The sequence below is a fragment of the Chionomys nivalis genome, chromosome 17, assembly GCF_950005125.1.
Source record: "Chionomys nivalis chromosome 17, mChiNiv1.1, whole genome shotgun sequence".
Lineage (NCBI taxonomy): Eukaryota > Metazoa > Chordata > Mammalia > Rodentia > Cricetidae > Chionomys > Chionomys nivalis.
The window spans coordinates 694,864-1,271,579 of record NC_080102.1 but is presented as its reverse complement, the minus strand read 5'-3'; the positions used below and the strand labels follow the sequence as shown (position 1 = coordinate 1,271,579).

The 576,716-nt window shown below is 40.3% G+C and overlaps 2 protein-coding genes across 2 annotated transcripts; one reads left to right on the top strand and one right to left on the bottom strand.

Moving 5' to 3' along the window:
• The first annotated feature begins 140,496 nt into the window (after positions 1 to 140,496).
• Tspyl5 (TSPY like 5) lies at positions 140,497 to 144,562 on the top strand. The gene has a single exon (XM_057792712.1). The coding sequence runs from the start codon at positions 140,562 to 140,564 to the stop codon at positions 141,771 to 141,773; it is 1,212 nt and encodes a 403-aa protein (XP_057648695.1). The 5' UTR covers positions 140,497 to 140,561; the 3' UTR covers positions 141,774 to 144,562.
• An 83,434-nt stretch (positions 144,563 to 227,996) lies between these two features.
• Cpq (carboxypeptidase Q) lies at positions 227,997 to 564,473 on the bottom strand. Its single transcript, XM_057791890.1, has 8 exons — positions 564,124 to 564,473; positions 497,585 to 498,038; positions 468,571 to 468,778; positions 430,915 to 431,122; positions 371,384 to 371,495; positions 323,712 to 323,803; positions 293,332 to 293,533; positions 227,997 to 228,454 (listed from the first exon to the last, which is right to left on the bottom strand). The coding sequence occupies exons 2-8, from the start codon at positions 498,012 to 498,014 to the stop codon at positions 228,291 to 228,293; spliced, it is 1,416 nt and encodes a 471-aa protein (XP_057647873.1). The 5' UTR covers positions 498,015 to 498,038; positions 564,124 to 564,473; the 3' UTR covers positions 227,997 to 228,290.
• Between the last annotated feature and the right edge of the window lie 12,243 nt (positions 564,474 to 576,716).

The following is a 576,716-nucleotide window of genomic DNA, read 5'->3' as shown; positions in this document are numbered from 1 at the left end:
TAGTATTCTATTGGTGGAAGAGACATCATGGCCACAGCAATTGTTATAAAAGAAAGAATTTACTGTTTCAGAGATGTAGTCCATTGTCATCAGGACAGGAAGCATGGCAACACTCAGGCAGACATGATGTTGGAGAAGTAGCTGAGAATTCTGCATTCAGATCAGGAGAAAGCAGGAGAGAGTGATCCTGAGCCTGGTTTGGGCTTCTGAAACCTCAAAGTTGACCCTCAGTCAACTTCCTCCAACAAGGCCATATCACCTAAACTTTCTCAAGTAATACTAGTTCTGGACGACTTAGCATTCAAATCTTTGAGCCTATGGGGGCCATTCTCATTCAAACCACCATGCTGTCTTTACTTTTGCCCTCACACACTGGGTTCTTAGCTTCTGAAAAAGAAGTCTTCACACCACATGCTACTATCGGAGCCTCGAAATGGAAATGTCAGTGTGGCTCCTTCTATTTGGAATATACTTCTGCTGCTGCTCTTAAACCAGTGGATCGTGGTGCTGAGTAAGTTGGAGATTTCTGAAGAGTCACAGAACTTCCTGGCCGATGGGCAGGATAGTGTGTCATTCCTCCTAAACCACTTTGGGCTGATGTGCTAAACATTGCTGAACTTTGGGTTCTGAGTCCTTCCTCAGGGAGCGTTATCTTGTGTTTATCTTAGTTGCCACTCTGGATGTGATGTAATGTAATAGAGTAGATTGCCAACGTTTTGGCTGTGGGTGAAGAAATTCAAGAGAAATATTAATTGAAGTGAGATGAGGGTTAAAGTGAAATGTCTTCAGAGCAAGGAGTAGTTGGATGATTGCCATCTCCGGCCTAGCGGATGAAGTGTCTGGATGCTCTACTCTGCCTACAAATGTATTTTTCATTTCTGTTTATTATACGCGCGTGTGCACACACATACACACATACACACACACATCTCTTAAGTCAAGAGACCAGTTCACTCCCCTGTGGTCAGTTCATTAGTTTCTTCATCATCTTGTTTTGGGGCACACGGTTCCTTTTGATTATGATAGTAGCTATTACATGCTGTTATTGTTTAATAACCAAAATCTATAAACTTGGCCCAAAGTGATAAAGCTGTATGAAATTTCCCCCTACTGTCATTCACATCAACCCTCCTATCCCACAACAACATCAATCAATCAAATTGCTCTTGGAGTTAGTTATGTTACCATGGCAACGCCTTTCTGCACAGTTAAAAATAGAGCTTTATGTTCTCCTGCTGAAATTTGTAGAGAGAGCAAGAACCTAATTGCCTGGCGCTGTTCACCATGGGAAAACTGATACCTTAGCAAAGGTAACCCAGCCACTGTGTACTAGAGAGACAAGATGAAAGACTGCCACAGAGATCCATCGCTATCTCCCAGGACAGTGCAGTTCCCATGATAAGCAAAGCTGCCTCTTGCAGAGACCATTGGTGTTTTCATTGTGGATGCACTGGAGCTTTTAAGGTCTTAGGCTCAGAGGATACGTCTTGACAGACAGTTTGGCAAATCAGCACAGAGGGCTGCTTGAGAGCTTTAACCATTCTCTTGAACAATTTAGATTGCTCCATGGGAAAAGGTTTCTCTCCATTTGGGAGAGAGCATGAGACAAGGGCTTAAGACAGCTAGTTTATTTGGGAGTTCCTGGGAATATTAGGGAGTGGGTAGTATTGAGAAAACAAGGCAGCCAATAAGGGTATATTATTAACTCAGTAACCATTAAGGGTGTGTTCACAGAAAAAATTTGAGAAGATGAACAAAATATTTGCCTTTGTCTTGTAGCTGGAGAGGGAGGGACCTAAGACTTCCGGTCGTTCTGAAAGCTACTTCCATGAGTACTTTCTCCTAGCTGTTCTGTTCTGACACACAAGGTGGACCAGTCTTTGGCTTCTTTAAAAGTCTGGAAGTCATAGAGCTGTAGGTAACTGTGGTGGTGAGCTAGTGGATGAGCAATAGGTGGGATGCTGATATTCTGCTATGGTGACTTTATTTTGGGAAATTAGAGAAAATCTAATCAAGGAAGCTTGTATATTGCCAGCAGTAGTAATAATGAATGAAAAAATGATAAAAACCAAAAATTAAAAATTGCTTTGTCATTTCTATTAGTCTGTACCCTTCTTTCTCTTTCTCTCTTCCTCCTTCCTTCTCTCCCTCCCTTCCTTTCGCTCCTTTTTTTTCTTTCTGTTTTTATCTCTCTCTATTTCTTCTTTTTGAGTCAGGGTCTCTTGTAATCTCCCTAGCCTTGAACTTGCTATGTATCCAATGTTGTCCTTGAACTCCTTATTCTCCTGCTTCTACCACGTGAGTACTGAGATTAGAGGTGTGTTACAGTTCACCTGGGCTGGAGAGATGGCTCAGCTGTTAAGAGCACTCACTGCTTGCTCTTCCAAAGGTTCTGAGTTCAAGGTTCACAACCATCTTTAATGAGATCTGGTTCCCTCTTGAGGAAGAGACCTGGTCAGTCACCCTCATCATCAGCTTAGACCATGAAACCCAATATGGACAAGTTCAGCAGAACCAGCATATACAGGCTGTCCATGAATGCGTCAGCATCCAGCCCCACCCCCGTACACCTGACTGTATTTTAAAAATAAGATTTAGAAGTATTTTTCTACAGAATGCTAGACCTTAGAGTGGATATTAGACTCTTCACTATGATAATATGACTGCTTCATTCCTAGTCAAACCCTTGGGACTTTAGTTCTCCAGAGTCACAGATTTAATCCTAAATTTCCTCCTGTCACATTGGCAGTGTGGGTTGATTCTCTTTTGAAATTTTCACATGTTACTCTTGGGCAAAGTGTCTGCAAAATGTGGCTGGAGAGATGGAAATGGGACTCTCAGAAGGAGGTAATGACTCCTACCCCCTTAGTACTTTGTGTAGTAAGGGTTCTTCACAGCTCATTTTGTTCAAAACTCGCCTGTAACGACATCATGTTACAGATGAGGAAACAAAATCACAGAAGCTTGTTCAGGGTTCCTCAGCTAGCAATCCAAGCCCAGTCTGTCTTTCCCCCCTAAATATGTTGTTAATTTTATCATCTATTTAATTCTACAAAATAAAAAAATGTTTTTTTATGGGGGGAGGCTAGTTTTCAACTTCAATATTTAGATGAACTCCACTACAAAATATCTTGGTTGATAACCCATGGGTTGGTTGATAACCCATGAACATCTCCTCATCCCCAGCGAGCCTGTCCCGGAAGCACTCAGCTTAAATGTAGGGGTTCAAGAAATGTACAGTTATTGTTCTCTATTCCTTTTCCCCCACAGAGGCAGATGATTGGCAACACACATTTGCTCTTAACATTTCTCTCAGGTCAGAAATGCCTCGTCTGTACTTCAGGGTAAAAATAGGTAGAATTCAATTGATTTTAGTTTGTCCAGTACCTAAAAAGATGTTATTTGACTAAATGTATCCCTGAAAACAATCTATTGCAGAGATAAAAAAACATTTTCCATGGGTAAAAAAATCACACACACAAAATTTATATCTATATAATATCTATATAATAAATGTCTATATAGTAGATAGTAATATATGTCTACATTATATTAGATATATATTTATATATTATATATTATGCATAGATATAATACAATCATATATTTATATAACTAATAAATTATATTAATTTGTATAAGTAATATAAGTGTATATTATAGATATCTATATAATATTATATGTAATATGATAACTACATGTATTATATAAATATCTATATCTAACAGATATATAGATACAAGATAGATATCTATATATTTATATATAGCTATGTAAGGGTATTTATATAATATTACTATATTATATTTAGTATATTACTATAATAGATATTTATATAATATCTATATAATTGCTATATAATAGATAGTGTGTGTCAGTATACATATGTGTGAAGGCCAGAGAGTAACCTTGGGTGTTGTTTCCAAGGTGCTGTCTATCTTTTTTTTTTTTGAGACAAGGTCTCTCATTGGTCTGAAACATGCCGAGTAGTTTAGCCTGGACTTCCAGTGAGCCACAAGGATCCACATGACTCCATTTCTCCATCACTGTGATTACAAGTATATGCCACTACCCTGGGCTTGCTTTCTTTCTTTATAAAAGATTTATTCATTTTATTTTATATGTATGAAATACATGCGTGTATATGTGCCATGTGTATGCCAGAGCTCAGGGATGGAGATAGATCCCCTTAAACTACAGTTATAGATGACTATAAGCCCCTATGCGGGTGCTGAGAATTGAACCCAGGTCTTCCGCAAAAGCCACAAGTGCTCTTAACCACTGAGTCATCAACATGGGGATCAAACTCAGTTTCTTTTTTTTTTTTTTTAGGTATTTATTTATTTATTAAAGATTTCTGTCTCCTCCCCGCCACCGCCTCCCATTTCCCCCCCTCCCCCAAACAAGTCCCCCTCCCTCGTCAGCCCTAAGAGCAATCAGGGTTCCCTGCCTTGTGGGAAGTTCAAGGACCACCCACCTCCATCCAGGTCTAGTAAGGTGAGCATCCAAACTGCCTAGGCTCCCACAAAGCCAGTACGTGCAGTAGGATCAAAAACCCATTGCCATTGTTCTTGAGTTCTCAGTAGTCCTCATTGTCTGCTATGTTCAGCGAGTCTGGTTTTATCCCATGCTTTTTCAGACCCAGGCCAGCTGGCCTTGGTGAGTTCCCGATAGAACATCCCCATTGTCTCAGTGTGTGGGTGCACCCCTCGTGGTCCTGAGTTCCTTGCTCATGCTCACTCTCCTTCTGCTCCTGATTTGGACCTTGAGATTTCAGTCCGGTGCTCCAATGTGGGTCTCTGTCTCTGTCTCCTTTCATCGCCTGATGAAGGTTAATATTCAGGAGGATGCCTATATGTCAAATTCAGGTTTTTATGCTTGCAATGGCAAGCACCTTTCTGGCTGAGCTTTTTCCCTAGGCCCAAATGACATATTTTGAGTTTTCTGTTTTGGGTGTAAAAAGAATGACTTAGAAAATATATTGGGCAATGCACCATTTGTTTTAAGGGAAAACACACAGGGAAACAGGCAAGAACAAAGAACCAGACAGAAAAGGGCAGGACCCATACTGCAGAAGGTGGCAGCAGGCTCTCATTTCAGAGCCTGGAAATTGATGTGGTCCAGTCCCCACGGAGGGCCTCCCCGACCTCAGCTTTCTCTCCACGCAGTTTGCCTTGGGCCTGCATCTCATAGCTTTGACTCGATGCTTTGTTTTACACAGAGAGCAACAAGTATCCTGGCTTCTACCTTTATGTGATCTTTTTACTACCTCAACAATAGACTGCCTCAGCCTCGGTGTTTTTTGGTTGTAATAATGAAGGGAGAGAACTGGAAAGGTCAGATTTACATTTTCAAGTCAAGCTCTACGATGGGATTCAGAACACACCGTCCCCAAATGTGGCATCTTGACACTGGAGAACAGCAGAAGTGTCTTGTCAGCACCTTCTTCTCTGAAGAATGCCATAAACCTAGTGAATCTTCCTGAGAGCAGGCCATCTCAGAGGACCCAGCAGGGAAGAATCTGTTTATTTGCAAAAGTCCTGGGATGATAGCGTCCCATGTGTCCTCCCACCATTAGATGGCGCCCATGTGTCTTCCCACCATTAGATGGCGCCCATGTGCCCTCCCACCATTAGATGGCGCCCATGTGTCCTCCCACCACTAGATGGCGCCCATCTGTTCTCCCACCAACTTCTGCCCTCTCTTGTCTTTTTCTTTATGTTTGCTTTGCATATGTGCTTAAATTTTGTAACTGTACTTTATTTGGAAGGAGAAGCAAGATTGAGAAGTTGTTTCAGTGATAACTTTTGTGAATTCGTTCTTTGTGTGTATTTGGACTAGGATTTTATGCAAGAGTGTGGTAGAAAACAAAAGCCCAGTCCTACAGTGGAGGGAGCATTGGGTAGCTTGGTGGAGAGCTGACTCACAAGCCCACAGATCTCCCTTTTTACATTATATTTTTATTGATTATTTGGGAATTTCACATCATGAACCCCAATCATACTCACTTCCTAATTCTTCCAGGTCTACCTCCCACAACCCTTGTGATCTCCTCCTAGAAAGAAAAAGAAAAAAAGTTAAATTTGTGTTGCCTATATACTCACAGGAGTATGGTCCCCCCCATCAGCCCCTTAAAGGAAATTGGATCCTTCCCGACCTGCACTGCTGCCAGAAGCCATCAACTGTGAGAGCTAACTTCAGCATCCTTATCACAATTTTTAATAGTTCCTTTTAATGATTTTCTGTCTAGGCTATTACTTTTTTGGGGGGTGGTAGGGTAGGGAATTGTCACAGAAGCTTTCTACGTCCCTCTTTCTCAGCTGTGGGTCTACAGTCATGATCACCACCACAAAAGTAGCTTCCTTGCTCTATACAGTCAGAGGGAGCATGGATCATGGATATTCACATTGTCTCTGGCATCAGTACAGACCATGGATATTAACATGGCCTCAGGTGCCAGGACGGGCCACTCACATCAACATGGCCTCCAGTGGCAATCAGCACAGTTCATGGACATCAACATGGCTTCAGGTACAGATCATGGACATCCATGTAGCCTTTGGTGGTGACATGGGCCATGGACATCAACACAGCCTCCAGCTGCAGTAGGACCACAGACTCAGACATGGCCCTGGGAAGCAGCATGGACCATGTCATTTGGTGTTTTTTGAGATACGGTCTCAAGACATATTCCAGGCAGAATTCAAACTTGTGACCCCTGGGACTTCAGCCTTTTGAGTGTTGGAATTAACAAACATGCCATACCATTCCTGGCATTCCAATTATATTTCTCCCAAACTCTCTATTCTTCACCAAACTCAAGTAAAAAAAAATGCCCTTACTTTGTTGGATACTTGTGTTTGAAGGCACTTGTTTCACATCAAACTTGTTAGATATATTGGTACACTTTTATTCATATATCTTTTTTTTTCTAATGATGTACTTTGCCAAGAACCTAGCATTAGGTAAAGAAAAAAGAATGGGGATGTTCTATCAGGAACTCACCAAGGCCAGCTGGCCTGGGTCTGTCTGAAAAAGCATGGGATAAAACCGGACTTGCTGAACATAATGGACAATGAGGACTACTGAGAACTCAAGAACAATGGCAATGGGTTTTTGATCCTACTGTTTGTACTGGCTTTGTGGGAGCCTAGGCAGTTTGGATGCTCACCTTACTAGACCTGGATGGAGGTGGGTGGTCCTTGGATTTCCCACAGGGCAGGGAACCCGGATTACTCTTAGGGATGATGAGGGAGGGGGACTTGATGGGGGAGGGGGAGGGAAATGGGAGGTGGTGGCGGGGAGAAGGCAGAAATCTTTAATAAATAAATAAACAATAAAAAGAAATAGGTTATTAATATCACTGCAATATTTTACTAAAATATTTATTTTACTTAAAAAAAAGAATCCTATTTTTCCTCTTCTAACTATACTGTAAGTTCTTAATTGTGGTCAAGCTACTGCACCCAGTTCAATTAGCTTTGACCAATCAATATTGTGTGTCTTCTCCTGGGTAGACTGAGCAAATGTTTATCCACTTTAGATATGGCATGGACAAGAGACGAAGTCTAGCTTGAGAGGTTTGTGGGGTTTATGTACAGGAGTAGTGTAGGTGAGTCCAAGGTAGTCACGTCATCAAAAGGACCCTCCAGCCTGAGTGACACCTCAGGACAGTTGCATCCATGGAGCTGTCCACAGAACTTTCAGGCAGCTTGGTTGATTTTGGAGTCCCCTTTTCCAGCAAAAGTTACTGCTTATACAGTTTTTGGGAGGGGCTTATGAATCTTGTAACTTTCAGGTGCCCTCTAAGCCTTGTAAGTTTTCTTTACTTCCTAATTCTTAGGAGCCTCCCTCTTCCCTCTAGCAGAGAATGTTTCTGTTAGGAACAACTGGCTCCACAACAATGCCATTGGCAAAGGCATTTTTTAGATGTGGGTCAAGCATGCACCAAGACTGAAATCTATCTCAGCATCAAATTACAGCCACAAAACCCCCACATATCTGGAGGACATCATTTACATTTCCCTGAAGAAATGACTTCACATTTAACGTGGAAACCTTGACATTTAATATGGAAATGCTCACACAAAGAAACTGCTTGCATCTTTAGAAATGTTTTGAAAGTTAATTATTATTATCACTTAATATTCTTCATATCAGTTTCTCCAATAATTTTCTTTGAGTTTTTTTTTGTGGCAAACAGGGAAAAAACTTTATTTCTATTTTAATGAGAGAGACTTACAAAAGTTACCAACTTTTCTTTTTTCTCGGTAGAAAAGTCTAAGGCTATATTTAGGTCTTAATTATAATGCTCTTTACTCTAGATTTTTGTCATAAGAATCTTCTCCCAATAACATACATACTTTTGATTTTTATTCTTAAAAATTTTAATGATTGGAAAGTCTATTCTCTGTTGTCTAAACAACTTCAAGAATGTTTTGAAATAGCTGTGCTACAAACAATAAATATGATTTAATACACACTGCTAATACTATTGCTTACTAGAAAAAATGGTAATGATTTTAAGAAAATTCCAGATGTTGCAAAGGTCTCCAGACTAGTGACTGTATAGGTTAGAGTGTGTGGAAAATCAGATAATTAGTTACCACTGAGTTTCTTCACTAAGAATGTGTCTTCAGGCCCCTGCAGCAATCAGATGATGGATTTATGCTGTAGACGATTCGAATTTAAGAGAGTTTATACAAAGATTTTTATTGAAAAGAGAGGGGATGGGTGGGTAGCCACTGGTAAAGAATTGCTCATTTCAATAAAGGAACCAAAGAATGCTTGATATTAGCTAGACTTTCATAATTGATATTTTGGGATGGTAAATGCTCCAATAGTTATTTTTAAAGTCTTTCCTTGTGTCTCATTTTTTTAGTCTATGTTCTGCAGTGTTGCCTATTTCTTTACTTCTTTCATCTTTATGGATATATAATTGACAAACAAAAATTGTATGCATTTTAAGTTTAGGACAGTGTTTTGACATATGTACTTGAAAAGAATTGCTGCCATCAAAATAATTAAGCTATAAATCACGTATTAAAATAAAGACTTTTGACAAATTAAATTCAGCAGAATTGAACTGAACAGAGAAATGTTTGTGATTTGAGCAACTCCCAGGACAAGAACGGGTTGAGCCAATGTCTGCCTGTACCGCTGACTGACAGGCAGCAGGTTGAGGGAATGTCTGTCTGTACCTCTGACTGACAGGCAGCGAGTTGAGGGAATGTCAGCCTGTACCACTGACAGGCAGCTTTGGGAAATGTGGAAAGCCCAAGTGGGCTGTAGGAAAGCCTTGCCTGGCATGGTGCGCTCTCTGCCTTATTTGAATCCTGTCTGATTCCTTGGCCCCCAGGGCTGCTAAAACTCAGTACTCCCAACTTAGGCTTTTGGTTAGTTTATCTTTTAAGTTAAATTGCAGGTGGTTATGAGCGCAATGGAATCACCTTCAGGCCAAGCTTAGTTTAGTATCTCACATAGCTGCCATATTCTTTTTTATTTCCTTACTTATTGTTTTTTTTAGGCTGGTTTGCAGAGTAGCGAGTCTCACTGTGATGTCTTCTTGTACACGTGTCATCTTGCTTTGTCCCCCTTCCTGTTGCCCTCCCCATACATCTCTTCCTCAGTCATTTCCCCTTCTTCCTCCAGTTAGCGCTCCTTTTTGGCTTTGTGTGATATATACTCCATAACTGTATCTTCCACCTCCTCGAAGATCTTCTCTTTTCTCCTCATCCCCTTTATACTTTTGTGACTTACAAACACGCACATATGAATGCACACATGCATTTTAAGTTTAGACTACACATATAAGAGAAACTGTGGTATTAATCCTTTTAGCCTGGTTTATTTTGTTTAACATAATGGTTTCCAGGGGCATCCATTTTCCTATAGAAGTCATGATTTCATTTCTCTCATGTCTATATAAAAACCTGTTATGTATATGTGTTACCATTCTGTATTCATCTGTTGGTGGGCTTGTTCCATGTCTTGGTTCTTGTGAATGAAACAGCAGTGAGCATGGATGTTCATGGAGTGTCTCTGTGGTGTGTGGCTCCAGCTGTACTAGAACTCACTCTGTAGACAAACTGGCCTTGAATTCAGAGATCTGCCTGCTTTGGCCTCCCAAGTGCTGGGATTAAAGGTGTGCACCCCCATGCCTGGCTTTACTTGCAGATTTTTGAGAACCCTCCTTACTGATTTCCATAATTTATTTAAAAATTTATCTACTGTTTTCTTTCCTTCCTTCCTTCCCCTCTCCTCCCTTTTTTCTCCCTTCTTCCATCTACTCCCTTCCTTCCTCCTCCTCTGCAACTCTTAGAAGTTTCATCCCAGGTACTTTAGGCAGCCAGGTGAAATTTGACTCGTCTGTTTGGCTACACACTATTAATTGTGAATTGATAGATTTTTCATAACTAAAATAAGCAAACAAGCTGGTTGTCTTTTGAGCCCTGGTAGACATGTCTTCAGTTTTTAATTTTAAATAAGTACAGCACCTGCTCTTACAGGGAAGGAAGTGTCTTTTCTGGAAGGCAATGTGCTATGTGGCCTATCTGGTTATGATCTTGTTTTCTACTGAGAGCCTTTAGGAATTTGCATTAAAAAATGAGGTTTAGCGTTTGAACAAACATAAGTGGTTGTCAGGGCGACTTACATCTTTGTGCAGTGATGGTTTTTGTGCCACTGGCATTTCAGTGTTGTGGCAGGTCTAATGCTGGAAGTTGCCTAGTCTTAAAGCCTGCAGACACGTTGGTGCTTCCCAGACCTTCTGGAAGCTCACACAAACCTTACACTTCTGCTGTGGATTGGGTATGGATGGTGGGCTACCTTGGAATGTTCCTCTGTAGCTGCTTTTCTGTAGTCTCACTTCGAAGGAGCCAACAGATTTGCTTTTGGCACCTGAATTTGTAACCTTTCCTTAATTTCTCCTTCACGATCTTTTTATGCCACAGTCCCAAATCCCATAGGCTCTTGCTAAGTCAGCCCAGATGCCAGGAAGATTCATCCCAGCTGGAGTGCCTGACCCTAATGAGCAAGCAGCCGTATGTGCAGTTAATTAAAACAGAAGTCAAAATGATGAAATGAATCTTAGGGCTGTGCTTAGCAACGGCAAGGTTTCCTCTTGTAAAATCTGAGAACCACTCATGCCGCCACCAGTAATAAGGGACAAGTCGCTCATCTTAGGGCCCCATCTTTCAGAGTCTCCATGCAGGAGCTGTAACGGCATCCGTGTTACGGACCAAAAAGGCCACTGAAAGCTGCATGGTGAGGAAAACAAAGCAATGCCTGTCCTCAGATGGCCTTCTGTCCAGGGACATTGTGAAAGTGAAACCCTCTGCTTCCGCGGCTGAACATTTTGGTTTCTCTCTGGCGCTGTGAAGGCTGACTCTGCCTCCCACGGCTGTGGTTCTGTAGCACTCTTTGCTTGTTTCTGGAGTCTGGAGGTTAACCGGCCTCCCTCGCTGCGCTGTGAGGTCTGTTTATACAAGAGCCGTAGCATTTTAGCTGATGAGAGCCGATGGTGTGTGTTTAGGATTGTTGCCAGCTGTGTGTCATGTGTGGGTAGCCTGATGTTGGCCACAGTAAGAATTTTGGAATCTGACAGATGCTCCCACATCAGGGCTGCTGCTCTTCCTCATCCTTTCCCTCCTCTTCTTTCTCTCTCGTTGTCTCTTTGTCTTTCTTTTTGTGTCTTTTTCTTTTTTTGAGTTAGCTTACCAGTCCACAGCTCTTCAAAGTCAGGACTACGACTTTCTTCTTGGGTCTCTGGAGTCTCACAGTGCCTGGCATATGGTAGGTACTCGGCACTTCTTTGCATAAACGAAGGGGCTATGCTTCGTATCCCGAAGGGCACAAACAGAATAAAACCAACCAGCCCATTCTGTTTATAATGAAACAAACTGTCACAAAAGCAGGACCATTAAAAGTGGCCCTACCTTCCCATTAAAACGTGCCTCTCAGAATCTTGCTGGGGTGTCCAATCCCCGCGTCACTGTTCTTTGGAAAGTGTCCATATTGGTTATTTAAGACAGAAGTTTACAGGCTAGGGGGAAGAAGGGGAAGCTGATGTGGGAGGAAGTTAATTAGTCAGAAGGGATTATCCACTAATTGTTCTGTTCAGGACCCACCACTGTGCAGGAGCTGGGCGGAGCTGAGAAATGGGAGAGGCTTCTTTCCCATCCTTTGTAACGTGACCCTTATGCGGTCCTGTACAGTCAGGGACACTCTCTGCCTTTAAAGAGCAGAGAAGCAATCCTTCCTATTCTGGCCCTGTCTCCCCCTGTTCTATCACAGGCGCGTGCCTTCTGGCTCATTCTTGACATGCTCTTGTCCTTTGATTCTGCTTATGATTTTCTGTTCTAACTGTGGTGCTGGACCTTCACAGAAGACACCAGCTTCCAACTGGAAAGGAAGCTCAAAGAATTCTCGTCTTTAGTCTGTTAGATGATTTTGAAAAAGAATGTGTGTGTGTGTGTGTGTATAATAATTGCAATACTAAAAGTAAAGAAATTAAAAGTTTGGTTGGTGGTGCACATCTTTAAACCCAGGAGGCAGAGGCAGGTGGATCTCTGTGAGTTTGAGGCCAGCGTGGTCTACAAAGCGAGTTCCAGGATAGCCAGGGCTACACAGAGAAACCCTGTCTCAAGAAACAAAACAAAATTATTGGATATGTCTTTAGCTTAGTAAGGAAGAGGGAGAGGAGTGGTTTCTCTTATTTACTGTTTATTGGACTTGAATTTACACAATGCTCCTCAGATTTTATGCCACAGTCACTGAGTAGATGGCTCTGTCCTCCTCTTTTCCTGTTTTCTCTATAGAATACCTAATTTCCATGCCCAGGGCTTGACCACTTCACTTGTTTATGAACAAGAGAGGTGTGGGACTGAAAGGTGACTCACTTTGAACGCTGTTTGTATTTGCACTGTTTTCCTGGCCATAGAGATGGGCTCTCAATGACTCATCCCTATTTCACTGTCTGGCACCCCATGAGTAATCCAGATTTTTTTTAACCTTCCTGAGTTTATACAAATTGGGAGCCCGAGTTCCTCTGCTCATGCCTCCAGGTATGTAATGAACAATCTCCATCCCTGTTCACGTCCCCATAAGTTGTTGCTGGGGCCCCTGGGCCTGCCTGTCCCAGTTTGTGCTATTTTGCCAGTGTCTGTGGTTTAAAAGCAGCAGCTCATTACTACCTGGTGCAGTCTCCCAATACTTTCTAAATTGCTAACTGTAGCAGCGGCCGTGGTGCCTGCCCCTCTGCAGGCTTTCCTGCCTGTAAGACATATTTCTATCTGTATATAGTTCCTTTAGCTTCATTCTGGAGACATTTCCAAATGCAGTCTTACATGAGCCTTGGGAGTTGGCTGAGGTCAGAATCAGTCGGAGAGTCTGTCTCCTTTAGCCCTTCAGACATGCCCTGCCCACAGTGAGTACAAGGGGTGGGTATGGTTGGTGTGCTATCTCCAGACTGGTGTTCAGGGATAGAGTGCGGCTGATGTTTCCAAAGCCAGGAACTTGCCTTTTGGTCTATTTAGCTATTCCCCTTTGCTACTCAATGTGTTGGCTTTGTCTTGAGCATACCCACAGACAGTGATCTAGCTAGAAATGTAGTCTCAGGCCCTACCTAGACCTGGCAAAGGGCATCTCCTTCTTATCCAAATCCCAGGCGGTGCCCATGGAAGTACCACACCATACCAGACAGGTCGGATGTTTATAAGGAGCAATGCTGACATTAATTTGATATTGGAGAGTCAAGCATGGTTCTGTGTTCCAAGTAAATTCAGTAACGGCTATTAAAGATCCACAGTGTTCTTTTTTTTTTTTTAAGACATTATTTACATTTAAAGTCAGATTTTATTTTGGAATTTTCAATTTTTATGTTACTCCATACTATAGCTTGATATTGTGTATCAGCTTGAATTCTCTCTCCCCTCCATTCTTCTCGGGTTAAGAACTTTGATAATAGAAGCAAACTATAGAGCTGACATTCAAGGAAAACCCAGAAAATGGATTCCTTTTTATCTTCAAGCAGAGCAGCGCCAATGAATAGAGCCCTGTAATAAAACCCTTTTATATGGCTGTCATAGAAAGACAAACCTTCTCCAAAGCAAATGGATTTGAGTATTTGCAAGATATGATAAACAGCCTGACAAAAAAGGGGCTGAATCTCCTTTTTAAATGTTCAGCAGGGGGAGGTTTTAACTTGCCTTGTCAGGTAAAAAAAGAATTCATTATGAAAGCCATTCTAGCTGAAATTCGGAAATGAAAACTAGACGGAATCAGAGTGGAAAGCAATGATTTAGAAACGTGGTAAAGGGAGTAGTTTAATGAATAAAGTGTCAGCTTCTCATAGGAGCAAAAATAAATCACACAAGGGCTTAACCAGCTTCGTCGTCCTGCATTAGCTGGGTGTAGCCAGCACCCTGCCCTTACTGTGAGGAAACATTAAAGTCTAATTCTCACTGAGATCTGTGTAAGTGAGTTGTTGATAATGATGTTAATAATGGCACTGTATCTACTTTATGACTTCTCTCTTCCAGCAACTGCTGAGAAGAGTGAGAATGAGGAGAATTTGATGGAAAATGGCCCTCATTTTCACTTTTTTCCATTCAGCAGTTGGCCTTGCACCTCAGAGTCCATCCATCAAAAGAGGCACTGCTGAAGAGCTGTCTAAATTCTTGGTGTTGCTCCCCCCACCCCAGCTCTTGCTTCTCATGTGTATTGGATTGCCAAGGCTGCCCTAGCCAAGTACCACATGTTAGGCGCCTGAATAGTAGACACTTGACTGTTCTCTCTTAGCTTCTGAGGCTTGAGATCAAGGTCTAGGTAGGATTGACTGTTCCTTTTTGCAAATCCTAGAAGGAATCTACTCTAATCCTCCTGCTCTCTCTGCTTTATGGCAGGCTTTGGAATTCTTCAATCTATAGGTGAGTCTCTCTCTCTCTCTCTCTCTCTCTCTCTCTCTCTCTCTCTCTCTCTCTCTCTCTCTCTCTCTCTCCTCTGTGTGTATATCTGGTATCACCCATCTTTTTGTGGGGTGTGGGGAGGACAGGGTCTCTCACTGACTTAGAACTTGCCAAGTAGGCCAAGTGAACCGGCCAGGAAATCCCAGGGTTCCTTCTGTTTATCTTCCCAATGTGTTGGGATTACAGATATGCATGCCACCAAACTCAGGTTTTTTTTTTTTATTTAGAGTGGATTGTAGGAATTGAAATCAGAACCACCTGCTTGCAAAGCAAGCACCAATTAAACCATCTCCCCAGCCCCTTAGATGCTACCTTCATCTTTATGTGTCCTTCTTCCCTTGTGCATGTTTGCATTCAAATTTTCCTTTTTCCCAGTGAATACCACTTTAGGAACTAGATAGAGTTAGGGTTGGTTCTATTAACTACCTTGGATAATCCTGCCAAGACTCTGCCTCCATAAAATCACCCTTTAAGGTTCTTGGAATCAGCGCTTCAGCTCATCTGTTCTGGAAGACATGATTTAATTTGTGGCACCAGGTGAGGCTGCTTCATAACAAGGTTGCTTGATTTGTTAAAAATGAAACTCCATGGCCTTAGTAGGCTCATAGGCATAAGGCCGGGGTTCAGCAAGTTGATGTGGAACAAACAAACACACACCATTTCCTCTAGGTCTAGAACAAAGCAAGCTCACGTTTTTTTTTAAGGTGTGCACTGTACAGCAGCCTTTTGTGGTAAAGTAGACGCACTGAGAGCTTAAGGTGATGTTTCTCATATTTTGTCATCATCTGTTTTCCTGCTTGTTGTCTGTCTCTCCAGGTCACAGTGGAGTTATGAGCTTTGATTGCTTCATGCTCTGTGTCCAGTCTCTCATGCGGTGCCTAGCACAGACTAGACAGTACATGTTTGTGGGCTGAATGCATGAGAGAAATGACCTAGCCCCTGGATGGGAGGGATCATTTGCTGACTCCAAACCCAGTTTTATTTTACTATGAATTTATAGACCTTTTCCCACAACTCTGTAGTGTCCAAACAGACGTTCACTCTGTGGTGGGTAATGATTCGTGTTGGTGTGATGATACAATAAGATCTTTGTGCACTCAGATGTAAGCCGTGCTTACGTTATCGGCTCAAGGGGAGAGTGGGTGGAAGTAATATATACACTGTCATATCTCATAAAACCCTCCCTGGTAGGTTGTTTTGAGTTCTTTCCTTTCCCAGTGAGCTGTTCACACTTCCCAGAGAGTCCTTGGCACCTGCCTTCTGAAGGTGGCAGAGCCATTGTCAGCATGGGCACTTCTATTGTTGAAGGAGAAAGAAATGATTTTTTTTATTCTGTAGGTTGCCAAAACTTTAAAATTTTTTTCTTTTCTTTTTAAAATTAGTTCTTTGAGAGTTTGTATGTGTTTTGAGCCTATTTACCCCTAGCTCCACCCAACTTTGTGTCCTTTCCTTTTTAAAAACTGTTCAAGACCAAATTGTGCTGCTCAAAACACTTTTGAATGTGTGGTCTTCTACTGGAGTGTTGCCAGCTTACAGGGAAACACTCTTAAAGAAAGCTGACCCTGCCTTTTCTAGCAGTAAACTATTGTCAACTTCTACAACTCCAGAAGTGAGACTGTATACCCAACTCCTCTCCATGCTGGAATTTGGTCTTGCTTGAGTTTGCACAGATGTTGTGCATGCTGTCACAACTGTTGTGAGTTCACACGTGCAGCTTCCCTGCTCTGTCCAGAAGGTGTTTCCTTGTGCATCCACTGCCTCTGGCTCTTACACTAATTTCACCTTCTCTTCCACAGCGGTAACTGAGGTGCGTGTGTGCGTGTGCGCGCACGCATGCATGTGCACGAGCGTGCAGTGTTCCTCTTTAGGGCTGAGTATTCTCCAGTCACTTAGTCTCTGCATCTTGGCCAGTTGTGGTTCTCTCTGTGTTAATTACTATCTACTGCAAATAGAAGTTCTCAGATATGGGTTGAGAGATCCAGTGACTGTCAGATGTACAGCAGAAGAAGGAGGAGGAGGAGAAGGATAAGAGGAAGAGGAAGAGAAAGGAGGAGGAGGAGGAGGAGGAGGAGGAGGAGAAGAAGAAGAAGAAGAAGAAGAAGAAGAAGAAGAAGAAGAAGAAGAAGAAGAAGAAGAAGAAGAAGAAGAAAGAAGAAGGTGGCTACCACACCCTACAGTTACATGTGAGGGTGACTAAGCTGATCCTTACTCTCCTGACGATCAGGTAGAAACTTGAGTAGTGAGGTGCAGGCCTCTGTTTAATGTTCTATGTTGGTCTGGGCCACTTTTCAGTATACATCAAGGAGTGGAAATATTCCTAAGAAAAGAGGGGTTATACCCCAAATCTTACAATCTCAAACGTCCTGATGACTTCTCCACCAGAGCATATTGAATGACTGAACTTGGTATTTGAAAATGCCAAGTTCAAAGAGTCACTGCTGTTGTCTTCTGTGCACGGTAAAGAAACATAAATAGGATGAAGCTACAAATTAAGAAGAAAAAGACCAGAGATTTAATGGAAAAGTACACACTAAATCTGAGTGATTGGGAAATCATCAGAATAATTCTTCCACATGGTTGCTCCCTACATGTTTCCATGGGGAGGAAGGGCAGATGGCCGCTCTGGGCCTGTTCTTTGCATGTAAAGAACAGAGAAGCAAATTACGGGAGTCAGGATCCTGGTAGTTTACACTGAGATGTTGTTGCTCATGATTTGCTCTTTATTAAGCAAGGAGAACCAAGGGATGGGATTTTGGCCTGTTTTCTTTGCTTTGACAAGCAGAATCAGCTAAGGTTGGCAAAACCAAGTGGGCAGAAGCAGAAAGGAGCCGGCAGGATCAAAAAGGAGCGGGAGGAATCAGAAAGCTGCAGGACTTCTAATCAGACTTCTTTTTGTGTAAACCACTTAGAAACGACCAAAAAGTTCCAGAAGCCCTCTCTTAGAAGAGGCCAAGCTGATTGCAGTAGACTATTTTTTTCGTGATCACCTCCAACTTTGAACAGACCATCGCAGAGCTGGATTCTTGTGATGCTCTAGTCCAATGTCCTTTCTTATTTTACAAAAGGCACCAGAGCCCACAGATGAGGCACTCGTCCAAGGTCACAACCGGTCCTGTTTTCAGAGCCTGCCCTAAGCTGCCTGTTTTCTTCATGAGCCTGTTATGTTTACCAAAGGCCTCAAACTTTAAATCATCTTTTCCTCCCTTTCCACCCCTTTTGTCATCTGCTTTTCCTCCTCTCTTTCTTCTCCTGTCTCTTCTGCTCTTTCCCCACAATACTACCAATGGTATGCTTACTCTGAAAGAAACATCGTTCTGATAACACACATTAGACACAGGGCTTATGTCTGGTCTAGTCAGGGCTCTTCTAGTTTGAGTATCTGTATAAGTTAGGGCAAGTACAATGATCATCATGGCATGTCATGCCATACATAGCATGGTAATTTCAGAGTATATCAAACCATGCCACATTATACCATAGCACACCATTCCACTCCACACCACACTGTACTATATCATACCATAGCAAAGCATACCACAAAATGCCATGTCATACTGTACCATACCACACTGTACCGTACCATACCATTCCATATTGTACCATACTATACCATACCATACCATACCATACCATACCATACCATACCATACCATACCATGTACAGGTAACAAATGGTATGCTGACCATGACTACACACTCCATGAGGAATCCAATACTTCAAATGATTGATTTTGGGCAGTCATCATTAGTAGCTTTCGGCAGCATTTTGAGATTAATTTCTATTTGATGGCCTTTTGGTGAAACCTTCAGCAAAGTGTGGCCAAAGGATGGTCTCAGTTCTGTCGGAAGCAGGCACCTTTCTCCACACTCTCCTCATGTGGCTGACTTTGCTCTTCACACACTGTTTGGTTGTCTGATTGTTGTTAGCGTGTATAGAGCATTTCAGTCCAGCTTGGCTATTGCTACAAGTTCACTGTCAGTCTAGAATGATACTGATAACTTTTTTTTTTTTTTTTTTTTTTTGGTTTTTCAAGACAGGGTTTCTCTGTAGCTTTGGTTCCTGTCCTGGAACTAGCTCTTGTAGACCAGGCTGGCTTCGAACTCCCAGAGATCCGCCTGCCTCTGCCTCCCGAGTGCTGGGATTAAAGGCGTGCGCCACCACTGCCCGGCTTATGCTGATAACTTTTAAAGGAGGCTGTTGTCCCTCTCCATGCTCAGCAAAATGACCTAGTTCCTGTCGACCGCAGTTGTCAGAGGGTTTCCTTTCCCACTCTGTTTTGAACAGTTGCACTTAGCTACACTGTGTCTGGGTCTGTTTCTCGGTTTTCTCCTTCACTATGACATTGGGAAGAGTCAAGCAGACTCTTGGTTGGTTTGGCTTGACTTGGTAAAGAGAGTAATTTCTAGATTGAAGACAAAGGAAATATTGGCTTCTCCTTCACTTTAAACAGTGGCAGCACATATTTCTTAGCCAGTGGGGCCCCACTAGTTTGTGTGTGTGTGTGTGTTCCCAAAGTTCTCAGTTCCCTGCTTGCCGATCATATATGTATCCTCAGTACAGAGTAGCAAAGACCTCCCCCCCCCCCAGTGCAGTGTTTCCCTCTTGCTGGGGAGAGGAAATGGCCATGCCTGGTTCTGTAACATGATCTTCAAGTGAGCTGGCAAGATCAGAATGCCTGCCAGTGTTTGGCGTTCTGTTTGATGCTCATTTCAGAAACAATGGTTTGTTCAGTGAGATCTTGCTTTTGACCTTTGGGCCCAAGGAGATAGCTCAGATATGGTGCTTGTCATATATAAGAGTGACAAGCACTCTTAGGCTCCATGTGAAAATGCTGGGCGTGGTGGCGTGCACTTGTATCCTCAGTGTTGGAGAGCTGGAGACAGATGGGTCCTGTTCCTTACTGTCAGCTAGCTTGGTCTGCTTAGTGAGCTCCTCACCAAGGGAGAGGTCCTGCCTCAAAAAGACAAAACCATGTGCACATGTATATGTTTGTATATGTATCCCCATAATGTGCACCTTTACACACAAACAGGTGTGCGCATGTGCACACACACATACAAGGAGAGAAAGGGAGGGAAAGAGAAAGAACAAGCCAGCAAGCAAGAATTCAATATACAAACCAACCCCCAAATAAAACTGGCGTATGTCCAGGAAAGAAAAAACTGATAGGGCTGGACAGGGGTTGGAGGTCATATTCCCAGGTGAGTGATGGAGCCAGGTGAGGGACCGTGACACCTGGCTTTCCAGCTGTTGTGGATTCTCCATTGCTGTCACTCTATTCCTAACCCTCGTCTCTTTTCTCCTCTTCCGTTTCCTTGGTCCTCTCCATGCACTTGTTAACACAGCTGGTCGCTCACCAGTTCTTCCGTGTGGTGGGAAATGACTGGGAAGGCAATGCTGCCAGCGGTTATGTGACCCCGTTGCATCCGGGCTCTTGTCTGTGGAACGTGAGCAGTGAAGCCCAGCTCTGGCCAGGGCTTTGAAGAACTGGTACACTTTTGTCTCTTCTTTGTTCCATGAGCTTCACGTGGGCCACTCCTCACTTGGAGTTCCTCCCCAGGGGATGATTTGATGGTTCTGGGTAGATCAGGGCAGAATGATTCTAGATAATGAAGTCGGAGGTCTGCCTCAGTGGACAGGGTGGTGGCGTCATAGATGGAGGAAAGCTACCCACTCGTCACAATGCCTTCACTGTTATTTAAGTGAGAAACCTTCATTTTAGTAATCCCCTGGAAATTTGGGGCTTGGTATAGCAGCTCAGGTACCCTAATTAATGCATCTTTTTAACGAGCACAGAGGCAACGCTCCGTTTGCACGCTGGCATTTCATCCCGACACCTGCCAGCTGCTTTGTTCTCTCAGATTAAATTGTGGAGTGCAGGGATTGGGGGCACCAAAGCCGCTGCTCTGCCCCAGCCTCTGCAGGCACTTACCTGTGAGAACTTTGAAATGGTTATTGACTCCCCTGATAGGGATAAGATGACATGCGGAGATAGCCATCATTTTATGTTCAAGATGGTGATTCTCTAAGGTTTACATTATGATTCTATTAAGCTTTGTTATTCTGTTTACTGACATCCAATGCTCACAATACAGCCCTCTGTTTTGTGATATGAAGCCACAACTTAATTTTTCTAAGTTTTCTGATACCCCTCAGTGGGAGGAATACTCGCCCGGTGTTCAGTTGTAGAATTTGTCTCACCTAATTGCCTCAAAACTGCAGGGTGTGTATTTGATTCCTTTGATTGATCCGTTTTGTGTAAGTATTTTTTTCCCAGCATCTTGAATAATTTAAGAGCAATCTTCAATTTTGGTTTTGTGACTAATTTGTTGTCTGGCAACTATGCATCCCTTGGAAGTAGTGTGTTGTACACAACTCTCTGGAATCAGGAAAGAACTAGTATCTGAGAAGACTCCTAACCTGGCTGTGGGCATACCATACAGTCAGTCTCCAGAACTGGCTTTTCTGAAGGGAAACTTATTTTGAAAGGCAGGCCTTGGCTCTCTCACCCGATATCAGCAGATGGATTAGTACATTCTTGTTGGTTCCAAGCTTTCCCCTTCATGGTAGTTAAAGACAATCTTGACAGGGAAAAGAATGCCTGTCGCTACTCTAGACCCAAGGCTGACCAGACTTAAAAAATGTGCAGCAGAAGGGAAATAGGATCGTGTTTGTTCCCTTGCTCACCCACCCCGGAATCTATAATCTACCTCTGCCAATCAGTTTGCCAGCCAGGTTGGATCTGGGTTGGGAGTGGGCTGAGGCAGGGAAGCAAGCAGCAATGGCAGAAGCTTGAAAGCCATCCCAGGACTCCCAGAGAGCTGTCTCATGAGGCCATGCCCACTTCCTCCTGCTTAAGGAAGGCTCTGGGTAAGGTTAGGGTCTCTCCTGCTAGATTCAGAAGTCACGAAATTACTCTTTTGTTACTAGAGGGTACTTTCTTTGTTATGTTTACATGTTGTAAGTTTTTCGGGATTAAAACCCTGAAAAGGGGATAACACGGAGAACAGGAACTCCTCTACTCATGAGGGAACTTGACTGACTCTCCTCACTGAACGGCGAGTCCTCTTTGCCCATCCTGAAGTAACAGCAAAGCACTGGGCAGGACACAAATTCACAGCTTATTATTGATCTCCAGCCAAAGACCAGAGCACACCTGGGGTCGAACACATTGCTTATTGCTAGTAGAACTGGAGAAGATTATGACCAGTGGAGATTGAAAGGAGTTAGGAAGGACCTCGCTATGGTAGAATTCACAGGTTCAAAACAATCCTTAAAGTCACGCTTGGAGGTGGGTCCTTTGGGAGATAATTAGGATTGATTGAAATCATCATAGTGGTTCCTCATGATGCCTTAGTGGGTTTATGAGAAAAGGGCTGTGTGTGGTGGACACCTGTAATCCCAGCACTCGGGAGGCTGAGGCAGATCAATAATTCCAGGTGTCTCTGGGCTGCAAGTGATTATTGTCTCCAAATAAGGAGACACGATTTAAATAAGCATCTTTTCTCTGTCTCCCTAGGATGTGCTCTCTGCCACGACATGGCACTTAAGAAGACCCTTACCAGATGCTTTGCTAGCCCTGTGCTCAGAACCACAAACTAAATATATTTTTATGCTCTACTAGTTACCCAACCCTGGGCTTTCAGATATAGCAGCAGAGAGGTCTATGGCAGGATTTTGGTTTATTTGGTAATTTGGGGGAGGGTCTGAGGAACTGGGGTTTCAGAAAGCAGGGGATTCCTGCGGTTGGACGCCATGATTCTCTGTACAAAGGAAGACTTGAATAAGGTGGTGGTCCAGCAGGGGACATTGGGACATTTTTGTGCTTTGGGCAGTGTTGGTATTTTCATCCATGATTGGGCATAAGTAAGTATGGGGTTTCACTCAGTCCTAGAGTGGCTGATTTGCTATTAGTATTCTGTGGATAGTTGGTTCAGTAAGTAGTTCAGAGTGCTGCACCAGCTCCTGAAACACCGCTCTTCTGTAGATCCAGGATAATTCTGTCATGCTAGGACCTGTTTTGTCTCCCCCACCCACCCCCGGTCAATGTGCTCAGTCTTATGTAGCTGTATTAATGACCAAAAGATGAGTCTTCTGTACTGATTTATTAACCATAGTCATGACTCTGCTCAGGGCTTTGCCATTTACCTGCTCTTGGGCCCTTCTCTCTCCTCTTCACATCCCTTAGTACTCAGAAAAGCAGAGAACCTTCTATCCCTAACTCCAGTTCAGCCAGTAGTTCCATTATCGAGAAGCTGTGTGGTCTGTGTTGCTAACATTCTTGAATGTCACTCCAGCTTTGACATTTTGAATAAGGGAAAGTGAGGCAGGAACAGATGTTCAGAAAGCAAAGCAGAACCAAGGCATGGAAGGTGAACTTCACAGGGCTGGAAACTGGAAAAAGCCAAGAAAGAAAGGAAGAAGAGACACAGCAGGGGACTGAGACCAGCGGAAGTCACAGCAGTGCAGGCTGAGAATGCCTCCCTAAAGCTCTCATACTTCCCGTGGTCAATCTCAAAACAGGATTACCACTGGCTGGAGCCAAGGAGAGATGGTGTTGCCCCACAGAAGTCTGGGCTGGAGTTGGGTCAAGAGTGACAGACTACCAGAAAACTCTACATTCTAATGAATGCTTCTGTTGCAGTGCTGGGGACGCTGGTATCATCCCGCAGGATCCCGCAGGATGTCTTTCCACTTACATCCCAGGGGACTTCTTTTCAGTGCATGCATAGGAATCTCTCTTTGAGTTAGGATTAAAAGCAGCATGGGTTTTCCTGCCAGTCTGGGAGAAGGCAGTGTGAGCAGATGGTGCTGGAAACTGCCGAGGCACCCGACTAACCCCACAGCGATGTGAGCAGGAGTCACACACGAAGGCCAGAGGCACCCGACTAACCCCACAGTGATGTGAACCCCACAGCGATGTGAACCCCACAGCGATGTGAACCCCACAGCGATGTGAGCAGGAGTCACAGACGAAGGTCTTTTTTTCTGCTTGTGGAGGTGATAAGCAGCCAGTGGGAACGTGGGAGAGGGGTGGAGATGAGTACAAGATTTCTTCCTTTGAAGTCTCTGTCTTTGAATTGGCCCTTTTGAAGACTCAAGGAGCTTAGAAAGCATCAATTAAAAAAGAAAGAGAAGGTAAGTATGAAGCAGAGGAAGCTTTGGAGGCCAAGTTCTGGATTCCCTGTGCAATTTGGTATGTTCTGAAACCCTGGAGCTCTCAGGTTGTAAATCTTTCTGGACAGTTCTCAGTGCCCATCTTTGGGGAGTGGAAGCAGAGATTTGTGAAACTTGTGCCAGGCAAAGTAGGGGTCATTCTACAAGACAGTCTCTGTAGAGATAGCTTTTTCTTTTTTGATGTCAGATTTCCCTCTGTATGCTGTGAATACCATTGGTTGGTAAAGGACTGCTTTGAGCCTATAGCAGAGCAGGGCAGAAAGAGCTAGGTGGGGAAAACTAAAGTGAATGCTGGAAGGAAGAAGGGTGGAGTCAGAGAGAAGCCACGTAGCCTCGCCAGAGATGGACGCTGGAACTTTAGCCATGTGGCGATACACAGACTAATAGAAATTGGTTAAATTAATATGTAAGAGTTAGCCAACAAGAAGCTAGAGCTAAAGGGCCAAGCAGTGATTTAATTAATACAGTTTCTGTGTGGTTATTTCAGTTCTGGCAGCTGGGAAACAAATAAGCGGCTCTCTCCTCCTACACTTTTTTTTCCCTGAGAGAGAGAGAGAGACAGACAGACAGACAGACAGAGAGATACACACACAGACACACACAGAGGCAGGCAGACAGACAGACAGACAGACACACACACACAGAGGCTTAATGGGTCCCATCATAGCATACATATACTTTCTGAAAGTCACCCTGACTTTGTCTTCCGGTGTGTGCATGTGGTCAGTCTTAAGGAAATAATGGTCGGAGAAGTTGCTCTGGGTGATGGGATCCTCCATCTAGGCACTAGCAGGTGTGTCCAGCCTGAGGCCCATGGGTTACACGGATCTTGGGACATCTGTACAGTACATGTAGTTCAACACATTTGTAGATGTCAGTATCATGCTACGATGTCAGAAGGTTGGACACCTTTGCAGAGCATGCTATTTGTGTGAATTTCTTTATGGTTTTGGTTGGGTGAGTGTTCCTGGAGAAATGGATTTCCTTCTTGGTCTCACTACTCTCACAGTGTCTCACTAATCTCTCTCTCTCTCTCTCTCTCTCTCTCTCTCTCTCTCTCTCTCTCTCTCTCGCCACCTGTGTCCTCTCTGATAAAATCTGGGAAATCTCTTAGAACAAGCCATGCTCATTCTTGCTATTCAGTCAGTGCTCGACTGTCCATGAGAAAGCACTGGTGGGACCTTACCCTGAAGGAGAGCAAAGAAACAAGTGCCTGTTACATTGCCAGACTGATTCCGATTGCAAGGACAGTGAACTTGTTCTGAGTACCTGGGCTTCATTTTGAAGATATTCAAAGAAATAAGGAGCAGGGGGAGAGAAAATTGCTTCAGCAGTCACCGCACTGCTCAAGGTTAGAAACAAGAAGACAGAGAGCAAGGCCCTGGCTGGGAATATATCGCGCCTCTTCTCATCAGCTCCCTCTGCCGGCTGCGTTCCCTGTCTAAGCTTTTCTGGCACCCCTGATGCACTGGGACTTCCTTGCAAGTTTGGTTAATACTTTGTTTGCTGCCTCCTTCAAGGTGAGCTTTTCTGCTTTCTTTGCCTCTGTCTGTTTTCCTCCGTGTGTCTCACGTTCAGATTTCATGACACAAGGAGTTTGGTTGTACAGACAGTCGGCTTCCAGGAGGGAGGGCCGCCACAGAGCCTGGTTTTGCTCGGGGGGGGGGGGGGGGGTGGCGCCTCCTGAGGCCCTTGCCAAGGATGAAGTACAGCAGGTGTTAATCCCCTGCTTAATTAGTTGTAGCTGAAGTAGCCGAGTTACGGGGGTGGGGGGGGGGTGTCAGTCTACACTAAGAAGCCCCAGAGAAAGACTGCTGGAGAGTTTTCTGTGAAGTGTTTCCGAACCCCTTTATGGGCTACTTGGAACTCAGAAAATTACAGACTAGCAGCTAGTAAGCGCTGCACTGGTAAAATGTGCAAGGAGTCGCAAAGAGACTGAGATCATTACGGTCTGGGATGGGAATCCTTCTGCCCTCCAACTAATGGTACTTGGTCCCGGCTTCTCTACATCTGTGTGAGTTCTAGCCACTCGCCTTCCTAGCGACCTTTGTGTGACAGCGTCAGGTGCCACTAGAACGAAGCCTGTGTCTCCTTAATTTGCGTATAATATATTTTTGCAGTACCCTTACTTGACTCTCGACACTTGGTACCATCTCCCGCTGCTGTTCTGCGTCCTTGCTTCCATTCTAGCATTCACGTACTAGGAATATAGATTGACATGCCTGTGTTCTTCACTAGGCTGGGAGGAAAGGGACTGATTGTGGCTTACTCATCTCTGACCCACTGCCAGTGATCTAGGTGCTAGATGCCCACATTGAATGCTAGGACTAATTCATGTTTTTATTTTTTCGGTATTAACTGCCATAATCTTCCCAACACTCTTTCACATGAGAGTTATAATTAGCCTCATGTGAATGGTTTTAGAAACTGAAGCCCAGGAAGGTTGAGAAACTTACCCAGGACTCCACAGTCAGGAGTCACAATTCAGATGAGAAAATTGAAAGTGCAGAGAAGTTAATAGACAGTTGAAGAGGATACGAAAGAACCAGGGCTGAGTATTTCAGAGAGAAGAAAAGGAAAAGGGAGGAAGACACGCTCATAGTGGAAGTGAGGCTGCAAAATTCATCAATCATGCAGCAAATACGATTCTGGAGATGAGGCTGGACCTGTCAGAGGGGCCAGATTGTGGACATTTTTAATGACAAGATGAGAGTTGGGTTTTTGAAGAAGGTGACATGGTAAAAAGCAAGTAAAGAAGATGAAGTTGGCTTCAGAGAATGGGATGGTTGCAACAGGAAGGAAATAAACCCGATGGTGACTACAACAGCTCATGGCTACGATATTAGAGGAAAAAGAAGTCTATCCAGGACTTGGCACAAATAAACCTTTTCTTTATTTTGGGTTGGATCAAGGTGATGAGGGATAGAGCTCGTATAGAACACTGGCATGGGAAAGTCTGGGAGCGAAGACTTTGACCTTAGGGTCGATGGGTGCAGGGTAGATGGATGAGGATTATGGGAAGGAGTTGCAGAGGGGGTTAGTCCTGGGTAGCTGCGTCTGGGACTCCTTTTGCCATCAGGACACGTCACTTGTACGCTGTTGGATATAATTTCCTCTTCTGGCATGTGAAGTTGTCAGACGGTGATTGTTCATCTCCCCTGCAGTCCTGAAGGCTGCACTAAACATCTAGGGCCTTCTCTGCAGAGAGGGGAGAGCCCTCCCTCCTCCTTGTTGGTATTCTTGTTCTTTGTTTTCCATCTGAGTTGGAAATACCATCACTCTGTTTTGTGCTGGACAATGACTGAGTTATCCCAGCATCAAAGCAGGGTTTGGTGGTTAGGACAAAGGTAAGCTGGGTTGTAACCTTTTTTTTTCCCCTAGAGTTTTCAAACCAACTTTTCCTGATAAGATTCTCCATTTTCTTTCTTTCTTTCTTCCTTCCTTCCTTCCTTCCTTTCTTTCTTTCTTTCTTTCTTCCTTCCTTCCTTCCTTCCTTCCTTCCTTCCTTCCTTCCTTCCTTCATTCCTTCCTTCCTTTTTTGCAAGGTGCTGATTCACCATCTTTTCCTTCCTTGAAGATATGCCTCATAGTCTTCCTTGCCAGTTTTGAAACTGTTTATTATGAGGCTCCTTAGATTCCCTATCCTAAACATTCTGTACAGAAAAATCTTCCAAGAGAAAGAAAATGAGGCCTGCCCATAGCCGAATACACATGGAGTTCCCTGCTAATATGTATTTTATATCATGAGCACTTAGAGAGAGCATTTTGCTCTGGGTGAAACTGAATGTCTGAGCAGTCGCTGAAGCCTCTAGTGAACTTGTTTCCATGACAGCCCTCAGAAGGCCAAGGCTCTCTCCAAAGAAGAGCAGTTTATTTTCAATTAGCAAAAGACAAAGAAGTCTTTACTGTAATTTTTTTTCTTATGGAAACTTCAGATAAATTTCATGCAGCCCTACAGGTGCCCCGTAATCTTCCAGACACACATCTTCATGGAAATGGAGGAGGGTTGTTGACTTCTATAAACAAATAAGATCCCAGACATAGGGTGTTGGTGATACAGACCAAAAAAAAGAATTCCATTTTTAATGAGAGAGAGCTAGAAGAACATCAACTATGCCTATTAGGTATCAACCAAACGCCTATTGATAATTTCACTTGTTCGACATGGCAAATTTCCATTCCTTGACTGCTGGGTTTGGGATTGTGACTACTTGACAAGAAAGTGAACTGGGGAATTGTTTGAGCTGCTGAGTGAAGACATGACTGCTGTCAACCACCCCTTCAAACTTGTAAAGAGCAGCAGCCATTGTGAGGACACAGAGGAAATTAATTATCCAGGAAGTTCAGATCCATAAAACAAAGACTTACCATGTGGAAATTTACCGAAATATAACAGAAAGAATAGTCAACTTTGCTCTTAAAGATCTAGAAAATGAGATTTTTTTTTGTTCAGAAGATGATCAAGTTTCTTGTAGTTCATTAATTTCCTCTTATGATGTGTCTAGTCTAGAACCAAATATATTCCTTGAGTTATTGAATGCTTCTATTGTTCTGTAACTTCATCTGATTATTAAGTTTTCCTAGCCCATGCATACACCTACCATTCATTTTGTTAACATGGTAATTAAAATAACATTAAAAAACCCGCTGTGCCCAGAATACTTGACACAAGCAGCATGAGGGGAGAGCTTTTATTATTATGTTTTTAATCTACCATGGCAGGATGCGGGAGCACAACAGTTCACATCATGGGAGCTGGAAAGTAGAGAAAGAGAAATTCCTGCACTCCAAGGACTTCATCCTTCTCCCTTTATTCTGTTTGGGGTTCACAGCTTGTGAATAACACTCCCATACCCATGGTGGGCCCTTCCTACTCTAGCGAATCCTCCCTAGGAAACACCCTTACACATAACCTGAAAGGTAGACCTCCCCAGTCTCCCAGGCACACTCAGTGAAGTTAACATCAGCTGTCCCAACGTTGACATCTAGTATGTGCGATAACCTCTGACTATTTATCAAATCTTTGGAAAATCTTATGAGGGTTCTGTGAATATGTATGGTCTTGCTTTTGAGACCCAATATTAGTGGAGATATTTCAGAATCAGTTGAAAGTTTTAGAGTTCTGGTTAATAGTCTAGACTCCAGGAAAGGAGACCGAATGAGTAAGAAGACCTTCGCTCAGCCAAGCACTTGAACACATCTAGTTTTCTTTTTCTTGGCCTCTTCTCAGTTGATTGATGATCACCAGTACAACTCTGAGAAGTTCCCAGGGGGTTCTGCAATGAGAGATGAGGTATTTTTGTTCTGGACCTCAGAGTTTAGCCAAATTGGGGCCTTAGGTCTCCTGAGATTCTTTTCCCTAAATTGGCGTAAGTGTGGTTTCTGTCTCTCTGTCTGTAACTGTCCAGCTGAGCTCAAACACACTTGTTTTCTTGAAAACAAAAAGGCACTCAGATCATAGGCAGATTTGTAAATTCCATTTTTCTGTTTGTTTTTTTATAGATAGGATTTCTCTGTGTAACAGTTGTAACAGCCTGGAACAGACCAGGCTGGCATTGAACTTACTGAGATCTGCCTGCCTTTGCCTACCAAGTACTGGGATTAAAGGGTGAGCCACCATTCCCCAGCTGTGAATTCCAGTTTTAAACTTATTTGGTTGCAGGGTTTCCTTAAAAAATTAGCATTAGAAGTTTATTATGTTATTTCAGCTCTGTCTTTTTTGTTGTTTTTTGGTTATGGAGTCTTGTATATGCTATGAAATCACTTACCTGCTGACCTATATAACCAATACGAGAGTTTTAAAGTTGTTTTTATTTTATTTTATTTTCTTAAACATTCCTCATCATTTTTCTCTGATTTTAGCTAGAATATTAATCTAATATTATTAACTTTGCCCATTTTCTGTAGATCCTGGAAGTCCTCAGTGGTCTTTCAAAATGTAGGTATATGCGAATTTGTCTTTATCACCTTTTGCAGTCTTCCCCAAATGACTTGCTCATTAAAAATTACTTCTGGTTGGACTCTAGGTTGTATTTACTCTTCAGACGGTAGTGCTATTTGATAGGTTGTGGAACCTTTTGTGAGGTGGCCCCACACCTGAGGAAGTTGGTCACTGGGAGTGGTTCCTACTGGCTGTCTGATTTGTGACTGTCACTGTAGTGTGACTTGCCACCTTCATGGCTCCTGACAGTAGCCTTCCCCACTACAAACCCTTGCATTCTTCCGTTGTTTCTTGTGAGGTAGTTGGTGACAGCAACAAGAAGCATAATATACTCCCTGTGATAGCATGCTTTGCTCAGCATTCTGGTTTATCTTTTGTTTCTTATCATGATGATATAATTTTTTTATATTTGATTTCAAGCTCCTTGAGGGTAAGGGTGGTAATAACTTTATCTGTGTTTAACCATCCTGAAATTCATCCCTGGCATGTAGTAGATCACACACACACACACACACACACACACACACACACACACGCAGACACACAGTTTAATATAAATTTTTAATCAATTCTTTGGGAATTTCAAATCATGCATCCCGATCTCACTTATTTCCCAGTTCTTCTGTATCTGTCCTCCACCATTGTAACCTCCCTCCAAAAGATAATAAAAAATAAAAATTAAAACAAAACAAAACAAAAAAACAAATCAAATCAAACAAAACATGAAAACCCAACTCACTGATCCCTCGGACCACAACCTTCTCCTCTATCGACCGCAGCCTTCTCTCATGCCAGCCACAGCTGTGGTGTCTCCAGTTCCACTGTACTTGTATCTCTCCTCTCTCTGTCTTTCCTACCCCTCCATCACGTTCGTTCGAGACAGTAGCATTGCAAGGTGTGGTGTGTCATGCAGTAGACCCTTTTCCCAAACAGCTTTACTTGCAAATGTTCATTGCAATGAGTCGTTGTTCTGGTTCAAGGTCTCTGGCTTCTGGTACATCATCAGTACTGGACCCTCACTGAAACTCCTCTTGAATATCCTGTTGTTGCCCAGAATCATAGAGATCCTGTAGCTATGATTCTGCATGCAGGACCAGTTTCTTCATGTGCTCCAGCAGCTTAAAGATAGGGCATTTGTAGGAGGGAGGCCGCTTGTTTGTCCCGGCCACCCAGAACCAAACTAATTACACAGAAACCATATTAATTAAATCACTGCTTGGCCCATTAGCTCTGGCTTCTTATCGGCTAACTCTTACATATTAATTTAACCCATTTCTATTAATCTGTGTATCGCCATGAGGCTGTGGCTTATCTGCTAAAATTCCGTCTGGCTCTGGAGGAGCTACATGGCTTCTGTCTCTGACTCCGCCTCCTCTCTCCCAGCATTCAGTTCTGTCTTCCCCACCTACCTAAGTTCTGCCCTGTTATAGGTCCAAAGCAGTCTTTATTCACTAATGGTAAACCCCACATCAGGTATTTGTTGAGGTGGGACAACTCAAGACCCTGGATCTAGGCCCTGGTGGTAGCTGAGTTGGTCAGCCTGGTACTCATCTTTCACATGGCTAGCCCCAATCCCAAACCACCTTGTTATCAAAGCTACCTAGGAGCTCATACAGGTTACTCCATTGTTATAAACTACCATCTAGGAGCTCACGCAGAATAACAAAGTCACTGCTGGTGTTGGGAAATTTTAACAGTCTTTGGTTACTTTCCAGAACTGGGACAAAGTCCTTTCAAACTCTTTATAATACAGGAAATTCCTTTGGCTTTGATTAGAATATCCTGGTACCCAGGAATAGAATCTAGTGGGGACGAATTCAAATGGAGATCTTATGCCTGAGAGAAAGCTGGGGGTTGTATTTAACAACTGACAATAGTTTGTTCTTAGGACAAGGTTGAAAGTCAGTCAATATTCCACACAATAGGTACCTAATCAGCATTTACTAGATGAATGAAGTGAGGTGAGTGTGAATCGGATGTGATGGACGGGTAAAGTTGGATGAAAAAAGAGATGAAGGGAACAGGAAGATAGCTCTGGTACAAACTCACTAGACAGCACCATACAGTAAGGGCTGTGTGAGGTGCAGAAGGCTGTAAATGATGCGTGGAAAGAGCCTAAGTTTTGTTACTGATATTGACATTGTGATTGGTCTTTAGCAGAAGCTGAGCTGTAGGATTTAATCCTAATCATCTAAATATCTATTAAGTGATAATTAGCTTGACCTGAAGACAGTAGAAAGTTAAACCATGCCTGCATCTTGAATGGTCATCATCCCCAGGCATGTGAGCGTTTCCCAGAGTAACAAGCCAGCCCTCTGGGACGCTCACCCTGCTTCACATTCCTGCCTCTGGCCTCTCATCCCTCCTTCAAAGCATCAGAACTGGATGATTAACCAGAAAGTCTCCCACAGAGTGTCAGCTGATTCTTGTTTTGGAATCCTGAGGGAAATGCAGAAACTGAGCCTGACCCAGGAGTGAATCATAGCTGAGCATCAAAGATGGAGGGCTCCCTGCAGCTTGATACCGTCCTTCAGGGGACCAGAAACCCTGGAAATAGGCATAGAAATTCATATCATCAACCTTTTAAAGGATGTTTATGCAACAGACCGGTATGTTATGGAAAAGCCTGAGCTCCCCAGAGAAAGGAAACGTAAAACCAGAAGCTGAATGCAAGGAAAAATCATTAAAGAAAAATATAAAACCTGTGCCATGCCCATAGCTGTTCATGAAACTCACCTATTTATCTTCCTGCTCGAATTTAGTCCTTGAGGGGTAAAACATCATGGACCTCTCCTAATGATTAGACTCATTCCTTTTATTGAAAAGAGTTTTTTCCCATACATTTTACTCTGATTATGGTTTCCCCTCCCATTAATACTTTAATACTCCTTGCCTTCCTTCCTATACAGTTCCACCCCCTTTATGTTTCTAATTAGAAAAAATCTGAGGGATAGTAAAATATAATAAGATAAAACAAATAAACAAACAAATCCCAAGTGGGAATAGGAAAAAACAAACAAAAGGAAAAGAGCCCAAGAAAAGACACAAGAGGCAGATAAACACAGAGAAACCCTCATCCACACATTCAGGAATCCCATGAAAACGCAAAACTGGAAGCCATAATATATACGAAGAAACCAATGGAGTAATGAAATAAAGTAAAAACCTTGATACAAAATTATGAGACAAGGAACCACCAAAGATGCCCCTGAGTTAGTTTCCTGTAGGTCATCTATTGCTGACCATGCAGCCTATTCTTAAGAGCAGTTTGTTTCCTGAGACTCCCTGGAAAAAACTAATTTTTCATTTTCAAATGGTCATTTATTAGAGATAGCATCTAGGTTAGGGTGGGAGCATGTCTCTATTTCTGTTTTCATCTCTAGGACCCCATCTGGTGCAGACCTGTGTGGGTCCTGTGCATGCAGCCTCAGTCTGTGAGTTTGTATGTGTGTTGGTCTTGCTGGGTTTAGAAGGTCTTGTTTCTTTCAGGTCCTTGATCCCTTCTGGCTTTTACACTCTTTCTGCCCCTCTTCAACAGGGCTCCAGGGAACCTGAGGGGAGGGATTTGATGGAGACTCCCATTTAGGGCTGAGTGCTCTGAGGTCTCCTACTCTCTCATATTGTCTGGATGTGGGTCTCTGTATTTGCTCCCATCTACTACAGGAGGATCCAATAGATTCTCTGATGGTGACTGAGCAAGGCTCTGATTTATTTATACAGCAGAATGTCATTAAGAGTCTTCTTTTGTTGTTGTTGTTGCTACATTTCTTTTGCAGAACAGCATTTGGTTTTCTCCTATGTTACTGGGCTATTTTCTCTCAGATTCTTGGTTACACAAGCTGTTTCAGGTATGGGTTCTACCTCATGGAGTGGACCTTAAATCAAATCAGATACTGGTTGGTTACTCCCACAAGTTTTGCAGCACCATGCGCTAACATGCCTTGCATACATTGTAGATCGAAGGGTTCATTGTTTACATTTCTCCTTTTGTGGTGTGCAGAGTACCTTCTGGGACTAAGAACAGTAGCCAGTAGGGGTGAAGGCACTAAGTAGATACCAGATCAACTTCTCCATGTTCAAGGAGTTGCATGGGTGTCATTTTCAGCAATAGGGTCTTGCTGCCACTGTGTGGAGAGCGAGCTATAATCTTTGCAACAGAATGGGTAGTTTAGGCGTTCCCATGGGACCCTTTTGACCAACAACTTGATTAGATATAATGCATTCCTGGTATTGAAGCTTAATTTGGCAATGAGAGATGACCTGTTGGGCTGTGTGTGTGTGTGTGTGTTTGGAGGACAACTTGTGCCTGTTGGTTCTCTACTTTTGTCTTAGTTACTGTTCTATTGATATGAAGACACAACAACTTATAGAAGAAAGCATTTATTTGGGGGTTATTTACGTTTTCAGAGACTTAGTTCATGACCATTGCGGCAGGGAGTATGAGGGAGTATGGTGGCCAGCAGACAGGCATGGTGGAAAGCAGTTCCTGAAAGCTTAGATCCTGATATGTAGGTTGTGGGAGAGAGAGAGAGAGAGAGAGAGAGAGAGAGAGAGAGAGAGAGAGAGAGAGAGAGAGACTGGCTGGTGTGGACTTTTAAAGCTTCCAAGCCCACCCTCCAGGAACATACCTCCTCCAACAATGCCATACCTCTTAATTCTTTTAAAATAGTTTTGTTAACTGGGAACCAAATTTTCAAATATATAAGCCCACATGGGACATTTCATTCAACCCTCACACCCTCTATCATATGTGGATTGAACTCTGTCTGTCAGTCTTGGTAGCAAGTGCTCTTCCCTGGGCTCAGTGTAAGCAGCTTTATCTGCTGTGAGATTACAATTGTGATGCCTGAGCTGTTTTTAAAAGGTAGCATTTGGTAGCCTGTCTCCCTGTTTTCTGGTTTTTATATTTTTTTCCTGCCACCTCTCTGAAGCTTTCTCATGATCCTAAGAAGATGTGATATAAGTATCCCGCTTAGAGCTGACTACTCAACTCTTACTTATTCTTTACACCTTGAGAAACCACGAGTCTACATTCACGTTGTTCATTGTGAAGGTAAGTTCCTCTGGTCAAGACTGGGTATAGCGTTTTTGTTTGGGCATAAACACAAATATTTAGAGAGCAGTTTGGTGTGTGTCTCTTTAGCTAAACAAGGTCCTAAGACCTCCTCAGCCATGTTTTTGACTAGGTCTATAGTATTTGGCAAGTGTTCTGTCCTGTAGAGTAGACAGACCTCCAACCCAATGTGAGAGTGGTTAATTGTGAACATAATAGTCACTCCATTGTTGACCCAATGTGTCCTGTCAGGAAGACTGGAATTGTAAGGTTCACAGCTGGGTAAGACTGCTAATGACTTATCTCCCCCAGCAGCCTCATCTTGAGCTGCACAATGGGACCTCATTTTAAAGACAGAAATAAAAACAATCAAGCAAGCAAGTAAACAAAAGGATCCTTCCCATTTCTCCACTCCACAGAGCTGTGCCCCCTCCACCAGAGCTAGCTGAGATGAAACTTTCTCTGTAAATACTGGCTAAGCAAGCAAGGCAGGCACACACAACTAACTATATTATCTGTTGAATGGTGGAACCAGTAGGTCCATTCAGAGGCCCAAGCTGATGCATCTCGGATGCCATGGTACTTCTACCTCTGTTGTGAGCTTTGCTTTGGAAGTCCTAGGCTTGTGAGTTAGAAAAGACGTTAGCGGTCATTTCAGCTGACACCCTGTCAAAAGGAGCGACTTATAATATACCTTCCAGGAGCAACAATGTGCCCTCAGTACTTTCAGGCTTGGATTTTGATTTCTGTGGAATGCAGAAGTCTGGCTGCATACGCCCATCCACTCAGTCATTTTTTGATCATTCAGAAACTCAGGGAACAAGGTACCCAGAAAGGCGCAGCCAAAGCTCTAACTAGTAAAAAGTCTTTCTTGTGCCGAGTAAACCTCTAGTCCCGACAACTTCTTTTTCTCTTTGTTTGGCCCCTCAGAAGCAACAGAGACTAGCCTACTTTTCCCACATGATGACTCTCTATAGGCAACAGTGTTTCTTCTTTTGACACTGTCTTCAAACATTTCCCTGCGCTGTTTATCCTCTGGGCAAATGTCATGTTGTCAAAGAACTCTGTTTTAAAAGGCATGAGGCGTAAGGTCTGAGGACACTGGGTTGTTTATTGTCTGTTATATGCAAAGTGGCTTCTCACAGTGGCAGCCTCCGCTCTTGCTTTCTTTAGATGCCTCTGCTTATACCAAGCACTGTGGAGATACACGAAGCAGCATTTAAATGGGAGCTCCAGCAACAGAGTGAGCCAACCGCAGCTGGGCTGGCACATGGCCGCAATGCCAACTCCTCAGGGGCTTTTGGGACTCGGCCAACTGGAACCCTTCAAGTTACTACAGGGAGTGACTGAAGGCTTGTACACTTTTCCCCCAGATCCATTAGGAATCGGGACCTCCTGTGAGATCGTATTAGCAAGGAGAGCTTTGGGAAATGTGGTGCTTAGTCTTAGCTGTCCCTTTGCTGAGAGCCAGAGTCCCCAGGAGACGGCCGCTGGACGTGCCTGAGAGGGATGATCCAGGTTGGGTGAATTGAGATGGGAAGACCTCAGGGTGGGCAGCACCATTCTATCACACGGGGAAGTGGATTGAATCAAAAGGAGAAATCAGGGTGAAGAAAGCATTCTCAGGGCTCTGCTTTCTGATTGTGGACACAGTATGATGAGTCGCCTCAAGTTCCTGTCCCCTTTATTCCGCTTCTACGGATTCTGTCTCTGAACCATGATAAACCCTTCCTCTTTGTTTGCTTCTTACTGGATGTTTGGTCATAGCAACAAAGCAAGTAACTAGTATTAGTAATTAGGTCACGGGAGTAAACCTGTTCCTGAGTGATTCCTAGCACCTTTATTAAAGCATTCCAAAAGGATGCTCTTTCCCCAATAAGAAGGCAGCGTGGATTACCAGGATCCAAAGTTGTTGGCATGTTGGTCGCAGATGGCCAACCTTCTGAACTGTGAGGAATAATTTGTTTCTGTAAAGCCACCCAAACCATGTATGGAACATTGTTAAAGTGTCCCAAGTAGACCAAGACACACACAATTGCCTCCCGACACTTCCATTTTCAGCACTGACTCTGGTTTGCTTGCAGGTACAGCTTTATCTTCTCACTTAGTGATGTGTCAGCAATTGTATTTAAAAAAATTATTTATTTTATTTTATGTGTATGGATGTCCTGCTTGTGTGCATGTCTGTGTACCACATGCGTGCTTGGTGCCCATGGAGGTCAGAAGAGGGAGTCAGATCTGGAACTGGAGTCATGGATGGTCATGAGCCGTCATGTAGGTGCTGGGAATCAAAACTAGGTACTTGCTGGGTGGTGGTGGTGCACGCCTTTAATCCCAGCACAGGGGAGGCAGAGGCAGGTGTATTTCTGTGAGTTTGAGGCCAGCCTGGTCTACAAGAGCTAGTTCCAGGACAGGCTCCAAAGCTATAGAGAAACCCTGTCTCAAAAAACCAAAACCAAAAAAAAAAAAAAAAAAAAAAAAAAGAAAAAGAAAAAAGAAAGAAGGAAAACTAGGTACTGTGTGAGTACTCTTAATAGCTGAGCCATTTAGGATACCTCCTATGGCTTGGCTTTTTAAATTGGTTGTCATAACCCTATGTGGGATTGGTAACTGGATATAGGGTTGCAAAACCATCGACCATAGTAAAATGTTTCTGAATGTGCCAAGATCAAAACTTAACTAAAAATTCAAGGTGTTTCTAACAGGTGCTGGCATAGGTCGCACCATGCAACATCACTGTGGCCTTGGTTTTGAATATAGGACTCAGGCACTTTTTAGGATGTGCTGACACCCACATATGCCAGTGAAAACTGCCCCAAACACTCAGGCTCAGATTCAAACTGGCTTTTTTAATTTTAATTTTTTTAAAATGAATTGCAGTGTTTTTCTGTATGTACTTTTTTTGCTCTTAAAGAATTTTAATGGTTTAATTATGGAAATTAAAAATGTTCTGTTTTTGAGACAGGGTCTCAGTACATAGTCCTAGCTGGCCTGGAACTCACAGAGATCTACCTGCCTCTGCCTTGAATGCTGGGATTAAAGTTGTGAACCACCTTGCCCAGGAAAAACCAGGAACTTTAAAGTCACTTTGACTTGGGATTTGATAGTTTCTGAAATGGCCCAAAACATACCATTTTGTATTATATACTTGTGCAAAGCAGCATTCTCAGAATTGATGATTATAAAATGAAAATGATCAAGTCTAAAAACCACCAGAGATGCTCTGTATCCTGCAGTATCAAATATTCAGCCAGAATCTAATTCTTTATATAAAAATTAAGAAGCACATCATCTCATTAGTATAAAAATTTTCTATAACTTTTAATAAATTAAAATTATATATGACAAAAGAGTTGTTTTAAATAAATTTGTGATTTATTATTAGTTAGTAAATGTTTTTTATATTAATTTTACATATTTGTATATCTAGGATGTGTCAAAATTTCTCAGGAGAAGCTGAGTTGTAGTGGGGAATATTTAAGAAGCCCATTTTATGTTAATATGGAGGGGGGAGCTCACAGGGTCCCACCCCTAGACACAGAACACCAGGCAATTAACCTGCCGAGAGAGGGAGACTTAGTCTTCCTCAGGGATGAGTGCTCTAAAACAAGTGGTCAGCCCTGAAATCACGGGCACATGAGTAACACTAAACAGACTCAAAAGGCTTTACTTGTACATGCATATACATGCTAGTAATACAAAGAGGTCATCAAATTGAGAGGGAGTAAGGGGGGAGGGAGAGGACATGGGAGATATTGAAAGGAGGGAAGGGAAGACATAACGTAGTCATAATTTTAATTAAAATAAGGAAAGAAGCCTGTCTCTGAGCAAGGGCTACCTTTCTCTTCCTGCTGCTCCCTCTCTTGGCCAGACTTTGATGTACTGGAATTCCACTTTGTGGCTCTCCTTACTTCATCTATCCTGTATCGTCTTGCCAGGGGAGCTCTCCTACAATCCAGTAACTCCTTTGTCATCTGCCACGCCATTCCTCTGCCTGTCCCCGTGACCATGACAGGTATTATGTATCTATATAACACATACCCTTCCACTAAGCTCCAGTTTCGGTCATTGTGTGTCTCTCAGCTTACACCCAAGAACCTGGCACAAGATCCTTACCCAAAATAACACTTTCTGATTAATTGACAGAAGTGGGTGTCCTGGAAAGAATAAACATCCATCTGGTTGCTGAGGAAAGGACATATCTGTGATGTTCTTCAAGTAGTCAGAGAAGCCAAACCTGGCTGGACCACTCTGATTTTGAATACAATTGCCTTGCTCATTAAAAATTCTGAGATGTTTGAGTGTGTAATTAAAAGTTCCGGTCCCAAAGGAATTTATCCAATTTTACCAACGGAGAGGAGGAGGATATTACAGTCTCTAACATCTCTCAGATGCCAGTTCCAGATGGCGAGAAGGAAAGATTATTAAAAGCAAAAACGCCTGATAATTAAATGGACGAGTAGATGCCATGGCGGCTTTGGTTTTTGTATGTCCCATATGGAGGCGAGGCTAAGCATCAACCCCAGATGTGCAGCAGGGGCGGGCCATCCTCAGGAATGACATTTAAACTCCCACCATCTGCAAGTCAGTTCTTTGAGGAAGATGCTAGATTCACGTCTCTTTCCAACAACAGATGTAGTTTTTAAATGACTGATTGGGGACAGTTCCTTATTCCCTTACTGAGTTTATTTCCTCTGTGATATCCCCACAGCTCCCAGAAATGTCACAGGCCTGGACTTCCTCTAAGCATCCTGATTTAATCCCTTCCTGTTGTTGGAGTCATTGCCAAGACTGGCCTTAGCCCTTTGCTCTGGTGTCCGATGAGAGGGGCGTGAAGGCTCACAGCTGTGGACCATGGATAGTCAGTGCACGGAGTCATGGATGTGAAGGAACTCCTTAGTGCATTGGCCAGCACAGCTTCTCTGGACACTCCCTTCTCTTGTTAAAACCCGACAAGACTCTCATATGGCATGCAGAAGTTGCTACAGGAAGCACATGGTATCGACTCTGGATGGTCTGGAGCTGATCAAAGCATGCTTGTTGTGACATTTAATCACCAAAACAAAGATTTCCCTTTGATAGCGGGATTTGAACGCAGGGCTTCTTGGATGCCAGGTGAGCACTATGCTACCAATCTGCAGCCCCAGCTGTGTTGAGTTTCTGTTTGAGACAAAGTCTCACTAAGTTGCCTAAGCTGCATTTGAACTCGTGAAGTAGCCCAGGCAGACCTCGAACTTGTTATCTTTCTGTCTCAGCTTTCTGGGAGCATGGGCCCGTGGCCAGTCCAATTACTCTCTAAACATAGTGAGGGAGCAGGATCACAGTACCATGCGAGAGGCGTTGCAGTATGTGATTTCAGTAATTTATAGATTCGTTTGTTAAGCCACTGCTAAGAGTTATATAGGCTCTGCCTGCAGCTGGTGCTGGAAGTATTTCTAGCAAGTGGGGAAATGCAATAGCTATCGAGATGCATACACACAGAGTTCCCCTTCATGTAACCTCCCTTTGACATTTTGAAACCGTTGGCTTGAAGCTCCAGCGGTAGTTGCTTGTTTTTGCGTTGGCTACCTGATTGCGTTGTTTTCTCCTTCCTGTTTTATTTGATGTTGCTGCTATGTAAGACAGGCTCAGACATTGGGAGAGAAGTGGAAAGAGAAATGTTTGGTGTAAGACATTTGTGTGCGTATCTGAGCTGCTGCTTTATCAAGATGGACTCCCGGTCTGCAAAGAGAATGAGAAGGGAGACAGATGGGATTTACAAACTGCCTGGATAATTACAGAATTAACTGTCACTGGGATTCCATTTCATGTTTTTTTTTATAATTAAAATTATCTCATCGCCAGGTTAAAACTTTATATCTTAGGTGCCACCCAGAAGCACATTTTTGTGATTGAGCTGAAACACGAGGTTTACAAAGGAAGTAGTAAAGTACAGGTGCAATAAATACAGAGGGACAAACGCAAGGTGGTTGATTAACGTGTAAAGATTATTGAAATGTGCAGTAAAATACGGGATAATCTAGTTTATTGGTAGATTTAAAACACAAGGTATTTTAAGATAAATAAAACACAACTTTGATTAGTGTGTGCCCTTAAGCAATAGAATATATAATCTAGAAAACATATTGGAGCCCCTTCGAGGTACAATGGCTTTAGTAGAGATTTTTCATTTGAAATTAGAGTTTACTCACAGCCAGAGAGAACGTCAGATGTTTATTCTGTTAGGCTGTGTCTTAGTTAGGGTTCTATTGCTGTGAAGAGACACCATGACCACAGGACCCCTTATAAAGGAAAACGTTTAATTGCATCTGGCTTACAGGTCAGTGTTTTAGTTCATATCATCACGGTGGGAAGCATGGTGGCATGCAGGCAGACAGTGCTGGAGAGGTAGCTGAGAGTTCTGCATTTGGATCTGCAGGCAGCAGGAAGAGAAAAATGAGTCACTAGGCTTGGCTTACGTTTCTGAAACCTCAAAGCCCAGTCTCCAGTGACACACTTCCTCCAACAAGGCCACACCTCCTCATAGTGCCACTCCCTACGAACCTGTGGGGGCCGATTTTATTTAAACCACCACAGGCTGTGTATCTAACTAGAAGCACAATTATAGAACACATTGCCATGTGCTATGTGTTATTCCTCATACATAAACTCTATCCTATTATTAATAACTATTATTTGTTAAGGGTCTCTCTCAAGTCTGATCTTCCCAAGCTCATTTAATTCCCAGGAAAACCACTTGGGTATTATTATATGTATTTTACAAATTAAATTCTATGGTCACAGTCATCGTTCCTATTTTCTTTTTCTTTCTTTATTAATTATTAATCATTTATTAATCACATATACAGTATTCTGTCTGCATGCATGCTGCAGGCCATAAAGGGCACCAGATCTCATTACAGGTAGATGGTTGTGAGTCACAGTGTGGTTGCTGGGAATTGAACTCAGGACCTCTGGAAGAGCAGTCAGTGTTCTTAACCTCTGAGCCATCTTGCCATTGTTACTATTTTCTAAGGAGGAAGAGCATTTGGCTGGGTTTGTAAAGTGGGGTATGCTTAGGAGTTAAAAAATGCTAGGCTCACATTCTGTCCCCCTTCCTGCAGATCAAATGGGAAAGCCCCCTGTTCCTGGAGATCTCTGAAAAGTGAAAAGCAATCTGGCACCCGAAGAGTGTTCTTTGCTTGTTATAAATATATTAAGTTCTGGTTGCTGGAAGAACTTTGAGTGGCCACCATCACATACGCACACACATCTTTTCCCTTTTTGTCGTTGCAATAGTCATAAATTTTGTATTTAAACTTTTGAATTATTTTTTTCCTAGGGGAATATTTATTTATTTGGAAACATCAGGGAGTTACTTATTGCAAAAATTCAGTAGCCAAGATATACTTACCTAACACTTCCTCTTTTAATACATTACCCTAAATTCAGGGTGGAAATCAAAGTATGTTTTCTTGGTCTGAGTTCCTAGCCATGAGTCAAGCAGAATGGCAGCCAGTGAGCTCACGTAAGGAATGGCAGGGGTAGCATGTTTGCCAGCACAGGGTCACGCTGCCTCTTATCCACATGTATTACTCAGCGGACAATGGCTTTGAAATTCACACTGTGATCAGTGTCTCTGTCTACCAACACGTAATTCTGATCAGGCCGTCAGGGTGTTGTGCTCAGGTATTTGGAACAAATTTTTCTGCCTAGACTTTTCTGTAGTACTTCTCAGCATAGTGCAGAGACTCCTTACATGGGGTCCCTCTAGTTAAATACGTCTGTTTCCCAGGAACTTGATATTTTGCCTAGAACCTTCTGCATGGTTCTTTTAAATGTTCCTGACTTTTATATGGATGGAGAAGTCCAGATTTGAAGTCTAGAACATCCTTATCTGCCTGCTGCTTCCTGAAGGGGAAAAACTAAAGGGGATGCTCTCTGAAAACACGAGCTCACGGGAAGAATCTGGTCCAATGTCACAGATATTTTGTCTCTGTCACTGTCATTTGGAGACTGACCTTGATTTCATGGTAGCCTGAAAACACATTCTCATGTAAGCTACACAAAGATAAGGACCACACTTTCCAGACCCACCTGCATTCAGGTATAGCCTTGTCACTAAGTGTGCTGGTGGACAGGATGCAAACAGAGGGGACATGTCTCCAAGGCAGTCACAAAAGGGCACACTATCCCTTTGTTTTGCTCTTTTTGGCCAACTGACATGCAGACTTCCTTGGCCATGTGGTTGAGAGCTACTTCACATGACAGAGATTTCTATCCTGCTTAATATTTTATTAAAAATAAATTTCTAACAATTTATTTCTGTATTGTTTAAACTGCACTATAACAGTTCCAACAATTATAAAGAGATACCAAAGAGACTCTTGTGGCCTTCTCTTTGACTATCAGACTACCTAGTCAATAGACCCCAAGAATTCAAATTTCCACAGGAATCTCATGGTAGAAGAAGAAAAAGGCTAAGGTTGGGATCCAGTGTGGGGAGAGAGGAGCTTTTCTCTTGGAAAGAAATTTCGTATAGAGCTGAGAACTTGTCAAACAAACTTGCAGGAGAGCCCGGCAAACTGTGGTAAGAGTGACAACATTGACTTTAGTTATGCTTATCCCCCAGCTCCTATTTAAACCTGAACTTCATGTCGGAACTCCAAAAGATACACTTGGGATATTGGGCCTCTTTGTTCCTCTTTGTGATGTGAATGTACTGAATAAACCTCCTTTTTCCTGCTTTTCACTATTACTTAGTTTCTTTAACAGGCCTATTGGGGATGGGTGACCAAATCTAAGGGCTTCCAGGGCCCAGGCTCTGACCCTAGCAATGTAAATGACAAACCAGTGTCATTTTGAGCCTCTGCCACACACAACTGAATTCATACTCTAACTGCTACACAGTCCTTCAGAGTCATTTTGATTTTTGTTATTTGAGACAAGGTCTTGGGTACTGAAGGGTGGCCTCAAATTTACTGTAAACTTGAGGTCATTCCTCCTACCACTACCTCTAAAGTGCTGGAATTACAGGTGTATGTATGTACCATACATAGCCCCATGCTGAGATCTCAAAGTCATAAATACTACTATAAAAACATTTAGTAGATACTTGACTCCAGGAAGGGGACCTGGGTAGCAAACTTGATTTGCAGTTTGGTGATTTCATCACCAATATTTGTGTTGAAGTTTAGCGCGTCAGCTCTGCTTCTTCCCAGGGATCCATTGGCTGCGTTGGTCCACGAGGGTGAGGGAGCAGAAGTGGGAAACAGGGTTAGGATGGGTACGAGGATTACAGCCCTCTGGGAGACAGACTCTGGGGAATCATCACAACTTTATTCCAGAGTATAAGGAATATATAGAATTGGGGAGTCCGGGGACAAACCCTAATTTGTGTTAAGTGGCACGCTCCTATCACAAGCTCAGTATGTGGCAGTAGGGTCCTATGGCAGAGCTCCTAGCACAGTTTTGTCGCAGGAATCTGTTCCAAGGATCAATCTAAAGATAAAGCAGGCTTCTGACTTAGAGATGATTTTCAGCTAAGGTCCTCCAGGCCCAAGGACACCCTCCAGATGACAGCAGGTAGAGGGAGGGAGCTTTGCTGGAGGAAGATTTTATGTTGCCAAGCTTTTGACAAAAGCTGCCAGTCATGAGGGTCTGCAACCTTGGCCAGCCAACAAGGCTGGAATGTAGCTCAATGGCAGAGAATGCACTCAGCATACACTAGGTCCTGGGTTCAAACCTCAGTGCTGGAAAAACCTGTAGTTTGATTTGAATGTATCATGTAGTTATGTAGAAATAGTCACAAGAAAACAAAACAGTTCATAGGGGTGCTGAGTGTACCACATCTGTCTTACATGTACTGGAAATCTCAGTTAAGCAGGGGAGAGAAATGTCCGAGAAGCAAGCTTTATTCCTCAAAGGACAGCCACAGTCAGGATTGGAAGAAGATACCCTTGTGCTCCAGGCACAGTTCACGTGGGAATCATTTATTTGAAATGAGACAGTTATGTCTATATGTTCAAAGTCTTACTAGAAAAAAGGTTGAATTTTAAATTACACCCATCAGTTGCTTTGCTAAAGCCATAAATTAAAAGGAAAGAAAAACGTGAACAGCTCTAAAATCCAGGGAGCACTTCTGGCTGAAACAGCTTGTTCCGCGTCATTCCTTATCGAGTTTGGTCATCATTTGTCTTTGCCTGAGCTTTCTAAACAATGATCTTTCTGGATATCTGTTGAGAAGAATGGTTCAACTGTATATGTCATAAGGCTCCCTTCATTTTTCCTCAGCTCCAGAGAAGTCAGTCTGCAATTATAGCATAGTTAGGAGAGAAAGAAATGAGCTGTCGGGGAGAGCAGGTTAGAGGCAACTTACCAGCTGTCTTCAGCCATGTTCTTGTCCAGTAGGCAAGCCCCCTGCGTCAGTTCTTGGGGATTCATGTGCTACCCTCATGGACTGCATCTTGTGAGAGCTCTTGGGGCATCTAACCCCTTCCAGACTCCATCTTTCATGACGCAACTGAGGACAGACTTGGGGGATGGCTGGATTTACTCTTTCATTCTAGTGCAAACTCAGATATTTCAAGAGCACAAAGCTTAACAGAACATATGATACAGAGTTACTTGAAATATGGTTTTTAATTCCACCCAGAACTGTATTTGGCAACATAACACAGAGTTTTAAAATAATATTTTAACACAGAGATGTAAATGTTCTTGTTAATGTCATCTTTCCTTAGTCCTTCAGTTGACTCATTGTTAAATGAAGAACCTTAATTATATTCTGTTTCTCATTAGCAGCAGCTGTGTAGAAAGGGGTTTTCATTCTCAGAGTTCTGAGTGCTGCTTTGATGAGAGGCCTTGCAGACCTGGGTGTGGGTGAGGGGCAGGAACTGGTCCCACAAGGCAGTGGGATAAGCATTTGCTGATCTATTTTTTAAAATTGTTTTTGCTGTTATTTTGAGACAAGGTTCCTTGGTGTCCTGGAACTACCTCAGGGAAACACACGCAGCTTCTCAAGAAAACAAGCGCTGAGGTCAAAACATCTGTCCCTTCAAGTCACCAACTTGCTCCCAAATGGGATACCCAAAGCGTCCTTGAGGCTTCTGGTGCCAGCCTCTCTCTCCAAAGCTGAACCCCTCAATCCAGCATGCATTGTTTTGGTCCTTTCCTTTATACTGTCTAAAGAAAGAATTTGGAGAGAGAAAATGTAGACCAATTTGCTGGGAAGAAAAGGAGGGCAAGGTGTGAGAGTTAAAGGGGGGGAAAGCCAAGGAAAAAAGGCAACGGCAAGTAAGTGCACCGCTAGCGGCGGGGGAAGGAGTTGCAGCTCAATAACCAGTTAAAGGATCTTGGCTACTTGCGCATTTCAGGGTCTATTAGTGACGTTCTCAAGCGGGCAGAAGAAAAGGCTTCCCTTTGTTTAGATAATCTAACATCCTCGAGGGATGATCTGCTTAGAGTGAGTGGGAAGAAGTTGTTTATAAAGTGAACACCGGTGGTGTTTATCATAACTGCGGCAATGGCTCTTTAGTCTTCACAAGTTAGTTTTCAAGGTAGGTATTATATGAAGGTGTGTTACTTTTGTTTATGTTGAATTTGTTTAATTTATTTATCTTTAATTATGTAACAATGTGCTGCATTTGTTTCAGCTTGCCTGCCTGAGGTACCTAGTTGGCCTAATAAAAAGCTGAGGCAGGAGAGGGATAGGCAGGGCTGGTGGGAAGATAGAATAAGTAGGAGGAGAAATCTAGGCTCAAGAGAAGAACAAAGAGAACAAGAGAGAAAGACAGGAGCATATGTGGTCCAGAAGCCAGGCAGCCTCCTCTAGCATGAACTTAGTTGGTTTTAATAATAAAAACCAAGAGTGAGATATAAGGGGGTGAAAACGGAAAGATCGGAGAAATAAAGCAGTCAGCCACTAAAGTTCTTACCTCTACAAAATCCTCAGATCAAAAGGGTCTGAGGTCCTGTCTTCTGCCTAATCTGATATTTCTTTCTCAGCCCAGCCATATCCCTTCCCGTCTCCACCTCCCTAGTGCTGGGATTAAAGGTGTGAGCTCTATTTCTCTTTTGGTTAAATCTCACATAGCCCAGTGAGGCCTTGAACTCCTAATCTTCCTGCTTCTACCTCCCAAGTGCTGGGATTAAAAGTGTGCGCCACCACTGCCTGGCCTCTATGGTTAACTAGTGGCTAGCTCCACCCTCTAATCTCCAGGTAAGCTTTATTTTCAGAACACAAACAAAATATCATATAACAGCCATCAGGCAGCCAAACACTGAAGGAAGCAGGAAAGTAAGATATACAGAGGGAAGGAAAGGTAAAAGGTCTCAAAATGTAGATGAAGAGAAACAGAACAATTTAAGTTATAAGAGCTAGCAAGAGAGCAGCATAAAATAAGGCCGAGCATTCATAACTAATAATAAATCTCCACGTCATACTCTGAGAGCTGGTTGGTGGCCCAAAAGAAAGCCTGCTACAGTCCACACATAGCTTAGAATATATATATATATATATATATATATATATATATATATATATACCTCTTTTTTAGATGGTAAAACTACTTTCCAAAAAGAAATGAGTTGTCCTAGGGCAACTGAATTCATAGGATGTGAAAATGTTTTTTTTGTGTGCACCTGTGTGTGTGCATGCACACATGTGTGTGTACACTTGTGTGTGCACCTGTGTGTGTGTGCGTGTGTGAACACCTATGTGTGTATGCATGCACACATGTGCATGTACACCTCTCTGTTGACTGAGGTTTTCTGTCCTACCAGGTCACACAGCTGTTTAGCCCCAAAGAAATCACACAGAGGTCTACATTAGTTATAAACTGATTGGCCAGTAGCTAGGCAAGAAGTATAGGTGGGGTGACCAGGCAGGAAGTAGAGGTGGGGCATCGAGAATTCTGGGAAGAAGGAAGCACATTCTACAGTCGTGACCCAACCACAGAAGAAGATGTGACTGCCTCGCTGAATAAGGTGCCGAGCCACGCGGCTAACTTAGACAAGAATAATGGGCTAATATATGTTATAAGAGTTAATAAGAAGTCTGAGCTACTAGGTCAATCAGTTTATAACTAATGTAGACCTCTGTGTGATTTCTTTGAGGCTAATGGCTATGTGACCTGATGGTACAGAAAACTTCAGTAAACAGAATGGCACCCATGTTGGGCACCAATTTATAGGAGGGACAGCCCACTTGTTTGTTCCTGGCTGCCCGGCTAGCTTAGACCTAAAATAAACACACAGAAACTGTATTAATTAAATCACTGCTTGGCCCATTAGCTCTAGCTTCTTATTGGCTAACTCTTACATCTTAATTTAACCCATTTTTATTTATCTGTATACCACCACGAGGTAATGGCCTACCAGCAAAGTTCTGGCATGTCTGATTCTGTCAGTGGCTCCATAGCATCTCCCTGACTCCACCCTTCTTCCTCCCAGCATTCAGTCCAGTCCTCCCTGCCTATCTAAGTTCTGCCCTATCAACAGGCCAAGCCAGTTTCTTTATTCATTAGTGGTAATCACAGCACACAGAGGGGACTCCCACATCAACTCTCTCTCTCTTTCTCTCTCTCTCTTTCTCTCTCTCTCTCTCTCTCTCTCTCTGTATGTGTGTGTGTATACAGGCATGCACATAGAGACAGGTTGTTGTTGGGTGTTTTTCTTACTCTTTCACACACTAGTTCATCCAGGTTTACTTATTCTGCACTCACCCCCGTTCTGACTGGAGAAACATGATCAATTTGCCAGTTTTTTAGTGGAGAAAACTGAGTTGCAGGGGTACATTATTAAAGTAACAAAACTGGAAGAGGGCTGAGCCAGGCAGTTGGAGGCCAAAGCCTGATCTCATAATGGCTTCATAAATCGCTTTTCCTTAAAAAGTGCATGATGGCTTAATTGCTGACTGGGTGCAAATGACAGGGGGAGTGTAACAGGGACAAGGAAGGGTCAGGTGGATGGACACACACACACACACACACACACACACACACCAGTGCAGTGATGTTTCTTGAGTTTTGTAGGCCTTTACCTTTCTATTTGACTTACTTAAAAAGGCCCAAAGACAGCTGTAGAGTCCTAAGGACCAGCTCTTGCTCTAGGTTCTGAGCATAGGACCTAGGCAGGGCCTAGGAGAAGGGGTGGGCACAATGGTTGTCTGTTTCTCTGTGGTACATAATATGTATGGCCCTTTGTTTAATCTCTCAGGCCCTCATCTTGATATCCAGAATTTCTGATAAACAAGAGTAGAACAAGATTAAACAAACTCTTGTACGTCTGTGTGTGTGTGCGCGCGCGCGCGTGCACGTGCGTGCATGTGTGTGTGTCCCACAGCAGTAAGGCTACAGAGTTCATTTTAGGTGTGGGCAAGCTTTGCCTGAGGAAGCCGTATTATCCAATTGTGTCCTTTTCTTAACTATAGGGAGGCAGGCAAGATAGAGGGAAGGAAGTTTCAGGGTAAGGGTGTCTCAGGAGTGGGAGTGGACTGGGCTCAAGGTCAGTGCCTGAGGAAAGTAGGAAGAGACTGAAAGTCAGGTCTTCCCTGATCTTCATTTAGCCAGTTTCAGAACTTCTAGAAGGAGTAAAGAGAGTGAATTGCCCAGAGATTTTTAAACCAACAAACAAGAAAGTTAGTGTTCCTGCTTTCTTTTAGAAAAAATATTGTAGACATGTGTGCACATGCTCTTCTTAGTGAAGCCATCAACTCTGGCATTTGTAATAGAAGTGCACCGTTCACACCACAGGAGAATTCCCCCACTTTACCTGTCCTGTCCCAACTCAAACGCGTTGTGTTATGGAAGACAGATCTGGCTTATGAAACATTTATTATTTTTCTCCTTCCTTCCTTCCTTCCTTCCTTCCTTCCTTCCTTCCTTCCTTCCTTCCTCCCTCCCTCCCTCCCTCCCTCCCTCCTTCCTTCCTTCCTTCCTTCCTTTCCTCCCCTTCCTTCCTTCCTCCCTTCCTCCCTCCCTTCCTCTCACCTTCCCTCTCCTCCTTCCAATGTCTCACAGCACATACCAGGCACTTTAACTGAGATTTTATTTCTCATGTTACAAATAAGGCAGTGGCCTCCAGGAGACTAAGTGGCTGCCTGGGGTGATCAGTCAGCTGTCACAAATTAGGTCTCAATTCTCTGCTGTTGCTCTGGCCAGTGTGTGCTCCTGGGCATTCAAGCAGCACACCCTTCCCATGCTTTCATGGTGAGTGACCTATTTCTGCCTAGGCTCACCACAAAGAGGCCCTTAACTGACTTACCTCAGTCTTAAGAGGAGTTAATGCCTTCTCCTCCCAAGAGATGAATATAATGGGTGAAATAATTATCTATTGTACCTACTTCTAAAAATAATCATCTTCATGGTGAGCACCTCCAACTATACCCAGGAGGGTGTACAATGGACCCAATAATCTTCCGGGGTTTGGCAGTTTCTCTCTGTAGCTCTGGAAGCCCAGACAATACACCCGATGATAGACACCACATAGATATGGAATTCCAGACAATACACCACATAAGCACCACATAGATACGGAATTCCAGACAATACACCAGATAGACACCACATAGATATGGAATTCCAGACAATACAACACATAAACACCACATAGATATGGAATTCCAGACAATACACCCGATAGACACCACATAGATATGGAAGCTGTGTTAGTTCAGGCAGCCTGTGTTTTCTCCATTACATTTTCTACAAAGTGTATGAGGCACAGGGAAACATCTTAGTGACTGAGGACATAAGCCAGATTAATTTATTATTAATTTATTAGTAATTTATTTGAAGGGAGAAAAAATGGAGGGAGGAATTCTATGCCATTAATAGTAGTGAGTGAGGAAAAGAATCATTAACAGTCCTTATGTTAGATGAGCAGACCTTGGATGAAGGACCAAACTTAATGTAGGGAATTACTGTCCAGGAAGCTACCCAGAGGCTAATATATAAACGGGAAAATTCTGGAAAAACAGTGCGAGTTAACTCAGGTCTCTAGATGATGCCCTCTAGGACCGGCTAAATGTAAATTGATTTCCCTCTTGCTTTAGGCAGTGTGCTAGGCTTGAAATGAAAGACCTTTGTTCTGTACCTTTGCCATGGCCTTTGCAGTGTGTCCTTGCAAGCTGTTGTTGTAGCTGTTTTTGCCTTTAACTGTGAGAGTCGTGGGGTGTTGGCATTTACAGTGATTGGATACTCTGCAATGGAAGTCATTGAGAGTTAGCAGTTAGTTTCATTGTCTACATCTTTACACGATTCAGTTTATGTCTGAGGCATTTTCTTGTTGTAAAAACCATAGTAATTAGTTATTCATTACTAAACATAGAAAAATATTTTGAATAATACTGAACAAATATTTTGGGCATAGTGGTGCATGCCTTTAATCCCAGCACTTGAGAGGCGGAGATAGGCAGATCTGTGAGTTCAAAACCAGCCTGGTCTACATAGAAAGTTCTAGGTCAGCCAGGGCCAATTTTGAGAACCTGTGGGGAGGTAGGGAGGATCTGGGAAGAGTTGGGGGAGGAGAAATTATAATCATAATACATTATAAGTTTTCAATAAAGCATAATAGATAAATCCTATTGGTTTGTAGGGTCCCATCTTATTTATTGCTCATTCGTCAGTTCACCCAGCTTCTCAATAGAGAAGTAGAATCCGATGGAGAAGCGTTGATTTCACCGATCTCATAGGAAGAAACGATAGGCGTTAGTGGCGAAGCAAATGAGGGATGGAGAATGAAAAGTATCACTGCCAGGATTTGCGTTTGGCCAAAGCAGGGACGAGAGATGTGCTCACTGGAAAACAGAGAACCTGGCATTTTGGGGAGCTGAAGGCTCTCAGCAGCCTTCCTAAAAAGGTCAAATCAAGCCAAATAATAGATTCTTTGATTTTCTTCCAGTTTTAAAATGTGTATAGAAATTCTAGGATCAGTTTGCTGCAGTGGCAGTGGACGGGTGCACCTTTGTCACTTGCAATAAAGAATCAGGACAGGGAAAGAGAGTGATGAATCTCATCTTTGCTATATTTGGTTGAGACTGTGATCTCACAGGCGGTGTCAGAAGGAAGGAAGAGCATCTGGAGGAGGGCTGTGCAAACTCACACATGGGGTGCCCCCTGCTCTCCCCCCATTTGTTTAGCTAACTTAGGGAGCTTATGAGAGGTGGTTCTCTATGTAGCTGATGACATGGTTTCCATGCAGGGAACACAGAGCCTGATCATTATAGATCCATGGTTTCCCCGTGTTGAACACAAGAATTATTGTTTGAGGTGGATTTCCACATTTCCCTTTTGCCCTTTTATAGATCGTTAAATGTATTTTCAAATTAAAATTCTTAGAGGCCTTTCCAAGCTGGAGTTGTTTACAGAGCGAAGCCTCAGCCCGTGGATCTGTAACTTACTGACGGTTTTGTGTAAAACCCAGAATTTCTGCATAAGACAGGTGTCAGCTCGGTGAATGTTTCACCATGCATGGCACAGAGACACGGAAGTCGTCATCTATTTTGGATTAAGTTAGTGCTGAGCTAGGAAGCACAGCTCCCAGATGACGGTGAAACTGTTGACTTTGGGACTGTTAGCTATAACGTGGTCTTTACACTAACCCTCTGTGACTACACGGAAAGTGCAGGGCTGGTACCAGGCCAACGGGGTGTTTGGCTTCATGGTCCATACTTCTCAAAAGTTCACTTTGGTTTTTCTTTTGTCTTTTATTTGGTGTTGGGACATGTGGAAAGCTGTATTCATAGGAGACATCCAAAAGCTTTTCTGTTCCAGAGCAAAGCACAAACACACACCCTGGTCATTTCTGTCTTTTCATAAAATTGCTTTCCTTGCTGCTCTTGGATTTCACTGCAGGAATGGGTTCTCTCTTCCATGTGAGGCCTCACTTAGTAGGGGAATGAACAGTCGGGAAGATCTCTTGCCCTGGTGACTAAGCATCCAAATATAAGCACTTATGGGGGCCATTCTAATTCAAGCCACTATACACACCTTCCTTTAATTTTAGATAATCTCAGGTTAGCAATATAATTTAACATGATATAAATGCCATATACATCACTGCTATGTTGTTTCAGGAATGATGAGAAGAAAAAAAATGCCATGTTCAGTATGGACACTGCATATACCATATTTTTTATGTAAATGAGGGTGGTTAAACCTGTGAATGCAGAGCCTGCAGATTTGAAGGGCTTACTGTACTTTATTGACTTTTATGACAATGGTCCCTAACCTATGAGCAGTGAACTCTGATTTTTCAGATTAACTAAATTATAATTGTTCATAGGTTACTATTAAAAACTGAAGCTGTATGCAGAACTCTGTTGTTTTTTTGAGATCAGATGTTATTGGGTTACCAAGGCTGGCCTTATAGACCCAAGCAATCCTACTTAGTCTCGCAAGCTTCTGATAATGCAGCCTTGTGCCCCTACATCCAGTGAAGTGTTTGTTTTGACGAGCAAAAGACAAAAGTATTTGAAAACACTGCTGGATTCAGGAGTATTCTGATCTCTTGGTTTTTGTATCCCACACCCCTGGGGAATGATACCCTCTTGATTACTGTCATGATGGAGTTTAACACCTCTGATTCCATCCTAAGGGGTACAAGCAACATCACAACTGTGAAAAGTCCAGACATTCTTCAAGACTAATTAGAAGTCTCAGTAAGATTGCCTGCAGACAAGCTTTGACAATAGCCTTGCTGGCCTGTCTGTTGTTGATGTCCACTGGAATGAGAAAGATTCATTCTGGACACATGGAGGGCAATATAATCTGACACCATGGGCGCTGACCTTGACTTGATTTAGTTTAAGACTGCATCAAGACCTGGAGGTATTTTAAACTGCTTTCGGGTCAGTAAAGAGCCATCCAGCTGTTGTGACAGGGTTTGTGTTGATGTTCTTTGCCATTGTTTTTCCTGTGTTTGTGTAAGTACATTTAATTTTAGCTGGAAAATTTTTATCAGTCCTCGCTTCCTCTGTCGTTCAATTTCTCTCCTTAGGTCTTCCTCCCTACTTCCCTCCCTTACTCCCACCCTCTTTTTTTCTCCCTCTCTCCTCCCTCCTCTCTCTCTCTCTCTCTCTCTCTCTCCTCTCTCCTCTCTCTCTCTCTCTCTCTCTCTCTCTCTCTCTCTCTCTCTCTCTCTCTCTCTCCTTCTGTGTGTGGATAAGCTGATGTGTTGCAAGTGTGCACACAGGTGCTTGTGCATGTGTGTGTAAGTGGAGGCCAGAGAGGACGTCTAGTGTCCTTTTCAGCTGCTCTTTCACGCTCCACTTTATTTTTAAAGTCAGAGTCTCTCTGCCTGAACTTGGAGCTCACCAGTTTGGCCAGATTGACTGGCAGTGAGCTCCGGAGACCCACCCGCCTGTGGAGCTCACCAGTTTGGCCAGACTGGCTGGCAGTGAGATCCGGAGATCCACCTGTCTCTGCGTTCTGGCACTGAGGTTGGAGACGCCTGCCAGCATGCTTGGATTTCACATGGGTGCTGAGGGTTCAAACTCAAGGCCTTGTAGTAGGGTGCAGCAGATGCCCCAGCTTCTTCCTACTTCTTAATCTATGTAAAGGGAAGATTTACATTTCTTCTAATTCTTAGAAACTGTCTATACAGTTAGATAGCTACTACTTTACAGGAGCCAAGAGGTGTGCAGCAACTTTCTGAAACCATCCCTGGTGACAGAGTAGAATTCATTCTTTACTCAGAAGACTGTTCTATCAGCAAGGTTAAATAAATACCATGAGGGCACATAAGAAAATGTCAGACTCCTCTAAGATTCCTTCCACTCTTCCTCAGACCCCTGCTTTAGAATTTCTGAAGGATGCTATGAAGACAGAACACATTTGGGAAATGCCAGATTCACATCCATCCTGTGACTGGTGGGGTTATGACCTATGTACCACCTAGAAAGCATTAGTCTCTTCTCCAGGGGTCAGTAATGGAAGGAGCCAGGGAAAGGGTACTTTAATCACATAAAACATATATTTCCTGAATACTTACTTACATGTTAGCACTCTGAAGAAGAAAAGATGGAGAAGCAAAGATGGAAGAGAAGGAGTGTCCTGGCCTTTTCTGTTTTTGGAGGGCGGCAGTCAATTGCAAAGACAATGATGGCAAAGCAGACTTAACAACTGGGAGACTGCAGCAGACACGACCAGGTGATCTGGCGAGTGTCCCTTTTTAGACTCCAGTGTTCCATCCCATAGAGATGGAAAAGCTGAATACATGACTGCATGGTTTCCTGTTAAGGAAGTTGTCCATAAGAGTAGTCTTGTTGATGGGATAGAGGAGGAAAAGGCAGTGTGGGAGAGTTTTACCTTTCTTCATGATGGTGAGGGAAGGAAGGAGCTGGGAATGTAGTTCAGAGGTGAATTCCAGTTGCATTGGATTCCTAGCACCCTAAGAAAATGGAAGGAAAGTCATCACTGATGCTGGTTATTTCCTTTCTTTTTGTTTCCAATAGGAAATTGTTATCTCAGGAGGATAGCCTTGTTTTGCAATCATGAGACAGCAAGCATGTAAAGAAAGGTTAAGCTCTTTACAGAGATGCTGTATTTATACCTACCGAACCAATGCCAATGATGAGCTACTACTGTTATATTTGAAAGTTAAATCTTAATTTGCAGCCAGTGTAACTTTGGACTTGCCCTTACTGAACAGTTGTATGCATTCTCAGAAGACATAAAGCTTAGAGAGGTATCGTGGCAGGCGAGAAGGACTATGTCCTATTTAAGGGCATAGACTTGAGAGTCAGAGTTCTGATGCTTATGAACTGTGAGACGTTGGACAAACAATACAACTTTTTGGAACTGCAGTGTTTGCATTTGAGAAAGATACATGTGGGGGAAAGGGTGCACCAGTTTTAGTGATGCAAGGATTAAATGAGTCTAAAAAGTATTTACCACAGTGCTTATCGCGTGAGAAATGCTTGACTGGCTCCTATGATAAGCATCCCATTTGAGATCTTAGAAAACACGTATGGAGAACACACATCTGTATCTGTATCATATGTATATGTGCATGTACATGTGTCTGTGTATACATATGTATATGACTTACCTATGCCAAACCTTAGTACCTGCTACCTAACAGATGCCAGGAGGAATTGTTCCAATGAAATGATACAGCATCTAATCAACAAGACTCTCTAAGCAGAGGCCAAGGCTTAGTATGGTTCAGAACGCAGGTCAAGAGTACCTCTTTGTAGTGGATTCCCCCCACATCTTGTTTTCAGGGCTGCTTTTATTCCCCAGGTGATAGGGTTGTTGGTAGCTGAAAGCCCTCAGGTGGATTTTTATTTGAGAACTGTTTTCAGCCAAAGAAAAACATCTTACTCAAGGTTACATGCCCTTTCCTGAGGACAGCCTACATCCAGTGCTAGTCAGCACAGGTTATAAAGACAGACTCCTACTGTATCTTGGGAGATCTATAAAGGACCATGGCAGCTCCAGAAATCTGGAAGTTTCCACTTAGGATTTTGATAGGACTGTTATCAATTGCTCTGAGCCTAGTCCTGTTCTTTTCTCTTTCTCAGAGATGTTGATTCCGAAAGCACTCCCCAGTGGTATTTTGGTAGGCAGATATATCACAAAGAAAGCCGGAAACTGTTTGGTCCTATCTGTGCATACAGACGTGACCGGCAATAACAGATCTTTGCATTCTTGAAGATAAACACAACCTCGACCATTCTGGGTGAATCCCTGGCTTATGTGTATATGTGTGATTTATGGGGCATTACTTCCATCACATATGAATCTGTTTATTAATAATTCACTCCACCAAATATTTATAAACTGCCCACATGGATCTAGCTCTGTGCCAGGCTGTGCCCTCCTGAACCTATGGACTACTTGAGAAGATAAACGTTAATTAAATGAGTACATATGACTTTTAAGACACAGGTCTATAAAGGAAAGATTCATGAGGAATTGAGTCTCAATGGAAGGGACAGGATAATATTCTTTCTAAGAGTTGAGGGATGACTAGGTTTAACTTGTTCAAAAGTGAGGGAAGACCATTCCTGCCAAGAGACACTTTCTTTACTGGTTCTGTGGAAGGAAGTAGTTGGTGAGAACTGATAGGAAATTGTGACCACAGTTAAAAACTGGGGAGAGCTGTGTGAGGAAGGCCCGAGGCCTCCTTCTGATACTTTGTCCTGCGTAGAAGTAACTTGGTTTGCTGAGGGACTCACTGTGTCCCCCCCTTTAGCCAGTCTTTCATCTACTTTGGAGGGGACCATGAGTGACATCTATAGTTGATAGGTAAAACCCAGCATCTTCTATTTCTCTTGGGGAAGGCACTGTCTGCAGTGACCTTGAATCTTTTGGTCTTTCAGGGGAAGAGGTCCTGACCACAGGGAGGTCATCTTTGTCTAGGTCAGCACTCCATTTCCTGGGGAAAAGCAGCCTGCCTAATACTGGGCTCAGAAGTACAGAGTGAAAAGAAAAGGTTGAATTTGGAGAGAAAATGCTGTTTGGATGACAGAAGACTGAAGCTGGATTTCTCCAACTTGCTTTGAGCACAAATGAGATTATGGTCTCCATTGTCTGACTCCTTCCTCATACTTCTCTATTGGCCAAAACCTGGGTGAGAGAAAGGATGTTGTTTATGGAGTCCTCAGAGAACCCATGGGTATGCATTGAGTCCTTATTGATTATCAGGGCCTGAAACACGACTAACAAAAACGAGAGAGAGAGAGAGAGAGAGAGAGAGAGAGAGAGAGAGAGAGAGAGAGAGAGAGAGAGAGAGAGAGAGAGAGGAGAGAGAGAGAGAGATTGGGGTTCAATCTGAAGATCTGAAAAGCAAAACAGCCAGTCCCTTGCTCTTACCTCAACCTCAGTCTGAAATGGTGATCCTGCCTCTCATCTCAGAATGAGACTGTGTGTTGAGAGCTGTCTCCTCCTGCCTTATATTCCTCTCTAGGGCTGGGATTAAAGACATGCACCACTGGAATTAAAGGCATGCACTGCCTGATTTCTAAGGCAACGTTTTGTGGCTACTGGGATTAAAGGTGTGTGCTACCATAACCTGGTCTGCAAGGCTGACCAGTGGGACTGCTTGACTCTCAGATCTTCAGGCGGTCTTTATTTATTAAAATACAATTGACATGCCACTATAAGGGCCAAGCCATTTAGATCCTTTTGGTCTTCATCAGGAAGTTTAGATTTCATCCTGTAAGCAACCAAGTGTTTGAATGGTTTACAAGAGGGGACATTTGATCTGATGAGCATTTTGAAACATCTTTTTTGCCCTGTGAAGAATAAGAAGGGAGATATTTACCCCAGGAGGATCTTTCCCTCTGTCTTTGCACTACAAACAGATCTCAGGTCTTGACTTTAGGAGGTTGGAAGCTGCCACAGGATCTGGTTCCACAGGGGGAAATATCAGAAGCATCTTTGCCTCCAGCCTTAGCTGATGGCAGCAGCTTGGCTTCTCGCCCTAGCCCTCTGGTCTCCCTCTGTGGGATGCTGATATTACATTCAGGGATTACTTTTAACAGTGAGCAGTGACCTGCTATTTTAGGTTAGTGATGCTGAAAAAAAGAGAAAAGGTTATACTCAACAAGAAAAATACAGTTTGGTTGTCAGAGGATAGACTGGCCACAGTTATTCTCATTTCTGTGTGGTATCTTTCTCTGAGTTGTTTGGGCCCGGAGAAAAGAGGAGAAAAGAGGAGAAAAAGCAGCAGTTTGGCTGTGTTCTATGAAGAGGAAGCAGGAAAGAGTGGCCGGTTTTGACAAGGGCCTCTTGGGAAGGACCCACCCCAAATAAAGAGACAGGGAGGGCTCCCTGGAACAGTGCAAGCAGAAAAGGGAGCTAGCAAATTTAGCATAGTGAGGAATGGGTGGAGGATCCTGGACTCACAAGAGAACATGGAGGGAGGCAAGACAAAGTCAGTCTGCCAGGGGGAGATGATAAAGAGCTGCAATGCAACAGGAACCTGAGGGGAGAGAAGCCAGTCTGGGAGGCCTTCAAGCCTAAGTAGGGATTCTTCAGGCTGGCAGGAAAATGAAGCCACCCCAGACCTCAAAGGAGGATCGCTTAAGGACATAGAAATAGGGATGAGTGTGATCTGGGTTAGACACATTCTTTAGAAAAATAAAAAGCTAACTAAACCGTACTCTCCAGCTCTTGTTAGACCCCCTCATTTCATGTTTTCTTTCCCACGTGTCTGTTTTTTTATCCCCCACTGAAAATAAAGACCAGATAACTTTATTTACTGCTCATGCTATGAAAAACCTTCAGTGTTGGGTCAGGTTTGGCAGAATACAAACAGAACGGTCTCCCTGATATTTATTTCTGTAGCCTGTTTATTTTGTGGGTATTTAAAGAAGCACAGGGCACTAGCAGAGAGATGAACTCATGCTCAGAAGTTGGACCGAGCAGCAGGATGCTTGGGGAGCTGCACTGACTCAACCTGGACAGAAAGTGGGGACATGGATCACAGAGGGAAATCTAGAAGGGCAACTTCTAAATATGTCAGATCAGAAACCAAGCATTTTTGTTTCAACGTGTGCCACGAAAGGTCCTTGTTTTCTCTCCCTTACACTCTTAGCAGTTGCTAAAGTGGTAATGATTACAGATAAATATCCATTAAGACTGATTTCCCATCATACCCTCTCCACTGCATAGCCTGCTTGTCCCAGTTGCTCCGAGCAACCCAGCATCCCTGCCCACTCCATGTCACTCCCAGTTTATTTTATAACTTGCCTCAGCCTTTCAAACCTCTCTACTCTGCCTTTTGACTCCCTTGAAAACCCCTCAGAATACCTACTTCTTTTCTGAACATTTTCTTCAGCCTTTTGCATCCCACTCAAATGGTGTGGGCCTTTTGTCTCTCCTACCTTTTTTCTGTCTTGGGCATGGAGGCAGGTGAACTCTTCCTCTTGCTTCTCCATGGTGCCTTCCAGGCCTCTGTTCTTCCCATTTCTCTAGTGTTCTTGTATCAACAGGGCTCTCCCATACCCTACTCCTTTTGCCTCATCTACCTTCCTTCTCCATATGTACTTCTTTATTGATGATTTTAGCACCTACACCTAAGTATTTTTTTTTTACCACCTCTCATGATTTTCTGTATTTTGAATAGCCACACAGATGATCGAGCTAACACTTGGCATCACCCAGAGCATCCTTTTACTCCATGGATGCACAACAGACTTTGTACCACCTGTTCCTTCTCTAGCTTAGAGTTGCCAGTTCAATTGCATGCTTTCTCAGCACCATCTCCTAGAACCGTCCCATCCCCTCTGGGAACCCAATTCCAATGACTCTTTGACTCCTCTCTGAGCTCCAGCCTGCATTATTCCTCTCACTTTATTCTTTCTCCATATGCAGCTAAGACTCCACGGACTGCTCTGTGCGTTTTGCTTCATTCCAGGGGACCCCCTTGCTCACTCTCTTCTTTGAGGTTGGCAAAGCCCCAATCAGCTAAATCCAACCTGAAGTGACTCTCAGTCACGCCTGGGAACTTCTTCACTCACCGTGGCCATTCATTCTCCAGCTTCCTAGAGAACTAGCTCAGTCCTGTTTTCTCCGCTCTCAGGCCACCAGAGCTCCGTTCCTGCCACTTAGAGCCTCGCTCCTCACTTCATGGAGAAAATGAAAGCAGCTTAAAGAACTCTAATGGGCTTCTCTAACATGTCTGGCACCCACTCCTTGTGGCAGACCTCTCTGCGGCTTAAGTAGAAGCTCTTGCTCCTACCTACGGCCGACTTTCCATCTGTGCACGGGGTCACTCACTCACGGAGTTTCTTCCTGTAATCTACTTTGTTTTCTCCCACATTACTTATATTGTCTTTCGTTTAGTGACATTTAAGTGCCCTTCTATGCTTTCTGATATTTAACCTTACATCTTGCTCAGGCCGATTTTGCTCTTACCTTTACGGGCAAGCTTCTAATAGCTATCTCTGCTGTTTCTCTGCTCCTTACTTTGTGTCTTCTGTTTAACACACTCCCATCAGCCTTTGCTCCTCATTACTCTACCTAAACTCTGTGGCTATGTCATCTAGTAGGAAACCTGGGTTCTTATTTCAGCTTTTTGGTGGCATTCATTCCCTTAGTTCTTTCTTGAGGAACCTTCTCCTTAGCACACTGAATGCAGCTCTGTCCTGTCTTCCTTCTGACCTCTCTGTTCATTGGCTCCTAGTTTCACTAACTAGACTCTTTCTCTTGGATCTATAGCAATTGGACCAGACTTGGGCTCTTCCTGAACCCCATCTCTTCTTTAGTTGTACACTCATTTCCTATGTTTCTTGTTATTCAATTCATTGCTTTTAAGACTGTCTAGACCTCTAGATGCTGGAACCTGATGACTTTACACTTCACTAGGGCACTATGACTCCAGGAACCAACTAACTTTCTCCCCCCTTTCTTCCTTTTCTTCCTTCCTTCCTTCCTTCCTTCCTTCCTTCCTTCCTTCCTTTTTCTTTCTTTCTTTCTTTCTTTCTTTCTTTCTTTCTTCCTTTTCTTTCTTTTTTCTTTCTTCCCTTTCTTTCTTTCTGGATCCTTACTGAATAAATATTGCCTATCTCATGTTAATAATTTTTTATATTTAGCACTTTTGATGGATGGCTCTATTTCTTCTATTGTATCTTCAACACCTGAGATTCTCTCCTCCATGTTTTGTATTCTGTTGGTGATATTTGCTTCTGTAGTTCCCATTTACTTACCCAGATTTTCTGTTTTCAGAATTCTCTCAGTTTGTGTTTTCTTCATTGCTTCTATTTTAATTTTCAGGTATTGAATAGTTTCCTTCACATGTTTGCTTTTTCGTTGGCTTTCTTGGCATTCTTTAATGGATATATTGATTTTCTTCAGTTTTTTTTTGCTTGTCTTTTCCTCAATTTTGTTAAGGGATTTCCCCCCCCCCATTTCCTCTGTAAGGACCTCTGTCATCTTCATAAAGTTAATTTTAAGGTTTTTTTTTTTTTTTTTTTTTGTGCTTCAGCTGGCTTGGAATATTCAGGTCTTGCTGCCATAGGGTAGCTGGGCTCTGGTGTTTTCATATCGCCTTTCTGTTATTGATTGTCTTCTTATACTGATGCTTATACAATTGTGTTTGGGATGATAGGTCTAGGTGTTGATTTCTGAGTTTGTGTTTGTTGAATGGGTGTTTTGTTCCTTGGTTTCTGTTTCCTCTTTGGTCTTCTGGTCTTTGTGGCTTGGATTTCTGGCAGCTGGTTTGACCTCTGATCCAGTAAGAAGTCTCTGTCCAAGTTGGGGCCTGAAGTTCTGCTGGCTAGCTTGATCTTAGATGCAATAGGGTTTTTTTTGTTCTTCTGACTGAATGGTGGAAGTCTGCTGGCGTTAAAAAAAGATCTATTTTCAATAAAAGGAAAAAAGTAAAATGAAAATGGGCTGCAAGAAGTTATGACAGTAGTCCTAATTTGATTCCAGTTGAGTTGTGTCTGTGAGTTATTTCATTTCTGATATATTATAACAACATTGGTAGCCTGGAGAATCTGGGGCAGATTACTTAAACTGACTAGACAATCTTCTGAAATTCCTGAGTTGAGTACCTTGCTGATTTTTTTATCTGTGCAGTTTCAGATTTATTTAAGAATACTGAAAATGCAAGCATAATCACAATTTTTATAAACAAGCATCAATTTTGAAATAGTTGTCAAATGTTATACTTTGCAACTAGAAAGATGTGATTCTTGTCCTTGAATTTATATACCCTAATAGTGAAAAGGGCCTTTGGGAAGAACACATCTAGATGTCAATTTTTCAGCACAAAAAAATTATTTTTTTGGAAAGGACAAGTGGGAGGAGACAGGAGCTCATGGCAGTCAGTCTGAGGATTCATAGAGACAGGACTTTGCCCCTTGGTTCTGAGGATTTCGTAGAGATAAGAACTAGTGACTGGCTGCTCTGCTTCTCTGGTCTTTCAGTTTTCATCCCTGAAATCTGACTCTGTTTTTTTTTTTTATATTAAGACCAGTTAAAAATTGTGCTACAGCTTATTAATAAGAAAAAATTCTGGAATTTAAATCCATGCCTATAGCTTCAGAGTTTCATTTTCAAACAATACATTGGACTACCTCTCAAATTAGACATTTTGTCAGTAATCTATATAATTTTCAGAGAACTCAGGGACCTTTTTTCCCTCCCTCCCTCCCTCCCTCCCTCCCTCCCTCCCTCCCTTTCTCCCTTTCTTTCTTTCTTCTTCTCGCTACATAGCCCCATCTGTTCTGGAACTTTTTATACAGACCAGGCTAGACTGGAACTCACAGAGATCAGCCTGTCTCTGCTTCCCAAGTGCTGCGCTCAAAGGTGTGGGCCACAATACCCAGATGTATTTAATTATTTTTCAAAGGTGTTTGAACTGTAGATAAAGTCTATGGTTCTGTATTTAATTATTTTTCAAAGGTGTTTGAACTGTAGATAAAGTCTACGGTTATAAAGCTCTATTTTTATTTTACGTGTATGAATGTTTTGCCTCCATGATATACAGTGTCTACAGAAGCCAGAAGAAGGCATCAGGGCCTTTGGAGTTGGAGGTGCAAACATCTGTGAGATGTTGCTATGTGGGTGCTGGAAACCTAAACAGGTCCTCTGGAAGTGCAGCCAGTGCTCGCCACGGCTGAGCCATTGCTCCAGCCTCAACGTTCGTGTCTTAAGTGGACATCATCATAGAAGCTCACATTGACTTTACTTGTTAGAAGGAAACTTAAGTCGAAGTTTATTGATTAGCTTCAGCATTTTATACAATATCGTTAGTTTTTATCTCCCGCTGAACTTGTACATATTCCTCGAGTTGTTTATGCCCCACTTCATCCTTATTTGTCTTCTGTTAGTAGTAAAGCAATCTGTTTGAAGGACATTTTTATTGCTTCGGTGAAAAGGTATCAATTGTTGAGAAAATTTTCAAAAGTCCTATTCAATAACATCCTCTCAAAAAAATAAACCTTATGAATTTGTAACTAGAACTCTAAGTCTTTATAAGTTTGCTGACAGGGGAAATGAACATTATGGAATAAAAAATCAAGTTCACCAAATTAACTCTCCTATTAAGATGATGAATAAAGAGTCCATCATATGCTGAGAAGTAAGGTGAGATTTAATTGAGCGAAAGAGCAAATAACCCATCCTTAGCCACTGCCCCACATGGGGTGGGTATTGGTTATCGTATTACATGGACACGGTGTCTCACACAGTGATTTTATGATCCCCCTGTGGACGGAGGATGCAGTTTGACAAGCAAGAAAAGGGATTGAAAGTCCGCATTGGATCTATGTCAAGGTAGAAACAAATTCATATTCATGAACTGTAGAATCAAAGATGGAAATCAGGGAGAGTGTAGTGGGGAGACAAACCTCCATACTTGTCCCAGGAAACTGCCAATTTCCTGCCTAAAGTAATTGGGACTTCTCAAGGAACTGTTATCTCTCAAGTCTTCTTAGGGGTTTGTAGACACCTTAGGCACCAAGTTTTGAGTTAATCCTAAGGGAGACAAATGCCTTGATGTCACTTCCTTGACTGCCTAGAGTCAAGTGATCCAGGTGAGGGCAGGTCTGTGACTGCCGGATTTGACTCTTTGTTCTGTCACTCACATCTGCATGAAGGGTGCCTTCTGTGGCTCTCTGTTCTCACTTGCAGATGTGATCTGGGGGTGATGGAGGTTTTGAGGTCAGAAGACTATTGAGGAGTCAGTGAGTTTCACGTACCATTCACGTTAAACATTTTTAATGATGTTTGGATGTGTTATTTAGCTTTTGAAAATGAAGGAAGGTATGTCTTGATGTACCGGAGGACTTGTAGCTTTTCGGGGTTGCTGGAAAGGTCTATCCAATGGTGGCCTCTTTGGGAGAATGGCATTGCTCGGAAACACTGTAATACCCTGAAAGATATATCCCAGGGTTCCAGCCACCATTGTAGCGATCTGTGCTCAGGACTGTACAGGAGCGAGAGCCCAGGAATTGGAGTAGTTTAAATTCACCAAGGAGCTTGCCTCAAATTAGAGAATTACACTTCTGTATTTCCATGAGTACTATATGAGATCATGGAGGGGGGCATTAGGAATGTTGTCTGTGAGGGAGAAAGAGCATTTTTCTCCGTGTTGAGCAGCACTTCTTTGTGGCAGTGGTTGTGGGTGGCATTCCTGTATTCATCACCTCTCTGATACCACCTGACTATCTTGTGGTTTAATTAAATTTTGTTACTGCTTACCCTGGGGTAGTATCAGAACCACAGGTTAAGATCTCAGTGCCCGGGGTGGCTGATACAGGTTGCCCCTGGTTCTGACTGACCCACTCCTGAGGCTTGACTGCTCTCTATGGTCTCACAGAGTGCAGGGGATCATGTGCATCTTCCAGTACACGATACAGGGTTTAGTAAAGGATGTAGATAGGAAGAAGTTCAGGAAGGTCCTGAGCTTGGAAGGTTCTGTTCTCATGGAGCTGAGGTGTGCACTCTCCCCAGAAGCTTTCTAAACTCTGTCCTATTTTATGGAGGCCTTACTGGTCATTAATAATTAGTAGAAATGTCAGTATCTCTGTAACTGGAGGTTGCTCTTCTCTCTGCCATTCCCGAGCAACCACTCAAACTATTTGGCCTATTAGCTCAGGTTTATTATTAACTAGCTCTTACAACTAAATTAACCCATTTATATCAGTCTATATTTTACCACGAGGCTTGTGGCTTGCTACCTCACATCTTGCTATTCCGATAGCTGCTGGTGTCTCCCTGATTCCTTTTTCTTTCTCTCTGTCTCTCTGCTTGGATTTCTGACCTGACTCTATTCTGCCTGGCTCTTGGCCAAATCAGCTTCTTTATTAACCAATGGTAATAAGACATATTCAAAGCAGAGAGAAGAGCATCCCACATCACATCTCTTCTCTCCTTATAGGAGGGGAACAGTGAGTGGGTATTTAGGGTGGTAAGTGCCAGCCCTCTAATCACCTGGTTCCCCTGGCAACCAACCGTCACTCAGAGGCCATGGAGAACCTCTAGTCACAGTCACCTCATTGGCTTTCACAACACATCATCAGAGATTCTGAGTGAAGGAGGGTGATGTGCAGAGACCACACATGCAGGTTTCACTGTGCAGGTCTGGTGTTTACCTGCAAACCTGAAAGAGAACTTGAGATTCTGTTTTCTATTTGTAACACAGGATGAAGGCAGGGCTGGGAAAGCAGCGGTGGCTTTTCCTCTAGGCAGCAGTCTTAGGGACTCTTTATATGGTGGCATCAATAGGAAGCCATAGAGTAGGTGCAGAATCAGAGACCATACTGGGGGGAAGGAGGGAGGGCGTGGGAAGCAGCAGAGGTGCAGCTGGAAAGTGAAGTGGGTGAGCGTATTTACTGAGAAATACGGGCAGTGGGAGCAGTTAGAGGGTCATGGGTGAAGCGCGGAGGAAGAAACGGAAATATGGGGAGGGGAGCAGTTAGAGGGCACGGGTGAAGTGTGGGGAATGGGGGCAGTTAGAGGGCACGGGTGAAGTGTGGGGAATGGGGGCAGTTATAGGGTCACGGGTGAAGTGTGGGGAATGGGGGCAGTTAGAGGGCATGGGTGAAGCGCGGAGGAAGAAACGGAAATATGGGGAGGGGAGCAGTTAGAGGGCACGGGTGAAGTGTGGGGAATGGGGGCAGTTAGAGGGCATGGGTGAAGTGTGGGGAATGGGGGCAGTTATAGGGTCTCTGGTGAACCGTGGAGGAAGACACAGGGAGTGGGAACAGTTAGAGGATCACGGGTGAAGTGCAGAGGAAGACTCTTGGCGAATTCCATTTCCCACATAGAGTTTTTCCCACTGTCACAACCCACTCCTCAAACTTTTCTGTGCCATGTCTGTCAAATTTTCACCCTGACCAAAGTTTAGGGAATGTTAGGGACATTGGGAGGGAGAGAGACTTTGTTTTGTTCTCGAGTTCCTGTCTGCAAACTGATGAAGGGATAGAGGAGCACAGCTCTGTGACCTTGAGTGTAGTAGCAGCTCAACATCCCAGGAATGGAGTTGCAACTTTAAGGAGCCATGATTTACTAGCTGAGCAAAGCTAATGGGGTTCTGTGTACCTTCGTTTCCTCTTCTAGAGAGCCTGTCTGGCTCTGAATGGAATTTACCTTAGGGTTGTGGTGAACATTGTATGACAAAAATGTATGTCTGGCTCACACACACAAGCTGAGCACAAACTGGGTATGAACAGCTGTGCTGTTAATGACTGTCCTTGTTCTTGGAGGTCTTGGATATGGTAGAGCAGCCCTGACACCAAGAATAGCACAAATTTGGAAGGGGCACTATGTCTAGGGAAACACTAAAGCAGTCTTGGGAGAAAGGAGAAGGGATTGGAAGGAGAGCAGGGGTCTGATGCCAGGATCGGCCAGGTAGCAGGAACAGCAGCAAACACAGCCCAGTTCATACAAGCAGTTCTTTGTTCAGCCCTTTACTGGCCTCTTCTCCTCAGACACTGAGGCCATTATAACATAACATAGGCCTCCTGAGACGCACACACCAGCTGCCAACGCCAGGTCTGTGCAGCCAGCCTCTTCAGCTGTGGGCTGGCTGGCTACCAACTCATCTGAGAGTAAGGTGCTCAAAACTAGAAAGGCCATAACACTAGGGTGTTGGATAGATTTTGGCGCACTGGACATAGGAAAATCTATGTGAGGTGTGTGTTTGAGTGTTTGTGTGTGTGTGTGTGTGCATTTGGGTGTATGCATACATTCATGTGTGTATGTGTTGTGTGTATGTGTATGTGTGTTTGTGTTTGTTTGTGTGTATATGCATGCATTCATTTGTGTATGTGTGTGTGTGTGCGTGTATGTATGAAAGTGTAGAGGCTAGGGGATCAGCATCATTCTCCACCTTACTTTTATCAAGACAGTTTCTCATGGAGCAGAAAACTCAGTTTGATTGTTGACTTCCCAGTGAGCTTCGGGGATCCACCTGTCTGTCTCCCTGTCTGTCTCCATCCACAAATGCTCTCTCCACACATGGGCTTTGGGATCCAAACTCAGGTCTCTCTCTCTCTCTCTCTCTCTCTCTCTCTCTCTCTCTCTCTCTCTCTCTCTCTCTCTCTCTCCCTCCCTCCCTCCCTCCCTCCCTCAAAGACAGGCCTGCTCTGTGTAGCCCTGGTTGTCCTAGAACTTGCTCTGTAGACCAGGCTGGCCTGGAACTCACAGACATTCAACTGCCTCTGCCTCCTGAGTGCTGGAATTAAAGGCTGGTGCCACCACTCCCAGCCAAACTCAGGTTCTCATGATTGCATAACAAGCACTTTACTGACTGAGCCATTGCTCCAGCCCCAAAGTCAGTCCCATTTAGAAGCTCCTACCTTAAAGCTTGGGTAAAAAAACGGGGAGCAGGGAGGGAGATCCTTGAAGATGAGATGGTGGTGAGCTGAAAGACAGCAGCTATTCAAGCTTATGAAAAGTACTTTTGGTTGATGGAACGGAATGGTTTGCTGTGGGTTTCTATACACATGGAAAATTAATCAAGTGATTGGGATCTCTCTGTAATTAAAATCCTTTATAGGGATCAGAGAAGCCTAAGCGAGGGAGGCTCAGAGATGGGGGCTTTGAGCACGAGCATTCTGGAGATCTTGGAGATAGCTAACTGAGGTTGCCTTTGTCCAGATTTAAAAAGAAACCGAAGAAAAGTCAGGAGGAACAAGCCAGGCTGTTCACATCTGTCTGGCTGCAGACAGATCCCACACTGGATGGTATGTGGCTGTACCTCTCAAGGCTGCCAAGCTCTCCCAGTGTGCTCTGATGTGGCTGGTGAGGGAGGAGTGTTATACCCCCAAACCCAGCTGCATACGGGGCACATTCCTGCGTCACAGGACCTGTTCATGTGCTCTGTGTAGTGAACAGGAAACTTCCAGACCGATGGAGGCTTTGGAGACAGATGGGAAATCTCATTGCAGAGTTTCAGTACTAGAGACCCTCAAGCTAAAAACTAACCAACCAACTCACTAACCAGCCAACCAACCAACCAACCATTAGTTAACTGACTGACTAGGTTGCTCAGGCTTTTTGGTGGTGACTTCTCTGAGGGCTCCGTTTGTTTTGCTGCGACATCCTTTCAGTCCATTTTAGAAACCGCACTTCAGATGGTTGAGGTTTCTGACCTGCCTTCCCCTTCTGGGTGGGCAAGCCTGCACCTGGAGAGGTCCGGCTTCTTTCCTCCCCTCAGCACCTCCTGCTTGAGCCTGCAACTTTGTTTCCTCAATCTGACTTGGAGTACTATTCCTTCCTCTTAGCCTTAGCTGGGAAATTTTGTAGTGCAGGCCTTTTGTAGCTTGCCTGGCTCCTTAATGAAATGCACCCCCACTGGGCGCTCTCTCTCTCTCTCTCTCTCTTCTCTCTCTCTCTCTCTCTCTCTCTCTCTCTCTCTCTCTCTCTCTCTCTCTCTCTCTCTCTCTCTCTCTTTTTCAATCCATCCTTCACACCCCAGTTATCTTTCCACAACAAACAAGTCTGATCAAGTCAATCCAGGCTCAAACATTCACAGCGGTTTCCTCCCAGCTACAAGGTTGGTAACCGATGTACTGCGATATCCCTCCCTCTTCCTCTGTTCACTTTCTCTCCTTCTGGCAAATTTATTTATGCTAACATGGCCATGCAAAACATTACTTCACAAACCCAACTGAATGTCCCCGTTTCATGCTTTTGTTTTAATTACTTTCTGCCTTTCATTTTCCTTCCTAATTGTACTCACGTTTCAATGATCCTCAAGGCCTTCTCTTTTGGGAAAGCTGTTCAGATTCTCTGCAAACAGAATGGATTGGTCTCTTTGCTCCCACAGAACTTTGATTTCGCATCAAACTTTGATTACTTTACCTGTTGCTCTCACAAAATCACTAACAAAAGTCACTCAATGAAAGAACAGTTTATTCTGGTTTATAATTTGAGAGTGTGGTCCATCATGGCAGGAAGGAGTGGGCACAGGAACATGAGACAGCAGGCCTGCCCCCCACCGCGCCCCCGTGTCTGCGCTCTGTGCGCTGGCACCCAGTTACCGAGCTTCGGGCAAGGGGGTTGGAGGTTAAAATACACAGACACACACAGACAGAGAGACAGCGACACGGGTCATCCTTGAATTCTCCAAGAATGCCCCCTTTATTGTGTTCAGGGGCAGATTATATAGAGATAGCCACGCCCCAGCCAAACCCACCAGAAACCACTCTCCTGCCATCAGGAACTCCTGAAGGTCTCATGCTCAGAGCAGCTGTAGGCACTCAGATCAGGAGATTATAAGAAATTCAGGATCTGGGGTCTCACTGCCCCCAACAAGGCCACACTGCATTCACAGTCAGGAAGCACCGATGACCGCTAGTGCCCAGTGTGCCTACTCCTTTTATTCCAGCCACGAGCTTGGCCTGTGCTATTGTGCCATGCACATTTCAGGGTGCATCTTCCTAGCCCATTTAAATTTTCCTAGAAATGCCCTAAGAGACTTCATTCAGAGGTGTGTATTCACGGTGATCTAAGTCTCACCATGTTGATGATGAACATTAACGGCTTCTGTCGTGAGTTTGCTTTTCCGCTTTGCATTAATTTTTTGTCTGCTGGGGTTTGTGAGCTGAAATAAACCCTTTCCTTCCGAAATTGCCTTTTGTCATGGCATCTATCACAGCAACAGAAATCAAACTAGAAGAATCCCATTCAAATCTTCTTCGTCTTTTTAGTTTTTTTTAATTTTTTATATGAAAGTTTTAAATGTCTTTTCTTTGTTTGATCATGAGAAGCATGAGTATTTTGTATTTTGGCTATTATTCTTGTATCAATATTATTTTGGGGTCTGGGTTTTCAGGATCATTTTAAGTAGCTCAGGTTGCCCTTGAACTTGTGATACTCTTGCCTATGTAGCCCAGGCTGCTCTTGAACATGTGAAATTCTTGCTTTGGTTCTGGAGTGCTGTAATTACAAGCATGCATTACCATGCCTGCCTGTTGAGGTCTTTGATGTTTTGGATCTAGAATATACTCAATGTGCTCATATTCTGAATAGTGCTACCCTCAGTTTGTGGTACTATTTTGAAGGCTGTGGAACCTTTAGGAAGTTGGGCCTAACTGGCAGAAGAAGGTCACTAGGGGCAGACCTTTAAAAATGATAGCCCGGCTGTGGTTCTACCCAAGTCTGCTGTCATGTGGATGCACCTTCCGCCCTGAGGTTCTCCATGTCTTCCCCACATGACAAATGAGAACTCGTGAAGCTGTGAACCTACCTTAAACCCTCTTTAAAATCTTTTAAATCATTTCTCTTAGGTATTTCGGTCACAGCAACTCAAAATTCACAAGCACAGGGTGCATTTCTGATGCTTATGGTTGAGGCTGCTTCACACTTTTGGTGACGTTTCGTTTTTTCTTTAGCGGTTTAATGGACTTTTCACTGTGAAAAGCTTGATGCACCGGGCATGGGCGTGTAACAGGTCTTGACCCACAATGGAGGTGAATTCTTTCAGTAATCTGTCCAAAGACATTATCAGTTCAGAGTGATTTAAAACCAAATACATACATTGAAGAAAATAAAACTATTTTACTTACTCATTCTAATTGACAACAATTGCATTAATCATCTATAATGTTTTCCCTGGAGTATGTACACATTATGGAATGGTTAAGAATTGTTTTTAGGTCACTCTTGGAGACTGAATTTGAGCAATAAATTGATATGAGGAATGGCTGCTGTGTATAAATAATAGGAAGTATTATTTCTCTTTTATTCTTCTATGATTACAATGCTTTGGGGCCTTAGCTTTTTGGAGTGATTATTTTCTATTTGTTTCCTCAGTTTTGTTGGGCTTGACATTTCTCAGACGGTAAAAGTGAAACAAGCAGACCCCCTCTAGCGCTGGTGCACACCCTCAGGGCCAGAGCGAGCTATTGTGCTTGTCATTCAGAATGTCTCTTTGACAGTTCTTCATTATTTTGCAGCTCTTTTTAGCCTTTAAGATATTTCAAATATTTCCTCCAAGCACTTTAATTGTTTTTAGCGCGACAATTGATATAGAAGTCATCTACCTCACCCTTCACAATCTGTTGAAACATTTCTTCTCCTGGAAATTTAATTTTTCTTCCAATCTTTTTTATTATAAATCGTACTGTGGTAGACAAGTATCTTTGCACCCAAGTGTGAATGTGCCTCTTAGGAAGAGAAATACAGTTGGTAGTGCTGTGTGGAAGAGGGGGTGGATTTTAATTTTGAAACAAAATGCATGATTAATTTGTCATTTCCCAAATAGCATTGGAAAGCGCTCTTGTTTATAAATCTTTCACCTGTACTAGATTTTCATATTTGTGTTTGCAACAATGGGATGGATTAAAACACACCCCTTGCTTGTCTATTTGAAGAGACACGTTGTCTCTGTATTTATTGTAATCTGTATTTATTGTAAATTGAAAAAGAATATTTTAAATTTTAGCTATTTTACATTTTTACTCCATGGCAATTATTGAATTTTGTCTACTCAATGTTTCATTTTCTTTATGTATGGTTTTTAAATTTTATTTTCTAATATTATTAGCTCTAGTTCTTCCTTCCTCTCTCCCTCCCTTCCCTCTTTTCTTTTTTCCCCCAAGAAGACAAGCGTGGTTTATTAGGAAACTCATGACTAAATACATCCATCACACAGAGGCCGGAAGAAGGACTCGGCTCCCTGGAAGTGGACCTACAGGTGGCAGTGGTCTGACATAGGTGTTGGGCACCGAACTGGCTCTTTTCAGGGTCTCCTGACCACTGAGGCCTCCAGTTCCTTCTGATCTGTTTTAGAGTTGTGGCTTCATTGTATGCTCACTCTCAGCAATTTACTCAACCTCTCTGGCCTTCTGACACTTATTCATCTGATATCTATATCTATATCTATATCTATATCTATATATATTTGGGGTTTGTAAATTAATAATACAAGGAATATTTTTATGAACACAGGGCTGTGCATGTAGTTGGCAGGCTCTTCATTCCTGGGTTCTGTTGTCACTTATTTATTTATTTATTTATTTATTTATTTATTTATTTTTTCGAGACAGGGTTTCTCTGTGGTTTTGGAGCCTGTCCTGGAACTAGTTCTTGTAGACCAGGCTGGCCTAGAACTCACAGAGATCCACTCACCTCTGCCTCCCAAGTGCTGGGATTAAAGGCGTGCGCCACCACTGCCTGGCATCACTCTTTATTTTGAGACAGAGTCTCACTACGTAGATCAGTCTGGTCTTGAGCCACTCTCCAGTCCTGTCAGTTTTTCCACTTGTGTGTGTCCTGCCTTAGCCTCTTGAGTAGCTGGAATTTCAGGCCTGCACCACCAGGTCTTAATTTTCTTTTTGATCAGGTAATTATTTACCATTTTTATTTAATCAAGACTTGGAAAAACAATGGGCTTTATTATATATTAAATATCCATGTATACATTGGCTTTGTCTTGGGATCTCTCTTTTTGCTCCAATACCCCATTCTAAATCATTTTTGTCTTTATAGCCTATCTTCCTTCACCTGTTTAAAAAATTGCTTGACCATTCTAATATATGATTTTTAAAGCCCTGCATGAAATATAACCAGCCTGTTAAATAGAGTACAAATCCTTTTGATTTTTTTACTATGACTGATTTATAGTATGGAAGGCACTGGGTTCTTTCTTAATAAATAGGTCTCTTAATCAAAAACATGAAGCTTTCTTAATTTAGTTTGGACAGTAAAAGTATCCTTTAATAACTTTCAAAAACTTCTTCTATACTGTTTTCCGTATCATTACTGTTATTTTTATTTAGATATTTTTGTATGCTTCTACAAGAGTTGGTGGTGGTTTGCAAGAGGTGTGGCTTTGTTGGAGTGGGTGTGGTTCTGTTGGAGAAAGCGTGTCACTGTGGCAGTGAGCTTTGAGGTCTCCCATCTGCTCGAGCCACACTCAGTGTCTCCGTTCACTCTCAGCCCCTTCTCCAGCACCATGTCTACTGCATGTTGCCATGTTCTGAAACTGTAAGCCACCCAATTAAATGTTTTCCTTTATAAGAGTTGTGGTGTCTCTTCATAGCAGTAGAAGTCCTAAGACACTATTTAATGACAAATTTCTACTTGATTAATTATAGAAAATAATGATTTTGTTTATCACATATCCAGACTAGGCTGGCCTCAGATTCAGAGATCCACCTACCTCTGCTTCCCAGTATTGGGATTAAAGGCGTGCACCACCACCACCCATTGTTAATGATATTTTTTTGTAAAGAAAAAAAGAGGATATTTGCAATTGTTACCCATTGGCAAGGGAAAATAAATCAGTTTTCTTCAATGAAGTATCATTGGGTATATCAACTACACTTCAAGGCGGAATCTAGCAACAAATATTCTTTGCCCTGCTAGTCCCTCTGGACTGAGTTTTCTCTGCCTGCATGTTCCCAAAAGCACTTATAAAATAACCACTCCAAGGCTTAATATTTGGTCTATTAGCTCAGGCTTCTCTTTTAACTAACTCTTACATTTTAAATTAACCTATTTCTATTATTTTATATTTTACTACGAGACTTGTGGTTTGTTGCCTATCATCTTGCATGTTGGGTGGCTGCAGGCATCTGCCCGACTCCGCCTTCTTTCTCCCTGTATTCAGTTTAGTTTTCCCGCCTAGCTATATTCTGCCCTTCCATAGGCCAAAGCAGCTTCTTTATTAACCAATGGTAATAAAACATATTCATAGCATACAGAGGAGAATCCCACATCAGCAGGACCCATACCCAGGAGTAGTTGGTCAATACAAAACAAACTCCATATATATGTATGTATGTGAAATTTTTGTATTGTTTTGGCAATTATTTTGACTTATTGGTCTTTAGCTTGTTTATTTTGATTTTTACTTTTCTTTTGAGAGAGAATAAAAGCATGAAGTTGGGTGAGTAGGGAGGTGAGAAGATCTGGGAGATACTGGGAAAGGGGGAACTTGATCAAAATATACTGCATGAAATTTTTTAAATAAAAATTTGCTGATATATTCTGCTACAATGTATTTATTACTTTCACACTTATTTTCCTCCAATTGGTCAATAGTTTTTCCCATGCTTTTCCTAGTGTCAGGGTGACGTCAGCTGCACAAACGCTATGCAGTGCTTGTCCGCTCATTGCTGTATCTCTCTAAATACCACAAGACTCATGTGTATAGCACTGCTATTAAGTCATCTGAGCCTACTCTCACTTTTAGGATAAATCTCTGATCATGTGACAATAATGTTAAATGATTATGAGTCCACTAAAAATTTCTGACTTCTTGAGTCATATGAGTATGTGCGATATGCACATATACACAGGGAAGGAGGGAAGAGAGAAATAAAAGGAGAAAAGAAAGAGAGGAGACAGACAGAAATTTAGCTACAATCATAGTACAAAAAAAATAGAATGGGGGATTTCTGAGAAGTTGGAGGAATAAGAACCACCTAGACAACAGGAAGTTGTTGTAATCTGATTTATCTACAAATACACACAACGTAATGACAGTGGTGTATCTTCATGTGAGTTCATCACTCTGTGTATATCAGAAAATACACCAACTAGGATGCATGTGATACCACAAGGTAACAAGAGTGTGTGCAACCACCATTGCATATACAGTCTGCCCTGAACTAAACCTAGTCCCATGATGCATGACTGTATTAGGAAACTTTGGTTCATGAAAGGCTTGAAATTTACACAGGAAGCTTTGAATGTATTGTATCTATTTTAATTAATTTCATCTTTGTTCTGGTTGGTTTTATGTCAGCTTGACACAAGTTAAAGTCATCTGACAAAAGGGAACTTCAACTGAAAAATTAAAGCCTCTATAGGATCAGACTATAATCAGGCAAGCCTGTAAGGCATTTTCTTAATTACTAGCTGATGGGGGAGGACACAGCCCACTGTGTGTGGAGACAGCCCTGGATCCTAAGTTCTGTAAGAAACCAGGACTATCGGCACCTGCCTCCAGGTTCCCACATGGTTTGAGTTCCTGCCTTGACTTCCCTCAAGGGACTGTGATTATCTGTGTAAGACAGAAATCTCCCTCTCCAAGTTGTTTTTGGTCAGGAGTTTTTTGTTGTATCTATCAAAAAATACAAGCTCTTGTCATAGAAATCTGACTCTGTAACCCTGTGCAAGTCTCTGTGGACCCTCTCGTTCTTAAAAACCAGCACTAACTATGCAGACAATGCCAAGTTGTATTGCCAGCTCAAGACAGACTGGCTCTCTTTGACCACAGTTGTAGTAGCATCTATGTGCCTACTCAGCTAAATGTGGGAAAAATTGCCATTTTCTCATTTTCTGGCAACATATCTAGAAGGCACTGTCTACTGTGTGTGTGTGTGTGTTTGTGTGTGTGTGGAAAAATCTAAATACATTTTATTGGGAAGAGATTTTACCAACACAAACAGGAGCAAATGAAGAATGAATAAAGAAACATCCTGTTGTCATAGGCAGACATAACTCCCCAAATATGTGGAACAGGAGGCATGCCAATTGTGGCTCCCCCATCCCAGCTCTAAAACATCAAGTAATTTCCTATTTAATCTAATACTTCTGGATTCCTCCTTAAAAGGAATACAGCAAAAACACAGAAAAGTTGGTTCTCTGGAAAGAAACCCTAAAAGGAGAACAAGAGAGGAAATTTTGAAATTAAAAAGTTATGTAGAACACTCTTTTAATTATAATTAACTACATTTTCATATCTTACAAAACACAGTAACTTGTGGGTTGGTTATAATTAGCTAAATATCAAACAGATTTCTAGTTTTCTGCAAAAATATCTAGAAGTTACTTGCGTTTAAATGAAATGAAGCTGTTAATACTTTTCTACAGCAGCAACTGCATACAAAATAGGCCACAGCAAGCACAAATCTCAGAATGGCATTCTCCCGAAACTTCAGTATGAAAAGCCTGTAATCAGTTGGTTTTATAAGCATGAGTGGGGAGGTTTCTGCTGGAGGAAATCCACACAGAATAAGGGACGGAGATACTAAAAGGCTCACTTAAAGTTCTTTTTACATTTATTTAGTGTCTTGTTTTTCTATATCTGTGAAGAACACCATAACCAGGGGAACTTATAAAAGGAAGTATTTAGCTGGAGGCTTGTTTACAGTTTCAGGGGGTTAGTCCAATACCATCATGGCCAGGAGGCACGGTCCTGGAGCAATAGCTAAGAGCACACATACATCTTATCCACAGGTAGGAGCAGGGGGAGATCAATTAACTGAGTTTGGAGTTGGATTTTGAAACATCAAAGCCCTTCTCCAGTGAGGCTAACAAGGCCACACCTCCTAATCTTTCCCCAAGCAATTCCACCAGCCCAAAAGAAGGCATTTAAATATATTAGACTATAGGGGTTCTTGTCATTTAAACCACCACACTTAATGAGTGGGGTGTGTGTGTGTGTATGTATGTGTGTGTGTGTGTATACGTACAATGGTGTGTCTCTGGAAGTTAGAGAGCAACTTGGAGGAGTCAATTCATTCCTTCCACTTTGTGGGTTCTGGGGGATGGTGTGTGTGTGTGTACACGTGTGCGTGTCTGTGTGTGTTTTACAGTGGTGTGTCTCTGGAAGTCAGAGAACAACTTGGAGGAGTCAATTCATTCCTTCCACGTTGTGGGTTCTGGGGATCGAACTTAGATAATCAGCTTGGTGGCAAACACCCTTAGCTCCCAAGTCATCTCTCTGATCTGTAAAACGGTTTTCTGGAGGGATGAAGGATGCATGACACACTCTAAGCGTTCAAATTTTAGCACCCTTCGCTGGATCACATTCTTCTCCTGTACTGTGTGATGTCTGTAATGCTTTCTCTAAGCAACTGCATGATGAATGTGCAGGCATTGTGTGAGTTTCATTCAGTGTATCGAGCTTTGCAATGGTCGCATCAAAAGCTGTTTCAGCCAGAATTCAGGAAGGCAAACATGGATCATAAAATAAATAACATATATAAGATATATATATATATATATATATATATGGTTTAGAACCAATCCCAAGTATTAATATGTGTGAATTGTATCTCTTAATAGATTATATCAAATGCCTCATGATAAGCTCTGTAGAAATTATCTGTTGTTTATTTGGTCATTGTCACAGGTAACTTCAGTAAGGTACTGGAAACAACCTTCCTTCATTTTTATGTAGTTGCTCTGCTATTGGGTTCTTATCCAGCAGTTGCAGGATTGTAGTGTAGATGGATTTCAGCTCCAATTCTGCTTTCTCCCAGAAGTCCTTAATCAGTTGTGATTTCTCATTGGAGGTGGTAGTTTTCTGCTGTGCTGAGTCGAACCCTCCAGGTGGAACTGTGGTCACCAACCACAGCTGGGGTCCCTGAGAGCAGGTTGCACACCTTCTCAGGCAGCCTAACTTTCTGCTAGGTCATGGCTGACTGAAGCCATGTTCATTGAAGCCCTTGCCCTACTTGGCCAGTTTGACCTTTTGTTTTATTTATTTTTGAGACAGAGTTTCACTATATAGTTTTGGCTGCCTGAATCTACCCATGTAGACCAGGCTGGTCTCTACCTCGGAAGTGCTGAGATCAAAGGCGTGTGCCACACCATGCCTAGCTTGGTTTTGTCTTCTGGATCAGCTATCTTTCTCATGATTTGAGGGCTGGAGGTGAGGCATGCATGAGAGTTTCTAGTCCATGGCTGCAACATTATTAGCACTGCTTTCTTCTGTTCTTAGCTCTGTCTGATGTCTCTTCTTTCCCAGACAAGCTAGAAACCCATTTTTAAAGGCATTCTCTTTTCAAATGAATTTTCTTCATAGCATTTCTGAACTCTCAACAGGGGAGGTCTTGCCTTTCTGTGGTCTTACGTTTGCTGTTGTCCCACTGCAAAGTCCATGGGTGACTGTGTGTTTGTGTGTGTGCGCACACGTGCATGCGTGCCTGCGTGCAGTATATGCATTTTATGTGTTCATGCGTGTGCACATGTGTGTGTGGGCATATAGGCATGTTTGTGAGTACACATAAGGAGGTCAGAGATCAATGTCATATATCTTTCTGTTTTGCTTTCCATCTTGTTTTGAGACAGGGTCTTTAATTGAACCTGACTTGATGATTAGCTAGACTAGCCAGAAAGTTTCAGAGACCCTACTGTTTCTGTCTCCCAGTGCTGGGGTGACAGGTGACTTTATAGCTCTTTAGGTGGGTGCTGGGGGTCCAAACTCAGGTCTTCACACTGGTGTAGTGAGAACAGTACTAAATGGACTTTCTCAGTGCCCGTAGTTTCTTTTTAATGCTGCTTTTTTCTGCCCCAGCATGGTCAAGCCTTTTTTTTTTTTTTTTTTAAAAAAAAAAACGAACTACACACTTTTGTTATCTTTCTGTTTGTCTGACTAAAAATAGTAAGTTTGGATGTTATGGTGCCTTGAAACAACTGAGTCTATTATTTTTTAATTCAGGCTCACTCAAAATTTCAGAATGTGGGCCGAGTACAGGTTGGATTCCATGCCAGGGTATGGCATAATTTGACTCTATCCCAGGTCTCGGAGTCCTCATTGCCTTCTGGAATCCCACGGGCAGTCTTTATGTTTGAATTTCCATTAGCACGGCTCATTCATCTCCACTTAGAGCATTCTACAGCTCAACCCCACACTCTTCAGCGTTCCTTCACCAGTCCGTTCCCGAGGCCTGAGAGCCACACGTCGGGTTTATCACAGTGCTGACCTGCTTCTTGGTGCCGGGTTTTCTGTACCGGTTACTTTTCTCAGCCCTGCGGCTAAAGACAAGAAGCAGTTTAAGAGAGAAGGTCTGATTGGGCTTATGGTTTGAGGAGATATAGTGCATCAAGGCTGAGAAGGCCGGTCCCTAGGAGCTGTTCGTGGCCATGGCAGAGGAAGTGTGAGGTGGCTCTTTACATCACGTCCGCAGCCGGGATGCCACGAAAGTGACCGAACCAGAGCTAAAACAGGGCTAGAACCTTCAAACCTACCCTCTCTCTCCTAGAAGTGACCCACTTCCTCCTCTTAGGTCCCATCCCCAACCTTTCTGCGTCCTAATAGAACAGCTGTATCACGTGGGTCTGAGTGAGGATTTCACATTCTAACCATAACAGATACCAGTATGTAGGTGCTCTTTCTTCTTCACAAATACTTCATAAATACATCACTTTCTTAATCAGGTCTTTTTAATCAAGAGAACTTTTAAACTTTCAAACAAATCAGCTTTCTTTGTTTTTAAAGAGTGTGATTCTATTAGTTTCCTGTTGATGTTGTACCAAATCATCGCAAATTTAACAATTCAACTCAACATATTGTATTTTGTTGTACATTTTCACAAATCAGAAGTGTGGAGCTGGTGTCTCTGGGTTGAAGTTTGAGGGGGAAACCTTTATGGTTTTGTGGCTAAGTTGTATTCCTTGGCTTCTGTATTTCAGGCGTTAAAATTGATGGGATATGGTATATAACAAAGATGAAAAAGGCCTGCAACTCAGAAAAAAATGAATTAGTTTGATGTTTGTATAGAATCAGATGAAGAGTCTTGGTGACAGGGAGGTCAGCAGCCCCTCCCTCCAGTCTGCGATGCCAACGTTTCCTGCTGGTGCTGTGGTTTCACACACATTTCCCCTATGAGAACATTTGCGAATACAAATTGACCCTACTTGGGTAGTGTGGGTATTCTCTCCACCCCCAGATTGTTACCTTAATCTCACCTACAAAGCCCCTCCCCCTCTTAGCCACACAGTAACATATTCAAGGTCATAAGGGGTTAAGATATAGACATCATTCAGCCGACCTCAGGGAGGCTTTACTCTAACTGTAAATTTTAACTGTGTTTTAATTTTTGCCTTGCTGAATTTCTAGGTGTTTTGGGGGGTGTGGAAAAGCTAAGATTTTAGAATGTTTGAAAACTGTTGTAGTTTAAACTTTGATGACAATACATACATAGTAAGGGTGTATTTAGATCTGCAAGAACATGTTGCTTATGGAAGGCAGGAGGAAAGCTGGTATTTTTAGACAAAAAATGAACTAGCAACTGTTTATATAAAGCCAGACAAGAAGAACATTAATGACATTAGAACTAAATTGAAACAGCATGACTTCACAATGCTAAAAGGGCTTCCACTGTGTCTCTGAGGTAGCCTAAGTAGTACTTGGTGTAACTGTGCTGTCTGATAACCAAACACAGGCCTGGAATAGACAGTGGATGCAAATTGTGACATTTTTTTAGCAGTATGGGCCAAGGGCTCTTGGCTCTGTTTTAACACATCAGCAAAACAGAAGGAAAATATTAAGGCATATGTGAAGCTTTTGTCTGGGTTTCTTGATTGTTTGCTTTTTTGTTATCTATCTTTGTAGCAGAAAAGAGTTGTAATTTCTGCCCCTATGATCAGTGTTCATAATGGATTTCCTCATGGGTGGTGGTTTCAAGTAAATTTCACCATGGATCTATAATTGGCTTGCTAGAATTATGACCTGCAAACTCCCTGCAGGGCTCCGTCTTTGCCTCCTGGTATTCCTTGTATTTACCGCCTCAAGCTTGGCCTTTGCCTCCTGGCATTCCTTGTATTTACCGCCTCAAGCTTCATGCAAGTAGTATGAGCTCAACTGTGAGTGCTGGGGTTGTTCACATAATCGTCATTTTCAGTGTTCGAGGAGAAAGCTGAAATCAATGTGCATAGTATCTGAACACCATTTCAACATGACGCAGCATGAGTAAAGGGCTATAAAACCCCTTGGCCATCTTCACAATCAAAGTATAATCCACTCCAGGGACAGCAAATGGTTTTAATATGCTCAGCTCTAAGATAAGCAGTGTATGAAAAACGTACTAATGTAATTTTGCTTTTTGCTTACCATTTTTGATATTATAATCTTTTTATTTAGGAACAGATCTGTCAAAAACATTGCCACTCATTCCCACCTTTAAATAAATTATAGACCTTCTAGAACTGCAGTAGACAAAGTACTGGCCCAATATATATACACTACAAAATTCATTTGGAGAGGTGCTCTTGTCTAAGTATAACTGAAAAGAACCTTCATTTTGCTTTCCTATAAGTTAACAGGATGATTATTTTCCAGCGTTAACTAGATTTAAAACCATCTAGGAAGCCCACCACTGGGCATGTGTACAATGGTGCGTCCAGAGACATTTAACGAGTTTGGAAGACCCTACCTTGAGACTACCATCCTATAATATCTAGGCTACTCGTCTGCAAGCCAGAGAAGTGAGGTTAAAACCAACACACGTCCCTTTCTGCTCCTGTCGGCATGTGATGTAACCAGCTGCCTCACCCTGCTGCTGCCATAGTCATTCCCACAGCCATGCCTGTGCCACCATGATGGCCTGATTTTGCCCTTAAACTGCGAGCCAGAACAAACCATTCCCTACTTTAAACTTTTCTAGGGGGTAAGGAGAGTTCAGGTATTTTTCCAGAACAATGAGAAGAGTTATTAATACTGGATTAATTAATTTAACTGAAAATAGTATTCTAGGGGCCGGAGAGATGACTGAGAGGTTAAGCATACCGCCTGCTCTTCCAGAGGTCCTGAGTTCAATTCCCAGAAATCACATGGTGGCTGACAACTATCTATAAAGAGATTTGGTGCTGTCTTCTAGTGTGCAGAAATTCATGACAGAATACTGTATACATAATCAATCAATAAATAAAGCTGGATAGCAACATTTACAGAAAGGTTACAAACTCATGGAAACTGACAACTCACTATTGAATGAAAAATGGGTTTCGAAAGATATTTCTAGAAAACTTTCTAGAATTGAATGAAGATAGACAACATGCGAAGACTTATGTGGCACAGTGGCAGCAGGTTCAAGAGTCAAGTTCATACCACTGAGTGCCTGCATGGCAGTCATGGAGCGACGCCATTCTAGCAACTTAACAGCACATCTAAAAGCTCTAGAACAAACAGAAGGACTCACACCTCAAAGAAGTCAAGGCAAGAAACAATTGAACGTAGGGCTTACATCAATAATATACAAACAAACAAAAACCATACAAATAAGCTAATGAGAGTGGGTTGTTTGAGAAAATCAATAACAAACTCTCCAAGTAATTAATTAACAAACTGTGCAAAATAACTAAAAGGCAGAGAAAGACTATCCAAATTAATGAAATTAGAAATGATGTTACAATAGTAACTGAGGAAATTCAGAGTGTCATAAGAACATATTTTAAAAATCTGTACTCCACCAAATTGGGAAATAAAAAAACTGGATAATTTTCTTAATATGTACCACTTACCAAAGTTAATAAACATGAGATAAGCATTTTAAAAAGACATACCTTTAGCAAAGTAGGAGTAATTAAAAGTTAACCAACAAACCAATAAAAAAAACCAAACTAAAATAACAAAAACATAAAACCCCAAAATAACAACAACAAACAACAACAGCAACAAAATGCAGGGCCAGATGGTTTTAGCGCAGTATTCCAGAATTCTACCAGACTTCTAAAGAAGAGTTAACACCAACACTCTTCAAGTTGTTCCACAAGATAGAAACAGAAGGACCATTGTGCAATTCATTTTATGAGGCTACAGCTATCCATACCACATAAAAATCCAGCAAAGAAAGAGAATTACAGTCTAATTTCCCTTATGAACATATAAGCAAAACCTCTCAATAAAATGTTTACAAACTAAATCCAAGAACATGTCAAAAAGATCATCCACCATGATCAAGTAGGCTTCGTCCCAGAAATGCAGGGATAATTAAACATATATAAATTGACAAAAGTAACCCAGCATACAAACAAACAAAGACAAAACCTGCATGATCATCTCATTAGATGCAAAAAAGACCTTTGACAGAATCCAATACCCTTTCATGATAAAAGTCCTGGAGAGATTAGGGATTCAAGGAACACACATCAATATAATAAAGGTAGTTTAAAGTAAGCCCCTAGCCAACATCAACTTAAATGGAGAGAAACTCAAAGCAATTCCACTAAAATCAGGAACAAGACAAGTTGCCCGTTCTCTCCATATTATTCAGTATAGTACTTGAAATCTAAGCTAGAGAAATAAGACAACTGAAGGAGATTGGGGGATACAAATTAGAAGAGAATAAATAAAAAATATTTCTATTTGCAGATGATATGATAGTATATATATAAATGATCCTTAAAAGTCCACTGGGAGACTCCTCCAGCTAATAAACAATTTCAGCAAGATAGCTGGTTACAAGATTCACTCAAAAAATTAGTTTCCTTTCCTTAGACAAATGATGACCAGACTGAGAAAGGAATCAGGAAAACAGTACCTTTGACAATGGCCTCAAATAATATAAAATATCTTGGGGGTAACTCTAGCCAAGAGAGTGAAGACTTGTATAAAAAGAATTTTAAGATATTGAAGAAAGAAACTGAAGAAGCTATCAGAAGATGGAAAGATCCCCCATGGTCATGGATCGGTAGGATTAATTTAGTAAAAATAGCTATTCTACCAACAGCAATCTGCAGATACAAAGCAATCCTCATCAAAATTCCAACACAGTTCTTCACAGATCTTGAAAGAACAATTTTCAGCTTTATATGGAAAGACAAAAAACCCAGGATAGTAAACACAATCCTGAATAATAAAAGAACTGCAGGAGCTATTACCATTCCCAATTTCAAGTTGTAATATAGAGCTACAGTAATAAAAGAAAAACATTGTCAAAAACAAACAAACAAATGGTGGTCAATGTAATCTAATTTAAAACCCAGACAAACTCACATACCTATGAACACGTAAATTTTGATAAAGAAGCCAAAAATACTTGCTGGTAAAAAGAAAGCATCTTCAACAAATGGTGGTGGTCAAACCAGATGTCTACATGTAGAAGAATACAAATACAGCCATACTTATCACCCTGCATAAAACTCAACTCCAAATGGATCAAAGATTTCAACATAAGATCTGATACATTGATCCTGATAAAAGAGAAGGTGGGGGAATAGTCTTGAACTTATTAGCACAGGAGAAGACTTTCTGAACAGAACACCGTTAACATAGGCACTAAGATAAACAGTTAATAAATGGGACCTCATGAAACTGGAAAGTTTATACACAGCAAAAGAAACCATCATTCAGACAAAACCACAGCATACAGAACAGGAAAAGATTTTTTTTTTACTACATTTTTACTACACATCTGATGGCTAATATCTAAAATATATGCAGAACTCAAAAAAAAAAAAACTGGATATCAAGAAAACAACCCGATTTAAAAATGTGGGTTCTCAACAGATCTAAACAGAGTTCTCATAAGAGGAAACTCAGATGGCTCAAAAGAAACACTTTAAGAAATTTTTAACACCCATAGTCATCAGGAAAATACAAATGAAATTTTTTACCTTACACTAGTCGGAATGGTCAAGTTCAATAAAATAAATGACAGCTCATGTTAGTGAGGATGTGGAGTAAAGAAAACACTCATCCTTTGCTGGTGGGACAGTGAACCTGCATAGTCACTATATAAATCAGTGTAGTAGTTCCTTAGGAAGATGGGAATCTATACCTCAAGAACCATCTGTATCACTCCTGAGCCTGTACCCAAAGGTCACTTCATCCTGTCACAGAGACAGTTGCTCAGCCATATTCGTGGCTGTTCTCTTCATTGTGGCCATTAATTTGAAACAACCTAGATGTTTAGAGGAATGGATAAAGAAGATGTTCAGGTAAATGGATTGAACTAGAAAAAAAATGATCCCAAGTGAAGTATCCTAGACCCAGAAAGGAAAATGTGTTATATATTTGCTTATATGTGGATATTAGTTGTGAAATCAATGATAAACAAGCTAAAATCTATAGAACCTCAGAGGTTAGGTATAGATTAAGGTATGGGGATGGGACAGATAGATCTCCCTAAGAAAGGGAAATAGGACAGATAATTATGGATGGAAGGGAAGGTGACTGGAACAGAATAAAGTGGGGGAGGAAAGGGAGGCATAGGATGCAGGAGGAAATATGGAGGGAGACAGCTAAACTTAAGGTTATTATGCTATTATTAACAGTCATTTTAGGGTTATTATGGAAACCTAACAGAGTAGAACTTCCTAAAATGTTTACATATATGAAGGTGATCTAAATGAGATAACCGAGTAATGGGAGACACAGAGCCAAAGCTGGACATTGGGGCTGGCTGACATTTTCAGAGGGTTAGTCCATTAATGTCATGGCAGGAAGCATGACCACACATAGGCAGACTTGGTGCTGGGGAAGGAGCTAAGAGTTCTACATCTGGATCTGCAGGCATCAGGAAGAGAGAGACAGAGAGGTTCTGAGCCTGGTTTTGGCTTCTAAACCGTCAAAGTCGATCCCCAATGACATAGTTTCTCCAAGAAGGCCACACCTACTCCAACAGGACCAGGCATTTTAATCCTTTCAAATAGTTCCTCCCACTCCATATGAGGGACCATTTTCATTCAAGCTACCACCACCACTGTGTCTCCAATGCCTAGCAACATTCAATGAGTGTTAATTAAGTGAATGAATAATCAAATTAATGAGAAGATCTTAACTCATTGGAATGTCTGGTTCTTAAAGTAGGTGGGCCCTTTTCCCAGGAGGCGTGAGGAAGGCAGCTGCCCCTGGAGTTAGAGACCATCCTGGATGTTCGTGAGCAAATCCTTCTCAGCTGTACCCAGGTCAGAGGCTAGTACTTCTCTGACCTCGGTATTCTCATTTCCCAAGTGGGAGTGATTGCCTTGATTATCTAGGAGGATTGCTATGAAGACCAAGTGAGGTCCTGAATACAAGTGCTTTGTAACGGAAAATGCAGCAAACAGACTTCAGGAATGTTGGTAGACATTGATCCATAATGGCCATTTTTTAAGTGGCCTATTATTCAGGCGGGCAAGTTTTGACATAACTCAGGTTGATGAAATATGTTTATATCACAAAATTTATGGATCAATTTCATCCAAGAGCTATATTCTAACAAATTTTACTTTTAAAATTATCTGTAAACAGAGTATTCTTTTTCTTCCCAAGAGCAGAATGCCGTATTTTTCTTGTGTTTATTCACCTTGGTGGCATTTTTGGGATTTACAAACGGGAAACATGTCCTTTTTCCGTTGGACTTTTTTTCAGCAAGTAAGGACATTGTGGTTTTGTTTTATAGTATGTTGTTGCTTAATTTTGTTCCATGTGTTTGTTTTGTACCTATTGAGATGGGAGTAAACATGTTTACTGGCTAAGGAAACAAAGGCTTTTCAGAGGGATTCTCACTGTGTATTCAGCTGTGTTAATTCCCAAGGAACCAGGTCTGCGTCTTGTGAAACACACTAGCAGGCTCTGGCCAGCAGCCACATCTGCCTCACAGCAAGCAGAATGCAGCAAAGGACGCGGCCAGTATCCCTGGAGCTGGGAATGCTAAGACTCTATTCCTACCTCAGCCTCCTTTTCCAAACACGGTCTCTGCGTGATAGATGTCTTCTTCCCAGCATCTTTCAAACTGAGTGCAGTGAGAGGGTCATCAGTTTTCCATGACTGGATGTACCATGTGCCATGGCAGGAGTTTAGAAAACATAGCTTATTATAACCCTAACCCTCTCCTGGGACATCAGAATGTCCCTCTTAGACAGCTAACTTCAGCAGTACTTAGGTCAAAATGAGTGTCATCTACAGAGATATGCTCCCATCTTTCATAACAACGACAGGCCCTTTCTCTTGTTGTTTGGTGTTGTGTGTTGATCTAGTGTACCTCTCTGGTTTCTCTGATGTCATGGCTAACAGAGTGGGTTAGTCATGTGGGCCCAGCGCAGAGGTAAGAATGAAATACATGCTCAGTAAATGTCTTTTGTAGCAGGCGGGTCAGGTGGAACTTAGCCTGGAGGAAGCGATGTGAGTCAGCATTTCAATGGGCCAGCTGCAGAAGTCATGGGCTACTAATTCTGCTCCGCAGGTGGGGCATGACATCAGGGGACTCCATTTTTTCTCAACTACTGCTTAGTGTTATGTGAATGTGGTTCATTTAAGTGTTCCTGCCTAGGGATCTCTCTTCATCCACAAACAAAACATCCTCATCTATATCTATCTCTCTCTCTCTTTTTTTTTCTAGTGGCACTGAAATGTTTACCAGAGAAAAGCAATTTAGAAACTGCTCATCTTAATTTGCAGCTAATGAGACCAAATACACTGCCAAATTTAAATTGCCAATCAGATGATAATCTTATAATAACACTGATGGTCTCTGGCTCTATACCAACTTTGGCTGTGCCTTAAATATTTGTGCCTACCCCCACTCTCAAGTTGAGGGTGGGAGGTGCTCACTGGCGGTTTTATTACTCCCCTGGCTTCCGTGGATGTCAAGAACCAGCACAGACACTTAGAAAGGAGGACTTGAACTCAAAATGGCCCAAGAGTCAGCACAATACATACTGTTATCTGTGTTAATTCTTATGTTACTGTCAGAATCATCATCATTTACTGTGCTCAGCTAAATGCACCGAGAGCCTTAAGGTGACAAAGAAACAACTCTAGGCTCCCACAACACAGCAACTGATGACCAGAAAGACATGATCTTGGAGGAAGCCTAGGCTTGAGATTTTCACTCTCCAGTGCTAGCCCTAGTCACGCGTGAAAACAGCCTGTGTATACCTGTGCATGGGGAAGGGGGGAGGGGAATTCAGGTGAGCTTCACAGTTCAGCTAGGACATGGAAGCTTCAGACACATGGGGTCTGTTTTCTGAGAAAACAATCTTAGACTATACAACAATAGGAGCCATACAAATTGTATGGGGTTCCACCTAGGGGATGATGAGCTTTACAAGAGACACCTGTAAAATTGCTAGTTCTTGACAGAACTTTGTAAGGAATCCCAGAGACAGAGAATGGCCTTTCTTTTCATATTAACAATATTTTCTGACTCCAGGATGGAGGGTAGTTCTGAGGCCAAAGATGAAGTACCAAGAACACTAAATGTCAGAGAAGAAGAGAGGGGCACTAGAGCTAAGGACAAAGGGAGGCTTCAGATAAACCAGACCGTGAATTCCTTAGGCAAACAACTGAAGTACTGAATCCATTACTGCTGAAGTTGTGACTGGAGTGTAGAAGGCAAGGCAGAAAATCATTAGCACACATTAATCATTTCTCTTTCAACACTAAGAAATATATTGACCCACAAATCCGAAAGGCCATGGAAGAAGCCAGAAGAATTTCTGTGGGGCCCAAGACTTTCTGAAGGGAGCTGCTGTGCTGGAAGATAGAGGAGAAGAGAGACCTAATGGGGTTGGCTTAGAGCCACGGTTCTCAACCTTCCTAATGCTATGGCCCTTAATACAGTCCCTCATATTGTGCTGACTCCCAATCATAATATTATCTTTATTGCTACTTCATAACTGTAATGTTGCTACTGTTATGAATTGTAATGTAAACATCTATGCTTCCCAATGGTCTTAGGTGAGCCCTGTAAAAGGGTCATTCAACACCCAAAGGGGTCAATACCCACTGATTGAGAACCTCTTAGGTGACATTCAAAGAGGTCATGGCCCAGAGGCTGAAGGCCTTTGGTCTAGAGGAAGGGGTACTGTTTCAGATCTTGTGTGGCTCAGAGAAGGGGGATTCTTTTAGACAAGCGGGAAGAGATCAAAAGTGATGGGGGCCTTGCACCTGCTCCTGAAGAAGGAAACTGGGGGTGAGCTTCTAGCAAGGACAGCTGTTTGGTTTATTTCCCCAAACTTTGTGGGTAGGAAAAGGGCACACAACGTGCGGTCTAGGCCCAGGCTGGTCACACCACAGCCATGGAAGCTGAGTAAGAAAGGATCACACTGTCTCCTGGGTGGGAGCCCAGGAAAGCTGTATGATTTCTGCAGAGGACAGACCTGCAGGGTTCTGAAAGAGAGCTTTACTCCGAGTGTCTAGGCATTACTCTTGTCACAAAGAACTCTGTGATAAGCACTTTCTGTCCTGGACGGCTGGGACTGGGCCATGGGAGGATATTTAAGGGCCTAGCTGAATTCATGGATATGGTTGTGGTTTGGATCCCGGTTAGCATTAAGGTGAAGTGAGTGAGGTGGTCAGCACATGCGAAGTGTAAGTAGGCATCCACACTCAGGGTGTGTAAGTACTCAGTTGGTAGCTTCTTAATTTTATGGTTTAGCTGCTTAACTCACCTACCCAGTGCTGGCATTTGTTGAAGTCTCCTGTGCTGGCTTTGCATTTGGTAGTTACCATGGCAGTGGAAAGCTTTGTTTCCATCTGATATCTGGAGAATCTGGGGTCAGCTCTAGAAAGCAACAGGGTGGGAGTGATTGTGCTGTTTGTATGTATGTATGTATTTGTAAAACAATCTAATTTTACATACCAATCCCAGTTCCCTCTCCCTCCTGTCTTCCCATTCTTCCCACCCTCTTCCTACCTTAACTCCATCCACTCCTCAGAGAGGATGAGGCTTTCCATAGGAAGTCAACAAAGCCTAGCACATCACTTGAGACAGGACCAAGGTCCTCCCCCCCCCCCCCCGTATCTAGGCTGAGCAAGTTTTTTCTCCATAGGAAATTGGTTCCAAAGAGCCAGATCATGCAGTAGAGATAAATACTGGTTTCACTACTAGTAGCACCACAAACTTCCCAAGCCACACAACTGTTCGTTACATTCAGAGGGCCTAGTTTGGTCTTATGCTAGTTCTTTAGCTGTCAGTGCGGGGTCAGTGAGCTCCCATTTGCTCGAGTCAGCTGTTTCTGTGGGTATCCCCATCATGGTCTTGGCCCCTTTTCTCATAGTGTTGTATTTTTTTTAATGCAACTCCACTACATAGAATGCTATTAAAGAATGGGCTATTAGGAGCCCGTTGCTCAGACTGTACAGCTGTTCTTTCTTTGGGAAGATAGAGGTAAGAAATAGAAAGATCTTTAATCACTAAAAGCTAAAAAGATCCCCAAAGGATCAACCTTTGAAAGTAATCCACCAATTCTTTTCTAGCTTAGAAAAATAAAGGAATGTTTATTTTAGATAGAATTGGAAGATAAACAATAACATATAATTGTACCTCCTCAAATTACTCACAATGACCACGCTGGCTGGATATTTAGATTTTTGCCTTTAATCATGTGGTCTGTGTAATGACAATAACAAAGATTATGATGATGGGGTCATCATAATGAACAAGTATTAAACATTGATTTCTCCACATTAGATGCTATGCTAATTGCTTTACATATGATGCCCAGCTTGACCTAAGTTATTTATCATGATGGTCAAGAGTCTTATAATGACAGAAATATTAACTATAGTTTATGGGTATTGACTTGAGCCTTCACAATGAGAAGTAATTTGATAAGTAGTCATAGGGGTAGGGGTCAGGTTTACTTGACCCCACAGCTCAAGAGCAAGAAGATGGATAGTGAAGGGTTTTCCTCTTTCTTTTTCTGCTTCTCCTCTATTCCTTCTTTCTCATTCCCAGTTCACAAAGTAGCCCACAGTAAAAACAAAGCAACCCATCCTATTCTAAGGGTTGTTATTTTTCTACAGGGGTCATGCAAACAGGAAGTGGAACATTGGTTCCTCCCCTCTACCTCACTTCAACTTCTACACAGGAGCATTTATTGAACTTGAGCCACATAATTTACAGTTTTGAGAGACAAACTTTATTTTGATTTTATAGATGGTTTTGAGTCCTTCTGATATTGTGTAAAGATCAGAACCATGGAAATGCTAAGGGCATACCAAAGAGACTGGTACTCCTGCAGATCTAAAATTAGATCATGTCAACAGAAGCCAGATATGAGTCTAAACAACATATATTGAGTAAGAATAATGGTTGTTTAGATAATGCAGAAGAAAATATTAGTGAACTTGAAGCTACAACCATAGAAAAATGGGGGGGATTGTCTGGGTTAAGGTTCTCTTTCCTATTTCATCTTTTCAAAAATTAAGTTTGTTTCCAAGATTCAAGGGTCTGATTTGGTTCAATGCTCATATGGACTGAAGCATAATGAGATCTGTTTAGCACAGGAGATGGGTCCTTTGTTCACCTGAGTTCTGCACTCTGTTTTAAACTCAATTTTTTAGTCAAGAATAAAGAGCTATTTAGCCTTACTTTGGTATGTTCATTTGGGAACTTAGCACTCTCTTAGAAAACTTGAATATAGATTTAAGAAAAATTATTCAAAACTGAAATTATAGTCAATGGATTATTACCTGATCTTTCAATGTCATCTAAGGTTGTATTACTGACTTGATAACTTTGGTGACAGGGACTTAGTAAATATAAACTCCCAAGCTCTGCCCAAGACCAGTTGAATCAGGATTTTACGGGGAAGGGTTCAGGAATCAGTAGTTTCCAATAGTTTGAAAAGCACTGATCTAGAGATTATTTACCAAGGGCCCTAATCACTCTCTGGAGAAATGCAGTATAGTTTGTGCCATTAATTTGGGCTCAGATCTTTTATAATACTAATAAAATGGTAATGATTTTAATTTTTGTTCAGGCAAGGACACATCTCCAAATACTGCAGTTTTATACTCTCTTGGATATAAACTAGTTTTGTATCTGCATTTGTGATCTTACTTCATCACTCTTTCTTCCTGCACCGCCCACGTAAGTCCTATCTGCTCATATTCTTCTTGAACTGGCTTTGTCATTCTGGTGGCTGCCTCATTAATACATTGAATAAAACTTTGACATGCCCTTACTTATCCATCTATATGAAAATTAGGTTTTTAATATTTCAAGAATTATACTGTAGCAGAAGGATAACCAAGAAAAGACAAGATTCATCTCCTTTTCTGACTCCTGGTTAAACATTGTCATCATATTCCCTGCCTCAGTCAGGGTCTATTTGGTTACAAACAATAGGAGCCAACTCAGATTAGCTCAAGTGAGAATCATACAGGAAGTCTCATAGGACTCAGTTTTAGCAATTGTAACTGGCTCTGGAAGAGAGTAGAAGATTGTTAACTGTTAATTCCAAACGTTTTAGCTCCCATTTTTCTCCAGAATGAGTGTTGTCTACTTTCTGGAGTAGTTTCCTTGTTTTCTTATTGGTATGAATGAGGCTTATAAAGGATTGGCTTGGGTTACATAACCAAGTGGAAAGGAGATCACATGATCAGTTAAGTGCCCACTTACCAGAAGCTACGGATTAGAGCAAACATTCTCAAAGTACCACTGGGCAGGGGAGGCAAGATAAATGTTGCCCTTTGCAAAGACTGTGTTAGAGAGAAAAGTAACAAGATGACAGAGTCTTTCAGGGTTTCCTTCCCAGGACACGAGCATGGTCTTGGGCAAACTCATTCCTGAAATCTAATGAATGGAAAAGCCTCTAGGCTTACTTTAAAAAACAAAGTAAAAGCAAAAGAGACTGCTCTAAAAAAAATTAGAGACACTGATTTTTTTAAAAAACACTTTAAAAGTGAAATCTATTAAAATCCCCATCTTATGAGGTAGACAATATATAATAATGCTATAGTGGCTTATATTTTCAGCCTAAATACTTTTCATTCTATTATTTAAATAGTCTGAATAATATTTATAGAAAATATGTTTTAAATTTTATTAGCTTGGCATAATGGAAGGTTGTTTGATTCTTGTTCTATGCATAGCAGTGTAAAGTGACACCCTTGACTGGTGAATATGATTGTGTATTTTAAACATTTACTCACTAATTCTTTATGTATGTATGTATATATATATACATATATATTACTAAATTTATGTATGTTTTTTTTTAAAAGCATTCTTGTTGGCATACAAAAGAGTTCCACAATAGCCCAGAATAGAGTATAATAAAGATTTATTTATCTGGAGATAAACTCACAGAAAGAGGAGTGATCTTCAGTCTTCTGTGTGTGCTGAAAACTGGAACTGAATCCAGCAGCCAAGAGACCCATGCATGCTTTTCATTTGCATTTATAGTACATGAGTCCATGCCCAAAGTGGGCTGTTATCTTTAAGGCTATTGGCTAAAGGTGTTCCCATAGCACCTCCCCCTTTTGTCTAAATAAGGGAATTATAAGCCTAATACAAAACTATATACAATAAAAACAAATATCAAGTATTGTCCAGGGAAAAGAAGAGGCAAAAACATATATAAATTATAATTAGAACCAACATGAACAACATCAAGCAAAAAATATGCTAAATGTTTCAAAAGTTATCCCATCCTAGGAGTCTAATTTGTATATTAAAAATGACTTGGCCAAGTCATGAGAGGAAAGTAACTATGACTACCTAGTCTTGTACCACAAAGACCTAAGAAGGGAAATAAATATTACTTGAGTAAACAGGAAGTACAATCAAGCAACTTCCAAAAGGTGCAAGAAATGACAGAGACAAGCGGCTACCTGGGCAATCACCTAAAGTCTCATTTGCAACGTTGGGGCAACCAATTTTGCCTAATGCTTGGAGTAACTGACAGACCATTTTTGGAGGCAGGAAAAATTTAAACCATCTTACCCTATCTTGGTAAGGTTTGGCAGTCTTTCGCTTGTATCCTGCTTGTTCTGTTTGGACATTGTGCATTTTGTCAGTGGTCAAGGCAGGGGCAGCTCTTTGCCCAAAGGCCAGTTTTACCAAGAAGAAAATAAGCTCCTAGTTGAGTGTCTTTGGTGCCCAACATTCTCTTAGGAATAGATCAGTGCTGCCAGGAACAATCATATCTCATGTCAACAGAATCCTAAGTTATTTAAATGCCATAGTCTACAATTCTTTGAAGTGTTTGAAGATTACCTATCTATGCAGAATACAATCTCTATGAATCTAAAGAACCTGATTAGCCTAACTATAAGTATGACAAACATGGATGACTATTGACCTGTAATTCTTAATACCTATATAGCTTAAAGACTAGGACTTCATATTAAAAAAAGAACAATCTTTAAACAAATGTCCAGCAAATGAGGACAATGATTTCAAAATGTAAACAATATGTAAGTATCTTGATCAGAGGTGGAAATGTATAGTGCAATATGACACTAAAATTGCATCAATATATAAAATATATTAAGCAGAGATAAAAACATGCATGCATACAATATGACAAAATAACCCTGCACAGGTGCACACATATTATAAATAGAAAAGGAGCATATTCAATATAGCAAATATAATTTGAATTTGTATCAATATACAAGAATCCATACCAATGTAAATTGTCTATAAATAATAGCTCATAAGTAATAATCTTATCTACCTATTGTCCTATCCCATCCAATCTCCCCATTTTTTAATCAAAAGAGATCCCTGAGCTTACTTCATTTCCACCCCCAACCCCATACTACTTCTAACCAACTGCTAATAGATATCCCTAACCTTGAGGACAAACTTTATTGGGAGAGGGGATGTTGTCTTCTAGAATTACTTTCAGCTGTCATGGGGGAGATGTTATTTCAATGGGATCCTATAAAAACTAAAATGATATTTAAGTTTCAAGACTGCTGTCTGGTGTAATTGCAAATAGTCCCAGAGCAGTTGGTAGGGCTTTTCTGAAGTTCTTATTTGAAGTTCTGGCCAGAACGTTGTAAGAAGGTGCACCATCTCATCTAGCCAAGTTGGAATCATCTCGCACATTTTGTAACCCAAAACCGATCTTAAAGCAGTTAGCAGCATAATGACATCATATCAACCAGGTGGAATCATTGTTGTGGGGCTCCATCTTCTTCCTGGAAACTTCAAAGATTTTTGCAGGAAAATTTATTTTTTACTGTGGAAAAATTAAACATTATTCATATAGACATATATTCAATGTTAGTTACCATAAAGATAAAAATAAGTATGGGGAGAAGTAAAATTTTGTGAAAGCAGAGTTTTGATAATAATATAGTAGTCCCTAAATTTTATCTTCTTTCTGTCCCATACCAGGTGGTGCCTGATAAGACAGAAACTCTGAATTTTTCCTTTTTGACCTGTTAATATTTCTAATGACTTCATCAAATCAATTAGTTTCTGGTTCTCATTCTGCATATGTGAATCCAAGGTTTTAAATTTTTCCATTAATGTTATCTTCTCATCCTTAGATATTATTTGGATGGCATGCAGACTGCCTTCCTGGAGGGATGTTCTAGCTGCTAGCTTATCATAACTCTTTAATAGATTTTGATTGTCAGTTTCAACAGTATGAATACTTTCTGATAATCCCTCAGTACCCTTCTGAAAGGTTTCATAACCCATTGACATGGATTGAATTTTGCCTGTCAAATTAAGGTTATTATTTTCAATAGTACGAATACTTTCAGCTAAAGACTGTATCCTTCCTAAAAGTTTCTCATTCTTGACTCTGTTATCAAACCATTTCTTTAAGGATATAATATGAAGAACAAAACTAATGGCTGCCATGATCACAAAAATATATGTACAAGGTAGCTCATATAGCTTTTGCAGAATTCCATTCAAGATATAAACAAAAGGTTGTTGAATTTCTGGATGGTGATATTGTCTACAATTATCTTGCGGTTGGTTTACAATTTTCAAATTTATTTATTAATTAATCAAATTCACTTACCTCCGTTATAATTTTTAGAAAATTGCTGTAGGTGTAATAACCTTGGTTGGCCAGCAGGTGTCACAGTTGTGGCTGTAAGGCAGGTCCTAGATCCGTACCTCAATTACCTGAAACTTAGAATTACTAAAAAATTTAGTTAATTACTTAAGTATTTAATTAAATACTTAAACCGCATATGGAGGTTTGATTGGTTAGAATATCATGGAACCCAGAGCTTGCAGGCAGTTGCAAGCCACGAGGTTGCTGGCCGAAGCTTGGGCCAGTCATTCATGAATCAGAACTGGCAACAGAAGCTGGAACAGCCCCTGCTCCTCGAGTCAGGGCTAGGCCTCATCTGAGCAGGCCTGGCCAAAGGCAGAGAAGAGCCCAGGAGGCAGCAAGTCAGCCGCTTAGTAAGCAGGACAAAGACAAGGGGGCGCGGGTGGTAGGAAAATGCCAAGTCGTGGTGGACCAGAGGGTTCAGCTGCGTGGGGTAGGAGAAGGCTGCAGACAGGGTCTGGGCAGGGCCTGGCAATGGTGTGGACTCTGGCCATGTGGGCGCTAATTTGTCGGTGTACACAAGCGTTCCACAATAGCCCAGAATGGAGTATAGCAAAGGTTAATTTATCTGCGGATAATCTCACAGAAAGAGTAGCAATCCACAGGCCTCTGCTTTCCTGGGAACTGGAACTGAATCCAGCAGCCAAGAGACCAGATGCTTTATATCTGCATTTATAGTACATGAGACCACGCCCAAAGTAGTCTGGTATCTTAAAGGCTATTGGCTGAAGGAGTTATGTGTTTCTGGTATTTGGGGATAGAGTTTATTTTTCCACGTAGATCTGGTTATGTTTAGCTAGCAATCTTTTATAATTTCTAGGTACATTTAAAGATTTAATTGTGTTAATGTTTTAAAGATTTGTTTATTTTTATTTTATGTGTATGAGTGTTTTGCCTGTGTGCTTGACCGTGTACCTCATGCATGCCTGGCGCCCTGAGAAGCCAGAAGAGGCTGTCAGATCCTCTGGAACTGGAGATATGGTAGTAAGTTCCTATGTGGGTGGTGGGCGCTGGGAATCAAATCCCTCTGGGAGAGCAACACACGCTCTTAGTCACCTAGCCATCTCTCCAACCCCCGTTACAAGTGTTCCTTTATGTATGTGTTCATGCTGGTTTTTTGAGACAGCTTTCTCACAATGTAGACTTCCCTGGTTGGCCTAGAACTTGCTATGTAGAGCAGGCTTGCCTGAACTCACATTGATCTGCCTGCCTTTGCCTTCCAAGTGTTGGGGTTAAAGGTGTGTGCCAACAGGCTTGGTTTCTTTTGCAGTTTTTATGGAGACAATTCGATTATCCAAATCACCTTTTCTTTTCCTGTACTTGTTCCTTCCCTGGTCTTGCTGGACTGTTAGGCCTCCAGAAAGCTGTTTTGTTGTTGTTGTTGTTGTTGTGTTGTGTTTTTGTTGTTGAGTCGGGGTTTCTCTGTGTAACAGGCTGTCCCAGAACTTGCTTTATAGACTAGGCTGATCTTGAACACATATAAATAAATCCACCCTTCTCTGTCTTCTGTGTGGTGGGACTAAAGGTGTGTACCACCACTGCCTGGCCAGAAAGCTGTTTTGTAGTGGGGATATCGCCAATATATTCCTCTTCCCGGGGCAGAGGCTTTTGGCATCTTACTATTACCCATCTCATTAGTGTTACCTTACAAAAGCCAACAGGATAAGAGAGAGAACGTCATTGCCACCGCATCTCAGAGAAGAAGCGTCAAAGAGGAGACATAAGGTAACCCAGAGGTTCTGACCAAGAAACCAGCAACTCCCTCAGCCTCTAAGAAAATGCTTAATGGCACAGAGGAGTGTCTCCTTGGACCCAGGTCGTCAATTCCAGGGACAGCTCACTGTTTGGTAAGTGCTTTTGTCTGGGAAATCTGAAGAGGGCCCCTGGTTGCTGAGACTTAGACCTCTAAGGAGGTAGGGGAGCGGCCAGCAGTTTCTGTTGGGAACAGATGTTATCACTGGATCAAGAGTTTCTGATGCATAAATACAAACAAATAGGAAACAAAAGAGAGGGCTGAGGTTCCTTCCTTCTCCATCTGCCTACTCACTCTCTTCTGCTCACCATAGCCTGGTATGTAGCCTGCTGCTAAAGACTAATTCAGTCTCTGCCTCCAGCCACAGCATGGGGGAAGACGCTTTGAAACTTCATAATATAGTGCTTAATAACATACGACACTTAATGGCTCTTGCTGTAAGGCATTTTGTACGTGTGCTTGTCAGATAAATTCACTTGATCACAAAATTCATTTTTATTAAGAAAAGTCACTTTTATGCTTAGTTTTTTATATATATGAATGAATGGAGGTTGTCTTTCATCAAATATTTTACCAGTTTCTATTGAGATTGACATCCTGCTTTCTGCTTTATTGTGTTCATGGGGTTGGTGAGTTATGAGGATTGCTTTAGAATGTAAACCAGCCTTCTGTTCTTGAAATAAATCTAACAGGACTGTGTTATATGATATGTTTGTCTATGCTGGACTGGATTTGCCAATGCTCTCTTTCTGTCATGAGAACAACTGCGGTTCTAATTGTCCTCTGCCAGGTTTGGTATTAATGTTATTTGGGATTCAGCATAGACAGGGACATGTACACTATTTTATTACCTAACTAGTTAGCCAACTATGAGTGTTGCTCTTTATGACAGGGGGAGAACAAAGAACAAGCTAGTATAGAGACAGGTACCAAGTTTGTAGGGGACGTGATAGGTGGGACTATGGTGTATTGGAGGATTGTGGAAGGAGTTTGTAACTTTAGGCTGGAAAAGCCATGAGTGCCCAGTGCTTAGTGAGCTATTGTGGGAAATGGGAAGAGTGTTAAGAGCCATGCAGTTGTTAGGGGCCTGGCTTGTGACGTTTCAGAAGAAAGTTTTGGGAGTCCCTAACAACTCTATCAGGGCCACTAGATACTTTAAATTAAGAATCTGGTTTTTGTCAGCTGGGGCTGAAGAATTGATGTGGTTAACAAAAGACAGAATCACAAAAATGAAACCTTCACATTGCAGGGACATTGTAATTAAGAGACCAGCATCACTGAGGCAAAATCTTCTGGGAATGTTTTCTCAGGGTCAGTACATGTAAGCTGCGGTTCTTACATGCGTGTCGTCCTGGCAGCTGAACATGGCAGTGTGTGAGAGTCTCCCAGGTGGTACTGGTTTTGACTGCATGAAAGCAGCAGGATATAGAAGGGTCATGGAGGGCAGCTGAGATTGGCACTGTGAGAGGCCACTGGTGAAAATGTAGCACCGACTACAGTGAAACCCAGGATTGAAGGGATCATAGAAATGGCCAAAGCACCATGTGGCAGGATCAGAGTCCATGAAGACAACCCAGGAGAGGCTGTTTATTCTGGTATAGTGGAGATACGAGGACTGTGGGACAACCACTGAGCAGCACTATAGAATGGAGCCAGCCTGAGTCTATGAGACAAATCACATGGGTTATGAATGATAGAGCCCAAGAGATGCAGTTGCTGAAGCTGGTCGGAGTCCGGAAGATTGTGAGTGAATCCCTGACACAGGACATCGAGCTGAAGGATTCAATTTATAATGTTGGAGTTTTGTTTTGGTTTCATTGTGACTATGCCCTGGTTTTTCCCTCATGAAATAAGAAAGTGCGTAAGTTATTTTTTATTTTAATGGAGCTCACAGTTATAAGACTTTTGATACTTTAGAGAGACTTTGAAGTTTTAAAGAGACATTGATTATTTTAAAGAAACTTTGGACTTTTAAAGTATTAATAATTTAAAGACTGTGGGGCTTTTAAAGTCATAATGTGCTTCATATTGTGATATTAATATTAACATGAGATCTTGAAAACAAAAATGGAAAGCTTATGGCTTAACAGTGATGTGTTTGTGTGTTAAGTTGACAAGAGGTCAAATGTGTGTGTGTGTGTGTGTTTTGTCAACTTAACACAAGCTAGAATCATCTGAAAATCAGAGAGCTCAATTGAAGAAAATGCCAACATCTGGTTGGCCTACAGAAAAACCTGTAGGTCATTTTCATGATTTGGTAATGATGTTGCAGGGCCCAGAGCTCTGTGGGAAGTGCCATTCTGTGGCAGGAGGTCCTGGGATGTCTACAAAGGCAAACTGAGACAGCCAGGAGGAGCAACCCAATAAGTAGCCTTTTTCTGTGGCCTCTAATTCAGTCTTCAGCTTCTGACTCCAGGTCCCTGGCTTGACTTCCTTTGATGATGGACTGTGATGTGACCTTCCTTTCCAAGTTGCTTTTGGTTATGATGCTTGATCCCAGCAGTAGAAACCCCAAATAAGACAGAATTTATAAAGTTAGTAGCTTTTTTTATTTAACTTGGAAACTTAATAAAGCCATCTAGGCTTGTATGTTTTTAGGCATTTTTTTTTTAAAATTACTGTTACTCCCTCCCTGTCTCCCTTTTGCCTTCCTTCCTTCCTTCCTTCCTTCCTTCCTTCCTTCCTTCCTTCCTTCCTTCCTTCCTTCCTTCCTTCCTTCCTTCCTCTCTCCCTTCCTCTCTGCCTACCTGCCTCTTTCCTACTTCTTTCCCTTCCTCCTTCTCTCCATTCCTCCCTCCCTGCCTCCCTTCATCCCTCCCTTTCTCCTTCCTTCCTTTTTAGACAAGAGCTCACTATATCATTCGAGGTGGCCTTGAGATCTTGATCTCAGTGACCTCTTGCCTCAGCCTCTTGAGGAGCTGGGGCCAATGTGGCTGAATGTGTGCCGCCGGCCTTAGCTTTTATAATTATATTTCTTTAACAGGCATTTTGCTAAGTTAAACTTTTCAAGGATTATGTCCATTTTATCTAAATTTTCAGTTGCACAGACATAAAAGTTACAGTATGCTTCCATTACCTCCAAACTCAAAGAACCAAATTTTGTCTCTTAAGTTTTCTATGCTATAGGTTTGTTTTCTATGTCACAAATAATTACTGTTTATGACTTTTTTGAAAGTTCTGAGCCACTGGCATCTAGTTAAACAAATTAATTCATATGCTTTGTGAGGAAACAAGGTGAGGACCACCTACCACCTCAGGTCCTGTCTGCAGAGTGGAATGGGAGGGGAAATCTCAAGCCTGTCACCTCAGTGTGAGCCACTGAAGTTCTGAGCACAGTCTATAAACAGCACTGTCACTCAACTCTGGGTTGTTGGGAGGGTGAAATGAGAAATTCACATACTGCTCGGGGAGCAATATAAGGGCTGTCTCAGGTTTCCTCAGCACACAGCTTAGAGTTTAGCTTCTGAACTATGTAGTACACCTCCTCAACAACTACCCCCACTTAAATGTTACAAATATTTTAACTGAAAGAATATAGCAGCTAAACACATAATCAATGAGATAGCTCAATATGTGATCGTCTCATAAAAAGGTCAAGAAGTTTGGCCCCCTTCTCAACAGAAACCTAAAAGTTGGGCCAGCATGGAATTATTTATTTCAGCCATTCTGAGACCATAGTTGACAGCCCTGATTACTGTATCCAGCAAAACACTCTGTCATGACTTGGAGGAGAAAGAACTTTCTATGATAAAAACTGAAAGAATTCTTGATTACTAAACCAATACTACATAAGACATTTGAGGGAATCATTCAGACTAAAGAGAAAGATAATCATACCCAGGAGACTATAGAGGAGAATAAATAATGACAAAACAGTGGTTCAGGAGTAGGAATAGGAAGACACCGAACACTAGAAGACTCACAAAACGACAAAAATCAATTTCAACACATTTTCACTTACAACTTTGACTATAATCAACTATATTCCCTAATCAAAAGATTCAGGTGAACAGATTGGACCAAAAGTGAGGATCTATATATTTGTTGCCTCTAAGAAATTTACCTTACTATCAAAGGCAACTGTGGACTTAAGATGAAAAGTTGTCAAAGGTTTGAAACAAATGGAACAAGGGATCAAGTAGGAGTTACAATATCAGACAAAGCAGACTTCTTTAATCATAACAGGTAAAGAGGGCCACTTCATACTTATTAAATGAACAATTCACCAAGAAGAACTTATAATTCTAAACATATATATGTACCGGACATAACATAAACATTGCAAGATGAAAGAGAAACAGATTACCCCACAGTAATGGCTCATGACTTTAATACTCAATTATCACAGACTGTCATTCTGGCAAAAATTAAACATTTGACTTCAACAAAGATCAGATAGACGTAACAAGCAACCACAGGACATTCTATCTAAACACTATAAGATAAACAGATGTTTCAGAAGTCCAAGGAACTTTCTCTACAACCCGATCAATAAAACAACCCACAATATGTCTCATGAGCATATAGTAGAGCATAAAGCACGTTTTACCAAATGTAAGAAGATGAAAACAATTTCTTATATTTTATTTGACAGAGTAAAGCTAGAAATCAGCTGCAAGATAAATATCAGAAATTATACCAACTCAAGAAGATTGAGTAACGTATTATGGAATGATGAGTGAGTTATCAAATAAATCAAGAAAGAAATAGAAAAACTCCTAGAATTGAGAGAAAATGAAAACACGACGTGACAAAATCTATAGGGCACAGTAAAAGCAGCTCTAAGAGGGAAGTGCATAGCTGCAAATATCTGCATTAAAAATAGTTCTCAAATAAATAATGGTGCACTTTAGGGCCTTGGAAAAACACAAACAAGTAATAAAAAAACAGTAGATGAAAAGAAATACTAAAGATCAGTGTAGAAATAAATGAAATTGAAACTACCGCCACCATCACCAAATAGTACAAAGAATCAATGAAGCACACTGTTGATTCTAGAATTTGAGAAAAAGACTTAAGGGAGGGGTATTGATTAGGGTAGGAGAGAGATGGGGGGTGGGCAAAACAGTAACCAGAATGTACTACACACATGTATGAAATTGCCAAAGGATAAGTTTAATTAATGAAGCAAAATATTGGTTCTTTTTAAAAATAAAGAAGACTGAAAAACTTTTAGCCAAACTAACCAAAAGAGACATAAGATGAAAATTTATAAAACCAGAGACTAAAAAGGAAACTACAAGATACCATGTAATTCTGTATTCCAAAAATTTGTAAAGTATAAAAGAAGTAAATGAATTTCTAGACACTTATGAGCTACTGAAGCTAATACTGCATAGATAAACAGCTTTTAAAAATTATAAAATAAGCTATAGAATTGAAGAAGTAATAAAAATTTCCCAAATAAGAACCTGACAGGCCAGGTGGAATCACTGCTGAGTTCTACCAGACCCTTTAAGAATAACTAATGCAGACTGTTCATCAATCTCTTTTATAAACTAGAAATACACACCTGCTGCCAAGCCTCTATGAAGCCAATGTACCCTGCTACCCAAACCAGATAAAGACACAACGAAGGAAAAAATTGTAGGACACTCTCCTTAATGCACATAGATGTAAAAATTCTCAATAAATCTCTTGAAAACTGAATTCAAGAATATATTAAAACGTTGTTCACCATGATCAAGTTGCCATATTACTGAGATGTAAAAAGTCAACATATGAAACTCAATAAATGTTATACATTATAAATGAATTTAAAGACAAAAACCACATGGCCATCTAAATAAATACAGAATAGGGTGTTGATAAAATTTAACATCCCTCCTTGATAAAAGTCATGAATAAACTAGGAATACAAAGAACATATCTCAGTATAATAAAAGTATTTTTAATAAACTTCAAACAAAATTATACTAATGGAAGCTCAGAGGATTTCCACTAAAGTCAGAAACAAGGCAAAGGTGTTCACTCTTCCAACTCTCATTCAGTATAGCACCTGCATTCTTAGCTAGAGCAGTAAGACAAAAGAAGGAAGGAAATAAGAAGGATACAAGCAGGAAAGGAAAAAGTCAAAGAATTTTTATTTGAAGAGTATATGATCCTAGATAGAAGAAACTATAAAAACTATCCAAAATCTCTTAGAACTGATAAACACTTTTATCAAAGTAGCAGTATACAAAATCAACATACAAAAATCAGCAGCCTTCCATTATAATAATAGCAAATGTGTTGAGAAAGTAAACAACGGAAACAATCCCAATCACAACAGGTTCAAAAATACCTTTGAATAATTGTGACAAAGAAATACAAAAGATGTCCAAAAAATTTTAAACCATTGAAAAAAAGAGATGGAAGAAGATACTAATAGGTGAAATATCTCTCCGTGGGTGTTGGATGGGCAGAATTAATATTGTGTAAATGGCTATATGACTCAAAGCAATCACCAGATTCAATATAACCTCTATGAAATTCCAATGCCAAGTTTTCATATAAATAGAAAAATCATGAGGACTGGAGACATGGCTCAGTCAAGAACCAATGGCTGGGTTCAATGCTCGGAACCCCTAATGAAAGGAGAAATCGACTCTCAAGAGTTGTTCCTCCACATGTGCACTGAGGAATCCATGTGCCAACACTCACATACATGTCACACAGACATACAGCCACAGCAGCAATTATAAATAACATTAAAATAAGAATAGAAAAATAAATCAAAATTTATATGCAAACCCAAGTGTCTTGATGGAACAGTAATCCTTAGGAAAAAGAAAAATTCTAGAGGTTTCAAGTTATACTCAGGACATTAATGATAAAGAAAGTATGTTACTGGTATGAAAGGGAGACATGCATATCAACAGACTAGACTAGAGGGTGCAGAGGTAGATCTACATAGATATGTTCACATGATTGGCAAAGATAACCACAGGTAGTGCTGGGGAAACTGGAGATCCATACGTAGAAGAATGGAACTGGGCCCTTATCTCTCACCTTGCACAGAATCTGTTCAAAATGGACCAAAGGCCTTAATCTAAATCCAAAACTTTGAAATTATCAGAGTAAAAAGTAAAGAAAAATCTTCAAGATAAAGGCACGGGAAAAGATTTCCCTCAAAGAAGTCCAGTACTTTAGGAAATGATCTACAAAATATACAAAAGTGATTACAAAAATTCAACAAACGTGCACAGCAACAACTTTCCTACTTGAACCCCACCCTATCCCCCAACTCAGTCCATGACGTGGAATTACTTGCATGGCTTCCTCACTTGACATATTTTCTTTGTTTCTGATTTTCATAACTTTCCATGAGGTAGTTAAATATGTTTTTGAAATTGTAGGACATTGCTATTATTGTTGTTGTTGAAGTTATGAATGTGTGCACACCACAGCACGGGTGTGACTGTCTGCTATTATTGTTGTCGTTGTTACAGATGTGTGCATGCCACAGCACAGGTGTGACTGTCTGCTATCGTTGTTGTGTGGATGTGTGTATGCCACAGCATGGGTGTGACTATCTGCTATTATTGTTGTTATGGATGTGTGCATGCCACGGCACGGGTGTGACTGTCAGAGAACAACTTTGTGGATTGATTCTCTCCTTCGACCTATATAGGTTTCTAGATTCCCACTTAGGTCTCTTGCCTTACTTTTACCTAGAGCCATCTTGGAAGCCTGAAATTGTAGAGATTAAAAAAAAAAAGTCTGTTTTCTCTTTTTGGAAGACTATTTACAATGTTAGACCTTTTATCACATCCCGTGTTCCTCCTACTCTGTTTGGTACCATCAGTTTACCTTGTACTTCAGGTGTGTATTTTCTACCGACACCAGCAATTTCTAATAATTTGTTATTGTCACTAATTTGTCACAATCTACTATTACATTCTTTTAGTTACAGTGTTTTAAATTCTAAAATCATTATTTTATACAATTTATATGGGGTACAGTCCTCTAGTTAAATTTTTCACTCTGTAATCTATTTGAAAAAAACATTAAAGGTGATTATTTTAAATTCTTTTATAGTATTTATGGGTCTATTTTTAGTGACTAATATTCCTCTTGATTTTATTCACACAGTTTTTTTTCCTTGCTTTCTGCTAGTTTTCATCTTATGAAAGGCCAGAATGTGTGTGAAATCTTAAACTATGGTCAGCACTTTTCTCCCTGTTACCTTAGGAGGATTTCTTCTAGCAGTTGGGAAACAGAAGCTGCCTGATCTGACAGGAAATCACAATCGCTCACAGTGGGGTTTATCTTTTTGATGGACAATGCATTTGCCTTCTACCTTTCCCCCCAAATCAGCCTTTAGGGCTCTTATCCATACCTTCGGGGCATCGTCCCAGCAGGTCCCAGTGTTTGCTTTAGGTCCCCAGTACTGTTAGCATCCAGCATGTTCTAAAGGAGACTTCCCTTCTGGTTTGTATATGATACAACCTGAACACCAGCAAATTCCCTACTAGAAGGGAATGTTAGGCAGAATCTGGGGCCAACTTGGCTGTTGTTTCTTTTGCACCATGACTTCAGATCCTTATCTAAAACTTCAGTTTTTTTATAACCACGTGAAACTACTAAAACCTCTGAGAATTTGCTTTCTTCTCAGTCTTTTGTCCATCTTTGTTGCTTACAGCCTGGCAAAGGGAAGGTCAGGTTCACAGAAATGTCCATCTCCTCTCAATGAAGTCTTGACCTGGCAACTTTGGGTTGGCCTAGCGTGATTATTGCCATCTTTATCAGTGGAGTCTGCCCTAAGCAGCTGTTATTCAGCGTTGATAGCCAGCTTAGCAGGAGAGGTGGTCTGATGAACGACAGCCCCTCAGAGCTGGAGGTGGAAGTTCTCTCTAATTAATTTGTAAGAGATTAAAATTTCCATTTATTATTGAAGGTTCAGTTCGACATTGAGTGACATATATTTGATGTGTGCCTCTAGGCATGCCAGCTTCAAATGTAGCGAAACAATGTGTATCACAGGGTTCCCTTTGTTTCCTTGGGAATGCAATGACGACCCACAGTTTGAACTGCTCAGAAAACATCAGAGATAACTTTTCATCAGGACAGCATTTCGTGAATTGCTCTGGGGAACACAAATGCGCTGTGCAGTTTTAACAGGTGTTCTGTAGAAAAAGATTCTTTTCCTGGTTAAATTACTTTGGGAAATAATACTTAAGCAGAAATGTTCACAATGTCTCTCAGCACGGTGTATGTTATATGCTTTGTAAGCCTGCAAGTGGAGTTATGTAGAGTTTCTAGAACTATCTGATCATGGAATCCTTTGAGAGGTGACTCATGGGGCAGTGATCAATTTACTTTCTGTGGTTTAAAAAACACTAGTTCGAAAGGAGAGGAGGGAGGCTGCAACTTAAATGGTTTCATCTAATTTATTAGTTATGTGATGTCCTATGGGGCAGCACATCTCTGACAGTTTCCTCATTTACAAAACAAAGAAGCTGCATTTGGGACTTTATGAGGTCAAGCTTTCCTGCAACATGTTCAACCATATTTTAGGTATGATTGAACAGAACTAGAGACCTTGGAGATAAGAGAGAGGGAATCATCTAAAGTGCAGAAACAGAAAAAAGAGATAGGAAGGAGAAAGGAATTATGAGCTGTAGTACATAGAACTTGATGTAGGAATTCCTACCGCCAGTAGCCTTTAAGTTACGCACCCACTTGGGCGTGGCCTCTTATACTATTTATGCCGATGTAAATCGCGCGTCCAGCCTCTTTTCGGGCTGTGGGATTTGGTTGCTGTTCCCCGTTCCAGTAGAAATAGAAAAAGGGTACATGATATAGGACAAAGAGAAAATGTGTTTTGAAGATGCATTGTGGGTAAAGGAGACATCTTGGCTTTGAGGTTGATTATAATCTAAAGGCGTAATAAGTGGCAGAGAGCTTCAGAACATGAAGGTTTAGTATTTTCCTTATTTGTGCTCAGACGAAGCTTCATCAAGGTCCAGGTGCTCCATATCAAGTCCTCCTTTGATAAGAAACCATGCTGCAGGGTTGAAAAGGGAACTCACACGAGACCAATTCACTGATCTATGGCTATCGTCAAGGTGAAAACAAGCCTGGTTTGAGTGGGCATGTGAGTTTCTTGTGCCCTTGTGTTCTCTTCCTGAAGGAGTTATCGGTGCGTTATTACCACTGAAAACCATTGGGAAAGAAGCCAGGAGCCCAAAGCCTGTTCAGGCTAATCATCTCAGCGTATTTAATCACACAACTGTCAGCCGTTGTGTAATCACAGCCAGAACAGGTAGTAAATAGAGTTTCAAAAATGCTTCTATCAGGTCCTGCATTTCCCAGTCCCTGTGGCTTGTTTCTTCCTCTAGTAGGGATGATTTCACTCCCATGACCAAGGTCGTCCTCACAATAATTTCAGGAAAAGGACTTTGAATATATCTGTCAAACTTTCTTTTTCCTTAACCAAGAGAAACATTGCTAATGCTCCCTTTCTACAGCTGCAGCCTTAGAATCCTATTGAGTTAGGGGCTCTTTGTAGCTAACTAAGTTCAGTAGCCTAGGACTGATGTTCAGGAGAGAGCCTACTTGACTTCCTTGTGAATCCATGTAGGAAGATCATAAAGAGGCATGGTTGAATTATAACTCCGACTTGAGCTAACCTGTGTTACTCATTGTGTCCCTGACTTTGGGCTACTACTTAGTTTAATATGGTAGATAGTTATTTTTAATATAATATCATGCTTTAAGGATTTTATACATGCATATGATGTATTTTGTTTATCTTCTTTTTCATTCCTTCCCCTATTTCCTTCCAGATCTACTTCCACCCAACTAATTTCCAATTTTGTGTCCTCTTACAATGTTTTTATAGCCCACTGATACCAATTTATTCTGCCTTAGTACTCACAGACATTAGGCCATTCTCCAGAGCAGGGTTGACTGGAAGACATCTTGCTGGCAGCTCTGTTCTTGTTTCATATGATAGTTTACATTTTGGACCAAAGAAGCATGGATTTGTATGACAAGATATTGAAGTCATGCCCCCTGTGCCTGCCCTAATGGATAAGTCTCTCCCACGCCTGCAGGATGTGTGTCCAATCACTAGGTTGTTATCTCAATTTCACTGATACTCCAGATAATAATGCTATCAACTGCTCCTGCCTGTCTGAGGATGCTTGCATGACTTTGCTTCAGTGGGCCTCAGTTTCTATTACAGCCTCCTATCTCATATTTTTCCTGTGCTGACCCTGGATAGGATATCTGTCATGAGGACAATACTATGATCACAAGGGATGGTACTATGTCATTACTCTCTATTGCTTTGGTTGGCTACAAAACTGAGCATCTGTATACATTTCAAAATTCAACTTGTGTGTGTGTGTGTATGCCCATGTGTGCACACGTTTGTGTGTGCTTGTGTGAGTATAGATGCTTGCACAGCAACTATCGGGAGGTGAGAGGATAACCTTAAGTGCCAATCTTCAGGCACATTTTATCTTTGAGTTGGGACTAGATCTGTCATTATTCTGGACTTTTACTGCATTTGCCAGATGAAAACGGTGCTGGAAGCTTCTATGGATCCCTCTGTCCTTATCTTGCTATCATTACACTGTGTACTGCCATGCCCACTTTTTTATTTAAATCAAGGATCCAGGGATCTGTATTTAGGTCCTCACACTTGGGAAGCAAGTCCTTTGCTGACTGAGTCTTTTTCTCAACTTTCAGAATATTTTTATTACATGGTTTATATTCTTCCCATGTTAGAAAATTAACAGTGTTCTGCTTATGTTTCTATTTTTATTATCATGTCCAAGTTAACCACTTGTTGTCTCATTTATTATTCATTTATTGAGTTGATTCATCTCCTTTTCATTCAACAAAAATTTGAGTTGGATTTTTTAATTCATTGGGGAAATTTCAGTCACATTAAAATAGCCATTTTGGACCCTGGCAAGATTATAAGCTGTATTTGGGTTTGATTTTAGTTTCCAAAGATGACTTAAGAAAGTAACAGCACCCCTTAATAAGGCCAGTTGCATAATCAGATAATTAGTCTGAGAACAGAATGTCAGCATTGCTGCAAACCTCTACCATGGTCACTTGAGAGGTGTTTTAGTGTGGCACACACCATTTAAAGAGAACACTCATCTGTTAAAACTTTGCTGTTTATACACAAGTCCGAATGATTCATTCCATGATTCCCTCATAAATATTTGTTAGGGCACTGGATGAAACACCTCTGACCACTTCACACACCTGCAGCAATTCTCCAGACTGAGAATTAGTATGAAGATGGAAGTCACTACAGAAAAAGAGGTTCTGCCTGAAAGCTGGGAAGCTGGTAGAAGATGTTTGACGGGAAGCTGGTGGGTCAAGAAGAAGATAAAGGCTCTACAACCCCAAGGTGGTCCTTCTGAGGACTGGGAAGTACTGATGTTATTTAATGAAGCAAGTGTTGTTTGGTTGCTGCTGCAGTGGATAAAGAATCATAGGCGGAGTCCTCAGAACAGTGTAGAATGACAGCATGGAGCAGACAGACAACACAGACAGGCCGTAGATAGTTCATTTTCACTCTCACTATATGGATGTCCCGAGTGCCTAGCATTAACATAGCCACCGTTCTAGACTATGTGAAAAGTGTTCTGGATCTTGTGGTAATCATTTCAATCATGAAATTGTTCTGTTTTTATTGATTTTATTAAGTCTAGACTTCATCTATGAGTTCCTCTGGGGAATCAAAGATGAAGAGTTCGATACTTTGGGCAGGTTGGTGGATCAACTAAAATACAGCTCTGAAAACGTGGTGACGGAGTGCCCGAAGAGGTCTGTCTTCCTCTGTGAGGGAGTGGGTGAGGGACACTAGAGCATCCCAATCACTGTCTTCCCAACCCTCTCGCTGAGTCTGTCCTAATTTAGGACTGCATGAAGTGCAGCATACTCAAAGATCACTTCATTACAGATGAATCAAAACAACCTTGCCTTCTGCTAGTGGTCTGTGGTGAGCCCAGGAACCATATCCACCAAGGGAACTGCTTCTCCATGATGACACTGACCTGTAATCTCTGTAAGCTATTAGGAAAGCTGAGGCAGGAAAACACAGGTTCAAGACCAGCCTGGGAAACTTAGTGAGGTCCTGTCTTAATAAAAATGTAAGTGCTAGAGGCATAGAGCAGTAGCAAAGTGCTTGCATAGATGTACATGACCTTGGCTTCGATCTTCAGCAGATCAAAAAGATTAATAATAACGATAATAATAATAATATAAGGGGAGTTTTTTTTATAGTTGGATGAGGTGTTTTGTGGCCCTGAATTTGGAGTCTAGGTTTGCATTTGGAGACTATGAAGATAGACAAGACAAAGAAAATTCAAGCTGGAGCTCAGACATAATTTCTGGAACTATTTAGTTCGGACATCTTGCTAGGGAGATAATAAAGATCTATAGCTTATGTTATTACCTATCTACTTTGCTCTTTTGTTTATTGAGCTGGAACTGCTTAAATGAGGAAGACAAGCTTCTGAAGGAAGTTCCCAGCTGAGTCGTAAGTGTTCTTGAGATTCAATAGGTAGGAAGTAGGGGAAAGATGCTCCTGACAGCTAGAGATACAAAGGACTGAGTGTGAGAGTGACAGTTTATTCTCATCAATACTTCAGCATGACTTACAGCAAGAGATGAAGATAAAGAAATGCCATTCATAGTGCACCAGGGAAAGAAACTTTGGTTTTATACTCAAACAGCACAGTGATCAGCTTTACTATCCATTGCTAGAAACTGGTCATCACACATAGAAGAGATCGGGGGTTGGTGGTGGAAACAGAGAACACAAAGAATAAGTTCAATAAGAAATGAAAAAAAAAGCTGACCAATATCAAATAAAGATAAGGCAGCCTCTGGAGATGTTAAAAGTAGGATATATTCAGGTCTGACTAAGTTTTTGTGGAAACATTGTGTTGTCAAAAAACAAACTGTTTTCTTTCTTTCCTCTGTCCTTCCTTCCTTCCTTCCTTCCTTCCTTCCTTCCTTCCTTCCTTCCTTCCATTCTTATCTATCATCTATCTATCTATCTATCTATCTATCTATCTATCTATCATCTAGCTATCTGTTTGTCTGTTTATCTATGTATCTATCTATGCATCTATCATCTATCTATCATCTGTCTATCTATCATCTATCTATCTATCTATCTATCTATCTATCTATCTATCTATCCATCTATCTATCATCTATCTATATATCTATGTGGACACAAGCCACAACACACATGTGGAAGTCAGAGGACATCTTTAGGAGTCAGTTTTCTCTTATTACTATGTGGATCCCAGGAATTGAACACGAGTCATCAGTCTTGTCAGAAAACACTTCTACCCTTTGAGTCATCACACCAGCCCCCGAAAGACCAACTCTTGGGTGTATCGAGTGGGGTTAAACTCCTATCATGAGAAGGAAACTAATAAGGAGAGAGGGACTGATACAATTCTGCATAAGAAAAATTATTTGCTAAGCATGTGATAGGTTGGGATATGGGGGTGGCGCTCAGTCTGAATGTACTGTTTAGGACTCTGGGGAAACAAAAATTTTGGGGGATTTCCAAGAACAGCTGGAAATGTGGGACAAAAGTCAGCTGCTCTGAGGAGGGTGATCAAATGGGGAGATTGCAGTCCTCACAGAGAGGTATTGATGAAGCCTTGTGGGAGAAAGGTCAATATGAAGATGGAGATGAAGGTGTCCATGGAAGCACTTAACTATAGAGGTAAAGGTGAGGTGAAAACAACAAAGAGTGGGGCCAGAAACACCGTGGCCTTAGCCAGATAAGGGAGAAATGAGGAGAAAGTAGCACACAGAAGTCAAGGGAAGATGTCTTCAAGAAAAGGACAGAATGATGGTGTTCAACGTGGGGAGAAATATTAATATGAATAGATATTAAGAAAAGCCTGTCTTCAAAGAGGAGGAAAAGATTGAGATTCAGATGAAAGTCTCAGGTTTGGGTGGGGGAAAGGCAGTAATGCCTCCTGCAATGGATCAGCTAGGATTCTCTAGAGTAAAATTGATCAGTAAGATACACATCTCTGTGAAGAAGGAATTTATCATTCAAGAACTAGGCCTCATGATTATGGAATCTGAGAGACCTCATGAGGTCATGTCTGTGAGCCAAAGGCCCAGGAGAGCGGTGGTGAGGTTCCAACCCGAGCTCCAGGCCTGAGAACACAGAGGCTGTTGCTGTGAGTCTCAGTTTGAGTCCGAAAATCGGAGACCTAGGAACGCTGCTGTTCAAGGAACCTCCCCCGCCCCGCCCCACAATGTGGCTTCTCTGGCCCAGGCACAAAGAGCACAGTCTCTCATTCTTTTCCTGTTTTAATCTGCTCAGACCTATCATATTAGAAGATGGGTGTCCATATTTGTGAGAGTACATCTTTTTTTCCTCTCTACTGGTTCTGATTCTCAACTGTCTGTGAACATTTCGCAGACACACACAGAAATAATGTTTAACTAGCTGTATCAACATTCCTTAGCCAAGCCAAATAAATAGACTAAAATTAACCATCACAAGAAGCTATAAGAATTTATAGTTACACAGTAAAGTTTGCTTCACTCTGTGTGTGCGCATGTGCGCATGCATGCACTTGCACATGGGTCAAGGATTGATGTTGAGATTCTCTCATTGAATCTAGAGTTCATTACTAATAGGCTAGACAGGCTGGTGTTGAAACTTCAGGGATCCATCTATCTTTTCCTTCCAGTTCTAGTGTTTCAAATTCTTGGCACCATGTCTGGCTTTCACATGGGCACTGGGGATTTGAGCTCAGTTCTTCAGACTTGCACAACTATCACTTTATGGGTTGAGTCATCTCCCCAGCCCAGTATAAGATTTTAAGGAAAGGAGTAAATTGGAAAATGCTCCTGTTTTGGATCTATTCTAGTTTTTCTTGCTTGTCTTCTTAAGGCACAGGAAGCTGTCATTTGTAACAAATTGTCTGGTGTTAGTTTTAACATTTATATCATCACTCTTGATAACTGAAAACTCCAGGAGGCCAGCAACCCAGCAACTCATCTGTTGTACATGCCATTGAGTCTCCACTGGCCAGTTCATTGCTTGAGTGTAGTGGACACTCGCTAGGCACACAATGAATGAACGAGTGCACATTCATCTTGGCAGGTGCAGCAGTGGTCACCAGTGTGATAGAATATGGTGGCTGAGATGAGGAGGCTGAGGCTTCCACAGTTTCTTACTTGCATCTTTTCATTCTGGAAAATGACACATTCGCAGTCCTTTCACTTCTGGAGAGTTGTTACAGCTCCCTGTAGAACAGAAGGAGAAATGGAATGCATGTTAATTGGTTTTCATGTGTAGTAAATTTCAGACAGAAACAACTCAAGAGGGGGAAAATATTTAATTTGGACAATGGTTTCAGAAGTTTCACTCCATGGTTGGCTGGATCCACTGCTTTGGGCCTTACAAAAGTCAGAATATCATGGTTGTGGGTGTGTGTGGTAGAGACTGTCTCATAGCAGCCAGGGAGCAGAGAAGATGACCTACCTGTGGGGGCAAAGTCCAAGATATGCTCTTTGAAGACACCACTAGAGAGCTAGGCAGAGCCCACTTTCTAGCGATGACCTGCCTTCCTTTGTTCTAATTCTTCCCAACTGTCTATTCAAAATCAGACTCCATCAATGGATTAAACTATTGGCCTGACTTTGTCTATTAATTTCTTAATAGAATTATCCATCAGAGTCCTTCACTAATCAAGGTTGTAATTAATTTCAATTATGATAACATTTAAACTTAACCATCACAGAATGGGGACATGAAGGAAGCAAGGAGAAGCCAGAGTTTTGTAGTAGAAAGGCATCTGCAAGCAGCTCTTCCACCTTTTGTTCAAAAAACCCAAACTATTACACAAATGGCAGAAAAAAGAAGATTAAAATATTTTGGATCTCTGATTCATTGATTGAGCTAGCATGAATTTTTAAGGGGTTGTTTGAACTTGTTGGCCTTTTTATAAAAAATGAAATATAAAATCCATGAGATCAAGAAATTTATTCTCTTTCATGTATCTATCAATATTTGGCTTTCTTTAAAAAAATTTTTTTTGAGACAAGGTTTACCTGTAGCTTTGGAGTCTGTCCTGGAACTCTCTGTAAACCAGGCTGGGCTCAAACTCACAGAAATTTGCCTGCCTTTGCCTCCTGAGTGCTGGAATTAAAGGTATGTGCCCCCACTGCCTGGCAATATTTGGCTTTCAATATGTACTTTTTGAGTGAATAAGTGAATAAATAAATGAATGATTGTGAAAATAACATGTTTGGCCATTTTCTCAGCCAGCTGTGGTTCTTCAAGTCCTACAGTAATGCCCTTACCATTCTAGAACTTTCTCCTTAGGTATTATGTCATGATATCACATATGTGCACTCTCTAGCTTCTAGACTTCATGAGGGAAGACACATTTAAACTTACTTTTGAATTGTTTCCAGTACCTACTAATAGTCTTTAGTACCTAGAAAATATTGATTAAAAGTAGAATTCATTCACTCAAAAAATGTTGCTTAAGTATTGGCAGTTTCAGGCATCTTGCTAGGCTCTGTTCATGCCTTGTTAGCCGATACCTAGAGCCTCAGCTGAAGAGTTCCAAGGAAGTGGCCAACCTACCAAACTAGCAACATCACTGAACCCTGCAGTGATTTGTATAAAGAGCAAGAGAGAGAATAAACCAGAGTGGTTTATTTTGTTTTGGGGTGGGTGGGCATGAGAGATGATTCAGAGGCATCTCAGAAAGGTGATGTCTGCTCACAATATATTGTGGACTAATATGGAATATTATTTTATATACTTTTTTTTTGGTTTTTCGAGACAGGGTTTCTCTGTGGTTTTGGAGCCTGTCCTGGAACTAGCTCTTGTAGACCAGGCTGGTCTCGAACTCACAGAGATCCGCCTGCCTCTGCCTCCCGAGTGCTGGGATTAAAGGCGTGCGCCACCACCGCCCGGCCTGGAATATTATTTTAAAGAGAAACAGATTAAAATAAGAACTAAGATAAGGCCAGGCATTCATAACTAATAATATGTCTCTGTGTCATGATTTGGGAGCTGGTTGGTGCTCCAAAAGAAAGCATACTACAGTATGGAGGTTGCTTTCCCACGATGGGTAGGGAAAAAAACAAAGTGGAGAGCGTGTTAGGAGAGAATATTAAACAGAGATGAGAACACAATCTGCAGAAGCAAAGGAAGCATGAGAAAGTACCAGTGTGTTTAGAACCGTGAATGTCAAAACAGGGTAAGTAAACCCATGAATGATGATGATCAGATCCCAGTACTCGAACTCCCATCTCCTCCTGCCTTCAGGGATCCCAGTTGCCAGGCACAGATACCAGTAAATGACGTGTTGACTAGCCTGGGCTCTGCTTCCTCAGTTCTTTGCAATTAATGACTATGGTCCACAGAGTCTCATTTTTCTCTTCTCTAAATCACAAATTTTGTGCCTGATACCGATCTATGTGATTGCACTCTTCTGCTGATACTGACCTGGTTTTTTGACACTAGGTATGCTTCCAAGTGATAAAGCTTGTTTTCTTTGAAATAAAAAAAATGCTGGACAAGAAACTGACTATTGTGTCTGCTGAAAGAGAAAGGAACCAAACAACTTGGGATAAACATGGGCATTTTAAGCTCCAAACAGTGATCTCTTAAGGGCCTTTGTATCTAAAAGGCAGTGCTGTAGACAGTGGTGAACAGGAAGCCCATAAACTGCAAATACCAAATGCTTCAAGAAAAACATTCCTCTTTAAAAAAAAATAACCAAATTCAAAGAAAGGAGAAGTGAAGTTAAATTCCATCCTTAATTTGTGCTAAAAATCCATGTGGCCAGAGTGTAAAATTTATGAGCAAAATTATCCTTGACTTCTTGAACTAGGATTATTACCTTCCTTGATGAAAAGAGAAGAGCTATTTTCTCAGAATGTATTTCTTCTGAGTGGGCCTTCTGTTTAATTGGTTTTGCTCCGATTTTTCTGTGAGCAGAGAATGAAAAAGAAAAGCTTCAGGATAAGCGGGTCAAGGCACAGCTGTCTTCAAACAGATGAAATGTAGAAGAATGAAGAACATATTTTGGTGTGTGTGTGTGTCTGTGTGTGTGTGTGTGTGTGTGAATATGAGCTAGTTTGGCTCAAGTCATTTATCTTCACAACTATGTCTGCATTAGAAAATATCCTATAATTCTCAGGGACCAAAACCTACCATCCAACCAAACTAAAACAAATAGAACTCCTCTATCCGCCTGACAACAGATAGGTAGATGTGTGTGCACATGTAGTTTGAATTGCAGTGCACTGGGAGATGTCCTCAGCAATGTGTAATAAAAGTAGCTTCTGTACTTCTCCACTGGTGCTTTGAGTTCCTGGTGAACTCCTCTGCTAAGAAGAGGGTCCTTTATCAAATGTTGACACCTGACTTGGTTGGTGACTTCTGCATGACCAAGGCTGCCTTATTCTGTATCTTCAGCACCAAGAACAACCTGCAAACTTGGCAAGTATTCAAGAAGTATATGTGGAGAGCCAAATACAGTCAACCTGAATAGCATGGTGTGATGGTTTATTGAAAAGATAGTTCTCTACCTGAGAAGATGGGAAATTTAGGTTTCTATTAAGAAGTAGACTACATGCTTTAGAATATCAGGTTCAGGGGAGGAGTAGAGGCAAATGGATGATGCTTGAGGTCTGCGGTAGGAGACTTGTATTAGCAGTATAAGGTAGATTTAGGATTTCACAGTAGCCTCATCTAAAATAGGCAAAAGTAAGAGGTGACACCAATGTCAGTGTATTATACTTCACCAAATATTTAAAAATTATAATTCAAACTTAGAATAAATATAAAAATTGTTCATTTTACGTTACTAAGCCTCCAAAACCTGGTGTGTATTTTCATCTTCCTTAGTAACTCAGTTCCAAGGGGCTGCAAATGCTTGAGAGCCATGTGTGGCTGTCAAAATTGTACCATACAGGCTTAGGTTAATAGGTAATGAGAACTGGGAAGGAAAAAGGAAAACAAGGCTGTCGTGGGAGACACTCAGAGAGGTGGGCAGTTGAGAGAAGCTGGGAATAAAAGAGTGGGAAGCTGGCCCGGAAGATGAAATGCCGTGGAGGTAGTCAATAAGGTTGCTGAGGAAGTCTTAGTTCAATGACTGGACATGAACTAAGGCATGTGTGCCTGAAGCAAGCTGATTCTCAAGGTCTGAGTATCGTTGAGGTCACTTCACACAAAAGACTGGGGGTTTTATTGGTATATTTGAAATAAATAACACAAAAAACGACTTAGTTGAATTAGCACAAAGGATTAACAGGACCATCAATATATCTACTTCTTTTTATAAGAAATTAGCATCTTAGAAAAGAATGTAGACACATGTTCTAGTACAGTCATCTGTGGGCAAACTATATCCCTATAGGTATTTAACATCATGAAGATCACAGTAGATACTACGGAGAGAGAAAGAATAGGGAAGTGCCCAGGTTCCCCTTTATGGGAATGCCGTCCAGTCTTCTGCCAGGACTGTGTGTCCATATCTATAACCCACGAACCTGAAACCAATGAGGAGAGATCTCCTGTGAGAAGATACTCATAACTTAGTTTATAAAAATGGATGTGGGCCCAGAAGCCAGATGACAGCCTTCATTAGAGACGAAATATAAGTGTGCCCCCACTTTCTTGCCAACTTTGGAAACTGACAAAAGCAGCTCCAGGCACCAAATTTTTTTCCAAAGTCTGTTTCTCACTCCTAAAGTGACTTGAAAATTTGAAATTTTAGGATTACGGGTTCATCTTTCTATTATTTTCCTCTAGATTTTGCTTTGTAGGTTCCTCGGCCGAGACCTTGGAAGTCAGAGATTTCTAGACTTAATCACTGTTCAAACAGAAGCTCACTGTTTTTGCTCAAGTGAATCAGATCCCCAGTCTAGAAAGTAGGGAGTTACCCGCTCATTCAGCCATCGGCAGCTCAGGGCCTGCACCTGACAGATTTCTTCATTATTTAAAAAAATGAATATTTATTTTAAAATATAAAATGAATATATATTTAAAATCAACTTTATATTACAACCTTCTTTCTTTAATTTTTAAAATTTTCCCTGTTGTGCGATTCTTTTAAATGAATTAATTTAGTTTTCTTCTTTTCTTTTTAAAATTTATTTCTTTTACTTTTGAGATTATAATCGCCTCATTTCTTCTTCCCTTTCCTCTTTCCAAATCTTCCCATATAACCCTCCTTGCTCTCTTTCAAATTTATTGCCTCTTTCCCACTAATTGTTCCGTGTGTGTGTGTGTGTGTGTGTGTGTGTATACACACACATATTTACTCCTACATATAGCCAGTTAAGTTTATACTATGTACTTATAGTTATGTCATTCCTCCCATGGAATCATGAGATAAAAACATGTATTTCTTTGAATTTCTAAGTTGCCATTCATTTGTTATGCAGTAGTAGAAATCTAGCATATTGATGTGGAGCAATCCCTCTGTTAACTGCGGTCTCTGTTAGGGCTAGGTGTTTCCAGGTTCTTGAACAAAGAATCAAAGACACACACACACAAATAACAAAATAGGAAGGAGTTTTATTCAAAAACAAAGTCAAAGTACAGAGTAGAAACCAGGAAAAGAGCAACAGGTGCCATAGCCTGGGAGTCCAGCTCCCAGGGCTGCAAATGACTTCAAAGTAGTCAAGACTTAGAAAAATTTCCTATCTAAGGGAAAAAATCATACACAAACTGAGGGCCATTGTTCATGTCCAGCTCTTGTTCTCCAGTTCCAATTCTCTAATTCTTTGCTCTAATTTTTCCTGCTCTAATCATCTCGTTCCAATTCTCTCTAGCTTCTTTGGTCACCCAGATTGTATACACATTCAACAACAAACTTTTTTTTTTTTAAATAAAAAAGATTACGAAAGCTACATCTGAGGGGAGTGAGTAACCATGGCAACTCCTGCTTCAAGGTTCCTGGTGTACAGGTTGTGACCTGAGGCCAGGGACATAGTATTTGGCATTTTCTGGGCAGTGGCAGTGAAGTTGTCCCAAACGTAGACACACATTTTCTTATCCTGCATGCAGCCCCAGAGCACAAGGAGGGAAGCTTGTAACTTTTTTATCCAAAGCTGAGATGGTCAGACCGTCTTTTGGGGCCCTGACTATCTGTGAAACTTATTTCCATGTAAAGCTGTTTCTCTTGGGAATTGGTTAATTGGTTAATTGTTGTTCTTGTCCTTCATATAAATTTTAGGACTTAAAACAGCTGAGTCTTGAATTTTATATCAAAAACTGAGGTTAGAAGTTTGTGCAGAGTGTTAATTCCTAAGGAATTTAGTAGGCTGCTGCTCTCTTTTCAGTCAGGCCTGGCTAGAGAAACTCACATCACACTTTTGTGATTAAAAACCTTTGATTCAACAAACCAGACACCTGTACATTTGAGTATAACCTATGAAAGTCTAACTTGCAGTCCATTCACAGAGACATTCAGTCTAGTTTGAATTTGCTCTTGAAGTTTGAATCAATTAGTTGTATGTGGTTTGTCTTAGAACTGAGAAGAAACGATTGTGTTCTTATGTTAGTTTGAGTAAAGAAACAAAGCATGCTTCTAAGTGTCTTACGGTCTTCATGAAACAATAGATCTAGTTATAAAACATATCTTAGTATATTTCTATTCATCAGAATTATACATTTAATGAGAAATTCTCTTCTGACTGTTCAGATATATGTGCCCATAAAGTTGAGATGTAATTATGAGATTACGTGTCCACATTACATGAAAATGCCTGGCAGAGGGGAAATCCTACAGCTGGTTCTGCACATGTGAATTTACAGACAGAGCAGCCAGTTTTCCAGAGGCAGTACTCACACAAGCCTTGCTTGAACGGGGTTCTCTCTATCAGTGAATGACTCATCTGGTGGGTTGACATTGGAATTATCAATCTATAAATCTGCTATATTTGTGTCATGGCCTGTAATAGCTTATGACAAACAGGTTCTCATAAGATTTGTCCAAGAGTCCCTGATTACTGCCTGGTGGCTTTGTCCATATATTCCTGTTCATCTGCTCTTCCACATGAGGAAACAGCCACAAGGAGCCAGTGACTGAGCCCTGATCAGACTCTATACTCATTGGCACCTGGATTCTGGACTTCTCACCCTCTAGATCATCAGGAAGTAAATCTGTTATTCATAACTCACTCAATCTATGCATTGTCACAACAATCAGAACAGAATAAGTCAAAAGCCCAAAGTTGCCAGTTTGGAGTTGAGACTTCTTGCCTTCGATCATTAATATGAGCAATTCTTGTAAATCCAAAGAATAAATCCTCACCAATTAAAAAACGGGGGCACTGATGCTGGGCTGTTTGAGCTGCAGCTCTCAAGTATCAGGCTATGCAACTCTGGAGAATTTACTTAGCTATTTCCTGCTATGGTTTCCTCATCCACAAGAACATGATTATAACATTATAACTGTGTCCCTTAAGAACTATGAGAACTCAGTGAGTCAATCCCCACACAAAAAATAGCGTAGAGTTGCTTGACTCACAGGAAATCATTCTGACAGTTTCTTACAGTTTTATTATTATTATTTTTGTAACATCCCATTTCCTTTCCCAACACACAGCACACAGGAAAAAGAGATGGCAATCAAGAGGTGTGTTAGTCAGTTCTAGCCTAGAGAAGCAAACTGTATGATTGGAATGGTTTAGAGGTGTGGGAGTCATGGAAAGATAGGAGACTCTGCCCCCTGTATCTACCTCCACATCAGTCCACAGAAGAGAACACATATGACCAAGGAAATCTGGCGTTCTTTACAAGGGGCATGACAGTGGCCTGTCAGCACCATCAGAGAGTTCTGGAGTCACATAATTGTTCTCACACAACTGACCTATCATTTCTTGAATTAAAATAGTTCAGTAGAGGAAAGCTGACTAGATGGAAAGTAACACCTAACCTAGGGTAGTTAAACTGAGGGTTGACTATCTCTATGCTCAGATAAAAATCAAACATTTGAAAATCTGACCACTTTTCAGTAATGAAATGAGTCTTTATTGTTTCATTGTCAGCATCAACATAAACATCCTCATAAAACAATTGTTAAGTGTGTGTTAACCTTCTGTTGTAGTTTGAATATAATTGACTCCCATAAGCTCATAGGCAGTGGCACTATTAGGATGTGTGCTTTGTTGGAGTAGGTACAGACTTGTTGGAGGAAGCATGTCACTGTGAGCATGGGCTTTGAGATCTCATGTATGCTCAAGCCACACCTAGTGTCTTAGACCACTTCCTGTTGCCCGTGGCTCAAGATGTAGGGCTCTCAGCTCTTTTTCCTGCACATTGTCTGCTTGCACACCACCAGGTCCCACCATGATGATAATGAACTAAACATCTGAAACTGTAAGTCACCCCATGAAATGTTTTCCTTTATAAGAGCTGCCATGGTCATAGTGTCTCTTCACATCAATAGAAAGCTTATCTAAGACACTAGACTTCCTAGACACTATGCTAGGAGGGCAAAGCACAAAACAGCATATCCATGGCTACTTCTCCTCAGAACTTAGGATAAAGATTTTGTCTTCTCCGCACTAAAGTGTGGTCCTCAACTAGCAGCGCTCATGAGAGCTATAGGGATGTACTCACTCATATTTGGTTTCTAGCCATAAATAAAGGACATTGAGACTATAATTCGTGATTCTAGAGAAGCTAAATAAGAAGGTGAACCCAAAGAAAAACATATAAGCATCCCCCTGAATATTAACCTTCATCAGGCGATGAAAGAAGACAGAGACAGAGACCAACATTGGAGCACTGGACTGAAGTCTCACGATCCAAAGGAGGAGCAGAAGGAGAGAGAGCACGAGCAATGAACTCAGGACTGCGAGGGGTGCACCCACACTCTGAGGCAATGGGGATGTTCTATCGGGAACTCACCAAGGCCAGCTGGCCGGGGTCTGAAAAAGCATGGGACAAAACCGGTCTCGCTGAACATAATGGACAATGAGGACTACTGAGAACTGAAGAACAATGGCAATGGGTTCTTGATCCTATTGCACGTAATGGCTTTGTGGGAGCCCAGGTAGTTTGGGTGCTCACCTTAATAGACCTGGATGGAGGTGGGTGGTCCTTGGACCTCCCACAGGGCAGAGAAACCTGCTTGCTCTTTGGGCTGAGGAGGAAGGAAGACTTGATTGGGGGAGGGGGAGGGAATGGGAGGTGGTGGCGGGGAAGAGGCAGAAATCTTTAATAATTAAATAAATTAATTAATAAAAAAAATAAATAGCAAAAAAAAAAAGAAAAAAAAAAAAAGAAACCCAGATACTCCCCTAGGCCAACTGCCAATCAACATTTGCATTAGATACACAGTAACGCTCAGTGACATGGATAAATCCTTCCTCCCTATCCATACACTCCTGAGGTATTCTCACATCTAAAGCTATATACTCTGCTTGAGTTTCTTTAGTGATATTCATTCACTCAGAGAATTAACACACACTAGAGTCATCAAAGAGGAGGGAGTCTCAATTGAGAAAATACCTACATAAGATTCAATGTAAAGCATTTTCTTAGAGATTGATGGGGAGGGCCCAGCCATTGTAGGTAGTGCTATCCCCAGACTGATAGTTCTAGGTTCTATAAGAAAGCAGGCTGAGCAAGCCATGAGAAGCAAGCCAGTAAGCAGCATCCCTCCATGTCCTCTGTGTCAGTTCCTACCTCTAGGATCCTGCCCTGTTTGATTGAGTTCCTGTCCTGACTTCCTTTGATGATAAACAGCTATATGGAAGTGTAAGCCAAATAAATCCTTTCCTCCCCAAGTTGCTTTGGTTATGGCGTTTCATCATAACAATAGTAACCCTAAGACAAATTACATTTGAATCTCACAAATCTGAATATACAAGGAATAGAGAACAAAAATAATTCCAGTAGAGAAGTTATCATCAGACAGGGAAGCCTAGGATTATCTGCTAGGTACTTTTAGCAGTGAGTGGTATTTTCTTGGTCCTATTTGATTCAGAGAGACATCAGAAAAGTCCAGCTGGGTCTAACCTATCCTCTTTAAAACACAATGTTTTTTTTTTATTTTAAACATAATTCTTTATTGATTCTATGGGAATTTTACATCATGTATCCAATCCCATTCACCTTCCAGTCCCTCCGTATCTGCCCCTTATCCCTGAAATATGCCCTCCCCCAAATTAGTTAAAAGCAAAACAAAACAATAAAAAACCCCACCTTGCTGCTCAATTTTTCCAGTATTTCTTCATTCAGTCTAGTGGTATTGGAGCTTTGGTGTGTCGTGCAGTATACCCTACCTGCAGAACATTCATTGCAGTGAGTTGTTGGTCTGGTTCAAGGTCTCTGGTTTCTGGCACACCATCATCACTGTACTGGTCCCTCATCGAAACTCCTCTTATATATCCTGTTGTTGCCCCAAGTCATGGAGATTCTGTGGTTATTGTTTTGCAGGATCAGTCCCTTTGTGCACTCCTTAAACGTGATTTTTAAAAGGGAAAAGTCTGTGTTCCTAGGTTCATCTCCTTTTTTTCTTCTATTCTTCATGTTTATTTGTGTATGCATGTTCACATGCATGGGGGAGCATACATGCATGTAGGTGCTCATGTGTAGGGTAGATAGAGATCTGAAGGTGCTGTCCAGAATCTTTGATTGCTCCCCCCCCCCCCCCGTTTTGAAGCAGGGTCGCTCAAACTCAGAGCTTTCCAGTTCAAGCTTGCCTTACTTGCTGTGGTCTGGGATGAGATCTGCAGCAGAATTGGAGTAGAAAGTAGAAGTCATGTCATTTACTACTCAATCAGTGACACTCCCCCCCCCCCCCCAAGAGAGGCTAAAAGATAAAATCAACAGACAAAATACAATCGTGCCCATTTCTGGATTTTTCAGAAGTTAGTGGAATGCATTCCCACTAACTAGCTCTAATTCCCAATAACTAGCTTTCTGAGGCTAGAATTACAAGTTAGCCAACACATCCATCCTTTATTTAAATGAATCCTGGGGATTTGAATTCAGGTGTTTCTGCTAGCAAGGCAGGCATTTTAACTGTGTGTCATTTCTCCAGCCCTGTTCTTTTCCCTAATGATGGATTTACCTTGCTGAGAGCTGCGTGCATCAGGACAGTGTAACCAAGGTAACTAGCAAATCTAGATCTATGAAAAGGATAAAAATTCTGTCCATTCTGGCCAGGCTATGGGAGCTGAAGGGGGCGTTGAAAGACACCAAGAGACTTACTGTTTGTTAACGTCTGCATCCACTGAGTGCTCACTGGACTGCACACTGTTCATGCTGAGAACTTCCCAGCTACACTGACACTCTGCTTCTCAACAGCTGCTGTTGTAGATATTTAAAAATACCACACTCTACAAAAGACAGCAGTGAAGCTTGGACCCCTCAGGCAGCTGAACTCTGCGATAAAGCTAATAGGATACGGAATGAGGGTTGAAATCCCCATCTGACTGAAGTAACGTCAGGGCTTAGCCAGAACATCACAGCATCTGCACACCAAGAGCCTGGCCACACTCTGTTAAGGCTTTTCATCAGACCCACAACCTTTGGACGTGAATCTCAGGAAATTGTTGGCGGTTCTCTCTCACTATCCTTCCAGGATGAATTTCCTTGCAAATGAGAAAGTGGAAATGACACCAATGAGCAAGAATGAATGGATGGGTAGGGGTTTCCAGATGGAGGAGGGAAATGCTGGAAAGATGCCTTCTACCCATAAATCAGCAGATGTGCCACTGCTCCTGGTGACAGACACCCATTTGTCCCATAGCCAAATAGTGTGCTTTGGCTTTGCAGAGCTGGAGTAGAAGCCAAGACATCTACTGCCCAATCAGTGACCCCCATAAGAGGGGCTAAACGGTAAAATCAGCAAAACAAAGCAATATCTTGTGCTGTAGTGAACAAGGAGAGATGTCACGTGCCTGTTTCTGGATTTTTCAGAGGTTATTGGAATGACTAGAAGGCCCGGGGAGCAACTTCCTTAACTGGTGGACCACAGAGTCTTCTTGTCCTGTGGCTGAGGAGTAAACATAGCCAGGGCAGAAAGACTCCTGGGACAGTCATTCAACTACTGTTAAAGATGAAAATGAAGCACAAGGGAGAGCCCCCCCAATACCAAAATATTTAAGCTAGAAAGTAAAATCTAAGTCCTTTATTGTAAGCCATTTTTATCCTGTTACTAATTCAGATGGGCCAGTGGATCTTTTGGAATATTGATTTTTATTGCAAACTCAAACCATGAGAACTTGGAACAGTGTAATAATAAAATAATAAAGCCTCTCTGAAGGTGCAAACCTGAGATAATATGAAATCCCTGTGTTGCCATGGCAGGAAACAGAGGGAATACTTACACTACGAGAAAGGACTGTTCTAAAAGAATGGACAAAATGTAGACAAGGGTACTTCCAGCAAGGTACTTATTACCCTCCAGAGGTAGAGGGATGAAGGGAGGCGTTGAGTCCCTGAAATTGTGCCTGGGTGGCCGGGTTGGTTTGAGTGGGCTGGGTGTCATGGGAGGCCTGATAAGAGTAAGGTCTTTGCTGCTGATTTAGAGAGGGAGGCTTGGAATTAGCTGACCCCATTTCCCATCATCATGAATTCTTATCAATCCTGGAATCCAGAGGGCAAGGAAACCTGGCGAGGTCAGTGTCCATAGACTTCCCCATGTTACAAAGCAGAGAAGTATCCAGGACAGCCATGCATATAACACAAAAATCCACTCCCAACACTAAACTGAAGAGCCATGCGATTTCAGTCTTCAGTGGCAGGATACACTGTAAATGATGTTTGTGTTGTCATGCTGCGATTCCATTTGGGCCAGCAAACAGCACACAAACCTATTCCAGGACTGCTCTTCAACTGTCAATTTTGAGTTAGAAAATGCTTCCAGGAAATATACCTTCTAGTATATTCAATCTTTCCAATTCCTCTTCACCCAAATAGTAATTTGGATTGAAGTCTCTTGCATTTAAGTCACAGATTAACTACTAGACTACAGAAAGAATTCCAATTTACTTTCCTTCATATAGTTTCTGTGCTTGAAATGGCACAAAATTAGGATTTTAAAAACACAATTCTTGTTTCATTTTGAGAAATGAGACATTCATTGAGCTGTACAGGTTTCTTTTGTCCTAGAATTGACCAGTATTTCAAGCTATTAATTGAAACAGAGTGAATAATTTCAGTGGAGGTAATCTACAATACCCCTATCTTCCAGCATGATGTCTGGTTCTTAGATTATTTGATAAACATTTTTCTTTTCATTGTCTCAATCATTCTAGGCATGTACTCTACCCTGAACAATATCCCCAACCTTAACTATTTCCTGAACAAACAAAAATTTATTTAAGGTGGTATACCCATGCTGCACATTTTAGTTTTAATAAAAGATGACAGAATTGCAATACATGGAATTATGAAGACTGGCTTCCTCTCTACACTACAACAGTGGGCATGCACCTTGAAATAGTCAAGACCAGTACTTAAGCTATGGGCCAGTCATTTTGGTGGTTCCTGTAAGAACAGTCATTGCCAATTGGAAACATTTTCCAATAAGACCCAAAGAAAAATAATTAACTCTTTCAAATTTCTGACTACACAGAAAGCTTGAATTTCTGACGAGACTAGGCGTAAGAATACTCATGGAGGTAGGCTCCCTCTGTGTAGCTATCCTATTTACACAGCGTTCATCTTGGCAGTCAGTCTCAAAGTTCAGCTTCACGTTGGTTGGAGATTTTCTAGGACCCAGCCTGCATTGTCTGTCAGAAACAAGGAACATACACAGCTAAAAGAGGATAGAAGAAATCTTTGCCCCATGATAGTGTGCTTTGGTTGGAAAGTCTGGAGTCTGGCATCTGAGATATTTTAAATCCAGAATCTATGTGGTTGGTTTTCATTAGGTTGGAGTCTCTGCTCTCTCTCTCTCTCTCTCTCTCTCTCTCTCTCTCTCTCTCTATCTATCTATCTCTCTCTCTCTCTCTGTTTCTCTCTGTGTGCCCTCATTTTCTCTGCGTATGAACCTCATCTCCTTCATCCTCTGTGCAGTGATGTCATCACAGCTTTCGGAGGCTGGAGGCATGAGTACCCGCAGCTACCTCTACAGTCATTGCTGATTCATCTCTGTGACTCATCTGCTTGGGTCTTGTGCTGAAAAGGAGCGGTGTTACTGGATATCCTTTCCCTGGATATCTCTTTAATTCTGTGTGTTCATTTTAGACTTGTCCAGCTGAGCTGCTGACAAGTCTAGGAGCTCACATAAAGGTTGGGTGATCCTGGAAGGGAGTCCAGGGATGCTCGTTCATGAAGAGCTGAACTCTTAACCTTGCTCACCAGGAAGCCACTTACAGATTTAGAAAGCCAGAGAGGGACCCACAAAATCCATCTGTCTCAGTTAGGGTTTCTATGGCTGTGAAGAGACACTATGACCATGGAAGATATTATTTACAAAGGAAACCATTTGATGGGGTGGCTTAGTTCATTATTATTGTAGGAGGACATGGTGGTGTGCAGGCAGACAATGGTACGAGAGAAGGATCTGAGAATCCTATATCTTGTCCCATAGGCAACAGGAAATAGTCTAAGGTCATGGCTTGAGCATATATGAGATCTCAAAGTCCACCCCCACAGGGACACACTTCTTCCAACAAGGTCATACCTACTCCAACAAGGCCATACTTCCTAATAGTGTTGCTCCCTATGAACTTATGGGGGCCAATTTCATTCAAACTACCACACAAGAAATGATACAACCTTTCAGCTGTGCCAAGCCTCTATGTCTTAGGGTGAATTAATTTTGTAAAACTGCTCTTATTTCATGGAAATAGATCATATAAACCATGGTCTGTTTCTCTGTGATTTTAATTCAGAATCTTCCAGATAATAGTAATCACTGGTTCAATTCTTTTTTTCCCTTTCTTCTCTCCCAGTACAACCTCTGTGCCCTGTTTCTAACTTAACGGCTTCCAGCTGTGTATCATTTGGTTTTGATTCCATCCCAGCCTTTTCTGTAATATTCAGCTGGACTCTGTCCAGGCCCCAGATGAACTATTTATTTGTGCCGAAGCATCTGGGCTTTGAAATAGCCCCGTCACTGCAACAATGCAAACTTGTGGAAGAGCTGACTGACAGCTGGCTGGCGGACTGCATCACTCTGGAAGCCAGAGAGGCATTTCAAAGGGGCATGAGGCAGGCAAAGGAATGGAAGTGGGGATCAGTGGGGACCCAGCTGAAGCCAGAAGCTAATATTCTGCCAAGCTGTGGTTTTTAGGGCTGCATATGAGTGCAATAACATGGGAGGATGAGAGCCGAGTTGCTTTTTAAGCAGGGGGCTGGTGCTGCAGAATTCAAATAACTCATCACTCCCCATTTGTGCACCAGAAGTGGAGATATCAGTGAAAGCAAGGGGTATCCAGTCTTCAGTGATGGAGTTCTGAGCACCAGGTTCAGATACCATGGAGGACTCCTGGTTCTGATTTCAGCTTTTTGCTTGCTCTTTTTGTGGTAGTAGTTAAGCTGTGTTTGTGGGCTTCTGTATCCTTTTCATGAGACAGAGAGATTGTAATGATTGGTGGTTTTTCAATCTGCTCTTTTAACGATTCTTATAAAAGCCAAAGCAGAATCCTTAAGTAGAAACACTGAGTAGGAGTGTATGTGCACTCAACACTATTGTGAGGACTGGTGCTAACTTACTAAACAGCTTTACTGTTGGCCATTCCAGCTCACACTCCACCGCTGAAGAGTCTAAGGGAGATACGGGTGTGAGAAATGTGTGTTTCTTCCATCCAGTCATCCTGACCTCAAGAGTCGGAGAACAAACCTCACTTTCTGACCTTTGCTCTTGTCCCTTCCACCCTTCCGTATCTCTTCCTTTGGGCTCCCTGAATGCTTTGCCGGTCATTCTGCTCCATTCTGTCTAAGTCATCTAGGATAAGGACTTTCTGAGTCTCAGGCAAGCCCAATGATGAGCAAAAGCATTCAGCCATGGATGTCACCTTTGACTATTTGGAGAACTTTTATAGAACACAGAGGGATTCATTCACCACACCAAATATCTCTGCATATCTCCTCAGAAACTCTGCATCTTTGTCATGTAGACTGGAATTCTGAATGAGGGAGGAGAATCTCGCTAGACAATGATTACCCTCTGCTGTATGGATGAGCCCCGCACCGATGTAGTCTCTCTAGTTGGAATAAAACTTTCTTGAAGAACAGTTCATAACTCCTAGAATGTACCTGTCTTCAGATGACACACTTTTGTCTCTGTTGGTGAAGTGTTAAATCACTTTAGGCATATGGATAAAGGAAATTTTATGAATCTGAAATATCTCTGTTTATAAAAGTGGCTTCTTATAAATAATCCCAGCTGGACTGGAGGTGAGAGTCGTACCATGAGGGAACACTCCAGTCACCTTGACTCTCTGTGATAATAATGACTCTCTGTGATAAGAGACCACTACTTTCCTGTAATGCCAATAGGCACAAGGTTTAGAGCCATGGTAGAGTATGGGGTGACTGTCAAATACCTGCTGTCCTTCAAATACTGCTCCATGGATGTCAGGTTTTATTGAGGCAGTCGCTTGTTGGTTCCCAGCCACCTGTCTAGCTTAGACACGAAGTAATCACACAGATACTGTATTAATTAAATCACCGATTGGCTCATTAGCTCTAGCTTCTTATTGGCTAACTCTTACATATTAATTTAATCCATTTTTATTAATCTGTGTGTTGCCATGTGGCAGTGGCTTACTGGCAAAGTTTCGACATGTCTGACTCTGGTGGTGGCTCCATGGCTTCTCTCTGACTCTGCCCTTCTTTTCCCTAGCATACAGCCTAGCTTTCCCTGCCTACTTCTGTTCTTCCCTGCCATAGGCTCAAAGCAGTTTTTTATTCATTAACCAATAAAAGCAACACACAGACAGAAGAACCCCCATACCATCTTAGCATTAAACTGATTGGCCAGTGGGGGCATGTGATACACATCCCATCTAAATTAATGCTCTAAAAGCCCATGCGAAGTCCCGTCATCTCGTTCTTTCTCTCACACTGCCAAGCAGAAAGACCTGTGATGCAGGTGAGCTAACACCCACTCAGGGGCTGCTTCTTCAGCCAGGCTCTCAGAACAATGACGCAGAAGAGATGAGGGACTTTTAAGAGCTGAAGCTCAAGGAGGAAATACACCTTTGTTGTTATAGCCTCAACATACTTCAGTTGTTTCTTATTGGTTAGGAGACTTATGGACCTATGCTTAAATTTCAGACAATGGTTTTTCTGAGCCTTGGTCTTCTCATTCATGATATAAGGACAATAATGCCACTTACCTTTTTGGATAATTGAGAAATCGCATCCAAGTAGACTGCTTGGCATAGTACTTACAAAACACTTAGTAAAGTCTAGCTATTGCTATAAGTAGATTTAGGGCTCAGGAATAAAAAGTCATGGGCACGTATAAGAAGGAGGCACACAATTATGAAGCGTGATAATTGATCAAACATCTTTGAACTCTTCTCTTTTAAAAATAATACTTTCAATTGTAGTTATATGTTTGTGCATACACACATATATGCATATATATAAAAGTGGCTATGAACTTGAGAGAAGGGGGCATGGAAGATGCTGGAAGGAGAGTACCTGGGAGGGCAAAGAGGAAAGGAAGGTTGAAGGGAGGGGGAAGGTGATATAACTGTATTTCTTCCCTTTTTGTGGGTTCTTTTCAGACAGGGTTTCTCTGTGTAGCCCTGCTGTCCGGGAATTCACTCTGTAGATCAGGCTGCCCTCAAACTCAGAGACCCAACTGCCTCTACTTCCTGGGTGTTGGGATTAAAGGTATGTGCCACCATGCCTGACAGCATGATAAAACTATATTTCAATTAAAAGCATATTTTTAAAAATCAGTAATAATAATAATAATATGTCCTTATGTTAGGCAGAATGTCACCTCAAAGATGTCCGAACTCTAAACCCTAGAACCTGCCAACATGTTACCTTATATAATGCAAGAGACTTTACAAATGAGATTAAGGATTTCAGAATGCAAGAATATTTTCGCTTTTCTACGTGGGCTCCATGCAAACCTAAGAAGTCTTACAAGTAGAAGCAGAGTCCCAGTCAGAGACGACGTGATGAATGAAAAGGTGTCAGGGCTAGAAGAGGCACCTGCGGTCAGCCTGTGGAAGGAGAAGCTGCCCAGGAATGCATTCTTCTCTTGTGCCTCCACCAGAAATGCCCTGCTACTTAGGACTGGGATCCAGTGCAACCAATTTGGATTTCCAACCTCTAGAATTGTCAAACTGTGAGTTTATCTTGTTTAAAATGGAAACTTTGTAGCAGTTTGTTTCAGCAACAGTAGGAAGCTAGTTCCTGTCTCAATTTCCTTTTCTTATTTTAGCACTGTATGTAGCCTCCTGTTTCTGAAAATTATAGAGGCCTGGGCTGTATTGCTTAGGTGCTGGTGAACACAACCTTGAGTTAGCCTCCTAGCTATGGCCATTTTTTTCTGACACCCCATCTACATGATCCTAAATACAGAGTCTCGTGAGCACAAAAGGAATTTTCTATTTTGAAATAATATTTTGCGATGTAAACAATATGTATAATTTATTGGTTACTGTTCATGATATTTTCCTGCCCCCGCTGAATGATAAAATAAGGCTTGGAGGCCAGACCCTCCGATGAACCTGAATTATACCAGCATGATTCTTCACATAATTTTGTCTCCCCAGGAAACTCTTATGGTAAATGAGTTCTTCCATCATACAAAGAATGTCAAATAAACTCTATTGATGGTAAGAATAAATTCATCTACTACAATAATACATTGGACAGATGGAGTCATTCGCTATAAACATTGCTGGTTTCTCAAATATGGTTTGATTATAAATGGGGAGAATTGGTTTTTTGTTTGTTTGTTTTTTTGAGACAGGGTTTCTCGGTAGCTTTGGAGCCTGTCCTGGAACTAGCTCTTGTAGACCAGGCTGGTCTTGAACTCACAGAGATCCGCCTACCTCTGCCTCCCAAGTGCTGGGATTAAAGGCGTGTGCCACCACCGCCCGGCAGAGAACTGGTTGTTGCTGCTTGTTTTTAAAGACACTTTTCTTTTAGTTTTTAGTTGGTTTTAAGTGGTAGAAGGCAAAACACGGGAGGGATGCTGTCGTGTCTTCCCAGAGGCACTTTGTTACACGTCTGCTCTGCTCACTCTGTGTTCTGGGAAGGATGCCGAGGGGCTCCACGAGTCTCTAATGTTCGTGAATCTGCAGAAGGCAGCTGGTGTCCACCATCATTTCCAGGACTTTCCCTGCTGCAGTGGTTTCCACCAGTAGGATGCATGGGCTTCGAGTTAAGACAATATATCACTGAAAGAAACACTAAGTATCCTGTCTTCTTAAGTAAGTATAAATCATGCACTTAATCATACAATCACAAAATGGCGACAAAACAGAAATTCTGCTGCTTAATTTGCTAATTTTCCCTGAAAAGGTAGGATTAATGCATGGGAGGAGTGTTCTCAACATGTTAGTTCCAGAAACATCTTTATTGATCTTGTATTTCTAGGCCTTTCCCCACCTTTCCCCCTCAGATACGGTAGAGCTCAGACCTAGGGGTTCCCTGTATTTTGAGGTGTTTCCTATCTCCAAGGGGTGGTCCTAGGGGTTCCCTGTATTTTGAGGTGTTTCCTATCTCCAAGGGGTGGTCCTAGAGAAAACTGTCTACTTACTAAGTTTCCAGTACTTGCTTTTTCCGTCTGTCTGTGAACCCTGGTCTCAATATTGGTCTCAGTTTCCTCGAGTTATATTCCCGCCATTACATTTCCATCCAGATCCTGAGGCAGAAGCTCTCACAAATTTACTGCGATACAATTCATTTGCATTCAATATTTTGTCTAAATATGGTTAGACTCATTTTTAGCTAAACATTGTATGAATTAGCTCCAAATCATGCCTAAGACCAGGTGGAGCTTGCTTGCTTTTTCCAAGGAAGACAAAGCAGGAGGCTGTCTAGTCTTCATTATGAATAATGCCAGCTGGCTGGTGTCCTAATTGTTTTAATCTGTGAATCAGAGGGGCCATATGGCCCACCTGATCAATTATACAGGTATTGATTAAGTTTAGGAAGAAAGAAGCGAACCCAAAGAGGCATCGTTACTCATTCCGGCTGCCACTTCTGCCTGCTCGGCTCTGTAACGTGTGCAGATGTGGCTGCTGAGAACAGTTAGGCAGATGGGTGTTGTGTAACTATCTTGAAAAGCCTAAATATTGTAAGTCAGAGAAAATGTTTGTGGAGTCTACATTATCCATGGTAAGAAAGCAGGGGTAGTATGATGTCTTGTGTGTGAAAAGCAAACAAACAAACATTAAAAATAATGGTTAACTTTGAAGTTAAAAATGAAAAACGATAGAAGCTTTGTTTGAAAATTAATAATAATAACAATAACAATAATAATCCTTCCTCTCACAAACTGTCCTCCAGATCCCACTAAGCCCTCATCAAAGGCAGATCCCAGTTGTGACTCCAAATACTCTGTATTTGTTTTCAAAGGCAGCACTAGGGTGATAGAACCAAGAACCTCTTTCATTTCAAGTAATGCAAATGACATCCAGACATTTGTTCATGATTTCATGTGAAAATTCAGAAGAGCGTGGAACGGGGTTGTGAAGCAGCATCTGTAAGCTGAATTGCTTTGTTTGATTCTCACTGGATTTTATGTATGGAGAAAGTTCTCAGGAAAATGGGGATTTCTCCATGGCATCCATCACATGGGATTGAGGGGCACCTGCCAGCCTGAGACAGGGCATCCCTATTCCCACGATTTCCTAAGGTCATGTGATAGGTGTGTTCCACCTCTCCAGCCCTGACGCTAACAACGTCCTCTGGAGCTGTAGAGAAACAGAGGCACAGAGGAGCTCTGATAGAAAGATGATATTTTAACTCCCCTGTGACTCAGTCTTAACGTGAGTGGGGAGGCCTTAGTGGAAAAACAGTTTTTAAAGCAACAGAAATAACTTTTCTAGACATAATTTTGTAGAGAGAGCAAAGAAAGGAAGGTGAGGGGTGACCCAGTAGGAGGAAAAGCGTCTCAAGAGTCAGCTTGCTCGCCTATAAAACTCAGCACCACCAGCTCAGGATTGGCATGACCCACACTGGTCTTGTCTTTCCCTGTATTGATCACTAATTAAGAAAATACACTGCACTGAATCTTATGGAAGCATTTTCTCAGCCGAGAATCCCTCCTTTCAATTAACTTTAGCTTGTGTCAAGTTGACATAAAAGTAGCCACTAACCCCTCCGCACACATAGAAACACACACACACACACACAAACACACATACACACATATATAATTTCTGGCATAATAGCATGGAAAAATATAACTATGCAATATACATAATATGTGTATATACATATAAATATACATATATTTATGTCTATATATGTGTGTATGTATGCATGTGTGCATTTATATATTTCAGTGCTATTTTGCCTTTCCTTCTCTGGATACATTTTGGAATTCAAAGTGATAAATTTAATATAAAAATCTTTTATTTTTTTTATTAATTTTTTTTAATTAAAAATTTCCACCTCCTCCCCGCCTCCCTTTTCCCTCCCCCTCCCCTACTGCCCAAGCCCCACTCCTCTCCCCCCTCCCACTCCAGTCCAAAGAGCAGTCAGGGTTCCCTGCCCTGTGGGCAGTCCAAGGTCCTCCCCCCTCCATCCAGGTCTAGGAAGGTGAGCATCCAAACTGGCTAGGCTCCCACAAAGCCAGTACATGCAGTAGGGTCAAAACTCAGTGCCATTGTCCTTGGCTTCTCAGCAGCCCTCATTGTCCACCATATTCAGTGAGTCCGGTTTTATCTTTTTCTGTGTTCTTATGTAGTTTCCTTTTTTAGCTTAAAGATATTTTTAAAGTAGTTTTGGAATTTCAGAATAAAAAGGAATGCCAAGAAGGAAAAACACATGTGGAAATACTTTAAAATATTCTATGACTGCTTGTATGAATGAATGGAGAAGACTTAGGTGGTCTACTCTGGGATTGTAGCTTTGGGGGCTCTGAAGAAGCTAAGCACATTTTTCAGGGTTAAGTTCAGACAGTCTGGACATTTACTATAAGAGGTTAAGTTTCTCTCTCCTTCCTTCCTTGGCTTTGAAAACATTCCCTTGATACTGCTTTTTTTTCCATGCCCTTCCAGAAGATGAAGGTGGGGGTTGGTTGGCAAAATTCCTCACAGCATGCAGTACTCCCTGCCATCTAATGGGGCTTGAAGCATCTCCTTGGGGAAGAAGAGGAAAGTTCCAGCGCTAAAAATGTCAAATCTGGGATCCTGAGACCCTGCTTGAGAGGCTGTGGGAAATGTTCCCTTGGCTGGGGAATAGACTGGGTGGCTGGGATGTCCTTTTCCAAGTTCATTGATTTCTATGATCTGAGAAAAACTGACCTTAAAAGAAACAGAAGGAACCAGACTTTCAAACAAAAGCAAACTCTAACATCTTGACTTATTTTTAAGTTTTCCAAGAATAAAATGCCACAACAAAAAGAATTGCATGCTCACATTATTATGGACTAAGCCTTTACATTTTAGGAAGAAGTTACATTTTAGGAAGAAGTTAAGATCCTTAGTTCCCTTGAGTGCAAGATAAACTTATATTTATCTAATAATAGTCACAGACTGCTTGGGACAAATAGAGTAGAAGCTGAAGGGCGGTATTCCCACCATTGGCTTTGAAACTAAATTGATTCACATTGAGTACTGCAATGTCAAGCATGCTAACACACCCTTTGATAAATCCTACTTGCTGTGTATATGGTGTGAATGTTAACAAATGCATAATAAATATGTATGTATGCATAGATATAATTTTGAAAATACTAGAGAGGAAAAAAGGCAATTAGGGTACTAGAGTGATTAGTCTTTCAAGCTGTAATTTGACATCATGGGCCACTAGGGAAGAGCATGATGCTGGGGTTGAAACGCCTTTGTGAAAATCACTTGCTGGCTGTGTAACCTTAGGGAAGCTACTGGACCATTTTGTGTAGCAGTAACCTCATCTTCAAATGAGAGCAATAATTGCTTCTGCCCCTTAGGGTGGCTATGGGGATTAAATGAGTTAAGATGTGGCATCGTATAAAGTACAAGTAAATGGGAGCTTTCATCATAATTACTAGTGTGTGCAAGGCTCCATGCTAGGTGCTCTGAGGGATAAAAGTAAAACAACACACAGTCCCCTTTATGCAGTTAAGCTTCCATCATATACAATTGTGATATTAATACCCAGGAATAAAACCAGTTCATCACCACAGACCAGCCTCCTAAATGCTAAAGCTACAGGAGCTGGGCGATCTGGATCGTTAGAGTATTTCTGTGAAGGGTGTTAGTCTCGACTTACCTGATGCCTATCTATTCGACAGGCCGAGACAAGGCTCAAGGCAGATTGCACACTAAACTGTGTTTGCAGTCGCCTGGCTGCTGTTAATCCTGCAGTGATTTAGCCTCTGGTGAGTTATACAATGTGGGTACTGAAGCTGGATTAAGACTTTTGACAACAGAGACGCTGTAAGCCGCGAGTGGTCAGAGAAATGCCCCGATTTGTAGAGGGATAAAGGCTGTTTTAGCTCACTTTTTATCTATCTGAGAGTTACAGAGTTCCAGACCATGATTATCCAGTTTAAGAAGTAATTCTGTGATAGAACTGGGAAAGAGAGTGTGTGTCTAACTGCTGAACAAATAGTACAGTGAGCCAGTGCTCCATGAGACCCAGGTCAGGATGGCTTACTGGAGTCTGAGCTGACTAGAAGATGGGGAAGCAGTGCTCAGGAGAGGCCTTCAACAAGGATTTAAGGTGACCTCTGGACTAATTAATCCCTGTTAGTTAAATAGCAATCATCTCAATTTACGTTTTTCATCTGTCACTGCAGATTTTTCATTTACTCGTTGTCCATAACAAACGACAGATTTCTGGCTAAACGCTGAGTTTAATAGTTTCCTGCAGGCTGACTTGGGAACATAGCTTTTTCCAATAGCTTTGCTTCTGTGAAGAAAAGGGAGTATTTTAAATTTAAGACACCATTTATAAACTCTTCTAAAAACTCTGCTTTATTTGATTCTTTCGATTCTTCCAATCTATAATGATTAAATGCTATTTGTGTTCAGAAACTGAAGATACAGTGAACCAAACAAAGACCCTTTTGTTTACAGAGGTGACATTCTGGAAAGCAGACAAAGTAAACGAGGGAGGCTCTGAACAGATGAACTATGCAAGCCTGACCACCTGAGTTCAATCCCTGGAACTCACATAAACACAAACAGCAGCAACAGCATCAAACATGAGGTACAGTGGCTTGCACTGCATCTGTGACTTCATACTCTTATGGTGAGATGGGAGGTGGACACAGGGAGAGATGCCCAGAGGCTCTGGTCTCTGTGTACATAGGGTATACAGAGCAGCAAAAACAATAAGGAAGGCCCAGACTCAATGATGTGGAAGGAAAGAACCTACTTCCCCAGATTATCCTCTGACTTCCACACCTGCATTGTGTTACACTTAAACTAACACACACTCAAAATAAATAAATGTATATACTTTAAAGATTATATATACCCAATCTACAGACAGTGTATAGAATGTGGATAGGTGCTATGGAAAAGAAAACAAACAGAAATAGGAGTATTTCACAGTTTCAAATATGATGGCAGTAAGAGTGAGAAATTTAAGTGAAAAGGGGCCCAGCGCACATGGGGGGGGTAGATATGGAGCATTTAAAGTAGCAGGAAGGGCCAGCACAGAGGTTCTGAGTCCAGAGATGGGAGTGATTGGACAGACGATTAGAGGTGAGACTGTGTTGGAGCTGGAGCCTTACAGGTAACTGCCTGCCCTTTGAGAAAGTTAGGACCCACCTGAATTGGGTTGTTTCAAGCTAGGGCCTGTTTCAGAGCAATGTCCCCCACCACATCATCTACACTTTAATGGACATAAAAGCCACCTGAGAGCTTGTTAACATTCAGTTTCTGATCTGGGAGGTCTGTGTGCACCTTGAACAAGCTTCTGGATGCTGCCCAACTGCTGGCCCTACAAAGACACTGACTGAAAGGAACCAAGAGGGGTTGCGGCCCTATGGGCTAATGGAGTCGGTTCTCTGTCCCTGCTGCAAGGGCTTTGTTGTGCCTGAACCTGGAAGATGCACTCAGAAGATTTGTTCACACATTCATACTGGCCATGGATTCCCTCACTCCTCATGGTCCTGTACTGGCCACAGGATCTGGGACTCCTCTGGGAATTCCAGTCAGGTTGTCCAACTGCTTCAGTTTCTAGGGCCTCCTCCCTGATCCTATAGATGCTCTGACTCGGAATCACACCTGGAAACCCTCCTATACCCCCAGAGTGATATTTTCATTCTATTTGTGTCCTATTCCAGCGACAGCATTTTAGTCTCAGGACCTTTACATCTGGCTCTGGACTGAGTGCAACTCTGTGTAGGTTGAGGCAGCTGGAGAACCTGCACCCAGGGAGAAGAGTCTAGGGTCTGTTAACAGCTTCCTTAGGAGGCAGGACAGTCATTTGCAAAGGGCCAACAGACTGTTAGCATAACATATATAGCCAGATAAGCCATGGCCGCCTTTCTTTACCTGTGTAATCTCCAGAATGTTCCTTAGTACCCTTCCCCTCCTCACCTCCTCTTCCTCCTCTTCCACCTCCTCACTAAGGACTGAACCCAGGACTTCCCACATTTGCTAAGCGTGTGTCTTACCATTGAATTGCAAAGCCAGCCTCTCAGCCGCAGTTTTATCAAGAAACTGGGAAAAATAACAATACCTCCTTCATGAACAGAGATAATGCAGAAAAATATCAGTAAAGAGCCTTGTGTGTATGATTATACAATATTAGCTGCTGTGACTTTTTGTTTTTTCGAAATCATTCTAGACCAGTATTATGGCATCTGCCTACACTTTAGAGTTAAGTTGCTGGGGCAAATCTCACAGTAGAATAATTATGCGATGAGACAGAAATGTCGATGAACATTTAATTATGAGAGCTGTCACACGGGATAACTGAAGAGGGAGAGTAGAAAAATTGACGATGCTGACTGGTGGTGGCTGTCTTCAAGATGCCATTGTAAGAGCAATGGCTGTGTCTTATGAGTCCCTGGGGACAACGCTCGCGATCAGTGCTAGGAGATGAATCAGCACCACAACCAAGGTCAGCTGCAGGTGGAAACTAACTTTCAACAGCAAAATGACATCAAGGGGGTGCGGCGTGTGACGGGTGGGCTGGTGCGCAGCCGCCGCAGCGGAGCCAATCACTGGGAACAGCGGGCCCTGCCGTGATGACGTCACGGTTGCCATGGAGAGGCCGCTCGGTAGCGACCCCGGGCTGATCCAGCTCTGAAGCCCTGTCCGCTGGCATCATGAGCGGCCGTAGTAGGGGTCGAAGGTCTTCCCGCGCCAAAGGCCGGGGCAAAGGCCGAGCCAGACCCCGGGTCCGCACAGCCGAGGACGACTCCTGGCGTGATGCGAAGTCGCCAGAGGACCCGCAGCTCGAGGAGGACGACGCGGCCGAGCAGGTGCAGGCCGGAGCTGCTCAGGGAGGCTCGGGAGCAGCCGAGCTCGGGGACGACGCGGCCCGCCGCCTCCCGCTGGACTGCGGCCTGGCGCTGCGGGCACGGGCTGCGGGCGAGCGCGGGCTGGCGGCCCCTGACCCGGACCTGGAGAGGGCCGCATCCATCGCCGAGCGCCTGACCTCTGACACCGAATTCGTGGGAACCGTGGGGGCCTTGGCGAGGCTGCGGCACGGCTCCCGCCTTGGAAATCGGCGAGTCCCCGGGAGGAAGGCCGCGGGGAGGGGACCTCAGGCCACAGTCAGTGGGAAACCAAAGATGGGCTCCGCGGGGCCATGTGTCGCTGTCCCAGTGGGGGAGGAGAGGAAGGTGGCAGAGAAGCATGCTGGGTCAGGGTCCTCCGTGACAGTAGGCAGCATGGATACCCTGGAGACGGTCCAGCTAAAGCTGGAGACCATGAATGCACAGGCCGACAGGGCCTATCTCAGGCTCTCTCGCAAGTTTGGCCAGTTGCGACTTCACCATTTAGAGCGCCGGAACCTCCTTATCCAGAGCATCCCCGGCTTCTGGGGGCAAGCTTTTCAGAATCACCCCCAGCTGTCATCTTTTCTGAATACCAAAGATAAGGAGGTATTGAGCTACTTGAACCGACTGGAGGTGGAAGAGCTTGGCCTTGCTAGACTGGGCTACAAAATCAAGTTCTATTTTGGCCGAAACCCCTATTTTCAAAATAAGGTGCTCGTCAAGGAATATGGGTGTGGTCCCTCCGGTCAAGTGGTGTCTCGCTCAGCTCCAATCCAGTGGCTCCCAGGTCATGATCTACAGTCCCTAAGCAATGAAAACCCAGAAAATAATGGTAGCTTCTTTGGGTGGTTTTCAAATCACGGCTCTATTGAGTCTGACAAGATTGTTGAGATAATCAACGAGGACCTGTGGCCCAATCCTCTACAGTACTACCTGATCAGCGAAGAAGCCCGTGGAGAGAAAGGAAAGGAAGAAAGGTCTGGCCCAGCAAAGCAGCCCGCGGAGATGGCTGAGCCTAGGGTGAAGCAGCCCAAGTGATGCTGCGGAGATCTCCTTCCTACCTCCTGCTGTCAGGCTGGCCATGCGGGCTTGGTTGTCAGCCTTGTGTTCATGCCATCTCATAAGATGTACACGGTAGCCATCTTGAACTTTTCAAGAATGTGGCGTTTGTGATCACGCTCTTTGCTTCCCCATGGCCTCACCTTGACACGAGTGTCACATGATGTGTGATCTCATGCTCACTGCTTGTATATTAAGCACTTAAGATGTATGCAGCTTTACACCACCCAGTCCCCGTTCCTAGCACTGGTCCTCCCCACCCGTCTTTCACGTGGACGTTCTGAGTCATCCATCCTCCAGACGGATACTCAAGCTGCGCTACTTCGTGACCAGTCAGCGGGGCTTTGTCTTCATTTTAGCCATGCATGTTATCAATGGCAAGATTTTCTGTTGCCATCACAAGATGAAGCCAGTGCACGTGGCATTGGCCATCAGCCACATTTTATTATGTGGCTCTGGGACAGTGACCAAGGTTCTTCCTATTTTATTTCCAGCATCAGCCTAGGGTCCAGCAGACTCCTGGGTGTGGATGAGGTCAAGGGCAAGCAGGAGTAAATTCACGTCCTGCATCTCTTCTTGCCTCTGGGCCACTCTACTAGTGACCCTTCGTTAAAGTCTGGCATGCCTGTTCGCAGTCAGCCCTTTGACTGTTGGCTCCTGGCTCCAACTGACTTGTTCATGAAAGACCTCGAGAACTGCCTATGCCCCAGGCACCCTCCTCCCAGTGCATGAGCTACAAACCTACTCTCTCCAGACTTTAGGAACCCTCCTGGTGGGCAACCTGGTATTTGTGAGCATATGCTTGTTGCTGTTGTGTTGTGAGCCCTGAGGAGGGTAGGGCTTTGGACCACAGCATTGTCAACTAGGAATCTGTGTCAACTTTCCTTATTCCTTGCTAAGATGGGACAAGAATACTTCAGTGGAATGCTAGGAAGAGGGATTTTTCATTTGTATGCCTGTGTTTGCTTCATGCCTCCATGCAACTTAGTCTTCTTCCCTATCTACTACCTCCTGACCTTCCTGCTCTTCCTCATCCCCCCACAACCCCTGCCACCCGCATCTAAAATAGCATCACGAAGCTCAGACAAAGAACATCATCAACCAGGCTTTTCTTTATACAGCCAGGGAGGTAGGTAGGGACTGTCTCTGCACACTTATCGAAGTAGGCTGAGATAGAATAAAGAAAAACCAGAAGACCTCAAGAGGGTCTCTGGTCAGATCTGGGTCCTGAATCCTGGACTCACTCTGTTGTTCTAAAGTTGTATACAGCTGCTAGAATTAGAAACCCTAAGGCAGCAGTGTTGTGGTCTCCAGTTTTGTCTTCTGTGTGTTCCTTCTATGACCCAGGGGCTTCCTAATGTCTCCATTGGTGGCCTGTGCAACTGGGATCCTCAGCCCCCCAGCTTTCCCACTCAACAGTCCTTGGCTGCCTTTGCTTATTAGCGCAAATATACTGACTATGGGGGAATCCCTAGGTGTTCCCAGGGACAGGCGCAGGTGGAACCTGTTCTAGACATTGCTGGTAAGTGTACAGACTGGGCCCCCTATGTCCAGGCTTGCCTGTGTCCCGACTTGCCTTGTGTGTAAAGTAGAGTTCTCTAAGCCAGTCCTTCCTCAAAGCCACATTATGCTTTGAAGGACTTCATCCTAACCTCTGCAAGGGGTCCTTGACTCAGTGGTCAGGGGATAGTAGGCAGGGAAATCAGGCCAACATGGAGTAGGTATGAGCCTCGTATGGAGTGGACCAGTAGAAAGTTGGCAGATATGGCTCGTGAGGCTGCAGAGTAGTCTTGGCAATGGAGGTGACAGGAGAGACCTCACTCAGGGTCGGGAAGGGAGAACTAAAGGGGTTGTTAGCAAGTATGATGCTTGGGCAAGGATGGATCCAGAGTTCTGGACAATCTTTATCATCATTAGTGAGTTTTTCTTCTTTTTGTAGTCACAGAAAGAAACCAAAAACAATGTTACTGTGTTGGATGTTTTCTGTCCAGGTGCAGCCTTGTATGTGTGGAAGATGACGCTATAAGCTATGTATTTAGCCTTTAAGTAAAATCTTACCACTTTCTGTAGTTTTGCCTAATGTGGAAAATAGAGCTGTACAAATTGGCTTTAAAATACTGTTTGCTCTTTGTTATGTAAATTCTATAAACAGGTGTAGAGGAAGTGGTCCTTGGACCCCTTGTGCCTTCTGTCTCGCAGCATCCAACAGAGGCTCTGAGCAACCGAGCTTCACCTGTAGCTCCTCTTCCTCCTGCATTGTTTATTGAAGTCCAAGGTACTAAGCCTATGCAGTCAGGTGCACTTTGGGAGATTGGGACTCTGTGTTGATAGTTGCGGGGTGCACTCTGATGATCACAGCAAGTTGGCTTCTGTCCATTTTGTGTAAATTAATGATTTTCCAGAAGTGGGCCTCATAAATGTGTCTTCAAAATTAGTGAAACTCAAAGGTGATGAGGATATTCTACTCTTCCCCCACATCAACGAAGGAAGAGGCCATTCTTGTAAATCCGTCTAAGACTGTGATGTAAGGTACCCTTCACTATGTCAGTCTGTCCTCCTGTGTAACATAGACACTTGTATGAACTGTTATGATTGCTGTGTTCTGTGAAAATAATCTCTCCAGCATAATCCTTTACTGGCTGTTGTAGTTGATATTTGATACCCTGGTAATAATGCGATTATTTCCCTGTTCCTAAGCAGCATAAAGATTTGCAAGTGTGCATGTATGGTGGAAAAATAGTAATAAAAATTGTTGTGTTACTGCTTTATTTCATATTGCAGAATCTCAATTGGAGGGGTTATTAGAAGTGAGGAGTGGTATTACTCTGACCTAGATAAGTGGCTTCCCAGCCTCAGGCCTTTGCCTGGCTGCTTACACAGGACACACAAAGTCCTGCTTCTCAGGCCCTGCCCTTCCCAGAGACTGATATTTTGTGTGGCTCTGGAGGAAGCCAACTAGTCTTGTTTATGATGAGTTTTCCAGGTTCTCCTCATGGGAATTTAGTGTTTCTAACATCTTGTTGTGAATTTGAATTATGTGGGGGAATCCTGTTAAGTGGGATTTGATTTAGTAGTCAGTCAGAGCCAGGAGCTTGCAGGTCATGAATTGCTGGTGACGTGTGTACTACTCTTTGAGCTGCAGCTGGAGTGACCTTAGAGGCCCTTCAAAGAACTAATAAAAAAATGAGAATTTTTTTTTTAAAGAGGACCTTCAAACTAGAGTAATGGTGTTCAGCCCTGGTTGCATGTTATAATTAACTGGGAAGTTTAAAGAAATACTTGCCCTAGCTTCACACAATGACCAACTGAGTCAGAATGAGGAAAGAGATTAGCCCAGCCACAAGTAACTCCAAAAGCTTACCACCATAGCATCTTGAGGGTAGGTTCTGTTCATTTCACACTCAGAAAAAAAGATTGTTTCTATCGGGAGAAGCCATCTTCCAAGATGACCAAACACCACAGAAAGTGATTAGGAAAAGGGGGTGGGTTCTAACTGACAAGGAAATAGCACTGGGCACTGGCCTGATGGCTCTCTGGGAAAAGGTTCTTGCTATGCCTAAGACCTGAGTTTGATCCATCATATAGGTGAAGAAGAGAACCAGCTCCGTCAAAGTGACTATCCCATGCATGCCATGGCATGCCCATTCCCCATACAGTAAATAAAATTGTGATAAAAGATAGGCTTATATGATGAAGATAAAGATGATGAGTAAATAAATATACAGGGTTTGGGGCATAGGAGGTGATCCAGTGTCAGATGAACAAAGACATTTGTTCTCAGTTTATATTCAGATGCTCCAGAGTTAGTTGGGTAAATATATTAAATGTATTGATTGTTTCATATGTACGTCTACATTAGTTTTGTTCCTGAACAAAGTACCACAGACTAGGGACTATAAAACTACAAAAATTAATTCCTCAGTTCTGAAGGCCGGAAGTCCAAGATTGAGGGGTTGCCATGGTGATTGGTTTCTTCTGAGGGTATCTCTCTTGGCTACAGAGAGATCTGTGTATTCACATGGTCTTTTCTTGGTGCATATCTTGGAACCTCCTTCTAGGAAGCAAGCCATTCATAACTGGGATCCCCTGAGGGGCTTCCACTTCCCTTTTAAAAGCCTGGTCTCTAAATATAGTCTGAGGTGTGGAAAGTTAGGTCTTCTGTTGGACCATGTACATGCTTTGCAGAGTCTCCAAGGCTTATCATGTTCTGGGGACTTTTGCAGTAACCTTATGGGTATTAACTTCATTCTTTCCAGAGTCCTATAAAGTACTTGACAAGTAATTGGGATAAAAAGATGCTAAAAAAACTCATCTGGGTCAGATCCCAACATTAAGTTTGGGTAGTGTGGTTGAAGAATCCACACCAATTCTTACAGTCCCTAACACTAAGTCAGTTACCAAAATAGTTGTCACCTACTTTCAACTATTTATAGGGACAAACTTGGACACACAAATATTTTCTACTGTAAGGACAGCAACCTGACCTGATGCTCGGAGACCCTGTGAAACAAGGAGCTGATGCCTGGGTAGGAAGTTGTTCAGGCTGTATGTAGGTTATGGGAAACAACTCTGGGGCTCCAGAGTTTATTTAGGACCATGAAGGCCTCATGTAGACATGCCTCCAAAGAGTGGGGAATAGGACCTTTATGCATATTTCCTGAACTTGAATATTTTTTAGTAAATAAAAAACTCATTTGTTTGTGTGAACGTATGGATGTGAGTATACCACAGCACACAGCAGGTGAGAGGGCAGAGACAGCTGGTCAACATCAGTTCCCTCCTTCCACCTGGCGTCCTGGGGTTGTTGGGTTTGGTGGCAGGTGTCCTTGCCCTCTGAAACATCTCACTAGCCCTAATGTTTTAAAGCCAAATATTTTCATTAAATTTTTAGAAATCAGCACATAAAATATTAGATGTCATTATGGCATTTTGAAAAAAGTGTGTTTTAATAGATTCTTCTCCATTATCACCTTCCCACCTGGCTCTCCAATCCTTCTGGTAAGTCCCTCAGTCCCGTTTCCTGTTAACACCACATCTATCCTCTTGCTCCCCTTCAGCACCTGTTTTTATTCTCTCATGGTCTCCTATCTAGATTTTTAGGATTAACCCATATCTGCAGTCATCACTACTCACACATGTATACAAGCCAGGATTCACACGTAAGAAAGAACTTGTTAGGTTTTGTTTTTATGAGTTTGGGTTATCTTGCACAATATACTTTCCAGAACCATCTATTTTCCTGAAAATTTCAATTTTCCTTATGGTTGAATAAATTTCCACTGTGTATTTGCACCAAATCTTCATTAGCCACTCATCTGTCGGTGCACATCCAGACTGCTTCTCTCTGCTATTGTGAGCAGAGCAGCACTCAGCACAGATCTGTAAGTATCCCCAAGTTTTTATCCTGACTGATGTGTAGAAGTGTAGAGTGTAGAGGCTCAGGCAGGAGCCTCTGGGTAGGATTTATGCAGAGTCTTCTGGCAATATGGTTGAGTTCCATCTAACTAAGCTTACGGTCTCCTACAGGTACAGAGCCTATATTTTCCAGCTGGCCCACTTGAAACACTCTATCAGTCAGTTTTCTGTTACTATAGTGGATTATTTGAGGCTGGATACTTTTCTTAAGAGAAAAGGTTTACCCCTAATAGGTTTAGAGGCTGACAACCCAAACAACATGATACTGGCTTTGGTGCAGCCTCTGCTGTCTGCTTCTTACTATGGCAGCTGATATCATGGTGAAAGACAGGATAGGGAGAAATCTCATGATAAAACAAGTAGCTAGGGCTTGTCAGGAACCATGCGTGTCACAACTCTTGTAAGAACTAAGCAGGGAACTATCTTAATTCCTTCCCAAGTAGACCCCACATTTTAAAGGTCCTATCACCTCAACATTGTCACTATGAACACAAAGTTTCCACTGCAGGGAAAAAGAAACTGTGTTCAGACCATAGCACATCTCTCTCTGCTTCCTTGAACAACAAATTTGGCCCCAAATTCACCACTTCCTCAGGGGCTCATTCATCCATTGCTGCCTGTATGGAGACCTCAGAGACACAGTTGTCAACAAATATAACCCCAGTTCTTCTGGCTCCAGACCTCAGCTTTTCCCTGCTTTTCCCCAGGACTGTGAGGTCTGCTTCCTCACCCCCTCTTTTTCCACATGAGGCTGGCAAGTGTTTTAGATCAATGTGCTAAGGAAAGAGCTAAATAGCTTTCTTCACTCTTGTTCTTTACGTAAAACTTTACAAAGTTCTCGGTCATTTCATAATCTGGGATGTGAAGGCCTTGTGGTCATTCTCATCATTCTAAGTCCCTGAACCCCTTTCACCTTCAAGTTTTATTACAAAATCCCTCTTTTGAGTGATCTCTCTCTCTCCTCATCTCCTTTTTTTTTTGAGGCAGAGTCTTACTCTTTAGCCTATTCTAGGCTAGCCTTTAACTCAAGGTGATCCTCCTGCCTTAACCTACTGAGTGTTGGGATTATATACGTGAGCCACCATTCCTGGCTTCTCTTCTGATTTCTTAACTCATTATTTTTGATGTGTGGTAGGTTTGTGCTATGCTGTGATGGAAAAATTAAATGACCGTGCTACAAAAATCCCTACCAAATTCTAACTCTACTTTTAGCCTCTAGGGTCCCTTTCTAGTCTACCGTGGTGACTTTTCCATGGAAAGAGGCACATTGACCTAAGGTGATATTTTTAAATCAGTCTTGGGGATGCTTTGATAAACTGATCTGGTCTCTGAACATTTAGAAAAACTCTTCTGTACTCTTTACCCTCATGGTATCAGCCTTGGAGAGCTGCTGTTACAGTTGCATGAAGTCATTTCCCTCAAGTGTCCAGGCAGTGGGAAGACAGCACCAGCCATCAGCTCATGACTTTGCTTTATTCACCTTTAGCATGTTCAGTTCTGCTTTTGAAATCTTCTCCAACTACACCTCACTCTTCAGGCTCGTGACTCGTTTCTACAGACTCCCATTTACCTTGAGTCCAGCCTTGCATTAGTTCTGCCTCTCCACGCCATCTCTTCCCATCTGTCTGGGTGACAGCTTGTAACTTACAAAGAATATCCTTTTACATTGTCTCCAATGTAATATTATCTCATTAAAAGTCTCTTCAACCCTTGTGACCAAAATTACAAAGTCAGTAATTATGAGAGGCCAGATTTCAGTCTTCTGATCTAGGCTCCATCTATATATCCATGGATGGCATATCCTATAGTGCAGGTATCTGGATCTCTGAATCTAGATGCTCCTTGGCACAGAGCCTACATATCATGTTGTTCACAGCATATTGGCTAATCAGTGTGAACTATTCTATCATCCAAACATTAGCAAGCATATCATTGGAGCTCAGAAGGACCAGTGATTCAGCAAAGTGGTTAAGACTTTTTTAAAGGTGTTATCGTAGCAGGATCCTTCCATGTAGAGGTGAGTGAAGGTTTTGTGTTTAAGTGGTAAAACCTGCATGTGAGTAACTCGAAATAAAAAGAACTATTTGTTTGCATAACAAGAAGTCTAGTAGTCTGGGGTTACAGGTTCATGTCAGTGACCCCATGATATTAGGAATCTGGTCTACATTTCTGCCTTTCTTTTCTTGGCCTTCTTGATCTACAGTTGTAGTAGCCCTTACCAGCTGTACTTATGAACAAGAAAGAGGGAGAGGTAGGTGAGGCTTCTTTATATCTGCTTTTTATCAGGGAACAAAGCTCTTGCACGTAGCCTGTCTTCATTCTGGTTCTGTTGCTGTGAAGAGACCCTATCACCACAACGTCTCTTTTAAAGGAAAACATTTAATTGGGGCTGGCTTACAGTTCAGAGGTTCAGTCCATTATCACCATGGCGAGAAGCATGGAGGCATGCAGGCAGACATGGTGCTGGAGAAGCAGCTGAGAGTTCTACATCTTGATCTTTAGGCAATAGAAGGAGACTGTGTGCCATATTGGGTGTAGCTTGAGCTCATGAAACCTCAAAGCCTGCCCCACTGTAACCCACTTCCTCTCACAAGGTCACACCTCCTAAAGTGCTACTCCCTGTGGGTCAGGCATTCAAACAAATGAATCTATGGGGGCCATAACTATTCAAACTATCATAAAGCCCTTAGCAAAATTCAGAAGACCTAAATAGGGTCCTTTTTACTAGAATCTTATTAGGCTGGCTATATATACCTAAACCACTTCAAGGAAGTCTAAACTCTCCAGCATCTTTCATGGGAATGGAGTTTTTGGCATAAGGAATAAGGAGATTAAATTAAATTAAATTAAAAATCTAAATATATTAAAGTACAAAATTCCCATATATTTTTCACTTATATTCAGTGATTTCAAACTTTTTTCATTTTTGAAATGAATGCATATTTTGCAAACCATTTGGAAATTAATTGCTTGATACTTTACTTCCTAACTACTTGGCATGCATATCAGAAAAAAATAAGAATACTTTGCTATGTAGTCTCAGATAATTATCAGACTGCAATAAATTAGAGTCCTCAGTTATTGCTAGTATCCAGTGTATATTCAAATTTCTTCATTTTCAAGATTATTTTACAATAAGGGCATATCATCTTGTAGCATTGTATTTTGTTGTTATAATTCTCTGGTCTTTTTTGAACACCAAGAAATTCTCCCCTGTTTTATGTGTTCCCTTCCTGACAGCGGTTTTCTGAAGAAGGTTGGGCATATGGTTGTGGGAGGTTCTATACTGTAGACTTACCTTGTTGCTTGTTTGTGTGGGAGTTACTTAACTTTTTCCTTGATGTCTTTTATTTCTTATGGACTGAAAATTCCAGGAAACGTCTTTGGTAAAAATGCTACCTGAGGCTGTAGGCTATAGTGTCCTGATGCACCACACTAGATGCAGTGAAGGCGATAAAATGGTGTCTCCACCTCTCTCCTTTACAAAGACATATTTGCCCTTTGTCTCAGCAGGTAGTCCCTGGAATGGCACCCAGGGTGTCAGCAGCCATTCACAGCCATTCAAACTCAGGAGAGTTATTCCTCTGGTTTACAGAACAGTGGTTTCCTGATCTTTTCACTTCTTATAGGTACTTGAGTTTTCAGTCTAGCATTAAGAAACCCATTCCCTGAACTTCATGGGTAGATGTTTCTCCTGAACAGGTAGTGCCAAATGCTGGATTCTTTCCCTCTGGCCAGTTTTCAGAAAGTTGAAGTGATGATCATATGCAGTGTGCCCAAGAGAGGGCACGCTTTTCTTCTCGCCTGTAAGATTTATTACCTCACAGATTTGTGCATATTTATTTCATGTTTTAAAATGGTTTATATTCTCTTTCTTTCAGTTACTTAACATTTTGGCTGTAGCTTTTGCTGGACTTCACCAATCACTGTCCTGTCTTCACTTCTGGCCCTCTGGACACTCTCATTTGTATAAGTTGTTTGCTGAACAAGAAAACTATTTCAGATGTATCTCAGGTATACTTGCTCTGTACTGTTAATTTTAATCTTTCAGGTTTGAATAATTTTTCCTTTGTAAAATTCCTTCAGTGTTTCTGCCACACTTCTGTTTATTGTGCTCATCTATTGACCTGTCTGCCCTACTAGACATTTTGGGGCCCCAGGCCAAAGAACATAATTAGCAAAAGCATCTTTTCTATTCCTATAGCTCAGACACTTAGGTAGAAATGACTCAACACGTAGTGGTTTAAATAAAAATACATTTGAATGATTAGACACAGGGAGTGGCACTATTTGTAAGAATTAGAAGGAGGTGTGCGCTTGTTGAAAGAAGTGTGTTACTGGAGTTGAACTTTGAGGTTTCAAAAGCACATGCTAGGTCCAGTCTCTCTCCCTCCCTCTCTCTCTTTCTCCCTGCCTCCCCCTCTCTCTCCACCTGTCTCTATCTCTTTGTCTTTTCTCTCTCTGACTTTGGATCAGGATGTAACTCTCAAGTACTTGTCCAGCACCAGGCCTGCCTGAATGCTCCCTGCCACGGTAATGGCCTAAACCTCTCAAACTGTAAACAAGTCCCAATTAAATGCCTTCTCTTATAAGAGTTGCCTTGGCAATGGTGTCATTTCACAAGAATAGAGCTGTGATTAAGAGAACACGAATGCTGAAAAGGTCCAGGAATAGAGAATGGGAATAATTTTGAATGAAGGAGACATATGAACCTAATACAAATGAATTAAAGACTGGAGTGGGGGATGGCTAGAGAAGCTAGAGCCTCAGGCAAAAAACCCTAAGAACGCCAAATCACTCTCACAGCATATTAGACATCAAGCAGGAAAATGAAATGGGGCAGGAAAGCAAATGAAAATGTTGAAAACGCACCGTGTGCGATGATCTTTTGTGAGGTCTGTGGCACATATGTCTGTAATTGGAAACAAGAGTAGTAGAGCGGCTTCTGCACAATCACCTCCCAAGGATCCTTCTCCTTTTCTATATGGATGTGTGCGCATCCTCTGAGGTTTCCTGGTGGGACTTGAATATATAGACAGCTCTAAATAAAGGTGGGTTAGAACTAAGAGTCACGGAAAGCAAGCCAGATTGGAGCAGAGTGAGCAGATGGGGCTGAGGGTAACCTCAAGCTTCAGGACTAAATGGCCCTTATTCCAGGATTCTGGGGAAATAGGATCATTAAAGCCCAGTGCTTCTCTGCTAGTAACGGAGCAGCAGATACTCGGGAAAGTTCAGCACCCCATGATGAGAACTGGGTGCAGGAGGATGCCTTTAAAACCCAGGAACTTTCTGGTTAAGATTTTGTGATCATAGGGCAGATTGTCCCTCTGGAGGTGATGGTGTAGGATTGTTGGGGTATCGATAGGACACATTGTGAGAATCTAGAATCTGTCTTGTTGTTGGTGACATCTCTAGCTGGGGATGCATATATCATCTAGCTAATGTACAGAGGAACACCATGCTCCTGTTAGCTTTCCTGATGTTCTCCCTGCAAGAGGCTTTGTCTGATGCCCCAAACAAATGATGTTTGCCCTCCTACTGTGTACTCTGTATTCCTTCACACAGTTCTTACTTTTTGTAGACTTGACCTCAGTTTATATCATGATTTTTGTCTCTGAGTTTGCTCCTGCCCCTAGACTAAGCTGTCAAGACTCTTTATTCACTGTTGGGTCTCAAGTGCTTACATATAGGACACATTTAGCAAATATTTTAGACCAATAGAAGTAATCATTTGCCTTACAGATCAATGTAAATTAAGATGTCAGTTTGGGTGGACCATGTGTTGGAGTTTTCACAGGCAAGAAGAGATGTCACTTCCTAGTTTACAATAGGACCGGTAACATCCATTCCATAAAATGAATGCTATATGCCAAGCATGGTGCTCCATGTACTCCATCCATTTTCCAGATGATGTAACCATGCCCAAGAGAGTAGGGGTTATTCAATTTGGGTAAAGCTAGAATTCCCAGAGCTAAGGCTGAAGTTCCTGGATTGTTTTTCTACACTGCTGTCAGGTTAGGGTTTGCCACACTAATGAGTAAGATGGACATTGTGCTCATGCCTTCAGAAGGGACAGATAATCTGATTGTAAAGGAGTTTAGAGCTCTCCCAAGGTGGCTTGCACAGTGCCTCACTACTAGGGAGGGAAAGCACATATGAAGGAGGTATTGCTGGGTGTGTCCTGGAAGGCCATGAAGATGTTGACTTTGGATAACAGAGTATGGGCTATCTCGTGCTTGTGACTAGGTCCACACACCCTGAGAATGCCAGGCCATGATGATCGCTCTTCCAGGGGCTGCTGTTGTTTAGTAAGGCAGATGAGCTTGCATTTTAAAGGTTTCCAGCTTGCCGTTGATAGACATTTTGTGGCCTGAAGCAGCCCAGAAGATCAGGCGTCTCTAAATAGAGAGGCATTGATCAGATGGTTTAACCAGGAAGCTGAGTCACAGATGGTAGCAAGCTCAACAAAAGACAGTAGCGGCTACTAAATGAGGAAAACACAAATAGGCCTGTGATCAAAGCAATTCTTTGAGCTCCAGCCTCCCATGTGTAACTCTGTTAGTTCTCTTGTTTCCAAATAAAGATGATGAAGAAAAAAAAAGAAAATAAACGAAAATCCAAAAAACTAAAACCAATGATTTTTTGACATCACCACTGGGCACACTTTCCATTTTATTGGTATTAATATCCTACATATGGATTAGTAGAGGGTAAGGGAACAAAGAGTGAACATTCATTGAGCACTTATTGTATGCCTAAGTAACATATGTACAGGTATACTTATTTAGTTTTAAGGATCTGAAGCTTATGAGATCATTGTTCTTTACATTTTAACAAAGTGTGTGTGTGTGTGTGTGTCTGTGGTATGTTTGTGTGTGTGCACATGTATATGTGTGAATACCCATGGAAGCCAGGAAAAAACATCTGATCCCTGTGTGCTGGAGTCCCAGGCTTTGTAGTGTGGATGCTAGCATTTGAGGTCTGGTCCTCTGATAGAGGGGTAAGAGCTCTTAGCCACTGAGCCATCTCTCCTTCACTGCCCCCTTTCTTACACACACACACACACACACACACACACACACACACACACACACACACACACACGCCATTTTACAGCTGATACAGAAGCTCTAAAATTGCAACACTCGTCATCTGTCCCTGGTTTTTACAGTAATCCTGTGAGAGATTAAACACAAACACATTCTTTGCTGGTGATTCTGTGTGGCTTTTATGGTAAACTGTCTGAGCAATCATGCTTTGTAATCATGGGTCCCCAGATGATGATATAGAATATGAATCCTCATTCCACCAGCTATGTTGCCAAAGACCTTTCTAAATACCCCGGTAACTGCTAATATGACCCTTTGGAGACATGTCTTTCTGATGGTGGATTTTTTTTTTCCTTTTTATGCAGCTTCTTCTTGGGTGGGGTTGGAGGCAGCAGGGAAGATATTTAAGATATTTCTCTACAGGATACAGGCCCAGGCAGTCACAGGCTTTCTTCTCAGGACTTATTCTAATTGGACAGTCTGTGTTTTCCTGTTTCAGTCTTTTCTGCTGGCTATTTTCAGTGTTCCTCAGGTCTAACTGAGAGCTAGGACTATGTTGTCTGAAATCAGCATATAGAGAGAAGATTCTGTCAGTCATTCCTCTGTATTTCTCTTTCCCTGAGTGTTTCAGTAGTTGAGTAAAATGTTGTAGATCTCTTGGTTAAAGAACAAGGGGAAATGAAGATTACAGAACACGCTCACGTTATAGCAGGTTGAGGTCTATTTAGACAGTCCTGCCCTGTGTGACCCAAACTCCAGTTGGAACCAGGAAAGAACAGTGAATAGGAACTGTACATTGAGTACCCGCTGGAGCCACCAACCTTGAGAATGGTTGACTGCTAAATGTTTGTCAAAGTGAAGTTTGGTACCTACAGGGTGAAAAGGCAGAAATATAAGAGGAGCTGCGGGGTAGATAGCTAAGAGTTGCAATCCGGTTCATGGCCTAGTTCTGGTAACTACAGTCTAGTGTATGGTGCTTTGGCAAGATCTGGTTTCTTTATCTGTGATGAGAGAAGTAAAAGTCAGAAGTTGTTAAAAATAAGACTAAAATTAGTGTAATAAAATTTATTGGTGTGGGAACTGTTCATATTGGCCCGATCCCAGGGCTAATGCTTTTCTCATGGCAGGGTGGTGCACTTGGTACTACAAGCCCACAAGTCATACCCTCTCAGTACCCTCAATAAGGAAAAAACCAGCAGTTCATTTTTGCCAGTGTGTGTGCGTGCATGCGTGTGTGTGGACACATGCGCACGCGCACACACACACACATACCCCACAGTGACCTGAGCTTGACTCTCTTTTCTCATTAGGTCATTATAAACACTCGAGCTAAGCAAAGGCCTGAATCACAATCCATCTGCAAAGCCAGGAATAGGGCCAACCCCACCCAAGCTCCAAGGACTGACAATAGGAAGGGATGGTTTTTTTTTTTTCTCCCAATGAAAATAAACCACAGTTCTAGTCCTGGAGGGAGGTGGATAGATGCTGGACAGGCAGCGATAGCAGCTGCCCATGGAACAGAAGCTGGTTCCGAAGTCATCCTTGTTAGTAAGGAAGTGGGTGTGGGTAGTAGCAAAACCCCTGTTCTTTATAAGGGTCTGGTTAGGTCTCAGGAATCCAGCACTACCAACTCTTTACCCAGGCTCTTCCCACAGTGTGGCAGTCTTTGTGTTGTAGAAATTTGGTTGCCACTTAAGTAACCCACAGTCTAATCCTTATTTAATTACTGTTCTTCTCTAAGGTTTTTGTACTTTTCCTTGTTATTTTATTCTGGCGGTCCTTTTGGGAACAGATAATCCATAAAGAGACCGCTGTCTGTGGTGACGTGAGACTGAAAAACAGAAAATGAGGCAGTGGATCCCGCTTGCATCTGACAAAGGCATCTTCCGGAGGCAGAGAGATGGGGAGAGATGACACGGGCTAGTACCTGAGAATTTTAAAACAGATTTCCCACTTTTCACATACTATCTCTTGCTATTCATGAGAAATTGGTTCCTGAACTCCAAAAACACTAAAATTAGAGGATGCCGACGTACCTCATGTAAAATGGGGCAGAGTTTTAATAGCATCTGCACGAACCCTCCTGTGTACTTTCAGTCGTTCCTAGATTATCACAATGAGAATGCTACACACCCATTGCCACATAGTGCTGCTGAGGGAATACAGACTAGAAAATTTCTGTAGTGTTCAATACACTGTCACTGTTGACCTAACTGCAGGCTTCAGTCTGTGTTTCTGGAGCCCCGCTGTGCACGGCTTTTTACATATGAGTTGTGCATAGCTCCTGCTCTGGAGACTTCCGCTTCTGCGGTTCCTCTTTCTCATTTCTGCACTACATTCATGGTTTGCTTATGCATCTCATGACTGTGGATGCAGAGGGTTTGTAGGTCACCTCCCAACACTGGACAGTGTTAATTAAGAGAGGGATGCAAAATAGTCAAATTATCTTTGGAAGATGGCAGTGGCCACCAGCACTCCAGGGACTGTGGAGCAGCTCCAAGGAACCTGAGAAATCCATGGAGGCTTCGAGGGGAGACACTATGGCAGAGGAAGAGATTTAGAGCCCATGGTAATACCAGAACAACTAAAAAAAGAACCTGACAGGACTTATGGGGAGATGCTTTTAAAAAGTGGCCTCATAAGATTGGAAGGGACGTTGGTGAACCAGAGCTGCATGAACAGCTAGAGACATGATGAGGAAGGGTATGGGAGCAAGGCTGCAGCAGAAAAGAACATGCCAATACTGAACAGGGCTAGTCCTCATCCTGTGGGCCAGCCTGAAGCATGGAGTTGCGGCTGTTGCAGCCTGTGCTGCTTGCTCACCCTTCTGGGAGGAAACTGCAATTACCCAGTGAGCCTTGGTGCAACTGGCACCAAGGGCAGGGAAGTATGCAGTAGCCTGGATCCTGTGCCGGGAATCCCTGCTCAGCTGCAAGATCACCCTGGGTCTGAGCAACAACAGCCCCATTTATACAGCTAGGGAGCTTGCTTTGACACTTTCGGAAGAGTATAAAGTAGGGAGTGGCTAGTCAGTGGAGATGCTCATTTCTGGACAGCCAATTGTCAATGAAAAGTGAATTAAAAAGTGGATCACACGGAAGAATCTCGACCAGAAATATCTCCCAATGCTTCACTCCATTTTCAGCACAAGAACAAGGACTTTCTTATAGAAACGTTGGCAGCTCCCTACCCTGTGGCTGCCTAGGGCAGTGCTATTTGAAGCTTATTCGAAGCTTAGGATGTAGCTGGGAGAGGCTTCTATTGCAGAGTGTGGTCTTGGCAGAGCTATGTTTTTCCCCCGTCTTGTGTTTGTGGGCCTCTCCCTTCCGTAGTCCTTGTTCTTGGCTCCACCACTGCAAGGCTCTTGTAGATTGGAGCTGGGCTTCTTTCTCGTTGCCTTTGGAAGAAAGGGCCACCACTGTCTGCATGCCCCTCCTCTGGAAGTCCTTCTGTCTGCCTGCATGGGAAGAGTGAGAGGCCCACTAGCAATCACAGTGACCTATGAATATGCAGGAGCTACAATGGGGGAGTTGTCTGTCATCCCAGAAAAGGGCTTTTGTCAACTGGCCATTCCATGCCTCCAGTCATAGGTGGCATTGGAATATGTGTGGGACCAGGACAGGATGGAGATTGGAAGGAACAAAGGAACAGGACAGTGTGACATCAATGGTTAAAGTACTGGCTTTGCAACATGACACAAAAGGGTTTGAATCTTGACTGCAGGATATTGGGCAAGTTGTTTGACCTCTCTGAGGACCATTTTCCTGGTGTGTCTATGAGGGAGAGTGAACTTGCCCACGTGAGTACATGAGGAGGTCAGAGGTTGGCATGTAGTTTATTGTTCAATAGCTTTCTCACCTTATTTTATGGGACAGGGTTTCCTATTGAACCTGGGGCTCACTGATTAGTCTAAGTAGGCAGGCTCAAGGGATCTACCCTCCCTGACTCCTCAGCACTGGATTGCAGACCCATGCGCCTGATACATACCCTGGCATTTTACATGGGTGCCAGGGATCTGAAGTCAAGTTTCCATGCTTGCACAGCAAGCATTTTACTGACTGACCTGACTCCTGAGTTTTCTGATCCTTAATTTAATAATAAAACCTTCAGTCCATTTAAAGACTTTGGGGCTTTGGAAATTTTATGCCCCACAAACTACCATGTGGTTTGAAAGAAGTCTCCTAAACTCAGACCTTTAGGTCCTGTTTTTTTAAATTTTATTTAAATAACGTTTTTTGTTTATTTTACATCCCAACCTTAGCTTCCCCTTCCCCCTTCCCATCTACTCCCTCCCATCCACCCCTCCTCTGGCTCCATTCAGAGAGTGGCAGGCTTCCCAGGGGCTTAAACAAAGCATGGCACATGAGTCAGATAGGTCCTGGTTTTTGAAAATCCAAATCTTCCTTCAGAAATAGGGCTTATACTCTGAGGGCTTGGCAGGTTTAGCTGCTGATTCTCAGTGCAACTCACATCAGCCCATGCTGCTCAAAACTCGGGGCTTCCCACAGTTTTGAGAAATCCAACTTACAAAAAGCACTTTGTGAGTGTATGTGCTTGAGGACCACGGGGGACAGTGCACTGGCAGCTTCCTGTCTCTTCCATCCCTTCACCCACGTCCTTCTAGATCACGGAGCTTCTCTCGCTATTTGCAGATACCACAGCTCTAACCATTCTCAACCTTGTGACCAAGGGCAAGAAACAAATAAGGGAAAATTGCAAATCGCCTTGAGGCAATTCTGACTTTATAGCACAGTTATCAACTCCAAGGAAGATGAGGATGTCCTACCACCTCAGCTACCCACATCCACACCTACGTCTACGACCATTTGAAAAAAAATGGGCTCAGTGCATCTGATATCCTAGAAAGGATATTTACATGTGGGTGGATCAAAGGGCAAAGACACCCTGTTCTAAATCTACAGGCATCTGCTTTCTCACTGACTCTCCAGGAGGGGAGCAGAGAGGCTTCCTCATACCCTTTATATGGAGAGAAACAGAAATTCCTTTATTCACTAACTGGTAATTTTACTATGTATGAGAACCGAGCACCATGTGAGTTGAGACCAGTTGGGTGTCTATCAAAATCTCCTCCACTCTTCTTCTGTAGTTATTTCCCAGCTAAAGTCCAGCTGAGGAAGGTGGACACATAAAGGAAGGTGCGATTCTACAACTTGCTTTGCAGATGGCAATGTGATGACATTTTGTCTCCTGGGCTGGTAGCAGCTTCCAGGAACTTCCCTTTAAGAAAAGCCAGAGTAATCACATCACTCTCTGTGTCCTTGTACTCCTCTCATCTGCTGTCTGGTGTACGAGTGTGAGTTGCACACCCACCATGGAAAAGCCAGGAGCTGCAAGCGGGCTCAGGCTCCTGAGGGCTCTGTGGATTCTCCTTGTCAGTTCTGGTCTAGAGTCTAGATAATTATGTGGAAGAGAAAGAATCATCTCTGATGCTTCTCTGCATCCTTGTGATTCATGCAGATCCTTATCCTGCCTGATACATCACATTGCCTGACTCCATACCAGTCACCAGAGTTGGTCTACAGAAGTGATGATCCCCAGCCCCAAGTTCCAGGTTGGATATTGAGAAGGTTTAGATTCTTTCTAGTATACAGGATTTCTAGAAGCAGACAGGAGATGGTATTGGCTTCTGGGATATATGGTATGTATGAGGTAGAGGGGATACAGAAGAATAGGAAAACCACAATGCTCACTGAACTGTGGAGCATATGCTGCCTGCAGAGGTGACTCCACCACGGCTGTTACAGCCACGCATATGTGCTTTTCAGAAGGGAAAGCGATGCCTAAAGGAGTTAGTAGCTGAAGGCAATGGATCTTTCATTCCAGAAAGGGCATTTGGGCAGGGCAGGGTTCCAGCATATTCTTCACTTGTGACATGGGGGTCACGACAGTGCCAACCTTACACGACTTCTGTCAGTTGTGGTTGCTTGTCTCTTGGAAACAGATCTTGTTACCTTTAAGCACACTGTGGTTACTCTGCCTGTCAGGCAGCCTAGGTGGGGGTGTTCTTTCACAGAAGAGCTGACCCTGGCCTTTGTTGATAGGATTAACTCCCCAGGAATGTCCGGGTGGTGAATCCACAGCCCTCAGGGTTGGACACTAAAGACTGTTATTGAATCTGTCCTGCCGACCACCCGTCTGTTTCGTATTAAATTGAGATCAGGGTTGAGAGCGAAATGGACTCTGATCAAAACCAGCAAAATTAAATATGAGAGAAGTCTGGAAAAGTAGGGCTGCTGAAGGAAGTCCAGTGTCATTCCATTCTGAGGAGACTGGGCATGTTTAAATCTTGAATCTCCCTATTCTACATCCACGGCCTGAAGGTCCTACAGTTGGAGGCGAATCATTTCAGGCCCAAGCCTCATCTGGAGTAGATGATTTGAATGGTGCCTGTCAAAGGAGTCACAGGAATGGCTCCCAGTGTGTTATGCTTCCTGGTGTCAACACCCTTGTCCAACCTTCACCCATGCCGATGCTGGTACTGAACATGTGATTGGTGCTTGGTCACTGGCGTACTAGCAATCAGAAGCTTGGTTAGTGCCTATGCACTGCAGTTTGGAAAAGCCAGAGAAGACAGGTGGAAGAGCAGCCTCCCTGTTGGGAGGAGGGATGTTGTCATTTTCAAAAGTGAAGTGAAATTCACATAAAATTGGCTCTTTTAAGGCATCTTGATGGCAATTTGATGGCATTTACAGTGCATTTAGAATGTTGTGTGACCATCACCTTACTTGTTTTAAGACATTTCCATCTCTTCAAAAGCAGTTATTCCATTAGCCAGTCACTCTCTGTCCCTTCCTCCTGCTAATTCGATCTGCTTTTTGTTTCTATGGAGACAGACTTCTGTCCCTGGCTTCTTTCACTTAGCATAATGCTTTCAGCATTCATTCTCACTATTTTTGCATCAGTATTTCATCCCCGCTTGTATTCGAGTGACCTTCTGTTCTGGCCCCCATGGTTAACCATAGCACACTGTTCACAATAGCCAAAAGGGGAGAACAACCTGTGTCTATCTCCAGGTGAAGGGATAAATGAAAGGAGATGCAGGGGCTGAGACTCACACTGCTGATAGTTGATGTATGGTATTTTGTTTGTAAGCTGAGAAATAAAGCTGGCCTAGAGATCAGAGGGCAGAACTAGCCATTAGTTAACCACAGAGGCCAGGCAGTGGCGGCACTCTCTAGGGAGGAGGAAGCAGGAAGATCAGGAGTTCAAGGCCACCCTGGGCTACACTAGATGGATCCAGTCTCAAAGAGAAACAGAGCCAGTGTGTGGTGGTGGCTCACATCTTTGATCCCAGCACTTGGGATCTCATGCCTTTGATGCCATCACTTGGGAGGCTCATATCTTTAATCCCGAAAAAATAGGGAAGTGGAGACAGGAAGACAAGGCAGGTAGAGATAGGATTGCTCCATTTCATCTGAGGACTCCTCCACCCCTCTCCCTACCCTCTCAATTCGGTCTGAGGATTCAATCTGAGGTAAGAAGTGACTGAGGCTGTTCTGCTTCTCTGATCTGTCAGCTTCCACCCTAATATCTGACTCCAGGTTTTCATTGCTCAGACTAATTAGGATCTCGCATCAGATAGTTTAAGCTGTGAGGCTTGGGATAGTTTCTTACAGATAGTCTTAAAAGTGGTCGGAGCAATAACAAGAGCTACCCATTCTTAGATGACTTCTATGTCTCGTGTGTGTGCGTTCCTTTGCATGTGTGATACTTTAGTCATTACAATAACTTTACGGCTTAGGCACTAACAGTGATTCCATTTAGTACATAAGAAAATATAAAGATTATTTTCCCAGCTTAAGCCCGATAGTCTGGCTCTAGGATTCACGTCTTAACACACACTGTATACAGGGTAACCCTCTGTGACAGGCCAGGGCCTTGGCATAAACACGTGGTTGTGCTCTGAAAGAAGCGCCATTCTGTCTCGTAGAATTCATAGTGAACATCACTGGTGGGAATGAAATTAAAATCTGTACTAAGTAAAATTCTGACATGTGAATCTGACTCAGAATATTGAACTTTGTAGAAATTATTGTCTATAAAAGTTGTAAAGGTTACAACCATAATTTTTTGGTATGAAAAAAACCCCTATGATTGATAGATTGAAGTTTATATAACATGTCCATGGAGAGCCCAGTCTTCAGTAAAAATAAGTTCTATGAAATACAGTATGAACAGAGATAGGAAAAACTGGAAAATATTTAACTGGACTACTTAAGAGAATTATTCAGGAATTAAATTGTCTTAATGGAATTTCCTTCAGAAAATCCTTTCAGCACAAAATTGTATCTACGACGATGAAATTGTGGCTGAAATGATTTTATTCTTAGTAGAGAAAATATCCTGAGGACAGGACATCTTTCTGAGTCATAGCATCATTTATTTTTCATAAAGGTTCTCTGAAGAGGGTAAAGTCTGTCTAAATATGAACGTGGGTCACTCTGAAATGTCACATGGCTTCCTACTATCCTGGGATGTAGAGTCAGCCCTAAGATGCTGGGATTGACCTGGGGAGTAATAGCTGTGCTGAGTCTCTCTTGTTTGGGGGCAGGGCACACAGAAATACCACAGGCTCAGGGAATTTTACGTAATTATGTAAACTTTCTCTACCCGGAGCCTTAACCCTTGAGAGAAGGAAAACCATCTTAGAGGTGGGGTGGTCTGGATGGGACCCCAGCAATGCTTGCACAGTAGCGAGCCCACAGGACTGGTATCTCTTTGAGATTCACTAGAAAGGGGATTGCAGATTGACTACGATGCTCTTGGGGTGAGGGGCAGAAGTGTAGATCAATTTGTTCATTACTTATCTAGGGCCCACAAACTTTTCAGGAATTATTATTAAAACATAAAAAAGCTTCTAAACCAGAAGAGATGAATAATTAAATGTTATTTTTTTCTTTCTTTCTTTATTTATTAAAGATTTCTGCCTTCTCCCCGCCACCGCCTCCCATTTCCCTCCCCCTCCCCCGATCAAGTCCCCCTCCCTCGTCATCCCTAAGAGCAATCAGGGTTTCCTGCCCTGTGGGAAGTCCAAGGATCACCCACCTCCATCCAGGTCTAGAAAAGTGAGCATCCAAACTGCCTAGGCTCCCACTGAGCCAGTACAAGCAGTAGGATCAAAAACCCATTGCCATTGTTCTTGAGTTCTCAGTATTCCTCATTGTCCGTTATGTTCAGCGAGTCCGGTTTTATCCCATGCCTTTATTTTAAAGTAACATTTTATCATCTAGCAATGGATATGTAGCAGGCTCATATAGTTACCTGTAATTAGGATAAGTTTGACCATAAAGATAAAAGTTTTTTAGTTCAAAATTTATGAAAATTGAAGATCTTTTCAATTTTTATCAAAATATATGATATATAATGAATTATGACTAAATATATTCACAACCATCTGTTTGTCTATATACTTGTCTTTATAAATGAAGATGGATGATATGTTAAAATGTAGTTGATATGATGTAGGCATGACACATGACCAAATGGGAGGTAATGGTAGTTTGCTAATGACCTTGTTAATTAGCATTGGGTCTTGATTTTTCTCTTTTCTTTATTTTTATTTTACTTTTTCACTCATCACTTTTATTTTTATCGTTCTGGGTATCAAATCCAGGGCCCCGCACCAGCTAGGCAAGTGCTGTAACACTGGGCTACACCCCTAAACTGCAGCGTTCTTCAGAGCTCTGATCAAGCTGTACTCTGTAAAGGAACATCATCCCAGCTTCCCCCCAGCATTTAGAGCTGCCTGCTCTAAAACCGAGCTCTGGTCTTCTGAGCGCGCTCTCTCTCTCTCTCTCTCTCTCTCTCTCTCTGCACCCCATCCCCAATGCCAGTCACCTTTTGTTAGAAAGCCCATCTGGAAATTTCACCATGCTTAGGACAAGTGTTGACAGACACAGAGTCTCCAGAATGCCATTTCCAAAAATCCATCTCCAACGAGCCATAACTAACAAAATGTGTACAGCGATTATTTATTCTGTCAGAGAATCCCAAGGTAATAGAATCAGTTGCATGTGAAATTTGCTTTGACAAACCATCCCTGATTATGTAAGCAATTTGCTTAGTTCTGGACTGGAGAGACTCTGCTATTGTCCACAGTTCCTGACTGACTCCTCCTGCAGATGGCAGGATGCAGGTGAAGTCCTTGTCAGGCCCCTAAGTCATATGCCATTTCTTGCAGCTACAGTTACAGTAACAACGTTCTGTGTAGTGGGAATGTGGGGGCTGTAAGACTTAGGTTACTGGAAGAAGCTGGATTCTGTCTGTGGGTAACACAGAAGCCTAGGGGCTGCTGGCAGAGACCTCAGGCTCTCAGGGACCCTGTCTTTCAGTACGCACCTCCAGTTTCTCCAGTTTCTGAAGGCAAGCAATCACACCTGCTTTGGAGTTCTGGAACTTCGGACTGCTCATGTCTGATTGGCTATGGGTGTGCATCTGAAAGTGATGAGAGAGAACTTCCTGGACTCAGTCTTGTAGCATGGAAATACAATGCATTCTCCCTAGACAGATGGCCTGGGGTAAGTGGGGTGGCTGACTTGATTTGGGATAATAAAGTCTTCCTTAAAGAGCTGATAAATATTATGCAATCTGTGCCTGGTAAGATTATGCCTAGGTGCTAGAAACAGACCAGTTAGCAACAGTACTTTAAATAACATAGGTTCAATTTCATCTAGATCAATTATCTAGTTCAGAATTTATCTGTAAGCCTCTGGCTTCCATGGTTCAGAATGGCTTCTCGAGCATCAGCCAGGCATCCATGTTCTCAGCAGGGAACACATGGCAGGGAAGGGGTCAAGCCTAAGGGAATTCCAATCCTTTTAATTTAAAGATGCCCCACCAGATGGGTTGGTTTTATTGGTGAACCCTAATTTCAAGGAAACTCAGACATGGCGTTTAGCTTGGTCCATTGCTTGCTCAGAAAACGCTGAGCAGGTGGTAGGCATTTCTGCCAATCATCTTTCAGGGCTCCCTCTGAGGTTGGGTGAAGGTTATTCTTTGGAACCTTCGGAAGTGTATGTGAGTCCTGGCTCTGCCATGTTGTAGCTGGGTGACAGCAGCAGATGTATTCTAATTTTCTGGATCAGCATCTAGTTATAGAACTAATGTAAAGTCTTATTATCTTCTTTTGGGGCTGTTATAAGGTTTAAATGAGGAAAGTCACGAAAAGCACCCAGGGCAGAGCCTGCTATTTGAATGGTGGGTTGAATGAAGGTGCCCTGTCTTTTCTGTCTAGCAGGATGGACTCATGGGATGCACTTCACAATACTCCTTGGCACAAACTGCTCCAGGGAACTGCCGTTTTCAGCTTCCAGCAGCTCCCCATTCACATCAGACACCGGGTTATCGATTTGACACAAACACCATTGAACCAATTCTATTTCAGAGCCCAGTATCTTCTGCCCAGACCCTTGGGCCTCGCACCATGTCTTCATTGCCCATGACTCAGAGCTGTCTGCCTAGAGCCTCTTTGCCCACTGTTTAGGGAGCAAGAGTGCTCGGACTGACTGATCTCTTTGCTAAGGATTGACCAGAGCACGGGTTTTGGAAGCCCAGGAAGGGAAGATGTCGAGACTGGCATACCTCCCTTGTACAGGTGTCTTAGTCAGTGTTCAGTTGCTGTGAAGAGACACCATGATCACAGCATCTCTTATAAAGGAAAGCATTTGACTGGGTCTGGCTTAGAGTTTGCAAGTTTAGTCCATTATCATCATGGCAGGGAACATGGCAGCATGCAGGCAGACATGGTGCAGGAGAAGGAGCTGAGAGTTCAACATTCGGAACCACAGTCAACAGGAAAACAGGGAAACTGGGTCTGGCTTGAGCATTTGAAATCCAAAGTCCACCCAAGTGACATTTTTGTCAACAAGGCCACATCTACTCTAATAAGGCTGCACCTACTCCAACAAGGTCATGCCTCCTAATCTCTGTCAATTAGTGCCTCCCCTAATGACCAAGCATTCAAATAAATATATTAGCCTATTGGGGTTATTCCTATTCAAATAACCACAAGGGACACGGCCTAAATCAATCATATACATACAAATCCTCCTCTGGGGTATGCTTGTAGATTATTTGACCTAAGACACCACCCAAGTCCCAGAAAGAAGTAGTTCTGTTTTTACAGACTTACAGACAGGGAGCTGAACGCTCAGACAGTTTGGGTAACTTATTTGAGGTCACACAACCGTGGTGATGGTGCTGTGATCTGAGCTCATGCTTGTCTGGACATACTCTAAGATCTAATCCTCTACAGACATTTTTTTTTTCAAATAATGGTCTGGGAACTCAAGTAAATGCCATGTCATTGTTTTTTACCGCTGAGTAGTACTCTAATGCATATATATTCCACACTTTCTTTATACATTCTTCCATTGAGGGGCACCTAGGTTGTTTCCAGGTTCTGGCTATTACAAATAATGCTGCTATGAATATAGTTGAACAAATGCTTTTGTAATATGATAGGGCATCTCTTGGGTATATTCCAAGAGTGGTGGAATTGTCCTTTTCCTGGTGACTTTTGAAAGCCAAAAAAGTTCAAGTGATTTGTCCAGTCCCACAGCTTCTTGAGTGGTGGGGTCAGAGTTAGAGTCCAGCGTAGATAGCTGGGGATCCTTCCTTTTTCCCTGGCTGGTTACAGGGGTGGTTTACTCATGATGGGTCCTAAAATGTGCACATCAGAAGCAATGTGATACTTCTATAAGGTTCATTGATGCCCTCGGAGAAGAGAAAGATTTATAATACCTTAGGATTCCTTGAATTAAGCTTAAGGTATACTGCTGTATTTTAAATTAGACACCATGAAGCTTGGCTTTTTCTGGTACTTTCCTCCTGGAAATCACTGACTTTATTCACTTCTGTACCTAGAAGAAGAACTGCAGACCTAGAGTGGAGACCAGTTGTGGATAGAGTCCTGATACCCTTTGTTCCTCCCTTTCAATGGATTCCTGAAGTCAGATCTGATATTTGGCATCTCTCAGGTCCAGTTCCTCATCAAGGTCAAACCTCCTCATTAGCAAAGTTCATTCCTGTGGTAGTCTGAAAGAAAAAAAAAAGACTCCCATAGGGAGTGGCACAATCAGATGTGGTTTTGTTAGAGCAGGTATGGTCTTGTCGGAGGTAGTGTGTCACTGTGGGGGTGGGCTTCGAGGTCTCTTATGCTCAAGTTACGTCCAGTGTGACACAGAGTTACTTCTACTGCCTGCAGATCAAGATGTAGAACTCTCAGCCCCTTCTCCAGCACTGCGTCTGCCTACACACCATCATGAAGATAATGGACTAAACCTCTGAAACTGTAAGCCAGCCCCAGTTAAATGTTTTCATTTATAAGAGTTGTAGTGGTCATGGTGTCTTTCCACAGCAATAAAATCCCCAACCAAGACAATTTCTTATTAGCTTTCTTATAATCAAAGTGGCTCCTTTGCTTGTAGGAACGTCCACCACAGGCAGGAAGCACTCTGGCCCACAAGTGTTGGTTGGTTCACCTTGGCAACAGCAATTGGTTAGGACCAACAACCCTCTTAATTATGCACCCTTTCTTAAGAAACAAGATAATGCTTTGTTTATCAGAATTTTATCTCCTAGTTGTATGGATACGTCCCTCTGGTCTACACACCTCAAATTATCATTGCCAGCAAACAGCCTGAGAGCTTGATATTACTCCAGCAACATCCATTCTTTAGAGCTTGCTTTGTTAGGCTCCCGTAGTTTGGAACTACCAGGAAACGGGCAGCTGACTACAAGTGAAATGTGAAGGCTGAGACATGGCTACTAGCCACAGTGTCCATGATTGCTCTGAGGCTGTTGAGGGAGGAAGGAGGTGGCCCTTGGAAAGTCCTAAGGGGAATTTGAGGAAAGAAGGCTGTTTTCCCCCATCTAATTACTTCTAGCTGGTGCAGTGTTCTCTTTCTTTTCTTTCCAATGATGTGACCAGAGAGACCAAGAGCTCCCAAGAATCGTCTGATTTTTCTGCTTCCTCTGAAATGTTGGCTCCAATGTGTAGGCTTTGGGCCCCCGGAGGACAGAGGAATTATTACAGTAGGCCAGGAAGACAGGAGTTCACCCAGCACTTCAGTTTTTGAAGTGTTTTCAGAGTCTTCTGAGAAAAACAAAATAAAATTTTGATTTAAGAACAATGGAATTCATAGTGGTTGTATAAACAGCCTGTGTGGACACTTCTCAGGCTCCACAGATTTCCTTACTATGAAAATGGAAGTCAGGTTTGTGTCTTGTGAGCATGTCCTTAAGCAGGTGACAGGCCACAGCCCACAAGTGATTGGACCTGCCTGGTGTAAAGCTCCCCTTTAGGAAACTGGAATGGATATCTCCTAAAGACAGGTGCAGGTGACTGGTTTTGAGACAATATACAACAGGACACTATGGACAGCATCTTCCCTACCCTGGTTTTCAGCATGGCAAGCAGAGATTGTGGGAAGAAGAGTGTTGCAAACAGCAAGAGAAGCAGAAACGGGGCAGCATGCATCTGGACTTTGACATTTTCTTGCTTCAGCTTGCTCCTCTCAAAGTCTCCCAGGAAACCTTCCAAAACATTAAAAATCAATGGTGGTGACTCCTGCTGGCTGCTCTAAACCCAGCCAAAGAAATTGGTCAAACAGTGGCTTCTTGATAAAATATATTTTCTTAGAAAATAGAGGTTAATTGTAACTGCTGTGGAGGGGAATCTTGATGTGTTTCATATAGTGTAATGATATCTGTTCTTAATGATAGTGTTTCAGGTGTCTTGGTAACAGTGAAAAGCCTGGATTATGTAAATCCTCACAGATTCACAACTGTAACTCATAATGACCACATCCACCAGGTTATCCTTGATGGAACTGTCATGATTTGGCCACAGCCTTCCTCACTCGGAGGGGTTTTGTGGCCACAGCATATTTTCCCTGCTTCTTAAAGTACTCCTTTAAGTACCCCATGTTGAATGTATTGAATTGCAAATCCCCATGCCAGGACTCAGACCTAGTGGATAGAAGCTTGAGAGGAGGGCTCAGAGAATGAACAGTTCAAATCAATGCCTCAGTGACTACATCAGTGAGTCATGGTAAACACAGACCTTTGGGAATTGCAGCTAGACAGGCTATGTATTTGAGAAAACGTCATCTTTATTTATATAAGATTTCTTTATGTAGCCAGACCATCTTTGAACTCTCATCAATTCTCCTGCCTCAGCCTCTTTAGTGCTAGGATTGCAAGGTGTGTACCACCTTGCCTTACTGAGGAAATGTCTTATATTATTCAGGAAAGTTTAAGAGTCTTTTGTCCAAGGATTAAAAAAAAGAAGAAGAAGAAAAGAAAAAAAAAGAAAAAGAAAAAGAAGCAAGCATTTATGATAGTTTCAGAGGAGTGGACGGATTAATAGTCTTTGATTAGGATCCTGTCGGTGCAATGATTTCATACCACAGTTCAAACTTTATCCTGGACCAGCCTCCAGACTTCAGTTATGAAATTCATCATCCAGCTCTCACGGAGTTACTGGAACGGTGCTTCCCAAACATTCCCAGGGCCGACACACCCAGACGCCTGTGCCTGTGCCACTGCAGCGAAAGGACTGGTTTTCTCCTTTGCCCTCCACCAGATGTGTCGCTTGGCTGGCCCTGAATGTTTTTATTTCAAGCTGTGCTGTTTCCATTGACCACAGTTCCAAATTATTAAGACAAAAACAGAAAAATGATCATCTTCTGGTTTGTTTGATTTTTCTGATGTGGACTTGGTGAAGCAGATGTTGTTCCAGGGTCCTAAATCTTTCTCCTGCAATTTCCAACAGCATGTGGAGCCTGCTCATTTATAGAAGGACTGTAGCGGTGGAGCACTGCGGTTGACTTAGCCAAGAAAAATATAGGTGTATACACACACACACACACGCGAGAGGGAGAGGGAGTGTGTATGTGTGTGTGTGCTCTTGTGATGTTGGTGTAACAGCAGTGTGAATCAAACCCCAGGTTCTTTCATTCTGTTTTTACTATGCTAGGTACAGGCTAGTCAAAGTTGAATCAGACTCTGGCACACTCACAGCCTAGTAACAGAGGCGCATGGAAGTCAGAAGCTGGTTAAAGGGTGAGCAGAGGTGAGTGGTTACACTAGTGGATTGGCCTCGCCCCCAGGCAGCTGCTGGTCAATACAAGCTGAAGAGGACTCTGAGAATTTGTATTGCAGCCTTTTGGTCCCGATCCTACAAGTTGCTAAATTTTCTTGTGCTTTTTTCTCAACAGCCATGCAGAGCATAGAATCCACTGAGCAGTCAGTGCAAGTGATTTATAAGCCCCTGTGAAGCCCGGTGGAGAACCCATCAGGAGCCACCTTCCATGGAGTAAAGTGTGTCGAGGCAAAAGATTTGCATTCATGGTAACGACTTCACAAAGAAGCCATGTAGCCTCTTATGATGTCTGATGATAAGGAACTGTCTTTAGGAGCATGGGCTGTCACCGGTCTGTCCTCTCAGTGTAGAGAGAAAAAAGCCACGCCATGTCATTAACAGGACTAACCATTTCTAGGAGCTGGAGTAAAGAAATGTCAAAATTCCAATCTTGCCTTCCTGGTCTAGCAAAAAGGTTCAATTTGCCTGGTGTTTCTATATTCCCTGAAAGGTCAGTAATATTTGACAAGATAAGCTGTGTAACCATGGAGATGTGGACTTGCCAGCTACTTTGCTGGGCGGGACATCAGACACTAAATGAATGTCTGATGCAAATGTCCGTTTCAGTCACCAGGGAGATCATGCACGGATTCTTTTTTTTTCTCTCTCCAGTCTTTCTTCACAGTTGATTTTCACCTACCCAATAGCAAAGGACTCTTTAAGAAGGAAAGAGCCCCTTATGCCTGAATTTCCTATAGAGACCAGAATACTGTTGCCCCTGTGGAAGATGATGATGTTTACACTAAGACAGAATGAGTATCTGTAGTGTTTTTGGAGGATATTGGTAGCCATGGGTGGGTGGTGACAAGGCTACCTACAATTACTCAGTATTTGGAACCAAAAGGGCCCATGGCAAAAGAGGAAATTGCTAAAAGTTACCTGACGAAACCCTACTTCCTCACAGTGGTTTCCAGGATTGGTCTGTCAGTGTGTGGGAACTGGAAGGGTGGGACTGATATTTTGATCTTCTAAGCAAAGAAATGTGAGTTTTGCAAAATATTGAGTTTACTACCGATCCTCATCCAAATTATGGAATAGGCTACTCAGGAGATATTTATTAATTCCTTTTGAGAGAAAGCTAAGGCAGTCGGGTGTGGTGGCACATGACTTTAATCCCACCAGTCAGGAAGTAGAGGCAGGTGTATCTCTGTGAGTTCAAACCAGTTTGATCTACATAATGAGGTTCTGGATTACCAAGGTCTAGAAGAACCTGTCTCAAAAACAGTAAAACAAAACAAAACAAAAACACAAAATAAAAGCTAAGGAGTCAAAAATATATGGCTCATGTGTCACCTTCCTTCTTGCCAATATTGTATGAAAGGGAAGCAGAGAAGAAACATTTGTTAGATAAGCCAATGTAGACTGGATGTGGACAGCAATAACATAAATGTGTTCTCAAATGGAAGAAGCAGAACCAAGAAGGAAAAAATAAATCCTGGGGGAAAGTAAATATTTTAGTATCTGAGATGATTGACTACAAATAAACACGGAGTTCAGTTTTGAGAATTTTAGAAACCAAAGCAGAAAAGTAATTGTCAAGTTCTCATATTCTCTAAAGAGTAGTCAAAAAAAATAGGAGGGAGGGAGAAAGAGGGAGGGAGAGATGGAGGGAGGGAGAGATGGAGGGAGGGAGGGAGGGAGGGAGAGAGAGAGAGAATAGTACTACATGAATAGATGTTTCAAATTTGTTTCTTAGCACTCAATTCTATGTGAAATTTATCACATGAAAATTGTATTTTGCAAGGAGTGCCAAACAACAAAATATGTTTCAAGAAATACAAATAGAACTTTTGATGCCGATTCTCTATAAAAGCTAAAGAATTTGTATTGAATCATAACTCAGGTAAGACATTTTTCACAGGGAACCGTTATAATACAGAGTGAATAAATTCCTTTAGAGACCTAAAAGAAAACAAATACATATGGGCTCCATTGGCTCAGCTCTCTCAAATATCAAGGTCCGGAGACAAAGTAGAGAAAACATGACATGGAGAGGAGACAGGCATACCCAAACTCTGTGTTTCTGATGAAGGAGGAAGCTAAAAGCTTTAGATCTCAGATATATTGGAACAGATTTAATATTATGTTATTACACAGGGACTTGATAAGAATTCTCACCCACAGAGTCAGCGTATGGGGAAATAGTGTGCCAAGATATTGTTGAGGAAGACTGGTTTCAAAACACTGCTCAACAACGACTATGCAAATTACTTGACGTCTCCAAACCTTGAGATTTTATTGGCCAAAATGTGAATAACATGACCTACTTTCAAAATCCAGTAAGAGTGAGATGCCATAGTGACTAGTTTCTCTTGGTTCACCTGCAGGTATCAGGGAACCCCAATGGCAGCGGTTGAAGTATAAATTTAGCTTTCCTTCATGTTTTAGACTAGAGGTGACGACCCCTCTAGTTTTATTTTCTACCCTGACTGGCTTCCATTCCTGAAGTCATCCAACAGTCCCCAAGGGCTTGTCCAACAGTGGCTTTGTATCCTAACAGGTGAGGAACTGACTTTGAAGAACACTGGTTTTACATCACTTTGACCAGAATGCCATCACAGAGTAACTTTAGAAGAGACCTCAGGGCAACCCCACACCAGGTAATAGGAACAAGGACAAATGCAGCATGCTTTAACAAGAATGTTAGATCAATGACTTTCAAAGAAGTTAGTGTGACTATGTCTGAGAAGTAGTTATTAAAATATTTCTCATTATTCATCTGGAACACAAATTTAAATGACTGTTCTGTGTTTTATCTGACTCAGTTAATAAGCCAACGGTCCTATAACTGACAGGAAAGGAGATAGAAGAAAAGGAAATACCGGGGACAGAATGCCGTCTCTGCCATCTGATACATTTGAGAGGATGCATGGCGTAAATTGGGCATTCAGGAGATGCTGGATCTCTCCCCTTTCTGCATATAGTGAAGAAAATCCAGAGGGTGATTGCTGGGAAACTGAGGAGAATTTTTCAAGCTAATTTAAGTTCATGAATGTGCATGCACTTGCTTAAGACATCACAGATTTCTCTTCAGCTTGAAAGAGATGGGTTTGGTCTAAAGGTTAACAGAAACTCTGCTGTTTTCAGCCACGCAGTCCTGACTCTCCTGCAGAAAGCCATTTCTGAGCCTAGCAGACCCACCAAGTGAACTAGATGCAAGCAAATCTTCATGGCATGTTGTAGTTTAACAATCAGATAGTTCCACACTAGCTAAAAATGGAGCATAGTAAAGGTTTCTTTATCTAGGGGTAGACTCAGCAGTCTTCTTCATGAGCAGGAACAGGAACTGAATCCAGCAGCGAAGGGGCCATGCACATTTTCTACATCTGTATATATAGGACAAAGTGGGCCAGTATCTTAAAAGTTATTGGTTGATGGGTTTCCTACACCACCTCACCTTTTTTGTCTAAATAAAAGAGTTCTAAGACTAACACAAAACTGTATACAATTAAGAACAAATATCAAGTATAAAAATTAGAATTAAGTCTCCAATGTGTGCTTTCTCCGTTTTCTTTAAGTGGGCACTTAGTGCTATGAACTTTCCTCTTAGCACTGCTTTCATAGTGTCCCATAGGTTTGAGTATGTTGTGTCTTTATTTTCATTAAATTCAAGGAAGACTTTAATTTCTTTCTTTATTTCTTCCTTGACCAAGATGTGGTTCATTAGTTGACTGTTCAGTTTCCATGAGTTTGTAGGCTTTCTGGGGGTAGCATTGTTGTTGAATTCTAACTTTAATCCATGGTGATCTGATAAGACACAGGTGGTTACTAATATTTTTTTTTGTATATGTGGAAGTTTGCTTTCTTACCGAGTATGTGGTCAATTTTCGAGAAGGTTCCATGAGCTGCAGAGAAGAAGGTATATTCTTTCCTATTTGGGTGGAATGTTCTATAGATGTCTGTTAAGTCCATTTGATTCATTACCTCCATTAATTCTCTTATTTCTCTGTGTGGTTTCTGTCTGATTGACCTGTCCATTGGTGAGAGAGGTGTGTTGAAGTCTCCTACTATTAATGTGTGTGGTTTGATGTCTGCCTTGAGTTCTAGTAATGTTTCTTTTACATAAGTGGGTGCTTTAATATTAGGGGCATAGATATTCAGGATTGAGACTTCATCCTGATGAATTGTTCCTGTTATGAGTATAAAATGTCCATCTCCATCTCTTCTGATTGATTTTAGTTTGAAGTCCGATCTTTTATGGCTTTTTTCTTTTATATTACTTGTACTGTCTCTTTAAAGACTTTATTTTTAAAAACTATTTCTATAACTGCCTATACCCATTTTCTTTCTTTCTTAAGCCTACCCATACTGTAAAACACACTAGAACCTGTTTAGAGTTTTTTTTTTTCCCATCTGAACCTCTTTTATTGAGTAGCTTTTAGTCTTTTTTTTTTTTTTTTTTTGAATGCACAAGCAATCTTTAGACTGCTAAGCTACACCTTGATCCTCTGTGCAGGTCTCTTAGCTGGCTCTGCCCACTTCTAGGTTCCTGAGAGCCAAACCTAAAGCTTGCATTCAGCTTGGAGATTCGCCTCACCAGGAACTGCATTCAACCTTCCTAGAGCTCTAAAATGCCGGTTCTTGTACCGTGGCAGGCATTTTTACTTCATTTTTTGTTCGTTCTTAACATGCTGGCTACCCAAGGACTTGCTAGCAGGCAGAAATTCTTAAAGGAGCAGTATACCGTTTTTCTTTCAGCCTTCTCAGGCCCTATATGGAATTATGGGACCCATGTTGGGTGCCAATTGTGATTATTTATTATTATTATTATTATTATTATTATTATTATCTACAGTGGCTGCCCTTTAAGCAACGGGTTCGGCCATATGGGCTGCAGCCCACGTGGATTATGTTCCCTCGGGCACCCACTCTTTCAAAGCTACTAAGTGAACCTATCAAAAGCTAAAGAACTCACAATTCAGAGTTTGAGGTCTGCTCATTCAGAGAGGCTGGATAGCAAGTAACTTATCTTCTCCCTTTGCTGGAATCTTCCAAACAACCCTGCATCCTTCTCTCCACCTTCACTTTAAATCTCTCGCTACACATGGCCCCTCCTTACCACTTCCTGTCAGCTGTTTGCTGACTCATCCTCCTGTGCATAGGTTAATTTTATTTAATCAAAAACATCTTTGTTAACAAAAGCAGTAGCAAAATTGCAACACACTTTAAAATAAGATTCCCCAACTTACAAACTGTGTCTGTCTTCTTATTCCTAGAACCTGTGAATATTATCTTATGCAGCAGAACCCATGTGTAAACTAAGGATCTTGACAGTATGATTTTATTCTGGGTTACCCAAGCGATCCCCAAATGTAGACTAATGAATCATTGTAAGATACACACAGAGAAACAAAGACATAATGGAGGAGGTCTACGGAAGTAGAAACAGAAGTGATGGAGCCACAAGCCAAAGAACACCTGGAGCCACTAGCCTCTGGAAGGAACCCTCAGGGACACTGTAGCCCAGCTATCTTCTAGAACTACCAGAGAATATATTTTCACTGATTCATGGCAGCCTGTTACAGCAGTCACAGGAAACTAACATACCTACCTTGGCCGTTACAAGTCAACTAGTTTCTTCTTGCTGCTCCAGACTCAGCATAAATGCTATTCCCTCAGGTGTGCTTCAGCTGAGTGTCCACGTTTAGTCGCTGACCCTGCCTCACTCTTCAACCATACTCTGGGTTTTTCTAGAAGGACTGAGAGACCACTTTTTTACTTATTGCCAGTAGGGTGGATAGGCCATGCCTTGATAACTTTGGGAAAAGTGTGCAAAGGGAGAAGGCAGTTTTTTGGTGTGGGCCTTTCTGTGGAAGGGTCAATATAAGCTTGATTCCAGAGTGTACGTCCTTCCTTGCTAAGCTTTATGTCCTGAAGCAGTTTGAAATGCAACCAAATGGTTGTTTAAGTGGGAGGCTATGTGTGATGCATGTTTTATCTCCCAACATGCTTATAGGATTGCAGGGATCCTGGCAGCATATGTTTTTCCTCTTAAACTTCTCTTCAATGTCTGTTTTCTTCTACTCTGCTGGATGGCAGAAGACTTGCAAATGGAGGAGGATGGCCACTAACTTTCCCCACATAAAATGACTGTTGTTATGGATGAAAATATCGAAAGGGGGCCCATGGCTATTAAGCCATCAAAATTAGCGGCCCATATGGTGTGTAATTAGACAAAGACTTAACAATTCGGCCTGCCACTTAGTAGCAGTAATTAACTGAAGGCTATAAATGTGTTGGACTGAGTGTTTTCCTCTGCTTCTGGTGACTCATCATTTCTGGAGAGCTTTCTAAAGAGACATGGTGTTCTTTATCTGCACTGCCTTGGGTGGCTGTTTCACAGAGCCTAGCTGATGTTGATATTTACACATCCTAAGATTACTACATAGTTAACAGATGGTTTATGGTTATAAACCTGAGAAAAATGGTAGATTTGGGGCAGATATTCCTGCATATACACACATTTCTATAAAATAAGAGACAAGATGACTTTAATAGCAGAATCACATCACTGAGTCATAGTTCTCATAGATGTGTAAGTGTGTGCGTGCTTGCACATGCATATGTATGTGTGTGTGTGTGCGCACGCCGCATGTGTGTGTGTTATTGTGAGTGGAGCTGGGGCTATGAACCTTGTCTTATGCTAGTCAAATACTATACCATGATGTTATAACCTTGGCAAGACTAATATTTTTAATAAAAGTCGCTAGAGACTCTCCTGCCACTGAAGGATAGGTTCTAGTTCCTCCCTCAGACTTTGAGCTGACCATAGTGAATTGCATTACCAGTAATTTTGGTGGAATGATATTCTGGGCCCACTGAGGCTATGTCAGAAGGAGGGTTGCATATTCTGCCCAGGTGATCTGGAATGCTCACTCTACAGTGTTTACTCTTGGAGTTGGTGCCATGGTATAAGACGTCTAAGCCTCCCAGCACTCGGGAGGCAGAGGCAGGCGGATCTCTGTGAGTTCGAGACCAGCCTGGTCTACAAGAGCTAGTTCCAGGACAGGCTCCAAAACCACAGAGAAACCCTGTCTCGAAAAAACTAAAAAAAAAAAAAAAAAAAAAAAAAAAAAAAAAAAAAAAAGACGTCTAAGCCACATGGAGAAGCCCAATGTAAATGTTTCACCTGCATTACAGCCCACAGCCAAGACCAGTTGCCAGCTGTTTGATAAGATACATTGACCTACCCAGTCAAGCTTGGATTTGTGATGTCCCAGGTGAAATAGGAGTGCAAGCCTATGAAAACCCAAAGTGGGAACCACTCAGCTGAATTCAGTTAGCTCATAAAATTGGAAGTCATACATTGCATAAATGGCTTGTTATACAAGCAGGAACGGATTTTTCAAGTCAGTGGAGAAGTGTTCCAGAGAAATCCGGGATCATAAGAAATAAAATCACTTGACTTTTGAAATTGGGGTTGCTCTGATTTCATGGATGATACTTGCCACCACTATGTAAGCAGAGCTAGTCTAGTTTGCAGAGGCCAGATAAAGAGTGAGCTGCCTGGTCCGTACTGTAGAGAAACCTGTGTCCTTCCTTGCCTAGAGAGGAGGGCTATGGTTCTCAGTCCCCTAAAACCATGAGAACCTTTTTTGTCATGAAAGATATAAGAACATCTGATGATGGTGCTCCTGTCCACTGTGTGTCTAGGTGGGTGAGAGGAAGGGGGTGCTCCTGTCCACTGTGTGTCTAGGTAGGTGAGAGAAAAGGGTGCTTCTGTCCACTGTGTGTCTAGGTGGGTGAGAGGAAGGGGGTGCTCCTGTCCACTGTGTGTCTAGGTGGGTGAGAGGAAGGGGGTGCTCCTGTCCACTGTGTGTCTAGGTGGGTGAGAGAAAAGGGGGTGCTCCTGTCCACTGTGTGTCTAGGTGCGTGAGGGGAAGGGGGTGCTCCTGTCCACTGTGTGTCTAGGTGGGTGAGAGGAAGGGGGTGCTCCTGTCCACTGTGTGTCTAGGTGGGTGAGGGGAAGGGGGTGCTCCTGTCCACTGTGTGTCTAGGTGGGTGAGGGGATGGGGGTGCTCCTGTCCACTGTGTGTCTAGGTGGATGAGAGAAAGGGGGTGCTTCTGTCCACTGTGTGTCTAGGTGGGTGAGAGGAAGGGGTGCTCCTGTCCACTGTGTGTCTAGGTGGGTGAGAGGAAGGGGGTGCTCCTGTCCACTGTGTGTCTAGGTGGGTGAGAGGAAGGGGGTGCTCCTGTCCACTGTGTGTCTAGGTCAGTGAGAGGAAGGGGGTGCTCCTGTCCACTGTGTGTCTAGGTGGGTGAGAGGAAGGGGGTGCTTCTGTCTACTGTGTGTTTAGGTTGGTGAGAGTAAAGGGGTGCCGGAATTCAAGGCAGTTGGGGTAAAACTGGATGAAGCTGGGCCCTAGCTGAGGATTTAGGGAATAGCACACCGACCTTCAACATCTCAGACATTCACCCACTCAATAGTAATTTATTGCAAACCTATTTGTGCTGTGTTCTGGGACACAGAGGCTCCTCGACCTAGTGGGGGAGACAGACTAGTGAATGTGGAATGTGATCTTAGGGTAAATACCACAGCAGTGAGTGATGTGGGGTGCAAAGGTCTCAACTAGTGATAAAGTTCTGGAAATGGCGGGGAGTGGGACATGAGCTCTTTTTGGTAAAATGACAGACTTAGGGTTGGCAAGTAAGTTGTAGACAGAAGCCACTGATGAGAGGCTCCAGATGATGAGCTAGCGGACAGGGATTCCTATGGGTCATCAGATGGCTCGCTCTGAGTCCCAGGTCCTGGAATCTGCTGGGTCTGTTCCATATCTCCTGCTGGGGCCTGAACATGTGCACAGTACCCTTGCCTGTCCTGGGTTTAATGCAAATCATCTCAACTATGTCTTATTTTGGCTCTAAAGATGACTTCTGTGTGGGCGAATCCTTTTCACTCTGTGCTCTGTTACTTTTTCTGGTTCATCTCTAAAACCTTTTTAAAAAGAGGAAATTTCAAATAAATTATCACAGAGTTCAAAATGGCAGACGGTGACTGGAGCCAATTTCCTTTGCTTCCAACATGGGCTTGTCTGCCAAGTGATTTTCATACATTCCTGGAGAAGTTTTGCCTCCTCCTATTTCCCCTACTCCTCATCCACTTGAGAATCTCACCAGCATCAGTTGTGGTCAGAGGAACAGGCAGTAGGTTGAAATTTGCCTTACACTCCTCCGGGAGCAAATCTGAGGGACTAATATCCTTATTAAGAAGTTGAATATTTGCTACACGGAATAAGAACCCATGTAGACTTTTATGTCAGTGACAGTATAGCTCTCTCCTTCTTTGCCCTCAATGGTATAGCCTGAATCTCACATTGATTTCTCCTTGGAGTCATCACACAATGAGGTTTAGCCATGGTCAAACACAACTAGAAAGTAATGGCTATCAACAGCAGCTGATGAGGAACTCAGCTCTGATCTGAGAGAACCTTCAGGGCAGGTACCAGGCCTTCTTCCCACATTTCCCAGTAACCCCTGTAACACCCGAACAGGCAGTGTTTGCTGAATTTATCTGAATACCATACAATCACACAAGCGTGCAACAATCTTCATATTTACCTTATTCAGAAGGGGGAGGCTCTATAGCTAAACAGCGGTGCTGAAATTATTTCATAAAATTACTACCACATATTGGGCATGGTTCTGGCAAGTTTGAGGATTCTGCACTTTATAACCTTCACTTGATTTGAGGTGTAGAATCCGACTGTGTAGATTTTTCTTTTTAAATCACTTTATAGACGAATATCAAGAATATCCCAGAGGGGAGACAACTTGGAACAGCCTCATCAATTGACCTTCAGAAGGTCAGTTCTACAGACAGGGACTCTCATTCAAGGCACCTTGCTGTGGCTCTTTGGGCTAAGACTATCACACTGACCAGCCCCTAGAGACTTCTGTCGGCACTAGGGGAAAAATTTATGCTGGTGGTTCCTCTCAGGTTTTATCTTGATCTAGGCAAAGATCCATTCATTCTTTTTCCCTATCGAGGACCAGGGTCTGGGAGGCAGGTTTTGTTTATGTGGTGGGAGGCTCAGTGTTGGTGCTCATACAGCCCTGTAATTCCCACATAAAATAAGCGAACCAGGCCTGGGGCTCTGGTGAAGCAGAGCAAGGAGCTCAGGGACTCAGCGGTTTGTTTCATCCAATCTGTATTTGACCTTGCCCTGCATTCACTGAGCATCTCCTGGTGAATGCAGAAACCTTTTCCCTGCCTCAGGAACACTTTTATATAAACAGGCACAGCACACAGATGACAAAAATTAAGATGTACTTGGTAGCCTGCCTTGCTGTATTATTTAAAACAATTACTGTATGATTTTCCTTTCACATAGCCATGGAAACCTCACTGAAAAGACTTAATACAATTTATTGTGGGAAGCTTAGAAAGAAATCTGTTTCCCCAGTGCTAGAAAACAAAACAAGCCAATTCCTCCCTCTTCATAAAGGGTGTGATGGATGCAAATTGCGCACCTGTAACCTCACCCAGCAGGATTGAGTTTTCTGGGAAAGCATTCTGGAGATAAGCGGACGCCTCTTTCAGAGGTGTCTGAAACAAAGACAATGCCAGAGGAATAATAATCTCCTTTGATGCGTCTGGAGATGATTATTTCAGGAAGGGAAGCATAGCCCAACGCGTGGAGTCAGCACACAGAACAATGTCCCTGTCGGGTTACCAGCTTCCTGGCCTCTGTAGCATCTAGGATGGAAGGTGGCTCTTGACACCAGGATCTGATCATAGGGTGGGTTCATTAGGGAACTCTGTTAGCTGTGATTTAGCTTTAGGGCTGCACTGTTCAGCCATGACCACTTACTAGAGACCTGAAAACCCCAAGGTTGAAGCCTTAGAAGGTTCACAGCCACCATACCAGAATACAAGAGTTTGGAAAGGCACAGCAGGATTTGAATCCAGGATTGTTGCAGCACTTGAATTTCTTGTAGGTCACACCCTTCATCTGCTTGCTTTTTCGTTCCCAGCTAGAGATCTGATACCTGGTGATCTTAAACCCACAAAGGCTGCTTGGCACCAAACACTGTTTCTCCTACTCAGTTCTTCATTCTGACATTGAGTGGACGGCAGGAAGAACAGCGTGTAGCAAAGAACACTTGAGGCTAGGGCTGGGGGAAGGGCTTCTCCACTACTTCATACGATTCCTGCAGCTTCCTATGACTCTATAGTTCTTTCTAAGCAAAAAATTGTTTTAACACTTGTAGTGAAAGACTGAAATTTAAATTTTGAATTTGTTGCCTATTAGGTATGGCACTTGGAGAAATGACAGATTATATGGGCCTTTTTTTATTGCATGATGATAAGATGACATCATCTAAATATAAAATCTAGATGATAATTGGGGTCTCCTGCCAAGAAGGGCTAGATGAGATTTTTTTAAAAAAACTTCTTTCTTGTGTTTCCTGCTGGGTAAATTACAAAGAAAACAAAGTTATGTTTTTAGGGCTTGAGCAGGTTATATTTAGGAATATTTATGTATCTACATACATGCATGCAGTAACAATGAAAGAAGAGGCCACACATCTGAAGGAGAGTGGGAACGGGTATATGGAAGGGTTTAGATGGAAGAACGGAAAAGAAAAAAGGTAATTATATTATAATCTCAAAAATTAAAAAAAGTAAAAAGAGGAAGAGGAACAAAAAAGGAATAAAAAGAAAGTTAATTCTCACAGTTGTTAAGTCCAGAACATCTAAGCTCTAGGCGCCAGCAGGTCTGGTATCTGCTAAAGGATGAATTACTGCTTCCAAGATAGTATCCACATGCTGAGTTCCCCAGAGGGAAGGAACACTGCTCCCCACAGGGAAGAGCTGGAGAGAGAGAGAGAGAGAGAGAGAGAGAGAGAGACAGAGACAGAGACAGAGACAGAGACAGAGAGAACAAACCAGGAATGGTGAGAGCCTTTGAAACCTCAAAGCTTCTAGTGGTATTCTTTGTTCAGCAAGATCACAGCTAAACCTAAGCAGACAGGTCCACCAACTGAGGACTAAGCCTAAGGGGTGGAGGGATATTCTCATTCAAATCACCACACCTGGTGAGTGTTTCAGTGAGTTAGAGATAAAAATGCATGTAACTCAACCTGTGATTTTTCCGCATTTGAGTCTAGGATTATATTCTCTATTCTGGTGATTAAAAAATATCTAACAATTTTGGAAAGAAAAGCCTTATAGAAATTCTTTGTGTCTTCAGGAATGATACTTTGAGGGATCGAAGCCCAAGAAGCAACAACCAAAACAGGAATGCGACAGCCAAAAATCAACCTGCCAAACCATATACATCCAAGAGGGATTTGGAGGCATGCTGCTGCCCACAGCTTCCAACAAGCCAACTCAAGAAACAAGGAGTGGCCGGTGTTCTATTCACAGTGCCTGTTTGTTCTTTGTCGAGTAGAGCAGAATGAATTTTCCCAGGATGAGAAATTAGTCTTGAAACAGAGCAAGAAGCCACATGGGATCTGAGCAGTTCCCACAGCCTAGAACTAGCTTTGACAAGCTTATTTATCCTTTTCCCTTGAGATTTTAGTGTCCTTATCTGAGATGGTGTCCCCAAGAATGGCCCTGTCAAGGTAGAATTGACCATCATGGCCTTGAGTTGCTGGAGGGTATTGTCTATGCCTCCATCAGAGCAGACTTTACTCTCTGATGGCATGTTAAGTTTCTCCTCTCCCATAGCCACTACAGTAGATCTGAGGACTTTAAAGGTAGGAAACACGTCTGTGACAGGAATAAAGCAATGCAAATGTGTTTTCTTTAAGAATGAATGCAGTCATGCGGGAAGTGCCAAGTTTACTGGGGCTACTTATTTTAATATGCAAAACTTAGAGCACACTCACCTCCTGCTCCTAAATCCCCTGTGACTGGTTAATCAGCAAGTTGTGACTGAAGGTAGCTAAGGACCAGATGAGCGGGAAGTAATGACCTTTGTCTACTTGGAGAGGTTTATTAATCAGTCGTAGCAGTGATGTTACATCACATTATTACAGCCATTCTTCTTAGAGCTCAAGGTAATTCTTATAAAGTGTCTTGCTTAATTTAAAAAGGGAAAAGGGCAGCACATTTTATAATTACTCACCTGTCATCACTGCCCAACATAGAACAAAAGTAAAATTTAGATTTTTAGGACTTTAGATTCTAGTCGCATACAGTTTTCCTTAGTCTGTTTCATTTCTAGAGAGAAGAGCTAATTGCTTTTAGTAAGAAGGGATATGTCTCAGCAGTTGAAGACCGGGCTCAGTTCCTAGCGGTCCTATTGCCCTTGTTCTGGAATTCTTTACGGCCAACTAAAGTCCATTAACACACTATAACTTCCACATCAACATTGACACAGAGAGTGAATGATTGGAGACATTTGAGATTCTAGCTCAACTCCTGCGTATCCATTAACATTGGACTGGGAAAGGATGTCAATCCATAACACATTCGCTGAGAACCTACTGTGTACAGGTAGGTATTCTAGGTACTAAGGACTCTGTGTGAGTCTTAGTCTCCTTCTGATGGTCTAATGGGAAGGGGGACTTCTAAGAAATAGATGGTTATTAACTGTGCAGATATGCAAGTTCAATGGTAGTCAAAGGTCTCAGAGCAATGAAGCTGAGGGCTGACAACAGTCACCAGGTGCTGTCCTGAAGTCTGGAGTGAATGTTAATGGCACCCCCTGGGACACATGCTGCACAACTGGCTAGTCAGTAAAGCAGTCCTAGCCATGCAAACTGAAAAGAGAGAAGAGAACTGGGTATACTAAAGAAGGAGGAATACTCCCAGGAAGAGAGAATGCTATACATGTATGGAGACTCTGATATGGAGAGACACTGAATATGCTTAAAAAAAATCAAACTCTCTGTGGGCCAGAATGAGGGTGCTGCATCTGGAGGAGAAAGAAGAGGTTGGACAGGACCCCTAGACGTTAGCACGGGCTGCAATGGGGAGCAACTGAAGAGTTTGGAACCGAGAATGACAGTACCTGGCTTATGTTATTATTAGGGTTGTCAGTGTTGGTTGGAGTGAAGCGGAGGAAGACCATACAGGGAGGGCCCTGGGTACAACTGCCAGAGTCAGTTTGCAGAGGGCAAACACAGGCTTGGGAGTAAACACTGGTGTGGTTTTCTTTCTTGCATTTGTGAAATGCTTTATTCTTCCCCAAGCATCTCCATTATTTCATCTGATGTCTATAAAGCCCCAAGCAACGAGATGTGCATTGTAATACTGTTCCACACTTGTAGTAATGGCTTTGAAGGGGAAAACGGTTTTCCTGAGATCAACAGCTGGGAACTCCTGGAGCTGGCAATCAAATCCAAGAACTGGCCTAGGGTGTTTAATATCAAATCGACTGAATTCCAGGTCACCCTAGAGTATCTGTGAGGGTGTTTCCAGAGCGTTTTGACTTAGTATGGGCTCACCATTCCATGAACTGGGGTCCTAGAGTGAGAAAGCAAGCTCAGCACCAGCATTCCCCTCTCTGCTTCTTCATTGTAAGCAGCTGCCTCGTGCTCTTGCTGCCATAGATCTGGCATTTGCGGTCATGCCTTCCCCACCACAGTGGACTGTGCATTTAACCTATTAGTTGAGACGAAGCCTCCTCCTTATGTTGGTTTAGACAAGTGTGTTCTCACAGCAGTGAGAACGCAGCAGAACATGCCCCACCTAGTCTTGCCACGTCAAGCTTTCCCAACTAATTGTACAGTTATTCCCATTTTTCCTTCTTATTGAAAATATGTATTTCTTTCCGCATATAATATAGCCATGACACAGCATTTTAGACAAGGAACCATTGAAATGCTGTTGAGTTTTTTTCTGTTGGCCATCTCTTGCTGGGCATGCAGTTTGTTTCCCCTGTGAGTCTCCCTTGGAGAAAGCTAAGTTTTTGTTTGCAAATGACTATCAATTGGAGACAGCTTCTGGGTAGGGAGGGGGGGCATGTGTCCACCTCTCCTTTCATCTCTAGGGTCCCACTGTGCCATTTTTGAACATTAAGGATTGGTTTATATTTCCCAAGAGCCATGATTTAAAAACAGAAAGAAGAAAAAAATTTCAGTGAACAAACGGCTATTTCTACAGGAAGAGTCCAAGTTATCCAAACCAGGCTCATTCGGAACATTGTATTCCCTGAAACCATGGTTGCTCCCTCTCCTTCTCTTTATTTACACCACTGCGATCCCCTGAATGGCATCTAGCATGCTCCCAGTTTCAGAAGGTAGGTTTTTGCTCATTAAGCATCAAAGGTTGGATATAAACAAGTCAACACTATTTATATTGAATGAGAGACATCTCTTTCATATTCTTTTGTTTCCTGTGGAGCATGCGTTGAGCTGTAGCCCCCACAAATATGTATTTCTTTTCCTTTTTTTTTGAAAGGCTACCTCACTGCCAAACCTCAAATACAACATCTCAAATGGCCAGAACTATTTCTATGTTCAGCAGGGAAAATAGATTCAAAAGCTTCTTAGTTGTCCTTACCTGAGGACTCTTCCAAAGCAATCTGTGACTAGTGTTTAATGGCTTGCAAAGCCTCTATTGAAAAGGGATTTTCATCACAATGCATCACTGTGTTTCCCCAAGATCCCTCCCAGCTGGATGATGCCCTCGTTCCTGGACCATAATTCGGAGCCTGGTGAAAGAGTAAGCAACAGGGAGAACCACTCTTACCACACCTTTGTCTCCATCACTGGAGACACAAGATACATCTCAAAAGCCTCCAGATCCAGGTTAGAGGACAGTACTATGCACTTAGGCCTTATTTTTCTGGCTGGGGTTTTGCCAGAATTAATCTTGGGTTTGTTGTTTTGCTCAAATTGCTGTGCAATTTACTAATCCAGGGAATTTAAGTGTAGCCCCCAGGAAAACATAAAAGTGAAATGTAGACTAATGTGACTTGGTGGGAGAGAACAGAAAACATGGAGAGGAGATTTATTCAGGAAACTGAGGTGAGGTGGGGGAGGACCTATAGTTGTTAAGGTCCAGAGGACGTTGAGTGGAAGGTTTGGATTCTGGTTTGGGAGGGAGGGTTTTGCACAGAAGGATGTGAAGTTTCCAAATGCACAATTGGTGTGGTTTTGTGGCTGCCGTTTCAGAATCTCACCTCCTTCCCACTGTCCCATTCCAGAGGTAGAAGGAAGGGTTGGATTTGCATTATTGGGCCTCTGGGGAGGTCGATCAGTAGAGAACCTAGCTGTGACTGACATCAGGAAAGAAGACACTTGGGACACTCTCTGCTCTCTCTAGACTCTTGGAAGCTACGGTGTGTGCCCAACCATCCTTGTCCTCACACTTGCTCCCTTAACTCATTCCTTGGCTTTGGTAAACAATCTTTTCTAGTCCCCAAATATCCCTTTCTTTTCCAGACTTCCTGAACTCCCTGTTTTCTGGACTTTCTCCTTCTTTTCTCTATTTTCCTCTTTGGTGGCATTTGGTAATAATATATACATTCGCCACATCTGGTGAGACTTGCGTGTGCAATATCATGCAGGCTTTCTTTGTAGTAATATGAGCCGTGGGGCTGCGTCCCCGGCACCCGGCCGCCTGCATGGCTTATGCCCCAAAATAATTACACGGAAACTGTATTCTTTTGAACACTGCCTAGCCCATTAGTTCCAGCCTCTTATTGGCTAGCTCTTACATATTGATCTAACCCATTTCTAATATTCTGTGTAGCACTATGAGCTGGCTTACCAGGAAAGATCGTAACCTGCGTCTCTCTGGAGTGGGAGAATCATGGTGACTCCCTGACTCAGCTCCTTTCTCCCAGCATCCTGTTCTGTCTACTCCGCCTACCTAATTTTCTGTCCTATTAAAGGGCTAAGGCAGTTTCTTTATTTAACCAATGAAATTAACTCCTCCATCATTTCTTGACTACAAATGACAGAAAAATCACTATAGCTAAAGAGGGGGAAAAACTTGTCAAGAAATAGGTAGGTGTTCATAGAAAGCAAGAGGACATTAGAAACCTAAATGAGGAAACATGAGGAGCCGGCTGGGACTGAGTAAGAGCAGGTTAGCAGGATTGACTGCTGTAGGTCCAGACTGGGTGCAGGGAAATCTGATTCCTTGTGTCTGTGGCTCTTGAGACATCCTCTAAGGCTGAGGATGGTGACAATATCTCCACTGAGCATACTTCTGCGTCTGTCCTTTGTGATACTGGAGGACGTGGAGATTTCTGGGGTGAGGAGTGTGTGCTGCTCTAGTCAGAGGCAGGTATCTGATGGTTAGTGCTGGTGGGGATTTTCACACAGACTGAGAGTATGCTCTAAGGAGAAGCATTGGTTCTGTGACAATGGGGAAGACATGCTTCTTGTCCTTCTGGACCCTTCTCTCCTCCTTTCTAATGTGGAGGAAGCCAAGGGGAGTCTCAAGGGTCTTCTCCATAATCCTCAATGTCCCCAAAGCAACCTAACTGCTCTGTAGGCAGCAGAGACCCCATGTCTGTGACCCCATGCCTGTGAACTGCAGAGGCCCCATATCTGTGGACTGCAGAGGACTTTTGTCTGTGGACCATGCTCAGAATTGGGCACAGCTGCTTTCCTAGGTGACTGCCACAAGCACCAGGTAATCTGTCTCCTTTGCCTGTTTTCTTGGTAAACAGCTCTGGTGAAAGAACCTAGAGGCATTGCAGAAATGGGAGAAAGGGGATTTTAATATACATCCAGTGACATTTACAGCTATGTCAGCAGTTCTAAACCAAGTTGGCACAGGCCTACAGCTCACAAGATGATGCCTTCGGCACATGTTCTGCTGAAAAACAGAAAGCAAATATTCCAGCAATCCAAAATACCCATCGGCAGGAAAAGAGGAGCACCTGGTTCCAGTGAGGCCAGGTGAAGGCTGAGGTCATTGCAGATACGTGGGGTGGAGGGATGTCTAATAGCATAGAGAGACCCCTGCAGTTCTGTAACAGACAAGGCTTGACTTATTTTTTACAAAAGCAATCCTCTAACTTGCTTGACATTCAATGGTTTCTTTCAGTGTAGCACCTATTATCTGCTGGCAACTTTGTATTATCTTTTTGCACATATACTTTTCCATAGGACAGTATGAGCTTACCCTGTGGATCTCTAGTTTTCTGCGTAGTACTGGAACAGTTTTGGCTTCATGTAAAGAAAGGACTCAATTCATAAGATCACACAACCATCTGTGGATCAGGTACTGGGCTTGATAAAAAAAAATGATACATTTGTAAAATGTGATGGTCTCTTTCCCCAGAAGATATAGTGGGGAAGAGAAACATAATCCCCTAGTTTCAGGGGTGAACCATGCTTGGCAGTTGTCAGACTTGAGATCCAGCGAGGTCCTGCATGGGCAGGTAGTGTGAAGAGAAAGGGATGATCAATGAGGCTTGCAAGGTGGATGGGAGAAAGTATGTCTGTAAACAAGAGCAGAAGACCCAAAGTCAGATGGAAACAGACACAGTGTCAGAAAGTTCATGATGAACTCCACCATCTCCTGATGCCTACCCGCTGAAGTCTACAAGGCTGGCCATGGACTCTGGGTGGCCTTCTGGGAGCCACCAATATCTCAGAACTTAGCTTTCCTCACCTGACAGATCTAGGCAGCACTAGTGTTTTGGAATTGTTAGGCTTTTATTTCAGTCTCTTAATACACACATGGTGGCTTAGAATGACAGACACTTGTCTTTTGTGGTTCTAAAAAACAGGGTATTACCAAATCCATGCTGCTTCTGAGGCTCTGGGCATAATTCTTTATCTTTCTCGGTCTCTGTTAACTTCTGGCATTCCTTTGGAATTGTTTGGTTTAAAACAGTGTTGTTTCAATCTCTATTTTCCTCTTCCCATGGCCTTCCCAGTTTTTCCAAATCCTGGAAACACCAGCTGTTGAATGTAGGGCCTACCTAGTAAATCGTGACCTTTTAAAGTTCATCACATTGTGGAAACCCTGGTGGCGGTGGTAGTCGTGTGTGTGTTGGGAGGTCAGACATACACCTAGTATCATGTTGTTCTCAGTTTCCCTCTATTTTATTTTCTTTTGAGACAGGATCTCTCTCAGTAGACCAGTTAGCCCACCAACCCCAGGGATCCTTCTCAGTGTTGCAATCACAGATATTCACCACCGTGGCTGACTTACGTGATGCTGAGGACCAGGCTCAGGTCCTGAAGCCTTCACAGTATATACTGGTGGAGCCATCTTCCCCAAATGTAGACTGTATTTTAAATTAAGATCTCATTGACAGACACTAGGAACTACAAGGCCTACTTATCTTTGTAACAGTTCAACCTGTTACCATTTCCCATAGGCAGAAGGCTTCAACTTGCCCAGGGCACGTTGAATCAACTTCTAGGCTATGTTATCAGCCAAAAAGAATTTATCAAGATTGGCCAAGTTTGTAGACAATACGCAAGTTGAAAAGCATGGCATTCAGCTCTTTATTAGTCTCTTTGTTGCTGGCTTCATACTCTCCTGTGCATCCTTACTGTGCTTAGAGAAGAGTATAATAAAATATAAATTCAAGCATGCAGCTCTTCAGAATTCTTTGTTGGGTTCACTTTGCCTAAAGCATAAGCTCTTTACTCCACTGAAGGATGAGCTAACTCTTTGTGATTTGTCTCATTCTCTTCCTGTGTTGGTTCAGGGTTATCTCAGAGCCATGTAAAGATGTTAGAGGACAGAGTTAGGTTAGTGAATGATAAGAATTACCCCAAAGAGGATAGAGGAATGGGGACTGTGACAACAGCAGATATCTTCAGAAAGATAGCTGAGGAAAAAAGTCACCCTGCAGAGGACAAATGGCATGGTGACAGGAGTAATTTGTAGAGAATAGTTGGGTTAAAGAAAATGGTTGCCTAGCAGAGGGCAGTTGGCCTGAGCACAGTAGTCATCAGTAGAGGACAGACAGCATTGGTATAAGAACTACAAACTTGGGGCAGATCATGTGGGGACACTAGTTACTTGCAGGGGACAGATGGGGTGATATGTTAGCTTTTTGTTCTTGTGAAAGAGAAACTGAAGGGTTTTGGTGCATTACCAAGTGGCTCCACGCACTTGGGTAGAACTTCACTGCATTGGGAGCATGAGGAAGATGAGGTTCTTCACCAGGTGTCAGTAGTGAAGCTGTAGAAGAAATGCCAGTGCTTCAAGTTTTTGCTCTTTGCTCCTTTCCTTTTCCATGGGTTGGTTCTCAGCCAATGGGATGATGCTGACCAAATTCAGGATGGGGCTTTCCTCTTAGTTAATCCTCTCTGGGAACATCTTTACAGATTCACCTAAAGGTGAATTTGCTATTCTTCCAGGTGCTAATCAAGTTCACAATCAAAATTAGCCATTGCAAATCCATTCCCTGTCAACTTGATTCCCAAAAATTCTTTCTTAAACCACAACATTCCACCCTGATGTCCAAATATTGTGTGTCACGATGCAAATGCATTTAATCTATTTCCAAGAGTTCCCAGAGTCTTAAGAATTTCAATATAGTTCAAAAGTCCAGTTCAAGTCTCTTCTGAGATCCAGGACAAACATGTTGTCATGAGTACTTCTATAAAACAGAAACAAACTTTATATACTTCCAACATACAATATCACAGTGCAAACATTGCTATTCTAAAGAGAGAAATGGGGCCTGGAAATGAGTCCTAGGACCTAAGCAAGACCAAACCCAGACAGTACAAACATTAAATTGTGGGCCTTCATATCTGACATCTGGGGTAAGTGGTGGTATGATGCAAGCTCCCAAGGGCTCAGATAACTCTGCCTTCCTGACCTATGTTCAGCCCACTCTCTTTTGGTCTGGCATCTCTGGTTGCCTGTGATTTTCCTTGGCTGATGTCTCACATTCCTGGCAACCTCAACTTCCTCTGCATCTCCAGCTTTACTCCCACAACACTGCATATTGGCATCTCAAGGGCTCCCTGCAATCAATCTGACTTGGCTGCGTTGTGTCTGCATTGTAGCAACCAAGACAGCGAGTCCATTTTGCTGTTCGTTTTCTTTTGAAATTGGGATAGAAGGTTTCATGACTTCACAACTCTTACTTTTTGCATGTCTACAAAATTATTATCATGAGGATGATGCCATCTTGAACAGTAGTGGTGGCCTCTGTGCCTGGGTAGCTGAATTCTGGGAAACTCTTTTTCCTCTGAGGTCCCTTGTGAACAGGAAACCCAGTATCTCTCTCTCTGTCTCTCAAAAGCCTCTCAAAAGAGTTAAAACTGTAACTCTTTGAACCAGTGATAATGGAACCCAACCAACTTCTGAAATGTGTTGTGGTCTAATGACAACTTTCCCATTTTCTGGATGTAAATTCTTGGCTTTTTAAAAAAAAATTTAAATAACTTTCATTTCTTCAGTAGCTGTATTTTGTCTCAATTTCACATTTGCTTTTTCTACATGAAAACTGCAAGTTTTCCAAACCTTTCTGTTCTGAGATTTGTTCCTGTTTCGTTAAAATCCTAGCTTAAACCAGCTAACAATAACAATGCCACAGTCTGAATGCTGAGTTGTCTTGATATTTATTTCACCAAATTAATTATACCATTACTTTGAAATTCAGTCTCATGTAAATCTCATACTGTTAAAAATATCTTGAAAATAACCTCTCCATGCATAGGGGAGTGCCCAGGATTAGATGTTCTTGGTGTTACATTTTTAAAAATTTTTATTTAACTTTTTTAACATTTTATATACCAACCACAGTTCCTCCTCCCTCCCTCTTCCTGCTCCCTGCCACTTTCCCTCCACCCAACCCCCCCGACCTCTCTTCAGAAAGGGTAAGACCTTCTACTGGGAGTCAACAAAGTCTGACATATCAAGTTGAAGCAGGACCAAGTACCTCCCCCCTGTATAGAGGCTGAGTAAGGTATCCCTCCATAGGAAATGGACTCCAAAGGCCAGTTCATGCACTGGGGATAAATCTTGGTCCCACTGCCAGTGTCCCCACAGACTGCCAAATCCACAGAATTGTCACCCACATTCAGAGGGCTTAGATCAGTCTTCTGCAGGTTCCCCAGCTAATGAGATTGATGACCTACCTCACTGTTATTACAAAGGTTGAATACCCTGAGTTTTGGTAGAGGGAGGACAGCCCCTTGTCAGAAAGATTCCTGTCAGAAGGTGCTCCCCTTTATCCTCCCAACCATACCAGAATTTATCTGTGAGAGACACAGAGAGAGGGTGATGGAGACAATACAAACCCTGGTCCATTTCTAGCCTTATTTATAGCTGGTGTTATAAATCCAGTTGGCTTTGGATGGCCAGTGAGAGAACTCTGAAAATAATAAATTTCAGATTTGAAATAAGAAACACCAAATTCTAAACCATCTAAAGGCTAGCAGTGCTGGAGAGGAATAGCAGTTACTGCAAAAGCTGAGTTGTTCTTTGTTCATGCCTAGTGAGTTGAAACTCTCCAAAAATCTTTGACATGAAGAAACTAGAACAAAAAGTGAAGTAGCTGCCCCATTCAGTCTCAAGAAAGTCAATCTATGCATTCTTTGTAGCATATTAAGGGCTCTGTAGATCCTAACTGTTATTATTTCAGAGGGAAAACACATGCAGACCGCTGGCTTGAGGAAGCAGACGCTTGCCTCCATTCTGGCAACAGTCACATAATTCTGCAATTGTGGCTTTGCAGATGTGCTTGCCTTGTAGAGTATGTGAGCTGTGTCCAGCCCAGAAATGACAGCAAATGAATTAGTGAATGAATGGAGTTAATAAATTTAATGTCTCCCTTGTTCAAATTATAGGAGTTAAGAGGAGATTTGTGGGGTGATTTAGTTAAAAACTGTTGAGGTGCTGAGGAGAGGATATCTGGATATTTTATCTGAGACGCAGGTTGTAGCAAATGTAGGTCTGTGAGAAAATGGATAAGATAGTGTGGAACCTTGCTCTCAGATTTTGACCAGTGATATGGGATGTGGCCAGGGATTCAGTTCAGTGAATTCTCTCTCTCTGGATTCCAGTGAACAAGAGGTGACCTGGTTTGATGGACAAAAATACTGTCCATTTTCTCCTTCTATTTCTCTTCTATTCATGATATTCACCAACTGTGCATTATACTCCGTCTCTAAGAAATCAACGTTACCTGTAAGACAGTTATGTGGCAATAATAAAAACGAATGAGCAGAAACCCTGCTTAGGAAGCCAAAGTCATAAGTAAAAAAAGCAGCACCAGCTCCGACTGCTGAAACTGATCAGAGTGATGCTTGCTTAGAGTTTTAGATGGATACTTTCCCAATCACCAAACAACAGTTTATTCCCCAAAATTATTCTCAGAAACACAGCACGATTCTCATCTCTGCAGCCCAAGTTTCCTAGGCTTCATCCCCATGAAGCAAGAGAGGAATATGGGTATCTGGTTCAGCCATAATGCTTTCCTAGCTCGTCCAGGCATGAACAAACTGCTCAATACATATGTGGGGATAGGAGTTAAATTGAATCTGGAGTTCCAAAGAAGGAAAAGGCTGACTTTGATAGTGTGGTCTCATTGGAGCTATCATCTCTAATGGTTAAGGGGCTGATGGAGATGACAGACACAGAGAGCTGACAGGAGACCGTATTTGTGTAGAGAGTCCATGGCCTTACTATTTGAAGTCACTTTAAAGTTTTGTTCTGGCTATCTGAAAAGGCAGACAGTCCCCAAGAATATGAAAAAGGCCTCCTTTGTCCCTTGTAGTTTTCTTACTCATTTATATTAAGGCCTGATTGTACAGTTTTTGATGGCTCTCTAAAGTTAATTAGATACTAAAAGACAAGGGAAAAATCTGAACGCAGGCATGATTGCTGCTCCGCCACATGTCACTGCAGGGATATGCTGGCTGCTCTTCATTTGTGTGATGATTTTGGGTGTCTAGTCACCTGGTCCATCAGAGGTCTATTTTAGGTCAATCATGACAAGCTCTAGAACCAAAGATTAATATAAATCTGGCAAATTATTTTGGAAATTACTTATTCTGTCAGACTTCTTGAACAGGAGCTTTTCTGGGCTCAGTCTGAATGATGGCATTCAACATGTACACTTACTCATCTTGACAGCTAACAAGATAAACATGTCAGCCTGTGATTTGCCAAATGCTTTCCCATGAATTCCACTTAGAAGTTGCCAGTGATGCATACTTTGGAAAAGGGACAGATATTGCCTTCAAGGTAGTGGTCATAAAACAATTTGTGCCTGACTGCTCTGCCTGGCTGTTTGCCTGTGAGGGACAGATCTCTATTCCTGAGCCCAGATGTCAAGCTCTGAATGGAGCATTGCTGTGTTGAAGGTTACTGACGAGGGGTTGAACACGGTCAAAGTGTGTTTAGGGCAAAAGGCGCAACTGTTCACGACACTTGTTTTATCTGTGCCAACTGGGAACATGCCTTTACATGTGGTACAGGCACGGGCTGGGCTGTCAGGCATACTGGGAGTGCCCACCTCTGCTCTGGGAAGAATATTATACAGCTTTGAAGGAACCTAAGGCATGGTTGGGGTTGGCATGAAAGCAAATGGTGCCCCAATGAAACCCAGCCAGTGTGTCTTCATGCTGCCTGCCAGATGGGAGCTGAATGAATTAGCTCCACAGCCCTGGAGTCAACAATGACCAAAAAGGCCGCTTGTGAGTCAATCTGCTTCTTTTGTTTGGTCTTCAGCCCCTTTTGACAAGTTCCTAAGGACAGGATGCTTCTGAGTGTGAGGCACCCAACCAAGGACCTGCATTTGGAGAGCATAACTTCTTAGAATATTCATGCAAGGACTACAGTTACAGAAAATCCTCTGTACCTTCATTCCTCCCTTGCTCCCCAAGCAGGAGGCTTCTCTCCCCCAAATGAAGTGCCAATCTGGACATCAGGGGACTCAGCTTTCCTGTGTTGCCCCCTCAGTATCCAGGTAGGAACTCTGGTGACCAAATTCCTGAAGATAGTTCTCATTCTGTCCAAAGAGAAGAAGGTAAGTCTGTAAGGCAGTCTTCCATTTTTTCAGGGACAATATTTTCCCCAAAACACTTCCTTTTTTATTTTTTGCCAGTCTTATCACCAGGCTCTAGAATACAGGTCAACAAGCTAGACATTTACTTAAACACTTCCTCTTTTATTTTCAGAATATACATACATTCCAAACCACATAGTTCCTAAACTCTTCTGCTTGTATGGTATGGTACTTCATCAACTGTAAGGTAAGTACCATACTACCACTTTCGATTTGGGGATAAGTCATACAAAGCTTGTCTCTGTCAAGAATGAGGCCAGAATTGTATTTAGGAGGGCTAAAGTCACCATGAATTAAAAATGGCCAAGAGACTTGTTCTAACACTGCTTTCCCACAAACTCACATAAAACTGAGAATGGGTTAATCATCTCTGATAGTGAATGGGGCAATCAATGAATGCCCTGAACTCCTGGTACTCACTAGGAAGGAAAACCACTGGCAAATGCATGCAGCGTGTTGAGTCCTTAGGAGAAGGGCTAGAGTTAATGCCAAAAGTCTAGAGAGCTAAGTGCATTGATGAGAAGGTACTGTGGGGATATAAGAGAGATTCCACTTGAGGAATTTAGGGGAGGAAACCCAGGCCAGGAGATGGTCCAGCAAGGGTAAAGTTAGATAAGATTCTGGGAGGTGACTCGGAGAACACAGCCTTCTGTGTTGCCTTCTATCCTCCTGACATATTTCCTGCAGGGCTTGTGAGGGAAGCAGGCTTATGTGGTAGACATCCTCAATGCTTTGTGCATTGATCCTGGCCCTCAGGGGGTACATCTGTTAGTTTAAAGCCACTGTCTACTGAGGAAATCAACCCCCAGCCTTAACAGTCAGATCCTCTGTGCATGACTCAATCCCTCCATATGTATCCTCACTGGGGGCCTGCTGTTTCAAGCTCACTGCAAAGAGAAAATTTGAATCTTGCAACACTTGCATTGTTTTGAAAGGCTGATTAAAAACAGTATTGGAAAACTGGAAACGCATACCAAGCCATCAGCAAATGTTTGGCAGGGTCAGGTGCATTAATAACTAGGAAGAAGTGTTTAGTGAGAAAGGTCCTGGGTGGGATGTGTGGAAGAGTCAAATGTTAAAGAATAAGAAAGGACCTTAGGGAAACCGATGGAGATGGTGCAGACAGTCGGGCAATACTTTGACAGAGGTCTTCATTCTCACCATTTTGCAATTGAAAAATTGGGAGCATGGGGACTTTGGGGGTAGGGTTGAAGGGGGAAGGGTAGAGGCAGAGAGGGGAGCAGAGAAAAATGTAGAACTCAATAAAAATCAATTAGAAAATAAAAAAAATTAAAAAAGAAAAAAGGTGAGATGATGTCTGCTTTGGTGTCATGATGTGGGATTCTCCTCTGTATGCTATGAATATTTTTGGTTAATAAAGAAACTTCTTTGGGCCTATAACAGAGCTATAGGGGAGCAGAGCTAGGCAGGGAAAACTAAACAGAATGCTGGGAGAAAGGAGGCAGAGTCAGAGAGAAGCCATGTAGCCCTACCAGAGACATATGGCAGTTGGAACTTTGCTGGTAAGCCACAGCCACGTGGCGATACACAGATTACTAGAAGTTGGTTGAATTAAGATGTAAGAGTTAGCCAATAAGAAGCTAGAGTTAATGGGCCAAGCAGTGTTTTAATAATATAGTTTCTGTGTGGTTATTTTGGTTCTGGGCAGCCAGGATAAACAAGCAGCCTCTTCCTTATTACAGAGTCACTGACCACCCCTGATGGTCTCAGTTCTGCTCACTCTAGGGCTGTGGAACTGTGAATCCAATCAATTCTAAGACTTGTGGGTTCTATTAATTTGTGTTACTTCTTCCACCTTAGCGACCATTTCTTAAGTGCCTTGAACTTTGCTCTCTTCCAACCCAGCCCTCAGTCTGTAGCTCAAAATGCTTTTTTCCAGGACAAAACACTCCATAGGTAAACCAGTTTATATTTTGTGTATGTGTGTTAGCATATGTGTGCACATATGGATATGTGCATATTCATGTGTATGGAGGTCAGAAGCCAACCTTACATGTTTGAGTGCTATTCTTTAGGGACAGGAGCTCACCATTTGGGCTAGCTGGCTGGCTGGAAAGTAGCAAGGATCCTCCTGTTCCCACCAGCCAAGTTCTGGGGTTACAAGTGCTTGCCTAGTCTATGACCAGCTTTTTACATAGGTGTTGGCGACTGAACTCAGTGCTCATGTGACAACCAACTGGGTTTTCTTCTCATCCTATGAGTTCATACTTTTACTAACAATATATGAGATAACATATTTTCCTAACCTCCATTATCGATGGTTATTTTAAGACCATTTTTGAAAAATGCCATCATCTACTTTGTTTCTGTGCAAAGAACTTTAGAGAGCACATTTGCCATTTCCATCCTTCCTTTGCAAATGCCTAAAAAGCCTTAATATTATGACACAGTAAATGCTCTCTGTGTTGTAGGCATGGTTTTGAAACTGGACAACACTTGTTCTAGCCACCCTTGGTTCTCAACCTGGGCCATGAAGAAAATTCCCTATTATGGTTGCTTCAGTGTGAACAATGCCACATACCCATCTGTTTTAATTTTGATGAGTTCTTAAGGACTGGAGAACAAGACCTCTTGAAACACATAATAGGCATTTCAAAGCGACACATTCCTTATCCCTGAAAGGCTTTCCATATCCTTCTCCTTCCGGATGGCCATTTTTTAACAGAGATGACCAGGCCATTTTGAAGCCTGCTGCTTTTGGAGGCTAAATATAATTTCTCTGGGAAAAGAGCCAACTGCATCAGTTTATTTCTGTTTGGCCTGTGTCTTGAGGCAAGACTTAATGTGAGAGAAAATGCGGAGCCAGCATGGAGAAACAGCATGGCACTTCAAAGTGCCAGCCATCACTTCACAGACTTGTGTAGAGAGACCCAGAGTTGAGGGTACTCCCCGTTTGTGAGCCCCATGGGGGATAAGCAATGTAGCCACCATGTGCTGTTGGCCACATTCTTCTAGTCTGAAGAGCAGGGGTCCTTGGGTGGGTGCCCACTCAAATTTCATTAGCAGGTTCTGCTTGATTTCCATTCCTCATTCTAGTGGTTCATACAGCTGGAATAAAATGGGAGTTCTTTGAAGATATAATACCCCGCCCACTAGTCCAGTGTTGATGCCTCCTGCCCCTTCCACTGACTTAACTCCCCTCTCTAGCTTCTCATAGGTGCATGGGCTATTTTATACCTTTGTACTTTTACATATTTTTCTTGTCTGGATTACAACTGATTAATCTTTCAAAACTCAGACCCACTGATTCTTGAACTATGTAAGTAGCAGTAATGGGTTTCTCCTTTGCTTCTGCAGAGTTGCTATTGTTTCCAGATTGCATCACACATGCTTTTTCCAGTCTTGGATTTGCTCTTTAGGAGATAGGAGACCTTGATGGAAAAGACTGTATCCATCCGTCCATCCATCCGTCCATCCATCCATCTGTCCATCCATCCATCCATCCATCCATCCATCCATCCATCCATCCATCTATCCCTTCATCCATTTGCTGTGCACCGCTGCCCCGGTCTGTGCTCTACTCTATGTGCTAGACCCCAGTTCGTGAGCTTCGGGAGAGGAGCTGGAGGTTGAGAACACAGACGTAGAGACAGACCGACACACAGACCTTTTAACACCGATAACAAAGCCCCCTTCTTTATTAGCACCATGTAGGCTTAAATACACTGCAGTCAATGGCCACAGGTGAAAATACCATCCTCTGATCCTCCAAGCTAGGCACAACTTCTAGTAACTTTATTAGAATGTTCTAGCTGGGAAGAGCAGCTGAAGGCCAGGACTCATTAATCCCAACATCCAGCTGAAGGCCAGGACTCATTAGTCCCAACATCCATCCATCCATCCATCCATCCATCCATCCATCCATCCATCCATCCATCCATCCATACACACATACATCCACTAACTCAGTTATCCAACAAAATTGTCCTGAAGTTGCCTGCCATTCTTGTTTGCATGCACTGCTGAGCACACACTGGGACATGACAGGCGATTAGAGATGGGCAGTGAGTAGGATGAGATGAGCAAGAATGGCTAACTAGTCCATTCCGCATTGGAGGATTACCATCCTTTATAATATATTGGGCCACCAGAAAACTGTGATGTCTCCCTATCCTGCACTTCGAAGAACACATGGTCACATCCTGACTGCCCAGCTTCACTCTGTATCCAGAGCTTCCATGTGCAATAAGAGAAGCAACAGAACTCTCGGTGTCTTCCACAACTGACCGTCTACACCAGTGCAAATGACATGTCGTGCTGCAGTAAGAAGGGCAGTTTTGTGTCACCATTATAGCCAGAATCCCGTGAAATGGGTAGGATATGGCGACACCAGCAAGTAGTGGATTGTAGGAGCTGACTGTTAGGATAAACTCCAGGAGTAGCACAGGATGAGGGAGTGGAAAAGCAGAGCAGAGAGGTAACTGTGCTGTTAACAGGAGCAAAGGCATCTTTGGATGAGCCTGCGGTCATATTTTCATTTTCTATTGTCAGACTCAGAGCTTCCTGGACCCTTCCTTTAGGAAGCCCCTCTGCCGCTTGTCAGCCTGATCTGTTTTCCTGAGTGTCCAGGAGAACTGCACTGGTGTAAGCCTCTTGTCCCCAACCTGGTCTGTGATTATATTTCACGGTGGCCATTCAACACAGACCAGCATTCTGAAATCCTTCCTTTTAGTTACTTTAAAAGATTCTTTGAAAGTTTCATGCTTGTATACAAAATAGACTGATCACATCACCTCCACCTCTTCCCTCCATCTAACTGTCTCCAGGTACACCCCTGTATATCTCCCTTCCAGATTCCTGTCCTCTGAAAAACATTATAAACCACTGAATCCAATATTTGGGAGAGAAGATATTTTGTATTTTTGATATTTTCATTTGAAATATATTCTATGCTACACTTTTAAAAATTGACAAAGTATGTTTTAAAATTGTGTTAGATACTTTATTTTTTGTGTTTGATGAGTTTTATGCCATATATATATATATTACTCATTTTTACATGTGAATTAAAAAAATACATAGTAGATCATTTGTGTTAAGTAATGAGTATTAGCTAGAATCTTTGGAATGTCCTAAGTACTCATCATGTAGGTTTAAGTTGCTATGTACTATAATCACTTTCTGGCTCATTTGAGGAAAGTTGCGAATACTCCTGTCTCCCCTGTGACCACACGGCATGTACTGCCAAGTTCACAGGTTCTCAGGAGGACACTGCATATGTTGGTTCCACATGGCCATCTACTCACGACTGCTCCATAGATCTTCTGTTTCTCCTCCAGCTCAGCGAGGATGGGACCGGTTCTTTAATGTGCCCTTTCATTCAGGCAGAACTTTCTTTGTGGAGACAGTGTCTCTGTGAAGCTTTTGCTATGGCGGCTGCATCTCCGAGGAAAAGTCCCATCACAGTCCAATTTGAAAAGTCACTGAGCCATTCCCTTTTAGGGTTGGGTTTCCAGATCCCAAGCATGTTGGAAGTCAGCTTCTGAACACCTGGGAAATCAAGCATCATTCAAGCAGTTTACCTGGATGCGATCACCCAAGGATGCCTGATGTCCCATGCTGGTGTCACTGCATCTTGCTTCATCCACTAAGAACGAGAGCCAAGCCCTTGTCCTAAAATATTTATATGTACTTATCATCTTTTAGAATTAAATTTATATGTTAGGGAGCAGTGTGCAATGGGTAGGGTTAACTCTTCGAGGTAAAAATTTCTAATTTCACTCTTTTAGGATGAATGACTTTGGGCATATGCATGCCTCTCTTGGAGTTGTGTTACTCAGCTCTCCTCAAAAATAAAGATAAAGGTAACAACTTAAAAAGGAACTAGGAAGATTCAAGAAACTACTGTATACAAGTTCCTAAGATGTTACATGGTATCTCGAGATAAGCAGGGAAGTAAAGAAATATGAATTCAGCAGGATTTTGAAAAACTTGGACTGTGAAAGATTTTCAAGTCTACTTAGGCTCTCAATATTTTATCTCTTAATTAAGGAATTGTCTTGAATACATTGGCACAGGGAATAACTTTCTGAACAGGACACCAATAGCACAGGCATCACAATGAACAATTAATAATTTGGAATCCATGAAGCCAAAATGCTTCTTTACAGCAAAGAACACTGTGATTGAGCAAAGTGGTAGCCCACGGAATGGGAAAAAGTCTTTGCCAATTATATATTTGATTGAGGGTTAATATCTAAATATGTATAGAACTAAAAAAATCATCAAGAAAACAAAGAATTCAATTAAAAATTTAGTATTGAACTAAACATAGAATTTTCAAAAAATGAAACACAAATGGCCGAGAAACACTTTTTTTTTTTTTAAAGTTCAACATCCTTTGCCAGCAAGGGAAATGCAAATTAAAGCTGCTTCCAGATTCATTTTACTCCAGTCAGAATGGCCAAGATCAAGGGGGGAGGGGCTATGACAGCATATGCTAGTGAGGATGGGGGAAGAAGAATGCTTACGTATTCCTGGTGGGAGTGCAAACTGTATAGTCACTATAACAACTAGTATGGAAGTATCTCGAAAAGCTGAAAATTGACCTACCGCTAGCCCCCACTCTTGTCATATACTCGGAGAACTCTATCTTATGACAGAGACACTTACTCATCCATGTTCAGTGCCATTCTATTTGTAATAGCCGGAATTTGGAAACAGCCTCGGTGTCCATCAACTGATAAATGGATAATGAAAATATGATGAATTTACACAATGGAATGTCTTTAAACTTTTAAGAAAAATCGAATTGTGAAATTTGCAGGTGAACTAATAGAACTATAAGCGATCACTCTAAGTGAGGCAACCCAGAGGCACACAGGCAAATACTGCTTGTTGTCTCTTATATGTGGATGTTGGCTGTTACTCTTTAGATATGTTTGCTTCATTTAGAGTAACAGCAGAGGTTATGTAGCCAGTAAAGGACCAGAAGGAAGGACATCTTCTAAGGGAAGTGTTAAAAATAGGTAAAGGAGAAACTAGAATAGAAGGATCAAATGGGAGGGATTTGGGAGGGTACGATAAAGGAGGGAGTATGAGGAGGGGCAACTAACGCTAAAGGCCCTTTTGAAAAGCCATATGAAAACCTACCATAGAAGCTTCCTAAAATATGCACACATGTGAAAAGAATGTAAATGTAACTACCAAGTAAAAAGTCCTGTGCTAGGAATATGTTACATCTTGTTGAGTCGTTTTCTAAAGGGGACCCAAAGATCCTTGGCAAATATCCCAGTTACTCTCCACAACCTAAATAGTAAGGTCTTATTCTTGAAAACACAACTTACTTATGTAATCAGACATGGAGAAATTGAGCTTATGCCCAATTCAAAGCTTCATCCCTATTACCTACGGTTTAAACATGTAAGTTACTTTGTGTGCTACCAGAGGAGAAAAGTAATCATAAGTATCACTAGCCCCCAAACCCTGAAATAACAGTGACCAGTCTGCGAAGACGGTGAAATAGAAGTCCAAATGTTATGTAAGTAACTAATCCCATTTTGACTGAATTTAAGGCGTACTCCATGAGCTAGAACTAACACCTGACATTGCTCAAGTCTAGAGGGTTATTGGCACTGGGGTAAAACCTACTACTATTATTTTGCTAAAGAACATAGCTGTAAAATGGCTCTGATATACCCATTAGATCAGTGCCTCACTCAGCCCCCATCGGAGACGTTTCTTCTTGCAGCAGATGGTAATTAACATGGGGACCCACAGCAGGATAATGTGCAGAGAGGGACAGACTTTGGAGCCCTCAGTCCTAAATGGAATGTCTCTGCCAAGCTCCTTTCCTCAAGGCTTAGGGATGTAGGTGGAAGAGGAGGCAGAAGGCTTCTAAGGCGAGAGGCATTGGATGACATGAAACTGTCTTCAGACACTATGGGACTGAAACATACGAATTCACAGAGGACTGCATACAACAGACCTGTACACATTCAAACCAGACAAAATCCCAGCACTGAGAAGGGGAAGTAGACACAAAGTCCCATCCCTAACCAAGAAGCAAAGCAGTTGATATCTGCTGGAAAAGGAAAATCAGTTTTCTTTGTTTGTCACTGGAGTGTGGGGAATATTACAGCCAGGAAAGCCCCATGCCCAGCACAAAATGGATGTTGTGGTTGTTTTTGTTTTGCTTTTGTTGTGTGTGTGTGTACTTTTTGTTTTGTTTTGTTCTCATAGTTTTATCAAATGACCAAATTTCTGGATGTGAACCTGTAGGAGTGAGGGTTAACTTCTCTGAGGTACCATGCCCAAAGGTGTGAGGGGCATGCAGGTGGTCTCAGATAACATAAGGTTATGTGGACATGCATTTCTCCCATAAATAGACCATAAGATGAAACCTAAGATTCCAAGAGTATTGGACATGGAGGCAGACAATACTGATGGGGATTCCCCCGTGGGGAATGAAACAGGATGGGAAGGCAGCCAAACCCCATCACTGAGTGCATCATCACTGATTCAAACTGAGCTTACTTCCAGTAGTGCACAGAACTGGTGTAGAACATTTGCCTGGAAGCCATCTGCCTACAATGATCAACAGCCTTCTATACACAGCAGATGGATATCTGTGAGACCCGGTGGGCACAGCAGGCAGAGGGGACCTTAGCAGCCATACAGATCCTATGGAGAAAGTCCTGTCCCCCAGCTGGTGTGGAATGGGGGAGGATGGACTGGTTCTCATGATGATGGCAATGTTGAGAGTCTGCAGCTAGGGGATAGAAATCCAGTTCCACCAGCAGCTGGTAGCATTAGAGTGAGGGCCAGAACAGGAAAGCAAGAAGTCCAAAATTTCCTGTTTTCGATTATTCCTTGTGAAGGAATGAAAACTGTCCGTGGTCAGCCAGACTTATAATTCACGCACTCCTTGTTTCCATGTGGCTTGTTAGGTTGGCAGACTTGCAGGCACAGGGGCTTTCCTTCTGAAGAGTGGAGCTGGTTATGGGAGAAGATTCACAATGTCAAACAAATTAAGCTGTTTTCATTGGCTCTGGAAGTCACACAGATTAGTGAAAAGAGCCTCAGAGACTCCCTGAGTTAAGCGGTCCAGTAGTGAGACTGTTTTCCGAGTGAATTCCTGGGCCAGTGTAAACTTCTTACTGACTCTGCGGGTCGGTGCCTCCACCATTTCCCTAAAGAAGTAGCCTAGCCAAGGCCTGCTTTGAAGTTAGTGGGGCTTTGAGGATCTGGAGGTGCAGGGAGCAAGACTTCTGTCTTGTTTAGTTTTGCTTGCTTGTCCCAGGCTTGTACAGCAGAGGAACTGACCCTCTCATTTCCACTTCCCTAAGGCTAGGGCTGCAGTCATGCACGGCTGTGTCCAGTTTATGGGATGCTGGGGAACAAAGCCAGTGCTTCATGCACGTTAGGCAAGTTCTCTACCAACTGAGCCACATCTCCAGGCCCATTAGAGAGCTGGTCTTAACTAGAGCTGTGTGTCTCCATTCACCAAATGCATCCCTTCCCCCACTAGGTCTTGAAATGGGCACTTTTTGCCATCTACAGTAACTATCAATAGAACTTTTATTTTCACTGCTACTCAAGGATCTGGTTTAGCCCAAGTAAATAAGTTTCAGGAGGCCGAATAAATTGCTCCTTAATTCCTGGGAAATGTAACCTTATTGTATATATATATATACAACAAACCAAATAGCAACGACAAAACAACCTACCTGTAGTCCCTGTACTTGAGAGGCTGGGACAAAGAACATCACGAATCCAAAGCTAGCCTGGGTTACATACATAGTAAAATACCCACATCAATGTTCCCATCCCAAAGGCCTTGACACACATGAATGAGTCTTGAAATGAGGTCATCCTGTCATCATACAGTGTCAAATCAAGGATTTCAAACTAAGAGAATTCAGTTTGCAGAATTGATTTTTAAATCTTCAAAGTGAAAGCAGAAAGACACATAAAACCAAAGATTAATAACTCCAGGGAGTTGCTACTCCTCCTCAGGCTAGGAGGCAGAGGGGAAATGGAAAGCAGCTTCTTTCTGGAGCACGAGCCAGGTGCCACTGAAACCATGCTCTTGAGACAGCTGTAGTCACCACCATTTCAGACCCATGGGTTCTGCTAAGAACACCATCAAGTTCACGGCCATCATTGTTCCCGTCGCCACTTCTACAGGCCAGAAAACTTGGCAGAGCTATCTAAATTTGGGTGTTGCCTTAGAGGACGATGACTAGAATTTGTGCAGAGATGGGGTGATGCCAAACATGTAACTATGGTTACAAAGCTCCATGGATATGTACATGGTAAAGAATGAATGCGACCGTTCACTACTTACTTCATAGGTTCATTGTTTCTATTTGATGTTGTTCATTCACTGCACCCCAATAATTTCCCTGATAATTAGTCCATTTATCATTTGTAACAATTTCTGATAGCCATCCCCATTTGTAGGGTTATTTATGTGAACATGTCATTCTTGTTTTCTTTCCTTTTTCTTGTATCTCTTCTGCCTGCCACTTAAGACTACTTGGTGAACGGTGTTAACTGAGGTCCAACGAGGACCTTAAGAGTGAGGAATGGATGCAGTTCTGAGTGAATCTGTATGATTGTCATGAGCACATTCATGTCAAGAACCCCAAAGCTTCAGACTTAAGGGAACAGCAAAGCCCAGGTCAGACTCAGAGGAGTGGCAAAGTTTTCCCTGGTCCAAGTAGCAATGCTGACAGTGTGTACAGGAACTAACAACCTCAGCTCCCTCCTGGGTAACTGCAACCTGAGACTGCTCCCCTGCAGAGACTTCCTACACAGACTACCTAACCTGCCTCAGCTGCTCCTTCATGTCACATATAATAGATTCACCGAGTTTTTAGCCTGCTGCTAAGTTGTCTTCATCAGAGTACACAGTTTACCTGATTCCAGCCTTTCTGTAGGTGTGTCTGTCATGCCTTCATTCTCTGGGTCCCCATTTAGGTCAATCCCTAAGTGTGGGTTGTGGCACGTGTCATTGTTTCTGTTTTCATAAAGAACAGACACAACAGGTAGAAAGGCAAAAACTCAGGGGAACTAAAATGCAGAAGGACACTTGTTCCTTTCCACAAGTGTATTAGGGTGGCTCATCTCTTTTCACAGTCAGTCTGAGAGAAATGGATGGTTAGGGCACTTTGACCTGTGTGGGGACCACATGCATGTCCAGAAGCCCTGTTCAGATTGTCCCCAGAGAGAACATAGACTTGGAGGAGTGGCTGAAACAGGGTAGATGGATTCCTTTCCTCACGGCGTGAGGGTCCAATACTACCTTAGTGACTGCAGCTCGGTCTCACTCATTGCCACAGCTTGATCCACCTCATTTTATTTGCATTCTAACCTTGTCCCTGCAATTGCATTAGTAGGCTTCGCATTTGTCCACAATGCTGCCTGTCCTCCACCATTTATTTGAACACCACTATATAAACTTGAGATTTCTGATGTCATATAGGTTTCTGGTTTGAAACCCAGATTGTCTTCTATAGGCTGGATACAAAGCACGTGTTGTCTTGCATTCCCACTATGGTCATTTGTCAGGGACTATTTGGAGTACTGTGTCCAGCAGAATGCTGAAGTGCTGATATCACCTTGTTATGGGTCTCAGGAGACCTCTAAGACGCCTGCATGAGAAATCTGCTAACAGCCACAGTCCTATCAATGCACGTTTGAAAGTCCCATGGGGAAAATTCTGATGCATTTCTATAATTTTAAAGCAGCCATGGTTATTTCTCTCTCTCTCTCTCTTTTTCTTGAAAAAAGCAAAATTTTCATTTCTATCACACCTATCAGGAGACATGATGCATCTCATGGTGTCATCAAATATTAGAGCAAGAGGAACCTTTAGAGAGCATTTAGGATAAGCATGATGTTTTACAGAAAGCAAAAATGAAGCCACGGGAGGCTGATTTTCCAAAGGTCAAGCAACTTGTTAATGCAGGTCTCCTCACTCCCATTTGTCTTCTTAGGGACCTTTGCTTCTAGGGCAGAGGATCTGTCATTATTTTGCCCCTGTGTGAGTAAGAAAATAAAGTAGGATTGTATATAGTCAGAGCAGTGGTGGATCATGAGGGGCAAGGAGCCTATCTCTCCTTAGCCTTCTGAGCTTTGGCTTCCTCCCCAGTGGACTGGGCGTGAGGACTGTGAAGATTCAGTGGAATGAGGAACAGAAAAGCACACACAGCATTGGGCCCATTTTAGCAGGTGTTATTTGTTAGTGATGATTGAGTTGGACTCCGATTCCTTTTAGTTCCGAGAGCCTATGATTAGAGACACTGCTTGATAATAAACTAGAGTTTCTCTGAGCTGTCTGTAATGGGTTCATGTTTCCTTCAAGATTGTCTCACTGAATAAGGAAGTCTGTGGAGTGTGAGCCTTTGGCCATCAATAAATAAAGCTTCAGTCCATCTCTATTCCAGATAGCATATTTGTTATTCCCATTGCTACTATTATTAGCAACTGTCAAGGTATATCTTGTGATATGGCTTTGACTTTAACAAGCTAAAATTTACAGAGGACTTCCTATAATTCTCAATTCCCTAAGGTATAATATTTCTTTACCAAAGTTTATTCTAATATAAGTCTTTAAATTGGTTCATCTCAATATGCTAATGTTTTTAGGTTGATTTTTTTTTTTCTCTTTTGCTTTGGTTCCAGAATGGGTTGGCACTCTCATTGTATCACCCAGGTTGTCACTGAACCCCAGATGCTCCTACCTTATTTTCTTAAGTTCTGGAACTACATGTGTGAACCACCATGCCTAGGTGGTCTTTAGTTTTAGTAAGTATTTCTCTCTCTCTCTCTCTCTCTCTCTCTCTCTCTCTCTCTCTCTCTCTCTCTCTCTCTCTCTCTCTCTCGTATTTCTGGGTTTGCAAGAGGAACATGCTTGAGAGAACCAGCATCCTGCTACAAGTGCCCCTCTTTTCTTCAGAGAGGTTTTGTGGAGACGAACAGAAAGGACAGCATGCTGGCGATAGTTTCAGAGTGGACAGGAACGCAGTCTTCCTGTCCAGAGGGCCAAAGTGGGAACTGTATTGTTCAGAGAGTCACTTCTCATGCTGGAAGGACCAAGTGCCTCCCAAGCCAAAGCTTAGCTATTTCCTGCAAATAAAGATGTTTCCCTTCTCCTTTTCCAGTTCAAATATTTGTAAAGATTCTGTCTGTGTGGAAACTAATCACACCATGCTCTAAATGTGGCTCTACTCATTCAAGGCTCAATATTAACTCACAAAGGTGGATTATTAGTCTATTAGCTGACACCCCTCCTTCTTGTTGCCCTTCTCTTAAGAACAACCTATTTTTTAAATCTAACATCTCCTAGAAGGGTTCTTATAAAAAATATTTCTTTGATGGTTTCTAGGGGTCTGCTTTTGCAGGCAAAGAGTGAGGCATACTCCTGATTTTGTCAGAACTAAGCTATCTAAGCCAGTAATGCTATGCCAGGTAACATTTCCAAAGCCTTTGAGGTTTCAGCGCCCTGACGCTGTTTCCATGAGTTCCTACTGATCTTTTCCTGGTTCCTCCTTTTCGCTTCTTGTGGCAGGGAAGACATGGCCTTTGCTTCTGAACCTCCTGCCCAACCTTGGTCAGAAACCTAAAGGTCAGAAATGTGGGCCTTGTACATAGAGGCGCTCAGTGTATGTCTGTGTGGCAGAAGAGTGATCGCTGGAGTGGGCGGGGGAGGGCAGGGAGATCTATAGTGGAAGGCTGCACAGCTCAGTTCCAGCTGAAGGTGCAGGAGGACCTGGTTGCATTAAATGTCCTATGTAGAAGAGACTTCTGATGGGATACCGCTTTTAGATGACTGGGCAGGAGAACTCTGGAGCCTCACCTTAGACCTCCCCCTGCCTTATTCAGAGATCACTCAGTAAGATACCCAGAAGTGGGGTGCAGAGTTATAAGAAGACAGTGTGGAACACCCCAGTAGTCACTCTGCACAGCTAATTGTGTGGGAGAAGAACTGAAGCCAATAAGAAGGAACTGAGTAAACAAGGCCAGTGACAAGGCTTTGCTGCCCTTAGGCAGAAGTTTGGGAGGCCAAGGGCAGCTGAGATTCATCCAAAAGCCCAGTTCTTAGCCTATCAAGTTATGTAATGAAGACACCGTTGGTATCATTTAGTTACACATGAAGTCATTTATGTGTGCCGTATTTTGAATTTCTCAACAGCTCTTCCCTTGTTGTGAGACAGGCGAGGACACAGGACAGAGAGTAGGTAGCAGTCACACAGTGATGGTGGCTCACTGTCCCTGACTGCTCAGTGTCCTTACTGGTGACGCCTGGCTCTCTTGGGCCTTATCATTCCCCCCACCCCTCTAAAGAGCATGCTGAAAAGAATTTTAATTTTAAATACAGAGATATCAATAAGAAAAAAAGATGACACATTAGCATAACACATATCATTTCCAATTTAAAATCTAGGAAAGGCCTGTAATGGTCTACCCAGTCTGCCCACTCTTAGCTTTCTCTCACCCATTTGGGCTACTGGCTCTCTTTTATCTATCCAGGATTAAGGTTTTCATTTAAATTTATCAAATCCTGGCAAGTGGGATATCTGTTTCAATATGTGAAAAACGTCTTCCCTTCCTTTTAACTATCAGGTGAATTGTCAGTATTGAGGTATGCAGTCAGAAGCTGAGTCCAGTTGAAATGATCTGGGGGAATCAGGGAGAACTCTACAGTCAGACTTTCACTTAAATCGTGTCTGTTTGGATACCCACAAAATATGTAATTTTTATGTAGTAGTTGATTCGATCATATTATTTGACCTGATGTACTAGGTGGATGAGTGACGGGGGATCTTCTGGAAGTCAGATTCACACATGACACTCTATAGTAAAGAGGCTCAATTAAGATCATACCTCACGTTAGCCTCCTGATTTGCAAGTGAAAAGACCCAGTTATGGATGTAGCAGACTGTTTGCGTGGCAGATTATGAGAAAGCGTTTCTTCTTTCTGCCATCCAGACACCCTTTCGTTATTAATTTTGTAGGCTGGAAAGCTCTTGTGGCCATTAATTATATCTAGTCAAAACTGGAACGAGATGGATTGGCAATAAAATAACATGAAGCAGAAAATCGTGCAGAATACCTTGCCAGCTGAGAAAGCTGATAAAGGGCAGACTTGCAAACATCTGTGCAAAGAATCTAGCTGGCTAGGGTAGGGAGAGTGGAGCTGTCGTGCAAGGAATCTATCCAGCCCATGTAGGGAGAGTGAAGGTGTCTTTAAGAACACAGCACACTTTTCAGATCCGTCTTGTTCAGGGTCTTCCTCTCATTCCATAGGAGCATGGCCTATGTCTTCTCATGCCTTAAATCACTGCCCATCTTCATCAATGTTTTCTGGGGTGTCTGACTGATAACACCGAAGAAGGTCCATCATAGTCAAGGCAAACGTTTCAGTTCTCAAACGGTCTACCAATTAAAATCATGTAAAAAGAGGGATGTCTAGAACTCAGTCATTGACAACCTGCTTCTACTGATCTAAGTGAGCCCAGGCATTCACTTTTGTTTTGAAAAATTTTAGCTTCTCCTATCTAGTTTAATGTATGGCCAGGGTAAAAACTGAGTGCACTCAATGGCTGTGTGGACACTCTGGGGAAAGCTGCTTGATTTTCCAGAATGGCGCTTAGTTCAGCTGCAAAAGCCTCAGACCTTGTCCCGTTTGGGAGAAATACCAGAGAGAGAAGGCCTGATGTATTGAGTTCATTATTCTGTCTGAACAAGTGGTCCACTCTTGCTGAATTTAGGGGTGAAATCAGAGAGTGGGCCGAACAGCCATTTCCCCTAGTATTTCCAGGTTGCAGGAGGCTATTGCTGTGATTTCCAGAGGCTTTCGGTTCCTGTGCTGTGTGGAGATACTGTTGGAAAACAAGATCTTGTTTCTTGTGGGTAAGCTTGGCTGGGTTTGCAAACAAAACTGTTTTCCTTCAGACTTCGGTCAGCATATTTTTAACTGACTGACTTGCATATTATGATTATATTTTCTTACATTTCATCCTAAATTGGTTGAGCTTGGTGTTATCATCCCTGATGCAAGAGGATGTGTTCTTGATATTTGGTTCTAAAATTTAAGCAATCTCAGTCCTACATCAGAATCCGGCAGAAGAAGCATCATACGTCAGAAAACACCATTTCCGGAACCTGATAGCCCAAATGTTCATGACCCTTAGACCTTTCTGGGCTGGAAAGAACTCCAACCTACTTTTTTTGATGCACATCCCTTATTACCAGCAACCTGCAGCAAATCTCTGGTATTCACACAAATGACACAGCTACAAATTTGACCAAGAAGCTTAGGGATTAAATAAGAACAACAGATGAGAACGTAGAAAATGTGCCTTGTATTTCATTTGAACAAATAGAAAATAGATTAATGAAACATTGTGGTGTGTGTGTGTGTGTGTGTGTGTGTGTGTGTGTATGTGTGTGTGGTGTTGTTTAATGTGTGTATATGAGATTGTATAGATGGATGTGTATGTGTTTGTGTTTGGAGGCCAGAGCCCAACCTTGGGAGTTATTGACTTAGCCCAACCTCAGAAGCTATCTACTGTGTTTTTGAGATGCTGTTTCTCAATATGACCTAGGATTACTGAGTATGTGAGATTGGCTGCCTTGTGAGGTATAGGGATCCTCCTGTTTCTGCTGCCCAGCACTGAGCCTACAGGTGCCTGCCACCATCTCTGGTTTTGTACGTAGATGCTTGGACCAAACTTGGATGTTCATGCTTGTATGAGCTTGTGTGTACTATCTGGCCTCAGGTCAGTAAATATTAAGGGAAAAAATGAAACCAGGCAAATTAGAAAGAAACAGATTATAGTTCTAAAATGCAGTGCAAGGTATAAATAAGATAAGGATCTGGGGCTACAATAGGCTAAGAGCTGGCTGAACACAAGCTGTGCAAAAAGCAGTTCCAGGTGCTTATGCAATGGATGTGTTCATGGCTTTTTTTTCTACTCTGAACCTGCTGCTGGAATCTTTCTTCACATCTTTTTTCATAACCTTCTCAGTGGGGCATATGTGCCCTCCCCACGGGGGCTCTATTTGTCCTGCCAAATCCCATTCTGAAAATTAGCTTTTCAAACAGAAGCTTTTAGGGGACACAAACCAGGCTGAGAACTAAGGAGTACCCTAGAGGAAGGGCCCTTGTTAGGAAGCTGAAGTAAATCCGAGGAGTCCTGCTGAGCTGGCTTGAGCCAGTTGAGGTGTTCAGTCTCTCCAGACAGGATTGAAACTGTGTGCACTAAGCTGACGCAAATTGCCCATGACAACTACAGTCTAATCATTGCACCAAGAACAAGACGCACCGACAGCAGCAGAATTCTCAAACTCACACTGTTAGAAGCAAATGGTAATTAGGGAAGTTCCTCCCATGTTCTTATTCTTGGTTTCATGTGTCTAGTTTTTTAATAGTCTGCTGTCACCACTAAATTGCCAGATTTTTTTCTTGTGAAAGATAAACTAAGTTCAACCTTGACTACTTTTACTGTTCACACACATAAAAAATATTCTCATAGAGACCCTTGTCTTGAGTATTGCATTTTTGTGTACTGTATTTTTGGAACCTTATGAGAAACTGGCTGTATCTGCCTGCCCAGAACCATTTCCTCTTATGTTTATATTAAACCCGTTTCACTAGAAGGAAACAGTCTCTTTCATCTCTAACCCAGTGGCTCAGTGAGATTAATCACTGTAGTCTGTACCAAGGTGTTCTATTACCAGGCCTGGTCCCTGCCCTTCCTCAGTGGCTGGATCAGCTGCGATCTGTGGTTTGTGGTTGGCACCCTTGGGAAAGAGAACCTTTCATGAATATAGGATTGCCAAGCTTTAAGAATCTCAGCTTGTATGCCAATAGCCATGAGGTTAAGAATGAGGTCAACCAGGAATTGATCCTGGCTATGGAAGCATTGGTGTTGTTTTCTTCTGGAACATATCTCAGCAAAAGTGAATCCATAACTGTTATCTAGGTAAACTAAGATGCTCCTATTAATGTGGGATTCCCCTCTTTATGCTGTGAATATGTTTTTTTCACTACCATTGGTTAATAAAAGAATCTGCTTCAGCCTGTAGGAGGGCAGAATATAGCCAGGCTGAATAAGATATAAAGAGAGTAGCCATGTAGACACCACAGGAGACAGATGCAGGAAGCCAGACAGAAGCTTACTGGTAGACCACAACCATGTGGTGATATACAAATTAATAGAAATGGGTTAATTTAAGATATAAGAGCTAGCCAATAAGAAGCGTGAGGTTAAAATAGGCCAAGCTGTAATAATACAGTTTCTATGTGATTGTTTGGGGTCTGGGTGGCCAGGAAACGAATGAGTATCCTTTTGACTACATCCTATCACAAGTTTTATTAAATCAATTTAAAAGGTATGACAGGAAGTGAGAAGAGTCGGATGGGATAAGTTAATGCATCTAATAGGGTGCAAATGAAATGGTCGACACCCACTGTGTGGTTAAGGGTTAACTCAAGGGTTTGGAGCATTCACAGAAAGGGCTGGTTCCTGACTCAACTTCTGGGAAATAGCCCTGCAGCCCATGAAATAGTTTGTCTGGTGTGTGTGTTCTTGTTTACCTGTTTTTGCTACCAGTGTGAATGAGATGGCCCATATTTGGCCACATGTTATCAATTTAATCTCTTAGAGACCAGTATATGAGTTGCTAAAATAAAGTATACAGATGTTTCCTGTGACTTTATCCCAATAGTTCAGTCTGCTAGGGAAGTCCCAGCCAGGTTCTTCTATTCTGAGCCTGCAAATGAAGATCTTCACCCAAGACTCTTTTGAAAACGGGATTTATCTGGGAAGGAGGAGTCTAGAAGAGTGACTGTCTCTGCCAGGGTGATGAAGGGACTCAGCTTCTGGGAAATAGCCCTGCAGCCCATGAAATAGTTTGTCTGGTGTGTGTGTTCTTGTTTACCTGTTTTTGCTACCAGTGTGAATGAGATGGCCCATATTTGGCCACATGTTATCAATTTAATCTCTTAGAGACCAGCGTATGAGTTGCTAAAATAAAGTATACAGATGTTTCCTGTGACTTTATCCCAATAGTTCAGTCTGCTAGGGAAGTCCCATCCAGGTTCTTCTATTCTGAGCCTGCAAATGAAGATCTTCACCCAAGACTCTTTTGAAAAAGGGATTTATCTGGGAAGGAGGAGTCTAGGAGAGTGACTGTCTCTGCCAGGGTGATGAAGGATAGGTAGCCTCCAACTGAACAGGCAGAGGGGCTTATTTATATAGGGCAGAGTTTTCCCAGGGAGAAGTTTTTTTACTCAGGGATTGGTTAATTTAATTCTTAGGGGCAAATATGGTTCTGATTTCAGGACCAAACTGTGATTCTTTCCTGGTTCTTTTTAGCCTTTTGGCTCTAATTTTAGGGTCATGGTGTATCCTTTTCACTGGTTCTGATTCTAGGGACAAAGTGTCCTCCTAGGTACTTCTCCAGCACCATGTCTGCCTGTGTGCTCCCAGCCATGATGATAATGGACTAAATCTCTGAACTGTAAACCAACTCTAATGAAATGTTTTTAAGAGTTGCATGGTCATGGTGTCTCTTCACAGCAATAAAACACTGACTATGACACTTTGTTAACTACAAACATATTCATAATTAAATATTACCAAAGTATTTTTGATGATGTAAGTCACAGCTGTGTTGTTAATTTTATTTTTAATTTTTATGCCTCTCCAAAATTCATGTATTGAAACACAGCAATGTGCTGGAATTAAGAAGCAAGATTTTAGGAGGTGATTAAAGGATGGAGGTGGAACCCTAGTGAATGGGTTTAAGAGTTTTGTGACAGAGGTTTCACACAGCATTGAGCTGCCATGTCCTTTTACCTTTGACATGTTAGAATGCCATAGCAAAGTACCATCCCGAAAGCAAAGATCAGCCTCACTATCCAGTGCTGTCAAATTTTTGTCCTTCTTAGATCACTTAGTAGTTCACTTAGTAGTTCACTGTAGCAGCACAAAACAGACCGAAACAACCCTTCAGTGTTATGGTACTTCAAGAAGCGCAGTACTGGAAATCATGGGTCCAATACACACAACTCTTTATTCCTGGGGTCATGATAACTGTCTCCCCAGTTTCTCAGATCCTATTCCTTGTTCCTGTTGGATAAAAGCAGTCTTTTAATAAGTCTGCTAAGCTCTAGGTATTATTCTTACCATTTCATAAATTAATGCTTTATAAGAACATGATGATATAGGGGCAATTTTTAATTTCACTTCTGCAGCACAAAGGGTAGACAATTTTGCTACTATAACTTGACTCATACCGATATAATAACAATGGAATGGTAGGAGTCAGAACCAAAACCCAGAAAGCTGACTCCAGAACCAATGTGCTCTTGGTCACTGTCCTCTGCTGACCTCTAGAATGATAACCTATCATCTGTACAGTCCTTGGCTGAATTCAAGTGGAAATGGGTTACAAATATTTAGAAGTCAAAAACAGTTAAGCTGAATGTGGCTAAGAAACTAAAGATTGAAGGTAGAATGTATTAATTTTTATTAATCCTTGACAAGACCTTCATTTAGTATCATGTCATATAATTACCTTACTTGCCCCATGGGCTTAAAGAGCAGAAATTCAAAGGGATAGAGTTGTATTCATTACTAACACAGCAAAGCAGGTGCTCTTAGAGATGGTTCAGTTGGATTGTATTGTGAGAAAGTTACTTACAGATCTTGAAAACATGTAATACAAATGAGGGATTAACACAGAGAGGCTCTTCAGATTTGCCTCATGTATCTTATAAGGGCACACTCACTGTGAAGTGGGAACTTTAAACTATGTGAGAAGTTTAGGGGCTGGGTGAGATAGAACAAGCAAAGTACCTTGCTCAGAAACACACAAAGACTCAGAGTTCAGAGAACGTGACACAAGAATTACATTACCTGAAAAGCCTTCAAAAGCTGAGAAGTTTTGCTTTCCATCTGCAAAATGCAGGGACACACTTACTGGAGTTCAAAGGAAAAAGCTCAGACTGTTAAACAAACTACTAACAAAGAATTCCCATTAGAATTCTGCAGAAGAAAGAGCAAAGACAAACAAACACACACAAAAACAAAAGTCTCCAAGATCCAGACATGAGAGTGAGTGCGTCATCATCCAGCTCCATTGTAGGAGTAGTGGAGATGGTCAGGCTAAGAAGAAGCTGGTTAATTTTTGCTGCTAATTAAGGACATACTGTACACGGACTAAAGTACTTACCTGTCCTGAGGTTGGACACAGCACCAAAGTGAAGGCATAGAGCATGTAGTCATGTGATCTAGCCAAGCATAGCAAATGCCTGTGTATAGCTATCTCCCCAGGGCCGGTCTTGTGTGGCCTGCAGACCAGATTGGCTCCATGTGCAGCTGATGTTACATATTCTTATTGCACAGTATTACAGCTTTAGGATATCTCTCATCTCCAGCCGGTTTCTATTTGAGTATCTCCTCTATCTAGGTAGTTCCTACGTATAAATCTTGCAGCCATGTCAAACTCGAGGGTAGGAGAGAGATTCACTCAGTGAACATGCCCAGGCTCTTGCCACGTGTGAGGCTCTAGGTACAAGAAACTAAATATCCATGGACTAGTAAACTTCATGGTCTGATGGTGCCGCGCACTGCACCGCGCCCCCGTGTCTGCGCTCTGTGTGCTGGCACCCAGTTTGCGAGCTTCGGGCAAGGGGACTGGAGGTTAAAATACACAGACACAGACAGAGAGACAGCGACACGGGTCATCCTTGAATTCCCCAAGAATGCCCCCTTTATTGTGTTCAGGGGCAGATTATATAGAGATAGCCACACCCCAGCCAAACCCACCAGAAACCACTCTCCTGCCATCAGGAACTCCTGAAGGTCTCCTGCTCAGAGCAGCTGTAGGCACTCAGATGAGGGGATTACAAGAAATTCAGGATCTGGGGTCTCACGGCTCCCAACAAGCCAGTCTAGCCAAATCCGTTAGCTCAAGTTCAATGGACGATCTTATAGCCAATCTAGCCAAATCTGTTAGCTCAAGTTCAATGGACAATCTTATCTCAAAAAATAAAGTAGAGAGTGGTAGAGGAGGACACTAAAGGACCTCTGGTCTTCTCATGCATACCCAATCTCCTATATATGTATACAAATATGTGAACATGTATACAAGTATATAACCCATACTCACAACAAAATTGTTTTTAAAAAGTAGTCTTACATTCTGCCATATGAACATGTAAAGATGAAGGACACCAGAAGTTTATATAAACATTTTGTGAAATCACTAATATGCCAGGAAGTGTTTCTTATAGGTTTGAGTCATGGTACTTTCATCTAGTCAGCTTGCCATGTGACCTCTGATCAAGCCAGTGTCCTGATGTGTGTCATACACCTCCCAATTACCTTCCAAAGGGATTCGTGAAGAAAGAAGAGACCAGCCACTTTCTGAGAAGGAGCCATTGGCCCTAGAGGGTTGTTGATGACGTTTATTAGTTACTACTGTGGCAAAAGCTTCTGCCCAGAGTTCAGTGTTCACGTCACACAGCAATAGCGTTGCATGGTTATAAGGACAAGAAAGGCTGTCACCCCTCAGGAGACTCATACTTTGCTTCCTGGGGTGCTCCATCCAGAGCTGGAGCTCCGGTCAGGGGACCTGTGTCCCTTTCTGTCTGCTGCTCTGCTGTGTACCTTCCAAGTTCAGGTCAGAGACCATGTCTTTGACTGGCACTACATTCTGTTTCTCATGCTACTTCTGGTTACAACCTGTTAGCCAGAATGTGAACACCTTGAAGGTAGATAACAAATGGAGCAGCAGAACTTACTCTTCACTCTAGCTGAAAGCGAGGTTTCTGTTACCATACCAAAAGGTATATTTGTGAAAGACACACTGAGCGCTCTCTATCCAACGCTCAACAGGACTTAGGTCAAATGCCATTTTCCAGTCTTCAGAGGATGCCTCTGTCGTCCATGGTAATCCTTCCTCATCCACACTCTCTAACAGAGCTGTTTAGTTTATAGTCTCTTTCCATGACTAGAACAAAGACCCTAGGGTGCTGTTCTCTTTTTTGTTTTGCTGCCGTTTGCTGTACTCCCAAGCTTCACAGTGACTAGCACACAGTGGGGACGAATAAGAAAACCAAAATGGCATTGTGACTAAGCATAAGGCCCCTGGGCACACAGTCTTGGGCCTACTTCAAATTAAAAAATATGACTTTGGGCAAGTGACTCACTCTATCTCTGTTTTGACTTAATTATTTACAAAAAATGGAGTAATGGGGAATGCATATACTATATATACTACATTGTATACATATATGAAATTTCACAATAATAATTGAAAATATTCTAAAGTAGAGGGATTGAGGAGCACTAAAGGAGTTAATATGTGTGGTGTGCTTACTTCTTTGACTGTGGGATAGCAAACACTCAATAAATGTTAGCTTTCACGAATGGCTGTGGCTGTAATTATTTTTGCTACTCATTGATACACATCTAGCCTGGAGATTGAAAGCGCCTAGAGGGAGGTTTAATGGATAAACTGGAACTAATCCCACAAAGTGGGGAGCGTAGTGAGCATAAATTCAGGGACCACATGTACAAAGGGAAGGAGGAGGCATGCTGGAGAACTGAAAATAAAGAAACAACAGTGAAACAATGTAGTCTGAGTAAGGAAAGTAACAAAACTGAGAGTAGACAGGACACCAGGGCTAAAACCGGCATGGAACTCATTACACGACCCCAAGCCCTGACAGATCTGTAATGCATAAATAACCTGGTATCAATGGGAAGAGGTAGTTAGCAAAGTATAGCTTCAGTGAGTGGAAAGTCTATTGTGTGTCTTCCTCCCTCCCTCCCTCCCTCCCTCCCTCCCTCCCTCCCTCCCTCCCTCCCTCCCTCCCTCCCTCCCTCCCTCCCTTTATTTCTGTGTCTGGACAAGGCAAGCCTTTGTATGAGTATTTCCAAACCTAAGCCTTCTGCTAATATCTTGGAGAATCTGGGCAGGGAGAGCTGAGCTCTTAGGCTTACCCTGCCTTGCTTTTTCTCTTCTTTTCTACAAGAGGAGAAACTTTAAAATATGCTTAAATAATTTTAAATTATCAAGAGAAAAACAACAGTTAAATCATGGATGTTTTAGTATATTGCTTTGCCAAATTTATATTTAGAGTTACTGAAAGTGAGAAAAATATTAAAAATAGTGATTTTTTTTTTAGGGCTGGGGATTAAACTCAGTTGGTAGAGAGCTTCCCGAGTGTGCGTGAGGGCTTGAGTTCAATTCCCAGAACTGTATAAAACAAATAGTTGATTTTAATAATTGTTTCTCAAGCCTGGATAGCCTATTGATGGGCAAGACTATTTGATTTAATAGTAAAGATATATACAATTTGCAACTCATTGCTTATATTTTTTATAGGACCTGTTTTTCCTATTTTCATTTTAACAGTTGTGAACTTTTTCCACACAATTTGCATTCTATTGACAACAATGCTCTAAAGGATTTATATTCAAATACTTCACATCTGATTATATGAAATGAAAGCATGCAGTAAAGCAAGTGTAAAGTATTTTATATATGTTTTCTGAAAGGTTATATTTTGAATATTTTATTTATATTTTGAGAGAACCTCATACTGGACTGGTCTGAAACTTCCTGCATAGCTTGAACTTGTGGTAATCCTCCTGCTTCAACCTCTTGAATGCTCCAAGGGCCACTATTCCTAGCTTTTCAGAAAAGTTATATTTCCTCTAAAATATTCAAAATTAATTCATAAAACCAGATTATTTAGTCAAGATATAGGAATTAAAGCATCTAAACTGGGAAGGGTAAGCTACAAAATAACCTCTACTTATGAATAATATAATTTTTATATGTGGGAAACCATAAAAACCATCAAAAATTTGTTGGAACTAATAATTCAGCATATTTTCAGAATACAAAATAGCACACAAAATTATTTGCCTTTCCACACACAAACAATAAACATATGGAAATGAAATTAAAGGAAAAATTATAATTATAATAGTTTCAAGGAAAAATAAATTTAACAAAAGAAGTGAGAGTCTTATACATACTGGAAATCATTAAAAAGAAATTAAAGAAGAAATAAATAGTAGAAAGTCATTTGTGATCCATGAATTAAAGAATTAATCCTGTTAAGAAGTCAATGCTACCCAAAGAGGTCTACAGAGTCAATGCAATCCCTATTAAAATGACAGCAGGTCATTTTTAATTTCACATGATGCTTCAAGAAACTACAACCAAACAATTCCCTAAAAATCAAAGAAGGAGATCACATTTTTACTCATTTAAAATCTTATTGTTTAAATTTTTAAAATTTTATTTTATTTTTATATGTGTATAGGTGTTTGCCTGCATATATGTCTGTTCATAAAATGCTTGCCTGGTGCCTGAAGAGGTCAGAAATAGGGGTTGACCTACACCAGTCAGCCAGTTTCACAGAAAAAGAAGGGAAATAATGGTTGCCAGAAGTTGTAGGAAGGAGTATAGAGTTCCGTTTTGACAGGAAAGGCTTCTGTGATGGCTGAGTAACCGTGTGAGTGAATTTTATCCCACTGAACTGTACACTTATAAATGTCTAAGGACGTAGATAGATTTTATGTTTATTTTAAATTACTTTTATTTAGCTCAAGGTGATTCATAATTAACTTGGATTAAGGATAAGTGTCAATTATAATAAATATCAAGTTTTAAAAGAAAAGGATTTAAGTAAAGCAAATACTTCCCATTTAAATTTTAAAACATTTGTTAAAAAAATTAGTTTTCTAAAATAAAGATGTTTGCATTTCTAGTATGACATTGCAGCCATCTAGTTACTAATACAAATAATGGGAATTACATTTCAGGAGTATTGTTTTAAGGCTCATATTCAAATTTATAAGGAATACAAATTATTTAACACTGTAAATATTAAATTATGCAAAATACCACTTTGCCCAGCTGCTGCAAATACTGTGCTAATTCACAAATACCTCCAGAAGCAGCAAAAAGAATATGAAACTAGAGAAAAGCATAAGGAAACTAGAAGATGCTCAACACTGCTGGGAGACAATAGCTCATTAGGCAAGGATCTATTGCTCCTATGCTCTCTGCAAGGAAAGGTTTGGTAAGATAACGGACTTGCTTTCTTGAGTACAAATCTTCAAGCTTTGAAGCACTGTCAGCGTCATACACACAGTGATCCCACAGTCTCGTCACAAAGGCATCTGGAGTCACCTTTTTATTTTTATTTTCCTTTTTACGCCTAAATGATATTAGCCTAGAAGAATGAATCAGAAATCACGCTGTGCTGGCTTTTGGTGGGGATGGACGCACCCAGTAAAGCGTGTGTGCATGTGTGTGTGTGTGTGATATATATGCCTGAGGAAGCAGGGTGGGGCTCCCGAACATTCAGCCAGGGTATCTTAGCATTCAAGTGCCACTTTCTGTTCCTTGTGGTGGGAATGACACAGTAAAATTGCATTCATTTGTTCAGTAAAGACTAGGAAAGCCACAATCTACAGAATCTATTTGTATGAGGACATTGTTTGGATTAAAATTTCTAGATTTCAGTCATATGTTATTAGTTTTGTAATCTTGTAGAAGTTGTTTATGAGGTATATAACTAGGCTTTCCAATTTCTAAAATGGTTATTAAAATTGGACCTGCTTCATTGCCTTGGGTGTGGATTGACTGAGAAAATGTTGAAGGTTCCTTCCATAATTGACTCAGGGTGGGTATTAGTGATGATTTGTGTGTCTGGCAAGGGAGAAGCTCGGAGACAAGATTAGCTTAAGAAATCGTTGAGATATACTAACTGATACTTTGAATTTAGCAAAGTAATTGGATCAAAGTGTGACTTCATCTGGGGATGGGGGTGAAGGTCTAAAATCTTTCCTTCTTTCTTTCTTTCTTTTTTTCTCTTTCTTTCTTTCTTTCTTTCTTTCTTTCTTTCTTTCTTTCTTTCTTTCTTTCTTTCTTTCTTCTTTCTTTCTTTCCTTTCTTAAGATTTCTGCCTCCTCCCCCACTGCCTCCCTTTTCCCTTCCCCTCCCCCGATAAAGTCCCCCTCCCTCGTCAGCCCAAAGAGCAATCAGAATTCCCTGTCTAAAATGTTTTTTAAACCTGGAAATCAGACAAGGCTTTTGGAGGAACATTGCACTTGCAGATGATCGTGTACCTACTTGAAGAGATGTGGAATAACCACTATGACATTAATAATTAAAACCTTGAAGAGTGTCAGGTTTTCCTCAAGAATTCCAGCACTCTTTGAATGCGAGGCAAGCATATAAGTATTCATCTGTCAAATTTTAAGGGTACTGGGAAACTCTAACATCCAGGGGCAAAGGTTTTGCCTGGAGATAAGTAATCGATTGATTGGAAGACTTGATTTAATGAGAACCGAGTTCTTCTGTCTAACTTTATGTAGAAACCTCATTAACCATTGCCTCCTAGCCTTGCTTTGGTTAATTTGTGGTGCGTCTCGGGGAGAGAGGAAAAGAAAAACAAACTTCAAAGTTAATTACTTTCTGTTCCTAAAACAGTGTTGGGTTTCCCAGTTTAATAGAGACTTGAGAAGTAAGCACACACCATTAATTTCTATACCACCAGCATTCTTCACTTCAGATGGCAATTAGTGATAATATTTTGGTCTCAAGTTGTGATGAGATTTTTATGCTAATCATCACATAGCTGTAAATTAATCATTTGGGCACAGCTAGAGACGATGTATATTTCATGAAACAGACACAGATATCGAGATGTGCATGATATTTACTCACAGTAAATGGGAAGCATCTCAAATTATCATGAAAAGAGCAGCTGAAACAATAGGACTGTATGGTAACACAATGCGTACAGCGGAGACACAGAAGTTCCACAACACCATTGGTGTCATTAGGGAAGTTACTGGGAGGAAGGTTGCACACTGAGGATCTTCAAATCGTTCACAGACGCACTGGAATACTCAAAATCCATATTAGTTTTTGTTTAATTTAAATATTTTGAAAATTTCATGCACAAGTACTGTATTTACATAATCTCTCTTCCTTCTTTCCCCTCTAACTTCTCCTATCCTCTCTCTACTTCTTTAAAATTCACGAGCTCTTCTTCAGCTGCGGTTGTCACACACATAGACAGAAAACAACCTACTGAGTCTTGTGTGTGTGTGTATATATGTGTGTGTGTATATGTGTGTGTGTATATGTGTGTGTGTATATATATGTGTGTGTGTGTAAGGCTGACCATTGGAGGTTAGATAAGCTACCAGGAGGGTCATTCCTGGAGAAGACTGACTTCCTCTCTCTAGGTAGCTATTGATTGCTGGCAGCTCTTCATCTAGGGGTGGGGTCTTGTGAGATTTCTCCCTTCTCCGTTGGCATGCCAACGGATATCATTACACAGTTCTTGTTTAGCTAACTATATTGCTGAGATTTCGTGACTGCAGCTTTCTTGTCGAGTGCAGAAGACACTATCTCACAGAAAAAATCTGTCTTAACAAGGTCAAGGGCAAGATCAACAATCAACCTGCTTTTCCTTGAATCCTATTTTGTTGTTGTTGTTAGAGCACTCTTCCTTTTCCAATATAATTTTTAATTGGATTTCTTTTCTCAGTTTTGCACTTAAATCCACTCATGCAAATGAATCAGAAAAGCAGCTTGATGTTAAAGTCACATTGGGAAGCAGCCGAGTGTGCAGGATCAGGCAACACCACTCAAATGATGGGCTCTCTCTGAGAACATGAATAGCTCTTTCTGTATCAATTTATGGAAAATAAGAGATTTCACTTTAAACTTCCTATTACTATAGCTACTCAATAGTGCATATGAGGCTTCAAGGCTGTTTCATTGAAAAATCTTAGCAGATAGGGTTTGTAGCTATACTGTCCTGAGGAAAAAATATGAAGGTCCTTTTCTTTCTTCCCAGCTGCCATTTTCTTCTTCACACCTCCGCTACTAATACTGATACTGACATAGATATTTTCCAGGATATCACCTGATCTGGACTCATTCTAACTGTCCACACAGTACAACTCTTCTAGACTACCTTAGTTAAGCAGAGACTGAGTAAGGGGAAGAGGAGTTAGAAGTGGAAAAGAGACTAAAAGTGGAGGAAGAAGCGTACTCACGAGAAAGAAGGCTCCAGGAGGAACAGCGACAAGAACCTAGAGGCTGCTTGTAGCCTTGTCTGCATCTCCTTCTGGAAACCCATCAGGCCTTTGTTCCAGAGGCCTTCATGGACTTTTATGCAGTGGCCTTCATGGGCTTTTCTGCAGTGGCCTTCATGGGCTTTGCTGCAGTGGCTTGCATGGGCTTTGCTGCAGGGGTTCTTTGATGTAGGAGCTCTTTGCTGAAGGAACCTGCAGGGACTTTGCTGCAAGGGTTCTTTGCTCCAGAGGCATGCATGGGCTTTGCTGAAGGGGTTCTTTGCTGCATGAGCTTTGCTGCAGGGTCTCTGCTTCAGGGATTCTTTGCTCCAGGAGCCTGCATGGGTTTTGCTGCAGGGTCTTTTTGCTCCAGGGCCTTGCATGGACTTTGGTGCAGGGTTCTTTACTGCATGGGCTTTGTTGCAGGGGCTCTTTTCTGCAGTGGACTTCATGCAACTTAAGTGGTTGATCACCCAGAAGGAGCACGAAGACTCTTGCCTGGAGCTTGTCTTCTCACTTCTTGAACCCTAGACATTGATCACACTCTAGGCTCTTGGGGGGAAAAGTCTGATTGCGGTAAACTGGCTCAGATTTTACTTTGAAAACATCCTATTTTGTCTTATATTTAAAAAATATTTTCAGAAAGCATAGGATTTTTAAGTGGGCATCTGTTTCCATGTATTGAAGGTACTGTCCAGCTGTTACCTGGCTTGCATTGTTGGTTTTGAGAAGTTAGCTGTACATCTATTTCTCTTCTTGTGATAATTCCTCCTTATTACTTCCAAGATCTCTTTGTCTTTTGTGGTCAGTAATTTCTCTATATGTTTTTGTTTATTTTTTTTTCTGGGATTTGTTGGTTTATTGATTCTGTGTGTTAGTATATTTTAATATTTGTTAATTTTATTCAGTTTTTCTTTAGGCAAATCTTTGTCACATTTTCTTTCTTACTGAATCCCTAATCAAACATATGCAGGATGCTATAACCATCTTTTTACATTCTCAGCATCTCACTCACACGTTCTTTTACATCTTTTCCTATCTATGATAAATTTTCATGAATGCATTTCATTTTAATTAACAATTTCTTTTAGCAAATTTGTCTCTTAATTTTTGAATTTCATTTATTAAAGTTTCTAGTTTTAGAATTTCCTTTTGATTCTTTTAAAAGTACATTTTAAAATACTCTTTTGCTTTTAATTTTCAGACTCATTTCTTTAAACACAATTGGCCTGGAGTTGTAAAATATTCAGCCTAAAATATTCAATGACCAGACGATGCTATAGGTTAATTCTGTTACCACTTTGGCTTGCTCTTGCTCAGAACATTATGGTTCTGTGTGTTCATGTTTTTATAACTTTAGCTGTAGGCCTTCTCCTTTGCAGTGCCCAAAGTCACCCGTAGTTCACCATTATTTTGAGGTGTTGTTTTTCAGGGCCTTAGTGGTGCTATGATCCCATAGTATCTATAATGGGGTAGGTTTATGGATTTGTTTCTAGTCTGCTGATTACTGAATGTCTGTAAAAAATAGGATTTAGAATGTTTACATTCTTCAGAATTTCTACAGAACTCTGGTTTGTTATTTCTGGTTTTCCTCTGCGTGCTTATCACTTACTATTTCTTTTATTTTTTTAGTCAGCTCATTCATGTTTTTAAGAAATTATTTGTAAAAAGTATCCTTGTCAAATGTAATTTTGTTAAGAATAAGAAATAGAAATTCACTAGGAGTTTTAGGATAGGAGACCCTGAGAGTAAATAATTTTTCAATGGCTAAAAGCCAGAACTGCCCCTGGCCCTGTCCACAGTTCTATCCTTGCAGAAGGCCGGAGATGCCAAGAGCGTTTAAACTAAAATGTCTTTGGTTCTGCTGTGTCCAGAGGCCATGTATGCCAGGGGCGAGGTTTGCCTTCTTGTTACATTTCTTTCCCTAAATAAGCACCTTGCCTGGAATCTGTACTTGAACACATTGAAACTGAGAAGAGGTGGTTGGACATTTGGCCCTTGTGGTTGGGTCAAATGGACTAAACAGTTCATCTCCTTCCTATTGCCCCACACTAGTTTTTGTGATAAATCAGTCCCAGACTTGCTGCTTAATGGTATCTCAATTTCAGGGTTTCTGAAGCTGTCCAGGGGCTCTAGCTTCCCTATGAAGGACCCTATGGATGTGTAACAAGCTCTTTTCTAAACTTAGCCTCTCATTGTCCATGGATTTTGCTTTCTGAACTCATAGGAAAAGAACTCAGAGACACTGACTCTGTAGAACCGTTAGTACGACCATGAGCATATGGCACTCTAACTTTGCATTGGAAGACCACCTAAGATGAGAAAAAGCCTACTCTGAACTCAGACACTGTGCTTTTCCATATAGATATAAGCATTTAAAATCTTCAGGATAAAAGTGAGTCAGAGTAGCCATCTGCTATCTTGCCCAGAAGGAAAGCTACTCTGTCCTTCAATCTTTCAATGCTTTATGACCATTAATAAGAGGATGCTTTAGTTCTCCTTCTGACAGTTTAGTTACATTGCAGTCTATTAAACCTTTTGAGACTATGCCACAGTTCTTAGATGTTCATTCTGTGATTTGTTTGTCTTTACTATTTTACTTTTTCAGTTTAAATCATTCTTATTGATCTATATTTAAGTTCATTGATACTTTCCCTTGCCTTGTTCAGCCTGTCTGCTGTTGAGCAATGACTGTGTTTAGGGAAAACAAAACAAAACAAAATAAAAAAACAACAAAAATCCACAAAAGCCAAAAACCTCTGACATTGCATTTTTTTTAATTTTAATACTTTCATTTCTATTCTATCCTTTTGGTGCAATTCACTTCTGTTCTATGTGTGTTTTATCTTTTCTTTAATTCTCAACATATTTATGATTATATGTTAAACTTTCCAGTTTATTGTTGATAGTAAGTTTTTTGTGTGTTTGGTAAGTTGTTGTTTTTTTTGTTGTTGTTTTTTCCCTTTCTTTCTTCTATTTGATTTTGAGACAGGTGTTTTGATGAGATCCAGGTTGGTCTCGAACTCTTGATACTCCTACCTTACCCTCTCATATGTTAGAATTCTCAGTGTGCACCATCGTACTCTGCTGTGTTTTGTAATTCTTTAGTGAATACTTCAATACTAGATATTGTATAATGAAGAACAGCAGCATTGTCTACAGAGAAGCTGAGAGTGAGTTTTTCCTCTGGGAATTTTGTGAATGTTATTTGGTCTATCTGGAGCTCAACCTCAGTAAACTGACTGTGAAACATGTCTTCTGAGAAACTGAAGGATACAAAACATACATGTTAAACAGCAATATCATTTACTCAGTGACAGCTTCCTCTGCCCATCTTTAGAAGGTCCTAGAGTATACAGAGTTGATTGTTTTCTAAGTGCAGATATATTTTTTTTACCAATTTGAAATTTATATATCTCATTAAAATGTGTAATATAAAATGCACAAACTAGACAGTCAAATCTCTTCATGTAGTCAATTAAAATATTAAGATTCTGTAATTCTCTTACTCTTTGCCATAATCTAAACCACAAATTGGTCTCATTACATTTAATTTAATGTTTATAAATGAATATGCAAAATCAGAGGCTTTAAACAGATTTGTTTATTTTCAAAGTGGTATAAAGAAATGCCTTAATTGTGATTCCCCACAGTGTGTTGATTCTATGAAGCAGTGAGGATCATGCCTTATTCTAGAAACAGGTAAGAAAGAATCAAAAAGAGATGATTGACAGAAGGGATGGAGAAAGCTGTGCCCTGTAGATTAAGTGCATAACACTGTTTTGTGAAGATTGGTATCTTGAAGACACAAAGCCAGGGTCCCCAACTAACGAGGACAAGGGCCTTTCTTCTTGCTCTCCTCAGGACCTGGGCAGCATCTCCTCCATGTCTGCAACAACGTAAGATACAACAGCCCAGACAGCAGCAGCAACGTTCATCTGCTTTGGATCCATGACAGTCATGGTGTCTCCGTGGGAATGATGGAAGGAGAAATATTTGTATAAGTCATCTCGCAGACTGGCTCCTGGGGGGAAGAGGGAGAATTCTCAGTGCGGTATTTAGACAAGCATTGCTGAGTAGCTGTTCAGAAACCATCCTGCCCTCACATCCTTTTACTCCACTCCCCCTGCTAACTGAAGTGGCAAAGTAATTGCTCCCCAAGGCTATCTTGAAGGAAGAAATAGCTACATCACATTACTCTGACCACTAAGATTTATGTGTCAGATTGTGGGAGAGTTCTAGGAATCCCTTAACTTTCTTGACAAATGACTTGGGAACAGGGAGCTAACACTACATTAAGAGTAGATGAGAAATTAGAGCTGCAAGGAACAAAAAACCCCGGTTTCAGCCTCAAATCAAAGTCTGGAGAAAAAAATCCTATCTAATTCATTCTTTGACCCCTACTTGGACGGTCTTGTGGGGGTCTAGTTGCAGCTCTGAAGCATCTGGAAGTTGGACTGATTGTTTTATTGTGCAATGTATGATATACATACATATGCAGAGAGCCTATGTATGCAAGATTAAGGTGAGGTTATGAAGAGGACATGCCTATCATTCAACCCAAGAAAGCACTTTTCTAGTACTCGAGGAGGCTATGTTTTCACCCTTCTTCTCATTGTAGCTCTCTGTTCTACCCCCTGAGGAGTCACAGACCTGTTTTGCTCATGTACTGATCACATTTTGTTTTTTTCTGTAGCTTATCATACACACACACACACACACACACACACACACACCATCTTTTTAATTTTGATAATGTCATCCATTCTACAGTGAGATCTCTTTTCTTTTTGCATCTGATGTAGCTTATCAATGTCTCTTCTCTTTCCAGCAATTCGTCATTTTTGTTGTCTTTTAAAGAAAAAGAGAGACGAGTTGGAGCTTTGGGGATACTTTCTATTAGGTAGTACTTTTTCACTGGCTTTTGCTCTTAGCTTTCTTTGGTTTCCCTTCTTTCTTTGGTTTGTTTTCTTACTTGAGTTAAATGCTTGGTTTATTGCTTTGCAAATTTCCTTTTACTCTGGTATACTCACCAAGACCATAATCTTTGCTTTCTAACCAATTTTGATTAGAGTATTCATGACTGCTCAGGTTTAAATGCTTATTAATTTTTAGGTTCATCAACTTATGTTTTTTAATGAATATTCTTAATTTCTAAAAAAATGGTTTTCCTTATATAATTTTACAATTATTTCTAATATAGCTATCTTATAATGTGGGCTATACGGTATGAATTCTTTGGATTTTGTGTGATTTGCTTCATGGCCTACTCCCGGGTCTACTTTCACCAATGTTCCATGTGCACTGCTTATAAAGGATGCATGTCCAGTCTGCTGGGCGGGTCCCCAGGTCTGGTGCATTAATTGTGTTCTTCAAACTTTTAACTCTTTATTGACTTGTTATGCATCTGGGGAGTTATAGACAAAAATGTCCACTTATGATTTTTAATGGGTTTCCTATTTCATAGCTACCCACAGTTTTGGAAATGTCTTTTTTATATATATTTCAAAGTTAAGCTTTGAGGAATACATGAATTCAGAATTCTATCTTTCTGGTAGATTGAACTTTTATTGATTTGTGGTTGTCCTTTTCATGTGTAGCAATATGCAAGACTTTATATTTTCTTTATAATAAAAATGTTAAGTAATAATTCAATGTCTTTCATGGTTACTGAGTTAGGATTTGCATTTCTCCCATACTTAATACCCTCTCTCCTATATTTAAGGTGACCCAGCTTCGTCTTTATGCAGAGCACTACACTGCCTGCCTTTCCCCATCATTTTATGTCCCCTGTCTTTACATTCTTAGTGTTTTCTCTAATGAAAGTTTTCAAAATCTAGCCTGGCAATATTTGAGTTTTAGCAGGAGATCACAATCCATTTATACAGTCCATGGTTAGTTTTCAATTCCATTTGCTTATACCACCTGAATTTTGGCTATCTGTTCCTTGTGCTTCCTACATTTCTTTCTCTCTCTCACTTTCTCTCTTGTCCCTTTTGGGGTTAATTTTCTTCCCTCCTCTTGTTTCCTCCTCTACTGCCCCACCCACTCTCTAGTCTGAAAACTAATTACTTTATTTCTGTTCAGTCACATATTTATTGAATGACAATAAAGTTAGTGCCTTATATTATACAAGTTCCTGAAAATTAAATGTCTCACACAAGCCCTGAGAACCCACACTCTAAGGGATGGGCAGGTAAAGGCTGGGTACCATCTTACCATTGCTGAGTCTCACTCTGTGTTTCTTACTGGTATAAATTTCCTTATACGACCTTCACATAATGATTGTTTTAACCAATCACTTTGTGGAGAAAAGAAACGATTATGAACTTAGGATAACCACATTGACAGCACCCTTCTGCTTCCTGCCCATAAGTTGGCTGTTACAACTGTACCTGACGCCTCCATTGCCTAGGACTGATTTTCTTCATGAGGGTCTAAGTTTTAAAAACTTCAATGAAAGATCTATTCTATCTATTTTCCTAAGCCCCTTGCTCTGAAATGAAGCTGAGATTTCCCATACCAAATTTAGCCATGGTTCTAGTAAATCCAGTGCAGGCTTGTGAGGAAAGAGAAACAAAGAAAGAACTCATCCACACGCCAACCATGAATGGCTCCTATGCTTACTGACAAGTATCAACGTGTGCTAACTGACAGTAGCTACCAAACTCTTCACCAAGCAAGTGATGTTCTTTTCCGTGCAATGACTCTCTCTCTGGACCAGTAAAGCATGGTATCTGTTCTCCTAGGAGCTCAGAAAGCATGCAGTCTTACCATCCTCCAGCCTGATAACATAAACTTATAGTGAGCAGGCTGGAGTTGAGGCTGATCAATGTTCTGAAGGTTCGGTCCATACTAACTAGAGAAATGTTTGTTGCATCTCCTTACCGTTCTAGGCAGTAGGCTAAAGCTAAAGACTGATATAAACGTAAGAGGAACTTAATTTCTAACATCCCCAAAGTTATTCTACAGTAGGGGAGGATGTGCTTGTGAGTTATACCAGCAGCTAGGATGTCACTGGATGACGGGGTCCCTGTGCTGAGTGCTGTCCTCACTGTCATCCTCATCACTCCTATTCTTTCTTATAAATGTATTTACACCTTCTCCATGAGCTATTTTAAGCTCCCCTGAGTCAGATCCTCTATTTCGATACCCACTCTGTCACCAATGCCTACAACACAGCACCAAATACAAGATGGATAAATATATTGTATGAATGGTAGCTAATTTTAAGAACAAGTTTGGTCTGGAGGATGATGTATCAGCCCTTGTAGGAAAATAAGGTACTTACAACAAGGCAACTTGGAGAATTTACAGGAGAGGTTACTTATAAAGAATGATTAGGGTTAAATAACTAACAGATGAAACAAGCCAGGGCTAGACATCATGGAGAGTCATTGCTAACCTGAAGCCTAAAAGAGGATGGAGGGAGGGAGGGAATAGGAAGGAATTAAGAGTTAGTCCTAGGGCCTAGATAGAAGTGGGAGGACCTTGGTCTTCCTGTAGAGCAGGGAATTTGGACTGCTCTTCAGTATCGAGAGGGAGGGGGAGTGGACTAGGGGGAGGAGAAGTGGAGTGGGGATAGGGAGAGGGGAGCGGGGGGAGGGGGCAATATGTGGGAGGAGGGGGAGGGAAATGGGAAACGGGGAGCAGTTGGAAATTTTAAGTAAAAAAGAATAAAAAAAAAGAAAAAGGAAAAAAAAAAGAGTTAGTCCTAGGGAAGACAGAGAGGAGCTGTGGTTATTGGGAAGCCTGAGCATCAGTCTCTAACTCATGCTTCCCAAAACTCTTCGGGGTTCTTCTGGGCCAAACCCAACAATCAGAGGGCAAAGGGATTTATTAGCACAGCCCACGACAGTTCACCCAGGTGGCTATCTAGCACAAATACTTATGAAACCAATAGAGAGCAGTGGACACAGGGATTCCAGGTGCATAGAATACAGTTTGATTTGTGTGGCGTGAGATAAATTGGGTTAGTAATGGATAAAATGGGCAACTGGCAATGTTAGGTCCTGAAGACGGGCTGGTGTGGTTCACAACTGTAGAGACTTATGCAGCTAATTACCAGGACAGTTGGGCAACTGCAGCTTCATCTCAGGTAGACACCCCCAAAACAAGTAGGTGACTCCAGAGATTACAAAGGAGAGGAGCATGCTGGAGTGTAGTGGGGGGCATGACTAAATGGTAATTCTTGGCAAGACAAACCATGATGTCCCTTGCTGGCTTCCAAAAGTCCCTTTGTGTCTCTGACTGAAGGAATCTGACTGCCAGATGGGCGATGTTTGGCTGCCTCACTTTAGAGTCTGTGATTTAAGGAAGGCATTTCCTCCTACATCATCTAAGTTCCCAGGGACATAATGCAAAATAAAAACAACTCAGAAACTTGCCTATCACCACCAGGCATGCTGTATCCACAGGAGCTGTGAGCAGCCCATTGGCAGCCCTGGAGCTTTGTCTATGCAATTCCAAGGAGACACTTTATCAGTGACAGCCACCGATCTAACGGACCAGCACCGAGGGAGCTCCTGCATTTCAATTTCAGAGAAAGGTGGGTGAATGCTAGCTATCCCTAGGGGTAATTGCATGATATCTTTTGACAGATGTATGAGCTCTGAACAGGGAATCATCAAATGCTCTTCAGAAATGGAAAGCTGCTAGAAGGAGTTTGCTCTAAGGAGCGCTGTTCTTCCCTGGAAACAAGCTACAGCATTCTGAGACCTTTCACTATTGGAAAGTATTTTTAAGGGAGATTTGGGATGTAAGTATGTCAGCCTAAGAGAAGGGAGATATAGCTGGGAGAACAGAGGAAGAGAAGCCTGGATTCAAATTCAGACTCTTCTGTTTAATAACTGGGTGACTTTGAAAGCCTCCTGCAAGACCATTCTATCAAAATCAGGATAATGATAGCTAACCTTCAAGATGCTGTTGAGGATTAGCAGGCACTCAATTAAGCCTTTATTATAGCTGTTATACACCCACAGAAGCGCCAATGTACCCACAGCATCAGGAGCAATTAAATGCCACTAGGAGAATTTAAAATCCTAATTTAATCAATCAAAGTTCTAGTGATTATTCATGGTGATGACGTAGTTAGACCATGAAATCTGTTCTATATGACATTGCCTTGACCCTGACTCGAGTGATTCCCCCCCCTTACACCTTTTCCATCCTTCTGAGTCTCTTTTTTTTTTTTTTTTTTTTTTTTTTTGATTTTCGAGACAGGGTTTCTGTCCTGGAACTAGCTCTTCTAGACCAGGTTGGCCTCGAACTCACAGAGATCCGCCTGCCTCTGCCTCCCGAGTGCTGGGATTAAAGGCGTGCGCCACCACCCAGCACTTCTGAGTCTTTTTTGTGGACACTCATCTCACAGAAAGTATTTTCCAGCTGTGAGTTTAGGTGATGCCTAGTAAGTGACTCTCGTTGGAGACACCCACTCTGCCCCATACTGGTCACCGTGTATCACAGTCCCCACAGGGACAAAGTGGTAATGACCGTGGTTATGTGCAGGCTGTCAGAACAAGAGTAAATCCTTGCTAATTCCTAAAGATATGGGTGTGCAAATACACAAAGATTCAAAGCACCTGCTTGTGTGTCATCTCTCATACATATGTAATTGAAGAGATTTCATGAACAAAAAATTAAACAATTTATGTTATGAGGACTTTAGTTGAGCTCTGAAGTTCAAATTCAACTGTGTTATTTTATTGAACACATGATGCTGTGGTGGTGCCATGAGAAGGCTGCACACACAGGCAAGCAGCTGTGGAAAATCTATTTCTCCTCCGTAAACAAATCTCAAACAGTCTGGGGCACATGATTTAATTGCAATGGAATGCATTACAGGCTTTCCCCTGATCATAATAATTATGGGGTTAGAGAAGAATGTTACGTTCTTAATATATTCCCTACAAGGAAACAGTCTCCTTAGGATCCATAAAACACTAAAAATACATTTAAAATTTAATTAAAATTATTATTTTTTCAGTCACATTATCATGTGAAAAAACATTATTGCCAAAACAATTAGAAAGTCAATTCATAGAATTTGCAGTTATTTAATCTCTCTTTTCAAGGAGGCAGTTTAATCCCTATTAAATCTTGCTGAAAATTAGAATTGGGAGTAGTTAATTAATAGCTTCCTAACCCATAGCTTCTCAGAAGAGAAAACAGCTCATAGGGGAAGAAAAAGAAAAAGAAAACAAAGAATAGGCTAGAGTAGGAAAGAAAGAGACCCCAAACCCAAACTTCATTAAAAGTATTACAATTTGAGTTTATTAACTTTCCACCTACTCAAGAACCTCCAAGGTTATACTAAAAGTTTCCAGGTGTACCATTAAGTCTGTGGAGCGTCCAGGCTTTGGAAAATGTGTGACAATTCTGAGCATGTAGTTGAGGTCAGCACTGATGCTCCTGGTGACCCGGTTGCTGGGTGGCTGAACTGTGTGGACTGAGCCATCTCCCATAAAGTTGAAGAACTTCATGACAGTGTTAGGACTAGAACTAAGAGCACTGGTGAGACGAACTAGTACCACGTGACGATGGTTATGGAGACATCCTATGGCGAAGTAACAAGGATTACTGTCACCATTTGCCCAGTGCCTCTTGTGTGCCTGGAGCTCTTTGGAAATTATTTCATTAAATTCTCTCAGGGACACCACAAGCAACCAATAACAGCAACAGATGGAAAATAGACATCATACTTATCTAAACAGAGAGAAAGGAGTCAAACTTGGTTGTTTCCAGGTTCTGGCTATTACAAATAACACTGCTATAAACATAGTTAAGCAAGTCTCCTTGTGGTATGATTGATCATCCTTTGGGTATATGCCCACGATTGGTAATGCTGGGTCTTGGGGTAGACTGATTCCCAATTTTCTTAGAAACGGCCATACCAATTTCCAAAGAGGCTGTGCAATTTTGCTCTCCTACCAGCAGTGGAGGAGTATTCCACTTACGCTGGCTTTTGGGAACCCCATCTCCATGCTGGGTTGCCTCACCCAATCTTGATGCAGGGGGAGGAACTTGGTTCTGCCTCAGTTTAATGAGTCATGCTTTGCTGACTCCCATGGGAGGCCTGCTCCTTTCTGAGTGGAGATGGAGAAGGAGTGGATGCGGAGGTGGAGTGGGGGATAGTAAAAGGGAGGTAGGTGGAGGGAATGGGAGGAGAGAAGGGAGGGGAAACCATGGTAGGTCTATAAAATATATGAAAAAAATTATTTAAAAAAGAGTCAAACTTGGGTTTCTCTGATTAAAATTCTTACCGTGTACCTACTCTCACTGCCTAGTCTTCAGCCTTTTCCTCTGTGGGAGTTTGACTGGTGTAACTCGCTCTGCTTGCTGCCCTACCCCCGCGCCTATCTTGATCTTTATGATAAGTGGGTGGAAATTTGAGTTGGGGATATATTGGACCCTGTAGGAGAAATACATTCACAAAGTAGGCTCAGATAGCCCGGGACCATTTGTCAGAGAGTGGATGTCCACTGTGGCCATGCCACCCCCAAACACCTGATCTCGTCTGCTCTTGAAAGCAGGACAGGGTGAATCTGGGTCTGATACTGGCCAGAGCTGCCTATTATCCTGGGATTTCTCAGCCATCTGAAGTCCACCCTTACCTCTGGTCACTCAGGATGTCCTTTACTCTGAATCGTTTTAACAGCATTTTAAAACTAATCTTTTAACACTGATACACCAACAATAAAAATTACATATAACCATAGAGTGCAATGAGATGTTTCAACATCACAACTGCATGTGATATTTAAATCAGTTTAATCTAAACAAGTCTATATTCTGTCATTTTTCATTTCTTCATGATGAAACATCCAATATCCTTTCTCCTGGCTTTTAGGATCTATAGAATTGCTACCAATAGTCACCTTACTGTAGAACATACTTATACTTATTGATCCATTTACTAATTTTTTTCACACCAACCCCTCCTCCATGCCTTTTGCAGCATGTATGTAGTGGTTGGTGCTCTATGGGTCAAACGGATTTAGAAAAAATGAATTAATACACCTGCATATACACATATATGTGTATTTATGTGTTCTTATGTGCCTCTGAGAATATAAAAGTTGGCACTTCCTCAACAGCTACCCACTCCTGAACACTCATTCTTTCTCCCCGATCAGTCTCTCACCATCTCTATGACGAGGGTCATTACCTTTGATTTCATAGTTTTATAGGTCTGTGTGTCTTGGTAATACGCTATAAACCAAACATCCTGTCTCTTTGACTTTGTCTTTCTTGTTTTCTAACACAAAGTAATATTGTCCTTTCTTCTCATGATTATGCATCAGTCCTAATTGATCGTTTCCTGCTTGGATCATGCAGATTTATTGGCCACCTTTCCAATGTCAATGCAGCTTTTTACTACCTGAGCAGATGTGACTCAGGTCTACATGCTGACCTGACATTCTCCACACTTGCTAAGAAAACATGATTAAAAGGGTTTTGTTTCATTCTTGTGTCTTTTTTTCTCTGACAGAGTGAATTGCAAAAAAGAACACACAGGGAATAATTGGACCTGAGAAGATGCTAACGATTGTTTCCAGGGTGGCCTTTACAACGAAAGTTTCACGAGTACTATGGATTTGAGCAATTATGTTCAGATGGACAGATTTTTGATTTCTGGTTACAAATAAAGATATAAACCCTTACGTACTGGAAGGTAGTTTTTAGCCAATGTGACCACTAAACTCTCTTTTCTTCCTCCATCTCTAAATAACCACCTCCTGCTTTGTTGGCAACCAGGGTCATAGGAATTAATTGAGTGGAAAGTCTTTCACACTTGTGCCATTGTGACCTGATTCCCATCTACAAGGCAGACAACTCGGCAGGGTTTTGGCAGTGCTGTGGAAAGGCCTGGGCTGGAGTCCTAATTTTGTCAGCCATTGCTGAATGTCTGATTAAGGCATTTAGAGTAAAATACAGCAGTCACAAGGCAGAATCAAAGAATTCCTGAGGAGTGTTTCTTACTTCACATGGCTGAGCTGACAGAGTTTAGAAAACCCAGTACCTATTACTAAGCACTTAAATGTTTATGCTATAGGGGAAAGAGACCTAGATTTTATAGTAGGATGTTTCTACTAACAGTTGAATAATATCTACAAGGAGGAAGTGTAGCTATAGAAAAAGAGAAAAAAGGCACTTAAAGGAAAATATTTAAGAACCCCCGCTGAAGTCAGGTGAGTGATAAAAGGTGTGTTGCCACGGAATTAAAGAATAAGTTTCTATTTGTTTGTTTTGATAGTGAGTCTCATACCATAACCTAAGATGGGCTGGGACTCATTGTGGATCCCAAGCTGTCCTCAGACTTTCCCATGTTCCTTCCTTGGCTTCTGGGTAAAAGGAATATCTTGATGTAAATGGGGAGCGAAGTGGGTGTAGAAGAAGAAGAGAAACAACAGCTTTTCTTTTCTTTTCTTTCTTTTTTAAAAGTACTGCAGGATTGGTAGCATTTAGAACTGGAGACAAGGGTTAGGTAATTGGTAAACCCATTCCAATTATATAATCTTGTGAAGCTCCGCTACAGTTACAAGAAGCAAGAAGGCTCAAATAAAAAGAGGTAACATATATTATATTAAGGGGCTTCAATAGGATCAGAGCTATTCAGTTTACAAAAATTAAGCTATATTGGATTTCAAACAGAAATGAAATTACTTTAAAACATGTAAATCTAATTATTTTAGGATGATGTCAATTTTGCTCTCCACAAAATGCCCCGGGGGCAATCAAATCCAGGGCTTGAAGGGACAGTCTAAGCCAAAGTGAGCTTTTTACAGTTTTGGCATTCCAGAGTGTCAAGGTCACAAGAAGCTGTAAGATGAACAATTGGAGATAAATATAGTACAACACCATACTACTAAAAATGTCTGTCTTTGGGTGTATTCAGGCATGCAGGAGTTGGTCCTTGCCTTTCATTTTGTTACTGTTTTCTGCTGCATAAGACAGGTTAGTTGACACTTGAGGTTCAGAGATTATCCTGTCTCCAACTTTCATCTTGCTGAAGGACCATTGGGATTACAAAGGTAAACTACATGTCCAGTTTTTATATGGGTTCTTCAGATTTGAACTAGGTCTTCACACCCTCCCAGTTCTATCCTAAAAGACACATTACAATATAATCAAAACTTAGTCACTAAGGAAAATATGTATCACGTTCAGGAGGAAGTGGTATTCTGTGGAGAGTTTAGAGGTGACTCGAAAGCTGAGCTGTGCTGGGAGCCTCTGGATTTTTCTTATTCTCTAGTCTTGCTTGTGTACCAGTGTAGATTTATCCATAATGAATGTCTATACTTTTATGTAGGACAGTTGTGTTGTGGAGTAATCTTTTTGTATACTGTGAAGAAGTGTCTTTGCCCAGGCACCTTCTTGTTTATTTAACAAAAGGCTACACGGCCATTAGTTAGTTAGTCAGGAGGCATAGGTGGAGCAGCTAGACACAGAGGACACTGGAAAGAAGAAAAGCAGGGTCTCCAGGAGATGTAGCAGGAGCAAGACATGTTGGGGGACAGGCAAAACCACGAATCACGTGCCAATATGCAGATTAATAGAACTGGGTTCATTTAAGTTGAAAGAACTGGTTAGTCACAAGCCTAAGTTATGGCTGAGTTTTTAAAATTAATATGAAGTCTCCATTTGGTTTTGGGGGAACTGGCTGGCAGGATAGAAAATTCCAACTACATAGTTGGTTACAGAAAGATGACAAACTACTTAGCTAATATTATAGAATATTAGTGATGTTTCTCCAAAATCTTTCTAAGATACTTTGTTTTTTTTTTTTTAAAAAAAAACTTATTTAAATAGCCTTTTGCTTTCTTGGACATCAGGCAGTTTGTCCTTTGGTGGAAAAATGCAGGCCCTTTAACTGATTTTGTGAAGGGATATTTTTACAGTATTTTTTTTTTTTTTTATATGAACTAGAGCCTCTAAAACCCATTGTGCAGCTAGGTAGGAAATGATTCAGTGGGAACAGCTTTCTGACTTCCAAAACAAAGGAAAACAAAGATACAAGAAAAAACACAGGAAATGAATATGCATTTAATGCTAACACATTTCACTTAAAGCAACACATTAGTTCTTGGAATGTTCATCAAATGCCAGTGGTCAGGAAAAAATCCTGGCCCAAGGGAAGCCAAGCTGCAAATCTGAGATACAAATTTAGCATTTAAATGCAACTATTTTTCCAATGGTATTTACAGTTGACTCTCATTAATTAACTTTTAGGACAATCTTTCTAATTAAGAAACAGTGGTTATTCTTAGTAGTCGTTCCAAATAAGATCACAGTACATCTGACTGTTTATGTGGTATTTATGCTGTGAGATAAACAGCAACTTATACATTTCTATGTGTTATTTATAAAAGGACCAGTAGTGATAAAGGAGACCAGTGCTGCAATGTGGGGCATATGTAATTAGCTGGTCCATCATTTACAGTCAAGCAGCAGATTACGAGTAGGTGATTAACAAAAGAGCTTGAGACGCCTGCTACAGACCCCGAAATGCTTCCTGGAGTTGCTGAATCATACTCCCTCTCTTCTATCTCTGAAGCCTTTAGACTTCTCAACAATAGGTGGAAACTCTGCACTCCTTCCCCAGCTAGTTAAGCTGGTAAGAAGGCCTAATCATGGGCAACGTGGAGCATGAGGCTTCAATTAGGTCTTTAATTTCATACAGTAGAGAAGTAAGCTTTCTGCTGTCGTGGACAGGTTAAATGACTGTCTGGGATGTCACATCATTTAACATCCACACATCACAGCACAGCAAGGCAGCTTGCCAGCACATTCTTGCTAACACCACTTGCACAGATGACTTGTGCAGAGGGGACCATGTTCATTCAACTGATACTCCTGAATTCTTACTATGCATCACTTTTCCCCCATAATCTTATCTGTTTCAGCACTGCTAGTTGGAAATATTGTACCCTACCCATTAAATAATTTCAAACTTTTGTAAAAGTTTTGATTACTGTTAATGTATGGTTCTAGTTCAATAGTTCTCAACTATTTGACCCTTGGGGGTGGGTCAAATTACCCTTTCAGAGGAATCATCTGAGACCACTAGAAAAAAACAGATATTTACATTACAATCCACCACAGTAGCAAAATTAGAGTTATGAAGTAGCCATAAAAATAATTTTATGGTTGGGGGTTCACCACAATATAAGGAACTATAATAAAGGGTCACTACTCTCATCTTAGGACATCACGGCAATCTCACACTATCGAGACTACTGTAGGGTAGTAGGAACTTCTGAACTCTTGAGATCAGATAAATCCCTTAATTTATTTACTATTTTTATAATTGTTCTGATTAATTGATACCCATAGATTCTTTAGATAGATTTTAGAATCAGTTTATTATTTTGTTTCCTCTCCTTTTGTATGTATGCATGTATGTAGAACCTAGAGCTGGGCTGGTGGCCAGTCCTCCAAGTTGATTGATGGTGTTTCAGTTTTCCATATTCAGTTCCAACTTTTCTGGATGGAAGCGTAGTCACGTTTCCACAGGTCTTCTGAAGGTGGTAGGCTTAGACCCGCAGTGGTGACTCACGTGACTTTCCAGATGATGCTCTTCCCTCCTTATCTCACTCCACTCCAGACCAAAGAGGCCTTTCAGGCTTTTCAGTGTGGCCAGATCATAGAGCCGTACCTCTCTTTCCTCCTTACATAAGCACGTGAAACTTCAGATTTTCACTGAGCACTCTTTACTCTCATCTCATTCTGAAATTCAGTTTGGCAAACCTGCCTTTTGGTTGAGATGCTTGAGCATAATCCAGCCACCTTCATGTCTATTTTATGTTTCATTTGACCTTTTTTCTCCAATCTCTCCTTTTTTCTTGTCCTATTTATTTATATTTAAATTCTATTTATTATTATTATTATTATTAGAATGGAGAGAGGTAGCGAAGGGTGGAAGAGAGTGGTATAGGAGGGAGAGGAAGAGATATTAGAGATGCTGGTATGTCACAACCTTTTGAGTTTATTCCTGCCTTGCAAACTGACCAGGCAGGTTTCTCTTGTTTCTGCTGTGCACTGTCCTACAGGCTAGCTGGTCCATGCCTCTCCAGGTAGTTCTCCTGTCTCTGCCTCCCATCTTACAGGATTGCAGTTAGGATCCACTACTGATTGGATAGAATAAAGGATCACAGATACACAGTCCCAACACCTGGCTTTTTACATGAGTTCCAGGGATTGAACTCATGTCTTCAGACTTGCACAGCAAGAGCATTTTACTCACTGAGCCGTATTCCTGGCCTGTTATATAAGCTTTTGGATTCTTTGGGACTTGAGTCTTGCTTCATAACCCAGGCTAACCTGAAAACACTGCCTCAGCTCCACAAATGCTAGGGATGACAGGAATATTCTATTGCATCTGTTCCTTTCTCTCTTTTCATTGAAGTTTATTTCTCCCTAAGTTGTGATTTATCTTCTTATCAATGGCTTATTATTTATAACTTATTTTTTTTTAGTGGTTGCTCTAGGATTTATGATATTCACTGTAAAGAATAAAAGTCTTTGCCAGGTCTGTGCTTCATATATATTTTAATAGTAGAATAGTATGTTAGCATATTTTTCTCTCCTGTTCCTTCCAATAGTTATTCTACATTTACTTCCTTGTATTTATAAAACCCAAATGCATTATTATTTTTGCTTTAAAGAACACATACTTTTTAAAAAAATTTCATAGGCTAGAATGTCTTTTAGTTTTACTGACTTACTTATCTGCTTATAAATGCCCACATTTTCTTTATTTTCAACATTAAGTAATTTTTTATTGGATAGCAGTTATCAGAAATTCTCCTATTTTTGAAGCTCTGTGTCAGGCCTGGCACAGTTTTATTTTGACTTGATATGCTTTCTTTAAATTTTCTTGTCATACGTGTTTTCTGAGGAAGAGTTTGATCCTCCAATTTTGTTTATCAAAAAATGTGTGTCAGAAAAATATTTGTCATAATTTTAAGGTGCATTTTTGCTGATTGCTCGAAGTTGGTGGGGTTTTGTTTGAATACTCTAAAGGTGTCATTCATGGCTTCCACCAGACACTGCAATTTCTTATAAAAGCCAACAATTATTCATATCTTGCTCACTTTTACTCAACATTCTCTTGTCTGGAAGTTTTGAAGATATTCTTATTGCTGCGTCCCACCAGGTTGGAGACAGTGGCTTGCTTGTTCATTCTGCTTGGTTTTATTGAGTTTCTTGCATAAGACTGTGTAGGTCTTGACTCATTAGAAAAACCTTCGGGCCTTAATAACTTATTTTCTTTTCTTGTTCTTTTTTTTTCTTATTTTTATTTATTTATTAAAGATTTCTGCCTTCTCCCCGCCACCACCTCCCATTTCCCTCGCCCTCCCCCATCAAGTCTCCCTCCCTCATCATCCCTAAGAGTAATCCGGGTTCCCTGCCCTGTGGGAAGTCCAAGGACCACCCAGCTCCATCCAGGTCTAGTAAGGTGAGCATCCAAACTGCCTAGGCTCCCACAAAGACAGTACGTGCAGTAGGATCAAAAACCCATTGCCATTGTTCTTGAGTTCTCAGTAGTCCTCATTGTTCTAACATCACCTTGGCAGTTTTCTGGAGTCCAGTTTTACATGTTGGACTGGTTGAAACTATTCAATTGCCACAGAGATTTTAAATTTTATAAATCTTCCTCCCTCGGTATTCAGTTTGAATGGCTTCTATTGCTGTATTTTGAAGTTCACTAATGATTTACTTGATTCAATGTGCTGACGTACTCATTAGTAAATTTTAAATCTTCATACATTATATATTTCATTTGGACAATGCCAAGTGACTATAGTTTCCATCTCTCTTCTCAATGCAGTTTTGCCTTCCCTTAATTCCCAAATAATACAAACATAAAAATCAATGCAAATTAATAGCATAGTAAGGTATGTTTTTATATACAGTGTAACAGCTGTTGACATATATTGTCAGTTAGTCTCACCACTACTCTCATTACTAGGTCTATGTCTCTTGACTGTTTTCTTTATGGTCAGATTTTCTTCCTTTTTCATGTCTAGTAATTTTTGATTGACTAGTAGATACTATATGTTTTCTATTGGTAAACATCTGCATTTTCTCATTTTCTTTTAGAGATTATTAAACATGTATAACTGTGGCTGATATATCTGTCTGTCACAGTCATGAACTAGTTAAGTCCCCCTCCCCCTTACAAAGAGAGGCCCTTCTAGAGGTCTTGTTGAATGCACTAGATTCAATAATTCTTCCACCTCAGTAGATCATGAGTCAAGTTTTACATATCATTCTGGCTCTGGGCCTTCTTAAGTCGTCAGCTCTGACAGCTGTTTTTGCTGAGTCTTATGGACTTTTACCCAATAGATGCCCCATTTCAGTATTCAGCAAAAGCGGAGTTTTATACCAATTCCTGCAGCTCTTTTTTAGCGTGGCCCCTCCTGTCTGGACTCTGAATTAGACTGCCAGTCTTTGTAAAGAGACCACTGTACTATACTCGGGTTTCCCCATTCTGTCCTGTGGCCCAAAATGTGCCTCCAGGAAGAAAACTGGGTAACCATTGAGGTGAACACTTGCTTCCTTGAGCTCGGGGGTCACAGCGTGAGCTTCATGTTGTCCAATACATTAAAATAGTTGGTAGAAGTTGCCCAGTTTTCCTGCTTTTAATGCCTTTTATAGGGATCAGTTTTTACTAGTCTTAAACCTAGACTAGATCTATCTTATACATTGTTCTTTCTTCTATATTTCAGCATCTGGCAGTTTCTTTGCTAGCATCATGCTGTGTGCTTAAAAGCACAAATTGTAGGAACAGTCTTGCTGATTCTGAATCTTATGTGTATCAGCTTGAGAAGAATAATAGCCAACATCTCTGAGCCTTAGTCTCACATCTGTAATGCAGAAATGTTAAATAATTCTACCTAACTTTTTGGTTTGATTCTCATTGACTCATGAGTTAGAATGTGGCTTGGCACATGGCAATGCCCACCATGACAGTCATGGTTAGTGCTATCATTACTACTCCTAGAGTCCAGTTGGTTGATCTTTCATTGTTTGGGAACTATCAATATTTATCTAATAAAATGTGAATAAATAAAAATGTGAAAAAATAAATAACTACACAATGTAACATACCATCACATACGATTCTGTACTTCATCTTTCTGGGATAATCATAAACACAAAGTAATAAGCTCCTAGGTTGGGAAGAAAAGGCCTTTGACAAAAGCTGCTTTTGGCTGACAAAAAAGCAAAGAGCATTTGTTAAGTTCACATTGTTTTTTATCTTGCCATTGAGGTTCATACTGAAAAAGCATAGGTCTAGAGAGCTTCTATCAAGGAGATTTTATTGGCACTGCACTAATTACAACCAATCACTGAAGTCACATGGGAGTGAACCTATTTGTAAATCAAAGAACCTTTTTGAGGGGCGAATGATTGCCCACCAATAAGTTTGCGCCATAAATCTGAAGTTGGGAAAACAGCAGCTATATCTGAGCTTCAGGAGAGCTGATAAATGTTCAATGTTCAGACGCCCCAAGGAGCTATTCTGAGCCACACAAGAACTGCTCTTAGGAATATCTTCCCTGGAATTTTGAAGAGAGTCTTGGGGCAAAGGAGGCCCCATATTTACATACATTATGCGAAGGTGTGTTAGCCACACCTGTGTGTTCTTAAGCAGTCTGCATGAGTCGTGCAGTTAAGAATCAAACACGCATTCAAGTTTTCTCATCAAGAAACATTTTTGGTATTTATTCTGTCAGCCACCCAAGTGTCCCCCCCACTGTAGTTCTTCTGTTTGGAGAGAAACCTTGCCTCATTTGCTCAGGGAGCCTCTCTGTCTTGGTCCTGGATTAAAATGCCCAGCTGCTGGCTAACCTTAGCATAGATATTGGCATGATCTGAAGTTCATGTCTTGTGAATGTTTAATGACAATCTTCAGAGGATCAAAGGATGAAGAAGCAATTAAATTCCCACTCCTGATTGGATACTGTGATTTAATTAGATTCTTATGTAGTAGTCTGACTCTTGATGTTACAGGACAGTGCAGCCGTCTGTAGGCCATCACCAATCTAAGTAATCCCCCACTGCTGTGCAGAAGGGATTTGTACCAGAAAATGACACATCACTCATCATTCTGAGGCATCCAACAGCATCAAGTTGGTGAATAATACTTTGAATTTAAGCAATCTTTCCTCCAGAAAAAGATCAAGACTTTGTTTCTTATCTATTGCCACAACATTTGGGACAGAGAAAAAGAGGCTAATTTTCTATTTGCATTCCTTTTAGGTGTAATTCAAGAGAGAGACAAATGGGTATTAAGAAGAAAGAAGGGAGAAAGGGAAAGAGAGAGACAGGGAGAACCATTTACTTGAGATCATACAGTATACAGACATAAATCCTAAGACAATCTTGGATTTTGAACTACTGATCTTGCAGTCATATTGTTAAGAGCAGAAACTAAATACTTTAAGTTTTGTGTACTATACCCTTGCTTTTGTAAGAAACTACTAGACTTTATTACTACATCATATGTATACACACATGGATGGATATGTATAATTGAGTTTTAATGAAATTATATATGTACATTACATATTTTATACATAGCATTATATGTAATAAATATCCATACTCATATCTTTTATCAAAACAAACTTTTAATTCACAAATGGTGGTTTACAACCCTAATACATGACCCCTGATAAATGTGCCTTCACTGAGCTGTAAGTGCAATCACATGGTAGCATAATGTAACATTTGTTGATGTTTCCTGTACTGTCTTCTAGTGATCAGGAGAGTCCTCCTAAATGTGTTTTCTGTATGAGGAAATGAAGAGGCAGACTTTCTGTTCCAAGGTCAGGTGATAATGGAGCATGAAAACTATAGCTTATGTCTTACGACTTCTGTTCCTTCTCTGGTAGCTCTTTTCATGGGAAGTTCTTACCTTATTCATTTTCATACTAGAAATCCTAGCAACGCAAAGGCTGAATGATTTGTCAGAGATGGAACCACCATTGGCTGGCTTCATGTGGGTCTTCTGATTTGTAATATTATTTTCAGGATGTTTCAGAAATAATACAGGTGGAACTAGACAGACCTTTGTAGTTCACAGCAGCTCACTGGTTCAACATCCTACAGTGGTGCCAAATGATCTTCTTAATGTAGCAAAAGTATCCAGATGAACTGATGAGGAGGACTACTGGGTGCTAAGTAGCCTTTAAGACGAGTGTCTAGGAACCTTGATTTCTAGGATCACTTCTAGCTGTTTCAGAGCGGGGTGGGAGATAGCGCCACCAATGGGCTTGCTTTGCCTGCAGCCGAGGGGTCTGTTGGAAAGCAGCATACCGAGTATGAAAGTCAAAAAGGTCCCAGGCAACTGCGTCCATTTGTCCATAATAACTAGTTAGTAAATATTTGTTGAGTGAATTGACTATTGCCAATAACTAGTCATCCCTGGAGTTTATTCTCATCTGAAATGGGTACTCGAGGGCTGGGTAAGGGGCTGGGGGGAAAAATTAAAACCGGAGCTGCTTTTAGCTTCTTCGAGACACCCAGCTCATAATTACAGAAAACTAGATCCAGCAGCATGAAACGTCAGTGTAAATTTACATTATAAAGGCAAATATATTAGTTTGGATGGTTAGTGTACCTCTCCAACTCACTGGTGAAAATTGTATTTCCTATCATTTGAGAAACACATAACAAAGCAGGCATTTAGCTCCAACCATAAGGACAGGCACTTGAGAGGGCTTCACAGAGTTGTGCTCTGTAGAGAGCCCAGCTCAAGCTACAGACAATTACCAGTTTCAACAGAGCAGCTGGTAGCCAGTGTGGGGTCCATAACAATTGCAGAAGATAGTCTCCAGATTCGACTTTGAGACTGAATATCTCCTCGAGGATTCCCTCACATTTCCAGTCTCTATCTGCCTTTGATGAAGACTGTAAATTTGAACTGTCTGGAGACCTACTTGAATTTCTTTGGTTTGGGTGCAAGGGTTTCTGTGGGTTCGAGTGGAACCCAAATTCTTTTATTAGTTGTATCTTATCTTCCTCAAAGGGACTTCATTTACATACAGGTCAACCACTCTCCTTGCCCATCAGAGAATTGTAAATACCAGAAGGATATAGAGCCTAGCAATGGAGAGCTGCTAACACACCTCAGTGTTGAGAACCACAAAATGACCAAAATGTTTGAGAGAAAGCAGTGCGAAGGCCCTCAAACTTCTTTTCCCATAGAGATATTCCCTACTGGAAGTCATACAGTTTTCATTTGCAGCTGGTGACTGTTTACTTAAGACCTTGGTTATGAAGATTCAGTTTAAATATGCATCAGTGAATTCGGCGGCCATTCTACGCTGGTCATTACATGCTGGCCAAGTGCAGTAATGAGTCTGGCTGGCTCCTCAGTCTGAATGAGTATCCACAGCAGACATTCTCTCTGACTGGCAGGCAGCCCTAAGGAATTCAGACATCTAGCTAGCCCCTCTCCTTTTCCTCCCAAACCACAGATAAGCTGTAGTTTTTAAGACCCGAATGTCTCTAATTTTTCTCCTTTGGAATTCTTACTGTGGTCTTCATGTTTTCTTGTTCCCTTGAGCCCATTGCTCAAGCACATACAACCTCCCCCCTTTCTGTCTCATTTCTTCTCTTCTGATTTTCCTTGACCCCCATCTTTCTGCCTTTACAACCTCTTGCCAATCAGCATGTCTCACTTTCCTCTGCTTTTCATGTTCTTCTTTTGGTCCTCGTCTTTCATGCACAATCTTTCCTCTTGTTCTGCAACTCGTGCTTTGTTTTGCAGCTTGTGAAATTACTTCAAGAATTTAAAAAGCCAATGGCAACCACACTGTTTTATTTTGTATAAAACCAGATATTCAAGGTAGAAACTCCATTTCCTTAATGTGTGATGACAAAGAGTTAATGCCATAAATTAATTAACGCTGGCTGAGATGGCAGACAGAAAGCCAGTCTGTATCTCAGTGCCAGTGGGACTAGGAAGCAGGTGGTGTGGGTAGGGATACATATCTCCACCCAACCTAGCAGCACTGAGCTCACTGATAACACAGCCTGTTCATGCCTGAAGAAAATCCATTTATCTTCTACTGAATGCCAAATGAAGGCTGAGTCAGGTAGTGATCTACTCTTTGGAGGACAAATGTTAAAACATTACAGGAGCTTGGTGATAACTGCCGTGGGGTCCAGATGTAGATTTGAGAGCACCTGAGTTAGCAAAGGTTATTCATACGGAGTCACTCATGTCTATTCATCGGCTGAAGTGCTCCGAATATTCTCTAGATCCCCAGATATTCTGCTTGCATAAAACTTGGGTAACAAGGACCCATGGGCTAGAAGAAAACTGCTCCAGGCTGATAAACCTTCAATAGATGCTCTGCATTTTCAGACTCACACCTGCTGGTATAGCTTCTGATGACAAAACACAGCAGTCGGGCAGTGCCGGTACCAATAATTGCCTTCGTAATTAGCTTCTGCAATGTAGTGTGTAGTCCGGGCTGTAGTTCGGAAAGCAGACGAGGCACAAGAGTAGCTTTGGAGCTTTCTTTGCTATGAGCAGGATTCGGCTCAGAGGCAGACTGCCTCTCCTCCCATGCTGCCTTTCCCCCTCTTTGGTTTACCATATTCCCATTGTGAAGCAGGATAGAACAGAAGACAGGTGCTCTAGTGGAGGGCTGCACACAGAAACTGTCCAGGAGGAACTCCAACTTCTGTCTTGTGCTCTGTGTACTTCAGAACAGAAATGCTATAAGCAGTAAAATGCAGACAATACAGGAAAACAGACATGGTTTAGGAAGCTGAGGGGGAGGAGCCGAGGCAGGCCAGAGCAAGGAAACAAAATGAGAACACTGTTTGTAAGGGGACTGCAACAATGTTCAGAGAGGAGAAAATGCCCACTCAGAACGACGGGATGTATCATGTCAATGCAGACAACTGGTGGTGACACCACTATTGCAGACACAGAAAAATTAATAAATTGGGATGAGGGATGACTAAACATTTAATATTTTCACTTCATGTAGAGAAATACACTGGATCTACCAGGATAAAAATACTAGCTACTAGACAAAATAGTAACATAGAGAAAATAAACACATCGACCACCTTCTGTGTGCCATATGTTATGATGTATTGCCTCATTTAATCTCAAACATCCCAGAGCTGGGACAGATCAAGTGCCCTTTAGAGATGAGCAAAAATACTCAAGTTCAAATGGCTGCTCAGCAAACAGCACAGGTCTAGCTTGAAGGCAAACTCTACTTCCTCCCCACAAACTGCAGGGTCTTGTGGGACAAAGTCCCAGCAAGTTCTAAAATGGAAACCAGCACTTAAGGATCACCAACATGTGACAGCTACTGTGGAATATTCCCTCACTTTGTTCAGAGACAATAATTCCAATTTCACTAGCAGGCAAAAGGGTTGACTGACACATAGTGCTGGGCTCCTCCAAGGACAATTCAAATCACCACCAATACCAATTGTGGGTCCTGGGTTGGTAGTAATGTGGAACTTCAGCAGTTCAGATCCTTCCTGAACAGGGAGTTATGATTTGAAAGTTCTAGGGAAAGAAACCAGGTAGAAGCCCTAATGAGACTTCTTGTGTACACATCCATCACTTTCATGGTAGGTGTCTGGTGTCCTTTCTGAGGCCAAAACTCATAATGATAATTGTCCCCACAGATGGAATGGGCCTACTCTTTGGGACAGATCTGAATGAGAAACCTATAGTGTAACGTCATAGCTTTCCATATTTTTATACCAGCCTAGATTAGAGGCCACTTTGTAAGTTCCTCTTCTCAATTTGGTCTTAAGGAGAAAACTAGAGATGCAATGGACTTTGCACTGGGTTGAGAAGTAGGTGTGATTATCTGCATTTGGAGTAGACAGTTTAGGTGACTTGTTCAAGGCCACCCTCTGCTACGAATGGATCACAGGGTTTGGCTACATATAGATCCTGACACTCCACAGTCTCCATCTCTTAGAATCAAGCTCTATAATCTTCTGTAAATTGGGGGTTTAACCCACTGTATTACAATTCTATATCATAATTGTGAAGTCACATCAGTAAATACTATACCCACATTCCCATTTCTCGCCTTAGATCCTATGGTTATGTCTCAGCAGACTGAATTTATTCTTCCTATCATTACAGACCTGTTCCTGTTGCCTCCATCTGAAGGAAATTCACCCTTCCCATAAGAACCACCTTTCCCCCATTTACCATCAAACCTCCTACTTTCTTACCTGTTCTCTCCAATTCTTCATTTCTGACTCATTCTCAGCCTCCCTCTTACTGATTCTCTAAATAGCACTTGCCAAGATCACCTTGCTGGTCACTGAAACTAATGGGCAAAACTGTCTTTCTGAGAATGCTTTCTAGATTGAATAACTTTTTTGAAGGACTCTTCTCTTACTGAGTCCCTGCAGGGAATTCCTTCCTCCAGGTGACCTCACTTCCTGACTTCTCTTTTTCAGTCTTCTCTGGATTTTCCATGTCTTCATCCCTCTTGAACTATCTAATATATTACTGGTGCAGCATTTTAGCAAATTACTGATATTATGTCCGAACCTAGTCTGAGACCCAGATATGGCTTGCCCCTACCCCAGACCTAAAGGTTCTTCCCTCTTTCTTGAAAACACTTGGGTTGTGTCAGAGGGAAGAGGTTGGTAATTTGATAATTGAGAGGTACCCTCAAACACAGACTGCGACAGCATAGAGCAGACCAAGAGGTGAGAGACCATCCCCTCAGCTGGACAACCCAGTTACTAGGCTATAAGTCCCAAGGCAAACCCCCGGCCCCTCCCCGACCTGTCTCAGCTGGCAAGTAAACAGGCCTTCTGCAGGTAGGCTGCTCCAACAACCTCCATAGGACCCTGTAATCTACAATTCCCAACCCACCCCCAAACCTACCCATTCCCCCATGATCTCAGTGACACTCTGAGACACAGACTATGACAGCACAGAACAGACCAAGAGACGAGAGACCAGCCCCTCAGCTGAACAACCTAGTCTCTAGGCCCTAGCCCTGGGGCCAAAACACCATCTTATTAGATGCTGAAAAAGCTTTTGATGAAATTCAACACCCCTTCATGATAAAGATCTTGGAGCGATCAGGGACACAAGGAACACATCTTAGCATAATAAAATCAATATACAGCAAGCTGATAGTCAACATAAAATTGAAGAGAAACTCAAAGTGATTCCACTAAAATCAGGAACAAGACAAGGATATTCACTCTCTCCATATCTATTCAATATAGTACTGGAAATTCTAGCTAGAGCAATAAGACAACAAAAGGAGATCAAGGGGATACAAACTGGAAAGAAAAAGTCAAACTTTTGCTTTTTGCAGATGATATGAGAGTATACATAAGTGACCCTAAAAATCCTACCAGGGAACTCCTATAGCTGATTAACAACTTCACTAATGTAGCAAGATACAAGATCAACTCAAAAAATAAGTAGCCTTCCTATATACAAATGATAAAAACACTGAGAAAGAAACCAGAGAAACATTATCCTTTATAATAGCCACAAATAACATAAAATATCTTAGGGTAACACTAACCAAAGAAGTGAAAAATGTGTATGACAAGAACTTTAAGTGTTTGAAGATAAAAATTGAAGATATTTGAAAACAGAAAGATCTCCCATGCTCTTGGATAGGTAGGATCAACAATAAAAATGGCAATCTTATCAAAAGCAATCAATAGATTCAGTGCAATCCCCAACAAAATACTAGTACAATTCTTTAAGACCTTGAAAGAACAATTCTCCTTCATATGAAAAAGCAAAAAACCCCAGGAGAACCAAAACAATTCTTTACAAGAGAAGAACTTTTGGAGGCATAACCATCCCTGACATCAAGCTCAATTATAGATCTACAGTAATGAAAACAGCTTAGTATTGGCATAAAAACAGATAGGTGGATCAATGGAATTGAATTGAAGACCCGGGTATTAATCCACACACCTGTGAACACCTAAGTTTTGACAAAGAAGCTAAAATTATACAATGGAAAAAAGGAAGCATCATCAAAAAATGGTGCTGGCATAACTGGATGTCAACATGTAGAAGAAGGGAAATAGATCCATATTTCTTGCCAATGCACAAAACTCAAGTTCAAATGGATCAAAGACTTCAACATAAATCCAGTCACACTGAACCTCATAGAAAAAAAAGTGGGAAGCAGCCTTAAATGAATGGGCACAGGAGACTACTTCCTGAATAGCACAGACACAGAGAGTAACAATAAATAAACGGGACCTCCTGAAACTGAGAAGCTTCTGTAAGGCAAAGTATAGTGCTATATTATTTGTATTTTGATAAATAAATCTTGCCTAAAGACCAGAGGCAAAGCTAAAACCACTAGAGGTCAGGCAATGTTGACACATACCTTTAATCACAGGATTTGGGAGACAGAGTCAGATGGATCTCTGTGAGTTCAAGATCAATACAGAAATAAATCAGGTGGTGGTGGTCTACACATTCAATCCCATTACTAAGGAGTCATATGCCCTTAACCACAGCACTAGAGGGAATATAAAATGAGAGGAGATAGAGGCTGTCTCTTTAATCTGTGGTCGCCAGCCTTGGTAAAGTTAAAACTTCTCTAGTGGTTTGGCTGCTTTGCTTTTCTGGTTTTCAGGTTGAACTCCAATTTCTGTCTCTGGGTTTTTATTATTCATGTTACAGCAGAAGACACAGTCAATAAGACAAAACTGCAGTCAACTGAATGGGAAAAGATCTTCACCGACACCACATTGGACAGAGGTTTGATCTCCAAAATATATAAAGAACTCAAGAAACTAGACATCAAAATATAAAATAATCTAATTAAAAATGGAGTACAGATCTAAACAAAGAATTTTCAACAGAAGAATCTCAAATGACCAAAAGACTTTTAAGGAATTACTCTACATCCTTAGCCTACATATAAATGAAAATCAGATACCATCTTACACCAGTTAGACTGACTAAGATAAAAAACACCAAGGATAGCTTATGCTAGAGAGGATGTGGAACACTCCTTCATTGTTGATGGAAGTGCAAACTTGTACAGTCACTTTGGAAATGTGGCATTTTCTCAGAAAATTAGCAATAAATCTATCTCAAGATCCAGCAATACCACTCTTGGGCATATACCCAAAGGATGCTCAACCGTACTACAAGGATATTTGCTGAACTATGTTCATAGCAGCATTATTTGTAATAGTCAGAACCTGGAAACAACCTAGATGCCCCTCAACCAAGAATGGATAAAGAAAATGTGGTACATTTATGCAATGGAGTATTACTCAGCGGTAAAAAAAAAATGACCTCTTGAAATTTGCAGGTAAATGGATGGAACTAGAAAAAAAAAAAACATCCTAAGTGAGGAAAACCAGACCCAGAAAGACAAACACTTTATGTACTCACTCATAAGTGGATATTAGACATAAAGGATAACCAACTTGCAGTCCACAAACCCAGAAAAGCTAAGTAACAAAGAGAACCCTGCGAGAGACATACATGGATTGCCCTGGGAAGAGGAAATAGAGAAAATTTATTGAGAAAATTGGGAGCAGGGGTGGGAGGAGGACAGAGGGGATGGAGAAGGAAAGGGATTAGGAGAACATGGGGGAACAGGATGGCCAAGATGGGGCAAGGACAGACAGGGAGAACAAGGAAAGAGATATTTTGAATGAGGGAGTCATTATTGGGCTAGCAAGAAACCTGGCACTAGGGAAATTCCTAGAAATCCACAAGGATGACCCCAGCTAAACCCTAAGCAACAATAGAGAGGGGACCTGAATTGGCCTTCCATTGTAATCAGATTGATGATGATGACTACTTTAATTGTCATCATAGAACCTTCATCCAGCACTCGATGGAAGCAGATGCAGGTATACACAGCTAAGCACTGGACAGAGCTCACATAGTCCAATCAAAGAGAGAGAGGAGTGATAATATGAGCAAAGGGATTAAGACCATGACAGAGATACCCAGAAAAACACCTGACCTGAGCTAGTGGGAGCTCACTGACTCTGGACTGACAGCAGGGGAACATGCATAGGACCAAACTATGCCCTCTGAACGTGGGTGACAGTTGTGTGGCTGGGGCAGTCTGTGGGGTCACTGGCAGTGGGACCAGAACTTATCCCTAGTACCTGAACTGTTTTTTTCAAGCCCATTCTCTTTGGAGGGATACCTTGCTCAGCCTAGATATGGGGGGGTGGGCTTTGTTCCTGCCTCAAAGTGATATGTCAGACTTTGTTGACTCCCCATGGGAAGCCTTACCCTCTCTGAGGAGTGGACAGGGATGTTGGGAGCAGTGAGAACCCAGATCCTGAATTTCTTGTAATCCCCTGATCTGAGTGCCTACAGCTGCTCTGAGCACGAGACTTTCAGGAGTTCCTGATGGCAGGAGAGTGGTTTCTGGTGGGTTTGGCTGGGGCATGGCTATTTCTATATAATCTGCCCCTGAACACAATAAAGGGGGCATTCTTGGGGAATTCAAGGATGACCCGTGTCGCTGTCTCTCTGTCTGTGTGTGTCTGTGTATTTTAACCTCCAGCCCCTTGCCCAAAGCTCGGTAACTGGGTGCCAGCGCACAGAGCGCAGACATGGGGGCACTGTGTGAAAGGGGTGTGAGAAAGGTGGGGGAAGCAAGAGGAGGGGAGGGAGTAGGAACTGGGATTGGAATGTAAAATGAGAAAGATTATTTTAAAATAAAAGAATAAAAAAGGAAAGCTACCCTCTTCTGAGACATCACTAGCTCATCTGTCTCCTCTGCCTGGACTCCTACCTACTCACTGAGGCTATTGCCTTTTCTTGCCAAAACTTCCCACCTATTCCAGCTCAGCTCCATATTCTTTAATGAATAAACAATTTTAAAGAATGAGACGTGGAGAGAGGGTGGAGTACCACAGCTTGAAGATCAAATAAGGCAGCAAGGGAGAATGGCTACCTCTGTTCTTCTAGATGAAGATATTCAGGAGACCAACATAGACAAATGGTTGTTGAAAGAGAAGATTGCCTTCTGGGTTGCCTTTCTGGAAAATATTTGATGTATCCAACCAAGAATCATGTGTATTTTAAGAGTGAGAGAAAATAAGAGAAATGAAAATCCGTACTATAGCCCTCTTCTCTATTCTTGCGTAAGATATTTACTGAACTCAAGCCAGATGTTTCTATGTCTCCACTGGAGCATGCACAGCCTGCATTGCTGACACAAAGCAGTGTGATGTTACTCAATGCCTTCCACACTCCCACCAGACCACAGGCTTCAACATATGTTCTTAAATGACCCCTTGCCCTGCTCTGACTGGTGAGTGGTGAGGCATGTTTTGAAGCCACATGTTACTTCAATATGACGTAGAAGGCAGAGAAGCTAGGCTAAAAACAGAGTGGCTCATTATGAGAAAGGGACATCAAAAGAAAGCCTGCATAGCAGCTGGCTGGCTGGGATGAGGCCACAGGCATCTGTGGGACACTTGTAAGTGAGGGAATTCTCTTGCCCTAGGATGAATGTAGAAGTCCGGGGAGATAGGCTAGGGCCATCTTCTCTCCTGGGAAGTTCATGGTCCATCATTTATAATGGAGAACAGTTACTACACAGTTAACTGCTGAGAAAGTGTCACAAGACATTGCGATCTGTGCTAGGCCTTGATTTCTCTTCTAGGAGGGAAAATGTGAGAGCAAGCCAAGTAAGAATCTCATCAGAGTGTGGGAAAAGGCATGGGAGGCGATATAGGTGAAGCATACTCAGAGACTGAAGACGAGACCAGCATGGACAAATAGGCTGGCTCCAGTCATGGACAACTGGACTAAGTTGAGACAGGACAAGCATGCCCTACAGTGTTCCACAGGTAAGATCAATGGCTCATTTGCCCAGCTTCAAAAGGCTGCAAACAGCTATTTTTTATGTTGGAAAAGAAATCCAATAATTTGTATCACTTGCTGCTATGAGTCTGATAAAAAAGCCTTCCTGAAGACTGTAACAAATGGCTGCAGGAGCCCTGCATTCATGCAGCAATATTATAATGCACTGCCTGTGAGTCAGATCATATCGATTTCCTTGGAACACTCAGCCGTCTTCAGAATTCCTCAGTTCTTGGTTGCTTTACTAGGTCTCATTTTATTGAGTTTGGATTTACAGGGAATCAGCTATACAGTAGACTGTGGGTGTGTATAGTGATGGAGGAACAACTGCTTCCCTTCGGAAGCTCAGATGGAGGGGTGGCGGAGTAGGAACGAATACAGAACATCACCATCAGTGTCAAAGGAAGCATGGAGAGGACCTTAAACATTCGAGGTGGACGTGGAGCAAGTGGGACTCGCACAGTTGCTGGTGGAAAGGAGAAATGCAAGGGGGAAAGTCACTTTGTGAAATAACTTGTCTGTTTTTACAAAGTACCAGTCATAGATATTTCCCAAAATAAAGCACATGCCCATAAACAAACTGCTTGTACCAGCATATACACAGCTTTGTGAGTTTTTGTGCCAAAAACTGAAGAAGAGATTAAACATATATCTAAGGGTAAAACAAATGAACAGGTTGTAGTCTGTGGATATTACCAAATTGTGTTCATCAATCAAAAATAATAAACTTCCAATTAATGCAGCACCATGGGTGACTATCGAAAGGCTGCAATACTAAAGAAATACCATCATTGATCTCCTTGATTACCAAATTCAAATTCAGGCCAAAGAAATCCTAGCAACACCATTCAGAACAGTAATGTCTATGGGAGAAGTTGGGATTAACTGGAATGGAGTGAGGATGATGCTTAGGGTGTTAGAAACTGATCTTTATCTGGATGTTGTTTGTACAGGCTACATGATTTTCAAATGTTATCAAACTTGGCACTTTACTATGTGACAATTATATCTAAATAAAATAAGATGAAAAGGAGAGTTACAGAAAAGGACAATGAAATAACACAGCTATACAGAAGTACTTCCTTGACTAGACTTCACGGAGAAGAATCTCTAAAGAATCCTCATTCTAGGGGAGAGTAACTCAGAAGGATGGAGCAGAAAGAGGGAAGTGAGAAGCATGGAAAGCATAATTAGGAGATAAGACCACGAAGGTGGGGTGTATATGTCATAACAGGTGGTTTGTCATAGGTGTCAAATGCATTGATCACATATTCCATAGGATTTTCCAAGAAATAGAAGGAAAATTGAAAGATAATTTAAGGGGATTGGAAAGGTTCTGTATTGAACCTGTTCTGTGGAAAAAGTTTGTTACATTCACTGTATGGAGTAAAACATCAATTTAAAATGAAACACTGGAGTTCCGATTATTTGTAGTGAATATATTGTGTTTTTATTGAGAGGGATGATGTTTCATAATGACAATTAAAGTAGGTAAGCTAGAAACATATTTATACCTAGTACATAAAAAGCAAGAACTAGCTGGGTAGTGGTGGCACACACTTTAAATCCCAACACTTGGGAGGCAGAGGCAGGAGGATCTGTGAGGCCAGCCTGGTCTACGAGAGCTAGTTCCAGGACACGTTCCAAAGCTACAGAGAACTCCTGCCTCGAAAAAATAAAAAAAAGCAAGGCCTAAAGAATTAAAGAGGAAAAGAAAAAGAAAAGAAAGAATCTTGATTGTTAGTACCAGAAACTGATATTTGTGACTGATATTTGAGGAGACAGATATGTTTGCCTTGATTAGAATATTGCACCATTATTTTACACAAACAAAAACATCATATAACAGGCAATTAATATGTAAAATTTGTATGTATCAAGACTTTAAAAATCTTTTTAAAATAGAAAATAAAAACATTTGTTTGTAACATAGGCTAAGTCATGGAAAAGGTGTTAGGAAAAGAGGAGGCCTCTCAGGGAGCCAGGTTCTTGTTTTCTTACTGGAGGAAGGAGGACCTGTTGCCCCTTTGTCAAGAAAGAAGATGGAGAATCAAGCTAAGCTGGAGAAGAAAATCATGAGAACCATAATGGACATCCCTGCATCTCAAAGCAGTGGAAGGAATCAGGAGAAATGCTGGGGTTTGAGAAGCACAGAGAGGAGATTCAGAACATATTTAGAGAGTCTGGAGTGGTTTAGCCTGAGATACATGCGAACTGAGATTTTATGGCATAGACAAAAGTGGAGAAGCCACCAAGACTGGAAATGGAAAGACAGGAGGCGTGAAAGCACGCAGTGGCTACTGAGCACACTGGAATGCATCATGGACAGAATTTGATCAAACACAGTGGAGGGACAATGGAATTATGGGGAGGGTCCCAGAAGACAAGAAGAGAAGCAAGCTCGGGGGCCTTAAGAAAGTTGGTAAGTGCAAGATAATGTTGATAAGCAAATTTATTTCCGGGTCAAGATAGCTCTGGAAGATGACAAGCTACAAAGTCTAATGGCGGCTGGGTGAAGAGCAAAGACACAGCAGGGGAGGTTGAGGTCCTGAAGGAGAGAGAGACTGAGAAAATGAACAAGGTCCTTAAGGAAATAGGGCAGAGTTTCCCCACTTAACACATCTTTCTGCTGTGGTACTGGCTATATTTAACTCTGCTGTGTATTGGATATGAACTGTCACTCCACCACAGACTCAGGCTGCAGCCTTGGACCCCTAGTTGATGGCGTTAATTTGGGAGGTGCTAAAAACAGTAGAATGGGGGCCTTGTTGGAGGAAGTAGTTCACTGGAGGCAATGGTCTCCTCCTGTATTTATCGGTTTCTCCAGAGGCCGTGAGGTGAACAACTGCTCTGTTACACATCCACTACTATGCTGTCTAACTTACTGCAGGCTCAGAAATAATGGAGCCAAGGAACCAGCAGATAAAACTTTTGAAACCATGAGGCCAAGATAAGCCTTTCCACCCTTTAAATTGTTTCTCAAGTGTCTGTTACAGTGATAAAAATGTTTAACCTAAATCTCTCTTTTCAATGTCTTTGTCAGTTACGTGTATACATGTATATTGTCTGTGTGTGGGTCTGTGCCATGTGAGTGCAGCTGGAGGCCAGAAGAGTGCGATAGATCTCTCAGAGCTGCCATACAGGTGACTGTGACCCACCTGACGTGGTTGTTGAGAACCAAGGTCAAGGTCAGGTCTTCTGCAAGAGCAGCTGATGCTCTTAACTGCCGAACTAATTCTCAGGCTCCACAGCTCCCTTTTATTCCACTGAATTGAATTCTGTTTGGGACAGGAAGCAAAACTGTTGTCCGGCTTCCTAGAGTAACAGAATAGTTTGCATACGCACTTTACAAATGGGCATGCTTCCGGGTCTCCTCATCATCTGTCCCCACCCACATCCTTCCGCTCAGGGCAGACCTTGGTGGCGTGTGGGGCACACAGGTAATTACTGAGATCACACTTCAGAAAGGATGCTGATAAATTACGTGTTTTGATGCATAAAAACAGCATATGGGAAGAGAGGGGCTGCTTGCTTCACATTCATCTCTCCAGTTATTTCACCGAATTTTTAAAAATGAAAATAATTCCTTCAAGCCTTCAAAAATAGCAATTCTCATCTGCGGACTCCCAAGATCCTACATTCAAGATGTCAGTGGGAGCTGTTTGGTGGCATCAGATAGAAGGAGAGGAACCCTTTCTCCAACTCCCTAACTCTGTTTCCTTGAAGAGTGTTGTCTCTCTGTGCCTCAGCTTCCCCATGGAGAAAACCTTCAAGTGGCCACACAATCGGGAGTGAAAAGGTTAATATACCTAACTAACAGTGAATTATGAGTGATACATAAAGAAACCAAACTGACAATACAAATTAACTTTGACTTGAAACAGCAACATTTCTCTTGGTCCAGTGGTCTCAGTTCATGATCACACGGCCCATTTGGATTAACTGAATATTTTTACAACTTATTAGGAAATTCTATTAGCTCTACATTCAAAGTAAACCCCAAACATGACGACTTTCACCCTTCAGCTGTTACTCCTTCTTATCCCAAGTTCCACTGATCTGTTGATCGTTGTACTTGCATCCTGTGAGTTTCTGTTTCACTCCGTTCTCAGGTGGCCCTGACCAGAAAGAGTTTAGACAGAAGGAGAGCCATATAACCCAAACCTGTCCCTAGTGACCTACACTTTCCAACTAAGTTCTGAATCTCCAGAGTTCTACAACCTCACAAAGCAGTTCCACCAGCAAGGGACCCAGTGTTCAAATACACAAACCTGTGGGGGGCACTTCACATTCTAAAGATAATACCAAGGTATTTTTAGCCCTTGGCACACAGTCGGTACCAATGTCATGAGTGCCTTGGTGTATGATTGAGGCCCAAGACCAATTCTTCCAACTCTTTGTAGTCCTTCCATGGGAGAGAAATGGGCAGAACCCAGGAATTAATTGCTTAGGAATTCTACTCACTTCTCAGTATGGCAAGGACAGAACAGAGGCTTTCTGACAGGGCCTGGGCCTCAGATCTCCCAGTTTTACAAACACATGGGCTCACACATATAAATTGAAGACATAAACTTGCCACTGTGCACAGAGTTCAAGCTCTCCAATCTCTGCCGCTAAGTCACCCAAGCATTTCTTTTGTGGCCTTCATCAGCATTCAGGGCTGACACTTCTCATAGTCATGACCTTGCAGAGGGAAGTTATTATACATCTAGGAAGCATTCTGTCCTTCTGAGAGTGAGGAAGAAGAGGGGACAATTCAGCACTCAGCGATGAAGAAGTCGGGGATACAGATTTTAGTGTTGTGGGCGACTACATCTTGGAATCCAGGCAGTCCACCAAAGTAGCTGTGGGAACCCACATGCTGTCTGTGGGATGACAGTACCATATAAAGGAATTATGAATGGTATTTTCAATACGTACTTTGGAGATGAAATATAAACTCAGCTTTGTGATGCCAAATCACAGCTTTCAAGTAGGTTCCTTCTAAATCTTATTTAAAAGCCATTTTTCACCTATAGTAAGGTACAAAGGAAGCCTCAAGCCCTTTAATGAGCTCCGCTAGCACTAAAGGTCAGGCAGCGTCTGCCTATATTATCTGCCCAGTTCCTTAGTTTGTTTTATCTGTTTGTTTGCTTTTAAAGGACAGGATCACAAACACACAGGCTAGCCTTGAACTCACAGGAACCATACTGCCACAGCCTCTTAAGTTGCTAACATCACAGGAATGTGCTACCACTTCTGGCCAAGTTCCTCAGGTCTCTAGAAAAAGCACCAAACTGTTAAGCCTGTAATCTGCCACTGTTCATGCAAGTACTGTTTATAGCAGCCCAAAGGTGGAAACAGTGGAAATGCCTGTGAGCCGAGGAACAGACAACAAAAGTCCATGCTATACAACAGGATGCTAATCGGCCTTAAAATGAAACTGTAGCACCTGCTACTATGTGGCTGAACCATTATATTACTATTAAGAGAAAGAGACAAGTATTCAGTGATCCCACCTTTATAAGCAGGAAGAACATTCAAATTTATAGAGAACAGAAAAATAATGTTTTATTGGGGGGGGCTAGATGAACAAGGAAATAGAAAGTCATGGTTTTTATTGTTTCATGGGTGTAGTATTCAAAATGTCAGTATGGGAAAAACAAAGACATGTTTACATGGTGGTGATGGACAATAGGAATATACTTAATGCCCCAACTTTATACTTAAAATGTCTAAAGCAGTAGATTTCACATAATGTGTATCTTGGCACAACTAGAAAAACTCCAATATTTCAGCAGTAAAATGTAGTACTATGGGTTCTATGAGTTCTATAATACTATGAGCTGGGAAAGTCTCTGCCTGCCCACCTGCTGTGGGTTGCTGTGATCTGTATCCTAACCTACAAGCAATGTTTCTCCAATCAATACACTAAATGTCAGATGTGCGTTTTTGCTGATGAAATTAGTGGTGTTATTTAGTCCAGTGATCCCTTTTAGTAAAAGGCTCTCTTTAGTGAGATTACAGGTATTCATCATACATGGGTTCACAGAAATATATGTGAGACACAGAACACAGCTGATTCTATAGTCTTCACTTTCAGGAATGTTAACCTTCGCTAAAGTCCTCAAGAATCCTGTGCTTGGCCAGGGACACTGAGGAAGCTTCATAATTGTCTTCATGAATATCTTGCACAAGATGGTGTTCAGAATTCTCAGAGTATAGACCTAGAACACATTCAAATTTGGCAAATAATCATAAACACTGCAAGTTCACTTGTCAATGAATGTTTGCTAAGTGGATGCTTTATATGTGATGATGTTTGTCAGAGGTTTTGCTCATCAACATCTAGTGATAAAGTTGTCAGCTGAGTTGCAATCCTAACCTCAAAACAACCTCAGGTGGTCACAATTGAGTTGAGAGACACGAATTGCTGAATCAGTTAACTCATGGCCACCAGGGTACCGGACAGGGAAATTCTAGCATCAAAGAACATGAACAATGAAATAATAAAGTATTGGCTTATGATCAGGCTGTGAGTCTTAGGAAGTCACATTGAGATAGTGTAGTTAGATCTCCCGCTTGACTTCCGAAAGAAATAAAACAAAAACAAGACAAAACAACAACAAAACCCTCAGAGTTCAGAGGTTCTCCATGAACTTCCCAAATAGACAGCGAAGGGAACCTGATATCACATTTGCCGAGAAGACACCCACATACTGAGTTGTGTCAGGAATGCAATAGCTGCTTTAACACGTGATAGATGTCATGAATATCCCTAAGAAAGTCCATACTGTACACCTGCTTTCAGAGAGATCAACTCCATTTATACCCCGTGGTCCTTAACATTCCTTACAAGATGCTGGCCATTTGAAACTAAGAAGTCTGCTGCTAAAGGAGAGGAGTTAGGAGAGAGAAAAGAGTAGACATGATGTAAACATAGCACTAAAGTATGAAAGTCTAAAAGAATTAAAAGTTTAAACTAAAAACAAGGCAGTTATAGGCCACATAATATTCCGGCATTAGCGAAGCTCATACCTTGTGTTGGTTTCATAAGGTGTGATACGGCTGAAAAATTCTTCCTGTGAACATTTTAATGTCACAGCGGAATGTGCTAGTCATGTGTCTATGACAAACTGCTCTGCTAGTTTATAAAAATAAAGCATATAACCACGTACAGTGCATGACTACTGCAATGGCAAAGAAAATAAAGGCAAGGATTTTTGTCCTCCTGAACTGTAAAAGAACAAATTTGCATTGTTAAAAGCTGTTAGGTTTATGGTGATTCATGACAGTGGTGAAAGGAATCTGACACAGTCAGACATCACCAATTACAAGAACACATGATGTCTGTCACCCTTGCAAAGTCTAGACATGGTTCTGGTTGCTCTTTGTGGCCCAACTGGCTTAATTCTTGCAGCAACTTCTTGGAGAAACTATTTTTAATCTCCTCATTGTATAAATGAGGACACTAGGATTAAAAGATAAGAAACTCGTAACAATGAGCTAACACCCGAATTTAGGCCTTTGCTACCCCTAAATCATGCTCCTTATTAAAACACTGAAATACAAGTCCTTGAAACTCACCTGGAAGGGAGGTAAGTGGAGGACACTTATTGCAGTAATATGGTGAATAAACAGAGACAGAACTGTGTGTAACACCCAACTGAGCGCCAGTCTCCAGTTCTCATCCCTCTCACCTCAAACAGAATATCTTCCCTGTCCTCCATGTTTCTGAAAAATGGAAGATTAACCCAGAGAGAACAGCTTTGAAATGAGTTTCCAACTGCAGAAAGAAATATACTTTTTTCACTTTTTTAAAAAAATTTTAAGTGTATTTTCATGACCTGACTGGTTAACACAGAGTGTGCCTCTTTAACTGTGCTATACTACTAGTACATATATACTAGTGTGTAGACACTTGGCAAGAGAAGTCAAGTCCACTTTATATGCTTGATTGTTTGCTCCTCTAGCATGGGCATATAAGAATGGGGGGTGTTTTTAATGATCAAATGAATAAATAATGAAATAACAAAGGGCTACGTGATCAAGGAAAGCAGTATTGAGAAGGAAGGTTAAGACAGGGTATTCACCTAATGTCTACATTCATTTATTATTGTTTTATTAATCATCTTCCCTTGTATATTGATGTCATTAAGAGTAATGGTATTTTTTGTATGAAACTTTGCAGATCCATCATTTATTCCAAGATAGGACATAAGTTTCATTTAGCATATACCAACTCTGATATATTGGTACTCATAGCATAGACAGAACTCTCTAAACTCATAGATACTTAATGGTCCAATCAAGACTCAATTTGGAAGAATCTGTGATCAATTGGTTAAGTCTGCTTTGGGTGAAGAAAAAGGGAGTTGCAAGGGTACTGTGTATGGCTAAAATTGTTGACACAATTGATTAACTATCTGTGTAATGTATTGTCCACCTTTTTATTTTCAGACAATGCCATCACCTGCAGAGCTAGCTCTATGAATATGCAATTTCTACCTCTGCCTCTTTAATTTTAGTTTCTTTAACATTTCAAACATCAAATTATATTCTATGATTTCACAGATACCAAGAAACAGTGACTTTAATTTGAGACTATAGTTGAAATGAAGTTTAAGTCAATGCTCATTGGATTCCCCCAAAATAAGGAGTATTACATATGCCAAGAATCATGAACAGCAATAATGGTCTTTGTTACATTCCTTAACAGCTGTGGTTGAGTATTATTCTAATCAAATTCCTTTGCTGATTCAATGAATGAATAAGTCTTTACTTCCTATAAAAATTTAAATTAATCACCTAAATTTAACTGCAAATGATCTCTAATATTTATTCATAATCTTAAAATAATCTTCTCACTTCTCCTATTTGGAAATAACCCAGTTAAACAATCACTCAGTAGTTTTCATTTTTCACCAATTTCTTTCTAGGCTTACACCTTAGAGTTACTCCATAAACTATTTTCTCACTCTGTGAAAACTACTAGAATCAAAGGCCAACCACAAAGTGGTAGTTATCAATAAAAACAGTAATAATGCCATCTTTTAAATAATCTTTGATAGGTCTTTAAACTATAATGCCTTTCTTATTTTATTCCATTCATGTGCCATAGAAAAACGTTTCAAATTATATATCTTCAACCAGGCTAAGGGAGGTGGCGTATCCAGCTGTTGCAAAAGTGGAGAACTAAGACACAAGCCTATATGGTGTTTTAAAGTGTATTACCCAGACTTGGCTCTTGTTCCATCATCTGACTGCTTTGGTTTGAGCCATGTCCCCTTTCCTACTGTGCCACAAACATTCCATTCTGCATGTTTTTTCTCATCTTTCCTTCTTAGATAGTGTCTTCTTTGTCCTCTGTAACCTCTACAGTTCCGACCATCTTCACTATTTGTCACCAGGTCCTCCTCATCCTGTAAATATTTCTTTTCTTATACCTTCAATACAGGATGATTCATTGCGTGCTCCATCCATGTTGGGATACCATGTTTTATTCAAAGATGGAATTCCAAGAGAACAGATATAAGCTTATGAATATTGGGAATTGTTCTTTCAGGCTGTATCTCACAAAATAATGGGGCTAACGTTAATATCAGGACACAAACAATATTTTCTCTTTTGTTATTTAGTCTCTGGAGCACTGTTCCATGTGTTCCTGGCACTTCCAAATCCTGGCTCTAGCACTCAAAAGCTATTGGCCAAGTCTTTACCTCTCTCAAATTTAGTTTATTCTCACATTAAATGAGATTAGTAATAAGATTATAATAGAAAATATTTAGAAAGATCCTAGTACACACTTCATTGAATGGGGTTATTATCATCACCATTATCATTACCACCATCCCCACCACAATTATCATCTCATTTGAAAATTGCAGAGGATTTTGGCTATTTTAAACAGAAATTAAAAGCTCAAATGTCTTCACAAACTAGAAAAGCAATGTGAGAATAACAAAATATAAAGGGAAGCAGCCAATCACAACATAGTATGATTAATGCGGCTGTAAGATCACTAAGAAGGCAAAGAGTGAGGATCTGAAATAGCACAGGGAAATACACCAACAGGAACAGCAGCAAGAATTAGTGTTATTAATCCTAAGAGATGTAAATGTATTAAGATATGATCAGTTGAGAATATAAAGATAATTAGAAGTTAGCTAAGAGGACCGGAGAGGAAGAATGATAGAAATAGAGGGGTCAGAAGCGAATATGAGCGTAATATACATTCTATTGGTAAACTGCATGTACTGTTTTAGCTCATGGAAAAGCTGGTTCTGAAAGATGAATTGCCTCCTCCCATTTCAGACCCAAATGTGCTTGTCTCAAAATATTCTTAAAGGTCCTTTGTCTGAGAATGATCTAGCAGTCCTCCCCCAACTCTGAGAAGGAGAGAAAACAGATAAAGAACACAAGTAAAACCATAGTGCCCTTGAGAATAGCTCCAAGGTCAACTGTTTCCTATTGAAACTGTTATTGTTCACATTATGATATGAGTGCCTGCAGAGAAAAAGAGAAGCCAGAAGGTCAGCCATGGCAAGTTCATGCACAGGCAGAAAGCTCAAACTAGGAACTCCAATTAATTGCCTCAACTATCCCCGTTGATTCCTCCTGAATGTCATGAGTCACCAGGTGATGGTGTTACCTTTGTTGTGATTTGTTCTTTTACTTGGAAGGTTTACCTAGGGAACACTGTTCAGCTCAGGACTCTCAGTCAGGAATTTCAACTGCATGCTATAACAGGGCATCCCCAGCCACCAATTTCTACTGGAGGCTTTGAACAGCTGCTTTAATGTTTTTTTCTGCCTGCCTATCTTTCTTTCTTTCTTTCTTTCTTTCTTTCTTTCTTTCTTTCTTTCTATCATCTATCTATCTATCTATCTATCTATCTATCTATCTATCTATCTATCTATCATCTTCATCATCATCTATATATCCACATATACATACAATCCTCTCTTCATATTGTTCTTTTGCTTTGGCTTGGATGGTTATAGACATAATAAATTCACTCATTCAGAATCAAAATAAGGCTGTCATAGGTCACTCTCCAGCCTATATGGAACAATCAAGAACTGCGAAATGAAATAAGTTGATGTCTTTAAGAGATTTGTATTATGGGTCTAGAGAGATGACTCCATGATTAAGAGCATTGACCTTTTCTTCAGAGAACCAAGTTTGATTCCTAGCATCCTCATGGTAGCTCCCAACCATAAGTCTAGGATCAGGAGAGTCAATACCCTATTCTGGCCTCCTTGGGCACCACGCATATACACGGCACACTTATAAAACACCCATACACTTAAAATAAAGTACAAAGTTATAAAATAAGATGGTATTGCAAAAGTAAAGTCCAGGTGGAAAACTTGTAGTGATCAGGCTGTGGATCGGGTGGTGTCAGGTTTTGAAGGATTGCATACACCATTGTTATGAGCTTACCTAGAGACACATTTTAAGGGGATAATCAGATGCAATGCAGTGAAGATAAGTTCTGACTGGTTTATGAGTAGAGTTGAGTCTACATTTTCTGTGCAAAACAGGCATGTTGTAGGGATTTACTGAATGGAGAAGGTGAATGAGGAGAAGATCTCTAAATCAGCATCATATTTTCAAGTCTGAGTCACCAGGATGATGATTAGTTCTGTTTATGTGTGGGTTGGAGTAAGGTAAGATAAAAAGAACATGTTGCATTTAAGCATTTTTAGGACATCCAAGTGGTCGGTGTCAGTTATATGGGTTATATATACCACCATATAGACATGCGAAGTTGGGAATCTCTAGAAACCTCCCAGAAATAGAAGATGAACAAGAGTTCAAAGGTGATATCCATTAACCCTTTGTGGTTGTGGCAGTTTGAATGTAATTGGTACCCATAAGCTCATAGGGAGTGGCACTACTAGAAGGAATGGCTTTGTTTGAGTGAATATGGCCTTGCTAGAGGAGGTGTGTCACTGTGCGGGCCAACTTGGAGGTTTACTATGCTCGGAATACTGTCCAGTGGCTCAGCTGACTTCCTGCTGCATGTGAGATGTAGTACTCTCCTCCAGCACATCTCCCTGCATGCTACCATGCTTTCTGCCATGATGATAATGCGCTGAATCTGTGAACTGTAAGCCGCCACCTCAATTAAATGTTTTCCTTTATAGGAGTTGCTGTGGTCATGGTGTCTCTTCACAGCAGTAGAAACCCTAACTAAGACAGTGGTAGAGTATAAGGAGAGGAATCTAAAAAGAACTGAAGAAGGAGGTGCAAAACTCAGAAAGAGGAATTTCTAAAGAAGTAGAGATATTTCTTCACTTACGTTGGGGTTATATCTCAACCAAACCAATCTAAGTAGAAAATTCCCTATGCTGAATATGCCATGAACCCATATTATCTACTAAACCTTCTATTTTAGCAACACAGAACATTGTAGAGTATCATGATGTTGAAGCTGACAGAGTCCCACTTTTGCCCAGCACTGAGTATCAGGACCAAATGTCATTATCTAGAGAAAAAGCCCGAATTCAAAATTCTAAGTGCAGTTTCTGCAAAATGCCTAAAAATTGTAAGTCAAATTGTTATCAAAATAATCTTTCAAAAGGACCTAGTTAAGGAAAGGGGCTAGAGTGGATTCATCTGAGTTGGCCCGTGAGAAGACTTTTATGTCTCTGGGAGATTTTTGAGCACCTACAATCTTGTGATGCTGCTTCAGATAGAATCCAGGCTACTGGGAGAACAGAGATGAGGGAGAGGAGGGATGAGGGAGAGGAGGGATGAGGGAGAGGAAGGATGAGGGAGAGGAGGAATGAGGGAGAGGAGAGATGAGGGAGAGGAGGGATGAGGGAAAGGAGAGACAGGAGATGAGAAATGAGGGAGAGGAGGGATGAGGGAGAAGAGAGATGAGGGAAAGGAGGGATGAAGGAGAGGAGAGATGAGGGAAAGGAGGGATGAGGGAGAGGAGAGATGAGGGAGAGGAGGGATGAGGAAGAAGAGGGATGAAGGAGAGGAGAGATGAGGGAGAAGAAAGATGAGGGAGAGGAAAAATGAGGGAGAGGAAAAATGAGGGAGAGGAGGGATGAAGGAGAGGAGGGATGAAGGAGAGGAGGGATGAGGGAGAAGGGGAAAGGTTTTGCTGCAAGAAAAAGAAGAATGGTCATTTAGTCAAGTAGAAGTAAGTATCTATTTTTAATATGAAAGTCTTGAATTTTTTTATTTTGAAGGAACACTTTAATCAAAATAAAATTGAACACATAAGATAGAAATTGTTGTCACACTGATATAGATGAGGCTGTGAAGGGACAGAACCCATAGCATAGCATGGGATAAGACAAGGATACAAATTCTGCTGTAACTGAGAAGAAGAATGGGAATAGATGGGAGAATGATGGTCCTTTCCTGAGCCCAGGACCAACACTAGTAGTGCACACCAGGATGTGAACTTCATTGAAGACCAAGTTTAAGACTAGAGGCCAGGGCTTCACAGGAGCACCAAGTTGGTACATGTCTGTGACTTCTCCAAGCAGTCCCTAGCTAACTCAAACATGTAGTGCCAAGGCATCAGATCAGTGAACTGGCCCAAGCTGTCTGACCTCTGAGGATAAAGCTCAAGTAATGATGTGTTCAGTGATTTTCTTAGTCTGAGGTTTCATTATGAATCTGGACAATTTGCAAAACTGCAAATCACCTGAGAAACCTCCTGCACTGTGTTGAATGCTAATCCATCTAGATAGACTTTGCAACTTGCAAGGGAATTGGAGCCTTTAAACTCAATTCTTACTTGACACTTGAGAAATGAATGGAGAACAATGTGTCCAATTCTCAGTCCTTGGAGAGTCAAACACAAAAGTGTTTTATAAGAGTGATCAGAGAAGAATTTTGTTCTTATAATACTCATTCTAAAAGTAGAAAACAAAAAAGCAAGGGAATTTGTATTTAACCTTGACAGAGGAGGAGCTTTTGGAAGACATTCTCACCTCTGTTTTGTGATACCTCTGACTTTATGGAATTCTGCAGTGAACACCTACAGGCACCACAAAACAGACGGTAGCATCTCCATTATGACTCCCAGGGGTCTAGAGACAGTGGCTATGAGCGATTACAAACTTTATATGTAAAGCAGGAGGCCACCACTATGGAGAGCCTCATAAAGAATGATAAAATCCTTCCTTCCCTGGTGATTAATCTTCTTTGTCCTTGTGACTGGATTTGAAGTCATCTAAGAGACAGGTTTCTGGGCATGTGGTAAGAGTGTCTCTAGAGAGGTTTAGCTGAGGAAGAAAGACCCACCCTGAAGGTCGGCAGCAGCATTCCAGGGGAATAAAAAGGAAAAAAAAGCCAACATGTAACTCTACTTCCTACTGTGGTCACAATGTAACCAACCACCTCAAGGTTTTGTTTCCATCTTTTTCAGGCCACAGTGAACTTTGTCCCCTCAAATTGTAGCAAAAACAATTTTTCATTTTGAATTTTGTTTGATATTTTGTTTCAGAGTAATAACAAGAATAATTAATATAATGATAGACACAAAGTTCAAGTTAAGTCTTCACTGTTGTCTGTGACATAGCAGGGCCTTTCCCACACGTCTTGAGGAAGGTTTTCTAGTGGGTAGCTCTGCATATGGACCTTTTGGAAGAGAATGACCCCTACAACCCTGGCTCAATTCTGTGTTTGTATGAAAGTGAATACTTGAGGCCTTTAACTATATGTCTCTGAGGGTAGCCACAGATGACAGCAGTTCTAAGAACTGACTGTTAAAATTCTGTGGCACACAGTTTCCTGTTGGAATTTACACTGCACATATTTTTTCCATAGTTGTAAAGTAAGGAATTCTTCTGAAATATTAGCTGCTATTTACCATAATTTTAGAAGTATATAATTTCAGTAATAAGAGGTAAACAAGTACAATTGGTACACAGCAGTTGAATACATAAAGTATAAACAAATAATTAATGTTAGGAATCATATGCTTTGTTGAAGTTTAGTTGTAGAAATATCCAGGGTAATTACAGCTTTTTTAGGGAAACTAAGAAGTTCAAATGAGTCTCTCTCTCTGACAGACACACACAACACATACACACACACGGACACACAGACACATACACACATGTTGACAAACATCTCATTACTTTTGCTCTTCCTAATAGTTTTCCCATTGGCTTAGTGCTTCCAGAGAAAAGACTCTTTTTATTCTTACTATTCCTAAGTTCCCAGATATTCCAAATGCATATATTTCTAAATGCTGGGGAATACAGTTGAGATCAGGTCAATTGAATAGAAATGAAAAATGTTGAAGATTAGTTTAAAAATACGGCACTCATAAAAAAGAATCTGAAATATGACCCATGAAAATATCATATTCTAACAATTTATTTTATACTACAAAGACAGTTGATAGAAGGAGAAAAATGGAAGAGAAAAAGAAGGAGGAAGAGAAGGAAGAGAAAGGAGGAGCAGGAGGAGGAAGAAGAGGCAGCAATGGCAGCTGCTCTCACTTGGGAACTGACCTGATATTTCCAGGGAAGTAAAGATATTGATCAAGAAGTCCTTAAGGACTCCTAAGTTATCTAATGGAATATCAGCATCATACTAGTTCACTTTGCCTTTGTGGCATTCTGGATCAAAACAATACATTTTTTAATGCCATCTAATCCCAGAAAGAAAGAAAAAAAAAAAAAAACAGCTGTGCAAACCTCCAAATACCAAACACCCCTTTCCTGAGTAATAGGGCTGATTATTGCTTCTTTACCAATTCCAGTGTAAGTCTCCACTGGACCTGTTCTCCCCAAGCTACAAATTATTATGATACCCAATAATGGGATTGTTTCCACTTTCTGATAGCACACAGTTTAAATGAGCATCCCTGGAGGCCCCTGACATAGCCCAACCCCAAATTTCTAGATCCTTCTTAGCACCCTTTCACTGAGATGCCTCAGAGCCCTTCATGGTGGGTGTTCTTTTTTTTTTTTGTTTTGTTTTGTTTTGTTTTTTTCTGTTGTTGTGTTTTTTTTATTTTATTTTTATTTTTATTCTTTTTTAATTAAAATTTCCACCTGCTCCCCGTTTCCCATTTCCCTCCCCTCCTCCCAAGTATTGCCCCCTCCCCCCACTTCCCTCCCCCATCCCCTCTCCTCTTCTCCTCCCCCCACACCATTCCCCCTCCCTCTCGATACTGAAGAGCAGTCCAAATTCTCTGCCCTGCGGGAAGACGAAGGTCTTCTATCTACTTCCAGGAAGGTGAGCGTCTAAACAGACTAAGCTCCCACAAAGCCGGTTCATGTATTAGGATCGAAACCTAGTGCGATTGTCCTTGGCTTCTCATCTGCCTTCATTGTATCCTATACTGATGAATATCTTGCATATCACCTTAGAACCTTCATCTGGCGATGGATCGAGGTAGAGACAGAGTCTCAATTTGGAGCAACGGTCTGAGCTCTTAAGGTCCAAATGAGGAGCAGAAGGAGGGAGAACATGAGCAAAACTTCAGGACCACGAGGAATGCACCCACCCACTGTGACAGTGGAACTGATTTATTGGGAGCCCACCAAGGCCAGCTGGTCTGGGACTGAATAATCATGGTGGGTGTTCTTGTTCACAGCAGCAGGCATAAACCCACTGTATTCAACTACAATGTGTTTCCCTGCTCTCAGATGAGCAGAGCTGCAAGGAGTCTGGGTCTTTGGGGCACCATTTTGACATGATGGGGCTCTATGGCGTTCAGGGGAAGGTGAGGTGAGGAGAAATCTTCAGTGATGGTGGTAAGGATGCTCCTTGTATAAATTCTAATCTCAAAGGACAATGCAAGAGCTCTCTGCTGTTTAGTACCTTTCAATGTCTTGTTTGTGGTTTTATTATAGCCATTCGCTTCTGGGAAAGGGTTTGCTGTGGATTTTGACTTTTATCCCACACAACATCCTAGGCTAGTTTGGCAGCTGGTTGCTACTTTCATCCAGGAAAATACGGTTAACCTCATAGGTTCTGAGTGTGGGAACTAAAAGACTTTCAAAGATACCCACTAGAGGATGGTTGGAAGAACATAACCTTTAACCCAGCATCTTTACATCTTTGTTGAAATAAACTGAACAGGATGAAGATAAAATACAAAGTTAACACAGAATGTCTCCAAGGAAGTGGTTTTACAAATCATCTAACACAGAGAGAAATTTTTATAAAGCATGAAGAAATGCCTAGCTTTCTACTGGCATTTGGCTTCTATAAATATGTTATTTATTAATTACACCCCCGTGGAGAAACTAGCTTATTTTGCAAGTTGTGCCCCCACATTGGTCAGAACTTTGGCACGACGTGGTCGGAGGTAGAGATGATTATCTCACTGGAAACTTGAGTTGTAATAAGTCCCACAATGTAGTTGGAGCATTAGCAACAGGTCCTGGAACACATCCAGGTCTTCCTACTCCAAAGCACTCCCAGCATCCCACAGTGGCTCTTCTCTTGAAGCAGCCCAATTGTTATTCTTTTCATCTTGGACTTGGTAGTATTAGCAAACCTGGGATAACACTGCCGAGATCATGCAGTTCTCAAGTGGCTACAATAGATGGTTTCTGCAGTGAAAAATTAGTAAGGACCAAGTGCCCATTCTGTTCATCAAAGGATGATTTGCAGATTTGAGCAGATTTGAGCTCAAGCGTGCGTGGGTGCGTGCTTGCTTGCATGCTTGTGCGCATGCCCACAAGAACATATCTTCCAGACCTGATTACTTAAACCTTTACTGTCGGGGAAGTGGAGGAAACAGACATGTTCCGAGCCCTGGTCCAGACTTAATACATTAAGATCTAGGGAATTAAACTCAGGAATCTGACCTTGTAACAAACTTTGTCTCACATTATTACCTAAGCTGTTTGGGATATTACTGTTCCAAGAGTAGGCGAGCATTTTCAAAAGCTACTTATAGTTGAAGAAGAGACCAAACTCTCTATCCTGTCCAATGTACAATCCAGAACACCAAGAGGTAGAGTTTGTGATAAATTTTTAGATACGGAGCACCTAGTCAAAATTTCAAAAGGGGCCCTCTTAGTTTTCAATGATTACAAAATAAACGGGTCTATGGAAAGTAGAAAAAGACAAGATCTCCTGAGTAAATTGGGAGCATAGGGACCTAGAGGGAGGGCTGAAGGGGGGAGGGGAGAGGCAGGGAGGGGAGCACAGAAAAACGTAGAGATCAATAAAAAGAAAAAAATAAATATTTTTCATAAAAAGAAAGAGATCATATTCTTTTCCTCATTTTGTAACACGGCTGTGACTTTTGGGCCCACAGGAGAGAAAATCCTGTGTGTTGGCTACAGATGATAGAGAGTTCACGGATGAATGTGAGCAGAATGGGCAATCTATTAATAGGAGGGCACACTACGGAATATGCCACAATCCTTAGAATTGCTTCTAGGCTCTGATTCGGGAAAGCTGTGAAGACACAGGAGGGGCAAATTGGGGGCAAGGGGAGCAATTTTCCTTTCCTTTCCTTTTTTTTTGTTTTGTTTTGTTTTGTTTTGTTTTGTTGTGACAGGGTTCTCTGTGTAACAGCCCTGTCTGTTCTGGAACACACTTTGTAGACCAGGCTGGCCTCAAGCTCAGAGATTCACCTGCCTCTGCCTCCTTAAGTGCGGGATTAAAGGTGTGCACCACTGCCTGGTTGGTGTAATTTTCTTAATAGCCGCAGCTGCAAGCCATTTAGGTGTGGTGATACTATCAACTGGGGTATAATTTTACCAGAAGGGCTACCTATGGAAGTTATTTCAAGCATGATTTGAACTTCACATTTTATAGTTAAGTAACAGACAGTCTCTTTTCCTATATAGTTGTTTTAATTGAACTGTTCTGTTAAGATACCTATGGCTAAAATTATTAATTATATAAAATTATTAATTTTAAAATGCTACAAGTCATCTATTATCTCAGTCACATTAAGAAAAAAAAATCCATGCCACAGGTTCCGACTGCCAATATCCCTTACAAACTCACAAAGGCCACACAAGGGAGGAGGGAACCTGCACCCAGGACCTCTAGAGGAAGGGGCCATGCTAGCACTTTAATCTCAATTATTCTCATTTTCACTGTTGAAGCTGGTAAATTTCAGGCTTTAGCGTATTACATCTGAAAACTCACAGAGAAATCACAAACACGTTGTTTTTTTTTTTTTTCAAGAAAAGCCCTTTTATGTTAGGTAGTCAATAATAAGATAAACAATTTGTGTGAAATTTCTTCACAGAAAAGCCTCATTAAGGACTTGACCATGGCACATTCAGCCAAACAGCATGCAGCAAGTGAAGCCAGAGAGACTTCTCCTGGATGGTCACCTTGAGCACAAATGCTTAAACTCTGCTCCAGGTGCATAAATTAAGGCAAACAGCTATTTATAAAATGAAAGCTCCATTGATCCAAGAGGAAACATTTACATTTTCACTACATTACCAGCTTGGCAATGAGTGTGGTGAAAATTAACTACACTTAGGCGACATTTATTACCATTTCTCTCATTGCCAACACTTCTTTACCATTAATAATTTTAGGGAAAACACAAAAGTGTGAAATATTTCAAGGAAGTACTTTTCTTTTCAAACATAGTGGAGACAAGGCTGAAAATGTGCTTCTTTTTCATCTGTCTTTGCTTTTCATTTCAGTTTGGATGTATCATGTTTAATAACTGGAAGTCAAATATTCTTTGAGAGAAAACATTTTCAATATTATCTAATAAACTGTGCTTGTATACCACCAGAACAAATAACAAGAAATATTTCATTTTGATTAAGGGCTTTAGATTCCTAACTTTGTTTTAAGCCAGATGCTTCACATTGGAACTTTTAGCCGGTTACAGACTGAACAGAAAATACCTCATGTTAGCAATAACCTTTTGTGCTTTCCAGTGAGATCTTTTCAAATTAATCTTTCCATATTCATATCGAGAAATCCCAGCTCTTGTCAGTTCTCAGATGTAATGACAGGCTTTTGCATTTGTGATGCCAAGGAACCGACTTGGAATAGAACAGAGGGCACAAACTTGGCTAATTTAGCTTTCCTTCACTCTACAAAATTAATACAACTGATTCCTAATGGAAAAGCTTTCAAAATTTGAAATTCTGTCTTGGATTTCATAATTTACTGTTCAAGACATACTGCTAACTACCATTAGAACTAAGATTTCATTTTGTTTAAACTTTTTGTTTTCATTTTACATACCAACCCCAGTTCTCCCCTCCTCCCCTTCTCCACATCCCAAACACCCACCTCTCATCTATTCCTCAGAGCAGGTAAGTGCTCCCTTGAGGCATCAACAGTCTGGCCAACCAGGTTGAGACAGGGACAGGACCACCCCCCAATCCCAATCATGGCTGAACAAGGTATCCCACCATAGGGAATGGGCTCCAGAAAGCCAATACATGCACTCAGGATAAGTCCTGGTCCAACTGCCAGGGCCCCCCAACAGATCAAGCCACATAACTATCACCCACATTCAGAGGGCCTAGATCTGTCCCATGCAGGTTTCTCAACTGTCAGTCCAGAGTCCTTGATCTTCTACTAGCTCAGGTCAGCTGTCTCTGGTTTTTCCCATCATGATCTTGACCCCCCTTGCTCATATGACCCCTCCTCCCTCTCTTCAACTTAACTCCAGAAGCTTTACAATCTACAACCCCAGAGAAGATAGGTAAAAAGGAGGACCCTAAGAGGGATATGCATGGAGGGCCCCAGGAAGGGGAAATAGTTAAGATCTCCTGGGTAAACTGGGAGTGGACGGGAACATGAGGGATCAGAAAGCCGAATTGGAGGAGGAGTGGGAGGGGAGAGCAATGAAAGAGATATCTTGCTAGTGGGAGCCATTATGGGGTTAGGGAGAAATCCAGTACTGGGAAATTCTCAGGAATTTCCTGAGCTAAGACTCCTAGCAATAGTGGAGAGGGTGCCTGAAGGGGCCTTCCCCTTTCATCAGATTGGTGACTACCCTAATTGTCATCATAGAACCTTCTTCATCCAGTCACTGATGGAAGCAGATGCAGTGACGCAGTCAAGATTTTTTTTTTTTTTAAAGAAGAGCTCTGTACTTTTGGGGGTCACAATGGCCCTCTGAGGAGGAGTACTGTCAGCTTGATTCTCCTACAGTTTTTCATAATGCAAGACTATTCCTTCTGTCCCACACTGTTTGCAGTCATTGTCAGCATAGATAATAGACTTGGAAAGTCATAGAATCTCCCTCTTGAGTATGTATGAAGCAATTGTTAGCAGGCATTAGTGAAAGCTAGGTTACTGGCTTGCCTGGCCATTTATCATGACCTGGGGCTATGTATAGCACGAAAAGAACCTTAATACGTAGCCAGAAGTAGGGAAATAAACAATGAAAGAAAGCCATGCTCTAGACATTTGACTGTCAAATGAGGATGCATATTGAAAACTTCCATAATATTAGATCCTCTTACTTTGGGGACCAGATGGAAAGGTTCTGAAGGACATCCAAAGGTGGCTTTCTTTCCTTTTGAGTAACACTGCAAGATGAGCTTTTCTCACACCAGAGATAGGGCACACTTCAAGTGCCAATCTAAGAGACTTCTGAATTAATTTGAGACTGTACAGTACCTACTCGATTAACAAACAGAATTCTTAATACTCCTTTGGAAAGTATGAGTTTTCAGATATAAACCTGAATACAAAGCAAAACTGGGGAGAGGAGCTGTCATTGTTTTATACATAACACAGACAGAATCCAGATAAGTCAGGCCCAACTATATTTCTATAAATGAGGCAAAGTATTTGTCTTTGGTATATCAACTGCACGGATTTATGATGAAGTCTTTGTCTAGGAAATTGCCATCTTCCTATGTTCAACAAGGATTCAAAGGCATTGGAGTTAGAAAACGGCTTTTGCAGTCCAACACAGGACTTAAGATCTGACCTTATCTTCTCATACTTACATAACTGCTCCTGGCCAGTCTTAGCCCCAGACTCCTCATCTGGAGAGCCTAGTCATGTGGATGTGGAGAAGAGAGGATGAGACACAGAATGTCCATTTTGTATTTACAAATGGTAGGCCTGCAGCGTCTCCCTGGTTACCATTTACCCTCTGAGCATCCCACAGTTCATTTAAAGTGGTCTCTTCTTGAAGACAGAGTACTTAGGTGTAAAGAAAAAAAAATGCTGTTACAGGTAAATTTGTGTAGTCCTAAATGCAATCGAATTTTAAAAATATTTCTAATTCATTGAACAGGAAAGTAGGCTTTTTAAGTGCCAAGCAATTAAAGTCACTTCTTTCACATATCCTTGAGTTTAATGGGAAACCAGTGTGAGATTTAACGCTGGAAAACAGACATGCTCAAGCATCTCGTCTCTCACATTTGAAGGACGTGGCAGGCTACAGCTTAGCTGCTTTCTCTCATACAGTTCCCTAAGCCTGTAGCGATGGTTCTTTTCGATAAACACTAACACATTTGTTGGTCATCTCTTTTTTCCCAACCTGGTGGCAATTTGTTTAGATAGTAAGAGTAACTAAGCATCGTGACCCTTAAATAAATTGATATTTAAATATTAGGGAATATCGTGAACCACCATCAGTAAAAGCACCAGTGTCTTTAGCCTCAGTCTTGACATCTTTTTCTCCTATTTATCCTTCCATCCATTGAATAGTTTGTTCTTCATATAATTATTTACAATATTAATTAACCCTCACTATGTTCCAAAGCATCACTTTTTTGAATAAAATAACTATTTTTTGTATGGACAGGTAAAGCAGTATTAAATATTTAGATGAAAATGGGAAAATTGTCAATATTCTAAACATTATCACAAATTCAAAAGGTAAAGATTAGAGCCAGAAAATAACTGAATGTGTGACTAGATTAAATGTCACTTTCATAGGTATTTGATTCTTCCTGCAAAGGATGGATGTAGAATGAAAAAATGCTATAGCTTTGCTTGTTAGGAAGAGAGTTAAGAGAAAACGCATAGCCCCAAAGAGGGTCCCAATAACAGGTTTAAACACAATAAAATGATCTGACATAAATCTTGACTGAAGAACATTAAATATAAAATCAAAACTAAATAGCATTTAAAAACCAGAAAAAAATCAAAGAGAAATCAAGAAATATTCTACTAATAATAAACAAATAAATAAAAAAAAACAACTTATAAGAAGGATTTATGAGTGAATATATGTAAATCTTTATGTTCATTACCTGTGAAGTTTCTCTTTGGTTAAACACACACACACAAAATCAAAAAGAATGACTTTAGGTATTTTACAGGGGCACATAAACATATTCTTAGGCAAAATTATACTCTTGACTTCCAGGATACTTAAAAACACACACTTTGTAAATCACCCAAAGGGCCTGTGAACCAAGGAGCAAAGAGACACATGCCATGACACAAATGTACAAGTCTCTGTAATTTTCACCAGATGTGGCTGGCCAAAGGACGGGAACCACAACTTCCTGCTAACACGTAGGCTTCCTGATGGTTGGTGGGAGGCTTGGATGTGAAGGCAGTTTGCTTAATCGTGCTAAACTAGTTAAATTTTTCATAAATTTGAAGACTAAGGAAGTCTTTTTGTGATTCTCTCAAGAAAAATCAAAGGTCTGGATAGACTGGATAGGAAGGAAATGAAAGAGAGAAGCGAGATTATGTTGCCATGGGATACATAAACTGTATAAATCACATACACTCGTGTGGTTATATTAACAGAAATTGAAAAAGAATTTGTTGCTAGAAAAGATAGTTTAAAAAATAAGAAAATATTCTTTCACTCATAGATAGTGTAATCAACCTACTCTGTAAATTTTAGTGGTCAAAGAACTAGTATTTAGACCATCTCAAATCTAAAGCTGGTGTTTATTGAGAAAATCATCTCAAATCTAAAGCTGGTGTTAATTGCTTGATATGGGCAGTTTTGTGCTATTTCATCTCTTGCTCTGAATATTTGAATAGACTGGCTTCTTTAGTCATCATGTTATTTCCCATGCAAAATAATGTTTATTCTGGAAATAATCATCCGAGATTTGGTAATAAACTTGAATGCTCAAAGAGGTATAGAGAAGTAATCACCCCATTTCTAGATCATAGAAATGATACTTAGGTATTTTACAGGCTCCTTGTGACATAAGGAACATGTCAGTGCGTGTTGTATGATTTAGAATTAGATACTTGTTGGGAGAGTCAGCTGAGTCTCATTCAGTGTTGTTGGCTTTTACACCTCCATGCATACACCCTTACCCCAACTCCTTTTAGCTTATAATCAATTCTCTTGGACTGACTGGGAGCTAATTTCAGAGCGAGTAATAGGAATCCTTGATTCAAGTTTCTTCTTAATTGCTTTCTTTTGTGAAGTGTTGCATTATGGCGAAGTGAGTCAGGCTGCTGGCTTAAATCAGGCCACTGAATTGAAGACCAGTGGTGGCTCAGAGGGGATGCCAGCTTCCCCAGCATTCTGTTCTATAGCGACAAAGTAAGTGTTCTGTTTTGTTTTTTTCTTTTTGGTTTTTTGAGACAGGGTTTCTCTGTGGAACTAGCTCTTGTAGACCAGGCTGGTCTCGAACTCACAGAGATCCGCCTGCCTCTGCCTCCCAAGTGCTGGGATTAAAGGCGTGCGCCACCACCGCCCGGCAGTAAAGTAAGTGTTCTGAAGACCAGCAAATACCAACAAGGCAAATACATGTTTTGAGATGGTTCACAGAACAGTCAAACTGCCTGGTCACAATCTACTGGTTCTAAGCACATGAGAACATGTTCAGAGGAAGGCCTCTTCAAATTTTTAAAAATACAAAACACCCCAACACTCCCAAGCTTCTTCCTGAATATCAGCCGCATAGAGTAAAACTGACTTGCAAATACATCATCACTTGTAAAATGCTTCCCATTCCCACAAGAGCTCTGTGAAAAACTATTGACCTCATTTTTCAGACTAGGGAATCGCAGCTCCAAGAGGTGAAGTAAGATGTCTGAAGCCGTCTGCCAGAAAGTGATGAGTTTTGTTCCTCCAACTTGACCCTGTTGCCTGTGCACTGTGAGGGGTAGGGAAGTGGTTGCCTAGTTTAGGTGTTTAGGCATGTCTTTGGGTCCTTTGTGGTTGTTTTCCCACTCTGCTTTGCTCTTGAGAAGCATGCACAGCACAGAAGATGGACGGTGTTGCCACAAAAAAACCCTCTAATTTTACACCTATGGTGGTAAGAGGAGATGGGAGCAGGAGAGGGGTTTCAACAGTGGATGAAAAGTTGACCATTGCATTCATCTACAGAGGAGCTACTCATCCCCATTCTTACAGCATTTCAGAATCCCCTGGGAATTTTCTAAACCAAGTGTAGTTTGGCCTTTCTCCATACCTCTAAGTGTGCACAAACACATGTGTGAATGCCTAAAGTGTACTTTTCCCTCCTGGTCTAAGTTCTGCATTAAATCTTTAAGGATAGAAATTAAATTTTATGTGTGGTATTGGAGTAAATTGATCTTACATGTTAAATCTGACTTCTCTACTTACTACCTTTTTAGATTTGGTCAAAGGAAACTCTCTGAGCCCCTGTGGCTTCATCTGAAAATTGGTTAAAGAATAATACTCTATATTTCAGAATGATTTCATGAAATTCTATGAAATAATGTATGTAAAACATCTAGCATAATATCTGACTATCTCCTCTCTCTCTCTCTCTCTCTCTCTCTCTTAAATAAATGACACCATGAAATGGTTGGAGCAAGGAAATAGTATTGTGAAGATCCAGCTGAATCTAGATCCAAAGTCATTGTAAACTTCATATTGACTCATATATGTAATCTCTTTACAATGCCATAAATAAATAAACAAACCATCTTAACTCAAGAAATCAGCAATTCCAGATACAAAAAACCAGTATTCAAAATATATAAACACCACAAGTTAACAGAATATTTTTACACTGCTGGAAGAACTATACCAAAGAACAAAAGGACTCGAATTGTTTTCTGCTGTGGGACAATGGTTTTACTCTGTAAAGATTTGGGTTTTTTTTGGACTTGTTTAATAAAATGCTGATTGGCCAGTAGCCAGGCAGGAAGTAGAGGTGGGGCAATGAGAACTGGAGAATTCTGGGAAGAGGAAAGCTCAGTCTGCAACTGTCACCCAGACACAGAAAAAGCAAGGTGTGACTGCCTCACCAAAAAGATACCAAGCCACATGGCTAACACAGACAAGAATTATGGGCTAATATAAATTGTAAGAGTTAATAAGAAGCCTGAGCTACTAGGCCAATCAGTTTATAAGTAATGTAGACCTCTGTGTGCTTTGTTAGGACTGAACAGCTGCAGGACCAGGTGGGACAGAAACCTCTGCTAATAGTTTTCCATACTTATTATGCTGCTGTCTTTGTTATTATTTTTCTGAGATCTCATGTGTGAATTTGGGACAAAGCAGTGATTATGGTGTTTGATTGAATAGGATGATTTTGGGAAAGAGACAAAGGAAATCCAGATGTAAAGACAGCAAGATTAAGTATGGCCTTGTAGTCTTGAACTTAAATTGAAAGATGTATTACTAATAGAATTTCTCTTTTGAGAAAAAAAAAAGATTCATTGTCTGGCATAGAGACAAGTCTTAAAAGACTTAGAGACAACAGCCATTCTTGGTAGCAACAATACACACAAAACTCGGTCTGGGCTCAAAATACCATGACCTTGTAAAAGTAGTGGGACTCGTTGAAGAAATGGCTGACACCAGATCTGGTTCAAGAAGTGCACATGATGGCCTGGGATACTTGTAAAATTATGGAGTTGGAATGTTCCTAGTAATTGTGAGGCTCATGCTAAAAGCACTCAGGAGGCAAAGAGGCTTCTACTGTTCAAATATGGGACAGTTTCAGGCATCAGTAAAGTGACATTCTGTTATTTTTACTGTCACAACAGAATGAAACATAGCAAATGTCTTGAAACTCATCAGTTATTAATGATACCAAATGAGTAAATTTATTATCATTGGAAGACACTAGGGAATAAACTGATGGGTATTAAAATATGTAAATAAAGGAAAGAATGAATGACGAATCCGTTCTTTCTTACAAACAGTATCTCAGGGTTACCAAAGGAAAAGGCCATTTTTATAGAAGTATGTCAAATAATTAACAAGGAATGATAGAACTAAAGTACGATATTTAGATTATGCTCCAATAAAATGTATATGGGATATAAGTATATATGAGAGAAAATGTAAGTGAGGTTCTATCTTCTATCTATCTATCTGTCTATCTATATTTATCTATCCATCTATCTATCTATCTATCTATCTATCTATCTATCTATCTATCTATCTAGATGATGTGGGAGTCCCCTCTATATGCTATGAATTTGTTTTATTACCATTGGTTATTAAAGAAGATGTTTCAGTCAATGACTTAGTACAGTAAACCCAGGCAGAAAACCTGAACAGATATATAAAAAGAAAGTGGTTAGAGTCAGAAAGACGCCATGTAGCTGCTGAAGGAGAAAGATGCCAGTCACCGGCCAAAGCCTTACTAGTAGGCCACAGCCTCATGGTGATACACAGATTAATAGAAATGGTTAGTTCAGACATATAAGTTAGTTAGAAATATGTCTAAGCTATTGACAAAACAATGTTGTAATTAATATACTTTCTGTGTTATTATTTATGTCTGGGTGGCCAAGAAATGAATGAACAACCTCAGTCTACATCTATCTATCTATCTATCTATCTATCTATCTATCTATCTATCTATCTATCATCTATGAGTATCATATATCTATATAGAGATACTGGGAAGAGGGAGAGAGAGGGTATCAGATGTTCCTTTTAATGTGAGAAAGCAGAAGCACCTCATGCATCTATCTCACCATCTAGAATTAGACTCAATTTAAAACAAGGCACGTGATTCAATGACCATTTTGCAAGAAATAAGGATAGAGGAGCAGTCAATAATGTCATGGCATTGGAATCAGGAAAAATCTCTGGGCTTCTGAAATGAATAAGTGAAAAGAAAAGGTCAGATAAAGGTAAAAATCTAAGAATTATAAGATCTCACAGGCATATCAGTCAGTTTTACTGTTTAGACCTTTTGAAACCTTGGTTCAAACCAGAATATAGTTTTTATTCTTTTAATTTCAACTGAAGTGAATTTAATTAGAAAAGTCTGGAAACTAGCTATATAACTGAATATGATAGCAAGAAATCATTCTAAAATATTTTAGGTGGAAAATGGTGTAGCTGCTATTGTTCTATATATGAGTCTTTATTTCTGAGAGATATAAATTATTTGCAATGGAGTGGTGCTATGTTAGAGATTTGTTTAAAAACAAGCTGGTGGCCGGGCGGTGGTGGCGCACGCCTTTAATCCCAGCACTTGGGAGGCAGAGGCAGGCGGATCTCTGTGAGTTCGAGACCAGCCTGGTCTACAAGAGCTAGTTCCAGGACAGGCTCCAAAACCACAGAGAAACCCTGTCTCGAAAAACCAAAAAAAAAAAAAAAAAAAAAAAAAAAAAAAAAAAAAAAAAAAAAAAAAAACAAGCTGGTGTAGAGGTTTAGTTGTGGATAGAATGAACTAAGAACATCCATAAGTAAAACTGTCTCCAAGTTGAGTTATAGATACATGAGGTATATTTTGCTGTTTCTCTACTTCCATATTTGTGTGATGTTTTCCATGGTAACATACTGACAGTGGTGTAGACTGAACTCAGGGTTATGCACTATCAAACAAACACTCTAGCCTCTAGCACTTAGCTATATCTCCAGTCCCGCAATACCAGTTTTCTTATAAAGAATATCATTATTTACAATCATAGAATATAATAAAAAAGTCAAACCAAATTTACATTCCTCACTGTAATATAAGGCTAGAAACTGAATCCATTGGCTTTCAGATAATTTTATACTTTTTCCTTATAAACTTAAATGTAGCTTTATTTAGTGTTTCATGATGAAGACATTTTTCTTATTTTTCTGATTATGTAAACCATAATTCAGCTGGTCTTCAGTTTTGAGACCCTAGAGAGAAAAAGCCATTTCTTACTTTTGTATTCTCCATAATTCATACATAGTACATCTATCTATTGAATGCAGTGATTATATAGGGTCCAAGCTTATGAGAGATTAACTTAATGAATTTTCAACTTTTCCATGGTAAGAAAGTGATATGCATTTCAAAGAAACTATACTTTGAAGTTTGATATTTTCCTCAGCAATGGCCACTATATACCATCTTGAGATGCTGAATCCAAGCATTAGGAAGTGACAGTTCTGTTTAACCACGTGGTATAGGGGAAGTGACCCATGCAGTAGGCTTGTATGTTATGGGAACATGATGTTTGATAAGGAGGTTAGTGAACTATGCACTTGTGACTTACAATATTGTTATCTTATAGTGAGTTTACTGGTATATAACTTCAGTGTTGTGAATGTCATAACCACTGTTATGTCAAATATAATGTACAACAAATTGAGAGTTGAATGTATAGGAAGGACATCCCATAAGAGCCAATCTTGAGACCATTAGAAGGGCATCTAAAGAAGCAAAGCCTTCCCAGGTTGTTATTTGAAGGCATGAAAGATGGCGACTAGGGAAACAGACAGCATAGTGTTCACAGGTCATTCTGACACACAAAATAGAACAATCCTATAACACTAAAAGCAAGTGTTTCTAACACATTATTCTCCCTCAAGCGCCCATTTCACTACATAGTTCTCACACTGTACCTCCTATTGAGTGTGATCTAGGCACCCCTAGCATGAGCTCTCTGGATTCATCACACTTTTCACCAAGTGGTCTCCTGCTGAAGACTTCTGTTCTTTTGGCATCATCTGTAAGAGTTTTTGACCTGAAATATGGCCTTTGTTCATCTGCCAGGACACATTCAATTGCTCTCACTGCCTACAACTTCCTGGATGAACTGCCCAGAGAAGCTTTTCTCCTGACTGCTCCCTGCAGGGATGCCTGCCTGGCTTCTACTATCTCCTCACCAGAAATGCCCTTCTCTACTTCTGTCTACTCTAATGCTCTGTAGCTTCCATCGTCAAGGTCCAGCTTCTCCCTTGCAGCATTTCCCTGTGTTCTATCCAAGGACATGGGTCACATGCGTTTCTTATTGGCACCTTGAACAAAATGCCCACCTTTTAATGTTATGTAACTTTTCTTGTGTTCGGTTCATTTTCAGATCAATACATCTAATCATTAAACTTTTGTGTTCCAGGTAATACTGTGCACTGTATGGACATGAAGAACAAAGAACTCTCTTAACCCCTCCCCAAGTCTAGTTAAGAAGAGAAAATACAAAGCATACTAACTTCAAAATGAAAGTTTGCATTTTAGTTTTAAATAACCATTCCAGGCAACACTGGAAGAAGCTTCATAAGTCAGTATGTGACAAACTGAACCACCCGTGCAGCATAGAAAGCCCCTCTTCACCTAATCTGTAATCAGCCTGGGAGGCTTGGGGACCATGGGGCTGGGCACCAGGAGGTTTCTGCTGGACTTGAGCAAATCTGCTCTAAAGGAGAAGAGTATAAGAAGATCATTTATTCTGAACTTGATGAGCAACTTGAAGTATTGAAGTAGGTGCTGAACAAATCAACATACAAAACAGTAGTCAATGAATGGTAATGCAAAGGTTCTGACTCACCCAAGCTAAAGAGGTCAAAGGTAGCCACCAACTAAACTTATGCTTATAACCCTACTGTTGTACAATATTTTTATTTCTATTTTTATATTTTTAATTTTATTTTTTACCATTTTTGATTTTTTTTATCATAAGCTCCAGTGAGCCAATTAGACCTATTTAAATGGATCAGACTTGCCCAGAATAAGTATCATTTAATTCTTCCCTTATCATTCCTGGTCTTGGGAACCCCGGGGAAATTCCCTCTTCCACCCCCCACCCTGCAAAAGCCCCTCTATTTTCTATCTTGGGACTCTCCTCCCTTAATCATTGGTGTCTAAATTTTTTTCCAGACATAATTTTCTGCCTTTCTAGCATCTTGTGAGGTCTAAGCTGCCAACCAGCCAGTTCCACAGAGCCCAGGAGAAACACAAAAGTAATCAGTCACCCCAGGATGTGGTCAAGCATCTCAACTCTCTGATGTCCAAAAAAATCACCAGGAAGCAGTCATGAGAGGCCTTACAATGTCCCGTTCCCACCCATAGATGACCCCAAACTCCCCAAATTTTTATAATAAATAAAAGGATGTAATGATTTCAGCCATAAAAAAAAGCTGATATTTCTGGGTCTAGGGGCCATGCATGTGCAGACAAGCCCTCAGGTAGAAGTGCCTAATGGCCCCCAGGGATGTTAAAGGGCCCTGCATGACCCACCTGAGGCATGGATTACATCATCCATGTATGACTCAGCTAAGCCCTTGCATGCATACGTGAGTCCCATCATCTGTGTATGAAGTAGTCATGTCAACCCCCTTTGCACATGTGCTAGGTTGCTTTTAAAAGCTGGACACGCAATCTTCCTCTCTCTCTCTGCATACTGACTTCCCCAGGCCTGTACACGCCCCTCTAATAAACTCCTAAGCAGGTTTGTTGCATGTTCCATGTTTCCTTCTCACTTGCGCCAGGTAATTTCAGTTCCTCACTGAAAAACAGCGATATAAATTATAGAGATTCTCTCTTCCATGACCGTACAATGTGGAAAATATGCTGCTCTGAATGACCACAACATGCCAAGGAGGGTGGGGTGGAACATGCGAAGGACTAAGATGCTTGGTGCGGCTGGAAAACTAAATTGAGCACTTCATTGGGTTGGGGAAGGAGCTCAAAGGCATTTGACTTGTGCAAGTCCCTGTGTTTCATCCCAATGCTGCAAAGGTGGGGAAAAACAAGTAAAGGCAAAAGCTCCCTGTAAGCACTTACTCTGGGTTCCTTTGTAACTGCCCTTCTGACTTGGATCTTCTGCTTTATTTTTCCAGACAAAAGCATCTCAATTGTTAGGTAGATTTTCAATTTAGAAAGTTCACAATGGAGTCAGCTGCTTAGGGGAAGGGGAGCTCAGAAAGCAGCTGAGCATGGTTGAAGGTGGCCTGGGAATGAGTGAGCTCTGTTGAGGCAAAGTCAATGGTGAGAGGAGGAGCTGAGGAAGAGGCCTTAGGAACTAGGAACAATTTATGGTGAACAGAGCTTGAACTACGTGTTGACATGGTCTGGACTGTGTTGAATTTGGGACTGTGATGTCAGTCTGTAAGGGAGGGGACAGAGGGGGAGAAACACAAGGGGGTGCTTGTGGAAAGGAGACTCTTAGGTCACCGTCTACACTTTAAAGATGTGCTAACCAAACCAAGGATCACTTACTAGACAGTGTATCTTTGTCTCTGACCCCCTATGCCACACAGGGGATGACCAGTCAGGATGCTGAGGAACAAACGAGCAAACTTCAGAAAGGAAACCGTATCTTTCACTCATATAGTTAGAGGCTGTGAAGCAGAGCATACACATAAGACCTGCAATTCTTTCCAGAACACTGTACAATAAGGAAACTCATTAGAAAAAGTTGTGTCTTAAATCCTGTAGCAGAAGAAGTTTAATGGGAGAGATGGAACAAGAGGAGCCTCATTCTTATAGGCCACACTGAGAGGACATCTAATTTTTTTTCATCAGGTGCACATGTGTGTGTATGTGTGTGTATGCGCACATACATGTACGTGCATGTGTGTGTTTCTTTTCCAGAAAAGGAAATTAAAAAGGATGTATTTAAGCAACTGAGGTTATGTCTCTCACCAAGAAATCAGAACAATAGCAACCAAAAAGAGTCTCATCACATCACACTAAGCCAAAGCCCACACAGACAGCATCAAGCAACCGTTCAATATTCAAAGTGTATCTCATACTGAGAGCAGTTCAGAGCCTGAGGTTATTGTAATATCACTTTTGTACTGACATTGAAAGAGTCAGTGTACAGTTGCTCACCGTATAGGAAGATTTCTGGTGTACTAGCAACCATGTTTATAAACATCTTCACTGTGTACTAGAAGGCATGATTATAAAAATGTTCACTGTGTACTAGAAGGCATGTTTATAACATCTGCACTGTGTACTAGAAGGCATGTTTACAACATCTGCACTGTGTACTAGAAGGCATGTTTATAACATTTACATTGTGTACTAGCAACCATGTTTATAAACATGTTTGCTATGTACTAGAAGGCATGTTTATAACGTCTACACTGTGTATTAGAAGGCATGTTTATAAACATCTTCACTGTGTACTAAAAGGCATGATTATAAACATCTGCACTGTGTACTAGAAGGCGTGTTTATAACATCTGCACTGTGTACTAGAAGGCGTGTTTATAACATCTGCACTGTGTACTAGAAGGCGTGTTTACAACATCTGCACTGTGTACTAGAAGGCGTGTTTACAACATCTCCCAGTTTTTTCCATGTATGAGAAATTGGTCTACTTGTTTCAGGCTAACGTATCTATTTTCTTCTAATATTTTAAACTTTTGGGGATTGTTTTCTCAACATCTTTTATTTTCTCCATATTCTTAATATGAGAGCAAACACTTACCAAGAAAATAATTATTTTCAGTATTTTAGTTTCTTCTCTCATGTCATAATGACAAGAATTCAAATATTTTCCCCAAATTAATCTAAAAGCTGTAGAAGATGTTTAAAAAATAGGAAGACTTGACCTTAAATTTGAAGAAAAAATGATTAGTGGCCATAGGAGGCAGCATGCACCCAAGCTCCTAATAGCACCAAGCAAGGCTTCGTTTGCAGCTAAGGCACCAAGCTGTGGGCTTGGGGTGAATACCAAAGTGCCACAGAAAACCAGAGGGGCACAGAATGCTGTGGACTGAGGAAGGACTTGTGAACACAGACTGTGCTGAAGGGGAGGGAAGAGCAGGGGTGTTGGTGGAGGCACAGCGATAGTTGGGGTCTGAGATCTCAAGGGAAGAGCTTTAGTAGAAAAGTACACCCCAAACACTTTGTATTAAATCTCTACCTGAAGTGTTCCATTTCTGTTGCTAATTCATTGTCCTGTTGGATTGTAATTCATTACAGATTTCATCTTGCTCAACAGGACTTTCTCTCTTCTCTCCCAAAGATGACACTTTTCATAAGTTGAACTACTTGTCTTCAATAATTAGTAAAAATCATGAATTTGACCTATGCTTTCAATAAGTATTTTTATCTATTAAGCATACATGAAACACTCAAGAAAGACTGAGACCCAGCCACCAAGTAGTCACTACAAATTATGGATGTTTAACACAATAAGGGATCCTTAGTGTTTATCTGATCAATAGAAGAAATGAGAGAAAAAAGAAGAAATAGAACTTTGATATAGATTAATGCAAAGCATTGTTTAAATAGTTTGTTGTCTCCTGTTCTTAGGGCAGATGGGTATGAGGTGCCACTGCATATAAAATACAGACTACACATAAAACATATACTTTCATTTTCCTTCAGGTCAATTATGCTTGTTGTCTTTTTCAGAAGTTCTAGAATGTTTCAATATCCCAAGTGTTACAGGGTCGGCAGTCCAGGAATAACCCAAATTTGAAACAACAAAAGATAACATAGGGCTGGCAAGATGATTCGTGAATAAAGGCACCTGCTACCAAATCTGATGGCCTGAGTTCAGTCTTTGGTTCCCACAAGGTGGATGGAGAAAACCATTCCCAGCAAGTTGTCTTCTGATGTGTGCCTTGGTATACACACACACACACATACAAACATACACACACACGCGCAAACATACACACACGCAAACACACACAAACACACACGCACACACATGCAAACACACACAGACACAGAGGTAACAATATTTGTTTTAAAGAAAACTTCCATGGTATCAAGGGATAGGTATATCAACCCTTTGCTTCCACCTCACAATATTGTAAGAAAACAGCAAAAAAAAAAAATATAGGGAAACGTTCACAGTCCTCCAAAATGAAACACCGACTCTACAGAAAACCTGCTGACCTGGAGGCAAGGGGAGGAGAGCAAGGAATGTGAGGAGAAATATGCAGTTATTTACAATAACAAACTCCTTTCCCCCAGAGGTGAATTATTCCAGGCAGTAATAAACTGAAATCCTTTGCATAAGCAAAAGCTGAATAAAGCAAACATTTTAGACACTGCCCAGACGCCTCTGTGTAATGCCTGCTGTGGGGGAAAGGCCAGCGGCCCTGACATCAAAATGGCCTGATCTCAGTTACTTCTCAAGTCATGTAATCTCTCCGAGCTGATTTCCCCATCTTTAAAATAAGGGTAACTGTACCAACTTCTAAAGGATGCTCTCAGATTAAACACAGTATTTTAAAAGAAACTTGACTGGGGGCTTCATGAATGATGGGTGCCACAAGTGTAGCTTACTGACTCTACAACCAAAACAGGCACAGATTTCTCATTTCACCCTACTAGATGGAAAATCAAACCTGCCTTTGCTGAGGCCAAGAGGGATGGTACCTCATTGCCTTATATGATGGTAATCAATCTCCCTGTTCATTTCATGCAGATCAAGTCCTATGGAGAATAGACATGTGTAGAGTAAGTGAGGGACTCTTGTGGTCAGACAGAAAAACAAGGTGGTGGAGCAGTCGGTATAAGGATTTTCCCCTCAATTCTGCTGTAGAGTTGGTTCCTTCTGCCCCTTTGGCCACTCCTGGTCCTTATCCAGTCTAGGTTACTCTGACCCACTAGCCTTTTCCTCACAGTAGCTGACTTGGTGGTTCTCAATTAAAGACTTGCTGAGAGAACGTAAAATTTGACCAAATGATCCTGTACCACTTGAAGCATAAGCATTTGTCCCTATCTTTGATATCCACAGACCGTACATATAATGTTTTGGATATATCAAAGCATTGTACACCATTCTAAATGGAAATATGGATTTCCAAGAATTTCAAACTTTTGTTAAAATATACATAGGGCAAATGTACTGAATTTGAATCTTCCTTTATAATAAAGGAAAGACTTAGAATTTTTAGTTATGGATATTAGTGTAAATTTCCAAACCTAATATATGCCTTAAAAACCCACAATATCTCAAGAACAGGCTTTCTTTAAAATGTAAATCTTGTAGCCGTTGGTGAGATCTGTTTTGTAAGCAGGAAGCATGGTGACAGAGGTGGATCTGGAGAGCCAGCTTTTGTACGTACAACACACGAGAGTTCTGGAAACAGTAATGCTAACCAGTTCACAGGCCAGGCTCCTCACTTATATAACACAAATGCAGAAGAATTTGCAGGTGGATCTTTGGATATCCTTTTGGGTACGGATGTGATGGTATTAGAGGCACAATGTAGGCTCAGAAACAATACCAATAACTCTTTGCATGGCTGATCTTGGGCAGATTTGTGGATCAGCACAAATTTATGATCTTGAAATCTGTTCCCATCACTGTTCCTATAACTCCCAGGTGTATTTGCATTTCATAATTTCATTCCTGTCCTTGGCTTAGGACAGAAGATTCACACCACAGATCACCAATTGGGGTAAGTAAGTTTATGCCCAAGCTCTGGTGTGTGTGTGTGTGTGTGTGTGTGTGTGGTCATGAGCTTGCCACACTGTTCCTGTCAAAGTCAGAGGATAAGCTATGAGAGCTGATTCTCTCCTTATACCACCTGGATCCTGGGAATCGAACTCATCTTGACGGCAGCTGCCTTTTTCTACTGAGTCATTTTGTCAGCCCTATCTCCAAACTCTTATCAGAAGGATCAAGGACCAACACAGTTATAAGGAAGCATTCCATCCTCAAAGAACGAATCTCTCATTGTAAAAGTTCAGATACCACAGTGAGTGGGTATCTTCATTAGAGTAAGTGAAGGTTCCCTAGTACGGGCTAAGACAGAAGGGAGTTGGAAGCAGTGATTACTTTCTACTTTAGTTCTCAAAGTTTGGTTGTGAAGACACAAAATCTATCCTTAAAAACAAATAAAAACCAACAGCAGATTCATTAGGCTGAATTCTGCAATCGTTCACTGCAGATGGGGTAGCAAATGCACCATTATTCCAATTGTGAAAATACTCTGCGTCTACCTTAGTGGCAAAGACATAGGATTTCCATGCATATCTGCCAGTAACCACTGTGACATTGAAACAGAGATTTTATTTTAAGTTGGTGACAGTGTAAAGCAACATCATCTTCACTTTTGGTCTTACCAGGCACTCCAGCTTGGATCCAGAAGTTAATATCTGTTCCTTCTCCATCACTAAAGACGTCGGTGATGTTGAGGGGCTGCAGCAGGCTCATGACCTCCTTCATGATAGCCCTGGCCTTGTCACTGCCGGTGAACTCCAGCCCCATGGGTAAGAAGGTTCCTGAGTCAGACTCCATCACCAGACTATAGTTGGAAACATTGACCTAAATAAAATATAAAAGAGATAAATGTTTGATTCCCATCTATTGCTTCTATGCTATTAAATAATTCACCTCCTCACAGATTCTTGTCAAAACAATATTGTTCTTCCCTGATCAATATCTAGTCTGTGTATTTCCTGATGGTTCTAAGATGTACAGTTTCCCATCTTGGGATTTGTCACACCTAAGAATTAACTGGAAACTTACAAAAAATGTAACAGAGTGAATGCAATAAAATTGAACAATTATTTTTATAGCAACAATAGTTTTTGAACACTTTGCTTAAGGCACTACTTACTAGAATGTGCTATGTACTCTGCAGGAGAAGGAAAGTAACCATTAATCTTACCCAACTATGTACCTTGTGAGATAAATAATAGTTGCTCTAACAAGAATGCCCACAGGTGCAATAGTGACCCAATGTCCTGAGAATAACCAGCCACTTTATGATTGGATTTATGTCTTTCTCCAGAAGATGAAACCATGCTCCACGCCATTATCAGGCCAAGAACCTGTGACTAGACAAGTCATAGCTCCTAGGGAAGAAACTTATACTATTATACTGTTCAAATAGCACAGTACTAGACTGACTTCTAATGACTTATTGCTATACCTATAGATTGATGCATCGTTCACTCCTCATCATAGAAGCTTCTATTTGCACTAGATAGTGATTAACACAGGGAGCAACAACAGGCCAGGACCAGAAGACAGAAGATTCCAGAATCCTCAGTCCTAAACTGAATATACTACACCTCAGCCTTCCAAAAACTTAGGGGTAATTGTCAAAGAAGGGGTAGAAAAACTGTAAGAGCAGAGGTGGTGTACGACTACAAGGAAACAGTGTCTTCTGGACATAGCAGAACAGCCGTACGCAGGAACTCACAGCAGTTGTGACAGCGTGTACAAGGCTTGCACAAGCCCAAGCCAGACCAAATCTCAGCACAGATAAAGGAGGTAGGCACAAAATTCTACCCCTAGCTTTGGGGTGGTCGGCAATTGTTAGCTGCTGAAAGAGGAACCGTCGGTTTTCTGTAAGAGTACAGCCCCCGGTAAGGTGACCACGCTCCCGTGCGAGGATACAGCACACATTAGCCTAGACGGGGACAAACTGAAGACACAAAATCAGGCGCCATGGATCTGAGATGAGTTCTGGGAGGAGTGGATATGATCATAACACACTCCACAAAATTCTAAAATAAGCAATCTGACTTTTAAAAAGTGAGATTAACAAAGCAGGATCCTACTCATAGCTGTGCCTTCATTTAATTTCCAGCGAAAGGTCCGCGGTGCTCATAATAAATTCAGCTATCTTTGCTCTCAGCTGTAGCTACTGCCTTATGGTGCCATTGTTTGAATTAGTAATGTGTAGCATATTTACATTTATACCCTATATTAAGGGCTCATCTAACTGAATATTGCTGCAAGGGTAGCAGGTAGACATGTAATCTGGCAGCCTTAATATTTCTCTCTGTTCTACCTCTACCCTAAACACTGCAGGAAGAAGAAAAGCAAAACTATAATACATCCTATAAATGAAAATAGAATTGGGCACTCTTGTACGTGAAGGTTCCCAAGTTGCAAACAGATCCTGTGTTTTCAACAAGAAAAGCTTGTTGGGAGTGTGTGGTATGAGGACAACCCAGCTCTGCCTTCCATTGCTTTGTGTCCCATCTCTAAATGGCCACTTCCAATTTTCCAGTCACAAGTCTTAAAAATCAGAGATACAAACAGTACAGTTAAACAAATGAATAGGTTTTAATTTTTACACGATCATAATACAAAGTCTACTCAGAATTTATTATCTCTGCTAATAAAGTAATTTAATTAAACACAGAGAGGAGTGAAAACAAAAATAATAACGTCTTGCTACACCATTTCCTTCCAATTAGGAATCAAAGCCTAAAATAACAAAACTTCCCTTCAACCCAAATAAAACAGGATGTGTACAGACATCAGCAAACTAGAATCCCGGTGAGGATAGAGATGTTTGATTTCCACTCATGTATGGTTACATTAGCTGCTGCTAACTCGATAGCAGTGTGTTATTGTTTTCTACTCATATGTAAACATGGCCATATGTTTCCTATAAAGAAGCAAGAAAACAAACCATCCACCACACATGACATCACTTCCCTCTAGTTATGGAGTCATCTAAGCGTTGAGATACCACTCTTCGCAAAGGAACCACTGATGCTCAGGAATGTGAGTCACAAGCTTCAGATTACTCAGCAGGAGTAGTTCAGTGTAGGTGGGAAAAGCTGATCATGTTAGAGACAGGGAGGAGAGCCATGTTCCATGTCACCCCTTCTCCGTGCACACAGATATTCCATTGCTTGTTACAGAGCATAGGGAAAAGTCTACCTGATCATGCTAGAGACAGCGAGGAGAGCCATGCTCCATGTCACCCCTTCTCCGTGCACACAGCTAGATATTCCATTGCTTGTTACAGAGCATAGGAAAAAGCCTATTTCTTGAGACAAAATGCTTGGTTGCTGAGATGACCAACTCTGATTTTAAAAGAAAAAAACTAGGACACAGAGAGGAAGAGTCTAAACAGCTCAAGGATAAGTTAGGATGTCATCTGTGACCTCACTTCTCTCTTAATAAAGCGGTGGCTGTCTACTAGGAGCCGTGGAAATGATTGCTCGTTGCCATGCACTGAACATAACCCAAGGCAGAGGAATGATGTCTGTGACCTTCTACTGCAGTTCTCAGTTACCGTCTGCTCAGGGCTGGGGGTTCACAGCTATCATACGCTGCAATCACATCCTGCAACACTTCTTTTTCCCCTTTATTCTTTTTCTTAAGGGTTAAGCAACTTGGCCAAAAGCAATTTGGTAACCATTAACATTCTCTGGTTGTAATGCAACATCAAAAAGAAGGAAACTGCTGAAAATACATATTGAATGTTTTAAATTGCTTGCTTTATAATATAAACACAAGGGTGATATGTGTATTCTTTCCTTTCATAAAATTCCCGGCATTACTTTTTTAAAAAAAAATATATGGACCCATGTTCTATAACATCCCCCTTTCTCCCTAAAATTAGCTTCATCTTTGTTTTAAAACTTTTTAACTTTCTCATAACATAGAGAAAATAATTTGCCAGAAAATCATGAGAAAATATGCCCATTTATCAACACATTTTTTTTTATTAAAAGTGACAGTGAAATGCCCAAGTAAATGAAAGGAAAGGAGCCTCATAATTATTTGAATTTGGAGCGTAGTGTCCTCACTTTAATCTTCAAAGAAGACAGAGTCTGTACTGAACTGGGCCGGTTGGCCTCAGCACCACTTTCTGGCTGTTAATGCTTCACAGATGATGGTGGCAAGGCTGTTTGGTCAGGTGGTAATCTCAAAGAAAATTCCGAAAGCAAACCATCTCATGTGTGCTGGGTGGCTACAATCACCTTTCTGCAGCTGTGTCAGGGACCCTAACTCCAGCATGGCAGCATGGGCTCCTTACAGGGCTCTAATCCAAACGCAGTCCTGGCTGGAGGGTAGGTAGAGAAACGTCTTTTACCAGATGAAGTTAAAATCAGGTTTTGCTTTCTGGTCAGGTCTGTCCTGGAGTTCAAATTTTGTATTTCTGACAGGCTCCAGCATCTGATTTTGTGCAGCCACGGGTACCCAGGGGAGAGGTAGGAAAGGAATGATGACAAGGTCGAGTGCTATACGTTACTTTCACTTGACAGCTAAACTAGCTGAAGCCTGGGGAAACGGGAAGCCTTGGGTAAGTTACATTAGTACTAAATTGCAGGCACCTATTGCAGTTTAGCCTCCATCGTGCTGGAGATTGGAGCAGAATGAACAGCTCACTGAAGCCCGGATCTATCACTCAGAGTGCGTGCTCAGAGGTATTCTACTGTGGGACAATCCTCGTCCCATTTTTACAATGTCATTTGAAGCATTTTGGGTTTCAGTGAATTCTCCTCTTGTGCTAGTCAAAGTCCATTGATAGTTCTTAAATGTATTAAGACATATCATTGCTCACAAATGTCACTATGGCAACCATAATGAGCCAGCAGGCTAAAAATACTGAAAGAACATCAGCAAAAAGATACATTTTAATTACATAGGAAATAGAATTATATTCATTCTGATATTTGAAAAACAATGAAATAACTAGGGTGTTTGGTAAATTGGCTAAAAGAGGACTCTAGTTAACAATGTCTTCCACTGGTCTATAGTTGTATTATTGATGTAGCAACATAACTAATGAAAGTCATGAGACTCAAGATCTCACAATGATATTTGATTTCCTCTACATCATGCCACTGTCTTCATATTCATTTCTATATAGAAATACGGAAGCTTTGAAAGGCTAGCCTTCTCAACCCCCATCTCTCTCCATTCCTTCCTACCCCATTACCCTGACAGGCTCTCCTTGTCCCTACCAACTCCTCTCCTTCTGCAAGTTCAAAGGTCAGAACTGAATCCTCAATGAGAGAAGCACTTTCTTCCATTGGCACCTTAATCCAAGAACCTTTTAAGGAAGGAAAAATTTCTGTGTTTGATGATGCAGATGTGCCAGACATCAGAGTACTTTCTGGGGAACTTCTCTTGCTCTGCTCTTGGTTAGGAAGCCTACAACAGCTTCTTTAAATCTCTCTGAGATTATGGCTGACAGCTGGGTTCATTTTCTTTTTTTTCTTTAACTTTTACAACAGCTATATTGCTTTTATTTATTTAAATTATTTATTTGTCATTTATTTATTTATTTATTTTACATTCCAAACACAGTTTCCCCTCCCTCCTCTCCTCCCATTTCTTCCCCCTACTTCCCTTTTAATCTCCCCTCCCATTCCTTCTCCATCTCCATTCAGAAGGGGTAAGGGCTCCCATGGGAATTAACAAAGCATGGTATATCAAGTTGGGGCAGGTCCAAGTTCCTCCCCCTTGTATCAAGGCTGAGCAAGGCATTCCGCCATTGGGAATAGGTTCCAAAGAGCCAGCTCATGTGTCAGGGACAGGTCCTGGTCTCACTGCTAGGAGCCCCACAAAAGACCAAGCTACAAAACTGTCACCCTATGTAGATGGCCTAGGTTAGTTCCATGCCATCTCCCTAGCTGTCTGCCCAGAGTCCGTAGGCTCAGGTCAGTTTTTTCTATGAATTTCCTCATCACGATCTTGGCAATTCCCCTGTTCATATAATCCCTTCTCCCTCGCTTTAACTGGATTCCTGGTGTTCACCCAGTGCTTGACTTGCCTTTTTTTTTTTTTTTTTTCTGTAGATGACTTAGAGGTTCAGAGCACTGGCTGCTTCTCTGGAGGATCGGTTTGGTTCCCAGAACCCAAAGGCAGCTCACAACTGCCTATAACTAGCTCCACAAATCTAATGTCCTCGTCTGGGCTCTGTGGGTACATATACAATATGTATTCACATCTGCATCAATAAAAATAAAAGTACATTTTTGAAAGTAAAAAGAGGGATGAATATATTGTTCAGTGGGAGAACACTTGTGTCAGTGACCAAAGGCCCAAGTTTAATCCTCAGGATTGGGAAAAGAAAAACTCAGCAGTGATTTTTCAAGGACTCATGTCTATGGGAGATTATTTTGTGCGTATTTATAATGATGGATAGTGGATAAAATAATGGAACTCTTCAAGAGCACTTTTAAAAGATGCAGAAACCTTTAATTTTTATAGCATTCTTTCTGATATATTGGTCATCAACTAAAGTAAAAGATAAAATATTAATATTATTCAGGGAGAAAAATGTATGTATGCATTAGCTATTAGGAAGAAGCTGAGGAGTGGGCTACAATGCACCAATGCACACTTAGCCCTGGGCATTCCTACTTTTCATGCATACTTCAGTACGATTATTAATGGGGCCCTATTTCTTCTGCAGCAATGTCTTAGTTCTAACAGTAAATCATATGGAGACCCGTGAAAGGTGTTGTTTACAAAGACCTGGATAGCAGTGCAGGGGGCAGAAATCACCAGCAGACACTGACTGGTCGCCACACTAAATGTGAGGTATTTTATGCACATGCATCAAGACCAGAAAGAAAATACAGGAAAGACTGGATAAACTTTGGTAGAAGAGGTGATGTTAGAACAAACCACTTTTCTTGAAGTTCTCATGCAATAAGAATCATGCTTGTTTACAGTATATCCCAAGGACATAGCCAAGAGGAACCTTGAAATATTTGACAAAGAAAAAAATGAATGAAAGGATACTAATATATGCCTCCAAATGTTGTTGAGACATGTCACTTTACCAGAGCATGTATGGTAAAGTCCAAAAGCATATGGCAAGTACGCTCTACAGATAGTACATCCTCAAATATCAAATGTTCTTCCCAAAATTATATAAGTGCTATCAAAACATCCCAGCACTGAGATCACAGTGACTATTAAATCACTGATGCCGACTGCATGACACTTGGTTTCTGCCTCAATACACTGTCTTCCCTTGGCTTCTGGGATCTGAAACTGTCAGTTCTCTTTATGTCTTACTGGTACTCCTCAATTTTTATTACTTTTCTAGCTTTCTGGTCTCTGGGTATTGGGTGGTCAGAAACAGTATGAAATCACCTAGTCTTTCCCCAGTTCACACCCTGCTGGAAATCACAACTGGGTTTAAGTGATTTTATTTTGTGATAAAGTCCAAGTCCATGTGCCTGCATCTTTCTCCTGAATTTTGTATTTATATTAAGCAGCTGTTCGTGTCTTAGTTTCCTATGCTGATGTAACAAATCACTACAGTCTAATAACATGAAACAAAGAAATATGTTCTCTTTGTTATGAATGACTCTTGGAGGATTAAAGGTAAGATGCTGGTAGAGCTGGTGGGCTCTTACTGGGGGCTCTGAGAATCCTTTTTCTTCATTTTCTAGACTCCAGAGGCTGTCTGCATTCTTTGTCTCATAGCCCCATCATACTGCCTTTTCTCTTCCAACTCACATCCTTACATTGCTTCTTCCTTCTTTGGTCTCCTTACCTCTAAGGAACAATGACTTACCAAACAGCAAAAACACTGAGATCATTGAGTCTGAAAATCTTGATAGTCATTTTTGATGCCGTGTGGGTTTTACCTTCCAAATGCAGCATTATCAATGAATCCCATTGTTCTGCTTTCAACATCGACCTGAACACCAGCAACTCTGGACCTCACTGTCCAACAAGAGTGCTACAGTAGTGTCCAGATTATCTTTCTGCCTCACCATTCTGCAGCCTCTTCTCTGTACAATAATTTTCTGTGTTAATGAGTCTACTCCCCTCAAACTCTCCATGTGACTTTCTTCTGAGTATGAAAAGCAGAGCCGTTATCTTCGTAAGCTCCTAGTCACTCCCGTCCTTCCATTGTTCCTCATGCCCACTCAACCACCATCCCCACCAGTCCTCCTTGTGCCAGCCACCTCCAGTTCCTAACCATTGGCACTAGTGCGCTCTTCAGGAATTCTGACTTTCTCACTCTCTCCAGTTTTCTGCTGGGCTCTGCTAAAATGTTATCTTCTTAGACAATTTATTCCAGACTCCCTCATGTGAAATAAGACTTCCTCCATTGCTCCTGGTAGTAGTCTTTAACTCTCTAATTCAGCCTTATTTTTCTCCTTTGTATCAACAGGGAGATCCCCTTTATATCAGACCCCACTTCCTTCCTTTGTAGTACACCGTTTGAAGTGTTCTTGGCAGGCCTTTATCCAGGCAGGCCCTCTGACTTTTTCTAATAATAGAACCTGGTGAAAGTGAACACATGTGGCAGCAGACAGCCTGCTGCAAGAAGCTTTTGACTTGAACACTTTTTATGTGATAACAGAAAGCCCTCCACAAGAAGATTTTATTTTGTGTAGTCCCATGCCAGATATGTACAGAACTTCCTTAGGGTGAGACGCCACCAGGGAAGAACAGCCCAGTTGACAGCCAACTCCAGTTTCCATACACAGAAGTGAGGCTACCCCTTGCCCAGCCTAGCCAAGTTACCAGATGACCCCAACCTCCTGGCCATGGCTGCTGGATTAAATGCTGGATAATCAATTAAATAAGCGAGTTTGCAGTATTTAGGAGCACATAAGATCTGTGTTAATATTCCAGTGAGACTGTACGAAGAGCATGTGCACTCAATAACACGGTTTTGAACGAGTGGGCATCTCAAAGGACTACTCAAAGAAGATGTATGTGTTTGGATAGAAACTGGCAGTGTGGATGAATTAGAATTTTAACATTAAATCAATTGAGGAGTCAGTCTTATAATTCTGTTTAAGTGGGGTCACCTCTTCCTGTTGAGCACACGTGCAGACTCTGAATCTGTTGAAATTCCTACGTATGTTTTCAATTCTCAGGCTTCTTCAGAAAAAGAATGGAGGAATATCATGATAAGGGAATAATCTGAGCAAAATGTTGCTAGCTATTTGGTTTATGATCCTAGAATCCCCAGGTTGTGTATAAAATTTTAAATGGACACTTCAAAGGGGAACAAAAGAGTTACCTACTAGAGTATCCCTAACCAGCAGAACTGGCTGGCCTGTTGGGTGGGACAAGCTGGTCCATCTGACTGCTTTTAGGGGTCAGTGACTACAACTGTCTTGAGTGAAACTGCTTCAACTCTTGACCCCTTCAGTCTAATTGGTCCAGCATCAGAGTCACCATTTGGCCATTGTTTGTGCAGATTTTGGGTCATTCTACTCCCGAGTCTCCAACAGTTTGTATCTGGCTAGTGTGACCTTCTTTCCTGTCTCTCCTCTCTCTAAGCACATGCTTAAAGAACACGCTTTCCCCATGTTCACAGAATGTCGAGCACGGCCCTCCACCGGAACCCCTCCTCCATGACTCTTCTCAGGATTCCATGCAGAGTTCTTCACTACATCTTTAAGTCTTTACTTTGATAACACCACTTCACAAACTCTCCTTCATGCCTCTCTTTCAAAGGTTAATCATTCTCCAATACCCCTCTCTCTGTTTTGTCTTACTCTTTCATTCATGTGTGACTACTCTCTTATGTATCCAGTCAGTTTATTATCACTCTGAATGGAACCAAGAGGAGGATAAAGCTTAAATAGGGTGAAGCATTGAGAAAGTTTGGGAGACCACTTGCTGAAAGGAAGAATAAATACATTTATGCATTCGTGTTTTGTGTTTAAACACATGCATGTTGATATATTCACATATATAAATCAAGCTCCTATTAGCACAAAACCAAGTCCTATGTAGGGTCATGGTAGTCATGGTCAAGGTAGCAATGACCACTTCTCAGACTTTCAATATGTCTGTTCCTCCTACAGTTCTTAAGATTTAGTATGTATTTTATAAAGCTCTTACTATATAAGGTTTGATATAGTATAAATGCTAAAAAAAAAATCAATCCTTCTACTCACAGAATTGAGAGCAAAAATGTGACTTCTGAAGGTTGGGAGGGTCAAGGAGAGAGAGCGACGGGAAGGGTGACCAGAGGGTGCTCAGCTACAGTTGCTGGTGAGCTACTACAGCAGGCACCAGTGCTATCAGGTATGAACTCTGCCTTCCAGAAGAGTACAAGAAAGTTATTTGAAGGTTCTCACACTGCAGGAATGAAGTGTTTGAAGGCTTTAACCACATCTAAACAGTATGCTGCTCATACATGTATCAAAGCATTCACGTTACCCTTCATAAGTAGAATTTTAGGTTTTTGTGCATCAGACAAAATAAGTTCAAAAAACAAAGTAAAAACACAATAAAAAGAATATATGAGAGATAAAGGGATGGCAGTGAAGGTGGCTACAAGGGGCCAACATGGGTGACAAAATTTCCTCTGTGGTCTGAGACACTGTCAACACCCTTGTTAGAGTTTTGTAGAGAACTAACTAGTCAAAGGCACATGAGAGATAACTTGTTATTGTGTGGAAAGGAATTAATATTTCCTTAGAATAAAATTATCTTTTAAAAAATCATTACATTAAAAAACACTTTCCAGCAAGCTATATAGCATGAGGTTAGTTTTAAAAATAGTGCCCATAAGTTATCAAAATACATGTAAAATTTGTAAGGTCATTTTAATCAGGGAACAAAAAGGTAATCTTACTTGGAGACTGAACGGTGATTATTTTCTCCCTCTCAGGTGAAAGTAGGAGTGAAAGCATCCTTGGCAGATCCTGTCTTCATTTTAGTCTCTGGTCTGAGAGTCTCATGTATTAGATTTAGGAAAATGAAATGGCCCCCGCTTGCAGGAGGGGAGGGCGGTAAGCAATAGGAAAAAAACTGCCAAGTGAAAATTTAAATGGAATTTAAAATATATTAAAAATACATTTTTAAAACCTTAAGGTTTGTTATGTTAAAGTTGGTACAACATGAGGCTAATAACACTCGGCATAATCAGCCAGACTCAATTACAGAAACCAATGAATGCATCCTGGGACCACCGAGAGCTTTACCAATTGCTTTTCGTAGTCCCTGAGTTTTAAAGTAGTCAGGCAAAATGAAGGGAAATAATAAACAGATGAGGCAATTTGACTTTGAAAAGAGTTAAGATAACTTAATAGGTATATTTTAGATAAAAGGAGGCTAAGGAATTATAGTGATTACAGGGGGAGATCCAAATAGGTATCCGCAATGAGCTAAGGGGGTGAAGAGAAACAATTTCCCTTCTCTGAGAACAGTAATAAACAGAAGCAGCAATCATCAGAAGGGAGGAAGAGAAAGTACCACAGGTAGAAAATAGTTTCAAATGTGCTAGAAATAATGGTCACTCTGAGAAGCCACCTGAGGAGCACTCAGGAGTCTAGACACAGAAAAGCCCAAGGAGAGGGAAACCAAAGAATGAACCAGGCCCCCACCCTGCTGGCCTCCTTGCTACAGCTCTGCCTCTTTTATCCAGTGCACACATCTCTGCTTCTTTCATCTGGTATTCCTGGTGCTTGAAGGCTGCAGGTGACTAGGCTAGGTCTGTGGGTGATCACCCTAAGAGGTGGTTAGCCTAGGCTAGGTGTGTGGGTGACTACCCTAAGAGGTGGCTGGCCTAGGCTAGGTCTGTGGGTGATCACCCTAAGAGGTGGTTAGCCTAGGCTAGGTGTGTGGGTGACTACCCTAAGAGGTGGCTGGCCTAGGCTAGGTCTGTGGGTGATCACCCTAAGAGGTGGTTAGCCTAGGCTAGGTGTGTGGGTGACTACCCTAAGAGGTGGCTGGCCTAGGCTAGGTGTGTGTGTGTGACCACCCTAAGAGGTGGTTAGCCTAGGCTAGGTGTGTGGGTGACCACCCTAAGAGGTGACTGGCCTCAGATCAGAGTGAAAACTGCAAGTGGAGGCATGAAAAGGTGAAGGTTCTGATGACATCTGATGTACTTGTTGGCCAGTTACTTAACCACTCTGGCCTCTGACTTTGTGTTTGTAAAATGGAGGTATTCCTAGTTGTTGTGCAGGTTTATTAAGGCTGGAGTTCTTAAACTGTGGTGTGCTTGGGAATTCATAGATTTGGAGCAGGTTTGGGAACTTGAACAGGAAATAATTATTTATTTTTCCTATCCTGAACAGAAATTTAGACTCTATTTAATATAATTTGTGGGGATTAAAATATAATTACATCATTTTCCCTTCCCTTTCCTCCCTTCAAGCCCTCCCATATACACCCTCAACTCTCTCAAATTAGTGGCCTCTTAGAATTTCTTTAGATTATGGAGGTTAGCAACAAACCACAGTAGAACCTGTCACTCTGTCAGCGACAGAGATCACAGATATCTTCATGGCATGTTATGCATGTTGCAAAATTTTTTTAAAAAATAACTTATACATTGATCACACTAAAATTATGGCAACAATTAAATCATAGTTTAGAGTTGTTATTTAATAAATTTTAAATATCATACATAAAATTATTTAAATTTTATTTAAAAAAAGATAACCAACTTTTAATAAATGTCTTGTCCTTATAGCACTGTGCTTTTTACTTTATATATTCCCTATTAAAGTTGTTCAGCGCACATGCAGTGGCCATATTTCTCTGATGGCTGAATGGCAGCATTATTAATGATAACGTTTTCATTCTTGTTATACTCACTTGAGTTATTCTTCTCTAGAAACTGTGAGTTGGGATTTTGTTTCTGTTTTATAATTTGTAAATGACTCTGTGAACTACTTGATTCCTCTTAGGCTCATGCCATCTTCAGCCTTTAAGAAGGCTTTGAAGATTGTGAATATATTCAAAACTGCATATATTCAAAGGTATACCAGATGGTTACTTTGTTTTATTAAGACTTGTGATTACTATCAACAAGAGTGATTCATAAGTAAAATATTAAGTCATATCCCAGGCAGAGTGCATTTGAGAGAGAAAGGAAACAATTATGACAGGATAATGGTTAGAGACTAGACTATCTTCAGGAAATTGGTGGGAAAAATGCTATTTAAATGTTTTTCTTAAAAAAAATAGGAAAGAAAACATATTATTTTTCTGATAGTTGGCATCTTCTACTACAAAACTCAACAAACATGCCCTACACTGCTTTGATTATAAGAAACACATTTCCCCCCAATTTTAACATTTTGAGATCTGGAATGTGTCTTGCATTCCACAGGAAGCTAGCCAAACTCAAGGCAAGGAAAGAAACTCTGCCATGAGTTGTTCCTTACAGTGTCTGTCCATGTACAAAGTTCCTCACTGAGGGGAGTCATTGTACTCTGCACTTTAGTTATCTGTTCTTTTGTCAACACAGATCATTGAATTTTAGCTCTAAGCTCCAATCATTAAATTTTCATAAACTCTTGATGAATATAGAAGATTGATTTTCCTGTGTGAGGGGAGCAATTGGAAGCAATAGCTCTTTGGGATGGATCCCTGATTGCTGAAGGGGAGTAAAGACTAGTGTCCTCAAGCATGCTTAATAGGTATCACCTATCCAAGTTTAAAATCAATCTGTCCAAATATCCATCACTTTTTTTTGGCAGAAGTATGGTTTTTGGAGACTTATTTTTATTTTTAAATTTATGCTTATGTATGTATGCCTATGTGTATATACCACATGTGTGCGAGCGGCAGTGGAAGCCAGAAGGTGTCAGTCTCCTTGGAGCTAGAGTTATGGGCGAGCGTCATCAGGTGTGTAGGAGGCTGAGAATCATACTCCGGTCCTTTGGGAGAGGATCTTCATCCTCAGTGTGGCTTTTAGAATTGTTTTTTAAAAATCGTAGGCAAAATGAAGATGCAGAGAAAAGTGTTTTTCAGTGTGCCTTGTGATCAGACTGTCAACTACAAAGAAGCATTCTCATTACTTTGTTAAATCCCCTTTGCTAAGGTGTCCCTGCTTATGACTAATGGGTTTCATAATGATCTTCAGACTCCAAGTTCAAAGTATTTAAACATGGGTTGGTTCTGTCAGAGGCCGTGGATATATGCAGCATGTGGCAACTGATAATTCAGCGGTCAACCCACGAGAGGAGAGCTCTGATGGAGGTTAACCCTGTCCAGGAAAGCCCTGCAGGACCACCGACTCCTGAAACTGTTGCTCACTTTTGCTAAAGCAGCTTGGCGTCTCCCCAGTACCTACCTGTATTGTAGTGTGTAATCTCATGTGATGTGTATATCTAATCTCATGATTACATCTCAATCTTATGAACACATTTATCTGTGGGTCATCAGGAAGATGACTTTTCATTTAGCTATATAATTTTGATGTATAGAATATGTGCTGGGACGTACTTCATAACCAAATCTATTTGTCCCCATGAGGACTGTAGAAATTTAAAGGCCTCTTTTGTTGTTTCATTCAGACTAACTGCACACAATTATCTTACTCTCACCCCAGTCCAAGTTAAAACTAGACTAAAGGCTTTTTGTAGATCATAAGTTTGAAACTTTACAGCTGTGAACAAGGTCAGAGTTGTAGATATCAAACCAGATTGCTACACAAAGCACCCTAAGAAAAGCATGCCAACTCTTCCCTTGTCAGTCTGATAACAATAGATCTATGTCTCAAAGTTCGTCACTAAGCACTGGCCCCTTCTCTGTCTGGTCATGGTCTTACTCTTGCATCCTTGGAACCTTGTGTTGCTATGGCAATAACTCTGTTCCCTATTGCTTACCCTAGGAATGTGCTGTTGACCCATGAGGGGTAACTTTTGTAATTTTTTTATTGCTTCAAGGCTCCTGTAAAGAGAAGACCATTCAGGCTGGAGAAGAAGCTAGAAGGAATTAAAATTCAGACAGGAGAATTAGAATAGAAATAGAACAATAAAGGGACTGATTCAGAAAAGCATGTGTGAGAGAATTCGTTTGTTCTCAGATACCCAAAGAGAAAGTCGTTTTTTACTTGTCATAGCTTCCAATCTGAGCCCCAAAGAGTCTTGGGGTGAATCCCAAAGGCTGTCATTAGATCCTACTGGCAAAATTGTTAGGGATTGTTGGTTAAATACTCCTCCTCCTCCTCCTCCTCCTCCTCCTCCTCCTCCTCCTCCTCCTCCTCCTCCTCCTACTCCTCCTCCTACTACTCCTACCCTGGCTTTTTTATGGCTTCTGAGAGATCTGTGTTGAGATTAAATGCATTCCTTACAATGCATGCAGATACAGAGTCAGTGAACCAGGTGCCTCTGTCCAGCCACATGTGTTCTGTGTTTTCTCTCTTGTCTGTTATCTTATATTTTAAGTTTGAGAATATAATATCTAACATTCTACAAATCTTTTTCTTTGAGTATATAACTGGAACATAGAGAGCAAAATTTATTTAAATAGAAGTAAAAGGAGTTTCTTTTATGGCCATTTATAAGGCAACTGTGAGAACCATGTGTAGGAGAGAGATATAGACATCAGAGGTGCTGGAGGATGACTCTTGACATCTCTCGGGTCCCCTGTCAGTAATGGTTTACCGGGGTAAGTATTATTATCTTATTCAAATGGTAAAGTATCTTCTGGAAACGTCTAGCTTTTTATATAACTATAAAGGGCACATTTTACCAAATTGGAAAATTCATGAGAAAGATATACTTTATTTAAAAATTTTAATATTAACACCAGAATATTGGGCTCTCACAAAGACACTGTGAATTTATTACTTCACAAGTGCCACTTCCATATAATGAAATAATTAATTAAGAAATTATATTTGCACTTGCAACATTCTTGTTCAATAGGAATGTCAGCATAATTAGGCATTGAGTATATTATCAAGACTTGAAGGTAGTAACCTTGTGTTCAAGTGAACACATTTTTTCCTCTTTGTCCATTCTTGTGTTGGTGATTCAGAAAAGCATGTCTAAATAGAGGCTTTAACACTGCATTACTTTACCATAATTACCTCAAAGATGAGAAGATAAAAATCACATGGGTGGCCAAAGCCTTCCTGCCAAATTCTTTGGAAGCCAATCAGTTTAGTGTTTCTGGTGCCAGAGCATTGTTCTGTCCTTGATCATGGTTCTTATTCTCAGCGCCTTCCCCTTCTGTGGTATTAGACCTTGGCAGGCTGAGCTAGCCATGAGGGACATCTCTTCAACACGACCACCTTTCATGGAAGAAGTGTGAGCCCTGATGCATTCTTGGCAGGTGGGGATTCTTTTCTCTTTTGTAATTCTGAACTCATCTCTCGGTCTCCAGTGCACCTGTTCTTCATTGTTGTCTTCACACTGGAACTACTAAGGTAGTCACACAGAAGACAATAACGTTTGGAGACGTACAGCTCCCTACATTTGTTAATGTTCCTCTGATCTCATAAACTGCAGGATTAGGTTAGGTGGGCCTGGCCAGAGATATGCTCTATATCTGATGATAGAAAGTGCTGATGCAATGAAATGTTTTGGGGAATTTTATAAAACAGCTCAGACTTGAGTCCATCTTAGTATATTCCTACCCCAGGAACTCCACACACAATTACAGTAAGAGAGGAAAGATGAACTCAAATCAAGAAGAGGCTGATATGTGTAGTACCTATGCTCTACACAAACACCAGGTCTAAATAGGCTTCCACACATGACTGGCATCTTGTCTCATATAACTTTTCTTATTGGGCTAAACAATGGGAAATGTCCTAAGGTGGTATCCTGAGGTATTGCTGATCTGAAGACAGACTTTTAAATAGTGCAATGATTTTGACATTTATTATTACAAGAAAGAAGGGTTTGGGATGCTTTCACATTGTATTTTTTGCTTAGCTACTTGAAGAATAAACCAAACTAAGAAGAAATTATATATAAAGTCCAAACATTGCTGTTTTATTATTTAACAAAGTCATTGTAGCAGGATTTGGAGAGAATGTCATGAGTAAATGCACACATTTGTTTTTAAACTACCCAGTAACTATGCCAGAACAATTTGTCTGTTAAAATTAAAAGACAACAATGCCCAGTGTTCCTTAACCTTTTACTCCAAAATTGTGTAGAACATATCCTATGCTACATGTGTTTTAAACTACATACCTTGAACTAGTATATTTGTGTACTGATCATCTCAAGGCCATCCTTCTGTGACAATCTGATAGATATTGTATTTAAGATGACTGGTAGCCAAGTAAATAGATAAGTCATTGTGGTTGAAGTCTTGAGACAGGAGAGCTAGGTTCATGTTTAGTCTCTAAACTCAATGGCTTGTGCAGCCTTGGGTACATTCTTCAACTCACTGAACCTCTGCTTCTTTAGGTGTGAAATCAGGACTGCATGAGAGTCTGGCAGTTGCCCAAGTCACTAATACTGTCAGTGAGATAAAGTGTATGAAGAGCGTTCATAAGTGTTAGTACAGATGACATTGTGTGAGAAGTGTGAACTTCATAAGTTTTGTGAAACAAAATCTTTCAGAATTTTGCATGGCTTCCTTTCCTCTGTAAGCCTACCTACCAACCAAAATCTATATATACGACTGGACTTTTGATTCAATGAATGGAGCACATTATTTCCCCCTACATGGAAAAATGGGCAATTTTCACAAAGCTCTTTCCCTCTGTCTACTATTAAGTCCTAATCCCTTGACCTTTCCTAATTCAAATGACAAAACAGCTTGATTGCTTCCCATTTGGCCCTGCAGGATATAATGAAGTATTTTCTAGAGCTGTGGAGGGGAAACAAATCATCCAACTATGTGGAGTGGTGGCACACCACACACTCTGTCAGCCCACAGCTAATGCCTGGAGAGCTGGCCTGACCCTTGTCACTGTGGCACGGTCCTAACTCAGTGGATGAGTTTTATTAAATGAAACTACAGGGATGCACTAGAGCAAATGAAACTTCTGTTCTTAACCAGTGACAGAAATGCTGCTTAATTCGACAATCACTCAGATTGTGAAACCGCTTTCTGTCTTTGTAGAAACGCCCAGTTAAGCTCTCTGAATTTGAATTGCTGTTTATGTATGTTCGACTGTGACGGGTACAAAGCTCTTTAGAAATTGGTTTGAGAAATTCTTCTTTAAAAGAACCGCAAAACCAATGTCAGCAAGCTGCTGGTTGCTGTGGGCAACACCCAGCTTCTAAGATGAGTAGCTGAAAACAGCAGGCAAAGATCTCAAATAGACTGTAGAAGGAAGGGCCTCGGAAAGAAAATGGGGAATAAAGTTCTAACCTTGCAGTGTGTGTGTGTGTGTGTCACTCTTTGTATGCGTGTATCTGTGTGTGTGTGCATGCATGTACACCTGTGTGTATGTGTGTGTTATGAACATATAAGTGAGTCAGCAAGAATTACAGATGGCGTCTCGTTGCTAAGGAGTTTAGAAACCCAGGCCCCAGTCGATACTTTCAAGAGGCAGTGAAGAGTTGGTCAGATGTTCCACAGGTACCACAGGACTTGAGAAATGAATCCCTTTAGAATGGTCATTAAGAGAGTTCCAGAGAGAAAGACAAGGTCTCTGGCTGGTCCACAACTTGAGGCCACAGCTGAGCCCTATTATTCTACTGCTGTTTCCCTGGTTGAGTTTCCATGGTCATGAGCACCTTGTTTTAACAATGCTCGTGGCTCTGGACGCTGCTCCTCAGGGTAGAAGGTGAACCTCCACCCAGGAGAAGCTCTCTAGCACTGACTTTTAGGCAACCCTGCCAGTTTTTATTCTATCCAGCCAACTCATGGCATTTTGGACAGACTTCTTTCTGAAGCTTTGTGATGCAGAGAATCATGGTAAACTCACCCCTGCCAGAAGTAGACAGTCAACCTCCAGGAGGCATGGGAGATGGATAGGAAGCCTACTTCTGATCTCTTTGGAAGAGCCTTTACCCCTTTTTCCAGTGATAATAATTTGGGTTCAAAGCCAATATATAAATAGACAAAAATAAGACAAAACAAAACAGAAAACTGAATCTGGGATGTGGTAAGAAATTATGGGCCAAGACACACTGCAATGTTCATTTCTTTTAAAGCCCCTATTCTGTGTGTAAATTTTTGAAAAAGATACTTTTCAAATTATATCTTATGATATTACAATTAAATTTACTATCTGAGTCTCTACCTGATCCTGCTTTAAGAAATACTGGATGCTACACAGTGACACTGTAAGGTGAAAAGGGACAAGGAAAAAGCACCCTGCCCCTGATTTGACCCCAGGACCAGGACTTGTAATCACAGCAATCCCTGACCTTTTCCCAGAATCAGGCTTCAGAATACCAGTAGTCCTTGAGCACAGAATCCCACCAATCTCTGAGGTCTCTGACTTTGACATCTCACCAATCCCTGAACTTTCCCCAGAATCAAGCTTCAGAATCCCAGCAATTCCTGACCACAGAATCTCACCAATCTCTGACCTTGAAATCTCACCAATCCCTGAACTTTCCCCAGAATCATACCACAAATACCTACCAATCCTAAGCCACTCTGGAAAGCTCCACCCCACCCCCCCAGAAACCTTCTATAAACTCTATATCCTGTTCAGTTTGCTATTGCTTCTCACCCTTGAGGGTGCCACTCTTCAGAATTTTTCCTTCCCAATAAATTTCTTGAGTGATAATTTTTCTAGGAGCCAGCTGGAGCAGAGAGTAACTGTAACACTTTCTCTGAGCTGAGCAGAGTTGTTACACTCCAGGGACCTGAGAGCAGAGCTATAACAACTTCCTTGGGGAACCCCTTCCCTGCTAGAACAGAGTTGTTAGACTTGCACTGGAGAAACCTTTCCTTGGAACAGAGTTGTAAGTCGCTACACTTATAGACTTTGTGGTATTCCTTGACTCCCAGTTGCCAGAGTCCCTTTCTATCTGAGCTGCAATGATTATTGGCAAAGACCTACAATCCCAGCACTCAGAGACTTAGCTAGGAACACCACAAGTTCCAGACTAGGCCACAGAGGAAAATCTGTTTCAAAAGTTAAAGCGAAAACAAAGCTGGAGGAGGAAAAGAAACAAGATGAGGAGAAACATTAATTGTTGTTGTTTTGGATAAGGGGGAAGGAAGATGCATGCAGGTATAGTTCATGAGGACCTGAGTTGTATCCCCAGTACCTATGTGGAAGCCAACATGGCAGAACACACATGTAACCCAAAGCTGGATGTGTTGTCACAGAGAACAGGTGAACCAGGACAACTTAAACAGTGAGCTCCAGGGTCAGTGAATGAGATCCCGTTTCAAAAATTTAAGAAGAATATTTAATGTTATTCTGGTCTCCACAGGCATGTACATAGCTGAGAAAATCTCATTTAATGAGGTTTTTTTGAAACTCAAATAGCAAAATTTAAAAATCAAACATTCTAACACAACATAATCCAAAGATTAACTAAATTGATACTTACATGTTGAGGAATAATATAGGAAAATATTTTGAAACTCAAATAGCAAAGCTTAAAAATCAAACTTTCTAGCACAACATAATCCAAAGATTAGCTAATTTGATGCTGACATGTTGAGGCATATGTAGGGAAATATTAGGTCTTTGTTTTCACCATCATGTTCCTATGGGAGCAGAACTGTATAAAACACTGCTATCCCTAACATGCAACAGCGTCCAGTGTGAGCTGAGGTGTTTCTGGCTGCTGTTGGATGAGGGCCGCTTGTTGGTTTCTGGCTGCTCAGCCCAGAAATAATCCCACAGAAACCATATTATTTAAATCATGGCTTGGCCCATTAACTCTAGCTTCTTATTGGCTAACTCTTACATATTAATATAACCCATTCCTATTAATCTATGTATTGCCACATGACAGTGGCTTACCAGCTAAAGTTCCCAGCATCTGTCTCTCTGACTCTGCCCTTCTTTCTCCCAGCCTTCAGCTTAGTCTTCCCCGCCTTCCTAAGTTCTGCTCTACCAACAGGCCCCAAGCAGATTCTTTATTCATTAATGGTAATCACAGCACACAGAGGCTGCCTTTGCGATGACCTTCGGAGTACAAAGTGTACCTGTCGTGCATTCAGAGCCAAAGTGGCAGAAAAGTCTTAGTGTTCCTGAGTGCTCCAGAAACTATGGACTGCATGATTTTGATTTTGGTTAATCTTCAGACATTTCATATTCAGAAAGCTTCTGTTGCCACAGACTGCCACTTTCACTCCACGGGGGTAGTGATCCACAGTTTCAGAGGCTGTGGTTTAAATGAAAAAGCATAAAAGACAACTCCAGTCAAATTAAAATAGCCCTGGTGATTTCCAAGTCTGTGCTGACTCTGTAACTTAGTGAGGCCAAGCACATGCGATGGGTAATTTAGTCCCGAATGCGCTGACCCACATAGGTCAGTTTTGAGCCCAAGGCATGACACCCGAGTTCAGATTTGTGCTTCCTAGAATGCCAACCTGATTTCCTTAGGAAATTCATGCACTAGATGTGCTGAAATGCTTCTCCTTGGTAGGATCGTGACCTGGTTAAGCATAAGAAAGCACTGAGGCGGAAAGTATTTGTGTCTTATAGTCAACCTCTAGTCCGCCAGTTAAGCAGATTGGATATAACTAATGCCCTGCTCCGTGGCTTTGAAGCTAGAGAAAAATAAGATGCTATGCTAGTCACAACGATTCATAACAAACTTCAGCATTTTGGCTCAATGTTTTCAGAAACAAGTTTAAAAGGTGATTGCATTATTTGGTTTAGTAATGGAAGCAGAGAAATCAGGACTTTTTTTTTACATGTAGTAAGTTTGAACCAACAACTAAGTTGAACTCCACATGCTCTGAAACTGTAAAAGGTAATATAAATATTACCCCAAATAGTTCGTAAGGTCTTACAACACAAGAATGGGGTAAAATTCCATTCTAGCTGTCACAGCCTGTGGTTGCATTTAAAACTATTTTCTCTTTTAGAAAACTCAATGAAAACCAGAATAAAGGCAATTTTCCTACATAGATATGAAGAACAGAACTAAGTAGTGTGTGATTCTTCTACAAGCAAAGGGAGTATTTTAATAGTTCTTCCCAGATTGACATACATTCGTATACAATTGCATATATGTATATAAGATGTAAAAGCCCAGACATGATGATATTCTACTCAGGAGAGGGAGAGAGAGAGAGAGAGACAGAGACAGAGACAGAGACAGAGATTTTATATACTACATGATTATGTTCATATGAAGATCAAGACCAGGCCTAACCAATCTGTGGTAATAGGAAAAGTCAACAGAGTATTTGCTTTTGGTGGAGTTGTAGGTCAGTTTGAAGAAGTATAAAGGATGTTTCTAGCATAATGGACATACTCTCATGTTGATCCATGTGATGATTACCAGGTGTGATGACTAGTTTTATGTCAACTTGACACAAGCTACAGTCATTTGAGAGAAGGGAACCTCGATTGAGAAAATACTTCCATAAAATTAGACTGTAGGCAAGCCTTTGGAGCATTTTCTTAATTAGGGATTGATGGAGGAGGGCCCAGGTCATTGTAGGTGGTGCCATTCCTGAGTTGGTGGTCCTCATTTCTATAAGAAACAGGCTAAGCACGTCATGGGGAACAAGCCAGTATGCAACACCCCTCCAAGGTTCCTGCATCAGCTCCTGCCTCCAGATTTCTGCTGTGGATAAGTTCCTGTCCTGACTTCATTGGATGATGAATTGTGATGTGGAAGCATAAGCCAAATAAGCCCTTTCCTCCCCAACTTGTTTTTGATCAAGGCATTTTATCAGGTTAGGAACAGTAACCCTAACTAAGATACTAGAATAAGCCATTCCTCCTTAAAGGCCAATTACTATTGATATGTTGTTATATTGGTGAGCAAAAGACTAAATTCTGATTGACTAATTCAATTGTCATTGCAAAATCTCAATAGTATCTATTTTCCATGATTTTACCTAGTAAATGGTGCCAAAAGATTCATGTATATACTTTTTTGATTGAAAGTTTGTTTCCTTGGAAAGAGCATTTTAGATATTGCAATAAAATCCTACGTGAATTTAGAAATTCACATACTGAGCACAAATAACCTGACATATGCCACTCTAACTTAGTGAATTTTCAGTAGTTTAGTAAATTTCAACAGGCATTAAAATGATTAAGCTAACAGTTTACAAAACAACATAATTATAAAGTAAAGGTGGTTATTAATCAGAATCTAATTTTGAAAATCAGTCTGGCAATAAATTTCACTCTGTAATTTAATTTTTCTATGAGTAACTAATAAAAACACATTGTAAATCAAAACATGTTTACTAAAAAATGACAATGAATACAAACGTTGCTTCGAGTTCCATGAAGACCAAGCATGCTCATTACAATAGTTCTTTAGAGATTTCATTGCCAAATAGGTTCTGTGAGTGGGAAATAAAAACACATTCAGAGGAGCAAAAAGAAGAAAAAGAACAAGAACTGTCTACATACTGTTTTCCTCCACCGCTGATCCCATGCATGTTCTGCCAGCTGTGCTGTTAAACTCTACCCAACAAGAATGAGAAGTAGCCTATGGACCTAGCTTTATAATAATACACCATCTCTCTGCAAAACACTCACTCTTAAATATATCTGACTGCAAAGAAAATACACAAAATTTTCTTTTCATGTAAAACAAGACAGAGATTATTATAAGGAAATAATGTAAAACTATAATTTTTATCATAAGACTATGGATCAGTAAATATATTCTGCTAGGGACCCCAAAAGCTAATATCTCAAATTTTGTGGGCAACATTCAGTGCCCTGTGTTGCCAGCTGAAGACATAAACTGTTGGTAGCTTGAGGTCACATAAGCAAGTGGCAGGATAGATTTGGCCTGTGGTTCATGACTTGCTGATTGATTCTTAGTCTACACCACTAATAACTGTGTAATAAGTAACTCTAACACAACCACTTAAAAAGTTTAGGCCCTTGGGTCTCCCATCCAAGTACTAACCAGGTCCAACCCTGCTTAGCTTCCGAGCTCAGTTGAGATCAGGCACGTTTAAGGGGAACACTCATCCATTGCTGGTGGGAATGCAAACTTGTACAACCACTTTGGAAATCAGTATGGCAGTTTCTCAGAAAATTAGGGATCAACCTACCTCAGGATCCAGCAATGCCACTCTTGAGCATATACCCAAAAGATGCTCAATCATACTACAAAGGCATTTGTTCAACTATGTTCATAGGAGCATTATTTGTAATAGCCAGAACCTGGAAACAACTGAGATGCCCCTCAACGGAAGAATGGATAAAGAAAATGTGGCACATTTACACATTAGAATACTACACAGCTGTAAAAAACAATGACATATTGAATTCTGCATGCAAATGGATAGAATTAGAAAACACTATCCTGAGGGAGATAACCCAGACCCCAAAAGATGAATATGGTATGTACTCACTCATTAGTGGATTCTAGCTATAAACAAAGGATATTGAGCCTATAGTTCATGATCCTAGAAAAGCTAAGTAATAAGGTGAACCCAAGAAAAAAACATATATAGATCCACCTGAAAAGTGGAAACAGACAAAATTGCCTGACAAAATTGGGAGCATGGCGATGGGGGGGAGAAGGGAGGGTAGAAGGAGGAGAGAAGGGGAGGGGTGAGGAGAACTTGAGGGGATGGGATAGTCGAGAAGGAGAAAGGATAGAGATGAGAGCAAGGAAAGAAATATCTTAATTGAGGGAGCCGATATAGGGTTAGCAAGAAACTTGGCTCTAGAGAAATTCCAAGAAATCCACAAGGATGACCTCAGCTAAGACCCTAAGCAATAGAGGAGAGGGGGCCCGAACTGGCCAGTCAGACTGATGAATATCTTAAATATCACCATAGAACTTTCATCCAGCAACTGATGGAAACAGAGGCAGAGACCCACACTGGAGCACTGGACTGAGGTCCCCAAAATCCAGTTGAAGAGTGGAAGGAATGAGAATATGAGCAAACGGGTAAAGACCATGATGGGTATACACACTGAAACAGTCTACCTGAGCTAATGGGAGCTCACCAACTCCAGCTGGACTAGGAAGGAACAAGCATAGGACGAAACTAGTTCCTCTGAATGTAGTTGACAGTTACATGGCTGGGGCAGATTGAGGGGCCACCGGGATTTATTCTTACTGCATGTACTGGCTTTTTGGGATCCTACTCTCTTTGGATGTATACCTTGTTCAGCCTAGATATAGTAGGAGGGGCTTGGACCTTCTACAAAGCAATGTGCCTTACCCTCTTTGAGGTGTGGATGGGGTGGGGTGGGAGGGTATGTGGATGGAATGGGAGGAAGGGAGGGTCCCTTTGCTCTTTTTCTATTTCCTCATTCAGACCCCTTGAATTGTTCCCAATGACAACCCATCACAGCCATTCTTCCCATTTCTAACTCCTTTATATTTACTGTGTTAATGTAATGGAACTTGATGCTTCATAATACTCAGTGGTCTATTTACAACTGAACCTTTTTCAGAAAGTAAAACAGATGTCGTAATTTGACACCCCATTTACATGATTTGTAATGCTAAATTTCTCTGTGAAAGAAAAATCTAGGCTAGAACATGAAATCTATATAACCAAAGACTTGTGCATGTGTTGTAGAATATTAAAGATATGTTACATTTATTTATGGTGTTGAACATTTGTTTAATGATGCAAAGATGTGTTGCATTCTTTTGTGTTGCATTCTTTTTGTTGCATTTGTTTAACTCTGTGAAGCTGTGATTCTTTGCCTGTCTAAAACACCTGATGGTCTCAACAGCCAATAGCAAGGCAGGAGAGGGGATAGGCAGGGCTGGCAGCAGAGAGAATAAATTGAAAGAGAAATCTGGGAGGAGGAGGAGGAGCAAGATAGAACAAGGAGAGGAGGACATGAGGGGCCAGCCACCCAGCTACACAGTCAGTCACGGAGTAAGAGTGAAAGTAAGAGTTAGAGAAATGTAAAAGCAAAGAGGCAAAAGGTAGACAGGATAATTTTTAAAAAGCTGATTAGAAACAAGCCAAGCCAAGGCATTCACAAGAAAGAATAAGACTCTATGTGTGATTTGTTTGGCCCCCACAAAAGCTAAAAGAGCAAAAAGAGTAGAAAATGAACAACATCCGTGTGTGTGTGTAAACTAGCCTCCTCAAAATGATATTTTTACTTAAAACATAGCTCATAGAGATGACAGATTTTGAGTACTATGGAGGAGAAGGTCAGAACACCTTATTTTTTGGGCAGAGAAAACAAAGCAGGACCGGCTTTGCACTGTGGCTGTGTGCTGCCATCTGAGTGTAGAGTTGTAGTTGGGAAGTAGCTGTCCATCTGGGACAGTGCCTCTAAAGGAACTGGAGTACACGATGAGCTCCTGACAACATGACGTGAGTGGAAATATTCTGAGCCATCTCCACTACTGTTTGATAAGAACATCCACTGCCCACTGCTTGCCAGCTGGATGCCAATGCTAAGTCATATTAAATGTCACCTTAGTTTATCTAACTTCTTGTAACCTCAGTGAGACAAACGCTGTTTTCTGTCTGATCCCCCACTCCAGGATTTATGATTTGCTTACATATTCGCTCTTGTATATATTTTTAAAAACTATTTTATGTGTACAGGTGTTTTTTCTGCATGCATGTTTTTGTGTACCACACACACATCTGACATGCACAGAGGCCAGGAGAGAACATCAGATCCCTAGAAGTGGAGTTTCAGATGGCTGTAAGTTACTATGTGGGCACTGGGAATGGAACCTGGGTCCTCTGGAAGAGCAGCAAGAGCTCTAACCACTGATCTATCTCTTCAGCTCCTATATGTAATTTAAGTTAAACACCTAAGAACCTAAAATAAATCATGGGAGATGGTCTGAAGAATTTAAATCATGTAAAGAGCTGCTATAAAACAAGAAAACTATGTGTTATTTTCTGAAATGTCTATAATTACAACACCAGCCCTGAAAATGCAATGCAGAACAGATATCAGAGTGCAGGTGGGTTCATGCCAATACCAGTTCTGTCAGTACAAACCAGATCTGTGAGATTGCTCACCCTGAGTGTTTGTATGTGTGTATGTGTGTGTACATGTGTGTATGAGTCTGTGTATCTGTGTGTAGGTATAGATGTGTGTAGGCATGTGTATATAGATGTGTTCGTGTGTGTAGGTGTGGATATATGTGTGTAAGCATGAATGTGTTTGAATATGCATGTACATTTGTGTGTTTATGTATTTGAGTGTTCATGTGTGTATATATATATACACTTGTAAAAGTATGCACATATGTGCATATACATATTGTACATATGTGTGTAAATATGCATATCTGTGTATATACGTACATGTACAGATATGTATGCATGTTTCTGAGCAGGTGTGTATATGTGTTAAGTATGTGTATTGCACGTTTGTGTGTATTATGTACATGTGTGTATGTGTGAATACATGTGTAGGTTTATGTGTGCATGTATATGAGTGTATATATGAATATGTGTATATACATTTGTATATGTGTGTTTATGAATGTTGGTGTATATATGTGTGTGTGTACATGAATGTTATGTGGGTATATGTATATAGATGTGTGTATGCATGTGTATTGTATTTGTGTGTATTGTGTGTACATTGTGTTTGCATTTATGTGTGGCATGTGTGTATGTGTGTGTACATGTGTTTATGAGAATGTTTAACGTGGGTATGCATGTGTACACGTGTGCTTATAAGTGTATATGACTTATATGTTTGTATTTGTACAAGTGTATGTATGTGTTTGTTTACATGTATGAACATGTTTGTGTATAAGTATATTTATGTACAATGTGTATGTGTGTGTTTATATGTGTGTAAGCACATATTTGTGTGTGTGTTTATGTATGTGTGCCTGCAACTTCTTAGAAATGTAAAGTTCAGTCATTTCTGACTAATTCCTTGCATTTTAGTAGGTCACAGAGAAACTTAAAACCTCACAGAGCTTAAGTTTTTCCTTCAATTCTCAGAATTTCAGTGGTGAGAAAATTGCAAGCCAAATCCACCACAGTTTGAACCCAAATATTTTCCTTGGGGAAGAGTATATTTTAAAAATTCTTTTAAAAAAGGCTTTAGAGTAGCTCATTCAGGAATGCCATTTTCATGAATAATGAGATATATAGAATTTAAGAGCTCTTCCTTAAAAATGATTTGGGTCCTCTTCTTGCCCTGAGGAGAGAGTGTCTTGTCAGGCTCCGTCTTACCTTTCTGCCCTGTGTTCTGTTCTCTACATCTTGTATTCTGTACACCAGACACTCCGAACCCCTTCCTATTTCTCGGGGTGCCATGCTCTCTCCTTGTCCAGCTTTTGTACACACAGTTCCCTCTGCTAAAGCCTGATGTCACCTACTACGGCCACGCCTACTCCCGCCACTCCCCTGCCTTTTCTCACTTCTCCAGATCCAAACTTGGATGTCATTTCTTCTGTGTAGTTTCTCCTGATTGTCCGTCAAAGTCATGATAGGTGACCCTCCTCTGCCCACCATCAACACCTTGTATTTTAATCAGAAGACTTAACGAACCTTATAGTAAACATAGTGTAGTTGTTTTTTTAATTATTCTTTGGGGGCCTGATATCCAGCTTCAGACTTATTCTTACTTATGAATAACCAGCCTTAGCTTGGCTTGTTTCTAGCCTGCTTTTCTTACTTAAATTATCCTGTTTTTCTCTATGTTTTGCCTCTGGGATTTTTATCTTTCTTTATTCTATATATCTTTGTTTCTTTCCTGCTCCATGGTTGGCTGTGTGACTGGGTTGCTGGCCCCTGTGTCCTCCTCTCCTACTTTTCTCACTTCTTGCTCTTCCCTTGAGCCTAGGTTTCTCCTCCGATTTATTCTCTCTGCCTGGCAGCCCAAGCTATTTCTCTCTCCTGCCTAGCTATTGACTGTTCAGGTCTCATTAGACTAATCAGGTAACACGATTTTATAGAGTTAAACAAAAACCATGAAAGAGTGAAGCACATCTTTGCATCCTTGAACAATTACTCCACAGCAGAAATGAACGTAACACATTTTAAACTAATATTCTGCAACAATGTAGAGTGACCTGTGTCATTCATTACATTATAGCCTTATTTTAGCTAGGCTTTATAACTGTGATAAAATATCATGATCAAAAGCAATTTTGGGAGGAAAGGCTTTTGTTTTTTGTTTTTCCTTATAAGTTACAGTCCGTCATCAGGGAAAGCCAGGACAGGTCCTCAAAACAGGAACCTGGTGGCAGGACCTGAAGCAGAGGCAATGGAGTAGGGCTACTTACCTGCTTGCTCCTTTAGGGATTATTCAGCTTGCTTGATTACATAATTTAATCACCTGCCTTGACATGTGGGCTGGTCCCACCCCCATCAGTCATTAACCAATAAAATGCCCTACAAACTTGCCTACAATCTTTTTTTTGTTTTGTTTTTTTTTTTTTTTTTTTCGAGACAGGGTTTCTCTGTAGCTTTGGAGCCTGTCCTGGCACTAGCTCTTGTAGACCAGGCTGGCCTCGAACTCACAGAGATCTGCCTGCCTCTGCCTCCCGAGTGCTGGGATTAAAGGCGTGCGCCACCACCGCCTCTCAATGGGTTTCTTATCTCCCAGGATGACTCCAGTTTGTGTCTAGTTGACAAAAACAAGTACAAGCCCCTAGATGGTCAAGGTGAATTGGCTTTGTGTTGTTTCTTTTCAGATAATGGCTCACTCTGGAGCAGATTCCTACCCTGAATTCACATCTTCCTCACTCAACCTCCAGAGTGCTAAGATTACAAACACAGACAACCATGCCCAGCCTTTGAGTGAAGCTGTTATGACATTAAACTTGAAACTTAGCATACCATATGGAACATACCATGTGCTCAAAAACGGTTAATGTTGCTTAACCCAGAACAATCCTTTTGTAATAATGAAGTCCACCACAAGATATAATAATGTAGTTCCCCATCAACCAGAGGATAGCTGTCTGGAATTTTCTTATCTCAAGAAATGCTGGAAGCCAAATAATTGTAGTGAAAAGGCTAGGCATAACTCATTAGCCTTTTGCATAGTAAATGATTATACTCTGGCTAAATTTATGACCCTGAACTCAAGCTCTACTTAGCTGAAATAGTGTGTATAGGGATGAATACTGTATAAAATTGCATAAAAGGACATAATCATAATTCATAAAGCAAACTCCTGTCTGATCTAGACCATTCAACCTTATTTTTTTCTAATCTCGAGACTTAGGGAGAACAAACCAGCAACATCAGGAGGCATCATCGTCATCATCATCATCATCGTCTTCATCACCATCATCATCATCATCATCATCATTATCATAAGCAGCAGCAACAACAGACTTATGCACACCTTCTTCCCTGTTCACACAGGGACACACAAATAGCTTCTCTTTGAGCAAATGTTCAACTTATTCCAGAGGTTCCCTGTCCTCATATATTCTAGTCTCTCAAAGCTGTTCTCAGTAATAACTCTGACCCCTCCAGTGTTGAAGGGAGTTTTGTAGATCAGAAAATTATGACCTTCCATAACAGCTTTCTTGTTTCAGGCTCCATCTGTGCCTAAATTTAGTATCTAATCAGGCTGTCCTCTCTGTTTCCAGATAAGAGATCTGTAGTTGTTACATTCCTACCACCATGAAGGTGATGCTGTTGGCTGAGTCCAGATCTTGGAGTTCCACATTCTAGGATGTCTAGGAGGTTTGGGGACACAAACACAGGGGGCTTGGCTCAGTGGAGAGGGAATGCTTACCCATTGCTTCCTGTCATGTTGTGAGCACAGCAGATTTAGCAAGAGTCTAAGAAATTTGCAACACATAGCTGACAAGTTTCTAGGGCCTTGAGTATGGTGAGGAAATAGAAGACCCTTTTACCCCACATAGCATCTTCATCTCACCAGGACATTCTCACTTACAGGACTGAGTATTTGCCAGAGTTAGCCTGCCACAAAGGACTAAGAACTTTTAAATAGACAATTCCAGAGGATTTAAAAACCCAAATACAAATCAGTGCTTTTGGTTTATGCTGACACTGCAAATGTAAGTGTTCCGCACGCCCGTAGTTTTACCTTATGTTGGTCATAATACTGGGAGGCACCAATTCCACCTTGTTCTTCAGCTGTCCAGAGCACCAAGCGCAGTGTTCTCTTTGGACGCAGCCCTGGGAGAATAATAAAAGGCATTCTTCAGTTTGCTTGGAATGACTTTCAAATGGTGGAGACCTTGTCTGCACTATGGAGGTAAACAGGAATCAGAGGCACCTGTCTCTTGTTGGTATGGACCCCATCTCAGGGTTTGGATGATAACACAAGGTTGCAACTTCAGAGATAACCTCCAGGGCAAGGTAAAAGAAAATTTGTAGGATCTAGTGTATGGTCAAGTTCAGTGAAGTGTTTATTATACTATATCTAGAAGGCAAAAATTAGAAGAAGCCTATGATCTTAAAGCCTTTCCAGAGACTTCAGCAGAACCCAGATCACTTAGCAGTATTTCAGGATAAGGTGAGCAGGCATTGCCTCTTGGTCTGAATACACAGCACAGTTTCACATGCTCTCCCTAAGAAGCTGATGCAATGTCTGTGGTTACTCATGTACTGGAAAATATAAAGCCATTCCCTCAAGGTCAATGAGAATTAATTGAATGATTAGCCTGCCGTTTCTTCACATTACTTCACCAACAGAATGACAGCCCCTTCATGGGCCTGCAATAAACAATGCGTAGAGATAGTCTATATTTCCAGTTCTCAGACTATTTAGCACTCAGTAGGTACACACGGAACTAGTGAGTGAATGAATAAATGAATGCAAGCCTTGATGTTCAAGTAGGATAAAATTTAAAGCTACTTTCCCAGCTACATGTCCTCCTAAAATGTTTCTTCTAGCTCATTTCCAGGAAAGGTTTCATTTATGAAAAAGGCAGATATATCTAGTAAACCCTGCCATTGCTGGGTGCTAGCCATATAACTACTGAGTAGTTGGTCTGCCTGAACCTCAGCCTTCTTGTTTGACGGGTAGAGATCATATTGTAGACCTGTGCTATAATTCTTCCTCTAGATGACTGGAGTGACACATGAGGAAAACTCTGTAGCAGTCATGTAGTTGACATTAATAAAAAGCTACATGATAGATGTCTAGAACAGAGCACACTTTCACATACACCCAGAGGAGAATGGTCACTTACATACTCAGAGAGGAACGTATTCAAGGTCTTTAAGCACTTGGCAAAGAAGGGGCAGAGAACCTAATACTTGTTCCCCAGTCAAGTACCTGCTTACAGTCATCCCATAAACCTAACAAACTTCTCAAAGAAAGTAATATAATCAGGATTACTAAGAAAAACATTTTGTTTTCTTATAATAAATATATTTGGTGGAGGTAGAGAGACAGCTAAATGGCTGATCTTGTTGAAGACTTGGGTTTGGTTCACAATGAACTAGAACTCCAATTCCAAGGGATTTGAAGTCCTCTTCTGCTTCCATGAGTAGCAGAGAAATACATGGTGTATATTCACACATGTGGACATTCACAAATACAAATAAAATAATAGTAAATAAATCTTAAAGAAAAAGAAATCCTTGATTTTTATCTGTACGCAACAGAAAGTGAACTGAACTAGGTGTAGCTTGAGTATAAAGAACTCAAAACCCACCCCCGTGGTGACACACTTCCTTGAACAAGGTCACAACTCCTAATAGCACAACTCCCTATGAGTTTATCGGAGCCAATTACATTCAGACCACCACAGATGCACTTTAAGATGATGTAATTCAAATAACATTTTTTCTTGTAGCAAAGGAAAGAGTGATATGCACTAGTATAGCTTACTAAAAATTCCAGTTTTCCACACATGGCTATAATGCATTCTGATTACTCTTGCTTCCCCCACCTTCTCTTGTCACCCTCACACATCTTTTCCCTACAAATTTCCTCCCCACTTTTCTGTTGTTGTCTGACCAACTGTTTTAACCAGAACCAGCTAAACTGTCCACTGGAGCCTGGTAGACTCACCAGTGGCTTCAAAACGGAGGACAATGACTTCTTCTCTCCCAGACTCTGTCAGCAACCGAGAGTTCAGTAATGAGCAATGCAGAGAACACTAAGAACTCCTTTCCACCCAAAACTAACTGATGACATGGCCAGCCTTGTGCAAGCCATTGCAGCAGCTGTAATTTCATGATTCCAAGGACTATGGCCTGTCTAGAGGATGGCAATTCACAGTTTTTCTTCCTTTCCTCAGATCATTTTTTTTTTTTTTTTTTTTTGGTTTTTCGAGACAGGGTTTCTCTGTGGTTTTGGAGCCTGTCCTGGAACTAGCTCTTGTAGACCAGGCTGGTCTCGAACTCACAGAGATCCGCCTGCCTCTGCCTCCCGAGTGCTGGGATTAAAGGCATGCGCCACCACCGCCCGGCTATTTTTCTGAGACAGGGTTTCTCCATAGCTTGTTGGTTCCTGTCCTGGAATTAGCTCTTGTAGACCAGGCTGGCCTCGAACTCACAGAGATCTCCTGCCTGTGCCTCCCAAGCGCTGGGATTAAAGGCGTGTGCCATCACCGCCCGGCCCCTTTCCCCAGATCTTATATTCTTTCTACCTGAGCCTTACAGAGACCAAAGAACTGCCATTCTTTACATTTATCTGCAGCTAGTAGCAGCATGGTACCCTAAATTATTAAAATGATAGACTCCTTAAATAAGGATAAACAGACAGTACAGGACACAAAAATTTCACTTCTTACAACGTAGATGCTCAAAAGATCCCTGTAATTGAGCATACCATTTAAAAGTCATTATCACATAGGATTAGTCAAATTGATCAGCGGGCCAATGATGTCATCATATTAGGGTAGCACGGAAGTAATTCATTTGAAGTAATAGACGTGGAGGTCTCCAAAGGACATTAGCATAGCTGGTCTTAAAAAAATATAAACAGAGCATCTTTGAGTCCATGAGATACCCAACACACATTAAGAACATCAGCACCTACTTCAGAGTGGAGGACTCCTAGAAGGACAGGAATCCAGGGATTTAGCAGACATCTAAGTGATTCAGAAGTCTCCTTTTACTCTCACAGTCTGATTGAGACTAAACTGAGAGAAAAGAATGGAATTTCATCCAATGACTTGTCCCTTTATGTAATGTAACATTTTGGTTCTTAAATCCCTTAAATCCACAAAGAACTGTCTGAAGGATCTGTGTCTCATTCCTGCTCTACCATGTCATTTTCTGGGAGGTTAGGCTACTTATCTAACATCTCTGAGCCTCAGAGGTTTCTTCAATATAATAAGAAAAATGATAATCATCTCATGGGATTGTTAGGAAAATTAATAGGATAAGACATAAATAATATTACCTAACACATGTATCTGTCATAATGTTGCACAGTGCACGTATCATATTTAATGTTACGTAGTACATATATCAGTCTAGCACATCAGTCATAAATAATGTTACATAGCACATGTATCAATCATAGTTAATGTTAAATAACACATGTATCAGTTATAGTCACAAAGGATTCAGGGGTTGCTTCTTATCTCTTCTCTGCCTAATTCTAGATGTCTTTGCACCTGATAACATAAGTCTTCACAAATGGAGAACCAGAACAAAACCTCTTGCTATGCCTTTTCCTCAGGAGCCTTAGAATACCTCTGATGTAGAGAATCCTCAGTCAAGGAAAACTCAGATCTCATTTAACCTGTAGAAAACACAGCCCCTTTTAGTGTGAGATGCATGTACACCTGCGCATGAACAAGTTCAGTTACAAATGAACACAAGCAACTTCCTTAATCCCAAAGAAAGGGCAATCAGAAATACATTTCCTAGATGAGGTCAAAGCTAAATATATCTGAAGCACTGAATGAGATTAGTATATCATTTTTAACTTTTATTTAATCTAAAATTTTAATTTTGACTTATCTAAATAAAAATCTTATTCAAGTTATTTTTCACTTTTCTTTTTATTTATTGTGTGCACGCGCGCACACACACACACACACACACACACACACCAAAGCATGTATGTGGAGACCAGAAGACAACTCCTCAGTGTAGTAGCATTTCATTTGTATTTTAATAAATAAATCTTGCCTGAGGATCAGAAAAGTAAAACAGCCACACTGGCCAACCTTACAGACCAGGCATCAATGACACACACCTTTAATTCTAGTAGCCACACCAGCTCACCATAGAAACCAGGCAGTAGTGATGTATGCCTTTAATCCCAAAACTAAAAAGGATTATACAGTGGGAGGAGACAGCTCTCAGTCTCAGTCTTATTCTGAGATTCCTGGAGGCAGGATCGCCATTTTGGACTGAGGTAGATGTAAGACCCAGTGACTGACTGTTTTGTTTTTCTGACCTTCAGGTTGAACACCAACATCTGTCTCTGAGTTTTTATTAATCATGCTACACCTAGGAATTTGGTTTTATCCTTCCTTCATGTAGCTCCCGGGATTGAACTCTGGTCCCAGGTTTAAAGGCAAGTGTCTTAACTCACTGAACCACCAGACTGTCCCCAAGCTAGTTTTACAATCCACATAAGTATATAAAATCACAGTATCCACAACTATGATAGGAATAAATCAACAGCAGCAGCCAAGATCAAAGATCAAATTCTCTGAAAGGAAGGGGGAGCAGACAGCTCAGGCACAGTAATGCTATGTCCCAGTTCTGGGTGGCACTCACAGGATACAAATCTAGTTCATTGGATTTCTGATGATTACCTCACACACACTGTATGACAAACAGCTGACAGATCTGTGGCTTTTTTCTAAAATAAACTAGTGCCAATAATGTGTCAAGACTTCATTTGGGCTTATAAAATGTGATATACATGCATTTCATTTTCATTTAATTCAAAAGAGCAGTATCCTGGGGATTAGCACTTACAACAAAAAATGAAAAGAAAATGCCTGATATTGGGTTTTGTTATTCCCAAATTTAAGGCAAAGAAGCTAGGAGATTATTATCATTAAACTAATGAACTGAAAAGGTCAACTGAGTGCTCTATAGTCATATGAGGAAAATGGTGAAGCAAAACAAATGACTTTCCAGCAGAAAACTAAAATTAATACTTGTTGTAGTTTTTTTTTTTTCCTCAAAGCCTGACTTCTAGAGAAACTATGATCCTCACACCCACTTTCTACTGTCTCCCTGTCTTTGGAACTTTACCTAAGTTCTGTCTTCTGTGACTAGATTTTGAAGAGCAAGCATAGTGGCCCTTACAGAAATACACTCACACTAGTTGACAAATGCACTAGATGTTCAATCCCCCTGCCCCTGCTTTAGTAGCTTGGACTCCATAGCCTATCCTCCCCCCCAAAAAAACTTCTGCCATATGCCAATGTGTATTGTGTCTGAGTTACAGAGATAAATAATGGTCTGGGAGCATCTGGACTGGATGAGCAGACTGTGCTAAATGCATGGGGGTGGAACTCTATTTCCACATTAGGCAAGTTAGACAATTTGTCATATAATAGATGAGAACATTATCATTGATTTTTTTAAATAGGGAGTGGACAAAGATTAATTATTCTAGGGAAGAAAATTGAACTTATTCTTTACAAGCATGAGCAAAGAATGATTTTTAAAGACCTTTGTTCTTGGAATAGTTACTTTGTCTCTGTCTTAGTTATATTAATATAAAGCAATCAGGCACTTTATTGGTGCCCTGGGTCAAGGCAACAGATCTTCTGTAATGTTTGTTTAGATTTATTTATTTTACTTTATGTGCATGAATGTTTTCCCTGAATGTATGTATGTGTCCATGTGCTTGCCCTTTGGATCACCTGGATCTGGAGTTATGGAGGGTTGTGGGCGACCATGTGGGTGCTGGGAATTGAACCCCAGGTCCTCTGCAAGACAAACAAGCTCTCTTAACTGCTGAAACATCTTTCCAGCATCATAATAGGTTTTTTCTGTTTGTTTCATTCTTTCATTTTTTAAGATTATAATGTAATTACATCATTCCACCCTTCCCTTTTCTCCCTCCAAACTTTCCCATACACTCCTCTTTGCTGTTCCTTAAGTTCATGGCCTCTTTTTACATTAATTGTTGTCACATGCAAATATATATATATATATATATATATATATATATATATATATATATATATATATGTATGTATATACACCTAAATATAACTTGTTTAGTCTGTATATGTTACTTGCATATATGTTTTCAGGACTGATTATTTGTTATTAGATATCAAATTGGTTGCTCTTCACTGGGACAAAACTATTTCTTCCACTCTCAGCATTCCTTATCTGTCTGTAGCTCATTCTTTGTGTAGGGTTGGGGCCTTGTGTCCCTTCCCCATCCACTTTAAGATGCCTATTGGTGTCCCCCTTGTTCAACTGATGTTTGGGCAGTTATATTGCTAAGACTTTATGGTTATAGCTTCTGACATTACTAGGAGGTATAATCTCACAGCAAACTCCCTGATCAGACTGTTTTTTATAATCCTTCTGCCCCCTTTTTTGCAATGTTCCCTGAGCCTTGGGTGTGGGGGTTGTTCTGAATATGTATCCATTGGGACTGGACATCACAATTTGCATTTTGTTTTATAGAGGAATGGCATAGACAATGGAAGGAAGAGTCGGTGTGTCAAAGAAGAGTCTAAGGCCTTTTCGGAGGGAAATCTGGTGTCCCTCATCTTTCTCTCCTAGGGTGAAAGGGTCAGATGAGAAATATGTTAAGTCAAGGTGACACTGACTAAAACACTGTATCGGGTATGGTCTTGGAAATGCAGAATTAAAGAGACCCTGATGAAGGAGGGTCTTAGCTATTAGCATGGCTCTCCACAATAGGTCCTAAGTCTCCATGGGAAGGACTCTGCTTTACTTGCCTTGACAATAGTTCTGTAAACACATACTGGTCCAGTCAACAAAGCACAGCACTAAGGATTAGAAACAACAGCTGAGGATAGGAATGTAATCAAGGCAAATTGGGACTCAGCAACTGACCCAGGATTGATGAGCAGTTCAGGGGTAGTGGGAGAAACTTAAGGAGAGAATTCAGACTTCCTGCTGACAAGCCCTATTAAGACTTGAGTGGCAACCTTCAAAGCAGCTTTAAACAATGTGATGATATTTATAATTTATGTTTGTGGGACAGGTAATAACACTTAATAATTTCTATAATTCAGAGCAACAGTTCTACCTCATTATGGTGATTAGACTTTAATAGCTAGGAAACCACTATTAATCACTGGTAATGTAGAAGCCACTAGTGGCTGTGTGCTGGCTACTTATAAGCTAACTCGGTTTATTCACTCATGGCCTACTTCTTGCTTTCATCCTAAACTTGAGCTATATTACATTTCTTACCAGTCTTGAATATGCAATAAATGCTGTCTTAATTAGGCTTCCTCTAACAGGCCACTGCTCCTATGAGTGACAATTTCACTGCCATGATAATAGACTAAATCTCTAAAATGTAAGTGAACCCCAGTTAATTTTTTTTATAAGAGTTGCCATGGTCATGGTGTCACTTCACAGCAATAGAAACCCTAAGACTTGGGGGAGCATGGCAGTGTTCAGGCAGCCATGGTGCTGGAGAAGTAGCTGAGAGTCCTAAAGCCCAACCCACACCTCCTAATAATGACACTTCCTTTGGGAGCCATTTTCTTTTAAACCACAACACATGTTATTTCAGATCATTGGCCCTTTGCATATTCTTTTTCCTATCTCAACCCCGCTTCACCTTTTCTGTCTCATCAGTGCTAGTCATTCAATCAAGTACATACATCTGTAGTATTACTTTCTCACAGAAGGCTTCTCTAACTTAAAGGATGACTGGTCCTTTCTTGAAGTTTTTCTAGAATTTTATATATGTTTCCATTTTGTTTTCAAGACAGGGTTTCTCTGTGTAGCCTTGGCTGTCCTGGTATTCACTGTGTAGAGCAGGCTGGCCTCTCAAACTCACAGAGAACCACCTGCCTCTGCCTCCTGAGTGACAGGATTAAAAGCATGCACCACCACCACCACCTGGCTTATGAACTCATTTTTTAAGACAACACTGAAGTGGTAATCTTCCAAGTGCACCGCCAGCTTTCTGAAATTATTTATTTTCCCTTTTTGTAGCCTAGACATGTTGCAAGTATTTAAAAGATGCTGAATAAATACTAGTCAACTGCTAAACAGACTGAATGTATTTATTAAGGATAAATAAAAGGTGCTGTCTTGTCATCTAATCTGAAGCATGTTGTACCTACCAAGTCTGAAAACCACAGGTTAAAACATTCCAGTAGCCAAGATGATTAAACATGCTTCAACTTCCACGACTGCTTCAGCTCTTTTTTATAGCTCTCTTTTATAGCACAGCTGGGTCCTGTCAAAGTGTGGTCCCTCAACAGCTCTTGTTGATCCAGTCATTAATAAACGCATAATGCTCATGGAGATCCTTCTCTTACCTAATGGACTTAAATTATAGATATTTTTCCATCTTAAATTCAAATAGACTCTGTGTTTATACTTTGGTAATTTTAATGTGAATTCAATATACGCCCTTTGCAAATTTAATACTAAAGAAAACCAAACAAAACCTCATAAGTTTACTGTTATTTTTCTATATAAGTTTTACATATATATGTATCCAATATTTTACAAATACATAAAAAGTTATTTGATATATATTTAAATATATATTTGCATTCATTTTCCACTTAAATCATGGCATATATGGTCCATTATCAATCAATAGTATTCAAGAAAACAGTTCTTTATTATTTTTAGCTGATTTATAATTGATAGTTAAGGTATTTACTCAGGGGTCAAGTTTTTAAAAATAGAAATATCAAGTCTAAATGATATAAACATTTGTTATTTTTAGCTTTTATTTATTTTTGGAGTCAACGTGTTCTAATGTACTCATTTCTGGCCTGGTACTTATTTTACCCAGGCTGACCTTGAACTTGAGGCAGTTCTCCTGAGTGGTGAAATTAGAAGTTTGCACCACCATGCCAACTTCAATATCCTTCCTTCCTTCCTTTCTTCCTCTTTCCTTTCCTTTCCTTTCCTTTCCTTTCCTTTCCTTTCCTTTAAGATTAGTATGATGATTATGATGATTGCTCTATGCCACCAAGGCCTTAAAGACAGATAAATATTTTACATGCTTAAAACTACATATAAGACTATTCACTTTTACTCAATGCAGACTTTTAAATCTCAACTCTTCTCTTTTTCTGTGTCTTATACCTACTTTTCTATATAAAAGAACCTTTCATATGTACATTCATACACATAACTTGATAGTTACAAATGTTGGGCTTTGATCTGATGCCCGACTAGAGTTAAAATGTGAATTTACTTTTCTTTTTTATTGTTTTTATTGAGCTATATATTTTTCTCTGTTTCCCTTCCTTCCTCCACTCTCCCCTTCTGCCCTCTCCCATGATCCCCAGGCTCCCAATTTACTCAGGAGGTTTTGTCTTTTTCTACTTCCCATGTAGATTAGATATTGAAATTTCCTGACACTAGGGCTTTCTCATAGTCTGTTTTTAAGATGTTGGTAGCAGGTAGAGATCACAGACCTGATCTAGATGCCTTTTTTAACATATGTGATTCCTTTTACCGTCTCAGCCTGTTCTTACCAGTAAGGAGACATTGAGAGGCAGAATAATGACAGATTTGAACTTTGCATCACCCCTTTGCCAAACGTTCTGTTTGCCCAGAGCACTAACTACTGTGGAGCTTCACATACAGCACAATTTCTTAAAAAGTGATAAATCAAGTACAAGTAGTACAAAAACTTCCCCATGAATGTGTATCTAGCAATACAACTTTGTACATTTTACTTTTGTGTGACTATGAAGCTGTAGGAGGAAGGACAACAGCCTCAGATCAGGGGTTATCAAAAAGTAACTCAGCTCCACAAACATCCAAGTAGCAACGTTCTGGGATCCTTTCCAGCCTCACACAGCGGAAAGGAAGCTTATGTATTTTGTAGTAGAAGTTGCCATTAATCTTTTTCTGTTACATCTTCCAAAAGCTCCTGTTTTATCATAATCGGGGAGACACTATCTGCAGCTTCAAAGACTTGCCGTGTGTAGAAAATTAGTTGTGAAGGTATCTGCACATTATTGAAACATGAATCTTTTAATCTTTTATTACCTGTGATCACAATAAAGAATTTTTACTGTTGGTTCCTCTTACATTTACGTTTCAGTCAAAGGACATTTCATGGTATTACTTCATTTTTCAGTGTGTTTCAATATTAACTCATCTTCCAAGGTAACTGCCTCATACTCTTGCCAGGGGGAATCTTACCATGAAAAGACTAAAATCACAAAAATGTCCTCAGAACTCCCTCCTTCCATCCCATGTAGCAGCCAGAATTAAGCTCCCTGACTTGCTGTGTTATCAACTGTTTTTTTCCCAAACCTCTGAATAAATTTTGCCAAATTAATCCTAAAAATCTCACTTTGATTATGTTACTGGCTGCATGAAAACTTCATGGTGAGCATGGGAGTACTCACCTAGAATTCCAGAACTTTGGAAACAGACGCAGGAAGACCCTGCACTATAGGTGAAACTGGACTGTTGAGCAAGATCACTTCTTATTACCTATAGCAATAGCGCCAACATTTTAGGCAAAGCTTCTCTATCAGCAAATCAATTCTGAGTGTTAATCACCATGTATGTATGTTTATGTAAATGACACATATGCAGTATGGTCAATACAAGCCAAATATCTGTAAATCCATTTCTTTTATATATATATAAGAATGAATACCTTCCTGTTCCCATAGATTTTCATACCCATTCTTTGGTCAACAATCTCTGGGACATCCCAGGCTCTATGTAGACTTATTTCTAGCTACTCCCTTTCTCAGAGCCTTGCTTCCATTTAACTTAATATCTTTACTTTCTTCCCATATCTATGCTTTTCCTCATACTATTTATGTCATTTTCCTCTCAAATAAACAATATCCTAACCATCTTTCATGACCCAGTTGGAATTCTTCCTGCTCTGCTCTCTGCTTCTTTTGAAATTCAGAGCATTACTTCTTGGGTTCACCAAGTTGGCAATTAATCATGGCAATTCATTTTCTGTTTGGAGTTTCCATATACCATCCCTGATAAATCAAAGAGCTCCATTCGCATTTATTAAGCTATAGATCAGTACAACTAATACAATTTTAAAAAGAAAGATACAGATTAGATCTATATAAATATCTTTGGTGTGAAGATATTTTAAAGTATTAAATTTATTATCAGTTATATTTAAATAAAGGACAGCAGAGCCCAGAGATTAGGAGAGTCAGAGGCAGAAACAGACTAGAATATCTGCTTTTCAGTAGAGCTATATTTGTCCTAGTTAGGGTTTCTATTGCTTAAAGGGACACAATGACCATAGCAACTCTTACAAAAGAAAACATTTCAATGGCGCTGTCTTACAGTTCAGAGGTTTAGTTCATTATTTACATGGTGGAAAGCAAAGTGGCATGCTGGAGAAATTACTGAGAGTTCTACATCTGGATCTGCAGATAGCAGGAAGAAAGTGAGACACTGAGCCTGGCTTGAGCATATGAGACTCAAAGCCCCACCCCTAGTGGCATACTTCCTCTAACAAAGTCATACCTACTCCAACAAGGCCACACTTATTCCAACATGGCCACACCTCCTAATAGTGGCACTCACCTATGAGCCTATGGAGGGCATTTTCATTCAAACCATCAACATGTTATAAGAGATGACTCTACAAATACTGACTCCTACCATTATGCTTCTGAGAAGGATTTGACCTCTCAGAGAAAGTACTGTTTATCCCAACTCCTTTTTGACTGTGGGCTCTTGGAGACCTGCTGTTTTCTGAAGAGGAAATGGAGGGGTGGATCAAGAGGAGCAGGTGGTGAGGAGGAGCTAAGAAGAGTGGAAAAAGGGGAAATCTGGTTGGGATGTACTATATGAGAGAAGAATCAATTTTCAATAAAAAAAATAAATGTAAGAAAGGAAAGTGTGAGGCACTTTTGCATTCTCAAGGCAAAAGAAAATTTAGAGCAAATCTGGAGGTATTTACATGAAATTTCAATGCTCCAAATTTGAAGAGCCTTATATGGTTAAAGTAGTGGGTTATTTAACCTTAAACAATGTTTACTTTCCCATATGTATAAAGGCTGATAGGGTAAAGAAGAAATTTTACATAGCACGTCAAAACCATTTAGGGGACCGTGTAAAATTTTATTCAATACCTTGATGCGGTTGTTGTCTGAGAATGACTTTTCAAGTTTATCTGCTGCCTTTCGAAGGGTCAAGTTTATAGGAGAGTGTTCAGTCTGTGAATACTCCACTCTTGAAATGAAACCAAATTCATGTAAAATTATGTGCTTAGTGTGGGAAGGAATGTGATGTTTCCATTCTTAGCACTTTTCCCAGGACCTCTGTCTTAAAAATCAATCCACTAAAACTTTTTATCTCCATGTAGATACCAACATATCAAGAACATTATTGTCTTTCCTAACTTCTTTAGTTCTAATTCTCACATGGGATATTTACTTAAAACATCATCAGTGTTAAAGCACAAACCTACATTTAACAATCCTACTCTGTAAAAAAGAACTAAAATTTTGTGACAGTATAAGTGAAGTACAAATAAATAATAATCATTTAGACTGTGTAAAGTAAAAAGATTAATTAGAAAAAACAAAGCCACATGCAATAACAACCCAAGGATTGGGGACTGAAGAAGTCATGTGCTTTAAATTCATGGAAGTTATATTATAGAGGACAGAGAGCAAAGTAAGAAATCCCAACATTATATTTCCCAGTATCACTGTAATTACTATTGTAGGTATGTTGAGTTTACCCTAAAAAAAAAAACAAAAAAAAAAAAAAAAAAAAAAAAAAAACAAAACAAAACCAATTTTTAAAAAAAAATGTTCTGGTCAGTCAGTCAGTGAGAGAGAGTAAAAAAGAGAGAGATAGAAAGACAAAGAAACAGAGACACAGAGACATAGAGAGTTATAGAGAGTTGTTTTAAGAAAGAATGGAGGGATAGAAAAGAAAGTGAATAGGACTGGGGGAAAATGAAGGCCACAGTAGGGAAAGGACCCTAGTAGCATCTTTGTGACTGCAGACATGGCCAATGTTGAGAACAAAATGTGGGAAAAAGTCATCAAGATTTATTGTGTACTAAGTCCTGGGCTCATATGCCAGTTAATCTTCATTGTCAACCTGACTAGAATGACAATCACTTAGAAGACACATCTCTGCATCTCCACATTGGATCCTCATCCACATCCTGGAAACCCATTGCAAAGGAGAAAGAATGATGAGCACCAGCATCTCCCTGTTTCCTTTCTGTGTCAAAACACAGCCAGCATCCTTACAATCCCACCACCACATTCTTTACAGAATAATGGACTATGTATCCTGAAATCATGAGTCAAAAAGAAACCTTTCCTTGTAGTCAGAGGCAGCTCATTTGTTCCCAGCCACCCAGACCCGAAATAATCACACAGAAACTATATTAATTAAAACAATGCTCAGCCTATTAGCCTAGGCTTCACTGAGATCACCAGGACATTCCTTACATGGAGAATATGTCTAATGTAAGAAAACAAATTACTTAGTACAAATGCTGACAACATTGGCAGACCACAGAGGTTTCGGAATGTCAGTAACAATGGGCAAGAAACTGAGTAGCTTTTTTTTTTTTTAAAAAAAAAGGACTTTTTTCTGTTTGCTTATGTGTATGTGTGTGTGTTTGTATGTGCACGTGGGCATGTGTACTCATGCATGTGTTCCCTTTAACTTATGTTATGTCCACGTGTATGTGGAGGTCACAGTAAAACCTTGGGAGTCATTTCTTAGGTGATATCCACTAATTTTTAAACATTTACTTTCTGTGCCTGTATGTGCATGTGTATGTGTATGTATGTTTGTGTGTAGGCATGCATGCATTACATTAGAGAACAACTTTTAGGAATCACCTCTCTCCTTCTACCATGTGGGACCTCAGGATCAAAAGCAATCATCAGTCTTGGAAGCAAGCACCTACCCACTGAGTGATCTAGCTGAACCCTGTTTTTGTTATTGTTTTGTCTTGAGATAGGCCTTCTACTGGCATGGAACTTACCAAGTAGGCTAACATCTTCCTGCCTCTACCTCTCCAGTTCCATTATTGCAATTGATGCCAAGTTCTTTTTTCGCATGTATTCTGGGGATCTAACTCATTTCCGCATTCTTGCAATGAAAACAGTTTAGCAATTGAGTTATTTCCTCAGTCCCAAGCTGCAGATCCTTCACATGTACTGAGATGCCAGTGTTAGATCGTTAGGTATCCAGAGTAGGTAGAGCACCCTCTTCATGTGTCCCTATTGTAACTACTTCTAATGCCTTTGAGTTTTCAGAGCAACTTTCCAATTTAGTAGGGTTCTTCATCAGACTGACTGAATGAATAAATGCATCAAAGAATAACCATGGCTTAGGGAGAAAGAAAATCCATAGAGCAGAATGACTTGAGATATGATATAAATATGATGTAGAAATGCTGAAGGTCTATTTAAAATGATGAAAGACAGGCAGCAAACTGGTATTTTAAAACAATCTACAGAATGAAGACCATTATCATAGATGATTAACTCCAACACTGACTACACAGCACTGCTTTAAACTTTAAAAAGAAGTGGACACCTTCCTGCAACCTCCTACACTTCTGTTCCCTTGAGCCCTGCTTGGAGCAACTGTCAGGAAGCCACACTCATGTCTTAGATCTTACACCCTTTTTCCACAAGAAGGAAAAATCAGATGTGCTGTGGATGAGATATGGAAAGTCTTTGGAGTCTAGTAGAAAGGAGGCTGAAACTGGTTGTGTACACAAAGAACCCTGAGATTAGGTGCCAGCCTGGCCAGGCCTCTGAGGTATCAACAGATGCACTGTGGCTGCCAAGACCAGCACAGTTGGTGCAGACAGAGCAAAACAGCAGCCAGCCATGCAGAAGCTGGCAATGCAAAGTGACTGATCAGACTCTACAAGAGAGGTAAAATCACTCTGCCCCAACTTTGGGACATTAGACCCATAGCATCATAGGAAGGGCTGCACATGACCCAAGTCTCAGACAACAAGGTCAGCAGTGAAAAAAGTTCTCACGAGCACTGCAGACACAAATTCAAGCCAGACAAACTCCCAAGGAGTCCCACCGAGCTCCATGAGAGCAGAACAATATAAGAACAAAGATATTCAGTTATGAAATGAAGGTTTGATTAGTCTTCCCATTTCAGCTCAATAACCCGAGCCTCGTGAGGCAAAGCAACTCACTTTCATCATCACATCCATCCCAACAGACAGAAACAGGATGTGAGTCCAGGCCATTCCACGTGAAGTCCTGGTCTGAGCCTTCATAAGTGTCCTCTTTATGTGCGCGGTTGTCTGGGGATGACCTACTTGGAGACAGTGGGAAACTCTTGTGGAGGAAAATGGTAACAAATTTATTGGATAAATACTCAGGAGATTCCAATAAGAAAAACTGGAGCCTGGGTTACTCACAGCACTGAAAAACAGGGAACACGGGGCAAGGGAAGAGCTGTTCTTTGGCCTTGCATTCACCCCGGCCACCGGTTGAAGGTACATTGTCCACATTTTGTACAAACACAGCTCCCCCAATTGTCCAAGCATAAATCACCACATTATTATTAGCTATGGGTTCCAGCTCCTTGACACTCCTGGGCTTGATTCACTGTTGTGTTTCTTCAATTTATTTCTGCGTGCTGGGGGATCAATAGCAGAATACATCAAATTGTTCAGAGAGAATAATTTCATCTTTAAATTCTTCAATGGACAACTGGCATTGAGGGTGATGTCAGGTCACTTTCTCCAGCCTTGGGAAGCAGCCGGTTCTTATCCCTGTGTCCCAACATACGTGTTCAAGTACTTCCACTCAGCATCTGTGCTCATTTAGTCCTTTGTGAGCCTTGATCCTGGAGTACATTCAGTCAACGGGCTAAATCTAATCTTAGCCAGACTATTTTATTATGCTAGTATTAAATAATAGAACCAGAGTGAGTTTTTTTGTGTGTGCCTTATAGCCCAAAGGCAATGTCAAATAAATAACTTATGCCAGAGTCTCACAGTCTATTTATTTATAGCATTAAACATTTGCTTTATTCCCCCAAAGTTCTGAATAAAAAAAAAATAGCCTGTAACTTATTATAAACAATAGCAACTTCTCTTATCTAGAAATGCATGCTGTGCTCAGAGTGGAGTTCAGGAATTAGACCGCCTGGCAATGGAAGGCAAAGCTATGTCCTAGCTGCCCAGGTTTGCAGCTAAATCATGACCCACTCTGAAAATTTACACATTGTCATTTTCAAAACAATCCTTTGCTCTGGTATTTGAATAAGTAAAAGGTTTTCCTGAGGACAGTGTCAAGTTGTCCCATGATGGCCCCCATTTTGATCTGCTAAATCATCATCTTCCATCAGCAGGATATGAGCATGGCAGTTTTGAAAACAGCCACTTTGTGGAAAATAAACTGTGAGTCAGAAGGCAGCAAGTTTTCAGAGGCATGTGGACCTGTCATTCTCTCCCAGGCATAGTGGTGGCATTTCCACAGGTTAGACCTGTTTTATCGGCTGCCAGGGGCATCTTGGGAAGGCAACTAGTACTCAAAGACTTAACTGAAAAACATACATGGAATAGTTTCTGTGGAAACAGTCAGATGCCAAAAATGAAGTCACACAAAAGCTGTATGTAAAACCCCGACTGAAATGGCTGCTGGTGCCTCTCTAATAGAAATCTCTCTGATCCCAGAGCCAGCTGTTAAAGCGTTGGTGACCTGGGGACAGAATGGAGTTCTAGAAGAGAAAACTTCAAACAAACTTTAGGAGGAACAGGAGAGGCGGCCTGGGAACAGTAGTGTGCTTTTTAATTACTGGGGGTGCATATGCTTTTCTCCATTGTATGTTTTGTTCATAAAGCATTTTTATGCCTTCCTGTTAGTTTGCAATGACCCCCTCCCCACACACATAGGTTGCCAAACTAAAAAAAGAATCTTTGCCCACATGAACTCTATTTAGTTGAAAGACCAGTTTCGGCTTCAGGCGAGAGAATGAGTCAGCAACCTGTTGCAGAATTCAAGTAACAAAAGGCTCCCTTCAGAGCCTGTTTCTAAGCTGTTCTGTGACCAGAGAAGCCATCCAGTACACCTGGGTCCTCCTGGATGCCAGCAAGGTTGTCAGCGAGCAATCAAGAATCCAGTATTTACATCTTAATAAGGAGGTTAAAAACATTGCCTTACCTTGCATGTTTCCAAGGATTCTAAGAAATGGAGACATAGTTATAACCAATAAATATAGGATGGAATCAGTTAAATTTAGCTGAACTGTGGTTCACACTAAGCATTCAGACCCAGAATCTTTTCAAAAGCACAAATATTTAAATAACTGTGAATGTGTTTTCATAGGCTTTATTTCCCTGCACACCTATGCACAATGGATAATTTTTGACTATTTAATGACTACAAAGGAGAATCTCAGAACCCTTGGAGAGAGTCGACTGCATTCAAGTTCCTTACGCTGACTTTGAATTGCATTTAGGTAAATCGAAGACACAGTAGGATATATGCTGGAAGAGACTCAAAGAGACTGCCTGGGTTTTAGTGTGTTTAAAATCCCAGTTCAATTATCATCTTATTGCTTATATGAAGTTTAACTAGTCTTGTTTTCAAAACCGCTTCCTCACTGTAGTTCTGAAGGCCTTCTGGCAAGCACAAACAACCACTCCTACCGCCACAGGTTCAAGGTCCTCAGGCTGCAGCAGATATGGCTGGCTGAGCGAGGAAGGCTGAAGCAACTGTGTCTGCTTCCTTACTCCATCGTATTACAAAGGAGACATGCATTCTGGTGGCCACTCTAAGCACATTCAACGGGCCGTACAAAAGAGGCAAGCAGGCATTGCTCATTTCATTCTGGGTTCCAATTTATTTTCAGCGGAACAATGTGTGTTTATGCATCCGGAGTAGGAAAATTAATCCCATGTGATTGCAAACTGAAGCGCAATCACCAGAACAAAAGACAGAGCAGAGATACACACTCACCCCTACACACTTAGATTTCACCCCATTGAGGACTGGTTTGCAATCAGCGCCATTTGTACAAAGCTAACATGTTAAAGTCATCAAAACCTTGCTGAGAGTAGTTTAGAATCTAAGATATTCAAGAAAACGTTTTGGCCATCTTTCTTACACTATAAAATGTTAACTGAGGAAAAATATTCTTTGTTGTTCAAAGCAGTATACATGGGATGAACATAAATACTCAGTTACTATGGAAAAGCCAATAGACTCACTCCATCAAAACCCTAGCCTGATAAGATTTAATTCTGATTGTATTTTTATTAAAAAATAAAATTACCTCTGATCTCAAGATAGAAATATTATTGGGCCATGAGACAGCACAGCAGGCTAAGGTGCTTGCCACCAAGTCTGATGACCTAAACTTGATCCCCAGGACCCAAATGATAGAAAGAATGCACATGCTCGTGCATGCGCGCGCGCGCACACACACACACACACACACACACACACATGATTTTAAACTTAATGTGCCATTTAAAAAAAAAGAAACATTATCCATAAAATATAGAAAATTATCAAATATCTATTAATAAAATAATTTTTGTTAATTTTTTGTATTTTTCTTCAGCTTTTTTCTAATTTTTCTTTAGTTTTTCAAATTTGATCAATTATGTATGTGTATTTTTTTCTGTTTTACATCCCATCTTTTTGGCTTCCTTAAAGTTCCATTGAATTTTTTCTGTAAAATATTCCATTGTAAGGATAAAGGAAAATAGAACTCTTCAACTGCTACAGTATTTATTTGTTCATAATTTAAAATTTTATTTTATTTTAATACAATTTTTGGCATACATTCAGTATGCTGTTATGTTTCATAAGGCCATTTACATGTAAACATATCATTACGATGACCGTATTCCTCCCTCTCTCCTCTCCTCTGCCCACCCATCCCCAGCTCTATTTGTTTCGCACTTCTATTTCCATCCCTTATGTATAAAATCTAGGATTCACAAAAAAGAAAAAATATGCACTTCTTATTTTTCTTACTTTGAAAACAAAGCAGTCAAATCAATAAATGGGCTGATGAAGTAAGCAGATTGTTCCTAAAGATGAAGAACATTTGGCCAATAAATGCATGCAGAACTGGTTGGCATCCCTAGCCATAACAGATGCAGATTACATCTACACTGGTACCCCATCTCTAGTCAGAGTGGCTTTTGGTAAGAAAACAAGTAACAAACATGTTGGCAAGGATGTTGGTAAAGGGAACTATTGCATGATGCTGGTGAGAGTGTAAGCAGCCTGGCCATTATTTCTCATTTTTGGTGTTACGACATAACACCATTCTTTGAATTTTTCAGATATTGAATTTTCCTTTGAGGCTAGATTATGGGAAGTAAAGTGGCCAAAGGGTACTTTATAGCTCTTGATAAATGTTGCCAAATTTCTTTTCAAATTATTTTTCCACAGTATATGAAAATGCATTTTTTGCTGTGCTTACCAAGATCCTCTTGCCCTTTTAAAATATCACTAATTTCCAAGGCTAAAATGTTATTTAATTACTTTAAGTTGTATGTGTTTAGTCAAAAGCTGCTGAGATATAACATATTAGACTTTCTTGAGCTTTTTATATTTGGGGCCTTTTTAAAATTTAGTTACTGCACTCTGGGGGCTTCTTTCTTCTTCATTTATTTTAATAATTTACATATTGAGGATATTATTGTTTATAACGTCATTGGAGTTCCTTTGTGTATTTCAAATTAAGTTTTGTGAATTTCCTAGCTGCAATTTATGCTCATTCTTCCTCTTAATGCTTCAGAGGGCCTCTTTTTGTTTTAACATAATGAAAATAAACTGGATAATCAAAGGAAAAGATGGTTAAATCCAAAGTGCAATTCTACCTCTAAGGTTCAAAATTTATTATCACTGTTTCTTAAGCACAATTAGAAAAGATGACTACAATCTTGTATAATAGTGACGATAGTCAAGAAGAAAACACAACAGTGTCGAGGAGAATTTGAGGTTCTAGGTAAATGTACCATGCATGTTCCCCTAGCAATGAAAATATATTTTTAACCCCTGCTTGGTCTAGCACAGTGAGAAATTCGATACAAAAGCCCACATTACAAGCAGAGATGTTAGTGTGGGTTCATACTCACTATGGAGTTATGCTGGTTATAATTTTTTTTTGTCAACCTGATACAAATTAAAGTCATCTGGGAAGAGGAAACCTCAATTGAAAAAAAATACCTCCAATAGATTGGCCTATAGGCAGGTCTGTAGAACATTTTCTTGGTTAGTAATTAATGTGGGAGGTTATAGACTGCTCTGGGCAGTGCCATCTCTAGTCAGGTGACCACGCCAATAGGCAGCACTCCTGCATGCATGTTTTCTGCTTCTGTTCCTGCCTCCAGGTTTCCACTCTATTTAACTTCCTGCCTTGTCTCCCTTCAATGTCAGCTATGATCAGATGTATAAGCTAAATAAACCCTTCCTTTCCCAAGAAGGGAAGGTTTTGATCAGTATTTTATCACAGCATCAGAAAACACTCTAGGACAGGAGTTTAGGATAACCCCACAGTGGGATCTAATGATCAAGGGCATCAGGAGTAGTTATAGATCAAGCAAGGGTCAAGATTTTCAGCCAATAGAAGTATATGTTGTGTAGAATTCTGAGAAATAAAGTCAGAATCACTGAATTTCACTTACCTAAAGCAAATCTTCATATTAACAATAACAAAACTGTTCATGGTTTAAATAATTTTCACACTAATTTTCTCAAATTTGGGGTGCTTGATTATCTTCACTGTATTGATGTGGTACCTCACTGGGGTGCCTACAGTCAAAACTTACAGCACAGACTGCACAGTAAAGACAGACCCACTGTCTGTAAGACTTCACCCATGGTACCTAGCTTTCCACAGCCTTTCTGTTCTGCTTCACATTTGGTTCTGTTTCCCTAGATCTTCTACCACATATAAGATGTTAATTCATGCTGAATTAACAAATATGGATTCTCTAGCAAGAGTTGAGTGAAATAAATACCTTTTGTTGTCAAAGTGTTTCTTCTTTAGGTCCCTCAATATGACCTACTGGCTTTCTTCTGACTTGGAAACCTTGGAGGACTTCCCTTGGGGATTCTACAGGCAAAGAAGCTGGTCTATAGCCTGAAGACTTTCCTGAAGACTGACAAAGTCAGGTCTTCTGTAGGGTCTGTTATGAAAACTATGGAAAGCTCACTCTGCCATCTTTGCAAAGTTCAAAAGTAGAAGCAATGTGTACTTTGAGGAAAGACAGGAAGGTAAAGAGGAAATGACCCTTAGCTATGTCCTATTGAGGCAATTGAGAAGCCTAAATTATGGTAACAGAAAATCCACAGGTTACCATAAGAGGCGAGTAAGTTTTGTGTCTTGGGAGACTGAAGGGTTTCAGGTTTCCCAAAAATATATCATGAGAATACCTGCACTGCCAGAGAAAACATTTCTGGTTATGTTGCTTAGATGGTCTTGGCCACAGTGGTCTAAAAATGTCAAACAGGTGAAGCAACCAGTTACCTGTCTAAAAATTGGAATTCCATAAATCTTTAGGGGATGACATACGGGAATGTATGTATTTGTAAATATATACAGACATATGAGGGGAGTGAGTAAATGTTGATATTGGGTGTCTTTATCACCTACACCTCATTTTTTATTTTTGAGATAGGATCTGTCAATGAACATGGAGCTTGATGATTTGGCAGGATTAGCTAGAGAACAAGAACCAGAGCTTTCTGTCTCCGACTCCTCATCCCCATGCTTAGCTTTATATATGGGGGCTATGAATTCAAACCATGATCATCATCCATCTCCCACCACAAATCCTATCAAGCTTAACGTTCTGGAGTACAATCACACACAAGAAAAACTGCCGGTATTTCCAGACATTTTCTTAAAAACTTTTTAAAATAAAAGCATCATAGAATAGTCATTAAGAATTTGACTTCATGGTAGGGGTGCTGGAAAGATGGTTGAGTGGAGAAGATCACTGACTGCCCTTGTAGAGGATCCGAGTTCAGTTCCCAGCATCCATTTAACAGCTAACAACTGCTTGTAAATCTAAGATCTGATACCCTCACACAGACATACATTCAGGCAAAACACTAATAAAATAAAAATTAAAAATTATTAAAAAAAAGAATTTGAACTTCATATTTGACTTCTGTTAAAATCTGGAGCACCACTTCGCATATTTACTGAAGCTGTATGACTTACAACCAGGGACTTAGATTCTCTCAGCCTTGGGTTCCTCACATGGAAAATGGGAATAGGATGGCAGTACCAGCCTCTTGGCAATGCTATGGATATTATATGAGAACCATTTTGAAAGGTGTCCAGTCAGTACTCTATAAATATAAGCCTCAGGTAGGCTGGTATTAACATGGGCCTTCTTTACAATTATTTGTTCCATGGTTCATCCTTATTATGTCTTTTCATAGAAGTAGGGACTTTTGTCTTTGTCTCTTGACTGGTAGGATGACTATATAAGCAACAGCAGAAAAACAATTAAATTCAAATATAAGAAAATTTTATCACAAGAGAACATGAGAGTAGACCTATACAGTCTAGGGAAGCTTCAGTGGTATTTCATATTTCCTCATCCAAAATAGCAAAAGAAAAATGTCATTCATGTATTTTAGCTGCACTATAGCATTAATATAGAAAGAGTTTTTTTTTTTTTTTTTTGCATTTTCTGCACAATTCTCAACATGGTCACATATCCTGCTTTAATTCCAGAGAGCACTCGGCAGTTTTCTTCCACCAATACTATTTGCAGACGACAACAGAATTTATGCTTCAGAGATGTCTTACATCTTTATTCAATCTCTTTTCTTTAACTTACCTTGGCAAATTTCTAATTTCTATGATACAATTTATAAAGCCTCCCCTTGATATTCTCTTTTTGAAAATAAACTATTATTTATTCTTTCTACTAAGATTTCTTAAAAATCTAAACTGTGATTCGTCTGTTGAGAGTTCTCTGTTTAGGTCTGTACCCTATAATTTTTATTGGATTATTTGTTCTTTTGATGTCAAGTTTCTTGAGTTCTTTGTATATTTTAGAGATCAGTCCTCTGTCCGATGTGGGGTTGGTGAAGCGTGAGATAACCCAGACCCAGAAAGACAACTAAAATATGTACTCATTCATAAGTGACTTTTAGACGTAAAGCTAAAAAAAGCCAGCCTACAACCCACAACCCCAGAGAACCTCGACAACAAAGAGGGCCCTAAGAAAGATATACAGGAATCTAAATAGGAAAGAGTAAAAGACAAGATCTCCTGAGTAAATTGGGAGTGTGGGGGTCGTGGAAGAAAGTAAAGAGGGAAGGGGAAAAAGGAGGAAAGCAGAGAAATGTATATAGTGCAATAAAAGCAATTAAAAATATACATAAAAGAAAAAAATAGGAGAGGGAGGTGAGAATGCCTGGGAAAGTTGGGTATCAGGGTGGATATGACAAAAATACATTACATGTGTGTATGGAATTCTCAATAAGGAGATATATGAAATAAATATTTTTAAATAAAAACATTCAAATTGCTATATATTTTTATTTCTAATAATTTAAATTGGTTCTCTTTTGTATATGCACATTCTTGCTCCACCATATACTGCTATTTTACAAACACTTAATGTTTATATTTTAAATTGTTGTCTATATATAGGGTTAGGGATTAAGATCAGGCCCTGTGCATTATAATTTATACGCTAAAACAGTGAACTACACCCTCAGCTCCCTATTCTTGTTTGTTTATTCGTGTGGGGGAGAGGGTGCTCTATGTAGGTGTGTGATGTGTGTGTGTGTGTGTGTGTGTGTGTGTGTGTGTGTGTGAGAGAGAGAGAGAGAGAGAGAGAGATGCATGCATGTGAGTATGTATGTGCATTCAAAGTCAGAGCAGACTATCAGATGACTCCATCTACACCCCTCCTTTTATTGCCCTGAGATTGGATCTCCCACTGAATCAGAAGCTTGTGGTTTTTTATCTAAACTGGTGGCCAACAGCTTTTGTGATTTTGCGTGTATTAAGACCTAAGAATACTTATATTCTTTTTCTCTTCAGTCATAGCATCCCACAGTAATTAGGCCAGCATGGCACACAAAGATAGACAAAAACATATATAGTTGAACAGTACAAGGGAATGGAAGACTAGGGTGGGAAACAGAGAGAGGGTGGAGGTATAATAAGGGGGAATAAGAATGGGGGTGATGGGGACTTCATAAGATGCCATTATTGCATTTCTCAATTGGAATTTAATTTACTCAGAGTTAAAGGTTGAAAGCCTTTTGTAAGATATCCCGAAGCTATAATAAATGATTGCTCTTCAAACTCAAATACAACTATCACCAGTTAGTCTTCACGGCCCTTTGTCTAAACAACCTAAGACTTAGTACCACTGTCAGTAATTATGAGTCAGCTGTGTTAATGAGGAACAGATGGGTGAATATTGAGTAATGAGTAAGACCCACAGTTAGCAGGTGAAATGGCTGCCACAGCTCTTCAATTTCCCCAAACCTCGTGTTTTCACGTGGAATGTTTCTGAAGTTAGAAGAGCTCTATGATATGTTCATTGAAATGAGAATTGTATCTTTGAAATCTACTCTAGTGTCAAAGGTTCATCTTTTAATTCACTAGTTGGAATTACGGAAATCTAATCTTTTAATATGATTGTGAAAAGGCTGTAAAAACAAGGATTAAAAACAAAGTGACGACAATAATCTGGAAATTTCTAATTCACTAGGAACAACAGACGGCAATGTCCTAAGAGAAATGGATAGGCAGTTACCCAATCCAGTCGGCAAAAATCTGAGTGTGGTCAAAGCCAGAAGAAAATGAAATTACAGGACTTGAACTCTTTGGAGAAAAATAACCTTTTTCTAGCTCCCTAGGGTCTGTCTATATGAAAACTTTGACTCTTCTAGCTGAAGTGAGTTTTCCAATAAAACAGCACAAGCAGCTTTATGAGCTTCAATGTACCCTGCTAAAGGGCCTTAATTGGTGGAGAAGAAACTAAAAGTTGACTTGTGTGTGTGTGTGTGTGGTGTTTTCTTTGTTCTCTTTTTTTCTTTTTCTCTTTTTTAAAAATCAAGATTGAGGTATCTCTGGGAGAGGTTTTTCCCTTGAAGCTAAGAAAACATTTGAAGAGACTTTCCAAACAGACAACCCTAGATGAAAGGCTACAATACAGACTTAAGACTCAGTTATAAATTCTAGTCCTCTCATGCCCTAGCAGGACTGGGACTGTTCACAAACAAGACCAGGTGCTCCTCGTGTAGACTACTTCCAGATGATAGCCTACCTTACTCTACTAGTAGCAAGTTAACTCTGTGCTAGCCAATAAAGCTGCCAGGACCCTCGGGGGAAATGTCCAAATCTCTGAAAGCAATTGTCGTTCAGTAAACCCCCTTCTAATGTCATGACCTCATCATTTAATCACTATTTTGGGTGAGAAGCTAGAAACAGGCCTGAAATAAAATTAGTCAAAATTACCAAGTGAAGCTTAGAATACGCAACCGGCTAAACAGAGGAATCAATCACAAAATAAATCTTAAAGGAAAGTAGTACTTATGAAACTAAAAAGTTGAGGCTCCTATTCTTTCCTACATTCTGTGCAAAAGTACATTTTGATCTCTAAGCTACTGTATTTTACCTAAGACTTGCATGATAAAATCAAATTTAAACTTAGATTCGTTAAGGTGACTGATTTTGTGCTCTAATGATACCAGTCCATGAATAGAAAAACGCAACCTGGGTAGTTATTAAATAGAAACCACAGAGAAACAAATACTGTAGAAAGGATTTTGAAGGTCATGTAATCTAACACCCTTCCCAGCCTTCAAATTCTTTGTGTGACTCTGAGCTCAAATGATTGTATATGTTCCATTTTAAAAGAAAGTAAACCCTTTGGTTCAAAGCAGAATGCCCCAAATGAAAGATGAGAATTTCAAGATCTTCCTGTCATCCTACCTCATTCTCACCTCTACCCTTACTGATCTGATCAGACTGCTCCCTTCCTGTGAGGGTTACTTTTGATAGTCAACTAGAAGGATTTAATTATCATGAAACAAATATCTAGGCATCTCCATGATCTGTTTAAGATCAAGTTAACTGAGATGGGAAGATCTGTCCTGAATGTAGGCAGCGCCATGCAATGGGTTACAGTACCACACCGTGGCCTACAGCACCACCCCGTGGGTACAGCACCACCCCGTGGGCTACAACACCATCCTGTGGACTACAGCACCACCCCGTGGGCTACAACACCATCCTGTGGACTACAGCACCACCTTGTGGTCTACAGCATCATCCTGTGGACTACAGCACCACCCCGTGGGCTACAACATCATCCTGTGGACTACAGCACCACCTTGTGGTCTACAGCATCATCCTGTGGACTACAGCACCACCCCGTGGGCTACAACATCATCCTGTGGACTACAGCACCACCTTGTGGTCTACAGCACCACCTTGTTGGCTACAGCACCGTGCCATAGGCTACAGCACCATCCCATGAGCTGTATGCAGCACCACCCTGTGGCCTACAGCACCACCCCGTGGGCTGCAGCACCACCCTGTGGGCTACAGCACCATCCTATGGGTTACCACACCAAGCCATAGGCTACAGCACCATCCCATGAGCAGTAGTGATGGACTGAATAAAGAGGAGAAAAGAAGCTGAGCTGTGACTGTTGTGTCTCTGCTTCCTGACTTCATAGGCACTGTGGCCAACTGCCTCATGTTATTGGCGCCATGCCTCCCTGCTCAGAAAGACTATATCCACTGAAACATAAACATAAGCCAACATAAACTCTTCCTGTCACAAATTGGTAGGTTTTTAAATTTTGTTTTGTTTATATTATTATTATTATTATTGATATTTGATCACAGAAAGAAGGCAAGCAACTAATACTGAAAATTGACACTGAAAAGTGGTGCTGTTGCCATTGAAAGTGTTCCCTGTTCTTTATATGCAACTGTCTAGGGAAATGCTTCTTCAAGGTTAGCACACACAAGCTGATGCAACTGTGGGCCACGGGGAACAGGCTCCATCCTGAGCCAGCAGCGGAACTTAGTAGCATCATTTACATAGTACCAATTTTGCAGGTATGAAATATACAAGATTGAGGGGTTATGGGTATTGCTGAGGGAGACCATAGAGTCTTGCATCACGTTTCCAGAGATCTATTGTGCCCAGGCAATGTGTGGTTGGTTTGTAGTCTCTGCTATGAGTACCTGAGAGGAGGCCACTCTATGAAACTGTGAAGGTGAAGCATAAACTGCAAGGGAGACCTCCAGGATACTGGAGATGGGAGAGCCGTGGGATGCTGAGGATGCTGATGTTGAGGAAATCTGAATGTTAGGAGAGAAACCTGCCCAAGACAGGGGCTCTGTGTGCTGCAGGCAGCCAAGCTGGGAAAAGGGGCTACCCAATCCCTTTTGAGACAAGGTCATTTTATCACAAGCTCCAGACATTGGACACAGCTGCAGGATCTGGCATTTGCCCTGCTGGCATTTAGTCTTTCTTTGATCTAATCATGCCAAGCATTCCTTCTGGAATGGGAATGTTTATTCTGCGATGGTCCAGATTGGAGATGTATATTTCCCTTTTTTATTTTATAGATGCTTGCAGTTAAGACATTGCCTTGAGTCTCTAAAGAGACTTAGACGTATAAAACAAGATTGGAACTGTTAAAGATTGTGGGGACTTTTGAAATCAACTTGAAAACATTTTGCATTATGAAATGATCAGAACTCTGAGCTCCAGATTTAAATATTGAGCTGTCTATGAGACGCCATTTCCACACAGTCCCTCAAAGTCCACATATACAAACCAAATTCATTTAACCCATTTGACCCTTTAACATTTGTGTTTATTATTTTATTAATTCAAGTAAATGCATTCTTTCCCAAGTACAAATCAGCTTTCTTTGCATTTACTATTTTACACAACTGTCCATCACAACACTCAAGTCAGAAACCTGAGAGTTTCTTCCACACTTCACTAATAGTAGTAAATTACAAAAAAAATAGATTTGCCTTTTTCAGATATTTGCCAAGTATTTACTATGTTAGGCACTCATAAGATATATAAGATTTTGTGCACTTAATTTTTATAACAGTGTTTGTTTGTTTTTATTTTACATGACAGGGTTTCTTTATGTAACAGCCCTGACTGTCCTGGAACTCACTTCATAGACCAGGCTGACCTCAGACTCATGGAGATCTGCCCGCCTCTGCCTCCTGAGTGCTGGGATTAAAGGCTTGTGCCACAAGACTGCCCAACTATGACAGTCTTATAACTGATATTTTATTTTAAGAAATCTTATAAGTATTATTATGATCCCCACTTAAAAGACCAGTAAATGGAAACATATATTAGTTAGTTACTTCTTAGAATAGTTCATAAATAAGCTATATTATCATAGTGAAAATCCTGATACTATAGGCTCTAGGAAAGCAGTTCCCCACCTGTGGGTTGCAACCCCATTGGCAAACATCTGTCTCCAAAAGTATTTACATTATGATTCATAATAGTAGCAAAAATACAGTTATGAAATAGCAACAAAAATTTTTATGTCTGGGGATCACTAGAACATGAGGAAGTGTATTAAATGATCACAGCATTAGGAAGGTTGAGAACCACTGTTCAAGGACATGGAGTTAGTTTTCAAACCCAGGGTGTCCAATGGGCTTAACTACTATGCCAATTAGTTATTAAGACCAATAAAACTTGATTCCTCAGCCTCTTCAAGTAAGTCTCCTCTACAGCATCTCTGTATTTGATTCCTTTTATGTAGGTCTATTTATCTACTAAGATGACTCTAAGTTTCACGAAGACCAGGAACAATTGTAGCTTGTTCACCACTGTGCTTGGTGCTTAACAAAATGATTATCACTTAGTACAACTTCAGTGTTTTCTAAGGAAATGAATGACATGTTTTTATCATGTTAATAACAGGTAGATAGGCATATCATTTAGGCTGAAAACAGGAAAATTTGAGATGGAAATAGAGAGCTGCTAATAATTACTCTGGGTCAACTCTTTCAGAAAAATTGGGACCTATAAATTCCCTTATAACTGGGCCACCAAACGTATGAGATTTTCTTTTGGCCATAATATGTTTCCTGGCATTATAGCAATTGAAAGCATGGGGACTACATTTCCTAGAGTCTATACCAGCGGGTTTAGAGTATGACAATATGATTCAGTTATGTGAGATTTCAAAGACAAAGGACAATAGAAAGCCGTTGACTCCTTTGAGGCCATAGTCACATGGACCTGCGGGCTGCAGGTAGAGCTTCTGCCAGCACTGCTTAAGCTTCATCCTGCACACCACTTACCAAGTACTGTTATTCCCGTGCGTCGTGGTGTTACACTACTTAACACAGTGCTGTTATTCCCGTGTGTTGTGGGTTTTTGAACATAAGTAATCACAAGGCTGATCTGCTCTCAGAGGCTTTCCAGCATTTTTGTAAAGATTTGCAAGGTAATGGCCCCTAGCTGCTTCAATAGTCAGAACTCTCAAATATCTGCCTTATTTCAATAAAGTTGACCTTTTTCTCGTGCAAAACCCAATATAGGTTGGTCTTAAAGGGCTTTCTGCTACCTGGTCATTCACATAACCGGCCAACATTCCTCCATTCCTTTATTTTTATGGATAAACATACAACTTGCTAAGTTGCTCCAAAAGGCTGTGAGGCTAGGAAGAAGAAGCATATAACCCTTAACTCTCTTAACTGGTCTGGTCCTAGGAAGTCAAACTTCACCTACCTCATTGTTTGAGACCACCGTGGCCTCTCAAACTAACAGAGATTGTGAGAAAAATATGTTTAGTAACCATTAACTATTACTTCACGGGCTTTGAACTATACTAAGCCCCTAAACTAAACTAAATCCCTCTGTGATTGAAAGAGCTAGGACAGTTTAAGTTCTCCTTATTGACTCATTGTTAGATAATAAACAGCTATATAACCCAAGCATGTCAATTGTAAAAGAATAATATTTCATCTATGTTAACACTCAAATGTATAAATATTGGTTTTACTGTATATGAATATTACCTTATATAAAATTTGACATATATGCTAGTGTTTGGCTTTTATACCTGCAGTGATATTTCATTTATATTTTAATAAATAAAGCTTTCCTGAAGATCAGAGAGTAAAACAGCCATATTGGTCAGCTGTACAGACCAGGCAGTGGTGGCACACATCTTTAATCCCAGTAGTTGTCATAGAGGCCGGGCAGTGGTGGTACATAACTTTAATTCCAGAACTTGAGAGGCAAAGGCAGGAGGATCTATAGGAGTTTGATGCCAACCTGGTCTACCAAGTGAGTTCCAGGACAGCCAAAGATATACAAAGAAACCCTGTCTCACCCCCCCCCCAAAAAAAAAAAACAAAAATAAGGGAAATAAGCCTGAACAATAGGCCAAAGAGTTTATAATTAATATAAACCTTTGTATGTTTATTTGGGATTGAATGGCTGTGGGACAGGTGGGACAGAAACTTACATCTACAAATACCTACTGATCAGTACTATTTGATTTATCAGTATTAAAAACAGTAAAATCTAAAGTAGTATTTTTGTCTTTAACAACAAGAAGAAAACAAAATCTTGTTGGTATAGTTTGCATTTGCGAACAAATTCATTTTTGTTTTAAATTACAATGATCTATATTTTTCAGTGAGTGATAATGCTTTTGAGATTTCAAAGGTATAGAACTATCACCCATGGGACCTGTGAAAGATGTAGTCCACATCATTATTTTTGAATTTAACACACTTGATGACCCATAAAGTCATACGAAAGTGAACAAGAATGGATGTGAAACAGAACATTGCCTCTTTAATTTAGAAATCATTATCTTTTTCTATGAAGCCATTAGCTTCTGTTCAACTTTGATTTAAGAAACAAATGTATACACAAACATATTCATGCCATACAGCATCTTAAAGCAAATTGGCCAAGATAGAAAATGTGAACAGCAATGTGCTTATAGAAGTGGATTGGCCATAGGCACTTTGTGGGGCCTTCATCCTCCTCGTCTGAAGGTGATTTTAGACAGACACTTGTTTTCATGTTAATGACAGTGGTGAAGATGGGTTAATTTCTGTGGATGATGTATGGTCAAGTCAGGTAGCAGAGCCATCCTACACCACAGAGATTCAATTCCTGCCTGAATTGAGACATTCATCACTGTGCTCTGTCAACAAATGAAGGTCATGTTACTCCCTCCAATTCGTGTTACCAGGAGATGTGCATACAACAGGCTATCTGAAAGATGGATAGAGCGAGAGGAGGCCCTTCAGGTGAGCCGTTACCAAGCGGGAGTCTAATTCGTCTACTTTTCATCACGGTTTAATTTGCATTATAGAAAACAAAGGAAATGGAAGTCACAGAAACTCACCTCCATGGAATGCTTGTTTGTGGATGAATTTTGGGCTCCCTAATCCTGCATGTATTTTCTTTCTGATTCATCAAAACAGCTTGTGAAGATGACAATTTAATTATTTATATTATACAAGAAGCTGACTTGATTGTAACTTTCTGTCTCAAAACCTGAGCAAAGTGTCTTCTCTCTCTAAAACTCAGTGTTCATGTCTATGTAAAGGTCAAACCCATCCACTTTGTGTGCCAGGTACTGAGACCAGAGTGGCATCTACAAAAAGATAGCATGAGCTTTGGAAGTCACTCACTTATGACTAGGGTCAGCCATACTACTGTAGAATATTATTTTGAAGTGTGTTACATTTGTTTATGCTCTGTAACATTTGTTTAACAATGGAAAGATGTGTTGCTTCTGTTTATGCTGCATTTGTTTAACTCTGTGAAGCTGTGATTCTTTGCCTGTCTTAAACATCTGATGGTCTAATAAAGAGCTGAATGGCCAATAGCGAGGCAGGAGAAGGGATAGGCGTGGCTGGTAAGGAAAGAGTATAAATAGAAGGAGAAATCTGGAAAAAAGGGGGAAGAATCCAGAGAACAAGGAGAGGAGGACACTGGAGGTCAGACACCCAGCTACACAGTCACACACTGGAATAAGAAAAGGTATCCAGAAATAAGAAAGATAAAAGTCCAGAGGCAAAAGGTAGACAGGATAATTTAAGTTAAGAAAAGCTGGCAAGAAATAATCCAAGCTAAGGCCAGGCATTTATAAGTAAGAATAAGACTCCATGTGTGATTTATTTGGGAGCTGGGTGGCGGGCCTCCCAAAAGAGTCAAAGAGTAAAGAAAACCAACAACAGCACACTGCTCAGTTGAATATGGTAAAACATCCTAGTGTGCAAAAAAAGACTAAATTCATTATCATTGATTCTTTGATTGTATGAGGCTGATGGCCTTGGACTCCTCTCTTGCTTTAATTTATGGACTTACTGTATGTGGGGGCAGAGTAGTTTAAAACAAGCTAGAAAACATGTTTATGCTTTGGGCTGTGATTCACAGATATTTCTTTGGTTGGGAAAATTGTGGTTCATATTAGAACACCTGGTTACCTCAGGGGTCAGCTGACACTGACCAGCATGTATCTGTGTTGAACATCTGCCAAGATTTCCATCCTAGGGCTTCAACCCTTCCTTAAAGGAGAGATTCAGACAAAGTCCGTATCAGTAAGGTCTTTGAAGATTTCTCCCAACATTAAGAGGAACTATCCCTTTCTCTGTTTCCAGGGAAGAGATAAGACAAAATGCATGACACAAAGAGGAGACCTCAAACAACTGGTGAAGAATCAAGAGGGAAGTGGGAGCGAGACAGCATGGTGGACTACAGGGCATTCTGTACTGTAAACCAGAAGCCTGTGCATACTCAGGTCACGTCCTTGTGTATGCCACATTTTCTGTGGGCTTCATATTGTTCCCATAAATTCTTGAGATTCCCTTCTGTCTTTGGCAAATGAGACTAATTTATCTTCAGATTTGTTGGGGACAAAAGAATACACTTGATCTCTGGCTAAAGGTTCAGGAGGAAGCAGGGAAGCAACACACACAGAGCAACAGAAATCTGTCCTATTGTCTTCAGCTTGAAATTCAGAAGGAAGAAGCTGGGTGGATTACCTTTAGGTGTAGATGATCCCCTGTTATCTTATTTTAATCCCAAGACTCACCATTGAAGACTAGTGGGTGTTAATATCCGCTTTCCCTCACTAAAACATAATAATAATTGACATAAAGATATGAGCGACAATTAACTTATACAGAAGAAAGTCTTAACTTGGGCTCATAATCCCAGGTGGATCCATTGCTTTGGGCCTCTGGTGGGGTGATAGATGGTGTTTGAGCAGTGAGTGTGAGCAGGAATCAACAAAGAAAGAAGAGACTTTGGTCTCCATACCTCCCTTTCCCCATGACCTCTTACTATGTTCTACTTGCTTAGGATGCTATCTCCTTTAGTAGGACCATTCTGGGGAAAAAGCCCAAGATACATATCTTGCAGGGGGTGGGGCAGGGCGGGGAATCTTTTAGCATTGAAACTGCAGCAGTGGAGTTTGAGAAAATCCAGTTCTCATGCCCACTTCTCTCCTCTCTGCTGCCCATAATTTTAGTAGGAAGAGATGTACTTCCAGTCACAATGACATCATATGCAATAAAACCAGTTACCCAGACTTGATGATCACGGTTGCAGCCTTATTTAGAGACTGCAGAGGGCCTGTCTTCTGTGAGAGTCATTCGTATATCCTGGCAGATGAGAGGAATTGGTATGTGAAAACCATGGCAGGAGCCTTTCTCTCATCAATATAATTCACACAGCAGGTAATGCGCCTGAGTCTCCTCAAAGCCAAAGCAAACATGGCATTGTACATACAGCCAATATTTCACAAGAATATTTTTATACAAATGTATTCTTAAAGAAAATGAATGCATAAAATATTCATCTTCAAAGACTAAAGACACATGCTCACAAACTGAAATTTTCTAAGGTGCGTTTTGATGGCCACTCTGCATAACTGTGGCGAGTCTCTCCTGTCTACCAGTGTCTTATTTTAAGATTGCTAGATGCTCTTGACACAAAGCAGGATAACTCAAGTTTCCTTTTCCCGGTTCCCTCTGAAGGTTATAACTGCTGATGGTACGACTTCTTCCACTAAGTCACATGAGATAAAGCTTCCTAAGACTGTGTGGTCAGTGATCAAAGTTTTGTCAAGGGTGGATGTTTCTCAGGGTTTCAGGCAGGAAAGAATAGGGTAAGAGAAACAGAAGGGCATTTATCCAAAGTAACCCATCTTCTTACACACAGAGCATTTTTCCAGCCTGGGGGATATACAAGGAAAAGAAAAGCTCTGGCACATCAGAAGCACAAGGAAGAGGATTTGTACTGACCCGAGGACATGTGAACTCAATGAAGTTGGTATCACTGCGGAGATGTAAAAGATTGTTTTCTCTGTGTCTGTCCTTCAGGAAGTGGAAGGAAAGAAAATGGCCTGATAAAAATTACATCTGACTTCCAGGGCAGAAAAGCACAAATAGCCCTGTGGCTGAAGTGGTCAGACCTAAAACAACACACTTGGAATTCTCTGGCTACAGATCAACAAATTGTGCACATTTTTAAAATCTAAAGCAATCCGTACACAGCTGCTGATAGATGGTGTGTCTAGAAATAGCACCTCAAAGATGAGTGCAACAATTCACACTGACGGGTGACTCCATCTGGGGATTCACTTCACGCCACTACATTGCTTTTAATAGCTCTTGGAGAATTAAGGAAAACTCGCCACCTCAACCACAACCGATCTCTATATTGACAAATTATTAAACGAGATATGTCTTCTCTAAGAGAAAATAATTACCACTTTAGCACCTGGTGACTGCCTAAAAGTTTTTGAGTTAACAGCTGTGTATGATTCTTAAGATGGAGCCAAGGTAGGAAAAAATAAGATTAAATGATCAAATAAAGACTGAATGAGTAAAAAAAGAGAAAAAAATTCAAAGACAGTATAAATTTGCTGACTAAGTTGAACAGCCATCCATGGAGCTGCCTCCTGACTTCATATGTGTGCCCCACGTAACTCCACTCATACATGCCTCTCTAGGTTGGGCTCCAAGCTACTTGCTTGTGTGTAATTTTACCTTACCATCTCTCTTACCCTTATCCTTGGTCATAGATACTCTTTCTTACTATTTTTTGTATATGTAAGGGACTAAAAGCCCTTGTTGGTGGATTCTGTACTCCCTAGAGCAAAATTTCCCTTATTCACACATCCTGAAGCACTCAGGCCATGTACGGTCAACTATACCAAAAACGATAAACATTCCTGAATTTTACACTGTTGGGTATAAACATGCAAAAATTAAAATTGCCTAAAAGTTCAAATATCACAATTGAAAGGAGTACATGAAGAGTAAGACGTTGTGACTCAGCAGTGAGCAACAGTGTGGCATATTTGTGGAGCATGAAATGTACTCTCATGCACACAGCAGGCAGCAGCCCCTTTAAGAGGATTCAAAAATATCCATGGGTTTGATTTTCATTTGATACACACCTGGCCCACTCAGACCACTACTTTAAGCCCTTTGAGGGCACTGAACAACCATCATCACCTTCATACCTATACCATTCTCCTTATTTCAAAAACCCTAAGTATCTTCATACACATAATTTACCTATCCTTCACTTAATATCTCCTTTTTGGTAGCACGTATAAAGTCTAGAAATGTAATTCAAAGGTCAGTACAACAGAACTATATTGTTCATACCCCCAGTGAAGTCCATTTTAAAGCTAAGTTCTGACTATGTAAAGTAACAAAGAGAAGACTCATCTCCTGATTGCTTCCTAACTAACCTCCCCTCTATCTCTACAGGTTTCCGGGATTCACATTCTACTCACTGCCCTTTGTTGCCACACTGGCTTCAGAATAAGACCAAGTATGATTGCCAGGAGTACGTTAGGTCAGGAACAAAGATCTATTTTTTTCTCAGTGTTGAGCATTGCAGCTTGAGAAAAATAGGGAAGGTGAGACCTGTTTACTGACCAGTAAGAGTCAATGAGGCAGCTGAAGAGATGGCTCAGCTGTTAATAGGACAAAGAAGATCCGAGTGCAGTTCCCTGTACCCGTCAGGCAACTCAATGCCTGTAACTCCAGCTCTAAGGGATTTTAACGCTGTTTTCTGGCCTTTGCAAACACCTACACTCATCCCTACATACCCACACACCACACACAGATACACATAAATCCACATAACTAAAAATAAAATAAAATCTTTAAAACAAGAGTAATGAGTAATTTTTTTTTCCTATGACATGATCTTGCAAGAATAAAAAACAAAAAAAACAAACAAAAAAAACAAACAAAAAAAAAAAACAACTCGAGGCCGTACCATGAGATGGAGCTGCCCAGGAATCAGACGCTGGATAGCCCAGAGTCCTAGGGTAGAACCAAACGTGACCAGCAAGAAGTAAACAATACAAACAAACAAATATTCCTAATGATATTCTGCTGTACTCATAGATTGGTGCCTTGTCCAGTGGTCATTAGAGAGGCTTCCTTCAGCAGCTCATGGGAGCAGATACAGAGACCCACAGCCAAAGATTAGGTGCTCAAGGAACCCCACAGAATAGGAGGATGAAGGATTGTGGGAGCCAGAGGGGCTGAGAACACCAGAAGACCATGGCCCACAGATTCAACTAAGTAGGAGTCATGGGAGATCACAGAGACTGAAGTGGCAATCACAGAGCCCGCATGGGTCTAACCTAGGTCCTCTGTAAATATGTTATAGTTGTTTATTTAACTTGGATTTGTTTTATTTATTTATTTATTTATTTATTTATTTATTTATTTATCTTTGTGGAACTCCTAACAGTAAGAGTAGGGATGTTTCTGACTCTTGCCTGCTCTTGGTACCCTTTTCCTCCTACTGGGTTGCCTTGTCCAGTCTTAATATAACTGTTTGTGCCTAGTCTTCTTGCATCTTGTTATGTTGGGTTTGGTTGATATTCCTGGGAGGCCTACTCTTTTCTAAAGGGAAATGGAGAAGGAGTGGATCTGGAAGAGAGGGAAGGTGGAGAGGCTGGGAAGAATGAAGAGAGGTGAGGATGTGTTTGGAGTGTATTGTATGAGAATAAATAAAAAGAATAAACCAAAACCATGGTAAAAAAATGAACTGAAGGGGGCTGGAGAGATGGCTCAGTGGTTAAGAGCATTGCCTGCTCTTCCAAAGGTCCTGAGTTCAATTCCCAGCAACCACATGGTGGCTCACAACCATCTGTAAAGAGGTCTGGCGCCCTCTTCTGGCCTTCAGGCATACACACAGACAGAATATTGTATACATAATAAATAAATATTAAAAAAAATGAACTGAAATCTGATTGTTTAAGTTTCAATCACCAAAGGGAGGCAGAAGCACTGATAAACTATACAATAACACATTTGCATTGTTGACATGGGACTTTCTAACCTGACACAAAATAAAGAGCAATAAAACGACTTTGTGTGATATTCATCTGTTGTTCTGAACAACATTGATGTGGGAGTCCCCTCTGTGTGCTGTAATTATCATTAATGAATAAAGAAGCTGCCTTGGCCTGTTGGGGATAGGGCAGAACTTAGGTAGGCAGGGAAGACAGAACTGAATGCTGGAAGAAAGAAGGGCGGAGTCAGAGAGAGACAGACACCATGGAGCCGCCAGACTCAGATGCCAAACATTACAGATAAGCCACTGCCATGTGGTGATATACAGATTAATAGAAATGGGTTAAATTAATATAAGACTTAATCAATAAGAAGCCAGGGCTAATGGGCCAAGCAGTGTTTTAATGAATATGGTTTCTATGTGATTATTTTGGTTCTGCGAAGCCATAACAAACAAGTGGCCCTCCTCTTACACCACATCATCTAGATGCTAATCAATGCCTACACCTAGACTTCTTAGGAACTGCATCTCCATTTCTGTAGATGCTGCTGCCCAAGAGAAGAGGGAGATATAGTGGCTACAGAACGGTTGCTGGATGGGTCACCAACAGCCAAGCCTTATGTTAGAAAGAGGATGGCAAGAAGGACCCTCCTCTCTCTAGGGCTTCAGTTAGTATATTTAGGCTAGCACTTCTACACCTTGGATCATTAGGGCCAACTTAATTTGGTTTTGGTTGGAAGAATACCAACTTATTAGTATAATTATTGTCACTGTGCGATATATGAGATTTTAATTATTATGCATTTTATGATTAAATATGAGGAAATAAAAACAATGACTTCTTGAATTTTGCATACAAGTGGACAGAAATTGAAAACACTATCCTGAGTGAGGTAAGCCAGACCCAAAAAGAGGAACATGGGATGTACTCACTCATATTTGGTTTCTAGCCATAAATAAAGGACATTGAGACTATAATTCGTGATTCTAGAGAAGCTAAATAAGAAGGTGAACCCAAAGAAAAACATATAAGCATCCCCCTGAATATTAACCTTCATCAGGCGATGAAAGAAGACAGAGACAGAGACCAACACTGGAGCACTGGACTGAAGTCTCACGATCCAAAGGAGGAACAGAAGGAGAGTGAGCACGAGCAAGGAACTCAGGACTGCGAGGGGTGCACCCACACACTGAGGCAATAAATTATCCTATTTAACATTTTTGGGGTTATATTTTACAAAGTTTTGTAAAACATACGCAGAAAAACTGAAAATATGAGTGAGAGCAAATGGCAAATTGGTTAGGGATTGCTAGTGTTTATAGTCTCAATTTTCTCAGTCCTTCTCAACTCCTTCTTTGCTGTTACACACTGGGTATCACAGAAGAGAGCCTGTGCTGAGTTTTCAGATACAATCCCTGGATGTCAAGCATCAGGTCAAAGGGAAAGAGTTTTGTTTCCTTAGGGAAAAAAAAATAGGAAGTACTCATTTGGCCAATTAAGTTGATATAGAAAGGGGAAGTCCTTTGACCAAAAACATGCTTACAAAGTATAAAATTTCAAACCCTTGTTATTTAATGCATTACAAGCAAAAATGAAAGAAGGAGGAAGGGGAGGGAAAGGTAAACCCACACACCCACATCCTTAACCCAGAAGCCATCTCCGATTGATAACCACTTGCAAATGAAAAACTAGTTTTCTCCAAGGGTGTTTCACTGGCAGAACAAACCACTCTTAAGGGTGGGCCCCATGCTCAGCAGTAGATGGCCAACAGAAAAATAATTCAAGGGCATCTTTGGAGGTTCCTTGTCTCATGTTGTTGTGTCAGATATTTCTTTAAACAGGTGCCTTGCATGTACACTATGTTTATTCTGGGATTCTTGTGTGTGCCAACATGTGTGTCTATATCTGTTTCTCCTGACTTTTATTTGGTTCTTTTTGTTTTGTTTTGTTTTGTTTTGTTTTGTTTTGTTCTAACTGACATGGTTTATTTTGTTTTATCTTCTTTACTTTATTATCATTCTTTAGATGCCTCTTTTCTTTTTCTTTCTCTCTCTCTCTCTCTCTCTCTCTCTCTCTCTCTCTCTCTCTCTCTCTCTCTCTCTCTCTTTCTTAGACAGGGTTACTCTGTGTATCTTTGGCTGTCCTAAAACTCTGTAGACCAGGCTGGCTCTGAACTCATAGAGATCCGCCTGCCTCTACCTCCTGAGTGCTAGGATTAAAGGCACGCACCACCATGCACTGAGAGAAAGAATATAAATTTGGATAAGAGGGGAAGGATATGGGGAGAAACAGGGAGGAGGTGTAGGTGGGGAAACAGTAGTTAATATATTATACGAAAAAATACTATTTTCAAGAAAAGAAAAATATTTAATATACAATTCCTCTTGAAGTATCTTCTTTATAGGTAGTGATCACAGATAAGCATGCACAAATACATCCTTCTATGTATGTAAACATATGTTCATGTATATGTACATCCATATATGCTAAACAATTTGTCAAACAGCTTCTACAACTCCATGCACTTCACCAGTCCTCCTTGATGTCAGTTCACTTAATATCTTCAGGGAGAGGAGCAAAAGTATTAATTTTAGTACTTTGCAAATAGACAACAATAACAACAACAACAAAAGGATTCCAAGCTCTGAAATTTACTGTAGAACACATCTCCCTGAAACCAGAGAGGGTACCAGAGGAAGTGTGGATCTGATGTGAGCCTCCATTGCACTATTTAGAGGGAAAAGGACATTTTTTCCTGGTGAGATAAGATTATGAAGAGAAATTACATGGCAAGGCTGTAAGAGCAGACCATGTTGGTTTACATTAAAACTTGATGGAAATCACTCAGTGATGGTAGTCAGGGGAGAAAGGGAGTTGTGGAGTTTTGTGAGAAGGAAAACATTCCAGAGATAGATGCTGATAAGGATGTGCATGAGCTTAGTTTTGCTAACCTGCACACCTGCCAACCAGTACAGAATGGAAAGGAATGAAACTAAAGGGCAGCATACCTCATCCAGGTGTGATGTCACCTTGAGAGGACATACCACTGATACAATGTAATAAAAATGGTACTTTATCCATCTTCTTAAAAAACAACCGCTCGTCTTAACCCAGAGACCATTAGTCAAATCCCACTCAAGAGGCATCTAGAAAACAGCTGACAAGTGCCCCTTGAAATGTCAATCAACCAAAGTAAAGAAGGTCTAAGAAGCCCTTCAGCCCAGGGAAGCCAGGGAGACAAGGTGACTAGATGCATAAACCACAGAAGCTTTAGTTAATCATTCCACATCACCATGTTTTTTCCTAACTGAAGCAAACACACTGTGATAGTAACAGGGAGACCTGGGTGTGCAGGATGGAAGACCCCTGAGCAAACTTTGTAACTTTTCAGTGAATCTCAAACCTATTCTATCTAAAATCTCAATGGAAATGTTAAATAGGTTTAGAAACAACTGAAGAGAAATATGAAATGAAAGGCTAGTTCTGAGGAAATCATGTAGGGAGTCGTAAAGAAGATCTTCCAGTAAAGCTAAGGGCTAGAAGACAGGGTCAGACACTTGATTTCTAAGACAGAAAACGTTTGAGGAGATAATTACTTACATCATTGCTTAATCGCACTCCTCACAGCTGAATCCTACTTGAACCCCCGCACCACAGAACAGCTCAGCTCTCAGATGGAGGAACCAAAATAAAGCAGAAGAGAGGGGAAACAGAAACAAATGTGCCCTCCAATAAATCCTGGTGAAAGCGCAAACCTTTAGCACAAAAGGTTCTTAATTCTAGGAAAAAGTAACTCATCTATAATGTCACATCTGATTATACATCATTCAAAGACAGCAAAATAAAAGCACTTTAAAATTAGCTGGTCATTTATTACAGAACTACTGTGGGGTCCATTTTAGGAAGACGACTGCTGATTCAGAAGGAAGGAATACTAGTTAATAAAAATGTCAGTAAACAACTGAACAATCTCCAGATAAGAGTGAAGTTTGGACGCATTCTTATATAGTAAGAACTGAACTAGCTCATTTAATTATCAAACTAAATTTATGATAGATCCTACTAAAATTCCAATTAGCACGTGTGGACATTGAGAAAAAGGGCAAGTAAATATTTACAAAGAAACAGTGCAGAAATGATTTAAAAAAAAAAAAACCCACTCCATACTAACCAAGTAATAATGTACCTGTGGAGCTATACGGAGGCCTAAGGAAACTACCAGTTGACAATAATATATGGTGATGTGTGTGTGCGTGTGTGTGTGTGTGTGTTTAAAGAGAACATACTGGAACAATCTGTGATTACTGTCTCATTTCATTAACACATGCACATAAAATGTTCACATATTTTAATGGAAGAACAGAAGAAAGATGTACAAACTTTTAAATAATAGAAGAAAAATGGATGGTGGATTAAGTAAACCAATTAAGCAAAAGGGAGAAGGGAGATTAAAAATGCAACTTTAATTAAAAAAAGTTGGAAAATTACAAAAATAGTAAGTAAGCACAATGAGGGAAAACAGAACAAACTTCCCTATTATCTGATAGCTCGGGTTAGAGATTTAAAAAAAATCTTACTTGACACTGTTTATAACAAAGTCAACTAGAGAACAATGATTTTGATAAGTTGAAACTAGAATAGAAAAAGAAAAGCTATCCAAATGAGTGTTGGTTCTGTGATAATTATAGATAAGAAACAGACTTGCAGAGAATGTCATTTCTAAGAGTTAAGAAGGGCTACAGACTCAAATGCATAAAGCAACAAAGTCTCAAACCACATGAAGATAAAATTTGTAACATCACAATCCTCATTGGAACATTAAATATGCTTCCCCCCCAAATCTGATAGGTCAAAAGAAAAATATCCACTAATATTTATACATGTGTTTATTGAGTAATAGTATCAAGTTTGCTGTAATAAACAGATGTCAGGCTTTATTCCCAGAAAAGGAAGGCTAACAAACCATCTTTTCTAAGTTAACACAATGCAGTTTTGAAAAGCAGACCATGTTGAGGCTGCTCTGCCCAGCCAAACAAACTGCCTACACCCTTCCCTCAGCAGGGATCCAAAGTCAACTGCACACGTCACAGTTAGGGAGTGTTTGAAGCAATGTTATGGCTGCTTTGGAATCAAGCATCTCTTCTACTTCAAGGATGTCAAGGTCTGTGTCTCCTTCCTCTTTGGTCCAGGCATGTAGGATATGACAGGCTATCAGCACATCAAACACTTGTTGAGTGAGCAAAGGAGCACACGAATAAATATCTTTTAAGAGCAGACTCTTGTGCTTGCTTGGTAATAATCACAATCAGGATGATCACACTTCATAGTTTTAGATGTATGTTTCTCAAATGTCTCACATTTCAATAGCCAGGCAATGTTCTCCCTTCCTTTTCTTTCATTTCTTTAGAATCAAAATCCACAAATTCTAACTTCATAGAAAATGATAAAACTGGAAGAATTTTGGAGTAGGAGACGCTTTACTTTTTGAATGTCAAATGAACTGTTAAGTATTGCAGTTTTGGTCTCAAGTTTTGTCCATTGACACCAGAATGTTCCAGGAAATGACAACTCAAATAAACAGCTTCACATCCAGTAAAACACACACACACACACACACACACACACACACACACGAGATTCAATAGTACTTCACAGCAAATAGCTGCCGATGATGGTTACTTAGGAATGATTGATTATATTTACAAAACACAAATGTCTTATTAGATTAATTGAATATAATTTAAGCTGGTGGCTTGGGCAAAAGAATGCATCTGTAAGAGTTGTAAAGTAGGAAGACAAAGGAGAATACGGTAGAAGGCTAAGTCTTAGAAAAAAGGTTCTCAAATATCAGAGAGCCCCACTGGACCAACATTTCAAATTAACAAGGCACTGAGGGACTCCAGTGTCTAAGCTGCCTGACAGCTCATCCAAGGGAGAACATCCAAGAGGAGCGTCATTTTTCCTGGGAAAAGATTTCCACAGAGCTTTCATAATTCACCAATCAAACAATTTAGCCTCAATGTAATTAAGTAATATAATTATGAACCCATTTTGGGGGAGAGGGTCTCATGTTTTACTGCTTCTTTTCCTTTCTTTTTGGTGGTGCTGTGGATAAACTTGGGATTTCAAATATGCTAAGCAATGCTCTCCTATGTACTCCATTCTCATCTACTCATCTAGAATTTCTGGTGCACATTCAGAGCTAGTAAGTCACACACTGGATCCCGACCTGCATGTTAAAACATATAGGTAATCTACCAACAGAAAATTCAAAGTCAATTGTTAAATTCTACATAGATCAGAAGATATCTAAGACACAATAATTTCATATAAAAATAGGAAGTGTAAAGGAGTCTTTAGGCTTCCATTATACTGGAAATGGTGGTTTAAAAGGCAAAGGGAAAGGTTATGCTAGTGATACTATGGCGGCTGACTCTAGAATTGCACTATTATAACCAAAATATCAAGAAGGCAGAGTGGTTATTAATGGGGCAAGAGGTTAAAAAAAATCAACTTCTCTTGTACTAAAGTTGTTTTTCAGAGCCATGCTTATTAAGTCATAAAATATAACATTTATGGAGAGATTGGGCTAGGTTAGGCCCTGTTGTAAATTGATTGGTTAATGCTTCATTTAATTTTCAAAACAGGCATGAGAAATAGAAACTATTGTTTTCTTTATTTCCTAGATGGGTAAACCGAGACACAAAACGTCAAATAAAATAACCAAAGGTTAAAGTTAGATAACTAGGAAGGTGGGGATTTGAGGTATGAACAATAAAGGCTGTCAAGTTCCAATTTCCTGTGGGTTGTTTTTTTCAAGACAGGTTTTTTTTGTTTTTGTTTTTTTGTTTATGTTTGTGTGTGTGTGTGTGTGTGTGCAGCAATGACTGTCCTGGAACTTGGTCTGTACAGCTGGATAATCTCTAAATTAGAGATCCACTTGCCTCTGCCTCTTGTTAATGCTAGAATTAAAGGTGTGGACCACCATGCCCAGATCAGTGTCCTGTGTTTTTAACAGTATGTTGATGCTGCCTCACAACACATGCTCAAAAGAAACACTCCTCTTTATTTTGGAGTTTAAGTTTTATGTTCATAGAAATTTTCAGAAATCTTTCAGAGATTGAGCTATGAACTTAAAAGATGGATCAGTAGCTACCAAAACCAAACCAAACCAACAACAACAACAACAACAACAAACCACCCAAACAACAACAACAATAATAACTATAACCCGCATTTTCAGAGTTGGTACTATAGATACTTCATTCATCTCTGCATGTTGTTTGACATTTATCCATGAAATTGAATTGAAATCAATTAATAGCAATTTAGGGGTCCATGCTGAGGACCAGACCACAGAGATTCAATATGCAGAGAATACCCAATTTTCGTTTCAATCTAGAGCAAATAAAATACCCTGGAAGATTATAATTGAATACGGAGGAAGAGAATAAAGTCCATAGTGTTCAGATGATCTGTCCAAGGCCAGGAAAGTACAGTCTGTAGAACAGAGTGACCTAAAACACAATTTGATGAACCAGTTTCTTTTTTATTCCACCAATCCATTTCCATCAAATTGGTGAAACACATTGAAATAAAATTAATTTCCAGAATAAACATCTGTGTTCTGTAAGAACGAATGTTTGATTTCTGCATATTTTCCCCTAACCATTTTGTTCTGGATTGAGGGGGAAAGGGAAAGATCACCAAGGAATGGGAATGAGGGAGGACTCCACATAAAATTTAGACCTTATCTGAAGGTATACATTTGGATTTTATTGAGCATTTTCTCTCTTGAACCTGGCCCAGTTGTAAAATTAGTCATTCAAACTCTTTCTCTGCTCACAGCAATGCCTGTAGGCAAATGTGGAGATCTCCAGCTCAAGGCTCTCAAAACAGAGAGCATGCCCTAATCCTCCCTGTGTGCCTGGCATCTACAAAGGACTTTACATGGCGGCTGCTCAGTGCATCTTTCTATCATGCATGCCAATGATGATGATGACGGACTGCTAAGAATGTGCAATTCAAGATTTCCAATTAGTTTCTTTAATTATTTTCCCCAAAAGATCCTGTGTCAGATTATCTAGAGATATTTTATTGTTTACTTCTGTGTCTTTTAAATCAGAGCATTTGTTCCCACCTTCCAATCCAAGGATATTTGACAATATCTAGAGACATTTTCACGTTACAATTTTGGGGGGTTTTAGTGAATGATAGTGGCAAGTAGTGGGTAGAGTCTGGGGATCTTATAAAATCCCACACCATAATCTAAAAATGCCAATAGTGCTAAGGTTGGAAAATACATAAAAATATCACAAAATGGTTTTTCAGTTCTACATTTAAAGCCACAAATAAGATAAAAATAAAAATACTGCACCAAAGATTTGCTTAAACCAAGACCATTTTGGCAATCTACTGTTAGGAAGACCAGCAATATTTGCTTTTTGAGATGGAGTTTCACGTAGCCCAGGCTAGCTTTGAACTCACTGTGTACCTGAGGATGACCTTGAATTCTTGGTCTGCTTGCACTTATTTCTTGATTACTACAATGGCAGGTAGGTACCACCATATCCATTTTTATGAATTATTGGGGCATAATGATTTTTTATTTATGTTTTAATAAATAAAGCTTGCCTAGAGATCAGAAGGGCAAAGCTAAGCCACTAAAGGTCAGGCAGTGGCAGCATACACCTTTAATCCCAGCAGTCGGGAGTCATGCCTTTAATCTCAGTACTCGAGGGAAACCAAAATGGGAGGAGAGGCTTAGTCCGTTTAGTCAGCTTAGTTTGTGGTTTCCCAGGTTCGGTAGAGGTAAGATTTCTCTAGTCGCTTAGTTGCTTTGCTTTTCTGGTGTTCAGAAACTTCTCCAATTTCTGTCTCTGGGTTTTTATTATTTGTGCTACATTGGGGATTGAACCAACGCCTTCATGCATGTTAGCCAGACATTCTACCAACTAGAATGCATCCCAGATAAGTAAATTTTAATTTACCTATGTAGAGACTAGAAGACTCTATAAAAATTACAGGAAATCATGAGTTTAGAGACATATGTTGTTGTGAGATATATGTATACTATGTGAAGATATATTTCTGTGATTAGTTTAATAAAGAGCTGAAAAACAATAGCTAGGCGGGAGCTATAGGTGGGACTTCTAGGCAGAGAGAGGAAGTAGGAGAAGATAATTGTTAGAGTTAAAATCTTTCCTTTTTATTTAGACAAAAAAGGGAAATGTTGTAGGATAATTGTATTCTGTGTGAGTGTGTATTGCTGTAATTGGTGTAGTAAAAAGCTGAATAGCCAATAGCGAGGCAGGAGGTAGAAGCAGGATTTCTGGGGACAGAAAGGAAGAGAGAGCTGAATCTAGGTACATGGGAGATGCCAGGAGACAGAGAGAGGAAATAGAAGATCCAAGATGAAAGAGAGGTAATGCCACATGGTAGAATGTAGATTAATAAAAATATGGGTTAATTTAAGTTATAAGAGCTAGTGGGACAGGCATAAGCTAAGACCAAGATTTCATAATTAATAAGTCTCCATGTCATCATTTGTGAGCTAGTGTCCCAAAGAAAAATCTTATTATAATACATGCTTAAATAAACAATAATTTTTTTACTTCCATGCCATCTAAAACAGAACTTATTCTACTGATACCACCCAGGACTGCCTGCTGATGAAGCACTTTAAAACCACCACTGTCTGGTTTAGACAGGGAACTCTTGATTCAGACTATTCTGCTGTTTCTAACCGCATTCCATATGCACCCTTTTGACCAGAACATCAAAGTAAATGTACACACTTCATTTGCATATATGGTCATCAAAAGAAGCTACTCTTGCTATTAGCCATGTCTTTTAATGCCTGTTCTTATCAACCATATCTAGATCCAGTTTCTCAAACTGGATTCCTACCATGGCTATGGGAATCATTCTTTTACCACTAACACACTCTGATTTCTATAGAAAAATGACAGACGTTTCCACTATTCTCACAGCCTAGTACTATCTTAAGAGGAGAAGATAAAGAAGTAGAGAGAAGTTGATTTTTCTCAGCTTTTAGCCATGGTCTTATACAGTCTCCAACTATGTGGTTACATTTGTTCTGATTTTATTTGCTTGCTCATTTTTCTCAGTGAATGACAATAATATTTGGTACTTCAGATGTCTGCAGTACACTTGAATAAAAATTTCTGAATAATTCTGTCCTGGGAGAAAACTGAGAAAAAATATAAACCACAGGAGAATCTTTGGACACACCACAAAAATGAACCCACTATGGAGTTTATATAGAGAGTTAACAAGTCATTACTGAGACCCTCAAGTCTTGGTTAAAGACTTTCTAAATATTTACCAAGATCTTTAACAAGTGAGAGTGCTTCCCATGATATGAAGGCTCCACCACCGTCGTCCATGGCGCCCTGCCCAACATCCCAGCTGTCCAGATGTCCACTAACCAGTACAACCTAGAATAAATAATAAAAGGAAGAAAACACTGAGCAAAATGACATCAAAGAAGACATATCCAGGTATTTCAAACATTAGGATCAGAAGTCTTATATTTGTGTCTTAGAAGACACACATTGTTTCTAGTAGGGAACATGATACAACAGCATTGGTATAATTCCAAATTCATTCTTAGAGTGGTAAAAGTCCTCCCTTTGTGCCTCTCTATCAATAATATAATCCTGACTACTAAAGGCATTTGTTTATTGCTGAATGGTTTTTAAAGCTTGTAAATTTTTTTTTGCCAGGCAATAGTGGCACATGCCTTTAATCCCAGCACTCAGGAGGCAGAGGCAGGCAGATCTCTATGAGTTTGAGGCCAGCCTGGTCCATAGGCGGGTTCCAGGACAGGCTCCAAAGCTACACAGACTCAAAAAACCAGAAAAAGCATTCATACATAATTGATAGTAGATGTAAAAGCAAAGGGTAACCAAGGCAAGCTACAATCCACAACCCCAGAGAAGCTAGGTAAAAAGGGATCCTAAGAGGGACACACCTGGAGGACCCCAGGAAGAAAAACAGCTAAGATCTCCTAGGTAAACTGGGAGAGGGATAGAAGGGAGGGGATGGGGGATGGGAACATAAGGGATCAAGAAGACAGGTTGGGGAAGGGACAGACTGAGAGAGTAATGAAAGCGATATCTTGATAGAGGGAGCCATTATGGGGTTAGGGAGAAACCTGGTGTTATAGAAATTCTCAGTAATCTATGATGACCCCAGTGACGACTCCTAGCAATAGTGGAGAGGGTGCTTGAAAGGGCCTTCACCTTTCATCAGATTAGTGATTACCCTAATGTCATCATAGAACCTACATTCAGTAACTGATGGAAGCAGATGCAGTGACCCACAGCCAAGTACTGTGCTGAGCTCCCGGAGTTCAGCTGAAGAGAGGGAGGAACGATCATATGAGCAAGTCGGGGGGGGGGGAGGGGGGATCAAGATCATGATGGGAAAAACCACAAAGACAGCTGACCTGAGCTAGTGGGAACTCACGGACTGTGGACTGACAGCTGGGGAACCTGCATGGGACCAAACTAGACCCTCTTAATGTGGTTGAGAGTTATGTGGCTTGATCTGTTTGGCAGGAGGGCGGGGATGGAAGTCAAAACAGGACATATTCCAGGTGTATAAACTGGCTTTTTGAGTCTTTCCCTATGGTGGGATACTTTGCTCAGCCTTAAAACTGGGGTGGAAAGGAGGGGAGGGGCTCAAGTTGGTGTCCTAGACCTTGTTGACTCCCCAAGGAAAACCTTAACCCCTTTGAGGAGTGAATGGGGGATGGAAAGGGAGAGGTGGGAGAAATGGGGGAGAACTGAGTTTGGTATGTAAAATGAAAAGTAAATTTTTTAATAAAAAAATGAAAAAACAAAAAAAACAAAAATTTTGTTTTATAGTTTAAAGTCAAAATTACATAAAAAACAAGCTCAAAACTTCGATATTTTCAACTGGTTATTGATTCTAGATTTGGAATCTGTACCTATGGACAGTGAACATACATACAGTCTATGACCCAGAAATCTTACTCCTAGTTGTATGGTGTATTCAGAAGTGTGTGTGTGTGTGTGTGTGTGTGTGTGTGTGCTTTAACTGTGGCAGTTTTCATAACAGAATATTAATAGCCATGCCCTTCTCTGAAAGAAAAATGCCCAAATGTCTGTTAAAAGTAAAATGAATAAGTTGTTGGAGCACCACACGGCAGTAAAAGAAATAAATACAACGCATGATAAACAGCATGCAGAATAAAAGAAACTAGACACAAAATAATAACACTGTGTATAACTCCATCTACATAATCATAAAGCCAGACAAAATAGGAAAGTGGCTCCCTTTGTCGGAGTGTGAGAACGGAAGCAGATACAAGGTGAGATTTGGAGAGTTGGCATGTTTCTCATAGGATCAGTGGTAGGTATGCTTAGCTCACACGCTTAGCATGTCTGAACTCTTCCTGACAATATTAAACTCAACAACATTTTTAAAAGTTCAGCCTATTGATATTGATGCATGGTAAGCTGTCAGAAAAACCAAAGCTGAATCAATCTTCTTGATGGCTAGCATGAAAATTCACCATAACCTTGGGGAGAGTTGGGGCCTAAAATATTACTGTGACCTTTGCACTGCCTCCTCACTGAGCAGCTGAAAGATCTCCTAGTGACTTACAGCCGACCCAGCCTAGAATGACTTCATTGTAGTCACAAACAAGGATAATGCCCCAGACTAATAAATGGTCATATAATGAACCCAAATGGATTGTTTCTAAGGGGAAATTAAAAACAAAACAAAAACAAAGAAAAAAGAGCATGTTGCAATAGCTGAGTCTTCTGACTGAAAAAGTGGTGTCATCCCAGAGAAGTCAGGGTGTATTGTCATATTCTCACGGCCCAGGACCATTGTCCTAATAAAGCTTCAGTAGACTAAAATGTCAAAATGTGCTTTAATTAACTTCTGTCTTAGTTCATTCAGGAGTAACCACATTAAGGTAGCCATAATTTTATATTTTTGACTTTTTTCACAATTATTGATGTCATTTCATAACTGTATTTCTTTGTATCTCTTACAAATTTCCACCCTCCAGATAGTAATTACTGCTTACATTAGCAGTTATGACAAGAAAGATGGCTTGGAGTAATAAAAAATTAAATTTATATTACATGATCAGAACTTTGGCACAGTGCTATACAAGAAAAGTATATATCATTTTGATTGTGAGAGTTTTAAAACACTTTTCAAACAATAAAATGTTTGGGGCCACAATCTGATAGTTATAAATTCAGAATCTCTTTTAATAGGGTAACAACAAAATCACCTCTAATTTACTTCCATTTAAAAAGCAAACTTGAAATTCTCTCATTGGAAAAGCTTCTACATATATGTAGAAAATAGTAGTGAAATTTTTATTCAATATGTTATCAGGCCAGTCTCTAAAACTCTAACGCAGCCTAGAAGGGAACCATGCAGAAAAATATACAAATTCACAAAAAATGTCCTGGGCCAGAGTCAGGGACAAAAGAACATTAATTGCAATAAAGTTGGATCTAACTTAAGTAAGCAAAACAGAAACAGACTTTCCAGAGCAGCAGTAAACTCAGGGTTCACGAAATTTAGTACCTGGTAAAGGGAAAATCATCCCTTCCTTCTAATCCCTAAAGCATCAACAGCTTTATCCCCCATAGCTAAGAAAGAGCTCACCAACTCTGGCTGAACAGGGAAGGAACCAGCATAGGACCGAAGTAGGCCCTCTGAACATGGGTGACAGTTGTATGGCTGGGGCAGTCTGTGGAGCCACTGGCAATGGAATCATGATTTATCTCTGCTACTTGTACTGGCTTTTACCATTAGCTCAGGTAAGCTGTCTCAGTGGGTGTCCCCATCATGGTCTTGACCTCTTTGCTCATAGTCTCACTCCACCCACTCTACAACTGGACTTTGGGAGTTCAAACCAGTGCAGTGGCTCTCTGCTTCTGCTTCCATCAGTTGTTGGATAAAAGTTCTATGGTGACATTTAAGATAGTCATTAATCTGACTACAAGGCAAGGCCAGTTTGGGCACCCTCTCTGCTATTGTTTGGGGTCTTAGCTGGGGTCATCTTTGTGGATTCCTGGGAATTTCTCTAGTGCCAGGTATCTTGCTAGTTTCATAAGGGATCCCTCAATCAAGATATCTCTTTCTTTGCTCTCCATCTCTGTCCTTCCCCATCTTGTCTATCCCTCAAGTTCTCCCCACCCCACCTTCTCCCTGGGCTTTCTGTTTTTCAACACCAACTGCTTAGGGATGTGTTTTCCCAGGTTCAACCACCAGAGTATATGCAGACGCCACCACAGTTGTAGAAGAGACCCCATCAAATTCTGAGTAGGCAGATAAACATGCAAGCCTTGTTTTCATCTCATGATACTGCCTTTTCAGGATGCAAAATTCAAGAGTTGTGTGGTCATAAAGTTTTGCACCAAGGCACCTGGAAGCCACTGAGGCCATGTAATCTATGGAAGGGGCAGGTTCTCTTATGTAAGCTGTGCAGGTATTTATCTAAAGCTGGTCATACTCATTGATAAATTATCAGTAACAGGGTGCTCCTGTAATAGTTGCCTAATCAGAAGTCAGAAACATACTTGTGTCTTTTTGCTTTTGTGGGTTTTTTTGAAGATGTTTCATGCTCTTAGGTTTATTTTTTTATTATTTTTTTTATGAGCCGTACTTTTTAATTTTATTGGTTTGCTTTGTTTTTGACTGTCTATCAATGGCTTGAGGCTCGCTAAATATGTAAGGCTGGCTGGATAGGGAGCCTAAAGGTTCCATCCCTCTCTCTTCCACAATATTGGGAATACAACTGCTTAGGTTTATTTTTATGAGGCATATTTTAAGGCATTGCAGGGGTCTCAGGGCCACAATATTTGAAGACTGACATATGGCCAATCCCAGGAAACCCTCAATTTTATAGCAACAAAAGTAATTAAGTGTTTGAAAAAGATGATCTATTAAAAACGAGGTGGAGAACCCAGGCCAAGGGCTACTGCTATCATATTCCTCTGGATGTTTCACAATAGATGATATGGAATCCACTTTTGATTTATTTTCTTTAATATGTAATCTTTTACTTGACAGCAAACAGAATCTGCCATATTATGCCTATGCATGCAAGTGTAATGAGGGTGCTTAGCAATGTATCCCCACCAGACTGACATGGACAAGTTAGTAGTCTTCTCTAGAGTATGTTTCCTTATCTTCGGAGTGAGAGTCATAACACAAACTTATTTGTGAAGTCTGTTGTGAGAGTTAAACATGATGATTTATCACTATCATGTGCCTGGCACAAATATGAACTCCTTAAATGTTTGCCCTTATTGATTTTGCTCTAATCATATCAAGATGGCCTCAGAAATTGCACACAATTCTTTCTTGGAAAGAGTCCCTTGGGCTTTTGTAGAATACTCATAGATTTCCACGGATTGCTTCACAAGGCAGTAGTCCGATGGGGAATTGTGTGTGCTGCTGGTTTGAAGTGGAGGGAATATCAGTCACAACCTCATGCTATTTAGAAATGTGACAAGTATTCTGAAAATGTTGTTTGCTGAGCCCAATTTAAAACAGCATGAACTGATTCCATTTGAAGGCACACATGTGCGATGAGAGAGCTGGGTTATATTCTCATTTGTATAATGTTTTGCAAAGGGTGAAAAGTCTTAGCTTAAGCAATGGAAAACACTTAGCCGTCTCTCAGGAACCCCGGAGTTACTAGGAGACTCGGAATCACTAGGTTTGAATCAAAGCTTTCACCATGCATCTGAGGTTAGTTTCTTGTGGTCCATGTTTCAGTTCAGATTGCAGTAACAGAGCTGATAACACTGGCATGGTTTGGCTATCGGTCTACCCGGGCTTGACTACAGAGAGAAAGCATCAAAGTCTTGGCTTAGTTTATGGAGAAATGAGAAGCCTATGCTGGTATAAAAAGTATTTCCTGATACCACATTTGGGTACCTTGTGGCGTGGGGACATTGCTCAGAGTAGAAAGTGGGAAAAAGGGGGACTGCTGATTTTTATTGTTATTTCAGACACTGTTTAAAGAACTAAGAAGATGCAATGGCCTGTGAAAGGGGTCCTTTTATCTGTTTTAACCTGACATCTAATCATTTATGACTTAAGATCCTCATATATTTATTCAATAAACTGAAATAAGGCAAGAGACATCACAACGCTGCCTTTGAACTCTTTCCTGCGAGTGAAGATCCTAGGCTTTAGAGTCCTCTGCCATTGACTGGGGACTCCCAGGAGCCCTTCAGCTGTCTGAGCCCCTTTCTCTCGCTCTCTTTATTTCTGCTTTCGTTTTTCGAGACAGGGTTTTTCTGTTCAAACAGTCCTAACTGTCCTGGAAATCACTTTGTAGACCAGGCTGGCTTCAAGCTCACAGAGTTGCACTTGCCTCTGCCTCCCGAGTGCTGGGATTAAAGACGTGTGCCACCCGACTGAGCTCTACAAGAAGCAGAAGTTAACAAGTGTCCTCAGTGCTACTGCAATAGCCATGGCTCCGTGCACCACTTGCAACTGGAGAGATGTACTATCCATCTAGTTTCATAATCTGCCTGAGATTTTAATCTGTTTTATTATTATCAGAATGTCTGCCAAACAGATATGCGTGTGTTGTTATTAATGAGGCTTTCTCTGAGAGAAATTCTCAGGCAGTTGCGGGACAAGGAATAAACTTGGGTGGAAGAGAGCTAGGACCAGGCCATACTAGGAAAAGTTTGAAAATGCAAAGATTGGTATCTCCAAGTGTCTGATAGACATCTTCAGAGTATAGGAGATGTGGAATTTCTACCATAGTATTCAAATGAAAAATACCACTCTATTTCCTTCATATACACCCTCATGGGTCTGTAATACAGTAGCATGAACTCAAGCTGATTTCTCTGTATATAATACTCATAATAAACTATGACCAAAATGAAGCTTGCTTATTCTTTTGAAGAAAACAATGTTCCTTCTTTGATCAGTGTATACTTAAAACCCATTTACCATTAATTACTACAATCTTTATAATTTTAGTGACGTAAACATATTAAAGAAGTTTACTTTCAACTACTATGTAATATAACTCACTTTATCTCAGTGACCAGAATAAACACGAGCATTTTTAAAAAGATTAATCCTTACTATAGCCTGCAAAGGTCGGAACTATGGACAAGAAATTAAAATAAGAAATGAAACATATCTTAAAAGTTAAAGAAGAGACTTCTGGTCAACACGTTGGAGTAAATTTACACTTACTGCTCCAAACATGTAGCAAACAGAGTGGAATAATAAACGGTGAAAAGCAAAAGGTAACAATTTGTGTCCAAGAAACAGAGAAGCCCTACTTGGCACCAAACCCAATTGAGAGCAGAAGATAAGATGGGCGAAGGTGCAGGATTCTTCTGGGCCTTTTGGGAGATTCTCTTAGTTTCCTTTAGACCTTTAGTGATGCAGTCTTAAAAGTATAGGGGCTAATATTTATTGTAAGACTGAAAAGAACACATCCTTGTCAATTCTATGCTCCAGTATGCTCGCAATTTTAGAACTTTATATACCCAAATTTTCTCTGTGTGTATGCATTTTAATCCAAGGCATTTAGAGAATACTGTGACAATGTAGAGCCTGCCATAGGAACTGGTTTAACGTTTAACCTTGAATTTCTGAAATATTTTATCCATTTACCAAAGCACTGTGGACTAGAGACAGGGTGATGAAAACACCGTAGAAATTCTCTTCTGAATCCACATTCCAGCTAAAGAACAGGTTGACCTACTAGTGGTCAAGATAACTCTAGGCAATGGTAAGTGCAGTGAAATCAAATGTTGTGCCAGAGGCATAGGACTTGGTAGCTGTGAAGATAAAGTCTGAGTTGAGATGGACCTGATTACGGCTAATCAAGTGAAAAGTTGGGAAAGAACTGTAGCCAAAGAGAGCGCAAATAGAGGTCCATGCATAAACATCGGGTGAGTGCTGAGGGCTATTTCATAACAACCTGATCTCATTCAGAAGAGAGTGATCCAGGGGCTCCATTTGAGAAATATTTTAAGTGTCACAAGTACTGGTTGAATTAAATTTGAGAATTATGATGAATATACCAATTTAGGAAAAAATAAAAACAACTAAAAGCTAACATCTAGACATGCTGACAGGGAATGCCTTCTCCAATAGTGACTTGCAATAAATTCAGTTTAAAAAAGTGACCAAGAAAGATTCAACATAGCAAACTAAGATGTGATTCTCAGAACTATTTTTCTAGTCATGTACAATTATTGACTAATTTTGTTTTTGAAATGAAAGTGATTTGCATATCTACTTATTATAGAAGTTCTGTGGGAGGAAGCGAGAGGGAAGGACAATTCTGGAGGGGAGGTACCTGTCTACCAAGAACAACAAGGGAAGACCTGAATGTAACTCGGGCACCAAACAAGTGGAGTGAGTGTGATAGCTGAGAACAGGGTAAAGATATGACTTCTTACAGAGCTGACTGGAAAGTTAACAGTCGGGAAACAAGCTCAAGCAGAACAACTGTTGGCATCAATGGGTCAGCAGGGCCCATGGGCTCTCCAGTATGTGAAACAAGTCGTCACTGCTCAGACAAATCACTTAGGTTTGTTGATACTCACAGTACATTCACTGCTGAGTGGAGAGGAGACTTGGGGATATCTAAGTGCAGAGTGACAGTATGGAGACCGTCCTAAGAAGAGATGCAATTTAGGAACAAGTAGAAACCAGCAGATGGAGGATTCACATCAGGCAGACATGATGAAATGGGAGCCATCATACACAGCAGAAGAAACAGTGTGTTTTAGTCAAAAGTAGAATTATTATAATCAATAGAGCAGATTATTTTATAGAAGTGGAAGAACTTCCAAATTCCAGATCTATCTTGAAAGAGGTGTCAAGTTTGATATAAATACAAAAACTAAACCTGCTGCTGGGCATTCGGAAAATGCTCAATCAAGTCTTTTATGGGATGGAACATTCTGATTAAGTCAATTTCCTGATTAGCTAGATTAGATTTTTAAAACAGAGTTGTCAATCTTTCTTACAAGTACCAGCTAAGATCAGTGGAACAGTATAGATGGTTAGCTCAAAGTGCATCGGTGCATGTGTGAACAAAATAATTAAGTGTATTACAAATGGTATATCCCAATAGCAGAATGTCCTGGGCTTTATGAAACATGCATAGCAACTGCAAATGAAGGGAGAAAAATTTGGGTTTTCTCTTTCCACTCAACATTCTCATGAATGTTCCCACTTCCACTTTGTAGATCACTGAGATCTCTACCTGTGCCAATCCTTGCTGGTCTGGAGCAGTTTGCCTCCAGGAGGGCAGGATCCAGGGCTGCCTTGATCATTATCCAACCTCTACTGCCTTAGGACGCCCACGGGTTAGTCTCCAGGGATACTTCCTCTTCTGTGGGATCCAGATGTGACATCTGTCTGCATTTGCTTAAAGCAATCTCATTCTATAACCCCAGAACACAGCAGAGAAGCTCTCTATAAGCAATGCAATAAAAAGCACCAGGATGTAGAGTGAGCCTCTTACCTGCCACTACAGCTGGAAAGAAGGGGATTTTATACCTTTTAGGAAGTGCAGACTATGGAAGGCAGAATTCGAGCTATTTTCCTCTATCAAGGCCACTTGAAGAGTTTGGAAAAGAGTAAATATGCCAACACTGTAACCTTTCAAAAGTACAACTATTTAAAAAGAGCATACTGGTAGTGTGCTGTTCAAATATTCTAAAACAATGAGGAGCCTGACATTTTTCAAACAAATATTTTAAAACGTATGTCCACATGTGTGCTGGAAAATTAATGCCATTTGTTCAACAATAATAGACTTGGTTCATATTCACTCTCATATAGTGGATTATGTTTTCTGATTTCATTAAACCTTCAAAAGGTTACATCTGGTTGACATATGAAAAGCTCGACACCTCCAAAAGAGGAAATTTACACCAGACCCCAGAAGAAATGGAGGAGCAGAGAACTGTGTTCCTTCCCCTCATTGATGATACATTAAAGCTTTTATTATGCCAGATGACAGAAGTGGTGGTTACAAACATGAGGCTGAGCATAAGAGGTTCTCCTTGGAGCTGAGCTCTGAGGTCTACCTGGAGTCCTTTCTAGTGAGTCGCGGGGTTCAGGGTCTGCGACCCAAGGCTATAAAATGTAAAGCTGGTGGTCACCACAATGAGACCACATGTGTACTCTTGGCTGGTGACCAGGGGATGCGCATATCAAGACATAGCTCTGGATTCAGCAAGCCATATCAAACATCATTCTGTAGTTTCCTTTTTCGGACTGCTAAAAACAAACCAACAAACCAAATCTTCAGAAAGGTGTTTACTGAGAGTGACAGGGTGCTGTGAGACTGTACAGAGATTAAAGTCAGACAGTCAGACTTGAAATATGCTTAGCAGCCTACTCAAACCAGGAAACAACTGTTTGACCACGCCCAAACCACATCGCAATCAATGTGGGTTAATTACAGTGATTTCCTCAGTAAGAGCTCTAACAGACACGAATGCACACAACCTCCCCTCTCGAAAAGTTTAGTGACACCAACGACTATTGTAGTCCTAAGTGATAATAAAAGTTCTGAAACTGAGCCCAGTATGCAGCAGAGGTTGAAGAGACTTGCCTAGTTTCCTTTCTGAAAAGCTTCACATCTTTTTGGAGTTGTGTTCTTCTGAAGCCTTTCGTGTATTTATCTCCTTTCTTATTTGAAAATGGAAGCTTCTGCCCACTACTAGTTTCCTTAATGATCTTAACTTAACTCATACAAACCAGGAGGGCCACGCTGCTACTTTCTAGTTGAGACATTAGATATGTGACTTAGCCTCCCTGTGCCTTTATTTTCTGTCCGTATAAGGGAAATAATCATTCTGAAAGTATTAGTAGTCATGGGAACTGAACATCTACAAAAATGAGGACAAGGCCTGACACATAGCTGTCAATTATAAATGATTTTCACTCATTTTATTATTTCAGTCATGGCTATACATTATATGCAAATAGATATCACCTTGATATGTACAGGGGAAACATTTCAAATTTTTTGATAATTTGCCTCTGGGTTCTTCATCTTTTCTAATTAAAATTCCTGCCTGGAAGTATCTTTTCTTCAATGCTGAAGTGCTAGAGGGCTTTCTGGGTGAAGGTCTGTGTATACCTGAAAGGCTGGTTGCTGACTCCAGCTCTCTGTCATTCAAACTACTGGACAGAGGGAGCCCTTGAGAAAGACAGGTTTTCAGTAAATAATGTACCTCTAGTTCTCTTGGATAGGGTTCAACAGGGTTACCTCAAAAGAGTTTCTCACTTCTGTTCACATTAAGATTATACAAAAGTCACTTTGTGAATTGGAAGGGAGAAAAATTCAATTGGTATTGAGTGTAGTTTCAAAGTCATTTATGGCTACCTGCATAAATGCAGGTTGCCAGGTTCCACCCTAGACCCTGAATCACAATGTGAGCATGGGAAGCTACATTTCTATCAAGCATCCTGATACTTACTATATCACTAGATCCACCCCAAAAAGCCTACCTCAGGAAATGGGGATGGTTCCCAAACCTATGCTGTTGGGTTGACTGGTAGAGTAGTAGGTTATTCGATCTTGTTCACCTCCTTTATACCCCAGGGTTCTTTCCTTTATTTGTTTGACATACACAGCCTTAGTCAGGGAATACAACCCTACAGATCATGATGGGACCATTGCAGGCCTCTGGGCAGAGCAGGAAACCCCAAGAACTTGACTCTAAGAATGATGTCTCTTCTGATTCCTTCCTTAGTGGGACATTAAGCAAGATTATACAGTTCCCAATCAGGAAATAACCATGGGGCCTTGGGTGAAGACTAGGCATTCTAGTTAGCTCAGAGCCTGTCTTAAGGAGCATGGCAAATGTGTATCAGACAGTTTGCTGTGAGTCATTAAACTGTAAACAGTCCTTGCACAACCGTGCTATTTCAGGTTCTGCTAATGAGAGAATCTAGGCTTTTCTATAAATTATAAAACAATTTGTGCCCCCCTTTCCTGATTCAGGCACAGCAAAATAAGTTTATCTTCACTAGAGAAAAGGGAAAAACAAGGGTAAACATTCTAGTACAGACATTACCATTAGAGAAATCCAGTATTTTAGTAGCAAAATACATGGCTAAACATTTTCCTCTTTCAACATTAACTGCTCATTTTCTCTCTTCATCAGTTCCTTTTTGCACTTCTGTATCTTAGAAAACAAAAGGCAGTTACACTTGGTTCGGAGCTGTGCAAGAGGACCTAATGCACGTCCATGCAAAGGTGTGCCAGTGGTGTTCACCCCATCACCAAGAAGCATGTACAACAGCATAAATTTCCCTTGAGTAGTTTTAGAATCATGGTTGCCAATCATGCTCATGGCAGAGGAAAAAGAAACATCACCTCTGGAAGGACTAGAGTGTGGGTCTTTGAGTGACTTGGTAAACTCTCTGGTATCCACACCTGGGAAACTAAAAGCCTTGAACTATCATAATCTATCCATCTACTCCTCTTCTACTGAACCTCAATAACAACTCATTACTGCTAGTAGCAACCACACCACACAACGTTGAGCCACACTGTCATGCTTTGGACAGGAGCTACAAAAAACGAACTCTCTGCAGAGTGCTAACTGGGGTAGCTCAAAGTCTGAGGCTGATTTACAAGCTGGCCAGTCAAGCCAGAAGATTAAAGAAACTAGGCACCCAGGCAAATTCAGCTGGACTGTAGAATGCAAATAAAGTTTACAAATGAGAAAAACATCAAGGTTACAATGGTGAGCACAAGGCTAGCACAAGTTCAGCCAATCCCAGCAGCTCATTAAAAGCAGTTCTTCCCCATCCCACTGAGTCCGCTTCCTGAGTTGAAAGTTACATAAGCCTGAGGAAGCAGGGCCCCAAAACCCAACCAATGCCCACATTCTGCCCGGCTAATCACCGGGCATCAAAATACTCCCTCTCAGGGCGAATTTGTAAGTCCCTATGTTTTCATGAATGTGAATCTCTCAATTTTCTAGGTCAGAGGAACACTGGGTGATAATTGGTTTCTTGCTTGTGTGTAAGGGCAAAGACTGGCACACCGTAAGGAGCAGAGGCCACTGCCCAAGCTTAAAGAAAGCAAATGGAGTATTTGAAAGAATACAGATGGCGATCTAAAAAAATAAACAAAAAAGTTAAAGAATTGATAAGCTACTTTATATTACCTTAAGGAATAAATCAAGAAATCACATAGAGTATTTAATTATCAAAGATTAACTCCAGTACTAAAACATAGATTAGTTGCTAGAATTCAAAACATTTTGTAGCATCGACTTGTCGATTCATTTAGCAAATACTCAGTAGCTTAATCTATGCCAGGACTGACATGCACCCAGAAGATACAGTGCAGGCTTCTGGCCTTCAGTAGCCAAGTTTCATGCACGTTCCAGAAGAGAGAGTCAGACATGTTCAGAATCTTTTGAAACTGCAAAGTCTGGAAAGAACCCCAAAGCCCACATGAGTGGCTCAGGAAGGTACACTGTGGCAAGCTTATAAATAAGTAATGTTTATCTGCACACAGCAAAATGGATTCAGTACTTAAAACAAGTGTAGACAATAATAACAATTACGACGGTGATTTTATAATGCTTTCAAAAAGTAACACTATACAATATGTGATTTAAAGATACACACAGATATGGAAAAATTAAGCTTTAAAATTATTAGAGAAGGGGATCTGACACCTTCACACCAATGCACACAAAATAAAGATAAATAAATCATAAAAATAAAATAAAATTATTAGAGAGTTCATAGCCTCCCCAAATTCAGAATGGTGCGTACAAGAAGAGGATACAAAAGATGAGTGGAGAGGACCCCGAGGCAGGGTCAACAGGGGTGATCTTCGGGAGCAGGCTGAGGTCAGGGATGATCATCGTCTTACTTCGCTTCATAACTTTCAGAGATGATGTATATAATCTATGGATTGCATACACATATTTTTAAAATATTCTAATATCACATGGTGAAATGTTTCACAATGAATAAAGTTTATCACTTAGTTCCTTATGCACTGATTTGAAAAGATTTGAAGACAAACTGTCCAGGTTAAAAAACAGAACATGGCTTTACTTCTGTAACAAACCAGCAGAAAAAAGGCCCAGAAAACCATCTGTTAGGTGTAGATTGGCCCAGGAGACTCGTTGTGCTCTGGAGCCCTGGTCTCCTCTGCTCCCAGACTCAGGAAGCTGGCCGACACAAACCGCATCCTTAGTTTTCATTCCCCTTAGCTTCCCCTGGGTTCAGTCAGTGGGAAGGAGGCTGGAGGGAGTTCACTGTTGTCAGTCATGTCTCTGTGTTTTCTGCAAGAAGTCCCAGCACCTTCTCCAGCATCCCATATCCTAGTCAGTGAATATCCCTCATATGCTCCCTTGTGCTTTCCCTAAGCCCTCCCCACACCTTACACACAACCCTCTTATTAAATCTACCTTAAGTGAGCATAATTTGAGTGTATTATCTATTACCTACCAGAATTCCAACTGATACATTATGTTTGGATAGGAAGGCATAAATAATAGGCTGAAAAGATACACAAATGAACTGGCAGGCAGTGAGGGCTTTGCCAAGGACAACACCCACACGGCTCACTGAGTGTAGAGAAGACAAGTTGGTGCCTGCATGGAGCCTTCACTCCTACCTTGTACTCTCTTTGTCTTGGGAAGGTACTCTGCAGGCTAAGGAAAGATAAAACTGGACACCAACCCAGCTACAAAACCCTCGACCTACAGAAATCTGTCCAGTCTTCAGAATGTGCTGGGGCAATGGTGGCACAGAATTTGTCAATGTCTTATTTAACTTGAGGCCCATTCCACCAGACAAACCCATGCCTGACACTGCCTGGATGGCTAGGAATTGGGGACTAGATACCCCAGAGGCCTAGGGTAGAACCAAACACCAATGGTCTATAAAAACGACAATGAAAAACGCAAACAAATAAAAAAATCAATGAAATGACCCCTAATGATATTCTGCTATATTCATAGATGGTTCCTTGTCCAGTCATCATCAGAAAGGCTTCCTCTAGCAGTAAATAGAAGCAGGAGCAGAGACCCACAGGCAAAAAGTAGGCAGAGAGAGAGTCTAAATTCAAGGTCTCTATTGGGTCCCCTCCCCACCACTTGGAGCTCAGAGAACCCCATGGAAGAGCTGAGGAAAGATTGTAGCAGTCAGAGAGGATGGAGGATAACAGGAGAACATGGCCCACTGAATCAACTAAACGGGTGTCTGTGGGCTCCCGGAAACTGAAGCAGCAAGCACAGATCATACAGGAGTCTTTACTATGTCCACTTGTGTATGTTATGGCTGTTAGCTTGGTGTTTCTGTGGGATTTCTAACTGCAATACTGTGTGTCTTTGAGTCGTCTGCTTGTTCTTGGGACTCCCCACCCCCCCACCCCCCCACCCCCGCCGCTGTGTTGCCTTGTCCAGCCTCTCAGTGTGAGGACATTTGCCTTGTTTAATTGCATTTTGTTTTGTCTTCTTTGGTTGTTGTCTCTTATGGGTCTGCTCTTTTCTGAAGGGAGACAGAAGGGAGTGGATGGGAGAGAAGGGAGGAAGGGGAGAATTGAGGGCAATCAAGAAGAATGGAGGGAAGGAAAACTGGTTAGGATGTTTTGATTGAGAGAACACTCTATTTTCATTTTTTAAAAGGTATGCAAATTTGATGAGTGCTGCTATAGCAAGAACTGGGAGAAGAAGGACAGTACTGTTTTCGCTCTTCTATTTCTGCATTGCATAACTTATTTCTGAGAGAAGTGTAGTCATATATTTGGATAAAAGAAAATTTTAAGGGCAGCAAAATTACTAATTTTTCTTAATGCACAAGTGGAGTAGTTTGTTATGTGTGTGTCGGGGGGGGGGGGCACACCAGGTGCTTCTGCTCCTCTTCCCTGGTTCCCAGCAAGAAAGGATTGTAAGAATTCTGTCCTTGCAACCGAGCTAATGGCATGCCTGCAGCATGTCTCAGAAGACAAGTTAGACTCTGTGAAGCATGGTAATGACAGTAAGAGAGAAATACCTCCAGGGAAGTTCAACAGAGGCTTCAGAAGACATGGCATGGTCTCCTGTGATCACAGGTACAGGGACAGTGGAATAGTTCCTCTGTTTTTTTGATAGTGTGTGTATACTCACCCAAAGCCCCAGCTCTAAGGTCTGCACAGTGTCATGATATCTGGGCATTAGACTCACATCTGCTCACACAAATGCTTTTCCTAATGTCTGGAAGGCTTCACAACTAAACTCATTGATTATCAAGCTAGGACTACTGGATGAGAATATCTGCACACAGATACCCTAGGCCCAGGCTCCTCCTACCCAGATCAGTCTCCCAGCAGAAACAAGGTCTAACTTGGCTTAGCTTTCCTCTGAAACATTTTTTTCTCTGATTGTGAAAGTGTGAGTAAATTCTCTCCTCCCTATAAAACTAATACATCCTACATAGCCCCTCTCCCCATCATAATATTTACTATACCATATAGAAGCTCTTTGATCTGTATGTCTGTATGTAACCCTTCATTAAATTGTAAGGACTCTAAGGGCAAGAACTAAGTCTTTAACTCACCTTTTCACCATTAGTTTCACTGTCCAGAGTAGAGGACCATTGAATATTGAAAGGAAAAAGGAAGGGGGGAAGTAAAGGAAGGTTCAGAGAGAATAAAAGGGAAGCAAGGAGAAATGACAGTAAGATTGCCCAGGCTACCAGATCCTTAGATAAAACCATGCAAATAAAGCAACCTGTTTTACATCTTGTGATGTTCCTGGAAGCTTGGTAGTCTACCAGTGTAAAGGTGAAACAATGAAGTTTCCCATGCACCTTGAAAATCTCTCCACAGTCCCCTAGACCAAGGACAAGATACAACAGCATGGACAGACCCCAGAGCCTCCCCCTGCCCTGTGCTAATGAGGAGGGATACTTTGGTTTCAAATTCCTAATGTCTGGAAATATTTTCTAAAGGTTTTCTGGTATCTTTGAGGAATTTAGATATTTCTCTATGTTTTTACTAGTTGTCAGGCAGGAGATTGTGAAAGTGAGTTAATTAACACTAGCTTATCTGGCAGAGACCCACACTGCTTCCTCTGTGCTAAATTATTTCAAGATTTCTTTGCCTAAGGAAAATATCTACCACAGCTCTTCTTGCTTGCTGACTGTTCCAGAGCTCGGTGGTATTTGAGGCATTGGGAAAGGTGAATAAAGGAAGGTCTGGTGGTCCATTCTGAAACACAGATGAAACCATTAAGCAAGTGAGTCAGAACTCACATAGGGGAACACAAGGAATTAAAATATGCCTGAAAACAATTTCTTTTTTTTTTATTCCTTTTTTTGGATTTTCGAGACAGGGTTTCTCTGTGGCTTTGGAGCCTGTCCTGGAACTAGCTCTTGCAGACCAGGCTGGTCTCGAACTCACAGAGATTCACCTGCCTCTGCCTCCCAAGTGCTGGGATTAAAGGCGTGTGCCACACCGCCCGGCTCCTGAAAACAATTTCTGAACATTTTTAGGTGAAAATCCCACCTTAATTTCATCAAGAAAGACTGTATTAGTCACACCCCATTGAACTATGCTATCTTTTAACAGCCCCTTGCCATTCTCTCCCTCCTTCCAGTATCTCCTCCTGTTATCCCACTGCTGTAATGCAATGAGATAGTTAACTTTTTCTTTCCTAAAAAGCCGCAATTTCCTCCAGTCCATGAATACCACCAAAAGAAGTGGTGAAAATGAGAAAGGACACACAGAAAGTTGTAATTTCTTATGGTGCTCAGTGCTTGACATAAGACACTAGTTAAGTCATGAGGCGGGAGTCTACACGTGGTAGGGAAGAGGTAGTCTAATGGAAAGACAGCTTGAAAGAGACAGGTGATGACCCTGGTTTCAGCAGTGGGCACTTAATGTTGTTTACAATAATCACAGCTCTACAACCCTCACCACAAGGGAAGAGGGCACACTACTGAAGGCAAGCTAATGAAAGTTCTCTGCCAGACTTTTTTTTTTCAGAAATCACCCCATAATTTCTCTTAGTACTTTAGGGCAGAAGAAAGGATGTAAGCATAGTGATATTAGACTTTCTGTATGTTATCAGCTTGTCTAGGAATGGAGCCACAGCAAGAAAGGGGAGCCTTGTGAGAGGTATCAAACATCCCCACCTTGGATTTAGTCCTACTGAACTATTTAGTTATGCAAGTCAAGGCCTTCCCTTCATGGTAAGGCTCTCTACATTTCTGACACTTAAAGCCTCCAAAGTCCTATTAATACACAGGTATTAATAATTATGCCTCAAATGATTTCAATAAAATATATACTGGAGAGAGATGGGGGTATGCAGTGAGGAAGTAATAATGTAATAAAGTAATAAAAGAATGTAATAATTTGACGCTATTCATTTTACTAACTACATGCTTATCTGTGGGCACGTTCCTTCATAAATGAACTACAGGCTTATGTAATGAACTCCCGACTCCACTTAAGCTTGACACATTGTGATTCTATGATGCTTTGGAGGGTAGGAAGATAATTTACAGAAGGGCTGCTACAGAGAGCTTATTTCTGCAGGACTGCTAATTGAGGTGGCCATGGGATCTTGCTCAGATGAGGTGCGGAGAATGTATAGCAAAAGGACTGCAGACTAGATGGTGGATGGTTTTGCAGGCTAACCTCAATAATTTGGCATTTTTTTTCCAGCATCAGCCCTAATTACCAAAGGAATAAACATCAGAACCAAAGTCAAAACCTTTGTATTTCCCATTCTCTTCCACAAATAAGGTTTCCCCAGAGGGGAGGAACCAACAAAAGAGGGGCCTATGTGATGTGGCCTCTTTGGCTCAATTGTGCCTTTCCTGGAAAGTCCTCTTCATTTCCCGCATCTAAATCCCACATGACCTTCAGCACACTCCCAAGGTCATTCGCCACAAAGTCTTCATTGTTCAGTGACATCTTCTTTGTCCTTAATCTTGGTACTTCCTGTATGATTCTCATTTAAACAGTACCTTATTCCTTTATGGGCCTCTCTGTGTTGTTGGGAAACACCAGAGAATGTCAATAACATATTCAAAGACAATAGACTTCATCAGTTTGAGAACAGGTTGAGATTTTTCGGCCACAGACCTCTAATCATTCGCTTTACCGGATAAAACTGCTTTCAGGAAGATTCTTTTTACGTGAGAGCACCAGCTATCCTGAGGGAAACTTCGGAGGGAACAGGCTAATAGATGGTTTGATAATACCGCAAACTCAGTTGCCTCTCTTGGATCAGAAGCAATTTGAGGGGTAGTAGTAATTAATGCATGTCAACTGCTCATTCAATAATTTCTTAATGAGTGAGGTTGACTACAACCTAGAAGAAGCCTTTGCTGATGGCACTGAACAATTTTCCCTCTCACACCGGCTCCTCCTCCCTGTATTCATTAGAGGAAACCATGTCTATTTTAGGCAGGGCAAACTGGCCCTGCCTGGGCTTTGGAGAGCAGAGGTGAATGGGTAACCAACTCCCTTACACTGAAGCTGCAGGCTTCTCATTATCTCACTGAATCTGGCACACATGGCTTTGTTAGGGCCCAGTCAAAGCCAAAACAAAGCTACTTTTACAGGACAGATGGCAATAAAAGCAGAACATCTCTTGTGATTTTCATATCACCATTCCCTGCTGCTAGAGATTTTGGTAGTTCTCTTCAAACATCTGGTGGCTCTCACACACACTCACACCCCTATACAAGCTAAACATGCCTATACACAGGCACATCACACACACACACACATACACACACACATACACATAAAAAAAACTAAGTCTAAGATATGAGAATAAACACAGTCAATAAAATAATCAAAACATTCATGGGAATAATACATGCAAACTTCAAGTGAATTCTACAGGGAAACTGGGTGGGGCTTTAACTATCATATGGGTGGGCTTGTTTTGTTTTCTGCATGCTTTCTTTTTTTTTCTTGACATGCTTCCTCACTTAAGGAGGAATCTGAAGTAAACACAGCAAAATGTTAGAATCTGTTCAATATGAGTTGTGACTATATACATTCTTGTCTTCGTGACTTCTGAGTTTTTATTTTGCATGCATGTTTGAAACACTTCTAATTAAAATAATAATTAAAGAGATTAGAAATTTAAAAAATTATAATAAATGTCCTAAATTTTCCTATGGCAGAATTAGAAATTGGGTAGAAGAAACAGTTTAGAAAGATATATAACATCATTGAAAACAAAAGGTCAAGACAGACAATGGTGGAACATACCTTTAATCCCAGTACTTTGGAGGAAGAATCAGGTAGATTCCTGAGTTAAAGGTCAACCTGATCTACAGAGTGAGTTTAAGGAAAGCCAGGGCTACAGAGAAACCCTGTCTCAAAAAATCAAAACAAAACAAAACAAACAAACCACAACAAAACATTTAGCCAGTACCAGGGAAATACTGGTCTGCTCAGATCTCTCATACCAAGGTATGCTTTGGTGTTTCATTTCTAAGACATATTGATGAAGCACCTCCTATTGGAATAATTTTGCTGTAGAACTTTTATTGAAGTGGGCATGTGTTGGTGGATGGTAGGTAATATTGAGATAGCAAAAAAAGCAAGAGTCTCTAGGTTGAAGATACTGAACTGTCTCCAGTTTGGATTTTTAATGCTCCCAAGGGACCATTAATTATAATTCTAGGTCCTTATTGTGGATTGGGACCTGTAGAGGGTAGGACCTATGGAAGGTCTTTGGGTTATTGAGTGTGCCCTTGAAGAAGATAATGGGTCCCCAGCATCATCTTACTTTTCAAACCTTTGTTTCTGCTATGAAATTACCTTTATAACTGTGTTTGTGGGACAATGGTTTTATACTTTGTAAAGATTTGTCACTTGTAGTTTAATAAAATGCTGATTGGCCAGTAGCCAGGCAGGAAGTAGAGGCAGAGCAATCAGGTAGGAAGTAGAGGCAGAGCAACAAGAACAGGAGAATTCTGGGAAGAGGAAAGAGTCAGTCTGCAGTCGTCACCCAGACACAGAGGAAGCAAGATGAGAATGCCTTGCTGATGAAAGGTACCAAGCCACATGACTAACACAGACAAGAATTATGGGCTAATATAAGTTATAAGAGTTATAAGAACCTGAGCTAATAGGCCAACGAGTTTATGATTAATGTAAACCTCTGTGTTTTTCTTTGGGACTGAATGGCTGTGGGACCAGGGTGGACAGAAACCTAAGTCAACATAACTGTTATGATGTCTTGCCACAGGTCCAAAGCAACTATTTGTGAATTAGAACCTCCAAAATTTTGAGCCCAAGCATACCTCCTCTCTTTATAAGTTAATTATCTCAGGTAGTCTGTCATAGGGAAGGAATGCAAACATTGCAAGGACTAAGTCCCAAGGTTCAACTACAGCTAGTGATATGATTGCAGATGCTCAGGGGAGGGGCTCCAGATTGAAAAAAAAATTCAGGTTATGCCCTAATCAACTAAGCTGGTGACCTTGGCCTTACATCCCTTCTGCTGGGTTTATTCCTCCTTTAAAACCCATACTTGCTCAGCTGAGGTAAGCACGGGAGTTGGATATGGACCAGCAAAGTTAGATTTCAATTTGGTATATCAAACAATAACAAAAGAAGAAGAGGTACTACAATGAAAACAATCAAGCAACCAATAATGTTGTGGAACCAACAATGAGGCAATTTCTCCAGGGTTACTGTAAATTTGTACAACTAACACTTCCTTAAGTAAATAGGAGGTAAATAGGAGATGCACCTGTCTTTTTGTGGTACAATAGTAAGATTGAACAGAAATAATTTTTTCTTTTCTTTTCTTTTAAGGTGTTAGTTAAAAACTAAACCATTTGAAGTATTTTGTTTTGATACTTCCTGTAACTACAAGGAATGAAGGTCGGCCTTGATCCCTGGGATTCTCCAGAATGGGAAAACTGGTACCAGCTATCCAACAACATGATCTATTTCAACAAAGCCTTAATAGGGAAGAGTGGCCAGGTCCTGCATGTGTGTGTAATGAAAGGTCAGAATGGCCTTTGGTATGTAAACAGCTATTGGTACAAGAGAGGGGCCTTTGGAGGCTCAGCTTTTCCTTCTGCACCACCCACAAGTAGTTGATAGAGAGGAAGTTTACAAGCTGTAACATATGACCATTACCTTTGCCATGTGAGCATCCCTGTGGAACATATACCACCCCCCAACAGTATTGACAAACTCTAGTTCTCAAAGACGTGTCTAACATCCTAGTTTCCCATCAACATTCTTATCTTGGAGTCCAACCACATAAAGCTATCTCAGTTCTTAAGCTTTCCCTGGCATGCGAATGACTCGTGTTTGTGTTGCTGAGAAGGAAGTTAAATCTGTCTTCCAAATCCTTCTAACCTGGAAACTCGTTGCTGATAGAAATGTGAAGCTTCTACCTAACTGCTAGAAAAGAGGGCATGTGAATTCTGCTTCAAGTGAAATTCGTGGTTTAAAACTAAAAATCTCCCAAATCCATATAATACCAGCACTTGGCAATTTGAGGCAGTTGCTTCATAATCAGTATGAGTTTTAGATCAGTATGCTCTATATAGTTGGGTTGAGACAGCCTGGACTACAAACTTTGAAATGTGTTCTAAAAATCATATAACCACAGTTAGGTACCCAATAATGAAGTAAGGGGGAGTAGAGGATGGCCTAAAGAAGGGGAAATAGAATATATTGTGAAGAGCTGGGTGAGAAAGAGGATGTGGAATTCAGTGTGTAGAGGTCGGGAGGCACTGAACAGAGTTGGAGGAGGAAAACAGGTGATCAATTTATACTGTCTGAAATTTTTTTTTCTAATTAAAAGAATCAAAACCAAACCCAAAGAAACAAACCCACTGTGATTCTCTAAAGAATACAAATCTTACTGAGAGAGGTAAAATCTCTGGTAATCTTGTTTTTGCGGGTTCCATGTGTAGTTTGGAATAGCTAGTCAAAGAACCAAGCTCCTGAGACAGTAATTCTGTTAGATTACATAGGAAGCTGCAAATGAGATGAATTCTGTATTGCAAGTATCCCTGAACAAATGAATAGAATTGACATTTCTATTCCTTTAAACACGTGATCAAAGCACGCAAAATAAAGGAAGGCAGCAATTTTCTTGACTCCCACTCCTGTGAAGATATCCCAAGGAGTTCTAATTGGTAGCCACCCTCGGGCATTTAAAGGAACACGTGTCCCTTTCCAGTCTGTGATTTTCATGTATTGATTCCTTGATCTGGGGTTCATAGAACATCATAGGAGGTGATGATGACTCTATTTTTATTTCATTTCTGTTGTCATAGAAACACCAAAAAATTCTGAATATGTCTCAGAAAACCTCTGCCTCCTATTTGATCTCCTGATAGCAAAGTTCAGAAAAGCTAAGCATCTCCTCTCTTGGTTTCTGACTGCTCCAGCTAGGGATATTGCTGTATCCCACCTCAAGCTCTGGCCAGATCAGCGCTCCCCACTGAGTTCTCAGTACACATAAAAGATTGCTTCTAAGCCAAGGGATTACAGCAAAGAAACCTTTACCTAGAGAAGTACTCCAACACACACAATTACTGAATTATCCATCTTGTTTTCAGTGGATTTTTTGTTTTTTCAGTTGGAAGCAGGCTTGGGTAGCTGCATCTCAGAGCATAATTTATTTGAGTGCTTGTCTGTATGCTACTGAAACAAGAGACCATGTCCACAGCATAAGAACAAACACAGGGAACAAGTAAGCATGATTCAGAGAGAGATTCCAAATTGGGGATTCACTGACCTATGCTAAAGAGTACTGTGGGAATAGAGAACTCTATTACTGGAATTAAAACAAAGAGGTATCAAGAGACGAGAATGGTTTCCAGCCTGGCACTGTAGCTGAGGAGCCAGCATTGAGGAAAACACAAGGAAGAGATAGAAAGATGAACATCTTTGTTTAATGACTCAGGACATGGGAGTCATGCACATTAACTCTTTCATGGCCCAGCACATTTAAGCACTGTGATGCATCTCGTGTTCTGGTTTCCTTCTACACAATACAGTGTGTCACATCTGCTCACCAAGCCTCAAGTAGGCTTGAACACACATGATGTTAACATTTTTTATTCCCTGGTCTCAGAAATGTCTGGTCTTAAGAACTCCTGAGTAAATTGGGAGCATGGGGACCTTGGGAGAGGGTTGAAGGGGAGGGGAGAGGCAGGGAGGAGAGCAGAGAAAAATGTAGGGCTCAATAAAAATCAATAAAAAAAAGAAATGTCTGGTCTTATATTAAGAAGCAAGAAAAATAAATAAAAAATAATAAAACCTAAAAAAAAAAAAAGAAGGAAAAGAAAAGAAAGAAAAAAAGAGAAAAAAGAGATGGCAGGTGCCGGGCCAATGAAGTTGTACTTTTCTGACCTAAGCTTTTACCCTGAGCATTCTTCACATGCTAGGAGTTGTGAAAAGGGGGGAGGGCATAAAATTCCTGGTGACAATATTAGCAATGTAATTACTAATATGCAAAACAAGAGAAAAGTTCAAAGTATAATCCCTTTATGCTTATAGCTAGAAGCTCAATGTATAAAATAGGCAGTAATCATTAAGCTACTGTTTACATAGACTCTGACATTTCCAAGGGTAAATGACATTAAACATTTCCCAGAGTAAAAGAAAAAAAGGGGTGGGGGAGCACCTGGGCTTTTTTTTAAACTATCACTTACTTTAGCCAGAGGGATCTTCCACCATTCTGGAGCCCGAGAAAGCCCTCAATACCAAGATTTGTTAATAGTTTCTTGGAAAGTCAAGTGTAAAGTGAGGATGGAGGGGGAGAAGTACCTCTCACTGGGAAAAAGTTACAACAAAAATACAGGTCTAAGATAATTTGCAATTCCTTGAAGGCAAACTGGGTTGAGGAATTTAGGTTCTGTTTGTTTTCAGACTCAGCAGAAAGCCTTCAGGCCCTGGATTCCTGATATTAAAATCAGACCCAAATTAAAAAAAAAATATCATTTCTCTGATGAGAAGTCTGTCTTGCAAACAGCTGTCAGTCGGGAGCAAAGTGATGATGTGGGCTCTCTCATCTTGGGAGTCAGTGATGTGGAGAGTCTACCAACTTGACAGAACACAGTAGGGGGTGGGGGAGAGCATGCAGCCTAAACACCCCAGGTTTGAAGGCAAACTGTTTGGCTGGGTTTCCTACTCAGTACATTGTGAGCAGGAGACTTGGTTGAGAGGCAAAGAGAACCTATGGACATGCTTCACCCAATTTACAAGTTGGTTTATTTGTTGCTGAATGCAAGGTCATCCCCCCAATGTCCTCATTTATACCAGTGTCATATTCATAGCTGATTCTTAACTCTAAGTAGGTAGATATTAAATTTCCTGACATTTTGTTTTTACTACTATACCAATGTTAACTCCATTTAATTTAATTGCTTTGGTTTGGTTTACCTTCTTTTGAAAAGCACAACAAAGGGAAATTTTATTAGTGTATAAGTGCCCTGAGGTTTGAACCCACAAGCGTACTTTTCCCTTACTCTCTGTCTTACGGTATTAGAAGATGCTTTATGAGAGGAAACGATGGGCACATCAACCCACAGAATGAATTGACTCAGTGGTGTGTTGTAAAGCACTGTGATGAACTTGAGTTGTGTGTGGGACCTGCTGGTCTGACCCTGCACCTTATCAATAGGAACTGTCTGCTTTAACAGTGATCTTGTTGGAGGAGGGCACAGTTACATGGTGGCATAAGGTACTTACAGGATAAAGCCAGACAGGCTGGAGGGATAAAGTAGAGCACTCTGAGATTAAATGAAATTCATACTGCCTTAGTATTGAGTGTATTTGAAAAGGAGGGATTTCACAATCCCCTAAGCAGGAAACAGGAGGTGGTGGAAACATCTTAGCCAACTTGGTTCCTGGAGTATAAAATGCTTTTCAGATGTATTTCCAGGGAAGGGTAAGTGGCTCGGGACAACTTCATTACTCTCCCAAAGTGGGACAACACTCACCTTGAGGGCAAATGATGTGATTAAAGCCTTTCCTGGTATTAGCAGCTTCAGAAATCCAGGGTGACACAGATCTGCCCATACTGTGCTTCGGGGAAATGATACGGTCAAGCACTGTCGGATCAAGATTCTCCCTGGAGACCTCATCTGGTTACTTCATCTTTGGGAAGAACCAAAAGGGGGACAACCATGCTTGTCTTCCCCACAAAACACTATCAGGAAGCCAAGCATTCACCCTACCTTCCCAGGGAATCATTTAGAGATATCGAATGTCTCAGAAGGCACTTTGAGAAGTAGTGCTGGACATTGCCCCCTGTCCTGAAAGCAGTATATAAATGGAATCACAAGGAAGTGTGTCATATTTAATCAGGGAAGATTTCACAAGCTTACTCAAGAAAACTGCTCGAATGTTTGTCTAGTTCGTCTTCTGTGCAGGTTTCTTATGCTTAATTCCATTTGTCCCTTTACAAATAACCTCTCACGTTAAAAAAATATATGGTAGACTGAAAGCAACAAGCAGAAACAGGACTGGATATCCAATTCTCCTAGAGACCTTTACTTTTGTTTCTAGGGAGGAGTCTGTAAATAGCAGGCATACCATAAACATCTGTAGAAGAAATGATTTATGCAGAAATTTAATTTGCCAGCAAGATTTCACCATCTACAACCAAGATTGACAGAAAAAGGAAAACCAGATTGAAGGTACAAAAAGAGAAGCAAGTATAAGAACTAGTCAGAGTTGTCCAAAGAGGGAGGAAGCTACACACAGAATGAAGTCCATGTAACTATGACTATTCAAGCTGGATCCAAAGACTATCAATGCTTTCTGAGACTTGAAAGGTGGTGGGCTAGCTGATCCTCAGAGCACCGGCACCAGAATGCAAGGTCGGTAACAACTAGCTTTGAGAGTTGCGGCCATGGTTATCTGGGTCTTTGATCCCAGGTGGGTAATATTTCTCAATGTTGACTACACAGTGGAACCACCTGTGATTTTTAAGAAGGCATATCCTGAATTCTAACCTCAAGGCTTTCATCCAAGTGATTTGGTGTACACTTTGGGAGATAAAATGTAGTTTAACAGCTTCATCAGATTCACCGAAGAATATGAAGCATTGAAGAAACAGAAACTGGGGAAGCTACGTTTCAGGTATAAATATTTAACAATATTCAAATGCAGTGAGAGAAAGGAGAAACATTCTTGATATAACATAGTATGTGTTTGATAAACACATATAGAACATCTATAACTGAATCCCAAAAGACTAATTTACTGATTTTTTATAACTCATTTTGATGTGCTTCTTGGGATTAGTTTAATCAAAAAATGAATTATGTTTCACTCATTAAAAAATATTCCTCATATATTAATTAATCACAGTTACTTATTCCTAGCCCAGTGATCTGGTGACGTGTCCAGCAGAAGGGAATATATCAAAAGGTACTTTGGTGGCTAAAGCATTTGCCAAGCAAGCATGAGTAACCTGTTTTAATGCCCAGGACCCACACAAAAGCTGGCTGGGTGGAGGGTTTGGAGGGAGGAAAGGGAAGGCAGAAATGCTGTAATTACACAATCTCAAAAAAAATCAGATTAACAAACAAGCAGAACAGTAAAAAACAGACAAATTTGTATGCATCTGTGTATGCATGTGCTCACACAATGAAGACCAAAACAAAACAACAAAACAAAAATGTAATGCAAATTCAGTTTGAAAGGGTTAATGAGAATCTTTGCAATGGGCCCAAATAGGTGGTATTTAAATGCTGACCCTGGGAAACATTATCTAGGGAAGTATTTCTTTTTATTTTTTTCAATCAATTTTTGTAGCACATAGTATTTTAAGTTAACCAGTCTAAGCCCTCAACAACACGTTATTATATCTGGTTGGGTTTATTGCTACCTTCTTTTTGAAAATGAGCTGCATAAGTATTTCTTCTCCAACTTGCTATGCACAGTGTCTGCTTACTAGGCACAGGCTCTTAGAATCTTACCCCTCCTCTTCCACAGGATCCCTGAGCCTTGAGGGCAGAGAGTATGATCTAAACCTCTCTTTACAATTCCTTATTCTCTTGACTGACCAGCTGTGTGTCTCTGTATTAATCATCAGCTACCAAATAAAGAAGCTTCTCTGATGAGGACTGAGAGCTGCACTAATCTATGGTATGAAGATAAGAACTTAGTGGCCAGTTTATTGCTGTGTCCACTTAATAGAGCATTAATATTTGGTTCTCCTCTATGAACTCTAACAGCCAATGAATTCTTTATAGCTTTCCCCTTCTTTCTCTTTCATTTTTACTTCTCTTTTGTTTTCTGGAATCATCTATCAAAAAAAAAATAGCTGCATTCAATTCTTAGAATGAGGTATATTTTTGAAGATCCAAACAAAGACAACAAATAATTGATCCTAAGTTGACCAGAGAAATGAAACTTTGAGAACATGCCATGCCCAAACATGGTGAATGCCTAGTAATGACTAGATAGATGGACAAAAGGACGGATGGACGGATGGATGATGGATGGGTGGGTGGATGAATAAGAGTGTGCTACTAGGGACAATAGAAATATAAGAAGATTAGTACAGGAGCCATGACAGATAGTAACATTTTAAAGCAAACAAAAAAAAATAAAACTATCAAAGAAGGAGTAGAATTATTCCCATTGACCAGGTTTTAGGACCTAGGTAAAGGATTCTTGTAGAAATAATGATATAGGAGTGGAAAGAAGGCATTTAGTGGGATAGTAGGGGTTAAATACATTTAAAAAGAAGTTCTTTGAATTTGTGGAGCACATGTTAAACTTTCTAGCTAAGGGATTATTCAATTTCATATTTTATATTGCTTCCTTAAACTTCTTTGCATCATAATTTTAACAACATTCAGCTAATGTATTATACTTTTAACCTTGAGGTACCATTTGATTCACAGAGAGATGAGATTTAAAAACTCAAGCAAGGATAGTTTAAAGCCAAAGAAAGAGAATATCAGAAAGCCATGGTGGTAAAAGATTTCTCTGTGCCACTAAGAAGCTTGCTATGTCCTTGGCTAAATTTTATCCCTTCAGCTGGTCACTGCTAAGATGACTTCACTGTGCAGTAGTACAGGCTCATAGAGACACTGTCAAACTGCCTGTAGTTTCTTCCTGGACTCCTAACTCCTTTACACCTATAGGAAATCAATTCCCAAAGAAACATATGAGTCTGATATAGGGTAGGGTGTTTTATTGTTGTCTCAACTGCACAGTCCTGCCACCATCTCAATTTTGAACGTCAACTAATTTTGAGTTGTGCTACCCCGTTGGTCACTGGAGGACTTCTCTGACTCTGCCTTGGGGATGCTGAGTCCTCCACACATCTCAGTGGTCTTAGGAAAACCAATCATGTTTGCAATTATCCTAGAGATACCAGCTCTTCAAATATATGGCCCATCTCATAGTCACTTGGCTGTTGTCTCTAATTAGAATAGCGGTGACTAGATGGAATCTGATTAAAAGCACTACATTTAAGTGGCATTGTTGCATTCCTTGAAAGGAGAATATCATATTTCAAAGGAGTCCAGGATGAAGGGAACATTGATTTATAAATTATACTCTTGTTTCTAACTTTTTTTTCCTATTAAATAAAGAAGGAAAATAATAAATTGTCCCTGTTTCATGTTGAGGCCACCAGTCAGTCAAATAGTTTCAAATCACATTTGGCAGCTCAGGAAAAGTACATGGAATTCACAGCAGTCTATCTCAGTCCAAAAGAAAAGAGGGAAACAAATTAGGGGTTTAATCCTTGCTGTGTGATGAACTCCCACTGTCCCAATCACATGCTGCTGAGCAAACAGCTCTACTGGCCCAGCTTGAAAAACACATTTGACAACCAGCCAAAGGCCTGCTCCTGCCCCTTCCACTCCAAACCTCAATTTGTCAATTTGTAAAAACAGTCAGGAAAGTATTAGGGGCATGGTTAGGAAGAGGGGATTGTTGTAGTTACTGTTTATAAATACAGGCTGTGACCCAGTTCCATTTGGAAGCATCTTCTCCATGAAGTGGAAGAAACTTAACAGTTAGATCCTGTCATCACACAAAAGCCACAGAGGCCTCTGAAATTAGTTTTTGTAAACTGAATTTTAAAAAGACAATTTAACATTTATTGATATTCCTAGGGAGAAAGATGAAGTGGCCTATATCCCTTGTAGTCATTTTTTAAAGAGCTACAGAAAAACCTATAGTTTTTAAATAGGAACATTTTGTTAAATGAAGAACTAATCAGTGATAGTTTTAAGGGTGAAAGGGGATGGAAAGAAGACATACTTACAGCCTAAAATAATAAGAAAGAAATTCCAAACCAAATGTATTACTCAAATGTCTCCTTCCTATCTATTCTTTCAAGATGTTTCTAAAGAGCACAGGTTGAGATTAAATTGTGAATGACTATATAACAGTGACGTTAAGTTTACATGAAAGTATCCACATCAGGTTTCTTTCTATATCATTTGAGATGTGTTTACAAATTTCTGTAAAAGTCTTCTAAGAAAGAAGGAGAACAGTGTGGGCTTGGAGAGTGCACATTTCCAGTAGAGCTGAGAAGCTAGAGTGCAGTCTTGTGAACCGACATCGCTGGCTCAGAATGATGTTCTGTTCAGCATTCTCTCACCATGCTATCCAGACTCAGGGCTTATAACAAACTCTCTCTCTCTCTCTCTCTCTCTCTCTCTCTCTCTCTCTCTCTCTCTGTGTGTGTGTGTGTGTCTGTCTGTCTGTCTGTCTGTCTGTCTTACCTTTTCTCTTGGTTTCTCTCTATTTCTTGTTTCTCTCTTTCTGTGTTGGGTTCTCTCTGTGATTCTTGCTCTGTGTGTGTGTGACTGTGTGTTGATTTTTCTCTCTTGATTTCTCTGTGTTTCTTGCTGTCTCTCTCTAGCATGTGTGTGCCAGTTTCTCTTTCTCAGTTTCTCTCTGTGTTTCTCTCTCTCTCTCTCTCTCTCTCTCTCTCTCTCTCTCTCTCTCTGGTATGTGTGTGCCAGTTTCTCTCTCTCAGTTTCTGTGTTTCTTGCTCTCTGTCTCTCTCTCTCTTTGTTTTATAAATGAATCCTAAAAGTTGATCTAACATTGCAAAATGGCAAAAGCGCTAGAATAAAATAATAAACATATCAACATTTTGTTCTTTACTTTTAGTGGAATAATGACAAACAATTATAAGGCAGTAGATTCTGAAAGTTGAATGATAAAAATGCTCCTTTCAGACCTGGCAAGTCCAGAATGAGTTGACTGTCCACATTTTGAAATGGCAACCTGCACATACACATGTACATGCTACACTCCCAGAAAGGGGCAAGAGAAATGAGACATCCAGGTAACAGAGAGGAATTTAAATCAAATAAATTTGGTTTACACTATACCTGTCCCTTGAGCCACTGTGTGCTTACACAGACTCTCTGGGCTCCACTAGCTTCTTCTGTAAAATGGGGTTGATGATGATGACGACAATGACGATAATGTAACAAGGTAGGACGTGGTTCAACTGAACCATGTAAGTGATTTATAAGCTAACTTATAAGGTAAAATAAGAAATCACAGTCCAAAATTTGCTCCTTGATACCAACTATGTAGGCAGATTGGGGGATGCAAACCATGGAGATTTATTTCTCACAGCCCTGGAGGTTGGCAGCTGATGTTCAAGGTACTGCAGGTTTGACTTCTTTGAAAGTCTCGCTCTGGCTTGTCTATGGCTGTCATCTTTGCTTCATTATGTGGTTATGTACTGGCACATCCCTGGCATCTCTTTGTCCCATCTTCTTCTTTTTGTTTTTTGAGACAGGGTTTCTCTGTGTAACAGCCCTGGCAATATTGGAACTTTCTCTGTAGACCAGGTTGGCCTCAAACTCTTAGAGATCTGCCTTCCTTTGGTCCCCAAGTACTATGATTAAAGGCATGTGCCACCACTTCCCAGCTTCCACTTCTTATAAAGACATCAGACCTATTAGATTAGTCCTTATGTTATTGGCCTAATGTTCCCTTGGTCACATTTTGACTTTCTCATCTCCTAGGGCCTATATCTTTAAATACAACCATATTATGAGCAACCACAGGTTGGTTTATGTTTGGAATTGGGCATAATAGATTTTAGTCAAGAACTGAATCTAAATGTGAACTTCGATACAAAAATGAGGAGGTGAATGACTGGAATACTGAAACAATGCTGAGGACGGATCTGCCAGCTGATTAGCAGAATGCCAAAATTAAATTATAGCATTTGTAGAGAATAATATATAATTGTTAAAAAAACAAGTCCATTACCAAATAACACATTTACTTACATCAATGGCCTTACAACATTAACTGCTAAATGGAGTAGTTAATGGACTTTAGATCATAAGATATGATTTGCACAGCTACTCTTTGCTTTGGCTGATAGAACAGTCCTTCAATTTAATGGAGCTCAAGGAAGCAAGGGCCACAGCTTCCTGAGATTGCTATGTTCAACTCCCAACTTCTACTCCCTAACATTTTTCACTAAACTTGTTCAAATTATTTCTGATAACCACCAAATAGACATCTTTGGCATCATATTAGTGGTCATGATAGATACTAATAAACAGGCACAAGGAGAGTTCACCACTTGCCAGGTATATGCTAAGTATTTTATAAACATTACCTAGGTAAGCCTTATACAGGTCAATAAGGCATGCCTTATTTTAACAGAGAAGAATCTGAGGCTCAGAGCTCGCTGAGTTGTGAAGCAGACAAGATTATAAGTCAGACCTACTTCTAGAAAGTGCTCTCCATAGTTAAAAGTGAACATTGCTAAAGACTCAGCTACACCAACATTCCAGCAAGTCAGCAAAGAAATGGAATTTTAGTATAACAATATCTCTACATAGTAAAACTCAAATTCTTTGGCGAAACCTCCCAAATTACAAGTCCTTGGTTTTCTTCATTCTTTTCCTGGTGATCTAGGAATACCTTCTAGCAACAGCACAGTTGTGCTGCACAAAGTGATGCTAAGCCTCAGAAACACAAGATTCCCAGCTAGTCTGCTTTGGAGATGGCACCTGGGCAAGTATGATACATTTTAGAGGTCTCAGCACCTGCTTAAAGCCAATGCAACAAAGTGAGTTCGCTTCACTTTGTCCAGTCAGAGCAGGGTTTAGAGTGAACACATCTTTGCTAGATGTGGTTCTTGCCCTAAATGAGCTCATAGGTTAATGGTGAAAACACATAGAACTATTGTAATAGAGCAGGGCATACACCCTGACAGAGGGGTGAGACTGAATGCTATTTAGATGTAGATTGAGATGAATGGTTGTACACAGATAAGATTTAAATCATTGTTCCTGGGTAAAAGATCAAGGTGGGGCAGGAGTAGGCAGAGGGTATGAGGCTACCCTTGATGGTAGGTTTGTCAATACTGTTTGTCATCTTAAGCTATGCACCATGTCTTGGAAAAATATCAGATACAAACTTGAGAAGATAATAGTGTGAAACAGTCTCACTGTAGAATACAGGGTTACTCTCAGTAATTTAGCAAGTGAATGACTTTACCAGGCTAAAATAAACAGAGCCTGCACTGAGTCATTTTATTGTAGCTGATCAAGTTGTTTTCTAAGAGGATGGAGTTAATGGTTCTAAAATATCAATATATTAGAAATGGACAGTGATAGAGTGGATAGTAGGAACTGGGCTTTTTTGTTTTTGTTTTTGTTTTGTTTTGTTTTTTTACTCTGTGTGTGTGTGTGTGTGTGTGTGTGTGTGTGAAAAGCCAGAGGATAAGGCTTAAATATGGTAAAGTGGAAAAGAATTAGAGTTGGAGAAGCCAGTGTGAACTCAGTTTTAGCTTCAAACAGATTCATATGCTTATGTATAGAAATATTAATAGATGTGTGTCCATGTTTGCATGCACAATTTGCTTTTCAGTTGGAAGAACCTGGAGGAACTGGCATTCTAGCAGCAACAAGCATATCAAGTCATTCTCCAAAAATGACTTAGTTTAGGAAGGAGATAAGTTAAAGCCAAGGAAAACTAGAATAAGAAAGTAAAAAATGACAATAATAATAATAATAGCAATGAGATTATGTTAAATGGACATAGGAGAATATTGGAGAGCTCCTAAAACTGAAACAATATAAGAAAAATTATAAGTGAACTAGTACCAAATACCCACCCAGGTATGAATAAACATTTGTGGACCCATGAATAAATAAGTAGAAAAAGAAGGTAACCTAGACAAATCTTGCTAGAAATTACCAATAATTTATACAAATACTAGGACCAAATGAGATGGTAAATAACATTCATTCATTTATAAATATCCCAATCATTTGGAATACATATACTGATTACAGAGACTACTGTTGAGGGAGACTGCTTGTTCGTTTCCTGACCACCCTGACTCGGAATGATCAAACAGGAACTATATTATTTGCAATATGGTTTGGCCAATAGCTTAAATGTATTTCTAGATAGCTATTATAACCCAAACCAACCCATCTCCATTAATCTGTGCATCACCACGAGGCCATGACCTACTGGCAAAGTTTCGGTGGGTTCTGGTGGAGGCGTCTGCCTCTGGTGGTGATTCCATGGCTTCTCCCTGACTCTGCCTAATCTCTCTAAATATTTTTTCCAGCCTGGCTTTACTCTGTTAAGACATTGGCTGAAAGCAGCTTCTTTATTAACCAATGGCAATAAAACATATTCACAGCATGCATCACCTCCCACATCAGACTACAGTATGCATACAGAAGAAAAAGGAGGAAATTTACAGTGGACCCATCCAACAAAATCAACTTCAAGACCAATCTCCAAGGTTAACATTAGTGGAGAAAATGAACTTGTATGGTTTGAAGATAGCAATTTACTTATGTGGTCTTCCCCCAAGAACACACTGTCTAGTCCACCAGGTGTTAGGAAAATCTCAGTTATCACCCTACAAAATTTCTCTTCAATATTAGGAAGGCCATTGAAAACAAGGGAAGTCTGAGAGCATGTCACTCCAGAGATGTGACTCCCAAATGGAGTGTGGAACCCTAATGAGGATCCTGAAACAGAAAAAAATTAGGGGAAAATTGAGGGACCCAAACAAAGTATGGAAATTTAGGTCAAAATAATGCCTCAGTATTGGTTGATTGACTATGACGTGACATACTGATGCAAGATATGAGCAAGAGAGGGCACAGAGTGTGCAATATTTTGGAACTTACTATTGTTTTCAAAGTAATTTTTGTAAGTTTAAATTTTACATATAAAGATCATATCTCTACTTTATTTTAAACTCATGTTTCTCTTGTAAGAAATGTAGTGATGAAATAGAGAATATTATGTTCTGTTTGTGATTTCTTTGAATACTAGAACTTTGGAATTGTTTTTCAACTTTTTGTTAATCTTTTGAGAATTTCATGCATTGTGTTTTGATTACATTTGTCTAGTTTCTTTCCATAACTCTCTAAGATCCACCCCCACCTCCCTATCCACTCCATCTCCATGCCTTCTTTTTTGGTTAATAATCTATTGGGTCCAATTTATGCTGCCCATATACTTCTGGATGTGGGCTCTCACTGTAGTGTGGTCAACCTATGAGGTACCTCACACTTAAAGAAAAATAGTACTCTTACTTTTGGAAGCATCCAATTGCCCATTGCTCCTCAGTTACAGGTGGTGCCTCACGAATATCTTCCCAGTCTGTGTTAGAATGTTGACTGCCTTGATCTTATACAGGTCTTGTGTGGGCATCACAGCTAGAGTGAGTTCTGGAGTACAGTGGTTCCTCTCATGTTTAGAAGACAGTTTCCTTGAACTCTAGAATCTTATCTAACAACCCCTTACTGTGCTTTCAAAGTGCTGTAGACGTTATGACATAAAAGTAGGTCATAGAAAATGGAGTCTCTCATCGGACACCTTGTTATCAAACTACTTATTTTTGCCAAATAAAGTAAAAGAAGAGGATTGGGAAGAAAGTTGTGGATCAGTTTACAGAGTCCAAGGTTAAACTACTCATCACACCATGGGAAAGGATAGAAAAGGTGATTTGACTTCCCCTTAGAAGAATCAGTTCTATGTATTAGAAGAATCAGTTCTATGTATCTTCCATGCTTTGAGGGTTCTGCTCAAAGCTCTTGGAACAGAGGTAGAAAGTTTGGATGGCCTCTCTTGGTTCTTTTGATTACTTGTAGGCACTGGAGAGCTGTGTATCTTCACCAGAATATCACAGCCTGAGTGCAAAGTGGGAGGGGGAGTTCTAAGAGTAACCAAGATTCTGTTCCCAGAAAACTTAGGTGTTGCGCAAGCAGGAACATTGGATATTCAGGTTCCTTCAATGAACTCACAATTCAAGAGAAGACTGAGACAAGATTTAATACAAAATATTACTGTGCTGGCTAGTCTTATGTCAAATTGACATATAAACTAGAGTCATCTGAAAGGAGGGAGCTTTAATTGAGAAAATGCCTCCATAAAATCTGGCTGCCATTTTCTTAATTAGGAATTGATGGGGAAGGGCCCAGTCTGTTGTGGATAGTGTCATTTGTGGGCTGGTGGTCCTGGGTTCTATAAGAAAGCAGGCTGAGCAAGTTATGGGGAGCAAGTCAGTAAGCAGCACCCATCCATGGCCTCTGCATCAGCTCCTGCCTTTGAGTTCCTGCCCTGTTGGAGTCCCTGTCCTGACTTCCTTCTATGGTGAACAGTGATGTGGAAGTATAAACCAAATAAACCCTTTCCTTCCCAAGATGCTTTGATCATAGAGTTTCATCACATCACTAGTAACTCTAAGACAGCCCCCAAACAGACGATGCTGGAGAGAAAGCACAAAGCAGGGAGGTGTTACTCCCAAGGGTACACATCAAGGTGTCACTCTAACAATGAGAGCAGTGATGGAAGACAGATTTAGACAACTCTGGGACCTCCTATAAAACACATTAACATGAGAGGAAAAGTCTAATTACTTGTAGTTTACCAATAAACAGAGCAGTCTATATAGTCCATACTGGTAATTGGTATACTTCTTCCTCTTATGTAGATTTTATTTTTGCAGAGGGCTGAGATTTGTAATACATGTAAATTCATGAATAAATATTCAGTCTTAGGTGTGCTTCAGCGATAAGCTGGAGTGCCCAGTCTCACAGCTCCTTTTTGGCAACCTAACTTGCTGATAATTTGGAAGATTTCCCACTGATTATTCCACCAGCGATCAATGTCAAAGAGCCCATTGCAGTGTGCAGTTTTCCTCCTTTTGACTGTACAATGGACCATCATCAGGAGAAATGCATTCCACAACCCAACTTCTAACCTACAACTTCAGCTTACCTAAACAAAGTCTTCCAAACCGCTCAGTATTATTCTATCCGAGCCTTATTCCTGGCATCCTAGTACACCACTTCCTGTTCCGCATCCTAGGTCTTTAGGACTATTTATGGCTAGCTGGAGTCAGCAAACTTTGTTTAAAATTAGCCTGGTGGAATTCTGACCAAAAATCGCTTACTATAATTTTAAAATAAATTGTCTGCAAATGTCAAAGTAGGGCAGGGTTGTCTTTCCTATACTGAAAACCAAGATGTTTAATGAAAAAGAAAATTCCAAAACTGCTATTATGCAAAAAAGTACTTCAGATCTCCAACACAAGTCAATTATCATTCTTAACCCTGCTTAATGTATGGATAAAACACCATGATTGGACATTTGTATCTGTTCGTTTTTCTACCACCAAACACTTGCTGGAGAAAAAACCCCAAGAGCATCACTTCCCTCTGCAAATGACCCTGTCCACTTCCTTTTATGCTTACCTCCATAAACTTCTCTGTGATGAAACATTCAGGGAAGGAATCAAGATAACACTATCCTTATATCTAGACTGTTGCCTTTTTATGGTTAGAGAGTCCTTGGGTTAGTGTGTCCTTTCACAAAACTAATCAAGGCAGAGAAAGAAACAAAAAGCTCATACCCAAAGAAAAGTAAACTCTTTATTACATATGAAGGCACTCAATAAAAATCTTCAAAGTAAGTTAAAAATGAAAAATTTTCAGTATTCATATAAAAATGTTTTGTCTTGAAAAATCACTGGATTTGTCCTCAACAAATCACCACAATCCCCCCACACATTTGACACAGTTATAAGAACCTTGAATACAGTAAAATGAATAGGAATTATTTTTCTTAAAGGCCATTTATATTGTAAACTAGGTATGTATTCAGGAAGCATTATTTTGCAATTTCTTTTTAGTGGTGTTCAAGGTAATCATCTGGGTATATAAATAGCAAAGTAATTGCTGCAAAGCAAATGACTACAGCACCCCTTTCTTTTCCTTTGCAATATTTTTGCAATCAGCAAGGTTCAGACTAATAACAATAATAATTTATAAATAGCCAGATAACTGGAACTACTCTCCTTATCTCCACTTTGAACACTCCAACTGATGAGGCCTTCTAAGTGCTTGGAAATAGGGTATTTACAAAACACAAGTAATTTTTTTCTCATCTGGAAATCATACCTTGGAGCCTTGGCCTGATAGGAGGTTAGAAAATATGTTCCAATAAAGCTGGGAGGCTGGAGTATGAGGGGCTCAGACCCTGAAAAAAGGCAAACCCAATCAATTTAATCTCTTCTTCCTACACTGAAGACTTGTTTCTTTGTTCAAAGTCAGGATGATAGCAAAGCTTTCTACACTTTACTGGCATTTAAGAACGAATTTATCCATCATCTTATGCTAGGGGAAACATACAGATTTCACAACTTGAGAATTGATATTCGTGATCCTGGAAATAGCACAATGATAATGTAGTTAGACCAGTGAGCTCTAGAAGTCAGTGCACAAAACAAGGGTCGTATTGTTGTGACCGTGTTTTAAAGTGCTGCCAGCCCCACCAGCAGCATAGACAATGGCCCAATGTGCTACACATCTGGAGCTACATGTGGTTGCCTGATTGTCTTGTTCAATATGCCTGTGCGCTTAGTAGAATTAAAGGATTTAATGCAAATTTCTCTTCACAGAAAGAATTGGAACTCACTGCGCCCCTCCCCCCGGTAAAAATCGTTTTTAAATTTTCTAAGAAACTTCAAACATCATTTCTAAGAAAAAGATCACACATGTTGGTACATGGGAGCTCATATGTGAAGGGGTAGTAGGGAGGGTAAAGCAGGAGGATAGTAAACAGCCCAGTGGCATCCCCAGAGTGAGGATGTCCTTATCTGATGACAGAGCACATCCCTGCCAAACACTCTCCCCAGCAGAGTGCCTGCCCTGCTATACTCTCCTCACAGGCAGCTCAGCCAAGACACTTCAAGATGAAGGGGCAATTTTAGGGGCGCACATATGGGATCATTCTGGGTAGCAGAGGGAGGTTTGATCTCTGAGACTATTTAAAGATCCAAAGCCTGCAGCACTATAGCAGGGTTGTTTCTCTTAATACTCCTTTGAGGTAGGCCACTTCTTCTGTTTCATTTAAAGAACTGGCAAAGGAATTCACATTCATTTATGTTAGCATTATTTCAATTAAACTCTGAAGAAACTATATAAAAGCATGCATTTGGCCAGCGCATGAGTGACTTAATACAATTATGTAAAAATAATAACCCGTTTATATGCCCCTGAGTGCTCAAAATAGCTTTATCTTTTAATGTGCATTTTAATAAGTATTTTTAGCCATCATAATTGTGCTGGAACTTTGAGAGGTTTTTGACATTAAAAGCCTAGATTAAAACAAACAATATGCTCACAAAGACATATTTGGCACACACAAGGTATTTCCTAATGCAGATGCAGAAAAGATAGAATGCCTTTACCACCTTGCCCACCGTGAAAGAGAAGGAAGAAAGCAACCTGAAATAAAAACGTACAGTGCTGTGAAGCCTGGCTCCTAAAATAGGGAGGAAACTAGAGAAATAATATTTCTTACTTCTTTCAGTAAAGTGAATGCATTTCATGTTGGACTTCTGTATGACACCCATCTAGCAAAAGCTTCCTAATGAGCAAAAAACATCGTAAAGAAATCCTTCATTTGTTTTGGAGGCAAGAGAGCAGGTGCTATGCTCTCTGTAATCAAGGACTGAGGAGGCAGCAGCTGTTTTGATCCCCACTGTGTCCACCAGTGGTGAGCACTGTGACTATCACTTCACTGATGGCCAAGTCAGACTCAGAGAACATCTGATGTACAGTAGTCAGGCTTTGGAGCCAGGAAGCAGTCTCAGGGCTGGCTGACTCTCCAGCCCATGTTCCTCTTAACAGAACAGGGCTGCTTCTGGGCTGTTTTATAAGCCTGGGTTCTACAACATATCCAGAGGCAGAGCAGAAAGAAATGGCAAACCAGACTAATTCAGGCTACATGGGAAGACTACTGAATGTTAATGCTTACATTTAAAATTTTTGCATGGTTTCTCTACATAAGATCAATAGCAGGGTTTCTCAGAGCTTGTTTATCCTATCATAGGTGCAGACAGCTGCATGGCAGCCTGACGAGGGTGGGGAGGAGCGGTTGAGGGCCTTACATGGGCAAGGCAGTTTGTGAGGGAATTCACTGTGGTGCTGTTATCACAAGGAATCACTAAATCACACTGGAAATGAATAGAAGCCTGAAGGCTGGGTGAGTGCAGAGGAGACTTTCCATAAGGAAAAGGGTATCAGCAGGAAGAAAGAAGCTTGGGACTCAGGCTTCTCTCTCTTCACCCACTGTTGAGTTCTCAGATCCTCACTGAGACATGAACCAGGCTGAGCCTTACTGGCCTGGAAATGAACTTCGGCAGAAATGTGAAAGTGTCTTCATTTATGAGCTGCTCATTCCCATGTGAAGAGCTCTTTGTAGAGGGTGCATGATGGGTTTTGTTCTGTTTTGTTTTGTAATTCTTCCCACTGAAAACCTGCAGCCTCTTGCTCCATTGTTTCACTTAACCAAGGAATTAAATACACACAAATTACAGATGCATGACATAACTCAATAAAAATGCTTTGATCTTAGAGTTACCTCATTCTAAAACAATTTCTGGGCTAGCAAGATGGCTCAGCAGGTAAATGCACATGCCACCAAGCCTGATGACCTGAGCTGTTTCTGGGATCCACAAGGTAAAAGAAGAAAAACAACTTCAGCAATCCATGTATGTATGCATGGTGGCATGTAGGCACGCACACACGCACACACACACACACACACAAACACACACACACAAACACACACACACACACACACACGGGGGGGGGGGACTGGCTTGGATCAACTTATTGCTCTCATTTTATCCAAACCCCAATTCCACAAGAAGCTCCATGCTACCCACTGCTAGAGATGGAGAAGACTCAGACACTGAAACTCTATCAGGACTCAAAGTACACCACAGTGGCTCAAATGCTGCCCTGTTCTGTTGACTTCAAATGTTATGTGCAGTTTGATCAAGCCCTGTAGAAGGAAATGAGAGTGGCTGTGGTTTTGATGGAGGTGGTTTCTAAGAGTTTCTTTTAACTTTACAAATCCTTGAGTCTAGCATTTAATTAGCTTTCCCACTTAATCTCCACAAATGCTCCTTTATTTTCCATGGACAAGGCAGGATAACCACCAAAGCTCCTTAGATGTCCACTCCCACCCCTTCTCTGGGGGATGGATGTGACTCATGACATTATGCTATTAAAACTCCTCTCTCTCTTCACATAGCACTGGCCAATAACAGCAGGGTAATCATATCACTTGCTTCCAATACTGTGAGAAAGAGCTGCCCACACACTCCCTATCTCTGAAGACAGAAAATAAACAGCTCTCCCTCTTACTTAAAGAAGTGTGCAATATTCTCATGGTGATATACTGAGGACAAGAAATTCTCCTCTTTGACCAACTGATGCCTACAACGGAAGGAAAGATTTAGAGGAAGGCTGCCTTGTGGAAACCTCGGACCTCTGGCTCCATTTTATTCCCACTATTGCTGATGTAATTGTGAATTCCTGCTGCATTTATAATTAAGAAAGGAACAGATGGTAATGCTTAGTATTAGGCAATAAGGAGTGGTCATTAAAACAATCTAGAATGCCAGCAGTTTATATGATATCAGAGGGTTAGTTTACCATAACAAAGTTTTATATCCATGGAAAAAGAGGTATTAAGTTCCCTCAGTCTCACCACAGCCGTCCCCTTGTGGAAGGCACATTGCACATCATGGGCAAACTCCAATCTTTTTACATTGCTGGTCATATCTTGGCTTTATTATGAGCTGTCATCACAAGTGGCAGAGCATGAAATTCAAGATGGAACATTCACCAAGCTATAAAGAAAAGCAGTTGAGAAGGCACTAGAGGCTCACTGGATGATGGAGCAGGCTGCAGGGGGTGCGGGTGAGGAAAATTCCAGAATCCTTTGAGAATGTGGCTGGAAGCCTAAACATCCTGGAGAATATAAGGGTTATTTAGCTGTAATACACAATGAAGCAAAACATCTCTTCCCTTAATGCTGGATGGTTTTCAGTGTGTGTAACCAAAGGGGGCAATAGCTGTCCAGTTTTTCAGGAAGATGAATTTTAACAGCAATATCAACTAGCTTTTAAGAAAGTAAATCTATTTCCTGCATCAGCTAATACATGAATATTTTTGCCTCTGATAACCTGAGATTTCTAAACAATTTCTCAATTTTCAAATATATCTACAAATCTTTCATCTCACTTGAGGCAGACTTCTGTCTCACGAGGACCAGATTTCCATGGTGAGGAAGTCACTCTCTAAACAGGTGTACCACTCTATGCAAAGGTCTCCTGCTTCAGCCTGCTGCTGTCCTTCATTGTCTCCCATCTTCTCACCAGCATCTGACACCAGACTATTTCACTACTACTGAAATATAAATGGTAGCAGAAGACTCGGGTTCACATTTAGAACATCCCAAGGGAACTAATGAACAGAATTTTCTGTTATGAAAAGTGCTACATATCAAAGAATATGAGGGGGAAATTAGCAATTATAAAATATATAATTAAAGAAAATTACTTCCTCTCTCTCTCTCTCTCTCTCTCTCTCTCTCTCTCTCACACACACACACACACACACACACAGACACACACACCATTCATGTTGGAAGGAAGGATCAAATAAAAAGATAATACAGAATAAAGAAAGTGCATACAGGGTAGAGTCTTGGGAACTATCAGTAAAAACATTGAAAATCTGCAAACCCATTTTCTGGCTGAATGAGCCTTAAGAAAATGCTCTGAGCCTCCAAATATGGACAATAATCACACCCAAAATTCATTATAATATAACTGCTGGGAAGACAAATAGAAGACATTGCCAGCATTTTCTAACAAATAATAAGTGAGTTCAATGCAGAAAAGGACACATGGTGTTTAGTCTTCTGATCACCCAGAATGTGGGTAAAGAACGCTAAAGCAGAGAGGTGGGAACAGTAGCACTACATTCTTAGACCTAGACACAAGTCTGAAATTAACAAATCACAGACAGAACCACAGAGCTCTGGCCAATCAGTGAAATCATAGACAGCAACAATTCCCATCTCAAAGGTGTGTATTCCCTTCCTGTAACATCAATTGCTAACTAGTCACCAGCCTGTTTTCTTCTTTGACAGCATCTGAGGTGACATACAAACCTGTGTCTCTTACATCCGTCAACACACACACACACACACACATTCTGAACTGTTTTTTGCTTGCATCAAGGGAATTTATAATACATAATAAGCTTCTGTCTGAGGAACATGAATAAAACTGTCCTAAGCAATGGTCAGAGGAGCATGCCCTTGGAATTTGAAACGAACTTCAGTTATGTATTAGTTATGAGACTCCCTAGTACCCCAGTTACCATACCTGTCAACCAGATTAATACTAACTTCACCTGTTTCACAAACTATGAGAACTGAATTACCTAAAATTATCCAATAAAAACCGCCTGTCATGGAGTACATATCATAGAATGAGTACTTGCTATTTCAGGAATCTATTCTGCAGTCTGACTTTGATTTCCCAGGTCTCTGTCTTGGGCCTTCTGTCTTCATTCTCAGTCCTCTAACTAGAGTACAGTTTCTAAGATGGGCTTCTTGTACTGAGCCCAGCCTATCCTCTCCCCTCACAGACCTTCCAATGCTTCAGATGTCTTGACTTGGGGTCAGCCTTTGCTAACCCCCACATGGTCACCAACCTCTCAGTCCTGGTCTGATTGATTCTATTAGTGCAAATGCCTAGAGTGATAAGTAGAAGTAGGACATTTAGACATTTTGCTAGGCCATGCAAGACTGCCAGGGTAATAGAACAGGGAAATCATCTTATAAATAAAAACACAAACTCTTGTGGAGTAGACATTTAGGACTCTTGATTCAAGCACAGAACTAGGGATAGCTGGTGATATCTACATACAGAAAGCATTCTGTCGTCAAGTGAAACCTTTTTGTTGGAGAAGTTACTGAAAGGACTGAAACCTCGGGGGAAAAAGCAAATTGTTTCATTGCATCAAAATCATTACAAAGTCTCTTATAGTTAATGTAGAGAACCACTGGACAAATAGGGCATGAAGAGTTCACTTCAATGCACTTTACTGTCCAGGAAGAGATCTAGAAATGTAATTTTATAGTCATGGCTATCCAGTTATGTCAATTCCCTGTGTGCCGGGCCTTTGTACCCTTTAAATCCAATGCTTTTTCCCCATCATTGCTGCAGTAACAGCTTGTGCACAGAGGTCGTGTGATACACTTTGCTCTGCTGCATCTGACCTCTCTCATTTTCTGCCCAGGGCTTCTTTGTCTGTCTCCTGGGAGGTTGCCAGGCACCCACAGCTGTTTTGACTCATGAACACACCTGGAGGTACAGTTGACATCTAGGGGTTAATGCTTGGTCGAGTGGGATCAAGGGTAAATAGTAAACTCTGGCAAACAATTGCACATGAGGGTCTTAAGAGGAGTGAACCCCAGTGGGGTAAGTAGTTCAATAACAAACCATTGGACCAGTTTCCTACTTTTGTATTTTGTTTGCTTGTTAACTTGTGTGCATGTGTGTGTGTGTGTGCGCACGCATGCACGCACATGTGTGTGTATATGTGTGCGTGTAGGCAGGTAGACAAGAGGACAACTTCCAGGAGTCATGTGGGTCATAAGGATCAAACTCAGGTTCAGGCTTGATAAAAAGTGCCTTTACCTGATGAGCTATTTTGACCAGCCCTCATTTTCCTTTCTTTGCTGTTCCAAATCTCCTACTTACATTCCTTCAATTAATTTTTGAAAACAAATTTCTCACACGTCAATCCTCATCTCAGGCTTCTTTCAAAGAGTGACCCTAAGTTAAGACACCTTCAGTGGAAATTTTCCATACTGTATGAGCTTCACATAGCAAAGGACTTAAAATAGTCGTCAAATCCAAATGCATTACGGCTCTCTTGAAGATTATACATAGGTATCACCTTGTACACAGCCTTGTGAAAGTGGCTGGGTACATAAATAAATTGGTATGATTCACAAGAAATATGACGCTGCAAATTAATGGCCAGGCTTTGCGGAAAGCAGGCTCTGTGCCAGAATCGTGCATCAAATAATTTCCCCTTCCATTTCCATGCTCCAAACCCTCCCATAAACCTACCTCTCTTGTTCTTTCAAATTAATTATCTCTTTTGTCATTGTTACACAGACACACAATGTAATTATATTATAATCTCAAAAATCAAAGAAAAAATTCACAAGTTTGTGTCCTTGGGATGTATACCTGTGAAAGGGAGGGAACGGAAGCAAGGGACAGAGGTACTGTTAAATCGCAATGGAGCCAATGGCCTTGCTGAGTTCATGCAATTTTGATACTAAAATGAATAATTAGAGTTCTCACACATTGAACTATAAAATGGCAAGTAAGTGCCAGCCACTGGATGTGGACCAGGCAAGGATGTGACCGTGGATGAGTGGCTTTTTGTTGAGTCACTGTTTTAAGGGATTACCTACAAACTATGTGCTAAGTGTATTTCCATTACCTAAGCCAGTATCTCCCTGAAGGCAGATATTCTACAGGGAACCACTGAGGAAATGGAGAAGAAATTGAAGCAGTCACTGGGTATTTTTTTTTCATGTCATATGTAGAACTAGGAACAACTAGACATTGTCTACATACAAGGAGGATTTTTAACCTCTTGGATTGAATCGTTTTTTTTTTGTTTTGTTTTGTTTTGTTTTGTTTTAATATTTATTTATTTATTTATTATGTATACAATATTCTGTCTGTGTGTCGGCCTGCAGGCCAGAAGAGGGCATCAGATCTCATTTCAGATGGTTGTAAGCCACCATGTGGTTGCTGGGAATTGAACTCAGGACCTTTGGAAGAGCAGGGAATGCTCTTAACCACTGAGCCATCTCTCCAGCCCCTGAATCGTTTTTTAAACATAGAAAATGCCACCAAAATCACTGGGATATAAAGCAAAACCAGAATACAGAAAAAAAAAATCTCAGAGAAAATTAAGCTTCCAACCAACCTTGAGATTCCATGATTCTAACAGCCATGGTTAATCCTCATAATATAAAATTAACATTTATGTAACATTCATAGGCAGAGCTTTGGGCCCTTAGGCACAAAAATAAGTATGAAAGTGTCACTAAACATGATTATATGAGGAAATAAGATTGCTAAGGAATAGGCAGTTACCAGCTTCAAACACCATATTCACCAATATCTGCGAGCTCCCTATCTGTTAGAATAGGTAAAGCTAAGTGCCACTTCTTTTGCCCATATTCCATTCCAAACCATACATTTTGTCTACACATTTTTTGTTAATGGTGGCACTATCAACTCAGATACCTTAGGCTCAAAATTTGGGAGTTCATGAATTTTAGAGCCAGGTTTACAAAACTGAGTTTCCCAAGACTTATTATATAGATGAGCAAATTTACAGAAACCTCTGAGGACTGATTTTGTAACTTATAACATTGGGACCATATCTATATCACTGGGTTTTTTTTAACAAGATGGTTTGGTCAGAGGGAAAAGGTATCAAAAACAGGAAAAAGAGGCATCAGAGATGATACTCCCTCAGTTTTTCTGTCTGTCTATGATCTGGTCTAACGTCTCAAGAAAACAGTCTTTTCTCCCATATCCTGTGTCTCCTATGCAGACTTCTTACTCTCCTATGTTGTTCTGCCAGATCTAATGCTGGAATGAAAAAAAAAAACAGTTATTTCCAACTCCAACTTGCCAACACAGCCCAAAGTCCAAGCAATCTATGTTCTGTCCAACTGAGAATAAATGGAGAATTTTCCAGATGTAACATAACAAAAAGTCATGTTTTAAATGGGTATAGATGATAGCTAAAGTTTCTAATCCTCTCCTCAGGCTTCTGTTCAAGATTAAAGGCATACGCATGCTACAAACCTCATGGTCACCTCCTATTAGTGATCAGTCAGCTAGCAGGGTGCTTTCATTTCACACCATAGCACCCAAATTTAGTCATTACTACTCACTGACTAGAATATTTAAAATCTTGGTCTTAGATTCCTTCATACAGAGATTTCCTAGATACCTATTTTATAATTTCCTATATCCTTTTTATCAAATTCAGTAAGTTCTGTTGCATTTTTGATGTTCTTCCCATACATTGTGGGGCATTTCTTAATATGTTGAGATCTAACTATAACTGTTCATTAGAAGGATTTGAGCATGGAAAGCTGGACCACTGGTAACTCTGTGCCCTGCCAGTCTTTTTACTCCCTCCACCATCCTTCCAGCCTCCTCCCACAGTGAGGTTCTGAGTGGCTTTAGGACCACTGATGCGAAGGAATGAAGTACTGCAGATTTTAACTATAGTGTTCCAACAAATCATCACTGCACCTATATTCTCTTAACTGCCTTTGGCTAATCCATCGTTTCAATGGTTGAAGTTTTTCAAGGACTTCTGATTATGTATTTCCTATCTCTGCAGTAGGAAGTCCTTTTTTGCCTTTACTTCTTTAAGAGAAAAAATATTTTTCTCTTGGAATTCCTAGTTCTTAAAGGTGGTGACGAATATGCAACTCATGGCCAAAGCAACCACAGATATTATTTTGGAAAATCCTCAAGCATCTCCATTTTGCAGAAAGGAAAACTGAGACTAAAATCCTAAAATTCCCTACGGCATCATCATGGATGACTCAGTGTCAGCCTCCTCTGTCTATCCTTATCTCTGATCATGAGTCCAGATCTTAGTATAAGCCACTAGAAGCACAATGTCAGAGACACAATGTCCAAAGGGAAGAATCTTGGCAAAGACTTCTTTCTTGTGTTCTGATCTCTTTGTTTTATGTCTATATTTTCCTCCCTATAAGTTTCTTCTAAAATATAGGATTCAATATATTCCATCTTCAGAAGGAGGGTCATGTAGATTCTAAATGAATGGTATGCAGATTAGAATGAATATTATACCACTGAAAAACATAATTTTTGAGATGCCTTTCTATGATTTCAATATTTTTTCAAGCAAAAAACAAACAAACAAACACTGGTTGCTCCCCGCATACACATGGAGACTAGTAACCATCTGCACCTCCAGTTCCAGGGATCCTACCATCATCTTCCAGCTTCTTCAAACACTGCATATACACAGTACACTGACAAACATGCATGCAGGCAAACTGCCCATATACGTAAAATAAAAATAAATATTTAAAAATTCAAACATGGAATTTTACCCTTCTTTCAAAGAGCCAATATAGAAACAACTATGTAAATAAAAATTATGTGCAGTGTCAAGGAAGAAATAAAGAAAGAAATTAAAGTCTTCCTTGAATTCAATGAAAATAAAGACACATCATACCCAAACCTATGGGACACTATGAAGGCAGTGCTAAGAGGAAAGTTCATAGCACTAAGTGCCCACATAAAGAAAATGGAGAAAGCACACATCAGAGACTTAACAGCACAGCTGAAAGCTCTAGAAAAAAAAAAAGAAGCAGACTCACCCAGGAGGAGTAGAAGACTCGAAATAATCAAACTGAGGGCTGAAATCAACAAAATAGAAGCACAGAAAACAATCCAAAGAATCAATTAAACAAAAAGCTGGTTCCTGGAGAAAATCAACAAGATTGACAAACCCCTATCCAAGCTAATCAAATGGTAGAGATAGAACATGCAAATTAACAAGATCAGAAATGAAAAGGGGGACATAACCACAGACGCAGAGGAAATTCAGAGAATCATTAGATCTTACTACAAAAGCCTGTATGCCACAAAATTGGAAAATGTGAAAGAAATAGACACTTTTTAAGATAAGTACCATATACCAAAATTAAACCAAAACCAGGCGAACAGTTTAAATAGACCTGTAAGTAGCGAGGAATTGGAAGCTGTCATCAGAAACCTCCCTACCAAAAAAAAAAAAAGCCCTGGACCAGATGATTTCAATGCAGAATTCTACCAGAACTTCCAAGAAGAGTTAATACCTATACTTCTTAATGTGTTTCACAAAATAGAAACAGAAGAGTCATTGCCAAACTCCTTTTTTGAAGCTACAGTCACCCTGATACCAAAAACCACACAAAGACTTAACCAAGAAAGAGAATTACAGACCAATCTCACTCATGAACATCGATGCAAAAAATTTTCAATAAAATACTGGCAAACTGAATCCAAGAACACATCCAAAAAATTATATATTATGATCAAATAGGCTTCATCCCAGAGAGGCAGGGCTGGTTCAACATATGACAATCTATCAATGTAATCCATCATATAAATAAACTGAAGGAAAAAAACATATGATCATTTCTTTAGATGCTGAAAAAGCATTTGACAAAATTCAACACCCCTTTATGATAAAGGTCTTGGAGAAACTAGGGATACAAGGTTCATTCCTAAATATAATAAAAGCAATATACAGCAAGCCGACAGCTAACATTAAATTAAATGGAGAGAAACTCAAAGCCATCCCACTAAAATCAGGAACAAAACAAGGCTGTCCACTCTCTCCATACCTTCTTAATTTTTTTAATAGCAGAATATCCAGAGTGGTTTTGAGATATTGTAGATAAATATAATTGTCATTTGATACATGAGCATCCTATAAGCAATCAAATTATAATATTAGAACAATAAAAGCATGGTGTGTAATTACTCTGCCACCAAGAAAAGCGATCCAGATGATGTCTGGTACTACTAGTTACATTATTATATTAATCAAAAAGCCCTAGAGAATAGCTTGAAAAGAAACCCACATGATTAGTAGTTCCAGTATCATGTAGAACATAAGCCCATATTTGCTTTTAATAGTAATACAAATGTTATGACGCCCTATACAAATAGGAAGTAATTTAAATCCCATAGAAAAATTAAATGCAATCCTATCTTCAGATGAATGAATGAGTTTATTAGTCACAAGGTCCAGTCATAAACAGAATCATTGGTGAAGACAACAGACTGGATCTATCCAGTCTACAAACTGAAGTAAAGTAGGATGTGAAACATATGACCAATGCATGTGCTCTGGTACTGACCTCACGCACAGGTCAAAGCAGCTAGAGCATAACTTATTCCTTGGTGCACAGGGCCTTAAATTAGTAGAGATGGGCAGGTTTGACTTCTGATGGTATGGCTGATCTCTCCTTTTGCCATTTAGCTGAAGGTTTGCTATCTTTCTGGTGACCTCTACTCTCTCCTCACCCTTTGCCATTGACCTTGATGACCTGGGGCTGGAGGAGTCATAGAGGAATCCATAATGTTTCAGTGGATCCATCTGCAATTACAGATGCATATTCCTTCCCAGTTTTCTTCTGGAGGAGTAAAACTAGGGCAGATTAACGCATCAGCTTGCTTATTTCCTTCTGCAATAGAACTAGGGAGGTTGGAATTTGAGTCTACTGCTAGAAATAATCCTACAACATAAGCAAAATCTGAAATGATATTTAAGAGTTTATGAATTAACCATAAAAGATTAATCTAAACAAGCAGTTTGTTGGGCTGAGGAAAAAAAGTATTAATAGATTGGTGAATATCTGGACCATGAATCCTTTCTATATCCTTAGATGAACCATCAATAAAATAAGCATCTACCTGTGGACATTCAAAGGTTGGATAATTTTTGAAATCCACAAATTTAGTTCATATCAGAAAATCCCATACCTTGTCAGCTATATAATTTTCTATCCTTCCATAGTATCAGTAAATAAAGTTTGAAAATCCAAAGAGTTCTGAATGCTTTTAAAAAACTGATTGTTAGTTAAGGTTAATATAATACAGCAAGGATCAAATCTATGTACTCGTTGACATTTGGTTCTTCCCTGAATTACTAATTGAGCAAAAAGAGTAAGGTAAACAGTTAGTATTTTTCCCTTGTGGTATGTATAAATAAACTCATTCCAAATGTTTATCGTCCTGTAATACCTGTAGGAGACAATTTAGTCAGGAAAATAAGTAAGTTAAAATAAGTAAAGAAAAATAAAGAAGTGGAGGATACACATAAGAGAAAATGGCTCTTTTAGTCTGGATTCAAGTAACTATAGGTCTCTTCTTGCCTCTTGAGATAATATGCAAGGACTATCTAATGTCGTCTTTCCTCCTAGAGCTTTAAATAGATTGGCTAGTGCATGTTAGGCAAATACTTTGATTTTGCTGAAATTGCACTGGAAATACCTAGCACAACTCATGAGGCCAGGGAGGAATTGGGAAATGAATTCTTTTACCCTGCTGTGCCCTAGGCTTGCTCAGGTTGTAAAGTTGGCATTTTCATAGGCTCTCCAACATCCTCATCAGGAACTACAGGGAATTTAAGATTAAATGGATTATCAAACTCCTCACCCCAGGCTTCAGGGTCATTCTCAAGTAATGGAGGACACATATCTAGAGGAGGCTCCAGTAAGGAACCTGAGGGAGTTGTCACTGGCATATATGGTACTGTTATTACTTTCGATTTTGCCTACCCAGGGAAGATCTTCTTCTTTGCCCCTTTTATCAACTTGGAGGTTTCATCATTTGGTTTATATTCATTCAAGGAATTAACCATCTCTTCTTCATGATTACTATCTTACTTATCAAAGTATTTTGATAACAGTTTGAATTAATGCCCAAGTGATTCAAAATTGAACTCAGATCTTTCCCCCTTGTGTATATGCCTTTTAAAATTTTCTTTTGGACTCTGTCACATATTTATTCACCTAAAGTTCCTTTTTCTGGAAACCAGGGATTATACTTGTGTTCCTCCTTTCTTTAAGAAACGATGAACAAACTCAACACAAGGCAAAGCCTTCCCTGGTTTCTGCCCCATGATACTCACTTGCTTCCTCTGGTGAGGGTTCCCACTCTCTTATCTCATAGCTGACTTCAGGTCCCTGATTCCTGATGCTACTTGTTTACCACACTAGTTGTTGGACTGAATTGGGGAGAGTGAAGCCTAGAAATGAGGTGCACTAAAGTCCTGTGCAATAGCCAGCATCAGACTATTTATACTCTGACTGTAAAAGAGAATCAGACGAGTACAGGTTCAATCACAAGGACGAGCCACACATAGCAAAACCATGTTTTCCCAAAGAGGCATATGAATAACAACAGCTGACGTGAACTCACTCCTGTGCACTACACCTGGGAGGAGAAAGAAAACACATTTCAAGGACAATTCTGTTTTAAAGAAACTGAGGTCCCAAGACTCTTTTCTTGTTTTCTTGGAGGTTTCTCACAAGCTCTCAGAATTCCCCTTCCAGGACTCCATTCTTGAACTATGAACTGACAATAAACAATGGAGGAAGAGAAGAAGTGCTTTGCATAAAACTAGTCAGAATAAATTTGGTGTTAAATATTGTAATTTTGCAAAGAGATGATGCATGACTAAGGAAAAACATGCATTAACTGCCCATAATGACTGCTAAAAATTCCTATGACATTAAATTAAGTTACCTTAACCTTAAATTAAGAAACAAGAATGTGCACAGAATAAGAATATGCTTTGTCTAATCACTCATGGGTAATTTATTAAGCAGTATAACAAAGAGGCATATGAATAACAACAGCTGATATAAACTCACTCCTATGCACTACACCTGGGAAGTGAAAGAAAACACATTGACAGCACATTTGGCACATGGCAACAATGCTCATCAAAACTGTACTATGGCAGTTCTCTTGGCCAGGAGGAACCATGCTAAGTTCTTCCCAAGCTTTCCACTGAACATCATTTAAAGCAAGATCCAGACACAGTTTAAAAGACCAACACAAAATCCCCTAGCTATCTAAATATTTAGCTATGACTCTGTTTTTACTAAGAGATTCATATTTGATCATTGATCCAGTGATAGGCTAAATGAATTATAAAATATATTAAAATTCTGTTTCAAGGGATATTTTGAAAGATTTACTTTATTATTTATTTTGTGTTTGTGTGTGCATGTGTGCAGATAAGCTTGTGGTTGCCCACAGAAGCCAGAGAGGATGTCAGAATCCCTGGAACTGGAATTACAGGTGATTGTGAACTGTCTGAGATGGGTGCTGAGAACAGCACTCTAGTCCTCAAGAGACCAGCAAGTGCTCTTGATTGCTGAGCTAGCTCTCCAATAGCTTTGAGATGATGTGGGATTTCCCTCTGTATGCTGTGAATACCATTAATAAATAAAGAACTGCTTTAGCCTATAGCAGAGCAGTGTGGGGTGGAGCAGAGCTAGGCAGAGAGGACTGGACTGAATGATGGGAGAAAGAAGGGCAGAGTTAGAGAGAAGCCATGTAGCCCCACCAGAGCCAGATGGAACTTTAACCGGTAAGCCACAGGCATGTGGTGATACACAGATTACTAGAAATGGGTTAAATTCATATGTAGGAGTTAGCCAATAAGAAGCTAGAGCTAATGGGTCAAGCAGTGACTTAAATAATATGGTTTCTGTGTGGTTATTTTGGTTCTGGGAGGCCAGGACGAATAAGCAGCCCCCTGCAAAAATGAGAGGTATTTGTTCAAGGGCTAATTAAAAGCAGGATTTGACAATACTTATAAAATGTAAGTATGTTAAGTATGTAAAACTATTCAGTAAATAATATAGTGAGGTGAATCCAAAATGCTAATAGCATCCTTTTGAGTTGGTCAATTTCCAAACAAATATCTTCATTGTTCTCTATTTTCAAGCATAAATATTGACTTTCTATTAAAAACCCAACTTAATCATCAGTATTTTAATTTTTTGTTAGTGTATATTTGTGCGTATGTGTGAGTGTATGCCATGTATGTACAGGAGTCTGAGGAGGCTAGAAGTAGGCACCAGATCCTCTGGAGCTGGAGTTACAGGCAATTGTGAGCCATCGTGTATGGATGCTGGGAAGGAACTGAACTTGAATCTTCTGGAAGAGCAAATAAAGTTTTTAAAATGTAGAGCCATTTCTCCAGACCTACACAGACTTCTTATTTATTTATTTCATCATGAATTGCTATTATCTATTAGAACTGTAGACTTGAAACTGGATACCTAGAGATTTCTGTAAATGCCAAAATAGGCTTATGAGTCTATCACTGTGGAAAATACATAGGTAGCACTCAATGAATGAGGTATAGCATCGAATAACAAGTTGATATGGGCAATTCTATTCCTGAAATCTCAGCTGAGTAACATGATATGTAGGAAATCATCTAATTGGTTATGAAATATTAATTTCTACCTGATTGTTGTAGCAGAACTGCAGCAGTGAAGTCCCAGGGAAAACCCAGGTGTTCCTCATTAGTTATTTTCTTGGCTATAAGTTTTCAAAACATATACCCAGACAGTGAAGTGCCAGAGAAAAGTGGCTGCTTTGAATAGCCCTGACTCCTTATATGATAGCACTGTATGTTTTTTTTCTTTTTTTCTCTTTAAAATCCTTTATTTTCATAAGGGCAAGTCAAAATAATATGTATTTTGATGCTACCAAAATATATTAGCATAACATTAACTGCCTCATTGAAGAGGTAACATTTTGGTTGCCTCAAGACAATAGAACCAAATAGAATGTAGGCAAACTTGATTTGTCTTTCTCAAGGTATAATTTAGTGACTGGGCAGGTTTGTGTATGAAGCTACATAAGTGTTCTATCTTTTTATTAAGTTTTTTTAAATATAATATTTTCTTATTTTACATGGCTATCCCTGTTCCCACTCCCTCCCCTCCTCCCACATCCCCTTCTCTCCACCTCACTCCCCCCATCCACTCCTTGGAAAGGGCAAGGCTTCCCATGGGAAGTCAACAAAGTCTGACAGTTTACTTCAAGGCAAGACCAAGCCCCTCCCCCCTGTATCTAGGCAAATAAATAGTTCAAACAATGTTTTGATCAATTTCCTCTCTTCTAAAACAATCCATTTGGCTCATAATCACTATATGAACAGCAGCTGTTACATTATAACATGATAAATTTCTCAAAATCATGTTCATTTTGAGCTGTGTGACTTGTTTCTCATCCAGTATTGTGCAATTTCTTAAGTGTGTTGGCTGTGGCACACGTCCATGTGTTTGTGCACACAGCCACCTCTTTTGCATAGGACATCTTGCAATAAATTTTTACCAACTCATTAAACTCTAGCTCATACTTCTCATCTTCACCATTCAGCTTTTGTAACAACTCAGACACAGATATTCTGTTATATTCCGTTCCACTCTTGATTCATATATGAGTTTTCTAGAAAAATTAGTGTCTTAAAACAAATATTTATTATTTCCATAGCTTTGGTTGGTCAAGAATCTGGCATGGTTCAGTGAGGTCTGTCATGACCGTTGACATGAATTGGCCAGGGTTGCGGTCAGCCATCTAGACCAACTTGTCAGTCATCTTGTGCTGTGTGATGGCAGAAGGCTTTAGGTCCTTATCACATGAACCTTCCCCATGTGTGGCCTAATGTGCCCTCCCAATATGATAGCTGGCATCTACTTTAGTATGAACAAACAATGTGTGAAGAGAAAAATGCACTGCTTACAAGCCAATTGCTCTTTTGGCTCAAGTCTTGGCCACCATCCATTGGAAGTTAGTCACTAACATTTGTTCACATGTAAGTGAGGAATTCAGTTCCACATCTCAGAAGGGGATAGAAAGTACTGTGGGCACATTGCACATTCAAAAGTGCTAGCATGGCTCTAATTGCATCATTGTACTGTAATTATTTATTGCTTACATGTCTACATTTTAGCTGCATTTCTGGATATTCTGAACATATTTATTCTATGCTTTGAGACACTGAAAGGCTGTGTGCAGTGACTAAGTCAAGTTATACAAAAATTACAATTATGCCCTGTTTTCTTCTGGGACAATGTCCTTTGTATGCCAGACTGATCTTAAAATTGTCAAGTAGCCAAGAACAAGTTTGAACTTCTGATGCTCCTGTTTCTATCTCCTGAGCACTGGAATTACAAATGCCAACACTCCCATTTTTAATGCAATGCTGGGGATCAAGCCCAGGGCTTCATAATACTAGACAAACACTATCAGTTGAAGATACTCCTAGTTTCACATACTTTGTGTTCTTTTAGCTCACACTGTGGGGTATATCACTGACTTTAGTTGTTTTTTGCTTCTGAATCTTCTTTGGATTCCTCATCCTTAAAGTGAGGACTGTAATAATCAACCCTGTTGTTGGGATTGAGGAAAATAAAGATGAGAGTAAACTGTAAGTCACAGAAATATGCAGCAGTCAGTACCAAGCCAACCAACATACAGGGCTAAAGAGGAGGTTAAATTCATTCCAGAATTTACTGCCCACAGAATTCACTGCATACAGCCTTTCAGTGTTTCAAAGCATAGAATAAATATGTTCAGAGTACCCAGAAATGCACCTAAAAGGTAGACATGTAAGCAATAAATAATTACAGTACAATGATGCAATTAGAGCCATGCTGGCACTTTTGAATGTGCCCACCAGCCACTAGCAAACACCCTTTTATCTTTTCTCTTCTCTGGCTCAGAATGATTCCCAATCTCATGCCTTACATACACATGTATTCAGTAAGCATTTTCTACTTCTAACGCTGATGGTTGCTTCCATTTTCCTTTATTCCACTTAAATTGGGGCCTTGTTTAGGTATAAGTATTTTACAAACCAGAAAGAGATTAAGAAGTACACTGTGAAGAATGGCTGAGAACATAGGTTATTGGATAGGATAGATGTGAACTGAATCCCAGTTCTGCTGCCCAAATCACAAACTCTGTGATTCCTTGTAGCTTTGTTTGCCTTGACTGTTATATGGGGACAACAACTTTACTTATTAAGGAGATAATAAATATGTGAAAAGAATCTAGAATGACACCTATCAGCACCAAGTACACTGGGAATGTGTATTAGGCTTCATCAGTAACTATGGTTATTATCAAGTTGTTGTATCACTAATCAGGGCAAGGTGTACAGTTTATGAACAAGTACAGTCCCATGCTTGTGAGTCCCATCTCCCATCTGGTAAACCAGGATGACTTGAATCCAGGAATGCCTAGTCACCTGGGTTTGCCTTGCCTACCTGGGTGGCAGTCTACTGAAAACAAGTCGTCTGGCTGGACCTGTTTCTATTTGCTTTTTAGCTGAGCCCAGAGGCATGCAGAGCCACAAGCATATTTCAGAAATTTGGAAAATAAACAATGAAATGTTTCATGCTTGCCACACATGTCTTTTTCCTCCCATGACTTAGTTTGGCTGATTCTTAGCCATAAAAAGTTTACAATAAGAAAGAAAAGAAAGAACAGGTTTGACAGCTTAAAACTTAACTCCATCCCCTAAAATTTTCCAGCCTGAGGCTATGATATGAACAAATGTTCTAACCAAAATAAAACTTTTCATAATGACTCTACTCATCAAAGTTTAAACAGCTGCTCAAATTGGTGAAAGTGTTCCCACCCAGGCAGAAGGTGTTACACATCATCAGACCACAAGCAACATTCAGAGGAAGGGAAGATGCATCAGCCTGCCATGTCCAGGGATGGATCTGACTAGGGAGATGATGAAAGGACACACACAGAGACATGCAGAAAAGCTGGGATCAGGTAGATCAGGCTCTCTGATGGAGGAAATGAAACATCTTGGAAGCTCCCTATGCTATATAGGGTTGAACAGGGAGGTGGGGTTTTTGCATATAGATGAACAAGGAGGTGGGTTATTCCACACAGATAAACAAGGAGAAAGGGTTTAGGGCAAAAAGCTGGAGCAAGAACACAGGTTTAGCTAATCTTAGTAGGAGCAGTCTCTGTAAGGAAGCAGGTCATAAAAATCTAAGAGAGGACAGATATGGTGGACATTTTCTGCATATACTATCAACACCCTCACATGGATCAGAGAAAAGGGTTTGTCAACCCCCTGAGCATCAATAGCTAGGGAAGGGATTTTGTCACTTCCATGGGTCTAAGTCTAGGGACCCTAACATGGCCATGCCAAACAAAGACACACTCATGACTTCACTACTCAGGGCTTCCTCCACTCCCCATAACTGGAAGTAGAAAAGTCTTGCTTGCTAGTGAGAAAGGAGACAGAGAAAGAAATGGACTACAAAGAGGCCTGAGGGAGCCTGCGTATGATGAAAACAGTCTTGACCATGGTTGTAGTAATGATTACTGCATATGTTTTCAGAGTTCATTCAACTACCCATTTAAATTGATAATTTATTACTTACATAAAGAGGCTCCAGCTGGCCCAGCTAGGAAATACCCATAGCCTCCTGGGAGTTGCCAGAGCAACTGGGATATACACAATCTCTGGCTCCCCAAACCTCCTCTGCCTAACACCTCAGCCTTAGACCCTGACACACCATAGCTGCTACAGAAGATTCCTATATTACACTCCTACTGCCTCCCTGAGGTTCAGATTCTGCTACCTAGCTCAGAAAGCTGCTAAGACAACCCCAGTGAAGACTATATTTGTAAGGGACCTGATGACTCTTTGTTGGGATACAGGCTCTTAACTATTCTCCTGTGACCAGTTTCCCAACAGGACAAGGAGACAGATTTGCTCTTTTATCAACATTTAAATTCAGTTTCTTTATGGCTACCTGGCTCATTGTGGTGGTGAGGTCTTGCTTTTGTCATGACCCCATGAATAATGACACCCAGGTTCTAGGCTCAGAGAAGCACAGAAAGGGTCCGGACCTTTACGGGAGCGCAGAGTGTGACATCCAGACCCGTGCAGAAATCTCACTTTCCCATCACCAGGCATAACTGCTAACCTTTTCCTTCACCTCAGCGTCACAGAAATACAAGTCTGGAATTCTGAATAATTCTAAATAATAAGCTGCATTTTCAGAGTTATAGTTGTTACTAATAAAGATTTTTATCAGAATGTCTATAAAACATTTTGCATATTTTGTATCATATTAAGTATGTGTAAATTCCGTGAGTGCCTATGATGTGCCCAACACATGCAAGCTCTCTGGTAGACACTGTCTCATCTGCTTCTCACACTAATTCTGATAGTGACACATCACTGTCTTTATAGTGACATACCAGTTGCGTTGGAGATAAGTTCTCTAAAGTCCAGGAACAAATGGCCCGTTATTTAACATTTGGCTAGTGTAGATATGCTTCTAAAATCATTTGGAATATACATGAAATCTGGAATCCTCATTTGAACTGTGGATCAAAGCTTGGTTTGAATTTGTATTTCTTTGAGCTTGGTCCTTCTGTAGACACTTTGTAGCTCTGTGTAGACCTAGACAAGAAGTTTCTATCAAGGTTAGTTTTCTTGATTTGTAATGAAGAAACTAGATTCTACATTATTGTACTTTGAAATGATTCTTAAAATATTCATAAAATTAAGACAGTGTCAATTTTGGGGATGATTTCTAGCTCTAAAGGAAATACACATAACTTTCTCTTCCGTTCAGATTGACTTTCCATGCTGTGGGTCTTATTCTGCCCTTGAGTTTGTCTTCTATTCTTTAGTGTGGTGAACAATTAATGGGGAAAATATATGAAGCTTCAGGTTTTAATGAGTCTATGAGGGCCATCCTAACAGATTCATGTTCTCTCCTAACTATTCTAAAAATGGCCACCGGACCAGAACGTCCTCTACCAGAAGTCCTCTCCCGTCACTCACTTGCTCTGGATACTTGCTCCCAGTGATCTCTGCTACAGTGTTGAAGGAATCGGCATCTGGGTAGGTCTTTGCTCCCATCTCCAGATGAACAACAATTTTGTTCCCACGAGAAGCCATTCGTGACATCATTTCTGCATCTTCCACTGTGATACAGGCTGTTGGGATCTTGGGCACACCATCTTGATATTCCTGAACACCTGTGTGAGGACTTGAGAAAATGCACCACCAGATTACCTTAAGGACAAAAACTTATCCAAAGCATTTATATATTGACCCAGACTTTTACTGATGTGTGGATTTGCTTTTTAGATGAATATAACTTTTAGTTTTGATAAAACTGCGCAAACTTAAGTTTAATAATTATGTCATTTAAAATATTACATTTTTGTAGTTTGGACAATCCTAATGTGGCAAATTAGCATAATCTCTTCAGGATAGTGACAATGCAGTCATAACCAAGAATAACTGTAGTGAGGAGGTTACTTGTTTGTTCCCAGCTGCCCAAACCCAAAATAATCACTCAGAAACTATATTATTTAAGTTACTGCTTGACCAGTCACTTAGGTGTGTTGCTAACTAGCTCTTACATCTATTATTAACTCATTTCCATTATTTTATATTTTGCTGTGAGGTTAGTGGCCTATTGGCAAGGTCCAGCTAGCAGCTGGCGTCTTTCCCCTCTGGTGGCTAGATGGCACATGGCGTCTCTCTTATTCTGCCATCTTTCTCCCAGCATTCAGTTTAGTTTTCCCTGCCTACCTCTATTCTGCCCTGTCATGCCCAAGACAGCTTCTTTATTAACCAATGGTATTCACAACATGAAGAGGGGAATTCCACATAAAATAACCAAGAAATGAACTCACGTAAGGAGGGCGAGGGAACCTCTGAAACCCATCAAGGTTATAGACAAGATCCACATGTATGGCAAGAAGCCAGGTCAGATTCTCTCAGCTCTAGAGTTACTGACTAACACTGGGCCTCCCCTCTATCCATCCAAATACAAAACACAGAATATTCAACCCTGTGATGATGCAGAAAATTGCATAGAAAAAAACAGTAAAACAACCAAGAAATTTTTGTAATGCTCTTAAGAAATGCTGATTATTTTGTTAGAAGAAAAGGAAATCTATTATATGTATGGCACTAATGGAAACAGTTACTTGTGATGGTTAATCTATATATTAATGTCTGCATGATGAGGAACCCAGAACTTGTCGATTCGTCTACTCTACCTAGCATACACCTAATGGTTACCTTTTTCTGTCTCCTGCGGTTATAGGATAACAGGCAGGCAGGCTACATTTACACAGCTTAAGTCTAAAGAGTCTTTTTTGTTTGTTTCTTATTTTTTCCATTGTTCCTTTGATCTGGTCCTCATACTCTCATGGCAAGCATTTTGACCCCAGAGACATCTCCTCAGTCGCTATGAAAATAAAATGTAGTTAGTTTACAAATGTGCGTGAATGCTAGTGGGTATCGAGTCTCTTTGAGGTATTAATTAAAATGTTCTAAACTCAGTGAGTGTTGCACAACTCTGTGAACATATCAAAATGACAACACTGAGCAAGTTGGAGGCAGATTTCATAACTTTTGGATTATATGCAAGGAAAAAAATTATTTATAAAAATCAAGCTACAAGTTCCAGATTTTAAAGAAGAAAATCTTAGTATTTTCTCATTTGGAAAATTGTGTTTCTGTATACCTAGTTTATGAGATTTATGATAGCATACACAAAATATAAAATGAACATATTTAAGAAATGAAACTTGAAAGCTGCCACCAGGTCCTTAAATCTCATCAAATTTCTTGTGCATCTTACAAAAGTGACATAATTTGAAGACACCTGAATTTCTTCCATATATCTACATAAAACGCATACCACGTTTAAGCAAGTAAGTTTGAAATCTCCCCCCTGATTGCCACACATAGCTCTAACGTCTTTAAAGCTAATCACTGCTGACTAGTTCTTTCTAAAGGCACCAGGTTCATAATACCGCTGAGGACTTTGAATGTGCAAGGCTCACAGCAGACCCAGAGAGCACTTGCATGCTGCTAATGTCACATGCTATGGAAAGTATGTAACAAGAGGATGGTTATTTGTCTCCAGGAGGAACATGCTGAGTTTTGTAGGAGCAAATAACACATTGGTTAAGTACAATACAGGGTACTTAGAGCTTGGGACAGTTTCTGAAGAAAGGATCTGGCCATGAGAATGGCATGCAGATTAAGCTTTTGAAGCTGCAGGCTCTTGTGTCTGAACTTTTTAGAAACGTCTTTATTAGAGATGTTTTAAAAGAAATACTTTCTCTGTTTAGTAGAATGTCTTGTTTGTCTTAAAAAGTAATTTGAAAGTAACTCTCTTGGAATAATTACAATTGGCTTTATTGTATTTTTTTTCTTTCAGATCTAACATCTTAAAAGTAAATTCATCTCACACTTTTAAACTGTCACTAACCATAGTAAAAGTAAATTCATTTAAGACTTTTATACTGTCATTAACTATACAAAAGCACAAAAGTTTCTACCATATAATTTCACAAAGGGAAAAACCAAAACAGTCTCTCTCCCCATGAGCTAAGAACAAAAGACCTGCCCAGGAGAGAAGCGGGGTATGGGTGGGAGCCACCTTTTATTTCCAACTTCTGCAATTCAGTTGAAAGGGTATAAAAGAGGCAGAACAAAGTCAGATTCCTAAATGTATTCCACAGGGAAAAGGAGCTGCATGGGGGTGTGTTCCCAACAGACATGATCAGTATTTTAATCTCTACAGACCCCAGTGAGGAAACACTTTACAAGCAGAGGTTCAGAGACAAGTGTCTTCCCAAACAGAGCAAGGCACCCAACAAGGCCAGAGTGTGCAAATAAGGAAGATGGTCAGAATGCTTACAACAAAAAGCAACTCTGTGTTTTAATAGCCATAGCACAGAAAAACAACTTCTGGTTTCTTTCTCTAAAATTAAAAAATGTAGAGGAGATACAAGGACAGCATGAATTATCTCCCTGTGAAACAATTTCAGATATTTTTTAAATACCTAAAATTTTACACTTTGCATTTTGGCATTTAAAAAGTCTGACATAAATATTTAATTATATTATGTAATTTGCAAATCAAACTCAACATCAAATAACATATGTTTTTTATTTGATTTTGTTTTTTCTTATATAGTTTTTGTTTATTTCTATTTGTTTCATCACATTAATTTGGTTACCCTCTCATTTTCTATTCTAATATAACATATCTATATCAGTACTAATCAAAATGAAGATTTAGAATGATAAATTATCAATGTATATGATTTATTTAACAATGATGATGAAAGTGATAAAGATATGAGACACCAAAATAATTTGACAGGTGTCAGCTATGACTTTAGCCAAAGAAATGTCCTCTGTGATCAACTACCTACTGTTGTGTCAGCTCTAACAGAAAAACCCCGTAACTAATTAATTAAGCTAATTAATTAGAGCGAAAGGTATCCAAATATCAGTTAAATGGGTGTATTGATGCAGGCCTATAATCCCAGGGAGGAGACTTGGGAGTCAGGTGAAGTCCTCTTTGTGTTACATAGCAAGATTATAGAAAGATAAACAGATAGATGGATGATAGTAGATGTACTGGTGATGGACAGACAGACAAACAGAAAACAGTTAATTCAGACCACTATCTTTCATTAGGTTGCTACAGCCTAATTCTATTGTACATTATCATTAGCTCATGCCTTCTTACCAGAACAGAATTGACCTTACAACTCATAGCATGTGATAGTTCTTGGCTAACACCAAGTGAGGACATTTGAAAAGTTTAACATTCATTATTCTTTAAAATTTAAATAAAAACAGAATAGAACTGGGGAGATAACTCAGTGAGTAAAGCTTTAACTATTCAAACATGAAGACCTAGTTCAAATCTCCAGAACCCATAAAAAGACTGACATAGTCTCCAGAAGCGAACAGCCTGGCTTATTTGGCTTGCATAGAGGTGTGTAATGAAGAGAGTATGTTCCAAACAAGATAGAAAGAGAGGATTGACTCTGACATGCACATGCAAGGTTTGGCATATGTGCACCCACACTCCCACAGGGGACTGTACATACACACAAACATTTTAAATGCTTCCAGCAAGAGAAAGTCAGAGACTTGAGGAAAATAGATATGAGAGAAAGTATCAATTGTTTTCAAAGCATAACTCACTAGACATGAACCTAAGAAAGCTTACTGGGTGGAGAGAGAAGACACATGATTAAGTCAGGGCCTATTTCCCTACTGGAGGATTTGCATGTACACCAATCTCTCACAGGCACTGAGAAATAACGGAATTGGGAAGCCTGCTTCACTAAACATTTCCAAAGTCCTACTGGCCATGGAAAGTTTTTCACACACACTTCTTCCATCTCACAGGGAACTGGGTTTTGTGAAATGCCTATTCATCCTTTCGTAAGAAAGACTAAGACAGGAGTATAGCTTGTGGTATCCCAGCTATTAAAACTTTCTAGATGGAGTATTTCCCATCTATCCTATGTAGAGACCTCTCCACTAGCTCTCCCTACCAGAAAGGAAGATCCAAAGCTGTGCTGTAGAAAATCTGAAGTGTGGCCACGGTTTTGTTCTTTGTGCTCAGCACCTGGTACTCCCCACAAGTCCCACTCTACTCCTCAGCTCAAAGAGGCTTCTTAGCCTACTGAAGGTGCCTTTCCTTCTGCAGTATTGACTCCCAAGGCATGCTTCTCCCTCCAGGTGATAATAGCTGGATATTTTGTTTCAAGTTCAATTAGTTGGCTCTTCCTGTAAACCTTCTGCAATCACCTGGATAGCATTGGAGATGCCTATCCTCGACTGCCCTTTCTGTGTTTTCTGTAGGCAAGTGCTTTACCATCACATGCTAGAATGTGCTTCTAAAAAGTCAAGGCCACGTATAACTCTTCTTTCTATAAAGCAAGGATTTACAGGATCAACCATATTTTAAGTTTTTATAAAAGATGTTGCTTGATGATATCTTTGTGTTCAATGAATGTATTCATGCTGAATGTATTTGATAATAAAAATATCAAAAAAGCATATTCTTTAAGAAAATTACAGTATTTAATAATATTTTAAAGTAAAAGAATCAAAACACACTGCTAATAAATATGTAGTCCAGATAAAAATTATTTAAAAATCCTATAAAATGTACAAAAAGGAAAAAAATAAACTATACAACATATATTAACATAACCAAGATCTTTAAAATGTATGCAAGGATGAAATACTTGAAATGAATTTACATGAACTTAAAAAAATAAAATGTTTGGTCTAGAAAATGGCTTAGTTGCTAAAAAATTGTGGCAGAGGTGGACAAATAGCACATTCCTACCCAAATATCAAGGCAAAGGTTCAGAGAAGAAGCTCTGTCCTTCTGTGGTTGTTTGAGTAAGAGAGGCCCCATACAACTGAAAGCTTGGTCATTCAGGTCATCAGGGATTGGGACTGTTTGAAAGGATTACAAGAAGTAGGAGGTATGGCCTTGTTAGAAAAAATATGTCAACAACTTTGAGGTTTCAAAAGTCCACATCAGGCCCAGTCTCCCTCTCTCTGCCTGAGGATTAGGATGAAGCTCTCAGGTGTTGCTGCAGCATCTGCCTGCAAGGCGCCATGCTCTCTGCCATGAAAATGGACTAAACCTCTGAAACACTAAGTAAGCCTCTAATTAAATGCCTTCCTTTATAAGGGCTGTCTTGGTCTTGGTGTCTCTTCACTGCAACAGAACAATGAGAGAATTCTTTCCGTACCTTGCTGTTTGCTTTCTCACTTAGATAATAAGAGCAGAAGCTTGAAAGACCAATAGCTATCTGTGTCACTGTCATCCAGCACAAGGACAAAGGTATAGAAGTAAAAACAGAGAGAATGAGCCCGGGCTTCTCACAACATAACAAGTCAATCACCTACCATGATTTTTTTGTGAAGTATTAAGCCCTTATTTTTCTAAGATGTAGTGATGAATAAATTTTTGTGTCAACTTGACTAGCTACAAAGTGCTCTGGCATTTGGTCAAACGTGCAGAGGTGTTTTGTGAAGACACTACTGTTGGAATCAGAACACTTTCCCAGAGTGAACTGACCTGGTGGGTTAACTGGGGAGAGGGACAGATCAAAAAGTTGAAAGGGAAAGCTGCAGACAACTTCAGATAAACCAAACCTCAGCTAGTATGTTCTCAAGTGTCATGACTCAGTCTCCATAGCCTGCGCTGTATATATAGAGATCCCTCACTATGTAGCAAAACTTACAAAAACACCGTGTCCTGGTTGTTTTGCTTTGGAAAATTCCTTGGCACTATGGTAGAAAAGAAAGATACAACATGATGTTTTCTATATTTCCATGTATAAATGTGAAAATCTAGAAGGAATGAAACAGAGGAGTCACGTACCAAGTATCAGGGGAATGAAAGAATTCTGCATCTTAAAACAACCAGCAACAAACCATGAACCTTACAGATGAAGGAACATTAAGGTAACACAGTGGAAACAAGAACTGTACACAGGATCCACATGATAAAGGACTAATGATAAATTTACGGAGATGGAAACATATTTAACACTAATTTGGGGTATCGAAACCCCACAGTCATTCTGTTGAAACAAATGGTAGCATAACCAATAAACAGAATCAAACTCTTGAAAGTGTCTGCCTGTGCCACAACCAGTAAAGAGAGAGCCAGCATGATGCTAGCGCGGTGACTGTGGAAGGTTTTACATTCTGGCACATAGGCATTTGGACATCTGTGGCAAATTAACAGAAAAATGTATGGTGTGGAAGGCCCTTCTTTCTATTTGTTGCTTTTATTGGTTAATGAATAAAGAAACTGCCTTGGCCTGTTAATAGGGCAGAACTTGGGTAAGCAGGGAAGACAGAACTGAATGCTGGAAGGAAGAAGGGCAGAGTCAGAGAGACACCATGGAGCAGCCAGAGTCAGACATGCCCAATCTTTGCTGGTTAGTCACTGCCACATCGCAATATACAGATTAATGGAAATGGGTCAAATTAATATAAAAGTTAGCCAATGGGAAGCTAGAGCTAATGGGCCAAGCAGTGTTTTAATTAATATAGTTTCTGTGTGGTTATTTTGGTTCTGGAGAGCTGGGACACACAATCAGCCTCCTCCCCCAACAAATGTGCTGAAATGATCTTTTTCTACCACCAGTCATATGATATGTTTGTAACTGATTCCTTCTGCAGTGACAGGCCACCAATACATCATCTATGACGAATCAGAGAACTAGTGTTTTCTTGGTACCAATCACAACTGAGTACTAGGGGCTATCTGTATACAGCAGACATTTATTTTAATTTATTTTTTAAATTTTATTTTACATTCCAACCACAGTTCTCCCTCCCACCTCTCCTCCCAAAGGGAATCCTTATTATTAGTAAAGCATTTTTGATTATCTGTCTTTTTATTTAAAAATATTATAAAGTATTGTCATTTTACTGAAGAATAATTAGATAATTATTTATTATTTATTAGGTTAATTCTGAGACAGGTACCAAAATATTCATTTCTGAGGTGTAGTCACAAACACAGAATTCATGAATACATCAAATACCTCAAACTTAAGAAATGGTGAACATTAAAGCCAGGTTTTATTCTTTATATGTTTAAGGGAATCTATTTAAACCTCAAATCTTTAATAGTCCTTTGGCAGAGACTGAAAGACTCTTTCATGCCTCAAAGGCAACGCGGTGTGTAGATCGTCATTCTCATTATCACCCACATTGTGTGCACATTCATGTCCAAGTGCCACACAGCACTGATTTCCACTGCATATTTTATACCTATTTATACATTTTTGTTTTTCCAAATTATCAGCTCCATAACAACAAAGACTTTATTGGTTTTGCTTTCATATATCAAGTGTCTGCAGCATAATTTTTGCTCCATTATCATGGTTTTGGAAAACATGTATTAAATTTGCCAACCTGTGGTTTCTTACATCACTTTTCATCATAGAATCATCTCCCTTAGCTTTGTTTTCATCTGTTGTCCGGGCAAGCATTCCCATTTACCAATCCTGGGTCAGAACAGCACAGAGGACTTGCTAGAATAGATTATTGACTTCAACCTTCAGAATGTCACATTGAGAAGGTAAAGTCAGAAAACTTTTATTTCCAACAAACTCCGAAGGTTACTGGTCCACAGTGTTGAAGAGTTGGAACCTTTATTAAAAAATGGGTCTATTTAAAGGCAAATCCCTGTCCACAGAGAAAGAATGTTCTCCTTGGGCATCCATGCCCGTAAAATCACTCATCAGTGTGCACTGGTACACTCCCATGCACCCATCTTTAATGGAAGTGCCAGAAAGCAATAAGGTCCAGCTGTTAAGAAATTGACACATACATTATGTCTGGTAGGACGATTATTGACAACAAATATAACAACAATGCTATTCAAATTTACATAACAGAGAGAGTGTTAGCCCTCCAAAGCCATGACTATGGTAAGCTGCAGTCACTGTAGTTATCACTCATTTCTGTAAACATTTTGAGAACTTTCCCTCTGGAATTGCCTTCAGAATATTTGGCAGCATTCCAGTCATTTAAATGGAGGCAAAATTGGTGTTTAAAAAAAGAATTGATTTTTTTGAAAGAGTGAAAATGAATGATTTGTAGTTTAAGCCAAGATATGTCATAAAAATAAGTCTAGTTTTAATTTTTTGGCCCATTAATAGATTCTAAAGACAATTTCAAAAGAGAAATACCAGACACATTTGATATTTGATACATTTTCCAACACAGTGGCACCCGTGTAAAAAAAATGTTTAGACTTACAGAAGTTATGTATACAATAGTGCTGGTTATATGTATATATTCTAGTATATTTATTATTAAATACATTAAAATTATTTACAACAGTATTTTGTCAAATAGTTGCTCTTCCGGAAGAGCTGGGTTCAAATCACAGTACCCATATGACAGTTTACAGGTGTTTGTAACTCCAGTTCCAACGGATTCAACACCTTCTTCTGGCCTCTGTGAGCACCAGGCATACATGTGATGCAGGCAAAACATCTGCACACATAAATAAATGCATACATATTTAAGTATTAATAAGCTAAAAACTTGATAATATGGAAACTGGTATAAATTATGATGCTCAATTTTAATGGAATATTTCACAATTATTCAAATGTTAATTATGAAGCAAAGGAAATAATGTGAAAATTTTCTAGATAATAAAGGGAAAATGCCAAATTGTATGTAAATCATGGTAAACAAATGAAATTTTGTGCATAAGTAACAGAACAAAATAAGGTATAGTAAAAACAATTTTGGATCTGGAAATTACAGGTTTATTTTTCTTTTGAACTTGACAGGAAAGACCAAATAGAGAACAGAAGAGTCATTCCAGGTAACTGCAGTGACACAAAATAATATCTGGAAGAATATGTAATGCTCAAGAAAATGATTAAGACATATTTCAAAATATTGTACACATTCATGCCCCATTTTTGTATGAATGTGAATATTTACAGTAAAATATGTCTGTAAAATCATGATATTTGTTGTGGTGGGATCATGAATGATTTTTATGTTCATTTTTTTTCTTTTCTACATTTTCTAAATTTATGAGAAGACTAAATGTTACATTTATAATCAGAAAAAGATGAAACATTTTAAAACTAAAAGCATGACTCTATATATGTGATATGTAATATTTTTTAGAATTTGGCTTGCCTGCCTGCCCAGAGGAGAGAGCTAACCCCACTGGAGTTGGAGCCATAGGCAATTGTGAGGCACCTGATCAGGATGTGGGAACCAAACTTGGTCCTCTTCTAGAACAGTCAATGCTCTAACCACTGAGGCATCTTTCCAGCTCCTCTAAGATGTTCTTAATTTGAAAAAGAAAGCAGTCAGGTGTGGTATCACAAGGCTGCAGCTGTGGGAGGCTGCTTGGGGGAACTGCAAACTTTAGAACAGTCTGCATTATACACAGAGACTGCTTACAAGGGATAAAGGAAGAGAGGGAGGAAGGGAAGTGGGGAACAAGGGAAGAAGAGAGGCTTTGGGCCAGGGAGTGGGTGAGAGGCAGGAGGAGGGAGGGTAGGAGGAAATTCAACTGCTTTTGTATTCTCAGAGCCTGAAGGTTTAATGGCAGCTCTAATATCTTTTTCTTCCCCCTTTCTACTCCTCTCTCCAAAGAGCCTTTCTAAATAGCCTTAAACTGACTAATCAGGAAGAGGGGGTTAGATCTGTTGCAGAGTTCTGAGAAATTAGAGTCTGTTCCTCTACTTATTTCCCATAGTTTCAATTAATACCCTAGCACTTGAAATGGAATGAATTTTTTTGAAGAGAAAATACCTTCTATATAAAGTACAAGAATGAGGAGAGGCATACAAGATATTCTCCAGAATTTACTATTCACATGAAAATGAACCAAACAGACTGAATTTTTGCATGCGTCATGAAGAAAATGGGTGATGACAGAATGAATTGTTTAAGGCAGGGGAGGGGTGTTGAAGAGCTGGAGGGTGGCTCAAATAGAATGTTTAGTTGATGTAAATACTTTCATCTGGTACTTTGAAGTAAGCGAGTGTAGTTTTTTAACCACAAAGTCAACGTATAAACAGGGCATTAGCAGAAAGAAACTTTATAAACATCTGGATAATGTGTACCTCAGACCTAGGCCTAAAAAGTCCAGAATTGGCTGGCAAAAGTTCAAAATCCATCACTGATTAAAACACATTTCAAGCATAAAAACCTCTAGTATTTGCTATGGTTTCAGATAGCATGGGAATATTCTGTAAAATGTAATCCCTTTCACAAACAGCATGGTCAGATACAGCCTCCAATTTTAACTTTAAGATAAGCCATCTAAAAATAAATGCAAGGCAACTCTAAAAAAGTTAGTAATCAGAGACCATTATTCCTGTATCTGAGAACTTAACTTTCGAGGGAAACCAGCACCTTTAAATGTTTTCAAATGTGCAAAATGCTATCAGATAACTAGTTAATTCCCCCCCATCACTTGCTAAGTGTTCAAGTAAGTTCTACTTTAAAATAACACAAGAGAGTTGCCTTTCAAGAGTATTATATATAGTCCAATAGATATCATTTGTTGAGAAATTTCCCAAGCTGTCTGGTATTGCAGCTTAAAACCACCAATGATTCGTAGAGAACTTCGTGAGCTTTCTGCTCTTACTGAAGAATAAACTATTCTTTAACTCTGTCATTAAACACATTCTCCAATTTCAGAATTTAAACATTTGTCTATCATATCTATCTCAGAAATAAAAATTACAAACTCATTAAAAGAAGGAAAAATAACTTGGGGGTTAAACTTGTTTATTTTTAACCTCTTGATTCTGCAATCAAAAATGTTAGGTCAGTTGGGTGGTGGTGGCAAATGTGTTTAATCCCAGCACTCCAGAAGCAGAGGCAGGTGGATCTCTGTGATTCGATGTCAGCCTGATCTACAGAGTAAGTTCTAGGACAGCCAGAAATCTTGTCTAAAGAAAAAAGAAGGAGGAGGAGGAGGAGGAGGAGGAGGAGGAGGAGGAGGAGGAGGAGGAGGAGGAGGGAAGGAGGGAGGGAGGAAAGGAGGGAGGGAGGGAGGGAAGGAGGGAGGGAGGGAGGGAAGGAGGGAGGGAGGGAGGGAAGAAGGAAGGAAGGAAGGAAGGAAGGAAGGAAGGAAGGAAGGAAGGAAGGAAGGAAGGAAGGAAGGAAGGAAGGGCTGTCAACTAAAAATAAAATGCCTTACTAGGCATTTATCTGAGCTAGGCTTATGCTGAGCAGTAAGAATAGGTTACAGCCACATACAGAACAAATATAAATCCTGTTTTCAAAGAAAAAAACATCATTTGTTGTTTTGCAAAATCATGGGATTTATATCCCAACCTATACGGCATTTTAACAATTTACAACTATTATTCGGGACCAAGCTGTGTTACCAATGTGTCTCTGTTATGTCTAGTACTTACTATTCACCCTTGTATGTACACAGTAGGTTCTTAAATACTTGAGAGAGGGAGGAAATGATTAAAAAGATGTTCATTATTTCCATTATTATGTTCACTACTACATGTTAAATTTAAGATTCGTAGCTTGAATTTAGGAAATATTTAACCCTCCATTTTTTAACCTGTGCTCTTTCGATTAGTTCTGAAACCTCATAGGTCCATCTAAAAATCAGTATCATTGGAATTTTAACTAAGTCTGACACAGAGTCAGTCACACAGCAAATCTAAAGAAAGTTCAGATTAGAGGCAAGGACGTGCTAACAACCCTCCCAGGACAAATGTATTGAAGTTAAGTGTAATAGGAATTCAATAGTGGCTACCTTCTGCAGGGTAGCTTATTAAGTGAAAGCAACAGCAGAAGAGTTCTTGGATACTGCCAAGTTCACTTGAAGAAAGCAAAGGATGGGTGGATAAAAAATCTTCTGGATGCTACACATTGCATGTCAAATAGGCGTGGAAAGCCTGCTCCTCTCTATCTCCTCCCCAAGATCCAGACTCCAATGGGTTCTGATTACAGCATCTACTTCTCTGGTCCAGACTCATGGGGTCTCCTCGAGGAGAAATACAGCCTTTCCAAGGGCCCAAACCTGAAGAGCTATGGTGACAATAGGAAAGCCACAGACTTTATTTTGAACCCTGGAGACATGAGGTAAAATTATAAACCAGAAACCAAGGTTTAAATCTGCCTTTGACACCAACATTATGACTGAGGTTGACCCTTTGAATCAGACTAAGTCTCAGACTCTGTGTCTATAAAACAGAGAAGATAGCACAGAGTTGCTGAGTCTTCAGGATACCCTCCGTACAGACTGCCTCTCACAGTGTAATTATTGAAATACACATGACAACAGTCATTATTATTTTTGTAGGACCACCTCTTCAGTGATCAGAGGCCAGATTATACTCTGCTTTCTTCCACCGACTACACACCTGGAATCACTCCAATTTCTACTATTTTATCAATTTACTAACACAAACTATAACATCTAACCTTGTCAATTGTCACTTAGAATTTGCTAAGTGTGTTCTCTTAAATATTTATGTTTAACAATAATTTCATAAAATAGAAATTTAGAAAAACAAATGAATACACACTAGCAAAAATTTAAGTAATTTTTCCCAATATCACATAACTAGTATTGAGAGGAATTGGCACTCATAAAATTTTTCCATTAAGCAGAATAAATAGTTTATGGGGGAAACTGCTGCCTCTGGCTCCTGTCCCTAAGGTACGCTTCATTACTCACCCTATTCTTCCAATTAGCTTTCATGTTTATTTCAATATGTTTATAAATATAGAATCCAATTGACTTAGGACAGTTTTAAACTTTTCTTTAATAAAGGAATTCATTATTTTAAGTTTAATTTCTTTAACATTTATAAAGGTACTCTTTGGGATTTGGAATACATAGTGGTAGTTATGGTATCTGTTACTGTTTTATATACTGCTGCTTTGGTCTCACCCTCTTGGAAGTCCCTTGTAACCTTCTAAGCACAGACTTGCCTTTTTTGAACCATGACCAGGGTAATTTTCTCCAAAGAGACTGTGTTCTGCACTCTTCCTCTTTTCTGGTGTGGAAAAGGAAACACTTTGAGTGAGACCGTGTCTAATGTAAACTTTTAGGAAACTGGGAAATCTTAAATGATGTCATCCCCTTTCCTCTCCAGCTGAGAGACTATGGGTATAAATTTTCTTGGGCCTGGATATTCAGAACTGGTTCAGGGAAGATCAGGTACCTAGTTCCTCTGAGAGGGACAAAATGTGTTAACTCTAGATAGGAAACCCATTAAGAAGAGGACAGGGTAGTGCCTCTTCCCAACACTTCCTCTTTGGATAAACCATCCTTTAAGCCCACGTATTTTCAGAAGCAGTACAGAGCTACCTATATCCTATATCTTTATCTATATCCATCATTATATATATGCAAATATATACATATATACTTGTATGTGCAGGACAAAAGTAATACTAGTCATTGCCAGTTATAATCAGTTACTACATGGCTTACACTTAATGAAGACCGAAAAGAACTATGCATACTATCAAAATATGCCAAAACAATTTTATTTGAAGGCAACACCAAAATCACTCATGAATTCTCAATCTTCACAGATTGGCATTTATGCAGCTTCACCATCTGCTCAAAACTTTAAAAGCCATTAAATGATTCTCCAACCAAGACCATTCATCCTCCATGGAATTCTTTAGCAGTTTCGTCCCTGGAACATTTCAGTGCACAGCTGCTCACCTGAGAAGAGTGTAACAAAGCCATAAGCACACACTGAAAAATGGAAAACAACTCTTGGAGCTAGAACCAACACTTCACTGAAACACTGAACAAAAATCTCACTGCGTACGTTCACAAAGCAGATACACTATCATTGCATTCCTGACTATAAACATCTTTGGGGCCTCCTTTTCTCTTCATTCTCTGCCATGTGTCAAAAATAAATAAATAAATAAATAAATAAATAAATAAATAAATAAATAAATATCAACCAAAAACAGCTGCAACCCTTCTAGCACTCATCACATTCATCACACCTCTACTTCCTGCTCACCTTCCCTATCTCAGCTGCCTCTTCACCCTCTTTGAAGAGACATTGGCCTTCATTTTCTTTCAATTGTTCTATATTTTATTCCTTTAATTTCTCCCTCTCCAAGCTAATCAGTTAGCAAGCTAGCTATCTAAAGGGCCCTACTTCCTACCCAAATCCAATCCTCCAACTCAGACCTTTCTTCCAAGCTCCCAACACTTGTTTGAACTCATCTCTATGCGGACTAGTGACCAAACCTAAACCATCATCCTTCTCCTGCTCCAAACAGGCTAGAAACTCTAGAAAAATCAACCATTATTCACCTGCTTCCTTCATTTCTGAATGGGTTAAGCCTCAATTCAATGCAAATAATAGAATTTAAAAATTCCCGTGCCTTCAAGAAAGTAATTTTTTCTTTCTTTCTTGTGGCAGTTTGGTGGAATTTATCCTTGGAATGGCATAGCAATTTCATTTCACAGGTTCCTTTCAATTCACACATGTTGTTTTTCCAAGGTCTGAATAAGCTGGATCTGGACCCACATGGCAGATAAATATAGCATAGGAGTATATCACACAGATGAAAATGGGATGTGTCAGCCACCTCCTAGGTTAAGCTGTGCTTGAAGAGCAGAAACCACTTCATGCTGCTTTAGGATCGAACTTAGATAAATAGGTGTACATATAGCCACAAGAAAATGCAGAGTAGGGCGTTGATGGTGCATGCTTGTAATCCCAGTACTCGGGAGACAGAAACAGGCAGATATCTGTGAGTTCGAGGCCAGTGTGGTCTACAGAGAGCTAGTCCCAGGACAGGCTCCAAAGCTACAGAGAAACCCTGTCTCAGAGAGGTAGGGGGATTGACACAGTTTGTGATCTTAAGACTCACTACTTTCCTGTATCTTTTATCCCAATTCATAGCACATGCTAATTACCAAACACACCATGGGAGTGAAAGGATTCCTAAAACAACAGACCTACCCTATGAATGGGAGGAACTCCTACAGGCTGACACATTTGCATATCCCATGTACTAAAGGCTCCGACCGTTCTCATTGCTCAACACCAATAAGGGACTCTCTCGGAAATTCACCTTCCTCTTGCCCAAGTCCCTTCAAGGAGATGAACTACAGCTGATCCAAGGAGCTTCAGGGAATCAAAAAGCATATTCAAAACCCAAACGAGTCATTTAAAAGGATTTTAAAAGAAGCCCATAGGGACATCTCCAATACAAATAGAAAGCTGGCTCCAGGGCTTTGAAGCAGTAGCCAATACTCTCTCAGTACAATGATAGCTAAGCTTTTCAACTGGGAAAATGCTTATATTGAAATATGCTATTCTCAGTGGTTTCTTTTCTATTGAACATCTCTTCTTTGACTATATTATTTTTCTGATATCTTGGAGAACATGTTGAACTCCTACAATCCATGTATAGTCATTTAGCACACAGCAGAAGTATGACTATGCTTTTGGAGGGTACCAGTAAGAGGGGTAGGGTAGCTTGTGAGGTGAGCTCCAGTGTACCCAATACCTTTGAAAAGCATCGTCTCCTCATGCTTTCCAAACTGCTTGACACTGCATTCAAGTTAATTATGAGACATGATCAAAAACATACTGGTTTACTTAAATGGATGACTTTTTTTTTCATCTTACTGATCTTTTACTTATATATTATGGTATTTATTCTTGTGTTTTTATGGGTTTAGGAGTTTTACTTGTGTTTGTTTGTCATTGTTATTATTTTGTTGTTGCTTATTTGTTTGTTTTCTAAAGAGAAAGCATGGAGTTCAATGGGTGAGGAGCATTTGGGAGGAGATGAGGGAGGGGAAAACCAAGAAACAGAAAGTGTGATAATAAATAGTTATCGACTCCCTGACAACCAAAACATCTTTTCTGACTAAGACATGTACAATAATAATCTGGGGGTAACTGGGCACAGCTATGCAACCAAAGCATTCCACAAGTCCAGTTAGGGAAGGCTTTTCATTTCTCATTTTGATAACTGACCAAAAACCCTATGAAATCTCTCCCTGAAGGTTCATCCTTATTTGAGGATAAGGCTGCTTAGGGGCAAACAAAGCTCTTTTCAAAACTTCCTGTTCAAAGTAGATGTCATGGAAGAAATGACTTCATAAGAAAAGGTTTAAATGTGTTCCTTCAGTGGAATGGAGGAGGTGGGGGGTTCCATTTTGTTTTAATAAACATACACACATGCCTCAGATTCCTCTCGGTACTGCTTTCGGGCACTCTCTGCTTATTGGCCTTCATTTATTTCCCTCACAAATTTAATTCTTCCCTAGTGACCTTGAGGCACTGTCTACTGTTGAATTTGCAGCAAGGCTGTGTGTAGTGTGGGCTCCCCAGGGCTATGAACAAACAGCCAAGGGAACATAGAGAATGTAAGCCTGTCCAGGCAGAAACCCATGGATCTATGAATTGCCAGCCTGCATGACAGAAGAAGACTTGGCCATGTTTCCTAGAAAAAAATAGGTGCTGAGGATGTGCCAGGACCAAGCACAGCCTCCTGCATTTCCTGGAAATACACTAAATTCCTAGTACAATACAAAGATTAGGGGCTATCCTTGCTCTCCTGGAAGTCAGGGCCAGTAAACAGGAGAACAACAAAACTACCAGAGAAGTAGTTTGTTCTTAACCCTCTTTCTTCATATTTTACAACCAAACTCTTATCAAGATCAGAAACAACTCACACAATTACTTCTTCCCTCTCTGCTAGAATATATATTCACAGAGTATGTTTCTTACTCGTTCTTCTTTGCTAGCTCAGCCTTAGCACAGGCTTTGTTTATACTAAGTAGTCAGCTGATACTTATATATCCATCAAGGCATCAGACACCATCCTAAATATCTCATCTAATGAGGGGGACAAGCAATTCTCCTTTTCTCACTGTAGCTTCCCTAGTGGGAAGAAATATGCAGAAAATAAGTAAGCAATTAGAATAACTTCAAATAAAAATAAGTGCCCTTGAAAAGTAAATCCTAGCAGTCACTCATGAATCCTTTATTCCTCTTACTTTTCACATGCCTAACCCATCAGTAAGATCCCAACACTGACAAAAACCTCTCCACTGTGGACTTCTCCATCACTAACGTCCTTCCCTAACTATTTTAAGATCTCATCTAGGCGATGGCAACAGCTTCCTATGTGTCTGTTTCTTTTGCTTCCATTTCTGCTCTCCATAAGCTGTGCCCCACCAATGGCCAGGGATCTTATCAAACCATGAGTTACATCATAGTACTTCTTGTTTAAAACCCATTTTTAAGGTTAAAATGCCAGACCTGAATCTGAGCCTCTATAGCTCAGGAAATCTGACCATGCCAACCTCTTTGCCACTTCTCTACCTCTCTTCCTTCTGCTTGCTCTGCTTCAGTAACATGGTTTCCTTCCTCTGCCTAGAAAAAGACAAATGGTTTTCTACACTCAATCTTCACATCGGCGATTCTTTCTCTGAAGAGGTTGCTGCCTCCGATCTCTGAGTGGACTTTCTTCTCATCATTCAACTCCAAGCTCAATGTGGTCTTCTAAAGAGATATCTTCATTAGTCAATATAACTAGTATAACCATCCCCTGTCTCCAAGCACCATGTTACTGCATTAAGTTGTTTTACTTTTGTAGCACTTGTTACCCTCTAAGATTACTTTCTTCATTTGCTAATTTCCTTCCATCTACTCCCATTGGTATGTGAGACACCTAAGGAAGAGTTCTGGTTTATTATTCATAGCCACCGTGGCATTCACAGTTGCTTTTGTAGAGTGGGCCTTCTATGAGTTTGTGTGAACAAATAAGAAAGAGCAGCTGAAAGTATTTTTCACATATGACTAAAAAGAACCTCTGAAAAAGTAGAATTAGAGTTGCAATCTCAATGAAAGAAACAAGTGAACATATACATGAGTGAGTGAATGAATGTATGATTCCCATATCCTAGAACCTGATCAATCTATCTCTAAGAGCAAATAATTCTCCTATGGTCTTTGCCCTAGCACCCTGAACCCATGATATGGCTGTATCATGTCATGAAATTGGGGTTCAACCTGAAGGTTAGAAAAGCAAAACAGGCAGTCACTGAGTCCAGGAATCTCAGAATGAGACTGTGTGTGAGAGCTGCCTCCTCCTGTTTTATATTCCTCTCTAGTGCTGGGATTAAAGGTGTGTACCACTACCGACCAGTTTCTATGACAAACCAGCATGGCTACTGGGATTAAAGGTGTGTGTCACCACTGTTCGGTCTGTAAGGCTGATCAGTGCAGCTGTTTTACTCTCTGAACTTCAGGAAAGCTTTATTTATTAAAATACAAATGAAAGATCACTACACATGGCACCATTAGATCTCTAGTTCTCAGCTTGTTTTGCAGTTCCCAATTCCTCTGAGCTGAGAAGACACCTGTCTGTGACTAAAAACCAGCAATGATAGTGAACTTCCTGTGGTAACTTGACTGGACCACAGATTGATTAAATACTAGGATAGAGTAGTTTTAATCTTTTTAAGTACTTTGGGTAGGATTAATATTTATATTGATGGACTAAGCAGAGAATATCCTTAATGTATATAGGCCTCATCCCAACAGTTGAAAACTTGAACAGTACAGAAAAGGTTAGACTCTCTTCCCCATAAGAAAGAATTCCTCCCATGGGAATGCCTTCAAGGGAAGATGTCTTCTTTTTCCTGTCTTTACATCTAACCCAAAATATGGCATTATCAATACCTCTAGCCTGACAGCCCTGGGGCTGGCATGTCCCCTCAACTTCCTTGGTTCCCAGGACTTTGAACTCTGACAAAGTTCAACCACAGCATCTCTAACTTGCTGACTTACATAGAGGGTCTTGGGGCTTGTCAGTCTCTTTAAAAGGAAGACACAGTCCACCTTTTCTGAGTAGCTCTATGTCCTTGTTAGGGATGTCCTCCAGTATAGGAAATGAAGATCCAGCTTTGTGGCAGCATTCTTTCTTCTCACTTCCCTGAATGTTCTCTCTATTTATACACACCATTCCTAAATTGCCAAAAAAAAAAAAAAAAACTCCAGAAAAATAAGTATGTTCAAAACAATGTGTTAGAGTCCCAGGAGCTCTTGGTAAGAAGAGCAGAAGTGCAGTATAGGTATAGCACTTTGTTGTAAGGATATCCTGACAGCTGTAAGCGAGGCTCATGGACATTTCCTCTAGGTTTCATTTTAGGTTATCAATAAATCTTCAACCTCTGGATTAAGTGTGAGATTGCCACCATTAGTTCTTCCATTGTTATGGGATTCCTAGTAGCAAATATGTGTAATAATTTAGTAGAAAATTAAGTCATCATGTGTGTGTAATCTACACTATGGGTGCTTTATTTCTTCATTCACAATAAGCCTTTTCCATGAGCCTTCCAAAATATTTAAATATAGAGACAAACATACAGGGTAAAAAAGTTAAGATTGTAATGTGAACTAAATACTAGCCTCAGATCAAAACCCTGGATGCCCAGCATTATAAACATTTGCTGTGTTTGTGTACCTAAAGCATCATCTTGTGTTGCTCTTTCCAAAGGTCTGTAACAGCCCAGCACAAGATTGAGAATTTCACTGCAAACACAAGCAAACAGTAAATGTCACATGAATTATCAGTGTTCAGAGGAGAAATTCCACCTGTGTCTGTAAAGGTTGATTTCTCTCTTCCTGTTCTCAGGGTATGTTAAGACTATAATGATTCAAAGATTACAACCTAGTCTTGAATTTTAGGATGTTTTACCTAAAGTAGAAAAAGCTCACCTTCCATTAAATACCTTACTATGGCAGTTATAGCAAGTGAGACCCAATAAAATCCTTTAAACTACACCAAAAATGGAGAGAGATGTTTAAAAACACTTTGGATATATCCTGCCAAGAACTGCCAAGCCTTAACTGACATTGGGAACTGTCCAAAATGGCCAAATCTGTAACTTAAGTAACATACTTGTTTAATAAGCAATAGTGAGTCTCATAATCTCCAAATGGGTCTGGGAAACATCCACAATAATAATCCCAGGTGACATCTCACCATTTATTCTTTGGAGGGGCTGTAAATGTGTTTCATGCTGAGTCATTGTCAATTGCATTCTTCATATGGGTGAACCATAGGCAAATAAGAACAGGGAACAGAGAGAGGCCACCTGAAACATGAGCTGGACGTTTGAAAAGCATCTCTCCAACCGTGCCATCTGGTTTGTTCTGGCACTTGTCATCCAAATTGCTCTTCTACTAAACAAATTTAGTTTCCTCCAGACAATTCAGCTTGAATGAGCTCATGCTGTCTACACGATGATTGTCAAAAGGAGAGCAAAGTCTTTCTGTGAGCTCTGACTTGAAGGAGAGGTGGAGACAGAGAGAAGTGACCAGAAGGTAAGAAGATGGGATGTTTTCAGAGCAGAAACCTTCTCCAATAGAGAAGGAGGGGCACCACTTCACAGTATGATTTCCTAGCAAACATAACTAAGCTCATCAAATGTGAAAATGCCTCAAATACCATCACCATATCCTCATGTGTATTTTCATGTGTGAGTCTACTTAGTGTGTATGATATTCTACTTGTTTTTAGTTAAGAAGGGAGAAAATAGCTGTGAAGAAATCTAGTCTGTTTCTGCCAGCATGACCAATGTGCTTTTCTATCCCAGTAGGAATGAGATTCAGTAACAGGGCAAATGGAGGAGTGATTTCATTAACCAACTCTTGATTCTGGGGCTTACAAATCTGCAAGAAAGATTTGTAAGAAATCTTTGTAAGAAAGAAAGAAAATTATGCTTTTTCTTTTCTTGGATCTGGGGAACTGCCAATATGGTCAAAAACACAGTAATAACAGATCGAAGATGTGATTGGACCAATGGTTAAAAGGGGAAATGCCAAAAAGGAATTGCCAGGAAGACACTGCCTGGGTCTCTGCATTACAGATTGGAAAATAACAACAATTTTTACTTGTTAACTGCAATGTTCTACAGGAAAGAACTGAATGAAGAAGAGAACAGGGTGAGGGAAGACAACAAATGAACAACAGAGAAATGTAACCAAAGGTTCTAAAGTCCACCTTCCAAAGGTCACAGAAGTTTCTTTAGGTTCACCCAGTTTTATAAATGGATACTTGTTGAACTTGCTGGAAGGTTTACTTTTCTCTTTGCTATGACTTGACACTAAAGTCTCCAAAATTTAGGTATTAAAACTTAATGGCCAATGTGGTGGTATTAAGCTGTGCCCAGGTCACAGTGAGTAGAATTTGGGAACTTGTAAAAGAAACTTCAGGCACCATTCTGCCAGCTGCCCATTCATTTTTCACAGGTAAAGATATGGCATTCTTCCTCTCTGGTAGGTCTGGCAGCAATACTTCATCTCACCAGACACTAAACCTGCTGGCACCTTGGTTGTAAACATCCAGAATTTCAGAACTGTAAGAAAATTTTCTCTTTCTTATAAGCCATCCACTCTATAGTGTTCTAAGACAGTCACACAAATACCTTAAGACATTCTAACCTGGTCTTCTCAGTTGCAAAACATTGTAACCTCTATTATATACATCACTGAAGTGACTACACAAAGAACCTTATCTGTACAAGGGTGTTGTTTGTGTTTTTTCATCTCTAGTTTAGCTAGATAAAAACTCTCAAGTTAGAAAAACAGGTCATCAAGCAGCCTTTTCTCAAAACGTCTCAGGACATGACTGTGAACTAGCTGCTCAAACACAAATGGGTACAAAACTCTCTGCCTCCAAAGGTTCATGTAAATGTTCAGTTGAGATAATATGCACAATGTACCCAACACTTAAAATCTGGCATAAATGTTTTTTTCTCTTCCCTTCTTTGAATTGAAATATTTCTTGAATTTTTAGCAGTAAAATTCAGATCAGTACAGTATAATGTTTAGGCATGCATCCACAAACTTGAGTTTTCTACAGGGAATAACTCTAAGTAAAGATAAAATCAGTGGAACATCATAATGCCTCTTGAATTCATGAGCAACAGGATCTTTTCTGAAGAGTTTGCCATCTGCAAACTTTTCAATGTGCTATGATGTTATGGATACAGCCAGTGCTAGGCAACTTGAGGAGTGTAAACAATGAAGACCTACTTCACAGCTTCTTTCCTCAGCAGGAAGAAAATATGTTTAGTCAGCCTTACCTCTATGGAGGCCAGCGGAAGGTCAGGTGGCTAATGTATTGACTCTTTCCCTTCTGGGAAAGGAAAACACAAAGTCCCCAGAAATCTCTACTTTGTATAAGCTGAGTGTCCATTTCATATATATGAATATATATATATATATATATATATATATATATATATTCAACATGTTTTTCACTTATTTTACATACCATCCACAGTTTCCCCTCCCTCCTCTCCAGCCATCTATTCCCCACCCTGACTCCCATCCACCCCCTTACCATCCACTCCTCAGTATCCATTCAGAAAGGGGCAGGTCTCCCATAGGCTTTTCTTATGAAAATGCTCCCATGGCATATCCTTATGACAGTGTTCAGGTTACAGTTCATTTTGCTAAAGTCCCACCAAAATGACCCAAACGCAACTGTTACAAAATATTTTAGAGGCACAATTGGTATTTCAGTGATTCTCTGTGGGGAGACTACAGAGATTAAATCAATGCATACCCAAATAAATTGATATGAAGTCATAGGAAAATGGGTATTATTTGACAGAGATTTGACCATGAGACTTGGGAGAAAAGAAAAATGTCATGTAGAACTACAGCACACACCCATGATCTGACCCTCACAAGCTGAACATCCTAAAGGCCCAAGTTCAAGTTCTATAAACTGAAATGATGGACAGGCTCTTCTCTAAAGGGCTCAAGAGGAGTAAAAACGGGAAAGCTGCTTGAAAAATGCCAACACTGAAGCCTGGAGAAGGCCCAGGAACACGCCTTGAAATGAAGATGGGGATGAAGATGAAGGTTCTACCAACTAACGTCTGGGGTGACACCCGGGGACAGCAGCACCAATCAATGAGCTTTACAGAAGTGAACTTTTAAAAGCCCTTCTGATTTCCAGTCTCTCACACTCTCAACCATAATGAGTAGCAACGAATTGACTTCAGACATTGAGGGTCCAGCTTAGAGAGAGAAAGCTTGCACAATGTCTCAGAATCTTAGATTTTACCCATGACAACACCAAATAGAAGCTATAATGCTGAAAGAAACTTTCCAAACCTAAATGACAAAAATGAAATTTTAAGCAACACACTAGAAAACTGCATTTTTCACTCTCTTTAAAAAACATACCACAGATTCCTTGTCTTACAATGAACAAAGATTGTGAAAGCAACAACTGCACAAGAAACATCTCAGTCTTACTGGTTATTTGTTAAAAAGCAGTTTTCTAAATTTTGTAATTTTATATGAGTTAGCCCCTTTTTAAAATGTCTTAAAGTTTTACTTCTCATTCTAAATAAGTGTTGATTTATATCCAAAGTAATGTTTGACATGCAACAGTCTTCTTGTTAAAGAGGCCCCCAAACTATATAAAAACATCTACCTCTATAAAACTTAGGCCCTCTCCTAGCCTGAGAGAGAAAAGATACTTAACAAATGTTTAATGAACCACTGAATGGACAACTAAAGTTGGAATATATTAAAAATTAAATTCACCAAAATTTCAGATGTTTACTGAGCAGCAGCCCATGTAGGCACAGGCAACCATGGAGTTACTGATAGGAATGTTGACAACTCTGGTCAGTACCAGCTTCCCCTTCACAGTCACTGATGACATGCAAGGTTGGAGCAGTGGGCAACTTACCTTGCTCTGTATTGTATCACAGGTGGGAGGTAAGCTCACCCAGAGATGCATCCTGGGAGCTTCTGAAAACTCACTCTAAGGCCCTTATTTATTTATTTCCATTATTTACTTCCTGGAAATAAAAAGCTCTTTGAAAACAATCTTTAACATGAGCACTGATGAATTCCAGAAAAGTAAAGGAAAAGAAAAACAATAACAAAATGTCTGGGAAAACAGAAGCTATTACCAGAATTCAAACTATTGCTTGCTTGTGTTCAAGACTGCTGGAGAGTCTGTATACAGTAAAAGAACCCCATTGGCATACTATAAACATAACAGTAAACTAAAAATAACATCAAGAGCCATTATTTCAAAGCTCACACTACAAGTGAAAAAGTTCAGAGGAAATATAATTGATTACATCTTATTAATTGGCTGATTTATCTGGCTACTAATTGGTAATGTGGGTTACTATGAGTGGAAAAAAATCCTTTCAATGATTCTAATATCCAAGCTTGCCATATAATATAGATTTTGACATTACTGGGTAGTTTGAAATTTTGGATGCTTTATAAAAAAAGAACGATGACAGGGCTCATGAGATGAGTGAGCAGACAAAGAGCTTGCTGTACTAGGATGAGGACTGGGGTTAGGATCCCCAGAAAAAATCAAGGGTGAGCCCCTTTGTGATTACACCCTGAGAAGACAGAGACAAGGAAGTCCTAGAGCAAGCTGGTTATTTAGACTCTTCATATCAGCAAGTTCTGTGTTCAATTAAAGGACCCTGCCTCAAAGGAGCTGAGGTAGAAAGCCATGAAGGAAGACTCTAACATCAACCTCTGAGCCTCTACATGAATACATTCATCTGTGCACATCCATGTGCCTACACAAGCACACACACACACACACACATATCAGTCAAATATACGCATGCTAAACAAAATAATGACAATTGCTTTGTCATTAGTTTCAACTCTAATGCTGTGATAAAACTGTCTGACAAAAGGCATGGTAAGAAAAGGGTTTGTGTCAGTTCAGTTCCAGGATACAGTCTATCAGTGAGGAAGTTGAGGCAAGAACTCCAAATGGATAGCCAAATCATAACGACAGTCAAGAATAGAGAGAAAAGAATAAAGACTAGCTCACTTGCTTGCTTTCTTGTACTCATTTTGACTTCTTTACTCTTACTTGACTTGGGCTCCTTGCCTACAGAATTGTGTCACATACTGTGGACTATGTCTTCCAACATCAATTAAATCAAAACAATCTCTGCAGAAATATCCACAGGCCAACCACTGTAGACTCTCATTGAGTCTACATTGATTCCTCATTGAGACTCTCCCTGGGTTATACTAGTTCGTGTAAAATTGACAATTAAAGCTAACCACCACAATCTCACACACTGACAAAAGTCTAAGAAGTTATGTTCAGAAACTCAAGTAGAAAAAGAGGATAGAAAGTCAAAAAAAAAGCATTCCTGTTAACAAATAGTATAACAGAAATAATAGCTGAATTAGAAAGACACTTGCAATTAGCAAAGATAGGTGCTACAACTTTAGGATTCAGAAGTCTGGAATCATCTTGCCATATTATGATGACTTCCCACCTGAAGAAAGGCTTCTTTAACATGAAGAAAGTCAGAGGCAATGCCCATGACAAGCATCAAATATAGACTGCCAATAAAAATTGATATCATTTGCCTTCGTGTGTTAGAATATGACAGTCACAATACTGTTCTTAGTAAATGCAAATAGAAGCTCACTGACAAATCAGTGGTCCTGGATTCTTGTGGGAAAAAATGTCAGTGTAGTGAAATGTTTAAAAGACTAGGGAACATTTCCAGATTAGAGGTGCTAAAACAAGACTTGAGAGAGGTAAGCAAATAGATGGACTGGCCAAGCCTTATCTAAGTCTATGACAAAGGGTCTTACTGTCTCTCCCTCTCTCCTCCTCCTTTTCCTCTTTTTTGGAAATACTTTGTTTCTTGGAACAAAAACAATAGAAACTACACACACACACACATTATCACTTGTCTTAGTTACCTTTCTTGTTGCTGTGATAAAACACTTTGCCAAAAAAACTCTAAGGTAGATAAAGGTCATTTTGTCTCACAGCTCAAGGAAAGTCAAGCACAGAAAGAATTTTTTTTTGGACTGCCGTCTCCCGAATAATGACATGGAGACTTTTGTTAATTATGAAAACTTGGTGTTATCTTATGCTTCTTCCCAACGAGCTCTTAAAACCTAAACTAACCTATTTATATTAATCTATATTTAGCCACATGACTCATTACCTCTCCTCAGTACTGTATGTCTGACTTCCTCTGGAAAATCCTCTTGCCACAGATTCTTTCCCTGAGTTCCTATCTCTTCCCAGAAGTCCTACCTATCCTTTCCTGCCTAGCCATTGGCCATTCAGCTCTCTATTAAGCCAATCATAAGATGCCTTAGGCAGGTGAAGTAAAACAAAGACATCTTCTCAGTGTACAAAATGATTACCCTGACAGTCAAGTTAGCAGGAACTTGGAACAGATGATCGTATTACAGCTACGATCAAGAAGCAGAAGACTATCAGTTCACATTTTAATTTCCATCTCTTCTGCTTCATTTGTAATATAGGATACTATCCATAAAATGGTACTATCCACAGTTAGGAGGTCCGCCCACCTTAGTTAACAGAGTCAACATGCTTAGTGGCCCATCTTCCAGACAATCCTACATTCTGTTAAAATGCCAGTTAACCCAACCGTCATGTCATAGTTATCCTAGAATGGAGGTCTTAGACAAAATACAACATTATTCTATTTTTTTTAACTTGCCAAAATTCAGAGCAAGCACTTATTTATGTCAGTACTCAAATCTCTCTGGATAGGTTCACGTTTTCCCTGGGAACCTAAGGAAGTGAAAGTGGATGTAGAGGACTTCAAGGACGGGAAGGGGGGGGCAGTAGGGAGAGGGAGACAACTTGAGCTGGCAGAAACATATGTAATAGCAAAGACTGGTTTGAAGTATGATTCTTTTTGTTCCTATGCTATATCAGACATTTATCAAAAGGCACTGAAAAAACAAACATTCTCATAATCCTGAAACTTGAATTTAAAATGCATTATTTTTTTTGCCACTAGAGATTCAGAAAAATATGTCACAGCGATGCGATACTTAATCTGGCACTTTTAATAATAAGAAAGCTGGAAATAGAAGGTGATAATTTATATATTTTTTAAATTATAAATTCACAATAGAAACTAAGAGTAAATTTTATATCAAGGTTATAAACAGATGAAAAATGACAATCTATACTTGAAATGCAAACAAACTTCTAATTATAACAGACCCATAAAACTCCTAGCAATAGGCAGTTGCAATACTTTACTTGAATACAGTCTGCTCTCGGATTCTAACAGTTTTATTTTTGATAAGCAGTTATTTAAAAGGTTAGTCACCTCATCTATATTATTCAGTGTTTGTAAATGTGAAATGGTGACAGCTTGAATTTACATGTTAGCAAACTGGATAGGCTGCCTCTAATTCCTTATTCATTCGTTCCAGGGCTACTGTGTGCTATCCATTATGCACATCTCTGGGAGTACCTTAATGAACAAACTGTCAATCTGAAAAGGAAACAGATGAATAAACATATAAGCTCTGAAGATAGGGATCTGAATGGAAATATAATGCTACTGTTTGTCTCCCAGCCAGATAGCTACAATTATATTCCAACAACTATGATGATATTAAATAAATCAAATTCTCCCTTCCCCCTTCCTGGCCTACCTATTTTATTTTGTTTTCCTCTCGTTTCTATAATACATCCAATTCCTTCTTCTTTCATTCACTGACTCTAGCTAATTAATAGTAACTAAAACTATCTAACAACACTGAATTACTATGCAGGCCAGGTGATAGCTCAGTCAGTGCTTTCATGAGGATCCAAGCTGGATTCTTTTCCCATAGTAATCCAAGTATGGGAAACAGGTATAGCTAGATCCATGGGGCTCAATGCTAGCTAGCTAACTCTACTTGGAAAATTCTAGGCAGGTGAGAGACCCTGTCACAGAAAAAAAGGTGAATAAGACCTGAGGAACAACAGCTGACGTTTGTGCTCTGGCCTCCACACGCCTGCACATACACCAACATCCTTACCCCAACATGCAAGCAAGCATACACACAAAATAAAACTTCCTATGCACTGGTGATACCATTATTCTGTTTAGCCTCCACAAAACTCTGTTTGTGCTAATTTGTAAATGATACTGAGGCACAGGAAGCCTCTTAAGTTGCCAAGGCTGCACATGTGGAAAGTGGCTGAATACACCCCCAGGTACTCTGACTCAGAACCCAGGATCCACAGTGCACTGCCTGACTCTAAAATGAAATGGGTAGGGTGCCTGTCAAGCTACATGAAACAGTAACCTGTGTGCAAAGATTAAAGACCATGTGAGAATGGTCTTTAACAAAGGCAAGAATACAAATTTCAAAATCTGTATTCTTTCAAAAGTCACAGAATAGAGGAAAGAAGATGAGAAGGAAAACTAGCATTTTATGTGGGTCTTCTCTCTTTTCCCTCGTGGGAGATAGTGACCTCCACCTGCGTAAGCAATGAGAACTGGCACTGGGCTTGATTACTGCACATCTGTTATGGGTCTTAGAATTCATTAAACAAAAGCAAAGTGAGGGAGGAAAAGAGCCTATAATCAATGTTCTCTCAGTTGTATTGTCTTTAGTTTGAGTGGCTTTTCTTGTTTTTCACCAGCAGGCAGATATGCCCACCTCACTCCATAGCAACCATATTTCAAAACAATTTAAATCAAGCTTAGTAGCTAATTATCCTAAGGTCATACCAAAGAAACAAACCACCAGAACATCAAAAACCCAAGACTATCTAAATGTGAGTTATGCAGCATTATTTTTTTCCATAAAAAAAGGAATGAACATTTTTTTTTCTCTCCCTGAGAATAGCTGCCTTTCAAAATAGAGCTCTCAAGACATTTCACCTCTGCTCAGAATGCTTTAAGCTGGCCTCCTGATTACAAAAATCTCATCAAGGCGCTTTCTTAAGATGAAGAATGTTTTATAAATTGTAATGACTTTAATCAGCTCCCTCTTTGAAGCTATTTAACTCTGTGATGTAGCCCAATTATGTCATTTATCGACTCTGTATTAATTAAGTATCATTATAGAGATTGATTTATATACTTTTTCACATCTTTCTTGCCAGATGGTATAACATTCTCCCTCTCACTGACACTATAAACATCACCTGGATTCACTCAACTCTCTCCACTAGCTGAATCTTTCAACTCTTCGTCAAGCTAACTTGATTGCTGCTCTTCCTATTCCTTTCCTTCTTCATTCCGGCTATTGATACAGAGCACCAGTGGTCCTTAACCTTCTAGTGCTGTGACACTTTAATCCAGTTTCTCGTGTTGTGATGACCTCCAACCATAAATTATTCTGTCGCTACTTCCTAACTGTAATTTTGCAACTGTTATGAATCATAAAGTAAATATCTGATATGCAGTCCCCAAAGGGGTCACTGCAATCGTAGGCTGAGAACCACTACAGTACATAAAGAGGAAGTGATGTAAACATAAATATCATATTTATGAAGCAAAGTCTCTCAGTATCTCAGCCCATCTCAATCTCTCCCCATGTGGGCATACAACGATCACAGCAATGTAGTGGGGAGCCTTCTGCATCTTTAGCTGGTTAAAACTCATAGTCTGTTCTATTATCGAGGGCAGTGGAGAAGATAACTAGAAAAAAATATATATATTTGGCCTCTCCTTCTCCAACCTCAATTCTAAGTGGCTATCAAGTTTGGATCTGAATTTTGTCATACTATCTTGCTACCCTCTCCTCCATCATTCATTACCTCTTTCACTCTGTACTCTTAGGACATCCTAACTCTCCTTCTATAAGAAGGCAATGCACAATATAGGTTAACACTTCTAAAGCTGTAGTTTTAAATTTTTTTATTAATTTTTATTGAGTTCTACATTTTTCTCTGCTCCCCTCCCCTCAACCAAAGAATGGATAAGGAAAATGTGGTACATTTACACAATGGAGTACTACAAAGCAGAAAAAATAATGACATCTTGAATTTTGCATGGAAGTGGACGGAGCTTGAAAACATCATTTTGAGTGAGGTAACCCAGACCCAGAAGACAATGTAGTTTTAACTGTTAATGTGCATCAGAAACCTAGAGGGCTTGTCAAGCCACTTCCTGGACTCCAACCTTAGGCTTTTCCACTTAATGGATCTCAGGTGGAGCCTAAAGTTCTATATTTCAGCAAATTTGTAGTTGCTGATATTGCCAAAGAGCTGGGGAGAGGGTGTCAGCATACTTGATGCTTCTCCATTTCCTTTGCATTAAACTGAATATGCTGTATTCACCAAATATCATCGCTTCTGATTATCCCAAAATTATATTTCTCTCATTCCTAAGTAGACTTGACTCCAGCTGAACTGATCCACTGAATATCACCCAAATACATCATACACTCCATTTTTTTTTTGCCTTGACATTGCATAGAATGTCTTTATAGCTTCTTGTCAATTATACCCCAAGGATAAATATTCAGTGAAGTGGGGCCCAGATTTCTGTTATCTCCTCTAGACTCTGACAGCATTACTTCCTCACGTTGATGGGAATGATATAATGAGCACAGAATTTGTACCAAGAGAATACACATTTAAATCCAGTTCTTCATAAGCTTTGTAACCCGATAAGCCCTTGAATCACTCTGAACTTCTAAAATATAGATACTAACTATGTGACTACTTCTAGTGAGTCACATAAAAAATGATTAAAACAATTTAAACCTTTAGAGAGGCTTAGCACAATATCACCATAGAAATCAGTTTGTGGTCATTGCCTTCCTCCACCCTTTTCTCTAACCATGCATTTTCTCCTATATATAAAATTCATTTGACTAATTATCTGAGTCTATTTTTTGCCTAGATAAAATATTTCTGAAGGAACAACAATGATTAGGGCTTAGAAGATAGTGGTCACTAAAATGCTTGTCTTGGTTACATTAAAACAAACAAAGAAAGAAAACAGGAATTAAGGCACATATTTAGGGTCTCAAGCCTGGGAGGAAAAGACAACTGGGATCCTGGGACTTCCTGGCCAACCATTCAAGACCATTTGGAAAATACCAAGGCAATAAAAGACCTTGATTGTCCATCAAAAGAAATATGGTTCCTACCTAAGGAATAATACCCAAGTTACAACACCAGAGATTGTTCTCTAATATCCACACAAGTGCACCTTCACGCACGCACATGTGCGCATGCGTGCGAGCACACACAACACGAGGGAGAGAGGGGGAGAGAGAGAGAGAGAGAGAGAGAGAGAGAGAGAGAGAGAGAGAGAGAGAGAGGGATTCTAATTAATCTTTTTGCTTATTTGTCTGTTTTTTGAGATGGGGTTTCTCTGTGTAACTTTGGAGCCTGTTCTGGAACTTGCTCTGTAGACCAGGCTGGCCTCAAACTCACAGAGATCCCGTGTGCTTCTGCCTCCTGAGTGCTAGGATTAAAGGCTTGCACCACCATCACCGGCCCTAACTAATCTTAATCACCATTTGTGCCTAAGAAATTCCTGGGAAGTTCTCAGTAAATGTTTAATTAAAATAAGGTAAATTTCAGAAGCAACCTAAGACAAATGGGTCCATAAAGCTGCTTTATTCTATAGAACTTCCCTATAATTAAAACTAATTATACTTATTATTATCGAAATATTTTCTCTTTACAAAAGTAAGAGAAATTTAACATTTAGAAAAACTAAAAAGGCTCTCATAAGCTAATGTTCAATGGTGAATGAAAGGTCAGTTCACTACAAAGACATCAATAAAATGAAAAGTCTGTTCTTTGAAGTAAGTTTGAGCACAGACATTCTAAGTCATGTATCTCAGAAAACCAACAAGAGCCTGGAAGTGATGCATCAGAAAGCAGTAGGCTGTCTTCTGAGGGCATCACATAGCCATGTGCCCTTCTGAACTGGCTGCTGCTATTAGTGTTACAATAAAGACTGTTGTTATCAGATGAAACTGTCCTGTGAGAACTCCTTAACTACAAGGGCAAATGCAATGAACTGCATTGTATATTCTGTTCCCTAGCATCGCTAGCTTCTGCCGTATTCCTAAAAGGAGTTCAATGCCATCATCTCTCATGGAGATGGAGGGGAAACCTTGCCAGAGAGAAACTGCCTTTTCTAGTCACCAACTGAAAACATCATTGCTCATAATTATTTTTAGAAAACAAATTCATAATTTAAACATTTTGATAGTTTCTTTCCAATACAAAACAGAGTGTTCCAAAAAATAACCCAAGATATTCTAAGCTTACTATGACAAATTTATACAGTATGGTCAGTGAATACCAGGAAATGAGTTACCTGATTTGTTATCATCCCTGTCATGATTTATTCTACAATCTCTAACAAGTTCTCATCAATAGTCATTTCCAAAATTCAACTGTGATGTGGGATTTCCTTCTATATGCTGTGATTACCATTTATTAATAAAGAAACTGCTTTGGACCTATAGCAAAGCAGAACTTATCTAGGTGGGGGAAACTAAACTGAATGCTGGGAGAAAGAAGGGTGGAGTCAAAAGAAGCCATGTAGCCCTGCTGGAGACAGACACCAGAACTTTAGCTGGGAGGCCACAGCCACATGTTGATACACAGATTAATGGGGATGGGTTAAATTAAGATATAAGAGTTAGCCAATAAGAAGCTAGAGCTAATGGGACAAGCAGTGATTTAAATAATATAGTTTCTGTGTTTATTTCGGGTCTGAACTGCTAGTCGGCTGGGAAACAAACAAGAGGCCTCATTAAGACACTACTGTTCATCAAATACTATGCAGGATGTTATAAATAGACCAACCTTCCCTTTCTCTGTGTCTATAAATCAATGTCTTTCTGGAACTCAGAGGACAGTACATAATCAGGCAATTCGGCAAACTGAAAGGTTTTTCAGCAAATTCATTTTCCTTGGACATAAAGATGCACCAGATTTCTTAGCTTCCATGTATTAGCATGCTGACTAATAGATTTGAGTGGAGGTGATATGCTGCATCTAGGCATACATAAGAATAAGCATGAAAAATCCTTCCTCTGGGCTGTCAGCTTTCTACCAGGTTTTTGTTCAGCTCCATGCAGAATAATCAAGTCTAAAAGGTTTAGAGTCACAGATGGAAAAAAGTAGCTGCTAAGTGACTGAAATATAAAGTCGTTTGTTAGCAGTAGTCTCTGCTATCAAAGCCTGCACCACAACTGCCTCTGGCACAGTGGATACCAAGGGCATACAGGATGATGTATCAAAAAGAGGCAGATCACCAGGACTATGACTGAAAATCAGAGAATGCTCCCCAGAAGAAAGGCCTGAACAATGAAAGACAGAGTATGACAGAGAGACAGAGAGTGGAAGGAAGCAGAGAAACAAATACAGTCATAGGTGACTGGAAATATAGAAAGTTCTAGAGAGATCCTGGGAAGTGGGGCAGTTCTATTTGTATCTGCTGAAAGGCTTGACACTGGGTAGAAGCTAAGAGATTTGTTTACTACAAGAAATGGAGGCAAAGAAAAAGAAAAGTACAGCTAAGGGCTATGTGATGTGCAGGACAGAAGTTTTTTTACTGAGAAAATGCAACAGAAAGAGGTAAAGAGTTTGGTTTTTACAAACCAAAAAAACCCACTAAAATTGGCATCAACCTAGAACACCCAAGAGAAGAATCAACAAATAGGTGGATACATGAGCCTTGAGGTCATAGCAGAATTTATAGAGAATTGGTGGAGAACGGTTAGGTAGAACATTCTTAGTCAACCACCAAAGAAATAGAGTGAAAGGAGAGGGAAGGGCACAGGGAGAGAAAGAGACAGTAGAAAAGAGGGACAAGGAGGAGAGAAGGACATAGGGAGACGGAGAGACACAGAAATACAGAATGGGAGGGGGAAGGAGAAAACAGAGAAACAGAGGAATATGGAGAAAAGAAGGGATGGATGAGGGAGGGACATGGGGGACAGGATATAGGAAGAGGGAGGGACATAGGGGGAGGGGCACAGGAAGAGGGAGGGACATGGTGGGAGAGTGGAACATAGGGAATTCTAGGAGCACTGGAAGAGGAAGGGACATAGGGGGAGGGGCACAGGAAGAGGGAGGGACACAGGGAGAAGGATGATGGGGAGGAAGAAAATGGGAGTAGAGAGGAATATAGGGAGAGAAAGGGATGGAGGAGGGAGGGTCATGGGGGGAAAGGGGACATATGAAGAGGGAAGGATATTGAGGGAGAGGGACAGAGGGAAAGGTATATTTGAAAGAGAAGTCCTAAAGCTCAAATCTATTTGATAAATTGGGAGCTATTTGTGACTTTAACAAGTTCCTTCTCAGTACTCATAAAAGACACACTAAAGTATCTGTGGTGAATGAAGGATGAACAACCACAGAAATACAAAACATGCCTTACAGAAACCAGGTTTTTAAAACAACCTACGAGAGAACAAAGAGATTTTGCTTTATCTTGATTTTTACTTTTCAGGGTGAAAGAATTCAATATGCTAATGTATCCAATTCTCTGAATGCTTTCCTACCTAGAAATGGGAAAAATAACACACCATCTGCATGGTCCTTCAGGTTGATGTAACAATAAGCAACATGACATGTGTGAAGGCACTCAGAGATACGGTATGTCATGGCCAATATTAATCCATTATGTTGCCCAAATGGAGTGATAGCATTAAGAGACCAGGGAAATGTTGACTATAAAAGCCCATGAAAAGCTATAATCACTCCAGGTCTAGAGACGTGAAGAAAATGTTGCTTTTACACAGTAAAAGTTGCTGACCCCAAGCTTTAGAGGCTAACATCCTGAGGGCCCATGCTGGGTAATTCTCACTTCCAGCATGTAGCCTTGGTTTCCAGATGTCTTTATTATTCTGAGGTGAAAAAAATTAAAAAAAAAATTAGAAATAAAAATAAATAAATAAAAAATAGGTCAATGAGCCCTGGGGGAATGGCTGCACATTAAGTCATCTGGGAATGTATGAGTCTTATGATTGTAGTTCTAAAATAAAGATTCCTGGCTATGCTCCAGCTTCATACGCATTCCATAATTTATGCCTCATGACCAGTGAAATCATGGTGAATGACCACAGCTTGCTGAGTGTGTTATTCCAAGGAGTAGCTGAGGTAGTGTGGGAAGTAAGCTAGCTGTTGTTAAACTTCTCTCCTGGGAAGATTAACCATCCACATGGGACCAGTCTCAAAACCGTTAAAGACTTCACAAAGGCTTTACTTTTAGTTCTGTGGCAATGGTGTGACTAGGACTTCACTCAAGAAATGCCAGTGGAGATTCTCGACCTGTACTGTCTTGCTCCCCAGGGAAAGCCTCTTATCCCCGTAAAATAAAAACAGCCCCATCCTTCACTTTGCACTCTGAACAACTCTTCTGACTGCACATCCCAGCTGCTGATTTCATTTTAGGAGTGAGGAGAACTAATAAAGGCCAACCAGCTGTGTCTCCTGCTCCAAATAGCAGTTATGAAGAATACAGTTTTTCTTTATAATAGAAACAGAAAGTTCAGTTCCAGGACCAGAATAAACTTTATTTGTAATTACTTTTGCACTTTTCGACAACACAGACCAGGCGATATTAACATGTGCTTCTTTAATCTGCTTCTCTAAAATATTTTATTTTATTTATTCAGTATATGACCACCATATACAGCTATTTAACTAGGGCAAATAGACTCATGTCAGTTTTTAGAGCTTTTATCCATTGCAATACTGAATTTATTTCTACGGCTAAGAGTCAATGAAGCACCTTGGCCTGGGACAGTTATTACATACTGGCAGTTTTACTTACTCAGGAGACCAACTCAGGAGAATCATTTAAGCTTAAGGGTTCAAGTCCAGATTGGACACATAACAAAACCCTGGGGGTGGAAATCAGAAATATACCTCTTAAAATTAAAAGTAGGAGCTCACTGGTTAAGAACATTCCCTGGTCTTGCAAGTGACAAGGGTTAAGTTCCCAGTACTCACAATGTAGATCACAACCATCCACAATTCCAGTCCCAAAATAAAGACACACAAGCAAACACTCATACACATAAAATATTTCTAAAGGAACACAAAATAAATAAATACTGTGCCATTACCTCAACAGGGTTCCAGAGAACACAGCCTTCTAAGTCCAACATTTATTTATATAGACATCTACAGATAAACAAGCCTTTTTCATAAGTTTACTTTATTTAGGCTTAAAAATCATTTTATGTACCTATAGTCATTCACTTGTCTGTACAGGAAAATTACATGGTAAATAAACATATAAACCAGTCATATAGTTATCCAGAAAGGTCCTGTAGTCCCCAAGCTCTTTCTATGATACAACAGACATTCCTTAACATGTCATGCATTCTGTTTTTATTTTACTTCTGTGGCAATATGGAAAACAGTCTGGCCTCCTCTGTAGTCATTAGGAATCTTGGATGAAACACAGATGTGAACTCAGTTCTCCCTCCAATGAAATGCATAATATGTTAATTGTAGAAAGAATGTTACGGGATCATTTTCACTGTGGAAACCTTTCAGAGGAATTCATAAATGATGCCTGGAATCCCAAAGGACCAAAGAAGATTGCTATGGGACAATAGTCTGTACCCTGTCACTTGTATTTTAAATAAACGCTGATTGACCTGTACCCAGGCAGGAAGTATTGGCAGAGTAACCAGGCAGGAAGTAGAGGCAGGCAATGAAATATGGAGAATTCTGGGAAGAGGAAAGAGTCAGTAGTTGTCACCCAGACAGAGAGGAAGCCAGACACAGAGCAAGCAAGATGTGACTGCCTCACCAAAAAAGGTACCAAGCCACGTAGCTAACACAGACAAGAATTACGGGCTAATGTAAGTTATAAGAGTTAATAAGAAGCCTGAGCTAGCCGGGCGGTGGTGGCGCACGCCTTTAATCCCAGCACTTGGGAGGCAGAGGCAGGCGGATCTCTGTGAGTTTGAGACCAGCCTGGTCTACAAGAGCTAGTTCCAGGACAGGCTCCAAAACCACAGAGAAACCCTGTCTCGAAAAACCAAAAAAAAAAAAAAAAAAGAAAAGAAAAGAAAAAAAAAAGAAGCCTGAGCTAATGGGCCAATCAGTTTATAATTAAAGTAGACCTCTGTGTGATTTCTTTGGGACTTAACAACTGTGGGAACCGGGCAGAAACCTCAGTCAATAGAAGATACAGCAATCAATTTACCAAATATGGAACTGGAACGAGTTTCCATATGCCATCAGTATTTTTATTTGGATGGTTTGCTTTTATTTCATAATGTGTTTTTGTTCATAGAAAACTAATTTTTGAAAATAACTCAAGTAAACAACACAACTCACCTGTAGATGGAAAAGGATGCTACCGATCGGATGAGGGATGCCACAGCCCCCACCTTGGCAGCTTCCACAGCTCCCTGTGTACGGTACTGCACTGTGATCCTGTAGCTGGTGTAAGGTTGGTTGTAAACAACTATCTTCCCTTTTGCCTCTGATGCTCTTCTCTGGAGTTCATCAAAAGAGGTCACTACCAGTACTTCTGCTGTAATGCCTAGAAATATAATTCAAACCATTAATTTATGCTTTCCCATCAGCTAGGAGGAACTGGCACACAAAAGGTCACACATGTTCTGTTGGCTACATCTGGCAAACTGAGTGGAGAAGATTGAAGTTTGAAAGCTATTTACCATGGGAGTGAGACTGCAGAGTTAGTCATCTGCCCAAGACAAAGACAATATATTCAAAATAATTTAACATATGACTCAAGGTTTCAGATCACTCCACCAGCTAGCATTAAGTCACAAATTGCTTGGAAAGATACCTTTACCCCTTTCTCATGAAATCATGCATTTCATTAGAAGACATCATTTATTTTTAAAATTGATTTCAGAAATCTTCCTGTTAATAAAACACATGTTTAGTTAGTCCTTTATAAAGCTATTTTCAGATGTTACTAAACAACTCTCAGTGGCAGCAAAGGGTAGCAGCCTGGGAAGAACACTCTCAGAAGACAGTGTTTTTTTCATAAATCCAACTTTCAATAAACAATGTCATCTCCTGAGAAAAATAAAAAGTCAGCTTGTTTTCTTTTCTTCTTTCAGTAGAAACACTACAAGAAGATGTGGAAGCTTCTTGTGCTTCTCAACTTATGATAATTCATCACCAAAAATATACTACTATTCTTCAAATAAAAAACGCAGAACATGTATAAATGCCCTCAAATTCTTCTGTTCTGGTTGATGTGCCCACTTCCTCATACCACTTTCCCATATCACCACACCTTTCTGACTAAAGGAGGATTTCTGTCTTCCAAGAATTCATGCAAACCAATCCACACACACATACAGACAGACAGACATACACACACAGACTTATGTATGCACACACACATATACTCATACACATAAACACACAAACACATTTGCACATACATACATGCACATACACACATAATATATATATACACATGCACATACACATTCATATACTCAAATACTCATACACACATATTCAGATATACACATGCCCATACATACACACAGGGGGTAGATAAATCTAACTATAAGAAATATTCTGGTTTTGATTTTTGTATATGCTGAATTTGAATTGAAGGCCTTGCCTATGCTAGGCAAACACTCAAATGCTGGGCCACATTCGCAGTCCCTGATGTCTATTATTCTATTATTTTAGCCATGCAATTATTAATTAGCAAAATCTGAAGCAATAAGCATATATCTGTTATATTTTCTTAATATTACAAACTGGAAAATTAGGGTATTGTGTTTTTTTGGGAGGAGTAATTTTATTTTGTAAGTTTAAAAGATGCCATTATAATGGTAACCATCATTTGGAAAATCCTTTAACTTAATTTACAGTCAAAAAGAAGCAATATACAATTACAAAAGGAAGGAAATCATCAGTTTTCCACATATGCATTGCAAATATGAATGTGGATTTAGGTAGGCAAATTTTGAGATTCTGAAATGTAGAGTTACCTTGAAACTTGACCAATGTCAATGTTAATACTGAACAGTAATTTTGCTATGACTTTCAGCTTTTCTTCATTAATTAAAGGTTCACTGGCTCAATCCAACATGATGTCCAAACAATGGAGTAATTGGTATCTGGATTAAAACTACTAGAAATGAAGTTAAATTTACAAATTTTCAAAATTTAACTAATAGAAGGGCATTTCTTCACTACAGTGTATATTTCAAATTCCTTTGATACATGACAGAATGAAGACTTCAAGGACCATAAAACAAACTTGACAGCCCAAAGGCAAATATAAATTATCTATAACAACTACAGGTCAAAGTACAGCCCTGCAGACTTGGAAGAATTTGAATGAAAATATTTCCCTGAAAGCAGAGTCCTCTCTGATTCATTTGTCTGTTTCATTCCATCATCCAATCAATATTCAAACACTGACAATATTTTTTCTTAGAAATCAACACTGGTTGAGCCCGTGTCTCCTGTCTCACCGTGTTACATGCTCTCATGTCAGGTCTTGATTACCTGTAGTGTAGACTTTTATAAACCCTGCCTTCCCAACACTTTTCACCACTACTGACATCTCAGCCTCCAGCTCAGCTCATTCAAAACTCCACACTTTCCAGTTCTGACTACATTAACTTCTGAGAAGTCAGAGTTGTCCACAGCGGTGCCACTTTGCTCCTCTCCTACTTCTGAAATCTTGCTTCGAAGATTCACCTTTCAGACTGTCATTCCAACCTCTATAGATATGTTTGCTTTTATTTTAGACTACATTAGTACTGCCTTAATGTTCTCACTCTCTTTCCTTGCTAATTTTGTCCATGATGTCTTTATTCATACTCTTGTCCATCATGTCTTATGGACTCCATTCTCCCAACTTCATTGTCAAAACAAATCGCTTATCCACCAGGATCCTGTTGAAAATCACTGCTTTAACAGGCCTTATACTTTCTGCTCTATCTTCTCACTCCCAGCTAGTAAAGCCTAAGTATGCATTAAGCTCCCTCCAGACTTTCAGGGCACCCTAGGTATAGCAGTGTGAGACTCTTTTGGGAACTCTCTCTACTACCCAAAGATGATCCCCTTGGAATTTGTCGCCATGTTCATTTTGGGGGAACTAACAGTGCCTGGCAGTGTGTGAACATAGATGGTCAATGTATGCTCCTTGATTTTTACTACTCCAAATAAGATACCATTCTAACTTGACCTACAAAATTTGATAGTCCTTCCACAGTCACCCAGATCCAGTCTCATACCATTCACCCAGGACAATCTGCAAATCAATAACTTGGCAAAGACATTCTGGGGTAGTCTAAATATAAATATAAATTTCAGGTATAAGGACTCATATTCTAGAGTTAAGAACACTTTCATAAGTATTCTTCTTTACATAGAATTCTACAGCTAGCACTGAAACAGATCAAAAAGACAAGAAATATCTAAAGCTGATAGTACAGCCGTGGGAAAAAAATAATAATAATAATCAGAGACAGAAACATTGAAAATAACAAACACTAGGAGAATTTCCTGTAGTGACATAGATGTTCTACCCCAGAGTTGACACCTTAGCCATCAGCCATGGCTACTGAACACTCAGAATACAACTATTGTGACAGAGAAACTAAATTCTTAATGTCATTTAATGATAATTGATGTATATTCACATTTAAACAGCCACATGGGGGTAGGACTCAGTTACTACAGCTTAAGTCATTAAAAGAGCTGAGAGAATTGCTGCTGACCCCAAGGGACTTGCTAATGACAGTCTGATAACAAATGTGAGCCATGATTGTGACCTGCTCCAGAGGTCACAGATCAGGTGACAGTAACCAGCAGCCACATTTGGGAAGGCAGGGTATGTACATAACATCACACGTGGGAAAATGTTTTCTCAAATTAAATGAAGTAAAGTGAGGCCATCTGGAAAACTTAACCCTTCATGCTACACCAAGGAAAATACTCATGCTGTGCTATGATCAACAGCCCTTGTCTCTTTTCTCCCCACCCTCCCATCCTACAAGGTTGTTCACAAAAGCCTCTAAGAACACTGTAATGTCAACAGTAAGGCCTGCCAAGAAATTTATACTCATAACTGAATCCTATTTTCAACTTCTTAGTCTACTTAGCATCCTTAATTTTGTCACAGTCCTTAACAGAATCTAATTGCACCCATTGTGATAATATAAGATACATGGGAGGTAAAATTTTTGTCTGTTTTTGTCATTAATGTTATGCAAATGTACAATAGGACTCATACATATATATGACACACATATATGTGTATATAAACACTAAATAACTGAAAGAAAAATATAACGGCCCAGCTGTATCACTTTCAAAAATTCTATTTTTCCAAGGACCTTTCCTATTTCTGTAGTTCAGAGTAAGGGCTAATATTAATGTCTGTATTTAAGTACATAATCGTTATTCTAATGCTCACAACTCTGCGGAGTACTTTTTATGAGGACACTGAAGTGTAGAGAGCTAAGTTTATGTAACAAGTTGGTATTAAAGCTGAAATTTGAAATTTGGGTCATTTGCATCCTTGGGTCATATACTTTCTGCTAACTGCATTGCTATGTTCTATAATAAATGTAAAATATATGAAAATAAAATCTTGGAATTTCAATTTTAAGAAGAATAAAAAGGAAAAAATCTAAATACGGTCTGCCAAAGTTGTCATCAGTTATTTTTCAGGCTCTTGCTAATAAAGTGGGGGTTGTTACATGTATTAAGGCCTGGGTTGGCAATATAGGATGTGGACAGGAACCACTCTAGGGTACTGGTTCTGAACCTTCCTAATGCTCCAACACTTTCACACAATTCCTCATGTTGTGGTGAACCACTCAACCATAAAGTTTTTTGTTGATGTTTCATAACTGAAATTTTGTTACTGTTATGAATCATACTGTAAACATCTATGTTTTCCGATGGTTTTAGGTGACTCCTGTGAAAGAATTGTATAGGCCCCCCAAAGGGGTCGCAACTCACAGTTGAGAACCACAGCTCTAGGGCAAGACTTATCAGACCGTTAGGAATGATGAGAGGGAACATGGTCATTAATTTCCAAAGAGACTGTGGAAAAGAAGACAAAAATACTCAGAGTAACTCTCTTATTTACTGTAAAAATTACAAAAATTCTCAGATTCATTTTTTGCATGCTTTATTTTCCAATTCAAAATTTCCAAGCCATTTCCCCTGTCTGTGACTGTTTCGGCAGTTTCCCTGCAAAGCAGAATGCTGACCTCAGCAGCATTGGCTGGTGCCATCTGTCCTATGAGGAAATAGGCACTGACCAACCAGTTCTCTGTCTCTTCTGAATGTTTCCTCCCAAGGACAGTTTTTTTAAAAAGACAATAGTGTTTTATAATGGTTTCCACCATTACACCAAAAGACTACAGACAGAAAACTATGTCTCTAGGCCTCATGGAAAATTATTCAATGTAGTTTGTTTTACAAAATTGGTTCTGATTTCAGAAGACTTACTCATAAACAGAAAACAGTCCAACCAACCCTACTCAAAGGGAAGGCCAGTTTCTTACTCTTACTATGTGAGCTCCTATTGGGTGACCATCCAAGTTAAGTAGGTCCCTGGAATGGGTGACCTTTCCAGAGATCATAATCATGGAAAACAGAAAAATAATTGTTCTTCCAAGTCAATGTTCACCGTTATGGGGTAAGAAACCTGAAACTTTTAGCAAGGCAGACAAAAGCAATCCTTTCTGAAGATGTCTTTTTGTTTACAAATTATATGATTTTATAACATACTTTACCAGGAAGAACAAGACTTAAATATTCAAATTAACAAGTGATAGTCCTTCTACAAAGTCAGGATTTTATCCTGGACATTAGATACAAAGGAAATACTTAGGAATATAGAATACAGAAAAGAGAATTAAGAATAAATTTTAATACTGAGTGCCAAATAATTAAAAATATAAATTAAAACTTCTCAAAATCTGACACGGGGGAATTTATTTAGTTTCATATAAGAAACTAAAAGGACTTGAAACAGGTCCAGTTACTTGAAAATTTCTGATAGGACATTCTCAGATAAAGAATAAAAGAGAGTTAAAAATTTGTAAAAGGATGCACATTTTGCATTAGTACTATGCTACTACCTTTACAACTAATACACAAATAAATAGTGGGACACTATAGTCTTTGACAATAACCAAGGTATTTATGGAACTCCATTCTCATCCTCAGGAAGAGAAAGAAAACAGATTCTTTGAAGATATTTTTTAAAAAGACTTAACTATTTGTTTGAGAGAAAGTTGGAAGAACAAGGGGTAAAGGGTAACTCTGAATGGGGTAAGAGGTTATCTGGCCCATCATTGGCCAGTCCTCTCTAAGCCCACCACTCAGATCTGATTCAAATTAAACTTGAGCCATTAACCTTGTAGGAGAGGATGGACTCAGTCAGCTGCATCAAAGTCAATAGCAAAGTAAACTGCTGCCTGTGTGTGCTGAGAGTTTTCTTGACACACCAGCACCTGAGGAGAAGCTGCAAGCAAAAAGTAAAGTTTACAGTAAAGTTGTGTTGTTCAAAGGAGTGTGCCTACTGTAAGACCCATAGTTAAGCTTGACACTCATGAAACACACTGGTTTTATAGGGGCTACCACAGCAATACGCAGATCTGCAAGTAGAGAGCACAGACCAGGCTTTAGAATCCTTAGCCTTTTCAAATCTAAACTGCCCATGATCACTGTGGCAATTGAAGACGTAATAAAGCTTTGAAATATTGTGATTCCTCTTAGCAGTCACTATAGTGTCTATGTATCTCCTACCTCACAAAGTATTCTCTTTTCCAACTTGGTTTCTTTGAAATAAGGTTGACACAATCGCGTTCTCTTCAACTACTCACTGGATTCCCATGTAACAGACTAGTGCAGCTGAGCGAGGGTTTTCACTAAAATTTACTTTCTCATCGTTTAAAATGAGCAGTTCTAAGCTGTATTTGAGGCAGACAATCACAACCAACATACCTACTGATGGCTGGGATGTAGATCTGAGTTCCGACCAAGCAGTCTGAAGCCGCTAAGTGTTAAGGTTCATAGTCATAGCCAGCTGGTCTAGAAAGGTGGAATCTGACCATGAGTTCTAGTTACTGGGAGATGCTGGCAGAGAGATTGAAGAGTGTCAGGAGTGGTTGGTAGAGTTAGGTGACATCATATGGGATTTTTGTCACCCTCTTGAGTCTAGGTGGGAAAAAGGAATTCAGAAAGGTCAGATTCATTTTCAAGATAACTCTAAGTTAATATGATGGGAGGGTTAGAGGAGGGAAAGATGTCTATAGTGGGTTAAAATATTTTTTTTGCCACATTCTGAGAGAAAGAGATGGCTGTAGCTTAGACTAGTCGATAGCAGCAGGATTCAGCCTAATGGTTCATTTTAAGCAATAGCCTAGAGGAACACTATCAACTGTGATGGATATTAGTCCTTTTGATATTTGTATAGATAGCATAGACTGCACTATATAGTCTGTGCAAAGATCCTTGGGAAAGTTGTGGTAAGTAAAATGTAGTCATCAGACATTTAAAAAATAAGACATTGTCTAAAATTTTAGAAGAATATTTTAGGATAGTAGTTCTCAACTTTTCTAATGTTGCAACCCTTTAATACAGTTCCTCGTTTTGTGGTGAGCCCCAAGCACAAAATTATTTCATTGCTACTTCATAACTGTAATTTTGATACTGCTATGAACCATGTTCTGATAGATTTAATAAGGAACTGAATGGTAAAAGCTAGTCAGGAGAGGATAGGCAGGACTTCTGGGCAGAGACTGGAACTCTGGGGAGATTCACGAACTTGATGCAGAGGAAGTTGATGTAAAGTACTGAAGAAAGGTAATGAGCTACATGGCAGAACATAGATTAATATAAATGGGATAATTTAAGTTTCAAAAGCTAGTTGGGAACAAGCCTAAGCTAAGGCCAAGCTTTCATACTTAATAAGTCTTCATGTTATGATTTAGGACCTGGTGGTAAAAAAAAAAAAAAAAGACTCATCTACAGACGGTGGCCCTTATCCTAATGTTACTAAGAACTGACTAATGCAGAGACACGAATTTGAAATTTTTATTGCAGTGCTCTGCAATCTATGAATACTTTATAAGACACAGAATGAATGCATTGATAGCTAGGAAAAACAGTTCAGTGAAAATTAGAGAATTGTGTCCTTCCTCTCAATATACATCAAAGTGGTAGAATGCTTGGCACTGAGTAGTAGAAAACAAAAATATCTAAGGAATTTAGCATGCATCAGTGATCTAAAACATGTAGCCTCACATGACAAAGAATCTAAAGAGCAGATAGGCTCTACATATTATAAAACATAGTCTTGGGAATGTCTGTTAGCTAAGCAGTCAGACATCATTCTAACAGAAGTAAGTAGCTGTGTCATACTGTTAAAAAATTCTGTGCACTTTCAATAGGATTCAGCACTTCATCTCCAAATGCAGTTTTCCTCTGAATTTCATTGTCACAAATCAAGGGCAAAAGTGACAGGCACTATTGTACTTGTGTTCGTAGCAGGTAGAAAATAATGTTACTATAGTGTTATGTCAGAGAAACAAAATAGCTACGACAACTTGGTCTTCAAAAATTGGGCTTTTTATTTAACTACATTTTAAGCTTTTGAGTGTCCTGTGCTCTCTTCAGGCAAGTAAAACTGTATGAAAAAGTCTGTACTAAAACAGAACTTCAGCCTCAAACCACAGGAAATCTATTTAGCATCATGATTCATATTAATGCAGTTTAACACATAAAGGAGATTCAGCACTGTAGAGATGATATAAATATGAGAGCCTTATATAACAATTCCCTAGATGCCATTTTATAAAATCCTTTGACCTGAGGTATACAAATTCAAATTTAACTACTGTGTTAATCTAGCTATAATTAAATGCTAGTACCACAGACGTGACAAGGGCATTATCTATACCCTGTAAATGAGACAACCCATTACAAAAGATGGAGACAGCAAAAAGGAGGAAGGACATTCCGCTCATTTAATAGGCAAGAAAACAGGTGGGCAAAAGTTTAAGGATCTTTGCAGACTGGAAAGTGGAGATGTTTGCTTTTAAGTGCAGGTCAGGATGACTCCAGAAAATACCTGTCACTATTCAACTATGCTTCCATGATATATTTTAAATTTCTAGGTGATTTTTTATTATAGAAATGGATAAATACTTTCAAATGACAGTAATAACTGAGTATCACATACTATCTGTTTGCATATTTGCAAATGATAGAAAACATATTTGAGGTGTTTGGGAACGTTTTCGCCTTTATGCCAGTGGTTAGACTGACTTCAGTCTTTCTGTTCCTGGTACTGCCCTTTCTAGTGACACCATCATCTTCAGTGTCTGGTGGTGTTCAGGTTCTCCCACTCTTCTCATGCTACCCAAAGAGAGAAGGATCTTTGTGGCAGCGTCCACAGTAAAGCTGGAAGAAGCTTCCTGGAGCTCCAGCCAACAGATCTGTTCAAGAACCATGGGTAAATCTAACACTTTGGCCAATGAGATTGGCTGTGCTGATCACCTTAAGTCAAGCAAACCCCATCCATGCCTGGACTTGGTTAAGAAACAATCCTACTAACTAAAGCAATGGTGGGGAGTAGGTAAAAGTACATTCCCAGATGTAAGAAGTAGATCCTGGGTAGCAAACAGCAGATGACCACATGGGGATGTCTCTATACCACCATAATATGTGATACAAAACTTTCCCATATTCTGAATTCAGTATATTTGTGTTTAATTAAATTCCCCATATTGCTCAGGATCCAATTTGGCAGGGAAAAGGGCCTCTCAGACCATTATCCCTAGCAACTGAATTCCACAAAGAGAATAGGAAGTTTCTGCTGAGCTTCTGATGAGGTGCCAATTAATGAAAACCAGGCATTAACTCAACAACATTAATAATGTATTAATGCTTACCAGAAACACAAACACAGACTCTATGGTAGTGGAAACCTAAGAGTGCTGGGTCTGCCAGTGCGCAGAGTTCCCAGGAACCAGTGTGATCTAATTTTATCCCTAGACCACATTTTGAAATCACTATCTATACGAACTTATGATAAAAAAGCAAAATCCAAAACATCGGCACATTTTACATCAGACTGTAGGGTAGGTCTTCCAAATATTTAAAAGGGAAAAGTATCATGTCTGTATATTCTCAATAAAAAATCTAGGATGTAAAGGTAGTTGTTTACTTAAAAGGTTTTTCATAAAATGTGTCTTAAAATGTAATAATAGTAGATATAATTATTGTAGACATACTCTGGCCAGGTATCATGTATCCTTAGTGGATATCATTGCTGCCCTATCAGTAAATATAGAGATATGAAAACTAAAATTGATCTATTTCACTGTCAGATTATTTGTAGTTTTATGATTCAAACTCAGATGGAGATCCTTTATCTCTGTCTGTCAAATTGGGCAAGAGTTGTAATATAGATTACAATATACAAATATATCCTCTTTTGTTTATTCATCCACACATTCCAGTTCCAAGATGCATAAATAATACCTCTAGCCCATGGTTTCAAAGCTCTATGACCAATATGCTTTGCAATAATATTATCTTACCCAGGGAAATATTATTTATTGATTGTTATATAGATTACAATATACAAACCTAGAATGAATTGTTACTGTGTGGTCCTTAATTAGACATGTTCAGCATTTTTTTTCACTCAGCATAGCTTAAGAATAATACTTAACAGGCTGTATCTTCAGTCATCTCAGTAAATATTTAATAATAATAATAGTAATAATAATAATAAAAAAAACTAACATTTATATGAGTTTGATGGTGCAGGAGACACAGTCCTAAACACTTTCCTTACACTAAGGTTTTTGATCTTTAGGTGACCCCATAATATAGTCACTTATCATCTTCATTAATACAAAGTATTTTATTTATTTTATACTTGTATCTTCGTTACTTGTTTTCAGACTTAAAACCTTTAAGAAGTCTCAGACAAACACACTAAGGTAAATGAGAGACAAAGGGTACACAAAATAGAAACAATGCTATGGTTACTATTATGGAAAAATACATGTTATAAAGTTTGTGAAACTGTTGTATAGGACAATAATCTCAGCTGTGAACTGCCTGGAAAGTAAAGCATAATCAGGCACAAAATTCAGCAGCCATCATAAAAAAAAAAAAAACATCATAAGAAAACAAGCCAGCCACCAGGCACATATTCCCTGGAAGAAAATCATTTTGTGCTCATAACAAAGAACATACCATTAGCAGTAAGAGTAGAAGATATGAGGACAGCATTGTTCAGTGCTGTCAGTCCCATAACAGTTTTCTCTTCCACCTCTAGTAAAGTCTTTACATCTTGGAAATCCTATTTATTATTTGTAAAGGTGTGTGAAGGACCTAACTCCCAACTCTGTAGCTACATGTGACTAACACACTTGAGAAGGTGATATGTCTTTATTCTTTCCTGGTCATTTAAACTTGGACCACGAGGTAGATTTTGGATTACTAAAACCACGCAACAAAGGCATTTAGAATTTTACATGACAAAGAAAGAAAATTCAACTTTGGGGAAGATGATTATTTTGGGTTTTCTGGGTAACTGAAAAATGAGGGAAGCAGATTTGGCCTGTGGATTAGGGCATGGGGAATACCTCTCCAGGGAGATGTCGAAACTGAGGTCTATTACAGAGGAGACGAGATCTCATCCTCACTACCTACAAGACAGGAAAGTTTTCTGAATTACTGAAGGAAGAGCATGAAGGCTGAAATATAGTAAGAAAGAATGAATAGGAATAAGAAAGTTTAAAGAAAAGGCAGAGACCCTGCCATGCAGCTAATGCAGAGACTGTGGCAGCGTGCACTAAGTCTGCCTGGGTCTGAGACAGACGTGGTCCTACTCTGAAAGGGGATGCAGACACAGGCCTTAGTCCAGAAGCCATCTCCAGTTGATAGCTACTCAAAGGAGAAGTTAGTTTTCTTCCACAAAGTCTCACTGAATAGACACACCACTCTTAAGAGAAGCCACAGACAGCAGCAGATGAACTAATAGGCACTTCTGGAGAGTCTTGGTCTCATAATGTTAGGAACTTTTCGGTTCTGTCTTGTTGGTTTTGGGAGGGGTTGTTTTGTTATTAAAGGAATTTCTGTATGTGCCAATGTGTGTGTCTCAGTATCTACATGTGTTTCTTGTGCTTTTTCTTAGACACTTTTGTTTTATTTTATTTTATTATTATTATTTTGGAAGTAGGGAGAAACTGGAAGGGGTTGTGGAAACAGAAATGCATAATCAGAATATATTGTATGAAAAAAATTGATTTTCAATAAAAGAAGAAAAATTAAAATTTACATCACAGATAATGTAGAAAAAAATGAACCCTTGGATATTTTGAGGGAAGGTGATCTAGTAGAGTCATTATGGAAAACAGTATCAAGACTTTTCTGTTTTTCACTTAGGATTTATTTACTTTCTTATTTATTATGTATAAATGAAACCTCAAAAGCATTGTACACAAAAGGAAAAAGAAAGAAAAAAGCCCGAGTTTCCTCAAAGCACAAAACTTATTGGTTCCTTTTGTAACACATAGTTTCCCACTGCTACAGAAGCCATCTGTGTCTTCCAGTTAACTACTTCAGGTACATGATTTTTTCTTTTTAATTTTATTAAAATAACATTTATTTTATTTATAAATTTATCTATTTAATAAATTTTATTTACTTTATATAACAATCAGTTCCATGACAGGAACTGAATATCTGTTGACTAGCCACAAACTTGGAATGGTTGTGCATTCCGTGTTAGCAATTCCTTAATTGACAACATACTGAAATTATAGTGGATATTTGCACAGAAAGTGAAACAAGGGCCAGGGCAGGGTCTGAACCAGTGACCCTCTTCCTAATGATTGACTGCTAATGAGCTCTAATTTCTCTTGGAGTGCTATTGCCCAACACAGGCAAGCTGGTAGTCATGTACCCAAATACATAAAAAGAACTAAATGAAACAAATATCCCCCTGTCCTAAAGGAATTAAATCACAACTAATTAGCTTATTATATTTGCTACAAAATAAAAGCTAGAACTGGATGTGTAGCTTGGTGGCACCACACTTGTCTAGTATGCACAAAGCCCTAAGTTTGATACAGCAAAACTGAAAGAAGTCAATGAGGAAAATGAACAGCACTAAAATTGTGATTTAGACTATGAGAACTTCTGGGTCCAGAGTTCTAAAATGTATGCATGTTTATCTTGTCATTCTTCCTCCCAATTTCAGTGATATAGTCCATTTCTGTTTTCTTAGTCAACCCCTCAATTGTGTTCTTTTATAATGACTGATCTTAATCACTCATTCTTCTTCTTAAGGTTGAGTCACTTAAATTCACCAAACTTCATCTAGTGTCTTCATACAAAACAAAAGTATACCAACATTGTTAGCATGAAAAGAAAACACATGTCAGAAGAATCAAACTACCTTTTCCCTACTTCCTGTTCTTTGCTTTCTCCAACTGGTCAAATGTCTGAAAAATCTGCTTTTTTCATTTCTCTCCCCATTTTCCATTAAAAATTGCTTTATTGAGACTATGTTTAAAGATATAGAAAGATGATAGATAGGTAGGTAGGTAGATGATAGATAGATAGATAGATAGATAGATAGATAGATAGATAGATAGATAGATGATAGATGAAGATAGATGATAGATAAATAATAGATGATTGATAGATAGATGATAGATACATAGATAGATAGATGACAGATAGATGAAGATAGATGATAGATAGATAGATAAATAATAGATAGATAGATGATGATGATAGATAGATAGATAGATAGATAGATAGATAGATAGATAGATAGATAGATAGATAGATAGATAGATATCAGCCACTTATGTGTGTCTTTTGTCTAGTCTACTTGGAGCTATGAAGTCATCACTACTCCCAATCCTGGAACATTTTAACACCCTCAAGACAAACAAGGATCACTGAAAATCACTAACCCTCTGTGCCCCAACCCCTGATAACTATTCATCCACTTAACCCTGACATTCATCAGCATTTTAGCATTGGAATTCATTTCTTATTGTCAAGGTAAATAGTTCTATTCTATTGTGTGAAATATCACTTTTTAAAAAATCCATTGGTTTCTTAAGGACTTGTCTTTGTATTTAATGCAAGGTATTCCCTAAAGCCAGTGAGGACTGTGAGATCCTGATGCCAGCAACTGGGTGATGTTTGTATGTGTGTGTGCGTGTGTGCACTCATGTGTATGTGCATGTGTTGCCCATATACTCATTGGAGCCCAGTCGAACTTCCAGTGGCCAGTTCCTTAAAGTCCCCTCCCCCACTCCGCATATGTGAACCAGAAGCTATCAACTGTGAAGAGTTACACTTCAGCATCTTTATCGCAATTTGTAATTACTCTCTTCAATAGCTTCCTATCTGTACAGTTTCTTTTTGGGGTGGTGGTGGAGGTTGTCACAGAAGCTTTCAATGTCTTTCATTCTCATGTATGAGCCTGTAATCATCAATACCACTGCAAAAGAAACTTCCTTGCCCATAGAATTCAGCAGCAGCATGAATCATGGACTTCCACATGATTTCCGGTGGAAGCACAGAACACAAACATCCACGTGATCTCTGTTGACTGCACAGATCATGGACATCACTATGGCCTCTGGGGAGAGCAGGGCAATATGGACCATGAACACCAACATGACCCCCCAGTGACATCACATACCAAAAGCATCAACATGGCCTGTGAAGGCAGCTCACACCGCAAACAACATAGATCTGGACTGCAGCACAGATCATCACTCCCGTCTGTGTCACCTGTACCCTGGCGTGCATATAGCAGGTATTCGATACAAATCCACTGAATTAAAACACAAATGATGGCTCAAAGGCCATTTATTGACATAGTATATGCGTAAGGGTATGATTTGGGGGAAATGCAAGCATCTGGAGTCAGATCAATATATTAATCTTTGGTAATTGTAACTAATGTTTCCAAGATCATCAATTGCTTCCCTCAACTTTTCTAACTTTGAGAGCCCTCCTAGAGCATTCATTTTGTGCCAGAAGCCTTTGACTTCCCAGTTTCTGATTCTTCTAGTGGAAGGCATGTTGTTTCCAAAACAATTTGAAACATAGATGCACTCGGTTGCCTTCACAGCATCAATAATCATATTCTTGGTGATAAAGAGCCCTGTAGTCTCACATTCCACTGACACAAGAAAAAATAGACCTTAAGGAAACCAATTGATTGATTTTTCTGTCCATTAAAAACATTAAATCCTAACTTATCTGAAATTGGGTTTTCTGGTATCAGCATTGCCTTAGGTAAATGAATAGAATAAAATCTAAAATTACATTATTCATTCAAGAAGTCCTCAATAGTTGGATAAGTCCTAAAGGAAATTTAAAAAAATAATAAGCACAACTCATTTCTTAGCCTGAAGTAACATAAATTAGATCAGAGACATAATTAAATCACACATTGCACAAAGGAGTGCATCCCAATGCTGAAGAATCCAGAGAAGGTGCATACAATCCCTGAAAAAAACATGCCCTGCCCCAATGTGAAAATATAAAGCCAGTTACTTACAGATTCCATGCTGCCTAGGGCCCTTGTCATATGCCAGAGAATTTTCTAGAACGGTGTGCTACATATTCTCTGGTATTTGATATGTGGAGGGCTATTAGAGGTTTCAGTATCGGGGAGATATATTCTTAGCCTTTTCTATCCATCTCTCCTTTAGACAACTCAGGTCCTGGTTTACCTGGTAATTTCTTAGAAATCAGCACAGCACTAAATACTAGACAGTAGTAATCAGTGCTGAGCGTTCTACTGGCTCCTACCTGCCTGCCTTTTCCTTATTTCTTTCAGAATTTAATAATGTCCACTCAGAGAATATATTCAAATATTTTAAATAAAACTAAGACTCACATGAAAAAATGTCATATTTATTATAGTCACCTAAACAAGTGTTGCTCTCTATATCTTGCAAAGACTGTCACTGTAGACAGAACCAGAGTTTGCTGATGATATGGGCACTAACATCTAGAATTTTCCAAGTCTCAATTCAATCAAGTTTGATTTCTGTTTCCCACTAGAAATACCAAGCATGACTCTATACTACATAAAAGAATGGTTGAGGTACAATTGAGGCTCAAATTGAAAATGATGAAGTATACACTTAGAAAGCCGAAGCTAAAGTGAAGGCCTTGAAAGCCAAGAAGGCAGTGCCGAAAGGCGTCTACAGCCATAAAAAGAAGAGGATCTGCCCATCATCTTCGGCAGCCCATGACCCTGAGGCTACGAAGGCAGCCTAAATACCCCCCGGAAGAGCGCCCCCAGGAGGAACAAGCTTGACCACTATGCCATCATCAAATTCCCCTGACCACCCAGTCAGCCATGAAGAAGATAGAAGACAACAACACACTTGTGTTCATTGTGGACGTCAAGGCCAACAAGCACCAGATCAAACAGGCTGTGAAGAAACTCTATGACATCGATGTGGCCAAAGTCAACACCCTCATAAGGCCCGACGGAGAGAAGAAGGAGTATGTTCGGTTGGCTCTTGATTATGATGCTCTGGATGTTGCCAACAAAATTGGAATCATCTAAACTGAGCCCAGCCGGCTAATTCTAAATATACACTTTTTCACCATAAAATAAAAAAAAAAGAAGAAGTAGATACCAGAACCCTTCCTGCTAGTGTTTAGACTTTTTCATATTGTTGCTGGGGGGAAAGTACCTGGGCCACTGAGTAGGAAATTTACAAAAAGAAATCCAGAACCACATCCTTCTGACTTAACCCCATGGAACCAAAGCAAGAGAAGGAGCTTCCCACTCTACAGAAGGGCACATGTTGCTGTCAGACAAGACACCAAACATTTGCACTTTTCTTTAAAACAAGAAATTAATTTCTCCTACAGAGTGGAAATAACCTATGATCAGGAATCTGAATGTCAGCTAAGCTTGAGGGAAGAAAGTTTCACAGGACTCAGCACTTCTAACATCAGCCTCTCATTTGTCTCTTAGATGTCCAGGTAGCAGCAAAACCCTTTCCTCCCTACATGGTACTACAGGAACCAGTAGCGTCTTACAGATAACTGTGATGACTATGCCCCGCTTTCAAAAACTTATCACCTAAAAAGCTATCATTAGTGCTCCAACTTTCCCTAATTCAACAACCTTTATCAAGTTTTGTGTTTACACTTAGCTGCTCAAAATAATCTGAGAGTAAGAATTTACTTCCCAGTTGCACTGTTTCATTCTTCAAGCAATACTCACAACTTTGCTGTCAAAAGTAAAGGTCTCTATTCTGCACTGAGACAACACAAATAGCTCTGTAAGTTAATAATGTTCTGTTTACTAAATATCATTTCTGAAGGTGCTTTTAATCTTTATAAAATTCACATAAACTCAAATGCAATTAAAGAATGACTGGAGAACACCCTTTCTGTGGCGTTACAACCCAGTGTGGGTACCAAATAATTGGGAAGCAGGCAAATTTCTAAGAAGTTCTGAAACTGCTTTTGTTTGGGAGAAGAGGGATGAAGAGGGAAATAAGCATAGGAAAATATATAACAAATAAATTCATTTTCTTAAATGTGAAAAATTCATTTGGTAAAAATGCAATATTTTGGTTTGGGAACTCCAAAGAGAATTGTTTTATAGGAATACAAAGTCACATATGAAAATGATAATCTACCAAGAAGGAAAGTTATTAAGTTAATATTCCAACTATCAGAGTCACTAATGTGGATTTCTAAATAAAGCCTATAAAGAGACATTTGGTTTATATTCAAGTTCCACTCAGTCTCCACTTCCTCTGATTTTTTTTTGTCACTCATGGGAAACTCTGATTTATGTTAAGTAAAAAAGCATAAGCATTGGATCTATTCCCTAAATATTTCCACATACTAACCAGAAACACATTTGGATAAACATCTTTATATGCTCCACAAATTAGTTGCCCTTGGTATATTATTTGAAAGCTTAAATCAACAAGTCAGCAAATTGTTTTAAATTGCTTATCAAGATTAGAACATGGGATTAAATGATCTTGAAATAGAGTTCACTTATTAAAATGACTATAGTATAGAGAAATTTTACTTTGTATTATAATTCATCTCATAAATATTTGCATAATATACCATATCAGTAAAATGTGTCAGTACCTTTCATGTTTCCTTGTAAATTCTTATTTCTATCCTACATCTGAAAATAGGCACATTATATACAATAGCATTTTGATTAATTCTTAATGTACCGCAAAATTTATATGACTAATTAGACTTTCCCTATGACATAAAACAATTCTTACATTTATAATCGATGTAAAATATTTTTGAGTAAGAACATGTTTATGTACTGCTACAAAAAATATCATACAGATAATGCTATAGTTCAGGGTTGTGTGCGTATGTGTGTAGGTAGGTGTGAATGTGTGTTCATATGAGTTTAGAAGCCAAAGGTTAATGTCAAGCATCTTTCTCAACTGGTCTCTACTTCATTTATTGAGAAAGCTTCTTTCAATCGACCTAGAGATAACTGATTCTGCTATCCTTGCAACACCAAGTCCCTGCTTTGACCAGGGTTACTGTAGGTATGCTCTTCTTTGAGGGCTGAGTCCTTCAAGCCTCACAATAGATTCCTAGTGTGCTCTCTAAAACTTATCCTATACATTCTAGAGTAATGATTTCAAAATTGAATCTTAGGGAGACTATGGTTATGTTTCCTTCATGAAGCAAGAGTTTTGTGAGACAGTAGTATCAGAAAGCGGACAAAGTTGGTAGAAAGAATGAAGCTCAGCCACTGTGCAGGTTGAAAAAGAATGTCCATATGCTTCTTTTTGTTGTTGTTGTTGTTGTTGTTGTTAATTGAGCTATTTCTCCATTCCTCTCTCTTCCTCCCTTTTCCCTTTCTACCCTCCTCCATGATTCGCTGCTTCCAATTTACTCAGGAGATCTTGTCTTTTTCTACTTCCCATGTAGATTAGATCCATGTATGTCTCTCTTATGGTGCTCTTTGTTGTCTAGGTTCTCTGGGGTTGTGAACTGTAGACTGGTTTCTCTTTGCTTTATGTCTAAAAGCCACTTATGAGTGAGTATATATTATATTTGTCTTTCAGGGTCTGGGTTTTCTCCAAGACCTTTATCTGAAGGAGTGTTATATTTTGTCGAAGGCTTCTATATGACAAGCTGATATGCATTTTCTCTGGCCAAAGCTACAGGGAGCCATGGATAAGAGGGATGGTAAAGACTGTTCCTCCCTTAGTGCAAAAACTCTTTTTTGATAGCAGTAACGTGTTAATACCCCTTTCCATGTTTTTACATTTTATAGACTCATGATGTGTTAATCATAAAAGAAATAACAGCAGAGAATATATTTTAGGGCCCTCAAATTCTGTATTTTACCATCATTATTTCCGAGTTTTTCCTTAAACTTGTATCAATAGGACACAAATCTGTGATGCTTTACTTTTTCTCATCCTTTTTCTGATATGTTTGTTTTCTCTAAATGAAGTTTTAAAAATATAAATATTAAAATTTTTATCATATATAAATGTATATAGTCTTATTTTCATATTTTTAATCTTAATATAAATGTTATAATACTATACCTATAACTCATGAATTCACTTTAAAATTAAGTATTGTCTTATTTATGCTGCTGTATATAACCCTAGTTTGCCCATTTTCACTGTTTTCTGTTTTCTGTGTTACTCTCCTGTGATGACTTCTGATTTTTACAAACAGTGGTGCTACAAATATTCACATACAAGTCTCTTTAAATATTGTGAAAGGATTTTCCAGGATGTGCTTGCTTGAATTTCTAGTTCTCTAAATTTGTGACAGTAACTCATCCTTGAAGTGCTACTTAAAATTTAAAGTTTACAATTTCCGTCCATTTGTATGCAAAATTCAAGAAGTCATTGTTTTTTACTGCTGAGTAGACGGAAATTGAAAACACTATCCTGAATGAGTTAAGCCAGACCCAAAAAGAGGAACATGGGATGTACTCACTCATATTTGGTTTCTAGCCATAAATAAAGGACATTGAGACTATAATTCGTGATTCTAGAGAAGCTAAATAAGAAGGTGAACCCAAAGAAAAACATATAAGCATCCTCCTGAATATTAACCTTCATCAGGCGATGAAAGAAGACAGAGACAGAGACCAACATTGGAGCACTGGACTGAAGTCTCACGATCCAAAGGAGGAGCAGAAGGAGAGAGAGCACGAGCAAGGAACTCAGGACCGCGAGGGGTGCACCCACACTCTGAGGCAATGGGGATGTTCTATGGGGAACTCACCAAGGCCAGCTGGCCGGGGTCTGAAAAAGCATGGGACAAAACCGGTCTCGCTGAACATAACGGACAATGAGGACTACTGAGAACTGAAGAACAATGGCAATGGGTTCTTGATCCTATTGCACGTAAAGGCTTTGTGGGAGCCTAGGTAGTTTGGATGCTCACCTTAATAGACCTGGATGGAGGTGGGTGGTCCTTGGACCTCCCACAGGGCAGGGAAACCAGCTTGCTCTTTGGGCTGAGGAGGGAGGAAGACTTGATTGGGGGAGAGGGGGGAATGGGAGGTGGTGGCGGGGAAGAGGCAGAAATCTTTAATAATTAAATAAATTAATAAAAAAACTTAAAGTTTAAAAACCCATCAAGTTCCACTGTCACAGTGGGTGTGTGCACCCCTCGTGGTCCTGACTTCCTTGCTCATATTCTCCCTCCTTCTGCTCCTCATTTGGACCTTAAGAGCTCAGTCCGTTGCTCCAAGTAGGGTCTCTGTCTCTATCTCGATCCATCACCAGATGACGGTTCTAAGGTGATATGCAAGATATTCATCAGTATAGGATAGGGTCATTTCAGGTTCCCTCTCCTCAGTTGCCCAAGGTACCAGCTGGGGACATCTCCCTGGACACCTGCGAGCCCCTCTAGAGTCAAGTCTCTTGCCAATCCTAAGATGGCTCCCTTAATTAGGATATATATTTCTCTGCTCCCGTATCCACCCTTCCTATATCCCAACCATCCCATTCCCCCAAGCTCCCCCCCATCCTCCCCTTCTCACGTTTCTCACCCCATTTCCCCTTAGCCCCATGCCACCTCACCCGCAAGTTCCCAGTTTTTGCCCGGCAATCTTGTCTACTTCCCCTATCCAGGCAGATGACTATACGTTTTTCTCTGGGTTTACTTTCTTATTTATCTTCTCTAGGATCACAAATTATATGCTCAATGTCGTTTATTTATGGCTAGAAACCAATTATGAGTGAGTACATCCTGATCTATTCGGAGCCCACCAAGGTCAGCTGGACTGGGACTGAATAAGCATGGGTTGAAACTGGACTCTCTGAACATGGTGGACAATGAAGGCTGATGAGAAGCCAAGGACAATGGCACTAGGTTTCGATCCTAATACATGAACTGGCTTTGTGGGAGCCTAGCCTGTTTGGATGCTCACCTTCCTGGACTTAGAATTGGGAGGACCTTGGTCTTCCCGCAGGGCAGGGAATTTGGACTGTCTTCAGTACAGAGAGGGAGAGGGAATGAAGTGAGGGGAGGAGAAGAGGAGTGGGGATGGGGGGAAGTGGGGGGAGGGGGCAATATGTGGGAGGAGGGGGAGGGAAATGGGAAACGGGGAGGAGGTGGAAATTTTACTTAAAAAAGAATAAAATAAAATAAAATTTTTTAAAAAAGGAAAAAAACACATCAAGTTTAAAAAAGTTTTCTAAAGACTTAAAATTATCTTGATTTTACTACATTTTCAGTAAATATATAACTTATGGAGGGGAGTACAGTGACACCCTATGACATCACCAAGATGGAAGAAGACAAACACTGCTGAACCAGTATCACCACTGATGTCTCAGCTCCAGGTGACCAGAATCAAGCATTCCAGCAGATCAAAGGTTTCACTTTAGTAGTTCTGGTATCTTGTATATGGTATCACTGTTGATTCTTCAGCCCCCACTAACAAGAACCACAGAATCTTGGATCAAATAACAAATGGAATTGACGGAGTCTATAAACTTTCCTCTAAAATTTCCACAAGCCAGGTCTCTATCATCTGCATTTTTCTCAACATTCTTCTTCCAATCTCCTATAGAGCATCTCGCCAAGCATTGATTTTTTTACACAGAGTTCCAAAGTTCTTCCACTACCCTCTCCAAAACAACACGGTCATGTCTGTCACAGAAATACCCCACAATCCTGGTACCAACTTGTCTTTGCTAAGGTTTCTATTGCTTTGATGAAACACCATGACCAAAAAAGCAAGTTAGAAAGGAAAGGGTTTATTTGGATCACACTGCCATATTGTGTTCATCATTGGAGGAAGCCAGGACAGGAACTCAAACAAAGCAGGAACCTGGAGGCAGGAACTGATGCAGAGGCCATAGAGGCATGCTGCCGTTTACTTGCTTGCTCATCATTATATACCAGCCATCCTGCTTTTTTATAGAACCCAGGACCAGCTGACTGGAAGTGGTCCCACCAATAATGGTGTCCCCCACCCATCAATCACTAATTAAGAAAATGCCCAAGGCCTGCCTATATATAGCCCGATCTTATAGAGGCATTTTTCTCAGCTGAGGCTCCCTCCTTTCCAGTGACTCCAGCTTGTGTTAAGTTGACATAATACAAACTAGTCAGCACAGCTCCAAACCCAGACGTCAGTATCTTGGTTAAAGGATTCAGAGCACAATCACAGGAATTTCTGTAGTTACTCAGTTACCAGATTCAGAAACAAGACCCATCAATAAGGTCGCATGCATGTCAGCTATCAACTTTTCACTGCCACCAACACTAGGTGTGGTGGGCACACGAGAAAAGTGCTGTCCCTATGCAAATAAACGCAGGACATTCTAGTAAGAGACCAGATAGATGCACATGGGAGGCACTAAGGAAATAAGCCTCGAGTTCCAGGTGCAAACAGGACAGTTTCTGCATGAGGCAACCTACAGTGGGAGAGTCTAGCTCTGGTCCTTACTATAATGAAACTAAACTTGAAGACTCATAAATAGCGGCAGTGAGTGTGCCAGCATGGACTGTGCACAGCTCAGCAACATCATACATCGAGAAAAGACTAGCGATCACATCAGGAGTCCACAATGGAGGACTCGTAAGTGAACTGCTCCGAGCCAAGCACTTTTTGTCCTCTCACTTTCTAGGATCACAAGGTAGACACAGATGTCTCCATTTTTCAGAACACAGAACAGAATTTAGAAGTTAAAGGAGCTGATAGCACATTGTCAATGATTGGATTTGGATTCAAGTTCAAGTTCTGGACAATCATACTTTGATCTTATTAAAGATATAGGCAAGTTCACACTACATTATAAATGAATATGAACAAACACATAGAAGAAAATAAAGTGTGTGTGCACAACAGGGCCAGCACTGTCACCTCTGGACACAGTCAGGATTTCATGTCATATTTTCCTGATGATGTTTTATTTTTTGAAGTTTTACATTTGAAGCTAAATATTATTTTTATAGCCAGGAAACACTATTTGTAGGGATTACATGGAGTTTATACATCTTGTGGGATGGGATGCCACCAGCTACTTTTTATTCAGACCAGATATAGTCAGAAATAGGTGATTAATCAGTGCTTTTAGGGCTAAATATACAGTCACACTTCAGCCTGAGGATGAATGTTCTGTTCTAAGAATTTCTCAGAAAACAAAGCACTGAGTGTTTTGTAATAATTTCCTTCAAATTAAGCACAAAAAAGTACTTGAAATGTAAGATTCAAAAGTAGGACAATGTAACAAGCTAGATACTTATAAATACATAGATAATTTGTTCCAACTAAAAGCCCTATTAGCTTTAAAGTCATTTGGACCATAGCCTGATAGCCTGACAGCCAGACAGATGGTGAAAGCGGCAATGTAAAGGAAGGGGACTATTAGTTGACAATGAGGTCAACATCTTGCCATGAAGGTAAGACTAGAAACTATTTAACTTATGTCTATGTGAACAATAGAATATGAACTATTATTTGATTGTTTCTCAAGGATTAAAACTAAACTAGACATCTTTCTAAAAAACAAAATTCTCAGAAAATCAGAATCATTAATAATAAACAACAAAGAAACTTACTCAAGATAATCAGAGAATTTTTATACCAACCTTGTGAAATATATCTCTATATATCTAGAAAACCTAAGTAACATGACTATAAGTTTGGATATTATTAATGACTATCTATTAATCTGCAATTTTTAATTATGCATTACATTTTTAAATGAACTATCTAAACATAATACCTTAAACAAGAAGAGAAACACATATAACAAAATTGACCTTAAATTTTTATCAATAGACCAAGATCAACAGCAATGCAAAGTATTCATCTCTATATCATCTCCCCCTTATTTTTTTATAAATTGACTGTGACCATTAAACATTTATAAGCAACCCTTTTAGGTGAAAATAAACATTTATAAACAATCACTTTGGGATTTGTGCAGTTTTCTCCAAACTGCTTCCTGATGGTTTGGGGTGAAGTATATATTATTAGGGTTCATGGAGATATCTGAGCGGGTCTTGTTCCATCAAACCACATTAGCCTAAAGAAATCCACAGGTTCTCATCTTGTGTGGAAACAAAAGCAGAACCTCTTTTTCAAAGCAGCATATCCTTAGACCCAAATTTTGAAGACAAGATACCTTTATGTTGATTTAACTTAGCAGCCCCCAGGTCAAATGTCTCTTTGCAGTCAAGAAATTAAAAGAAAACACAATAATATGCATAATCCAGACTCTGTGTATTTATCATCTTTATGTAGCTTATCTTTCTTTACTTCTTTACTCTATGATGTCTATACTCTTTTATATTACTTTTACTGTCTCTTTAAAGACTATATTTTATCTTTTAAAACCATTTAATTTTTTATAATTGTATATATCCTTTTTACTCTCTCTCCCAAACCTGTGTGCATTTTAAAACACACTGTGACTCATTCAGAATTTATTTGTCCGAATCTCTCTTTATTGTGTATCTGTAATCATTTTCTGACTAGGAGTACTTCCTCAAGTGCTAAGCAGTATGGCTGGGACTAAGGCTGCTTTGCCTTTTGGCCCTGCCCAGTCAAACATGGCAGAGGTATGTTCACCACCAGCTCTGTGAGCCATGCTCACTGCCTTGGCTCCAGGGACACAGTGAATCTATGTCACCATTAAGCAGCTAGTAGCACACTGCTAACAAAACCTATTAAATTGTTTCATAACAGGACCAGCACAAACCAGGAACCATGCAGTTTTTGATGCTAATGCTGAGTCAGAAATTTAAGGAATCAAGCCTCTGCTTGCCTCTAGCAAACAAAGCCCACCTGAGAAAATTTTGCTACCAAGAAGCCATGCTTAACTCTCATTCTTTTGTGTCTAGAATTCCTTTTCAAGATCTCTCAGGTTTTCTGTGGATGTACTTGGCCCATGTTGTGGCACCATTCTGTAAACAGAGACTGCCCTTTTGTTTCCTGGTCACTCAGACCCGAATAATCACACAGAAACTATATACATACAACCCTGTTTGACCAATAGCTTAGGCGTATTTCTAGCTAGCTCTTATATTGTAAATGAACTCATTTTTATTAATCTATGTATCACCACAAGGCTGTGCTTACTGGGCAAGGTGTTGGTATCTGTCTCCTTTGGCAGTTACATCACGTCTCTCTGACTCTGCCTATGCTCTCTATACATTTCTTCCAGCCTGGCTATCTTCTGCCCTGCTACAGGCTAAAACAGCTTCTTTATTAACCAATGGTAATAAAACAACATAGCATACAGAGGGGAATCCCTCATTATCACTTCATTTTTTTTCACTAACTCAAACTTAAAACACTTGATAATCTTTGATTCTCTCAACTTCACCTCTTATATCAGGAAGATAATAATTATTATTTTAACTCATTTTCTCCTCTATTTCTGGGGCCAAATCCAAACCATTGGCCCCTTAAAATCTGAACCCTCTCAAGTTTTTCTCTTTTCCCACACATTTGTCATAAAGAAGAAACTTTCTGGGACATCAAATGCACTGGGAGCAGATTAAACATTACTTCTGGCTGTAGCAGTGAGGATGTTTCTAGAAAAGACTAGTATTTGAACTTGTGGGCTGGATAAAGCAGATGTCTCTACAATTTGGACTAGCATCATGCAACAACTGAGGCCTGAATAGACAAAAGGGCAAAAGAATGTTGGATCACACTGACTGACCCAGATGAGACATCAATCTTTCTTACTTTCAACATTCCTGGTTCCCAGGCAATTCAATCCAAAATAGAATCTATACAATCAGCTCTCCAGCTCTCAGGTCTCAGACAAAACCACCAGCTATCCTAGGTCAGAGGACAACTTTGTAATTTTATTTTCCCCTGCCATCTTGTGGTATCAAGGAATGGAACTAAGGTCCTCAGGATGTTCCCAGGGTCCTCTACCTATTGAGCTTTCTCACTGGTCATGAATACAACTTCTTGATTTTGATGTAATCAAATTTAGTGGTAATTTTGATTTATTGGTTTGACTTTCTGAGCCATCCTAGTATGACAATATGAAGGTGCAAAGAATATGCAAAGCTACTTTATGTTCCTGCAAAAGGAATGCAGAAAGTTCAGAATATAATCCAGTCATTGTTTTCCAGACTGACTCATGCATCTTAACTTTCCAGGAAGAACAAATGGTAGTATCCTATTCTTACAGAAACAATTAGGGATAAAAGGGTACAGCTGAAAGATATGAGCAGAAATAGACTAGATGAGATGAAGAAAGAAAACCCTTATGAAGGTATGGTCACAGTATAGAAGTTTGTCTTAGATGCTGTTATCTGAATGTGGCCTAACACCTACCCAAAGGCAATGTGAGTAAATCTACACCACAACTAGTCAAACTTGCAAACTCTGACACTTTGCACTCAGATCCACCAGCTGATTTCATACCTCCAAATGCAAAGTACCCAAGGATACACTATCTCCACAGCACTGCTACTCAGTGTGACTAGATATCAGAAATTATTCTCCCCCATCAACTGAGATCATGCTATTTCTATGATGACACCGAGGAGGATGAAAAGGTCAGGTGCAAATAATTAATAATCTAATAGTAGGATCTTATTAGTAAGCTAGCTATTGCCTGAGCAACAAACAGGAAGTGCTAGATGTAGATCGCCTCTGTGGTGGCATTAGGAGGATGCAGGATTGCTATTTTTAAGATTCTTTCAGACAAACTCAGAGGTAAGACTAAGTTGCTGCTTTCCAGACCCCTCCATCTGCTGCTTCTCTTTCCAAAGAGAAGAGACCATAGTAAACACCTAAATTGTGACTTGGCTGATGTTCACCGATCTCTCTCTTCCCTGACACTGCTGCTCAACTGCAAATTAAACCTTCTCAGTATAAAACACAGCAGACATATAAGAGCACTAGGAACATCACATAGTCCTGAAGAAAGCTTAAGCATGAATAAGTTTTCAAACATAATTTGAACCATACCCTTAACAATGGAAAGATTTTAAGTGCTAGAGTAGAATGCAGTCCATATTGTACAAAGACAATGAAAACAACAGCATAGAAATCAATTCAAATGAAATAAGTCAGGAGTATCAGTTAAAAGAAACCTATAAAACTTGGTGTAGCATGTTAGGTCCTGAACTTTGACATGATACAGAAGATGGAAAGAGATGAGCTATAGGCAGTATGTAATTCTCAAGACCAACAAGGTGGGAGGAGAGAACTAGTCCTCTGACCTTCACACCTTTGTATGTCCACTATTGAATGTGTGTGTGCACACACACATTCACATACACACAGAGACACTTGCATATACATACATGTACGAATGCACATGCACACACACATTCACATACACAAAGAAACACATATACATAAATGCACACACTTGCACACACACAAATAATAAATTAACTAATTAATTAATTAAAAGTAATAATAAAAAGCATAGAAGGATGTTCAATATCACTTGTCATTAATAAAATACAAAGCAAAACCACAGTGAAATACTATTAGGTAGCTATATCCAAAAAGACAGATTAATACAAATGTTTGCAAGTAAATGGGAAAATTGTACATTATTAGCAAGAACAGAAAATGGTACAAATTTCAGTGAACAGCTTGGCATTACCAAGGAAGTTAAATCTAGAGAGTTATCAAATGACCCAGAAATTCTTCTCCTTGATATATAAACAAGATTAATGAGAACATATTCACACAAACTTGTGATAAATGTATATAATGGCATTATTCATTATTCAGGAAAAGTGGAAACAGTCTAAAGATTCACTGACTGATAAAGACAACAAAAATAAAATACCCTTCACCAACGAAAAAAAAGCACTTAGATGTGCCACAACATAGATGACCTGGAAGGCGTGATGTTGAATGAAAGTCAAAAAGACCACGGAGTTCATTGTTCCATTCATGTGACAAGTCCAGGATGGGGCAGAAAGCAGATTAGTGGCTTCTTGGGTCTTGGGGAGTGGGACTAGAGGATTAAATGTGGCTCCTCCTAGTTATGAGATCGGGGGAGGGAATAATTAAATGCTCAATAATCAAATTGTGTTTTACAATCCAAATGTTCTAGAATTAGATTGAACAATTCTGTGAAAATGCTAAAAATCATTATGCTATGTTTCTAATGGGTAGATATTATAGTACATGAGTCTTTTTCATTAATGAGTTTTAAATAAACTGTGTGTCTGCTGGGTCTTAGTATAAGAGAAAGTCAAAAGAATACAAAATATTTTCTCTGCCATAGGAAATTAATCCATGAATACATTCAAGTTTTACAGGTCTGCTAACTGGCTATATATTCCATATCTAGGCATTATATTGCTGGATAAAGCTGAAGCCAGGGTGCTGATAGTAATTCATCTAAAAAGTCACCTAGTATAGTTCCTTTCTGAAGAGAAATAGAAAAAAGGAAGAAGAAAGATGGAAGAGAAACAATATGGGTTGAGAACTCACTAAGAAAATCAAATGAGAAATGATTATATTTCCTCACAGTAGAAATCACATATATTGTTAGTCATGTCAGTGAATATTGGTTGTACAAAACAATAGGAGAGCAGAACCACAGATGTGTAACACTGTTAGAAGAATACTTGCTTAGCATCACAGAAACCAGGTGTGGGGACACACCTGTAACCTCAGCACTCGGGAAGAGGGAAAAAAGGATCACAAGTTCAGTCACCCTTGACTACATAATGAATTCAAGACTAAACTAGTTTGTATGAAATCCATGTATCAAAACAAGGTAAAGAAGGGGAAAGAGGGAGAGGGAGAAACAGAGATTAGTTTAGATTAAAGAGCATAGCCAATTGAAAAAGCCAAGAGTACCTCCTGAGGGAGTTCCAACGCTGCTGCCAAGACCCAAAATCGCCATCTTGTGAATTCTAGGCAGGAGCATCATTGCAGATTCTTCTCCCCTCTCCCAGTGGGGTATTTTGACTGGCTCCAGGTGGACATTCTCCAGACCATCTTGCTGTAGGTTTTGGTACATGATTTGGATGGCTTTCTCTAGGTTCTTAGAGCCACTCAGTCTGGGTCCGACAGTATCAACTAGAAGTGCCAAACGCTCATAGGACCGGTTCTGGTATTTACCGTAAACAGCAAGGTTGATAATTGCTTTAGCAACATCTTCATAGCTGGCTACTTCTTTTTGTATTTCTTGAAATGTTCTCTGAGAAATGCCATTCCCGTATATAGCTTTTCCAGAACTCGGGGCTAAAAGGTGAATGACGCCAAACATGAAGAAAAGGAACTTCATTGTTCCCAGTTGTTTATTTTTTTTCTGTGAGAAATGAATAAGAAAAAGAAGCATACTTTAGCTCACAATCCACAGCCTGCTTTTCACGCAGCATCCTTCTTCCTTTCCAACCATCATCAAACCTTCCCAATCATATTCAAGCAATACAGTTCCTAGGGAGAGAGCTGTCGAAGAACAATGATTGACTTATTAACAGAGCAGTGTGTAGTAAGTAAGCCTATAGAATCACTCCTTACCTAGGGACCTTGTTACTGAACGAGAGCCAGAGGGAGACAGAGAAGGGGGTGAGAAGGAGGAAGGAAGAAGCATGGTGAAAGGGTACCAGCTGCACCTCCCTATTAGCGGAGCACTGTTCAACTGTGCCCATCTTTCCTCTGACCAAATGAGCTCTTTTTTCTTTGTCTGCACAACTTGACCTCTGATGTTATCTCAGATGTCATTTTTTTCTCAGCATTTTTCCTAATCCCATTTCCACTAAAAATACCTGATTCTTTTCAAAAATATTTATTCAGCTATATTCTAGGAACTGTGATACGCTTTTAGAAGCATAGAACTGAAACAAATGCAGAAACAAAGCATGATATTTGCTAGTCTTTATCTCTGTGATACCCATCACTGACACAATAATTAAAAAAAACAACAAACACGTTTTGTCATGATGGTTTATGTATCAGACATTGTCCTAAGTATAATGCTCTTGTTATCGCATTTGATCCCCATAGGGGCCTCACTTTAGGAGGCAGACACTTATGACCTTTATTTTTATAAACAAGGAAGTTATGCATCAGGACAGAGAGATTAAGATACTGGGAATACGTAGTTTTTCCAGTTCTAAGCTCTATGCTAAACAGTGCTACTCATTCAGCACTGCAGGGAGTTCAGACCCATAAAGTGACATGGAGACTGAGAATAAGTGTAGCTAGTGCTGCTCAATTTAGTGCTTGTAGACAATAGTCTCATAGGTTTATTTTAATTTAACATTAAAAATTTTTAAAGTTAATTCTGCAGTCATTCCAAGCATTTTTCAAGGACTTAGTAGGCACATGTGACTAGTAGCTTCCATACCACACAGTTCAAACAGAATTATTATCATTGCAGAAAGTTTGGACGATATTGGGTCAGACACTTTTTAAACTGCATACATTGTGGCTTGACTGCCTCTTCTAAAGGACATATCATTGTTTAATTGGCATCAGTAGAGTTACTGACTGATGAGACCTTTAAGTGTAGGTCTTGAAGTCCTAATGAACTTATTTCTTCACAGGGTTCGGTGCTTTAGAACCTTCTCTTGGGTTTCTCTTTCACATCCTCTCATGTCCTTCTGCCACACAGTCTTGTCTCATGTGGTCACACAATAAGAAAAACCCTCTATCAGATTTTCCAGGCTCCAAATCAATGAGCCTATAAATTTGTTTATTACTAGTTACATTAGTAATTGTGTCACAAAACACAAAATAGACAAGATTTTTCAGTTCTCACAAAAGTGTTTTTTAATTTCCTTTCCTTTATTAATTCATTTTTACCTTATTTCACAAAGATATTAGTCTGCAAAACATTCAAAAATCTCAAAGCTATTCCTAAACCGCAGATCTCAGAAACATAAACTGTTATACGGATACATTTCAAATTCAACTGACAAATAATAACTTTTAAAATGGCATCAGCAACCTTAAGTTTGCCTTTCTTTATTCCTTCATCCCTCTATCTGCCCATCTTGCCTACCCTCCCTCCTTTGCTCCTTCCCCCTTTCCTTGCCCCATATACACATATTTCATATCTTGTAGACTTGCAGCTTTTGCAATGTAGCTAGTGCAAGATGAGATATTTTTATTTCATAGGTGTAAAATATACTACTTTGATTTTAAAGATGTAAATATGAGGACAAAAGTATTCCAGATATATTAGATTACTTAAAATATATAATTAACTTCACTTTTTGTCGTTAATCCTTATTGAAGCATTTAGAAAATTAAATGTCTTATCTAACCTCATTTTAGTCAACATTGTTCCTGTAAATACCCCCACTCACTCTTCAATGGGAATGTTTTAAAAATAACCTCCAACCAAATCTCGGAACTGTTTACATCATCTGTGTTTCCATTATAACTATTTTTTTTTTTGAAACAGGGTTTCTCTGTAGCTTTGGAGGGTGTCCTGGAACTAGCTCTTGTAGACCAGGCTGGCCTCAAACTCAGAAAGATCTGCCTGCCTCTGCTTCCCAAGTACTGGGATTAAAGGTGTGTGCCACCTTTAACTAATTGTAACTAATGTTAACATTTATGTTTGTGCATAAATCTGTCTCTTCACCCTCAAAATAAAGTAGGATAAATGATCCAGCACTGCACCTTCAATTGCTAGATCTAATATAGTCACTTGGTACCTTTTCATTTAAGGAGTAGATAAGCCTCTAATCTCTTGAGGTGTTAGTTTCCTTAGGGTTTCCTCCTTCACAAACAAGCTTCAGAAATAAAAACTTACTATAATATTTAAGCACTGTGAAAAGTATGGCAACTCTGCATTGCAGCTGCTTTTCTTTCTTTTTTTTTTTTTTTTTTTTTTTTTTTGGTTTTTCGAGACAGGGTTTCTCTGTGGTTTTGGAGCCTGTCCTGGAACCAGCTCTTGTAGACCAGGCTGATCTCGAACTCACAGAGATCCGCCTGCCTCTGCCTCCCGAGTGCTGGGATTAAAGGCGTGTGCCACCACCACCCGGCTTTTTCTTTCTTATACATACTTTTTATAATCACAATACCTATGTATACCTTTAAAGGTTAACTTTTGTTAAACAATCAAAGCAATGAAAGTATTTCACCAGACTATACTTTTTAGGAGGATTCACTAATTCCCTGGCTACAGTCCTGGACTATAATGGAGAAGAAGGCTGAGCAACAGACTTACTCTGTTTCTGATTGTTAACTGTGGCATGACCAGTGACTAAAGCCCTGGACTATCGTGGAGAAGTAGGTCCAGCAGCAGCATGCCTTACTCTGTTTCTGACTGTGACTGTGGCATGACCAGCAGCTACAGTCCTGGACTATAGTGGAGAAGTAGGTTGAGCAACAGTACACTCTGTGTGCCTGATTGGGAATGTGTAATGACCAGGTACTTCAAGATCCTGACACTTTGATTTTTTGGCCATGATGGATTTAACCTCAAAAAACAAAAAACAAAAACAAATCCTTCCTTTTTGAGTTTCTTTGCCAAAGTTTTCCCATGGTAGTAGAGGAGAAAATAATATGTTTATCAAATCTATTTTTTCTAAAAGGTCAGGGCTAATTTTAGAAAAATTAAGATACACAAGCTTAACCTTTGAATGATAAAGATATGTCATTTGGATGCCAAGAAAAGAAAGGCTTAGATCCAGACAAGAGTGGTACAGTGTTGAAGCCAGCTCTTCTTATGGCCCACAGAACACTGGCACTCAAGTTCCCACAGACTCACAGTAGGTTCTGCAGACAGCAAGAAGTGTACATTTATCTCTTCTCAGTACAGTGTTGCTGTGCAGGGCAGAAGGATTGGTAAAAATCCTTCTTAAGCAAGCCTCAGTGATATTTCTTTGGAGTTCACAAAGGGAAAATAAATTCTATGTTAAGAACAAGAACAAATACTATTTCTTGACTGACACATTTTATTTTCTCTTTATTCAACTGGAAAAGGTCTGTTCTTTCCTTTTAGGTTCTAACTTCTTCTATCAATTCATTTGACAAAAGTTTATTGAGCCATTTTTAAACTAGAGACTAAATATATAAGATAGTACCAAAGAACTGACAAGCATAAGAAGAGACAGAAAGAAAAAGTCCTGTAACTGAAGTAGTAACAAAGTCCAGGTAAAACAGGGCAGATGGAGCATTTGCTATAGCGCTGAAACTGGGATACAGAGGAAAGTCGGAATTTCTTGAGGGGCACCTGGAGAAGATGGAACTGGCATGCAGAGGGAGGGAAGCTGACAAAATGTAGTCAGATACAACAAAGGAAATGTTAGACGGTGGGTAAGTGGAAAGAAAACATGGAAGACACAGCAGATACAGGAAGAAAGTATTTCCCAGGAAAACACAGAAGACAGCAGCAACAGGAAGGAAGTAGTTCCCAGAAAAATACTGAATACACGGCAGAAACAGGAAAACATGAAGACAGAGCAGCAACAGGAAGGAAGTATCCCCCAGGAAAACATGGAGACACAGCAGATACAGGAAGGAAGTATCCCCCAGGAAAACCTGGAGACACAGCAGATACAGGAAGGAAGTATCCCCCAGGAAAACCTGGAGACACAGCAGAAACAGGCAGTATCCCCAGGAAAACATGGAACACAGCAGCAACAGGAAGGAAGTATTCCCAAGAAAAACATGAAGACACAGCAGAAACAGGAAGGAAGTATTCCTAAGAAAAACATGAAGAAACAGCAGAAACAGGAAGTATCCCCAGGAAAACATGGAACACAGCAGCAACAGGAAGGAGGTATTCCCCCAAGGAAACATTTACTGTGTGAAGCTACAAACAGACGTAGTCAAGTGTCCTGGAGGGCTGTTAGAGTGTGGACAATGAATGCTCACTCTTTATCTACCACCACAAAAAAATCTCGGATCTCCAGTACACTTGTACCCTGAGTACAGAGAAGCCACACGGGACCATGTTAGAACAGGGGCACATGTAAAATATCTCAAAGTCTCAAAAGAGACATTACTTGTTACCTATTGGTTATTCTGTAAATTTCTCAGGGAGATGAAATAACATTATACAGGTAGACAATGAGTTAGTCAAGAATTCATTTACAAAGAAACTCAAGATTCTCTTCGATTTAAAATCCCTCAAATACTAATAACCTGAGGAAAAATGAGTCAGCATTCTTTCATGCAAATACAGAACTACTTAAAATGTCTAAACTTAAACTGCACATTTTTAAATGTTCTTTATTCTTATACAAAGAGGGTTGAAATCATTGTTCCTTCCCTTGAATTCAAACTCTAAAACAGTAAATGGAATATCCTTCAAAATGTTAAACAACTATTTTTAAAACTCATACTGTACCATGTCTTTGAATTCAGAAACTTCACACACACAAACACACACACACACACGAATATATGTACACATATAGTCACAGGCAACTTTGGAGCAATATTTTAGAAAGATTTGTTTTGTATTTTGCATATACTGCCTTCATAATCCATGGTTACAGTTTCTTTCACAAAAACAGAACTTTGAGATGTCATTTTCTTTCTATTCTACTTAAATTTGAAAGCAAAAGCAACATTTCTCATACTCTGTCATACTCTGAATTATTACCTAATAACAGACTTATATAGGAAAAAATAAACCTTTCCTTCCATTTCTAAATATTTTTCCTGAAAATGCATTGTTTGAAATTGTCTCAGGCTCTGATAACAATTCCAGAATGATTAGACCAAAGATGGGCAAGGACACAGAGGCAAGGGAGTGTGCTAAAAATGGGAGTGAGACTTAGAGCCTACTGCTTTTTATTCATTTTTATTTTATCAGTTACTTTGTCTTCTAAAAACCTGAATCTAGTAGTAACATAAAAATGCAAATATTTCCTCTAAATCTTTTATTGCTGAGCAGCATTCACTGATGTAAATACAACTCTAAGTCTTTAATCAAAAGCATGGGTCATATAAAAAGGATCAGAAATGCTAAATCCTAGCACAGATGCTGGCTTATTAAGGTTCAGTTCACAGTTCCTGGGACCCTCCCTGGATTTAGGGTGGTTACCTTTAGTTATCTTCAGGAAGAAATTTGTCTGTATTAAATTCAAAGCTTAAATAATATTGACCTTACAGTTCCTACAGCTTGCTCTCTAGTTCCTTATTTGGTCTAATCAAAGCCTTGCTCTACACCATAACACTGCACCATAATGTGGGGAAAGATCACAAAACAAGAATGATTCAAATTCTCACTACTAAAGTGAACACTGAATTCCATATTCGGCGTTCTTTCTTTCTTTACTAGCTGAACTGACCTTCAGGTAGGCTAGGAGTAGAAAATGTCTAGCCCAGTTATTTAAGATAGTTGGTCTCTACCTGGATGATGCTAAGCACAGGAATCATTTCGAGTATAAATATTGCAGAGGGCAACCATTTGAATTGTAATACAGCTTTAAAAATCTTACCAGGAAATATACATGCTGCTATAAGAATGGCAATCTGTGTAGGAAAGATATTCCTATATTATAATTCTTTTTGTTTGTTTCATTTGATTTTGAAGCAAGGTCTTACTGTACACTCCTAGCTGGCCTAGTATTCACTGGAGGATAGCTTTGAACTCAAGGCACCCTATCCCCCATTTTAGCTTCCCAAATTCTGACATTACAGGAATGTACCACCACACTTGGTAAGTTTTTTTATTGTTAATATTAAATACCAGCCATTAGAGCCTTGAATGTAACTCTATTAGACACAGGAATACAAAGTCATTTTCATATAGCTATAATGCAAGTAGATGTTTTCAAGAAATAATTATGCTTCCTTGTTCAAAACTTTACAAAGAGCTGATGAAACGCCAGCACTCAAGCCATGTGCAGCAAAGAAGCACTGCTGTCACACCCCTGGGTGCCCCATCATTGTTCATCACACTCATCACAGGAACTATTTCGTCCTTTTATTCTGCTGTAGTCATGCCTCAGAATTCACATTTTTAAAACTACATCATCATAAGTCACATTCCTTTAAGCTCTCCTTTATATTGTAGCCATGATAACATACTGATTATCTGAAAATATACATAGATCACCTATGATTTTTAATTTCAGGAAACTAAACCAAACATTGCAATAGCTTTTTAAGAGTCGCTGTGTTTTATGAGATGGGGAACTAATGATTTAACTAAATTGAATTAAGCAATTCTCTTCCTCCCCCTTCCAGCTGATCTTCTAGGCAGAGGAAGTCCTATGACTTGCTCAGAAAGAGTCATAGATGCTACATCACTCTATTTTTATGACCATAGGAACAAGTCCAAAAAAACTTATCCTCCATCACTCAACAGCAAAACCACTACTATTCCTGTTACCTGAGAGAAGATATTCCATTTATTTTAGCCACTATCACTTTAGTTTCATGCTTTTCCAGTGAGTGAACACAGCTCCACAGCTCAATTGCTAACACATGGTCTGCATACCTTCCCCAGTGCTCATAAAAGTGTAAACATCCAGCATCAGACACAGTTTCTCTGACTCTCAACCTTCTCTTCCATTTCCTACCCTAGTCTAGTCCCAATCCTAGTCACTGCTTAGGAACAAATCTGGACTCTTCTCTCCCTTAGGGACATGAGGTGAATACTTTGCGTAACTTACCCCTTGCTTTCTTTCTTGACTAACCTTCCTTCTTTCCACCCACACCCTTACTTCACTAGATCAGAAATTCATTTTTTATGTTGGAACTGTGCCCCACCCTATCTCACCATCTTGCATTTAGTATGTTTTCTAGCTGGAGCTGCTTTGCCTCAAGATTTACATTAAATACAATTCAAATCACTCTTAGGACTAAAATGCATTTCCCACTATTTGCCACTCAGTGTCACAGTTATGTTTTCTGCTATTATTTGAACAGTGGTGGCCTCTCCAAAATTTATGTTGAAATACCATTCTCAATGCAACAGTATTAGGAAGTGTTGCTTTTGGGAAATGATGAAGACACAAGGCTCTGCTATCATCAAGTGGTATTTAGTGCCTTTACTAAATGGCTCAAAGTTGAAAGCAGTGCTCTCTTGTTCTTCTGTCTATTTCACCATGTAAGGACACCATACTCACCACTCTGGAAGATACAAGTAAATGTGGTCTTGAAAGCAGATGCCCATACCAGATACTACATGTCAGCATCTAGGTCTTGGACTTCTGACCTTCAGAACTATGAGAACAATTCTCTTCTTTAAAAGTAACCCAGCTGGAAACACTTTGTTACAGCAACACACATGAACATAACTTGCTTGTCTCCAGAGTCCTTATGCTGCAAACCCATGAGGTTGTTTGCCACTGCTTGCATCTTTATGCATCTCTGATTTTGCGTATATTGTTCTCTCTACCCAAGTGATATTTCATCATTTGTAGATGGAAGAAGTTGGGCTTATGCAAGGCGCAACAGCTTATCAGTCTCTAACTCTTAGGTATTGCTGCTTGCTGAACATTCCATGCGACTGTCCCATGTTTTATGTATGTTACCATATGAGACTATAAAATACTTAGTAGTGACAGTATTTCACTTTTACAAAAACTCATTGAAAAAAAAAAGCCAGGCAGTGGTTGTTATTCTTTCGGTCCCCGCCCTAGCCACATCCACTCCTTTTTTACCTCTGACCTCCGCCGCCATCTCTCTCTCTCTCTCTCTCTCTCTCTCTCTCTCTCTCTCTCTCTCTCTCTCTCTCTCTCTCTCTCTCTCTCTCTCTCTCTCTCTCCTTCTGTTCTCTCCGGTGTACACACGGGGCTTTGCCTCTCTCCTCCCTCCTCCCTCCTCCCTCCTCCCTTCTCCTTCTCCCTCTCCCTCTCTCTCTCCCTCTCTCCCTCAATAAAAGTTTTATGGCTACCTTTTGTGTCTATGGGTCTGCTCACATGCGCCCATCGCATGGCTCCCTGCTGATGGGAACTCTGCCGCTGCTCGGGTGCTGGACTCCGGAGCCGGCGCCAGGCACCCGCCCGCCCTGCTGGCACCCGCCTGAGCTCCGTGAGCCCCAGGGGGACCCCCCCACATTTTTAAAGAACAAGAGTGGTGGTGCCTGCCTTTAATCCCAGCACTTGGGAAGTGGAGGCAGGCAGATCTCTATGAGTTCAAGACCAGTCTGGTCTACAGAATGAGTTCCAGGACAGTCAAAGATACACAGAGAAACCCTGTCTCAAAAAACCAAAACAACAACAACAAAAAGTCATTGAACATGTTCTCCTCAATGAATGTATTTTGTCTTTACACACAACCAAAAACACAGTATCTGTCAGTAAATATTTATAGAATAACCTAACACATACATCAAGCATGTGTTACTTACTTCTGTACATGGCTATGATTTATCACTTTAACAATTACTTTTCACAGACTAATATGGGTTTGTTCCCGCTTGAGTGTATTCACAAGTTTCTCCTACAAAGGGAGCTGGAAGACCTGAGATTTGGTCTGACTGTTTCTCTTTAGACCCATGAGCTTTAAGAATTTATCTGAAGCTTTTCTTTATATGCTAAATGTAAAATAAGTACGTTTTTGCTCTAATAATTTATTATAGATTTCCTTAAATATTTTAAAAGTATTTAGCACCAATCACACTTTTCTTTACGCTCCTTGCTACCACCTAGCTGAATGACCTTAGATCAAACTCTTAACTGGTTCACATTTAAAGTCATCACTCAGTCCACTGATTCAGTATCTTGTAGTGTATGGGTGAGAAGTTTTGCAGCATGACTCTACTTCCTGTCATGTTCAGTTCCCTGACTTTGGATGCAATGTGATCAATTACTTCATACTCCTGTGGCTATACCTTCTCTTCATTGATGTACTAGACCTTCAAACTCTAAGCCAAAATGTACCCTTCCTTCCATAATTTACTTCTTGCCAGGCATTCAGTGACAGTAATGTTAAAAGTAATAAATGCGGGAATTTGACATAAGGAGTGAGGTAATTACTGTAATAAAACCGACCATGTTTTATTTTAGAACAGGTCAGCAGGAAAATAGAGTAAGGCTCCATATCTTTTGGTTAGATATATTTATGAACGTTACAAACAGAGATTAATGAGCCATTCTGATGGGAATTTGGAAGACTGGAATTCTGACAGACATGTAAACTGTCGGGGTTCTACTCACAAGCTTTCTGAGTGGAATGATACTCAGTTGAGAATTTGAGTAGAGGCCATTTGTGTCATATCCTAGCAGAAAATCTGGTTGTATTCTGCCTGTGTTCTAAGAACTTAAATTAATCTGATTTTAAAAATAATAGACATATTTGGTACAGGAAACCTAAGGACAGGATAGCATTCAAGGCTACATCATGTTTACTGCGCACTGCTCGTATCCAGGCCTAGAGTGTAGGAGAACAAGAAAAGAAGAAATATAGGAAACCTTCATAAGCAACTGGAGGCTGGGGAGAGAAAGTTAAAGCTGTGGACAAGTTGGGTGCTAAGAAAGCAGCTATAATTGTTGAAGAGACTAGCACCATTGAAGCAAAACCTCTGCTCTCCACCAGGAAACAGGCAATGATGACCACTTAAGGGTAAGACTCACCCACTGAAGGCTTCAACTTGTGAAATGCAAATTCATTTGAAAGAAAAAGAAAACCTAACCTGAGAATGCTACGGAAAGAACTTCAGAACTGGGTGGGGGTGGGGAGGTAGGATGGCAGTACAGTATTGGTTTACTTGGGCTTTTAATATTATGAAGGCACACAGCTAAGTGTATATATTAAGTTCAAAAGACTCTGTTCTTGTAAACCATAGGACTGTTATGGGGACTTTGAAGTTGGAGTAAATTCATTTTCCTTTATGAGATGCATAGAAATCTATGGTGATCAGGGTAGAATGTTCTGATTTGAACTTGAAATATCCCCCTCAGCTCATGTGTTTGAATACCCAGTTCCTAGTTGGTGATCCTGTTTTGGAAAGTTACATTATAAAATCTTTGAAAAGTGGAATCTTGCAAGAGGAAGTGAACTGTTGTGGGTAGCCTGAGTTTTATGCTCTGGCCTCACCTGCTGTCTGTTCTATAGTTCCTGACTTTAGACACAACGTGACCACATCTCAAATTCCTACCACAATGCTGTAGTTACAGAGATGCTCTACTGAGGTAAGCTGGGCAAAGGGCACAACAGAATCTTTCTCTTCTGGTTTTGTAATAGCCTCTGTATTCTGTACTTGTTCCAAAAGAAGAAAGCAAAACATACTTATTTGACTGACTTGTAAGAAATTTAAACAATTCTTCAAATATCACTAACACTTATTTTTACTTCTGAAAACATCCACAATTCAGAGAAACAAAATTATGTCTACATTTTAGAAAGAAAGAGGCAAGAGCTGCTACATGCCCAGCTCCCATATTGGGCTGATTCACTTGTACCAAACAACTATGCCCCCTTTTTGTTTTTGTTTTGAGGAGACAGGGTTTCTCTGTGTGTTTCCCTGACTGTCCTGGAACTCACTCTGTAGACCAGGCTGGCCTCAAACTCTTAGAGATCCGTCTGCATCTGCCTCCCGAGTGCCACCAACACCCAGCTACACCTTTATTTTCTTCTAGTAAGAGCTATGATAAGGAGTCTTTCTTCAAATGCCTCTACCACTGAACATAACATTCTGAATAACATGCATCTTGTAGAAACATGGGGACTGAAAGAAGGGAGGCTGATTCTAATAGACAGGCGAAGGGACAGCTCATGGCATTCATGACATTGCCCTTGGGTTCTCAAAACCACAACAGAGGCTCATGGGATGATGGGAGTGAAGCAACTGATGCTGATGCCTGACCAGAATAATCCCAGGAGCTTGGGTCTGGAAGAGTGGAGGTCTGAGAGCAGTCCAACGGTAGAATGTTCTCTTCCCACTGGCTACAATGAACAGCTCATGACCACTCCATGAAGATGCCAAACTGTCTTCACTTCCCCTCCCTCCTTATCCCATCAGAATAAGCCAGAGCTGACTCTTTTCAGCAGGGACAGAGAGTCCCGATAGTCAACTGTTTAGTGATGAGCACTCTTACCTCTGTAAGAAAACTTGTTGGGCTCACTTCCTCATTCTCTTTTTGTTCTGCAATAAGAGGCATACTAAACATTTCTACCACTCACAAAGAGATATGCTTGTCATTCAGATGACTGAAGGTAACTCTCTATTGACATCACAATGGACTGAGCATCATGAATAAGAAACTCCATTGTCTGCTTTTGAAAACAAGAAATGCGGATAAAATTACAATGAAAAATCATCTGGAAACTTTACAATAGACTTTGTATTTTGAGCTTGCAAAATGTGATTTTTTTTTTTAAATTTAAAGATATAGAAGGCAAACATGGGGCTTTTGGCAGTGAAAGAGCCAAGGCTAAATATGAGGTTGGCTGAGCCTGACAACAGCATCAGCAATTCCTTCACATGTCCACACACCCACCACCAGTTTCCAGGTCCAAGCATGTCAAGTAACCAGAAGCACAGATAAATCATCAAAAGCACACTTTTTCCCCATGGAGGGTAAATTTAGGTATTTAACCCTAAGCATTATCATTTCTGAGGTCCCGCCATCTTAAAAAATAGGAATACGAGAAATGGGATGCTAGCTTAAAGTGCTGGTTTCCAAGTACTAGGACCCTACAAATTAAGATTAGGAGGAAATACTTTATTTCTGCCAATAAAACTGATGAAGCATCCATCTTCAATCTGGTTGATATTTAAAACTATTACAAGGTGCAGCAGCCTCTTTCCAAAGCAGAGGACTCAGACAAAGTACATAGTGTTTCAGAGATGCAGATGCAGAACGTATAAAACTCTCAGAGATCTAGAGATCTAGTTACCATCCACCAGTACAGAATTACTGTAAGCTGCTGTCCTAATGGGTAACGTCCTAATGTTTCTAAGGGTAAACAGAATGTTTGTTCAAGTTATGCCCCCGGCAGAACCAGCTAATACATTGAGGAACACTGGCAGAGATGGTAGCAGTCTTCTCTGGACAGTGCCTTTTAGTTTCCCTTGCTTTATAAGGCCTACTGATCCTGTAAATACAGAAGCAGAAAACTCCCAATGAATCTTGCTGAAAACCCAGTTCTTGCTTCAGCCCAAGCCAAGGAGGCCTGTTCAGCAAGTCATTTACTGTGAGATTTGCTATTAAACCTGTCAAACAGACATATGTGAAAATACTGCTTCACTAAACAGCTGTTAAGTTTCATGAGCTTAAAAAGAAAATACCATCTAGCTATATGCTGTTAACTCAACAGAAATTCACCGTTCTGTTTTAAAATCTGATATCCGACTATACTTTCCCCTAAATCCTAACATTTGCTCTCTGCTATGAAATGGCTGCCACACAGCACCATTGGCAAATACCGGCTGAGAGCACACAGATTATTCCAACAGTGCACTCCCTCTTTCTTCAGGGAGTGCTGAGCATCTGTGGCTGCAGGCTCCACACAGGAGAAAGTTCTTCTCTGTGGTGTCAGGGGGAAATGAATGTGCTGACTCCTTTCTTTCCCAGTGGTCATACATTAATCAAAGGTTGCAAAAGAAAAAGTGTTACGCTAAATAGATTCGCAGTAATGGAGCTAAAACAATTATTCAAAATGCTTAATCAGTCAATGTAAACTAAAACCATCATCACACTACATCAGTGCACAGGCAGCAAAGTTACATGGAGAAGAAAAACGTTTGTTAAACAAGCCTTCTAGGAATGGAGGACACAAAAGGATTCAGAAAGTGTTTGACAGCAGGAAATTAAAATGGTAGCAAAAAACAGTAAAACAACAACAAAAAAGAACTAGAGAAACATGAGACAAATTTGGAGTGTGGGACAAAGACCATGATGTAAGGAAAACCCATCACAACCCAGGGGGTGGGGGTAGAGAACTGGAAAGCAGCTGGAAAACCAGCTGAAAGTGGTTTCTCTTTACCAGCAATTTCTATGTCCAAAGGGTAATTTTCACAGAGACAAGCACATTTATCAGGTGACAAGGCATATAACTTAAAGAATGATACAGACGAATCTTCGATCCCAGGTAGAGGCTGCAGAAGGAGGTGGGGGAGACTGGCTGCCTTTGGGGAAGGTAAAAAAAAATCTGCTTGGGAGGATAAGAGAGAATCAGAGATCCCTTGGAGCACCTCGATGTCTGTGATTTATTTCTTCAACGTCTCTCACTGTAAAGATGAAAAACCAAGAGTTGAGTCACTCCAGACATTGCTATGGGAAATGAGGTGAGGAAACACCAACTTCGGAATAATCACACCATAATTGCCTAGAGGTCTACTAAATCTGTGAGTTATCATTCTGTTTCCTAAACGCAGTGTGTTTGATTTCCCTCCAGAGAATGCAGGAAATCGTACCCTTTGAAACAGATGAGAAGTTTTGGATAACATCAAATTCTATTGGAAAGCCCCCGGGTAATGAGTCGGCAACTCGCAGCCCACACAACACTGTCTGAAACACTTAGTAGCAGATGAGGGAAAGTTTGTTGTGACAGCTGTGTAGAATGAAGAGGGGGGAGGATGTCTGGAGGTTAGGTGGATTTGCAACGTGAGAAGGTGATCTGGGCTAGAAAAGTCAGGGTCTTCTCAGGGAGAAAGAACTCCCAGAAAGTGAACAAAAAGAAGCAGACTGGAAGCAAAGTGCACCCAGCGTGCTGTGGAGTTTCCTGCACAGCTTCCTTTGTGGAAAATGCAAACCAAGAAACACTTCTACTTGCAGGGTATATCCCACACAGAGAGAGTCTGCATATTTCTTGCAGAAGACTTTACTCTTTATCTACTGTTCCCCAGAGGACTCAGCCCTGTGTTCTCCCCTCTCACCAACATATCCCTCTTTCATGACCTTCCCACACTGGGCATGGCAACAGATGATAGCCATACTAGTGCTGTGTCCTTCCAGGTTATGGATACCCTGCTGGGAAGAAGGCTAGTTCAGAGGGACAGCCTTCCTTCTCTCCTAATGAAGTGCCATAGGCAGCATGGTCTAGGCCAGCATCAGAGAAAAGACCAGAAAGAATCGGAAGTGGAAGGATAAACACCAAGTGACAGAGAGGACCACCAGCAGTTCTCTGAGAGTCACTATTGTGCAATATGCTGTGCAAACCACATTCTTCACTCGATGGTAGCTAGAGTGAGGGGAAATGGAAGGAAGGAGGCCAGTACTGCCCATTCCCCAGGCAAGTAATAGACTGGGTACCTACCTTAGTCCTCGGAAGTATGCAATAGAGGAAATTATTACTTCCACAACAGACACCCTGAGAGTCAGAAGACTTTTCTGAGGTAACCCAACTCTCTTCTGTAAAACAAGCCTAACCTCATGGTTTGGGACCCCACTCTGTTCTGTTCTGCATATCTCTTCCATAATCCATACTGTTTTAATTGATTGGAACACTTAGCAAAATAGCAGTGAAGCAGGTTATCCATGGCCTGCTTCCAGAATTCCATTCTAAAGTCTCGTGGTACCCACACCACTGTGTAGAATAGGGTTACGGAGATGTAAAACAGGGTGTTTAAATGCAAGTGGTACAGAACCCCAAAGTGCTCTCAGTTCCCCAATTGAAAATGTATGTGAGGTTAGGATAGCTGTCTCTGTCTGCAGGTTTCCTGTGCTGTTTCTCTTCAGTAATGAGAAGCACTGATCAATCCTGCTTTCACCATCACAGCCCCCTAGACACCAATCATTCACTCTTTGCCTCAACCCTTTAAAATTGTTTAAGACTCTCTAATTTGGAGGACTTTTTTGTTTTTGTTGTTTTTCCTTGTAGAGATGGGGATGGAATGAAGTCCAAATCACCTGAACTGTGTCTTTGGCAGTGATTGTGGGATCTTTGTCAGAGATTCTGTTTCGTAATTCTGTCCTACAATCCTGTCTCAGAAATACTGGTTCAAAGACTTCTTCTACATTAAAATATGCGTCCTAACCCCCAGGGATGTATGTAATAACAAATCCTTGCCTGGAGAAGATGGCTGGGCCAGGCTATCACCCCTGAGTCTCACCAGTTAGCAAAGTCTAGCCAATCTAAAAAACCAAAACCACGAGGTCAGCAACCACAGTAAGTCTGTTTCTGGTAACTTTGCCTTTCTTGTTCCAAGCTCATTAAGCATTTAGGTACAGATTTTAGCAGACATAGGTACAAAGGCTGGTTTTATTGAATTCCACACCCAAAGTAGGGAGCTGACTGTGGATTTGAAAATGGTGGTCTGTGGCAAACAGACCAGAGCTTAATGTGCATGTGGTTCACAGGCTGGAACTCCAGAAAGGTCAGCCATTCTCCATCTGTCTTCATATCCATGTAGGAATGCTCTCTTCAGGTCCCTAACATGAGGATACTCTTCTTAGTATCCCATGCTTGGACTGATAATTTCTCGTGTACGAGAGAAATAACCATTCAAATGCCAGTGGGACTGTGGAATCGAGAGATGACCACTATGGTCTTGCATTTTTCACTTTATTCTTTGATTCTTTGTGTATTGGTTCAAATGTTTCAGCCACTTTTATTGGCGTGAACATATTATCATACAATATATTATACATATTTAAAATACACAATTTGATAAGATTTGACATTTCCTTATTTCCATGAATTCATTATACAATTAAGATGAATGTATGTTCATTAAGCAAAGGTAATGACGAATGATAATGTAGACCCACCAAAGACTTCCTTGTGCCTTCTTTCTGTGGAATAGTGGAACACTGGTTTGATTTTCATTATTATGAATTAGCTTCTATTTCCTAAGATTTTATATAATTGGAACATACTATGTATGTTCTTATATTTTCTATCTTCTTTTGCTCATTCTAACTATTTTAAGATTGATGGATAGTATAAACATGTATTCAGTTTATTATGCTTTATTAGTAAATAGCATTCAATGGAATATAGTATAGATCTACTACAGTTAATTTATTTATTTATCTATATTTGTGTTAGTTTCTATTTAGAGATATAACAAAAATACACATGATATTCATAAATATCCATATGTACTTTTCTCTGTGTCCTTATTAGAAGAGAAAGTTAAGACACAGAAAGGTCCAAAGGAAAGAAGAAGACAATCTCACAAAAGACAGGGCTCCCATAAGGGACTTGTTGTGCCAACAATTTGATCCCAGGCATTTAGATTTCTGAACGGCAGGAAAAATGCTTTTTTTTTTAATCAAAACTATTTAGTTCACAAAGTTTTGTCATGGAAGTTCTAGAAAACTAATACAGAAAACTTCTCAACGCATGTAGCAATTGACTCACAGTTGACTCTAGACCAAAATACAAAACTATGGAAACTTTTACAAGATCTCTTATAACCTTAAAAAAATCTTACAAATCTTACTTTATACAAAGCTTTCTTTGCTGTCATGCTAAATGATTGACTCCTAAAGGAAAAGAAACTTCAAATGTGTTAAGTACTGTTCCCTCTCTAGAAAGCCTATACAGAATGCCTGTCTGTAGGTCATCCCAGCAGAGCTTCTGCTGGAGGAACAAGTCCTGCTTCTCTTTCCTTCACCCTTCCTTACCTTCTTCCGTGGGCTCTAACATAACAACAAATGATTCTAGAGTATGTGGAATCCCAAAGAAAATAAACTGTGGGAGACAACAAATTTTATTACACTGATGTTGAGATCTTCCCAAACTAATAAAAAACCTTTTATTGGGGGAGTGTTATATGTCGTATAATGTGGCAGGTGCTTTCTTATATCGCTTTCCCCCAGTCACATGAGGTAGGATTCACTATAGCAGTCATGTCTGAGGAAATTCAGACTCTCACAGCTAGCATCTGAGTCTAACTCTTTACAGTTCCAGTTTACAGACGGTGATCAGAAACAATGTATATTCCACCTTATGAAAATAACCTTCCTATTCTTAAAAGATGGAAGCTTTAGTTCTCTAAGAAAATTAATTCCAGTTAAATAATATCTAAATAAGGTCAAGGATCTGCTCTATATCACAGTATGTGATAATTATTGGTGGTGAAAGTACAAATGGTTTGGAGAAGCCCCGCTCCCAGATACACACTCCTTCCTGTCACCAAGTAAGAGTCACACTGGGATCTGTGGGAGGTGAATTTCACTTGGTTAAATGTCTAAACAATGTTCAGAAGGGGGCAGAGTGGCAAACAAGCTGAAAATATAGGAAGGTCACCCAACTAATGAAGATACAAAACCCTTAAGTATAGCTCTAATGCTATTAGTGGAGGAAATAGTTGGCTGTACAAACTGTATGATCCAAAAGTAACTAAGTACTTCATTTACATTGTCTTCATTTCCATAACCCTGTGATCCAAGAGTCACTAACATATGATGTTAGAAATTAAAAGGAGCCTGGGGTGAATAAATGATATGGTCAAGAGTACATAGGAAATACAGAAAAGAACCCCAATATACACCTAGATTGTGAGTACAGAGTCCATTACTTGAAATAAGTACCTCATCTTTCAGGCAGAGGAAGTGCAAAAGAAATAAGGAAAAACTCAATCTGCCCTTGTTACCTTCCCACTCCCAGTCTGTTTGCTTGTGCCAAAGCAGGTCCTTTACCTCCACTCTGGAAAACTTGCTACTGTGTTCCCTCCTGGAGAAGTTGACTCTGTAACTAGGGTCTTCAAGGACAGGTGAGAACCTTGGCTGTGAAGCCAGGGAAACCACATCTGCCTGCCAGCCTCCCTGTCTGGCATATCCTTTGCCTCTGATTGGAGTTGCAGAATTCTGGCCAGCTCCTGTGTATCTGGAACTGATATATGGCTTCCATCCCATAAGCCCAAAGCTCAGCCAGCACAGTCTTGCAAGCTCCAAACCACCTTGGATCAGAATATTTTAGAGGGAACAGGAAATGCTTGTCAGCCACACTTCTGCAGTTTGGTAACAGCTCATTGAAGGTTTGGGTGGGAAGTTTTTACCTGGAAGTCGTTAACAGCTGCTCATGCCCTGTGAAACGTCAGGCGAGTGCTTACCCACACAACAGTTTTCTAACTGAGACTTTTATGGTTTCAGTTTTTCCAGTTGGTAGACTTAGTCTTTCTCTGACATAATTATAAGTTCCATATTTTTGCCCTAAGGCGAAAATGTAAATCATTTCCTGGTATACCACAACTTCCCAGTACTGACTATAAAAGGCAAGGCTGCATAGCATTTAAAATTAAAAACATCAGTTTCCTAAATGTGTGTATCATTATGATGTTTACCAATGAAAGTTTGCTGGTTCAGACCCAGTTTGTATGCATTTCAGTCAAAAGCCTGCTGTCACGGCAGCAGAAGTTGGGCAATGCGGCATGCAGCTTGCCAAGCTTTTCTTCTCTTTGGGTCCCTTGTGAGTTCCTTCAGAGCTGACTTTATGGGGTTACAGATACTATTTCTAATGACTCATAACCAGTAGGAGCTATACTGGTCTTTGTTAGTTGAGTCCTTGTTGAGCCCCCAGGAAAAGCATGCCTCTTTCTCATTAGTATTCTTAGCTCAAATGCCATTGAGCCCTCTCCAGATTGGCTGAGAAAGAAAATGGGCTGTAAAGTCAGACAGACCCCTGTTAAAACCTTCATTCCTCCACTGACACAAACCCCTTCACTACTCTGAACTGTTGCCTACGGTTTCTGTCTGCCCGGTTCCCGAGCCGTTTAGTTCCAGAGGAAATCACACAGAAAGTCTACATTAGATATAAACTGGTTGGCCCATTAGTTCAGGCTTCGTATTAGCTTTTATAATGTATATTAGCTCATTATTCTAGTATATGTTAGCCACGTGGCTCGATACCATTTTCGACAGGACAGGTTACATCTTCCCTTTTCTGTGTCTGGGCAGGACTGCACAAAGAGCTTCCTTCTTCCCAGAATACTCCTGTTCTCATTGCCCTACCTCTATTTCCGGTCTGGTTGTCCAGCCTATACCTCTTGCCTGGCTACTAGTTAATCAGCATTTATTTAAAACATAATTGACAGAATACTGAATTGTCTGGCACCATTGAACACTACTCTATAAATGAGAACCTTCTTACAGACCTGCAGGGCTCTTGTGAAATTTGTTTCTAATAGATATTAGCATATAATAAACTGCCATCAAATATAACCTCCATTCACTTTCTCTGTTCTTATCCATGTGACACCCAGTTCTCTGCCTGACAATAGGCTTCAGACTTACAGAGTCATAGAGAGGAGAGATAAGCTTAAAATCACAGCTCAGGAAATCAAAAGAAATGGTGCCATCTTAAAAAGCTACACTGTGGGGCTGGAGAGATAATTGTTTGGATAAGAATACTTGCTGATCTTGCAGAAGGTTTAGTTCCCAGACCCACATCAGGTGGCTCACAACCACCTGTAAGTCCAGTTCCAGGGGATCTGATGCCCTCTTCTGGCCTGCATGGTGTGTAGTGAAAATACATACACTCAGGCATACATACATACATACATACATACATACATACATACATACATATGCATAAACAAAATGGGAAAATCTGTTATGATGTATTGCACCTATTCATTGACTCAATTCAGTACACACTCAGGGATCCAGACAACTAGGATCTGGGGTTTTAAACCCAGAGAAACCAGGTTCCAAAGGTAACTACAACATGATTTACTGTGTGTCCCTGACAAAGTTATTCCAACTCTCTAAGGCACAGTTTCCTTGTGTGAAGTGAGGTGAGAGTTAACCCTCTTTTGCAGGGTTGTTAAGAGTATTGTGTAAAATGTACACAGGTGGTCAGTACAATGGCTTGTATATTGTAAATACTCAGTCATCAAACCACTGCAACACTGACAGTAAGCATATGTTGACCAAAGTAACTAAAGACATGGCGGCATGTCCATATTTCCTGCTGAAGGTGAATTTCTAATACCCACTAGCAAACAGTGGTCACTCATGGGCTGTGCCCCCAGCCTCTTCCTAGCAGAAGAGATGATAAGTACCAACATTTTCATAGCATTTTTGAAGGAATAAAAAAAATACTGGGTGTAAAAGCACTCTTTGATAGATATGGTATAAAAATTTTAGAAAGTATTATTATAATACAAAATGATATAGAAATGCTAATGGCGGATAATCATAGAGTCTTTAAGTCCATCCAAAGAGCAAGTTGGTCTGAATGGGGATTAACTGAGGAGGAGGGATAGGGGGGAAAAGTCAGCACAGAAGCATCCATTAAGCAGAAAATCATACTTCAAAGAAGGGTTTTAATGCTTCATACATATTTATGTGGTCTATTTCTGATTCTGAAATTCAACAGCCCCTTCTCCTAATACTAAAATCTCCCCTCTCACTGAGGGTTGGAGGAAAAATGAAGAAAGAAGTTGGGCATCCCAAAATCATGAGAAAGGTAGGGCCCTGGTAGAGCACAGCAAGCTGGTAAGTAGCTGTTCACCAAGAACAACACAAACTCACACAGTTCCAGGAGACAAGAGCCTACTGAAGGAGATGACTGGAAAGGGGGTGCATTTCAGGGTCAGGAAGAAACTGATGCAAGGGAAACTCTCACAGATCTCCAAGAATGACCCCAGCTAAGACTCCTAGCGATAGTGGATACATAACCTGAACTTGCCATCTCCTGTGATCAGATTGGTGATTACCCCAACTGTTATCAGAAAGCCTCCATCTAGTAACTGATGGAAACAGATCAGGTAGATACCCACAGCCAAACATTAGGCCAACCTTGGGGAATCCTGATAAAGAGAGGAAGGACTGTAGAAGCCAGAGGGATCAAGGACATCACAAGACAGCCCATAGAAACAACTCACCTGACTCACAATAACTCACAGAGTCTGAACCAACATCCAGGGAGCCTGTATAGGACTGACCTAGGCCCTCTACACATATGTGACAGTTGGGTAGTTCCGTCTACTTGTGGGACTCCTGACAAGGGGAGCAGGGGCTGTTCCTAAAGCTTTGGCTCTTGGGAACCTGTTCCTCATACCGGGATGCCTTGCCCAGTCTTAATATAAGGGGAGGTGCTTAATCTTGAAATGTCATACTTTGTTGATACCCATGGGAGGCCTGCCCCTTTCTGAACAGAAGCAGATTTGGGGAGAGGGGCAGAGAGGAGGTGGAGGGAGGAAATTGGAGGAGAGAAAGGAGGGGAAACTGTGGTCGAAATGTAAATTAAGAAAGAAAGAGAGAGAGAGAGAGAGAGAGAGAGAGAGAGAGAGAGAGAGAGAGAGAGACGGAGGGAGTGGTGTAGAAGTTCCTGATAGGGCAGAACTTAGGTAGGTGGAGAAAACCGAACTGAATTCTGGGAGGAAGAAAGCAGAATCAGGGAGAAGCCATGGATTCTCTGCCTGAGATGGACACCGGTTAGACACTCTGGTAAACCACAGTCAGGTGGCGATACACAGATTAATGAAGATGGGTTAAACTAATATGTAAGAGTTAGCCAATAAGAAGTTAGAGCTATGGCAAGCAGTGTTTTAATTAATACAGTTTCTGTGTGGTTATTTCAGGTGTAAGCTAGCTGGGTGATGGGGACAAACAAGGGGCCCCCTCCTTACAACAAGGGAGGGACAGAAGAAGGAAGGAAGGGAGGGAGGGAGGGGAAGAGGGAGGGAGGGAGGGAATACTTATATATTTACATTATATTATAGTATATAATTCACATATATGATGTATATATACATATATTTGTATGTTTGTGTATTAAAACACTATAATGATTCCCATTATTCTGAATGCTAACTAAGAATGTGAAAAGAAAGAATAAAGCAAGCAAAAAATATTTAAAGCATCTTCAATCCAGGTTTGAGAAGCATATATTACCAATGTAAAAGGGGGACACCAGTCATTTCAAACAGTCATCACACATCATTCTTAGCATGAAAAGTGTCCTTCACAGTTGCTTGACAGAGTTCTACTGATTCCAAGAGCAGAGAGTGAAGCTAGTCTGTTATTACTAAACTAAGACATGTATGATTCCATGTTCAAAGTTCTACTAAATGAGATAATACTAATATTGTCAAGAAACAAATACCTTAGTTAAAAAAAAACTTTCAAAAAATAAAGACTCTTATGATCAATTACTGAACACCAGCTTTAGGTAATGCTCTCACAGAAGTCCACAGAAATAAAGCTGAAATGAGCAGAAATGGAAGGATCATAATACTATGTTCAGTATGTTTTACAAAAGAATATAGACAAATGCACCAAGTAATGTTGAAAATATGGAGGAGGGAGTAATTGGGTATTTCTGTGAGAGTTAACAAAAATATCCCAGGGAAGGTGGGAGGTATCCTGGGTCTCAAACAATGAGAATGACAGAAAGGCATCCTAGGTGGACAGAGCCACTGGGACACTGTACTGCCACCCTACAGTATTCACTGGAAACAGTGGTGATGTACCCAGTGACCAATGTATTTTACTGTTTAAATCATATAACACAAGCTTTGTGATCTGCTACCAATCCACCTAAGTAATATGTGTAAGTTTCTTGATTTTGGCAATCTTTATATAACTACGTTTGGCATTTTTCTTCACTTTCCTAACAGCAAACACTAGAAGTCAAACAACAGTAACAACAATAAGGTTCAAAAAGGTTAAATAAAAAACCTCAAAGATCCAAACTGAATTCAATGCTTTTTTATTAGTTATTATCTATGGGCCATAGTTTAATCATATTGTAATGTTTTCCATAAATAATATTACAAGTACCAACAAATACTAGGTTACAATAGCTAATCAGCCACCTACACCCCACTTGAAAGCAAAAGGATTCTAAGATTGATGAGATGAAAAATTTGGGAGCTAAAACCACAAAATGTACAATGTTATACTTGAAAAGTCTAGCCCGCCATGCCGAGTAAGTGAAGATTTGTTTTTTGTTGTTGTTATTGTTGTTTGGTTTTTGTTTGTTTTTATTTATCTATATGGGGGACTTTCTGTATCAATTACAAAAGTGCTGATGACAGCATGGACGGTGGACTTGAACAAGACGAGGCTGAAGACAGTAGCACAGTGCTGGGGGAGGCAGAACCATAGCAGATAACAAGCTCTGTGAGTCAGCACAAATAAAGAGATTGGCACATTGTCATCACATGCTAATTAGTTGACCTGGGACAAGTAAAGAACCATTAGCAGTCTGACACTAAAGTATAGTAAAGACATCTGCTGAAATAAAATCCATAAACAATGGCTTTCCTGCTCAGACAGTCATAGGATGTCTATATTAGGAAGAACCTTAGCAATTACCCTGTCCTGCTGCAATCAAACTTCAGTTCTCATCCTTGGCTCCAATTCTGTGAGCTCTGGTGGAGTCCAGGAATCTGGATTTTTAATGGGAACCCCTTGTCTCCCCACTGCCCCATCCAATGATGCTCCTACATATTCTCCAGAGACCACAGTCTCAGAACTTGGTCTGTGAACTCATCTACAGTCAGAGAAGAAAAACTGCAGAGAGCTGGAGTGATGAACATAATGATGGAAGGCTTCAGAATTAGAAGCTTGATTCCTAGCCGCAGTAATGTTTGCATAGATCGTCCCCCCCCCCCAGAAAAATAAACAGAGTCAACCTGGGCCTAACGGTGAAGGAAGCCAGACTATTCGATCTTTAAAATTATGTAGCCAAATCTAAAATTAAGGTGTTTTTCTAGAGTTTTCCTTTTCTTTTTAGTTCTTAGGTATAAGGATCTCAACTCAAGTTACAGCATGCCTACTTGAGCCATAGGAAATTTTCAAAGTTTGTTTACATTCTAATATGAATTTCATATATATTATTTTCTTTACATTAATTACCACTTGCTTAGACCACTCAAATAATAAAACATTTCCAAGTACATCAAATCCCAGGTATTTACAGTTTAACAGAACTTAAAAATCAAAGTATCAGAACCCATTGGAATATTTTGGAGCATAATGTCTGACTGGTAAAGCTACGGAGCTGAGAGATGCTAGAAGTCTACCACTAACTATCAACTCTCAACCTCTTTATGCATCAGCATGTTCATGTCCTCTAAGATCCAACAATAATCTCCTCTTCTTCCTAAAGATTAAATTACATGCACCAAATTATACTGTGAAAATTCTAAAGGGAAGATTCCAGAAATAATCTGTGTTCCGAATTGAATGCTGTTCTGGCTAGTATGATAAAAATCCCTAATTCATCCACACGACTCAATTTTGTCTAGTAGTGTTATCCACTCACTAGTCACTTAACAGTCTCCTCAGTTACCAGATTATCATGTGATCAAAGTACTTGTGCTCAAATAAACCCTATTTTTTAGATAATGGCCTTAAAGCATAAGTGTAGTTGTTGTGGGAATTCCTTCAGCCAATAGTTTTTCAGATACTGGCTCATTTTGGGTGGGGGTCTGAAGTACTATAAGTCAAAGGATAAGTGTGCATGGCCCCTTTTCCTGATGGATTCGGTTTCCAGGTTCCAGCACACACAGAGGACTTCAGATTTCTACCCTTACTGTAAGTTTTATCCCCAAATAAATAAACCTTTGTTATACTTCAATCCAGGCTACAGTGCAACTCCTTAATATACCTGCAATTTGGTACCCCATGATGGGGGCCATTATGTAAGCAGAGATTGCCCTTGCATTTCCTGGCCACTCAGACCCAAATAATCACACAAAACTATATTAATTACAACACTGGTTAGCCAATGGCTCAGGCGTATTCCTAGATAGTTCTTATATCTTAAATTCACCCATTTCTATTAATCTGTGTATCATCATGAAGCTGTGGTTTACTGGTAAAGTTCTGGCATCTTTCTCCTTTGGCAACTACATGGCATCTGCCTGACTCTGCCTTTATTAATTAATGGTAGTAAAACATATTCACAGCATACATAGGAGAATCCCACATCAACTAGTGATGTAATTCTGACACACACAGGAGAGAAAACACAAAGTGCTTCCTTTGAGTAAAAAGGTTAATGTATAAAAAGATATTTTGAAAGAGAGAGACTACATTCACATAGCTTTCATGTTAGGGTATTGAAATAATTGTTCTATTTTGTTTTTAATAAAAACATTGATCTATCATTGTGCCTAGCTCATAAACTAAATACTATATAAGTATGCACATATACAAAATGTATGTAAGGTTCAATATTAAATATAGTTTCAGTCAACCAGGGGAATTTAGTGGAAAGGAGGAACTTTGGAACTAAATCTCCCAACATACCACTCAAGATGTTATAGGAAACAGTTGTAAATTTTCAAAATTTAAAGGAACTAGTCAAAATAAAAGTAAAGAATGTATAAAACCCTTCATACATTCGGCCTCCATTATGACTAGAGAAACATAATACAGATTGAGACAAGCACCAATGGAATCCTCTAAAAAATATATATCTTGGGCTAGGCTTTTAAAAAGGAAGTGTGGCTATGGACAGAGTAGCAATGCAAACCAAAGAGTTCATAAATGAGACAGTTTGATGTGACTGATGTTGGGAGAAATTTAGCTATTTTATTTTACTCTTATGGGCTCTTGGCCATCATAAAACAGAATGTGTCAGTAAAGCAAAGCACAGAAAAAGGCATTTTTTTCTTGCAATGAATTCTGACTACTAAAAGCTGCCTATGAGATAATATATTTTAAATATCATTTGTATTTAAGATGAGCTATGAATTTATTGTTAATACTATATTATTATACTATTAAGAACTTCTCGGATTTTGCATTTTTGTCTCCAACATATCCAATTAAAGATCCTTCTGCCATATCCATGCTTTAATGCTATTAAGCACACATAATGTGTTTCTCTTCCACTAAAATGAACTAGACCCTCACCAACAGATTGCCCCTACCTGGACACATCATCCAACTCTGACATGAAAACAGGAGGTAGAATGGCAGAAGGGAAGTTAATATTACAGCTAATTTCAGAGTCTAGGAGAATTTTAAAAGGTATATATTTGCCAGTCTCTGACAGTTTCCAATAAATTAGCAAACAAACACCAAAGTGGGTTGTAATATTCACCTATTTATAAATTATAAAACGTGAGAGTCTGTTATTAAAAAAAAAAAAAAAACCTCTCACTTCAGTAACAACCTCACGATTATGACCTGACATGCAACCATGTCCCATCCAGTGACAGGATGCTTACTACTGCAAAGGAGAGTTCACTGCAGTTTGAGCAGTTTTCATTAAGGCAGTTCCCCATTCTCTCTCAATGACCGGATTAAATCCCTGTGACATAATTCAATGGAAAAAGCAAGAGTTCCAGATTCATATAGAACTGAAAATAATTTCCTATTCTGACACTTACTGGTTTTGTCTTTGAGCATCTTTTTAAATCTCTCTGATTCTCAACCTCCTCACCTATAAAATAAGGAAAATACCCCTGAATGGTTTGTTCTATGCCCTAGGTTGTACCTTAAAAGCACATAGTACTTTGCCTGGCTCACGCAGTTGCTCAATGGATAAAGCACTATTCAAAGCATTTGCTTCAGCTGTACCATTTGGTGTTGGTGTTTTAATCCCTCTTTCGTGTGCGAATGACAGCCCATTAAATACAGCTGTGGTGAACTTGTCCTGAAACTGTTCTTTACCCTGCTAACTATCTGTTAAGCTCCTGCATCTTTTTATGGTGCTATACGATAGCATGTTACCATGCCGTTGGGGACCACAGGGATAATGCATTGTAACAGGCTGTGAATGAGCTATTGGATGATTCGGCACTTGTAATATTATCAACAAGAGACAATATAATAATTCAGATGGACATTTTAGTTCAAACCATTTCAAGTTGACAGAAATCAGTACAGACATGACACCCCATTCAACATAAATAGACTTGATTCTGGCATATACCTGCTTAAAACAACTATCATCAAACCAATTAAAAATAAAAACTAACTCAAAGTCACTTGTAAGGAACACATCTAAATATACAGAAGTTTAATGTAAATTTATAAAATGGCATATCAAAAATACTAATTTAAAAAACTGATAGTTTTATCAGTATCAATAAAAATAATCTTGAAGGTAAAAAAGATTGGGACATAAAAGGTTCAATTCACAAAGAAGGCATAGTTTTATACAAATATGAACTTAATAATTTATGAAAAGTATTTGAAAGAAAATATCTAAAATTCAGATAAATGTACAAAGGCATACAATACTGAATGTTTCTAACAGACACACCAGTAATTGTTATGTCAAACAACAGCAATAACAAGCCAATAAATATAGAAAAACTGAACAACACGTTGATCTAACGTGCATCTACAGAAGAGTACGTCTAACGATTAAGAGCATATCTTACTTTTTTCTTTTTTTACTTATTTTTAAGTCAATCTTTTCCCATTTTACATACCAATCCCAGTTCCCACTCTCCCCCCTCCTCCTGCTTCCCCCACCTTCTCCCCACCCCACCCTTCATCTACTCCTCAGAGAGAGAAAGGTCTCCTATGGGGAGACAACATTGTCTGGCTATTGCTTTGAGGCAGGACCAAGGCCCTCCCCACTACATCTAGTCTGAGTAAGGTGATCCTCAACAGAGAATGGGCTCCAAAAATGTCAGTTCAAGCACTAGGGATAGATCCTGGTCCCACTGCCAGTGGCCCCACAGTCTGCCCCAGCCACACAACTGTCACCCACATTCAGAGGGCCTAGTTTAGTGCCATGCAGGTTCCCCTGCTGTCAGTCCAGAGTCAGTGAGCTCCCACTAGCTTTGGTCGGGTGTTTCTATGGGTATCTCCATCATGGTCTGGACCCCTTTGCTCCTAAACACATATGGTTTAAAAATTAAAATCAATCTCATGTTAGAGAATCTATAACTCATTTGTTTCAATGTGTGACTAAAAAAAATGAGTTGATAAAAAGTAGTAAAGAACTATCAAGGAAATATTTAAAAATTTAAAATACACCTCCATATTTAAAAATTCAAAATACACCTCCAAACTACTAGAGTAATAGAAGAATAAAAATTAGAAAACACATAGAACTGAAAAATAACAAAATAATAATCAAAGGTAAGATGCAACTGAATTTACAGTTTTACAAATTAGCTATATAAAATTTAAAGCATTGAAAATAAATATATAAATGCATATATATGACCTTTTAAAAAAGGAGGTAAGTTTAAAAAATTAATGAACTGCCAGACATAGAAGGGTATACTTGTGATCCCAGCATTCAGAAGGCTGAATTTGAGGCAAGCCTGAGTTATACAGTGAGGCTGTCTCAAAAATTGAAAAGAAAGAAATTAGAAAAAGAGCAAGCAAAAGAAAGGCAAGAATTGAAATGGAAGATGAATATAGAACAAGAAATTAATAAAACAGGAAACAAAATATAATAGGAGGAAACAATCCAAATCTTGGCTCCCAAAAACTAATAACATTGTCACATCTCTGGCAAAAGTAATGAGAAAATAAGGGCACAAATAATATTTTCAATAGAATAGGAACACAGTTACAGCTGTAGTAGCTATTACAAACCTAATCAGAAAATTTCATCAACTATTTTAGGTGAAATGGATATATTCCCAGAAAAGTATGAGAGTAAGGAATTTAGAAAAATTGTAATGCCCATCCATTATCAAGGACACTAGGTGTATAATGTTTTGTTAACAACCAAGTATCCACGGCTGAAGTTGCTGGGCTAATATGTAACCTTTGATTAAAGCAACATATGACATGAGGCACTTGGCCATTTAACTGGCACCCCCAGGATCAAGGGTCAGAAGGGGCACCCAGTTACAAAGGTTAGATATGATGCAGATGCACCAGCTGTGGGTGAGGACCAAACAGTATGAAGTTCTGAAGTCCAGGTCCAGAGTGTGGCGTGGAGTTGACCTGGCAGATCTTTTGTGTTTTGAAGAAGAGACACCATGTGGATTTTATAAAAAACAAACAATAGCAAAATCACAATAAAGCCAGTCCCCTACGGTTCTAAAACAAGGCCATGCCATTTCCAAATAAGAAATACAAGCTGCTCACAAAACGCCTCCTAGGCCTCAGACGGGACAAAACAGTCACTGTGGATATCGACTTACCCACGAGAAAAGGAGTATGAGCTGAGTTCCAACCAACTCACCAGCCATACGGTTAGGCAAGTCTGGCAATATCCCAGAAGATCCAGGACTGAACAAAACAGGGACAGAGGGTACAAGCAGATGTCGTTACTGAAGCCTATGCCATCCACCTTTCTTTAAATGGTACTTTTAAACACGCGGAATGTCTTTAACAAGCAGTTAAGAAACAGGAAAACAATCCATAAATAGGTCAAGTGAGGATGTCAGTGTGACTCAAAGCTGAGCTGCAGCTACGTAGCAACCCCAATCAGAGACGCGTCCAGAGCAAAGTGGTAGATTATTCTAGCAGGGCTCTGGGTGAGGTACCTACAGAAACAGAAGTGTCTCACTGCTAGAAAACATCAGGATAGATAGTGGAGAGTGCTTTGGCTGGTTGGTCAGGGGTTTGTAAGAAAAGAAACGGAAAGACAATGGTGTGAGTGTATGGAGTGAAGACTTGATGCAGCTGGACCTATGAAAAAGCATTAGTTCCTGCAGGGGTTACACTAGTTTGCCGATATCTCGGTGGAGACCTCCAATTGCTGCGTACCGCGCTCCCGTGTCTGCTCTCTGTGGGCTGGCACCCACTTACCAAGCTTCGGGCAAGGGGCTGGAGGTTAAAATACAGACACACACAGAGAGACAGTGACACGGGTCATCCTTGAATTTCCCAAGAATGCCCCCCTTTATTGTGTTCAGGGGCAGATTATATAGAGATAGCCACGCCCCAGCCAAACCCACCAGAAACCACTCTCCTGCCATCAGGAACTCCTGAAGGTCTGGTGCTCAGAGCAGCTGTAGGCACTCAGATGAGGGGATTACAAGAAATTCAGGATCTGGGGTCTCACTGCTCCCAACACTAGTTCACACTTTTCCCTGCACTATGGGAATTCTTACACTCTGTTTATTGGACTTTTTGGTTTTGTGAGTATTGAGTCAAGCCTCTTAAAGGATATGATAAAATGAAGCAAGCTGGAATACTTAGTCATACCAGCAAGAGTTTCTATAGCTTTGAAAAGGTTTTTATAGCTGAGAACACCAGGCTGAGCATATTCAAATGCAGATGCAGCTTGAGCAGCTGGAATTTGCTGAACTTACTAAATGCCAGACCCTCCCTCCAAATAAAAAGGGGGGGGGGCAAGAGAGAAATATGCTTCTCTTTTCTCATAAGCTTAAATCAGTGGATACAGATAATATATATTAACATTACACAATCGTAGAGGTAAATTCACAGGGAGTGGTAAGAAGAAAACATGCAAGAAAAACAGATACAGTGAGGGCCAGAGCCCTCAGTACTGACTGCTCTTCCACAGGACCTGGGTTTGATTCCCAGCACCCACACAACAGATAAAATTTGTCCACACAATTCCAGAGAATCTGACAGTCTCTTCTGGTCTGCATGCATATGGTACACAGACACTCATGCAGGCAAAACACCCATAAACATAAAATTAAAATAAGTAAATTGAAACTAAAACAAAAATCATATGTTTGTATCTATGTATGTATGTATGTATGTATGTATATTAACATATAGGAGGCAACTCAAGAATAAAGAAGTTAGAGACAGTGTTTCTGAGAAGCAGAGTAGCCACACAGATATGGGGGATGGGCTATGGGAAGAATAATTACTGCAAATGACATGAAGTATATGAGAAATTCCCCCATAAAAAAATAGAGACACGAAAGCGAAGGAACCAAATTGGAATTTCAGACACGCTTAGAAGCCTGGGAAGTTATTAAAGGACTTAAATGAAAGATTGGTGTGCTCAGTTTGCCTTGGACAACACAGGCTTCAGCATGGAGGATGGAACACTCAGAGTAGGTATGAGAGCTAGCTAGAGGCTATGACAACAGTAATATACACATATGACTTCCCATTTTCTTTTTAATATGGTTACTAGAAATTTTTGTCATATTTGGAGCTTGTACTCTGTTTATATTAGCCCGGGCTAATCTAAGGAATAACAAAACCATATATTCACAATCATATTCATCAAATAGTAATATACTGAAAACATTTCCTGTTAACACTACAGACAGGGAAATGAAGACATGACTCAGACCGAGAAGCCAGGAGTACAGGAAATGTAGTGATTTGTAAGTAGAATGTATCATAGGGAGCTGAAATCTCTGATCTGCATATTCCTCCTCCTCCTCCTCAGTATGGAGAGCAGCCACAGGAAGGGAGGAAATGAGATACCATAAATGATGTCAGTAAGAATACAACAGGCTTTCAAAGAATTATTTTTAATTGCTATTTGTGTGTGCACATGCCATGTGCATACAGGTACTCTTGCATAACAAGACATCAGACTTCCTGGAGCTGTAGCTACATGCAGTTGTAATAATGACCTCAAGACATGAATGCCAGAAACTAAATGCAGGTCCTCTGTAAGAGCAGCGACCACTCTCAACCATTGAACCATCTCTCTAATCCCCAGGGAAGAACCTTTAAAGGTTCTCCCAATATTAGAATATTAAAAAAAGAAAAAAACTCAGAACATGAAGATGCTGACATTTTTCTTTGAAATAGGGTTGAGAAGGACCATTTGTTGTTAAGATTAGAGAGGGTCTATGTGAATGAGTGCATATTGTTCTGCCCCATCCATCTGGAATATACCAGAAGTCTTTTTTTTTTTTAATTTTCTGTAATTTTTTTTATTTTTTTATTAATTAATTTATTCAGTTATTAAAGATTTCTACCTGTTCCCCGCCACCACCTCCCATTCCCTCCCCCTCCCCCAATCAAGTCTTCCTTCCTCCTCAGCCCAAAGAGCAAGCAGGTTTCTCTGCCCTGTGGGAGGTCCAAGGACCACCCACCTCCTAGCATTTTTGTCTGATTCTCTGTTCAGATAGCCCACTGACATTTTAAAATATAGGAAATAAATTTTCTTCAGAGTACAGAATGCTGAAGGGCATAGCCTTGAATGGATTCTCTCAGTGGGATGCTATAAACAAGTGAACTGTGAGGATCCAAAACTTAAGATTCAAGATGTGTATAGTATGGGGCCAGATAGCAGGGAGATAAAAGAACATCCCAGAGTAGCCATAAATTATGTTAGTCCCACCTACAAATTACAAGTTGAAAAAAATATTTTGTCTTCAATACCAAATAAATATTTTAATTATTTTTTTAATTCTTGGAAGTTTGCGTACTTCTGCTGTTCTTTAACCACATCTGTCTATTAAAGAAAAATTTTAAATGAAAATGTATAATACTGTATTAAAGATGAATGGCAACCAAATCCATAGTCATAGCATTTTGGATGATAACAAATGAATAAGATAATTCCAAAAAAATTCAACACTAAGTATATTCTCACCGAGCCCACTAAACATCCACAAGCCTCTGGGCACTCTTCTACAATCTATTCAAAAGCCAAAAAGAAAAGAAGGCTGCTTTGGAGGTCTTCACTATGCTGTGAGTGCTAAAGAAATCAACATCCTTTCTCATTCTATAGAGGTCAGGGCTGATGCAGAGAACATGATGTGGAATTTGCTGGCAGCTTCTTAAAAAATAAACAGGAAATACTATGTCTGGCCATGTTTAGATATGAAACACTAGTTCAGTGCCAATGAGACAGGGCCAAATCCAAATTAGTTTCTCATTTAATAGGCCTTGAACCACTTTCGATGTGTGTGTTCTGCTCAGTACTGTTAAGCTAAAGATCACCTAGACTGGTAACTCCTCCAGTCTCTGACTTCTGTGGTCTCCCAGAATAACTCCAGCTGGGATGAAGAGAAAGGAGCCAGGTACATTTAATCAATTAATTTCATTTCTGAGCACTAGTGCATAAGGTGAAATTGGGGTTTCTTTATTACCTAAGAGTTTGGTTTAACCATACTGACGCAGTAAAAGATTATGTGCATGTTCATTCCTGCCTAAAATTCATTGATCTTTAAAATACAAACATATTTACACACTGATGCACACATACACACACATACACAAACACACACACACTCAAATCTACTCTGTTTGGCCTGCACAAAAATTTTCCAAATATATGATCAATTGTTGACATGAAAAGGGTAAGAGGTTTCTATTGTTTCTGGGAAATTAGAAGATCTTAAAGCCTCCATGACGGAGGCTACACTACCTGAAGGCCCCCATGGTTCCACTCCTGCTGACAATGCTGTACCAACCCCAGCATCTCTCCTGAAATTTCCTGCAATGATCTATATAACGGTTTCAGTCACCTCTAGGTTAAGGACCTCTAGGCTGAAAGACAGCAGGAACTTGGAAGTCAGTGAGCACCAAAGGTTCAACTCGCCTCAGTACTGAACAGTAAGCTAAGAATGTTGAAGCCAGTGAGCTAGGTGAGATGCCAAAGAGCTGGGGAACCTGTGAGAGCTCAGAGACTGAGCCTGAAGTGGCTCCAGCAGGGACTGTATCCCTCATGTCAGTAACAGAAATTGTGAACCTGACAAACAATGACTAAAGGTAAAGAAAGGTGACTGATCCCAGCTATCCCACCTCAGTTCAGGTCCCAGCACTGGGAGAGAATGAAAATGTCAAGGAGAAATCTCAGTAGTTGCTAATTCATAAGAAAATAGGGAAAAATATTTCACCTCTATCAGACATTGACTACAGAGGTATAAAATGGCTGGTATCATTTCCTGACTTAGAAAACACATATATTGTAGAGTCTAGTAATTTACCTACTAGGCATATGCCCAGAAGAAACACCTGCATACATATAAAAGGGGATACATTTTAAGAATATGCAAGCCAGACATGGTGGCTCACACCTGTAACCCCAACACTTGGGAGCCCAAGGTAAGAGAATTGTTATAATTTAGAAGTCAGCCTGGGGTATATAATGAGTCCAAGGCCATCAAAACCAAAAATGAAAAATAGTATAATCGATAGGAGATTAGAAGTGGACTATTATATGAACATGGTGAATTGTTACACAGAATATAAAATAAATACATGTCTGTAACACAACAACAAGGAAAATTCTAATCCATGTAATCCTGGTTTTGTGTAAATGACACATTGTTCTTTAGTTAAAGACAGCATTGGGGGGGGGAGGAAGAGAGAAAAAAGCATGAATTCAGTAAACTGTATGAAAAGTAAAGCAAAGAAAACCTAAAGTGTTCAAGATGATTAATTCAGGTATGAGCAGAAGAAAACTGCACATTACATCCCAAACTGTGCCTTGTAGTTTTGTGTGCTTCTTGTCCTACTAAAAGTAAAATTCAAACTGAAAAGTTCAGGTCTGTAAATGTTGTTTGGAATGCATTTTGAGATAAATTAATGGTCTTTCCCCAGTGTGAACGGCCCGCTGGGAATAATAACATGGTCAGTACTTGCAAATTATTTTTAAGATTCCACACTGCTTTAATGATCTGGCTTCCAAATTGGTTACTGTCCTGCTGCTCCCGTGCCATCAATTAACAGCTGGTCAGCAACAGTGACACCAAAGGAGAAGACAGTCTCCACAGTCCTTCTGAATTCTAGTCTTTGGTTCTATTCTTTCCTACAGATAAAGTGCTGGTTTTCTCACACTCCCCAAGAACACTAGAAAGTTCTGTGCCCATTCATAGAGTCAAACATGGGCATTAAAAAAGAGGGACTGGGCAGACAGAGGTCCAGAACCCTCCCCTAGCTGTGGGAGCTTTCTTTCTGTGATATATAAACTTTGTTTCTTCCTAAGATTAGATTTGTTGGAAGCATTCCATTACTCTAAACGACAGAGGTGAGGGGAGAGAGCTCAGAAACGACCACTCTATTATAATAATATCACCTCATAAACAGGACAGGTTTTCTGTTTTAGCTTGTATTTCTTTTAGTTTTGATATTATAATTGCATCATTTCCCCTTCCATTTCCTCCCTCCAACACCCCCATATACTCCTACTTGCTCTCTTTCAAATCCATGTCCTCTTTTTCATTAATTGTTGTTATATACATAAATAAGTGCACAAACACACACATATTCCTAAATACTCTTATATCACTAATAGAAAAATAAAAGTATTCTTTGGAATGTTTTAAAGTTATCTTTTAGATATCTAATAAAGTTATTCTTTGAAATTCAGGAAAGATAAATCCTAAGGAAACAATTCTAAGGTAATATATCATAAGCCAAACTATCCTACAAGAAACAATAAAGTAAGTTATTCAAACTGTTAGCAAAAAAAAGAAAACCCTGAAAACCTAAAACTCACAGACAAAAGTAATTTTATAAATCTGGAGTGATATAACAAATATAATATAATATATAATATCTCCATCATATGCACAAGGCATTCACATCCTTAGAAGGAATGCTACAATGGAAAGCAATAAATTCATTACCATCTTAAATTTATGCAATACAGAAATACATTAAGAATCTCAAAAATTAAAAAGGGTGCATGGCAAGCTTAGTGAAAGGTTGTTACTTTTTTTAATGTAAAAAGATAGGAAGAAAGAGAAATATTCCGAGAAGATGAAGAGCATCAGGAAATGAGAGAAGAAACCGCAGTGTTAGGGTCAGAAAAGGCCACTGCCTATGCCTTTGTCTTACAGTGTTTTCCTTCAGTTTTTCTCTGCTAGATTCAAATTTTTAAGTAACAAGATGAATCTTCAACCTTCAATCAAGTTTTGTGAAAGGATTCTCTGAGAGGAGAGAGTCTTTTAGAACATCTTAGACATTGCTATATTTCAGTTCATTTTCACGATTCATGTATTCTCACAGAATTGTGTAAATTAAGCATTTAAAAGGAAAAAAACTTAGAAATACCAATGAACTCTATTAAAAAGACTATGATTATGAATTTTCTTTTTTAAAAAGATATTCCTCCCGTTTCCTTTTAATGACATCTTAGTACTTGTGGGAAGAAATAGAAATCCTAGAAGCTGAACTCCAGTAGAAGGAGTGCATGGAACAGTCCTTTAGTAAGAAAAATGATCCTAAAATATGCTTTGCAAAAGTCTCCCTAACCAAAAGTCTTTTTTTTTTTTTTTTTTTTTTTTTTTTTTTTTTTTTTTTTTTTTTTTTTTTTTGGTTTTTCGAGACAGGGTTTCTCTGTGGTTTTAGAGCCTGTCCTGGAACTAGCTCTTGTAGACCAGGCTGGTCTCGAACTCACAAGAGATCCGCCTGCCTCTGCCTCCCAAGTGCTGGGATTAAAGGCGTGCGCAACCACCGCCCGGCACAAAAGTCATTTTCTAATAAATTTAAAGCAATATTTCTATTAGAGAGATGCTCAGCATCCACCAAATGTCTATGGGCCTTTCTTCATTTTCCAATACTCCTTTTATATGTGGGGCCATATGGCTACTTCTGATCAATGAGCAATCAGAAGATGTTGCTTTAATGGAATACACATAGAAGTTGTTTGAATCCAGACATTACTATATAGAAAGCAGTGCCCTGTAAAATTGCCTAAGCAGTAGCATGGGTATTTGCATGTTGAAAAAATAATAAATCTTTGTTAAGCAACTGAGATTTCAAGGTTAATTTCTGACCTCAGTCTAGCTTTGTATATTATCAGCAAGATCTATTTTAATATGCACCTCATATTTCTCCACTCAAATAAAGGAAGGGTGATATAGATTATTGATCAATACCTTTTTCTGTAAAGGTGTAGACTGGGTTTTCTGGCTGCTTTTGTATATAAAGTTTAATTGAAACACAGTATTTTGTGAACCTCTTCTATAGAGGTTTAATCCTTTCCAATTTGATCTCTCTGTGTACCAAGAAGACACGAAGATCAAGAAACCCAGAAAGAATAAACACATGTCTATGTGTTTGTTCATTCAAAGTAAACTAATAGAAAACCTAACATTGTACTAGGAATCATACTAGGTACTAGGGAAATAGAACTGAATGATCGCATTAAAAGCTTTGTCTGCACAGAGATTATTTCCAATGAGAATAAGGGCAATAAATATGATAGTAAGTCATTTAATTATTTAAATATGACATTATGTACCCAATAATTATCCTAGGGTCATCTATGGAGAATAAAGCAAAAGATTAATCCTGACCTAGGCCTAGAAAAGTTAAGACTGTCCTGTAACCTAAAAAGTGAGTGAGAGCTAGTCAAGTAGAACAGAAAAATGGAGAGTATGGGTTCCTAACAGAGGAAGATAAATACACACACCCAGGGGTGCAAGAATCACTACTACACATCTGAAGAACTGGAAGAGATTCATGTGCTCAAGACGGAGCGACAAAAGCCAAGGCCAGAGGAGATGAGAGACAGATCATGGAGGAACGCCTGCAAGCTACTTTAAAGCAGTGGCAAATAAGCTTTCAAACAAGCAACTGATAAGACAACTGTAACAGAAAGTTTGCTCTGGAATGGAGTGCAGCTGAAAGTAGTGGTAGGCATCATTGCCTGACAGAAGATTGATAGAAGCAGAGAGGGGACTTGTGTTCCAACACATTTGAAGAGACAGGAGTTACAGGTACAGGGTCAATTCTTCTGACATAAATGTCCTCAGATCCACAAGGTTGAAAACTACCAGATGCCAATTTTCAGACAGAGTGAAGAAACTACAGGAATTCCTGCAGCCTCTGAGAGAATGACAGCTAAAAAGGGTGGTTGCCATTGCAGAACTGTGGGGGAGTGAGGCAGAATTAAAGTAGAGCCTTAGAAGCACCTCTGAGCTAGATGACCATCTCAAGTTAAAGTGGGGGTATGCAGATAAGGATCACAGAGGAGGAGGAGAAGCTATGCATTATGGGAGTGAGACTAAAAGTCCATGTCAGTATCCCCAGAAAATCCATTGCTGAGAGCTGAGTGGGACATTTACAAGGTAAATTACCCAAATCTATGGAGAGTGACTGCTGTTTGCTTTAAAAAAAAAAAAAAAAAAAAAAAAAGAGTGGAAATGGTCTCTGAGCTTCAGTGGAGCCTTATTTGTGTGCTAGAATAATGAGAGGAAAGCAAACCTTATTAGTGCTTCATTAATCCTGTGGATATACAGCAGAGGCACTGTAAACTTCACCTTATAAATAAGGTGGATATGAGGATCAAACATGAAATATGCATTTTCAGCAGAGATGATGATGCTATCATCATCCCCAAAGGAGTGAAAATTACCTCTTAGTAGAGAGCGGCAAAGTAATCTTAATTCTTACAGTGCTTTGTGCCTCTGAAGAACTTCATTTACAGAGTTATAATTTAGGTATTCAAACTTCATGAGGGAAGGGACCATAATTGGGGTGGGGGAAGTTGTTCAAGAAAAGCTCCTTTGGAGTCTATAATGATAAAAAGACTGAGAAATGCTGCTCTAGAATGCTCACAATTCTAGATTGCGCTGTGGAAAGCCAAACCTTGCTAGGATCTTCAGAAGAATCAATATGTAAATTTGGGGCACTCAGAGCTTTCCAGAAAACCATTCTACCAAAGCATAAATTAACCAAAGTTCAAGCTGATAGGTGCTTTGTTTTTATTTGTTTGTTTGTTTTGTTATGCTTTGTTTTTTTTTGTTTGTTTTTTGTTTTTTTGAGACAGGGTTTCTCTGTATAGCCCTGGCTATCCAGGAACTCACTCTGTAGACCACGTTGGTCTCAAACTCACAGATCCACCTACCTCTAGAGCCTCCAGAGTGCTGGGATTATAGGTGTGCACCACCATGCCTGGTTAATCAGCCAATATTTTAACTACTTTTAAAATGACTATACATGTGCATGCATGACCCCCCCCAGGCACACGCACAGTGGCACATGCACACAGATCTCAGCAATATTCTATATCATACTATGCAAAATCAATACAAATGCTACCATGTTTTTTCAGTTAGATAATCAACATAAACCAATTATGAAGGTAATATTGTTTGGTTTAATGAATAAAATCATGAAAATAGCTATTGTAAATATGTTGACAGCATTAAAAATGCGTTTGAAGAATACAAAATAAAGTCTTAATTACTGAACAAGTGAGAGAAGATTCTTATAAACAAAAAAGAATCAAATCTAAATTATGAGAAAAATACAGAAACAAAAGAACTTAACAAATCTGAGAGATATTCGTGTGTGTGTGTGTGTGTGTGTGTTCAAAGATGACAAGTGTAGATGGAGAACAAAGAAAAGGGGAGTCCCAAAGATTTACAAGAAATGATAGCATTATAAATGGGATTGGTAACTCTGCAGGAAAAACAGGTTGACATTTTTGCAAAATGCAAAACACGGGGTCACAATGTGGAGATTGTAAGGGATCAGGTAATAAAATGACCAGAAAAATTATGTCTAGATAATTGTATAACTGATTTTGTTGCTAAGTAGGGAATATATCTTTCACACACAAAAAACAAAACAAATAAGGACAAAAAAAACAAACAAAACAAAATTAAAAAAAACGTGGATAGGATAGAATCTAAAAGAGTTGAAACAGAAGATAATATTATATGAAATGGAAGACTGGACTTAGTGTAATGAGTCCTATACTGTGCTGAATTAAATACAAGTATAGGCAAATGAAATAATGTAAAAAAATGTAGGGCTTATTCTGTTCTTCCACAATTTATCTTCAGATTTAGAAGACAATACTCTTGAGCTAGTCATATATCCAATATTGTAACAAGTAACTTAGATAATAAACTTAAATTCAAGACATTTTTATTTAGAATTAAATTTTTCAAGTTTTCAGTCCTTAGTAGAATCAATTGTATTTGGACTTTTAGTAAGGCAGAAAATTATGGTGGGCAGTGTAAAATAAGCAAAGCTGGAAGGAAACCAAATGAGAAGAGGATGGTTCCCCCAATTCCCGCCCAGGATTTACCCCAATGAATTAATTTTCCCCACCTCCAAAAGCTTCACTACCTCCCCAAAGCACCATCAGTTGGCAATGACTGCTTTAAAACATCAGCCACTGAAAGATATTTAAGATCCAAAGCATTAAGCCCCTGCCCACCACCCATGAAACAGGTCCAAGTCTCAATTCTTAGAACAGATGGATCATTGCTGCGATTTAAAAAAAAATGCAGATTATCAGATAAAGAATTCAAAATCCTTGCTCCTCTATAACTTGGTGAGCTCTATTCACAGTATGAATATAACCTGCAGTAAGGCAGTTAGTGTCAATAAATAAAACTATGACATTCAGCATTGTACTACTGCTCATGAATCAACACTTTTCAATTTATATTCAACTCTCATTTTTAAGGTATATCTTCCAATATTTTAAAAATTAGTCTTCAACCATAAACACCGTACCTCAAATTCAACTTCCTTTGAAATGAGTAAAACGTTTCTTATGTGGAAATGTCCCTTGAACTTAGCTCCTCCTCCTTGATGGTCTCCATATACTTGTATATCATACTCAGAAGCAAATTCTTCTTCTCTAGCCACAGGCAAGCCATATGTTTTCTCTGCAATGCTAACAAAACACGCAGGCAGAAAAGGCACTTGAAAATGTAACAAGTGGAACAAAAGTTGAAAGACACAGGCTGGAAAACACATACCTGGCTTCAAATAAGAGTCACTGGTTCAGAACTAGGGACTTAAAAATTCCACAGGTCAACTAAGCATAAAATTCCACAGGTTGGAAATAAACTTTAAGTCTAAAGATTTGGGCAGCAAAGATCATGACTTAAAGCAGGGTGCAGGTAACACAGACTGGATCACTAGATGGCCAAAAGCTTTACTTCCATCCACAATACTGCCACTTACATGAGGGTAATCATTTCAGACCATTTTTTCTGGAACCAAATACTATGTATTTACAATTGTCTACTTGTCATCTCCAGCTACATGTTACTTTTAATTCAAAATTTCCAAGTCTGAGTATCTGAATATTTAAGGAACATAAGTACAAATAGTGTGGCTTCTAAATAAGAGTGTTTTCGAATATGCCAAATTGTGACCTCAGTAAATGATATTTTGACATTCCAAGCATTACCATTACATTACACGAATAATGAAACAAAAAAAATGTTTCCATAGTTTGTCAGGCATACACAATGCCCTTTATGGATCAGAAACCACTCACATAATCTCTCTAGTCCTTGAATCTTGACTTTTAACCCTGTTGTAGCCTAACTAACTATATGATACCCGTAAGTAGATGGCAGTCTTTTCATTTATCGCAAAGCCTTTGGTGTCATTATAGTTTGAATAGTAAATGTTTCCCACAGGCACGTGCTGAGTGCTCGAGCACTATTATGGAAGGTTCTAGAAACTTTAGGGTTGGACCTAGCAAAAGAAAAAAGGACACAAGGTCTAGTTCTCAGAGACTGTGCTTTCTGTGCTGCTCTGAGTAAAGAAGTTCCCCTTCATGCTCTCCTGATACTCCACTTCACCATGGACATAGAAGACTAGAGTCAAGTGACTATACGCAGGGTCTTCTGAAATCTGCAAGTCAACCTTTCTTCATTTGAAGTTTGCAATGTCAGGTATCATAACACCAATACAATGGAACCAGCACAGTGACTAAATAGTTCACACACACACACACGCACACACAAGACAGATGGTTCTTAAATTTTTCAGACAGGAATAAGGGAAAGAATTTATAGAGCAACCTATCTTTTGTTTTAAAATTTCCTTTACTGCAGATGGTAAAAGTAGAAGGCAACTTGGAACAAGCTGCCTGCACTGCTGAGAAAACAAGTTATCTCAGTAGATCAAGGCATTTGCTGCAAAAGTCTGACGACCCAAGTTCCAGCCCTGGAACCCAAGAAAAGATAGAAGAAGAGAGCTGACTGTACAAAATTGACTTTGATATTCGTACACAGGCCATGGGTGCATATACATATAAACACACTAGTAAGAATAGCATTTTTAATGTCTTACATATAAGTAGGAAAGGAAACATTGATTTCTGGGTCTATATGTCTCTTAAAATGCAAAATGACTAAACCAAGTTATCGTATAGTTTAAGATATTCATTTCCTCATTTGTTAAGTCATTCATTCCTTCACTAACCATTTACTGAGCATCAACCATTTGCCAAGTGTTATAAGCTATACAGAATTTTATGAACTAAAAAAATAAAATCTATGTAATGGGAGTACCTGGGAAATTACCATATTATTTGAAAGATAATAATAATATATATAGTCCAATGTGTGAGGTAATAGATATTTAATAGTGTCTTTGCCAGTAGAAGACATGTGTTCATAGCAGGTTTTTCTACAAAGTCGCTGTTAATTGAGCTGAGAATCCATTTCATGGAACTAGAAGTTTGAGTTTATAGGAGTCTCTTGTCCCAACATTTTTATATCATCTTGTTTTACGAGGGCTTTTTAAGAGACACCATATATAATACTTATTGACTTATTAATGCTGTGCTCACAGCCAACAGCACCATCTCTCAAGTATAAAGGAAGCTAGCAGAACACAAACACTTCTACATAAGGAAAATAGACCATACACAGCACTACAGTTGGGACCATTTCAGATGATGCAATTACCAAGAACAAACACAAAATACAGGGGTAAATGATACTAAGTACACACTGGATATACTTGTTCATAGCTCGGAAGAAGGAAGAAGGAGGGGAAAGAAAGGCACAAGCGCATGGGAGGTAGAAGGAAGAAGAAAATAAAATTTGTTGGTATTAAACTTGGTTTTGCCATTTACTAGCTGGCAATCTTAGGAAATTACTTAAAGACTGTCTCAGTTTACCTATTTCTGAAATGAAGATATTATTATTACTACTGCATTGCTTATATTGAAAATTAAGAGTCTTAACTACACACACACATGCAATAGTTGTGTTAGCTAGCAGCAAAATAAACAAAGTAAACAATGGAGCGTTATCTTAAACTCTCAGAATTGAAAAATGTGTGAGAGGCCCAGGCTGTGCATTCAAGAACTACAGCTTTTGTTTATCTTTCTCTTCTGACTTTCCCTCCCTCCTTTCTGCATGAGGCAGAAGACTGCTCTCTGCCTCACACCCGCTGCATTTTCCTTTCCTTCCAGACACTGTCAGAGGCTCATCCAGGACACCAGATGGTCCTTCCTTAGAGAGTTTGCTCACCTAGAAGTAGAGTTTGCACTGGAGCTGAGTTGCTATCCTAGTTAGGGTTTCCATTACTATGACGAAACATCATGAACAAAGCAGCTTGGGGAAGAAAGGGTTTATTCTAGATTGCCATTCATCATCAAAGGAAGTCAGGACAGGAACTCAAACAAGGCAGGAACCTAGAGGCAGGAGCCAATGCAGAGGGATGCTGCTTACTGGCTTGCTTTACATAACTTGCTCAGCCTGCTTTCTTATAGAACCCAGGATCACCAGCCCAGGGATGGCAACACCCACCATGGACTGTGCCCTTCTCCACTGATCACTAATTAAGAAAATGTTCTACCTGTTTGCATACAGTCCAATCTTATTGAGCCATTTTCTCAATTAAGGTTCCCTCCTTTTGGATGACACTATCTCGTGTCAAGTTGACATAAAACTAACCAGGACGGTTGCTCTGGTGACAATCCCTTCAATGTAGGCCTAGCCAATGATGAATGGCCAATTCTCCCTGCTGCCTGGGTCAAAGTGACTGTTCGCAGGAAGACACGTCCATTCAATAACCACTCAGGCCTGCCCAGCAGTCTCTTTTCAAGTCAGAGATGGAGCTTACAGAATATGTTGCCATTGTAGACTTCAGTATTTAATAGTAACTGGAAAGAGATGCTGGAGACAATGTCAAGAAGAAATGCAATGCAGATGAGGAACTGGTAATGAAATTGCTGGGACTTTCTCGGAGTGAGCCTCCTGGGTGCACATCCAAGCTAAAGCATATGAAGAATAATTAGGACCAAAAACAATGAGGAGAAGAGATGAGAGACAATTACTACTGTGCAAACATAAAGGTCCTTCACTGTTGCTTGGACAAAGGAAGAGATCAGTGACATTAAAGGCAACCTGGAATGGCAAGGATTTAACTGGCAAAATGAAAACCCCATCCTGTCAAACTCTTCGGGAACATTGTTGTAAGGAACACACTTACATGGCCGAAAGCATCTTATTCCTAGCATCTTACCAATGCTATGCGGGTGGCACATTTGGGAACTGGCAGCAGCCCTGTCTCAGATCTCCTCAGAGCTGCCTCATCTTTGGATCAGGACAAGTGTCCCTTTATCTTGGATTTTATGGGGCAAGCTTCTTGGTAGCTGAATTTAAACTTCCACTGCAGGAAAAAAATGTTTGGGCAATACACTAATCTCCTTGAGAAGGATTATTCAGGATGTAAAAAACACTTACTACTTTTTAGATTCAACACATCTACCCGCCACAAACCACGTTTGATCACCGCATCAGCCATTAGGGCTCTATCTAACCATATCTGTCTCGAGTTTTAAGAACAAACATTATCCCTTTCAAGCAACTATGTTGCAAGCTTCATACTGAACTCTCTCTGGAAGGCATTTTATGAGATCCTCCCTAAACCACTGGGAGCCCCATGTTGTAATACATCTCCATGCTATAGTAAAGGAAGCTAAGGAAAATAATTAGTAAGAAATAATCTGGAAAACAGTAGCAGGCTGAACATCCAATCAACTCCACACTTCCCATCCTCAGCTTTCCACTGCATCAGATAAACTTAAGTTTGCACAGTCTGCTCTCAATGGGATACAAATACAAAATGGCTTAGTTTTCCTCAATCTCTGAACCAGCTGTGCTATGCTGAATCCTGTCTAGAAGCCACCATTCTACATGGCTTTGAGTGGGCAGAAAGCCCCTAGGGGAATGGAAATGAACACCAAGCTTTTGAACACCTACTCACAACTGAAACTATATCTTCTTTCCCCCTTTTTATGTCTTTTTTATTATTGAAGATAGATTTTCTCATACAATTTATCCTGTATAAAGGCACCACATTTTCTTTATCCATACTTCTGCTGAGGGATGTCTAGGTTGTTTACAGTTTTCAGTTATTATGAATAAAGTTGCACTGGGAATACTGTGGAGCAAGTGTTCTTGTGGTAGCAGGGAGTGTTCTTTGGGTATATGCCCAAGAATGGTATAGCTGAATCTCGAGATAGATTGATTCCCAAATTTCTGAGGCATTGTCATATAAATTTCCATAGTGACTGTACAAGTTTGCACTCACACCAGCAATGAAAGAGTGTTCTCCTTGATCCACATTCTTAGAAACATGAGATGTCACTTATATTACTGATCTTAGCCATTCAAACAGGTATAAAATGAAATCTGTTTTTTGGAGGTCTGTGAAGAATTGTCTTGGGATTTTCATGGGGATTGCCTTAAATCTATAGATTGCTTTTGGTAAGATTGCCATTTTTACAATTTTGATCCTCCCTATCGATGAGTATGGGGGATTGTTCCATTTTCTGATAACTTCTTCAATTTTTTTTTCTTTAAAGACTTAAAGTCTATTTTAAGGAAGCCATTTGTTTATTTCCAGCTGCTCGGCAGCTCAGATCCGAAATAATCACACAGAAACTATATTATTTAAAACACTGCTTATCTTATTGGCTAATTCTTACATATAAATTTAACCCATTTCTAGTAATCTGTGTATCGCCACGTGGCTGTGGCTTACCAGGAAGAGTTCCAGCATCTATCTCTGGTGGGGCTACATGGCTTCTCTCTGATTCTGCCTTCTTTCTCCCAGAATTCAGTTTAGTTTTCCCCACCTACTTAAGTTGTGCAGTCCAAGCCAGTTTCTTTATTGATTAACCAATAAAAGCAACACCTAAACAGACTTCCCACTCCAAAAGTCCTTGTAATACAGGTCTTTAACTTGTATATTGAGCCATCCCTGCATCTCTGGGATGATGCCTACTTGATCATGGTAGATGGTATTGCTCTTGGATTTGGTTTGCAAGTATTTTGTTGAGTTTTTTGCATCTATGTTCATAAGGAAAATTGTCTGTAATTCTTTATTGAGTTGTTATACAGTTTGGGTATCAAGGTAATTGTAGCCTCGTAAAATGAATCAGTCAGTGTTCCTTTTGTTTCTATTTTGTAAAATAATTTAAGGAGTATTTCCATTAACTCTTCTTTGAAAGTATGGCAGAATTTTGTGGTAAAAACCATCTGGCTCTTGGCTTTTGTGGTTAGGGAAATTTTTTTAATTACTCTCTCATATGATACATTCTGACTGCAGTTTCCCCTCACTTCACTCCTCATAGCTCCCCCTCTAACCTTCCCTTTCCCCAAGAACCAATCCTCCTCTGTTTCTCTTCAGAAAATAACCAGCCTCCCAGGAATATTAACCAAACATGGCATAACAAGTTACAATAAGAGTAGGTACAATCCCTTGTATCGAGGCTGAATGATGCAAGCCAGTAGAAGGTAAAAGGTCCCAAGAGTAGGCATACGAGTTAGAGACAACTCCCATCCTGGTTGGGAGAATTTTAATGACTGCTTCCAATTCACAGGGGGTTATAAGTCTATTTAAATTGTTTATGTTATCTTGATTTATCTTTGGTAATTGGTACCTATTGAGAATATCGTTTATTTTTTTCAGAATTTCAAATTTTGTGGAGTACAGGTTTTTAAAGTATTTACTTGTGATTGTCTGGATTGCCTCCATTTTTGTTGTTATACCTTCTTTTCCTTTCTGATTTGTTAATTTAGATATTTTTTCTCCATCTTTTAGTTGGTTGGATAAGGGTTTGTCTATCTTGTGATGTTCTTGAAGAGCCAACTCTTTGTTTCATTGTTCTCTTTGATTCTATTTTATTGATTTCACCCCTCAGTTTGACTATTTCTTGCCATCTACTCCTCTTGGATGTGCTTATTTCATTTTGTTCTAGAGCTTTCAGGTGTGCTGTTAAGTTGTTAGTATGAGACCTATACAACATTTTTTAATGTAGGCTCTTGTTGCTGTGATCTTTCCTTTTAGGACCATTTCCATTGCTTCCCATAATTTTGGGTATGCTATGTATTCATTTTAATTAAATTCTAGAAAGTCTTCAGTTTCTTCCTTTGTTTCTTTCTTGACCTGTTTTTTTTCATTCTGTAGAGAGTTGTCCAGTTTCCATGAGTTTGTAAACTTTCTGTTATTACTGTTGTTGTTAATATCCAGCTTTAATTCTGTGTGGTTTGATAGAATTCAGGGAGTCATTTCAATTTTGTTGTATCTGTTGAGATTTGTTTTGTATCTGAGTATGTGTTCAGTTTTGGAGAAAGTTTCATGATGTGCTGAAGAGAGGTATATTCTTTTGTATTTGGCTGGAATGTTCTGCAAATATATGTTAGGTCCATTTGAATTATAACATCTGTTAGTTCCAGTATTTTTGTTTAGTTTTTTCTGGGTGTCCTGTCCATTGGTGAGAGCAGAGTATTGAAGTCTCCCACTATCAGTGTGAGGATCAATATGCAATTTAAGATATATTAGTTGTGATTCTTTTTACAAACATGGGTTACCTTGTGTTTGGAACATAGATGTTAAGAATTGAAATCTCATCTTGATGGATTTTTTTCCTTTGATGAGTATGTAGTGCCCTTTCCCAATGCTTTTAATTAATTTTTGCCTTAAATTTATTTTGTTAGGTATTAAAATTGTTACACCAACTTGATTCTTAGCTTCATTTGCTTGGTAGATCCAACCATTGACTGTGAGGTAATATCCGTCCTTCATGTTGAGGTGTGTTTCTTGGATGCAGTAAAAGGGCAGATCCTATTTACACATCCATTCTGTTAGTCTGTGACTTTTTACTGGGAAATCAAGCCCAGTGATATTGGGAGGTATCAATAACCAATGATTGTTGATTTCTGTTATTTTGTTGTTGGTAGTGGTGGTGGTGGTAAGGTGTGTGTTTCCCTTCTTTTGGATTTGCTGGTATGAGATTGTTGATTTTCTGTATTTTGATGGGTGGAGTTAAGCTCCTTACAGTGGAATTTTTCTTTTTATAATCTTCTGTAAGGCTGGCTTTGTAGATATTCAAATTTGAAGTTTAGAATTGACTTCATTGTGGAATATTTTATTTTTTCCACTTTGCTGGAATAGTTGTCTGAGTTGGCACCTGTGGTTTCTTAGAATCTGTCCAGACTCTCCTGGATTTTAAAGTCTCCTCAGAGAAGTGGGGTGTAATTTTAATAGGCCTGCCTTTATATACTACTTGGATTTTTCCCTTGCAGCTTTTAATATCCATTCTTTGTTCTGTATGTTTAGAGTTTTTATTATTATTTGGGGAGGGGATTTCTTTTTAGTCCAGGCTTCTCTAATTCCCACAGTTCAGAGAGTCTGAGTAAGAACTGCAGCATTGTTAAAGTCAGGCAGACATTTCACTCCACACTGGACATGTCTACCTTGTCACAGCTCAAAGTTGAAAAGTGAGGCTAACAGAGCACCTGGAATAAAAGCAAAATGCCAGCTTTCTTCAAAGGATGTGTCACATACTGACTGGAAAAGCTAACAATTCTTTTTAGGGCCAATGACAGTAGGGGTATGAACTAGCAGGAGTTGTCTGACCTAAACTTGGCACATAAGAAAACACGTAACACAGACTGAATAACAAATCACACATGCAAGTCATATTTTCAGAAGCTGAGACAATATATTGAAGATGGAAGAAAAAGTTAAAATTGAATGCACAGAAAACCCCAACAGCAAATACATGTTTTCTCCCTAGACTTTAAATTGTGTGTGAGAGAGGAAGAGAGAGACAAGAGACAAGAGACAGAGACAGACAGAGACAAGAGACAGAGACAGACAGAGTCTTGAAACTAAGTATTGAAAGTAAGAAGACTATAAAAAGAGAAGGAAATGGAATAATTGGTGACATGAAATCACACAGGTGGGTGAGCAAGAGAACCAGTAGGAGGCAGGGACAAGGTGAGGGAAGAAGCAAGGGATGAAATTAGGACAAAAACATATGGATGGAAATACCACATAAAACCATTACTTTGTATACCAACTTTTAGAAATCATTTAAAAAGACAACCTCCCTAGAGAAACCTTACATTATAGGAATACTCCTTATAGCCTACAAGCATCTCTAATTTGTGTATGATTTATACAAACCTTGTAAAAATAGATAATCCAGTTAAAAAATGTGCTGCATTTTAATAGGACATTTTAAGGAGGATGTATTTGTTTATATGTGTGTGGTCTGTCTGAACGGACATGTGGAGTTCAGAGGTCAACCTCAGGTGTCACTCCTCAGGAACACTATTTACCTTTTTTGGTGAGACAGTGTTTCTCACTGTAACCCAGGGCTCATCTGTTAGGCTACACTGACTGACCAGCAAGACCCAGGAAACCTCTGCTTCCCCAGCTGAGCAGGGTATGCACCATGCTCAGCTTTTTAACATGGGTTCTAGGAATTAAAATCAGGTCTCCTTCATGGAAAGCATTTTACTCACTGAGCCTTCTCTCCAGTCCTGTGATGACTATTTTTAGGCAGGAAACTAATTGTATAAGGTACACAAAAAGGGGAAAACAGGGAGAAAAGAGTGGCATTCAAATAATATTTCCATAAAAAGGATAAAGTGGGGGACCTTCAGTAAAACATACGGGAAGAGAAAGAATAAAGAAACAAGTGATAGAGCAAAGCAATGGGAATGAACTATGAATGAATTATCATAAACAGAATAGAAAACCACCATGAAATGATGATCATGTTAAAGATATTCACAGACAAGCTGAAACACTGATCAAAATTATTGGAAGGTCATAAAAGATCCAAAGGAGGAACAAGACCAAAATAAAATGCAAATAAGAAAATAGAAATGAGCTACGGTTGTAGCTCAGTGGTAGAGTGCCTGTCTAGAATGCACAAAGCCGTGGGTTCAATTCCTAGCACTGCAAAAACAAACAAACATCAGCAGTGTTAAGAAAATTATAAATGATTACAGTAAAATAAACATGAAAAACACTATAGCAAAAAATATACACATAGAAATAAGAAAACAGAAATCACATATATGCAGGATTAGGAGCCCCAAAGAAGATAGCAGAGCAAAGGGGTGTTTAACCTGTTGATTTCCTTCTCCCTAGCAAAAACTTCTCAAGAAAATAGCAATAATTTATTGTCAATAAAGCGATGAGGTATGAATGTGGCTGGTAAAAGTATTTTTGAGCATGTAGGAAGACAAAAACTTTTGTGACATTAAGCAACTTTGTTGCTACATATTTAACAAACACAAATAGTATAATTACTACACAGGTCATATGGTGAACGTGCACACGTTTGTGTGTGTGTGTGTGTGTGTGTGCAATAGCCTATTACTCACATGATTCTGATAAATAAGATAACATGATTAATAAACCATAGGAACAATAAACATATGCAATAAACAAGATATGTGAGACTGCCACCAACACAGTATGACATATTATCTTACAACAAGCTTTCTTTAATAAGTAGAGGTATGCTACAATTTAATGATAAAAGTATAGTGTAATAAATACATATAGAAATAATGCAACTACTATTATATTATTCTTGTCAGGTGTCATACGCTGTACATCACTGCACATGCTATACTTTTGTATGACTGGCAGCACAGCTCCACACAAAACATGTGAGTAATGCATTGCTTTATGATATAATGATGGCTACAAGGTCAGTCAACAATAGGAATTTTCAGCTCCATTATAATAATATGAGACCCCTATCATATCTGTAGCAAATCACCGGGTCAAAACATTATTATTAAGTACATGGCAGTAATTATAAAGAATTAATATAACTAAGACCAAAATAAGTAGTGATTATGGTAACAAAATATAATAAATACGTTAGGAGCTCTAACATGTAGTGTTCTGTAATTAACAAAAGTAGATGAATAGCTACAGACAGTCAATACTGCTGAGAGAGGGATAATCAGTTTTCCCTAGGGATAGGCTCCTTGCTAGACTACCCAATCCCTAGTGTCAGACCCAAAGACATGCTCATCACAGCAGCATTAAACAGACTCATTATATTATACATACATACATACATACTTAGATATGTAACAATAATAGAATTAAGAAGAGATTATGAACTGAAAGGTAGTGAGGGGGACACAGGAGAAGCTGGAAGAGCTAAGATGTGGATAGAAATGCTATAAATGCAGTTCTCATGTATGAAATTCTCAAAAAAATTACTTTTAAAAATTGAGCTAAGGAAAGAGGTGAGAAAGCTGCTTGGTGTGTCTGTGCCAAGTCCCTGACCTTGCTCACAGAGGCAGGTATAACAAGGGGCCAACATAACCCAACCTTCCAGCTTCTTTATTGACAAAACTATGAGGAGACCTACGAGCTGCATTATGGAACTTCGGTCCCATAGAGTACTCACTGATTGATAGCTACACGTCTTGATGGATCTTTATCACTTTATATTAACTGGGTTTTGTATGAATATATGATTCATTTCTGCCCAATGAATCCATGAGGGAGATAATTGTTTCTCTGCTCTTAAGAAGAACTATAAGAAGAAAGGAGGGTGGCATTTTCCTCTGTCTCTGGATACAGCTACATCTAAGTTTTGCCTGTAAGTGCAAACAGAAAAGAAAGAACTATGAAGATAAAAGACTGTGTGCTGAGGGTGGCAATACAGGAATGTAAGAATGTAAAAGCCTTTATTCAATTTCTTTTATAGTCTTAATTTCTCCAACAAATACACACTGCATGTCTAGTCTTCTTAGGACGTCCCAAACTCAGCCCTTAAGAATATTTGTGGTTTCAATTTTCAGTGTGACTATGATCTATAAAAGAGGCCAAAAGCAAAAAAAAAAAAAAAAAAAAAAAAAAAAAAAGACAAAAAATCCAATGGTTCTCTTTTTAAAGACCTTTAAATTATTTTTGTTCTTAACAAATCCATTCCTAAACATCAAAAGGGTTTTCCATGGTTTTCCATTCCTTCACTTCCAAAGATAAACTCTTTTTCAAGTTAATTCCTATTTTACCCAAAACAAAACAAAAACAAAGATAAACTCTTTTTCAAAGTTACTTCCTATTTTACCCAAAACAAAACAAATATAAAATTCTCAAAGTTTTATGGGAGATAATACATCAGAGTATTAAGGGAGTGCCTCGTGTCTCTTTTAAGAAGAAAGGAGGAGTTTGTTCATGTTTTGTGTGAGTCTCTTTCCTCTGTAGAACAACTGCAACAAGTGCTAACCTGAATGTGTGCACCTGGACGGAGTACTGAGGGCCCTTTATCTAGAGCAGTGGTTCTCAACCTTCCTAGAGCTATGACCCCGTAATACAGTTCTACATGTGTGGTGACCCCAACCATAAGATTACTTCCTTGCTACTTCATAACTATAATTTTGCTACAGGGATCACAATGTAAATACCTTATAAGGGATCATGATCCACAGAATGAGAACCACTGATCTAGCATGGGGATGTATTTGATCACAATCTAAAATAGAATCTTCATGAAGACATGAATGTCAAGTTTTCTCTCTATTTTGCAGTTTTTGTGGTTTTGTTTAAACACAAATCAAACATGTATGCAAGTCATCTACTACTCATCTTCTTTGCTGCATAGCCTGGTATTGGGGTTGGTGATGTTGATGACCAGCTGTGCTGTCTTACTGTGATAATTTCCATTTCTTGGAGGAAACATTGTGCAAAGTCAGCACAGTAATATCCATTGCACAACAGCAGCTCCTCCAGATCCTTGACATTGTGAACCAGAAACTTCCAGAAGCTGCTAGGATGCAAATGCTTGGTTTTCTTGTTGCTCCCATAAGCAATGTTGGGCATTAGGGTCTAGCCCTTGAATCTTCTCGGCATCCTGCTCTCAGTACCTCTGGGTTTTCTCCAGTTTCACTTAATTTTGTCATATCAGTCTGACTGGTGCCTGATGAACTTCTTGGTCCTCTTTTGTACAATCTTCACCTTCACCAGAGGTTGGAGGGAAGTCATGATGCTGCAAAAGAGATGGTGGCAACCTTATAGGTTTCATCGTGCAAGTCTAGTTCTCTTCATTGCTGCACCCTCAATACCAAGAACAGCATCAGGCATATTGTAGGTGCCATAGCCACTGCACAGTGCCTGACAGGACAGTATACAGTCCCCAAGGATACCCATTGTGTGACTTTGTTTGAATGGTAAAACCCTGTGAAGGAACAAAGTATCTGCTAACTACTGCTCTGCGTTCTGTGATAAAGGCACTTTCATGAATGGCAGAAGTCCATGAAGCCTTAATTTTGCCTTTATAGTTTCATTTTTGATACATAGTAAGCTGATACTAAACATTGTATAAAGACATCCTCTTCTGTTCCACCTAAACCTTAAGAACCCTTTAAAGCTTGAGACTAATATGCTTCTGTATCCACCCAGGAAGCTATTAGTGAAATCGAGATAAACAGTTTCTAACTGTCCCAAGTTTTCCATTTTTTCCCTCAAATTTAAACACATGAAAATAGTTTTTCAAAGAAATTCTACAGGAAAATGAAAAGAAAACTAGAAATAATAAAAAAAAAGTTGAATCTTTCTGTACTCTGTAGGTACAAAGCAAGAAAATGCTGGCAAGAGTGTTCTTTTTTTCCTATATCGTTTGAAAATGAGCTACAGATTCTTCATGAGTCTTCATTCATCCCAAACACGAGGATGGCTTGGAGGAATATTCTTTGAAAGTGCACTAAATCAAGCTTCAAGCTGGTAAGTTCCTTGTTACAGCTGCCAAATCTTAACTAGGCCATTTCTTTTTCTTCTGTTTTGTATAATCCACGTGGCTTTGACAATACAATAGCCAGTACTGTAGTAAAGCTACTGATCCCAAGAGAGGGTGTTCTTCTTGGCAAGTTAAGAACTGAAGAGGACTATGAAAGCCACTTTATGCTATAGCTTTATATAATTTACAGCAGAGCATTAGGCATACTGAAAAAGGAGAACCATGCCTGTGGTCTTAGACATGTTTACACATGCTCTCCATACACATGCACAAATAATTGCACATTTGTGTATGCACTCCAATTTTATGTCCCTACACTTTATTGTTAATAGTTTTAGCCCCTGTGGTACTAGGTACAAAGAAGGATTTTAGGATAAGTATTTATAAGCCAGTGTGTCAGTAGTTGACAAAAGATTTAAAAGGTAGCTTCAGGGAAGGAAATTGCACCTAATCTCACTGCATAGGTTTCTTTTCTATTGTCAGATTTTGGAGGTTTTGTTATTATGTGACAGGGATTGAACATAGGACCTCACACATACGAGGCAAGTTCTTTGTCACTGAGCTACACCTTCAACCTTATTACAGTTTGATCTCGAAACCATTGTTGGCTGACACACATAAGAATGCAAAGATACTTCATGAATCCTCTCTGAAGTTTTCCCCAGGGTAAAATTTTGTGATACTATAGTATAATATGCTAAGTAGGATGCTGCCATTGAGACGGGCAGAATACGAAATATTCAAGTGTCACAAAGAGCCCCCCATGGTGCTCTCTTAGAGTCATGTTTACCCACCCCCTTATTCCATCACAACTTCTTAAGTCCTGACAACCACATTCTGTTTCCTATTTCTATAATTTTAACATGTTAAAATGTAATGCAAACAGCATTGTATACATAATCTCTGAGGTTTAGCTTTTTTAAGTCAGCAGAATTCCCTAGAAATTCATTGAAATGAATGACTCTAACAATGTTTTCATTAGCATCTTAAAGTCCTTCTGTCTTTCCTTCTTAACCCCCTTTGCTTTCCTCAGAACAAATACTGAATTTCTTTTTTGTGTATGCTCCAGGGTGCACAGTGTTACCACCAACAGTCAAATCGCCATGCCAAACATTTCTGCTATAAACTAAGTGCTGGCCCCAGCTGTATCCTCTGTATTGCTGGGCAACCCTTATATTTATCTTCAGTTAACACCTATCAGATTCCCCTACAGCAGCTGCTACAGAATTCTTCCAGTTTCTTTAAGCTCCAAATCCTACCCCTTTTCTCCCCCAGGCTCAGAAAAAGCTCCCCTCTACATAACTGAGGGAACAATTTTACGATCATGAGATGGTTTGAATCTTTTTTTCTCCTCAGAGCTTTTCTAGTCCCACCCCCATCTATACACTGCTTCTCAGCTCTCACCGGATGAAGGAAATGCCTATCAGGAATCCCGATGCCAAATTTTTGCACCAAATATTAGACATCCCCCCATCTTTGCTCCTTTCCTTCATCACACAGGAATGTGTAAACCTTGTCAGTCCAAACAGCATTTTGTGATTCACTGGTGTGTATGAAGTAGTTATACGATCCCACTTAAAAGAGAACCTAGTAAAAATAGTTTACAAATAGTATATTATTTAATACTGGTGACAATCATTGATACTTTGTTATTATATTATATATTTTATTGATAGGAAATAGATGCAAGAGGAATAAGAAAGCTTACTCAAGGACACAGAAATTGGTTTTGTGTCCCTCCCATTAATATATTACAAGTTTTCCAAAGATGAAACAAAAGCTTTCTTGATTTTTGTCCCATGTTCTGCTATCTCTGTAATCATTGCTGTTCTCATCACAGATACTTATTGAGCATTTCTATCAACAAGGATAGGACTACACATATACCACACATAACTGTCACTGAGGCTTCTAGAAATGTTTGCTGAAGTGTTGAAAAATAAAATTTGTTTTTAAATATTTAAAATATTTGTTTTAAGTATTTTTAAAACATATTTAAACTGGGTGGTAGTGGCACATGCCTTTAATTCCAGCACTCAGAAGGCAGAGGCAGGTGGCTCTCTAAGACTTTGAGATCAGCTGGTCTATAAAACGAGTTTCATGACAGCGAGAGCTACACAGAGAAACTCTGTCTTGTAAAAACAAATATATATTAATTATATATTTGTGTATATGTATATGTATATAATATCAGTACTCAGTTTCTCTCTTTTGCTCAGAGGCAATCATTTTCTAAAACACTGCTAGCACAAACAATTCAAAATGCAAAGAAATTAACGCTCTGGAGTGTTCTTTGGTTTGAAAAGTACTTTTTGCCTGGTTGTTTTTCTTCAGTTACCTAACTTGGCTCTTTGACCCACAACTTGACACAGTTTCCACAGCTCTCAAGAGCTTTCTTTGTCTGAATAAAGACAAGATCAAGTCCAGAGAGGAAGAACCCACAGCAGCTTCAGTTGAAATTGCTTCCATAACAGAGGCCAAGGCTGACACTGGGGCTTCTGAGGAAGCAAACATTTCTCCCATTGGCAAGAGTTTAATTGGACATTTTGAAAATCCAGTGTCATGTATGCAGATGCAAATGTTTGAAAAGTTGTTCACAGTGTAGTCTGTGCCAGAGAGGCTTCAATGCCAAGCCAGCAAACAGCCTCTCGCTTACTCTGCTGGACTCAGTTTCTAAAGACATTTCAGCACTCTCTGAGCCTTGTAAATTTCCACATCCAAAGACCCAATCTGTGTTTTCAAAACAAGCCTTTTCCCACATGGGCACACATCAGTCCTTACCCTGCCAATCTTGCTACTTCTTGTTCTGATTTAGAAAAGGAATTAGAAAAATAATTTGTCAGGTGTTTGTGCCATCCCTAGAAGAGTAGAGTTGAATGTTCAGTAGTTTTTGGAAACCAATACAAAGTTAGCAACAGACCCCAGTCCCTTTCTCTGAATTAAAATCTTGACTGCTATGAGATGTGATTCTGTTATTCCCAGTCCCAGGGAAAGACTGCTTAGGAGCTCAGCTAAGAGACAAGTCTACTATAACAGGTGAGCTATAGAGAAGTGTGCTTGATAAGTAGAATAAAAAAACATATTAACAAATGAGCATTGAGGAATTTTAAGCACCAAGCTATTAATAGTCCACCTTAAATTATACAATGTAGAAAATATAAAAGTATTGCCAATTTTGCTGGGCGGTGGTGACACACGCCTTTAATACCAGCACTTGGAGGCAGAGGCAGGTGATATCTGTGAATTCAAGGCCAGCCTGGTCTACAAGAGCTAGTTCCAGGACAGGTTCCAAAGCTACAGAGAAACCCTAAAAAAAAAAACGTATTGCCAATTTTAATATTGCTTTTCTTTTGTCTTCCTGTTATTTCTCAAGAGAAATTGTTAAATATGTAAACGTATTTTTAGTTTGGTTCTATGCTGGTTCCTTCCGTGTCAGGCTGGAGTTGGTGAGCTCCCGTTAGCTCAGGTAAACTGTCTCAGTGGGTGTCCCCATCATGGTCTTGACCTCTTTGCTCATATTCTCAATCCTCCCACTCTTTAACTAGATTTTAGGAGCTCAGCCCTGTTCTCTGCTGTGGATCTCGGCCTCTGTTTCTATCAGTTGCTGGATGAAGGTTCTATGGTGACATTTAAGATAGTCATCAATCTGACTATAGAGCAAGGTCACTTCAGGCCCCCTCTCCATTATTGCTTAGGGTCTTAACTGGGGTCATATTTGTGGATTCCTGGGAATTTCTCTAGTGCCAAGTTTCTTGCTAGTCCCATAATGACTCCGCCAGTCAAAATATCTCTTTCCTTGCTCTCCATCTTTGTCCTTCCTCCATCTTGACTATCCAGTTCCCTCAAGTTCTCTTCCTCTCTCCTCTTCTCCCCTCCACATTCAAACTAGATCCTCTGAATGTGGGTGACAGTTCTGTGGCTGAGGCAGACTGTGGGGCCACTGGCAGTGGCACCAGGATTTATCCCTACTGCATGTACTGGCTTTTTGGAACCTATTCTCTTTGGAGGGATACCTTGCTAAACCTTGATATAGTAGGGAGGGCCTTGGACCTTCCTCAAAGCAACGTGCCTTACCCTCTCTGAGGAGTGTATGGGGGTGAGAGGGGAAGGTAGAGGGAACAGGAGGAGGGGAAGGAGTGGGAACTGGGATGGGTATGTAACATGAAAAAAGACAGTTTGTTTTCTTTTAAAAAAATAAATTAAAAAACAAAAATTTAAATAAAAAAGGTTCCAAGTCACGTGGCTAAACAAAGACAAGGAAAAAAGACATTATTTTTATGTGTGTGTGTGTGTGTGTGTGAGGCACTTGCACATGCACACATGCATATAGGTGATCCTCTGGAGCTAGAGTTACTTGTGGTTATGAGTCACTCAATGTGGGTCCTGGAAATGGTGCTGGAAATCAAACTTCAGTCTTCTGCAAGAGCAGCAAGTACTCTTAACCACTGAGACATGTCTCTAGCACCAGAAAATTTTAAATGTTTAAAGCCCTAAACTGGATATATACATAATGAACATTTATCATGTATTAAAAGTAGTTAATTCCAAAAAAAAGAATCTTTAACAAAAGGTTCTGCCACTCTTGCATAATGTTAACATGAAAAGTAGATAAGAGAAATCAGAAGTCAAGAATGAGAATAAATATCTCATGAGGATAAACAAGAAACTTAAACTCAGCGTTGCCTATATCTCCCCTTTCAGCTGCAATATAAAAAACTTGCAAGTCACTGTTCCTGTCCTTACCACAACAAATAGAAACAAACAAGCTGAAGACCAACAATTTCCTCTGGTTAATTAGAGGACCAAAGGACAAACCAACATTGTAAGATTAAAGAAATGGGCAAATCCAGAGTCACAGTCAAGATTTATTCACTTGGACCAGTGCCACCAGAGCCATGTGCAGGTAGGAACACGGAAATGGAAATTTGGAAAAGCTGAAGGAAGATGAGTCTAACACACAGTTCATTGAAAAGTGTGAAGTGCCTGGAGCTCTGGTCTTGGTGAAGGATGTATCAACCATTTGGAGCAATCCCCAAGCAACTATAGTGAAGAGGACCAGAGATCAGAATGCCATCACTAACGTAAAAAGCCATGAATGATGTCACATGTTCATTATCCCATTGATGGAGAGGCAGCGACAAGAGAGTCATGGGTAGTTGCTGGCTAGTCTAGTCAAGTCAGTGAGCCCCCGGCTCAGTTAGAGACCCTGTCTCAGAAACAAAGATAGAGTCACTGAGGAAAACATCCGATCTCAATATATGACCTCTGCATTCACCTTGACACTCACAAGAACCCACATACATACATACTACATTAACACCTCTCTATACATACACAAAAAATCAGATATCTGCAAATCATGTATGTATTTGTTATTTTTCCTGTTGTTGTGAGAATTTCAAATAAAGGAGGGATTTATTTTTACTCACAGTCCATCATGGAATGGAAATTTATAAAATAGGGTAGCTTGAGGTAAATGGTCACTGAAGCCCAAGGAATGGGGCAGCCCACAGCTACGGTATGTATTCTACCTAAATTAACCTAATCTACATAATTCCTTACAGGTGTGCCTGGAGGTCTGCCTCCTAGATGACTCTTTAGGAAGTATAAATATTCCTCTCATATAGTTTATATCTGTTAACAGTATGAAATGGCTCTGGGTCTAACGTAATGGCCTTTGCTTTGGAAAGTTCTTGCTGCACACATGAGGACTGGAGTCTGGATGCACACAACCCATGATCACAGAGTGATGTGAAAGATGTAGGAATAGTGGCCACTTATTCTCCCAGGAAGGAGATGTGGCTGGAATTTAGAAAGATCTCATAGAATGGTTGGATTTTTAAACTGTGTTTTAAGGCCTGAAGACTCAGAGGAAAGAAAAAAAGGTATTCCAAGCAAAGAGAATCGCAAAAGCAAGGAGAAAGAGGTGGGTGAAGATGGACATCATTTCTAGAATGATGGAGGTTCAGTACAGCTGCAGAGGAGATGTGTACCACTCAGTAACAAACGGTTCCTGAAGGCCAAGCTATTTAGACCTTTGTTACCCACCCCCATTCACTTTCTAGTTTCTTGACACACATTTTTCTATGTAGCCTAGACTGGTCTCCAACTTGAGATCCTCCTGCCTTAGCCTTTAAGTGTTGGGATTATACGGGTGTGTGCCTTTTACCTGGCTTTTAAATTTTCTTCTAAGAAGAAATATGACTGGACTTTTTAAAAAGAAAGTAGCTGTAGAATGTTTTAGAAGAACCGGAGAGAGCCAGAGTCAGGAGGACATGGGAGATCCTGTTGCTGGGGACCACATGAAACAAAAATAAGTTTGAGATATTTTTAGAAGTAGAGAGGGCAGGATTTGATAATAGCTAAATATGGAAAATAAAGCATAAAATACTTTTAAGGCTTTTGTATTGCATAAACTGGCAAATGAAGATTCCATTAGTGGATATAATTCTCATAAAATTAGTGAGTATTCTGGGAGAACACAGGTGACTGCACCTAGTATTGCTATGCTGTGAGGGTATTGGTGGAGGCTGCTGCTGCCACCCTACAACAGATTTCCAGTCTAAAACGGCACATCTGTTTGACAGAGCAAGGAGGAGTAAAAAGAAAGACAGACTTAACTAATAACTGTATATGGTATTTTAGGTGGAGTTTTAAAGTTCTCTAATCGTTATGTCAGAGCCAGTGAAGGAAGAAAGGCTGAAGACTTGGGTGTTCCTAAATGTCATCAAGAGAAAGTGAAACTGCTGGACATGGTGACTCAAGCCTGTAATCCTAATACTAGGGAAACAGACAGGAAGATTGCAGGTTTGAGCCCAGTCTGGGATATCCAAGGAGACGCCTTAAAAACAAACCAAAATGAAGTGAAAAAAATTAAATTAAATAAATAAAAAAACAAAGAGAAACTTAAGGATTGGAGAAAAGGGGGTGGTACAAAGGAATAAGAAGTGGGGAAAGTGTAGCAGAGAGAAACCAGTAAAAACACAGTAAAGGCTTATTTACAACACAGGGAAGGAACTAACTTCCTCTTCTAGATAACTGCTCTTCTAATGACAACAAAACTGAAAACTCTTCTTGTATTTTTCTGTTTGCTAACAAGAAACAAATAAAAGAATATCTGAGGTATGGATGCTGACAGAGAGGTTGATCTTACTTTGCAGAAAAATAATTGGAAGGTTTTGCACTGAGTGAAGAGTGACAGAAAGGAAGAAACAGATTAAAAAAAGAAAAAGGAGAAATTTTATATTATTAGGAGAAATTTTTCAGAACATTTGGTAAAGTCTATGACAAATTGCTAACAAGGGAAAAGACCAACACAGTATGATTTGGTGTAATAGTATCAGGCTCTTTGTAGAAAAGAATGTATCAGCATAGTACCTTACAGACAAAGAAGATCTTTGCATTTGGTTGCTGCAGGAACAATTCAAAGTAGATGCAGCTGGATATTTGTATCTTTCTTGTATAAGTTAAATTTCAAAATTAAGGTGCCTACACTTTGTCTCAGTTCCTATGGATGGCAGTAATTAATTCACAACCTTCTTCCTTTTAGTCCATGGCAACATTTATTATCTTAGAGCCTTGCTTTGCCTTGGAACTTTTTGCTGTATGTTCCCTTTAACTCTGTCAACCATGTCAAGGGAGAAACTAAAGCAGCAGAGTCAAGAACTCTAGGGAGAGGGTCGGTGCTGGAAGGCTCCTAACACAAGCACTGGAGGACCCTGAAAGGTGGTATTTAGCATCTGTGAAAATCATGAGATACTTTCAGTGCAAGAGGAGGGTCTCCAGTATAAAGCATTCATGACTTGATCTTTAGCAAGGAAGATAACTCTTTTATGAATCGAACAATCATGCTGATAACTATTTTATCAAGTGAACAATCTTTCAATGGTAGATAGTGTGAATAAAGTCAAACTTACCAGTGCTGAATTTTCTTAAGGTAAAATACACCTGCAATACTGCTTGTTACATGTATAGTATGTGAAGACTTGGATATCAAGTATTAAGAGAATGATCTGCTTCTGAATCTCTGGATCATTAAAGACCTTTTAAAATATACTGAATAAGTCTCTGAATAATTAAAGACCTTTTAAAATATACTGAACATGATTTTCAGTTAAATGAATCTACTAACCTTTACTACTTAGCAAGCATCTACAAGTAGGGCATTGAACAATATAAAACTCAGCTGGGAAATAGAAAGACAAGTGTAACTCTGCACTGCCCTCAGTTTGACTCTGAGGAGGACCCAAAGGAGACAGTCATTCATGTAAATTCATCCATATAGTGGGGAGACCCAGGGAAACCAGAAACTCTTATGGTCCTTGAATCCATATCAGCATTAAAAATTAAATAAAGAAATTTTTTGTTTGTGTCTGTGTGTTATAGGTGTTTTGTATGAATGTGTATGTTTGCATGTACATGCCTGTAGAGGTCCAAAGTTGATATCAAGAATCTTCTTCCATCTCTTTACCTTATTCATTGTGGCAGTGCCTCTTAAGTGAACACAAAGCTTTCCAGCAAAGGCAACTTTGAGACACACAGGAGATATCCAGTGTACCCCCAGGGAACCCTGAAAATACAGGTATGCAACTAAACCTACCCTGCATTGCCATTTGGTGTAGGTAAATATGTGATAGTTTACTCTCTTGCTCAAACTCGGTGTCTATTCTTTATCGAGGCAAGGGTGGCAGTAGTTTGAAGGCAGATTTGGCTACATACTGAGTTCCTGAGCAACTGAAGTACAGAGTGGAAAATTGTGTTAAGACAAAACAGGAAGGGTAGAAGAAAATAAAATGAGGGAAGGGAAAAGAGACAAAGAAGGGACAGAGAAAAGGAAGACATGTGGGAGGAAGAAGCATGCAGAAATGAAGAGAACAGACTAATAATCCAACAATTGCAAGCACATGAATGGATTATTTATTTTTAAAAGCTAAGTGGTTTAGGAAAAGTGGAAGTGGGGGAGAGAAAGTACATTTTAGAGCTCTAGCTCCAGGGCAAGTAATAAAAGTTTTTGCTTTAAATTTTTTCATAATACTGTGAGCAAAAGGAAAGTCTATTCCATCATATCAGCCTCCAGGGCAGAAAACACTAGCCTCCTGAGCTAAATCAAACTGGCATGGGCTCTCAGATTTCAGGCAGCTGCCATTGGTCTCTGCCTTCCATGAGGCCAAACCTGGCAGATAAAAGGAAGCAAAATAAATTTCCATTTATTTTATAGGCTACTTTTTTGCTCTCATCAATTAATTATGAGAGTCCTGCAAGCCCATTTTGCATTCCCAGTGTTCCCTATTAGGATGTTGGCAAGCAACCCCTCACCAAAGACACAAAGCTAACAAGTTCACGCTTGTGCACACACGCACATGCACACGCGCATGCGCATACACACACACACAAACAGTTTTTAGTCATGGTGCAATGCCCTTAAGTTGTTCACTGATGACAACCCTCAGTGCCACCTACTTTAAATTCCCTAAATCAGTAAAATTATTAGGATACACCAGTATTTAGGTTTGATGTGTGGAATCATAGTGGAATTCAAACATTTTTGTTTAGGTTTTTTGTTTTGTTTTTGAGACAATATCTCACCGGGTAGCCTAGGCTACCCTTGAACTCAGAGCAGTCCTCCTGCCTAAGCATCTCCAATGCTGGAATTGCAAGTGTGTGTCACCAAACCTGGCTGGCAATTTTATTACATTGTGTGGGTGTGTGAGCACGCACGTGCACACATACATACACATACACACACAGGCACACTATAGTGCATATGTGAAAATCAGAGGACAACTTGCAGAATTTACCCACACCAGGGTAAATTTAATTCAGGTCATCAGAGTTGTTAGTAAGGTCAAAGGAGTTTCAGTTGTACCTTGGTCTTAGGTTTATAGTAAGGATTAAATGGGGCAATATAAGTAGGAAGTTTAAAGGGACAGTAAAGTGTGTGGTCAGAGAACTATACATATCAACCTTGAACATTTCATCTCTGAATGACACATGTTCTTTGGGAAAAGAGCCTAAGAAAGTCAGCTTTTTTTCACCAAGCGAAACATTTACTCTATATCACCAGATAAACTTGAAATAAATAGGTAACCGCGATTTTATTCTGGGATTATGTGTTTGCTAGACATAGTGCACAAAGAAATATTTTAATATTTAAATAAAATGCCCTTTTAAGTGTCCTCTAAAAATATCCAAGGTCTTTCCAGCTCTAAAATGTTGTGATCTATGATAAAATTCATAATGAAACAATTTCCTGGAAATCATGGGATTATCTGATGGCATTGACTGGAAACAACTGAGACCCAGACTGGGAGCCTGTATCAGTATAGGAGAAAATATTGACTTCTTTTCTCTACCAATTGAAGGTCTCAAGCTCTGCTTGCAAGTGTGGTAAAGAAAGCAAGTGAGCTGTATCTGCAGACAAAGAAGCATGTCAAGACTCACAGAATCCCAAGCAGAGCAGAGGAAGTATGTAGAATTCCATGAAATAATTCAAAACTTCACCCTCGATCAAAGAACATGCAAGAAATTTAACTCAGGAGGAATTTAGCTAAGTGACATCATTTTAGAGATTGAAAAAGCAAAAGCTAGCGGTGGGACAATGGTTCATTTTGTAAAGTGCTTACCATGCAAACATAAGCCCCAACACCCACGTCAAAGTCAGGTGCAGTGGTGCATGGATATGACCCCAGCACTGGCAGGGTGGAGACAGGTGGATTCCTGGACCTCACTGGCCAACTGATCTAGCTGAATCAGTGACCTCGGGGTTTATGGAGATGTGCTGTCTCAATAGTTTAGGGAAGAAAACCCTTGAGGAAGATACGTGGTGTTGACTATTGGCCCCACAGGCTCACGCACACATGTGCATACACACAGAAACACGAGAGAGAGAGAGAGAGAGAGAGAGAGAGAGAGAGAGAGAGAGAGAGAGAGATCAAATGACAAACTCAAGGTCAACTGGTTTTTGTGGAACCTGGGGTCTAGGAAACAGAACTGCAGCAGTGACCAACTGTATATGCACAAATATACATTACTTTTTCCCCACTAGGACATATTAGCTTTCTTCATTCACCTACAACTCAACCAGTCCTTGTCTAAGGAAAACAGACATTGTTCGTAGTCTCGTCCTCAAAGAAAATGTCTGGTTTTACACACAAGTCAGTGACATGGTTCCGTTTTTAGAAGTACCTTTGCACTGTGGAAATACATTAAATATTACAGTGACAATGATGCCTCAAAAAAAAAAAGCAAGGGAGAACAAATTACAAGCAAGAAATAGTTCGCGTATATTTTGTTTTAAGCAAACGCATATACTCAAATCCAAGTAAAGGTAGAAAAGAGGGCGCGGAAGTCTAGTGATTAACCAAATTCCGAGAAAACAGAGTTGAAAGCCCGCTGTCTGCACTTCATATCCACTGTGCTGGTCATGTATTTGTTTTTGGATTTTCGAGACAGGGTTTCTCCGTAGCTTTTGGTTCCTGTCCTGGAACTAGCTCTTGTAGACCAGGCTGGCCTCGAACTCACAGAGATCCGCCTGCCTCTGCCTCCCGAGTGCTGGGATTAAAGGCGTGCGCCACCACCGCCAGGCTCTGGTCATGTATTTGTTCACGCTGCTCTGTTTCCTATGTTTGCCCACTTAATTCATTCGATTCTACTTCATAGTCGTTTGTTAGTTATTGAGTACTATTAGGTGCTACAAGTCAGACACTGGCAACTCAAAAAGCGAGCTTTTCACGCTGAATTGAAAGAATGAGGTAGAAAGTGAAAGAAATCCCCAAAGCGCCCCGCACCCTACCCCATAAAGCCTCCTTGCAGCTCAGGAGACTAGAGAACATTCAGATAGGGGCTGAAGGCGGCTCCTAGGCAGATGAGGTGCACGGCAGGGCTATAAGTGACAGACAGCAGCCGCAGGGCTCTGCCTCGGGGGTTTCAGTGTGACTGGAGGCAGTCCCAGGCCTCAGCTGGTGGCTCTGCAGCCCTCAGGAAGCTCATTGGTAGCCAGGCCTGCTGGCCTCTGCCCGCCCACCCGCCTCCCAGGAGAAGCCGGTCGCCCATGGCCCGGGTGCACGCACCTAGTCGCGAGGCTCTGCGGAGCAGCGGCGGCCACACCCGGGTGAGGCCTGCAGACAGCCTGGCCGCCTCCGGGGGCGGGAACGGGAAGGTCGCTCGGGTCGCGCTGGGCCCTTAGGGCGGGCCTCCGGAGGCCCCAGAAGCTGCTCCTGGCGCCCTGGGTCTGCAAGCCTGGCTTCTTCACACCGTAACAGCTGAGGAGACCGCCCTGACCAGTGGCCCGCAGACGATGGTGCAGCCCACCTCGCCGCAGCCTGAGGTCTGGGCTTTAAGAGAAGTTGTGGCTGGACGGACCTGGCCTGGACTGGTGTCTGTCTCCCTGAGCCCGGCTTAGGCCAAGTGGGGTCCTCAGGAAGCCTTGCGCTAGGAACTGTCAAACTCCTCCCCAAGGGAAGAGCTGAACAGTTATTTTGCCCATGCCGGAAATAATCCAGCACTGGGGAGGCTGAGCAGACAAGATCTCCCAGGACTTTGAGGCTTAGCAAGGGACACAGAACGAGTAAGACCCTGACTCAAAAACAAAACAACACACCAGGTTATTTTCTCCCTTCCTGCACGGTTTAAGGACTATAACAGAGGTGTCTGTGGAAGGCAGAGGACGTGATAATCAAAAATTCTTGTCTGTTTAGGCATTATAAGGTATCCGGGAAAGAAATATGCTTTACTACTCACAAAGCATGTGTGCACGTGCTTCTTACTTGTTTTTAATTATTATTATTTTAGTGAATACAAATTCCTTTGCTTAGCCAGACTCTTATCACAGTTATCTTGGTGAAACACTTCTCAGTTCTGGCTTTCCTCTTAACTACAAACACCAAGGAAAAACGTAGGCATGCTCATACATGTGTGTGTTATCTCAGAACTCAGAAGATGAGGCAGGGTGATTGTGAGTTTTAGGCCAGCCTGAACTGCATTGGAAGATGCTAAGAAAAAGAAAACTCACATGCTTAGAAAAGCAGGAAAGAAAAGAATTATACACAAAGAAGAACATTCGGAGTCCTTTCGTCTATGTGCACACAACTCTCAGATAACAGTGTTTACTAGTCCTGCTGCCTTCCACAAAGTACCATTTCTGTCAAGTATTCAAGGGTCTTCACAACATGGCCCTAGCTTGCCTTTCCACAAAGAGTAGTATCCAGCCCCACTGGGTTACATTTTTCTGAAACTACCTAAACAAAGAATAAGTTGTATTATTTCTAATTTTTTATAATTGTTATTATTATAAAATGCAATAAAAATCTAGCAAGTGTATATTAAAAGCTGTAGAATGGCAAACTCTAGTTTTTGTTTTAAAATGTATACAGATTTTAACAAGGAAAAATACTGCCCTATTTCACATTTCTAGTTGCTTACCCTCAGATCTGTACTTAGCTCATCTGCACCAATAAAAACAGCCCATAGCCTGTCTCTGGGACTTGTTCTCAGTGTGTCAGATGCATTACCTTCCTGACCTCATCTCCTGCTGTTCCTCTCATACCGAACAGGATTGAACCTCTTCAGCACCAGCTCCAGTGTAATAATAAGAGGAGTTTAACTTTCATTGCGTGCTATTTACTAAGACAGGTGAATTATCTGCAGGAGTGTGTCAACCCTATGAACTAGGCATTATTATTATTTCCACTTTACAGGTGAGGAAGCTGAGAGCTGGGGAGGTCAAGTTACAACCAATGAGGTCAAAGTCAACATTCTAAACTGAGCTGGCTTGATTCCAGGGTCCATCTTTGCAAACACTGTGTTGGTCCTTTTACCATGATCACTAGCCAGCAGAAGTTAATTACTCCATTCATGTCCCTCTATTGTAATACCCCCACCCTACTGGTTCTCATTTTATTCCCATCTGTTTCATAACTGTTACATTTATGATATAGTGACATCAATATAACCCCACAGCTCTTAGCGATGCTCTCTCTAACCGAAATACCCTGATAGTCCTGAATTTGGCTCGTTCAAGGCAGTGGAAGTGGAACTCATTCTTTGTGCTGCTGCTCTCTTCCAGGGTTCATGTTAGAATTATTTGCTACATCTCCATCCACTATGAAGCCATATGACATTTGATGCATTCATTTTCCTTACTAGTATAATTTGGATCTGCATAGTCCCAGCCACAAGCTCTGTTCCTGCATGCTTGGTCTGCAGCTGACGGTTTGGCTTGGGGAGGTTTTTGAAACTTTAGTAGGTGGAAAACTAAATCACTCTGTGCATGCTCTAGAATGTTATACCCATAATTCCTTCCACATTCTCTGTTCCTATCTGCCTTCTTGCTTTTCCTGCTTCTTGCTGCTATTGTAATGTTATTCCTAAGTGCACAGAGCCAAGCAGCCGTGAACTGAATCCTTTGAAACCATAACTGAGTAAACTCTTCCTTTCTTAGTTTGTTCTCTTTGGTATTTTTGTCATAGCTCCTTAAAATTAACTAATACACTTAATAAAAATGGTCATACTTATTTATATAGACAAATATTTACCAACATGTAGTATATCCACTACATTCTGAGTACTGAGAGCAATGTCTGACATATTACCCATTATAGGCGCTCAATATAGGGTTGTTATAAGTCCTGTAGACTAAGCTGACCAGAATACCATAAAGGTAAGGGACAAGTGATTGGCAAATCCAAGTGAGAACAGATTGGTGAAATAATTTGAGGAGTCGGCTGTACTTTCCAAATCCTAGTTGTCACCAACTCCTCTAGTCCCAAAAGTGACAGCCGTAGAAAAGACAACAGGATTGACGTGAAGCTAAGTTCATAGAAAACCCAACAGTCTATGTCACAACGCCAAGACCAGTGTGCAAGCTGGTCTCAATCCCATGATAACGCTACTAGTTTGTTTTCCCCACACAGGGTTTCTCTGTGTATCCCTGACTGTCCTGGAACTAGCTCTGTAGACCAGGATGGCCTAAAACTCACACAGATCCACCTGCCTGTGCCTCCCAAGTGCTGGGATTAAAGGCATTCACCACCCAGGAATAATGCTGTTCTTAATTACAGTGAATCTATGGGTGATAGAATTGAGTGTTCTATCAAAGTAAACAAGGATTGCAATGTTTAATCAAATTACACTACCTAAAATCAAAAATAAAGAATATTCTAGACAGTGACCCTGTTTACAAAAGAATTGCTCAATGTTCATTTTGAACATCCTATTCTATAATTATTTGATTAATCTTTTAGTTTTGCCAGTACTAAATCCGCCACTTTTTTTTTTCTGAGACAGGGTTTCTCTGTGTGGCCTTAGCTGTCTTGGAATTTGCACTGTAGACCTTTAGCCTCAAACTCACAGACATCTGCTTGCCTCTGCTTTCCAAGTGCTGGGATTCAAGGCATGTGCCACTACCAACAACCTATTAAATTTATTTATTTATATTTTTATTGGTGTTTTGTCTGTATATATGTCTGTGTGAGGGTGTTGGATCCTGGAATTACAGACAGTTGTAAGGTGCCAAGTGGGTGTTGGGAACTGAACCCAGGTCCTCTGGAAAAACAGTCAGTGCTCTTAACTGCTAAGCCATCTCTCCAGGCCCTGAGATCCAGCTTTTTTTATTTGTCTTATCTGTTATAAGATGTAAATGTCCTAAAAACAGACAAGTAAGTAGGAATGACTCATTAATAAGGTTGACTTTGTACTTGATAGCGAATGAGGACACTGCTAATAAAAGATGCATCTTCCTCCTCTCTCTGCTACTCAGTATTGAGGTGGTAAAAGGAGTAGCCATTGTCATATGGAAGGACTGGCTAGTTCAGGAGCTCTTGAATGTGGAAAATGGGTAAAGAAAGCACCACTGATTGGTACTGAAAGACCTCCACATTTTCAGGATTAGGTCATCCTGGGCATCCATCTTGGGTCTCTATTCTGTACCTGTCTGTGTGCTCAGTACAAGGGACAATGTTAGGAAGAAGAGGAAGGCATTGCTTTTCCTTGGCGTCAGCAAGGAGTCTAGTTGCTTTATTTGACTCCACAGATTAAAATAGTAACAAGACCAACCCTGAGAAGATGTGGGTTCTGACTCCACTACTCAGCATGTATATACATCTCTGTTACAGTTCTAAATTGTACTTCACACCTAACTACTGAGAATTCTGTTAGGAGACAGTCACGTGCATCTCTTAGTCCCCTTCTAGGATTTCCTTTTCTGCAGGATTGTCTCATTCATAGTGACTTCAGAACTAATATATTGGGGCCATTCTCCTGCCTACCAGGAAACATATAGCACAACATACAGAATAATTCAGAAATAGATGTCTTAAACAGCAAGCATGTTTACTCCTTAGTTTGGTTTTAATTTTCCACAATAAATGCAAGATTGTGGCTCATGCTAAGTGTATTCATCCTCCTATAGTAGTTTATTGCCCTTCTGAGCAACCTTTGCTCCCTCTTTCCACATGTTTCTGGAAGAATAACACCCCTGCCCATCACATAAGACTCAACCTGCCTTCTTCACGCCCACAGAAGTTTGCAGATGAAAATATGACTCTAACTTGGCCAAATCCCCCATTAAAATTAGCACAATCCACTGAAAGAGAAAGAGAAAATCCTTCTGGACACATGAAAGACAATAGAGGTTGCTTTGGTTAAACATTTTTCCAGTCACAAAAAAAGGGCACATGTGTGGAAAAAAATAGCCAACACCAGAAAAGAAGTAGATGCAAGTAGTTTGCAAATGGAGAGGGTTGACACTGTCTGAACCATAAGATCCAGATACGAAAAGCTAGATAAGAACCTTTGAAGCTACATATACAAGCAAATTTCTGCTTTCCTTTAGTATTTAGATCAACATTTCTGTCATTTGCTCCCATAAAGCTCTTTATTTATGTACATGAATTAGTTTGGTAACACTAACAATCCCTGGAGTGCATGGCTGCAGCTGCTAAGACCCTATAAACAGCTTTTGTGGTTATATCCAATGGTTCAGAAAATTGCCTCAGGTTCCACTGTGCACTAAACCCTCTCACTCTATTTCTTTATCTTTACTTTTATCCTACGGTCTGGTACGTGGATCTCTTTGGACTGACACTTCACAGTAATTGAGTCTGACTTCCTATTTTAGCTTTACCCCTCTTCTTGTTTCTGTTGTTGTGATAAATACCATGACCAAAATCAACTTGGAAAGAAAGAGTTTATTTTAGCTTACACTTCCAGGTAATGGTCCAACACTGATAGAAGTCAAGATAGGAACGCAAGGCAGAAAGCTGGAGGCACAAACTGAAGCCGAGACCATGGAAGAACGTGTTTACTGGTTCAGCCCCGAATGCATTTCCTGAAACAAGACTGGGCTATATTCTTTTCATCACGCTGGGCAGTATTTCTGATCTCTCTGGTCAAATCAGTACACTAAATAAGACATTGTTTTTCATAGCAACAATGACTGATTCCGTTTGTCTCCTCAAATGGGTTCTGTGGTTAACCACTGAGGCCCCACTGAAAGATGATCATTTTCACTTCTTGTCCTTCCCTTTGGGTTTTACATTCTGATATTTTTTAATCTAATGTTAAAACCTCCTGTAAATCCCACAAACTATTCAGTATTTTCTACAAGTTGGGTGATCAAAATTTTGATAGAAATAGGTAAGAAAGAATAAGATTTTATAGGAAGATTAGTCATTTAAATAAGAAAGTCTTAAAAATCTGCATCACCTAAAGCACTTCACCCAATACCAAAAAAACTACTGTGTGTTTTGTTATCTAGGAATACACACTCTAAAGTTCTTAGCAGAGTTTCAGCTGTCATTACTTTAGGATGTGGTTGTAATTAGAGATAAACTTTAAATAAATAATCAAGCCCAAATCCAATATGGCTTGTGCCATTTCTAGAAGAAATTAAGACACAGACACCAAGAGAAGAAAGACTATGTGAGAACAGCTAAGAAGATACTCACCTATCAGCCAAGGAGAGATGCCTCAGGAGAAACCAGGCCTTCCAGATCCCTGATCTAAGACATACAGCTTCTCCTAGCTGTGAGAAAACAAATTTTTCTGTTTAAACCATTTGTTTTCTAATATTTTGCTACAGCATCTCCAGCAAACTCTTACTATCTCTCACTAATTATTATAAGTTGGAATCTTTCTCTATAAATTCTTTGGAAAAGAGCAGTGGGAATCTCTCCCTGGCTTCCTCTATCTGCCCCTAATGTTATCTGTGGAATTATCACTGCACACTTTATCTTCAACCAGAAATTGAAGAACTGGAGCTGAGGTTTCAGTAGTGAGTGGGAAATGAAGCTAGTGGTTATGTGCCAGTGTTCTTTTCCTCAAAAGTCAATTATGGGTATACCTATAATCCCAATACCAAAGAGGCTGAGGCAAGATGATTAAAAATTTGAGCCCAATCGGAGTTGAACTGCAAGGTCCTGTCTCTAAAAACAAAATGAAGCAACAACAAGGAGCCATGATCAATAACAACTCCTTTTTCTTTTCTTCTTATCCTTCTCTAGTTTCTAAAAAATTTTGTGCAAGAAAATTGATATAGGCAAACAATGTTTATGTCTATGTATGTAGGAGTGGGAGTAGTGGTAATGTATGGTGGCCCAGAGAAGGTTCTGGTATTTGAGTGAAACATCTAGTATCTATAAAAGGCAATAGGATCCAAAACTTGCTGACCTGGCATAGGATGTATTTTGAAGTTCTAATAGTTCTACATGAGGCTATGTTAAGACATATTAGCATAGGAAAAGACAGTCTGAAAAAGATTCCAATCCATAAATACCCAAATTAACTGAGCAGACACTTCTCAAAGGAAGTACATATGGTCAAAAAATATTTGAAAAGTGTTCACATTCTTGCTCACCAGAGGAATAAAATAAAACTATACTAAGAGTCTAATTCACTGAAATCAAATGGCTATCATCAAGAAAACAAATGACAACAAACACCCTTAAGGGTGTGTGTTTGGGGGCGGAAGATGCAAATATACTACCGGTAGGAATGTGAACTGGTGCAGTCTCAATGGAAATCACTGTGAAGAGTCCTCAAATAAACTGCTAAACACAGAACTAACGTATGATCAGTGTATATATCAGATTACATAGCCAAATAAATTTAACTGCATCCTCATAGACAAAACATCCATTTTTATCATGGTACTATTTATATTTTCTTAATATGGAGCCTCCAAGATTCCCATCAAAATATGAATAGATAAATAAAATGTAGAACATAGGTACAATGGGGTTATATCCAGTCATAACAAATAATGAAACTCATTTCCAGAAACATTAAGGGAACTAAAGATCATTTCAAGTAAAATATGAGAGATTGGATCATCACATGGTTTCTTTGGTATGCAGAATCTGAGTAAAAATATACACACGCACAATGAAATAAGAAGGGATGAAGGAGACTAGCAAGAAGGTTGATGCTGCCATCATCACGACAGCAGGAGGCAAATGTGAACAAAGTACAATGCCAATTATGAATGAAATGTCAGAATGAAACACATTATTTTGTATACTAACTTGAAAAATATTTTTGAAAATGTGTGTTGAGGACATTTTTAGGATGACCTCCTTCAAGTGAGATATTTAAAGCTTAATAGTTTACATTGCTCTCTGAACACCCCCCCCCCCACAGACGAAGAGCCCAATGAGGACAGATAGGTGGTTATGTAGAGGAGTGATTGGATATATTAAGTGAATGGAGACCTAGTGTAGCATAGCTATTACTTCCAAATTGAAACCTTTCTTTCCAGAGGGAGGCAGAAACTGATAAGACTCGGGAAGTAAACAAAACCTAAAGGGTTCAGGAAATTTGCAAGATTCACAAAAAAACCCTTCTCAAGGTTACAAAACTTGTTAGTGACTGCTAGGAGGAGGAGATGCTTCATCTAGCCAAGTTGCCTGAGTTTTATGCAGACATGCAGCTTTGCCGAGTTGTTATTTACGCTGCAGTTGACTTCCCAGTGACTTAGCTGTCTATGACCTTTCCTGTAAGTAAGTCTTCACCTATGGCCCTATAAATAATTTCAATAAACTCACTGGTTCACTAAGGTAGACTAGGATAAATTCTATGGTTTGTCATTAGTCCTCACCTGAGATAACAAGGTATTTGTTCATAACTTCCATGAAAAGTCACACAACAGCCAGCTACCTCATTTTTTGAGAGGGTGTGATGATGAATCTCAGCTGTGATCTTGATGAGATCTAGGATGACCTGGGTGAGGAGCTCTGTGCACGCCTCTGGGGATGACCTGGGTGAGGAGCTCTGTCAATGTCTCGGGGATGACCTGGGTGAGGAGCTCTGGCATGCCTCTGGGGATGACCTGGGTGAGGAGCTCTGGCATGCCTCTGGGGATGACCTGGGTGAGGAGCTCTGGCATGCCTCTGGGGATGACCTGGGTGAGGAGCTCTGTGCACGTCTCGGGGAAATTAACTTGACTAGTTTAATTGAGGTGGGAGACCCATCAACTCTGAATAACTCCATCCCTGAGCTCAGACCCTGGACTGTATAAAAGAGGAGAAAGTGTCTAATTATTTTTCTGTTGCTGTGACAAAACACCAGAACCAAGGCAACTAATAAAAGAAACCATTTGTTTTGAGGACTCATGGTTCCAAAGTGTCGATTTCACAACTATCATGGCATTGAAGAGCAGAAACTGGCATCTTACAAGTAGGAGACAAAGAGAGCTAGCTGGGAATGGTATGGATTTTTTGAAGCCTCAAAACCTCCCACCCCCAGTGACCCATCTCCTCTAACAAGACCACGGCTCCTAATCTCTCCCAAACAGTTCAACCAACTGAGGACCAAACATTCAAATAAATGAGTTTATGGGAACCATTCTCACTCAAGCCACCACAGTAAACTTAGCATAAGCAAGCATTCATCACTTCTGATTCTTGACTATGATGCACATGTTCATCTCCCAAAGCTCCTGCCAGTGTAAATTTCCCCGATGTATCTACTGCTTGTGTACAAAATGGGGGAGTCTTATGGATTTCCCTCCTTCACACCAAAAGCAATGTTTCAATTTGGAAGTAATAGCCATACCACACTACTCTTATTTCACTTAATACATTTAATCCCTCCTCTAGGTACCCAGTTTTCCATCTGTCCTCCTTACATCATTTGGGCTCCCTTAAGTCACACTGGGTCAGCCTACCTTGTGGATGCCTATCCACCCCATTCAAGCTCCATAATAAATAATAATAAATAATAACAATCCTATCAACCAATTAGGTCTCCTATTATAGGTAACAAAAGTGTGAGTCAAAAAAACAAAAAAAAAACACATACCACAGAGACACTGTAGTCCATATTGTTTTTGTAAGGTATTTTATAACAATAATGAAAAAAGGAACTAATATACTAGGGATTTAAAAATGGCAAGGCATCCTGTGAATGATTCCTGTGTGTTGGATTATACTTGGTGATAATAATGCTGATAATTTGTTTCATTGCATAAACATTTTATGTTTGAAGACATAGATATTAGAGAAATAAACATCGAAGCGTACACATCAAGGCATATGTACTTCTTGTCACATATGACAAAGGGTGAGAAACAGCGACAACGAAACATTAAGCACACTGGGTAATAGATACTGGTTTTTGAACACTATTCTCCACTAAAAGACATCCAGGGCCTTTGGAGAATGCCTGATTTCAGAACTGGGCTAGACAAAGTACCAGAGAAACCTGAAACCTCTTTTGAATAGTAAAGTTAGAAAATGCTAGGAGAATTTAACAACATGCCACATCAAAAGGGCATAGAATCCCAGTTGAAGGGACTCTTATTGACCAAATATAGAATAATATAAATATGAAAATTAATAATGATAGTAGCAAACTAACACTCCATAAATGAAATAAGAATACACACGATATAAATAAAGACCCAATTGGAAGTGTGACTAGGCTATTGATGCAAACTCAAACTATTTCCCCACAAGATACTAATGATAAAGGGCAAGATGCCTGGAAAATGCCACCTTAATCAGAGATCAATGTCAACATAAGTAGTAATGAGGCGAATCTAAATCCTGTGCAACTTAATGGAATGTAATGAGAAGAAATTACATCAGGTCTGTGATGTTTCTTCTGTGATGTATTGCCTGACTCTACTCACGAAACCTTACCAGATGCATCTACATTGAAAGCATTCTATAAAATAACTACCTAATTTTTAATTCTGCAAGTGCCAAGGTCATGAAGGTCAAGTAAAGAGTAAGCATGTTGCAAATTGAAGGAGACTGAAGATATAGGGCATAAAGTTTCAGCACATTATTTTATACTGAAATCTTCCCTTAAAGCATGTCATCGAAGAGAATAGAGAAACCATCGGTTGAGAGAAGTAACCGCATGGATTTCCTGGTTTGGTACGTGCATTGAGGAGATAAAGGAGAATGTCAATTTTTTTATCCTTTTAGAAAATACATCTGAATATTAGAATCATGGGCCATCCCATAATTCAGCAGCTTCTGCTGTGATTCTTCAGAAAACCAGTGTGAAATGCAGCTTTTCTGTGCATTTGGGATTGTTTCCAACTTTAAAAAAGAAAGTCAAGAGAGTGGCTCAGTATCTTCAATGAATCCATGCCATGAGGGAAAAAAAAAAAAAGAATAGTCTAAAAGGGGCTTATGGGATGCAACCAGCAGATGGAAATGTTGTCCTAAGCTGAGTTTCAAGCTTGCATAAACCATGGGCAAAGTGCATTTTGGGGTCAATTTGTATACAAGAAATGAAGATACATGATAATATTCTTGAGAAATAAATAATAACTTTTGCTCTGGTATTCACTGGGATGGCAGGAATATTTATATATTTTCTCATTTTTGTTGTTTTTTATTTTCTAATAAATATTTATGTACTGGTTCTACATTAGTACATTATATTAAAGTGATGTTTAAGAACAGAATTAGAGAAAGGAGAGTTGTTGAAATCTATATTCTCTACTTTCAGTCATTCATATTTCATTTAGAATAACTATGGCATTTTGACCATTGTTCCTAGCAAAGGTTGGTGACTAGGTCTGCTCTTCCACCCACTTCCAACCAATTACTTGTGGCTACATTAAATCCTAGCTGGAGAATTCTGAAGTTGGCCTTACCAAAGAGCACGGGAAGATGGATTAATGATGCATCCTATGAATGTATAAGTGGCCCAAAGTGATTCCCACTTTTCTTCAGACTCATATAGACCTTGACACCAGCTATAAGGTTGCAGCGCACCATGCCCATCTGTGCTCTATGCGCCACCATAAAGTTCATGAACCGGGCAAGGGGCTGGAGATTGAAACACACAAAGACTCACAGAGACAGAGACACAGGTCATCCTTGATGCTAAAATGCCCCAAGAATGCCCCCTTTATTGTGTCCAGGGGCATCTTATATAGGGATAGCCATGCCCCAGCCTAATGCACAAGAAACCACTTCCCTGCCACCAGGAACTCCTGAGGGTCTTGTGCTCAGCGCAGCTGTAGGCACTCAGATCAGGGGAAAACAAGTTGTTTACAAGAAATTCAAGATTTGGGGGTTCACTGATCCCAACACAAGGTAAGGCTTGTGACCTTGGTACTTCTTCACAAGAATACTGAGAAATATATAGAGGGATGGAGGGAGGGCACAGGACAGGGACTCTGAAATCAGAAAGATAGGCTTCGGTGACAGAAAGAGAGAGCCTAGTGAAAATGACGGCTGAGGAAGGCCTTATGAGCTGACCACAGCTATTTAGAAGTGCAGGTAATTTAGATATCTACTATCCCCTCATCAGCAAGGGCTGCTAATATTCTGCACACAGAATAAACATCTATATGATCTACTCAGTAATGATGACATGGTCCATTTTCCGTTGCGATAACTGAATACCACAGACTGGGTAACTGGTGAAGAATGGCATTTTATTTAGCTTACAGCTCTGAATGCTGGTAAGTTTAAAAGCAAGATGCCAGCATCTTGCCTTAACTTTCCCACTGCATGGCAACATGGCAGAGGGCACTTGGTAACAAAACAGAGCAAGCACAGGCTAGCTTCGTCTCTCTCTTTCCTTTATTTTAAAGCCACTAATCCCAAGCTGCATCCTTAGCCTTATGAATTTATCTAATCACAATTACTCCCAAAAACAATTTCCACATTTAAACAATATTAGTGTATAAATATGGGGATTAAGCTCCTAACAAACAAACTTTCGGGATCCTCCTTAAACTGCAGCAGGCAAGTATAGCAAGGTTAGTGATTAAAATGTTCTGTTCTGTTGCATTCCAAGATTCTGATCTGAGGATGGTTAAATGACTCATTCCAAGTCACACAGAAAGACCCAAAGCATCAGTCATAAGTTATATATAAAAGCAATGTCAGAGCAGAAATAAATGAGACCTTTCAAGTCAGCAAGGCAATCCCACAAACCACCAGCTTATGCGCTTGACCATTCAGCTAAAAGTTGGGTGGATCCTTGCTCATCGTAATGCTGAGGTTTTCACAAAGGACGTGAGGATAACAAATAGAGTTGCCTGTGGTTTCTTGAGGACTTGTTTCTCAACATAAACTAAAGAAAAAAAGTTCTTTGAAGCTGAAATGGAGCTCCAAGTCAGACCACATTTGAGAAGAGTACTGTAACCCAGTAGGCCCCTAAAACATCATGTTAGCTTTAGAAGGCATTCTCAGTTGCT

Bases quoted from the DNA above. Each gene is read 5' to 3' on its own strand.
- Cpq (XM_057791890.1), bottom strand. From the start codon at position 498,014: ATGAAGTTCCTTTTCTTCATGTTTGGCGTCATTCACCTTTTAGCCCCG. The intron at 371,496-430,914 runs GTGAGTGACGGG...TATTTATTCTAG, and splicing joins GGAGCAAGTATCCAGAGCAA to GTTGTACTGGTTAGTGGACA. The intron at 323,804-371,383 runs GTAAATATTTAG...TTATTCTCCCAG, and splicing joins CTCACTTGTTAAAGATCTTG to GGCTGCGTCCAAAGAGAACA.
- Tspyl5 (XM_057792712.1), top strand. From the start codon at position 140,562: ATGAGCGGCCGTAGTAGGGGTCGAAGGTCTTCCCGCGCCAAAGGCCGG.